This window comes from Lipophrys pholis, assembly GCF_963383615.2.
Source record: "Lipophrys pholis genome assembly, chromosome: 20".
Taxonomy (NCBI): domain Eukaryota; kingdom Metazoa; phylum Chordata; class Actinopteri; order Blenniiformes; family Blenniidae; genus Lipophrys; species Lipophrys pholis.
This window is the reverse complement of record NC_137648.1, coordinates 11,374,194-11,950,909: the sequence shown is the minus strand read 5'-3', so window position 1 is coordinate 11,950,909 and position 576,716 is coordinate 11,374,194. Positions and strand designations below refer to the sequence as shown.

The 576,716-nt window shown below is 42.1% G+C and overlaps 19 protein-coding genes across 33 annotated transcripts; 10 read left to right on the top strand and 9 right to left on the bottom strand.

Moving 5' to 3' along the window:
- Positions 1–11,327: 11,327 nt before the first annotated feature.
- htr5ab (5-hydroxytryptamine (serotonin) receptor 5A-b) lies at positions 11,328–15,670 on the bottom strand. The gene is made up of 2 exons (XM_080489309.1): positions 14,907–15,670; positions 11,328–12,175 (listed from the first exon to the last, which is right to left on the bottom strand). Exons 1-2 carry the CDS (start codon positions 15,600–15,602, stop codon positions 11,843–11,845), a joined length of 1,029 nt encoding a protein of 342 aa, XP_080345435.1. The 5' UTR covers positions 15,603–15,670; the 3' UTR covers positions 11,328–11,842.
- Positions 15,671–33,299: 17,629 nt separating this feature from the next.
- On the bottom strand, positions 33,300–36,176 carry LOC308125496 (uncharacterized protein). The gene is made up of 7 exons (XM_080489310.1): positions 35,970–36,176; positions 35,464–35,608; positions 35,246–35,359; positions 34,993–35,137; positions 34,755–34,903; positions 34,386–34,525; positions 33,300–34,305 (listed from the first exon to the last, which is right to left on the bottom strand). The coding sequence occupies exons 1-7, from the start codon at positions 36,109–36,111 to the stop codon at positions 34,124–34,126; spliced, it is 1,017 nt and encodes a 338-aa protein (XP_080345436.1). The 5' UTR covers positions 36,112–36,176; the 3' UTR covers positions 33,300–34,123.
- Positions 36,177–36,672: 496 nt separating this feature from the next.
- On the bottom strand, positions 36,673–39,486 carry LOC308125497 (uncharacterized protein). Its single transcript, XM_080489311.1, has 7 exons — positions 39,221–39,486; positions 38,980–39,124; positions 38,624–38,737; positions 38,387–38,531; positions 37,251–37,399; positions 36,980–37,113; positions 36,673–36,880 (listed from the first exon to the last, which is right to left on the bottom strand). The coding sequence occupies exons 1-7, from the start codon at positions 39,324–39,326 to the stop codon at positions 36,738–36,740; spliced, it is 936 nt and encodes a 311-aa protein (XP_080345437.1). The 5' UTR covers positions 39,327–39,486; the 3' UTR covers positions 36,673–36,737.
- Positions 39,487–52,468: 12,982 nt separating this feature from the next.
- LOC308125491 (disks large-associated protein 1-like) lies at positions 52,469–113,312 on the top strand. The gene is made up of 6 exons (XM_080489305.1): positions 52,469–52,660; positions 85,801–85,886; positions 100,775–101,897; positions 104,149–104,363; positions 109,864–110,041; positions 112,369–113,312. The coding sequence occupies exons 3-6, from the start codon at positions 100,842–100,844 to the stop codon at positions 112,690–112,692; spliced, it is 1,773 nt and encodes a 590-aa protein (XP_080345431.1). The 5' UTR covers positions 52,469–52,660; positions 85,801–85,886; positions 100,775–100,841; the 3' UTR covers positions 112,693–113,312.
- A 6,091-nt stretch (positions 113,313–119,403) lies between these two features.
- Positions 119,404–144,891, top strand: dlgap1b (discs, large homolog-associated protein 1b). Its single transcript, XM_080489307.1, has 7 exons — positions 119,404–119,587; positions 136,902–137,287; positions 137,364–137,443; positions 140,973–141,388; positions 142,505–142,596; positions 143,260–143,412; positions 143,927–144,891. Exons 1-7 carry the CDS (start codon positions 119,524–119,526, stop codon positions 144,140–144,142), a joined length of 1,407 nt encoding a protein of 468 aa, XP_080345433.1. The 5' UTR covers positions 119,404–119,523; the 3' UTR covers positions 144,143–144,891.
- A 3,597-nt stretch (positions 144,892–148,488) lies between these two features.
- tgif1 (TGFB-induced factor homeobox 1) lies at positions 148,489–153,242 on the bottom strand. Its single transcript, XM_080488973.1, has 3 exons — positions 152,727–153,242; positions 150,884–151,113; positions 148,489–150,081 (listed from the first exon to the last, which is right to left on the bottom strand). The coding sequence occupies exons 1-3, from the start codon at positions 152,740–152,742 to the stop codon at positions 149,407–149,409; spliced, it is 921 nt and encodes a 306-aa protein (XP_080345099.1). The 5' UTR covers positions 152,743–153,242; the 3' UTR covers positions 148,489–149,406.
- Positions 153,243–156,493: 3,251 nt separating this feature from the next.
- Positions 156,494–158,605, top strand: otud1 (OTU deubiquitinase 1). Its single transcript, XM_080490016.1, has one exon. The coding sequence runs from the start codon at positions 156,739–156,741 to the stop codon at positions 158,059–158,061; it is 1,323 nt and encodes a 440-aa protein (XP_080346142.1). The 5' UTR covers positions 156,494–156,738; the 3' UTR covers positions 158,062–158,605.
- Positions 158,606–181,186: 22,581 nt separating this feature from the next.
- Positions 181,187–269,691, top strand: kiaa1217 (KIAA1217 ortholog). 10 transcript variants are annotated; one of them, XM_080489829.1, is made up of 22 exons: positions 181,187–181,584; positions 181,921–182,521; positions 225,368–225,654; positions 242,257–242,452; positions 246,216–246,414; positions 247,497–247,590; positions 251,683–252,575; positions 254,054–254,158; positions 254,665–254,714; positions 256,793–256,932; positions 257,099–257,274; positions 259,764–259,894; positions 260,844–260,991; positions 261,875–262,364; positions 262,513–262,711; positions 262,800–263,080; positions 263,264–263,419; positions 263,768–263,890; positions 265,139–265,219; positions 265,316–266,956; positions 267,486–267,617; positions 268,708–269,691. In XM_080489829.1, the coding sequence occupies exons 2-22, from the start codon at positions 182,191–182,193 to the stop codon at positions 269,248–269,250; spliced, it is 6,396 nt and encodes a 2,131-aa protein (XP_080345955.1). In that variant the 5' UTR covers positions 181,187–181,584; positions 181,921–182,190; the 3' UTR covers positions 269,251–269,691. The 10 variants fall into 10 exon arrangements, with proteins under 10 accessions (XP_080345955.1, XP_080345957.1, XP_080345958.1 ...); XM_080489831.1 differs by having other exon boundaries at positions 181,218–182,521; XM_080489832.1 differs by lacking the exons at positions 181,187–181,584; positions 181,921–182,521 and adding an exon at positions 205,129–205,250.
- Positions 269,692–270,436: 745 nt separating this feature from the next.
- LOC308125434 (uracil nucleotide/cysteinyl leukotriene receptor) lies at positions 270,437–273,173 on the top strand. The gene is made up of 2 exons (XM_080489166.1): positions 270,437–270,544; positions 271,599–273,173. The coding sequence occupies exon 2, from the start codon at positions 271,603–271,605 to the stop codon at positions 272,539–272,541; it is 939 nt and encodes a 312-aa protein (XP_080345292.1). The 5' UTR covers positions 270,437–270,544; positions 271,599–271,602; the 3' UTR covers positions 272,542–273,173.
- Positions 273,174–273,668: 495 nt separating this feature from the next.
- Positions 273,669–284,801, top strand: nphp3 (nephronophthisis 3). 2 transcript variants are annotated; one of them, XM_080489543.1, is made up of 28 exons: positions 273,669–273,722; positions 274,100–274,480; positions 275,345–275,470; positions 275,552–275,702; positions 275,880–276,032; positions 276,136–276,269; positions 276,555–276,715; positions 276,795–276,951; positions 277,806–277,880; positions 277,967–278,137; positions 278,225–278,328; positions 278,433–278,547; positions 278,621–278,764; positions 278,842–278,939; positions 279,200–279,302; positions 279,384–279,466; positions 279,633–279,765; positions 279,917–280,081; positions 280,208–280,302; positions 280,383–280,505; positions 280,584–280,773; positions 280,957–281,198; positions 282,318–282,393; positions 282,484–282,611; positions 282,717–282,957; positions 283,053–283,178; positions 283,425–283,540; positions 283,705–284,801. In XM_080489543.1, exons 2-28 carry the CDS (start codon positions 274,157–274,159, stop codon positions 283,865–283,867), a joined length of 3,897 nt encoding a protein of 1,298 aa, XP_080345669.1. In that variant the 5' UTR covers positions 273,669–273,722; positions 274,100–274,156; the 3' UTR covers positions 283,868–284,801. The 2 variants fall into 2 exon arrangements, with proteins under 2 accessions (XP_080345669.1, XP_080345668.1); XM_080489542.1 differs by having other exon boundaries at positions 273,708–273,722; positions 279,630–279,765.
- Positions 284,767–288,635, bottom strand: uba5 (ubiquitin-like modifier activating enzyme 5). The gene is made up of 13 exons (XM_080489550.1): positions 288,450–288,635; positions 287,716–287,899; positions 287,542–287,587; positions 287,135–287,224; positions 286,915–287,024; positions 286,753–286,839; positions 286,591–286,675; positions 286,399–286,503; positions 286,158–286,285; positions 285,911–286,046; positions 285,734–285,812; positions 285,530–285,636; positions 284,767–285,188 (listed from the first exon to the last, which is right to left on the bottom strand). Exons 2-13 carry the CDS (start codon positions 287,880–287,882, stop codon positions 285,111–285,113), a joined length of 1,218 nt encoding a protein of 405 aa, XP_080345676.1. The 5' UTR covers positions 287,883–287,899; positions 288,450–288,635; the 3' UTR covers positions 284,767–285,110.
- acad11 (acyl-CoA dehydrogenase family, member 11) lies at positions 288,222–303,879 on the top strand. Of its 2 annotated transcripts, none has more exons than XM_080489549.1 (20): positions 288,222–288,420; positions 288,516–288,615; positions 289,087–289,212; positions 289,474–289,635; positions 289,726–289,890; positions 289,969–290,110; positions 290,242–290,363; positions 291,004–291,110; positions 291,353–291,464; positions 291,706–291,783; positions 291,947–292,085; positions 292,284–292,391; positions 293,058–293,156; positions 301,703–301,769; positions 302,605–302,690; positions 302,784–302,855; positions 302,988–303,142; positions 303,233–303,349; positions 303,428–303,537; positions 303,628–303,879. In XM_080489549.1, the coding sequence occupies exons 1-20, from the start codon at positions 288,284–288,286 to the stop codon at positions 303,731–303,733; spliced, it is 2,310 nt and encodes a 769-aa protein (XP_080345675.1). In that variant the 5' UTR covers positions 288,222–288,283; the 3' UTR covers positions 303,734–303,879. The 2 variants fall into 2 exon arrangements, with proteins under 2 accessions (XP_080345675.1, XP_080345674.1); XM_080489548.1 differs by having other exon boundaries at positions 301,703–301,865; positions 303,628–303,878.
- On the bottom strand, positions 295,919–299,742 carry ackr4b (atypical chemokine receptor 4b). Its single transcript, XM_080489551.1, has 3 exons — positions 299,360–299,742; positions 299,015–299,099; positions 295,919–297,283 (listed from the first exon to the last, which is right to left on the bottom strand). Exon 3 carries the CDS (start codon positions 297,275–297,277, stop codon positions 296,162–296,164), a length of 1,116 nt encoding a protein of 371 aa, XP_080345677.1. The 5' UTR covers positions 297,278–297,283; positions 299,015–299,099; positions 299,360–299,742; the 3' UTR covers positions 295,919–296,161.
- Positions 303,853–311,996, bottom strand: u2surp (U2 snRNP-associated SURP domain containing). 3 transcript variants are annotated; one of them, XM_080489545.1, is made up of 26 exons: positions 311,933–311,996; positions 311,073–311,171; positions 310,863–310,974; positions 310,621–310,745; positions 310,464–310,534; positions 310,281–310,369; positions 310,099–310,134; positions 309,908–309,990; positions 309,621–309,786; positions 309,323–309,534; positions 308,881–308,924; positions 307,225–307,329; positions 307,074–307,140; positions 306,794–306,957; positions 306,551–306,713; positions 306,373–306,452; positions 306,199–306,286; positions 305,984–306,121; positions 305,714–305,903; positions 305,514–305,594; positions 305,384–305,435; positions 305,149–305,296; positions 304,953–305,063; positions 304,733–304,860; positions 304,458–304,643; positions 303,853–304,379 (listed from the first exon to the last, which is right to left on the bottom strand). In XM_080489545.1, exons 1-26 carry the CDS (start codon positions 311,975–311,977, stop codon positions 304,241–304,243), a joined length of 2,922 nt encoding a protein of 973 aa, XP_080345671.1. In that variant the 5' UTR covers positions 311,978–311,996; the 3' UTR covers positions 303,853–304,240. The 3 variants fall into 3 exon arrangements, with proteins under 3 accessions (XP_080345671.1, XP_080345673.1, XP_080345672.1); XM_080489546.1 differs by having other exon boundaries at positions 303,857–304,379; positions 305,149–305,293; positions 311,933–311,992; XM_080489547.1 differs by lacking the exon at positions 310,099–310,134 and having other exon boundaries at positions 311,933–311,992.
- Positions 311,997–313,364: 1,368 nt separating this feature from the next.
- pcolce2b (procollagen C-endopeptidase enhancer 2b) lies at positions 313,365–320,968 on the top strand. The gene is made up of 9 exons (XM_080488997.1): positions 313,365–313,567; positions 313,836–313,944; positions 314,361–314,616; positions 315,543–315,667; positions 315,795–315,931; positions 316,042–316,205; positions 317,807–317,890; positions 320,027–320,194; positions 320,499–320,968. Exons 1-9 carry the CDS (start codon positions 313,491–313,493, stop codon positions 320,627–320,629), a joined length of 1,251 nt encoding a protein of 416 aa, XP_080345123.1. The 5' UTR covers positions 313,365–313,490; the 3' UTR covers positions 320,630–320,968.
- Positions 320,969–321,814: 846 nt separating this feature from the next.
- Positions 321,815–335,705, bottom strand: trpc1 (transient receptor potential cation channel, subfamily C, member 1). Its single transcript, XM_080488996.1, has 14 exons — positions 335,512–335,705; positions 335,132–335,415; positions 334,295–334,449; positions 334,076–334,177; positions 333,766–333,968; positions 332,845–332,976; positions 332,209–332,404; positions 331,332–331,668; positions 329,152–329,291; positions 328,306–328,455; positions 324,309–324,493; positions 322,910–323,111; positions 322,436–322,630; positions 321,815–322,341 (listed from the first exon to the last, which is right to left on the bottom strand). The coding sequence occupies exons 2-14, from the start codon at positions 335,295–335,297 to the stop codon at positions 322,114–322,116; spliced, it is 2,391 nt and encodes a 796-aa protein (XP_080345122.1). The 5' UTR covers positions 335,298–335,415; positions 335,512–335,705; the 3' UTR covers positions 321,815–322,113.
- A 2,842-nt stretch (positions 335,706–338,547) lies between these two features.
- Positions 338,548–340,848, top strand: chst2b (carbohydrate (N-acetylglucosamine-6-O) sulfotransferase 2b). Its single transcript, XM_080489432.1, has one exon. The coding sequence runs from the start codon at positions 339,131–339,133 to the stop codon at positions 340,526–340,528; it is 1,398 nt and encodes a 465-aa protein (XP_080345558.1). The 5' UTR covers positions 338,548–339,130; the 3' UTR covers positions 340,529–340,848.
- Positions 340,849–342,268: 1,420 nt separating this feature from the next.
- On the bottom strand, positions 342,269–410,320 carry LOC308125572 (sodium/hydrogen exchanger 9-like). The gene is made up of 16 exons (XM_080489433.1): positions 410,084–410,320; positions 409,373–409,566; positions 405,020–405,097; positions 404,739–404,815; positions 401,236–401,351; positions 391,164–391,269; positions 387,257–387,395; positions 386,169–386,274; positions 382,558–382,646; positions 380,769–380,882; positions 377,922–378,033; positions 376,875–377,028; positions 353,890–353,935; positions 349,974–350,029; positions 344,102–344,207; positions 342,269–343,990 (listed from the first exon to the last, which is right to left on the bottom strand). Exons 1-16 carry the CDS (start codon positions 410,223–410,225, stop codon positions 343,820–343,822), a joined length of 1,806 nt encoding a protein of 601 aa, XP_080345559.1. The 5' UTR covers positions 410,226–410,320; the 3' UTR covers positions 342,269–343,819.
- A 1,114-nt stretch (positions 410,321–411,434) lies between these two features.
- On the top strand, positions 411,435–437,349 carry dipk2ab (divergent protein kinase domain 2Ab). Of its 2 annotated transcripts, none has more exons than XM_080489384.1 (4): positions 411,435–411,688; positions 417,490–418,372; positions 430,929–431,232; positions 435,254–437,349. In XM_080489384.1, exons 2-4 carry the CDS (start codon positions 417,719–417,721, stop codon positions 435,598–435,600), a joined length of 1,305 nt encoding a protein of 434 aa, XP_080345510.1. In that variant the 5' UTR covers positions 411,435–411,688; positions 417,490–417,718; the 3' UTR covers positions 435,601–437,349. The 2 variants fall into 2 exon arrangements, with proteins under 2 accessions (XP_080345510.1, XP_080345511.1); XM_080489385.1 differs by having other exon boundaries at positions 411,454–411,952.
- The last annotated feature ends 139,367 nt before the right edge of the window (positions 437,350–576,716 follow it).

Here is a 576,716-nt window from a genome sequence, read left to right as displayed (position 1 = left end):
AAACAAATTATTTGAACAAATAAATGTGCACAAACACAATCCTTTGAAAAACATTGACAACACTATTCATCATCATAGACCACTGCAGTGAAGAATTCCACTGTAATAAAAACCAAAAAAAGGGAAACAAGATGTTTGGTTTCCCTCTGAAAAGGTCAATGTTTTCTTTGTTTTTATTTGAGCTGCTTTTAGTTATGTTGAATATCTGAATAAGTGGCACTGAAGAACCATATGAGGAGACCGTGAGGACATACAGCCTAATAATCATTTTGACAGCGTGAAATGAATGTGTCATTTGCACCTAGAGGAAATGAACTTAACTTACACATGAATACGATACCTCTGTAGCGCTGAGTAGGAAAAGAAAAGAAATGCACTTGTATGTTGAGTAATTTGTGACGCCATGTGTTCACTTAAGTGATGGGCTATTTGGAGAAAATGGCCAGAAGATGGACGCTGGCGGTGGAAACCACGTTCGATGCTTCAACATGGATTTTTTTCCCCCCTCTGTGGGAAAATGCTTCGTATAATCACACCTACTTTCATTTTGACACTGCTGATTAGTGCTACACCCACATGACACTTGTTTCCATCGTAGGTGCTAACATGCTGGAGCTAATGGAACAGCTCACTTCACTCTTGTTCCTGCTCACTCAGCACATTATGATCGGCTCCAACTGAAGAATCAATAACCCCCCCGACACATACATGAAGAGACGCAGAGAGATCTATAGATAGTGCAACACCAGTACAATGAGAGTCTACTCTGGATTACAGCTCCTAAGGGAGTCATTCACTTGTTCATTTTCAGTTTTTATTATCTCACTTTAATTCCATTTTTAACCAATTAATTAAAATCTTAAACCCATTAGTTGTAACACTGCATCGATTGGACGCTCCCTTTGCACAATGTGAAATATCTTTAAATGTGAGCTGAAATCTCCTCAGTAATGGAAATGTTATCGAGCTCTCCGGAACTGGCAGTGAGAACACGTTGCTGAGTGCTGCAGCCCAAGAGTGCATTTTAAGTGAGAAGTGGGCAGCGTGCAGTGGAGCTGGCGTGGACCAACTGTGACTATAAAAAAAAAAACCTAAGGCGGGATAGACAATGGTGCTAAATACGAGCTGTCTTGCAGTTTGCCAACAATCAAACTGTTTTTGTCTGGATGATGCTTGAGAAATTAGATCAGAGAATAAATGAATATGATTAATATTTCTGATATGCAAAAGCCAGACCAACAACCCGATCCACACTTGAAATCTGAAAGCACGGTTCATAGATGTTTTTTGTCATCTACCTCACTGTGAGTTCACGATTGACTTACAATGCTTCGCACCAGATAGCAACAGTATGCTAATTAAACATTCCGTCATGCTTTTTGAATCTCACATAAACGGCAACAGCACAAGTGGAAACTAACAGGCGATCAACTGTCCAATGAGGGTTATCGCTGCGGCCGTTTCCTCGATGCACAATGTGTTAAATGACATGAAAGTGCTGCCGCGTTGCACAGAGAGATTTTTTTTCCATCTTGTGAACACTTTCAGCTCTGATGTGAATGTAGACACACAAAGGGAATCCAAACAATCACAAGTGCAGCAGGTCACGGCCAAAAGTGGGAAGAGTATTGCAGATTCCATGTGATTTATGGAAGCGCAGAAGGTAAAAATAAATACGATTTCTGGTTAAGATTTTGCAGTTGTAAAACACCATAGCAACAAGCTAGTGATATTCCTGTTGGAAAAGTCACTTTTTATTAAAGAAAAAACTAAATAGTAAAATAAAAAGTTTACAGCATAAGTTCAATGAAGGCTGACTGTTATATTGTTACTATTTCTGTCCATTGAACTTTCTACCCGTGCATCCAAAGCCAATCGTCTCTGTGTACTTTGAAGTTCAGTTCATCGTGTCAGTGTGCCCTCCAGAACAAATTGTTCAACACACGAGGATCCCGCATCTCATCAGCTCTGTCAAATCCACTTTCACATATGAGTCATTTTGTTCTTTTTGTATTTCGCTCATCTATAGGTGTGCCCAATCATCCATCCATCCATCCGTCTGTCCGTCCATCCATCCATCCATCCATCCATCCATCCATCCATCCATCCATCCATCCATCCATCCATCCACTCAGTTTGGTTGTATCTTTCATGCAACATATTTTAATTTTTCTGCTTAAAAGAATTGAATTGAATAAAAACAAAGCATTTGTTAAACTTTCACAGAGACAAGAACATTGTGCTCTATTGTGCTCCATTGTGCTCCTGCAGTTAAAGTGGAACTAAAGCTGAACTACAGGCCAGTGAGCAGTGAGGACTTACGTGTCTCTGGGATCCTCCGGTGAGAACCTGCTTGTTTTGTTCAGCTGGTCCCAGGACACCTCCAGGAGACTCTGGCATCAATCAATGCTGTCCACTTCAACGAACCAAAGTTAAACCTATAGAAGCTCTCGGTACAAAATGCTGATGCTTAGGTTTTTTAAAAAAAAAATTTATATAGTGGCTTGAGACATGGGAGTGGTTTGATTTTATCATGTACACGGTGTAATGTACACCACATCTCTTTAATCACACCTGATTTCACCCATGACTTCATGAAATAATGATTAAAAAAAAAATGTCTACACCTTTGTACCATAAAAGGAGCACCCTGTTTTTGTGGAATATTACTTCTTAGCAGCTGTCAGACAGATTCTCTACTTTCTCGAGCCTGAAAGCAAAATCCATAAAGTCAGCTTGTGTCTGCAGCCCCACAACATCAGTGAGTCCTTCACTGATTTCTGCTCTGGCCAAATTTGCCTTGTAGATTCCCTGCTAAGAAGAAGTGCTTTACAAAGCCACCTCATTTGGTCTAAGTCAACCAAAAAAGCGGTGCCTTTAATCGGGTTTGAACCTATACCCCCACAAGTCACAGCCAGATGCACCTCTTTAGGTTTTTAGGTAGAAATGAAAAAAAAAAAAAAGAACGCCACAAAAGGATACGACGGTAAAGCAAAGGCCGAGACAGTTTGCTGCGTTATCACCTATGATCTTTTGAAGAAAATATCTCTACGTATCCAGTTGAGTGATGCCGGTGGACTTTCCTTGTCTGGATGAATCATTCCATGAAAAAAGAAAATGAGAAATAAAATGGAATAATTTCAGAGCACGGCATTGTGTTTCAAGCGACGCCGTGCACCGGGTGAGCAATGGATCTGAAACTCACGGGAGGTATGACTGTAAGACTAAAGCTGGAAGTGCCAGGACAAATAGCAGTGTGGTGTAAGACTAGAGGGAGGTCTGAATCATCCATTACTAGGTGTGACTATCTATATCTTTTTGGGGGTGGTTTTTACTTGTTTCATTGCCCATCTTGTTTCTGTCGACCCTAAAAAATGTTATTCTATTCCTCAACTGATCTCTATTGAAGAAGGCTGTTTCACATCATGCAGGCTCTTGTTACAGAAGCAGAAGTTTGGTAAATATTTTGTCGCTCTAAGACCTTGTTCGTGAGCACACATACGCTCAAAAAATGCTGGACGTGGAACAAGAGCGCCACTGAAGCTCTTGGTCACATTGTTTTCACCCTTGTTGTGATCATCAAGCAGGGTAATCAACCACATTCTGTTCCTGTGCAATAGATCTCATTCATATTGTAATATTTCTTCAAGGGAATTTTAACCAGAAGCTCTCACGCTGGGCGTGTGAAACGTGAGTGATGATAAAACAGCGCCGACGTGCACAAAGACATCAAAGTTGCTCTCGCAAGCGTCTCCCAGGCTGATTGTGGCGGAGGGCTGGAGGGATTACAATACATGTGCTGCTCCTTACCTGCTGCACCGTACATCAGTGGCCAGAATGAGTTCTCCTGCTCTTCAATTATAGATTCTATTTGGGCTCAAATACCAGGAGAAGTGTCTTCATTCAAGCATAACATTACATTTTCTGAGACTTTTGCTGGATTCTTTTGTTAAACCCGGAGTGTCGAGACGTTCAGCTGAGACACAATCCAGAGCATCCAGCTTCAAATAAGTGCTTTCCAGTGCTGAAGTATGCCCAAGTAGCAAATTGTAATCAGTCAGTGTTTGGTTTTTTGTTTTTTTTAAAATCTGAAATTCTGCTTTTGGCCAAGAAGACAATTTATGTAAAAGTGATAAGCATGGGGTAAACAGGACCGAGGATTGTTTTGGCCTTCAGGCTTCTAAGAGAGACAAAGTTGTCACGTCTTCATATGAATTAGCAGCAGTGTTGAGGTCAGTAATCACAACAAAAAATATAAAACTTTACATTGTCACTCCCTGTTGAAAGCCCTGTCATGCTACCCGTTACAGCAATTTTGGTTTACTCCTCAAAAATCTGACATAGGCTGTGTAGTTATGAGCTGCGTTTGGCCTTATGTATGACCACATAACAGCTAAAAAACTCTTCATCCTTGAATTTTATTTGGAGCTTTTTGTTTTATCAAAATCCACCAGGTCTACAGCAAATCTAGTCAAACCTCAAAAACACCAATTTTCCTGTCTGATGGGTTTTCATAAGATTCATTCACAAGCATGTGGATTATTGAAGAGTGACACGATGGGGAGATCAGTAACTCTGATCAGACACATTTCATGTTGTTATATTACTGAAATTCAGGCACATGTAAATGAAGAATAACTGCACTCAAACTTTTAAATGTAGTTCTGCGATTTTAAGAAATCTTATGTATGTCTGTTCACATTGAATAATTCATTAAAGTCTTTTTAATGAAAGGATCTTACTTGATGAGATATTAAATGTTTTTTTTAATTCAAGTGTCACATGGGTAAGTCTGAAGGTTTGTTTGGAATAAAATGTATGGACTCTATATATAAATAAAGGCTTCTTTAAAGCTAAAGGAAGCCATCGCAGAGTTGTGGGTGGCAGACCTCTGGCTTAACATTACATATAAGTGCAGTGGGTGAGGATGTGTCATGCACTGCTTACAGTGAGAATATATGAGATTCAGTGCTTTGCAGGACTTAATCAAAATAGGTGAAAATGTTGGCCCTCAGGTTGTGTAGTGGCTTACACTCTGACATCAGAGCGTAAATATCTCCAGTTGGATTCTGGGCTCAGTGTTGATAAGTCTTCTCCCTCTTCCCTCAAGTTTCTGTTGTTTTCCCCTCTCCCTTGTGTTTCTTCTCTGTCCCTCTCCTGTTTGTTTCTCCCTCTGCTGTTCCTCCTTCTCTGCCGCCGCTCCCTCCACTGCACAACTGCTGTCTATCACGCTAATGAAGAACTCACCTGCCCGCTGACTATAAAGACTCCAGCTCAGCTCAGCCCAGTGTTTGTTAAATTGGTCTCATCTCTTGCCCTGCTTTGTCCCTCATCCCTGAAGATTGTGCATTTTTAATGGGATCCCAGATTCTTCAGCCTGTCCACTCTATACTCTATTTATTCATACAGTTTTTGTTCGATGAAAGATTTGTGGCTCAAAATCAACCATGGTGGTTGTTTGGCTGTGTTTTCCCTGTGAATGGATGGGTGAAGTGCCCAGGGTTAAACCCCCACCCCCCTCCACACACACACGCAAAAACCAGTAACCCACAACTGCAAGTTTGATTAAGTGTTATAGGTTATGATTTCATGTGAGAAAATCTATGCCACTGGCTACTTGGCACTATATATCTTAGATGAGTGAGAGTCTTCACAGATATGTACTGAGGGTTTTTTCACTGTCTTGATGCCATAGCAACAGAGCATGAGGGCGATGTTGGTTCATCTCTTCTGCACTGATGAAACTGGCGAGGACTCGAGGAATCACCTGTAACCGCTTCCACTTTCCAGCAGCGCGCCGACTATAAACCAACACTAATGTCTTTGTTTCAGTGATGCTGTATTCCTGTTTTTCTTTTCTCTGTGACTGCATCTGTATCTTATCTGTGTGTGTATGGACGCAAGCGTCTGTCTATCCCCCTGATAAGAGCAAAGTGAGACATTTCACATCTTAGAATTCGCTCACTTTGTGCAATCACAATTAAAATTAGTTTGCTTGCAATTTCTGGCAAGCTGAAAATCACACCACCACCTGCTGAATCTCAACAGGCGACAGTCCTCCTGTGACATCATTGAAGCTCATCAGTCTGTGAAAAGTCTTATTTTTACCCTGGGTTTTTTTTCAAAGGTCTCACTGCTTTCTCCATGTCTGCACTGGGTTAACTAAACCCAGTGGGGTTTAAAATTGAAACGCAGACAACCAGGCAACACGAAGACATGCATTCATTTTCACTTCTTTTATTTGATTGCAGCACAAATGTGTTGTCAAGGTGCACAGATAGGATGTTTGGAAAAATATTGTGAAACTGACATACTGTAGCACGTCGCCATTATCACACGAGGACGCATTATTGTCTAGAAAAGGCTTGAGAGCTGATAGAGCTACTCCAGAGCGCTCCCTCTCAAAATGTCACTGGCTTATCGTAATTCATCAGCGGCACAGTGGCTCTGCTGAATCTGTTTGAGATGGTCTCCACATACATTGTGATAACTATTCATGGCCGGGCACAGTGCGCTATTAAAGTGTTAGGGGTCAGAGGGGAACGATAACACTGACTAATAGGTCAATGTTCCAAAAGATCTAAAGGAAAAGACAAAATGACATCATTTGTATTTACAAGTTATAGCAAAAGCCTGATACTGTGTTGTTGAAGAGTATTTCATGAGGTTGCAAATATTTTCTTTTTAAGAAGAACCTGATTATAGTAGTAATAGATGATGGTTAGATTTTATACAGATCTCTTGTGATGGCCATGTTTAAATATTTAAACAGCCAATGGATAGAATGCCATTAAAGTTTAATGATGTTAATGATTCCAATGTTGAAAGGAAAAAATGTTTTAATGACTCTGGTGGCCCAGTGGTAAAAGAAAATGTGTGCATCTGTGCAGTGTCTAGGTTGATTGGTTGACTTGCTGCTGTTCCAGTGAGAGTGTTTACCCTCTTAGTGGGCGCACCAAAGAGACATACAGCCATTCAACTTGAAGCTATACAGACAGGTTAGACAGGGTGTCAGTGCTGAGGTTAGGTACTCAGTTGTAAGGGTCAAGGTTATAAGTTAATAGGTTCGATCATTTTTGATGTCAATGAATGGACACTACAACTAGACAGACTTATGTAACTTCTTTTTCTATCCTGGTAAGGACCAGTGAGGTGTGATGAGGGTTACAGCAGGACTCCTCAGTGTCACAGAAGGTAATTGGAAAAATATACAAAAGACATTTTGCAATCAATTGGACTGATTAAATGATTTAGCCTTACAGTACACACCGAAAAGTCTTGAAAATATAAACTGCAGTGTATGCTGTGTTTTACACATCCCTCCGTATTTCATCTAAGCGATGGTCACAATGTGCTGGAGCCTATTCCAGATGATGATGATGGACGAAGGCAGGGTACACCTTGGACAGCTAACTTCTTCATCACAGTGGAAATACAGAGACGCACACACATAAAATACAAACTTCACAGAACAAAGGCCTGCAAGCTCATCTTGGATTCAAGCTGAGAGCTTTCTTGCTATGAGGCAAGAGTCTTAATCACCACAGCACTGTGTGCCAGGTTTCACCTTGTGACAAATACGACCTGAAGAAATAATCAATTTTCTGACACACGTTTTTAAGCTGCACCATGTTTCGGGTTGGTGTCACGGATAATAGTAGAAACAACTAAGAGTGAAGTAAGTCAACAAGAAATGAATGCACTATCGTTTCACAATTTGATTAGAGAGCTTGTTTATGTAGAGAGTGAATTTCTCCTTGTGGTTCAACACAGCACGCCACCTGAGATTGTGCTCCAAAATATTAAAGAAGCTTTTTAAAAATCCAGTGTGAGCTGCCCATGCCAATTCTGTCTTGAGGCGAAGAAAGACTTATTTTCTTCTGTCTCTTTTAGTAGTTCAGAATTTCCAATCTTTCAGTCTTCCACAATCACCTGTTTTGCCCAGAGAACCTGAATTAAAAGCGAGCAAAGGGCAGAGGAGGGAGAGCAAGTGAGTGCGAGTCAGTCGGTTGGATCACACATTCACACACGCTCACTAGGATCCTTTTCTCCACGGTCCTGCTGTGCAGTTTCTATTTGGATAAGACGGAGCTGTCGCGAAATAACAAGTGGAACAGAGAGTTTGATGCCGTTTCAGACGGGAGGAGACTGAGTCCTCTTTGGTGTAAATATGAGTGAGCGAGACAAGATAGTGCGAGACATCCGGTCATCTGTGGTCTCTCAAGTCTCCACTGCATCCAGTTCACCATTTACCTCAAGCATGGTTTGTTTATTTTGACTGCTTAGCAAACAAGGAATATCTGCCTTTATTGGGTTTAAACAACAATCTTAGAGCAAAGATTTTTGGATATACTGTACAGTGGTCAGCCATAAGAATATCACCACTTGCGTAATATTGTGTAGGTCAGGATTTTACTCACAAAACTGCCCCGACCCATCGAGGTATAGACTCTACTGAATCTCTGATAGTGTGCTGCAGCGTCAGCCCCGGCGATCAATAAGCTTTGGTCCCTTATGACCCGGCCACTGCTTTACCTCTTTTCCTTTCATGGAGTGCTTTTGAATTAAACAGAGATGCTATTATGATCCGGGAGGGTGCAATCCAGAAAGGTTGTATCATCAAAGGGCCAATACAGAGAGAGACATGCGCGCACGCCTACTGCCAATTTGGAGTCATCAATTAACCTCAAACTAATGTTTTCAGACTCTAGATGGAAACTCGTACATGAAGCAAACCTCCACACTCACAGGAAGGTCACGTAAACATACAGAAAGCAGCAATTAGTTCACAATTTTTGTCTGTACTCTGTATTTTTCATGTTTTGATATTTCTCATTTAGAGTCAAGGGACTGTATTCTTCCACAGTGCATGTGTCATAAGGCTGCTGGCTGCATCTACTTATGTAAAATTCAGTAGCTGAGGTGCAGGTCTGCCTTGCCAGTGGCATCTGGTTCTGATCCGAAGTCGGTTCAGCCAAGCCACATTTTCATGCAAGCTGTCCTCCCTGAACACATGGATGGATATGCTCCTTCGACAGCAGAAACTGTCTCCTGGCTCCGACGTGGCCGTGCACAAGTCCGGCGCCAGTGATAGAGCAGACACGCCACTGTCTGGTTTGAGGAAGACCTGTAGTGGTTGCACAATAGTCATCAAAAATCTTGTTTTACCTTGTCATTCTTTATTTTTTCATCTTTTGTTTACGTCTCATTACAGGCAGGCTGTATTATCCATCTGATCCACCAGTTACTGTCTTTACATCATAAGCTCTGTTGTCACAGTATCAAGCAGCACATCTTTGATCATAAAGCAGAAGCTCTTTTGGGAGTATTTTTTTCATCATTCAAAGATTCTGCAGATTAAGACATGCACATATTAAAAAAAACAACAGTGACACAGTAAATTGAGGTGGATTGTTCAAATAAAAATCTTCTTTTTGTTTGTTTTGAAGGCAAGAATACAAGTATGAGTTTCCAGGAAGTCTGTCTAAATGAGGTAAACGTCCACATTTTGCGAACATATTTCAAACGGGTGAAAAACAAATGAAACAAACAACCTTACAAAATGAGCAATTTTTGCAACACTGAATTTCCTGAGCCGGGTCAACACACACAAGACAAAAGAGAAGTGAAAGATGATAAACTGTCAAATTCGAGAGCAGTCAACACCTACGATACCATATCAGAATTAAAGAAGGGATACGATCACTATTTTATGTTTCTTTTGCATGCATTTTCCACAGAATATCTTTTTTTATTATTGGCAACACCGTTACGATCAGTGGGTTTAGTTTCCATGTAGCTATTTTCGTTTATTTGTCTCAATACGTAATTGTTTGGATTTGATAAAGAACAAATCAAGGTGACCGTATGAGGTCGAGCCGGGATGTGCAACCATCTAACAGTCTAAGAGTTGTATTTGATACTACTTTACAGTGCATTACTCATATTTTACAGCCTTTAAGGCGTCAAGTGCAGCTGAGAAAACAAAACCAAAAATCTGAATCGCTTCATGCACCAATTTCGATAGGTTTCAGCTTTTATCATCAGAAAGTCAAAATGTGTCTCCTCTGTATGACCAAATAAATGTATATCTACACTTGATGCCCAAACTAACTCCTAACACAAAGCTGAATTGGTGAACATGGTAAATACAGGAGAATACCAGCATTCCGATATGAGCTAAATTCATTCATAAAGTGGTTTCCGGGCCTCATCTAAAAACAAATGGGGGTCGGAGATATTTTGGAAACAGAACAGGAGATCCAGGAATACATGATTTTGTCCTTTTTATCTTTTTGAAGGAATCCTGAAAAAGGGGGAAGGTGAGAATGCTTATCATTTCATAAAAACACATCTGCTTATATGTAACAGTTACAGCAGTTGCCGGTGATATAAAGAGCTTCATCAGATATTGAAAAAACCTGCTCCAGAGAAAATTATGTAACAAATCTTCAAAAAAGACATTTTCTCCTGATTAAGACACAAACATGAAACTTTTTGGAAAATAATGCAAGAAAGTTACTGACAGGTAGGCAGCACAACTTTGATCAGAGAATCATTTCTACTTGCTTTTTTTTTAAATTGTATCACAGAAAGTTACATATCTTCACACTGATTCTGTGTGATTAACCATCTCAGTTTAAAGTGGCAAATGTGTGCAGGACACAAGGGACTCACAACAAAAAAGATCCAGTATCAGAAAACACAATTAGACCAGCTGAGTCATGATTTTGTTTTTCATGTGCTAATTTTTTTCAGCCCATCTGTAACATTTGAATGTTGATTTGAGTTTCTTCTTCTCTTGTCCTCTGCAGTGTAAAGTAATGAATCAGGCGTGGTGCATCAGCCGGGCACTATATTTTCTCCACACTATGGCGAGTCTGCATTTTCTATCGCTTCATTTAATTCCAACTGATTCCGAGGCTGCAGCATCTATTATTGTGATAATGTCTTGAAGAGCTTTGCACCAGTCAACACATCTTTTGGATAGTAACGGGGAGTGACAAGTGATTGTGGCTGCAGCTTCTCTACACAGCATCTATTCAACACTGAGGAGAGTGATGACTTGCTCTGCTATTTCTCTGCTTTCATAAATGCCATTATAGTGTGAAGACGTATGTGCAACATGTACCCGTGCACAGCATCAAAGGGCAGAATGCACATTTATGTACAAATGTGTTTGAATAAATTGCGTGTGATACCAGGGAGTTTTGCGCACCGGGCAAAAAGGTGGGGGTCTCGAAACACTTTACCGAGAGGGCTTTCAGGTCTCAGTCCATATTTTCTATAATCACATCATCTCTCCTTTTTTTTTTTTTTTTTTTTTATATACTTGAAATACTATCTGCGAGGAGGATTTTAATGTCTTTTTCAGCACAGAATCCACAGTTGGTTCTCGGTCTAATATTTATGAGGTTAATTTTGTTCAGTCCTAACAAGTTTTTCGAGTAAATAAAAATCTTTGCTTTTGTTTTGATTCCGAGCAGCTTCGCAACCTACGATGAAACAGCTTATAAAGGACTTCACAGGCTTTTCTCCTTAATACACCTGAAATGAAGACATTAGGACATCGATTTACCTGCTGTTTCAACTGTGCTTTGTGGAAACAGAATCACAGATGCCCATCCCCAGTCCAGCTGTGAAGTTACCTCAGCATGGCAATAAACAGAACACATCAGAACAAAACTGACACACAATACTTCCTTTTTCAGACACAGTTTGTTGGTATCATCCAGCTGGAGGATGATGGAGTGGGAGTCACAGGTCAGTCCTTTTCTGTCTGGAGGAGTAACACTGTGGAGTGCATGCTGGTGTAGTTGATCTGCCGAGCACGCCGAGTGGCTCAGCGCTGTCGGGAGAAGAGGTTCCTCAGGGCATTGTTGTAGTTCTTGTTGAAGGCAGTGTATATGAGTGGATTGAAGAAAGAGTTGGAGTAACCCAGCCACAGGAAGATGCTCTTCCAGATAGGAGGGATGTCGCAGGAGCACAGTGGGACGATGAGCTCGGTAATGAAAAAGGGAATCCAGCACAGTACAAACACGCCGATCAGGATGCCTACCATCAACGCCGCCTTCTTCTCCTTCTGCTCGCGCCACGTGTCTCCGTCCGTCTGGAAGGTGACAGTGGCGTGCCGCACCGTAAACACCATCTGGGGCTGCTGGGCTTCCTCTTTCACCTGAGAGGCAGCCGGTCAGAGGATAAATCGGTTATTCTGGATTGACTCATTAATCAATTGCGCTAACCTGGTTAGTTCTAGGACCCAAAAAAAGCAATATACTGAAGACTATAGCCCGAGAAGCAATTACTGAAGTGAACATTTTGTGGCTGCTCAACAAAAGATGGATTATAGGCTTCTGAAAAGAAGCGTAAATCAACAGGTGGATCAACACACCAAAGCTTATTCTTTCATTTCACACACACACACGCGCACGCACACACACACACACAAGTATATAGAACTGGAGAAGTGTCTTAATCTGCATTTTCCAGCAGCCCATTTTGTGCCATTTCACAAATGCACACACAGCTGGGAAAAGGAAATGTCAACATCTATCTTGTGACTTTCTCCTCTTATTTGTCCCATAGCACAGCTGAAGGATCATTTTTCCCCTCGTTTTTTGCTTATCCGGTGAAGTCACTCAGGCCACAGCTTTTGTGAGGACAAACCATCCTCCGAAATGTGTCCGAAGCAAAAGACACAGGTTACCACTCCAGACTGCTGTGTTTTAAGCAACGTTCAAACAAGAAGCTGTCCGCTCGGGAGGAGAATTCAGTTCAATCTGGACAGGCCTGCAGGGCCTAAGAGCCTATAAATGAGAAGGCGGATGAAGTGAACCATTTACAGCAGAAGCTAAAAGTTAAAAGCAGATTGCTGTTGGGAAAGAGTTGAAGAAACGCAGAGCGCTGTTACACACCTCAACATTATCTTCCTGGTGGGGCTGCATCTAAAGGGGGCACTTAACTGCAGGTCCCCCTTTACACAGCAGATCAATTACTTTCTGCCGTTTGTTTGAAATACGATCCTGAAGCAAAGTGCCTAAGGTTTCTGATCTGCCAGCTTTGTGAGTAAAGCTCAGCTTGGAGGTGTCTAAAACTGTTTGGTTCAAGAAAAAAAACATAAACAAGATAGTTCACTGCTGTTCCTGACAAAGAGATGATGAACACCACTCTCCTCTGGGAGGTAAAACGCTTCAGCCACAAGCTGATTTACTTTCATTTCAAAGATTTTGTGAAGTGGAAAACACTCAGCCTGCATCTGTCCGAATCATTTCAAGGTAAACCACCTAATATGAATTTCCCGCATTAAATCAGTGCAAACGCGAGGCGGAAGTTGTGTTTCACGGGAAGTTATGAGCTCTTAGTGCCATTCCCTGGTAGAACAGGGTCAGTCATATAATCACCATCAGAGACTTTCTTTCAAGCACAGGTTGACTGAAACATGTCAGAGCAAACTGAAAAGGTTGTACAAGGTTGAAAAACTTGTACGAGAAGGTTGCACTTATCATGGTGGCTCCATCAACCTGCTTCATGATTGCGCAGCAGGACTTTTTTTTTTTTTAAAGATTTATTCCTGTTTTTTAATGTCATGACTTTAGTTAGAATTGGACTAACTGCTTCTTAAACAGCCACAGCTTAAAGTTGCTTCCTGTTCTGTCGAACTACAGACAGACCTCAGCAGTGAATTTGATCAAAAGCAAAATATAAATATGAATCAAACCAGACAAAGAAATGTTCATCATTGGAGTTCGTGTGGCATGGCGATGCAGATAATTGGTGCAGCAAAGTTTGAATAACTCCTGGCTACATTTATTAAAAACATAGATTCAACAGTCTGTGAAAAGTACAAATAGCATCATGAAGTTTGCATTGTTGCAATGACTTTAACTTTTCTTTTGTCAAGCTATTTCTGCAGCTGTGCCACGGACATGTGTATACTACATATCGATGCTCTCTATTTATAGCACCTGCTGTATGTGTGGCCTAATGTCTTATGAATGAGCGCAGGAGTATTATTATTTTGAATGATGATGCCACTGCTCACATCATCGTAGCTCTGTGTAGACAGGTTTTGCGGAGCTCGATGCCGGTTAGATAATGAGGCACGTAAAGTACAACACTGCGCTGTGAATATGTCTGCAGAAAGCAGAAACACTAATAAAATATATTCAGGCTAATTGCTATATCTACAAGAATGATTGCTTGTGTAATGAAACTTGACATAAATGTCTATCAAAGCAATAATGCACCGCTCTAATTTGTGCAGGGATGGGTCCTTCTTGACCACGAGCTCCTAATTTTAGGCCGACTGATGACACACTTGCATAACAAAGGGGTATCCAGAGAACGTGTTGCGATAACACGCAACACCCTGTTGTGAGGTTGTTAGGCTCATTAAATGCGGAGTGATATTTATTTTTTATTTTTTGTAGGGTTTTTACAGGAACAAGCCCTGCTGCAAAAGCTCTAATAGTAGCATAGTTCCATTACTTGTGTGTTTTTAGGGGACTTATAAATGTACATTACAAAAGGAGCAGAGTGAAAAACTCGTCTTATTTAATGTTTCCCAATACTTACATCTGCATGTTTGAATATGTGTACATTGTTTGGATAAACACAAAGGCCATGAAGATACAGTTGCCTATAAAAAGACACTTCAAATGGTATTTATAGCCTGTTATTCGTCTGTCTTCATATATTTACAAGCTGTTGATGGGCGACATAATGGCTAATTTGTTCACATGCTCATACATTGGATAGTTATAGTTCCCTCATCATCAGCCATAACATACAATAACTGCAAATCAAACTACATTTGCATAAACCTGATGCAGGAGTACTCATCATTTGCAAGAATGAAGGGAAATGACGAGAAAATGGACATAAAAAAAAAGAAAGTAAATAATCACCTCAGCCATAGGTGTGATCGTGTTCGTCTTGCGGGAGCCAATCCGGAACTTTGCTGCCTTGTAGATCTTCCAATATACAAATAGAACCACACAGAGAGGGAGGTAAAACGCTCCAAAGGTGGAGAAGATGGTATAGGACGGCTCCTGGCTCACCTGGCACTTCATCCCCTCTGAGTACGTCTCTCCCCAGCCAAAGAGCGGCGACAGGGAGATGATGGAGGAGAGCAACCACGTGAGGGCAATCATCACGTTGGAGATCTTTTTACGAGTCTTGAGCGTGTACTCCAGGTGCCTGGTGATGGACCAGTAGCGGTCCAGTGCGATGGCGGTCACGTTCCAGATGCTGGCCGTGCAGCAGAGCACGTCGAACGAGATCCACACCTGGCACAGCACGCGGCCCAGTTTCCACAACCTGCCGTTCAGCTCGTGCACCAGGCTGAGCGGCATCACCAGAGCGGCCACCATCACATCGGAGATGGCCATGGACGCCACCAGGTTGTGGGGCACTCGGTGGAAAGTCCTCACCCTCAGGATGGTCACCAACACCAGCAGGTTCCACACAAACGTGGCCACGACCAGCATCGCCAGCAAAGTGAGAGTGAGAACGCTGAAGACAGAGAAGGGGCGGTAAATGTTTCCCCCGGAGTCGTAGCCGCTGAAGTTGGCCGTCAGGGTGCTGGTGTTGGGGTACGTCATGGTGTTCCACTCACGGCCCCACAGCCAGGGGCCAAACTGATTCAGAGGCCGTTTCCTCAAACAGCTGATACGCTCTGCGAAATGGAGTAAGAAGACGAGAACTCAAAATTATATGGTGCAGCGGAAACATGCACGCACACGCTCTGGTTTGGTGTGAGATGGATGGATGGATGGATGGATGGATGGATGGATGGATGGCTTGCTGGATGGCTGGCTGGATAGATGGTGTTTTATAGTCTGCAACCATTGTAAAAATATAGTCTGGCTTTGTACTAAATGTGTATTTTGATTTTCAAACCACCATTTTTGTCTTCATGGACATCAAGAGGGGAGTTTAGTCATTTGCTCACAATAGTAAAAAAAAAGAAAAACCTTGAGTTTCTTATCTCAGCTGTCAAGCAACCTGCCTACAACTTTCAAGTGCCATTTCATCTGCTGGTAAAAAGTACTCGGGGACATCTGTAGTTGAGTGAAAAAAACATAATTATTCAGTTTCATCATCCCACTTCTGTCTTTTGATTTGCATCAAAGTCAGGCCTCTGTTACAAATTGAACAGTTTTAAGTGGAAGTCTTTGTTGTAGACTCAATCGGGAATATATAATTTTTGCACCCGGTGGAGAGGTCCCTCTGTTAAGCATTGCAGAGTTATATGTTTTAAGTAGTTGCAGAAAGAGGGGGATCAGTTTTACTATGAATGAGAGCATCTGTTTCTCAAACACGCTCTATATTAACATCGGAACGTTTCCATTTCAAGCTCAGGGAAGAGGAGATTTGACGTGGCAGCTCCACCAATATATTCTCAGGAGAGGTTCGGCAAACTGCAAAGTCTACACTACACAATGTTCAACAGTGCAGAAACAATGAATCTTAAATCACCAACTGCTTGTACCGTCTGACAGCTGAATATTTGTAAAGCCTCGCATTGATCTGGGAAACTTGTAACTACAATACAAAGCTTAAAGAAGGACCCCAGGTCCATTACAAGTTCAAACATACAGGCGATTATTTCAGCCACTATATTAATTCTGAATGAAGATATAAGGGATTCACTTGTTGACCAGTACACGTTGGTATGATAGCAAAGACAAATCTGAATCAAAGTCGTCGCATTGTCCCTGCAGCGTCACTGGAGGCATTTCTGATTTTATGCACCGTGATATGGAAAACACACTCAGCTGAGCCTGATAACAATCTCATGAAATGTTAATTGTAATCATTAATCAAAACTTTATACATGCAACTTTGCTCCTCCTGTTTAGCATTTTCCACAGACCCACTGCTGCGTCTCATAATCCTCCCAGGTATTTCAGAAGTAAAGCTCACAGCTTCTGAGCTTGACCCTGCTTCTACACCTCACCAGAGCATTCAAACTCTTTTACCCACGATTTGAAATATTAAACATAACCATTCATTTTGCATGTCTGTTCTGGTGACATTGAGAGGATATGAATGACTTATTCAGGTTGTTTTTTTTTGCACGTCTTGAGGCAAAGTGTCTGTAATGACTGTATCTAATGCCTATAATGGAATTGATGCTAATTGCATTTGATTAAATTTGCAGGGTATAATTAATGGCATAGTCTTGTAGCAGTTTGACCGCGGACAACATCCCTCCACTGTGAAGAGCTAATCTGATGAATGAATCAAACCATTATTTAGATTTACAGATTCATGTTGACTTTTTTGCTGGAAAAACCACTTGAGTAAAAAAAAAAACAATAAGCAATACATTAAAGAGTCTTGTGCTTTTTTCACCTGCATTATTACACGAGGGGCTACGTCAGATTAATCAGCTGCTGTGAAATCACATTAAGGAGTGTTGACATGTGACAATGTCTTTCAGCATCACTATTTATGGCTCTCATCAAAGGTTTTACAACAGACTCTCCCTCTTCTCCCCGTTCCCACTAACAGTCCTAATAGTCATGAAATTTGACAACCATCGTGAAGGGGGGAGACAATCAAACATGCAGCATTCGGCAAAAGCAAGCCAACAGTTTCCCTGCGGATATCACAGGCCAGGTGTCTGGAAAGGCATGCAGCCGTCAGTCAGACACACGTGACGCAGCAGCACCAGCAAAGACATGCAAATGTATACATGCATATGGGAGAGGGGTGAAGAAGGAGATGCTGAGTGACAGAGCGACTCGGATCCTCAGCATTAACATTCGTTGACGTCAAGGGATAATGAGCGCATGCATTTTAGTTTAGACTTTTGAATATTTTCAGACACGGCGGTGTGGATGTCACTTCAGGTCAGTCAAATGTGAGCAAGCGGGTTTAAATTAGCTGTGAGAAATTAAAAAGAGACACAGTGAGATTACCATCTCGTTACTAATGAGAAGGGCTGAGCTCTTACTTTTCAGAACAAGTCACCGAGGTGAAAATATTAGTTTTTGCACTTTTCATTTTAATTTGGCAACGCACGCATCCATTCGTCTTTGTCTTTACCCCGTTTACCCTTCTGTTGCACCAACAATCTCCCCGTGCCCCTTCCTTCACTACAACACGAGTCTTTCCTTCTCATCCTGCCTGGCAACTCTCTCTCTCCAACATCCTTTGTTCAGTATATCTGCCCTCAGCACATGTGCAATCCGTCTTACCCTCTCTAGCATTATCTCTAAACTGCTCACCTTAGCATTCCAGGTGAAATCGTTCGCAATTAACCCACCCTTATCAGGCATCAATCCTTTGAATCTCAATTATTTCATGCCCATTTCAACCCTATGTTGACGTGTCACTTAAGTTTTCTTTCTTTCTGCTTCTCTTCTTGGATTGCTTCTGAATTCTACTGAGCTCATGATGTGAATTTCGCAAACAAGGTAAAGTCCTTCATGGTCGCTGTGAATAACTGCCTTCTACTTGGCTTTGTGTCTATCAGTGAAAATGTCCAACAAAGCAGCTGCAGTGAAGAAGAAAGTACCAGGACATCTCGGTTACATTCGTTGTGTCCTGTGACATGTCTCCACGTTGATTAAAACTGTGTGAGTGTGAATGACTTTCTCTTTGTGTGGAAAGCTCCTCGTTCTGGAACTGTTGCATGCTCGTTCGTTACACAACTCTCTGGGAGGAGAGTTCCTCTGAGGCTGAGGGAAGCTGCGTCCTCTGACATGGAACATAATCAAAACCATAAGGCGCAGCACAGTGAGACAATACAATAGGGGGCAATTCAGTTGAGTACCCAGCAGCTTCAGGATAGAATGTTTGTTTTGGTGGGGAACGTTTAAAAAACATTTGCAATGCATTGAAACATCTTTTCTTGCACGCTGCGTGCGATTTAGGAAAAACAAAGGAGAATTAAGAAAAGTGTCACCCTAATGCATTCCCTTGGAGATCACTTGTCCCTTGAGGCTACTCGATCTGCACCTGCTTCTGTTTACTGATGATAATCTACCATGACACTTGTTACACATCATCTCGCAAAAACACACTTTTGGAAAACATCCGTCTTTGCGCACGCAAGATAAAAACCAAAACAAAGAAAACTCGCTGGGTAACGATGAAACCAACAACAACAACAACAACAACAACAACAACAACAACAACAACTCACCCCATTACCAGTTTAGCATCAAGATAGTCCTGTGAGGAGATGAGTGCTCGGTCTCAGCCTCTCCATCGAAATGCACTTTGCTGGTTGCGGCCGCTCGCTCGCGCTTGTCTCAAGTGTGGACCGCAGCGCAGCGCAGCGCGCGAGCCGCCTCGCTCTGAGGACACGGGGGCGCTGGAATGAACCACGCGGCGCTCCGGAGGGGGAAACCGGGTCCGAGCAAGTGATGAACGCAGCGTGTTCTGGGGCGTGTGGGACTTGTGTGCACGTTGCTGGGGTTTTGTTTGGCTTTTACGTGAGCTGCAGCTTTATTTTTAGACGCGCGCAGTGCGGAAGGACACCGCGTCTCCGTCTCGTCATGATGTTTCGTGCCGCTTAGAGAACAACAAAACAAACAAACCAGAAAAAAACAACACTCCCTCTGTCTAATTCGTACGCAGTGATCAGAGCTTACTCGAGGAGCTCATGCTGCTTTGAGATGGATCATATTTACATGCTTTCTCTCCTCAGGCTTTCTCTCCTGTTATTAATCCGCATTGTTCATGAAGTAGTTCACGTTTCGTTGTACACGCAGGGGCGCGCCCAGAGAATCCTTAGGTGGGAAGAGTTAAACTTGTGGGGGACCCAAAAGTGATAAAAATGATAATGAATACTGCCAATGATTACTCTCATCAGCATAAATAACAATAACAGTAAAGAAAAACTTTTTTATTGTTCATTTAGGTTAGGACAGTGATTCTCAACCATTGGGCCTTGGGCCCTGAAAAATGTTCAGTTCTGCTCCTGTGGGCTGCTCGGGCCACCGCTTGAGGCGCTGATGTGTCATCCAGTTGTTTCAATAAGCAGCAGCAGAAGAAGCCAGATGTAACCTTTTGACTGAAGGGATGTAGTCACACCACAGTGCATCGTATAATTTATTTTACAAGGTTTTAGCTTGTTAAACTAAGTGACTTTGATTCAGTTATTGAAGACAAATCAAACCAAAACTCCGATCAGTGAAAGTGTTTAATATTTAAATGGGCTCCGGGCCACTTTGTAAAGACAACATTGGGCCCCGAGGTCACAAAGGTTGAAAACCTCTGGATTAAAGATCCTATATTATACGGTTTTTCAACAATTTCACATAGTTGTCTGAGGTCCAACCACATTGTAACCAAAATGTATTGCCCCAAATCCAGCCTTGGGTCATGAAGGGAAAATCGCTCAGTCGCCTGTAGGAGCACGTTCATTAAAAAGGTGGAGCAAGCAAGTGAGGGATGACACTTTCTTCACTTCCGGGGCCCCATACATAGGCTATAGGGACACATATTACTCTTAGTAAACCATTAGAAAGACAATTTTGTATAATATAGGACCTTTCATGTGCTCATAGAATCAGCCGCCCTAAAAACATAATAAAAAATAACTTTGATGACAAGACACGTAGTGACAACCGTTCACTTCTTGATGTGTTTCCCATTCGTAGTACTTGTATTTACATCATCAAGTTGTAATTATTTGAAGTTAATCAGATTCCCACAGCATCTCAGTATTTGATACGAGAAGCAACATTTTTCAATTGAAACTGATTTTGATGGATGAATGAATCAGTAAATAGACTCACAAATATTTGCACAACATGAAAAACTGAAACTTTCTATCCACAAGGAAAAATAGTGCTGTTGTATCTGTTTCATGCATCTCATTCTTCTTCGTAGCCAGGAGTTTGTTGTGCGATGCCTCTGGTGCATTTGGTATGCCAGTATGTCTAAATGCATTCATTCTGTTAACCCAATGTTTATCTTATCATTAATAAAAAATAAATAAATTGAAAATAGAAAATAACATGTAATTAACAATTGTGTAATTTATTATCACTATTATTATAAAAAACAAATCTGTTGGCCTCCACCTAGTTAGATGCTTTTGTCTCATGTCTTCAGTATATATGTAGTCTGCAACCATTGGTATGATGATTATTTCTTCTCAATAATTAAAAGAAGAAACTTTTTTGTTATTTTGAAAATGTATTCAGGTCGAAATCTTAGCTAGATTTTGCAAAAGGACAATTTGCGTTCACTTCACTCTGTCAACATGAATATTAGGTCAGAATTTCTCCTTGCTTACATTATTCTCTTTCACATTTGACTGTTGGGAACAGTTAGTAAGTTATTAAACAAAATCAACTTTCATATAGTGTTAGAATTGTTTCTCTTTTGTTTTGCTTTTCACCAGAGAAAAATAAACATAGATTTCTCACATATCCCACCTTCATTTCTCACTGGCTTAGAGAGACATCAAGATGAGTTTGAGTCATATGTCCTTTGTGTAATACAATGATGGCTGGGTTCTTCATAGAATGATTGATAACATTTAAAACCAATTCAAATCCGGAGGCACATAGGGTGGCCAAGCTTACAGGAGGTTGGGCCCCTCCACCCACCATGCACCATGAAGATTTGGTCCCTGCACCACCTATAAAACCCCTGCTGTATTTTCTTCATCTCCTGGCACTTACCTGCTAGAACAGAACAGCAGACTTGTAGCTTTACTAGGAGAGTGATGGATAGAGGAGGCTGCTGCAAAAAAGATCTGATTTCTGTCAGTCTTCATATTGTCTGGTCGTTACTGTGAAGGTAACTTGACATCCACCCGTCCAATACTATAGGAGGACAACAGTGGAGAGTAGTGTGCTGACTATAAACAGGCTGTTTAGCACCATACACACACTGTGAGTGTCCCTATAGTCACTCATAATGAATGCATGTCATAAGAGTTGTGGATTCAGCACCACGGACAGCACCATGGGCTCTTTCATTAACTTCGTATAAAATCAGCTATTTTCTTTTAGTTCAGCCTTCATGAAGTCACATGTTAAAACATTACCTGCTCCCGGCTTTTCCACAGCAACTGCAGAGGAAATGTAAAACACACACTATTACACTGTCCACCTCAGCAACACAGAGGACTCAATGAGTCTATCTAATTGTTGCTTGCGCTCACACTTACGTCCTCCTAATCCGTGGGATTTGCTTGAAACAGCTGTTCAAAGAGAGCGAGCACGGTCTGGTAACTAACCATGAAATATGCAGCTGCACGCATGTGAAGATACACTTGGCATTTATCACGTCACCCCCACCCCCCACCCCCCTCGCTCAAGGAAAACATTTGAGTAGCTTTCGCACCCTTTTGCCTGACAACTCCTTCACTCTTCCTCTTCCTCCCCCCTTAACTCTTTTACAGGTGATGCTGAGGCACAAAATTAAATCAGCTTAGCAGTTGCTTCTGCAGTCACTGCTGAATTGCCTGCTTTGGAAATTGATGTCTTGGTAATTATAAGGCTACGAAGCGGTTAATGCAAGCAATTTAAAGTGACACCGCAAAGTGCTCCTTATTAAAACAGATGACAAACCTGCGCCTCCAACTGTTCCGTTGTTCAGTTGTTCAGTTTCAGGTCGATGGAAGGTACAATGCAGCAACCTCACGTAAGAACACCGGAAGGCCACGTGTCAGGGAGTGTTAAGCCCCCCGTTTCTTAAAAATGTTAACTCTAATTAAGCAGTTACTTGTGCCTGTGTCACTGGGAAAATCAAACTGTGTCTCAGTTTGAACTGCTCTGACTCACCTTGCTCATACTTCACTTCAAATGTCACACTTCCCCTGCTACACACTTCTTTCTCTCTGTTCCCCCATCTGAGGCAGCGGGTCCCTTTTTCTTATGCAAATCTCATGTTTGACCTTGTGCCGCCCGACTTGTGTCGTCCTCATAAATAGGCAGTCATTAATTATTCCGACTGTGAGCAGAATGTGACACTGTCAGCAACTCTAGCTTTACATTATGGCCATCCAGGAAATGGACCATTGAGAAAACATGATGTGTGACTGGTTCAGGTGCTTTACTGGTAAACCTGTCACATCAATTCTGCAGCGCGTGCAAGAGTGTCTGACTTGCAGTGATTCTGCATTGAGTGATTGGATGATAAACACAGATAAAATGTAGGATTTCATATTGAGGAGTTGCCTTCTGCTTACTACACGATCCTGGAGGACCATGTGACTCCCATATGTAGAAGTATGGATGGCAAGCCTGAACTGGCCAGCTGAAACCCTTCAATGATTTATTGAGTCCTTTTACAAATGTCACTTTTTTGTGTCATGTAGACATATATAACAGAATTGTAGCTCCACATCACCCCAATAACTGTAGCCTTGAGCTCTTTATTGACTTCTTCATATTTTTACACACTTTCCTCTAATTTAAAATGCAGCAGATAGGCACAGAAGTACAATGCATTTGAGTGTACCCCCTGGGTACAATCCAAACAACTGAGGTGACAATAAAGGATGTGGCTGAAAATAAAAGGCTAAAAGTTTTCTGCCTCATTTCCCAAATCCTCCTTTATCATGCATACAAGGTTGAAGCTGTCAGGCTCCACTGTCAGCCGTCCCTGAAAGTTAATGATAACTGTCTGCAGTGGGCCACCCACTCCTAATTACAGCATCAGTGTGTGTCAGTTTGCTGGCAAAGCGCGAGTAGGTTCAGACAGGCAAGGTGTTGGGCTACGATGTGCTGAGGCAAACTGTACCGACCTCAGCACTTGAAGGGACAGAAATGATTCAAATAAATTGAGGAGATGGAGGAGTGGAGGGCCTCTTTTCACTGACTTTTGGCAGAAATACACAGGGTGCACACACAGTCCTGCTCATGCATGAATATTCCAACTCCCACTGTATCCCACATAAAATGTATCTTCAAGATGGGTCTGTGTGACAGTGACAGTTACAGGATGCATCCAGGAACATATGTATTATATACTGTGTGCAGCAGGTAGGAACACATTATTATTATTATTATTATTATTATTATTGTTATTATTATTATTATTATTATTATTATTATTATTATTATTATTATTATTATTATTATTATTATTATTATTATTATTATTATTATTATTATTATTATTATTATTATTATTATTCAGATGCATTTTATCTTAGGAAGTTGTCACCGATATATGCTGTACCGGCTTTTTTTCTTTGCACATCTCACACAAACCGTAGAATTGTTTGTTTCGGAGAAACTCTGCAAAAATGTGATTATAACGTAGAAGGCAGTTTTGATTAAACTAATTATTTTAAAAACTGACACATGATCTATCAGCTCATCCATCCATCTATCCATCCATCCATCCATCTTCTACAGCCACATTATCCAAGTTCGGGTCATGGTGGCTGGAGCTCATCTGAGCTGACATTGGGTGAAGGGCATGGTACAAACACACAGACTCACAACTACAGGCATTATAGGGTTGAGAATAACCGAACACAACATAACAAGCATAAGGTTTGGACTAAACGAGGAAGCCACAGTACCCACCTGGTACATTACATGCGAAGCCTTTGGTTCAGGAGCGAATGTCTGAGGGTTTAAAAACAGTGCTGAAAATGTAACTTTTGGTCTCCTTGCTATTGTTTTCTTATGTTTTGCTTTCCAGTGTGACCATGTGATGCTACATTCCATGCATTTCATATGGATATATGTCACTCTAATTTGCTATTTGGTTGCCTGCATTTGTGCATCTGCATTGTTACCGTCATTGTCATTGTGAGTTCACATATTTCTTTTCACTCGAAGAGAAGCCGTAACAAAACAGCTAAACAGACCGACAGGCTGTTTTTTTTAAAGCACATATCATTTTGTAATTACTTCCTGGTCATTCTCTTCCCCTATCACCACATTTTCAGCTGTTATTGTCTCACTGTGTCTATCATTCCACCTGCGTTATCTTCTCTGAAATGTTTGGCTACTTGTTCGGTGGCGCACACAACATGGCGGATGGCGGTGTCCTCATTGTACAGCAATCATTTTGATAAATTACTCTGACCCTGCGTTGTGGTTCTACAAACTCTCCGAGACTGGAAATATTGCAGCAGCCCTGATGTTACTATAATCCCAAGCTGCCGTAAATGGCTCTCGTTTTCCTCCCCCCAATGTAATTTTCAGAGTGATGTAGTGAGAATAGTGAGGTTGTAATAGTGCAAAGCTTCATGGTCAGTTACTGTCACCATTACTGTGAGTATACAAAACATTTTCTATCCATTACTTAATTATTCATGATTCCTTATACAAGCCAGCGACCTGAATCTGACATGATTTGCTTTTACTTTGTATCTTCTAACAATAAAACACATTTTTCTATAAATATCTTCCTATATGGTTGCCAGTGGCGACTGGATTAACAACATGTATATAGACAAGGAGTTTTCCTCCCTGCATCTTAGGTAGGGCACGATCAGGCAGATGATATATTATACTCGTATTTACACATTTCCAAAGATGACACACTGAGTGCAGTGCAATTCAAAACACAATGAGTCAGTGTGACAATTGTGAATTCGTGGTCATGTCACTCTGTGACTGAAAGCCATTATAGATGTCTGTCAAAACATAAACTCACATCTTTTATCCCAAAATGAATCCAGTTAGTAATTTACACTCTGCAGGGAGAACCTGGCTGCTTCAGAGGAGTTCATCATCCTTGTGACTAATCCCCCCAATTCAACACATTAAATGCCAGTTATTGTAAACTATTCTCAAAGCAACAACGAGATTGTTCTGCATCATAATCTCTTTGTCACTTCTTTTTCTTCTGCCACTTTCAAACTATTTTGACATGAATGGATACTCCTGGATATCTTGAGTAATTACTACTGTTTGAATAATTTGAAAGGAACTTTGCATATGAAACAATGAAGCTAATTCGATCATTGTGAATTAATTATTCTTCAACAGGAATCTATAATTGAAATAGATAATGAACTGTTTAAGTCTTTCTAACTGGAAATTGTCTAATTTCATATCTAATGCCTCAAGTGATCCCCTGGCTCATCTTTTAAGTGAATAGCCTGAGGTATTGCCCTAAAAAAATAGGGAAATTAATAAAGTACGCAAGGTCATATGCCACAAGGTTTAGAGAGGAGCCATCCATTTACTGCTTCCAGGGACCGTCCAAGGTAAAACATGCTGCGGCTTCATATTTCTTTAAAATGGCATTTGCATTTTCAAGTGAAAACCATGAAAAGTGTTTACTTGGAGTTACAACACCTCATCTCATGATGTTTTCCTGCCAGCCGAGAAACTCACTAGACATACCCCGTTCAGGTCAGCATCTTTCTGTGTACTGGCTGACACACATGCATGTTCAGTTCGCTGGGGAACCCATTTACCTTCATCTAATGCATTTTGCACCTTGGCGGCTTCAATGAATCCTCCCCTAACCTTGCCTGGCTAAAAATAAATAGTGCAAAGAGGCAACACACACACACACACACAAACACACACACACTCGCACGCACGCACGCACGCACGCACACACACACACGCTACGTATACCTTTGCAATAACATCACATCCACATATTGGAAAACAACCTGTTTTGATCCCCAAAAAGAAAGAAAGCACGCTCCATCACAGACTTGAGCATCACATGTCTTCTCAGACAGCTCTTATGTAACAGTATGGAGAGCCCTTTAATCTGTAATTTGCTGCAATCAGGCCCCCCGGACCTTTTGGGTAAAATGAGTCAGATACTTGAAATTGATCCCAGAGCCGTACAATGATGCGATACAGTCCTTATTTTCTCTGTCCGAGCCCCTCATTTTGCCCTGTTGCTCAATATGAAGTCACCAGTCACCATCTCATTCAGGAATGTGCCCATCTTCTCACGTGATCCTGTAAGTGACAAGATGTCCGAAGTTTAGTCATATTATATTAATAAAGCATGAGAATTTGATCAATATCACTTGATTAATATTTCAAAACACCACTGGCTTGTCCAAAACAAGTCAGTAACCGGACTGTTTTACCTTGCTGCAGTAGCATTTGCATGTACATTAGAATGCCTATAATACCTGCAGAAATTACAATACTCTTCAATAGCCAACCAGAAACCTTCAGTAAAACTGGCTTTTTTTGGACTGGCTGGGGACATTGACATCTGTCGTCCTCTGTTTGTTATCTGTGTGAATTAACATATAAATTCTAATATTGTTCAGCTGTGTGCAATAACAATAGTAATAATAATGAGTAAATGTTCTATGATATGAAAGTTTTTTCTCTCTTGAGCTAATCTGTTGTCATTTTATGTTCATCATTTGCACAGAAAGAAAATGTGCTCTGATAATTTTCTGTTCTACAGACACAGTTTCTTATGGGAATAGATGCCTTTATTTAGGTCTTGTTATTAATTTGCGGTGCTTCAGGCAAAATTTACTGTCTAGCACCAAGCTAAATTACATACTGCACTTAAGGAATGTGGAGGTGATTGTATTGACATTTTGATACCAATTTCTCGGTGATAATGGCCTCTGAATTGAAACTCGATAACAGAAAGAAAAAGCAGACACCATTTAGAGAAACGGACCTGCTGAAAAGATTGATTGTGCATAACAGCTGGCTTTTCATTTTCCCCCATCTCATTGTTCTGATATATCCTGAATAAAATCGGAGTTTCTCCCACAAGCCCTAACGAATCTTGTGCAAGTGACTGAAAATAAAAAAATGTATTACTATACCAGCAAAAAGACAAAAATTCTCGTCACGATTGATCGTCCTGCTAAATAAGTTCAATCTCTATAATGTTTACCCACATATATGTTTGTCTTATAATATGAAATAGTCAAGCTCGGATTAATACTTGATTCTCTAACAAAATGCGGCTGATGCTTCATTACTTCGACGGAGGAAGATGTTCTATGGTGGCAGGTCGTGATACAAACGTATCGTGACCTCATTTTAACCGGAAACATCACCAGTTGAGGTGAGCTGCCATCATGCAGGCAGCAGACGAAAGGTCCTACAAGGTAAACTAACATTTACATAAGGCTGCCAACACACAACAAATACTGCAGACACAGTCTAACATTGAAGTTTCTCAGTCTGGCGCCTTAATGTAACAAGCGGATAGACAGTTCACCACTGTAGCTGTATCATTAACCTTTCTCTCGCTACGTTAATTATTCAAATGACGTTTTGTGTCATTAATTATTCAAATTACTTTAAATGTAGTTGACTGGTAAAATGAATAAGTGAATAAACGGACCAAATCCATACGTTTTCAATGTCGCTTTTTTCGTCTCAGTGCAGCGCTGCAGCTGATCCCAGCTGACTTTGCGTGACACATGGAGAACATAAAAACTCTGCACAGAAAGACACCAGAGCCCGGACTTGAACTGAAGGGGTTGCTGTGAGGTGAAAGGACTACTGCATACTTATGAAGGAGTTTTCATTGGATTCATCAGTTTACTTGAATTTTAGACTTAATTTTAAGAATTAAAAAAAATAAATTACTATTTTTTTGGGCTGCTTTCATCTCAGAATTAAAAAAAAAAAAAAAGTTGTTGTGTTAATATAACGTAGTGAAAGTGTTTTTTTTTTTTTTTAATTTTAGCACTTTGTTGATGTTGGTCATGGACAGTTCTCATAGTTTGACACATTTTTTCATGTTTCAAGGCTGCATTCTCAAAATGTCTGTTATGTTTTTTTGGATTCTTTTTTTCACCCTCAGTCTCTTCTGTACAGGTAGCTTTGTTCCTTTCAGCTTATTAAAATGCTCCTCACCAAACAATGATGAGCCGTGGTCCTCTTCCACTCTTATTTCCCTGTAATTCCTCCTTGAACATGGGAGACCTGGGTTCAAATCCCACTTCGGGCAAGGCATTTGGCAAAAAGACTGTAGGTAATCTTTTACAGCAGTGTGTTCACATTGAAAGCAGTTCTACATAATATGAATTTATAGTTTTACAGTTAACCAATCTATTAAAAATGTAATAAATGATCGGCAAATAATATTCTTTACAGTTGTAATTGCTTTTAAAGAATCTTTACTAGGAAGGATGTATTGTTGGAATTGGCAATCACTGTAAAAGGGAGTCAAAATGTCTAAGCATTTCAGAAGCAGTACATTTTTATCTACATCTGTGTAAATGCACCCCATGTATACGACGTATCAACTGAAGGAATCTATTAGAGTTGGTCAAAGTCCATGAAGGCACATGATGAAAAATAAGAACCAGGAGCTGAAATTATAGAGAAGGAAAGTCTCTATAAACATTTCACAGCTTGTTTTCATGGCTCCTCATCTGTTCGGCACTTCAGGCTGGATATAAATATCTTGACATGCAAGTAAATTAGTTTTCTTTCTTTATCAAAATCCTTTAAAGAGTGCTTCAGAACCATGTGCTCTAAAATCAGTACACCCCTAATTACGACTATAAATTAAGTCTATATCTTTTGATTAACATCAACATGCTCCTTGTTGGTTTGCCTGTGTTCCTAGAAGACATCTGTCAATGCTCATCTGTACTATCGGAGAAGTACCAACACTAATTAAGCAGATGTAGTTAAATAAAACACACACCCAGTTAAGGGAATAATTATTCCTACTGATTTCACAGTTTAGTGTGTGCTGTCCCCATATCTGGACTGAGTGGGTTTGCCTTAAATATGGAGCAAAAGGAGTCAGGGATTACCAGCTAATTACTGTAACTGTGTCATGGGATTAATTAATTCAGAGCATTTACATATATTCTAATTGTTTTAGCCGGCTAATTGGCATCTCTGTGCCGCAGTTGTAGAATTCAGGACTGCTGAAGTTTGTTTGTTTGCAGGGAAAGAAAATATGTCGGCTGTTTGTGTTGCTGTTGCTCCATTAGACGTTTTGGAAAGCACGCACCACGCACTATGAATGCCAAAAGAAAGTAATACATTCAAAGTAGGCTCATCGCAGTGTGAATCCATTATTTAATGTGGTTACTGTAATGAAAGTAGGACACATGCTTGTGTTGTCTTTTGGTATTGTTGCACTTTACAAGTCTTCTGACATCGATGATTAAAATCTAAATTGCATTTAAAAAAGTGGAAAATAACTTCATATGAGCACAAGTGAAAGCAAAATTTGCTGAATAGTTTTTGACGTAATTACTGAATCTGTTCAATTGAAAACAAATCATAAAAAGTCAGACAAGGTTTTTCTCGATCATGTTTTCATCCGCTGAATAATTCCCTTTCCCCTTTTCGTCAACAAATCAAGCAGATTGGGAGTGAAACATTTTAGATCATGCTCCAAGCAAATGTGCTTTTCCAATCTACGCTCCAAAACAGCTGCTAACTCAGCTAATCTAACCAGAGGAAACTAAACAATCACTTATTCTGGCCACACGTCACTTGATTGCTCTTTAGCGCACCCTGGAATCATACTCGTATTAAGTTGTTTACCTTCTACTATTCACTTGTTATATTATTTAGTTTAGCACTTTTTAACTTTTACTTGCTTTTAGTCATTTGTAAATCGAACACGGATTGAGGTCACACAGAGGAGAAACGTTTTAAAAGCTTTTAGATAATAACCCCGAGGTCACAGTTCCAGTTCGCTGCAGGTAAACCTCCACTACAGTGAATGCTCCCACCAACAGGCTGCTTGTTGATTCCCAGTGCTGAAGACCACTCATTAAAATGTTAAAGATAATTGATGCTCATCTGTGTAGCCGAGCACGGTTTAGTATTCCAGGCTAATTTAGCTGTACCCTGCAGAGGGAAGGGACTGGAGTGGGAGGACAACTTGGCAAAAAAGGTAAGACTTCTTTTCCAAACCAATCTCTTCTCTGCATAATTATATGAATTAAATTAATTGAATATGCACATTTGCATATCTAGGTTATTCGTCTTATGGAGAAAAAAAGTCTTTGGAGAATATAGAAACAATTAAAAGGTTGCCAGACAGTGAAATCCCCCCCCCCCCCCCCCCCCCCCCAAGCCTTCCCCTCGTCTGCCTTTTCCCGCCGGTGTTTCACTCCAGGGAGGATTTGGCCTCCGCACTCCGGAGGAAAGATGTGATAACACCGCGGTGCAATATGTGCGGGAGTCACATCCATGAAGCAATTTAATGGACTTTACCTGACATCTTTAAATTACTTGTAGGTATTTATGAAAAGAAGAGAACAATTTGTTTTGCCAGAGAGGGACTAGCTGAGATTAAGTTCTAAGGGAAATTGGACATTTTTGATCTGATACTGGCCAGTAAATGGCCCCGCAGAATCTCATTTTCTGTGCTTGTCTGTACTTTTGCTTCTACATTGTAAAAAAAATCTAAAAAATAATGGGACCAGAGATGGAACTTTTTTTGTGAATCAACTAAGCTGCTGATTTAGGTTGTCAAAAGACAAAGTGACTATTCGAACAGACTGCTCATTAAGAAGTTAGCTTTTTAGTGATTCAAAGTTTACCCACATAAATTGTATTATTTCACTGCTTCACAGAAACAGATTTGTCACAGCCCTGCTGTTATATTTTCAAATTTTGTCTTCTCTGGTCGTTGAATTTCTCGTCTCCTCTCCTCACCGTGGTTGAATTTGTATGTTTTCAGGGTCGCCCATCTCATCTTTCTAAGATTCTTCTCTGAGCCAGTGTTTGCTTCTGGTGCTGCTATGGCATGATGCAAATTGTTTTTGTTTTTGGCTGTCGTCCAGCTTCACATCTGGCTTCATGTGTTCTGCCCTGTCCCTTCTCTCCTCACATATCCTGTTGCTTTGTCCTCCATGTTTCGCACTTTGATTACTCCCATAATGTTGTTAGTTACTGTTTGCATATAATCATCATCCTCAGTCTTTTTGTTGTATCGAGTATCATTGATAAATTAGATAATTATAATAATCACATCCGAACAGTTTACATGAACTTCAGAAATGAGATAACTTAATTGCCAGCTTCCATGTTTCAGACATTTATCGAATGTCTTTCAGAGCACCTACAGTTAGATTTTCCTTTTGCTTCACATGAAGTTTGTCTCCAGCAGTAGCTGCTGTGCATTATGTGTGTTGTCTTTTGTCTTCTGTTCACATTCTAACTAGGTCAATTCTCTGTTCTATGATTTTGCTTTACACATGCACAGATGTAAATGAATGAAACAAATCAAATAAATAGGAATGCATCCATAAACACATTAAAGTATTCGGAAGAAATCCTATTTTTTTCATCAGATTTTTCATATTTGGATAATTACCGTTACCCGAAGAACTTCCTGAATCTGAAAACAAACCATATTTTTTAGAGCACATGTAAAATGAGCTCATTGTATGTTTCAGTCTTTCAAAGTCCATTCAAAGTCTATTCGTGCTTCTTTAAAGCTTTATGTTTCCCCCAAAAGGGAGAAACATTTCAAGATATTAGAACTCTGGAGATACTAGAAGGCACCATTAAATGATTTCAGAGATGAACTGATTGTCGTTGCACACACGCACATACGCACGCCACATTAGAGTCACTAATTAACCTGACAAGCATGTCTTTGGATAGTGGGAACAAGTAGGAGTACCTACAAAAAAAAAATCCCTGCAGGCACACAGAGAACAATTAAACTCCACACAATGTCTACACGCAGCATCAAATATCAGGGAACAGTAACATTCTTGCTTTCAGGAAACACTCCACCTCGGTATTAGCCTGTTTCGCAAATTATATGACCAATAGTTTGAGGTTATAACATAAAAACATCATATTTCTGTATATTTTTCTTCACGATACCAATGATGTTTGAGTCAAACTACAGCAGAAAACACCCATAACAAGCCAGGACCTTTTTTTTTAAAGACCAAAAGAAACAGCTGCATGTGAGTGAAAGACTCCATCAACATAAATGTTTTGGAACGCAGACTTTCTGCCCGCCGAAATCTTTGCATCGCTAAATTGTGCTGGTGTGATTTGTAATTAGTAATTTTCCCCCCATGTGTGCTCTAACTCAACCTCGTTTGGCAACGGCCCTGAAAGCAAATCAGTTCTGGATTATAAAGCTGGAGATAATAATGTTCAGCAAAATTTCCTCCAGATGAGGCAGTCAAACAAATTGCCAGCGTGAGTTAATGATCGGGGTCACCAACATCCTCCCACTACAGAAGACCCTTTTGCAATCCGATATCTGTGCGTAAACATTGAAATAACACTTCACTAACACCAGCGGAAACAAAAAACAAACTAAATTACAGTTTCTAACTGATTTGTTGCACATCGATCAGTGATTCACATTTGGAATTAGGGTGAGAAGATGTTTTTGCCCCTCTCTCCCAGAGCACAAGTAAGTGTGTGTGGAAATTATGGACACGCAGCCATTTTGCATTTAATTTCTTTATTTGTCCTGACGAACAAAGCCACACCGCAGATGGAGATAAATTTGCTCAGCTGTGTAGTGGTGGTCAGCACGACCATCTATGAACACATTTATTGAATCCCTATTGTCCTTTTAGCCAGAACGCTTTCATCTGGCGCTCAGTTCTTTTCAGCTCAGAATCCTCATCAAAGGTTGTGCTGCTCTTCCCCGGCAGCCACTGGCCATGTTTGATATTCCATTCTTTAAGCTGCATCAAGAAGGAGGGCACTTATAAACTTGAGCGTGTGTGATTATCTCTGCTGTGTTACACAGTGAGAGAGAGAGAGAGCGAGAGAGAGAGAGGGAGAGAGTGAGGGAAGGATGTATGGGTTCTCACTTGCTCTGCAATATATTGCAATTATTTAACTTTATTGTGTTAGATAACACAGCTATTTGTTTAGTTGATTTGATGTCACAGGTCAACTCATGTTGAATTTAAGTGGACTTCATGCATTTCCACAAGACACAAATATGGCCTTAAAACCAGTAAACCTATACACTGGACCTTATTCCCTGTGTTGATATTGCTATTATAAGCTTGGCAGTGTTTTTATTAATGAAACTGCTCACAGAAAGACCCAAAGCTTGAACCACTGTGCCATCTTCAGGCACATCAGCTCCAGCTTGAGCAGCACTTTTTCATGTGAAGTTAGTGTATGCTGCCCTCTTCTGGTCACTGGGATGAAATGCAAAATGAGGTCAGTGGGTGAATGGGAAGACATCAAATCAAGAAAGGTAAAAAGGTTTTTAAAGTAGTTTTAACTTTTAGGTAATGCTTTTTCTCCCCCCATTATTTGTCTCTGTAATGTCCGATCTGACTCTTCATAACTCCTTCCTGCTGGCAAACTGTCTCACATCCTTGTATTTTCAGATTGTGTTTCACGGTGGGAGGCTTTCTTGACTTGTCTTCATACAAGCACACAGTCATCAGAACAATGAAGCTCATGATGGTCATCAGAAGCATCAGGAACCCTGAAGGTGAAGATTTCGGGGTGAATTCACAGGAGAGACAAAGAGTAATGTTCATTTTAATCTTGAAGATGGGATCTTACCACAGTAGACTGTGTTTGAGGTGAAGCCATGGAGAAGGAAGTTTCTGGTGAACATCGCACCCAGGCCCAGGATGAGGATTGGATAAACGGTGAACGTATAGTGCATGTACTTGGTCAGCAGGAAAGTCTGTAGGACGAACCTAAGGAGTGACATACAGTACATTTGACGGTTTGAAGGTTTAGATAGTTTTGCTTGCATCACAAAACACAACAATAAATTGGGCTTTAAAGTGCAGCGATAAGAAGAACATTTTTTAGTTTTAATAAACAAACTGAAGATTGGACAAGTAGATAAAAAAAGGAAATGGAAGAATTAAATCTTTTAAGTGAAACTCCTTCAGAAACAGGAGATACTAAATGAAGTCTTACCAGATGATGACGCAGAGGGAGACAATGTTGAGAATGATTGTGCTGACCAATGGATCCGACACACCAGCCTGGTACTTCAGCACCACCCCGAGATCCACCGCCGCATTCAGGAGAGACCACCAAGCAAACACTGCCAGCCCATTCTGAACCTGCCACAAAATGTAAAGCACAAGTTCATATAACGATAACACAAATGCTACGGCATGAAACTTTACTGGGATTGAATAAAGATCCTGACCAGATAACGTGTAAACGAGATGACGTTTGGGTTGTTGATGGTGAGCCAGGCTTTGTGCTTATAGAGGTTGGAGTAGGACATGCGGAGCATGTAGAAGCTGAGCGCCGGTAGAATCCACCTGACTAAAGCACCTGCAAGTATATAGCTGGAGAAAGAGGATTTATAAACGCTACCGATGAGGTTTAAATCTTCAAATGTATTTAAATGTGTAAATGTTGCCGTGATGAGGAGTGCTACTGTGTAAAAAACCTACTGTCTGTCCCATAGAACCATACTGTACATCCTTGCAAGAGTGGCTATTGTCCACAGGTGGTAAAACACCGGAGAGTGGATTTCTGGATTGCAAGACTCCGAACCGAAGACATTTCTACAGAGCGAAAGAAAATACGACATCAGCAGTTAGTTGAGTCCGACCCTTGCACACTACACTTTAATATAGGACTGATAAATGGATAATGTCACTGACAGTACCTTCTACAAAGGCTGACCACGCCATACACAAGCCAGGCCTTGGACCACAAGTCAATTATGATCCAGTACGATTCGGACCACCAGTCCAGGTTCACCTCCAGGGTGAAAGTGTCTGACACATTCCTCACTGAAGTCTGAAACAGCGCTGGAGGTTCAGACAATAATGATGAGTAGATTCATGTAATCTAATAACTAATAAACGAATGTTGTTGTTTTTTTTAATCTGTTTTTGGTGTTTTGTTTGATTCTCTTATGAAATGTTTTGCCTTCCTGGTTTTATGACTTGATTACATTGGCCTCCAGCCAATAAACAGATGGCAAAAAAACCCACTTTTGACGATGGCTGCAAAAAAAACTGTTCTTTAAGAAGTACAAAAACATAAAAAAAGATTTGAAAATCACTAATGAATTCAAACTATAAGATACAATCCAGGTAAGCCTTGAATTCTGCAGGTTGGTTAGATTTTTTCACCCTCACATCACCACTGTGGGCTCAGGTTACTCACCATTCGGTACACTACTGTCCTTTGCCAAGAAAAAGAAGCACTCTGAGACCGCCTGAGTGACAACCGCTAGTAAGATGCTCCCAGTGTGGAACACCGTGTGCTGGTGGTTATTTTGCGGGGAGAAAGACATCCTGGACCTCATCGTGGTGTCTCAAGCAGAACTCAAAGAACTCTGTGAGACACCACTGTTTATAAATGAAGGACTTTGGATCATCGTCTGAACTGTGCACTTTTATCTTCAAGATTAAAACTAATCCCTGCTGTCACTCTGTGTGTGTGTGTGTGTGTGTGTGTGTGTGTGTGTGTGTGTGTGTGTGTGTGTGTGACACTCCTTGCACACAACTGTACACCTCACACAGTTTTTGCTGAGTTAGTTATTGCTAAATCATCAACAAGTAATCTTGCATTTAGTTATCAAATTACATAATGTGAAGTCTTTCAATAAAGCGTTTACATTTTTTTAAATCCTCATGTACATTTGTACACTTGCTTTTCTGAACTCCTTTCTAAACCTTTTTTTTTTTTAACACACTATACCTGTATTGATACAATTTTTTCATTTTATTTACAGCTGTTTCTCTTCCTCCATGCTCTCATCATGAACACACTGACTATTCATCCATCTTCTGGCTTCATTCAATTAAAGGTCATGGGGGAGCTGGGCTTAATCCTTCCAGAAAATATTGACACAAAAACAATCCTTATGAGTAGTACATTTATTGACCAAAGAACAAATACAAAAAAACAACAACAAAAAACAATATTACTTCATAGAAAGATCTTCCTTTGTGTCAAGGCTATTTCTACTGGAGACAAACTGAGTTCAGTGAAAAGTGGCCTTTTTTGATGCTTCCACGAGACAAGGACTGTTCGAATCACAAGCAGGAGGCAGGAAATAGCCAGAATGACAGCTGAGGAGGAAGAAGAGATGAGATATGTGCATATGAAACAAAGAGCAGCATACAGAGATGTTTAATCAGCCACTGCACTGTGTGCAAGTGTCAAACTACCTGCAAAGATGTAGGTCTGACTCTCAGAGGAGTCGGAGTTGCTCAGGGTGGCTGTCAACCACAGGATCACCACAGGGTAGATGGTCACGATGTAACGCACATGCTCATCAAGGAAGAAGTTCTCTAACAGAAACCTGGGAGCACAGGGAGCCAAAGACAAAAAAAAAAAGAAAAGAAAAAAAGATTTGGGTTTCCGCTGCACATGTGTCATCTCTTGAGAGGAGAAACTCCAGCAGAGAAATGACAGAAGGCAGCAGGGAGCCAGACTCACCAGACTAACAGCTTCATCAGAAGCAGCAGCAGTGACAGCCGCGCACACTCGCATCTCGGCGCCTCTTCCTGATGCTGTAAGTATATCGTCAGGTTCAGCACGGTGCTGAGAGAGGCCCACGTTGCATACACTGCCAATCCATTTTGCACCTGATTCAACACAATGAAATACGACTTCAAAGGTTGACTGATTAGCAATGCAGATGGCCTGGAAACACTGAGTTATTCACAGCATTTAAACCCAAGTCATACATAATAAATATCATCATCCAAGGACCTATAGGTTTGAAATTCATTACCATGAAATAGGTGCAATGCCATATAATTGCTAACAATAGTTCAAGAAATTGTAATCAGAGTTTTCCTGCATGTCTTTTTTATTTCATTTAATTTGATTATCATTTTTTTTTGCAAGGAGCAGTATGCCAGATGCACAGGTTGGAGTCCCACAAACCTCTGCTTCTTATTGTTACAAAACACATAAATTATACGTGTTTTCAAAGGTTAAAAAAGAAGCCCTAAGAAGAACATAAGAAAAAGCTGTATTTTGAACACTCAAGTTAAAAATCAATTTTCACACTTCAGCTTTGAGGCTCGTGAAAACAAATAGATGACTTCATGATGTGGGATTATCTTATTTGTACTATCCTAGATGCAATCTATTTGAAAATCACAAACAATTCATGATGCCAAAAAACGCCTATCACTCTCAGTAACCTATCCCTCTTCGGTTATATTTCTAAATTGTTAATATGTAGCTAAAATAGATAGAAAGGGTTTAGGACATGTTGTTCTGCACATGTTTGTATATGCAATAAGGAAGTGCAAAGAAAAGTTGAATCCACACTGATAAAGGTCAACAATGAAATCTGTACTGGATGTGTTATGATCCTATTTAAACTGTTTAAACAATCTTTGCTCAGAGCCAGAGCACCTTAGATAGTAGTAAACTCTGCATTTTACAGTTTTTACAACTCTTCACACACTCTCCACTCTACTTCCTCTTGTATGTAACACGAAGCGAAAGGACCCCCCCCCCCCCCCCCCCCCCCCCACACACACACACACAGAAAAGTGAGAACACTTATAATTCTAATCATGTTTGCATGCAAAAAGTTTACAGTGATTTAAGTTTACCAATATTCTGAATATCCAGAGGTCTTTGCTGTGGTATTTGTTCAACCAGGCTCCATAAACCTTCAGTCCTTGACATGAGAAAAACAGGATCATGTGAGCGGCGAGCATCATGACTATTGAAGTTATGAGCACGTGCAGCAGCAACCTAGACAGACAGACAAAAAAGCAAACATGTCAGCATCAGGAAATAATAAAGAAATACTGTTGGAAAGGTGTTCCGAGTACTTGTGCGCCTACTCTTTGTCAAACAAAAACAGCCATATGATGTTCAAGCATGCGGTGACGATGATGGAGACGTGAAATCCATACGGCAGCACTGCCGGTGAACTGTACATCCAATCAAAAGCGCTCCTGCGGGAAGTGAGGATAATACTGATGTGATCATGAGGCAAAATATACCACAGCAATCAAAACATGTCACGCACAAGTGAGAGCAATCTGCAACATATAGAGAGAAGGGAGACTAAATTGCCTCCATACAAGGTGGGGTGATTTTGGTGAAGTAAGAAATATATTCATATTTGCAATGTGTCAGCTATCTAACACAGGTTTTGCGTTTAGATTATATATGAAAGTACAGCACCACAACTTACCTTCTCCAGAGCCCAAATAGAAAATATACAAACATGGCAAACACCCAGAAATAGAGGAAATCCCACATGTAGAAAGCCCACTGAGCGGGAGTGATGGGCGTCGTGTACTTGAGTGTCACAGCCTCTGGGCTCTGCCTGAAGATGCCTGTGTTAAGAGAGCTAATTATTCACTCTGTAGCAAAGTGTCTGTGAAACGTGAATGATTTGATCAGAGGTATTTAAAAAAAAATAAAAAATTCACCTGATTTCGCTCCAAATCCTGCAAGAGATTTGATGACGAGTGCGACAAGAAAGGCAAAAAATCCAATCAGCATGAGTACAACGCGTGTCGGGATGCATTTTGCCATGGAGATGATGTCAGGGCGAACAGCCACAAAATGATGTTTAGATTAAAGAAATAGAAGAAAGAAAAAAAAAGGCATAAATAGAATCATTTCTAAGTCAGAAGAGCAACAGCTCAGTCTACACTCACCCACATGTTAAGAGGTTTTCTAATTCGAAGACAACAAGTAGAACGAGATCAAGTCTGACTCATTACAAGTTTTCCTGGTGTGACGTATTTTATATTGTGTCACTGAGTGACCTTTTTATGACAGTACTGTGACAATCTGTTATCTCCACCTGTCATAAACAGCCACCGGTTCAGCACTTGAAATAGGGGTAAAGAGTAAAGACTGACCTAAAAAAAGAAAATCATGACAAGTTGTCCTACAAAAAAGATGATAGCGTCAGTCGTTTCAATGTAAAAGTTGTCAATCCCAAAGATTTAAAAATTCTTCAAGTTGGACGAGGTACTCGCGCCAGCCAAGCCAATGCATTCTACTCATTTATGTCCTGATCTTCAGGAAACCATACAAAATTTGTGATATTTAGTGCATTGGCAGGCCCGGCAACTCACTTGCCAATTTGAAATATATACATATGCTGACATTTTAACACTTAGGACACTTTTTGAATAATTATTTAACACTCCCCTCAAAATCACCCTTTTTTTAAATGAAGTAAGAATATATGTGTAATTGTCCTTTTAAAGCACAGATGTACTATATATTTCCTGTATTTGATACATAGGGCTGAAGGGAGTATGTCTCTTTGGTGTATGTTGATTTACATCACACTGTGTCTGTTGGATTTGTACAGTAACGTCATTGCAAGTTTGGTATGTACAACTTTCCTCCACACAGTGGCACCATTGCATGATACAGCAGCAGTGTGGATTTCGGCAGCCCTGTGTGGCAGGTGGCATCAGGTCACCACAAACCTTAATTCAAATGTAGACTCAGTATCAGTTCAGAGTATGCTTGCATATCTCTCACAGCCTCTACCAGCTCGTTTTTGTTTGTCTTCTCTACTGCACAGCTCCAGTAGAATCGACTGAGAGGAAAGTAAATAGTGAAATACAATCGAAAAGAGTAATGCTCGATGACATACATGCATTCTTACCTGCAGATAGGCTTAAGATACATCTACCACCAATGAGAATGAGATCTCACAGAGACAAATGACAGAATGTATTGTCCTTATTAATGGATTAGAATAAGAACATTTAGTTCTCTATGAATATTATGAAAGCAGTTTCAATGTCACGTGTTGCACAGTAGGTTGCACTGAGGTGCAGTGGTTCGCTCTTGACTCACACAATATCGAGCAGTTGAGGTGGAGTCTAATTAGGATGCCCCCTCGTTGCTCCCCATGAGGACTCTAACGGGGATGTCCAATCCAGAGCTGGCCCTGGGGTCAGCCTGGGACCCGGTGGTGAGAGTATATCTGTAGGTCAGACTGGAAGCAGTTTAAGCAAGATAAGGGGGCTAGAGATGGGCTTTTTCACAGACGCTTTGTGACAAGGGATGGATGGAGAGCAAGCTTGGGGGGGGGGTTCTCCAGTGTGGAGTTTGCATGTTCTCCTTGTTTTCTTCAGGTATTCTGATTTCCACCAAAAACATGTGTTTGAGGTCGATTTGACTCTGAATATCCAATCTGTATTAATGAGGCTGTCTGTTGAAATGTCCAGGATGTAGAACGCCTTTACCAGTGGTCAGCTGGAATCTACCCCAGCCCGCCATGATACTCAATAAAATGAAGTACTATAGAAGATGATGGATCAGTGTTGCAGATGTGTGGCTTGGTTAGTGGTATATAGATAATTGATACAAAGCCAACGTTAGTGTCTGAATCCCATCACTAAAAGAATTTGAATTACCACAGGGCAATAATAGTAACACTCTTACTGTTAAATTCATGTGAAAAACAATTGTGTCCGTGTGTGTTGTTATCCATATGATTCAATTATTCTGCCTGTGAGGACTGAGGCTGTGACACGGCAGCACAGCCGAGGTTAAACGGAGCGTTCGACCTAGGAAACCTCCCCTGCCAGTTTCCTCACCCAGCACCAGATGTTGCCTAGTGGTGCACGCCACTTAGTGCTCGGTAATAATTCATGCAAAGCTCCTCCAGTAGAGCTTGGATTAACGGCTTTATTGTGGACCTTTTCTCACAAATAGACATTTGCGGTCCTGTGCACAGGTATTCTGCTCTAGAGGTGAGTCACGTAACACCTGACACTCGTGGGAGAAATAATGAAACTTTGCCTCTCGGTGCTCGGGAACACTAACAGTTCTTGATGACTATCAAGTCAACAGCTCTTCTCTGTGCATGAGGCTAAATTTACCAAAAGTGCTCTCAGCGGCGACGTCACAACAACAAAAAGTACAGAATAAATGTTTGGCCCGATGTTGAAAATCCCACAATGTGTCTGAATGACTCTTTCAAGTTGACTGAATGAGTTCTGTGACCCTAAGAGTTGGCAGAGGACAAGGTCCAATTTGTTGGCTGTTCATCGTCTAATGAATGAAATCATATCCAATTACACGCCCGCCATCTTTGATCACTTGCATTGTGAGAGATACGTGCATGATGGGTATTATTAAAGATCACTGTCACTTCGGTAATAAACTATGATTCACTTCATGACTCATGTAAATCTCGGTTACAGTGAGTTCTTGTAGGCTTTCTACATCACACAACCAAATATTAACAAACTGTGAACCAGTAAAAAAAAAAAAAAAAGCTATTACCTTGAACTGACGAGGGATCAGAGAAAACTCATATCAGTTTTACTATCAGTGAGAAAGAGAAACATTTATACATATGAAAAGATCACTTAAATGGTTCTACATGCCAACATTGTCGCTCTCTGGCATCATGTCAGTACAGACTGCACTGGGCGAATGAATCGCTTGGTAATAAGGAACCATGACAAACAGGCACTGTGTATTTGGACTGTTTATCTCCTCACAGGCCAGGCTAAGTGACTTTCACGCTCGACATTTCTGGATCCCTCTGGAACCTTGTTGCCTCCGAATATCACATTTACACTGGCATGACCAACCGTCGTGCCTCTGGCAGCTCGATCACAAATGAGGATGGCAAAGGACAACAAAGGTGAGCGGAAGACAATGTACTCAAAATATAATCAAGACTTACTCCGGGTCCCAGAGCTATAATTTAGACATGATTAGAAAAGTATTAAAGTGGCATGTTGGGTTGAATTCTCAGAAGATATTTTAATCTGTAAAGCGGGGATGGCGAAGCCCTCTGCACCACAGAGTTTCAACCACATTGTGCCCCTCAGCCCCCTAATTCTCACTTTGTCTCATGCCAAGAAGCAAGTTTTGGTTGAATGTCAGACTTCCTTATGTTTTTCACACATTATAACGTCAGTATTAGTGGCTGTTGGGTTCACAAGTCTTCTTGTATTACGTAAAACTGCCATTTTATTTTCAATAGCTCGTAATAGTCTAAGATTTTGTGTCAAATCCTTCATTTTTCTTAATTCAAGTAATCTCCATGATAAGTTATTTTTCAATCTGTGTTTTTTTATATAATGACTTATTATGCTTCCCTCGACTTTCTTCTCTTCGAAAAAAGCAAACATGTGTTGGGAAGGCCCCCCCACCCCCCAAGACTTTGTAAAGCATATGAGTTGCACCAGCAAGAGGTTTGTTCAGAAGCTGACAATGATTCACCTCCTCTGACCTGCAGCAGACACAATATTTTCAGGTTTGATGGAAGTTTCACAGGGATCACATCCAATCATACTCCTCCCTGTCCTCGCCACTTCGACTCAGACGAGCCATCGCGGGAGATAAATCTCCACATATGAAACCACTTTGGTCCATAAGAGGCTGTCAGAATAATGTTTTCATTCCTTCAAAGGACCCTGGTAGCCGCTGCTGTCTGCTGCTGTGACACTGTATCATCACTGATCATCGGGTTTGGACATAACACATCGGCTTTGTTGTGTGTTTGTCTCACAGACACCCGGGATGATGAGTGCAGTATAGACTTACATTGCCACTACCTTCCTGGCACCGAGACTCTGGGTGACGCCACTGGAGTGTGAAGGTGGGCGGTGGGCAACCCGGGGACGGATGAGAGGAGCCAGGTGACGGTGGACTGAATCTGATTTTGAAAATGTGGAGCCCCAGAGTCACATTTTGTCAGCTCGACCTGAGCCTGCCGTCAGCACGCCGGCGCTTGCTGTGGAGAAGAAAATATCAGATAAGTCTCAAACACATGTAATAATATGAAATCTAACAAGCCTTTTTCTTTGTTGTTCACAGTTCAGTGGCATGTTCCGCATAAAGACTATTTCTTTCAAGGATGGAGGAACTATCATTTTCTTCTTTTGTGGAATAAATAAAGAATCTGCTGATATTTACAACTGACATATCAGCAGTTACCACAATCCATTCCGAGGTGTGCATTTTCTACCTTCACGTTTCTAATTTTCTCTAATCCTCTTGTTCCCTGCTTACGTCATGATTTTCTCAGGTGTTGTTATTTTACTCATATTTTTTTGTTTCCATTAGATCAGGGTAATGAAAGACAAATAACTACAACCACAGAGCGAGGCAGTTTTATTACACATTGAAACATAATTTGTTCAGTCAGTCACCTTAAGAACTGCTAGAAAAGAATTAAATGCAATTCCCACCACTGAAGATGGTTGTTGCCTCAACGAATTGTTTCAATTGTGATCAGCTTGTTCTTCTCATTAAGTCTCTGTAAAGTCTTTGTGCCTCTGCTTGGGAACATCCTGAACAGGCTGCCAGTGTAACACAGAGCAAACGCAACCTAAAGTGAACCATAAGCCTCACTTACATGTTTTTGGACTGTAAGCGGAAACTAGAGAAAACTCATGAGCGCACAGGCAGAACATGCCAACTGTATGTTGCACCGAAAAACCTGCTCATAATCGAACCAATAACATTCTGTGTGGTCTGATTTATTGTTCTCTGCCCCAGTTTAAAAAATTTGATCGAATATAATTTCATGCAGGTTCACCCACCATTTAATCTGTGTTCTTTTGTCCAGTAATTGTCTGAATTGCTTTGACGTGTTATACCAGGGTTCCATTATCTGCCTTTACTCAGTTTGTGTGGTGTTGTATTTCTTTTTGTCGGCTGGATCTGTTTCTAAATGTTTGCGGCACTGTTTCTCTCTCTCCAGCTCCTTTTTGGGTCTTGTGTTAAAAACTCGCACATTTTTATTCATGGTGCGAGTGCTTCTTGGTTTATTGGATCTATGTCTACCTCTGGTTGTTGTAGCCTGCCGAACTCTGCGTGGCGTAAACAGCTTCCCTTTACCTGCTGTCTCGTGCATTTGTGAAGTCATTACTGCTGTGGTACGATTTGTGGTCACAGGCTAAAAAAATAAAAAAATAAAATCGAGGGAGAATTTTGTACTGAGTTGTGTTTTCAAGCCTTTTGATTAGCACAACAAAGGAAAATGGTGATGGGATAAACAAACACACACACTTGTTAGTCATGTTAGCAGCCTGGGTCTGTTGAACCAAATCAAAATATATCCCACAAGCTTGGCCAAGACAAGTCATTATTTCTCATTTAACACGGAATATGAGATAAATCATTGTCACACTTTGGGTTATGACTGAAAAGTCATCACTCTAAATTGTATATTTTGTTCGGCTATCATCTGCATAGTGTTCATTGGTGCACTAAACAATACAGTCACTTTAACCCTGCATATGGCACTCTGAGATATGGTAAATAAATAGGTTTAATCCCAACTTGTCCCAAGAATATATTTCTATATTAAAGACATATCAGATAAATGCGCTTTGCCCATGTGCACAGAACTATATCAGAATTTATTTTAAAGTCTCATCGCCAGTCAAGCTACGAGAATCTGCCTCTTGTTCTTACTTATTGTCAGTTTTTCAACTCACACACAGCATCATCCGTGTCGTTCAGCTTGGAATGGGGAGCGCCTTCGCTCTCTCATTAAATCACCCAGCGTGGACCACAAATGATGCAAACATTAAACCAAACAAAGAGCTAAATGATGGTAAATTGATTGTTTAATATGCAGAGGACAAAATGGCACCTCACAAAGAAGACAATTACATGATGAGCAATAGGTGCGGAGTAATTTGTGAATAAAGCCGGGGTGCGCTTGGCCCCTCTGTGTAATGATTGATTACACTGTTACATAAGACATATCTAATTACGATACACTTAATACGCCTGTAGTTACTCTTGATGGCAGGTATGGAGTAATGATCCTTTCTAGAAAGCGTCAAAGCTTTGCGGGAGTATGTCTCTTTTCTTTCTCCAGCTTTCTTTCTTTCCATCCTGTGTGATTTACTTTCATACCACCCCTGCCCACCCCCACTCTTTCATCTCTTAATCCAATACTGTCAGAGCTATAAACCCCGAGCAGGAGAATACACAGCGGTTTAGTGGCATTGTTAGAGCATCTCAAAACTGCAAAAATGCTTGATTCCAGCAAAGGTTTCTATGAGTCTTTCTCTCGCAAAGGCTTGTTTTTTCTCTCTCTCGCCTGAAACCACCTTTAAACAACCTTTATAGTCACACTTACACTTTATCTTTATATTTTTTATTCTTTTTCTACGAAGGTTTATGATGACCGTGTTAATTCTAATTCAACTAAATTAGTTACCTCATTTCCCAGCATCCACTGTGACGTCCACCAGAAAGAAAGAAAAGTGGTTATTGCAGTAATTATTTGAGAGAGATGCTTTGTTTTAACAGAAAGACTTTTCGCTATATTACAGATGAGGAGTTTTTCTAATGATGCTTTAGCAGAGAAGTAGACATATTTCCCTCTCATACCGTTGTTTTCTTGGGATTTTAGCGTTAATTTATGCAGTTTTCTGGAAACTGACTGACAAGTTGGGGCAGTTTGACAGGCCTTTTGTAACCAATCTTTCATTACCTTGTTGGAAACTTGAAAACGCGGCAAATATACATCTCATGGCACAACTTGCTTTCAAATCACAATGATTTATCTTCCCAGAATGTATTTTTCTGATTTTCCTTTAGGTTGGAGGAGTAGAGAGAGAGAGAGAGAGAGAGAGAGAGAGAGAGAGAGAGAAAGAGAGGCTCTGATGAATGTGATGAATGCCGGCTCTTTTTCAAGGTTAAAGTCTTTAGTCAGTATGAGAGAAGCCCCTCTGACATCTGTCACTTTCATTGGTCCAGTCAGACAAAAAGAAGAGGGAGGCGGAAGGGGCAAAGAGCGAGGGAGGAGAAGAGAAAGTGTTCAGTGAAGCAAAGATAATGTAGTCACAGTTTGGTTCTCCCAGCACCTTCTACCTGTCAGTGAATAGTCGGCGCAGGAATTGCTCCTGCCTGTCTCAACCAAAAGGACATGGCAGCTACACGGTGACAGAAAGTAACAACACACTGCTGCGGTGACAATATTAAGAGCTTTTCACCGGGAGTGGGGGGATTCTCTCGGAGCAATTTGAGCCTCAGCTGTAATGAGAACCCTCTGGAATGTATAAAACATGCAATGTCAAGGTTGAACAGTGTTATTAGAGAGACCATCCTGAGCCGTCCCCGCAACCGAAGGGTCAGCAATTCAATTTGTGCGCCCGGAGACGATTGCCGATCTATCCATCTGCAATTGTCTCCTCTTGAGGCAGGATGTTTCTGAGGAAGATGTATAACCTCAGGTTGCTCGTGCTAACAAGCATACTTCTGAACAGTGGACATCAAGTGCTAACATTATGACTTAGGCCATTTACATATCTTCCGTACTGCCTGGTGAAATTGGACCACATCCTGCAGGATCTCTGATTGTGGAACTGGAACATCAGGTCTGCAGCATGTTGATTGGCTTGCTGTTCTTCCTGTAATCTGTCGCCGATGATTGCTCATGTGAGATTGGGAGTTTTTTTCTATGTTTTTCTTTGGATGGAAAAGTACTATGAGATGGCTCTGTTATAATTTGAATGAATTGAATTGAAGTGCCTTATATTGGACAAAGGCAGGATAAATGTAAATGTTGTACAAGCAAGGGTTTGTCAAGGGAGGCTCACCATTTGCATATGTAGGCTATGTCCTTTTTAGAGTTTTTGGTAAGACCAACTCATTTTGTTTGTCATTAAGTTTGACGTTAGAAATTTACAATAAGGAAAAAATGATTATTGCCAACATCATACTGCAATGATAGTCTCCTTAAAAAATGGGCAATAATGAGGATGTCGCACTTTACATCTCAGCCAGTGTAATTGTCTGGCTGCTGTCTTAATCCACAAATCCTGTTCTGCTTTGCTCCTCCGCCGTGCTGACAGACGCCCGCTGTAACGCTCTCGCTGGTGCTGTTCAATATTTAATGCTCGCCCATGAAATTCTTTTGTAGAGTTTAGGGAAGTGTGAAAAGCACAAGTCCCATAGTGCAAAACCAGGAGACTCAGGATTCACGGAGGGAAGAAGATATATAAATGTGGGAAATAAAACATCTTATAAAAAATGTATTTACCACCTGATTTGTTCAGTAGAAAAAAGAATAGCTTTTTTTCAAAACACTTGTAGGTGGATAAAGATGAATGATTGTCAGTGTTGTATTCCACCGACTGTAAAACAAACAAAGTGGACATTGTACACATGGACATGCAGAATTGGGATTTAAATAATTACTGGTTCATGTAATTCTTCTCTCAGTATTCATTTATTTATGTGTGCCAATAAACATGGAGCCAGTAAACACACTTGATGCTGCGAATGTGATTCATTTAACTTGCTGCCAGGTGTCATTTGACTTGAGCGGACAGTCACAGCTCAAACACACACTCAAAAAAATGATATATGTCCACATAAAAACACACATTCAACCCACAAATATTCTATGCTGGGGGGGGGGGGGTGCGATGCGATGTGGCACAGTGATATCAGCACTTCTGGGGCTTGTATTTTTCTTTATTTCTTTTTTGAGGCTTTAAGAAGAACTCATTGTGTATTCCATCCCCTGCATCTGAATTATTCAGCTTCAATGCCATTTCTATTCTTGGTACTTTTACTCCTGTTTGAATGGCGGCAGAATACATGTTAGCATACTGTAACTAATACAGGCATCATGTACTGTGACAGTAGAGAGACATGTTTTATAGCACTCTTTATTGTACTTGTAATATGAAGAGTGTGAGGAAGAAGTTATAGATTGATCTTAACCTTAAGAGCAGTATGGCTGCACACCCTGCTACTGCGATGCATGTATGTATGGAGCATGATACACTGCAAGGATGAAATTAGATACTGATGTTTACATGTCACTTATCAGGCAGGAATTAATTCAGCGGGAGACAAGGAGGACCATATTAAATCAAGTCGAACAGCAATAGAGTCTTCAAGGAAACATCAAAGGTTTGCAGATGTCCCTCTGGGCTGCTTCACGGGCATCGATCAGGATTGCTGGGTGGGAATGTGTTTACAGTCTCCAATCCAGTGAACCCGATTTCACCCAGCCACGCCTCATAGCCGAGATCTGCTAATCTCTCAAGTCTGAAATTGTTCTGCGAGCAGCATCAGAAGAAGGCTGAGTGGCAGTCAAGGAAGGCCGAGGAAGATGACATCTGCTGCAAGCTGCTGCCTCAATCAATATTCCACCACATATACAAAAAAAACAAAAAACGTGATGTGTTCATCCTAAATGTTATGCAATTCAGTTTGCATTCTCCATGTAATATTCATCTGTGTGAGCAAAGATGTTATTTGATGTTTTGGTCTCATTTCTAAACATACTCATTACGAGTTGCTCTCATACAGGGCTGTGATTGCTGTGGCAGCATCAGCAGAATTTCTAATGATTTAGAATGATTAATAATTTACACAAATGTGGCTTGTGCTTCATCTACCAGCACCATAAATTTGATTCATCAAATAAAATTGAAATTTATTATTAGCCCAAAGGTTCCCTGTACAGATTCATAACATTAAAAATCACATTTCAAAATGTGTTTGTACTAACACTGAGTCAGAGACATAAAACAAGCAAGAAATGCAGTGAAATGTGTTCTTGGAGTTAAATGTTGTGTGAGTCTGTCAAAGTGTAATTCAGTGGTAACCGTGAGAGTAATCAAACAGTTACTTTGCACTTTCTGTCATTTTTTTCATATGTTTGCAAACCTTCTTTGGTATGAATTAATGATAAATGGCTGGCTGTTGCATGCTGTGGCTGAGAAAGAGGTAATAAACGGACCGGATTTCATCATAGGAATGAACCATGAACACACACACACACACACACACACACACACACACACACACACACACACACACACACACACACACACACACACACACACACACACACACACAGTCGTATACGTTATGTTATACTGTATTTAACGTGTGTGCAAAGAGGATGTGTAATTTTATTTATTTTCTGTGACTGGAAAAAAACCCTGATTTTACTGTGATTGTCTTCATCTGTTGACATGCCTCTGGGTTTCTAAGGTTTTTGTTTAGTTCTCATTCTGTGCATTGCTGCGTTTTCTCTCTCTTGACATATCCTGAAAGACACGAGCCACGTAAAACACTCCGATGTGTGGACTTGCGTCGCTGGCGTACTGTACTTACACGATGCTGTGACGCAAATGAGATCACACATGCCTCCTCGGGGACTCACTGCACCAACACTTCATTCCCCTTAAAGACATCACACACACACACACACACACACACACACACACACACACACACACACACACACACACACACACACACACACACACACACACACACACACACACACACACACACACACACACATAACCAAGCTCCTCGGTATTATTGCAAACGCAGCATACACACTCCTTCTGCGTTTAGGCCTCTGGATACCGGCTTGTGTTGTTCTCAAAGAACATCTCCAGCATATTTACTGCCGTCAGCTTTTGGTGACAGTTTTGTTTGCCTCAAGACGAAAATCAGTCATCACACTGGATCTTCCAGGATCAAATCATTATGCAGATAGATGACGTCAGATGCGATGTTATATGTGATCTTAGATTAGCATGGTTGAATAGGAGCAGAGAATTCTTCAAATATAGCTCACCAGCAGCTCTTAATGCTCCATGAGCAGCACCAACAAACAATCAGATTTGCATACAGAGCAAATGTGGCTACTCATTATTGCTCGATTTATATATATTTTTTGTCTCCCTCTGGATCTCTCAGTTGTGTGTTGAGTCACTGGGGAAATATTGATTCCACCAAGACTTTCAGGGAACGCCTTTATTGACTGACTGCCACCAAGAAAATTGTTGATTGCCGGTTGATGAAAAGGCTCCAGGCTACGATAAATATCCCCAAATAACGTCTCAATGCACTGTTTGTTTTTTTTTTCCTATGCAGTGTCTCATACTAAGCAGGCCTGTGTATCATGCACGACGGATGCACAACTGTCCTGGTAAAATCTCAGATCATTCCAAGTCGGCAGGAACACACACCAGAAGCCGACAGCACGTCCGGTCTATGCTGCTGCTGCTGCTGCTGCTTCTGTTGCCCGGGATATTCCACTGAAGTATGCAAACCTTGTTATTGCATCTAGGCTGCCTGGCAGGCACAGAGCAGTGGCTGGGCTGCTTTGTTGATTCTTGTTCTTTCCCAGCAGAGTAGCCTCCAGTCATTCAACACTATCAGTGCCACAGAGAGGCAGAGAGTGATGGGACAAGTCTGTGTGATGTGTCTCTGTGCGCTCTGTGGCACATTTATTTCTTCTTCAGTGGATGATGTGTCTTTTTTTAAGTGAGTCTTCGTGATTAAGATGATAAAATCTTCACAGAAATAGCTGCAGCAGGTTTTTAGCATGCATGAAGGATCCTGTTTTCATTTCACAAATATCCTTCTTTTCCTTCATTTTTTAATTTGTACAGTCCCTCACAAGAATAGAAATGAGACAAAAATCAACATTGGTCATTTTCCTGAACCATAAAATGTGAATATTACAAAGCAAAATGAAATGTAGAGGAATAACACAGTGCATGACATAAAACTCCAATCGTAAGGTCATGCATGAGCTGAGCAAGAGCTTCAAATCTTTTTTTACGATGGATTCATTCACATGTCATTATACTACAAGTGACCACTTAAGATTTTGCACTTGTAAAACGGAGATATGGTTTTTACTTGAAAAGTTGTTCTAAAAGAAAGAATAAATAAATAGATAAATATTTCCCCCATATATGTATGATTACAATTTACAAAAGAACAGTCATAATAATTATCATTATATTCCTGTCTCCCTTATGTTATTTTTGTTTTAAGTGAATGCTCCCACCTGAAAGTGGCAGTTTCTTGTTATTAATCAAGTGTCTACCTGCTTGAAGGGACCAGAGCCACAGTCAGAGCTTTCACTTTTCAAGATGGCTGCTTGCAGTATGACACATTTGTGTAGACAATGTTTTATTCATGTTTTTTATTTTTTTTAAGGGACTATTTCAATGACTCATGCAACTCTGATATAGTGCCGCCTTTGAATACAAATACTTTTTGTCTGTAAAAGTGGCTTGATAGGACTGCATTGTTCTTGACACTATATGAATAAACCTGAAATAAAGTTATAATACTCTTGTGAATTACCCGTATAGCATTTTTTATATTTGCAAAAGTTAAGTAAATCATATTTAGTGCAAAAGCAGCTTTACTGGCGCTTGCAATGTTGTGATCAATTGGAATACCATGATTACTTTTTTTTTTTTTTTTTTTTTTTTTTAAGGAAGTGGTGTCATTCCAATTTAGGAATTTCCTGTTGAAATGACTTTTATTTTTAGGGCATCCTGAGATCCGAGTTTATTGGAACGCAGCACAGGCAAAAAGAAATACTCATATACAGGCGAGATGTAAATTATTTATTGGCCATAGACATTATGTAATATCAGTGTTTTTGAGAAATACCAACAATTATATGTTTTATCCTTTAAACTCAAATGAGATATTTGTGGGTGAATCAGATGTTTTTTGTTTTTTTTATTGATTTTGCAGCATTTTTCCCAAATGCATTCAAGTACTTTTATTTGTAAATTTATGACTGCAGAATGTTGTTCTTCTTCTCTGGAGTTTGTTACGTGGCTGTGTGTAACGTGGAGGCGGATCCGGATCCAGTAGGATCCGTGCCGCATTTTTCTTTCGCCCGTTCATGTGAAGCGCTGGTTCATACGTCCACTGAAGCCTCCGCATCCCGCAGACGGAGAGATACAGGAAGATACTACAGTCTGTGGGACCCTACTATCCAAGCCACGTCCTACATGATCAATCCGGACTCTTAATAGCCTCGAAATTAAGAAGCAATCTTGGCAGAATTGGCCGGATTTAGTCTCAAGGCGACTGTCGGACCGTCTCCTGTTGTTGACAAGGTAGGGAGCAAATGCGCAAATTGTTTCCCCCACGTTTCATTCATCCTGCAGTGACAATTTGTTTGCACCTGTCATCAGTTCAGAGCGATTATCTCTTCTATCAGAACACGTTTCGACTGACACTTTCCTGGTTGTGCAGCGTGATGCCGTTTCCACATGTGCTGCCAGGTTTGACATGATTTACTGCATCGCATGTTTACATTCTCACAACTTTCTCTGACGCCGAGGACACTTGAAGAAATGACAAGATGCACAATTTAACTAAGTTGCTTGATTGCGTTTTCCACCTTTGGCACGATGACAGGCGTCTTTTTCTGTGAGTGATAATGAGGTGAGAGTAAAATATCCAATCGCTCCATCCGCGCGCCTTGACGGAAACCACAACATCTGCGGTTGCGTTTTCTTTTCTTTTTTTTTATATTTGTATTTATATATATATATATATTTTACGATAACGACATTTTCGCCTTTTCTTTGCACGTTTGGATTCTTATTCATGCTTGAAATAAACAACAGAAATTGGTCAGGCTTGGGCCACTTGTAGGATGCAGCGATGACCAGCAGACCATGTGCAGTCTTTCTCCACATCCAAAGGTTAGATGTGCTCATCTGGCGACGTCTTCCTTTCTGACAAAGACTCTGAAGTGCAGCAGCTCAGCACAAACTTGCTTACAAGCTTGATTTATGGGTTTAACTCGGCTTCCATGGCCACTGATTGTACTTGAAAATGTTGCTCGGAGTCAGCATACAGCTCTGCTTTGAGCTGATTGTGTTTCCAGTCATCAAAACATTGCCTCTAGTAGTAGCCCTGCACAATTCAGTGAGCACAAATGAACAACAATGCATCTGTAAATTACTCCCTAGACTAACTCCAGCTGTGAAATGAATGGATCACTTGTCTGATGTAAATGCACGGCCAGTTTGTCTGCAGGAATAAAGCTGTGTTAATGGCTCTTGGTGTAACTGAAAATTATATGCTATTAGAATACACCCAGTAATTTGTGTGTGCGTGTGTTTGTGTGTGTGTGTGTGTGTGTGTTAGGGATTCAGGAAAACAAAACATTGCGTTTGTTGTTCCAGCGCCAGTGGAGGTAGAGCAACAGTCAGATGAAGGGATCAGGGCCACGAGGTCAACCAAGTATGGAAAAAGTCATCATGAATCCAGAAAAATGAAATAAGCTTTCAAATAACAAGGGACTGTGCATATTAAATGGAAGCTGTAGCTCACACAGATCTTCCAGGAATCAGGTGACCCCGCTATAGAACAAGAGATGCATATGAAGATTGTTTTATTTTTTTTGCTTCTTCTCTCATTCGTGTTACCTTCTTTATCTCATTCCCGCTTAAAAAGGAAAGTCATAGCAAGGCAGACATTTTTAAGAGTACATTCTGTTATCTCAAAAAAAAAAAAAAAAAAAAAAGCAGTGAACAATCCCCCAATCTGTTGATCTTCCCCCGGTACCAGTTCCTTTTCCTTAAAACCATAAACGTGCGCGTTTTCCTTGTTAAACACGAAGCCCCAGCATCTGCTTCCCTTCCTGTTCCCTCGCCCATTAGAGACTCATGTGTCTCTCATATGAATGACTGCGGTGGCTTCATACCACCGTTGAGATGGAGTGTTGGAGTGATCATTAGCTGCCTTTCCTCTTGGCCTGTCGGATAATGACGGACTGTGCACTGAACTCTAAACCCTGAGCCTGTGCATCATTAGCTTCCTTTTTTGTCTTGGTTCTGTTATCAGCGCTCGGAGCTTCCCTCTGCATCTTTCCCATGCGCACCGCCGTGTTTCACAGATGATGACAATCTCAGAATCCACACACTTCAGGATCTCTTGTGACTGCCGCCTTTTTAATTGCACGTCAATTAGTGACGGGCTTTTCCCGCTCCTTGCCTGTGTTGTGCTTTTGTTGAACTAAGTAGCTCCTGTTTAGTTAAAACATGATGAGATCTGCTCTGCTGCAAAATATCTGCAAACGTTGCCACAGTTGCTACTGGCCGACTGCTGCCATTTGAATATTTAAGGATACTTTGGAGGTGAGATAAGAGGGTGAATATTTTCAAATCTCTGTATATGTTTTACACTTCTTACAGAACTAGCAAGTCTTACTTAATTATGCAGATAATATCCAGATGTAAATGTGTCATCGCAGGCAGTCCCACTGGAAATGTTTGTTTTTGTTTGGGATTGCTTAGGGAGCCATGAAATTAAAATGAATTTGTTAAAGGACCATCAGATTGGAGAAGACCAGAAGGGAAGAAAGGAGTGTAAGAGTAGGAGTGGCACAAATATTGCTTTCTAACTCCCCGAGGGTTTACAATACAAATAAGGAAGGATGACGGCAAAGACGATTTTGCATTGCGCAGTGATGACACGGCTGTTACTCATAACTTGTCCCCCCCTCAGGTTTTTATTAGCGCGGGCTCGGAGTCACCGTCGTGTTGTAATGATGGTCTTGGATGACAGCAATGATGAGTCAGCTATTGCTGTATTCTCTGATGCGCTGTAAATCCAGGCCGCATTCTTTTCTTTGCTGAATTTTAATTACGCTGCACTGTTCGACTGGGCCGAGCCCTGTCAGGTTCCACTACGTCGTGTTGCTTCTCCGCGGGCTCACTTACGAGGACAAGGCATCTTCTGTTTCTGAGGCTTCGCTCTTGCAATGAGAAGACTTGTACCCGTTTGGCTTAAGGGGACTCTTGAAGCACTCCTGTGCTGGTCCAGTAATCTCAGCCTGCACACATTCTGGCACTCTTAGCTGCTTAGATTGGTTGTGTGGGGGCTGTCAGCAGGCCAATTTAATTTCTTCAGCTTCCGCTCCTGTGATTTTTTTTTTCCTTTCTTTCTTTCTTTCTTTCTTTCATTTATTTTTTTTTTTTTTAAATATTAGGCTATATGAACTACTTCAGGGACACCAGTGGAGAACCTTCTGTCTTTGAGATACAAACTACAAGGTTCAGACTGAGCAGAATTCTCCAAAGCTTTTACTCACTGATACATAAAGCCTCATTGGGAATGTGCCATTGCCTATAAAAGAGGCCTCAGTGTACCACGACAGATTGCACTTGAGTTAAATGAGAGTCACTGCACATTTAAAATGTACTAATACCCCTCTTTTAAGATTATCTCCCATTTGGGAAATTGTAGGTTAAAAAATCACCTCCTTCGCCGAAACATATCTAATGTTTCCTTTTTGTTTGGAGCCCTTTGATGTCAACAAATGGCGTAACCTGTTCATTCAGCCGACACAGTCATTTACCGGATAAATAAAATTAATACGAGGGTCAAAACCTTGTAGTCTGACACCAGACTGAAGCAGGAGGCAGAGTGCAATTCTGTGTGCGCAGCAGCAGCTTTTAAGTTGCTGATAAAGAGCATTGCTTGCCATTACAGCTTCCCTTCATGCCCGCTCTTGCCTGCGGGTCATACTACAATTTATGCCTCAGGCAGTTGCTCTCTGTATTGAAATTGTGTGTATATAGCGTAAACACACACTGCTTAGTGTTATGTCTTATCACACCATTATCAGTCCACAGTCCTATGACAGGTGTGTTTTTCCCCCCCCACTAACATTCATTTGAAGTGTGATGATGAAATGCTTTGGTGTGATTAATGATCATAACGCATTGGTTTTATATAGTGCTTTTCTTGACACTCAAAGACGCTTTGCATTGCATTATTCATTCACTCCATTCTTGATGGTGGTGAGCGAAGTGTGTCGCCGCAGCTGCCCTGGGGTGGACTGACGGAAGCGAGGCTGCCAATCTGCACCACCGGCCCCTCCAACCACCAACCACTCTCACACTCTGGGGTTCAGTGTCTTTCTCAAGGACACTTCGGCATGTAGGAAGGCAGAGATGGGAATCGAACCTGCAACCTTCCGATTGGGAGAACACCGATCTAGCAACCGAGCCATGCCGCCCCAATTGCTTGCTCGTTTTGATCTCACCAGAAATGAGGACTCCCATATTTGTAAAGACATACTGTAAATCCGTTTTTGCCAGGAGAGGATGTCTGGTGGGAGAGCGAGCGAAAGGGGACGAGAGGCATGTTTGTATGCCTCCCAGCTATTGGAGCACGCTCCTACTGTGAAAGGCCACTGCCATTGTTTGGTAACATAATCCACCAAGGAGGCTTTCGGCCAGACACAGGGAAGCACCGCCCGTACACACTCTCCCTCGCTCTCTATCCCGGTACAGATGCGTATCCCTTTCAGTGCTGGAATCAGCCGCTGAATGCTAAGCAATTTTCAAATGTGTTGCTGAACTTGTGTGTGGGGGTGATAGCACGCACATCCCATTATTGTTGCCGTCCTGAATAAAACTCTCCGCTTGCTTCCTGGCTTGTTTAAACAGTCCTATTGATGGAGCCCGATTGTGATAGTCCTCCCTGCTGGCAAGGCGAGGGCCTGGATCGGGGAAGCGCAGACACACAAATGCCTCTTCTGGGAGAAAGTCATCCCAGAGATAACTCTGTCTGCATGGGTTTAATATAGTGCTGTGGAGTGTATGGTCACCTGCAGACCTGATGCCATTAATAATGTCTCTATACCAAGCAGATTTGTGGTTTAATGGTGGAAGCAGCGGCTCACAATGAACCCTATATAAACTCATGATTCAGTATTGCATTACCTGCAATCCAATAAGTATAGACATTTATGTTTCATGCTGGCAGTGTATTCCAGCTGCATGTGGATGTGGCCTTTACCTGCACTTGAAGGGTGATTGAGCTGGTTTTGCTCGATCAGCTTGTTATATATCTGACTGTTGTGCGAAAATGTAGTGTTTGAATTAGAACGGCAGCAATTGAATTAGTCTCCTGCTCATCAACAGAAAATTAAACACTTATACACCCGTTTAAATAGGAAAAAATCACCTTCTTTCTTTTCCCAGGCTGCTAGTTTTCTTCATTTCCAATTTACTTTGTAGAGTCTTGTGTAATTAGATCAACTGTATCAGAAAATTACATCCCTGTCAAAGGTTGCAGCCGTATATACATTTTAGTAAGATAATAAATATCCTCATGTGCATTAAAAAAATGGCCTCATTCTTGAAAAGGCCGTTTGAAATATTTGGAAGATGAAATCTGACCAACACAAACACAAATTGGAGCCGATAGAATTGGCTGGACCTAAACATTGATCCACAATGCCCACGATTTCATTCTAGGAGGGTCTGACTCGAGTGTTTTCATTTATTCATGATGATGGTCCCTCCACCTTTATTTTAACCTCAGCAGAATATTACATTTCTTCACAAGTCAAATGGCAGTCAAGCTGTACAAATGATTTTCCATTAAAGGTCCACAGTTTGACTTTTTTTTTTTTTTTTTTTTTTTTTCACTCCCGAGTTTCACGCTCTTTGTATGTGAAAAGCCCTTTTTAAGCTGAGTGTAGCCCTTTTTCACCTCACTTGGGAGGGCTTTGTATGCGAGTGGGCAGAAAGAACCTTTTTTTTTTTTTTTTTTTTTTTTTTTTAGGAATATTTAAAAGCAGAAGCATATTATGCACATGCCTGACCTCCAAAGTGACATTATGCTATTGTTTGTACAATTAATCTAGTTTTTTTTTTTTTCTCCATTGTAATTCCAAACATTCTTCATGGATTAAAATCTGAAAATAAAAACCCAACGGCTACATCCATTAGTACTTTTACATCAGTGTGTTTACACGTTGAAGGCAGGAGCTCTCGTTCATTTAACAATGAAGGCTTAAGAAAGCCAAGGTTTCACGTAACTGACAGTGATGAAAGGAGGGTTGACGTTTCTTTTGAGAAGCTTTTGACATGATCTTACTGTTTTGGCTTGAGCCCCCATGCAATAAAGTATTGATTTAACTTTGGAAAGTAATACTGTGTCGTGCTAATGCTTTTAGCATTATGATTCTAATATGACAGCCCTTTTTTTTTTTTTAAACTGCTCAAGGATCTTTTTTTGACCAAATAATTGGCTGATTCTGTACTCGATCGATGCCAGGTGAAAACATTTAGTCACACATATCGAGTATTTCTGAGCAAATTCCTTCTACAGTCTGATCCCTGAGACAGACTAATAGCTCCTGCTATTCTCCCAATATTCTGTCAAGGTGTTTTTTAATGCGTAGCCTCCGTGAATTATTTTACTGGGAAATGTATTTCGATGGCTTAGCTGCCTGAATGGGGGTGATCAGTCGGACCACCAGTGTCATGCCAGCCCATTTAACCTCCACACAGTACAGGTGTCACATCCTGCAAAGGCAAATTAATGCTACATTCATCACTCCCCGACACTGATGAGGGATTTTGCAATCCAGCTCTGATGCAAGCAGCCACTTTGCATACAGAGTAATAATTATATTAGATGAGACTTCCATGTTTTGCAAATAGTAGGCCGCCGTTTCTCATAAAAATGGAACTGAAGGTATCTTCATGTGACATATTTTTGTGACAGGAGTGGGGAATTGGACAGCCTGCATCATTCAATTACTCATTACTATCGGTGCATGATGAAAAAATATCCAGTGTCGTTTTATATTTTGGTGATTTTGTGTATTTTGGTGTTTTTTTTTAATCGAAACTGTCACTTTATATCACTTTATTTATCACAATAAAGCTACCTATTTTTAGAGTAACATACTAATAACTCTTCCAATGAGTAAAGCGGTAACGCATCCCGAAGTTTTAGTGAGATTACTCCACTTTACTTTTGACGTACTTTAACAGTTATAGAGCTGCAGAGTTCCTGTCTATCTAAGCCCTGCTCATGAAGTTAATGGAGTTCTGTTACTGTTTCATAAAGTAGCCTTAATTATGAACAAAGCTGAAATGTCCATCCAAAACTCTGTTTCAGAAACATTAGCTTGTTTTCATAGTATTTGTGATTTTTAAATCCTATATTGTATCATAAATAAACATTACATTACTTTTAAACGGCCTGTCTGCATGTTGATATTTGAAAAAGTATAAAACAAAAAATTCGATTGGCAGGATGATGGTCATTTTAAGTAGATTTGAAAGTGGCATGAATTGAAATTATTCAAACTTTCTATATTGCTGGGTTTATTTCGGAGTAATATCAAATGCATGCATGTTGATTAGATCAATGATCGCTGTTCATTTATGAAGCAGCATTTATTTGAATAACTCCCTTCGTCGTAAGGAAGAGATATTTGTCACAATGATCAATGTCTTACTGCATTTTCCCCCCAAATGACTTCAGCTGAACTATATGAACGAAGAAGCTATCCGACTCACCCAGAGTTGTGGCAGCTCAGTTAAGTGTCACAGCAACACCGGTATGGGCACATTATTCAAGCCCTCATTAGTACACAGACTTATCAAGTAACTCCTTGTTTGCTCTTACTTTCAAAGAAGAGATTGATGATTGTATTCACTAACCAAGTTTCAATAATTTGAGTAAAACTGCTCATAACTGTGCCCACTTTCTTAAAATGATATACTTCCTTTCTAATATACTCATTAAATTTTTTTGATATCAAGTAATCATGGAGAAATATCACAATTGTACTGTACATTCAAAGGACATTATTATGGGAATTTGTTAGAAATAAAAACGTGAGAGAGATTCTGCTTTACTTCATTTACCCCAGTTACCATCAAGGATTTCTCCCTTCCCCTTTGGACTGTGCACATTGCTGTTAGTCACAGTGTCAGTTTTGAGAGAATTGGCTTGGAGGACCAGTGAGGGGGGCTTCTCCTGACCTGCCAACATCTCTCCATGCCGTGGCTCTCTGCAGCACCCTGTAGCAGCTGGCCTGGCCACCTCTCACTAGCTGTGACAGCGAAAGGAGGATGACGATGAATCAGGGGCATGACGAAGATCTCCCCTGCACTGACTACCGTATGAGTGGTCGGGCACTGTCACGCAGCAAGCCAGCGCGCGTGATCACAGTTTTATTTCTCTGTTTTTAAAGCTCAGAGGCAAGTGTGGCTCCACAAAGCTGTCACACGTTATTGTTCCACAGGGCCTGGTTTATGTGTCTTGAAGGTTTTGGTTAATGATGAAGTACTTTACAGTCGGCTAATATTGTTTTATTGAAACGCAGGATTCGCTCAGCTCCCCGCGGTCTGTTAAATGTTGATCTTAAATATTTAAACAACCTTTCGCTTCTCCAATACACAACAGTTGGTATTTGTAGGTCACGTACCAGTCAGTCTTCACGGGAGGTCCAGACTGTCATGTGACTCAACGTTGAAGAAAGCCTCCGTGTGCGCAGCTCTTGTGTATTTAAAGCAAGGAGATTTATTTAAGAGGCCGTTACACAAGATAAGCTGCAGAAGGTACAGCTCTAAATGGAATGGAGGAACCTATTTGTGAATGTCCGTAAGTGCCTGGCTTTAAGTGCCTGGCTGAGAGATGAAGAGACGTGATAAGCAATAGAGGGTCATTTTAACAATGGGCATTTTAAAGGGTAGATATTTTGTGATGACAGGCTTTAATTGATCTCATCACTTTTGAATAGAGTGTAATATGAGTTTTTCATTGAGCTCATCTAAACGCTTACAGCACTAAGGAAGGATGGCTTGTGTGTCCTGAACGGCACATGGGCATTGTAATGCATTAACCACTGATTTTTTTATTTATTTATTTGTTTTGCCCTTTTTCCCCTATTTTTAAGCCTTTCATGCACGGTACACAGGCTTACTCTGATCCCATCCTTGGCTACCCACGGGAGCTGGTCTGAGGCAGCGCTCACAGTGCAGAGAGGCTTGATACAGTTGTTTCGCATCCAAAATGGCATCAGTGTGGGATGAAAGCCCCCTCGTGTTTTTCATTTTAATTGAGAGACGACCCCTCAGGCATACTGCCAATCTTCCCAGCTGAGGGAACCTCTGGGGAACTTTTTCTGCGGTGAAATGATGAACTATCCGTCGTCCCTCTGTGCACATTCACAGCTCATGCGGCTCTTCTTCTTTAAAGTTTGAAAAGCAGAAGTTATGTGATTGACATTTAACTGATTACATAGGAAGCTTAGATTTGTAACACGCTGTTTCTAAATCCGCTGCATTTGTCCCATTATGTGTGTGCAGTGCATGGACTCGGCATACACTAATCTTGATATGGTTGCATTATCCATAGGATTAGTTTAGATTAGTGATGCTAACTTTCACATGACAGCAATTATAATCTGTTTTTGAACTAATAATCGCAGTCGTGTTTATTTCCACACTGAAATGACTGCAAACACATGATCTCACACTTCAATAATTAATATAGTGAGCAGGCGGGGGGTCTGGATGTCATCATAACATGTGGTGGAATCTTATATAGGACCGATGTACTGTGGAATGTCCATGCGAGGGAAGGCAGGGCCCTAAAACTCTGCCAGATTTCATTTCACGCTCTGCAGAGCACAGCCTCTGAGACGGTGACATTTACATGGCCCTCTATACCACCGCCAGTTGCTGCAGGCCCAAGGCACTGGCTAAATCAGGCACAAGGGCCAATGAATGAGGAGGCAATGGGAGCGGGAGAACAAGGAGGAGACAGCTAATGCGTTTTGTGGAAGAGGCACACAAGTGCACAAGGCTTCATGTTTGAAGACTGTCACATCGCTCTTATTGCTAATTTTAAAAATCTTCATTTGGATGCGTATATATATGTATGAATCATGCAGGAGTACTGTATCTTCTTTGTTCCCCTCTGTCGTTGTGAAGATATTACATCATTTCAAAAAATTTTAAAATCAGCACCCTGACCAAGAGCTCTGTAAGTAATGGTGGCTCCTTTTGTGCTGCACATATGATGCAATGCCATGAGCTCACACCAGCACTTAATTTAGAAAAAATTCATTACACAAACAAACGCCATTGTATGTGCAGTTCTAGTGTTTGTGTGTGAGTGGGGGAGAACATTATTCGGTCTGTAAGACCAGCTTTTCTGGGGATTATCTTCTCCAAAGACCAACTGGTCATCTCTCGACCAAAAGGTCATCGGGCTAGTTTGCTGGATGGTAGCAGCCCCCTACTGCCCGACATCGACACGCTAACTCCTGTCCCTCACTAATCTAATTCAGGCTCCACCTCAGTGGCTCACTGTTTTACCCCAGACAGCAAGAGCACTTCATTTCACACTGAGCTCTGTACTGGCTGTCTTACTTTCTTCCTTCCTTTTTTCTATTTTGATGAGGCTCCCCTGGAGATTTTCCCCAGTGGGCTGAAATAATCATGCAGAGCAGCTGCAAACACTGAAATGTTTCTGGCTGCATTCAAAGGAGGCCCTTTGGCAACAGGAGGAGCTTAGTGATTTTAGATTTATTTTGCTGGTCTGAAATTCTATGGAGACATTGTGCATAAGCACTATACAGTATATTTACTGCAGAGGAAACCTGCTCATGCTCCATCTCTCGAAAGTGTTCTGCCGTGGAGCCAATTTGGCACAAATTCCCCGTTCTTGCTGGTCTTCAAGTCCTTGGTTTTGTTTTGATTGTGTTTCCTTTTCTATGATATTTTTTTCCCGGGTGGCCTTCAACTATAGATGCGCGTGCGTCCAAACACATCAGTCAGCGTGTACTGATTGTAGCCTGTTCAACCTCAAAAGCTGTTGTGCACCTCAGCCTCTTATTGACTGCAGATGTATTTATTTATTTTGAATTAGAACATATGTCAGTAAAATATTGATCATAGCCATTACGGCATTATTGTCAGATGTAGAAGGGCACGAGGCAGATGGTCATCATGACGGCAGTCGCTGGGAAGCAGGTGGAGGGTCAGCACTGCAACCACGCAGCTTCGCTGGTCGGTTCGTCACGACGCGGTGAATCAATACGGCTGTCAAGCGGATGAGTCTACCCTGCTAGTCCACCGCGAAGTGGTAAATCTAGCCACGGTGCTTACTAGCTGTCGTAATGAGGTGGGAACAAAGTTATGGAATCATTAGTGAGCATGTGTCCCAGCGGGACGGCGAGGAAAGGCGAGCTTGGGGAGGTTACAACGTGACAGATGGCGACTGTATGTGTGTGTCAGATTGTGAATAAGTGAATGCCCGGTGCTAGTGCTGAGGGTTGTTTTTGTCCAGAAACAAGTCCAAAGAAGAACCAAATGTGACTGTCAACTTGATGGTATTGATGATCGTGCAGCCTTAAAATTACTGTCGTGTTTGCTTTCAATCCCGTGTGATTCACGAGTGTCAGTGTGTGCAGCAAAGTGATTTCAGTGTTTGCACAAGTGGAGATCATTCATTTGTAGCCCTTTTGCCCAACACTCAGTGTTTTTGTCACATTTCAATAAAACCTATTGTTCAGTGTTTTCTACCTTTATCCAGTTAAGGAGGATTTGAAGATGCAGGAGACCCTCTTGAACCACCTGTACTCCTCCCAACCCAGGTCTCACGTTGCACATGCTTCATCTCACACCGTAGTAGGCAATAAAAAGCATATATCTTCTGCTGACTGTACCTGTGTGGTACTCAAGCTTATTTTACAATTATAATTTGTTCCCATTACACTTACAGTATGTACAGTGAAAAAAAAAGCATGTTTTGGTTGAATAATTATTGAATTCTCTTTATTCCAATAGACTAAACAATTGGAGCCCATCACTGTGAAAACCACTGCTCCAGTTCATTTGCATTCAAGGCTCCTAAAATCACCAACATGGAACTTGGTGAAATATCACATTTTGATCATTTGCTGGAATATCTCTCAATTTAATGGGAAACCTAATTTTTGGATTACGGAAACTCAAAGACAAATTGACTGGTATCAGTTTTTTGTTCAGGATTTCCTAGGAGACCGTCACGAGACTGTGTGAAACAAGAAGCGGAGAAAAACAAATGCTACTCCTTGTGTGGCGCTTTTAAGTTCAGCCATAAATCCGCGTGTTTTGTCTTGGCTGCAAAGGAGAGGAAAGGAGGAGGGGCCCAATCTGTGGTGCCAGGCCAAAACACAAGCGATGCCAAGGTGGTGGGATTGGAGGGAGGTGGGAGGGGAAAACCTTCTTCTCAATCTAATAAGCAGCATCGATGTACACTGAAGGACAGAGCTCTATTTATAGCCAATCATCTAAATTGCCCGTCTATTTTCTTTTGGTACTGCTTGTCATCAGGATGCGTGAGAGCTTGTTTTTCTGCATTCACAAGAGACCATTTTCCTTCATTTATTATTTTAACAATATCAATTTGGTTTGAAAACGGCTTGAGCTCCATTAGAGTACTACAGTGGGTACGTGGTGACAATTTAGGGGCACATGCGACTCACACAGACTCAGCCAGTGTTAGTCATTTTCCTACCCACAGGAAGAGACAAAAATGGTCATATCTACTTTTTAACTTTGTCATATTGTTCGAGTGAACAAACAGAATCAACATAAAAGTAAATGTTAAAAGGCACTCCTGAAGATGGACAATAAAAGCAGGCAGAAATGAAAAGAGTGTGATTTTAAAAATGTGGCCTTGGTGCTGTCTTTTCCCTACAAAGTTGACTTTTTAAAAATAGTTGTTTCCTCTTTACCAGCTTAAATCGTCCTGGCAACTGAGTGACAGCAAATATCGCCTCGCTCCAAATTCTCCACCTGCAGAAGGGCCAGGGGGGAGAATGAGTCAGCAGACCCCTCCTCTCCCGTCACCTCCATTTTGGCCTGTCTCATCTCTTGACATCCGCATCCACTCTTTAGTGGCAGAGATATTTAGAGTGTAGATTTATAAGTAATGGATGAAAAGGGTCACATGCGGTGAGATCTTTGCACATGTGCGACGGGGAGAGTTTTCTGCTAATTGAGCACAAAATGGGCCGACAGCTGGAGGTCAGGCATCAGTCTGGCCCCGTGAGCTGGGCGACAGGGCTGCTGTGGAATTAGCCGGCTTCCCGTCCTGTTATTGGTCGCCACTTTTTCAGGTCACCGGTTACGCCCATATTCTCACTGAGCCTTTTCAGGGACATGCCATTTTTAGTATAGATAATCTAGATATACATGATAAAAGTGGTTTTGGATGGATTTCAGGATGGCAGATTTGCAAGGAGATCAAATTATGGTCTTTTTTGGGGGGGGGGGTTGAAATTAAGTGGTGGTTTCTGTGTGTGTTTGTGTGCTGAATGAGGAAGCAAAGAGATGAAAGCAAAAAGGAAAATATGAATGAATAGCTCCGTATGAAAGCTTGCGGAGCTTGGAGGAGTCACTTCAGCACCATGGACAGCGTCTGTTGCTTCAACACAATGCGCTTTTATTTGCATCACTACACCGCACACACCCCCACAAAGTCTCGCACACACACATTCAAAAGTGAGTGTACGAATTGATAATTGTTGGAGTGCTGCAGTGATCTAAAGACCAAGTTTCTGTGACAAGTTCAGCAAACACAAATTCACAGCCTACAAAAGTTACCAAGCTCAATTATTATACTGCGTATTATATTGCTGCTTTTTTCATAGCTGAGATTGACACCACAAATTAAGATGGAATCAAACACTGACAGTCTAACATGAATGTTTTCATTTGTTCTTGATGATTCATAGATATCTAAACTATAAGCTTTAACTGTGTATCCCCGAACATGTACAGTTTTTCTAACCTTGTTTTGCAACGCATTTGTTTCAAAAAGACTCTTGGTTGAGTTTGTGTCATCCTCATAGCATAATGTATAGAAGGTATTATCTGATATGGGGCAGATCAAACCACTCAAGTACCTGACAAGTTCCTTCATCCACCCCATACTTGAATATTCATTTCCATTACGCTTCCTTCCCCCAACTCTGTTCCGACAGCATGGATAAGATGGCTCAAGATCGTATTATAAATTCACAAGTCCTCGGCTCCGCAGATATGCGTGGCTTGTGCTCGTGTTTGCAACATCAAAGCGAAGAACAAGTGGAAAATACAGACAGACATCCACTTACTCACTAATTTAAGATCAGACAGCAAATCAATTAATGACATTGTCCCTTTTTGGGATGAGACGTATCCAATGCATTATGGACGGCAGGCAAGCCTTTGTAGCATAATTGGCAAGTTGTAGAGAAGAGGATGCTGGATTTTTTATTTTTTTTCCCCCACTCCTCTAAATGCTTTCCGCGCTGCCAGGCAGACAGACAGACAGTGAAAGCCTGCGTGTCGAAAGCATGAAATACTGGCATTTGTGAGGACACCCAAATCTCCTTGGCGGTTCTGGCAGAGCGAGAGCGACGAGTGCACAGGCGGCAGAAAATGGCTTAGTCAGGGTCATCACTAGCCAATAGCTTTGGATAGCTGTGACAAGCCGGGGCATTTTCTCAGGCTCCAAAAAACTGAGTGAGAAAAGATCTTCTTGATGCCACTTTGCCAACAAACACTTTTCTCACGGTCTTTATGCGGTTTGGATATTGGTGGATCATCATATTGATATGATGAAATTAGCACGAGTTAAAGAATATGATTTGTCAAATATACACGATTTCAGTTAGGATTCCTTTTTCAGGGCCCCCTGGTACAGATACCCTTTCCTTTATAATGTAGCTATTTTCAGTGTATGCCTTCCATGTGTAGAAGGCCACAAACCACAAAGTGTTTCAATAGATCCCGATCAAAGCTTGTTTTTCTGTAGCATGTGAATGGTCACAGCAGGAGGGAAGCAACTCGGTATGGCTGAAGCCGGACTGAGTCACGAGAGCCTGTCTCTTGCTGCACAGTGGGATTATTCTGTGCATGCCAAAGTGCCCCCACTCTTCCACATCATTCTTTTCACCAAAGATGCATGTAAACATACTGTATGTAGCTGTTGAAGGTCAGTGGCCTGTAGAACAGCAGGTCCACTTTCTACACGCAAGCCGTGTTTCCCGGGCCACTGTGCAGAAACCCGGTCTAAATCTCTTTGTGGATTTTTGTTTTGTAGATTTTTACCCCTAATTTCTTTTGTCGTAGCTTTTTTTCATGAAGCTTTTTGAAAGTGTGAAATGTGCATATAGACACAAATTCCTGCACACAGAGCAATAGATGTTGACGCAATACAGCCATACACGCAGATGCACAAAAACACACACACTCTTGATGATGTCATTTGTATAATCTGATGAAATCTGGGCCAGCTTTGACGAGGAAGGCAGCCGGAGGGATGAGCAGTCACTGTCATTATGATTTGGTGTGTAGGAGGGGAGGTATGGGGGTAAACAGGAGCCTGTGCGCATGCGTGAGCACTTCCATAGTGGTTAGTCACTTCGTAGATGCAATTCGCTTGCTTGGTTCGTTTCTATATGCAGCTTGTTGCAAAGAAAACGTACTGACGCGTGAATCATTATACTTTGTTCCGTTGAAATTTATGCAGCCACTTCAATTAAAATAAAGTGCTTTTCCTTTATGTGTACCATTGTGTGATTAGTCATCTGTGTTTGGCTCAGATGAACAGGAAAAATGTGAGAAAATGTAAGATAAGAAAAAAAGAGGAGATCATTATTATTTCAGCACTTTTGAAGCACTGGTAGTGTGCAGTTGAGTTTGGTAAATGCAGCAATTAACTTCTCACGCTTACAACCAGCTGCAATAAATGGCAGAATTCCCTTAGGCCTCAACTCGGTTGTTCTACAATTTTGACTGTGCTCACCCTTTAAATATTGGCATTACCTCTGGAATCACTCATCTTTCAAAATGTCAGACCATTTAAGGCATCATCAGTACACAGTCTGATGGAGAAATGTTGCATTTGCTTGCCAGGCATACAATAAATTCTTGGAACAAATACTGTTGAAATTATACCAGGCGTTTCAACATCTAATTAAGCTTTCGCTCGCAGCCAAACATTAATTATGATGGTTTTACTCTCACAACAGGTAAGAGTGTTCTGAAGTAGTTGAGTGTTTACACAGCAAATGACGACACAGACATCCGGAAATGATTAACTTTAAGAAAAAGGCACAATTACTATAATTGGGACGTTAACCATATGTAACGTTTTTTTTATTATATTCTGTGAAAAGTCTGCCGACAGCAAGTCAAGTAATAGGATAGCGAATCACGAATGTATGTCTATTGATTTATACACCGGCTCAGTACAAACTAGACCACACTGTAGTGATGTTTCAACATCCCCCGATTGCCCCAAAGCAATTGTCAATAAGAATGATTTACTAACTTCTGTATATGAGGAGGAGAAACGGGGGTAGAGGTTTTCCAGTTCAGGATGGGCCAGCTGACCGGTTTACATTCTGGGTTGAGAATTGGTTCAGATATGTGTTCACCCGCCGTCTCACTGACGTCATCTGAACGCCATTGTAATGCACCCACAACCACGGTCAATGCAAACAGGGTGACTAACAAGAAGCAAGTAGCTCGTGTTGAAATTCACGGTAGAATGGCACTGAACTGACAATACCAGAGAGCTGAGGCGGCTTCTGCTGATCCGTGGAAAAGATTGTGATATGAACCCAGGTTCGCTGTCACAGGGTGCGCCCCATTTAAAAAGTTGGCTTAACAGGTCAGCTTCAATTTGAAAATAGAAATGCTGAAAGCTGAGCGTCTGGATAGACTAGGAAACTGCTGGCTGAGTTCACTCATGTCTGTTATCCTCAAAGTCATTTCTGTTATTGTATCAGGCAAGTTGGCACTGATTAGGCTTTTATATGTAAATGCGGGAGATTTTTTGTCTCTGTGTGTTTGAGCTGTGATGGACTGGCAACCTGACCAGCGCTTTGAGAAGTAAGGCGAAGACGAATGGATCGATGTTTTACAAGTCAGTATCATGGTTGGTTATAGCTTAAGTCATTGATCTACAAAACATAAATATCCCTTTGAATACATAAATTGCTTTCTTTCTTGTTCGACAACATACAAACCTACAAAGGACTCGCCGCCATTATTTCCAAATGCATTCTGGGATCAAAACTATACTGTTGCGTCTGTGCAGTAGGGGTCATTCTCTCCCTCCACGCTGACCTCGACTTGGCCTACCATTATTAAGTGTTGAATGAGTTGACTGGGATTTTTTTATTTATTTTTTTGGTCTTCTTAGAGGTATTTCCAAGGCTTTTGTATTGACTTTCGGATGAGATAAGATTTGGCGCACAATATGTTGCGTTAACACCGCAGAGATTACAGCTGATCATCTCTGCAATCTGTGTTTCATCCTACATTCATCTTTACATGATTTGTGTGATTGTGTATTAAGCCAGTGTTCTTATTAATCCTGCACCCATATGTTCTTGTGGCTGTATGTCTGCTTGATTTTAAAGCTTACAAAGAGGCCCCACACATACGTTGAGTGCCTGATTTAGATCAGCACAACACAATACTACAGTTATATGGAGGTGGTGTGATACTTCCCACGGCACCAGATGCCCCTCAGGTGATGACACACACTTTCGCTACAACCGTTACTGCTGCTGCCAACTATAACCTACACTCGACTCAATTTGACTCTTTCTTCAGATACTCCTCGCATGGCTGGCAATGAGTACAGAGGTTAGTAGAGAGGACTTGGTGAGATTCAGTCAGCACAAATGAAAAGCAGTTTCACCAATCTATGTTGAGAGATTATAAAAACACACTGTGAGCTGAGATTTCTAGCTCACAGTCGTCGAGTGGTAGTTACACTAGTCATGCCAGAACAATACGATCACATACCTGCTGTTGAGTTCCCTACTGGACCACGTACGTTGTGCTGTGGTATCTGACACCAATATGTTAGCATCAGCTCCTTAACGTCCTGTAAACAGTGAGGTGTTGCTTTCAATCAACTGTTTGCAAGTTCACTACTTTTCTCTGTTTGGAGCACTTTTTAAAGATACTGATTGAAGCTCCTACACACTGGTTGTAGATCTGCAGCAGTTTTAGAAATGTTGTGACGTTGTGGCCTTGTCTTCCCTGTTTGGCTCTTTATAGCTACAGTATGTATTTGCAGCTGCCTTTTTTATTTATCTCTAACACATCAACTTGGACGACAAAGTGTTTCACTTGTTAGTGGTCTTAATGATGTGCCTGGCCTGTATATGTTGTGAAAATCTCACTAACTTCTTGTTCATTTAGATAGGTGTCTTTCTTACATCTATGTGCGAAGCAGAAATGACATTCACTTAAATTCAAACGTGGGCGAGTCAACCTCACAAAATAAACCTGACAGACAGCTGCAGACATTAACTCCCCCCTCGATGGACACTATTACAGGTATACCTTCTGTGGAAGCTGTGCGTGCTATATGCCTATGTGCACACACAACGTTGTGTAGTATTCTCTGTAAGCCGTATTTTGTTCAGCATGTGTAATCCCTTTAAATTCCCCACTGATAGCCTGACTACCTTCACTTCAGATTAGCTGAGGTTGCGATCAAGGAGTGCTCCTTTCTCCGGTTTGCACGACGCCACGGAGGAGACACACGGCCTGAGATGATGAAGTCGGCTTCTGCATGAAATCTGCACCAAAACAATGGAATAAGCATATGGAGAGTGACGTCATGTTTATAATCCTTCTTTGGAGCCTCATTATATAGTCATCTGTGTTCACTAACACACACATCAGGGCCTGTTTTGCAGTCATGCAAGAAAAGACTCGGGTTCTTCTTATGGAACGCTTTATATTTTTGATCGGAATACAAATCACATCGGAACATATAAATGTCTCGACTTTGAAACGACAATGATTTGGCTTCTGTAAGACTTGATGCATGCTTGATCTTGACATGCTATGTTTTTATTTTCAAAGTGGCATCTTATATAATTGTGATCTCACGCTGCAATAATTGTGTAACTAGCAGACTGTTGTGAACAATTACACCCTCAATAACAAGTTAATGGGAGATAACATCGAGTGTGTACACACTGATTTAATGACTTTATTTGCTTCTTATGGGATTGCCTGAGAGAGCAAGACAGTGTCAGCCACACGGAGGGGCGAGTGTTTAGCCTGTTGTGTCTCTGAACGTTTATCTTGGCCCAAGTTTGTGTGGAAAGTATATTTTATTTATCTGTTTTGGATTGCTGGATGCAACAGTGGTTCATAGATTGTCAGCGCAGCGATTGTTTCTGTGAATTTCAAAAAGCTTTGGGTAGCCGATGAGGCTTTGCTGAAGGAATTAAACATTGCGTCAGGTGTTTTTTTCTTTCCCGTCAGCTTTTGGTCTTTTGAATTGTTCTCATACGAGGAAACAATATTCCACGTAGGACAATATAGTTGAAGTGAACTGATTTTCAACAAAAGCTTTTGCAATGGGGGACATTTACGGGTCATGTCAAGGCTTCATTGTTTAGAGTAAGTGCACTGAAAAATAATCAATGAAATGAAGCGATTACACAATTGCCCCATTCGCTTCATGTGTCTTCTTGGCACTGAAATGATCTCATAATAATTACTATACTGTACATACACATTAAAGAAATGCTACTGGAGCACTGTGAATTAACATGCTGTGTTGTGTTCTGCGTAGTTAAGAAAATGCAGCTGTTATTGTTATAATCAACGTCAAGATATGTGACTAGTAAAGCTTTTCAGACATAACCTCTAAATCTAAACTATTCCTTCTAATTATTCTCAAATGTTTCTCTTTGAGAAACATGTTGTTAATGTTTTGCACCATCAGCACTGAGGGGAGAAGGAAGAGGAACTGGTGAGCGAGGATGTGTTTTCAAGGAAGTACAGTACAGCTATGGTGCTCAACTGCAACTGTGATGGCGGCTGTCCAGTGGTGCATTGGGGCAGAATAACATTAAGGATCAGGCTGGTTTAGTGAAATATAAGTTATGGAAGCAATGTGCAGCAGGAGCTTGAACACAGTGCCTGAAGCCAAAGGAGCTACTGTACAAGGATGTGTTCAGTACGCTGCAAATTTATGCAAACAATGTTGCATAATTATGACAGTTCATCGTGACCAGGGAACAGCTCTTAATGTTTTATTAATCTATGTACTACAGTCAGTGGTGCGCTGTGCACACCTCACATCTTATTTCAAGCCTTGTGCAAGCATTCATCATGTTCAGATATTTCATTACTCAGGCTGTAAAAGTTGTTTACGTTATGATGAATTCGTGTTTATTACCACACTGTTTTTGCCTGTGCATCCTTTTAACAAATCCTAATGCCTCATATTAAATGCAAATTAAGAAAAGATTTCAAGCCAATAATGCAATTAACTTCAATAATGTCCAAAAAGATAAATGCAAAAGAAACATTTTAACTTTTATTTTATTGAAATTCCAAGCACATCAAGTATTCTACAGTCGTTGTTATGGAAGTCAAACGTCTTATATCAAATCTCTTAGTGCATAATGAATGATTTTAAAAATGGGGACTTGGTGTCAGTGTTTGTATTGCCCAATTAATCACATTGTGTTTGAATAAATCACGTCTCTCTTTAATGTCGAGAAGTAAAGAAATGATTATAGTTAGTAAAATTCTAGTCAAAGACGGGGTGTGTTTAGGGTGGATGTCGGGGTTCGAGCTCCTCCTGGTTGATCTGTATCCTGCTTTCTGCTTAATTTGTTTAATTACAAGGAGGAATAGAATCTTTCTCCCTTTCACATGATTAGGGCTACTTCACCAGCAGACTGAACAAAACACATCAAATAATTGTGTCCAAGTGAAGCAGAGCTGCCAATTCTCGGGCAGCTGGAGCAAAACTGGCACAATTTCCTTCTAAGATCACAAACATGGTTACTTGGTTTCAAGCTAAGTAGCAGATCTGGGTGTTGCAGTGATTTGTTGGCTCCATTAAAAAGCATCATAGGAGGCATGCGAGTTCGGGTTTTGTGTCATTGCACTTAATTTACTTTACAGTCACTTCGAAAATTGTGTGTATTTTAAAACTCCCCCATTCCCTTTTCCGAATAATTTCTCGTAAAACATAGAGTGTTTCTGATTTCTTCCTGGTTAGGTTCTTGTGTCCAGTATAAGGCCAGCGTTTATATTAAGCTGCGGTCATGAGATGAGCGTGCATGTTTCTAGAAGATCATTGGGTTATGTTGCATTTCCTCGTGTGTGATGATTTAGAGACTTGCTTCAAAGGCGGCAGATCCTTGAGAAACAATGAGTGTGTGTCAGCAGGGTTCTCTCTGCTTCATGTGACAGGAAAGCTATCCCGGAGAAATGTGATTACATGCTGGCAAGTACTCGAGCCAAATAAATTGCTGCTATTCTGTGAGAGTTTCAGTACCGTCCCGTCTCATGACAGAACGCAACAATGCAGAGCGCACTCTTGCATGTTGTATTCCCAGGGCATGAAAAGCACTCTTCGTGATCCTCTCTCATTTGTCATGTGCTCTTTCAATTTTATTGAAGATTATAGAAATCTGGACTACATCTCTCCTGTGAATTTCACACAGACCTTGTTTTGTCTTCAGTATTTTCTGTCTTTCTCTCTTTTTTTTTTTTTTTTTCCCAACCTAATCTGTTTGTTCTTTTGTTTGTCCTCTGAGCTGTACGATGCATCTGTCAGTTGTAACTCATGCAAACGACGGCCCCGCTGCTCGTTCAGTTCTGCTTTACTCGCCGAGGATGACATGAGGCAGTTTTTATTTTGTTTGTTTTTTTTTTTTTTTTTTTGTTTTTCACTCCCTCCTTCTGTACCTCTCCGCTCCGTGTGAGGGTTTAACTGTGTGTGTTACGATAGGTTCTGCTTGGCGCCCTGCACTGTAGATAGAGCTTAGCACACTCGCCGCCTCAGTAATGGGATATCTGCTTTCTTCGGATTGGAAGCTTTGTAAGAGACCTGCGTGTCGGCCTTACCTTTTTGTCACTCAGTCACGTTTGTTTCATTCTGCGTATGAATTTCCAGTCATTTATTCAAGACAGTTAAAGTGTAGAGTTGTATCATCTTTAGAGAATATTTGTAGTCAAGTAAATATCAATGAATTATGCTTCTTAGGGGGATGCCACAGTTATTATGCAAGCAAGCAGCTTTATGAATTCGCAGGATTTAGTATTTTGCAAATACCGTTGGGTGTGCAAATGGGGAAACAGTAAAAAGTATTAAATAAACAGCTGCTGGCAATGAGGCACATTTTGCCGCTTGATGGTGTGTTGCTGTTATTCTTGTCAATAACCCAATCTGGCAGCCAGATCGCAGAATGCATTTTCACTCTGCTCTTTGTAGTTTAGCAATTCATTGGCTTGAGATGTAGATCATTTCAAATAGGCCGTAACAATTGATGTCAACAGGAATCCTTCCAACAGCATCTTTGATTGATCAACACGCCGCTGCTCGGCCCTATTAATGACTGCATCATAACAGGAAGCTCTAAACATGAAAACGCAGCCGCGGTAATCGGAAAATCTAATTAATTTGGATGCAAATTGGCTATAAGGATGTTATGTGTAAATTAAGTTTCGTTTGAAGGTTGTCACCAGAAGTTGCAAGAAACCAAATTCTTATCTATTTAATGTTTGAAACCTGCTTAGAGGTTGTCAAATTATCTTTGCACATGTCAAACAAAATGATAATAATGAATTTTCTAGACTCGAGAGCAAACCTGGAAAACTGCCCAATGTTTTTATCTTTTTGGTATCTGCTTTTCTATGTTGGTCAGAGTGAATGTGTCACCCCTCGTCTGGCTCTACGATCATGTTTTGGCTGAGATGGGTTCCACTGCCTTTCCTAAAGTGGGGAGAAAAAAAAAAAAAAGGTTGTGGCTCACCGGTTTGAACAGTTGAATAGTAAGAAATGGGTTTTTGCTCTCTGCGCTGATGCTCATATCATCACAGATGGGAAGCTTTGAATGCGTGGCGATGCCCGTTTGACTGACCTGGATCCGTGGAGCAGTATGTCAAAATGTCTGAAAACACAATAATCTCTTTGCTGATTAAAAATAGCTGCCGGGCAACCGGATGAAGGTTGAGTATTAGTCAACACTGCTTCACTGGTTTCAAACAACCTGTTGGACACCATCTATCACCAAGAATTGAACAAGATAAACAGTAAAATCACACACAACAAAAGTGGGCTGTTAAACGGTGGGATGTCGGATTACTTCAAAAAGAGGTCAGTTTTACTGTTAACCCAAGTACAGCAATTCAAAAACAGTTGCAACGGGTTCACAGGAGAGGTGTAAGAAAAAAAAAAAAAGATAAGTATTGTTATATTACAAAACACAGTGTATTTTTGTATGTGGATGAAATAGCTGATTACAACAACCCTGATGGATAAACAGGGAAAGGGTTTATATTTGTCTACTGAAGTGAATGGGTGCTATAAAACTATGTTAGAAGCTTGTTTAATGTTGGGTCGATGCTGATTTTTGATACTTGACGGTGATTGTGGAAAAGCCAGGGGGAGCTTTACTGTGTTGTTTGTATAAAAATATGTAATTTTTACAATAAAATTTAGAAAAATATAATTTTAGAATGTTACCTTGGTTACAGTATATCAAATGTTATCATGGATTGTTAAATTGTAATTCCGTCACTCTGATATGCACACGTTTTCGATGAAGTTGTAGAGACTCTTTCCAGATTTGATGCATTTAATCTGCCCTCTCTTACTCTTGACAGAAAAAAATGTCCATCTTCTGCTTACAACCAGCTATTCACAAATTTTGTACACAAGCCTGCAGTGTAAAATCTGCTTTGTATTTTGCAGCTCTTCATTTCACAGTGCCAGCGGCTGCATTTAACCACCTCGAATTGTTAAAGAGATTCTCACAACGTTGGAATTGATATTGTGGAAAGTTGTAGTGTCTCACCCGTCATCTTCTGCCCACTGCTTGCTCTCACACTCTCATCCATCCTGTGCTTTGTGCTTGTTTCTGGTTCAGGAGTGTGCTGCTTTTTGAAATTGTGCCATGCGTCTATCTTGACATGCAGTATTGAAAATGTAAAGTGCCACAAGGGGAGGGGAATAGCAGAAGACCAGAGAAACGCGAACAAAGAGGATAATCAGGGTGAAGAAAAAGCATCATCATACCACCACCATCCAACTCATCAACTCCCTTCTCATTTTCTCCCAGATCTCATTATTCATTCCTCCAAAGAGCTGGAGAGCTTGACGCTACAGGGCACACACATTAAAACATTTAAAATATGACCCACAATCAATGGAAGTCCTAAATAGCAGCAGCTGCGTCTGTTAAAAGAGAGAAGAAGAAGAAGAAAAAAAATCTCATAACTGTTTTTCTTTTCTTTTCACTTTTCTGGCTTCTGTCCAGGACTTTCAATCAATTCCTTCACAGTGAGAACTCGGAAAGAAATTGAATTTGGTCCTGGGCGTTGGACCGCAGTTTCTTAATTGGCACAGGATTAGTTCACATTGATTTGGCCTGATTGGAGTCCCTAGCTTGTGTTTCCACTTAATCACTGAGCGCACCCTTCGCTTTAACCACTATTTGCATGCACCCTTCCTCTCGGCTCATGTCAGTCACTCACAGCCCATAGCAACCTCTTGAATTTGCATGAAATCCCTGGCATGGACTTCTGCTGTGCAACTCCTGCTTCCGCTGCCGCAGCACACCTACTATACGGTGTTGATCAGATTTCTTGGTGCTATTATTACAGCAGTGTCTTGAATGGCAAAGAGCTTATGCTCTGCCAGGTCTAGAAAATTGCCCCCTGGTTACAGAAAATGTTCTGATAGATCACTGCTGTTATTCTGACTGAGCAGTGGAGAGCGATGGAGTGAGAGAAGGAGCCATGGAAAGATGGAGAGGGATTGTCTCCAGGGGAGATAAAGTGAGGACAGGAAAAGAACACCGATTATGCATGAGGGAGAACAAAAGAGTGGAAGGGAGTAAAAAAAGATCACAAATAAGGTTGTGGGAGCAATACGCTTGGAATGGGTGCGGCAGAGAGAAGATAAGGAAGGGAGACAGTTATGAATGGAGAGGCAGACATGAGTGGAAATGGATTTGGAGCTGTGACAGTGCTCTGATTTTTAACAGTGCACTTTCTGCTTCCAACCCTTCTCACAGCTCCGACGTTGGAAGTTAATTTATCAGGCCGCATTCTATTTCCTGTGATATATGGAAATGCACAGCATTTTGGTGCCGTACTGTTCAGGCTCGTGTATCCCTTCACTAATATCATCAAGCAGATTATGAGCGAGGGAGTTGATATGACATGCGTTAGTGATGGGCATGTCCCTGGATTCAGGATGTGTCACCGGAATGATTAGATTTGATTGCAGGGTCTGTGACACTCTCCAGATGGGGATTTCTGGTCAGGTAATGTCACACTGTCAGAGCTTACGCGGGCCCCAAAAAAAAAAAGGAAAAAAATCCTAAGTGAACGCACAATCTTTGACAATTTAGATTAAAAAATGTGGGTCGTCTAAGCTAATTCAATCAGAGTTGTCAGCGTGGGGCGAGGAGATCACAAAGCTGACGGGAGCTAATGAGGAACATTTATTTCTTTGCTTGCCTTCAGTCTGACAGTTTTCCACGATTAGCATATATCTTGTTGGAGAGGTGAACTGTATGGCATAGAAGGTTAACGATGAAAACAACAATACATTGCTGAAGGGAGAGCGTAAGCAGACACAAAGCAACAGTCTGACGGTAAGAAGGCTTCTCTCAGTCCTCCGCCTCTGCACCGAGTCAGGTTGTAAGGTGGAAAACACTATAGGCCGACTCTGTAGATATCACATTAGTATTTATTTCTTTTCAGGGCTCAGTAACAGCCACACAGTCAGACATAATGCACCATATGTCCCCTTTACTGTTTCACTACATTCACACCACAGGCGGTCACTATCAGTGCCAAATTTGCAGCTTATGTGTGATTGCTTTGGCTGTTGTCCATATGTATTTTAGGATGTAACCCATATTCTGTTCTAATATAAACCGACAATGATGTCAAAAAGACGAATGCACACAGAGCGACGGTGACAGAAGTTATCGCATCTCATGTTGTACATTCAGTGTGCCTCCTCTCTCGCTCTCCATATATATTCTGATGGTCAGATCTGTTGTTCCTTGTCAAAACATTTTTCTATATGGTCTTGCTTATTTCCAAATATTTCATGCAGTAATTGTCAGAGGTTTTTGGTTCATTAATTTTTGGCTTTAATGCACGACCGAATACATATATATTACATTATTCTGTAACACAATAATGTCACTTGTTTCAGTGATCACATCACTTTGATTGAAAGACCAACAACGATGTGCATCTGAAACGGTCATATCAATAACAAACAACAAAGAAAACCTTGATCATTTCCCCCAAATTTACATCTTTATCAAATTCTCTCAGTGGTTTGGTCCACGGCTATTCCAAAACTAGAATGTGTATGCACACATAAGCCGTTGGGTAAAGTACAGTATGTGTGTTTGAATTTGTTGATAGGTGAATGTGAATAACGGTAAACAGAGCCATTTATTATTTATACCAACTACTTGATTGTTGCAAAGGTTCTTTATTCCTGATGGATGGAAAATTGTATTACTTCCATGGAAGGCTAGTATTTAACAATATTGTGATGATTTTCAACACTGTAACCATATCCATTTCAATCATATTATCGTGCTGGTATTTTATTTCACGATCCCAAATGTGTGGCAGTACTGAGAGTTAATAAAAAAAAAATACTGTTGTTGTAGTGCATAGAAGAAAAAAATCTCTGTTTGTGTTGCGTGCGTTGCTTAATTAATGGATGAAACACGGCAGGCAGGCTCATTATTACACAAACCAGCACAAAACTTTGACAAGACTTCCGAAGGAAGTAGGACATAAACTGCATAAATGACTTTGAATTTGATGAGGAGAATAATGTACTGAAAAGACAGCTGGACCCTGTTTTCCCTATAGTTGTTTTTCCATTTCGTGGTCTTTCCTGGCAGAAGCATGTTTACTGTAATAAAGTGCACAAAAGTAACATCTTGTGTATGCGGCTCTTATTATGAGAGGAATCAGTTCAAGGAATTTTTGGATTTTCTGCCAGCATTCAACAAGCAACAGGAGAGGCCTTGAAACAAGGAAAACACAATGTGAGGGCAAAAATCTGCTTTCAATGCAGAGTGATTGATAACACAAACACTTTTCTCTGAAGAAACAAACATTTACAGTTTGAATTTATTTATTTATTTATTTATTTATTTATTTATTTATTTATTTATTTATTTATTTTACAGAGAAAGGTCCGTCCCGAATCCCTGACCGTCTAGGAAAGTGAAATGATGGAGGACACGGCTGCTTAGGGTGGAAAAACTGAGAAACAGAACAAAACACGGCAGTAGAACCCTACATACACTCCTCTACTAACAGCTATCAACATACATGAAGGAACGCACGGGTGAGAGACAGGACTGACTAAAGTATAGTCACCAGAAGGGTCAGAGGCCTGATGGAAATGGGCCCAAACCAATTTTTTTCTCCCTGTCGTTCTTAAAAAGTTTCCTGTCCACACGGCATCGGTGAAAGAAACATCTGCGTCTATGCGACGCCATGAAAACCACCCAAAATGATGTAGTGCATACACCAGGCCTTAACGTAGCGCTGTAACGCTGTCACAGAAATACACCAAAAATGTAGAAGAAGACAAGGAGTATACAAAAAACTGCAAAATCGACAAATCCGATATATTGCCTTATTAAACTAAATGGCATCATTAGCTTCTGCGGCGCGATCTGGAGCATGTAGTCCACCATTGTTATTGTTGTTAAGTGACATAATCATTTTCAGCAAATGTGTGTCTTTCCATATGTCAACAACGCAATGGTGGCATTTTAAACTTTCTCCACTCTGAAACCAGTTCTCCAAACAACTCCATTTTTGTTCTCCCGAAACGCTGCGCCGTGAGGACGATTGTCCAAAAACGATAGTTGCATGAAACGGCCTTGTCAGGTGGACAAGGCCTATGACGGAAGAGAGATCAGAGGCTTTAGCTTCCCAAAGGGTAGAGAAGAGTGACACATCGGTATCCATCAGTCCTGCAGCTTATCCAGGTGAGACTCGTCCGACACGTTGGAAAAACAAAGATTGAGGAGGAAGGCAGAAGGTGTTTTATTTGTTTCTAGCGGGGATATTAAGACAAAATGTTCAAAATACCAAAAATGGGGTCTTGGAAAGCATTCAACTAAAGCATCTGTTGCACTGAGCTGGATTTCATTGTAGGAACACATTGCCAACACTTTCTGAACTCTCCATCCTGAACCTACTCAAACCTGCGTGTTGTTGATCGGCACGCGCGCCGACGTAACGCACAAAAACACCTGCGTTTTAATAAACGACGACCTGTCATCAGTGTGTGTTCCTCACATTACGGCACTGTGAATTCATTAAGTTTGCCCTTTGGAAGTATAACCATCCAGGTGGGGCGCCGTCAACCGCCCTCCCCACCCCACCCTCCGTCCCCGCCGCCTCTGAATCACACCCTGCATTTCAATTGCAAATGCCGCACGCAGCCCGGTGCCCTTGTAAAAACCCTCAGAAAACACACCTCATTGCATATTCAAATCCACACATCCAGTACATGTCCTCACACACGGCTTCATTTTCCTCTGCGAATGTAGTTTACCTCTGTGTCGCTTGACAGCAGTTGTTAAAAACAAGCCTCTCATGATTAGAGATGTTTCTGCCAGAGGTGGAAACTCCTGGAACTATTTACCCAAATGCTCGAACTGAAGCGAATTACAAGTGAAAGTATGCCATTCGAAGGAGTTCAAGTAAAATGGACTCTAGCAATTTTTTAATCACTGGATGTTGCAGGTTATTGTCAGAATGAGGCATTTCATTCAGTTTGGATCAAGAGGTTATTTCACTATGTGAGTGGAGTCTATTGCAATTTATGATTTTAAAAGTATTGAGGTAGGTTGCATTGTCTAAATGTTAAGATAAATGATAAATGAACACTGCCTTATTACAGTAATTCAAGTGTTTTTATTATTTCTTTCACCCACGGGTTTGTGCACAAAGACTGTCAAAGTAGCAAGAAAAAACAAAAAAGGCATAAGAGAGGAAATACAGCTTCAGATGGGTAACCTGGTTTGCTTAATCACCCACGATCTATTCAAAATGTGGAATTATTTTAATCACACTGAGATTTGGGTGTATTTTGAATCGGATTAGTGTATGTTTTTCTGCGATGATGAGAGATGAGATTCTACTAGTTCACATCTTTCTCAATGTCCATGCGTTCTTCCTTGACGTGGCGCGTCGACGTGGACGAGGGGATTTCAAATGACGCCACAGCGTGTGCTGAGCGGACGGGGTTTGCAGTGATGGGATGAACTCTGATAGAAGAGGATGGGTAAGAGAAGGCCACAGCGCGGCCGTCTGGTTTCAGGAGGAATGTCGGTTCAAAGTGACCCGGGGCGGTCTCACCGAGTCATCACTAGTTTACATGTAAGTGTGTGTGTACGCGGTGGGAGGAGGGGAGGGGTTAGAGGCTCCTGTGGACTAGTGAAGCTAAATCTAAATCCCCTCCTCCTTTCTGTCAATAATTCTCAGCCTTTTCACAGCCCCTCTAATCCTCTTTCTGATGTGACTCACCTCTATTTATCACCGGCGTGCCTGCGTGCCTCAAACAATCAGGCAAAAGTGCACCAACTGTCCATTTATGCTTGTATGTGTATGAGTGTCTGCACATGCATGACTTTTCGATCTGTACTGATTTTGATCTTCAGATGAGGGTGTGTGTGTGTGTGTGTGTGTGTGTGTGTGTGTGTGTGTGTGTGTGTGTGTGTGTGTGTGTGTGTGTGTGTGTGTGTGTGTGTGTGTGTGTGTGTGTGTGTGTGTGTGTGTGTGTGTGTGTGTGTGTGTGTGTGTGTGTGTGTGTGTGTGTGTGTGTGTGTGTGTGTGTGTGTGTGTGTGTGTGTGTGCACTCTGCTCAGATAAGAACTCGCACAACAACTTGAGAGATGAATGATACTATGAGCTCTTCCTTCACAAATTCCATCTTTGTCTCGAATACGCATCGACTTCAGATCTGCCGCCAACTAGTGTGAAGTCATGCTGCTGTAAAAATGTAATAAAGCATGGAGATAATCACAGCTGAAGTCTGAATAATGGCTCTGGATAATAGATGTGTGCAACACTAGTGTAAAGATTATGCATCATGCTGGCCAGGCAGGCAGCCTACTTGTGCTGCTGCTGCTGCTGACTCAGTGCAGGCAGAGCTGGGGCTTTGTGGGTTAATGCAGCGGGGCCGCGGGCTGATCCACGCTCCATCCTCATCTGCCAAAACTTCAAAGGATGCCCCAACAGAGTCTAAATCGCCATCTCCTCCAGTCCCGGCTTCGCAGAATGCTTCCCCTCCCCTTTGGTGCACAGGTCAAACTCAGCCTCATCTTTTATGTATCGCTTACCCTGCTGATTGCGCTCCGAGAGATTCATGAATCCAGAGGGGCCCATTTCCGTATCACAATCCAGCATATGACTTTTCTTTTTCCTGTCATTTATTAGTTCTTGTTTTATTCCTTCAGGGTTTTTTTGTGTTCTTGTTTCCATTCCTCTTTCTCTCCTCTGTCTCGTACGGTTTTCTCTTCGCATTCCTGACTTATTTTGCATAGGATGTCACAATAATTTCCACTTTTGACAGGTCTGTTTTTCCCTTTTTTGCTATTTATTGTGCACAGTTGAATTATTCAGCTTGCAGGTAGTGAACGCAATGAAATGGAGAGCTCTTGTTTAATCGCAGGGCATCTCTAGAGACTTTTTCAAGTCAAATCTTCAATTTATAGAAAATTTTACGGCATTCTTCTTTATACATTTGGTTTGCAAATTATTATTTCTTTGTCTATTCTGTCACATTTCACTGCAAAACAGAAAAATCTGCCACTCTTAAAGCTGGGCTTTCAACCTCCAGTGATACGTTTCATGTATTAATTTATCTCCATAACGTAACTGTTTACTCATTCATGATACATATGTTAATCCTGTTTAGTGTCCCCGCCTCCTCCTCATCTCTCTTTCTGTACCTGTGTTAAGTGATATGTGTGTTACGCACCCCAGCAGAGTGTGAAATTGAATTCTTCCCTGGAGAGCCGACGTGATTGACAGAGACGAGAAGGCATGAGAGATGCAAAGCTTCAGCTTTCACTTAAGTTATCGTCGTGTTTCCTTCTCAATAAAAAGAACACATGGTTGATTTAATGAGTTTTAGTCCTGCTAAATATACTGATACTAAGTTGTATCACATGAGTGATTGTATTAAAAATCAGCATCGTTTTTACATAACCAGATTTCTACATAAACTGCTCCTTTGGATCATTTACATTTATTTGCCTCTTTTGAAACCAACGAACCCCCCCCCCCCCCCCAAAAAAAAAAGACTTTGAGTGGTGGATTTACTTCAAGTGTCCTGCACACAATTCAGTTATGTTCATTTTATTTGTTTATACATGGTATTGTCCTACTCCTATGCCTAAATTACAAAACTGCTATATCCTCCTCTTGGTTGATGTTTGTGTGATGGAGAGCCTGTTAGTTTTATTTCTGGACTCTGAGTGCAGTAAAATAGCAAAACTGTGGGAGGCAGCCATATTGCTTGGGTTTCTTTTTTATTGTCTGCGCACTGTCAACGGAAATGAGCCTCCCAACTTGTTAACTACTGTAGTTCCAGGTTGCATAAACACACACTATGTGGCGAGTGTTTGAGAGTTAGCCGCTGACTGTTGAAACGCTGTGAAATTTTCTCGTGCTGAATGTTGGTTGCATTAAAACGGATCATGTCCGTTTAGAATTCCACCCAGAGACAATGTAGTCAATGCCAGCGGTTTTTAAAAGGGTGTTCTTGTTCTCTTTATTATGCCACCACATAACGAGCGCTTCAAATGGATCCTGATTTTAATAAAATATTTAAAGTCCCACCATGTTCTTCAACATGCGTTTTTTTTTTCCAGCTCGTGTGCATTATCTATTGTAATATCAGTGTTTGAATTACTTTGTGATGATAACGCCCGGGAGACGGTTCAAACCTTTCTCACAGTGTGGCGAGCATTTCCAAGTGCTAAGAGGTAAAATGTTTAAACACAGCATTTATGTTTACACATTTCCTTTTAAAACTTGTGCCTTGGCCTTCAGCACTTTAAACTACAATCGCAGAGCTGCAACAAAGGCAAAATCTGTTTATGCTCTTTGCACATTCACGGCAGGAGTTTTCTGAATATTAAAATCCCCATACAACTTCAACTTGTGTTTTGGGCTGTTTTTTTCTTTTCTTTTTTTCTTTTCACATCAGAATATGTTTAGTTTTTTGGGGTTTTTTTTACCTTTAGTTGGTAGTTTTCTTAAAAATCACATTTCCCTCACTTATTGAATCTTACATTTTTGAGGACATTAAGTAACGTTTTTAACTCATCTCCACTTTTGTTGTTTCTGTGCGCGCGCCTGGATCCTTGTCATATGACGAAAACTTGAAGTCCCCCGGAGCTTTAGTGCCTTCCTCCTGACCTGTGTCCACGCTTGTGTGTGTGCAACCTATCCTAACTAAGTCCCACCTGGCGAGAGTCGGACAGACCACCATCTGTTCTGTGCCCCCACGCTGAACTACCTGCCACCTCCTCTTCATCACCTTCATGGGATATCAGGAAATGGATGCTTGCTAAAAAGCCATTTGCAAACCTAATTTGCAGAAAGTGAGTTTATCCTCAAAAGCATAATAATAAATCTGATGTGAAAGGTTATTAACAAGAATAATTATATAAGATGTGTCTCAGCGCTGGACGCTTCTTACATAAGTATTTCTGCGTGAGAGAAAAGCCATGGACACGATGAAAAGCTGCTGCTGTTTGCTGTAAGATATTGAGAAAAGTGTGTAGTTGCAGCTGCTCTTCGGTTGTTAGGCGTCCTTGCCCTGAGACAAAGATTGGCTTCATTCCCTTTCGAAACACCTCAAGGACTTAACATGCTAGATTTAAATGAGAGCAAATAGGCTTAAAGTGAATTCTGCACATCCCCTCCTTCCTTTCATGCTGCTTCCCGGGAACACAGCTTCCCAAAAGACGGGGTTTAGGATCAAAACCAACATGTTGGTGCTGTGATTTTACAGCTAAACAAAGCAGGGGCTTAGCTGATTATGCACACAGACATTTTAATATTTTCTTAATCCAACCATTTCGGTCAATGAAGACCAAAGTTTTCTTCTTGGGTTTACTTAAAAACAGGAAAAAGCTTGTATCTTCCCCTTTCTGAAGAATGGTGCACCATCCCCCAGCATTTCCCCGGTAATGAAATACAGTTCAGTCTGAAGAGAGTCTAGAAAAAGAACAGGGAGTAACTGCACAGCGTGAGCACACGGCACAAGGGCCAGCACATTACGGGGGCACCATAGGAGAGGTTTAATATGTTGTGATGAATTCTCAACGGCTGAATCTGTCTTTATTCACTTCAAGGTGGAGAAATGCTCACACGCAGACGACGAGGACTATGGAATTAAGCCCCAGGAGAAGAAGATGGCGAAGATGAAACAATAGAGAAGGTAAGCTCCCTCTCTGCCGTCGTACAGCATGTCCCCGCATTGATCGGCTGGTCAGTGACCACTCAGGAAGTGCCCACACTGAGTTACAACGGGAAACCTTGATGTGTATAATAGCAACTTCGAATGCTGACAGTAGTTTCTTCACCTGCTGACTGGCAATTCACTTCTGACCTTTTGAATGCTGCCGTCTGTGCTCCAAATATAACCTCTTAGTGCACATTAGCTGAAACACATCTGTCAAGGTTGACAGGCTGCCGTCAGTAGCAGCAGAAATGAGACGGAAAGATGCACAAATGCAGCAAAAGAAAGTGACAGCAGAGTGAATGGCGGGGAATAGAGGGATGATGGAAAGGTGCGGACACGAGATGAACAAACTGATGGAAAGAAGAAAGTAACTGAGGCTGTTTTTTTCCCTGTTTGTGTGATGATGACTGGTGACAGAGCAGATGGCTGTGATGAGATAAACAGTTTAAAAAAAAAAAAAGTGTACAAAAATGTTTATTAGCGAGTAGAAAGTGCTGAACGTGTTTACTCTGCCAAGCATAAGCCTTTGCACTGGAGCAATGTTGTGTAAACGACGGACAGAAGGGACGGCGAAGGACTTCATCTGACACAAATAAAAACATTAATACTAACCTCATGACCTCACATCATGGTTATCATCATGGTTATCCTTTCACTACTTGTACTTGCTGATGAATGCTGTATAATACATTAATGGTCCATCTCGGTCATGCATTTTACATTTTCGCTCCGGACGAGATGAATATTAAGGTAAACTTCACACAGAGCAGTGACACAATGAATCTGAATTCCTGACCTCGCCTCACGTTTGTGCGTCTCATCTGGCTCATAAGACTTCATGTCTTCCTGTTGTTATCCTGCAGTCACTCATCCGATTCTAAAATGGAGTCTTCCTGTGTAGAGTTTGCATGTTCTCTCTGTGCAGGGGCCGGCACTGTATTTTCCTCCCACAGTCCAAAAACATGCATTTCACTCGAATTTGCCACGGTGTGTGAATAAATGTGCATGCTGTTCAGGGTGCACCCTGCCTTTACAGTCAGCTCAGATCTGCTTCTAATGTTTAAATATTTCCATCTAATAGTGACATATAAATTTGTTCTACATTCAATATCAGTCTACTAAATTACTGTAATTTGTTCAAAGTTAGGTAACACTGCACACTATCTTGGAATCTGCTAATCAATTGGTGATTGAGACATAATTTAATAAAATTGCAACTTTTCCTCATCATTGCATCTTTGTAATGGATTATATAATTTTGGCATTATCTTTAAATAGTGAAGTTATAAAATGGAATATGGCAATTTATGTCTGATGGCAAAAAAAGATTAAAAAAAAAAAAAAAGAAAACTCTATACAACCGTGTAAGTATGAATGGTCTTTCAAAACTGAATGTTTCAAGAAAAAAAGAAAAAAAATACTAATCCCCCCCCTCTGTATTAAAAGCAAAAAAATGGTTTTCATAATAATAGAGCAGCTGTAGCTGAAATGGAAGGAAATCAGCATTGAGTGCTCACTATATTATCATACATGGGATCCCATCTCTGGCTGAGTTCTTGTCCAAGAGCCAACCCTGAAGCCTAAAGTCTGGGGCCAGTGCCAGGGAGCTGGATTTACAGCAAGCACAGATTACCATTTGAAAACGTATCATTGCACTGGCTCGGGTCATCATTGAAGGCTATTTGAAAAGAAGTAATGTTTTTCGCTAACAGTCTTAGCCAATGTGTTGTGTTTCCCAGGGAAGCTTGGAGAGCGAGGGAAGGACACTGCAGCACGGCAGATAAATTGCTTGATAGCTGAGGCTGTATCGCAGTATTCCTGCTGCGCAGTGCCCTCTTCAATTTAACCGTTTTTTTTTTTTTGAAATACGAAAGTCTTGATGTTATCCTGTAGTTACCTCGTATTATCCCCCGGTTTCTAACATGAAGAGACTCTCTCTTGGAGTGTGTTTATGGAGATTATGCAGCAAATGAAAGCATAATTAGAGAGTATCAGATGAGGTAAATCTTGGCCGGTGGGAGGAGGGCTGTGGCGCTGATGCCGACAATCAAAGCCCGACAGAACTGACGCACTGACTTGGGCTCGAAGAAAACCACAGAAGATGATTCACCCAATCAGTGGCTGTAGGTGAGGCATAGTGACAGAAGTGATGACAGAGGTAGACATTCAATACACTACTGACAGAGTTTAGATATGTGAGATGTTCTCCTCCAGCCAAATTAACTCGCAGCGCCTGTCATTGATACTGACACATTAAGAAAGAGCCCAGCCAACGGTACAGTGGAAAGTTATATCATTAATCCCTTCATGTCTTCCACTGCATGCAGCAATGAGGTAACTTGCTGATGGATTTCCATCAAAGACTAATAACTTAAGCATTTTAAGTCTATTAATCTTGCCTGCATTCTTCTCCATTTGTAACACAAACATCTCAATAATGACAAAAACAAACAATGAAGGATGCATTTTGCACAAAAGTTTAGATACATACAGGTTTCCACGTCATGTGAGGGTTCCTACCGCTGCAGCTTTATTTATTTGTTATTTTCCTACTCTTGTTGCTCTTACCATTCTTGTTGTGTTGTTATTTCTGACTGTTTTTTTTTTTTTTCATTAATTCATTTCAGACATGTCAAAACAAAACGTGCGCATGTGCACACTGATCCACCCATATAAATATCCATATATAAACCCTTTGTTGATAACCTTCTCATATAAACAATTTGTATTTTATGAAAAAATTATTTACACCAAATAACTAATCTGTATCCAATTATACCCACACCTAATCATACTTATATACACACGCACACACGAGTCATATGCCTAGTTTAATATGTCTGAAAAGGGGTAGGAAGAAGTAAAACATATTTAATCCTACCCCTTTTGCAATGTTATATAAACAAATTCTGCAATTATCCTCCTGTATTATAACGAGATAGTTTACATATGTAAAGATATGCCGTAATAATGTCATCTAAAATAAATGACCGTTTCTGTGATTCATGTTGTTCAGTCTTTTTTTTGTGCTTTCTTTGCTGTTACTCTTGTACTTGTTGATTTCTCTTGTTGTTTCTGTTGTTATTTATGTGGCTGCTGTTTTTCCGACTTTTGTTGCCGTTACTGTTGTGGTTATTGTTGATGTTGTTTGCGGGAACTGTAATTGTGTTTGTTGCTGACGTTGCTTTTGTCACTGTTGCTCATACCACTGTTGTTACTGCTGTTGTGTTTGTTTCTGTTGATGTTGTTGTTGTTGTTATTTCTGTTACTGCTGTTGCATTCGCTGCAGCTGTGGTAGTTTTTGTACAAAGGATCTTTGTACAGGTGAAGAAGGATCTAACACTGACTGTGTTGTGGAACTTATGCGATTGTTAAATGTAGACAAAGCAGTTGGTATCAACGCAATTCTGTGTTAAATTAAAGTTACGGTACAGCAAACGCTGACTAAACGTTTGGCATCTCTTTTCTTTATGCTGGTGATGAGAAGGAGACATAATGAGGCCTTATTATATTTTATACGTGGCTCTTGCTGCAATGCTCATCTGGAACTGTCTTATCCTCAAGCATCTCCAGTTCATTAATTCATAATAGTACATTTGCAAATGTTGATTAAATTCTTTTTCATACCTTTCAAAGAGTAATTTACGATTATATCTCCTTTCTGCTGAAATGAGACTCCTTGAGCACAGTTCACATCTTGAGCACCGGCTTTGATAGCATCTAATAGAGAATTAAAATCATTTATTATGATGTGTATCACCTCAGCATGCCAGCAAGTTGGAGGTTTTTATCTGTGTGTGTACCTGAGCAATTTATGAAATGCGAAGGTAATTTAACTTGCTCAATGAACGCCACATTTCACAGTTCATTTGGCTGTTCATAAAGCACTCGCCAACAAATCACCTTTAACACTCTCAATGCTTTGTCTCTTATTCAAACACTTCACTGAGCAAGGGCAAATTAAGAATGGAAGACATTCATATAATGTGGAGAGTACAAACAGTAATTTCAGCGTATCAGCTCGATTCTCATCAGATCTCTACCAATATTACGTTTCAAGTGACTGTTCAAATTAATAGCGTTCAGCCGTATACAAAACCTCTAGAAGTGCCTTCTCTCCTGGGTGAATACACTCAAAATTTGCAAGTCACGGGGTAGTTTTTGAAACATTTTCAAACTGTGGCTTGAATTGACTTTTACTTGACCCGTGAAGTCTCCATGGGAAAAAAACCCTTCACTCTCCACGATGCTTGTGCCACTACTCCTAGGTGGATTTCACTGCAATACTACTGACCCTGAAAAATGGCTGATTTGTGTTGCTGCACACTCCTGTTTGCAGGTTGTGGAGGAAGGCTTGTAATATACTGAAATAATGATTTAATTAGCCTTGGATGCAAAAACAAACGTGAGCGTTATATTTTTGCTTTTAGGTTATTGGTTCACGTAATTCTGCCCAGCCAGGAAGACTGAATCATGAACAAAGGAGAATTAATTAGAGGCAGGAATGAACATGCATCTGGCAAATGACTCTGTGCTTCATTTGGTGTTGTGCGCTTTAGGAACTAGGCTTCCTCTTCTTTTGATCTCTCTTTTAACTCTGTTCCTATGCAAGTCCTTGATTGACTTTTGCAAAACTTGGCTGGACAGGAGACGGTGCGGAGGCTCTTTGGATGACATGAGCCTTGCATGTTGTAGTTAGTCAGGAATCTGCACGCCACGCTGCAAAGATTTGATGAGAGGTCAATTCGCAGCGCCCTTGCTTACTACAGGACTACACTCGCCTGGTCTGACACCGGCTCCCTGCACAAAGCAGCATGTTTGGTTGTGGATCAAATCTCCTCAGCATGCAGGGAGAGCTGCAGCAATGCCTCCGAGCCTCTGTGCGAGTGTGTAGGTGTGCATGTGTGTCTGGCATGTTTATTCATGGGGTTGTGTTTGTGTTTGCTTGCCCTGTGTGTGTGTGCGTCGCTTTAGATATACGTCAACCAGCACTCATGTGAGAGGACAGCGGGTTAGATCCCACCTCCCCTTGTTCAGTTGGATCTTACTCCCAGATCTGTCAAACTGTCTGTTGACATGTCCTCCATGAGGCATGCCACCCACGGTAAAGGAGAGACACGATTCAAGCTTTTTCTCATCCCTTCACCCAAGATTGGCCCTTCACCAGGCAGTGACCTCCACCCTCAAAAGTGAAGCAGATAGCCTCGCATTACTCTTAGAGGTGGGATCAAAGTAATCTCATCAAAAGACTTCAGTTGGTTTCCCGTTATGTAAAGTGTTTCCCCAAAAGAAACAGACCAGTTTTTGCAGTTTTGCTGTTATTTTTCCTCACTCTATGTGTAATTATATAGCTGTCAAAAGATATATTATTATTTTTCAATATTTACTTAGCTCATTTGGTCTGGAAGTTTTCTAAATTGTACAGCACAGGACTATCGGTTAGTATTTAGACTATATTAGCTGAAAGCATATTAGCACATTAGCTGTGCGCACTTAAAGTCAACTCTGTTTCCTGACATGTAATTAACTGGATAGTCGGTTGCTTGAATCACCTGACACTAAACGCCCCTGGCTGCGGTTTGATGCTAATGTTGCCTGACAGTAGCGAGTGCCTATACTGTGCATACTGTACAATCAAAGTGCATGGGAGTGTGTGTGTTGTGTGTGTGTGTGTGTGTGTGTCTTCGTATACTGACGCCACACGAATGCTCTGCTACACATACGGGACAATGCTTGGCATTTTGAGCTGGTAGAGAAAGCAATTAGAAAAGGAAAGCACGGGAGACACAACGAGACTATGGCTGAATATAAACGGTTTGTTTTGTAAAGTTAAATTGTCCATGCTCCGTTTGTTTATGCTGCTCACAAGCAACTGAGTGGAAATGGCACATATAATGAAGCAGCCCTCTCATTACACACTACAAGTGTGTGAACTCTGCAGAAATGCCACGAGGAGGAAACACTCACAAGACTCACACTGACATTAGCAGCATTAGCAACTTTTTCACATGTGGGTCATGGCCGTGGCTGACGGATGAAGCTCCAAAGTGTTATGTGCGGCGCACATACAAAGGGAGGCATGCACACGCATACAGCCTGCCTCTCTAGGGTTTGAGTTACTTATCGCCGTCGCAGCGCTACACCGCTTCCACCCGGTGCAGAATTAGCCGCCCCAGATTTCATAGCTCTTAAGAGAGAATATAAACACAAACATTATTTTTTCTGGGCGAGCTCAGATGGAAATGTGCAGAGGCACATCCTTTTCACTCGGTGCAGTGTCAGTTGGTGTTGGCAGGCTCAGAGTAAAATTTTTAAAGCTTTGATGCCCCATTTTGAGAGCAGTTGTGGTATAATACAGATCACCTTTGAGGATGGAGACACTTCATATGAACAGGTGATTAGATGATTTGCTTAGTGAACTTATAGACAATAACAATAATTTGACATGGTTCACGTGTATATAAAAACAGACTAAATGTGGGGGTTTTTTTGTGAGCTTCTTTGAATTGGGTATATTTCAGGAAGATGATTAAAAAAAAAAAATAAAAAATCCCACCTCTTCATGTTTTAAAATGAAAAATGCAGCCTCGATGAAATAAGGGTGACTTTTTACATTTATCAGTGTTCTTCTCAGCTTCCACATTTTAGGGAATTCTGAATAGTCCATTACTATCTCCCTCACCATTTAGCATTTCTACCCTCTAAAAAATAGATAAGGCATGGTCCTGTTCATTTTTCACAATTTTCCTGCATGCCCTGTGGATACATGAAGATATAAAGCATAAGAAATGACGACTTCTGTTGCTGTCCACACGTACGATCCCAAAGCGGTTGGTACATATGAGTTCTCATTAGCTGGGTGAAAACACATTGTTTTCCACCAGAAAATCCATTTGTTTCCATGGTGATGTTGTCCTCCCTTGTCCAATTTTCTTGGCTGCTTTTTATGGATGGCTTTATTGAACTTTATTAAAAAAAAAAAAAAAAAAAGGGAGAGAAGATTGGGAATAATTTCTCACACTCGGTTTGTGGAAGTAAATTATTTGGAAAAAGACTCAAAAGTGACCTTTTTATTTATTTCGTATTATTATCCTCTAAAATGGCTTCTCACAGTCATAATCAGTCATCCCTTGTTCATGTATCGCTCTTGTTGCTTTTTATTCAGTTTGCTTTTGTCTCTAATTTAAAACAGTAACATTTATGTTGTGTTGATCTCTGCACAAACAACAACACACTAATCACTATTTTTTTTCCAGTTTACAATAATGAATCTAAGCAGAGAATAAATAGCCTGCCTCGTGTTGCAGAAAATACTTTTGTAGTCTTGACGGACGGCTTTGCGTCAGGTTTAGCACAGGTTGATATTTTGCTGTGTTTGGCGTTTTCTGCATAATGGATCTGTTGCACCATGACTGAGCAGATAGCGTGTTGAATATTGAAATTCCTTCCATGTTTAGTGAAGTCTGCCATGTCAAACTCTGTGATTGATAAGATTACAAATAGTGACAGAAAAGGTAAATATCGCTTTAGTGTCAAACTCATTAAAAGGCTAATTGCTCTTGGAGCTGGCTGCTTCCTTTCAGAAAGAATTGTCATATCGATGTACCCTTTTAAAATGAGGAGAACAGATAAGAGTTTCCATCTTTGTCTTTGATTCCCACAGTATAAACATGATGGCTTCAACCTTAAGCGATACAATAGCAATCCTAGTGGAGTCGTGGCCTTTTGTTATGGAGTTAAAGCCACATGTCAGAGCCACTCAGTGAAGTCTTTCTCATTGAAATATCAAAGCGCACGTTCATTTTAGTTGAGAAGAAAGTGACTGCATTTCAGAGCAATCTGACAAAATCATATGTGCAGGGTAACAATCAGAACTGCAGTTAATCACATTGTTATTCAATTACGAATACAAAAGTCAAGCATTTTTATTCTAAATGTGCAGCGACATAAACGAAAGGGTAATATAATCTGTTATACCAACAACAATTACAACAGCTTTTAAACAGCGGAGTTGTACACGGAGACTGTTAAACTCACAAATTCAAATTTTGAGGAATAAAACCAAAGTTGTTTGCCACTGCCAAGATGTTGACGTTTTATTTTATTCGTTGTCGCCTCAGAATTCACAACTATGATTATAAGACTGGATTGCTTTGAATTTAATAACATTTCTTTTCCCCCTGGAAACAGGTCCTCAGTTTCAGTTCTTTTTTTGCCGAGGTTCAACACAATCCTTGATTTTTGGTTGTGATCATCTTTCTGTGGACTGTACTTCTCTGCACATCAAAACCATGTATTATTGATGAGGCGGGTCAGTATTTCAGAAACATGAGGAACATGCCAGATTGCACACTCGACTTAGGTGGGCTGGATGAAGCTGGTGAGTTAACCACAGCTTATAAAGCTGCTCAAAGGCTTTACATACTGCAACTTAGGCCCACCACAACTACTCTTATCAGTTGAGAAGTGTTGTGAAAATATCCACGCCAGACCTGCTCACTGTCCCACTGTTCCCCTGGCCCATGACTTGTCTCTGTATGCTTCTGTAGAGTCAATAAGCATTGGGGTGTTGAAGAAGAAGATGAGCAGAATGATGCAGTGGTTGGAACTCCATCCTCAAAGCAGCTGATATCTTTTCAGTCCAAACACATGCATTTGAGGTTGATGTGTTCCTCAGACATGTGTGCGTGTGCAAGATGGTGTCTATCCCAGGGTTCCCTGAAGCTTTCACAAAATCATACATAAATAAACATTGTATTTTATTTTTATTCTATTTTCACGCCAGGGTTATTTTTTAAAAGGACTCTTATCTCTTGTTTGAAAATGGCTTTGAATAAAGGCACAACTAAAATGGGAAAAATAGCTAAAACCCCCAAAAGATTTTAACAAAATACAAAAACACCTTAAATAAACCCCAAAATGACTAGGAATTTTTTAAAGCAAAACAAGAAAATCTTAGAAATGGTTGAAAAAGTGGGCAATGTTGCTTAAAAAGGAGCCAAAATGAGAAAGACTCATTTTCAGTCAAAATTGGTTTTAAACAGCTAAAATTTTCAAAATGATCTCAAAAATGCTGAGAAGGAAAGATGAAATCAATAAAAAATCATTTAGGAAAACAGCTGAAAATGAAATGCTTATAGTTCTGAATTGTAATTGAAACTTCATGAATACAAAGTGAGATACAGTTTGTGTGCGTGCATCATAGCTGCGTATGAAACCTTAGAAGCTGCATTAGCCTCATTTTGAAGGCTCGACTTGTTTTGCGGCTCCAGTTAAATTTGATTGGGTAGAAAGTCCCAGAAACGGCTCTTTTGGTCATAAGGTTTGCAGACCTCTGGTCTATGTGTGTGTGTGTTTGTCCTGTGATCAGGATTGGCGGTGAGAATGCTAAACCTCTACCTCACTGCTCTGCCAGTTCTTACTACTACTCTACTACTTCATAATGAAAAGCCTCTCCATCATGTGAGTTGTCACTCGAAGGATTAGTGATATTTCAGGAAACAAAACAATTCTCAAACACCATCCTGCAATTTGTTAGATGACAGTAAATATTGAGGGGGGAAAAAAAAAGAAAAAAAGGTTGAGTTAAAAATAAATAAGCATCCCAGAAATGACACACACACACACACACACACACACAAAAAAAATGAATTACATGGAAATGCACTTTCCAAATCTTCACTCGATAACTCCACATCAAAATGACCTTTGAATCACATGCTTGGCTGACTGCTGCTGCATTTTTAGTACAAAAGGCTGTGTTGTCAAAGTTCTGCGAACAAGCTGCGGGAGCATCTGTGACGGCTCTGCCCCGAGACAGACAACGCCACGTTTTCCTCCAGACTTAAAGCCCTTTGTTAATTTGTTTACCTTAATCAAACGGACCTCATCACTGGAGGAATTTGTCTCAGGGATGTGTTTGGCAGGCCCTCAGCTATAACTCAACGTGGCCGCTCCATTTGTCTGTGAGAAAGCCTGACAGTCAGCCTAATTAGTTTGGTTTGTGACAAAGGAGCCGTCTTGTGGAAACCAGGAACATCAATCCATCCACGGAGGCATGCCGTTTCATAATGCAGCGAAATACAGTGAGCAGAAACATGCTCACAAGGTGTCAAGTGAAACTGCTTCAGTGTCGAGGTAAAACATACATTTGGTCATAAAAAAATAAACGCTTTCTCTTGGTTTATTTAGCATGTTTCGATAGGATGTGAGACTCTTATTCGTGCACACACCTGACAGTGGAAGCTCTCATGTATTGATCTAGTGATGCGATATGGTGTAATTTTAAACATCTTTGTATAAACCTGTCAGTGTGGGAAAGGGAATATACACTCCCTCCACTCCATGGATTGAAACAGCATGCTCAAAGCATTTTTATTTCTATCAATTTCCCATTTTTATTTGGTTTTTATCATGTCCAATATTGCTTTTGTAGACATTCATATATTTTTATGAAACGCATCAAATAAACCAGGAGCAATCATTTGCCGTTTTTCTTGAAAATGTTTCCTCTCTGCAACTGGTGAGGACAGTAGAGGCAGAGCGTCATCTATCATTTAAGAGTCATTTCCACAGCGAGACATTAAAGTTAGTGGTTCCCAGCCTCTCCTGACATCCCTAAAAGCCACTTCAACATAATCTGGAAACACACTCACACACACACACACACACTCCCAAAAAATTACCATTTTCTTCAACGGCTTTTTGGCCCCTGGCTGTCTTGAAGATGTTTGATGACATCATTTCCGTGGGGGATTTTTATTTTTTTAATGTGCTGTCTACACATTGATAATGAGGATATCCTCTCTGTTATTGCTTGACAACTCGCCGCAGCTCTCCCGTGTTCTCTGTGTTTCACATACATTTATAAGTATGTGAAGACTCACTTAGTTTTGTGGAAGCTGCTGTGAGTTTGTCCCTGAAGACGCTCCACTGCATATTTGAATAGACTAAGTATATTTATTTGTGTCTGCACAGAGGCAGAGAATTTGCTCCTTTGTTTATATTGCTTCGTGTTTTAAAGGGAGCATTTCATTTTCTGTTCGATTAATTCATCCATTCAGTAAAGCGCAATGCCAATTATCTGGTTTATTCCAGTGAGCGCTGCCTAATTGTCTATCTGTGCTTTATTTTAAAGGGTCAGTTCACTCAAATTCCAAAAGTATTTGTCTAAAAAAAAAAAACTGATTTGAGGAATTGCCACCACAGGACATTCATTTCACTCGAACAAAGCTCCTCTCTTAAAATCCATTCAATTGTTTTGATTAAATGGTAAATAGTTCCCATTAAGTAACATTCCGAATGAGCTCTCTGAATGTCATATTTATATGCTTTACATCACATCACATCCACTGCACTTGTGTTAGTATATGTCCCAGAGGCAGATCCAGAAACGCACACATCGTATAATGAGATTGTCAATGAAATTCAGTTGCATTTTTTTAAACACGAAATCATAATTCTGAGTAAAAACTAAACACGCGCGAGTGCCCAGTTATTCTTTGCCTGTATTTGAGAACAGGAGGAAGAACAGGAGAACTGTCACAAAGGTTGAGGCCTGCTGCTGTTCTCCTTCTGTCTCACACATAGAAATATATTGCATTTCTCATGGGCTTCTGTGTAGCGTACCTTCCGCTGTTATATTGAGTCGGTGCGGTCACATCATGCAGTACCTCGAGACTGCAAATATTTGCGCGATCAAAAGCAAAACTTCACTTGACCTGAAGACTGGAGGTAAAACTGCTGTTTTTTCTGTGTCTCACTTCTTGTGTTTGATAGAATCAAAGGATTTCTCTCTCTTTCTCTCTCTCACACACCACATACAATGCAGCCATTTGATTCCCCATGGAGAGGAGATTGGTTATCGGTTACAGTTCAAACCTTTGGATGCAGCATTGGCTCTATGAGAAATGAAGACCTTCTGTAGCCTTGTGGCGTCTGAGGGCCCCGAAGAGTATTTGTAAGCCTTGAGCTTCACCTTGCAACCAGTGTTTGATGTTGATTGAGGACGATAGACTAACACCAATCCATACTGCAGCCTTTTTATTTTGTCAGCAAGAGAAGCTGCAGCCGTCTTCTCACAGTGGGGCATTGATTTCACCACATCCAAGAGAAATGCTAGGCAGTAAGTCAATGTTGCGTTGCGTTTTCATACTACCGTTGTTTATCTGCATAAGTAAGTCCTAAAGCTCAGGGTGGTGGTAAAGAAAATTAGAGTGCGTTTGACTTCTGCGATCCGTTCCAAGTTTGCTCAGTGTGCGATGATAAAGAGGAAATCTATTTCCTATTTATCTCACCTAAGTCCAAACAAACATGAAATTCAAATAGTCTCCATCCTGCTGTGCTGAGGCAGCACAGGTGCTAATGGGCATTAACATTCATGGCCTGTTTTCTCTTATCACCTGCATTTTGTTTGCACACCTTGCTGTTTGGCATAGTTTCACTTTAAATGTAATGAAGTCCCAGTTGAAGAAGCAGGTTGTTTGTTTGTTTTTTCTGTTTAAGTTTTGTTCTTTTAAAGCTTAATTAAAAAAAAAAATTTACACTGTCAATAGTGTTTGCAAAAACAGGATTTTACCAACAAACCCAACTCTGAACCAAACATCTGTAAGAATGCACATTGGGGTGTGAAATAAAATACATGATCTACAGAGCAGTTATAGAACAAGTCAGCAAAAATTCTAAAAGTCAGCCTATGACACAGGTAGGTATAGTCAGTTCATGGGAAAACTGCTACAAATATCATCTGAACTGCAATAAGTGCAGTGCAGAAGTTGATTTTGTAGATGCGGTTTTAGATTTAGTGCAACAAACAGCTAATTACCCAAATGCACGTCAGGACCGCTGAAAGCCCACCGAAGTAATGGTTTAGTTTTGTGATCTTAATATTTTATTGCCACTTCAGAGGGCCCCTGTCCAGTTGCCTTTTCTGGGCTTTGCTTGAGTAGACAGGTAGAGACACAACTGGGCCAGTCTCCTGGAATGGACACGCAACACAAACGGCTGTCTATGAGTTGCTTGTCCTTATGGGCCATACCCGGCTGTCACTCTGCAAACAGCAGATCCCCATCTTCATGCGATGCATTTTACAAACTCACAGCGTCAGAATTCAGCATGGAGATGCAGTCTGTCAGGTACTCTGTGTATTTTTATGTCAGTGTTTGCGTTGCTAGCAGGCAGATAGCCAGCATGACCCAACTTCAGCTTTTCAGCTTTAGTGCAGCGCTGCAGACAGCTGTGCCACAAACACGCTGCTGTGGATCACCGCGAGGGCCTTTTATTTAGGTCACATTCTGTGCTTCAGCGGCCAACAGAAGGAATCTCTGTCAACAGCAATGAATACCTTTACTTGGACACAGCCCACTTTTTAAGTGCTCTGCAAGAAGCGGACACTGCGCGGGTCCTTATGGTATGCAGTGTGCTTTATGCGTGTTCACTCTTGTGAGTGTGTTGCAGATGGAGGAGGGGGGGCAGAGAGACCCTTCACTCTACATTTTCACTCACATAGTAATACCAGTAATATATTAGCTTAATACTCTCTGAGAGTGACTTAATCTGCCTGGTTTAGTGCAGACAAGGTAATTGCTTGAATAATTTCCCCCAGTTTCAATTAATTCAGCCCGTTTACAGTCAAAAATAATAAATAAATCTGACTCGCCCTTTGTCCATGCATACGAACACATCTTGTATGTGGCCATCTAGTTATTTAAACACCTGACTTGATATTTTACTGTGCTGCTGTGTCTTCCTCATTTTCTCTCGTTATGTTAGTTTCCTCGACGCTCCTCCTCACAACCTTTTTGTTTTTTACTTTTTTCCCCCCTTTTTATTCACCACAGTGGCCTTTTCTATTGTATTATAAATCGCAGTAATGAATTGCCTGCTGAGGCTTGGCCACACTGCTGTCGCGGTGCTACACTGGGCTGCGTGGGCTCTTATTATTGTCTCGTTAGCTTCACCTCCAGTCCATTTGAAACGGTGTGGGTTCAGCAACTAGCCAGCCACAGCCCCAGATGGGTAAGGAAGGCAGTTTAAGGGCACTGATGGATGCCATTGTTTTCATGTCACCGTGCAGGGGAAAGGTCGTTTATTGCAAATACTTCAACCAGCCCAGAAGCTGTCAGATGGGTTTTACTGGCCAATTACTTTGCCCCCAGAAGAACTAAAGGTAAAGAGATTGCATGCTAGATCAGGCTGCATTTTGTGCAAGTTATGAATGTGCTCACCTACATTGAAAGCAGGTGCACTTTGAAGCAAAAATAAATGTACTTTTTGAGTACCACCTGATCAGTTTGTCGACAGCACTGCATTGAATTCTGAACAGTTCTGAAGTAGTAGTATAGCTGTCTAATGGATTGAGAGACTGCACAGGATGCACACTGTATGTCCATGTTTTTTTTTTGGTTTTCTTGTTCGTTACACTGAAGGTTCATATTGAACTCCCTTTGAACAAATATAGCTCAATCTTGAGCTTGAAATAGATCTGAACTTCTTCATAGCACTTTGTTACCCTGTCACTTTTTCACTGAAATCAACTAGTGCAAGCGGAGAAATTTAAGAAGCAGCTTGAGGATAGATCTGGGTGTCAGGAACAACAAGCCAAGTGGCAGCTATATTTAGAAAAACTTCCTAGTGAAGTCCTGAAGGACAAAAATAAGACAATAGGTCCAAGTCCTGTCATCATCAGCAAGTTAATCATCTTTGAAAGAGTGCCACAAAGCATCTCCCTCAAATTAAGCCAGATGAAGATGTAAAAATGTGCTTTGAGTGTATGTAAATACCAGATATTTATAATTCTCTTTTGTGTGTCTCTCTCTTCTTGTTTGTTTGTCGCTTCTTCCTCATGGCTGTTTATTTCCTTGTAGAGCTAGTTTTGGGGCCTCTGCAGATTTCCCGTGGCAGCAGTTGGATGTGCACGTTGACTCGGCCACGATGACAATGAAAGGCCTGTCCAGCAGCCGCAGCCACCACCACACAGTGACCTGCGACCCCTCGTACGACTCTATGACTCTGGGACACTCAGATCACCGGTCCTACTTTCTCAACCGAGGGGAAGCTCATTCATCCGACCACCCGTGCTACACACAGCGGAACTCCTTCCAGTCTGAGTGCAATGCTTATCCCGATCTGGCCAGCTGCACCTTCCCTCGCAGACATTACAGCTCCCATCATGAGCTGAAGGAGGAGTGTGGTGCTTTGGTGCCTTACACTGGGCCGACCGGGAGTAGTAAGGGAGGTGGAGGCAACAACAACCGCATCCCTTCGAACTTGCTGGAGCAGTTTGAGAGCCAGGCACCGGTGCGCCGTGAAGGCTACCACACACTGCAGTACAAACGTACCGCAGTAGAGCACCAGCGCAGTGATAGTCCCGGGCGAATCCGTCACCTCGTCCACTCCGTCCAGAAGCTTTTCACCAAGTCCCACTCCCTAGAGGGACCCACGGGTGGAGGAGGTAGTGGGAGGATGAATGGCAGCAAATCCAGTCCAGATGATCCTCCCTCGTCCTCTGGCACCCTAAAGCACAGCAAGCGCAGTAAGAGCAAAGACCGCTCGAAGTCGGAGCCCAAGATGCGCACCGCCATCTCGGGCTACTGGAGCTCCGATGACACGCTGGACAGAGAGGTGTGCCTCTACCATCACCATCACGGCGGTGGCAGTGGAGGGCTCCCCTCTGGAGTCATGACCATGGGGCGCCACCCAGACAAATCTCAGTCGCAGTACTTCATGGAGTCCTACAACACCATCAGCGCCCAGTCCCTCAAGACGTCCCGCAGCAACAATGACGTGAAGTGTTCAACGTGCTCCGGGGGGAGCAGCGGAGCACTGCCTCTGATGAGTGCACTCGATAGCCAGGTTCAGCTGAAGAAGAGCTCGTGGTCTTCTACTCTGACGGTGAGCAGAGCAAGAGAGGTCTACCAGAAGGCCTCGGTCAACCTAGATAAAGCTCTGGTGAAAGCCGAGCAGGGGCGCACTTGCCACTTCCTACAGGTAGGACTGTTAAAACAGCCCCACCTTTCGCATGTCATCCTTCATATATCATCCGATGTCAGCTGCGCCTGAATGGTCCAGTTTTTCTGCATGCGTCAGCGTTTGTTTGGGTGCGTCTGTCTGTGCATGTTAGAGACTGATCGTGGTTGGCGCAGTGGACCGGACCCCAGCCTGTCATTCTCATGTTCACTTCTATCTTTCAATATCATCATAAAACATTTCATAAAATCATCACATGTCATCTGCTCATCTGTGTTTGTGCCCGTGTGCTCAGAATTTGTTTGTACATGAGCTGATGTGTACGCCATCATTTTCGTAGTGTGCAGTATGTCAAAAGCCACAGGATAAAGTACTTCGATTTTACATTCACAGAAAAATGTTAAAGTAAGCTTCCAGTTCTGCAATTTTAGATATTTATTGTTTGCATTATACAAGCACAGAAAAATGACCTGAAACACAAATTTAATCTGTTTCTAGGGCATAAATGTAAAACTGTGGCATGGAGCTACATTTGTACAACTGTCAAGATTGTACTTGTTGTACTTGAAGCGGTCATTGCAGCCTTGGTGTGTGCGAGTGAGTGTCTGTGTCTGGGTACATCTTATTCACTGAGATTATGAAACCATGAGGCGATCAGAGGGAGCCAGAGGTGAGCAGACAAAGAACAGATGAAAAAAAAGAAAATGCTGCGGTCTCACACACACACACACACACACACACACACACTCACACTCACACACACACCACACACACACACACACACACACACACACACACACACACACACACACACACACACACACACACACACACACACACACACACACACACACACACACACACACACACACATCAAACCACTCGATAGCGCTTTGCTTTTATTCTATTTTTGGAAAGATAAAAGTCTTTCAGATTACATGCAATTCTTCACGTTGGCACGGTAAACTGGAAATATAAGCCAGAGGAGAGAAATGCAGAGACAACGCACACAGGCTGGGTGTATGTATGTATGTGTGCACATATGAGCACCTGTGTGTTTGTACTGTAGGGAAAAGAAGACTAGAAGAGAGCAACTAAGGGCAAGAGAAGTGAGCATGAAGTGAGAAAGTAAGAAGCAGAAAGCGAGAGAGGGGAACATAAAAGACAGAGAGAAAGTTGTGTATGGCCGTGCATTTTAACATCCTGGAGAACAGAGCAAGCAGATCAAGGAAGGATGTTGTCACTGCAGTGTGGCAACTATTCTTCCAGTCGAAAAGAGCCCCTGCTTTTTCTCTAGGAAGTGGGAAGGAAGGAAAACGGGCTTTCAAAGTGAATAGCCTGACAAGTTAGTCTGAATATATTTGTCTGAATGTCTAAAAGAAAACAGAAAAAAAAGCTGTTTGTGTAGAATTGTTGAATATAATTAAGTATAATCACATTATTGCTTCACTAATAAGGGCTCACCCTTTCATGCAACATTCAAACTATTCCTTTTTTTTTTCTCAAATTGTCTTTTATGAAGAGGATCAGAACCATCTCAAAAGCCTGACTTTATGCAGGTTTTATAGCTTTTTGCAGCCGCAACAATTTGCTTCTTTTGACATCATAAACCCAGCCTTTTACAATATGTTAACGCTGTCTTTAGCCGCCCATGACATCAAGGTCAGCCTGGTCTCCTAGCTACGCACCAGTCTGTTCAATGATTCTTGTGCACTTTTTTTTTCCCCCCTCCCTCTGTATCTCATTTCTTTCACTTCAGAGCCGGTGCCCTAACAGCCACTCACATTGGCACTGCAGTGGTTCTGTTGAACAAAACCCCCTTTGTTTTGCCCTCTCTCCCCATGTCTGCCGTCTTTGACTCCCTCTCTTTTAGGTTAGGGTGAGGAGATAGCTTTTCCTCCTTTTTTTTTATACCTTCATTAGCGTGGGTGAAAAGTCAGGAGAGCAGACAGAGGCCAGAGTGCTCCCACATTTTGTCAAAACAATTAATGCCCTGTATTTGATATGCAGCATGCATCACAGGACAGGCAAAAGAAGGCCACCGCCATTGACCAGCTTATGGTATGATTAAGTCAGAACCTGTATTGATACCGTTGCTGCTCAGTCTTTAATGCAACATAGAGTGCTGTAGACAGATATTTACCACTGGCCTGTTTGGAAAGTGCTTTATGTGTCCACCTGTCTGAATGTGTGAGCGTGTCTGTGGGAGCTCTCAGGTGTGAAGTGTGTTCATTCCCCTTTTGCCTAATCTCACCCCACTTCATCTCTACAGGTGCCTCAGGATGACTGGAGTGGCTTCTCTCCTCTGGGGAAGGATGATGAGATTCCGTGCCGGCGGATGCGCAGCGGCAGCTACATTAAGGCCATGGCCGAGGAAGACAGCGGCGACTCGGACTGTAGCCCGAAACCCTCGCCCAAGGTCCAAGCACGTCGAGCGAGCTACCTGAAGGCCACGCAGCCGTCTCTCACAGAGATGACCACGCTCAAGTGAGTGTGTGCCCAATTTTTGCGATTCCAACTTTTCAGATTATTGATAATCACGTAAAGAAAAGTCAACACAAATTTCCAAATCACCAAGAAACCATTTTCAAATAACTAAATTATGATATTTTTGGCAATTATACGAAGTAGCGACTTACACATTTGAGAAACAATTTGTTGGTCAGGAGGATGCCTTTTCCCAACATGATTTTTCCCTTTTAACTTTTGAGTCCACATTGGGATAAACAGACTTACAGTATTGATGGGTACGACAATGTAATACATTATGATATCACTTATGATTACATCTCAATTTGGTTGTTATGGCGATTCATTAAAATTATGGAATGAGCTAATAGTAATGACAGACTATCCAAAAAGACTTAACACATATTTCACATCAAAATTAAATGCGTAACTCGTACAAGCAGTGTTCAGCATTCATACCCGATAGACCCCAATAGCTGTTAACAATACTGCTTAAAAAGAAGAAGAACATTGAGCCAAAAATGACTATTTGACTATTAGAGGGAGCATCGGAGGGGAGCGTTTGGAGGGTGCAGTGTGATTCAAGAGCTGTTGGGGAATTTTACAAATTGTTGACTCAATGTCTTTCATCTATTTAATTACTTTGTAGCCTTATCACTTCAGCTTTCCAGTTGCTGTAACTGCGGGGGTTGCCTGCATCTTATGTGTGCGAGCACATGCTTCCTGATGCAACGTTCAAATCTGCTGAAAGCGTGCAATCACACCGCACACACTCAGTGAGACAGAGAGGAGAGATAAAGGGAATGAAAGTCAAACAGAAAAGTCAACAAACAGATTGAGTTGGAAGCAGTCTGTTACTCACACGTTTTCCTGGCATCAGCCTAGTGTGTGTGTGTGTGTGTGGGGGTTCCTGGCTCATGATGGTCACAGCCTAATTACCTGTTCTGTGTTTACAACTCAGAGACACAAACATCTATCTCCATGGCTGGCTTCTAGATTTTCTGCATACACAGACACACAACCACGCATTCATTGAACAGACTAAGCCTTCTTTGGAATTCACGATGTCTGTTCATCTGCTGAAAGGTCTTCAGAAATAAATGTCACATTCTTCAGAAATGTAAGGTGGGCTGAGAGCGCCATCAAATGTTTTCAATTTCTCAACAATTCTTGTTGAAAGTTTGAAGGCTAAAAACAAGGTTTTATCATTTGAAGATCTTCATGAAGCTTCTGCTTGTAAACAAATATTTAGTGGTAACAGAGTCCATGAGGAGAATTTCTAATACAGTCTACACAAGAAGGTCTTGTCCTTCAAAAAGGTCCTTTTTTTATTATTTCTGAAGATATTGAATGAAAACACTGAACATTTTTATGTTTCTACTAAAATAAAATTACAACTTGTGCAAAAACACTTGTAAAATGCTTTCTATTTAATACTAAAATATGCCCATATTGTTGTTTATTTCACTGCCATTGCTATTGCTGTAATACTGTACTGAACGAGCCCTTCTTGAGCTGAAAGCACCATCAAAATGAAGTCCAGTGGGGCAAGAACTGGTTGAAAACGGTCATTCAGATATAGAAATGCTTATTTGGAAAATCTACAACCTTGCATGAGCAGAGTATTTTTATATAAAATCTCTAAATGCAGCTTTTACTTCACAGTGAGTAAATCTCACTGATGAACTGTGCAGTCGTTTTTATTTTCCCAAGCAAAGTGATGAAGGTCATCTGTTAGCCTGTTAACCTTTTTAATACTCGGACAGGTCATGGTTTTTGCTCCACTGGATTTAGATTGTCATAAGAAAACAATAATGGCAAATGTTTGTTTTGACATATCACACACTCATCCGTGTTATTTGAACGTTTGCAATGCTGCACACCTTGTATTGGGTTAGACCCGGTGGAGACTTTTTCTATCTCACTGAAACAGCGAAAGGATTGAGGACGAGAGTTTTGTGTTGCAGCATGGGGCTGTGACTGATTAGCTATGTAATATACAGAGATGAGAAGAACACCAGTGGGGTGCTCAGTCATTGTTACGGGTCACACAAACATATACACACTCTTACGTAAGTGCAAGTGGCGCAGCTTGGGGCCCACTAATGACTTGAATTTGGCTCTGGGAATGCGATCATCATCTGATGGAACCCAGTGGAACAAACCAAGCTGCAGTGCTGCACATTGAAGATAGAGAATAAGGCGGGGGCAGCTGACATCTTGTTCTCACACTGTGCTTTTGGGAGCTGGCACAAGTCTGTTACACTCCGCAATGATTAAATAATCAGCTTTTGGTTTTTTTCCCCATATGTTTCGGAGCCCATTCTGTCCTTGACTTGTTGTGACGCGCTCCTGAGGAGTTGTGGTGTTTGTTCGCTCTCACCCATTGCTAACCTTCCTCTTTATTAAAACACATGGCATTTGGATTATTTCTGGCACACAAACAAGCTCAAGGGAAATATTGCTTCCTTTCTTGTTTCCCTCATTCACTAACCGCGGTTCTGCTTTTTGCCACTAATTCATTTATTCCTGGCTCAGATTTTATCGTATTTGTTCTGTGTGTCACAAGGAGACAAAACGTCTCTCCTTCCCTCCAACCAGAGTCACTGCATAGCGGTTCCATTATTCCAGCAGTGACTTAGATAGTTGGATAGGGAGGAACTACGAGAAGGACAAAAGAGCAGGGGGTACACAAGAATTGGAAAGTTGTAAAAAAAAAGAAAACATGCTGAAGCAAACAAGAAGACTGAAATACAATGATGGACAAGATGAAGCAATGAATGAGACTGATTGTAAACCATAGATCTCTTATTACGTGAGCACTTGCAGGCGGAATTGGCAGTCACCTTTAGGCAGCCTTGATTCCTTCCTGACAAAGAAATATGTGTTCATTAATGTTACTTGTTCCATCGATGGACACCTCTGTTACATTGACCTCCGTATCTTCAGGTGGTACTGATTACAAAAGCTGGGGCTCCCATTCAAGTTGCCACAATAGACGTCATTGGTGCCACAATCAGCCCCACAGGGATATCAAGAAGAGATGTGGATGGAAATAATGATGTAGGTTTGAGTAGACTCTTCCTGGACTTGATTAGTCTGTGCATCAGTCGGAGTCACAGACTTCTGCTGGCTAATATGAATGATTCATACCCATTTTAGAGGTTTGGAGTATTATCACACCCTTTCCTAAAAATGTTTTTATTTTTAGACTTTTTCTTATGAATCAACTGTGAGGAGCGATGTTTATATTCTGACACACTCGCCAGCATCATGTCTTAAGTTTTAAAACTAATTTACTTTTATTAATCTATCCGTCATAACAAACAAACAAAGGGTCAGTGTAGAAAACAATGGGTTGGCAACCTTAAGGCATAATAACCGGCAAGCTTCGTGGTGCTCTAGACTATCACAACATAGAGCAGTTTGTAAACCACCTTGTTACTCTCTTGGCAGTTCAAAAGAACCTCTTCATCTCTGATGACATTAAATGTGAAGTAATACTATCAGAACATCTCAGATTAAATAAGATGAACGGCATAGATGAAACAAACTGAGAGCATGTTATACTGATGGAAGCTTTTATGCCGTAACTTTAAATAGAGTCTTCATTAATATTAAAGAAAATAGAGGGACAGTTTGTCCGAGACATGCCTTAGAATTAATAACTGTCCATTCATTGTACTTATTCCTCTCTGTGGTTTGTCTATCCTTCCACCTGACCTCTCCTTTCCACTTGTCCATCCAAGAATGAGTAATCTTGTTTGCTTTGCTGTGATAACCAAGCTCCGCGCTCAAGAGGAACTGCATAATTAAAGCAGACTTAACAAGCGCAGGCAGGGATGCGGGAGTTGTATGTACAAATGTAGAGTACATGTCTGTTGGGATGTTCTCATACAACTCTGTGAATTATGAAACTGTATCCCGAACGATCTTGTCACATGTTTGGATCATTAAATTTTCAATCCCTGTTTGACACAGTCTCTATTATCAGAAGCGACATTGGCATGTGCAAATGTAGATTTTGTGGTTTGAAAATTAGACAAACATTTGATGAAATAAAAATCAAAGCATACAGTTGACTGCATCTCTGTATGTACTCATGACTGGATACAAAGATGAATTGATGAAATTTGTTTAATTGCATTCTGATGTGGACACATGCATATTCAGATTGCATAGAGGTTCTGTCTAGTCCTGGCCAGTCACAAACTTTCATTCACACCTACAGGCAATTTAGAGTCTCCAGTTAGCCTCCAAGAAACTCGAATGTATTCAGAAAAGCATCCAAGCCCACACTAAGTGAGAAGGCTAACCACTCCAATATTGTGCAGCCTATTGCTGGGCTGTATTACTTCTAGATTTCACTTTTTAAACTCTTTGCCAGAGTCTAAAACTTGCAAAATCAGATTTTGATACTGCGACGGCACACTTCAGTCATTAAAAAGAAGAGCAGAGCTTTACTGTCAGAGGGTTAAATAAGACAGACTCAACCTGTCATTCACTAACAAGGCTGCACTCATCTGCACTTAAGCAGTAACTAATAGCGGGGTAGTTAAGACTACTGCGCATGCAACTTAATCCATGTCACATAACAGAATAATTATATGATGTACATTTTGTGTTTTTTGTTGCATAATGTGACCTTTATAAACAAGCAGTGCTTTTGAAAGGGCATTCCTTGCACAGTAATTATTGTTCTACAGGATTATGTACCTTCAGTATATGTGACGATGAGTAACAGAGTGTGAAATACTTGAATATTGCACCTACGCTGCTCACAGTATAGGTTGTACAACTTGTGTTTTCCAGTGTAGTCGGTTTAGTAGGCCACAATCTTCATGGGCAGAGTGAGTCAGCCTTTTACGTATAATTTCCCGATTATTGAATAGTTTAGCTCGCGTGCCACAGCTACCTATACTAAACACACACACACACACACACACACACACACACACACACACACACACACACACACACACACACACTCAGGTGTGAATCGTGCTGAGCGATCAGAATGGAGTCAGGTGAGTGTTAATGAGACACCTATTCATCCTGTTGGAGAGAGTCTATGTGTGTTTCTGTGCCAGTCTGTAGGTCTTTTATCTGTCCGTGTTGAGTACTAGAAAGTAAATTGGGGGAAGTTCACAGGTGGAGATACACACTCGTGCACACTTCCCTGACTTATGGCTGCCGGCTCTCTCACCATTAAGTGTTTCAGAAAGTGCTTACAAGGTGCTTCAAGGACAGACAACCTAAGCTACTGCGAGTGTTGATTAGATAAGGGTGTCTCCTGAAGCAATTGTGGATTGATCCGTATCTTTGGTTCATACGCACTGCCAAGTACTTTGCAAATACCTTGTCTCACTCACTTTTCTTCACTTCATTGCTCCATCTTACACTAGTTTTTTTTCTGTCTTTATCTTGCTTTGTTTTTTACGGTTTTTCCCAAGCTCCTGGTTTTTTTTCCCCAGCTTTGACATTTTTTTTTTATTTCTTATTCCTTCTTTTACTGTAGGATTTCCACTGAGCACTCGCCAAAGCTGCAGATACGGAGCCACAGCTATCTGCGGGCGGTGAGTGAGGTTTCCATCAATAGAAGTCTGGACAGCTTGGACCCGGCAGGACTGCTGGCCTCGCCTAAATTCCGTTCCCGAAATGAGAGCTACATGAGAGCTATGAGCACCATCAGCCAGGTTAGTGACACCCAGGGGCCTGTACATCTCCGTCTGTTTTTGCACTCCCTGTACCTCCACCATACCGGTGGAGGTACAGGACTGCAGCCGGAGGAAATCCTGTCCACGAGCAACGTCGCGGTGCGTTCATGCAGCTGGGAACATGGAAGGTTACCAGTTGGGTTGATTCCCACATCTGAGTTGGGAGCATTCACATGACAACAAGAAACAGCCGACAGGTCCACCCCCGCATATTCTGCAGAAAATTCACAAACAACATTGTCCTCAGCCATGCTAGCAGACACAGACAAAATGATGCTTGTCAGGTCAGTATTTGTAATGCACTTCACAACATTTAAATGACTTCTGTTTTTAAAACTTGATTTTTCTTTTGACTGTTATGGACAGGATTATGACAGAGAATCAATCCATCTGTCTATCTTTCATCTAACTTTTGTGGGATATTGGTGCCAATCCCAGCAGAGTGTAGGTCACAAGGCAAACACAAATAATTACAGACACACTCAGAAAGTGCATGATAAGAAATACTACCATGGCTTTTTGGTCCCCCCCCCCCCCCATTGTTTTCTTGGGAAGTTCCCAACTTTATTCTTTAACATAATTACTGGGAACTTTTCATTTTCCCACTTTCTCATGATTGCACCATTTAGCCTGAACAAACAATCAGGTCACCATCCGGTGGAGTAGGAGTCGGAAGAAACCCCCCCAACCCCTAATTAGTTGACATGTCTGCGTGCTATTATGTGAAGCTCAGATTGGCTAATTATGCAGAAGTGCCCCTCACCCCCTCTGGCACCTTCCTCCAGTGTAAAATCTTTCTTCTGGCTCTGCATATTTTGTGAACTACAATGATGGACTGAAAGTGTCCTCCTCAGCATTTAATGTACGGTAAAGTAGTTGACAAACTATAATTTAGATGCTGGTCTATGCTCATTAATAACAGCTGGATCTGACATTGTCTCCAGGTTTTTGCTTTGGTGTGATTTCTATGTGAAATATTGTTGTGTGTGTGTGTGTGCGCGCCTATTATTGCCACAGCAATAGCAGATCATTCATGTTATATTTTGAGCACTGCTTCATAGTCTGTATTACTTGGAGTGGCAGAGGAGCTTAGCTTACCTTTCTGCCTGAGGTAACGGGGATTTGTATCCCCCTCTAAAGCCCAGGGGCAACACTTTGCCTCACCATCTGAGTGATAGACCCCTGAGACATCCCTTCAAGCCCCGGCATGGAGCGGGCCCAGAGGACAATGTCACATTCGACCTGGCATCGACAAACAGAATAAACGAGGTGCTGCTCAGGTTCTCCGTCTCACTCACATACAGTATGTGACATGTGTTTGAGTAGCATGCGAACTGACACGAAAAGCAAAGGTTTAACGTCAGAGGACTGAGTTAATGTCCACAAACTGCCCTCTACTGTGTGAGTCACACGTGCCTGAATGTACACGCTCCCAACTGACAAATACCCTAAGTTGTAGTCACGTTTCACTTCTGTTTCCTGTGAAGACGTCTCCGAAACTCTTCAGGGAGCGGGACGCAGCTTTGTATCGTCCACCCTCACGTGACCTCGCCTGATACACACACCCAACTCACAAGTCTGTCTAGGTTTGCTAAGCGTTGTATGTGTTAGACCTTGTTTTCAAACCCAATCTGCGGGAAGTAATGATGTAGGTGTAGTAAGATTTCCTGGAGTCACAGCTCAAATCCCTGTCGTCCTTCCTTCCACACGTCATATTCTCACCTTTAATAACAAAACTTGTACTTCACTCGGTTGTATTGCTCTTTGAAGTCTCACCCTGGAGTAATTCCTCTCCATCTACACCCTTTTGACTGTCTTATTTTGTCTCAAATGTACTTCTTTTTTAGTTATATGTAAATTCTTGTCTTGAAGCCTCACAGAGCAATCTGAGGATAGAAGGATGAAGACCGTTTTTGCTTTAACAGCGGCACTGTACTGCTTTCCTCTCAAAGTACCAAAATTCACTGGTAACAAATAGATAATTGACCGAAAATGTGTAAATTTGACTGGATTTTCTTAATGGATTTCTGTCAAAATATTCAACATTTTAAAAGAATGCTCGCTTCCTTCCCTCCTGCCTTGTGAAGCTTTCAATTAGTGAAGTAGCTTAGGAACATTGAATTCTAAAGCACGAGAAAATATTTTCATGGCTTTTCATTTCTTTATTTCATTTTATTTTGTCTGTGCACATGTCTTTTTTTTTTTTGCCGTTCCTGAGTGTGTGCATCCCCGTGTGTCTTCTTTTTTCCCCCCGGTGTTGCTTGTGCACCCATGCCGCATGTCTCTGCGTTTCCTCGTCTCTGCAGGTGAGCGAGGTGGAGGTGAACGGGCAGATCGAGGCAGTGTGTGAGTCAGTGTTCAGTGAGATGGAGTCGCAGGCTGTGGATGCCCTGGACTTGCCCATGCCCGGCTGCTTCCGCATGCGGAGCCACAGCTACGTGCGTGCCATTGAGAAAGGGTGCTCCCAGGAGGAGGAGGAGGCGGCGGCAGCGGCGGCGGCGGCTGGCCTCATGGTGGGCAACAGGAGGACCAACTCACCCCCACATACGACCACGACTGTCAGAACGATCCAGAGCAGCACAGGTTGGTGGAAACATGCACTAAAAACATGCAAACTCATGTGCTCATGACGGTGCATGAACATGCATAATCCATATCCCATTATAAATTAATATGTGTGCGTTCAAAGTATGATTTATTGATGTTCTGAGACGGGCAGCATGTATATTGTATCAACCTATAAAAATAAGTAAAGTAGCACAGCAGTCACTGCCATAAAACACTGAACAATGATTGGATTTTATTTGATGGACGGCCATCACTTCTAAATCTCCTATGCTGAAAAACAGAACTATTTAATTTCCCTTAATGAATTGAGTTCACTTGATAAGCTCACATTGGGCCGATTTCGCCTCGCACTCAAAGACCAAACCCCTCAGTATCGTTTCTGACCCACTTTTCTCTCCACATACAATAAGGCTAAACTTTTTCCCACATAAGAGCTTATTTAAGTTGTTAGAGCTCAGTGACTGCTGGATCTTATTTTAGCCCTCTTGTGTGCTTCGTGGTCTGGAGGCGCTCGGCTTTCCAGCATCGCTGCATGCAGTATTGATGCTGAGTGGCGCTGGCATCCAGCACTGGGTGCTTCTATGTTTCCTACTGCAAATTCAAGCGTCATTCCCATACACTTTGCATGTTGAGTCACCATGGCCCGCATTTTGGCTTCCGTTTTTGATTAATTGTGCTAATTAAAAAAAAAAAAAAAAAAGCCTTCCCCCAAACCTGGCAGGCAAGGGTTATATTCAGCTAATTAAACACATTAACTGCAAATTGGACAAATGGCAAAAACTAGTTAAAAAAATTCAACGGGCTTACAAGTGACTCTGAGCAAACATTTATTTAATGCTGCTAATCTTTGTAGTCTCTTATTTCCTTTTCCAGAAATTAGACAAAATGTGATGCTGCGTGCCAGCATTTTTATCATTATAAATTGATGAGCGGTGTACATTAACAATACAATTAAAGGCAATAGAGGATTTAGTTGATTGTCCCATTGTGAGCTGGTGGTTATTGATCTAATAAGGAGAAGTGATGAGATGAGGACGGGGATATTCTGCGCTTCCAGAAGAATCTTCCCCAGAGGAAGGGGGACTAAATGAAGACCATCTATCACAGTAGTGTGTTAGGGACTACAATCTGGTTTTTGAACGAGACAGCTGCTACACACAGTAAAGAATAGGGGGAGGTCTCTCTCTCTCGCTCTCTCTCTCGCTCTCTCTCTCTTCCTCTTTCTTTCTTTTTTTTTTCCAGCTGTCTGCCGTCCCACAGATCTTGCCGGAATCTCTTTTGATGTGCAATGCTAAGACAGCATCTTTAAAAATAGATTAGATGATGGTATCCGCATGTGGCACATGATGGACAGATGGTGTGAAGGTTCAAAGAGAAGATGCGAGTGTGCTGTGTGGCCACTGGTGACCCAGCATCATGCTGCTGCTGCTGCTACAAAACGAGGGCAATCCTCTAACTGCCTTGCACAGTTATATGAGATTGTTGATGTTTTGTGGTACTTGACCTTTATTTCCTACCCGCTGTAATGTGTCATGGAATTAGCAGCAACTGCGGCTTGAATAAACCACAAGGCGATGTTGGGTCTAAGTGATATATCACAGGACAATGTGCAGAGCAGTTTACTGTGGTTGGTACTGAACGTAAAGGATTGCTTCAGATTACTGTCATCGGTTTAGTTGTGCAGCATTCATCACCTCCTGAGATCTTCACCACCGACTCGTCAGTCACTGTAATTAATGAGCCTCCGCTCCTATTTCTCCACCTGGGGTAAGGCTGTGATCGCAGAAGAAGGAAAGAAAGAGTGATTGGGAAAAAAAAGAGGAAACTGACTACATTTAGTCTTTCCCAGTCTCAACATGTTTAAGATCTGAGTGGCTGTGATTCCCTTTTTTTTTCCACAGCTTATGTTTTTTTTTAAAATGTACTGACTGCAGGTAGTTTCAGACACTATTAAGCACCCGCAAATCAACACCTCTTGAAACTAAAAGTGTTTCAAAGTTTTACAGTCTGTACTGTAACAGTTGTTACATTTACATGAGAAGATGCTGAATGCAGCAGGTCGTCGTCGTGAAAACGGGCGTTCCTACAGTGGATGAATGTGGTTCAGTACAGGTTAGAACAAATCCATAGAAGTTATGAATTATACAGTGAAGTTTTGAAAAAAATTCTTTTTTTTTTTTTGCTTCCAATTCAATACATAAAAATGCAGTAAGATGTACACATAATGGAGATAGACTGTAAATTATATGCTGCTGCTGATGTACAGATGCACAGTTCCCATAAGGCTGAAAAAAGCTTTTATGTAAAAGCTTGAAAAACATGCATTATATAACATCATATTCAAAAGACACATAGACATTATCTCTCACTCTCTCTCTGTCTGTCTGAGCCCCCACATATGGAGCACATAACACCGCAATGTCCTACAAAGTAAACACTCACAGCTTTCACAGTTAAGTTTATTTCTGTTGTTCCACGGCGCAGGAGTGCACACACATTCATACTTTTCACAGGAAACCAGTAGGGAGCTTGAAGTGAGAAGTGAAGACGTTGTTGTGGTGAATATTGCATGATGTTTCTGAGGAGCGGTTCCAACGCCAGCTCCAGAAAAACAGTCCGCACTTATGGTTGCTGCTCCCACTTGTCCCCATGGCAAACTGCCAGATATCGCACACACACACACACACACACACACACACACACACACACACACACACACACACACACACACACACACACACACACACACACACACACACACACACACACACACACACACACACAAGACCTATCAGCTTCCCCTCATGCCCCTCTCCCATTTTCCCACTGCGTTGCTCCAGCCCATTATTATTGATGATCTTTATAATCCTGTGGAAGGAGACCGATTTAAGGAGGTGTCCTTTGATCTCCTCTCTTTGAACGTCTCGTGGCTGCGGCTGCTATCTCCTGCCTCTCTGCCCACTCGAACGGGCACGTACAGTACGTACGCACGCTCTGCGCCTATCTAGTCACCCACAGCCACATACTGCTCTTGCCACTGACAGACATGTTGGCCCAGACATCAGCTCCTTTGGATCGGTTTAACAAAATCTGGAGCAGATCCTCTTTCTAAAGCTTGCGAAAATCCATAGCAATCGGTTAATGTGAGGATTTCACTGCCTCTAAGCCTTGGCTCCTCCACCCCACGTCGTCTCCTGTTAACATATTCATCACCTCCTCACTCTGCTTTTGTCTTTCCCTCACTTGGACACTCGCACGGGAGTTAGGTTGCTCTGCTCTCTCGCAACAGCAATTAGATCTGTGGGTAAATCAACTCGTCGGTTCACCAGTGTGAGCAATTGACCCTCAATTAGAAACGGCGTGCACACAGATCTTAAGTCTGGGAAATTTGCCACAGGTTCGGTCTGTTTCTCCAACACTTGATTTCTTTGCCTCAATGACCTGCTGTCAATTATCCAGCCTCATTTTCTCAACTTCTTATTCCCGAAGTGCAGAGGCACTGGCTGAGGAGAATGACTTTAGTGCTCGGTCTACGTAATAGCGGACAGGACACACTTTAATTTAATGCCTTTGAATTTTCTTTACCCCCCCCCCCCCCCCCCCTCAAATAAGAGCCATTGAGGTGAATATAACCTTCCTTAAGTGTGCATTTAAGGTTGGTTCATAATGCTGAAAATCTTGTCAAACATATTTTCACTTCATTGAGTTTTGAGGCACTGCTTTGAGCACTTCACTCTAACTGCTTGCACTCCAATGTTTAGGGCAGCATTACATTGTTACACTTTAAATTGTACACTTACTCAGAGATATTGTTTCAGCAGGGATATGATAGTAAAAGGCGGCAGTTAAACATGCAGAAGAATACAAAAAAAAGCATGCAATAAAAAAAAAAAAATCACATTTACCATACAAAAGCAGTAAAACAAACAATCTTCTAAACTCTACCAGTTTATTAACCCCTTGAAGGGTATTTGTTAAAGGCCAGTAAAGTCTGTAAAACCATTAACCAGCTTGCGAAAATCATCCACGTTTCATAATTTTCCTCTGAAGTTTGTTAAATATGACTTAAGCAATTTGTCATATTTTACTGCTACAAGTACAGTGCTTCTGTTTAAACCTCTTTTTCAGAGAAAATTGGATGATTTAATGTTGAGAGGAAGAGATGATAGTTATATGATTAATCATATCTTCTGATTACCGTTAATCCACTAAAGAAAACCTGAAAAAAGGAAGAAGTTGCTAAATATAATTGGCTGCTTGATAAATGTTAAGAACACTATCCCCCAAATAAATATGTTTTATTAGTGAATGCGTGTGTATAAAATGCATGTAGTATATTAAAACTTGCTCTCACATATCACTCTAAGAAAATCCCTGTTTAATCACACAGTCACACAGAAGCATTAAAGATTAGGAAAAATACACATTTGTAGGAAGTGTACAAAATCAGCTTTAACTCCAACCTATTTTAAAAACACGTTTTCCCCTTTTATCACATAAAAGCCTCATAAAGCAGAACAATTCAGAACCTGCATTTAAATATCGGCACACAAAACCAATCCAATAATAGTTTTTCTTTGTTCCTGATGACTTACAGGTTGAAATGTTTGCTCAGATTCAGTATTTTCCATTCAGGAGAACTCTGAATGCTCATTTCTTCCATCAGCGCCGACCTTGTGCGTGCAAAGAGGATGGGTGAGATTTTCTGCACTGGAATAGCAGGATGCTCTTTTGTTTTTCATGTACATTATTGCTGTTGGAAATAAACCCTGTGCAACACTGCCCCCAGGGGCTCAGTGCAACACAGCACTGCACCTCTGCCCTTTACTCCTACAGTATCTGTGTGAGTGGGTGGATGAGAAACGACCAGACGGCATGACCCAAATTAACAACAATCACTGGCTCTTTTCCAGGAGATATGTTCTGAGAGAACTTGTGAGAATAAATAGCGGATTCCCCGGTTTGCTAAATATAATCTGCAGGCATGCAGACTGCTGAAGTCCGACCGGCTCAAGATCAAACCGGCCATCCGACCCGGCTCTCCCCTCACACCTCCATCAGCCCACGCAAAGATCGGAAAGCAGGGCTGAAAATTTGTTTGTCACGTGTCAGTGTGACTCACATTTTCTAAAAGCACAGGGAAAGAATTGCAGCTGTGGGGCTCAGTGCGTGTGGGTCACACGTGCTCTGTGAAGGTTCTCCTCTCAAGGTGGGTTTAAGGAGGAGCGCAGGTGAACAGTCCCTTTGGCAGTATTTGACAGAACGAGCAATGCTGAGGGCTCTGACACCTGACCAGTGTCCCTCCGCTTCATGCTGCTGCAGTCATTTATGGCAGATTTGACCATCTGCTCGCATGTGTTGTCTAATGAGTTCAAAGCCAGGTCAGGGCTGAAGGTAAACAGTCCCAGGACTTTGTGGATGATGTGCAGGCAGGGTATTATTGAATTGCTCCCATGGATTCAATCTGATTTTGGCTACTGCAAGTTTATTTCATAAGATAAGAACTGGTTTAAAAACATGGCTGACATTTATTGCCATGTATATTTAATGAAATGCAATTTGAGTACACTGTAGTCTTGACAGACAATATTCATTCTGGCAGTAACAGGTTGTAACTGCTCTAAACTGCTGCCTCTCCAGTATGAACATGCTACATCAACTAGACCTCCCTCTTCGAAACCACAAGGTGGCAGTAATTGGACTATTTGGGTTTATGAAGCATATTCTCTGTTGAGTTGTCAAGTGCTCTGAGATGATCGTTTTAAATAAATAACCCTGAAATGAAAGGATCTTCCACTCCAGCTGCATACAGAAGTAGACTGATATGACATTTCATATACTTTTGATTGGTGTTTATTGAGTGAGCAGCACTGCCAGCAATTTACTTCTTTTCAGTTATATTCAATTTAATATTTTAGATTGGGCCCTACTTTTGTTATGTAAAAACAGAACAGTCACAATCTAGGTGTCTATCCAACCTTTAGATATCCTGTTTGAAACAAATGAGTGACATTTATTGACCAGAATATCACAGTCCTCATTTATTGACCATGCACACTCGAGTAATTATAACCTTGATTCACCTGATTTGGGTATTTACCGATTATCTTGCTGTGTATTAAACAACAACCGCTGTGGACCATAATGCCTTGGTACTTTTAGTTTTACTGTGAGGAGTTCAAAAATCTGTTTCCTTCAGACACTGTTGAGAGATCGATTCTGCATGGCTGCTTTAATTGATTAACTGAAACACACCAAAACAATATGTATGCAGCTCCAGCGTCATTTGCTCTCTACCTAAGTGAGTGAATCAGTCACCCACACACTGCAGACAGCTCGGATAATAAGATAAGATAAGATGAGATGGGATTAGATAAAACTGGGTTATCCTTTATTTGTCCCACAATGGGGAAATTTGCGTTTTTGGCAACAGTAAGTGAGCAGTATAGATATTAAGAATGATAACAACAGTAACAATAAAGTAAAAACAAAACATGATAACTGCAGTACAGATTGTAATGACAGTCAATACAACTATGTGGACAGTGTTAAAAAAAAATTTATTTGAGAGAAACAAAGTTATTTTTTTGGGGGGGGGGGGGGGGGTCAAAGTTAGTCTTTGTTGTTTTGCGATTTTAATTAAATGGGAAATATTTTGTAAAAGAAATAAACGCCGCATTTGCAGAAGTGAGTTGGGGGAGTTGCATGAGGACAGTGAAGGGGACTGTCCCACCCTGCAGGAGTTATTAGTGTGTTTGGGGTGCGGGTGGGGGGGAGAATCCAGGCGCGTCCACATCCTGACATAAGATCCAACATCGTCAGAGAGAAAGAGGAAAAGAGGCAGAGAGGACTCCTCCTGTCACTCGGCTCTGTGTGGCGGACACACCGCGGCCATGTCGTTACTTCATTGTCTGTACAGCGCGCTGCTCGGCGCGTGCGACTACTGGATCCGCTTCTGTGAGTAAACGCCGCAGTTGGGTTTGTGCGTTGTTTGTGAGCGTGCCATGATCAGGGACGGTGAAGTGCGTTCAAGGCAGGCAGCGGCCGGAAGTCAGGCCACCGCGCCCTTTCAGAATAAAAAACGAGAAGGCGGCGGAGCGCGCTTACACGTGAGCTTGATTAATAAACCTCAGCCAGAGACGATTGAAAGTCGATTAAATTGCCCGTGGATGAAGTTTTGTCTGTGATATTTAAGCAGCGAGTTTGTATCGCCTCAGTGATTTTTTTTTATTGTGAAAGTACAAAACGAAAGTAGTATTTTTATTGTGATTGGCTTCACAAACCCAGCCCATGCTTTCTGCTTATTCATGCTTCACATGAAAACACACCCAGTTTCTGGAAATCACAAGAGAAGGAATACATCATCAGATACTCTCTAGAACCAAGACATACATTTATTTTTGTGATATTTAGAATAGAATAGATATATATTTTTATTAATCCCAGATGGAATTTTTTTACTGTTGCTCCACACATAATATAATGAAAAGTTAAAATATCAAAAGAGACAGAATTAAAAATCAAACTTAATATTAAATATTAATATGCAAAAGCCTCACTTGGGACTAATATAAGCATGGGAAGAAATGAATTGGCAGGAAATCACAATAAACACAATTACAAAGTGGAGTTATAGAGTCTGGTGTGATCAGGAGGGGAGGTTCTTCTGTGGTACTCTGTAGAGCATTTTGGTGGTAGTCTGTTACTGAAGAAGCTCCTGCTGTTGATCCTGACATCATGGAGGAGACATTGTTCAGGATGGACCTCAGTTTGGACCAGATACCACCTGAACAGAGTCCATCTCCACCCCCACCACACCACCGGCCTTTCTGATGAGTTTGTTGAGCCTGTTGGTGTCGGCCATCCTCAGCCTGCTTCCCCAGCATGCAACAGCTTAGAGGATGGCGCTCGTCACCACAGACTCGTTCAACACCTTCAGCATAGTGCGGCAGATCTTGAAGCACTTCAGACATCCTCAGCAACAACTCTAACCTATTTTCAAACCATCTGCATCTGTAGTTTCCCCCCTAAACTTCATACCATGTGGGCAATTCACCATGTCAAGTTAGCGACATGCTATTTCTCTATTAGCTTCTCAGTCATGCGAGACAGGAAATGTTGATTGCTTTCCAGCTCTCATTTTATTTTTGGTCTATCTCTGATGCTTGTGGTGGGAGGGTGGGGGTGACGGGTGTAGCCTGCATCACACAGAGGAGCACCTGGCACCGCATCAAAACACCCTCCTCTGTGGGATCAAGTTATTTGGGTCAGACCATTTGCCCCTGTGGGATCACAGTTCATGCAGGTTCACCTCAGGCTTTTGTACGTGCTGAAGTGAGGCAGAGCAGAAAGACGATGAGCCCCCACGGGGCCTGGAGAGAGGGATCACTGGCGCCACTAACCGGTCCAAGGCATGCCAGGGGAGATGGAGGGCCACTGCCACCCTGCTGTTTGACAGACGGGCGGTCTGTGGCCCTGTGCTTCTATCCAGCCATCTGTGTTTGAGTGAGTCATGCCCATGCTTGCCAGCCATGCCACCTCCCTGCTTACCTACCATCCATCAGCTTTCTATTTTGGGATGAGAATCAGAGACCTTTCCGAGTACAACATGCCCTGAGCGCACACAGACACACACATGCACAGTACACACATGTCTCTGGTGATTCAACGAGGCCATAGTCATGTGGGATTATGTTTCTATCATGTACATGAAAGAGGCCACCCCGTGTGGGTAATAAAGTCTCAGCTGTTTACAAATGTATCCAGAGGGGCCTTAGCCACCTGGACATGTAATCATTAATATTATTAATAAAAACACTGACACTGTTGCACCAAGCTTCTTTAGAGATTTTTATAATTCAGGCATTTCAATTTTGTTTTCACGATGTAATATTATGTTTCCCAGCATAATCCCATCTCTCAATTTGAATCACATATGATTCACATTGTGGATAGTTAGTATTCTTCAGTTTCATTCACAAATTGTTCCAACTCAATTATAGTACGGTAGCTTGAAATTCATCCTTGAAAAAACTTCATCTGGGAAGTAGTTACATAAGTTTGTTATTTGAAGTACCTTCTGTTCAGTGATATGTGTTTGATGTTTTCAGGGATCACTGTTCCCACTTGCAGAATTACTGTGCAAAAGTTACAAAACGACATTAAACTTAAAGAAGTAATTCTTTTTTCTATTCACCTTTATTTACCTTACTGCTCCTCTAATTAACAAATTAACCAAATCTAGGATTATTTTTTAAATTACATGTAATACATAAGATATTAATTTATATTAGTATATTTATATCAGTAAACTGTGCAGTGTTGTTTTTTTTCTTTTCTTTTTTGAAGCCATTTTTTCCTGACACTGGCTGCCCGACAACCACACAGAGCCATAATTTAATGAAGTACCTTGCTAAGTGAATTTACCATTTGGATGTGATTATAGCAGGCCTCTCAGTAATGTGCTGGTTAGCAGTCTTGCCTTATAGCATGAAGGCTGTGAATGTAAGTGTGTGTGGTAATGTGTTTCTTTGTGTTTGTCCATTCAGGGGTGTACCCTGTCTTCACCTTCAGCAGGGATCAGCTCCAGTGCCCTGTGACCTAAGTTAGATAACGTCTTAGAAATGATGCATGGGTGTTATTCTATTTTATCACTGTTATTGAGAAAGACAGCAGCTGTCAAACAGCTGCCTGTACATCTAGCCAGGTATGATTATTGTTTAATGCTGTCACATAACCACCCTCCATGTAGGGCTATGATCATAATCCAGGTTGCACGGGCCTGCCTAAGATTGATGCTTAGTGTTCGGACACAATGAAGCATATCAGCAATTTTACTTTAGCTTTAGATCCATCCATCCATTTGAGCCAATTCAGGGTTGTAAGGTCTTGCAGTTGGTCCCAGCTAACTATAGTTGAAGGCAGAGTACACCCTGAACAGGTCAAACACAAAAAGATGGATCACCACACCCACATTCACACCTAAGACCAAATAGGGTCATCAATAAAACCTCAAATATATAGTTTTTGGACTCTAAGAGGAAGTAGAAGTACCTGCATGCACAAGGGGTTGCACACTTAAGTTTCTGTGCAAACCCATTATTTCTGTCATTAGAAACAAATCTACTTTTGAAATGTTCTTTCACACAAACGTGATACTTTTCTAAACGCTGAAACTTGTTTGAAATTTATGTTGAAGTTTCTGACTCTCAAATGACTTAGGAGCGATTCAGTGTAGTGGAGTGTACTTTTCAAGTACCCAGTTACCTCAGTGTGACAGAGGCACTCGTATCAATCATTCTCCTCTGGGTTTGTCTCAGTTGGGTTCAGTGAGGTTTCATTGGAGCACCCTAATAGCTGCCAAGCACAATCCCAAGTGTCCCTCCTCCTCAGCCTGTCTCCATACTGTACTCTGCTCCGTTATCCAGTCATGTTATCCCCCCACCACTCACTTTCAAAAGCCTCTGCTCCAGAGTTTCTTTTAAGTGGCAATTATCATGTTCAAGCAGAATTTGCAAAACACTTGCCAAGGGAAGGTGAGACGCATTTGCCACAATCATTTAGTGTCCCTGTGGATGAGCATTAAGATGATCAAAGATTAGTTGCAATAATTTCTATTCTCCCATCAGGTTACGTTTTTACCTTGATTTCATGGCACCCAGGTTTGAATTCCAGTTGTCTCCTGCATAAAAAACATTTGTCAAGTTTATACAAGGTACAATGACCTACTGTGTGACCCCTTAAAAAAAAAAAAAGGGAACAGCCAAATAGACTACAACTAGAACTTATATCCATTAGTTGTTTTGAATGTGAATTGAAGACAGTTTTACAAAAAAATAAAAGTAATCGAGTCAACTATATTATTTTCTCAGAAGAATCACAACAATAAAAACACTAATTACACTCAAAGAGCAATTATGACTGCGCTGCATCAAGGCCAATGTCATTATCCTTCTCACATATTTATCCAGTATATTTTAACATTGAAATAACACTTGGTCACTACACTGTATGGTTGTGGTTAGGGATCTCATCTCATCCATTTTCTGTGTTCTGTTTTTCTCCAGTATGAATGTGAGTGAGTGTGATTGTGTGTGTTTTAGACTGGGTACGTCTCAAGGCTGTACTCTGCCTTCGCTCACAGTCAGCTGGGATCAGCAAATCCAAGTTTGACACAGTGAAAAAAGATAGAAAGAGGGGCAACGTTAATGCCGGACTGCTTGTAATCCACACGAAAAGCCGAATAAAGACCGAAGAACAAAGATAAAGAGGTCAGGTGGAAATGCGGTCGTAATTAAACCGACTATGTGCTAAGCTCGGGAGCTCTGCGGCGCTCTGCAGAGGAGTAAGCCCTACAACTCACCAAGTTCTCTGCAAAACAATATTGTTTTCTCTCTCTGAGCGTTAGATGGTTTTTCCTCAGTAAGGTAAATCAGTTTTTATCTGGCATCATCAAAGATGTCATTATGTGAGGAAAAAAAGATTTTTATGTTGCATTTATTATTCCTCTTCCCAAAAAAAGACAATTATGTGCTATGTTAATTCTTTGAATCCGCTTCAATACTCTCTAACACAGATTGAACTGTTATTAAGGCTCCAACATAGTTTCTATTGGTTTGTTATCTATTGTTGTACAGATTTAACTACCGCCTTTGTTTAAAAAAAATAAAATGCACCAAAGAAAAGATGTAATGAATATTGTTAAATGTTTTTGGAGGAATCTGGGAATAAACTAGAGTACCGGGTGAAAAAAGACACACAAGTACTCAAACTCCACAGAGAAACGCCCCTCAGTCCAACCTAAACTCCAATCGGTGATCTTCTTGCTATGTGAAGTCCAAAAATGGAAATCACATTTATTTCTAAAACTGTGACATGAAAATATAGAAAATCATAACATATGTTTATTCACAGTGTATCATATGTTAGTATATTTTGCTCTCCTGTTAACACCAGTCAACAAGATACAGTTTTCCAGAAAATTGTCAGATCAGTTGACTTTATTTATGAATAGAGAGTATCACATGATAAATGCAATTTATGTCCCAGGGCTGTTGAATAGAAAACAAAGCAGAAAGCAACGATAACTACTTTTATAATTGAGATCACTGCACTTGAACACTTTTTTGAAAGTTTTTGGCTTTCCATCAACTAAAGAACATCCAAATTGATTCAACACCTGCTAAAGCTACATCCCTTCACTGCCACCAGGTTTACCTGCAGCTTACACTTAAATGACAAAATGTTTATTCACAATGACATGAGACTGATTCAAATCTAGAACGGTCTGAATGGATTGAGCAGCTGTCATGTTTTTACACTTTATTGAAAGAGTTTGGCAGGAAAGACTTTTGACAAAGATATTTATAAAAGTTGACATTTGATAAGTTCATTTTTTATGTCCAGACTTATCTGGCTAAATACTTGTTGCTAATTTAAAATCTGCTGGTTGTCCTATGGCTGTCTGCCCTCTAGTGGATAAGACTTGCAAAAACTACTTGTGATAGAATCAGACTGCAAGTACATGGTGTGTATCATATATTACATTATTTATTTATTTTTAGAATGGAACTATGATTCAGTATTATTGACAACCCCAATGTGTACCATTATGAAGGATATTTTCTGAACCTAATGCTGGAGCTGGAAATTTGCTGATGTCTCATTTTGGAATGATTTTGCCAAATCATTTACAGTTTAGTTCTCAGTTTTTCAGTGTCTCATTGTCTCCATTAGAGGGAGCTGCATTCCTGTTTTTAAAGTCTGTCCTCATGGAGTGCAGTGGATCCTGCTAACAAGTTGTAGCCCCAGATTAGTGTGTGTGTGTGTGTGTGTGTGTGTGTGTGTGTGTGTGTGTGTGTGTGTGTGTGTGTGTGTGTGTGTGTGTGTGTGTGTGTGTGTGTGTGTGTGTGTGTGTGTGTGTGTGTGTGTGTGTGTGTGTGTGTGTGTGTGTGTGTGTGTGTGTGTGTGTGTGTGTGTGTGTGTGTGTGTGTGTGTGTGTGTGTGTGTGTGTGTTACCCCTGAGTCATGACTGATATTCAGGTTTGCTTGATGTAAACGTGCCTCCCAGACACAGAGATCAAACATCGTTCGGCTGAAGCTGTTGTGCTGGAATGCACCTTCCAGCTCTATCAATCTCTCTTTCAATGTCTGTTCCTCAGTTCTACACACCACACACACACACACACACACACACACACACACACACACACACACACACACACACACACACACACACACACACACACACACACACACACACACACACACACACACACACACACACTGTAGTGTTCTCCACTTCCTGCCCCACCGTTAATTACAGGGCCTGATAAAGCCCTGTCTTAGCAGCGTATGCCTCTGCATGTGAACTACACCTGTGTGTCAGAGGATCAAAGCCACCATCCTCTAAGGTGGAATTATTATTCAAAGAGGGATGTGAATTAAACACTACTCTGGTGTCATCTGTCTCTTTAAATCTCACTGCTGCTCTTTCTCTCTTACACACACCTGCATAATGCTGTCATTCCGCAGGCTTTGATGCTGCGAGTAGGTGTGTTTGACAGGAAGCGAGGGCTGGGTCAAGGCATGTGGTGACATACTCGCACATGCAGAGCACACATGTGGGATAAAAAGGAGAAAGATGCCGTTCTAAGTTGCGGTTGGCAGCTTTGGGTCGGCGGGGCTTTCGAGCATGAGGGTGTGTGTGTGTCTGTGTCTGTGTTTCTATGACGGTGTCAATGTGTCTGCGTGTGGCTTCTCCTTTTTGCAGCTGTGGGATCAAGCCTCAACTGGGTGCTCAATGTGGGTAAACTGTGATTTGGCTATCTCTCTTCCTGGAGGAGATAAATCCTAGCCATGCTGGTGTGTCAGCCACTCAGTAATTACTTCATCCTGTCACGACTGTCTGAGAATGCAAGCCAGTGGGAACATGCACTGTCGCTCTTTCATTGACACAAGGGAAAAAACACTCAGCATCTCTTTTATGCAGCGCGCCGTCAGCTTAAGAGTGTTAGTCAGATAAAACAGATCCAGAGGAATTGAATTTAGTTCAAAAAGTTTTAAATCTGTGGGGGCTTTCCACGTTGTTGCAGCTGCATTTAAAATGGTCATTGATGTGATTCTCCCTGTTACCTTCCCTCTCAATAGGATGGTCTCCTTATTTGACATGCAAGTGGAAATTGAGTTTAAAGTAAGTTGTGGTCTGGAAGAAAAGGAAAGTCTTGACTTGCAATATGAAATCGTTCACTAGATGTCATCATAGCCTCATCTGGTTAAAAGCATGTTTCCACTGAAATTTCTGCAATCTGGTTCAACTTGGAAGTGTTGACTATGACCCAAATAATGTGCAACATGAGGCTCTGATGTAATACGATCGTAAGCAGCTTGTGCAGATGAGGAGCACCTGTAGGCACTTGCTGAATATTTCTGCATGGGATTGCTATAACTTTGTATCAATCATGTGTAATTATTGTGTATTTCCATGACCCGCATCACCGGTAATTTCCTGTCCATACATGTTCAAAAGTAGGATCAGTCAGTCAGTCGGTAGGCTAAATCTGCAGGACTTAAACCTTTGTTTGTGGCTCCTAGGTGTTTATGTTTACTTACGACTTAATTGGTCCCAGCTTGTTAGGGCTTGGAATGCTTTGATTATGGCCATTCAGGGAGGAAGAGTGGCGTTTGGATATCTTTTGACACAGGAAGCGTAAGCAGGACAATGTCATTCATTCCTTTCCTCCAGCTTTCTGCTTGAAAAAAGCCAGGACGGGGAAAATGAGAGAGAGGGGTAAAGGGAGGAGCTGACGGGGCTACAACAAACACAAAGAATGGCTGCGGCAGTGAACCCCTGCTGTCGCCACTCTGCAGAAAGAACACACACTGCGGTTTCCCATTAAGATGCCGGAATCAATGGTTTACTTTCCAGATTACTTTCTCAAATATCGTGAGGCAAGCAGGCCATTTGGTGCATCGGGTCAGGTAGACGGGGGCTATTCTGTCAGGTAGGGGCTATCCCACTCCTCCCACTTCTGCTCTTCCTGTCTGTGTTTTGGCATCAGAGAGAGCAAAGGAAAAGCAAAGCCCTGAAAGGATTTCCTCAATGTTGATTGTGGATGATCCTCGTGGCTCCTCCATGCTAAAGCTGGGCAGGGCAGGGCCTGTAAAGTTTAAAGCCCCAGGGGAATATTAATAAAAAATTTAAAAAAGCATAAAAGGGGGTGGGATATATAGTTAAATCTCTCCCAGAGAATATGGACTTTTTTTTCATAGGAAAGAAGGAACATGTTTCCTTTTCTTTGTTGTCTTGCTATTTGTTATTTATTTTTTTACTCTTCTTGACAGCTAAATTGTGTGCTAGAGAGTTCATGTTGCTTTCCCTGCTCTGAAGGGGAGAGAACACGCTGAAGTAACTCTGAGGAATGGTGCAGCATGGCTGTAAGTGGGTGGTTTGGGCCGTGCAGTGTGGGAGGCCAGGCCCCAGCGCAAATTAAAGACTTCTCTGTGAAAGTCCCAGACTCAGCTACAGTAATGTGTGTGTGTGTCAAAGTGACTGAGCCTGTGTGCAAGCGGCTGATGGGGAAGAGACCCAGCCCTCCCTCTTTTTTTTTTTTTTTTTTTTTTAACCAGTCATTAAAAATAAGCCACAGCTCACCCGTGGTACAAACTGAGAGACAGCAAGAGGGAGAGAAAGAATGCATCTCATCTTTCTCCTCCTTTTCTTAAAGCTTTGCTGCTTCACTAACCAAGTAAAACAGAGGGAGGAGGAGAAGGAGGAGGGGAGAGGCTGTGTTCGAGGGGACTGATTCCACTCAGAGATTTTTAAAGCACATACTCAGCCCCTCCCCCATGTAAAGAGTACCAGGAGGGTTTTTTTTTTTTTTTTCTGTCCAGGAGGAGAGAGAGAGAAAGAGATGAATGGAGAAAGGAATGCATGAGACAAACGAGAGCTCTCGGCAGGAGAGTGGGAATGTGGGAAAGACCATTGTTCCTCCCCTACAAACTTCTGCAGGGAGTGGACGTAAACACAGAGGCAGGGAGGAAAGACGCGTGTGAAAACTCACACCTGAGAGACAGATACAGCTCTGGAACATCCTCAAGGATATTTCCCCATGCTCTTTGCTGTGCTTGTTGCTTCCAACAGACAGACACACACACACACACTCATGCAGCCAGTGCCTATAGCTGCCATCTCGTCTTTCCCTCTGCCTCCTCCACCCCTCTGACAGGATGTATAGGGTCAAAGGGTCAGGCCTGAAAACCACAAAAGACAGTATGCGCCAGCGTAGCCTGGTTCTTGTTCCAAATCCCCCCTTAGCCTTCCTTGTACCTCCTGCCTTTCTGTCTCCCTCTTTTCTCTCTCATTTCCCTCCCGCTCTCTCTTAACTTTCCATCTCCCTCCCTCTCTCTCCATCAGTCCTCCCCCGCCTGTTTCGTTCCTCCTCTCATATAGGAGACACAGAAGGCCTGACGTTTGGTTTTGGGCCCAGATGGCTTTAGTGTGCCTCTGGCAGCGGATTAGGCCGCCAGTGTCTCCTTTCCCCTCCATGTGCAAGCGGTCAGGACAAAGAACGTCAAACAGGGGCAAAAAGGGGAAGGAATGCAAAGAAAAAAAAAAAACCCAGGACTGTGAAACAACACCCGACACTGATGTTTCACGGCATTCCTGGAAGAGTAAACTCGAGCACTTGTAAAATCTGCCGGCTGGCTTTCCTGTTACTTTCTGTGCTTAGTCATTTTATGAATCAAGTTTGACTCTTTTTTTTTCCCTTTTGGAGTACATCTTTCGAGAGCTTGTATCATGCAAACTTAGCTCTTTTTTTTTGTTTTGTTTTTTTGTCAGGAGAAAGGAGAAGTGAACTTTTGGCCACATTCCGTGGCATTTATATGTAAATAGAAGCTGAAGCAAGGAGCAGCGATTCTTCATGTAATGACATGACATCGGCATTGTGTTTCAGCCGTCTGGTGTGTGTGTGTGTGTGTGTGTGTGTGTGTGTGTGTGTGTGTGTGTGTGTGTGTGTGTGTGTGTGTGTGTGTGTGTGTGTGTGTGTGTGTGTGTGTGTGTGTGTGCGTGCGTGCGTGCGTGCGTGCGTGCGTGCGTGCGTGCGTGCGTGCGTGCGCGCGCGCGGCAGCTCCTTGTGTTTTGTTGTCTCTGCATTTGCTATTTTGCCCCAGTGTCCATTATTCCTCTGGTTTGTGGTTATGTTTTCCTGTACTTGGCTGTAATACCACATGCTTTTTAGTGGACAGTCTCATTTCATCAGGCAGCTGTGTTTAGCACTCAGAGACAGTGTGGTGGCAACATTGGCGTGTGGGTATTTTTAGTTTACCAGACACTTGTCTAAGTGGCCTGTGTTATCCATTTAGTAGCACAAAATGGCAGCATCGACCAACACTATCTTCTTTTTTTTGGGGGGGTCTGACAATGCTCTATCACAAAGTTTTGACTTTCTGATTCTCCTTCTCAGCTTCAGGATCTTGTTTTTCGATATGCCAGACTTGTTACTGTAACCCATGCTGTCATTGGCGGCACATCGGATGTGTCATTTCACTCAGTGAGCCAGTCTGCTCTCAAAGTATCAGTCAGCCGGTGAGCAATGCAGTGGGAAATGAGCGCAGTGAAAGCATGCGTGAGATCTGTGAGCGTGTTAGTTTTAGTGTTCGGGCTAAAGCTCAGGTTTATGCCCCACAAAGCAGCTGGAATGTACAGGAACTGAAGGAAACGGCACTGCAAACTAACCCTATCATCTTTTCTCTCTTCCCTTTCTCACTTCACCTTCTATTTTTCTTTCTTTATATCTCTCCCACTTGTCTCTCCTCATGTTGAGTAACTGCACTCTCTCTCTCTCTCTCTCTTTCAGCCCCCTGCAGGCAGGTCTTTTGGACAGAAAACAAAAGGCTGATGTGTCTGTTCATGTGGTGGTGAAGTAGTCAGGTGAAACTCTTGCCAAGGAGGAGTGGAGAACAATGAAAACGGCCTGGAGCTGTCACCGGGCTGGTCTAATGAGAAACCCCCTTGATGTGAGGAAAGTCTTCAGGAGATTAGCCAGATGCTTCAGTGCTGTACGGAGAGCGACATTTAGAGCAAATGCTGAAATGTTATACCTGACAGTGCAGCAAATGTAGAGTCTCGCTGGCTTTTATCATGCTGATGCTGCCTGGTTGTAGTTATTACTCGTTTTGAGATTTAACGTTGATGTCAAACAATCCCTGGCACGTTTCAGGATAGATGAAGCCTCCACTAATTCCGAGCTTCAAAACACCATACCTCTCGCACGGGTTGTCTCGAACACAAACACACCAATGTTATCACCAACAGTGTGGTGGCCTTTTTTAAGAACAAACTCTCAATTTTCATTTTCCCACCCCATTGGTTTTTACCTCACAGTGTCTGTGTCTGCCTGTCACTGATTGACAGGGCGATGAGAGCGTCAAGCCATAAAGGAGGAATGCAGGTAACCAGGCTCGCTGTTTGAACTTGGAACACAGGAAAGTGGGTTAAGTGAAGTGAATCTATTGCCTAACAGGGAGCAGCTGCCTGCCAGATTTAGCAGTGGCTGACAGTTGTAAACACACTCTTATCTAGTGGTGCAGGAGACACAAGCCTGTAAGAGCCCACTGTTGACACTGTGGCGGTACACTGCACACAGCTCTGTTGAGAGTGTCATTGGTCTGAAGACACTGCAGGGATTTTTAACAAATGCTCGGCGCTGATACGCAGTGCTTGTGTTTATCTTGCTAAGAAAAATCCATTTGAATGTAGCATTTAGTGCAGGATGTTTACAACTCTTGTCCCATTTGCACTGAAAACTCCCTCCCCAACGTGCACTCACACATGCTAAATATACCCCTTTAAAAGGCACTCAGCCTGCCACCTTCCCCTTCTGTTCACACATACCCATAGGCGCACACAGTGAGCTATTGTGTCTGAGTTCAGGCATCTGGAGAGCAGAAACCCTCTCTGCTGACCTCTGACCTGTGGTGGCTCAAAGTCGCAGACTGACATGAAGGTCTCGGAGAGTTTTTCAGGTGACTCACAGAGGGTCAACAGAGGTCTTTCAAAAGACCTTCGTATGTTGTTTACAGAATTAGTGGTGTTTCTGAAGTATCAGCTGAGTAAAGAGCCCCTGAAATAAACAGCCATTTCGCTAGTTTTTAATTTAGCGTCTTTACTCATATTATGGACTTATTTCGTAATCTGTGATTATAAATGTCAAAGATATTTTGGCATTTTCTTTTTTTTGTTTTTCTTTCTGTCAAACAGTGGCCAGTGTGTGATGACTCATCCTGCATCCAATAGACATACATAGGCAGCTGAGCATCAATGAATCGGCTCAAACTGGCAGGAGTTTCCATCAAATTTGGACCCCATTTTTAGCAGAAATAGAGAAATATATGAAAACTTCTTCCACAGACATGGCCTTTAAGTGTGAGATGTGATAAGAAGCGAAATTGCAGCTCTGTGTGCATTTCAGCTTTCTAAATGCACTGACTGCTTCAGCACTTCACTTAAATAGGCCGAGCAGGGGCAGTGTTGAGTCGAGCTTTGGATTTGTTTGTGCTGCATTGTGGTTCACAACAACAGTGTAATGTCACCAGGAATTAACCTTTTAGGTTATTGTCATCCTGTGACGCTGTCCCGGAAGGACCGAGACAAGCCTTTTTTGACTCAGATCCAAGACAAACTGGTTTGTAGAGTTCAGCACTCAGCGGCACAAAGGTAACGCTTCAGGGCTAGAAACATCGGATATTCATTTACATCACAGGGGGCACTCGGCGTGTCTCTCCCTGCTAATGCTCTACCGTTTATTTGATTTTGAGGGTGAGCTATCTGTGACACGTCATTCCTGCTGACTTTTCTTGTTGGCTGGTGTTTGGGTGAGTGTCAGTGCAGATGCAGTGTACCATGTCAAGCTAAACAAATGGCCAACAGAAGCCCTCCTCCACTTGCTGCTGGTCGAACGCCAGGCCTGCCAGCAAACTTCATGTTGCTACGTGTCACCATGGTGACACTATCACAAAGGACCCCAGCTGGCTCTGTGTGCGTGTGTTTGTGTGCGTGTGTGTGTGTGTGTGACAAGAGTAAGACAGGGATGGACAAATGGACAGAGACCAGACGGAGCGGGCAGTAAACTCTCTGATTCACCCCCATACCACCTCCTCATCCTCAGTTTTTCTTTCACCTCCTCTTCTCTGTTAACTATTCTTTCCCCTCTGGCAGACCCTCATCCCAAACACAGTGCAGCTGGGCTCAGCTGTCAATGTTCCCCCATACCGACCGCCCCCTATCCTGGCCTTTGTATTTCTTTGGATGGTGGTGGATTTGCCCTTGGCCCCCGCATGGGGGAGCCCGTTCCTGTTAGCCAGCCTCTTCAACTGAACCGTCTGCTCTTTGAAGTGGCCTATCGCACAGATATACAGATTGAAGATTACAAGGCAGCTGCCTGCCTTCAATCTGTCCGGTAACATGAAGACCGTGATTAAATAAAGGAAACAGCACACACCTCTGCAGACACACAAATGGGACACGGCGATCGGGAGAGTCAGAAAAGAGGTGGCTTGCAAGTCTGTTTTTGTTCTGAAGGCTCGAGGAATGAATGGAGACGTTGCTTTGTCTCAGGAGAGGGAAGAGGGCTTTCTTTGATATTATCAAGCCCATGGGTGGGGAGAATGCGCTGCCAAGAAGAACTGCTATTCACACCAACTTGTCGGCAGGGGACTTTTGAAGCATTTGTCAAAAGAAGGATTTGGCATAGAGCCACGAGAGTTTTGTCATTCACAAACTTGTCTCTTTTCTAGATGACAATGCTCGCAGCAGGTTTCTGCGAAGCGAGAGAAATGAGATTTTAGCACCCAATTTCCATTTAGTCAGGTAGTTATTTCACTTTTTTCCACATTAGAGTGTATGAATGTGTTTTTCTGACGGTGAGCAAAGCTGCATTAACTTGATATTATTCGGTGAGAACCTTTTCTCAGCGTGTATCCGTGATAGAGGGAAGGTTTTCACATTCCTTCTTAAGGGTTTGATGGAGTCCTGCGTCACATTCCTGCTTCACTCTGTCCTTGACTGTCTGTGTGTGTGGGAGGTCCAGGGCAGTGTAGCTGTCTAATGCTTTCATGGCTGCGAGAGGATCAAGCTTTGCTCTCATCATTTCTGTGGAAACTTGGCCTCTGCCTTATCAGGATAGTTGTTTTGGTCAAATGTGTTTTGCGTCCTTGGTTTTGGAGCAATACCCTTGATATTAGTATGAGTATCTCTAACTAGAAGTCTCTAGTTCCATCCATTAATTTTGCTGAATGTTTAATGACATGTCTCCTAACACTCAATAACAAGTCACTCGCTCAGGCCGCTTTATAGTTGACACCAGCTCCTGATGGATCGAGAGCATATCTCTGGCAGGAAGTCTGTGGTCTCCCTTGATGTGGAGAGGTTGAAATGCTAGGCTGGGTTGTGTCAATGTTATTTGTGTGTCTCCGCAGGCCTGTGTGCGTGGGCATGTCCCAACTCTTGAGTATGTTTACTTAACCTGTCATGGCATTGGAAACCCCTGTCATTCTCTGGTGTGTCTGTCTCTCACAGTGACAACTAGGTGGGACACTCTGCTGCTTCTCCTGTTTCACACAGTGTTTTATTGAGCGGATGAAAACCCTCTTTAACCCCTCTGTGGACCTGAGATGAGCACACATGCATATACAGTCATCCAACATGCACAAACACACACACACATGCAGAGACACACACACTTGTGACTTTTAGATGACTTCAGGGGATAGACGCTCTGAAAGGGGCTGACATTCTATCCTTTGAACCTCCACGGATGATAGGGGCAGGACCTCACCCTCCCTCTCTCTCTCCCTCCCGTGCTCTCCCGCCCTGTGAGTGCATGTTGTGTTCACTGTGCATTTTTTGTTCTCTTGTGAGTTTGTTCTCTGTGACCTTTCCAAAGATTAGCCCTGGATGTCGCTCATATTCCCCTGACAACTCTGTGAAGTCGAGACAGTGGTATATATTGTGACGGGCTCGGATGATTTTTCCTGCGATGGCTCTTGGCAGTAACTCCTGCACACACAGTGTCTCTCTCAAAAAATACAAATGTCTCTTAGCTGTATAAGGAAATATAGTAAGTCCTGCTTTTTTGGGGGGAGGGGGGGTCATTAAGGCACACAGATTCGTAACGATGATCTCATCTGATGCCGCTCTCATCCCAACTGAATTCTTTCCAGCTTGTCAAAACCCGAATAAAAATCTTGTCTGGGATCATCCAATCACAGTTCATGATGCAGATGGGGAGGGAGGGGTGGACGACAGTGATTACTCTGGCAAAAGGATGAAGTCAGCCCTCTGTTCACTTACAGTGCGTTATGGCCTCTGGAGCTGTCAGAGTGGCATCGTATTTGCTTTGCATCTTGCCATCTCAGTTTTAATTTTAGACATCGTTGCATGGGTTGGGTGTGGTTGGCAAAAGTTGTCGGCCGCACACATAGCTCCGATCTCACCTCGGTAGGATGTTTGTCTTTTGCAGGGATTAAAGAAATCCAGGAAACCCTCTGTCCTAGTTTTGCTGCAGAGCACGGTGAGAACGACCTAGTTTTGATGATAGCACCCGTACAGGAAGGAGATTCCAAACCATAATGAAGTTAAGAGGTGGCTGTTTTTAGCTCTCTGCAGTGAGGCTCTGAGTTTTTTTTGTCTGCTGGCATGTTTCTATAGACAAGCTTCTGACTCAGTATATGTGAGAGGCTCCATTGTCTGTGCAGAACCTGTAGCTGTAACATGAGAAGGAGTCTGTGCTGACAGGGAGGACGAGTGTTACTGAGCAGAGGAATAATCGCTTCTTTTTCGATGCATTTCCTTGAATTTGAAACAAAGCATTTCTTGTGCAATAGGCTTTCCAGAAGACAAACACAATTTCATTGAGCTTCTGTGCTTGATTATGTGTGCAAACAACAGCAAGGCACATAATCAGGCATAGTTATATTTGGCACTGTCAAATTGGTCTGAATGTGTACAGTCAGTGCGTAGAAGGCTTAACCATCTAGATCAGTGGGTCAAGTAGCTGACCTCTAATCCTATTACTAGATGCGGCTCTGATTTGTCAAAGTTAGCACTAATCTACTGTCCATTTTTACTCCAATACAAGGGCCTAAGGAGTCGGAACACTTTCATTCCCTCTCAAGCAGAGAATTTATGTAGTTCCATCTGTTCCCTTTTACAAGTGTTGATCCAGCAAGTCAACTTGCTCCGTAGATGCCCTTCCCGCTGCATCCTGGATTCAAGCTTACTTTTCCCACACTCAAAGTCAAGACTTAATCCAATGCATCACCAGAGGGACATACAGTAGTTCAAATCCAGAATTGTGATGGATTTTTGTAAGCAACAATTTTACCTAGTTTTAGCCGCTGATGGATAGAATTGCAGAAGCTGAGTTATTCTGATTTTAGGATATACAGCAGTTTTACATATCATGCGACAAGTTGAACTTAAGGCAGGAGGCAGAACTAACACAGTGGGGTGTGACAGATATGTTTCCTCGTGTGACTGCAAAGAAGCCGATATCAGCTGTTGTCAACAATTGTCCATTGTAATCTAGAATATTTCCATGATGCAGATTGCACAGGCATTTAGAATGGAAAACATTGTAATCACCACATCTCAGTGAAATGAATACGAGAAAAATAATTAGAAAACAATTTCTACAGTGTTTTGGGGTCAATCAGAGCAGATAGCAGCACAATTAAAACCGGCTCCATATGTATGTCTACAGGGGAAGTATTCAAGGAGCAAAAGTCACCTGCATTTTTGGAAGTGCTCAGAGTCGGAGGAAGGGTCAGCCAGCGACGGAGACAGCCTCTCTGTCCAGAAATACGCTGCAGGTTGTGTTTCAAAAAATATGGCTAAAATGTTTAGATAGTATCCATAAATCAAATGTTTCAACATTCACTTTAATAACAAGTGCTCACGGACCAAAATTCTGAAAACGGCAATGAAAACTTCAGCGTGCAAACTACAATGTGACAAAACATAATGTCCTAAGTCCACTTGCATGAATGCATTGTAAATATTCTTTGAGACGGGGAAGAAGAGGGTTTCTGGATGAACAGGATGATCTAAACTTGCTTTTGGTATGCTGAAGTGGGCATTTTTTTGCAAATCCCACTCCATATATTTTTGAATTTTCAGGGCCAAGGCCAAACAGTGGAAAGATTTTTTGTTTGTTTGTTCATTTAATGCTTCTATTGTGTAATGATCTCTTTTTCTGTCTCCTCTCTTCAGTGTCATCATGCATCACAACGTACAAAAAGACACCTCCCCCAGTCCCACCACGTACCACGCCATCCAAACCATTTATATCCATCACGGCCCAAAGCAGCACAGAGTCTGCTCAGGATGCGTACATGGACGGGGGCTCCGGCGCCCGAACTGGCATCAGCTCCCAGCCAGGCCTGTCCAACTCCACAGAGAGCATCGACAGCATGAAGGCCCTGACGGCGGCCATAGAGGCAGCTAACGCTCAGGTGCACGGCCCGGCCAGTCAGCACGTCACCAACAGCACCATCACCATTACTGCCACCGCCACCACCTCTGCAGTTGCACACGTGTCTGCCGACAGCAAGGCTCAGAGGGAAGCACTACGCAAGTGCCTCTCCATAGGGATCCAGGTTTGTGGACGAACCCAGGCGAAGTTGAGAAGTAAAACTCCGGCAAGCAGTTTGACAGTTTCTTCACTCCTTTCAGGTGGACCCAGAGGAAGAAGGGCCGACAGAGGAGCAGTCTAAATTCCAGTCGATAGGAATTCAGGTGGAGGATGAGCGATGGTGAGTAGCAACAAAGACAGAAAGAGGTCATGGTTGTAAAAAGGAAACTGGATAAGTCTGAGATGAGCGATGAGGGAGAGATAACAGAAGCAGGACTTATGCAGACAGAGAGAAGGTTGTAATGTGCACCACAAGCTTTGCCCCCACCCCACCCTCCTACGCTGACTTCCCCTCAGCAGCTGTCCCCAGTTCAGGGGAGGCTGGCGTCAGAGCCCCCTCAGCCAGGGGCCCCAAGTGACAGCTGGGCCAGAGGATGTGGTGCAGGGAGCTGAGAAGGTGGAGGGGGTGAGTTGACAGCCATCTGTTGCTCCAGTCATTGTGATTCAAGCCACTTTGAGGCTGCATGTTTGTTGTATGTGTGGGAGGGAGGGAAGGGGGGAGAGAAGAGGAGCGTTTTATTGGGTTTGTTTAGTCCGGAGAGGCGCTGCTGTGCTGTCAGCTCTGGTCTCTCATTCTGTAACATGTGCCCAGTTTGAAGGGAAGTGGACTGGTGTGCACACCGTTTCATTAGCTCACATCTCACCAAGTTTATCGAGGCCTCCGTTGGGACACGCAGGCATTTATGACTTCTTTGTCTGCCTTACATTCACCCAGTCAATATTGTGACTTTCTATCTGGTCAATGAAGTTATGAAGTATACCAAATGGTCTTGGTTGTTGCACTGTAGTCAAGGTACGCCTCGGGAAGTCAGAGACACGGCAGTTTAATTCGGAGGTCACACCAGGGTCAGAGTCCAGCAAAACACAAACTTGCATGGTGTCAGAGAATGTGAGAGGATTTATGAGCGAGGAGGTCTCAGCTGATTGACCAAGCTTTGAGGTCCATGATTTGCCAAGCCAAATATTAACTCATCCAAATGCCTTGTGGTTGTCTAAGGCCTGAATGTTACATAGGACTGCAGCCTGAGCATTTCATCTGGTTAATGTTTGCAGTGGCAGGACTGTGTTTTGGTTGGTGCATCTTGGCATCAGTTAGCACCTGTGTGTGTGTGTGTGTGTGTGTGTGTGTGTGTGTGTGTGTGTGTGTGTGTGTGTGTGTGTGTGTGTGTGTGTGTGTGTGTGTGTGTGTGTGTGTGTGTGTGTGTGTGTGTGTGTGTGTGTGTGTGTGTGTGTGTGTGTGTGTGTGTGTGTGTGTGTGTGTGTGTGTGTGTGTGTGAGCGCACACGCACACACCTGGGAGGTCTGGGCATGCTGCCCCCTACGTTAGATTCCCAGACAGCGAGAGTACCGAACTCCTATAGTCTTGCTCCAGTGCTCAGGTTTGTGTGGGTGTGTATGTGTGGGTGTTTTTATTCAGCCATTGTAGGCCTTAACCTCATGTTGATGTTTGAACTAGGATTAACTCAGTGAGTGTAAAGAACTGTACGAGAAATGAACACAAATCATCACAAACTTATCTTTTACAAGTTTGTTGTTGTCTTCCATGATGCTTGTATCCTATCACAAGCATACAGATAAATTGAAAAATAAACACATTTATCCAAATGTGTTGAACTTTGATGGATTTTCTGATATGCTCTGCTTTAATGACCTTAGTGTTGTTTTGGACTTGTTGTTAACCAGATGGCTTTGCAGTCGTTGGAGGAATGGAACATAACACATAGTCTGATAGTGACAAAACCACATGCACAAGCATCTTGAAAAGTCAGCTGCAGCGGCAGCTAAACATGCTGGTGTTTAATGTTTTTGTTCCAACTGGTTTGTCATTCCTGTGATAAAAACTTAACTAATATCCAACATGCACAGATTGAAACAAAGGTATTAGTTGCGTATGTGAAATACATATGTTTGTCAATGGTATATTGGATGAATTCTCATGTAGAATTAAATGTTTGCCATATGGATTGGTGTTTGTGTTGTCTTTTACCCTGATTTGAAAATCAATCGCAATAATGATGATGACTGTCTGTCATGTGTGAGGATGACCAGTAACTTTACAATGTTGTATAAGTCCGTAAATGGCTGTTCAGGTCCTGACTAGCGCAGTGAGTTGGAATTTAGATATTGTCCTCAGCTGAAGGACATTTAATGTCATAGGGTTCTACTTCTCTACATCTACAATTGGAGTTTATCATCAAGCTTGTGACAAGAGCTGTCCATCATATGAATGTAGGGACATGGATTTCTGTGTATTTTACCTTCTCTATACAGCATTTATGTTTACAGTCCCTCTGTTCACTTTTCTCTTTAAATGCCCTAATTATTCCGGTTCTTTTGCATCCTGTTTATTGATTTGACTGTGTTTCTATCTGTCTGTCTGGCCTGTGTTTGGCCTTGCATGCCTCTGCCCCTGCAGGAAGTTGTTAGCAGCCTGATAGAAAGCAGGCTGGGGTCATTAGAAGTGAACACCTGCTCGGAGGAGTTACTCTTTAACTGCTTTTCACACACATACACGTAGACACATGCGCACACACACCAGGCTGCTGGTATGTACACATAAAGCTCATACACACTCTGTTTGATGTGTCCCACGCCACTCCCCTGTTCTTGCTCTCTTTTTCGTGTTCGCCGAAGAGGGGAGATAAATGAGAAAAGAAGGGGAAGCAAAGATGAATGGGTGGCATTCTGGAGGAGTGGGAGTCCAGAGATGTGCTGAGGCAGACGTGACAGAGCTGTGATCATTTGTGTGTGTCGTGCTGCAGGCAGGTCAAACAGAGGTTCACACATGAGAGGAGAGTGAGGGCATGGGCTGCTAAAGTTGTAAGTTGTTGAAATAAATGGGATTTATTGACTGCAGAAGCAGTGGAAATGTAACCGTGCTTTCCTCTAGCAGTAGGATAAGGCATGTTTGGGATACAGACATTTCTACTGCGGCACTTTTATTTGATTCATAGCTTTGAAGCTCTGGTCCATGTCAACGCTTGTATTACTCATAAGCAGCTTCATCACATAATTTTGTACTTGTTAATAAATTATGCGCTCAGAGGTTTGTACTACTTTTAGCTCTAATCTGGCGGTGATTAGATGGCTGGCTTGCCCACTCACTGTGCACTTTTCTTTCTGGTCCCACCTCTTGTTGCCCCTCTGGAATAACATTTATAACTGGGGTGGTGAGCTGCTCCATAGAACGTAGCCAACTGTGTGCTTGTATGTATGTGTTGACTTGAATTGGGATGTATGTGTGTGCGAGCGTGCATCTCCTGCTGCACATTGTGTGGAAGGATTTGGCAAAGACTGCACAAAGACTCTGAGCCAAATACCACACGGCACGCCCAGCTGCGGAGGAGAAGGGTCCCAGGTGTGTGTGTGTGTGAGCCCTTGTGTTGTTGCTGATTGTGTATGAGCGTCAGCCTAAGCTTGTGGTGTGACAGACAACTGCACACTCTGCTGCTTCTGAATGAACCAGGTGACAAAGCATTCACACACAAAAAGACGTTCCTCACTACCGTCAATATCATGATGAGATTGCTGTGATCATAATTTCAATTCTTCACGCTGGAAGCACCTATGAACACTAAAAAGTTATTATGACATCAGAACTTTTTTCAATATTTGATCTTATCATGAGCATGTTTTGCTTCCTCTCCTAGTTACCGCAGGATGACACGCTCCAATAGTGTGACCACCGCGGTGCAGGCTGACCTCGACAACCCCTCGGATGCCCCCGAGCTGCCGCCGCGTCACTGTGCCACCATGCCTCGCCAGCACTCTCGCGATGCCACAACTTCTACTGTTAGCATCCAGGGCTCCGGAAACCACTACCATGCCTGTGCGGGAGACGACTACGGGGAGGTGGGATTCGACCCCTCCATCCTGCCTCCACCTGACCCTTGGATGGACAGCGCACCCGAACCTTTGGTGGAGGACCTGGAGGCCGTCGGTCGACTGGTGTGCCCCCGCGATGGGCGCTGGTTCCTCAAGCTGCTGCAGGCCGAGACGGAGCGTATGGAGGGCTGGTGTCGACAGATGGAGCAGGATGAGATGGAGAACGAGCTGCCTGATGAGAGTGAGTCGGATGATTAGGTTTAAATGTTATGAGATTTCAGTCTCATTTTCATCCTTTTGTCTCGTCCTGTGCTCTCCTAAACTCAAGAGTGTGCTGGTATTCATGGTATTGGACTACAATAGCTGCTTGTTTCTTTCTCGGACCCTCTGGCCTCCACAGACATACCTTGCATACTTATCAATAGGCTGCTGCTGGCCCCGGCCACACATGTGTCCTCTAGACACAGTCTATAATGATCCCGCACACAAACTGAGCTCACTCGGTGCTTTTTCGAGGCGACTATTTGATCTTGATATAATACACACTCACACAGAGCAGCCCTGTCAGCATGCGCAGGTCTAAATGTGTTTTACACACACATACACACTTACATAGACATGCCAGACTGAGCAAACACGCCTCAGGCAGTCTGCACTGTATTTATACCTGTCCTCACTGCGCAGCTCAACTCGTGTCCTACTGAAAATGTCATTGCGTATGCAGCTAGTGTTATGCTGTTATGGTAACAAGAGGACCAGGAAGGCTTTCTCAAGGTTACATTTCATCCCAGGCTACCATGTGCAGACATACAATGATTTTGAAGATTTTGTATGTGCATTGCAGATATGTTACTCCCTTTATCAGGTCCTTACCACATTAACTTCAGGTGGAGTAATACATGCATGTAGTTGTTCTCCTTCAGGATTCATGAAATAATAGAACTTCCTCGTTGAATATTGTTTTGCATTCCATCTATTTTCTGTTGCACTCAAGACTACAAAAAAACATTAAATATCATGATAAGTTTGGAGAACCATACACTTAAGTGAGGAAAAAAAATAAAACATTTGCATGTGCTGGAAAGTGTCATTTTAAAAACAAAACAAAAAAACAGCTCATTTGAATAATTATTTCATGCCCCTTTAATGATTTCTGTTCTTGAAAGGCATATCTAAAAGAGGAGTCTGGCACATCCTCTTTTTTTTTGTTGTTGCATCACTAATGCACCTCCTCTGTTAGTGGTGCAACATGCCTGCAGTATGCGGCTCTGTGAGTAATTGCTCTGTGAATTGTGTGTGTGTGTGCGTGCGTGTGTGCGTGCGTGTGCATGCCATGTGCGTCTGTGTCTTTCTGCAGTCCTGGGGAAGATCCGCAGTGCAGTGGGGAGTGCCCAGCTGCTGATGTCCCAGAAGTTCCAGCAGTTCCGGGAGCTGTGTGAGGAGAATCTGGTATGTGTCACCTCATCCTCTGCATGCTCTGCGAGCCCTCCCCCCACACTGACATCATCCTGCACAAATCATCCTGACAGGCCGGGCGAGCAGTCGCTTACTATGCATCCAGTACAGACATCACATCGCTGCTGTCTTTCACATTTGAAAAAACTAGAACCAACAGTTTGAATGCAGGTTATTGGATTTAGAGTTTGTTTTTCTTCACTAATAATGTGTAGTTCTTTAATTTGTCCAATTTTGTTTTAAGCCTTTGGTTACGTGTATAAATGTTACATAACAACACCATCATTAGCCATTCAGAATCAGGAAAATTTGTCTTTTAAATATGTATATTTGTTCTTTATACAGTGTAAATTTAAATATTTCTTTTCTTTTCGAGCACTGAATGAAGGTAAATCATGCAATTCAAAACAAAGCATTATAAAGAAGTCAAAGGCATATTTTGGATATGAGCCGAGCGAGCCCACATATCACAGCGTAGTGCCAGTACAATGTAAGAAATGTTGGTATCTTTCCAATTCCATTTAACTCAAAGCCAATATTTTGATGTGTGCAGCAGCTGCCATAGCGCGTCAGACACAAACAGCGTCTTTACAAAAAAAAAGAAGTGTGATGAGCCCATAAACTATGCTTTTGTCTGTGTGTGTGTTTGTGTACTAGAATCCAAACGCACACCCGCGGCCCATCTCTCAGGACCTGGCAGGTTTCTGGGACATGCTTCAGCTGTCCATCGAGAACATTAGCCTGAAGTTTGATGAACTCCACCAACTCAAAGCCAACAACTGGAAACCTCTGACTCCCCCGGAAATTCAGGTGCAAACGACAAATATGAAACACACTATTTAGGGATTGAACAATCTAAACTCAGTATTGTATTGGAATGCTTCACTAACCTGCATGTTATCAGCTGTCATTTCTGTGTCCGTTAAGTGTAAACAATTGAACTTAGCATGCAGATATGTGTAGCACATTGTCCTGTTGCCTGCCTGTCGTCACCACTTGTATTCTTGTTTTGTTCTGTCTTGTTGACAGTGAGCTGCTTTTGAGAAGCTTCTCAACCTGCCATGCACCTTTGGGGCCTGTCCACCTCCAATGGTCTTTTTACCTCACGCTATGGCCACCATCATGCTGTCTTATCCCACACAAATGGCTGGCACTGTGAACCATAACCTCATTGAGAATTGCATGCTCTGACATTACGCCAACAACAGCTTTGCTGCTCTCGCTAACACCCGGCTGCAGTCGTGCCGCTCTCCGTTGTGTTTAGGCTGCAGCTTGCCCTGAGGACTCTCGTATATTTTTAAGACTATTTGTTATTCCTGTCCAGGAGAGAAGGATGCCCCCTCCTGTGCCAAAGAAGCCCCTGAAGGGCCACCCTCCCCTGGCAAGGGACCGCTCGCTGGAGAGCTCTGAGCGCCAACGTCTGGAGGCTCGCAAACGCCTGCTAGCTGCCAAACGTGCCGCGTCAGTCCGGCAGAGCTCCGCTACCGAGAGCGCAGACAGTATCGAGATTTATATCCCAGAGGCTCAGACCAGACTATGAAACACACACACACACACACACACACACACACACACACACACACACACACACACACACACACACACACACACACACACACACACACACACACACACACACACACACACACACACACACTTACCTTCAATCATGCCTAATACACCAGGGGTGTATTTAGGGTGCTAACGTAACATAAACACGTGTTTTTCCTGACTACACAGATCACTGTGGGGATAGTCGTCACGGAAGCTATTCGAACAATAAATGTACATGAACAATATTTATTTATTTAATTATCTATAACCCCCTCCACACACCCTTTTTTTCTTTCCCAGCTTTGATGTAGCACTCCCCTCTTTTCCTTGTACCTCCACTTGCCCCATGCTCCCAAAGAAGTATCTCACGAAACCCCATATTATAAGTGACCTGACACTATAATGAAAGCCTGGTGTAGCACACAAGTGATGCTTCACATTTAAGTGATTCAGGAGTGAGGAGCACAGAAACACAAGGACGGCGCATGCGCGGTCTAATGCGTGCACAAACAAACACACGTATAGATATCAGTGATGCATTGGCTCTGGTCTAATATATCAGGTCAGATGATGAAACAAGACCCATGGACTCGTTTTTTTTTTTTTTTAAAGTTGATTTTAATGTCAATTAGAGTAAATCAAGATCAATTAAATCAATATTTGTTTCTAAAACTACTATAACTATACATTTGTATGTTTTGTATACAGAGATTAAAACATGAGAAGGTATTGGTTAAAAAAAAAAAAAAAAAGACCAAAACAAGGCTTATATAGTGTCGGCTTGTGACACAATTCGCCCTCTGTCTGAAAACAGGTCTTTCCAGTGGCAAGAGGCCGACCTCTGAAGGAAAGGTCGAGAGGTTAGCTGGTGCTCCAGGTGAGACGGGGGGCGACTGTTGAAGCCGAGGAAGACATTCGGCCTTTGCAAAGAGTGCAATTACCTGAAAGGATCACTGTTCTAAAATGCCACTAACCTAATCTGCGTGTATGTTTGACAGAAAGTGTGTTAGCGCGTGTGTGAGTGTGTGTTTTGAGTGAGATGTTTGTTCTAAAAGTGCTTCCTATTTTTCAAGGTCTACGCAGTCCTGGTGGTAAATTCAGATTAAGGTAGCAGTATCGGCAAACTGTAAACAACCCACCCATCTGGTTTTAAACTGAGCAAAACATGTTTGTATAAAGGACAGACACATAATGACCCGACACGCATGCGGAAACACAGCAACTGATAGTTTTGTCTTTTTTCAACAGGTTTATTTCTATTTCTAAGCTTTTTTGTTTTCTACATTGCGTTCCTGCAGTGTAACAGACTCAGCTGAAGAAACAGATACCTGGTACAGTACTGGTGTTTGTTCTATATTTTATGATGATATTTTTATTCCAGAAGGTTTTATTGACAGTATTGGGACTACAGGACTGAAAAGGGACTATTTCTCCTCACTGTGTGCACTATCTCTGCCTCCAAACGAAGCAATTGTTTGAAAGTCATACAGAAAAAACCAGATTTCTAATATTTTGTATTCATGTTTAATTTATTGATTAGAAGAACAATGACTGTTTATTGACATTGTGATTATTATTATTATTATTATTATTATGATGCACTGACTTACAAGGCCCTTATACTGTGTTTGTATTTTATTTATGTTGGTTCTTTGGCATGATAGGCACCTTTTTGTCTTTTCCGTTTCAGTGATCAGCCTTAATTTCTAATATGATAGTTGAGCACAACAGCAGTCTCAGGGGAAGAAGTGTGTGTGTGTGTGTGTGTGTGTGTGTGTGTGTGTGTGTGTGTGTGTGTGTGTGTGTGTGTGTGTGTGTGTGTGTGTGTGTGTGTGTGTGTGTGTGTGTGTGTGTGTGTGTGTGTGTGTGTGTGTGTGTGTGTGTGTGTGTGTGTGTGTGTGTGTGTGTGTGTGTGTGGGAAAGAGTGAGAGTGTTTGTGATGGACTTCATGTGACCCGTGGCTTTGTCTGTTCTTGTATATAGTCCTCGCCATCAGGATAGGCCATGATCTGAAACAAATAAAATATGTCCATGCCATCTTCTTAGTGGTGTTCCAGACGAATATTTCAGCCCTTATTTATATTAACGTGACAAGGTATTTCTGTCAGCTGCTTGAATGTGGGGACAATCCTGAGTCGGTTCACGGTCAAATTGTTTTAATTACAGCCTAGCAGGACGTTGGTGTGTAGTTTGATTCTCTTTACTGATCTAAAACAAACAACAACAAAAAAATAATCAAGGTTTTGTGCCATTGGATATTCCTGCTTTTTGGTCCATATTGAACAGCTACCTGAAGTTTTATTGATGGGAAATGTTTGTGAAGGAACTCAATTGGTGACGTAACCATGTGGTATGATTTGTATTTCCTTTAGGTGGTTAATAAAAATTTCTAGGAAAGTTGCATATAACAGTAGTTCAAAATGAATGCCATTTTATGTGGATGGAACTCAATTTAGCATTTTTACTTTGGAGCCTGTATTTGTCAGTCAAATATTTGAATATTTATGTTTCTTACAATAACATATCAATATGACACTCCTGGTATAGCAGGGAGTTAGAGGTCCGGGATGTTGGAAACTCAAAAGACACTCCAGCAATCCTGGCAAGCTTGTGATGTAGTTATATTCAGAGAAAAACATTCAGATAAACATTTGTACATAAATGAATGTTTCCTTATGTAAATGTAAACTTAAAAAAATAAATAAAAGCCCAATCAAATAACATATTAAGCAGATATACATTTTGTAATTGTTATTACACTGTTGATGTTCTGGCACGTGTATGAGCTCTTATCAGCATTAAAAGAAATCATTGCCATAATTTTGTTGTGTTCATTCTTCCCTTCGTCTCCACATATGCTTTCAATTGGAATATAATTAAACAGATTACAAGGTCAGTATGGTGTGTTTTTAGGGCATTTCCCTTCCGCATGGGCGGGTCCCCATAATTAGACAAAACTTCTGGCCTTCGCTCAGCCTTGACGCTCCTTTACATGCAGCTTCTGGTGATTTGTCATCCACACGTCAATCCTGCTGATGGGAGGCATGACCGCCAAGGTGGCTGAAGTTAAGTGAGGGTAGGTGTGTGTGTGTGTGTGTGTGTGTGTGTGTGTGTGTGTGTGTGTGTGTGTGTGTGTGTGTGTGTGTGTGTGTGTGTGTGGAGGTGGCTTGGAGCGTAGAGTGGGGTCTCTGGCCCTGGGTCAAAATGTGTATTTCATCATTGCTCTACAAGTGACTACCGTGTGCCTGGAGGTCTGTTTAAAAACTTATTAGTCATTACATCACCCAGTTCAGGCCCAGCTGTCACACTTGACAGAAACTGTGTGGGAAAACTAGAAATGATTTCTCAACACTTGTTGATGATGAGGATACGAAGACCCCCAGGCAAACTGACTTTTCATTTAATCGCTTTAAGGTAGTACAAGTCCAGTTATGCACCAATAAGGAAGTCATTTACCCAAAGTAAAATGTTGGATTACAATAACAACTTTTCTTACTTTGCAGGGGTCGCCACACGAGTCACTCCACCTCAAACTGGGGACTTTTAAAACTCCCAACCCAGTGAAACACTATCAATATCCAATAATAATGGTAGTCAAATAAATAAAAACCAAATTTTACTGTATGGATTGCATTAATCACATGTATTGTTACACTTAGTTTTCTATATTTTAATATATTTATTAGATCTATTTGATATCTAGTTCCAGAGAACATAATGAATGTGAAGGTGTCTGTTTAATCAGATAGAGACAATAAACCCTGTTGAGGCTAATAGAGCAGATTCAGGATTGCAGCAGAGAACAGCTGTCTGCCTAGCCTTCAACAAGCCGCCGAACTCTGCTATATAAGCTCCTGTACATCGACTCCATTGAGACGCATAAAACCCCGCTGGCATGAAACTGTTGACGTCTGCTGTTTGCCCGTGTTAATTTATGCAGGATTATGCTAATTCGCAGGAGCCGTTGTAAACCTCTCACACACAGGAATGCCTCTGAATGCCTGTGGAAAGACACAAATGCCACACTATTTCTGTCCTCGCGTATTCCCTTTCATTTACTGAACATTCTGGTTCAATACGCTCCCCTTATTCTCAAGAGATAAACCAGTAATCTTCACAAAGTTTCGCGAGGTTTTACAAGAATGCGGCTTGTACGAAGGCACATTAGTGTTAAGTGATGTGAATGAGCCGCACGAGGGAAAACACTTAAAAGAACAACAATTGCTTCTCAAATGTAGAAAAACAAAACTTTATTTGAATCCCATGTGACCCCTATTTGCCACAAACATTGCACAGTATGAAAAGAAATCACATCATTGGGCATCATGTCACATTAACTATACACATGGTCCTATTATACATGAAAATGCTTCTTTTTTTTTTTTCTTCTTTTTTGGTGATTTCAAAAAAATGCTGTCTTTGTATGGTTGCTTAAAAACAGCAAATGCAGAAAATACATCTGTAGTGTTTTAATTTTCCAGTCCACTGGCCGTCGGTTTTCGCTGAGTGATGGGATGAAGGCTCAGACTACGAACCTGCTACATTGGTCATCTGAAATATCCCTTGGTGGTGGTGGTGGTGGTGGGGGGGGGGGGTAAAAAAAAAAAAAAGTAAAAAGAAAAAGCATAGGTTTTTTTTTTTTTCCTTTTAAAATCGCTAAAAGTAAATTACAAAGTCAAAACTATACTCATGAAAACACAAACATTTACTACAGTAGTGAATACGTTTTGTCATAGATGCCAAGAGCAAAGTATGTTTAAGACACTGAGATGACCTTCCTCTGCCTTTAGTGTGCAAACGAACGAGGCAGAACAACCACCAACGGATCTCTGAAATGTTCAACGAGTGTGGATGTGACCGATCCCCCTGATCGGCCCGTGAAGGGAGGACTGATTCTCACTCTTGCTCGGTTCTCTACAAAGATCTACAGTATAATGGAAAGACATAAAGACAGGCAGCATTTCTCGGATAACATTTTTGGTCCCTGTGTGCAAATAAAATACACATGTAGATACATACCTATGTATATGAAATGAATAAACAACTTACAGCCAAGGCACCTCGATACTTTTTCAATAAAAAAACATCCTCATCAATTTGATTGGTATACCAAAAATAGAAATGATCAGGCTTTTCGTGTGTGTGTGTGTGTTTGTTCTCAGTTGCGTGCGGATGAGTCACTGAACCGAGGAGTTCCGTAGTGGAGACAAAAAGTCCGTCTCGGCTCCCTCCCCGCTGTCACTTTCTCCTTTAGGAAACCAGCTGTTTGGCCTGCAGCTCCATCTCCGCGGCCCGTTTCAGCGCCACATCCACCAGCAGCTGGAAGCCGCTGAAGTCCTGCGTGAGGTCTGGAGGGGTGGGGGGAGGGGTGTTGAACAGCCCGCTGCGGGGGCTCAGGTTGCCTTCCATGCTGGTGCTGGTGAGGATGGTGGTGGTGGCGGCGGGGAGCGGCTGGCTGCCTCCCGCCCCTTCCTCCCGGCACCTGAGCAGCGCCTGAGCCTGGACGGCCTGCAGCAGCTCGGCCGCCTTTTCGCAGTTCATCCCCGGCGCCGAGGGGAGCGAGGCTGTCGGGCTGGCTTGCATCGCCGCGGTGACAGTGGTGTGACAGATGACAGAAGGCCGGATGGGCATGAGCCCCGGGGAGGGGGACGTGGAGGGCGGCGAGGCCGTGGCGGGGGAAACCACCTTTCTCAGGACAGTGGGGATGGCGGCCTCGAAGCTGGAGGGGTGCAGGACGCGTTTGTCGTAGCTCTCCTCCATACCTGCCGCAGGGCTGCTGTGTTTCGGGGACTGGGAACTGTCAGAGAAGCTGTCGCCCGCCTTGCTGCCTTTCCTGGAGATGGTGAACTGGTTGGGGTCTTTGCCGTCTTTCCTCAGCATCTCGGGGAGAAGTCGCCGCCGTGCGTTAATGAACCAGTTGCACACCTGGACCAAACGACAACAAAAAAGCCATGCGGTGAGAGAGCTGCTTCACATACCTCACCCACATTCAGCTTTACAATGTGAAAAGGAAAAAACAGAGGATCTGCTGGTATCGCCAGGTGCAGTTTGAGTGTTTTCAATCGAGACTTCAAAATGAAAGACTGAACCTCATCTACTGATATTTCAGGGCAGAGGCTTTTAATCATTTCACTACATTCAAGATTAAAAAGCAAAAAAAAAAAACAGACAGCTACTATTTCTCAAAGTAGAAGCTAAACATTAACTATCCTCAGAGTCTCTCTGACTTCTGAAGCCTGTATTTTAAATAGTTTTCAATAAAAACTAATCTCCTTTGTCACAATAGTAATCACAGTCATCTCACTTCTTTTTTCTTTTCTCCCCCCCCCCCCCCCCGGTCCTCCAGGCTAGTCGTAACTGGCTCGGGGAGGCTTGTAGCTCTAACTATGTAAATGACTCTGCATTGTTCCCAGACAGCTGGGATGGAAAGGGGCTAGAGGGAGGGAAATTCCTGTCCAAGTGCCTCAGCCAAGCCCACAGCACACAGGGAGTGAGTTTACTCACGTTGTCTCATGCACTTTTATGTTGCAAAATCAAGCTGGTTTGGATGACCTTCAATTCCCCGTTTATGTGTCATGTTGCGTTTGCCATCGAGACAGGAAATGATTCAGTCAAGCCGACACTTGTTTCCTCTCGACTTTTACAGTGGTCTGTTTACACTCCGAGGGGGTTTACTGGCAGCAAAGGGCTCCGGTTATCACATTTTCTGCCGTATAAGCGCGCATACCTGCAGTGTGGAGAGCTGAGTCTGCTTGGACAGATGGGCTTTCTCCTGCTCCGAGGGGTAAGCGTTATAACGGTGGTCGTACAGCCAGTCCCTGAGGATCTGCACGGACTCTTTGGGTAGATTCCCTCGCCGTTTCCTCTTCCCACTGCTCCCTCCGCTGGACGACAAATCCAGGGGGGCGTCCACGCTGTCCTCGTCATCAGTCTCGCTCCCCGAAAGCATCATCAAACCTGCACAAAGCGAGGGATAAATAAAGGAGAGCCTGTGAGGAGGAGGAGGAGGAGGAGGAGGACAAAGCGTAACACAGATCCTCCAACGTCAGCCACTCTGCAGCGGCAGCCGCTTACCGAACGCAAGCTGTCTGGGAGGCAGCTGATGTGTCAGAAGCAAGCTGTCAAGTTTGGCCATGTGATTCATATAAGGAGAGAGGGAGGGGGTGAGGAGGGTAGGGGGGGGGGGGGTGCGTCAAAGGCTATAGTCTGATGTTGTGTCAGTTATAAAACCTGCCTCAACAAATGCAAGCCTGGTCTGTAAGACAGAGCAAGGGAACAATCACTTTCGGAGGGTGAGTGGGTGGAGTGTTTTGTGGAAGAGTAGCATTGAGAGGCTTTATTTCAAATCATTTTTAACATTTCAAAGTCAGTTTCCACATTTGAATTCCTCTGTAAGGAGAATCTGAAAGTGTTATAAGTGAGATTTCCAGTAAATACCAGTAGGGCTCTGGTGTGAAACAACGCAAAATAAGTGTCACATAATATCAATGTTTGGCTCAATCTCGAGCTCCACACCGTGTGTGAAGCCCTCTGTGTCACCAAGTAAAGTCAAATAATCGAAATAGTTCGTGCGTAAAGGCTGAGCAATGGGGACAAAACTTGAGAGCAAGAAATAAGAAAGTTCCCAAGTGTTCAGCAGCCAACAGGATGAGGTAATTACGTAGGTTGGAGAGGGGAAGGGGGAGGGGAGACCTGTTGCAAATCAGCGTCTCCAGACTAAACAAAAGAATCCAGGGCTGCCTGCTTTCTTTGTATGCAATTCAAAACTTTCTGCACGCAAACTGCGAGTTTGACACAAACTTAAGCTCCTCACAAATCCCCACGCCTCGCAGGCCGAGCTGGAAACTAGTTTTAAAGCAGCAGAAAGGCCGCTTTTAGTGAGTTTTCCCAACAACTTGTAAGAGGCTTTCTATTGTGTGTGCGTCCGCGCTGCACCACGAGGTCCCCGAGTGGAACAAGGCAACTTCCCACAATGAGGTCAGGATGAGCATTAGCCTACATTTTGGATTTACACCTAAATTTAAAAGGTGTTCGAGGCGCTTCCCTCCATTAAAAGATTAAACGAAACTAAATATCTTTATTTTTTTAGCGATTTGACGTGGTGAAAAAAACAACATTACAAACTCGTGAACTCTCAGTAGTCGAATAACTTTTGACTTGTAGCATTTACTATTTAAAAAAAACACAAAAAACAACTTCGTTACAAATGTGGCAGCCGTCACTTAAATGAGCTTTTATGCGAAATGAGACGCAGAGGGTTTTAAATCTAGTTTTGCATTTCCCGTGGAATGCCAACTTACACAAAAACAACACGCCCGGCGACGCATCCGTGTCATTATATCCAGAAAATGAGTAAAAAGTGGGTAATGGTGTGTAAATGTAGCATTAAGGAGTTTTGACACCGCGCCAGCACATGGCAGAAAAAGCCCCCTGTCATGTCTGGAAAGGAAACAATAGACTGCATGGTTTGCATATGAGGGAAATCGCTCAGTTAACCGTTTTTCCACGGTGCCCGTGTCTACTTAAACTACGTTTTCATTCATTTCCACACCAAAAACGAGCACACTTACCCTTTTTTGTCTTCATCTCTGCTTGGAAAAGAAAGAAGAAACAAAAATGCGCACTTAATTCCTCCTTTTACGCGCTGAAGAAAATTGTCCCCAGTCTTCGTGCTCTGATTTTCGTCTTTTCTCCAGATATCCCCAGCGTGTATCCGAATAAATCCTTATTCATCAAAACTCGTTTCTTTTTTTTTTTTTTTTTCTTCCCCTCTCTCCCCCTCCACGTCCTCTTTTCTCTTCTTCCAGCGTCTCTTTCGTCCTTGTTTGGAGACTTGATGGTGGTTGGTTGTTGGTGGTTTGGAGGGGTGAGGGGGGGGGGGGGGAGGTTTACCTGAGATCTCTGCGTCCCTTCGGCTCCAAGCCCTTTTCTCATTGACTGTGTTTGATCCTGAAACTGGGTGACAGCTATCTTTGACAGCTGCGTGACTCAACGCACGGAGATCCTCCCACCGAGCGGAGCAGAGCCGAGCCGAGCAGGGGAAAAAGCTCTGACATCAGCATGGCTTGTTCCACTGACATGGATACAGTCTCCTTAAGCTTTTGCGCAGCAGATCCCCGTTAGAAACAACTCGAAATAAATACTTACGCGCACGTTCGAGTTGATTACCGGGGACGCGGGGATTTTGGGCGGGCAGTCGGAATGACAACAACAACAACAACAATAACAACAGGCTGCTGGGAGCACTGCGGACCTCGTGGCAACACACCTACACTCAAACTAACCACAAAGACAAGTCCACATCGTTGCCATAAACTGCATACAGGTCCAATTTGTATTTGTTCTTATGTCTGCTACCGAGTTCGGTGACCTCTTTAAAAAAATATATATATTTTAAACCACGCGCTTGCTGTTTGATTCCCTTAATTACTTATTGCATCACATCTGTGGTGCACTTTCAGTATTACACCTCCTGTATGTGTGCGCCCTTTAAGATCGCGATCCCATTGTGCTTTTTTACAATCCACACATTTATAGTGCGTTACATAAGGGTCCCATATTGTGTTTACTTTAATGCCAGCAGATCCCGTGTTTATACAAGCCTACTGTACATTTTCCTGCCCGCCTTGTTGGTCTACTAGTGTATTCAGTTGTTGTGCAGAAAGTAAGTCGTGCTCTCGCTGTGGTGTCTGTCATTTGACATTAAATATTAATAAGATTGTTGCTCCAATTTTGTTATTTTTTTTTCCTTCACAAGACGGGCACCGAATAAAGCCGCAAAACGAAGGTTGAAGCAACAATAGGTTAATCCAACCTTGGCCTCAGCGGGAGGTTAGTGCACCATTCGAGGATAGTAAAGACAACAGGACGGCAAAAGGAAGCGATCAATGCCTTCATTTGTATGCGGCGCACAACCCTGCGACAGCTGCTGTAGCGCCGTCTCTTTTGCATACATTTGTTCGAGACAGGCGTTCAATTTTCTCCCTCGCTGTAAAGCTAAATGTCGCCTCCCCGTGTGCCCACGTGGTATTGCACCCGAAAGCAACGTTACACAAGACACTCTGACTCCCTCTGCTGGTCGTTACTGGCTACTTGCGTGACGAACCGGCTTAAACAGGCGATCGAGTGAGTTTATTCACTTTTTAACAAAAGGTGTTAGATTTGATAGAATTGTACAAACAAATGAACAGTTCCCCTCCTTTCTGAAGTATATACATATATGAAGGCGAAAGCAACAAATTACAAATATTCACATCGAAGAGGCACATGACTTAGGACTGCGAGAGGAAACCGGATAAACAGAGAAACTTCTTGCATGCACTGGGAGAACATGCAAACCTCTGAAAGGTACTCAAGTGAAGGAATTATTCTTGTGAGGCAGGAGTGTGAACAACTAAACCATAGGACCCTTTTATATCTGGCCTGTCTTTCACATTTTATAATACTGTCTCCCTTCATTTTCTCCCCCAAGAAAAGTTAAAAAGCAGAGATAAATTCTCCAATCCATTCATCGGCAAACCATCACAGTACAAATACCTCTATGTGTGGCCATACATAGATGTGACCAACTTTTTGACCTTTCGTAAACACGGGACAACCTGCAAACTCCACAAAGGAAAGTTCCCAACCAGACTCGATTAACCACTACACCATCGTGGAGCCCCAAGTTCTTTCTCCAGGTAATTTTAGTTACTCGGCTACACTTCACACAATGTGAGCTACTTGTCCGCACTTTGAATCAATTCACAGTATCTGGTATGCATCTTTTCAAACCAACATGTTTACTGCGTTAACAGATATCTCTGCTTCATATCTACATTTGTTTATAACACAAATTACAATCGTGCTATATCAATATAGTTATATGTAGAATGTAGGTATAATTTTATTCTAATGCCTGTCGTAAATTAAAAAGTAACTATGCTTTGTGTATTTTCTGCTAAAAGTGCCTTTCTTTGAGAATTTTATTTGCAAATGAGTACAATTTCAGGAATATACTGGACTACACATTTTCTCAAACCCTTTTCACCTCAGAGGAAACACGCTGTATGTTTATGCAGAATTTCAATAAGCCATCATCATGGTCTTTTTCTTTTGACTAACGCATCATTTTGCTTTACAGAATGGCATCAGATCTGCAGCTGCAAGAAATTCCTGTCCTCTGAGCTAAGGTCTACACTCAGCACACACATTCTTTGCAAACCCAAGAAACACGGCTCTGTTTCACACCGTACAAGCTCAAACACTCAGACAAAGAGGCAAAAATAGAGACATGAGCAACCCTGGCATGTTGAGGCCTGTTATTGCCAGTCAGTTAATGGTGTGTCGCCCAAATCAATTATAAAGCTGCAATGGAGTGCAATCCTTTTAGTTTTTATTAGAAAGAAAAATAGCTGACGTCTTTGTGTATCATTATTTTACATTCCTTGTCATAAGTTAATGCATTCATCAAGGTAGTGATTACAAAAAAGTCCAAAAATAACACGGTAACATTTACAGTTTTTCAAATACATTCCAGAATCTTAGTTTTGACCTGTTTTCACTTATCAAAGAGGAAATCTGAGTACAAAGTCAGTCTTCCATATAAGTTCTACCCACTTGTTTGATTATGTATTTATAATATGCTGAATGGAGTCGCACCCTGTTGAGTAAGAGTGAAACACACAGTTTTAACAGGCCCAATCCTCTAACTGTCACGTGTGTTACCGTTTCAGTCTTTATCACTGAACTAACCGGACTGTGACGCATCAAATCCTTCACATTTGTTGACGCGCACAGAAGCGCCGCTTCAGTTCGGACGGAGAGAAACTGCGTCACGGCGCCTGAAGGCAGCAGGAAACACACCGCAGCATGGAGCTGACTTACAGAATAAAAAAAGCATTCCAGCTTTTTTAAAGATAGGATATAGTTTGATGGAAAGCCTTCAGAATTTTCAGAAAGCGCAAGCACTGTTGCAGTTGTTTTCTTATATTAAATAAAACTGACTGAGAAAGCTGCCTGGTGGTCAATGTCAGTATTCTGGTCTCCCTCTACATTCATAGAGAAGTTGGACGGATAACTCAACATCGACTCTCACTCAACATGCAAAACTCTTTCACGTCACTCTTAGAAAATGTGAAATTCTTGAATTTCTTTGAAGTTGTGTTGACCCAAGGTTCACCTAATGTCACACCTTACTGTCATGACTACATTTATTATATTATATGATTGGTATAGGTTATTTTTGGCAAAGTGCTGTAGCTCCCAATCGGTCAGTTCTAGACACGAGGGACTTTTATTGTGGAAGCAGTTGAACAGGATTTGTTGTGGTTGCGTTTTGCGGAGTTTGACTGAGTTGGGCTGACGGCTCCTGTTACAGTTTGAAGTCTAAAATTAGGGAGGCACCACAACTGCAAATGACGCAAGGCGACTAAACTGGACAGTCTCGTCGTCTCTGAGTGTCAATGGCGAGGGGGCTCAGGACCATGGAAACGTTCCCTACAACCTCTCTGTTGTTGATGACATGGGGCGTATTTTTAGCGGCTGTTGTCATCTTTCCGTAACGACGCCGCGGCGGTGGTCAGTATAAAGGACTCTTTCAAAATGCAGCTGTACAACAGTGCGCTGACACACTACCCGAGGTCGTCTCGCAAAGTTACAATAACTTTGTCGGCCTCGTCGGAGCGCGTGAGCGGCGCAGCGCAGAGCACCCCCGAGGCGCACGCAGCGGGATTTACGCACGCAGACACCCCGGCGACCACAGGCGATCCGGCGTCTCCCACAAACATGCCTGCCTTTTCGTGTTACGAGGCTTCATCCATGAGGCCGATCTACTTCACTTCGACCGCTGAGATATTGATCCGCAGACCGGATGGAGTGGAGAGATCTGTGCCTGTCCACATCGTGAGGGAGTCCAAAACCAAGGCAGCCTCGCCTCGCTCGCACAACGACGGAACTATCCTCTCTGATGACTGTGACTCTGGGGAGATCGTGGACCTGATAGGTCATCTGAGGAATGGGGTAGATGAACTGTTTCAAGAATGTCCAGAACTTGATGGAGATCAGCTTTTCGGCAGCGCTGAGCTCAGAACAGCAGATTTGGTTGAGGATGAAGTCGCCTCACTGACTAATTCTGCCATCAGAAGCAATGGGTGGTCTTCATTACATGAAAATGACTTGGTTCACATCGAGGAGGCTGAACTTAAAGACTCCAGAAAGGACGATTTCCGCGATATGAAAAGTGGCCAACTTGCCCAAGCACCCAGTGAGAGGCGGCCTTTTGAGCTCAGTGTTCTGCAAGAGTCTCCTCCTCAGAGGAGTCAGGAAAGAGGGGATCTCAGTGATAAAGTCACCCGGTATCTGGCTGAAATGGAGAAGCAGAATAAATACCTCCAGGAGAGGCAGAAATACAGGTACCACATCATTCCAGATGGCAACTGTCTGTACAGAGCTGTGTGCAAAGCCATATACGGGGACCAGGCCAGACACGGGGAGCTGCGGGAGCTGACGGTGCACCACATCGCCGACCACCTGGACGAGTTCAACCCCATCATCGAAGGCGACGTCGGGGAGTTCCTGATCAATGCAGCGCAGGACGGTGCCTGGGCTGGATATCCAGAGCTCCTTGCCATGAGCCAGATGCTAAATGTCAACGTCCACCTTACAACCGGGGGGAGCTTGGAGAGTCCCACCGTCTCCACCATGGTGCACTATCTGGGGGATGAGGACGCCTCCAAAGCAGCGATCTGGCTGAGTTGGCTGAGTAACGGTCACTATGACGTCCTGCTGGACAGATGCTTCCCAAACCCAGAGTATGAGGACTGGTGCCGGCAATCACAGATGCAGAGGAAGCGGGACGAGGAACTGGCAAAGTCGATGGCAGCCTCATTATCGAAAATGTACCTTGAAAAAAATGGTTGTGTGTGAAAGGAACTGCCGCATACTGAGAATGAATACTCACTTAAGAGGAGATGTTGTTTCTGTTTGGTTTCTACAAGCTTTAAATTATTTTTGTAAGATTTTTACGAGTGAACAAAGTGCAGTGCACATACCTTTGGTTTTTTTGTACATGCCAGCATTTCCAAGTTGATGGCAGTTGCCTTGAAAAGTGTTTGAATGTGTGTGAGCCTGTTCTTCTCAGTAATTTCCGGTAGGACGTGAGTGAATTTTACTATTTCTTTTCAGAACTTATTCAATTGCTTTATTTATTTGTCTTTCCTTGGGAGACTACTTTTCCATGACTACACTTTGGTGGCTTTTGCTGAAAAATATTACAACATTGACAAAGCCTGGTTTGCATTGTTCTTCGCACTACATATCTGTTTAGATACTCTCTTTTGCACAAAAGTCCTGTCAGACTAGTGGAGAGTTTGAATTTAAGGGTTAATTTACAGTTATTCCAGATGATCTTTTTTTTCCCCTCTGAGATTTTTGTCAAAATATTTGAAAATAAAGTTCTAAGGAAACTTGACCTGCAGTGACTTCATACAAAATGTGCATGCTCTTTGCCTCACTACTTGTCCCATTTTAACTAATTTCCTTGAAATGTTTTTGTTTTTAAGTTGTCTTCTGTGTCATCTCAGGAACTTATTGTAATACATTCTAACGGGCAACATTATCTGATGTGCCCTAAATTTGTTCACACGACCGGTGGTCCTAAAGAGAAAAGTAGTGTTTGGAATTTACAACATGCGGTGACCTTGTGGCCTGTCATTCAGGTTATACCGCAGGATTCTGTGTATTAAGTGACAGCGGTCTCAGTACACTGAGCACCAGGAATTCAATCCGTGCTAAAGCTGAAGTGAGCTAAAAGTGAATGAGGGACTGTCTCAGTACATACAAACGCTGCACTGTCTGCTGTTATGTGTGGGTTTATTCCCCTTGATCGTCAGATAAATACGTTTCCAAGGTAATAGGTGTATCCTGGTGATTATGCCTTCATTCCTCCACACAACACAGTTTATTCATACTAGATTCTGCAGGGAGCTTCTGTCTCCCCTTGCTGGCTGTTAGAGCAATTACAAAAACACTAAACCAGACCATATGCTGTCAATGTCAATGCCTGTAAAACTGGGATGATTAACGCCTGTTTTAATTAATCTCATTAATTTAGTAGGGTGACATTTAAAGCTAGAAAATCCAAACAGGTATTTTCTCCCCATGTAGAATTAAACCTCTGATGCTGTCAAATTGGGAGTTTGTGTCAAGTCACCTTGAAACCAGTCAGTTCTTCATCTGGCTTTCAGTGTTTTGGTTGGTGGATGTCCTGCTTATTGTATAATATATGCTCCAACACTATGGAGTATTGAAGTTTCGTCTGTGGTAGGCAGATTAATATACTTAAATTTAGGGAGAGGTTTGCTTTTTTAATTTGAAGCCGATAAATTTATTTATTTCTTTCTGGTTCTGTATGTAAAAAGCTTCAAAAATAAGCTTAAATGATTATACTGTGACTTTATGAACAAACGTTCCACAACTTTATAACTTTACAAACTGCACCTTCATTAAAAAAACAACAACTGCGGATTAAATAAAGAAAATCGAAGTTGATTACTAAAATGATACCATGCCTACTTCTTTTACAAGGTCATGGTGAGATGAAGTGGTGAAGACTGCATCTGCGTTTTAGAACCACAAGTTCAGTCTTGTTTCACAGTATTATCACATGTATATCCAAAGCAGTCAAAGTTATATTTTTCGGTTTATTAAACTTCATGGAACTCACTTTTAGATCAACATGCAGTCATGTTTGAGTAGTTGGGATTGTCTCAGACGTTGCGCACTCCTTCCGTTTGATGGCGCTGTAAGCCCCCACATACTAAAACAAAGTTACTGCGCTCTTAAAGGCTTTGTAATTTCTTTTAACTGACACAACAGTGTGAGACTACTACACTATTGGAGTTAAAATGTCTGTGTAGTACTGAGGGGGAATACAATCCAGTATTTGGTTATAATGTTGTGGAATGATTGAGATAAAGGTGATATTGTCTTTCACAAAGTTGTTGGATTATTTATAAATGTTATTTTTTGATGACAATTCAGCTCTGTTTTTGCTTCATGATTTATTCAGCTTTGAATACACGTTTTACTTCATCCTACAATCAAATATGTTGATGCAACATCTGTACATGCCTACAGCTGTAAACTTTATTATAGGGTCATCATGAGTCTTTCCCCCAGAAAGCTTTAAAGAGGTGACGTAACGCTGCAGTGTCGGACACGAGGAGGGGGGAAAAAAAGTTTATGTCTAGTTATTTCTTTAATGCGGCAGGGAGGATGTGTTTTTAGGGTCCGTCTGTCATCCACAGTGTCTCACACGGATCATAAAGTCCGCGTAAAAAGCGCAGCGGGCAGGTGAGAGTGGACCGAGCGGGGCGCTTCACCGCAGTACTGGCACACAGTCAGAGACCGTCAGAGGAGTCTCAGGGAGCAGCAGAGGGCTGGAGGTCTCTAACAAGACACACGCTCCCCTCCTGTGGTCGCATTCTGCGTGTTTGTGCGCGTGGAAGGATACGCGGTCACCTCGCCCCAGCTCGGCCCCGGGCGCGTCGGAAGTTACCGGATACTTTTGAAACGAGCCCCACAGAGGAGCAGCGGTCCTGCCTGCGGTCGTGTGGCTTTGACCTGAGAAGGAGTGCTTTTCACCGGACATGTCGGGACACCGGGTGCAGTTCGCGGATCTTCCTCCGAGTGATCACAAAGGAAGTCCCAAATTTCACAGTGAGTTAAGAAAATAATGGAGCTGCCTGAAGGAGGCTGCCCTTCATCCCTCCACAAAACTAAGATACTCCTCGGGAACTGAAGCTTTGTGTCTGAAGTTTTAAATTACATTGTTTTACAATGATTTTATCAATCCTTTTCTGACAGACAATCCAAATTGTTTTCCTCAATATAGAGCAATTGGATGTGCCACTTTGTTCATGATGACAATGTCTATAGTGGTTACAGTCTGGGTATACATTAGAATGTTTAACTGTCCACATGTTATATGTATGTTCTCACCCTATCATGTGCGCCTCACCTGTGAGCCACTCTGCATGGGCATTAGTGGTGTGATCAGTCTCTATTTATTCCACTGATCAGTAGTGGCAGTTGCCCTTTATGTGCTGCTGCCAACTTTTCTCTCCTCGGGTCTCCTCACAGTGAGTGTAACACTCCTCGTGCTCTGCCTAAAGTAAGGTGGCACTCATTTTGAGATGCATTAAGATCACATTGCTACATCCCAGTTTATAGGTGCAATATATTAATTGGAAGAGAGCAGGGGCAATATTGTTTTTTTTTTTTAGTTTTTTTTTTTTTTTTGTGCTTTTAATTCTAACATGGGCGCTATGAGGATGCGCTCCTGATTGCATGCAAGGTGTGACCGAGTCAGCCGTGCTTGTCACTGATGCTGCATGCTGCAGTGTGTGCACTACAGCACGAGACACAGAGCAACTGAGCTCATCTCCATGGTGACAGGTTGAGTGACAGAGCACGTAAACAAAGACGCAATGGAAAATTGCCAGTTTGCTGCAAAGCCCTCCAAAAGTGTGCATCTGCAGAACCCTGACTGCATGATAGCACGTGTGTGTGTGTGTGTGTGTGTGCGTGTGTGTGTGTTTGTGTGTGTGTGTGTGTGTGTGTGTGTGTGTGTGTGTGTGTGTGTGTGTGTGTGTGGTGGCAGCTCCAATGGCAATCTAATGTGGCTTCCTGTGACATTAAGTCAGTAGGGGTATGACCAGTAGGATGGGAAGCGCTGAAGTTGTATGCAGGGCAGGCTGAGGCTGAGGACACAGCAGCAGCTAACCACACAATCTGAGTCAGCCCATCCGCATTTTTTCTTTCTCTCCTTGCTGCTGAGAAGCAGGTGACGGTGGGGTCAAGTTTCAGTCGGCCCCTTGCTTTCTGTCTATCTGATGCACTCAATCACAACATGGACACTCGCATGATCCACCTCATAAGCATTCCTGGGTCAAGGCGGTCCTCATCTGATGCACTTTTATTTTCCTGACCTGAACCCCTAGTCTTAACACACATTCACTCATTGTGTTATAAGCATCAAATAATACCAGTCCTGCACAGCAGCACATCATCACTCTGTTCTGATCCTGATTAATGAAGATGAACTTAGTGCAGTAGTATTTGTACAGCAAATACTACTGCAACCAACAAAACTGCCACCAAGTGAACACTTAGTTTTCTGCTACACAGTTTGGAGGCGTAAAGAACAAATGTAGAATATGTTCTAACATTGTTGAACATGTGCAGCAGTTGCTGCTTTGATGGGAACGTCCATCCGTCTTCCAGGTCTTCAGGCCTCGGCGTGCTGGTCCATGCTAACTGTGGGCGGAGGCGGGGATCAGCCTGGACCGCTCACCAGCCAATCACAGGGCAAACACAGAGACACAAACAGTCTCACACATTCACTCCTACAGGCACCTATAGGAGAACAGAGCAACTGTACACAGAAAGGCTCCCAAGCCCAGCGGCGTGAACATTTTTCACTTTCATTAATTTATTTTGGATTATTAGATTTTTTTTTCAGTTGTATGATATATGTGAATCTTGAAGGTGTGTCTAGTAGACTCAAATTAGTTTTGCCAGTTGAATTAACCACCGTTTTAGATGTGTGACAGTAGCTACTATGTGTTAGAGCCACACAAAGAAAAATCAAGGTCATAAAGGTCAAAATGTAAAAAATCCAATAAACCCCAACCCTAACCAATAGACTGGAAAAATACTTCTCTCCCTTTGTTCCTGCTCATTTCCACAATGTTCACCTCTAATATGTTGACCTCTGGTCTTACTATAATGTCCCTGTCATAATCATCATTTCAGATACACATTATTGTCTTCCATATGTTAAGTTTAATGTGGTATTTTGAATTCAATGAGATTAATGTGTTTTACTGATTTAGGGGGTTTATATTTGCCATGTAAGGGACCGACTATAGAGCTGCTCTTGGAGTGGCTGAAACGTGGACAAATTTGTCAGTAAGCTGGTTTGCATCTTGGACAGCTGCAGTCTGACCCATCATGTCCATCGTGTCAGGCTTTCACCAATGAAGTTTCAAGATATGGAGCTGCTACGATCAAGATGTCTGGGATGACGATAATCTCTTGTGTTTCCATTGGTGTAGTAACATTTCTTATACAGAGAGGACGGGAAACTGCTTTGTATGGTTGACTCTTTATCGAGCAGTTTTATTTAGGGTTGTTTGCTCGTTCATAAAACCTCACTGACTCCAGTCTGTCGTGCTTCTTTGTCTCCCGAATGTTTGCATTCCTATTAGTAATGGTGGCACCTTCAGTGCAGCACATGGATAAAAGAGCAGTGATTGTGTGAGATTGTCTGTCTCGCTCTCTGTTAACTTGTCTTCAACTGACGTCAGCAGAGTTCGACTCCAGCCCCGTGTGTCCCGGTAGAAGATGGACGTTTTATCTGAATGTTGTGTTGATTTGTTATCTAATAGTCTGTTTGCGCCGTCGTAAAAGAAGTGGGTCAAAACAATTGAGCCAACACCATCAGCCCATTAACACCGACTCTGGATATACTTCTTTTGATAAAACATCTTTGTTGTAGTTACTTATTATCTGTATTTCTTTCGGTAAAAAGTCCGGGACTAACTGCGAACGTGGCTTCGTATTAGCGCAATGCCGCTGTGTGAATGCCCGAGGAATATGGCAAACGCCGCGTTGGAATGATAATCACAGAAAGTGCTTCTTTACCAGCTCAGGAATGCAGATGGTGTCTGTGCCCGTGTCAAGCTTTACAAACCAGGTGGGGATGCTGTCTCTGTAGCTTCGAATTCTCTGTGAAAACAAATCAAGAAGACGTGAAGGTGAGGATGACACACAGCATTAATTTCCTGAGACAGGTTTTCTATAGATAGTTCAGTCTTTGCTATTAATGTCATCTCTCGACTTGACTTGGGTGAAGTGTGAGATGCCATGTTTGGTATGGCTGATTGCTTTTGATAGTCACTTGAGAAGATCCTTCTGGAAATAGCCAAGAGCCGGAGATGCTAAACAGCTGTTTTCACTATGGATTAAAAGCCTGTCCCTTAAGGGCTCTTAAGTTCCCTCGGAGTGTAAAAGTGAAAGATTTAAGGGAAGGCTGTGGCCTTCTCCGCCCGAGAGTAATACGCAGTTGTTTTTCCAGCTTTTACTCTGGAAGTTTCTCACTCTGATTAAAGGCTGTAGCCTTGAGTTGATATCCACTGTGTTTTTAGATGCCCAAATGTCGGCATACTTTCACATCACAGCTTGTGTGCGAGAAGTCAAGTTGACAGGAGTTTTTAGAAGTCATCAGCACACCAAAGAAATGCATTCATCTTTTAGAGAAGGTTGTGTTTTTTTGTTTGTTTTTTCAAACAGCATTTGATGAGAAAACTATATAGAGCAAGTCTGAAGACGAAGACATTTCTAAACAACTTTTAAACTGTCGGACGTTTTTTCATTATGTTCTTATGTTGTTTTTCATCTCACTTATATTTCATCCACTTTCTGCCAGCCATACTATTTCCTATATTTGCTGCAGTGTTACATCTTTCAAAAAATGAAAGCACCCTACTTAAAAAATTAATCATAGTTCTTCCTGTCTTGCCACATTTTGCACTTTCATCATATTTATGAGAATGGAAGAGCAACACAAAGGTCATTTCTTCACAAAATACTTTGTTTTGATAGATAACATTAAAGCAAATATACAATATTTTAGTGATTTGAATGAGGAGTTCCATTTCTTGTGAAGAGGATGGTATCTCATGGGACTGAACGGGTTTTGCATCATGAAACTTTGCGTGTCTAATGAGCAATCCGTTCTCCCCTGACGTCTGGTCTCTCCAGCAGCAGGACGCCGGTGTGATCGGGAGGAGAACCAGATGTTTTCCTTCTTTTTTGTTCGGGTTATATTTCTGCAAATGATTTCCCCCCCGATAAGTTCTTGAAGAGAAAGCGACGCAGCATCCATCATTTGGCTTCGGCGGCAACAACTTGTCAGTGCAGAATTTCGCCACCTCAGTGTGAGAAGAAAAGGGAGATAATGAAGTTCACCTGTTCCACAGCAACAAGTGACACACGGGCCTCTGAGCAACAGACCATTGCCAGCTCCTTATTGGCTGCCGCGACTGCACTTTTGTCCTCTGCGGGATCACCTGAGGAAAAAAAACAAACATGTCTATCTTCTTTACAGTCATCTTAAACTCTGGCAGGATCGAGGGTCTGATAAGACACAGGTGGGATCGTACATTGTTAAAATGATGACTCCCACAGTTTGCCACAGCTCTCGGCACAGTTGTCATTCATCCGCCCTGAGCAGTGCTCTCGAAATATTTGCACGTCTTTATTGGCGATTTGAGACCGTCTGCCCGCATTTCTGTACTGTTGGGACGCAGGATGTAATATCGCACATCGCACGGCGTGTACTCCCCAACCGCTAATGATGGCAGCCGCCGCGCCTGATGACATCGACGCCGTTTGAAGGAGCAGAGGGAACAAAAAATTGGTTTGGACACAGATGAGTGAGAAGTCAAATAGCCTCCCTTTGATGTAGCGGAGAGGTCATGTTCAAACGAAAATATCAAATGGTATGCGGGGGAGAAAATGAGGTGGCGTTTATGTGTGTGAGGATGTGCACCGATGCCTGACATCGGGTCGGTGTTTCAGAGTGTTTATGTGTGTGTGTGTGTGTGTGTGTGTGTGTGTGTGTGTGTGTGTGTGTGTGTGTGTGTGTGTGTGTGTGTGTGTGTGTGTGTGTGTGTGGGGTGGGGTGGGGGCACCTGATAATTAGGCTCATCTTTGGCTTACCTTCAAACTCCACGCTGACGAGTCTTCTGCTCACTGTGATTGTAAATCGATCAAAAGATCTCGCACACAGAGGTCAGCCTCAGCACACGCACATTAACACAAGAACTTGAGTTTTCACAGACAGGGCATTTAATCCTTTTTTTTTTTGTAATATGTTCGAGAGTTTTAAAAAGGAAAACATTTATACTTTCACATCTGTCCTTTAAATACACTCAACAAAGACCTGCTCGAAGTGCAGACTTTCAGCTTTATACAAAGCGTATTGAGCATTTTACTTGCTGAAGAGCAAACTGTCGGGGAAACACCCCCAAGTACAAGCAGGGACTGAAGACAGCTGCAGCGTCGGCCTGACGGAGCTTCTGTCCACGTCTATGGGTTTGAGACTTCAGGCTGTCATCGATTAAAAAGGATGTTATGCAAAATATTTAAAGTGACAATTTGATTTATGATTATAATAATTTCTCCAATTACTGGCTGGAGGGCACATATAAAACATGTTGTCATTTCTTCACCATTCAACGGATTCAGATGTAAGAACTATAAAATTAAACTTGAAAGACTAAACTTTATTTCAATACGATTTGATTAATTTCAATTCAACCGCGGTGGTGGACATAGCTGAACTGTTGAAAATGGTGTCTTCCTCGACCGTATGAGGATTTAGGGTCAGACTTTTAGAGTCCATGACCCTGCCCGGTACTTTGACCCTGAACGAGTTTGCCTACGACAACAGGCTGGGCTTTACGCAATTGGTCAATTTGGGAACTGACGTCTTATTGCCAGCCAGAAAAGACGTCCCATCAGTTCACGTGTGAGAATATTCTGTTGTTTTCCAGCGGTATCTTGTGGCCTTGAGTGCATCCTGCTGGTTCAGCAGTTTCATCAGGTTTACAAATGAATGGTTTTGTTCAATTGTGCGATAAGACCAAGCTGACAAGACTTCAGTGTCTCAAACAAAGGCATTGTATTCCACTATTTAGGCCCAAATGTCATAGCAGCATAATAGCATAATTATTAGTATAAGATTATGGTCCTTGGCATTATAAGTGTAATATTCTTCAAAGATATAGCCAGCTTCATGCAATGCTTTAAAAACTTCTGTGCAATCTACAAAATCTTTATATTTCATACTCTCCTTTGCCTGTCAAAGTTGAAAAAGCATTTTAGGCTACTTTAATGTACTTTCACAGCTTAGTTACTATCATCCTTAGAAATGAAGGCTGCCTATAAAGACTGGAAACAATTGCCACTCTGTGCTCAAGTGTCTGTCCTGTTGGCAGAGAAGTGACCGGTAATAACACAATTTCCCAGTTATAACGAGAGAAACAACCAAATGGGCTTCTCAAAACAAGCCTGAAACAAGCAACTTCTTTTGAATATTCAATACATTTTTTTTATACTTTTAATTAAAAAGATATACTGTGATTTGAGCGTCGTTAAGCATGGCCCATCGGACCATAATGTCCCTAAAACTTTACACGTTTTATAAAGTCATGGTATAGTGATCATTTTCTCCATTAGTAGGGTCTGGGAACAAGGGGAAGCAGGACTCTGAGCCCTGCACAAATGTACTGTGTCATCACATTACTGAGGATATTACCTGATTTAAAATAAATAAAAAACAAAGCATGAAGCATCATTTGTGCTTGCATAAGGGCTAAAATCACATTGTACCAGCTGACTGGCTGTGTGCATGTGATGATGTTTGTACATAATTCTCATCCTTGTGGAAAACACGTGTGATGTAGAGACACATGATCTGGACTATTTGTTACATCTCAAACATATATTTCAACAAAAGAGAAATAAGAGAAGTATAAGAGAAACCAATGACACCAGTGCAGATGATCTGAACACATTGTTCCCAGTAACATCCTGTCTCTGATAAGCCCCTGCTGATTTTGTGTAATCTACTCCGAGTTATCTAAGAACAAGCCATCTGACGCCGCTCATTGAACATACTAAACATTTTCCTTCAGTGTCCAATTATGACAACCGAGCTCGTGGATTAGAAAAGAATTCAGTCCCAGTCAATAACCGCAAGCCGCACCTGTCAATGTGATGAATGGGAGGTCTAGAGCGAGGATACAAGTGGGTGTTTAGAAGTGGATAGGACACCGCTGGTTGGGTGAGGTCAAAGCGAGAGGCTGTAGGAGGAAAGCATACATTCAGAAGGTTATGAGAAGTTCTGTTATCGCTCTCTTTTTTTAAAAAATCTTCCACAACAGATGAAAACTCCCTGAGAACAAATATCCTTTTCAGATAATCACAACATAGTATTTTCTGATGATAACAGAGAATAATGGTGAGTGACCTTTTGCTTTATCAGCAAACTTCTGTCAAAACACCTTCTCTGCAACTTTCCCCATGTGAGAAAGAGGAAGTGAGCCGATGCACTACTGTGTACAGTAAATTATTTCTCGTTCTTTCCCTGCATGTGTATTTCCAGGTCAAGTTTGTCTAATCCACTTCGCTCCCTGGAAAGTCCATAAAATAGCAGCATGCCAATAAGTGTGTTGCAACCGTCAGCAAATAGTCACTGAGCCTTTGATCCAAACTGTAATCTGAAGACAAAGGATTTGATTTAATCAAGAGCCTTTTTCCTTTTTAAAGTGAGTCATGTTTTACTTTTAATAGTAAATCCAGCCACTATGAGTTATGGTCAAGCTACTTTATTTGACAAAAAGAGGCAGCCACTTGAGAAATGGAGTTCATTTTTTTCTTGCCTAAATTTTACCAACATATTTTATCCACTCTCTATTAACTTCGTGCCCAGCTTATTTTTGCCTCCAGAGCTACTTTAGTAGATAAAAGACATAATTAAGAGGATCAAATATACCAAAGTATGATGTGCCTTATCTCTGTTATGTACTATTTTGTGAAGCTGAATGTTGCAGATGATGCAGACTTGGCTGTCAGGAGTCGTTGTAAAGGCCAACAGTTGTGTAAGAGATTTAATGGCTGCGAGTCTAAAGAGGGGACAGCAATCATCAGACCTTTTGGCGAGGTTAGCGGCGTCCTTTACTTTGTGGTTCCCTCATTCAATCACTCTGTTAGCTGCCCTGAATATTACTTTTTTTTTTTTTTTTGCCTCCAAACCCCCAGATGCCGTACTGTATGAGCTGTCAAAAGAAATCCTCTTGTTTTGATTCATGGTGCTTAAGTTTTCAATATCCTGAGAACAATGAATAAAACAACAGCTTGACGATCGTTTTGATGTTTCAATTTGTTCAGATGGATTCAAACTTGCGCTTTTGTCTGCTGCCCCCTGTTTGAACTGCCACACACTGCACATGGTCTTCGGTAAACATTGGGAAAATATACATTTCCAGCAAATTGAAGGTAATGACTCACAAATGTCGAATGTGTCAGATGCATCTCCGTATATCTCAAGTTTATTAAATTAAGGCTCATGTTTTGTTTTTTTAGAGACTGAACTTATTATTAAGGAGTTGAAGTCCTGGCACTCCCAGATGAAATGAAAGTAGCTGATGTGTGTTTGATGCCCGCTGTGTCAATGATAGAAACCTCCCTGCCGGTAATTGTGTGTTGATGTGATCCGAGTCAGCCCAGCTGTACATTTTGGACCACCAAGAGGGAAAGTATTCAGTATTTATCTTCTCCTTAAAGTTTAACCAAGTGGTGTGCCCAATGTCATTTACTGTATGCGAGTCTGGTGAACTACAAGTTTAGCTCCAATGCTCGTGTTACGTTTGCAGGGATTAAATGTATTCTCTTACATTTATGTTGACATCAAGGATGCGATCTGTGTTTTTTGAGAGAACAAAATGAACAATCCATACATCCATCTTTTATCTGCTCCATCCAGCTTAATGTCCTGAGCTGATTCCAGTCAAGTGTGGGAGAATATGCAGAGCCATTGGAGAGGTCGCCAGCCCATCACAGAGCATAAACATAGAGAAACAGACACACACTCGGATTCACACCAGGGCCAAGTGGACCGTGGGATGAAACCAGAATATATCTGCAGATGTTCTGCCTTGACATTAGCCATATCAGTGGATGGAAATATCTTTCAACCGTGCTGGAAAAGCTGTAAGGATTATGTAGAACCTGAAGACTTGACCTTGATACAACTTCAAAGTGGGAGTGTAACTGTTACTGGCATGTGGGGCTGATTAGTGATCCGCACACCAATGGCAAAATGGGTCGTGTGGTTAAACCGAAATACATTTATCAATCCATCCAACTACATAATCTCAACGCATAAATGTTTGAAACCAGTTTCACATTTTGGAACAGCGTCGAAACTTGTTTGAATTTCAAAGGTTTTTAGTAATGGCTTCATCACAGCTGCTAGTCACCATGATCATCTCACAGCTGCTTGTTATCACCGTCTCCTACTTTTTTTTATTTATTTTTTTTTGCAATCACAGGAGAGTTTTAACAGTGGCCATTGAGTGAGGTGAGGAAGAGTTAGCTCAAACTTTCCACTGACCTCCAGCACCTCAAAGTACCTCCAATGTCTGAGTCGCTGGAGTCCCTGCGCCTGCTTCAGAACTCGACACTTGAATGGCGCCCAGGAGTTTTAATATCATGGGGATTGTGGGTGCTCCTGACTGATAGAGGTTTGGGGTTGGTCTTTGATGTTCTTTGTGCTTGTTAATGAGGATCAGACTCTGGGGTTTTGGCTAAAGTCCTCCTCCTCTCCCACCCCCACAGGAGCGGAGGGGCAGCAGAGATCATGGTTCTACCTCAAGAGAGGGGACTTTTTTTCTTCTCTCTCTCTTCTCATTTAACCCTTTAAACATTAACTTTTTCACTCTTCCTTTAATCACCCTGTCTGGCACCCCGGAGCGTCTCTGCATGTCGAAGGGAGTTCATCATTTCATTACGGAGGCCTCGTCCCAGATGAATCAGGCCTCTGAAGTCCTTTTTTCAGCACTTTGGGGGAGCGGGAGGTGTTGTTAGGGGGGCTGAGTGTGACACAGCACAGGAAACACACCCAACGGGAGGGTGGGGTGGGGGGGTGTCCAGCCCGGTCTAGTCTGGAGACTGAAACATGTGTGTACACAAACCTGCGACAAGGCAGAGGGTCAGGGCAGATGTCAGACGGAGAGGTGGGCCCCTCCTGACCTCTGCCCCGCGCTCTGAAAACGAAGGCCAATCAAAACCATGTGTGAGCGTCAATTTTAGTTATGCTGCTTTTCCTGCTGAAAGGACACATTTGATGAATTAACTCTGGGGAAACAAAGACCCACTGTGGCGTCTATATGCTTTTGCGCATAGGCAGTTTTGGAGAACGTGAGTGACTTTTATTCAGCGGGACTTTGTGCTCAGTTAGCGGTTGTGAAATGGATCTCTTGTAAATGGCATTTAAAAGAAAAATCCTTTTCTTTTACGCAAACTGGGCCTGAGATTGAGGTGATAAGTGCAACATGTTGCTGTATAATAACACAGTCATTTTACAGCGCATTGCGATCCAACTCTCCGTTTCTCACCCCTCGGCTCTCAGTGTCAACAAGTGCCTGGAGCTTTTTTGATACGACGTATTACAATTAGCCTCAAGCCAATGCTTTTTCTAGCTCAGGGACCGGACTGTTAATTCATATTATCGCCAGAGAGGGAAGCCATAAAGACTGTAGGTCGTTATTCCCGCAGGATTCGAGCTGTAGCGTAATGAGGAGAAGCAGACCTCAGGAATCTGTGTCTTATGTCTTGAGACCAGACCCTGAAAGCTTCATATCTTGCAAGTGGTTCCCAATCTCTGTCCTTCATACATTCGATCCTACACTTCACATCTATCATTATTAACCCTGCTAGCAATGATTTAGTTTAACACCACCTATGGTTCAAGCTTCACATTACGCCCCCTTACCGATGCTTCTCTCTGTCCTGTGTCGGCGGAGACGGAGTGTTGGTTCAGCAGATTGCTGCTGCTGACTGAAGTCTTGTGTATTTGTGTTGTTGTGCATCTGTGCCTGTGTGTGCGTGCATCTATCCCCTCGCGTCCATGTGCACCGCCGGAGGGCTTCCTCTTTTGTAATGACAGTTCATGTGTTGCTTCTCCTCCTGTTGTGCTCATACGCGACAGAGAATCACGCAAACTCATCATTGGATGCATTTTGTCAGAGACATCCAAGCTTTAGTAACCTCGAGCGCATGTAAAAACAAACGTTGTGTGTTTTACTCACTTGCTAGCCAGTGTTTGCTAAGTTCATGAAAATCATTAGAATATCCTGCATATTATTATTTATTATTTCAGAGAGGTGCGGTGGGCAGAGATGCTCAGTAAAAAAAAGACAGAAATCTGATGCCAGTGATGATTTGTACTTCTATTTGTATGGTTCACTAGCCTAATCTGCCATGCTTGTTCAGACACAGGTTCTAAAGATTTCGAGATTAAACTAAGCTTTCAAACCAATTACCAATTTCAATAGACCCTGTAAAACTTTCATTCGTGGTAAATTCATACCTGAAGTAAACATGTAATGTGTTACAGGAGCCTGTGTCAGTAGTTTCCCTCAATGTGTTCCACATATGTTAGCCCAGTCTGATTTACAAGACACGAGGCGATTTCAGATGGTGATGTATTTGTGATGTACAGTGAAATGATGTTCTCCAGTTAAAGTATGCAAAATGACGGGGCTGGTAATCGCTCATTTCAAAAGCTGTCAGCTTGATTTAGTGAGTGAAGCTATGAAAACCTCTAATGAAAATCTACTTTCTTGGCAGGCGCATTTACACACAGACATGCACACACAGATTATTCACAATCCCCCCCCCCACCCCCAGAGAGTGCTTGGACAAATGACATTTTCACATGTTAAAGGTCACAAATGAAATAGCCGTTTGGAGCATAAACCGGGGTCGGCTGCAGCTGTATGAGTGCAGCAGGAGTCGTCGCCATAAAACATTACGTACTTCAGGTTGAACATCTTGCAGAGTAATGGTGAAAGAATTTCAGCAATGACCACATAAAGGCTCGTAACGCTCAGTGGGCGGATTCCTGAGAGCAGATTTTACACAGTACGGAGCATTTTCAATGATGAAGTGATAGACTTTCCCTTTGTCAATGAAAATAATCAAAATTCCTTATTTGATTAAGATAAATGTTGATGGAGTATTTTCTTTTTATGTCCTTAGCAATATCAAACTCTATCAATTATTAACGCCATATTTGTTATTAATTTAGGATTGCCTCCCAGCATGCCAAGAAAGTAAAACGGGTATTGAGAAAACTCTCTGAATCACATCGTTTATGATGAGCCTCCACCGTTAAGCTTTCCACTCTTAGTATAAAAGTTTTCATGCCATATGCTCATGCCATATGAGTTGTGCTTTGTTTTTAATCCTCGGATTGCAGATTCCCGGGTGTATAAAGTTTCCATAGTGGATCAAATGACCCCGTCTCATGTTTGCACCATATTAATTCACATCAAGACCCGAATCATCTGCAAGAAGAAATTTTTATTATACTTGAGTACATCCAAGAATTTACAGCATATATTCCAAAAAAATTGAAGAAACCAAATATCCTCTGCTCGTTCATAATATATGATGCACTGAAACTCTCCTTAACCTCCTGAAGCTGTTTACTTCTTGTTAACAAGATCTAACAGGTCTTGATAGCGTGGATGTGTGTGTTTACCTGGTTGTTTGCTTGAGTACGTGCCTCCTTGTGTTTACCTTTCCCCCATTCCCGAATAATGTGGGTGTGCTAAAGATGAGTCAATGGGAGATAAAGTGACAGAGTTTTAAATGTCTCATCTCGGAGATATTTTCTCTTCCCACATTTTTAGATGGAAATAAGCCTCTATTTGAATCCATTAACCTTTTTGTGTCTCTGGATCTGATGTAAATGTTGTGGGGTGGTGTATGTTTTCGGTATGTCTTTTGCAGGTTTTTATTATTTTGAATGCTGCATCAAAAACACGTCAGAGCTCACGCTGCCCTTTCATGCGTCCTCAATACCGCAGCGTTGCAGAAGGCGGGAGATGATCCCAGCTGGGTGGGTGAAGGCAGCGTACAGCCTGCATGGATCACACGCTTGTGCAGCGACACACAATTCTGAATCACAAAATAAACTTAAATGCAGATTATCACTCTCTAAAATGTCCACTGTCCCAGGTAAGACTATCTGTGTGAGATTTGGATGTTTGTAGGTTATGAAATGCCCATAGGTGTGTTGTTCCTTGTGCCATACATGTATGTTACGTTTGCAAGGGCTTGCACAGAATATATTTGCACATTTGTGTGTCTTTTTAGCAGTAATTTGGCGGAGCAGGCCATCAATGAATTTCACAAACATCACTTTTTTTCCTGTGGGTATTCAAAATATTTTTATGAATCATTATGAAACTAATAACTTCTACATTACTTGCTATTTCCTCCACATTCCATTAACAAAAAGTACATTTTGGTCAGCATTAAGACTTTTATTATTTAACATATTTGCTCACTGAGGTTGGTGGGGTAGTGCAGCTACTGCAGCTACTTTTTTTTTAAGTTCACTTTTTTTAATTGTGAATTTTCAAGAACACGAGCAATTCAACTCTGTTATACGGTGCTCCTCTTGCTTTTCTTGATGGCCCCTTAGTTAAACCCCAAACTCTCTCTTATTTATCAATCAAATAGTATTTAAGGTTGAAGAAAATTCACAGTTAGAAAATGTGATCTTTTAATAGGCAGTGAGGAATCAGGTTAAATCATCATGTTCTCAATATTGACCAAAATTGACCTTTTTATTTGTGGACTTTGATCCAAATGGGGTCAGGTAATGGAAGAGAGAGCAAGTAGCCAACCATTGTCAGTTGGACAAAGGGGTAGAGGAAAAACGGATGCACAAAAGGAGGGAAACTAGAGCACCTGGAGAACCAACAAAGAGAATATGTCAAATTTGCACCAAACCCATGATCAAACCAGGGGTTTTGAGAGTGCCTCCACTAAATCATACATCCAGCCTCAAATTTGATTCCAAAAAAACACAATTTTCCAATTACTACAACACTGCTCTCACACCATGTGAACACATTCGTTTGTCAAGGCCCAGAGTTTGCTTGTTAAAGACTCTGTATTCAAAATCACGTGCGGGCCAATACCTTTTCCTTGTAAGATACATTTGATATCAAAATAATCTTGTGTAGAGGTCTGTCAATGTGCTGTGTCTTGGTTGAAAGAGAGCTGCTGCTGTTTCAGGATGCAGTAACAATCCCCCCCCCCCCTCTGTCCCTCTGTCTTTCTTTCTTTCTATCCCACCCTCTTTTTTTCTGTCTGTGTCTGCAGCCAGCTATTGAACTAAAAATCAATAAGCCATAAAGAGAATGGAGAAGCCTTTTATTTACATCAGTCTGAATGGAGAGGTGGTTTGTCTCTGCTCATATCCTCTTCACACACTTCAGACGGAGGCATTGAGTTTGCCTTTCAATAACACACTTGACAGGCCGTCCAGATAAGAAGCTAAACTCTGCTAAAAGGCTGAGGGCTAAAGGAGAGGACGAGCGGCTGTGAGTTTAATGCGTAGCCGCCGCCTCTGGCATAAAGAAGGGAAATTCAAGTTTATATGTCTCAAAAGAGTGTGTGTGCACGGTTTGTTGCATGCTCTTTGAGGATGAGGTGCAGGAGTGACTCATAAGGCCACAGGGGGGCCCCAGAGACGGGACATAAGGAGGTAGAGTTTATGTGAGCACAGGGTGCGTTCTTCCTGAAAGCTGCATAATCAACTCTTTATCTGTGATTGTCTTTGTTTTGTTGAACCTAAACATAAGATTCAGGCAAACACATGAGGGGAACATTTCGCTTTCAGCATCTGGTGTGATAATCCTCTTTTGTTTTCATACTTAGTAAGATTTCTCATTTCATTTGACAGGACGCCACCAAATATAGTCATATGACTTTGTTTAATGAAAAACAAATGGACTTAGAGAAGATCTTCTTCCTTTATCAATGTCACAATGTCGATGGGTGTGTGTTTTTTTTGTCAGTTTCACCTTTCTAACTACAAAATCTTCTGTCTAAGGGACTGAAGCAAGTAATCTATTACAACAGATTTTTTCATAAATAAATGATCACTCTTTAGAAAATTAAAGGAGTGTTTTGTAAGCTCTGCTTTCGTGAGTCTGAAGTGGTGTCGTGGGGCATTCTTCATGGAGTTTGCATGTTCTCTTTCTGCATACAGGGTTTTCTCTACAATGGAACTAAACGAATTGCCACGCTAAACTAGATGTACAACCAGACTACATATTTATATATGTCTTTAGCGTTAGAAGAAGACCTTGCGGTCCTCCATGTTTGAATTTTAAAATGAAATTGGTCACTGTGGTGTAGAGGTGAGCAGCGGGGATACCTGTGGTTCAATGCTGTGCTGAAGTCATGCTTGACTTGTGCAGCTTGAGGTACTGTGGTGGTCAGTACTGTCAACTCACAACAAAGATGATCTACATGTTTGCATGTTCTTTGTGTGTGCCTGTGAGTATATTCTCTATATATTATTATATAGTGTTTCAGGTTCCTCCAGCAGTCCAAATACAAGCTCAGATTATGTGCAAGTGATGGGATTCTCTCTGTGTGGTCGCCTTGTGATGATGGATGCCCAGTGTCTTCTGGGATCGACTCCAGCTTAGTACAGAAAATTGATCCAGCGACCAATCTTAAATTTGTCAAATGGCCTTCCCTTTATGTCTTTACAAGCTGATTGTTGCAAAATGGACAAAAAGGGAAAGTTTAATTCTGATGTATTTAACTTGTTCTGAAGGTTTAATACTATCTTAATGCTGTTGGTAAAATGTGCATGTCTCGGAGCTTTAACCCATATCTCATCACTTTTTTAATCAAAATTGTCAACACATATCTTAGAAAATCATGAAGAGAGCGCTCCTGCAACACTTTCCTCTTTGCCTTTTGGAACATGACTCTCTCCTCCCAGTCAGTGCTCACGACCGATGCATTTAACATTGAATAACAAATTGTGTGTGGGATTCCTTTCAAACAAATGACCAATGTTTCTATTGGTACTTAACAGCAGGAAGCTATTCTTTTACGTGAACTCCAGTAAGATGTTTAAACTGGAAATAGTGAATTATTTGTCATTTTGGTGATTTTAACACTTTTCAAGAGATTGTATTTGATAGAATGGCACATTTAGGTGTTTATTTACGCTTGTATTAAAATCTTACAATCACGATGTGAGATTAAGACTTGGAATTTCCAAGTATTTTGATGAGTGAAGAGTTAAAGTGTCCAACCAGCCTCTGTTAAATTGATGTGTGGATGAGTCAGTAGCAATGTAGACTCACCTCCATCATTTCTGTTTAAGCATCAGCTGCTGATTGATGATGGAGTCAGCTGTCCTGGTAAGTGGGCAGTCATGTCTGCTGGGTAAGTGACAGGCCCCTCTGCCATGATCACTGCTGCATTTAGTGAACCGATGCAGCAGATAATGTGACATGTTTGGTGGCTTTTCCCAGGGAGCGGCTGAGACTGAAGGCTAATTGGTTGCAACTGTCAGCAAGCGTCGTCGTGTAAGCGGCTTCGTCTCAGCCTTTGAGGGCCTTTTCTCCCCGCATAGGAGTTTGGAGTGTGCAGTCGACAGCTGCAACCTCAGAGGAGAGTAAAAGATCTCATATTGGAAAGAGAAGGCTCAGTTTGTAGTTGTTGATGCTGTTGACCAATTTAATATACCGGGTGTGCTCCGAATTGAGGTTCAGACTCAGATGTTCATTTCATGAGTCTGTGAACTACTAAAAACTCTCTGTGATGAAATATTGATTATTTGTTCGGTTGGGAAATTTGTGTTTCACTCTAGCTTCAGTGAAGGTTTCACTCATTTCGCCTCTCAATAACTGTGAAATGACCCCAAAAAAACACTGTTAATTGTGTAGCAAACGTATTTAAGTTCCAAATTGTAAATTGTGTTGTGGAAGACAACGTTTCTGTGGTCATGTGTAATGCATCAAAGAAGAAAACAGGAAAGCAGGAATAGAGAGTCAGAGTCAGCTTTAAAACTTAATTTTTTTTTTGCCTTTGTAGCTCACAGTCTGGGTGATGCTGCTGTATGTGTGCACATGTTTCTTTCGACATATAGAAGTGCCTTGAGTAACTGATTCAGCGGCTGATAGTGAACAACTGTTACAGTCAGTAATGACTCATGATATGGTTGGGAGGGAGCTCCGAGATGGAATGTAGGAAAAGAAACAACCAACCCCCGAGGGCTCGGAAAACATACTCAACCTTAATCCTCAGCAGAGGCACACGGCGCACATCCCCCAAACTGCCTGCCCAAATCCAACAACCTCCAGTCCACCTCCAGACTGCTCGCCCTTCGAGTTTGTTCCACTCAATATCAGTCACTGGTAACCTAAAGATGCAGTAATAAATTTCAAAGTGCATCCGCACACAAAGGATACTGCAAATTTACTGTTTGGGTTCGACCTGGGACCTTCCATTAACACAGTGTTCAGCCATGGCTGACAGAAATCTGGACCTGATGAGTGCACTGCACGCTACTAAAGGGCACAGAGACAAAGTTGGCCATTAACAGGTGGGGAAAAAAAGTGGACTGTCTCACTCCTAAAGAGCTATATATTTTCGTTAAGACTTGGTGGAAGCAAACGGGGTAAATGGAGAGTGAAAGTTACACTTATGTCATTGGGTGGACTCAAACGTGAGCGGAATGTCGCTGTGATTTGGTGCGGAAAGTGACTGCAGGTTTGTTTACTGCTTGTTTCTGTTGGGAAAACAAATAGTGAATGCAGGTTTGAGGCTGATTTCTATTTATTCCGTTTAATTTTGAAGCCTTGTCACTGCTGCTGCAGCAAATAAAAAAAAAACAACAGAAGCTCTGAATATGAAGAAAGTGAAAATGTAGTCGTGACTCCAAAATAACGAGCTGAAAGTTGTTTAGGCACAGTAGTGTTGACTAATCCCAGGTCGTCATGTGACCCACTGTTATTGTAAATATGTTGATAACAGCTTTAATCTATCACACATTTTTCCAGTGTTGCCTAATTTAAGCTTGAGTGACAGCGTGCGGTTTCCTTCCGTTTCAGAAAAACACTGTCTGTATGCTGGGAAATGTCACACAGTGAGCTCATACCCGCAGCTCTCTTAATGGGGAACGAGTTGTTTCTAACCTATGAACTCAGTTTTAATAATAACCATCAGATTGAAAAGTCAGTTAATTAGAGAAATACCACAGAGGCGCTCAGACAACCCTGCTGAGCCCGCCACCCTCCTTAAATATGTCAAACGGGCCCTCCTTCCAACACTTGGAAGCCATGAGCAGCCACGACAGAGTTAGACGACTTTTCTGCACCGTCGTATTTCCATATCCGCCCATCCCACTGCGCCACAACTTAAAGTCCTCGGTGCCAAACCCCAGCCTAAATTTGAAACATTAGCTGGCTCTCTGGCATGAGCACGCACAGCTGTGGGTGGCAGTTTTGTCATTCATTTCTTTAATGTCAAGGCCGGTTTCAACTCATCAAATAATTGAGTTTTTCTTCTTTCTTTCTTTCCTTTTTTTTATACAAGTCTCTTTTTTTTGAAGTTAGAACACTTTTAAAAGGATCATTTTTCACCTCTCGACTGAAATTCAAATTCGTCCGCGGTTGGGGATCGGTGTTTGATAACAAAGTTGTGTTTTCTGATCTATCAAGTTGCACAAAATCACAGACTTAATTGACATGCGCAAATTACATCCATCCCTAAATACTATGTTATTTAAAACCTTTGAACCGAGTTCCCGCCGTTTTTCTACTGTGTAGTCGAGAACTGGCTCCAAGCCTGGGAGCCATCCAGTCCACACAGAGGGCTTTCATTTACTCCCAGCATGCACAAATAGCTTCAACCACCGTCGTATGAGAGAGTCACGAATGAAAACCTATGTGGAGTCTGTGTCTTATCCTGGTCAATCTTTAGTTTAGGTTTGATGCAATCCTCAGTGCAGCGATTTTGTAAACATAGCGGAACTGCTGACGCACAAATATAATCTGACATAATTCAAATTTTTAATCTTATGCTGATGTCTCCATCGTCTTCGCTCGTCCTTTCTTTCTGAAATCCATCAGACATGCAGCGATTCCCATGAGTTCCTCTCCCTCAGATTTTGTCGGCGCACTATTCATTGGGAAAGTATGTAGGTCAATCTGCTTTGCTCTTTATCTGAAGCCATACAGCTATGTCGCAATATGATTAATCTTTCATATCTATATGATCAGCGATGGCTGTTTCCATTTTCAGAGGGTTTACGGTGTAAAAGGCAATCATTGAGGGATGGACGACTCGGTATGTATGGACTGATCAAACCATCTGCACAGATGTGGATGCTGTTTTTTGTTTAGTTTTTTTTCATTTTAACCTCTAAATCTCTATATAAACTTATTTCATAGGGTTTAATCATGCCATGGGGTTTCAAACACAAGGGTTTCTGTATGGGGACTTTTCTGTTTTATGATATCTGAGAGGCACAGAACCAGTTCAGAGGGAGAAACTGTCCCAGTGTGAAACTAAGCCTGCGATGCAGTCCGTGTGGATTGTTGCTCTTTTATAATGTGTTGCCTGGGCACAGCTGATCCTTTTGCTCACTGTAATCCATTTTCTGCTGTTTAGTCCGGAAGCACGCCATGGCGTCCCCGCGTGTTATATCACATGTCCGTTTCACATGAAGCTCAATATTACACAAGTGTCACAGGCTCACTGCTGAAGTTGGGGTGACCTGTCTGTGGAGGATAATGAATGGGACAATTTTGAGGGATTGTCATCCACTTTATGGTTAGGTTGCTGTTGCTTTGACGTCAGAAGCAGATTGATCTGAGGAAATCAATCTTTTTAGTGGTTGTTTTTGCTTATTTTGTGCTTGTCCCATCAACTTGGAATCATCACTATAATTAATTTGATTCATCTGGCAGTTACCCTAAGAAAAACCTTGTGTGGGTCAGAAAACAGTTTTCAAAAGTTTGTCGAAATGCCAGCTGATTTCATGCTTTATGAGGGAAATTGGGTGTTTTTTGGGGATGAAAAGTGGATTCCACACACTGAGGGTAACGGGAAGAAAAGTGTCTGAGAATCTTTTTTTCCACTTTTTCTCTCCCAAACAACTTCAACTTCTACCCTCCTTCCCCCCCTCCTGTCACAGCACATGTCTTCAGTGCTGCAGATCAGAATAGCTTCACTGTGCGTCTCCGGTGCTCATACTCACGCACATGCTTTAACGTTCCCCTCCTCGGCGCTCTTTAAATCTCTGTAAATTCCAACCGCCGAGTGTGTTTTGTCGTGCGTGTGTGTGAGCGCGCTCGTGCCTCTAGTCGCCTCAACATCTCGTCACATGTGAGGAATACAGGCTGTCTGGATTTGAATCCACCGACAGAGGCAAAGATGAAGAAAGAGGGAAAGGGGAAAATAGGACGAGGTGAAGTAGTGATTGTACCAGAGTGTGGCTCTGAGTGGTTGGCTGATGACGTGAAGCGCTGCACACACATCTGGAACAGCTTGTGCAGCTGCACCTGAAGAGAAGGACTCCTCCGCAAAGCCTCTGCCGGCACTTTCTCCTGCAACCCGGTGCTCTTTTTTTTTTTTTCTTCTTGTTGCTGTTTTCCCTTCTAGTATCACATTTTTTTTCTGTTTCTGGTCGCTGCCTGCCGGAGCGCTGGGATGATTACCCGCTGTGCATCAGCAAAGAGGAGCGAGTGAACCGAAGCGAAAGAGGTGAGGGGAGACAAGGCAGAAGAGGGCAGTAACATGGGGAAGAACGATTAGGCATGAGGTAGGGGAGAGAAGTTGACAATGAGTGTTTCTGTATGAGCGTTTCTGAAGAAGGGAAGGAGCACGAGAAATTAGCAAACAAAAAGAGAGATGGGGAAAGAGAGAGTTTGAAAGACAGTGAAAGAGAGGCAGAAGGGGGGGATTAAGAAGCTGGAATGCGCTGACACTGGAGACTTTTGAGTTTCTGTTTGCATTTGGCACTGCACCTCCTGTCACTCCACAGGTTTAGCCACACATACACTGATTTACTAACACACGCACCTACTGTTTGCTTTGGAGGATGATCCCAGGAGGCCACGCCAGGAGAAGAGAACATCATCCAAGGAGCTATTAACCCCCCCCAACCCACCCAGCTTCCCAAAAGTGCCCTCCCTCCACCCCTGTGGAGCCTACCCCAGCCTACCTGCGCTAGTCACAACACGCTGGAGCTGCAGAGTCACCGAGTCACTCACTGAGAGCTGAGTAACCCCGGATTGCTCCATGGGACACGGCTGCTGTCACACTGGCTGAGAAAGACTGAGGAGCTTCGCTGACCGGCTGACCTGTAGGATGTCTAAAGCCTCCAAGCTGGTCCGGCCCCCCTCCGCAGGGGCCGGATCCAAGCTGCCCTCCCCGAGGAAGGAATGCCCTGGCACCGCTGCTGTGGCAGGAAGGGCCCGGGTGGTGAGTGTGGGGGAGAAGTTGATGAGGGCAGGTAGTGAGGGTGTCCAGAACAGACAGAAGTCTGTAACCGTGGCTGTGCCTCAGGACAAAGCACATCCTCCAACTGAGACTCAGGCCTCCAGTCCAGCAGAGAAGAGCCTACATGTGGACATGGTCCCTCCCAAGAGCAGGATCGGCCCCCCTAAAGCATCAAGTCAACAGCAAGGCCCTGTGAACAGTAAGTTAATGAACACGCTGTATATTTGCCTCTAAATGTCAGCTTGTCTCCAAAGCACTTTTGGTCTACAGCTCACATGTGTTTGCCATGTTGAAATGTCATCTACTACACATTTAGAGCTCTGTTATGCATGTAAAATCTTATTAAGTGCACACTCGTGAATAGTTCAAGTTGTTCATCTTTTACTGTGTAGTTTTTAAGGAAGTTGGGCTTACATTGGACTTTTTCTGCTTGTTCTCTCTCTTCACAAGTGATTTATATCTATAATCCATAAAAATACAGGTATATGATTGTCACCCACATACACACTTCACATACAGACACGAACTGTTGTGAAGTTAATACACAGGCTGATAAAAGAGGGAAATAAGGACCATAAAGTGCACTTTGAAATATACACTCACAAGTCTATAGGCTGCTTGAACTACAAAACACGCACACAGCACTAATGAACTTTTTTTAAACAAAATTTGTTTCTCCTTCTTGACATGTAGTGACGATATGCAGAGCCCGTCATTGTTAAAGCACTAAAAGTGTAGTGGCAAAGACAGCACTGTGTCCTTCATTTCTTTTTCAGTGTGTAAAAGTTGAGCTGAGGTTTTCTCCTTTAAAGTCTTGCTTGTGTCCCCATTTCCTGTAACTCCTCAACTCTTTTGTATGACTCTAATAGAGATACACAATATCTATTTCATCATGAAGTGCCCTCTCTGAGGATACCAGCCATTATCCCACATAAAAAAAAAAAAAAAAGGAGCGTAAGGGTTTAGGGAATTGGTCTTATCATTCCCTTTTTGGCTTTCTCACTAGATTCCCAGCTCTGCTGGGTGCCTGCTTTCATGTCCTGTCAGCACACAGTCGCGTCCCACTCTCAAAGGCAACTTGACCAAGACTCTGCAAAGGCTGAGGATGAATGTGTGTGTGCAGTGTGCACATACCTTTAACATGTTCTGATTGACAAACTGAAATTGCTGAATTGTTTCCCATCACTTATTTTGGCTTCTAGTCAAAGACGGCGGTCGGAGAAAGAGAGAGAATGAGGTGGAGGGTGGGTTTCGTGTGGGGGTGATGTAGATATAGGCAACAGGGGTGAATTAAGTGAAAGAGTGACAGAAGGAGGTCAGGAATGTGAGCAGGGCATGCTGGGAAATCAACAGGTTTTGAGTTGTGTCTGTGTGTGAATCCCTCTGTTCAGTAAAGACAGGTTGTGGGTTATAAGGGGGCAGGTTTGTACTGGAAACCAGATGTTCTTGTCTGCGTTGCTTCCAGGCTCCTCTTTACACAAATAAATGGGCTTTGTGCAGAGCTGATTCACTTCAGGGGTGACGGCCAGCTTCCCTTTGCTTCATTTGTTGTTTGAGTTTTAGAGCTGAAACAACATTCATGGAGTTAAATAGCCTTTCCTGCCAAAAAAAACAACAAAAAAAAAAGATAAAAAAATTGACCAAAAACCCTTTGTGTCTTAAGGACACAGTACATGGTAATCTGTACTTTTAATGCCTTTGTTTTCCCATTATTTTTGATGCGTTAACTTTTTGTACTTCTTCCCTCACCCCCTCTTTATTTTTGTTTGTCTCTTCAATTCTTTTCCTCCTGTTGTGTCTGACAGCCTCTGAATCAGTTGTTGAATGATGCCAGCACCGCCCACACAAGCACACACAGACATATACACACACTCATAAGCCCACAAAAGGCCATCAAAAAGAATAAATGAACTGTGGGTTTTTTCTGCATTTTGATGCATCCCCACTGTGCATTTTCAAGTGTGATTTTTTATTTATTTTTTTCTTCCTCCTTTGGAATTTGGGAGAAGTCTGCATGTTTGTGGACAGTAACTTTGAAGTTCCTCACTGAAAAACAGTGCCTCAGCTGACCAGTCATTCTTAAGGTCAGCTATACAGTAGACTTTATTCCCGAACTCTTTGATACACATAATGCTTTATTTTCACATGCCATGCAATGTATCCACTTTGGGAAACTGCTGCAGCCAAAGTATTTAGATTTTAAATAGGCCAACACAATTAAATACCCTTTTGCTGCGGGCTAATGGGCAGCTCATCATATTCCCTTCTCGCTTATGCTTGTATACAAACAAGGCTGGCTAATGCGGGAGGTTTTGGCTGTGCCAGGTCTCCATATCCCCGGCTAATGCCAGTTACAGGGCATGACGGCAGCTAAAGCACAGGCGCACAGGGTCAAATGGAGCTGATGCACACAGTGCGAGCAGACAATAAGTGCGTGTGACAGGTGACATTTCCACTGTGTGAAAGCTTCAGTGCTGACTGCTGCTCGCCAAAGGGCCCAATCTTATTCCTAAAGTGACAGCCTCCACCTAAAGGAAAATATATTTGACATTTTCTGTCTATAGAGGGTATAATACAAGGCTCAAGTACAAAGTCAAGCTCAGTTTTCCTTTGATACTTTCAAACTTCACACCGAGGCTCTCCACAACATTTATGCGTGTATTACTTAAGGCACCTCCAAGTCTGAATGTGCATTTAAAGATTTGTTTCAGCCACTATCAGAGACACATACTGTAATTTACCCCCCCCCCCCCCCCCCCCCCCGCCAAAAAAAAAAGGATGCACACACCCAAACATCACACCAGCATTTGATTGTTAAACCTCCATCCTTCAGAGAAAGCTTTCCAAAAGATTTGGAGCCTGGCTTTAAGGATTTGCAACGACAAGAGCATTAGTGAGGTCTGGCACTCATGCTGGATGATAAGACCTAGCTTTTAAAATTCTTCCCAAGAGTGTTGCATTGGGATAAAGTTAAGATTTGGTGAAGCCCAGTCCACGTATTCTCTGCCACATCCAAAATAATCATTGATTTATAGGACGTTCACTTTTTTGTCAATACTGTGTAGACAAATATCAGTCAGTATGTCTACGCTGGATGTTTAGACTATTGTTTCGCCTCTTCTACGATAGGTTGTGATATAAATAGTTTTACCTTGTTAAAACTGAGCCATTTCCAGGTGAGCTACAACTTCATACCACAACAATAGCCAATAGCGAGCCAAGATGACATGAAGTGTGTCAATGTTTCGCTCAGAAAACAAACTTTACCAGTTGTTTTCCATTGTTACAGTTGGCAGTAAGACTTCTCCGTCTGTTTGAGGTCCCATTTTTCTTTTCACACGCTCCTCGACCCAGAAGTCCAAAACGATGCAATGCAAAGCTCTCACGCTCATCCTGTTCCAGGCCAAACGCATATATCTGTCTACATGAAGAAAAGTGGAACAACTTTTTGTACAGCCTTAAAAACTTTGATTTCAGTCACGCTCACATGTTTGCATGGAATTTTAAAGTAGTTTATTAGGTGTCATGTAAATGTTGTGATTGATAATGATATTGAGCTCGGTGTTTTAATGGTGCTGCGTACTATAAGAACAAGCTTCTAGTCTAAGCTTTTATTTAATTCTTCTATCATATCATTGTAGACTAATTGCATCATCCCCAGTAGTTGTTATTGCTAATTATTTCTTTCTATGACTTTACAGGTTTGTATATCATCAGTGACCCTCGCTATGAATCTTGAAGGGTTATTTAGCGGTAATTGACTGTTGTTGTATATTTAAATCATCCATTTAGGAATGAATACCTTTTGTAGAGTTAAGTCTACATTTATGTTGGCATTAGTGTATGCGGTGATAAAAGTAATTAGACAGAACATAAGGTAGAATGACAAAAGTTACCCATCAATCTCGAGTTAACATTTGGGGACATCTTAGACCAAGTAGAACTTGAGGTAATTAATCAGAGATCACATTTTAATACTCACCAGGTCCACGTTTCACTTGAAAGAGGGAGAATATGGAGTTTGGTTTGTAAACAGCTGCTTCACTTCAACCTTTTTCGTTTTGATGATTGAGGATGGTTTTAAGTATCTTCTCAATCGTACCGATACAAAGGTTAAGGTGGGGAAAGACATTAGCCGATAGTGACTTGACCCGCCTTCTGCCCTCATATCAATCTTTGCTGTCTCCAAACTTTCCAGACACTTCTCTGTCTTTGCGTCTAGACCAACTTGAAAGTTTTTCAGCTCGTGTATAATCATGCGGGTCCTTTGATCCGATGACCTATCAGGCGGGGATTTGTTCTGAGATGTTCTCGAGATAAAGTCACAGCTCATATTCAGGGTGACCTCACCTTCTGCTGATTGAGAAACGGAGGCGATAAATGAAACTGAGAATGATGCGGTTGCGGGGGCAGAGCTGGGAGGAGCGGGTATGTGATGTGGGGTGCCATCATCTTTGGTCTTGCAACTCGCTCAAGGCGCAGGCACAGATATTTGTGTTTTGTTATTTCTTGCCTGGTGTGTCTCCGTGAGACCCGTTAACACATCAGTATGTGCAGTGTTGCTTCAGCCTGTTTGTAAGTGTCAGAGAATATTAGGGCGCTGAAGAGTTTTGGTTCAGGTGTGCATTTCGACCTGTTGACAGCTGTGTTAACAGCATATAGATGTGAATCACCGGGGGAGGGAAGTGTTGCGTGCTTATACATGCTTACTGTTCCGAACAGCTTGCCACTTTAGCTCAAACACTCACTGTTAATCATTGTGAATGGCGAGTATCTGTGTCAAGCTTCTTTTACTGACTCTGCTTTACTTCCCTTTAGAGAGGAGTTGGGAAAACACAGCTTTGTGTAATGGGAATGAGTGTGAGGATTGGGATGTTATTTTCCAGTTCTCTGTGACTGAAGCCAAGATTAGGGATTAAATTAACTACAATCTCTCGCTCTCTTTTTTTTTTTAAACAACTATCAGACAAGCTACACAAGTTTTTAAGAATACAGATAATCGGCTAAAGCAGATCAAATTTGTCAGAAGTCCCTTTGAAGGACTTCACATATAAGTTGTAGAGATGGATCCTTCTGGGAGACTGTGGAGGGTCTAGAAAGGGTTTCTTCTGAAAGTTGATTTGCCTTTGTGTTTTTTTCCCCCTTTTTTGTGACTTAACAATTTCATATACCTGAATGAGGGGCTGATTTTAAACAAGTCGCCTGCTATCACTTTGAATAGAGAAATCACACTTTCATAGCATGGATTTCAGTCGATTTGCTTCATATTGCAGAGGAGGTGTCAGAAGTCTGAATTTGTGAAAGGGAGATATCATTCTATACAAAAATTGAGAGCTCACTATCTATTTATCTTACATATTGCTTTATCCAGCTGGAGGTATTGGAATCAATCCCAGCTGCCTATTGGTGAAGGTAGGATACACCTTGGCTGCATCGCCAGTCCATTTCAGGAGATATACAGAGACACAGTCCCACACACACTTACAAATTAATCTTGGTGCAGATATCACTGAGGATCATATAGTTTTATTTCCACATATAAACCCCTTGAGATATGACATCTCGTTTTCAGTCGGATCTCAACATGGTAGAATAATAGAGTGGACAATAAAGATTCCTATGAAAGTCATCAATATGACGGTGAGAATAGATATGGCACAAAAAACAAACACATGACAACCACTCTGTGGTGGAAAAGAGCTAGAGTAAATTCAGAAAACAGATTGAGGGTATTCTCAGTTACGGTTAGGTCAGATCAGGTCACCGATGAGCAGAACAATTTAATTGATCTCAACAACCATCTTTTACAAGCTCAGAAAAAAAGGCTTGTAAAAGATTGTTTGTTGATATTTATGAAACTGTTCTGCTCACTGGTGACCTGATCTGACTCATGAATGATGAAGAGGAACTTATAATAATGGGTGAATTACTCCATTATGGAGATAAATGCTTTTTTGAGAGCTGTTTTCTTAACATTCAAAGGTTCTCTGAGCAGACTGCCTAATAAGTGATCTTATAACATATTGTTGCAATTAAGCGTCTTTGGACCTAATACTTTTAAAAAAGAGGTAAAGTCACAGATTGTGTCTCCTTGTGTGTATGTAGGAATTAAAGTTCATCGTGTACATCTATTATCAAATCACATCAAGCTTACCTGAACCTTTGAAATACGTAATATGAAACAAATCAAGAAAAGTAACTCAGTGCAGTGTTTCCATGAAATAGTCCTCTTGAAATTATCACAGGTGCTGTTTTTGCACAAAAGTGGAAAATCTAAACTGTGAGCATAAAATAAGACAAAATAAAGGAGATAGCATTTATTATTCTTCCACTTCAGTTCCTCTAACCTGCTGAGATATTTGTTTTTTTTGTCCATTTATTGACTCGAGTTGATAAGGCAAGTCTTAAAAATGTTCAGCATTTCTTCCAAAGGCCACAGAGGAGGAAGTGACAATGGTGTTTTCTCAGCTGTGAAAGACAACTTAGCTTTGTCCTTGGCTGGTCAATAAGTACTCGGTGGCTGAAACAAAGTCCACTCATCAAGTGTAAGAGGTGAGGGAATGGTGGGTTCATGGGACTGGGATCTGAGTTCAGAAAAAGAGTCATCCGTCAAGAAAAAACATAATGACTGGAAAACTGAGCAAGAAGGAAGAGTTTTGGTTACGTGACGACTCATGAGTGGGTACTGTGGATGTCCTGCTCGGTCTGTCTGTGTTTTTCTTTAGGGGTTGCAGCTCGGGGCAACAATGCTTATTTCTAATTCCCGAGGCTGTGCACTTCTCAAAGAGAGACAGCGGAGGGAATTGGGTTTCTCGGCATGTCAGATTGAAGATAAAACAAAGGCCTTAATCTCCCACATGGCTGCCCCGACTCAGAGTCTCGGGTGTTTTTACATGTTGATGTCTAACTGATTATCATGTCTACATCTCTTATATTTACTCACTATGTTGGCCTGTCATTTGGCTTGATTACACAGCAACGTCCTCAAAGCTAATGCTGCTAATGTGCCGTGAAATTTGTTCTGACTAGACATTTCAACACAAGATTGTTTTTGTATTCTTCAGTGTTATATGTGTCTGTGTGTGATGTAGCCCAAAGTCTAAATGTGGTTAATTCACCAGACTGGGGGCGCGTGGGAAGTGAGTGCGGTGGGGGGGGGGTTCTGACGAATTAAATTGAAACTCTTCCTGTGTTTATTTATTTATTTATTTTAATAATGTAGAATACAAATAAGCAACAGGTTTCACCAGAACTGAGTTGAAGGTTAAAATAAAACTAAAGGCATTGCTCAATATTTTGTTTAAATATGGTAATTCAGTCTCTTGCAGAGAGGTAAACGTGAAAAAGGCGTTGAGGGTAGAAGTTTAAGAACGGGCACAAAGGTAGAGAATGAGTTTGCCAGCATGTCTAAAGTGGGCACACAATCTCATTTGTTCAAGGCCGGTGAAAAATATGGTCACATGCAACATTAAAGGTAAACAGATGGATTTTAGGAGCCTCTTTTGAATGTCACATTACTTCCAGAAAAGCCATCAAAGTACTGCAGATCTTGCAGATCATTCAATGTGAAACATACATGAAATGTTTACTGTTTGCATTGAAATGTCGAATTTATGAGGATTTTAGTGCTTCACTAATGCTATATATTCACTTTGGTGACTTTTTAAGGAAAAATCTGTCAAGAAGAACTTTTCAGTTTGATTACTTTTAAACTTCAGCTCACTCTTGTAGTTTGCTCAGGCTTAGCGTCAATATTTTCCTGATGAAGTGGGAAAGTTACCAGTCGGGAAGTTCCTCTTTCCCAGTTTACAGCATCCAGAAGTAAAAGACACAGTGAAGCTCATCATCCAACTGGGGAATTCCTGTAAGTGAAACTCATGACTCTGTATAGCTGGCAGTGACTGGCTTGGTAGAGTGTCCTCCAATCCCAAGGTTGTTAATTCGATCGTGCCCTGACCATGTGCCGAGGTTTCTTTTGGCAACATACTGAACCTCAAATTGCCCCTGATGTTGTGTGATGACCTTGTTCACAATTTTGACTGTGTGAATGATTGTTTGACTATTTTGGCGAACGTGACGGATCCTTTAAAAAAACATGTTGAGACTGCAAAGCAGGATAAAGCATTCTAATCCATTTACCGTTTGGATTTTGCTTTCACGGTAAAGTTTTGCACGTTTGCTGTACAAGCCTTTACTTTCTCCCATGAAACTTTTACGGGATACTCGTGGAAAAAGCCAGAAGAGCCAGGAAAGAATAAACATGATTATATGGCACAGATATTTATAAACCGTCGACCAAAATTACATATATTTTAAAAGTGTTACTAAATTGGCAAAAAAAAAATACAAAAAATCCCTGCAGTTTCTACATTTCATTTTCCACATTTGATACACATCTGAGTCTTGTTGTCCGACAACATATTGTGTTATTTGCAAAATATTGACCTAAATATAACACAATGGTTTTTATGTAATGAGGAGAAATGTGAAGTAGAAATCTTTTGCATTTCATAATTGTCATAATTTCAGAAAATTGCGTACAGGCTATACATATCTGCAATACTACATGAAATAACTAAGTTTTAAAGTCTGAGCGTCTAATGTTAAAGTCGAAATATAGTTGTGTTAATATGTATTAATCATTACTACAGTTTGAGTTACAAATGGCGAGAGTATTTCTCTGAAGCGATGAGATGAAGATTCGTAATTTACACTTGTGAGGATGAACAACGATAGAATGAGAATAAATTATTTGTGGATTAGTGGGTAAATGTTTTTTTTATCGCGACTTTCAACGCCAAAACTTAAGTTATGCTGGGTGACGTCGAAGAATTTTCTGGAACGTCCCACTTATCCAGGAGGACGCTCTCAGCTTGACAGCATTCATATATATTTTTATCACTGCAAGAAGGGACTTTTCCCACCAACAGTTATTTATATCTTTAGCCCAAAATCATCGGGAGGACAAGTATCGTTTATGTTTTGTCTTTCATCTCTTATTATCTCCTCTCCCATGTCTGGACTGTGTCACTTCTCATCTCAGTGCTGTTAGAAATACAAACCAGGGGCTCCTGAAGGATTCCTTCTTCAAACTCAATTACATGTGAGTGTGTGGTTGTGAACTGGAAGACCACATGACCACGAGGAGAAACTGCCCCCTACTGTACGCTCTGTCAGATGATAAGAGCATGTGATGTGGCTTTATTCCGGGGTGAAGTAAGGTCAAACGCAAAGTCCATTTACTTTTATGAGGTCACAATGAGCTTTTTTTTTTTTTGAGATTCCTGGCGTCAGGATCTGTGCTTCACGTTACAGAAGCCAAAGCACGACTTACGTGAGCTGCAGTTATTCTGTCTTTTGGTTTTGAGTCCAAACCAGATTTTTATTTGTCTATTATGTCTTTCCATCTCCTTCCTTGTGCCCTAAGAGTGTTTTTGAGTCAGCACAAAAGATTAGTGAACTTGTAAAGTGTGAGCTGAGGAAACCCTCACACCTGCTGATCTAAACAAGATCATGTTGAAAAAGAAAATCAAGCTCCAAAGCTATGTCCTGAAATCTGATGGAAGCCCTGCTGTTTGTCCAGCTGCTGAGTTGATTTCAGTGGGACTATCTGCATGCTTTGTGTGGTCTGTGTAAAGACAGAAAACACTTCTTATTTTTCAGTTTGAAATACTGCAAATTGATTTCCAAAGGCCACTTGGCAAATCAGCGTCTCAGCGATGCTCACTTGAAATTGAGTTCTCCTGTAGGTTGTGCAATTTAAGGTCATATCTTGAAAAGCATATTTGTGGTTTTTGGTCAGGAAACTGAGTAAGATAAAACAGGAATGTCTCTGTTCGTCGTTAAAGCCTAGACAGTGTGTTTACATTTTGGCTCACCCTAAAGAATATGTGCATATCACTTTAACTCAATGAATTTAACTTTTTTTTTTTCCTCCTTTCTAATTACTCATTCATAAATGGAGGCACTGTGCTCGTCTGAGGCATCACCGTCATTTTGGATTTTCTTTTTGACTTTACTCTCTGGTCTTCCGTGCTGCTTTCTCTGCCACAGCAGCTTTTAGTGCCTCAGAAGTGCCCTCGTCTGCCCCAGTTTCCAGCACCGAGGATGACAGAAGGCTGCGAACATACATTATCTCGTGTGACAGTCACGCAGCTCAGCAAACAACCAGGAGAAAAGAAAACGTTGTTTTTAAACACCCGGCTTGTTTATGGAGCTTCTCCTGTCATTCAATTAGACTACACATGAGGGAAAAGTTGAAATTTGTTGCATTAACAACCTTTTCATGTCACTTTTTAGCCTGTGCAGCTGTATTACTATTGGCATTCTAATTATTTGCAGAAAGTAAAGAGTATTCTGAGATGAAAGATCGGAAGCTTGCAGATCCAATAACAAGCAACATGTTCTCTTGTGTTTCACCCAAGGCTCTCGCTCGTAAAGATTATTGATGATGTACACCATGTGATGCAAGTGCGGAGCAGAATGAGGCGGTATTAAATCTCGCTGATGTATAGGCCTCTTTTTCTCTCTTTATCTCTCTCTCTTTCTGTGTGAGGGAGCAAGACAGATGAAGAAGAGGAATTAAAAAGCTGCGGCAGAAAAAAAAAAAAAGACAGCTGGTTCAAACTTTATGGTACTTTTTTAATAGTTTTTTTAATCTGCCTTGCTTTGCCATGGCTCATCTGTGTATCTTTGTATGTGTTGGCATGCAGTTGCGGTGAAGTGACAGTCCGGCATGTTGCAGCATGTAGTGAGTGAAGATGCATGTGTGATAAGTAATGCAAAGCATACACTTTGTTTACCTACAGTTGTGGTTACCTGTCTGGTTGTTATGGAGCTTTAATCGACCCTTACAGTATCTGTTTCTCTGCGGCGGCTGAGCTTTATGCAAACGAAAATAAAAAATGTGCCCGACATTTTGACTGCAGGGCGCAGGTAATAAATTCTGGCTCAAGTAGCACTGAATGAATTCCTCTTTTGGCACAAAGTTCAGCTGTAGGTTTTCCAACAGAGACATAAATTATACTCCCTGGAATCGACTGTTGCTGTAAAGGAGGAAAACTTCTCCTTCACAGTCTAAATATGAAACTGATAATTCATGCATTCATGTCTGTAAGAGATGTGTTTCAACCCCATCGCAGCAGAAACTCAGAGTCAGTATATTTGCTAAAGCACGCTGTTCCAGATTCTCCCCGGTGACTCGTCTGCGTCTTTACTTCAAACTTCAAGAAATAGGTGCCTGGCGCTGAGGGAGAGTGAGCGAGAAGCCTTTTTGAGTCTCTAAATGTTTATGAGTCGCCTCAGGCTCTCCGTACTGACTGTAATTAAAAGGTTATTCAAAACTTGAATGTCTTCACTTAATTTCCAGTACATGGAGGGTTTAAGAATGGCTCGATTTAATGAACCATTTGCTGACAGTCAGACCTGATCTTTGCTTATGGCAGCCCCAATCAGGGTTTAAAGTCAAAGTAATCTCAGTCATTATAAATTAATTAAAAAGACAGAGTTGTGCTTGTTCATTATGATGCGCCAATTAAATCACAGTCAGTGCTTTTCTTAAAGTCTGTGCAGTTCAAAAGAGAGCCTGAATATGATACCAGGTTCAATCAGTTGATGGCTGTGCGTGTGCAGACTGGCTCTGGATCAGCCAGAAAGTAATTGAGTCAGTTTGAAATGTTCCTCATTTGCCAGTAAAACACAGAGACATTTTACTGTAATTGACATGTGCCCCGCAGGGTCAGACGCAGAGGACATCCTCTCCTCGCTCGGAAGCCATTAACACGGCTGTAACCCCAGACTGTGGAATTATAAATTCCTGGTCGCCTATGCTTTCAGTGTTGGACGATGCGGAGGATACGTTCACCACACAGACACCTGCTTCCATTGTTTTTCTCCTCAAGCGTGTGGTTGAAACGTTATTCTACCTCCCTGTGACCATCCTCGTACCACTGAGCCAATCTTAGATGAACTCTTTTATTTTTCGCTTTTTAAAAAATCCTAACCTTTAATGAACCACGGTGCCTGCTCTTCACCTGGACATGTCTGTGTGATGTGTGGAGCAGCAAAGCCGTAAAACATGTCGCATGTGTGCTGTTCACTACCAGCACACAGAGAGATTTATTCCTGCTGCTCGGCTGCACCTAATGCGGCCAGAAATATAACACACTTCCTGGCCACATATCGAATCTGTCATTTTCAGCTTTTAATAGTGGGCAGTTAATTCACATCACGGCCTGTCATTCTGTTCTAAAGTGTGTGGAGTTTCTGCTCCTCCATGTTGGAGCTCCAATCTCTTCTGGCGTGTACAGTAGCGCCCCCAGCTGCACAGCTTGAAGATTTCAGCTTGAACTGGGTTCATTCTGCACACTTGTCCTCCTATAGGTTTATGTCCCTCGTGCAGATTTGTTTTGATTTGACACTTATTCATTTCATCCCCGCAAACACAACTTGTTCAATTAGGCTGTGACTAGAAGCTTCACTTTTTCTTCGCTGAATGTTTTTCCCCCCGAAAATGTGAAACAGTCAAATGGGTTTGACAGCCGCCCTACGCCTCTGAGCATCTTTCAGTACATTCTTACCGCATTAAACATCACAAACATTGAATCGGGGATCAAATGTACTCCTCCCCCACCCACTCTTAAATCTGGGGATTTTTCTGAAGGGGGAATAATGCTGTTTGGCTGTGTGATGCAGTCACTGCTCAGACATGCATGCTTTCCAGCTGCACGGCTGAAGCTATCCGGAGACTGACGCAGCAGTTTAGCCTGAGAGAAGTGGAGCTTGCTCACGGGGAAGAATGAAGGGATTTCTCCAGAACTGATATTAACTGTGGGAGATTTAGAAAAAAGAAGAATTTAAACAATATGACACACACATGGGAATTTTACGACAAGTGATTTCTCCCCAGATTTCTGTGTCTCGTTTTTATTTCCACCACTTATCTGCCGTTCATCTAAAAAAAAAAAAAAAAGATGAACTTGTTCTCAGTTTATGGAGCAGAGAAAGGCTGGGTGGGAGCAAATTTAATGGACCATTCAACTGAGTGACAGAGTGAATAAAAAGATTTAATCCTTTTATTCCCATACTTTTGAGAGTGCTCTGAGAGTGACTGTGGGAATACATTTCAAATCTGATTATTTATGCTATGTAATCATCAATTGTTCAGTTCCAGTGTTTATAAATTCTTTCCCAGAGCTGCAATTGTCTCCTTGAATTATACTCGACCTAAAAGCCCCACGTCATGATCGTTCCTGACCGTGAGTTTTGTGCGACACCCAGTAGAAGAATGTAGATGGCAGCGATAGCCATCAGAAAGTCTGATCTGACATCCCTGCTTTATAGAATATTTGATTTATTTTGACCAGATAGACTGAAGAGAAAGTCGGTTTGAAGCAGGACAGGCCGGACACACATAACAGACAGAATTCAGATGTAGTTTTAAGAAACAGGGGTGTGTGTTTCAGCTTGCAGACAACTCCCGTATCCCTTCAGTGTAATGCTTTGACTCGCTTTGTTTTACACTCACAATATTATAAAAAAAACATGTCCACAGTCAGATCGGGAGTCTGATGAGGAGAGATGGTGCATGTGAAGTGTCTGGGTGGTGACGGCTCCAGTGTGGAAGCGTGTCTGTCCCTGCAGGCTTATTGTTGGGAACAGATGTTGGGCGGATAGAGTTTGCTGACAGCTCTGACCCGAGCATCTCTGCTCACACTGTTGAACTCAATCAGAAGTTGGAGGGATGAGCCTCCACTTTCAATCATTTATTCTGTAAAATTGGGAAAGGGAATATTCATGTTGACCCAAGGCTATTTTGTTGGTGCTGCTGCCCACCTGAAGCCCCCTGTTGCCCCCTGGGAAGGCCCGCCCCACTATTCAAATATACCCTGCTCAAACAGCCAGAAACAGGGATCAAACATCAAAAAAAAAAGGGGGTTATAAATAGAAAATATCATTATTTCATGATGGCAAATTTGACTTTCTCTTTTCTATCAACAGTATAGTTTTCTTGCTGTAATTGCCATATTAAGGGTAATTTACACAACCTGTTTGATTATAATTCACTGCAAAGTCGCTCACAGTTCCTGGAAATAATAACAGCCGCTACTGAATAGTATAATTTTGTTCTAACACATTATAATTACAAAATTACAGAGTAACTTCATAGCTGGAATGCCTGTATACTGGAAGCATTGTGAATACAATGAAATACATTCATTTTTTCCCCACAGATTTACAGCATTCCTTCACTTATTTGCTTATATTACTGTTACCATCCTCCAAAAATATCCGGATGTTAGGGGGATGCCTTTTCCATCCATCCATCCATCCATCCTGCTTTATCCTGTTGCTATGGGCGAGGACAGGATACGGATGCCGTTTCCTAACGTGATATTTCTCTTTAAGGAAACCATGATGAAAAATAAATTGAGGGTGCAATTCACTAATAAGCTTTAGTGCAACACCATTAGTGTAACTGTTCCACACTGACATACAGACTTAATCACTGTGTACGAGAATACCCATGCTTTTTATTGCTTATGCATCCCAACAGCTGTTGGCAAAGATAGCTTCCATCCATCAATCTTCCTTTCCGTTTAATCCAACTGGATCCGATCCTAATTGGCTATGGAGGAAGGCATTTTAAAACCTGGACAGGTCACCGGTCCATCATAGCGACAAGGACAACCACTCACTCTTAACAACCACACATATGGACAGTTTAGAAACACACATCAGCCCGTAATGTGTGTTTTTGGATTGTGGGAAGAAACCCATGTATGCACAGAGAAAACATGCAGGCTCCACACAGAAAAGCCTCCCAGCTCAACAAGGACTCAGGGCTAGGACTTGTTGCTATGATGCAAGAGTACCCGCCACAATAATATTTAACAAAAAATTGCCACTTGCATTACAGAAATCGTTCCGGCGTCGGGTCTCTATTGTGTTAGCTCTGTTCATCCTCCCTCCCTTCAAAAAGATGTCAAAAGAAACAAGTCAAACTTTTCTTCTTTATTTTTTCACCTTCTTCTTTGTCGCTCTCGTTACGCTCTCAAAGGAAGAATATTAATTGTAATCGGGACCAAATGTTTCTCCGTGCTGCTTATTTCATAACACATTTGTTTGTTGTGCGATCCCTTGTAATCCTTTGACAGGCAGCCTTCTCAGATCAATGGGAAGTCAACAAGGGTATGCTAAGTTGCTGATTGAAACCCACAGTTGACAGTGAGGCAGCTGGCACTTAATGTGATGCACAACCAGCAATCATCAATTATTCATTGTTGAAACATTTTCCAGAGTACCAATAAAATGTGCTTTTATCGATGGGCAAATGGCTTATGTCTGTAGGGCTGCTTTAAATCCAAATTCCTTTCCGATGAGTTTTGCATATTAAATATTTTTAAACACAATTGCAGCACAGCTATAAAAGTTGTGTTTATACCATGGCATATCTGCCCATTGTTTTCCTTTGACATTGCATAAAACATTTGATAAATATTTTATTCTCATTATTGTTGGCCGTTCCAAATGCATTTTATTAAGACTAATAACTCTGGTCTCTCAACTGAAGGCACCAAAGTGCACTCAAGGGCCAGACACAATTAAGCTAAATGCTTTTTATTACTCCATAAACCTGATTAGGGAGCACATTTTCTATGACAACAACAACAACAAAAAAAAATGTATTTACAGTTATTCCTTGCTGGGTTGCACTTGCAATGATTTGAAAGTGTTATATAATAGGGAGACAAATATAGAGATGGACAGATGTAGAGCCAGGTGGGAGAAGAGAAGAAACTGACCTGACAGATCTACTGACTAAACCAGCTGCTGTCCCAGCATTTCTGTCACCCATCTCATTTTATGTCTCTGTCTATGTTTCCTATCGTCATTTTATATATATATATATATATATATATATATATATATATATATATATATATATATATATATATATATATATATATATATATATATATATATATATATATATATTTTTTTTTTTTTTTTTTTTACTTTTACTAGATTTTGACGGGCATTGCGGTGAATAAAATGCTCTTCCATATTTATACAGTGCATTTCCTGAATTTGTGTATTTTAAAGGACACAATGCGGCACAAGAATACACTCACTCTTTGTTAGCTTTGACGAAGCTTAATTTGACCTCAAATAGTTTTTTGAGGGTTTTTTTTTCTTGAGAGTAGAGAGTGTTCAACAGACAGTAGTCAAAATGTTGCAAATGCAGCCAAAACAAAAGACCGCATTGAAAAGCCAGAGTTGCATGCAAGGTCATGTACTGGTTTACATTTTAAAAAAACACGACACTCGTTTACAAAAAGACACATCTGTCTTCTTATGATTAACTAAGAATAAACCATATTAGTGGAGGGTTTTTTTGCCCGGTAAAGTTTACTGACAGAGTTGGCATCACAAACATAAAAGGTCGATAATTCAGACATCATAACAACTGTTTGAGGTCGATTGTCGTGGATCTACAACGGTGGGTTAGTATTTTTTCAAATCTGTCCTCACGCCAGCCCCCAGAGACTCAGTCACAGCAGCCCACAAACTGAGAATCAGCAGAAAGCAGCTGAAAGTTGGCTCTCGTGTTTTGAATCACAGCTCAGTTAATCACTTTGATGCATGAACGCTTCTTTGTTTTGTATTTTTAATGCTTCGCTAAAATTGTTGACATTCAGTCAGCGCCTGGCATTAGACGACTGAGAGGAAATCATTGTTTTCACTGTCATCATCACAAGTTATCTAGCTTCCCTGTGAGCTTTTATTTGAAGCACCCCCCCCCCCCCCCCCCCCCCAATAAGTATCTACTTTGAAAGCTGTTATGTTTAAACTGCTGCCAAAACATGCATGTAAGTTATGGTATGTGTTAAAAGATTGTGTGTTTTTACTTCTCTGAAACGAGCTTGTAATAAGCTCCACATAAAAAGTGAGACATTTTTATTTGCTGGGATTGTTTCTTTCTGGCTTCTGAGCAAGAAATGTTTACGCCATTGTACATTATATTCCCTGCCGCAGTTATAAGGAACATGCATTTGTGGGATGAGGGGCAGAGCTGAGACAATTCCGCTCTACCAGTGCCAAATAGCAACTTCGTAGTGAATAGAACATTTTCTTCAGTGTATTTGTCAACTTTAACATAATTTACAGACATCATATAGATCTTTGGATTATTGGCAGAAAAACATGAAAACTTCAAAAGGATAATGCTGCTGTGGGTTGACAGTACCTAACCACTACAGCATTGTAAACTACACGAACCTGTTGGCAAAGTGCAGTGCAGGGGTGTTAAACATAAAGCCCTCGGGCCAAACCTGGCCCTCCAAAAGGTTAATTCTGGCCTTCAGAATGTTCTTTCATAAGATACAAATTGAAAAAAAAGAAAAGAAGCTGAAATGTGCTTTGATTGCCAATTTGTTCGCTGAATGTAGGGACGTAACGCAACACTGAGCCCCAGAACTGACCAGCAGGTCGCAGCAATGCCCAAAGCCATCAGCAGTCTGGCTAGTAAGATAACATCAGCGCTACAACTACACATGATGAGCTTCTTATAATGCGCTTCAGCTACGTCAACATGCATCGAACCACGGTGGAAAGTGATTGCTTGCAGCCTGGATCTGCCATTTGTCTGTCAGCTGAGATGCGTTCCAGCTCTCGAAATCCCACTCAGGATAGATAGAGTGTGGATTGATAGATGGAATGATAACATGATTCCTCTTTGAGCGTCTAACAAGATCCTATTGCATGAAAGAGTCCCTTCTCCTCTGATCAGACTCATAAAAGACAAGCCAACCGTTCAAAACTTCAAGCAAGTCGCTGCGTGGTGTTCTGTTTTCTCTCTGCAGTGTCTTTGTTGACTCAGTCGGCGCTGTCCTCTCGTATTCCTTTTCATTTATGACTCTGCTGGACTCGGAGACGGATCAGCGCTGACCGTGCTTACCCCCCAAATGATACACTCACAATTCTCTTCGGCATGTGATGTCTGACCTCATCTTGGTGCACGCTGCCACTCTAATTCATTCATGTCTGGATGACTCAAAGACAGCCAGACCAACGGACAGACGGGCAGACAGACAGAAACAGAGTCCAGTGACCTGTCTGACCCTCTGTGCTGTGTTCGCCGGCTGAGTTATGTCTCATTGTTCCTTTCTGTCACCGCTGCAGCGGGACACACGACAGTCAGACTGGCCTCATAGTGCCACATTCGCTTCAGTCTGATCTCACACTTTTCACTTCACATTCTCATTACTCCAGGCTGTTATTAATTTATTTAATCAATCGCCGTTTCACTTCTCCTCCCATAAAATCTGTAATGGCAGCATATTCACTCAGCTCCTACTTCAGCGTGAGTGTGTGAGTTGTTGTGTCTTTTCAGGCTCTGATGTGTCTTTAAATATCGGTTAAACACAAGTTGCAGTGTAATATTTGCGTGTCAGCGCGGTTATCGTCCCAAAACTTGCACTTTTGAAGTATTTCATGCTGACTCAGAAACCATACTAGTTCAGTGGCTCCATTGTTGCCATTGGCTAAACTCTGAAGCCTCCCGCTGGAAGATTATGAAAGTGGCTTTAAAATAGAGAGGCTGCAGCTCACTAGGGCTTTAGATGATTTCAGGCTAAATATATGTAAAAGGCAGATTGGTTCATGGGCTAGAGTGGGATCTGGGTGGATGCCAGCCAATTTGCCAGTTTTTTATTTATTTTTTTGTTCTTGTTGTTTGGGGTTTTTTTTTTTGTGCACTCTCTATCACTTTGGTAGAAAGATGTTCTGCAAACCCAAACCAGAAAAGTTCACCAGATTGAAAATCTAAAATATTTTTAGGACTTTGATAACCAGCATATCAATATCGATGCTCTGCTAAAAAAAAGAAGAAAAAACCTGTTAAAAGCAATTACAGTCAAATGTTGATGGTTAATTCATACATTTTTCAGCTGTAGTAATTTTTGTATGATTGGGCTTTTTTTTTATTACCATGCTTAATGATTATAGATTAGATATTAACATGACCAATTTGATAATTCCATTTATTTGTAGTAGATCTTCATTCATTTTGCAAAAACAAATAGAATATAAAAAACCTAACAGTGAGGATGTTTGATTTATACACTTTCAATGGGTGTACATTAGTAATTGAAGAAATATATGTAATTTAGGGGACAGAAATCATGCTAAATATATATTCTAAGTACAGAAAGAACTAATATTTGATTTCAATAATGCGTAACGTTTGAGAACTGAGTGTTTTCACAGGTAAAACTAATGAAATAAATGCAACAGCAAAACCGTTAAAGCTATAAAATATAACCATGAATGTGATATGTACGAGAATCCTAGGCAAAAAACTGTGGAATGGCATGAATGAAATACCAGCACAGTCATCAATTTTGATGATATAAGCATCAAGGTTAACACTGCAGCTTTGCATGTGGATGAGTTTAGAGTCAAGTGCGTGAGTCTCCTGCTAATTGTATGAGAGTTGACAGCAGCCTTGAGCAGCAGTCACATGACGAGCCGTCGCACTCGATAAGACAGGATGTCTCTGCTTCCCGCACTCCTTTTATTATCACATGAATTGTCTTTACTGGAATTCCCTGTCAAACCTGACATGTTTGCAGCTGAGCCGCTGACTTTATTTTCCTGAAACTGAACTTTGCCACTGAAGAGACACTTCCTGTCATTGCCCCTCTTTGCCCTCGGGCGATTTCACATATGCACAGTCAAGTTCAGCCTCTTCCTTGTTCATTCACTGCAGAATCTGGATGTTGGTGACTGATTGGCACAAACTGAAGCGCCAAACTGAATAGCCTGAGATTTAATCCTCACCTGCTTTTTTTTTTTTTTTCCTTTCTTTCTGCTAAATCCCTAATGTTTTTCTCTCAATTTGTTTTGGTCCCTTTTCAGCTATAGACGGATTTAGCACTCACGGCTTAGTTTATATTATTCGTACAGGAACAACGAGAGGAAGGAGCATTTTGTTCACGTAGCACCATAAGTCCAAACACACATTCATGCGCGCATGCACATGCAAGGAATCTATAAACACAACCATGCAACTACTGTTTGTGTGCACACCATTGCACCTGCAGTCTGTTAGCTGCTCTGAGTCAACATCTCTTTCCCAGCCTTCGTTGTGTGATTAAAGCGGCATAAGAAGTAAATGCTGATGCACAAAGCCTTCACGCTGGCACACCTGAGCCACACAGGGAGTGACAGAAGACGCTCGATCTTTTCATGTCGCCCCGTTTTGTGCTCGCTGCTCCTTTGAAGTTTGGTTGCTTTTGTGCATCTGAGCCCCCCCCCCCCCCCCCCCCCCCCCCCCCCCCCCACACACAAAGAAGCACGGTTGTGACTGGTCCCCATCTCCTCTGTCAATGTGAGTCTTTTTTCGTGCCTGTGTTCGTAGGAGGAGGGGCCGGCGAAGGAGAGCGGCCTCCCCGCTAAAACACATGGTGCCCAGACTAAACAACAAGATGAATGTTTCCTGGATTTGGTTTGGCACATTCTGCCCGTGTGACTCCACTGACTCAGTGAATGGCTTACATTCAGAGAACAAGGAGGGAAGAGTTACCAAGAAAATGAGTACAGTTGACGAGAAAGAAAGGTGAGAGAGAGGTTGAGTTTAAAGTTTTAAAGGTGCTTACAAATTGCCACAAGACTGACCTAAAAGACAATTTGATGCTGGTTATCATTTGACATTTTAAACTTTTGGTTTTGCTTCAATATTAAGTGATTATTTTAACACCTGTTGATTCATATCACTGATTGATGGGAAACGTTTTATCAGATCTGCAGGTGGAAAAAAATCTGCATCATACTTTCCCGAGGTAAATGTACAGACTATTGTGTGCAAAACTGTTCAAAGAAGTTCTATGCATTCAGTTTCATTGCTCAAAAGTGAATAAGTGCAGGCTCTGAAAGGGAGGGAGTGACTTCCTGCTCTGAATCAACTCTCCTGTCACTGTCATCTGGATCACTTGTACCCATGTGGCTACTCGTTCTGTTAACGGACACTCGCCATTCACCACCCCTATGTGGACTGCCTTTGTTGCTTTCTGACATCTGTTAAGCATAAAATGCACTGGTGACGTGTGTGGAACAATCAATCCATATAGGCTGAAATCAGCCTTGATGTTGGGAAGATATTTAACGATGCAAAACAAAAAGACAAGAATTCATTTTAAAATGTTGCTAATTTATGATAAATTTACTCAAATGTAAAATGGGTTGCACGGTGATCTGGCGGCCTCACAGCAGAGTTCGCACGATCTCCCTGCGAGTGTGCGGACTTTCTTTGTGTACCCGGCTTTTCTCCTACAGTTCACAAACATGCATTTGATGTTGCATTTGACCTGTCCAGAGTGTCTTTGCCTTCAGCCACAGCCGGCTGGGATCGGTTCCAGCACCTGTGATTCTAAACTTGATAAAACGGTGTAGAAGACTGGCTGAATAGCTGAAGTTTAGCCATTGTTATAATAAGTTATTGTGATAAGGCTGAAGTTGGAAAATGACATGAAGGTATATTTTGTTGCTCACGAATGAATCATAGTTTAGTCAACACTGTCACTGTTTATTCTGATATGCATTTATTCAAATGTTGTCTTGTCCTTTGGGAGGCTGAGTAAAAATATTTGTTCTTAGGTACTTATCACCTTTATTAGAACAATCGAGAAATGAACAGACCCGACTCGCAATGAATGCTTTTGCTCTCTTCTCCATTTCGCTGTCATTAATCATTACCCCAGATTCTGAACTTTTAGTTTTTAAAAGCTTCGCTCTGAAAGCATGACACACATTTGAAGAATGACTAACCCTGAGTACTTCACTTCGGTCTAAACACTTCCACAGTGCTCAAGGTGTTACTATAATGTGCTGATGGATCTGTTAACAACGCCAACAAAAGCTCAGTGTACTTGTGTCAAACCTGTCTCCACCCACCAGTCACCTTTCACCCCGTTGCCCTTCAACCCCCTACATCACACCTCCACTCTTTTCTGACTTTGTCCCTAAGCCTGGAAGCAGCAGGAATGTATGTGCTCTTTCAGCTTAGTGAAACCGTGAATCAGAGGTTGGGACTTTATGTGGAAGGGGTTGGGGTATCGCGGTAAAAAACAACAAAAAAACAAAACAACTCTTGGCAGCCTACAGGAAAGGCGCCTCCTTATGGAGCGCTGAGGCTTTCTGGGGGCTTCGAAGACCGGAGCCTCATTGCGGTTTGTAACAACAAGCTGTTGGATTTGGAGAGAAAGTTCCAGACACACCCCCAACCCTTTACTCAACACATGTGTCCCCCCCCCCCTCCGTTTCTGTGTCCCCCCCCCCCCCTCCGTTTCCCTTAACCCTGGAAAAGTGTTACTGTCTCAATAAGACATTCAAGCAGAAAGCCCCCACCCTGTGTTTTTATACAGTCTACCAGCCTTGCATCCATCTCAACCCCCCCCCCCCCCCCCCCCCCCCAGCTCTTTCAGTTCGGAATTTTCTTCTCTCTCAATCTTCCTCCCTTGACTGAGTCTCCGGGCAGCAGCAAGAGGTTAAAAAACCTTCGTCACACACTTACTTAGACGTGTACATGTGACAAGCCCCTGCCAAACAATGGCTGTTGGCTGAGCCAGGGGAGGGGGCGGAGGGGCAGGGGTAGTTTCTTGGAAGGCCTGATTGGAGCATAAACAGCAGCCCAGGAAGTGCAGAAGTAAGAGAGTGAGAGGGAGGGCGAGAGAGAGAGAGAGAGAGAAAGAGGTAGAGCTATGGAGGGAGGGGGATTAGGGGAAGTGCCGATCTGCCGGCAGAGAGCAAAAAGTTTTGGGACTTCAGCAGTGTGCGAGTTTGTGTCACTCTGGTTGTGTCAGACGAAAAAGACTTCCACTGTGTTTTCTGTCAGGATTTACTGTATTACAGAGGGCCAGAGAGAAAGGGTGAGTAGCTGTGTCACAGGCAAGGACATGCACTCACTCACACTCGCACAGATGCGAATTTATAGATGCTCAATGAGTACAAAACGCCTTTTCCTGCTCATGTGTTCAATGTTGACGCATCCTTGTATTTCGTGGCTTGTAGTTATTGTTGCGTGCAATGTCATTTGAAATTCCGCAAGGTTTTGCTGTGGCATTCAATCCACCATTCTTTACGTGTGTGCTGTTTTCTGATGGTTTCCCCTGGCTCTGAAAGCTGCTTGTTTTTACATTGCAGTTTTTTTTGTTGTTTTTTTGTGGTGCCTTGAACTACAGCCAGCCATTCAGTTTGTGAAGCAAAAAGGGGAGGAAAGAAAAAAAAAAAGAAAAGCGAGAGGACCATCTAATGTGTATGTGGCTGTGTCTAATTAAGCTGATGGGGAAGAAGAGCACTGAGGGTCAGACCATGAGAGGGTGAACTTGAAAACACCACAGTCACTTTCACAAAGTACAACCCTCTCTGTTACTTTCATTTTCTGGAATCAGAACTTCAACTTTACTCACCGAACAGGACTTTTCTTCATCTTTGCCATCCCATCCCGCCTTTTAAGATCACAGAAATATTACATCAGTGTAATCAATGTGGCTTTGTGGGTGAGATTTGCCGGAGATTTGGCCTTGTATGGTGCTGTTTGGTCTCTGGATCAAACGGATTGCTGCATTTTCCCACCGGGCTGATGCTGCATTCTTCATTTCAGACTGAACATCAATGTCACTATGGCAGACTAAAGAGTCGCAGTTACTCATACTACATACATAGATCCATTAGGCCAGCTCAGACTCTTTAGAAATGTATACTTTGTTTGTACTCTGCGAATAAAGTTGAATTCAATTTTACTGGCTTAACAAGTCTATTTTCCTGTCTGGATCTCTCCACGATGGCTGGAATGGCATTAACGTTTTTCCGCCGCTGAGTAGATTTGCATCTGGAAAGGGCTTGTCTGTCATAGCCCAGACTAATGGAAAAATCAAAGTTAATTTCACAGTAATTCATGTGTGCAATATGGATCACACTTAATGTCATACTTGGTTTTTATAAGTCTGTTTTCCATTGTAAACTGATCAAAATCTGGTTAAATCGGCAAAATCCATGTTATGTTATGGAAAATGTATTTATTGTCTACCAATTTCTCTGTTTTCACTTCAAGAGAAACATTAGTCTCTAAAGTTTCCCACAAGCCCTTCCCTCTTCCACTCGGATGTTCAGTGATGAGTGTGATTTGTTGTGCCTCCTTCAGCAATGAGTACATCAACCTCAGTCTTCCTGCAGAGAGTGAAGGTAAACAGGTCGGAGAGGAGAGCCTCGTCAAAAAGACAAATGATCTTGCGTCCCTGCACCCTTTCCAGAGCCCCCAAACCTCATCCTTCATCACTTGTTTGGGCACTTTGACAGCGTTAAGGCTTTCTCTCACCAATTTCATTTGTGCTTTGCTGACTCTAGCAACTTGTCAGCTTCTCACAAGACCAGAGGAAACCGTTATTAACTGTAAGGCAGCACTTTGGCTGCCAGTTTAACTCAGCCAAGCTATTTGTCTTAAGTGCTCGCATATGAGGCAGAGTCATTTTTACCTGTGTTTTTATTAGCAAAGCTCCACAGTAGCTCCTGGCCATGGGCGGCCTCTATTTGTCCATTATCATTAGAAAACGGCCAGACAAAGGCTTGTCCATTCGATCACCTGTTGCAGCAGTGTCCAGACATAACACGTCAATATCTGAATGGGTGCAGGAGATCAAGCACCAATGTGCACTGGATGTATTTGCTGATGCTAATCTCTGGCTTGAGAGTTTGACGGCTGCTACGGGACACTGAGCTGGCTGGAAACACACCTGGGCCAGTGGCACGAGGCCGAGCAGCTCTGAGGCCAATGGGGGCGGGGGGAGCCGGGAGGGAGGGAGGGAGGGAGGCCTGGCCAGGTGTTTCCTCGGCGAGCTGTCCACGCTGTCATCCCTCACTGGGCCCCGAGCCAACTCATGCCACGTCTCATTGAGCTCCAAGGTTTGATCAAACTTCATTACAGAGCCTTCATTTCAGCTCCTATTCGGTGGCTGAGTTATGGATATGATCAACCACATCCGCATGAGACAGAACCTCAAATTCTTGGTTAAAAAAAAAAGAAGAAGAAAGAGAGATACAGAAAAAAGAAAATATATGTTTTAAATGGAAACACAACACAAAAATCAACCTATGGTTTTGTGGGTTTATAACTTTCAAGAGCAAAGTAGCTGAAGTGGTCTTTAAAATATGTGTATTTACGTTAAATGGCCAATGTCATTCGAGCTAAGCATACATACCTTTTGAAAAAACTTATTAAAATTACAGTAAGATATAAAATCTCTCAGACTATTTGATCCGGACTTGTTGTAGACTGACCACATTCTGAGTATAAAGGGGCTTTTACAAATATTTACATTTTCCATTGTCGGTGAGAGGCTGTTTTGTAGTGGTTCAGACTCTTACTTTACAGTGAGATGATCCCGCATCGAAGTCCAGGAATGGGGATCTTCTGTCCAGAGTTTGCATGTTCTTCCTGTGTGTGAATGGGTTTTCGTCCTGGTACTCTGGTTTCCTTCCACAATCAAAAAACACTCCTATTAGGTTGATTGTGAATGTGTGACTGTCTGTTTGTCTGTGTTTGCCCTCTGACTGAGCTGTCCAGGGTGTAACCTGATGGATGGATGGTAAGAAGTTACAATACCTCTTACCTTATCCTACCACACTTGGTGGCTTTTGTTCATTTGTCTTGGATGCAGGAGAAATCAGTTTCTGTCAGCTGCTAATGGCAACATTTAATTGACGTGTAAGGAGCAATGTAACAAAGCAGCAGCAAATGATTTAATAGCGCAGCGATTTGTGGTTCAACTAATAATGATTCATTAGTGTCAATCTTCAGGGGTTTTTTTTTTCTTCTATGCCAGTGTTCTTTCTATTTAAAATTCATAATCAGCCTAATTTGAACTGAAGGTTTTTTTTAGACCCACTGGAAGAAATCTAAAACTCACCACAAACTCATGGTAAAAAACAAAACAAAAACAAAACTAATCTCTGAGTTCTGTGTTTAAAAGCATAAGTGCTAGGGCGAATATGTTCCATCTCTCATTGTTGTACTTTTGGGTAATGGTAGAAGCTTATGTTAGACGTCAGCGTTTGCTGCAGTCATCGCTGTAGGCTGACAAGGATTACACACAGAGGAAAATCATGCTTCCTGTCGTGATGTTGGGTGGAGCACAGGGAGAATTTGCCAAGACGTGAAATTAGTTTTTTTTTTATGTAGGTCTGCATGCAGGGAGCATGCTGAGTCAAATGAGTGGGTCTGTAGCCGGAGGATCGCTTCAAAACATTAAGTAAATTGTCTCAAATGTGTATTTTGGAAACGATCTACTATATTTAGCATTAAAAATAGGCGAGATATATATTCCGCGCTGACTGTTGACTCCCTCTTGACATTCATCAGCTGCACATACTGAATTGACTCCACCTACTCCATAAAGTCATCTTGTTTCACCATCTCCTCCTTGTCTGGCAGCAGTGAGAAGGAGCGAAACCAGCAGGCAGAGAGGTGGGAGAGACTGAAGCAGACAATGCTGCTGACAGTCACTGTTAGCCTCCCGAGCTCTTTTCTCTCAGTGTAAACACCTCCGCCTTTTGCATCCATCTACTCTGTTAGGCATTTGCTGTGACAACGTTCCTCCCACAGCAGACAAGAACATCCCAGGGCTGTTTCTGCCCAGCGACGGACGCGCTTTGTTCACACATGAACAGAAGCTGTATGGGGGTTTTCCTTCTGCCCATGATCACCTGCAGTGTGAATTAACCTTAAGGCAAAATTACACACAACTACTATCAGAATATGTGACAGAGAGGAATAACTGACAACCTACAGATGCCATTATGTGTCAAATCTGATATATCTACTTTAATTATTCTCACTCTTTAAGCTTATGAAGTATTTGAGGTTTTTCGATCTTAAAGCATTAAAAAAAAAAATAACACCCTCAATGAATCCTAAAGCTGCCTAATCCCAATTAATATGGATGGGACTCTGTCCTGCATCATGTCCAACAACCTGCAGTGTCTTGCCATTGTCCTACAGACGTTGGCTTTTTTTTTTATGTTCTCTTTCGACCGAACTGATTTCTTGCTAATGACTCATTATCATGGCATGATTTCATAATTACCCCTCCACCTGACAAACCCAGCACACTCTCTTTTAGACCCGGCCAAGATGACAAAACTGCAATTCTCCAAAATAGTCTCTGAAATCTGCAGCACACAGGATGTTTTGGTGAAACGGAGGTATTTTTGGGTGGCGAAACTCTGGATTTGAGGAAACCTGTCCTGTATCTCTACATGGTCTGTTTGGAGAAGTCCTTCCTGCTCTGACTGACAAATAGCCGGGACCATGTAAACAGTGGAACAAGGCCCTGCAGAGCAGTTTAATATAGATTATCAAATGAAAAGCCTTCTGAGCCGAGCTGAACGGAATGACAGGTACATAAAGTGAGAGTTGCTATTTTCGCGACGCGAAGCCACAGAGTCAGGTCCCTTTACTCAGAGGACTTTAAGTCGTTGAAGGATTATCCAAACTGTGACACTTCTTAACGAGAAATCCACATTGCAATTGAGGGCAGTTTTGTCACAGCGCTTGGTGGCAGCGACGTTTTGAGGATGGAATAACAGTGTCTGAGTTATTTTAACTAACATGGTCCCAAAACTCAGAGATTAACAGTGTTGACACAAAGAAAACCCTTGTATGCACAGGGGGATCATGCAACTTCTACACCCAAGCACCCTTGTGTCACATTTTTGCAAAAGAGCTAACAGCTACAAAACTATGCCGTCCCAAGGGATAAGTATGTTTTCGAAAAGGTAAAACTTTGTTGAATGCTTTTGCTTCTTGCATAATAGAACCAACTCGCCATCGTAGGAAAGTAATGTATGCAAAGAAAAAGGAATTTTGTCGAAACTATTAAATTGATTGTTGCTCTGTGATAACTTTTTTGAGTTACAAAGCCAAACATTAAAGTCATGTATGACATATTTAGAGCCACAGTCTAACTTTGTAAGCTCCTGTTCATTAAACAAAAATGAAGGGATCGTTTTCCCCAAATATCCCATAAAAGGATGAAACAACTGCCCCTCTTCAGGTTAATACTTTCAAACTTCAGTTCAATACTTTACAACTTCGTCAGCTGTAACTTTGTAGCCCAAAGTCCCATTAATTGCTATTGAAGATGCGAATCTAGGATTTGATGACTGTACAAAAACGTTGAATCTCTTCAAATGCATAATTCCATGGCATATTGTATGTTTCTTTGAATGAGAACATTTCAGTGGCTCCACACGTCGGCTCAGATTCTGCCAGTAGTCCAACTCACACTCCCTTCAGAGTAGTGAAAGGCCTCTTATAAAACTTGACATTTTTCAGTGTTTGATGAACTACTTTACCTTCCGGCGTCACGTCAATGCCCTGAAAGACTTCCTTGGAAGTAATGGCAACAATCAAGGCAAAGTCGTTCCTAAAGGTGAAAATGTTTGAATTACATTTTATTGTTTATTGCTGAAAATTACACACAGAGCTTTGAATTTATTTAGGCTTTCACTCCACTTTTTGATTTAAAGGAGGACATGAGTGACTCTGTATTTTTAAGCTCATCTTTACAGATAACATCTATATTATAGGGCACTCATAGGCTTTACCAGCCTATCATTACATTCCACTGCAAATCTATGGGGGATTCCAGCAAGTACGTGGTTTTCGTGGATTTTCCATTCTAAGACTCTACTCTTTTTCTACGTAAAGTCCAAGGAGACAGAACATTCCAAAAAAGCTTTTCCATTGGTTTAATGATGGAGGGACGAGGGGAAACAGCCTCTTAACACACATGTACTCCAGCTCGTACAGTTCTGTCCCTTGTGGCATTTATCACCTTTTCTTGGCACTTTGTTTTCAAAAGTTTCCTTCCTGCCAGGTTTTCCTTCACGAGAGTTCGTTTCCTAGCCGGCAGCAGCACAACAATGCCCTGCTTCATTTCAGTTCGCCCAGATCTGAGACCACTGGAGCCACCGGGCTGCTCTGCACATGGTAAAGCTATTAGGTAGTGAATGGCAGTGGTTAGCCACGGAGGCATCACAAAATAACCATCTCACTGCATGCATAATGAAGCCAGGGGAAGGAGTGGAGCGCCGCATCGGCTATCTGCATGTGTATGGAAATGTGGCACCTTGCCTGTCCAACCGGTGGACTGCCAATCATGCAAGCCATTTGAAAGCAGGAAAGTCCTTTACAGGCCATGTTCACGTGTTAAGTTGTAATTTCTTTTTATTGTCAGCTTAAGCTTTTCGTGAATTTATCCTGAAGTCTTTACGTATCTACTCAGTCTGACAGATCCCAGCTATGGTGACGGAGAGCTTTTATTATTAGACACATCCCATTTGGTCTCTCTCAGCACAGCTCAGACAGCTTGATTGAGGACTCTCTCTGGAACTGAGGAATGACTTAATTACAGTAACTATCTCAATCTGAATGTAGTGGGAGTGCATGCATAATGCATTTGTTACTTGGTATCAGTGGACTCCAATTCGAGGTAACCAAAAATTGTGTCAGAATTGTGACACTAAGATTTTCTGCATCAAGGATCATTTGCTGTATTGAGAAGAAGAGTATACATAGTGCTGTGAACACATAGTTTATAATCATAATTGAGAGGACTCTAATGTCAGATATATTTACAAATGTTAATTAAACATTTATTGTTAATCTTTTAGGTGCGGCACAATTATCTAGTGTTTATTCAGTGAGTGAGATATGATTTGTTGATGTTTGAGGCTTTGGTGTAATATAGCTCTAAATGCAGAATTACACATGTATCCATATCACCAGGGAAAAATCTCCAGTGCATTCTGTTTGAACTATTAACCATTAGAATTTCCAAGGAAGCAGCTGACAGCTGCATACTTCACACTGAATGACAGTCCTTAGTTTAAGTGTTGCTTCCCGGCTTCAGTGGAGGTTTTTTTGGCGGGCTTAAGTGAAAGGAATGGCATACAAAAAAAAAAACTTTACTTTGAGAAGTATGCTGCATTGCAGTAGGTGGTCTGTGGGTTTGCAGCATGTACAGTATCATTTCCATGGGGGTTATGTGTTACACAGTGTGTCCCAGTAAGCTGGATTCTGTGCTGCTTTGATCAGGGTAGAGTCCCCTCACTAATCCGCTTGAGCTCTGGAGGTTTGCCCAGCACGCATAACACACTCTCTGAAATTGTGATTAAAAAACAGATGCGGAGGACTTGCCAAAAAGATGAAATAGTCTGAGTAAATCAAATGGGAACAAACTGAATTTACACTCGGATGTCCGGCTCACTTTGGAGTGACATAAGTGTTTCCTCACTACATAAGTGGTTGCATATATGTAAGTGACCAGAAATCGACTTTGTTCTTCATCCAGAGCAACTCTGAATTTAATGACGTAATGGCGATCACATCTTTAATCACACCCAGTGGTGGTTAAAAAAAAGGGAGTGTGATCTCTGATCCATATTTTAATTGAAGCTGCAGGACACAGACAGGATTAGGAAATGTAACTACTCCAGTCATTTCTTCTCATCTGTTCAGTCGCCGCTGAAAAGCCCTCGCTGGCGTTGGGGCTCAGCTGTAAATCTCTGTATTTCAGTGATGATAAACAGGTGGGACGAGATCTCATCTGGATACAGCTGATGAGCTGAGAGAGCGAGAGTGAAACAATGGAAAAGGGAAGGAGAAGTGGAAATGAGACGAGAAAGGAGATTTAGGCAGGAAAAGAGAAACGGGGTGCTACTTGAGGGTTTGTTATGGCCCTCCCTACATTACGTCACTGAGATGCTTCACTGATGACATGGATGGGCGGGGGGGAGGGGGCTTCGCCCAGGGGGATGATGTCATTTATAACCAATCAGAGGACTTGACGCTGGCTAGTTCCTTGGGCTGAAATAGTAAGTCCTCTGAAAATGTTTTCTCATCCTCTCAAATCACGGAGCCTTTGTGCCTTGTGCGTTTCCCCTGGGGTTATTTTTAGACTTGTTAAAAATAATTTATATCAAACGCTGTTTCAGTCACGACCACATGAATTTGTAGCCATAGACGTACCTGGAGCACATCCGAATGTATTGACTAAAGCTTGCAGCTCATGGTACAGATCATATGATGCTAAATATCCCTTTCAGGTGTTTCATTTATCTTAAAGGATTCATTCTTGGTCCCTTTCGGGCAATGCATTTAGAGAAATCAACATTTCTCCCTTATGCCACAAGGTGTTCTGCTTTATCGATGGACGAAATGGCTGCTATTGTTTGCTGGTGCAAGAGGAACATCTAATCCAGTCATGGGCAACCTGCAAATCCCATCATTTGCAGCTCACGAGCCATTTTATAACAAGATGAAAGTCATTAAAAAACATTTGAACCTGATATTGCATGAAAACATTTTAAAAAATGTCTTCTTCTTCTTCTGCTCTTCTTGGTGACACAGTGAATCATCTGCCTCCAGTTCACCCTAATTCCTTTCCTCTTCTACTTCCAATTTACCAGCCATAAGTCCTATATATCCTTGTAGTACATTGTTCTGAGCTCTGTGTTGTTATTTGTCTTTCTGGCAACGAGTTTGACATTTCTAAGGCTCTCACAATCTTCCACGTTGCCCATTTGTGATCTAGTTTGTATACAAAAGCTTCTCTGATGACTGCATTTGTATCTGTGAACACTGTGGACAGTAAAAGTTAGAATTACCAAAGTAGATTGCTTGTGAAACCAACACAACTAATATAAAGACCTAAAACAACCATTAAATAAGATCAACACCTTACATGTTTTATGGTGTGATTGCATCGTAATTAACCATTATTAACATTAAAGTAATGAATTCGATGTCTTCACACTAATTAGCAATATCACCTCTGTACCTCCTTATTACAATTGTTTAAGATTTTCAAATAAACTGGTGCTCAGATGAGCCTGCCGTGCTTCAAATGGGAGCTGTAAGGTCATTTTGTCGAATTAGGTTTGAAAGGCAAATTCCTTCCAAAACCGATTAGTGCAGAGTAACACTGGGAGGCAGTACGATTCAGGGTAGCCATTTTATGAGGTAAAATCAGTCACATTGTACCCGCTGAGATACTTCTCTCCCATGCATACGCTCATAGCCGGGGCCCTGTTTGTGCATTATGGCCGGCTTGCGGTAAAACTATTAAACTTTGCAGGCAACCAATCTATCTCAACTGCTGTGGGAAAGCTGCAGCATTTTCTTTGCTGCAACCACATTACATTTCTGTTCCACCTCTTTTTATTCCTCCAATAAATGCTGTTCGTCTTTTTTTGCGTGAGCTAATAAACAAATACCCTTTTTGAATTAGTGAAATAATCTAATCAGAGCCAACACCTTACAGTGAGCAAAATGGATGAAAAATATTAATTTAAGCTTTTATACAACATCCACCATGTTATTTGTCCATCTATCTGCCACACTGCTCTTTTCATGACAGTCTCACACACTGCAAAAGTTGAAGCACATGTTTTTGGACTGAAACCCAGTTTTTAAAAGAACATGCAACCAGAAAGGCTCTGAAGCCCTCCAACCCTGGATATACACGAATCACTATGGGGAAATAATGCATTCAACCCTTAACATTACAGTTTAAGTACACTTATGCGTCAAGACATTCCCTTCTCTCCCCGTAAACTAGTGTGGTCAAGCTGGACCACACTCACAAACCTTCTAGACCCCTTCATAGTGCTTCCAGTTTCAGAGCAGGCCACACATAGACGTGAGGAGTGGAGCACGCAGGCATCAACACACAACACAGGGACGGCACACAGCAGGTTTCACAGATAAAGAAAGGGACAGAAGCCCTAGTGTTCTCATGATCTCAGAGTGGCTGCCACTCCAAGGGGCCTATTTCATATTCCACCACCACCTGCTGCACTTATCAGCTCCAGCAGCACTCACCTCTCCAAGAGGAGGACGTTATGCAGCCACTCAGCTTCATCATCTCCACTGCATACAGATGTCAATGCTTGGCTTTGTCTATTGAGCTGAAACAACAGAGTAAAATCTTCCCTTGAGGAATGTCTCTTTTTTTTTTTTTTTTTTTACTTCCTTTTTCTTTTTTTTTTACATTTTGCGCTTGAGTTGTTGATTAGTCATCACTTTTAAGTTAACCCTGATTATGCCATGACAGTGAACAGAGAAGAATGGAGAGGAGCAGATACACAGTGCAGAGGATAAAGTGAAGAACACATGATTGACTGGCTGGCAGAGCCTAGGTCCTAAGCTGCTTATCACTATGAAGAGAGTCAATTGCGGTGCAATTACTTTTTAATAAACTTGGGAGGGAGCTGGCATATTGAAAGACATATTTATATGGAAGTCATGTCCAGGCTGGATGCATAGTTAACTTGCAGCAATGAGGAGGAAAGTCACTTTAATTCACTCATGACTTTGCTCTGATTTGGCAGGTGCATCTTCATCTGTGTTAATATCTGTCCAACACCAATTAATTACGTAAAGACAAAAGTTAAACTCCGTGTTGTAACGTTGGCCTCGAGTATGTCCTCTATCTGTGTGTTGTTTGCTATGCTAATATCATAAGTGTGTTTCTGCTGTGTTCACTTGTTTTAAATATATTAACCCAGACTTAAACAGATGAAGATATCTTATCAGCAAGCTGTGTGTGTGTGTGTGTGTGTGTGTGTGTGTGTGTGTGTGTGTGTGTGTGTGCGTGCGTGCGTGCGTGCGTGCGTGCGTGCGTGCGTGCGCGCGCGTGCGTGCGTGCGTGCGTGCGTGTGTGTGTGTGAGGTCTTTAAGAGGAGTTCTTACAGCAAGGTTTTGCAGTTTGCAGCACTCTGTCAGCTGATCTGATGTTTATGGAGGAATTATCATCACATAGCCAGAGGGTTCAGCAGAGAGATGCGGCGCCTCCTCGGGCGATAACTGGTAAAGTAGATTTTTGATTAAATCCTATTGGATTAGTTTTCCTAAAAAGACAGAAAACCAATAACTAGTGAAGTTGATGCAGACCGTCTAATTGAATCTTTGTTGAAAGTTCAATTTTGTTGCCACAAGAGACGTTTGATTACTTTGGTAGGATTGTATTGTTTTATAATAAGTGGCGCTTTCAAATAAAACACACATGATTTGTATCGTTCTGATCAGTGAGGCCATACGAGTCACTGACCAGGCAATAGGTATAAATCTAAAATTCGAATTTAGATATCAAATCTGCACTACTTGCCACCTTAGTCACACTTGGTTGGGTGTTGAACACTCACACTGGGCATCTGTTGCAATTAAATTAACTGCAGTGAAGTATTTTTCCAGCCCAGTGCACCCTTATCGTTCGTCCTGGGAGAAACATTCAGACGGGAACTCCACTTCTCTGCACAATGGTCAAACAACAGTGACTCGTATTACAAAGGCCAAGATTTCTTCGGCAGGAGAGGAAAGGTAGCCTCTCTGCCTCCTGCATGGATGTCCTCCTTCCAGTTGCAGCTGTTCTCAGCCTCTCCGCATCCCTCCCCCTCGGGAAGCCACCAGCTTCACCGTTGGCCCAGAGACCGTTGTCACAGGAAACCGGCAGACATCTGAGCCGCTGGCTAGGTTGACTTATACCTACTCTGGCCACGACTTAATGAAGTGTACACACTGCTGGGGTTCACTGGTAAACACATGCACACTCATAATCACACACAGCCGTACAAACACACACACCAGTTCATTAAGCAGCACTTAGTGTCTTAGTTAATAAATGACAGAAAGGAATATTGGAGGGCATATTTCCATGTTCATGGTGGAAAAGATACACAAGCACACACTATTCTTATTTATCTGTCACGTGCTCATAAGCACACACACAGAGACACATGCACTTTATTCTTTCCCCATCATTTAAGAACATGCCTGCAGCATGTTCAGCAGCACCCCCTGGTGTGGATATAATGCAGGGCGTCTCAAAAGAAGCGTCAGTGTGTTTGCTGGAGAGGAGGCAATAATTGCTTTGTTGCCTTGGATTGATCGGGTGCTGATGTCTGTCAGAAAAAGGTTTCAGACGGGCGCTGTCTGTGCTGACGGATGAAGCCGGCCAATAAACAAAGCTGTTTGTTTGAGTTGTCCTCTGGCAGGCAAGGAAGGAAGTAACAAGGCCTGCTCTGCCGGTGGATTATCTCTCACCTCCACTCAACAAGTTTGCTTTGTCAGTCGAACAATGTGAGAGACGGACAGATGAGAAAGAGAACAAAGCAACTCATTTGAAAGCATGTTGCCGGTGATTTTACTCAGGTCTGCGGTATTATTTACTTTTACAAGGAATGTTGAACATCCTTATTTATAGGCTTCACTGAGCCTGAGTTAAACTTTAGTGAAATTGTTATCCATTCAGTAGGGAGTGTATTAACTTTGCACCACAGTTAAAGATCTACAAGTCTCCCCCACTCAGGATGAGCTATTCCACTTGGAGGCAATAAGCAGTAAAATCAATTTGCCTTGCTTCATTGAGTCCAGCTATACAGTTAAAGGCCTCAGCTGAGTGTACTAGGCATCGCTAGTGAGATAAATGTGTATTTAACCTTTATTTTGCAATGTTAAACTGTCAAATTCTCTGCTCCCGCTTCGCTTGTTTTGATATCACATTCAGCCAGCCCACCACTGCTACTATTCCCAGCGCTGACACTCATACGCACACACTCATACGCACACACTCGACCGCATGTCTGTAACTCATATCTTTTGGCTGGGTGCCTGTCAGGTTGGCAGCCCTTTCTGTTTGTATGGCTTCAGCCGAGTGGAAGGCCTGGACATCTAACTACACACACTCTCATATATACTGTATATATCTATGCACACATGCCTGTATAATAATTGATAAGTGGATTGCAATCAGTGCGTGTGCCTCAGAGTTTTGGGTGTCTGCAAGTTTGTGCTGAGACAGATGTTGCAGCGGTCCTTGCTGACTAGGTGGGGACTGGTTGGTCATCACCGGCTGCGTGACGGCAGTTGCCAAGAAAATGCAAAAGGACAAGCTGAAAAGTCATAAGAGTTATGTTGTAAACTTCTGGAGAGGAATCTGACATATCACATCTCTGCTACTCTTTAAATGCAATTATTGGATTTCATTTGGCAGCTTCATAGACAGTATATAATTCATATGGGGTCTTGATTTTTTTTGTTGATGGGGTGGAAAGTTGCATATTGTAATGGTATGGATAGCCACACAGGAGATTTGTGGGAAACCCTGATATTTGTTTTCCGCTATGTACAATATGACAGTGCCTGTGTCCTGAGTGCACCTCACAGCTATGGGTGAATGCTCTCACGGCACACAGAGGCACTGTGGGCTTCACTCCAGAATCAACAGGTCACATAAACACAGCCTCTGGCAAAGCGAGAGGCCAGACAGTGTTACACTCAAAGGAGTAATATAATAAATCTGTAAACATCAAGCAACAGTGAAACTATGAGAATTTTTAGATTATATTCAACCTGAAGTCCATATTGAAATCATTAAGTCAAACGCTGCTCTGAAACAGTGTGAGAAAATCATAACAGCCTGTTGTTCTCTCTGCATATTGTGACATCCTGACCTGAAACTGATATAATCAGCCTCTCAAATCAAAACAAAGCCTCCTTTTTCTGCAGGCCATTAGAGAGAAAACTCATCTTATTCACCTCTGATTGGTGGATATTTGTAAGTGGACCATTTTTAATGATTGTCAGCTGTAGCTTAAGAAAGATGTAAAATTACTTCTTCTTTTTTTTTTAATTAATCTAAAAAAAAAAAAAAAAAAACATTTTCTCTTCTCTGTGTCAGGGTTCATGGTGAGATAGTTCACTGTTTTTGTGTGTGCAGTTGTGAAATTGTTGATATGCCTGACAACTGCATTTCCCCCGATTCAAATAACTGACGAATGCAACAGATACCCAGAGAGGAAACCAAATATTCCCTGTGAGTGCATCAACGTCTGTTTGGTTGAGTTTTAAAAATGTGGCCGAGCTGCATTGTGAGCGCATTTTAGTGTTGCTCACATCCGCTAAAACGCCTTATCTATCACATCAGCAATCAGTGTGATTTCACTGTGGAAACCGGCTTTGTGTTTGCTTTCTTTCTTTTCTTTTTTTTTTTTCCTGCAGACTCTGAGCAGGTCACCTCCACAGATGCTGGTGTTGGTCTTCGACTGCAGCATGGTGGTGTCAGTGTGGAGCACTGGCTGTTTTTGGAAAATGTAATATGATACATGATGGACATGGACTCAGTTCTCTGTTTAGCATAAAAAGACAGACTGAAAACTAAAGTTATTTTAATGCAGAGGGGTGAGAGAATGCCCATTGTTTTTTCAAGCTGTCATTGTAATTTAAGGATCTTACAATCCCTACTGAGCTCAGAAAAAAAATGTTCTGATTGGATTTATTTCAATATATTTGTCCAGATATATGGTACCAATGTCGATAACAATTTACTGTCTGCAACCCTGCTGGAAGCTTTTTTCAAGATGGTGAGGAAAACCATGTCGTTATTATCGTCAGCCTAGGCCAACAGTGCTAAATCATTGTGAGTAATCAAGCAAAGAGTTTAATTATTCCCGTCCATGCCAGGTCTCTTTGGGTGCAGGTCATGCTTGATAACTAGATGTAAAACATGTAGAGCAGAGGTGAGGAAAGGGCAGAGAGTGAGTCAAGGTGCTTCAGAGACGAAAACATCAGTGAATCAAAGCTCCCACTTGACTACACCTGTGAGACTCTGCAGTCTTTGTATGGTTTTCTGCCAGGTCAGGTAATACTAGAGCAGGTGGTGTAGTCATGGCGATGTAATATAAGGAAGTAGGGAAGTCCTCGAAGAGAGTGAGGTGTTAGTTGACAATGATAAGTAATTGAGTAAGAGGAAGTTCTTTTATTCAAAACCACAATTGCCACAAAGCATTACATCAGGGCTCTGCAACCTCTGGAGCTGCATGTGTCTCTTCACCCTTTCTGTTGTGGTTCCCTTTCCTATGTCAATATACAGTTCCATTGATTACGTTCATCCTCGATACCAAATCATCCAATCCAGGGTCACGTGTGGCACTGGAGTCAGTCGGAGCTGGTTCAGGTTAAAGGTAGTGCAGAGTCACCCGATAACCTTAAACGCATGTTTTTGGACAGTGGAAGGAACTCATTGTATATGGGGGGAAACCACACACATTTACTGTTATATTCGTTTTTAGGGTTAAATCTGTTTTTACAGCTCCAGACGAAAACTTTTGGTGGACAGGCCATAGACTCCTGCCCCTGTTGGCATGTCACAAAATAACAAAATGTAGTCAAATAATTTTTTTTTTGCAAACATGAAGGCTAGTTATAATAATAAAAACACAAGTCGACCCAACGGATCCAGAGGTTTGTTACACCAAGATAGAGACATATCTCACCTGCTTGTGCCATTGTAAAAAAGCACCAACATAGTTAAGGTTTCTCCTATTGGGACTAAAAATGTCTGGAAATAATGTTAGATCAATCAACATATAAAGCAATAGTCTCTCACCACAACCTTGGTCAATGATATTAAAGAGGGTTGTATTTATTTCAAACAACAATTTAGGTCTGTAACGGCCTAAATAACGTGTTAAAAATGATATTATCAGAGGATTAGAGGCTTGAGTTATTCTAATCATATTCAAATAAAACCGCTGTGTGCGCATGGCTAAATTCCACTTGAATAGATGAGTTGATGTTTCATCTATGATAACTTGTACAAATTAAAAATACTGTCAGACACTCAGCAGTGGACCAGCGCTGTTATTTGTATCGCTATTCATGGCTTCAGAGTATCGCAATGCGACCTCTGCTTTTATTGCACACAACAGAGCTTTTGTATGTAACTGCATAGTTATGAGACAGTAATAGTAGGGGAGAGTGGGAGTGTGCACTAGGATACATTCCTCCATAAATAAGTGATAGCGAGAATGTAACTGCAAACAGCAGGAAGCCCTGCCGCTCGTAGGACCTGGTGTTCACGGTCAAGTGCGCCACGTTGTCTTTCAACTGATGGGGCCATCATTTACTCAACGCTGGCAGCTGTGAAAGGAAGAATGACATTCTTGGGCCGATGAAGCGAGACACGATTCACTGGCAGATCCCTCGTGGTACACCAGAAGAAGGAGGTCATTTTGGGGGGACCTGGAATGCTGACAGGAAAAAGTACAGCAGGGCAGGTTGTATGCAGACCAAAGGTTGTAATTGTTGGTTGGGAGCAGCTGCTTTAATTATATGTTGGACTGACCTGGTGGTTGGTTGGGATGATGTATGTGTCATTCTCGAGGTTGAAGAATTTTGACACACGCTGCAGCTGCATCTGACTTCTGATTCCTTTACAAAGCTGCACCATTTGAAACTTACTATATTTGACATACTTTCCATCCATCTTTCAGGGATTACCATGTAGTTAATCAAGATTCACACAAAATATAAAAAAAACAAACATTTTATGATAGATAAAATAGCTAAGTGAATAAAATCAACATTGCAGCAGTAAAGTGTTTGTATTGGAGACTTCACTGGCTCTGAAACGGCACAGATTCTCATGAACTTCTTCAATCCATCCATCCATATAATTTTATCAGAATCAAAATATATTGCCAAATATAGTTTACACAGTACAAGGAATTTGTTTTGATGACATTGGTGCAACACAGGAGAACAAACAAGGTAAAAAAAAAGTGCAACAGGATTAACGTGGGAAAACAAGACAAAGCGGTGCACACCAACACACCGCAGCGGCCATCCGCGGCGCCATCTTGGATGGATAGCAAATTATCCAGTTCAAGGTTGCAGGACGCCTGAGCAGGATTAATTTCATTTTTTTTTCATTTATATAGCTCCAACTACAACACAGCCATATCAAGGCACTTTTACTGAGACAAATCCAAACAATTTCACTTGTACAAGCATAGACATTGATGGAAAGGAAAACTCCCTTTTAACGAGAAGAAACCTTTGCAGGTCCAGACTCGGAGGTGGAGACTTTCTGCTGTGCTGGTTGAGTTACAGCAGGAGTATCAAACACAAGGCTCGTGGGCCAAAACCGGCTGCAAGAGGCTCCAAATTCGGCCAAACAACGAAGTTAATTGCAAAAATGTCCATAAAACAAAACAGAGTTACTTTAAACCTTAAATTTTAGAAAAGGACAGGTCACATGCATTAAGGACTTGTCGGTATGTTTCTGACCTACTATTTGTGCTTAACTTGCTATCAGCGCGGCCTCTCTGCAATCCATCGAGCACTCTCTCTGTCTGAGGCTTAGCACCGCAGCATATCAGAGGGCGGAACCAGACAGAGAGTGAATGCAGGCAGACTTAGTCCCATATGCTGGGCATTATATGTCAGCTGTTACTTTGTGTTTGCTCATGCACTGACTCCACCAGTTTCAATTACATGGCCCACAAACTAGGCCATTGATCCCCTCACGTTTTCCTGTTAAGGTACGTCAATTTGTGCCCTCTTCTTGCACATTCAGATTGGGTCACTTACATCAGCAGCTGCGAGGAAATGAACTTGCGCATAGACATTACCCCCCCGCCACCTTAATCGTTTTTTTTAAGCACACATGCACAAAGCCAAAGAGAGTGTTTGCTTACTGTCAAGGCAGACAGGACCGCATTTCTTTTGATAAGCTGTAGAACATGACTACAGTGTCTCCTGCGAGGGTCATAATTGGAAGCAACACCGCCTGCAGGACCGCCGCTTGTCTTATTCTGCCTTGTTGATCAGATAACTCGATGGCGTATTAGCCGGCTGCCGTACACTGGAAGCAGTTTGGATGTGGCACAGAAGTAGGTTATGACACATTTGGATGCATGCAAGCGTCTGGTGGGCCCCTCAGCAGGGAAAGAAAGCTAAACAAGAGAAAGTTTCCAGACATAGTCGTGATAGGAAACAGGCTGCATATGTGTGTGTGTGTGTGTGTGTGTGTGTGTGTGTGTGTATTGTAGTTTGACACCTGCTAGTGTCTTGAGTTTTAAGAGAAGATGATTTCTTTTACTAGCGTCTGTTCCTTGCAATGCCCTGTACACTCTTTCTTTATTTACCCACATCTACATTCAGTCCACGACTGCTCCACAGCGGCTGTAGAGCTCTTAGCCTGAGGGTGAGGGTCTAGTCACTCTACGTCCTGGAATGCAGTTGACTTTCTAAATCCCCACCAGTCTATCCTGGGGCTGTGGGGCAGGGCCTATCTCAAGCCCCCTTTTTTTGCACGTGAGCTACGTCTGGAATCTCTAAGCAAGCAGTTAGCCGATTCCCCCCGTAGCCTCACTTCTTCACCGGCTCCGTGCGTGTTCCTCTCAACAGTGCAATGGAAGATGAAATTGTAGATGAAGACAAAGATCGCTCACTTGGCGAAGGTAATGAGCTTTCTGACATGCCGCCCACAAATGAATTCACATCCTTTGGAGGTTTGAGCGTGTTTTGTCTGCTGAGTGTAATTTGGTTAGCAGTGGGGGAAACTGTGTTTGTGAGTTAAAAATAGGACTGGAAGTACATGAGACGCGCTGCTGCTCCAAACTTGAGCGGGGGGGGGCGGGGGGTTGGCTGATGGAGCTGGTGACGGGGTGCGATCGTGATGCATCATCACACAGGATTCCTCCCAAATTATACCTGCTTTTTGTCTTTGGTGATCAAAGCAGCTCTGCGGCGTCTTTATAGGATTTGCAGGTGAAGACGAAATTAGTTAAACTGCCAAGTGAAATAGAGGAAATAAATGCAGTGGATGATCAAGAGAAAGAAATAGTAGCTTTGTCACCTTTGCAGTTGTTACCTCTCCTTCAGTCCTAAAATGTCTTTGAAATGAAAACATGGAGCTCATTATTCATTTATGGCTGAATACCTTCAGGATTTAAAAGAATGAAAGAAAGCCATATCAAAACAACCAACTTCATTTTGGCTTTTCACTCAAAATCCTGTCAATGTGGAGCCAAACTCTTCAAGAGGCCATTCATTTTCTGCTATTAACCTCTGAAAGGTGCACATTATAGCTCCAGCTCACTGTCTACTAAACAAGGCAGCAGATCAGCTTCCTTTATTGCCTTTTTCCCCCCTTTGTTTTCACACTTCAGCAACCTTTCTCCTCTCCTCTCCTCTCCTCTCCTCTCCTCTCCTCTCCTCTCCTCTCCTCTCCTCTCCTCTCCTCTCCTCTCTTCTCTTCTCTTCTCTTCTCTTCTCTTCTCTTCTCTTCTCTTCTCTTCTCTTCTCTTCTCTTCTCTTCTCTTCTCTTCTCTTCTCTTCTGTGTTCGACCATCATTGGGAGAAATTTGGGATTTGATGCTTTGCTTCAGGACAGTTCGGCATATGGAAATGGCGAGATGGGAGATTAAATCCACACCCTTGCGATTGGAAGACGACCCACTCTACCAAACACGCTTGCAGTATTTTTCAGTGGGAGGGTAGCACAAAACAGACATTTCCTCCATTGATATACTTATTAAAAATGTTTTTCCAATCAAACTTGTTGCAGCGCTCCGTTCCTACTCAATCATTTTTTTTTTTTGGTACAAAGCACTCGATGTATAAACAGATGCTTTTGATATCGTCTACAAATAATTCATTTTGCATCGTTGCAATAAGGAGATATCCTGAGTGTTTTTTGAACAGATAGATGTCCGCGCAGCTGTTCCACTTCAGTCTTCTCACTGCTAATATTGTGTTTGTCACAATAAATTGAGGAGTTATTGCAGAAATAATCAGCTGCATGAATATGTAATGAACTAGAACAACTGTGTATCAGATATTATGTGTGTTTTCGTGTCGGCTCAGGAGAAAATATAACCATCATTTTGGATCAAAACAAGCATTTCTATTTCATTTTGTCATGCATATTGTTACAGGTGGAAAATCAGAGTATTTCAACAAGAGTTCAGTCTAGTGTGTTTGCTTCTGATCAGGTTTTAGGTCTCTGGTGGCTGATTTAAACTGACATGTCCTCTTCATGACCTATGGAAGATCAAACACATATACACTTGTTGATGTCAAAACACATGAGCAGCACATATGCTTTAACCCTTTGCCTCTGTGTTCCCTCTTCTCGCGCAGAGCAATCCAAGAGCAACCTGAAAGTAACCTCCCCAGAGGACGCCGAGCAAATAAGCCGAAGACAGGCGTCCCCAAATGGGACGCCCCCTTCCAGAGGGGAGGCCAAAGGGAGCCGCACTGTCCCCCGAAGGCACACGTTAGGGGGGGCCCGCAGCTCCAGAGAGATCCTGGCTATGCAGCCGTCAGATATGGACAAGAAGAGGGAGGCCTTCCTGGAGCATCTGAAGCACAAATACCCCCATCATGCATCGGCGATCATGGGCCACCAGGAAAGGCTGCGGGAGCAGGTCAGTGGGTTGAAGGAGGGTGAGACTGTGCAAAGGTGCTGCTTTGCTCCGGATTTGTTGTGGGATTCTGAAAATTTCTCACAATCCCGTTCTCCACAGAATCACTTTGTACATGCGTAGGTGGCACATTTGGCACCTTGCTGATAAGAATATTTTCTCTCAGAAGCAGATTGTGACTTATTGTAGAGTCAAAGAAAAACAGATCTTGATACTGATGTTGCCCTGTCTTTCTTTGTGGTGTATGAAGACAGTTTTCTAAATATTTTACCGCTGCCAAGTGGCCAAAACCTTTATAATGCAGGTGTAATGTCACGATTGCGCCTTAAGAAACGAAGAAAAAAACAAAAAACAAGACATTTCAGTTCATCCATCAACAAAATTGAGTATGAATAAATACTGTATGTAAAATGCTTTTCTCAGTCATGGGAGTGGAGGTATTTTTTATTTTCTGTTTTGGTCTTCAGTGCAACAGTGGAGCAATTTCCTTCCTGTTTCTTGCCGCAGGTTAAATGTGAAGAGTATCCTATAAATCTGCTTGTCACATTTCTCTCCCACAGCTGTTGTGAAGCAAAGAGGTCCTCCCCCCCCCCCCCCCCCCCCCCCCCCCCCCCCTTTAATGAAGGAGCAGAGTGTATGAATAACAAACTATTTGAATTGGACGCACATGATTTTTTTGATCACGTCATTTTGGCGAGTTTATACCTTCAGACTGCCCTGTGTATTTGTAGAATTCAGTCATTCATTGTTCTTTTGAGAGCTTTTAGAGGTTATGTGCTCTGCAGTCAGTGGGAAGGGCAACACGGTTAGGGAGCAATAACAAGGTGCAGGTTTGGCTCACCTGGTCATTGCCTGATTGTTTGCTCTGGGTCAGAGGACACTGAAGGGAGGGGCACGCTGGTCTTGTTGCCAAAATAATTGAGGTAATGGTGAGACTGGCACCGAGCCCACGGGGGGAGCTGCAGACAATACAAGACATTTCAGACCTGCCAGAATACAAAATAAATCCGTTGTGTTGCTTCAATCCAGTGCACTGATCATACAAAACTAACACCAGCCAGCATGTAAGTCTGTATTGACTTGCGTTGTCCAGTGCGTTGGGAAATAGGGCAGACTTCGGCAGTGTGGTTGAGGTAGTCAGACAGGTAAGTTTGGATCTGCACTGGGGTGGAGTCAGAGTTGCCATAGTGACTCATGATGTCACCGCTGGAGGGGCTCAGCTTTCCAGTAGGTGCCTGTAGGAGAGAGCAGGCTGCATGAGGGAGGGAGGGAGAGCAGGAGAGTCGCTCTGCCGAGCGGGCTATGGACCTCAACATTGTTTGGAGGCATGGGGCTCTGCGTGCGTGAATCCCACACAGGAGTGAAATTAAACTTTGGATGCGGACTGGAATAAGTTTGTTACATCGGCGCCGCCATCAGAGGCAGTAAAGGTAGGATATACCGGGAAATCCGTCCGAGAAGTCGGTGCATTGCCTCAGTTTGCAGGCTGTTGTGAAAAGTGCGTGCATTGTGCGTGTTTCTTTCTTTCCTTTTTTTTTTTTTGTGTGTGTTGCTGTTGCTGTTTGGTTTTTTTTTGTGCGCGCGCTTGAAAATGCGCCGCGCTGCTGTCAGGTGCGGCAAACTTTCGGCAAAGCCTGCGCAAAACTTTACGCACGACTTTTAGAAGCGCTGCAAAAACGTAATTAAACACAACCGATTGATTGATTACTCACACTTGTCATGTCAACGTGTTGTGGTTTCCAGTCGTAAATTTACGAAGATGCACTTAGTTTCTACCAAATGTATGTGGCACATCTTCTATTGCGCAGTCGATTACATCAGATCGACACGCAATAGCGATAATATCGCAAGTATTAACTGCTTTTGCGGAACTATTTGCTGTTTTTACTGCACCTTTTCTCCCTTTTTTTTGTGGTTATGACACACTTTTTAGATAAAACAGACAGTTTTTCAAACGTCTAAGCCCTTTTTTGAGTTGTTATTTTTTTTCTATTGAGAGCTCTTAAAAAGATCCAAGGTTGAAACCTGCAGAGATCAGATGCTGTGTTTCTTTTTTTTTTTCTGAGCATAACCTGATGACACATGAAGACTTGTCTGTATTTGCAACATTAAAAAAAAAAAAAAGTAACGTGGAGTTAAATGTGAAAACCTTCAGGGAATGATTTTAGAGGACTTGGGGGGAGGGTGTTGCATTAGACTGCCTATATTGTGCCCAGGATTACTGGATTTACCCTGTACTATAGGGTTAGGTATTTGGCAACACTAAAGTGCTTGCAGGCATTTTACATCGCAATGAGAAGCAACAAGTACACAGTTAAAATGTTTCGTTATCTGATTTATTATATTATACACATTGTATAAGGTAGGGATCCATGCATTACTTTCTTTTGTTTTGGGTTTTCTGCACTAAATATTAGGTTTATGTTCTGTGGCTCCTGAGTGAGTGAAATAAGCTGAGACTGCTGTAGTGATCTATGTGTGCTGATTGTCAGTTTGATAGCCATGACACTTTCAAATTGATGTAAGAGCGAAACAGCTCATATGTTAGTCACATGTGTCGGGTTAAATCTGAGGTGATGGTGTCTCTTCAATTCATTATGTCAAGGAAGAAGATACAAGACCTTGACATGAAATGGACTAGTTTGAGCATGAGTTTCATGTAAATTAATAGTATAAATAGGGATGCCAGTCGTAACGCAATCATTTATTGAATAGAGAAGCAGTAAAAAATTTAACAAAACAGTAATTACAAGTGTATGGAAGTCTTTGTCATTGAGGATGTGTCGTTATTTATGTTTGAAGAGTAGCCACATAGTAAATCTCTGCTCACCACAATGTTGCTGTGGCTTTTGAGATGGCTTGTATAGGGGAAAGGACAGTTTTTTGGAAGTTCTGTCTCAGATGTAAAATGCCAGCCCTGCAGGAATGGCAACCTGAGTGGTAAAGCATACTTCATAGGTGAGTCGACGATGTCACCGGAGGTTTGAGTTACAAAGGCAGGGATTTATCAAGGTCAAACGGAGGTTGAGAAGATAATATCGCTTTGGTCTGAAAAGAGGATGACCTAGAATGACAATACACGCACGCACGCACGCACGCACACACACACACACACACACACACACAAATGAATAGGGACAGACCAACTTCGTCTTATATACGGTAGTGCTCAATTTCTTTTTCCTCCTCCCTCTGTGATCCTTAAACCCATAACAAAAGCGAGTGGTTTAATTTCCTCCACTCCTCATCAGGTCTGCAAAGGCCTGGATCCCACCCAGGGGAGATGAGATAACATCCCTTTGGCCCCACCGCCACCCATCCTCTCACCCTTGTTTTTTTTCCGTGCCCAGGGGCCTTGTTGAGCACACACAGAACTGCTTGACCGATCACAAACGCACATATGTTGAATTCCCCTCCTTCTGCCTGTGTGTCTGTGTGTCTGTGTGTGATGAGCTGTGACGAGCCAGGCTCCGAGGTTGTTTTTTTTTCAACAGACTGGAGCAGCCATGTTAGAGGAGCTGTCTGCAGCTCTGGGCACAAGACAGACAGAGCGATCGCCTCCAAGCTGTGATAATTCATAGCCTGATGAGAGCACAGGTTATAACAGTGCTGTGAGTGTCCTCTGGTACTTTTCTTTTTTTCCACAGGTGCTCATATTGCACTTTTCTGGTTTTGTATTAAATTGGGCTATGTTCCACAAAGTTAAAGTCATAAAATCTGTTTGATATCTTAATTTGGGATAAACATGTTAATTATAGTATTCAAATATTACTATTGAGATAAACTAAAGATGTCTCCCTTAGTAGTGGATTAGGTGTTTTTAATTATTGTATTTTAACAGTGTTATATCCAACACATGTTTAAAGTAAATCTCTCCACAGTTTTCATCTGTTTGACATGTTCAACATTAAACAGCTGTATGTGTATTTTTAAGTAGCCACAAAAAGGAACACCTGTCACAGTTCATTAGGAAAATAACACATGCATGTTTGAGTCAGAAATGAAAACACTTTTTTCCCTTCAATCTGTCAGAGCAGTGATAAGTTGCTTTTTGTGGCTTAAGCTATGAATTTTATGCCCCCCCCCCCCCCCCCCCCCCCAATAATGACTCATCTTTGATTTTTAGCAGGAGGGGGAGCAATGGTGGCTTCAAAGTTAGAGCAGAAAGCTTGTGATTGGATGGTTTGAATCTCACTGCTCACTGAATCCACTGAGGGATGCGACAGGAAGGTGTAAATCCTGTGCCAAGTCAAACATCCGGGTCACGATCCATTGTGACGGTCACAGAAAGGAGCAGTGGGAAGACAAACTCAGTTTTCAGAAATATTATGACCATTTACTAGAGGAGAATCTAAACAAAACATTTTGATGAGTCGTATTAGAGAATTCCTGAGTTAAACTCAGGATGGAAGACTTTCATTCATTTTGTATAAATTCTGGGACTTTTAATGGCACTTCAACATTTGTCTGGCCTCCCACATAGTTTTCTCTTTGGGTTTTTTTCCCCCATCTACACTCTTGCTCCCAAGAACCAAGGTCAGCAAGATAACATTGTGCATGCTCCAACTCCCTGCACAAGACTTGACCATGATCAGAAAAGAAAAATACCGCCAGGGTGAGTCTTAAAGAGGGGAGGTTGGTTTCTTTTTTTGACTAAGCTGCACACACACAAGAGTTGTTGTCCTTTCCTGGCATTGTTTCCCAGCAATGACCAAAAATCTGAAAGCTTAACCGGACAGGAAACTACAGGAAAAGCACAGGTGTTGTGTACAAAAAGACTGAGAACCCAATGATTTATTTTTACAATAAGCTTGTATTTGATTTTAAACTTAGTGCCACAGTTCTTCAGTGAAACATCTGTCTTTAATCATCATATTCTGCAAACCAGGAGCGGGAGCTGTTTTAATAGCTTCTGGCACCTCTGCATGAAGTGACACTTTGAGAGCTACCCTCAGTAACATAAACAAGAACTGCGGGGTTAATGGCGGGCATGCGTTGACCTGCGAGTTAACGGGGGTTATGTGGTTTTAGATTTTAGGGGTGCAGCTCCCCAAACAGGAGGACAAGTGGTCTGTGTAGTGGCGCCGAGGCTGTGCCTAATCCCAAGTGTCTTTGGGGGTGGGGGTGTTAAGCCTTTATGACAGAAGGCCCTGATGGACCTGCCACTGACCACTCCTGATAATGAGTCAAGCCAGACAGAATTTTGCACACTGTCTCAAATGCAATGCCTGTGTGTTAATCAGACCAGCTAATCAGGTCTGAGCTCTTTTCAGTACTCTGTTCTTGCAGAGGGACAGAACAGTGTCAGCCTGGCTTAAGTAAACGCCAGCAGTCGGAGTTACCTTCAGCTGTATTGTTTCTCCACTCCTCTGGCTGAACCGGCAGGTCGTCGTTATAGGCATCCTAAAAAGTCAGGATTGTCTTGAGAGATTTGCAGAGAATGCTACAGAAACGGGGACATTTTTAACCTTATGCCCCGACATTCCTTTAGGTGCAATTAGGACCATTTGTCAATACGGCCATTGCAGGCACAGGAGCAACCTTTTGCAGAACTGCTAATCAACTGAACTATGCAACTATGAAGAGGCAAAAAGGTAATTAAAATGTTAACAAAGGAGAATAGCAGAGTGATTTCTAATTTGCATGGTGACATTAATTGAGTATTTCTCATATCTATTTTTTGGCTCAGACTGAAGTTGGTCTCTTGTGGTCCTGGAGGGCCAAGTCCTCCAACGGTTTCACAGTCTTCTTGCTCCAACAATCTTGAATTTTTTGAACGTGTCAACAGCCTGCTAATGAACCACCTTGTACTGTCAGGGGTTTTTCAAGCAGGAACATGCTCAAACCATGCAGAACTGTGGCCCTCCAGGTCTAGGAGTGCCCACCCCTGGCTCTGAAAACTGGAAGCATTTACCTCTACATATGCATGATCACATTTTTTCTTTTTAAACCATGACATTTTGTATGAGATGGTGGCATAAAGGGCACCAAAGAAAAAGGAGTTTCAGTTTGACAGCCCAACCTTGGTGATATTAAAGTGAAAGTGATGTTTAAATTTGTATAATGTCTGACCAGAAATCACAAGCAATGTATGTACATATACAGTGGATTATTTTTTTTTTACAATTGTTGCAATTATTTATGTGTATTGTGTATGCTTCTCTGTGATTGACTGTGGATCTGTCCAGTGTGTACCAGCCTCCGCCCATTTAATGGGATCAGTTTCAGTGCTCCTCGACCCGGAACGTAACAAGTGGATGAAACACGTAGTCTTACATGTGTTTATTGATGCAACTCCATGTTGAATTTTAACATGAGAAAAGTTCTATTAATATATATCGGCCTACCTCTTGGCCTCCTTTTCATTCATCATCAGATTTTATAATCAATGTTTATGTTTAATGTGTATTAAGTTGTAACAGTAAAATGTGAATAAGAGGTTTTCTTAAAATTTAAGGTGAACTGAACCTTATTTAGATTCTATCTGTGAGGTTGGCCATTTTCCTTAGTTTAGTAATACATAAATGGATTAAAGATCAATTATTCTATTAAAGTAAGAATACGCATCAAACTTGAAACACTGTTTCAGCTGGTGTGTTGTGATATCAGAGCCTGTTTGTACCAAGGTTAATGCTCTGAGGGACTCGGTGTACAGGGATCGAAAAGTTGAACTCAAAACCCCCGTTTGCTCTGTCCTCTGCCGTTTGCATAACTATTAAGGGAAACACTTGTGACTTACTTTTGAATAATTAAATGAAACAAGTTTGCATCTTACCCTGCAAACGAAATATGTTTAGGTTGCGAAGTGGTTTGAAAATGAAAGTCTGAAAGTTTTACTGAAGTTTATTAACTCTCCATTGAAGTCAAGTAATGAAAACACTTAATTTTGATATATTTATGTGGAAAATGTTCTCAAACGTTGTAACCTCCACAATAAAGTAGTTCTTTTTTGGGACATTCACTTGCAAGTCTTTGCATGCAGCCCAACATCTGGACTCCACCTTGGGACGGAGGTATGAATCTAACTTCAAAAGGCAGAACGTAGACAGAGGTGCACCAAGATGATTTCACCATCGACAGGCTCGGGTCTAAGCATCTGGTTACATACCTTATTTTCTTTCCTGGACTTTATCTCAACAGTTTGCAGGTGTGCACGAAGAAAGACGGATCAGCGACAAAGCTCAAGTCGCTTCTGTAGAGGTTTGAAATAAATTATCAACCGATTGAATCAAAACACGCGTTTCTTTTCTTGCACCGACAGAAGATGACATGGGCGATAAGAAAGAACTAGAGTAAGCAGAGAGTATAACAAGCACGGGCTGTTTTGGGAATCGGTGGCTTGACAGAAGAGGCACATTTATGACGTTTTCTTTTTGCCGCAACAACTATTCACACAATGTCGCTCTTAGTTTAGTTGGATGACACGCTGCACTTGGTGTCCACACGGTACCTAACAAAACAGTTACAAGCCTTCAGCTCTGTCTCGGGGAAAGCATGGAGGCCATTCAGCACTTGAAGCCACAATGGCCGCTGTTGTTTATTGAAAGTGAGAGTTAGTTTCATGACTTGTTGCGTATGGTAGACTGACTCGTATGGAGTCAAAACTGTGCGCGTGTGTTCATGAGTGTATAGGCAGTGGCTCTTATTGACACAGGCAGACACTGTTACCACCAGTCACTGTGGGGAAATGACAATAGACAGTAACGTGGGACTTGTATATACTCACTGTAGTCTTGCTAAACTGAATGAAAATATCGGATGATTGCTAATTGTCTGACCTTTTTTTTCCACACATACAGATACACTGAGAAAGCTTCCTCTGGGAGGGTGCGTATAATCAATCTTGGGCTTGGTGGAGGAGCTGTGTGGTCCTTAGCGATTTGTTAATTAGGCATGAATAGCAAAGCCATTATTATAGCTTCATGGGACAAAAAGAAAACTTGATGCAGTACACTGACTGAACTGGAACAATGCAAATGTTTATTTTAGGTTTGGCACCAAAGTTACCCTTCTTTTGTTTTTCCTCATATGTGTGAGATTATGTTGAGGATACAGGACTCATTTGCACCAAAGAGGAAAATGCTATCCAGTATTCGTTTTCATGACTGTTGCAGCTCAAAGCAAGCATTGCCCTTACTTATGAGTTTCTGTCATTCACAGTGGTTGTAAAATGCACTCATTAAGAGAGGCTTGGCATATAGTCACAATCAATTAACTAATGTCATAACATCTTCTATTGTTTAAATACATGCATGACAACTACAGATTCTAAAAATAAGAAGCATGACTTATCTTGAGTGTCTGAAGAGGAGCCAAACCTTCCTCCACTCCTCTTGAAAAACGTTGCCAAGTGAGATTGATGATGAACCTGGATCTGATTTATTAGCGTATAGTTTGGGGGAAAAAGAAAAGGGGGAAGTTGAGGAAGAAACAATGATGGATAATTCAAACGACAAAGTTTTGAAATCTTTAGAGCATAAATAAAACGGCCCAGAGGAAGACAAGATGTGGCAGTATCTATTACATAGCATGTATCAGATGTGTAACAATGTAAAACTGCCAAAATATGTGATTGAAAACTATTGTGGAGATGTGAACGATGATCTCAACTTGACAAAAACAGAGTGATGTGGCTATCTGAGATCATATCTCACTGGTGCAGATGCAAATTTTGCAGGATTACCTTCAACTGAAGCCAATATGATAATGTCATTGAAATACTGCAGAAGAGATTTTATTGAATACACTATGACTCCTTTGTAATTGTTGAACTCAGATTTGTAGTTTGGTTCTAGTGAGAGTTGTATCTCACATGTATTATACTCACAGACATAGAGAAACAAGATTACAATCCTCGGTTGCCCCAAGTTTTCAGAGCACGATTGTGTGTTGCTGCTGATAAAGTAATATTTAAAGAACAAGTCTGAACAGATCACGCCTCCTTAGGCCCCGCCAGAAAGTATTTTGCATGTATTTGTTTGGTTGGAAAGAGGGTGTGTGGGTTTGAGGATAGACTTTATGTGTGCGAATCATTGCGTGCAAGCTGAAAACACGATCTGTCAGTCTTAGTATGAGTCTGGACCTGCTAACTTATGTAACCTTAGGCTTGAGTTCGACAATCTGATCTCAGCACAGCTTCTTGTCATGATTTTATTTTATATTTTTAATAATTTCAATTTCTCTTGTAATGATCCCAACATTAACAAAAATATGTACAGACATGTGTGGTCATGCATGTGTATTCACGGGTGTCAGATTGTTTGTGCTTCAGGACGCGAGCCTGACTCGATATCCCTGAGGCCAGAGGAGAGTCTTATCTCCTCAGGGCACAAGTGTCACCTCTCTCGCTTCAGTTACAGCCTCGGGGCAATAAGATTGGAGCTGAGATTGGATTTGTGGATTTGTCTTTAAGCTGCCATTTTAAGATAAAAATTGTGTTAAACTGTGTTGTTTTTTTGTTTTTTTTAAAGCTTAGAATTGAAAATTTTTGCAGCTGCTGCTGGTCACAGATTTTCTACTCTTAGTTCACAGAAACATCATGGAAGTAAAAAATAATTCAGCGAGCATGAGGTTGTTTTTTTTTTTGGTTTGTTTTTGTGGATGTCACTTGCTTTCTCACACAATGGTGCACGGATGTAGAAAAGCACACATCCAAACAATGACTTTCCCCTGCTGTCTGCTCGGCGTGGATTGTGTGTTTGTATTGTGCTTCTCCATCGTCAGGGCTGTGGGGGCGGCGTGTGCTTCGGATGGGGGGGGGGGGGGGGGGGGGGGTGGGGGGGGGGGGGTGGGTGGGGTGGCGGGGGGGTGTGGGGGGGGGGGGGGGGGGGCGCAGGCTTCCGCTGTGAGGTGAAACAGAAAGAGAAGGGAGCAGGACAGGGCAGTTGTACACAGCAAGTGCTTCAAGAGCTGGAACAAGACTGGAGGAAGAGACCCTGCTTCCTTTGGAGCAGAAAGTTTCCACATGCTCATGGAGAGAAACTGTAGAAGGAGATTGCCCCTTGTCAAGTATGGTAAATACTGCCTTTCAGCTTCATCGCATCGAAAACATGTATGCCGCTTTGGTAGGCAAAATTTTACTAAACGATATTATTAGACTTTTAAATCTTACATGATATAACTGGATGACTAGATAGTGTTCTGTATGCCGTAACCTTCTTTTACGTGATGCATCTAATGCTCACACAAAGTGGACATCTGTGACTATGCTCATTCAGGGAAGAGGCCGATGTCTGCCTGTGATAACCGTCGTGTCGGTATGACTGAAGAAAATCAGTGGGACGGCTTTGCTCACCTTTTTAAAATGTCACAAATGGCATAACAGATTGTCGTCTAGCCCCTTTTCTTCATCTTTCAACAGACACTGCATTATCGCTGCTTGATCAATTTATTTTTATTTGTTGCCAATGAAATATTTCACTTCAGAATGACAGTTCTTGTCATTGTTTCGCATAAAGATTTACGGTTCGTCAGTGCAATGTGGTGTAATGGTTAACACGCTTACGTGATAGAACAGCATCGTATCAAAAATACTTTATTAATCCAGAGAGAATTTTTCTTTTACAGCATTGCGCCACACACTAGAATATACACAAAATACAGTAGAATGTTAAATATCAAATACGTAAGAGTAGAACGAATTAAATGAGTAATGTTAATATGTACCATATGTACAAGCCTTAACAGTGACTAATATATGCATGGAAGAATGACTTTGACAGTAAAAACACAACAAAAACAACATTTACAAGGAAGAGTTATAGTCTGATGGCCACATGAAAGAAGGATCTCCTGTGGCGACGAGACTGTTGCTGAAGATGCTCCTGCGGTTGACCTCATGGACGGGGTGAGATTATACTGAGAAGAGTCTGGGTTGGGCATGGGGGGCCTTTCTGTGTGGAGTTCACACGTGTATCCTATGCGCGAGTGATATTCTTGTTTCTTCTGAGAGTCCAAAACCCCCCAAAAGTTTGTGTTCTATTGTTTAGTGTGTGACACTCTGGCTCTGTGCGTTCCCAGTCCAGATTGTATCCTTCCTTCGCCAATACTTAACTGCGATCGGCTCCAGCGCCCCTACTACTGTGCAGTATAGAAGATGGCTGTATGGTGTGATCCTAAATCAATTTTGAAGTAGCAGGTCTTGAACGTCTGCACCATATTTCAAAGTTTTTGCCATGTTTTACTGTGGATATTCTCAAGCCCTCAAAATTAGCACAGCAATCAACAGAGCACACCCCTCTCTAAAAGGTCATGTGGGGATTTTGATGACAGGATTAGAGGAGGAATGCATCAGAGGAGGGAGCGAGAGAGGGATGTGGAAGTATTGAATGAGAATGGATGACTGAGGGATTTTGTTATAATGTCATCTAGGCTATGGAGCACAAAAGGTGATGGTCTGTCCACAGAATGCAGTCGGACTGACCACTGACCAGTCGACGGGCGTAGGCTTGAATCTTTCAAGTTGTGTCGAAGTGCAGTGGCACTGACTTTCAGGTTTATTAATGTGTCCGCTTTGCTGACGTTTGTTTCTGTTTAATCTCCAAGTGAGAATTGAAGCCTACCTCGACTAACACAGGGTAATAAGCAGGTTGCCCACTGTCATTTCTATAAGCGGGAGACTCACAATCACCGATTTAGAGTCACCAAACAACTTAAAAGATGTCTTTGGATGGTGGGACGAAGTGGGGGACACTCTTGTTGTGAAGTTACAGCACTAACTATTGCAGATCATTTGCACAATAGATATTTAATCCAAATGTTGCACATTTTGCCACCTCTAAGAGGGATAATCCATCAGAAAAATACCAGTTAATTAAATGGTTAACGGTGAGCAGAGCCACCATCTTCTGTTTGTGTTTGCCACGCAGATCAGGCCAGCTATACAGTTCGCTCTACTCCTGCTCTTTAACCTACCTAATTAGCATAAGTGAAGAGCCACGCTCAATACAACTTTGTGGTTAAAGCAGTACAATTTACACCTCTGCCCTCATGCTTTCACTCTCCCACATCAAGAACGAGACAATGTGGAATGAACGAACCAAACCTGTTTTTCTGGGTACCTGTGTGTCTTCTCAGAGATGAATGCGAGTCATTGTACTGGGACACTCGTGGTGACTGCTGTTGAAGTGAACACATCCACCCATGAGCTGTCTCTTAGCTTCTCGTGATGCCTTGTAACACTTGCTCTGCCTCGTTTGTCGCAGATTTTCTATTGTGTGCAGAGAAGATTAAAAAAACAAAAAAGTCAACATATATAGAGATATAGTCTCACTTTCCAAGGCGAAGCCCATGCTATATTATGAGAAAGCTGCCATAAAGCCCAGCTATGTCGATTATATGTGCACCAATCAGTGGGCTTTGTGTGGCCTGGCAGCAGGTGTAGTACATGACGATCTGGCAGCTTTTGAGGCTACGTCTACTTAAATCTACATGACTGACACAGCGGGCTCCTGATGGGGGCTGCCATTATTCTTAACAAGTGTAATTTACTTTAATCGCCCCGACTCGACTCCGCGTGTCAGCCTGTCTGTCAGCGGCTAGATATAACATAACCTGTTCTGCTTTGTGAAATCATGTTGCATTGTGCTTTCAATTTGAAAGTGGCTTTGTAACCACCGACACCGGTGACAGTGAAAAGTGTCTTGTGCGTGTACAGAACTGAAACGTTTGCATCGGAAGAGAGTGCAGCGTCTTTCACGTGAAGTTTGAATTTCAAGTGTCTCTTGGTAATGCAGACCTGAGCTTTCTTTTTGATGACAACATACTGTTTGTCGGGTGAGTGTTGCATAAATGTTTTTCAGGATGTCCTGAGTTTGGGTCAGATTTTCTGGAACAATGGCCTGAGTCACTCATGCACACACCCACCCCCTCTCTTTATATCCTTCTCATTTTTATTGATATCTGTTTAGAAAAAAAGTTTCGGCAAGGGTTCAGATTAAAGTGTAAAAATGCAGTTTACATCTTTAAATGAAGTAAGTCTGAATTAGGTATCTTTTTTCTTCTCTTGCTCCAATACACCTAATCATGTCAGCTGTTGTGTCTGTTATAATGTTACTCGACTCACAGGCTGCAGCATTTTGCAGTTAACCTACTAATATCAAAGTACACGTTTTCTTTTTTCTTCGCCACGTTCGAGCTTCATTTTCTCGGCACGTTCGCACCCAATTGGCTCTTTTAATGACTTTATAACTTGTCATATTGGTGTGTATAAGCTAATGTTGGTGTCTCGGTTTCACATTCATCATGGCTGTCAGAGTCAGTGTGGTGTACCGAGCGAGCCACTGCTGAAAAGGCAGAATCACAGGCTGTACAGTTTGACTGAAGAGAGGGAAATCGCTGGTGTGGAATGTCATATCGGTGCGAGCGTGCTGAAGCAGGTTTTCACAGTGCTAATCGGTGGTCAGCCTGCGGCTGTCACATCTGGACCTTCAAGTTAAAAAAAAAAACTAAAGAAAGGGTTAACTGATAACGGAGGTGTCTTTAGTTGCAAGGATCCTTCTTGCACGCTGGCAAAAGAAAGCATGAGAGCGATATAGTCAAGTTCATCTGAGCTAAACTGTTAACCTTTGGAGAGGACGCCTCATTTGTCAGATGCAGACTGGTGTGGAGTGGTTTAGCTTAATTACCCCTTTCCACGGGGAGGTAGAAGGTCTCATTTGCAATTTCCTCCATCTTTATATTTGACTGTCTACGCTTTAGCTTTCTTCCTCTCCTGTGCATTTCCGCTGTGACATTGTGCCTTTGTGCCATTTTCCTGAAGCTCAGCCTTGACCCCAAGTCAATGTTTTAATTGGCCCTCAGAAAACAGGACGGCGACTTTTAAAGTACGAAATATCGCAATCTTCCTTTTAATTTGCTCAGTGATTTCAGGAGCAGTGGGTTTGCCACCACAGTCTTATCCACAAATCTGACCCTTCCTCTTATTTCCAATTCTCTGATGTTACTACTTGTCCTGAAGTTAAAACTACTTTTCGGTTGGTTCATGACAGCAAAGGATCATTACTTCTCCAACACTCCGACAACTTTGGATCCTTATAGAAATCTTCAATTGTTCAGTGCTTGTATTTAAAAGACCTCTGCTTTTTGTCTGTTGTGTTGTTGCATCCAACAGCATGCAGCTTCACTGTATCTTTGTGAAAACATTTGGTTATTTATTGCATTTTAACATATTTTTGAATACAGTTAATATTTCAACACACTTTCATCTCCTTGATTTTCGGTTCAGTTTGCATTTGAGTGAGTTTAAAGATTTGTTGTGTCGATTTCCAACTTCAAGGCTGGTTTTAGTCTCATTAGATGAGAGACTAACACACCGAAATGTTGATCCAGTCACATTTTCTGTATTACAGACGTGAAAAGACAAACACTATGCAAATGAATCCACTTGGCAAACGAGGCGAAAGTTGGTGACCTGTTCTCATAACAAAGTTTATATTCATGTGACGTTTGTAAAAAGGAGAACTGCTGGCGCCATGTGGAGTACTTTGATAATGTCAACTAGTTATTTGTGTGTTTCAGTGGTGTAATGCATCCGAAACTGAACTGAAATTTGAACAGCAAAAAAAGTCAACCTCAGAAATGTGACACCCCGGTAAACTCATACGCGGGTTAAAGTTTGAATGTGTGTGGTTTTCTTCCACCATACTAGAATTTCAGAAAGTACTGAATTACACTGCCAAACTTCTCTTGACAGAGTTACTATCTATAGGTGGAACATGCAAAGTGTAACACAGTAGCACGCAGGAAGACAGAGCAACAGCGTGGGAGGGCTGTTTGGACCCGTCATTGTTGAATAACCTCATAAATCATTCAGTCTTCAGTTTGAATTTCCAACACATGTGGTTTAGGTGACATGTCAACTCCATGCGACCTCACTGTTTTTAAAAGGTCCGGGATTGTATTGACATTATGGGAACGCGGTTTTTAATCGTTATTTTTAATCCCTGAGTGGAGTGCAGTCTCAGCGTATTTTAATGGAATCACAGAAGTTGAGTGATCGCTCAGCAGTTTTCTCAGGGAGGTGCATCAGAGAAACGCTTGCAGGGACTTGGCAAATATCACACGAGGACAAGACCCGAGATGAAAAGCTTAAAGGGCATTGTATTGCAGAAATGGCAGCAATTAATGTGACTGAACTATGTAGTAAGTCGGTGGGATGGACAGGATATTCAAGTACGTGCTTATTTTACCTCGCGTGAACTGATAAAACATGGTAAGTGCTTTTAAAGTCAACACAATCCACCCAGTAGAAGATGCCACATTCTGAAGCTCCTTACAGCCTTTCTTCTTCACTGTGGTCTGCTGTTGACGTTGATCTGTTTCCATGGTTCTGGTGTTTTCTTTGATGGCCATTTCTTTTTCCATCCTGACCTCCCACTGGCGTTTCTTAGCCATTTGTTTTTCATTTTCTCCCTCTCTCTCTCTCTCTCTCTCTCTCTCTCTCTCTCTCTTTTTCTCCCATCAGTCTTTACAGGGCATGCTTTCCTCCCTTCACTCTGAGCTTGACATTCAGAGGTATTTGATGAAAATCCAATTGCCCCACAGAGTTAGTCGTTCTTTTTTATATCTTATCTGCATCATACTGCCGTGTGTGTGTGTGTGTGTGTGTGTGTGTGTGTGTGTGTGTGTGTGTGTGTGTGTGTGTGTGTGTGTGTGTGTGTGTGTGTGTGTGTGTGTGTGTGTGTGTGTGTGTGTGTGTGTGTGTGTCACCATGTTCGCACCCTCACTAACATCTGCTGTGTGACCATGTTGCCAACCCCGCTGATCACTCCATAGATCTGGGCTTGTGTCTCCAGCTGCATTAGCTCCACAGCGCCGTCCTGCGGACCAGGGACAAACGGCATTAAATAAAGAGCCCAGTGTTCACTGGCCCCCTTGGTTTCAGTCCTACCTTGTCCCTAAAGGTCCAGATCACCTTACAGCACCCTGAGAGCACAATGGCTCAGTGGGCTTGGTAGTCATGTCACACATGCTCTCATTGTAGCTCAGGATGCCACGTCATGCAGCTCTGATTACAGACTGGAGAGCTCATCTGAAAGTTTTGATGCACAAGTCCTCAACCTTGATCAGTGGGTAAAAGGAATCTCTTTTATAGGCCCACCTTCTTTTTTTTTTTTTGTTTGATCTCTCTTTTTGTCTCTCAGTTAACATCATGACTAACCACGCTAACATGAGGGTGCGTACAACATTTATAATTAGAGACCACTGTTGAACTGGGCTGAGAAATGTCTCGCGTTTGATAACCGTTGGAGCTCTGATGTGCTTTTGGGGCAGCACAGAGAAGTGTTCCATGTGTGAGCATGTATTAGACATCATGATATAAAGTATTAAAGCTTCCTGGCCCATTTGCATGGCTGCTATTGTTTGGTTTATTTAGTTGTTGTTCTGGAATCGAGCTCAGAATTAACATCAAAGGTTTTTTTCATTCTTGCCTGGTAAAGAATGTGCGAATCCTAACAAACTGACTGACAATGTTGTTTTTTTACTCCATCATACGCACTGTAATCTAAATACAATGTTACACTGTGTACTATAAGATTTGAGATTGTAACCCTCATGCACTGTGCCTACGGTCTCACACTTATTTCCATGCACATCCCACTCCAGAGCAGAAGCCCAAAGCACGGCCCCAGCCCCCATCCCAGCGTCGGCGACCAGATTGACCACCTCTCCCTGGCCTCCCTGGAGTCGTTGGATGCCATGTCTGAGTGTGACGCACCCATGGGCTTCACCCGCGGCAGCCGGGTTCGTGCCAGCCTGCCTGTAGTGCGATCAACCAACCAGACAAAGGACCGCTCACTAGGTACGCTGTGTGATTTCATTGACGTTTTTACTAAAACCAAACTTTCTTCTTATTTAATATCTTGTTTTATGCTGAAATCTATTTAAAACTTTGATTTGTTTCACTGGGATTGATAAATCTGGTCTATAAAGAATTTATTGAGACGGAGAACTGCATGAAACCATATCTGAAATCTTAAGTTGGCTTCATTAATACGCCGCCATGAAAATTAAGAAACATTAATCTTGTTTGATAACACTCCTTTAGCATAATCTTGCTATAACTCTGCGATCTCAGTGGTTTGTCTTTACCATCCCAAGTCTTTATATGTCACTCCATCCATCTTCTCCCCCCTCCTGAGCTCACAGTTTTGTTTTAATTAGCATTCATTTCTGCTGCCGTGAAAGATAGTGCAAGCCATCCACAGTGTGCCATGCTATTGGCAGGATTAGAAATGGGCCGGTTTATCATTGCACTCTGCGCTTCATTTGCATACATATGCAGGACGGTGGAAAGTTGTGTAGAATTGGGTTTCTGCTATAAACTCAGAGTGATGCGAAAAGTTTGAGAACTGTCCAAACGAAGCACATCGGGTTTTTTTTCTCACAAGGACGAACTTTAAGATTTGTTTGCAACTCAGCAGGGCAGCAGTGAATAGTTGAGAGGAAGCATCTGAGTAGTTCGTCTGACTAAAGTTGAAAATGAAAAGAACTAGGTGGTAGTTTAGCATGTTTTTTTTTTTTTTGACTAGGCAAAAAAGAAAAGGAAAAAAATAACTTTTGAAAAGCACATTTTAATTGACCTTTAAAGTGCACCACATGTGTGTTGCACATAAACGTAGAACTAGACAGTATTTACTAATTCCACAGAGCAGGCATATGAGCTTCAACAAATTCATCTAATTGGGTTTGGAATTTTGTTTGTGCAGCTTCACATTGAGTGAATAGTTTGAACTGAGAGTCATGAGAGAAGTACTATTGACTTTTTACTAGTTCCTGGGTTGAAAGATCATACAACCATGTCACACTGTCATGTAAGATGCTTCTAATCAATCAATCAAAGTTTGATATAACTTTGAGATCACACTTTTCATGCAGATTGGTACAATTGAAAATGTCTCACACGAATGTTATTATAGTTGTAACAAGACAGATGAGATATTACCATCTATTCATGGGGAGAATGTGTTATTGGTGCTCACATCGGTGTATTTAGCTTCCCAGTTGGCTCAGAATTGTGGTTCACGTTGATTGTTTAAATGTGGCACTACTTGTGCTTTTCTCTGTATTCTGTTGGATAAAATATGTTAGGCTGAATTCCTTTTGTCGTATTCTCTTACAAAATCAATATATTTACAAGAGTGGAAAATGATTTAGATTTTTTTTTTTTAAAGTGGCAGGTTTTTAAATTCCAGTGGTGTCTATGAATGTAGGGACGCACATACCTCAACACTTTTTTTTTTTCCCCTCTTGGTCAAAAACATGAGGACAAAGCGTGAGGACAGTGGGGGGCTATAGTGTGATGAAGGGGGAGGAGAAAGAAAGGGGCACCACTTCACAGCAGTGTCCCTCCCACAGTCTCTTGACACAAACACACACATGCACCCACACATACACACACACACACACACACACACACACACACACACACACACACATAAACACACACGCTTCACTTAGCCCCAACGGACATTTGGGGCTCCTTAGTATCTTCTGCTCATGCTGCAAGAGTTGTAGCGTGGTCTTTGCCAGAGACCCATCATAAGAGCCAGAGGAAAACAGGAAATCCTTGAGACCCTTTACGTGAGTATCGGATTCATTCTAGAGCGTGGGCATCAGCAGGATTGTATTTCAAAGTATTGCTTTTGCGGCTGAGCAGCCATATCTGCTCGCTTTTTGTTGCCGTTTGATTTAATTTGAACTTGAACAGCTGATATTAACGGGTAAAGGAGGATGTTTCTTTTGACTGTGTTTTGGTTTAATCTTTTCTGCCTCTCCAGAGAGACGTGGAAAGTCAGTCAGTCTGCAGCGCTCACGCTCCCCATTTGGTTAGAAATCCCACTGGCCATTTGCTTCCAATCCCCAGTGAAACCAGGCACTCAGGAATGCGCCGCGGTTCCTTCGCTATAACCGAGCTCCTCGACTCCGTCGCAGCAAACGGTGCAAATGTTAAGAATCCAAATGTTCCGAAGTCGGGCGCGATCAATGGTGCTTTGTCATCAGACCCTAGTTGCTAACATCTGGGTGAAAACTGGTGAGTGTTAACATAACAGCTCTCTGGGGACAGATGAAGTTATTCTGCAAATAGGCACTTTGTTAAGTTATTACTACACAGGAACCCAGACAGACCAGAGAGAGCAATGGATGGACTCAGCATTTTTATTTCCTGGATTTGCCCTCTGTCTGTCTTGCTGTGTCTCGCGGAGCATGTAGGAGCTTGTATAATATTTCACCAACATCTGGTAGCTTTTACTGGCTTGGTCCTTTTATGGGGTTACACCGAGTAAAACCAAACCTTTTTTTTTTTTTTTCCTGTAAGCAAAGTTTTCTCAAAGCAGAAATGCAAAATTGACTGAACGCAGTTAATCAAATGTGACATTCTCGATGAGCTTTAATAGAATATGATGTGATATAATTATAAGAAGACCTAAACCTTGTTTTTGTAACTACTTTGATTATTTCCATGACTTCTATTGTTGCCCACGATTGTCTGAAACAATGAATCACTGGCTGGAAATAGAATATTTGTTTTCTTTTTTCTTTTTTTCTTTTTCCCCACTGGCATTGTTTATACAAGTGCAGTGTCGGCGTGTCCATGAATTTTGTTGGAGAGACATCTGTTTTTCTAAAGCACAGTACAGATGCCACACCCAGGGTTCAGAGGTTCAAGCTTTTGGCTGTTTGATGCACAGCTTGTACTGTTCCACCCTGAGAAAACAGCCCGGTTTTGTCGTCTGGCCCTGTTACAACCAGTGTTGTTAATTTGAAGTAATTTGTCCTGTTTTCGGGAATATGCAGCATGCCGTCTCTTGACATGTGCAGCGTTGGCAGAAGTTAGAGGGGTTGTTTGATGCAATAGCCCATGGCTGGCAGATATTTAACTGAAAACTGCTAAAAAAAAATTTGTAATAAATCAAAGATAGATGGGTTTTGGAGACGTGGTTTGAGTTTTAGGATTTCATGCCATCTCTGTCCTAAATTTATCTAAAAATTCAACTTTATCACTAATACAATAAATAGTTATAGTAAATGGGAATTTTCTAATTCACGTCGTCCTAAATCGAGCAGCGAATCATTATTCCACTACCACACTTTTTTTTTTTTTTTTTTTTTAAGTATTTGGTAGGATAGATGCTAGATTTTGGTATTCCATAAACCTGCATTAGAGTGACTACATATGTCTAAAGTCTTTTGAATTGCATGAATTATGTAGGTTAGTGTAAATCTTATCCAGATAATGTATTGGAGACTCAACAAAGCTGCAGCGAGCGTGCACTATGGGTGACTACTTCTGTGTTTGCATCATTTCCCTGTTTGCTAGGAATATAAAATGATCAAATATGTCTGACAAACTCGGGTTTATGACAAGTTTTCCTTCTTTATCCAGCACATATAACGCTGAAAGCCCTCTTGCTGGTTTGTGAAGTAAAGTTCCCCACTGGTTAGGAGTGGCATTCCGTGTTGTATTTGCATGCACAGATTAAAACCCGCAAACAGGGTTGAACCATCTGAACAGTCAAACAACGCTGCCTATCTGTCATTAATCACCCTGCTTCTCCCTGCAGGTGTGCTGTACCTGCAGTACGGGGACGAGACCAAGCAGATTCGCATGCCGAATGAGATCACCGGCATCGACACAATCAGAGCTCTGTTTGTTAGTGCCTTCCCGCAACAGCTCACCATGAAGATGTTGGAGTCACCCAGCGTCGCTGTCTATGTCAAAGATGACATGAGGAATATGTACTACGAGCTCGCTGATGTCAGGTAAAGCTGTTTGTGTGTGTGTGTGTGTGTGTGCGTGCGTGCGTGCGTGCGTGCGTGCGTGTGTGTGTGCGTGCGTGTGTGTGTGCAAGTGAGACAGATATGAATGCAAATAGAGGAATTGGGAACTTGAGGTTGACAGCTCATATTGTGTTGAGTGAACAGGACATCTGTGGTTGGTAGGATTTCTCATTTTAAAGTCTTTCCCTATTCTCCTGTCCCTGAGCACTTGCAGCCCTATAGCCCTCCCTGAACAGGAAATGTTGCTGACCAGGAAATCTTCCCACTTCCTTTTCCCTGTATGTGAAAGCGAAAAATAATTTGCAAATGAAACCTCACAGCAAAATGCCTTTGATGTGCTACTTTTAAGAGACTTCCACAACTCTTCCGTCTGCCTGCTCACTTCGCTCTGTGAAAGTTTCACTCTGCGAACTTTGGGCAATGCCAGCTTTGTCGTTTTCCACTTTTAAGGTACCTTCATGCTTCAGAGTGCAGTTCTCAAAACTCCGCGTGAAGTATTGTGCACATCCGTTCCAAACACACAAACACACATTGAAGCTCACAGCTTTGTTATTCTGTCTTGTACCTTCCTGGTTTGGTATTCACCTGCATGCATTATCAATAATACAGCAGATACTATGTGCTCAAACCGTCATTTGTTCTTATTTAATTTTTTTAAAAGGCCATTTTTATGGAGAGGTAAGAAACTTTGCCCTGTAGAGTGCCTCTTCATGTGCACTGTGTACTTTGTGACTAATTCTTTATCTGGGCTGTAAAAAATTGTCTCGTGATGTCTTACGGCTGGTTGCTCTGTCCAGGGTGCAGCGGCACTATAGTCGGAGTGAGACCAGCAAAAGAAAGATCGACTCTCCGTTTGAGCACTTGAAACACGTATCACTGCAGTATCAGTGGGGGTTTTGAGATCTCGAGGAAATGTCACAGAACAGAGTGCTGTCGGAGCCTCTCTCGGGTTATGTGCCCCTGGGAAGCCGGTTTAGCAGGCCCAGGCTGCAGCGGGATCGGCCGCTGTCTGACGGTGATATCTGGGCTGCCTTCTTACCAGGGAATTACTCCTTTGCCTACAGGAACATCACAGACCACTCCTGCCTGAAGGTGTACCACAAAGACCCTGCACAGGCATTCAGCCATGGACCGCGACCTGCCAATGGCGATGCAAGAGTGAGTACAGAACTATCACTGACGCGGTGGGGAAAATTGTACTTTTAATCCCAGCAATCCCAGCAACTGTGAGAGGTGATGAGATCTGTTGCAGATCGAGCTGTGAGCCCACAGCTCTCATTCTCTCATCCTATTTACTGTTGAGAGAGAAATGTCCCCCAGATTCTTGTTAATCCAGTTAAAGGAGAGGATATCACATTGTCCTCCTTGGGGCCTCCGTTTGAGCTGAATTCTCAGAACTGCTTTTCCACTAGTACCAGCTCTAATCTCTTTTTCTTCTTGTGATCTTGCCTTCCTGCTGATGTATCAAAAGCAAAAGCCCAAAGAGCCCCATCCTCAAATACTTACCCCCTAAACCCGTTTCTCTAATCTGCCTGACCCCGTATGTGACCTCGCTGCACCTTTTCCTCCTGCTGCAGATTTACAGTGGGCATTGCAGCACGACTGTGATACTGCAAATACTACATTAACATCAGCCACAATCCCATTCCCTCATGCTGGACCGCCTGTATCGCATATGTGTAAAGTGAAATTGATAAAAAGAATTTAAGGAATGACGAGGCAAATGCGATGATGGTTTCAGAGGTCTTGATTGAGATGGCATTATGACTTTGAGGTTCTGTTTTGACACGTTGGTTACTTCTCATCTTTTACCCTGATAAGGACAAAAGAGAGAATATTAAAATATATATGAAAATGGTACAAATGAAAAACTGAATGGAGAATTTAACAGGGGACAAACACAGAGCTGGAAAGTTTCAGTCTGGTATTAAAGGAGGAGATTCTTTTCATTTTAGTCTTTTTTGTCACAGCACTGACTGTAAAATCTACTTTAAAACATGCTGACTATGCAGGTTTGCAATGCAAGTTATACCCAAACTAAAAAAGAGTGAAGCACAATGGCTCAGAGATTACGGCTCTTGTTCAAACATTGTGAAATCTTGGCTTTAGGTAAGAGGCAAAAACTCAGACTCTCTACGCAAATGCGCCTGTCACTGTTTAACCAAGCGGCAGTTGACACAGATACAAAAGTGGGCTGTGGCTGCAGGGTGGGGAGGTGACATTTATACATACACTATCAAAAAAACACTTCACTATGGTCTCATAAAAACATCTCATGGAAAGGTTGTTTCTTTATTTGGTATTGGTTCATTTCAACACTCACACACACACTATAGCAGTAGTTTCCAACCAGGCCTGGGGTTGTTTATAAGGACATACTTTATTCAAATCAAAGCTGCTGTACGTGTATGTTAATGATGATGGGTGTGTATTTTGGCAAGTCACAGAGTGGATAGAGTGTCTTCTTCTTTCAGGCAATCTGAGGACATTATAGTGATTGAAAGTTGTAAAAAAAAAAAAAGCCATTTATGTCACCTGTAAAGCTCAAACGACAAGTTTTGGGTGTTTTCTGTGATTTTCCACTTTTCTTTCTTTTTTTTTTTCTTTTTTTTTATTGATCAGCTCTACAATCTAATAATAAACTTCACTACTCTACAAGGTTCTATTTTTTGTTTGTTTGTCAGTCATGTATATTAAGTGCACAGATGACAAGTAACTTAAAAAGTTGCACAGAGACATATATTTTATCATTTCTGCAAATATTTTGAAATGGTAATGTGTATTTTTGTAGGCGAATGTGCCTAATCAGCAATGTCTCATATTCATAGAGTAGTCAATAGTGGCTGTTAGTTGAGTTGTTATGTACATAGAGGTGGAGGAGATATTTTGTAAACAGAGGTTCTATCTTTTTGCGAGCCTCTGATCCATCCTTCTTTGGATACTCCACCTAATTTTGTTCTTTGTTCAAGAAAGAAAAAACAAATTAGAAATTTTTTTGTGGACAATTATCTTACTTAACAGGCTCATATCATCTTCTCCATCACAAGCAGCAACCTGCACACGTGGCACATTAGCGCGGAGCGGCCAGCTGTTCAGGCAGTCTTTTTGAAAGCTCACACGCCCGTGTGTGAACGCTGCAGCTCATCTTAACTGTTTGCTGTGCTCCGTCTGAAGCTTGTGAATCACTTAACAAATTTCCATCTGTGGCAGAAGAAAAGGTCGAGACAACTCTGCACACTCCAGGCACACACTGTTGCGAGTTTAAGAGATTTTGGAATAATAACTCTGCACACATGCTGCCAACATGGCCACTCATTTTGAATGGTATTGTTGCCCGTGGGTTTATTTTTCAAGCCTTTACTGCTTTTGTTTTTTGGGGAGGTTTTTTTCCCCCTCACAGCAGTGAGTTATGCATGTGGCATCGAGAAAAATCTGTTTGTCAGAGGGATATTTTAGGATACTTCACTTGGTGCTCCAAAGGTGCAACATCTGTTTGGGATTGACAAGTGATGCCTTTTGGCACAAGCTGTTCTTATATGGCTGAGTTGGGAGTGGAAACTCGGGCAGACATTTTATTTATTGCTGCAGAGAAATTTCCTCACAAGGGCAAGCGTTCTTTATAGGTGTATAGGCGCCCTAAATAGTGAAAGTCATTAAGGTTCAATGATGGTTTGCAGTGGCTATGTGCTTTCCACATTTCCTATTGTATGTTGTGAGCGGGCGTGTTGCAGCCATATTTATTGGCTGGGTATACTTTCACTGTCAACAGGTTTCTGTATTTTGTTATCGCAGCCAAGCCTCGGCCCATTTATTACTGTACTTTGAGCACTTGTTGTTTTCCCACTTTATACACGCACACAAGCAGGCGCGCACGCACGCACGCACGCACGCACACGCACACACACTGGTCACACCCTTTTTATTGTTCTATTTGCTGTGGTAAATATGCAGTAGACAGCTCTGTGTCAAAAAGACAAAAAAAACTACCTGAATTCTTTGAAAGAACTTTGCATTATCTTTTTGACTCATCTCGACTTCTTGCTGTAACCCGTGAGTCATACCTTCAAGCAACAATAGGTTGTTTGTTTGACATGAATAAAAAGGTAGACAGGAAGGCAGATTGGATTCAGCCCTGCATGTGACTTTGCAACATTGCGTTATCATACCCAGCACTTCAGATAGCCAGATTGTATCACTGTTTATACACAAGATTACACTGCTAGTATATGTTTATTTGTGTTGAAATGCAGCCCAGTTACTGAGTCTCGGAGTGAAAAATAATTTACAAGTACGCCTTGTCTGTATTGTCTAAGCTTGTATGACCTCTTTTAGTGTTGCTTTAATTGTATACATTATTTATTGCAAATGAATTTAAAGCTTTGTGTGCAAATAGAATGATCAATTTCTTCTGATAGCTTTCTCAAGATGAGAAAAACATAATTAGCAGGTATATCATGAAATAAAACTGTTTACAGTTATTGTGAAAATCAACACCAGGTGATGTGCCTAATAACCAAATTTTAATTAAAGGTGTTCTGTGCATATTACGGATTATGTCTCCTCCTTGCTTGTACTTTTACCACCCAATTCCATCCCTCGGAAAACTAGTCTGGTGGAAAAGGGTTGGATCATTGCACATTGGCATTTTATGATCCTGATGGGTTGGTTGAACAGGGGCTCAGGTTAGCCATTAAACCACACAGCACTCATCTTGTTGTAGTTTCACTACTGTCTGGACCTGAAATTGCATGCAAACTCTCAAGTTAAGAGCTGCTTTGAAGTGGAAAGACATTTTCAAATTAGATCAACATATTTCTGGATTCATCCATAGAAAGAATCTTGTGTTTTGTGTTACTGTTTCACTGAGGCCTGTGGGCGTAATATCCTGGACTTAAAATGAAATGCTGCATTTCCCAGCGTTTGGAGCCTTGCAAGTAACTATTTTCAGCTTCTCGAAAGATTTCTGACAGTGCATTCCCTTTGAAAAGCAACAACTGGTTTAGATAGATGTTTTTTCTTTTCAAGGTTTAATTTCAGTCGAGAAGTACAAGATTTCCACAGTATACAAAGTAGCTAAAGCTCTGAAGTACACAGAAGTATTTTGTCTGATTTATTGGCTTATTTCTTGTCAAGCATGTTTTAAAAAAAAAAAAAAGCTTGTTCATGCACTAATTGTTCTAATAGACAGTTTAAATTCTATGATCCTTGAATCATTTTGATGTTTGCTTTTGTGATTTTTATTTTTTTTAGATGCACAATGAAATGCCACATGCCGTCCGTGATGGCCAGCACCCTCTCAGACATCCTCCCATGGGTCCCCCACCGCACCACCCCATGCAGGGGGTGCTTCCCCCTAGTCCGCACTCCATGCCCCCTTCCCCCTCCAGGATACCATTTGGCCCGCGGCAGGGATCTGTACCTGGGAGCGCCACCATGCCAAGGGAAAGACTGTCAAACGCCAACCCTCCAGCTCGCTCCATCTCGCCCTGTCCCAGCGCCATCTTGGAGCGAAGGGACGTCAAGCCAGATGAGGACATGGGCGGAAAGAGCCACAGTCTGTCGCGGGGAAATGAAGGGTTGTATGCTGATCCTTACCTCCTCCAGGAGGGAAGAATGGGCATGGCTACAGCTCACGGACCACACCCTAACCCCGGGCTTGATGGTCCAGATCATGGCATGGGTGGATTCCATCGTGCGTCCATTCGCTCTACAAGCTCATATAGTGGGCCCAGCCCCACTGACACTATTGATCACCCTTCACTGTACAGACAGAAGTCTCGAAACAGCCAGCTGCCCACTTTGGGCTCCAAAACTCCTCCCCCATCCCCTCACAGGATGGCTGATGTACGGATGATTGACCTCCATAGTGGGGCTCCTCATGGCGTACCACCTCATGGCGTACCGCCTCATGGCGTGCCGCCTCATGGCGTACCGCCTCATGGCGTCCCGCCTCATGGCGTCTCGCCTCATGGTGTCCCGCCTCATAGTGTCCCAATGGAGAGAAGCTCACCTGTGCGCCAGTCATTCAGGAAAGAGGAAGTGGCGGGGACTAAACCCAGAAACAACATGGGATCACCCGTCATTCCAGACCTTCAGAGTCACGTCCAGGGGCCCATCCCAGCTGCTGGCGACCCTCAGACACGGTAAGATCTCAGACGACTCAATGTTATATGAAATAGGCTTGTAATTGTTAAAACTAGGACCTAGCTATTGCATGGGAGCATGAACTAACGCTGCATCCCAGTTTCACCTTAACCATGAGCTGCTGTTTTTCTGTCTCTGGTTCTGACTCTGTTTCATCATCCATGGCTGAAGACAAGAATATAACCTGCCCTCTCTCTGTCGTCAAATTGAATACGTGCACAATATGTACACCAGACAAACGCACATAATCATCCTGCAGTCTGGTTTGTGTGTACAGCCAGTGTGTGTTTATCTGACCGTTGTTTTCACAGTCTCTGTTCAAATTCATGAGCTGTAAGAATGTGTGTAAACCCAGACAGAGCTACAACCAATGAAACAGGATCGCATCTTAAAGCTCTTTTAGCTCACTGTATATTTTCTTGTTACTCTGTGACCATTGTTTCAAAACACTCCCGAGGCAGAATCTTTTCGGTTTGGAAAGCCCAGCACTGGGTACCTGGGATAGGTTTGTCTTCTCTGACTGAGAGCACACAAACAAAAATGTGAGAACAAAATGGTTGCTTGCCACTTAGCTGGGCAGAATGAAAAGGAGGGCTACCGGGGGTTTCAAAAACCAAAGAAAATATTGACCAAGTTGAATAAGTATTTGAAAAGGCCCAATCAGTCAAACACATCAGGAAGGACCACCTGGGCAGCTGGAAACTCCTCCATTTTGAAATACCTTGGGAATACAGAAAAGAGCAAAGAATTTAAGTAAGTACGTATGTAAACTGTTCTCAGTGATTCTGAGGTTCACCATTGTTGGGTTCACATAGTCCTTGTGTCTGTCTTTTGTCAATAGTGGAGCAAAACCCACAGTACGTCCTGTGGCCTCAACATGCTCCCACATCCTCCCTCAAGATAAATGATCACATCCTAAAACAAAAGTTGCTCTCTGTTTCAGCCTCCAGGCTTCCTGAACAGTCTCAGTGTATGATTCCCCGGCCCACCCCTCCGGTGTTTTGGCTTTCTGAAAGCAGTCTAATTTTCAAATAGTTCTTTCACTCTCTCTTTTTGGCAGCCACCACTTGTGGTTTACTCTTGTCTCACTGAAAAAACAAAAACAATATGAGTTGAGCACCTCGGGTGTCATCCTTTGGGCTTGTTTTCTTGTCTGGAGTCACCCATCTTGCTTATTCCATTTGAACTCAAGCTTTGTCTTTTTGTGAAGAGCTGTTGCTGCTGTTGTAAATTCAATGGAGTCAATATTTACTCAGTGGCATAATTACAAAACACTTTTTTAAAAAAAATCGCCTCTTTCTAATTACCAAAGAAAATAACACAAAGATTCATGGTCAGGTATTTCAAAAAAAAAAAAAAAAAAAATTACACTGTTAGGAGCTCCCTCATTTTCATTCTGAGCTGACATTTGCTCACCTGGCAGCTGTGATCCAATAGGCCGCAGTGTTGAAAGCAGAATTTTCTGATGTTTCTGCAGAGAGCGAATGAAGGCTATGGAGCAACAGATTGCCAGCTTGACTGGTCTTGTTCAGCATGCACTTTTAAAGGGCCCAGACACTAGTGGCACCAAGGAGCCTCCAAGGTAAGCATTCATGATATAGGACAGTCAGGGACTGAAATGAAAAGTCTGGCCACTCGGTTAGTGCAGGAGCGATAAAGTGTATCCTCTATAATGGCCATATCAAACCCTCAGGTTTAATACTGTCTGGTGAAGAGGAAATAAGCTTGACTGTGAATCTGATATTGAACTTATTTGCGCTCTAGATAAATGGCCACTATGTATGGTTTATGTGTCTGCCTTTCAACTCTTTGCATTTTGATCTTCTCTGCTGAGTTTGTGTTAATGTTTACTTGAGAGCCTAAAGGTCTGTGGATGCAGTGAATTTGTATGTTTCATTGCTACGATGAAGCTTGTTAACATCATTAACATCATTTGAACTTTTCTGGTTTGTCAGTCTTTTCCATCATACTTTATTTTTAATCTGTTTGTTCCTACTAATACAAACCTGTAACTCCGAAGTGTCCCATTTTTACTTGACTTGTTCTGTTGTCATAATCTTATTCTGATGGGTTTCTCTCTGGCTGTAGTGATAGACCACCGAAGACATCATCTCCAGCTCACAGTGCACACAGCTCAGGTTAGTACCAGTTCATTTTCGAGATCTCAACTTTTTTCTTTTAAAAGAACGAAAGTTATAATGTCATAATGTCTTGAGCAGACAAGCCCACACACATTAGTATCAGTCAACAGGCTGCAATGAGCAGCACTGCAGGGAGGGAAAACAAAGTTGGGCTTCTTTGCTTGTCATCGCTTCATATTTCCTCACAATGCTTTCTCCGGTAGATCCGGTTTAATAGGAGTTAAGAGGCGCGATCCAGCAGAGCCGAACACAAGCACTACTTAAAAGACGACGCTATTACTCCGCAAGCCTGCCAGGGTGATTCAGCGATCCAATCTGTGCTCAGCAGCGGTCTGTGGCCAGATTTAGCTCTACTAAAAAGATATGCATCGTCACCACTGGCAGACCGAAAACACAACACTCCTTTCGCAACTTTAAGTCTAATCTCATGTCTGATGACATGTTTCGCATGTAGCTTTCAGAGGGATTTACTTGTCATGTCGCGTTTGAGCGAATCGTCCAAACATCGGAAAAGTCACAGCGTGTTCTTTCATCTCAGCAGACAACTCCTACATCAAACATGAGAAATCCTGACACTCCATTTTTTCTTACTTAATCCCTCGCAAGCCTTCATTGTCACCACACGGCGACAGTTTCCCCACAGCCCTAACAGATGACAGTGTCCACTATAACCTGCACGTCTGGTCCAGGTAGCTGCAAAGTAGACAGCGTGAATAGATGTCTGGAAGTAAAAAAGAAGAGGTCGTGCCCAAACAATCTCAGATGAGCATGCATAGGCGTCAGTGAAATGGAAAGCACCCTTTAAAGACACCGCTGCAGAAGACAGACTCAAAGGTAGTAGCTTTCTGCTGCACCTCTCGGGGTTAGAGGATAGTATAAAAGAAAAGGATGTGACAGAGACGGAGAGCAACCCACAAACATGTTGACATCAAACAGACTTGATGGGGGAGGGAAGCACTAACTACCAGTTCCACTGTCAAAGATCCTGCAGGAAGATGCAGACGGGAGCGAACAGATAATGTTGGTGACATGCAGTGGTGACTCATGAATGTATGAGGAGTGAGAAAAGGAGAGAAGCTCAGCACAATCAATAAGGTCTCCTAGCTATCTAAACCTATAGCAGCGTAACTGAAACAATGTGAGCAGAGCAAGCTTTAACTATAGGATTTAACAAGTAGGACATATTTTCCTCTTGTAGTATTTGGCCATGCAGGGAAAAAAAATGTTTTAATTTCTTTTCTTTTTTTTTAGATTTGCTTCAAGTGCAATCCAATGAGGGTGATGACATGAATGAAAATGTGGAAAATTAAACACAGAACAGAAACTTGGTATCGGACCGCGAGCAGATACATTGAATTAAAAAATTTGTAGGCAAATCTAAATGTTCCTACTGAGATTAACGATGTATAGAATTTTTGAAAAGTATTCAAGTGAGGCTTGTTTTCAGATCTGGTATGAAATATACTTTGTATTGAGTGTGTGTTGTGTATGGTACTGTAGAAGCGTCCCGAAAAGAACTAAGGGTCATTAATGTCAAAACCCATACTGCAGTTTGAATTGAATTATTGCTGTTTAGGGACTTTCACCCAAACCACAAACATTGCCTCCACTGGTTGCCATGGTTTCAAACTCTTTTCCATCGCTGGCAGTGACTTAAAATGCTGATCGCAGTTGACAGGCATTTCAAAAGTGCAGCTAATATGAGTGCTAATACATCAGTGCTTATTGTGCGTGGAGGAAAATTTTTCCACAGGAGAGTTTTAAGAAATCATTACTAAACATTAGGAAAGAAAAACAGACCAGTGTATTGCTGGAAAACATGTAGACATGTAAAATATAACCAATAATTTGCAGAGTGAAGTCAGACAGGGTGACAGGAGAGGAACTTACTGTACTCCAACTAAAAGGGAAAACCATACGTTTTTCACGAGAACCCAGTGATTGCAGATGTCATTTTGTAATTTATGATGACTGCAAACCTTCGCTTTATATATTTAGCGAACTTCTCTTGTTCTGTGTATTATCTGGGTTGTATTTTCTGTCAACCGTTGTTTTCTTTTTTTCTCTCGACCCAGGCGGTTCTCCGGTCTTGGCTCCCAAGAGTACTGCAGCCCCAACAGAGAAGAGCTCAGTTCCTCTTAAAGTCAACCTCCTGCAGTTCAGGAAGAATGTTTCTGACCTCAGGATGCAACTCCATCAGATGAGACAGCTGCAGGCAAGACCTCTTACTCCTTTAATTAATCGAGTTCATTGTGTGCATTCTAATATCCACCTGTGTGTTGGTTTGTAAGAGAGTGCACATTTCTGTGATACTTTTCAAGCTGTGTATATTTACTTGCCGGTCTTGGTCTTTGATTGTCCACTGTGTACTTCCCCTTCAGCTCCAGAACCAGGAGGCATTACGAGTACAGCTGAAGCGGGCAGAGCAGGAAATCAGTATTAAACTTGCAGAGTCCATGCGTCGTCTGGAGGACCCTGTACAGAAGCAGAGAAATATAGTTGAGGAGGACAGGCACAAGTACCTGGGTCTGGAAGAGTGTGTCCTCATGCAGCTTGGGTAAGACTGCTTAAATGTCCATTCATCCATCCATCATCTCTGCTGCTTTACACAGTTCAGAGGAAATGTTGCTGTGAGGTGAGATCACTACAATACTGGTATCCCTTAAAAGCTAAAAAGTGAAAGAAGTAGTAATTCTACTTTATTTATGCTAAACCAGAAGCCATGGTGGTTTGTATTCACCACTGTACATTTTCCCTGGGTTATACATTTACTCCTCATTATTTTGTTTCAGGCGGATTTTGGTTCATGCCCATGCAGTGCAAGTCAAGGTGCTTCCATTTATAGGAAATCCCCAAAAGGCTTCATTTTTTTATCAGCTCACCTGCACTATTCTATGCTAAACTCTTTGACAAGCCAACACCCCTCCAAATTACAGCCCACAGGTTTATACAGGCAGGCAGTGCCTGCCTTTTAGAGACAGCAGTCTAGAACAATGGACCCGACTGTGGAGTAATTACTCACTACCCTGCTCTTATTTTGATTCACTCTCCTCATCTTGCCAACAGGGAGCAGTAATTGAATCCTTTTTATTTGGATGTTTACAGGCAAGGTCAAAGCGCGTTGTCTTGCTCGACAGTGGTGAACATTTGCTGCAATAAACACAATGATAGCAGTTCGTGGATTCTGGGAAATGAACAGGCAGTAGTCGGTGGGGCTGGATTAAGCTCTCCGTAAGCCTTGGTATCCAGCCATTTGTGAGTCAGCAAAACACGGCTGCTGGCACCTTAAATAAGGCCTTGTAATTAGGGCTGCTTGGCTTTAAATCCAGTGGGAGAATGTGGTGTGAAAACTTTCTTTTCATAGGGAGAAGTAAATCTATCAGGAGGTATAATAGTGCATTCTGTCACATTTTATAATAAGAATTGCTCAGTACGTCCAATTAGGACACCCGGTGCCAACAGGAAAAAAAAAACAACAACACAGGATTACTTGAAGAATCAAGAATACAAATTCATAGAATTTTCTGTCGTCAGTGGACAGCATTGATCATTCTATGCAAAGCTTCCCCAGAGCAAAAAAAAAAGTTATTCATCCTGATAGTGTTCCGCTACTTTACTTGAACGTCAGTTTGTAAATTCAGCAAAGTACGTTTACATGCACAGCTCAACTAAGCTACTCTGTTGTCTTATACATACAGTAACCACGGATATGATTTTCTGTTTAAATTCACAAAAAATGTGTGGTGATATGCACTCCTCCAACGGGTCAGTAATGGTTCCCTTTCCAGTTGACCTCACAGACCAGAAGTTTACAGTTGGCATGCAGGTGGCTTCTTCTGTTTGAGCTCCTGACTGCTGACCTTTGTACACGCCGTTCCACCTCTGGGTGAGGATGTGGCGCGGAGCACGGACATATGTGCAGAACATCCTCGTCTAGTCCCGCTGCTCTGTATGCATGCAGGAATAAAAGAACTTTCAGTACCGTTATCCATGTGTGTTAGTCCGACTTTGAAAGTTTCGATTTCTTTCGATGTAATATGTCTGGATCTACTTTTAAAGTTGATTTTTAGTTTGGTCAACAATTTTTTTGGTGGCATGTATATGTAGTGAGTGGCTATATTTTTAAACATTTGCATTTTGGGGGATGTGCATGCTCAGTTTGAGTTGACAGCAGAAATGTAATATGTGTGAAAGGAAATATAAGATTTTACAGTGATTTTTAAATAAAAAAGCTCTCTTAAATTGTTAAATAAATCAAGCTTGTTCTATTCAAGAGACACAAAATGTAATTAGTTTATATTTTTTGTCATTTGTTTTTATTTTAAAAGGAAGAAAGATCCATTTTTATAGCATTCCTCTGGAATTTCAATAATTTCCACCACCACCGAGTCTTGGCACAGCAGAGCGTTTGACACACTGTGTCCTTACTGCCTTTCTTTTGCCTTCCCATTCGGGGACTTCTCTAAAAGACTCTTTCTCAAGGGTACCTGGCCACAATGAAACACCATTTGAGTTCCCCTCATGCAATCCAACACTGCACACAATGTTATCTTTCGACACATTTCCCCTCGGAACCGCCAGCTTCCTTGGAAGCTCTGAAGAGCTGTGATATGTTTTCTATGTTAGGAAGTGCTGTTTCACAAATAAGCCGCCATTCAGTATGTCAACATTTGTGGTTCTGGGATAAGTTCCACTCCAGACGTCACAATACAGTGTGGATACGAAATCAAACTGCTGAGTAGAAAGTTAATTCTCAATCTCATGGGCATGTTTTGCATGTTACATACAATTGTCTTTTTAATGTGTAAGGTCCCAATCTCTGTTATGGCTTTACTCAAGTTGTCTGTGTGATAAATGATTGTGCTCTGCCCCCTAGTGTTTTTATAGTGTAATTAGATGCCTTATGACATTCCTCTTCTTATTTCTTCCATTCAACTTGCTTTACTTTACAATTGTAACTTTGTGCGTGATTGAATTGCTTGTTTTTTTGAAAGAGATTTTCTTTTTCGGCTCATGATTATTTTGTCCTTTCCATTGTCCCCGCAGTGAGTTGGAGCAGTACGTGGGCACTCTCCAGAACGACTCAGCAGCCACACACAGAGTGGTCACCCTCAAGGATGTGGAAGAGGGAGCGGTAACTCTGAGGAAGGTGGGAGAATCTCTGGCAGGGCTCAAAGGTAAGACGACGACGATGGTTCTTTCCCCTGGGCGCGTCGGGCTTGTTTTCTCTTAAGTGGTGGTCTAGTGGTATATTTGTGACTGGAGGGTCAGAGTTTGGAGCTCACTGCTGACAGGTGACGAATTCGAGGGCCAGAACAAAGCTCCTCATCATCCAATGCTTACTAGATAAATGTAAAATTTGTCTTGTTACACCGGTTCAAGTGGGGCTTAGAGTGGATACATACTCTGCCAGAACAGAGACATTTCTTTGTTTTCTCGAGGCGCAAATAACAGGATCAAACTTTGTTTTGGAAGGGATATTTCATACTTCATTAGAAATTAAAAAGCAAAGTTCCTGTAAGGTGACTGAAATAACGAATGAGTTTTGATGGCTTGCCCACATCGATTATACCCACTTTATATTTCTAACCAAACATTTGTTTGGCACCACACAAGAAGTTCTGCACTGTGACTATTAGAGCTCTATAACCAGAAAAGAAAAAATGTCTTTCCTTCTCAGCCCTGCAGGAGAACAAAGTCCTCTCTTGTAGAGTATGTATCGGCTTTACATCAAACTGAAGTTTACACTGGACCTCAGTTGGTATTGATAAACCACTGACTGTTAAATCATTTCCATGAATCAATTTGTTTTTGCAACAGTATTTCTGGAAAAGTTGTGATAATTGATGAGCTGTGGCTTAAGGAATGTGGATAAACTGAGCCTTCCGCGTCGAGAACTGATATTGTATTGCAAAGTATTAATCATTTGTGTTACCGTTCAATACATTTAAGTCTCACTTTTGGGGTGTCATAATGTCACCATTTTTCAACAGTGTGAATAGTATTCTCACACTTTACCACTATAGTGACTATGTAAGTGTCTATTAAAAAAAAAAAAACGGTTACAGCTAGTTAAAAATAAATTAATTGAAAAAGGATTAAAGGTTATTGTCTCTATTTTCTCAGGAGAATTTCCGGCCCTGCAGACCAGAATGAGGGCTGTGCTCAGGGTGGAAGTGGAGGCCGTCAAGTTTTTGAAGGAGGAGCCTCATAAACTGGACAGCATGCTGAAAAGGGTCAAGAGCCTGACCGACACACTCAGCAGTCTGAGAAGGTATGTTGAAAACAAAGATGCAAAAGAAATCCGTGGAGATAAAGTCGGGATCAGGAGAAGACGGGCTGGAGTGTCTGAAGATGAAAACAAAAAGCGCTTTGCAGGGCTCCTTCACTGGACTCTGTGATGTGAGAGATTGTACCATTTGATTACACTGGCGAGCCTGCCTTCATCCCCTCAAAGAGGTTGTTCTATGTGGACAGACGAGTGCATATCCAGCCACAGCCACTTCCATCACCTTCACTGGAGCGATAACTGAATTAATTTGGTGGACACTGCAGAGACGTATTTCAATTTTGATATGTCATAAGTCTCAAACTCACTGGGATTTTTTCCTCCAGGAAAACTTTTACAAGAAAATACACCCTGATGCGACATCATAAAACATTGCATTATAGATTTAGATGGTCTTTTTACTTTCATCTCAAACAATTGATCCCGTTTTTGTCCGTTTAATTCAAATGTTTGATCAATTTTCCCATCATTTAATACAAGAAGTGAAATCTGCTCATATTTTACATCTTTTACACATAAACTGAACTTGTTCCTAAATTGTTTTGTTTGATTCTTCAGAAGTACAGCAATTATGAAACATTTAAATTTACGAGTAAAAACTTCTGATCTTATGAAATACTTTAAACTGACAATTAACTTTGTTATGATGGTGTAATATTTTTATATGTACCCATTCTCTCAGACTTTAGATTCCAAAAGTCATAGATACAAATATTTATTGTTAAGCATTAAAGTGTTATTTTATTGAAAGGGCTCCAAAAATATAAATTGGAACTTCCCACTCAAAACTTGTTCAAAGGTATGGTTGTGAGTGATTGCCTTTACGCCTATGTGATACGACATGCTGATTGTTTTCTCTCTTTTGAAGGAGTGCAACAGAACCTTCTCAGAAAGGCCTTGACGCTTCCATAAATGTCTCCTTGGAAAGCAGCTCTGCTGCAGCGGCAGGAGAGGCACATGCAGAATCTCCCTCAGCGTCAAGCTCCGCCTCGGCTCCACTGGAGCCTCAGAGCTCCACCATCAGGTCCGAGGTGATGCCTTCCTCCCCAGTGGTCATTCATCATGTCCAGAGCGCCCCGGTCCAGATGCAGCAGTCCCAGCAGTCTGCGGCCTTAACAGCTCAGCCAAGTCCTCCACTCACCCCCAGCCCCACTCAGGTCGCCAGTCCCAACATGAGCAAGAGCCAAGGCCGGGAGTCTCCGAAAGGGGCAGCCTCTAATCCACAGAGTCCAACCCGACTTAAGAAGGCTCAGGGGAACTCGGTGAATAATGGCAATGGCACTGCCGGCCAGGGTCTTGTCATAGAGGAGCTCCAGAACAGTCAGGACAAGAACAAAAACAGAGCTATGTCCATCGAGGTATATATAATCACCCTCTTTTTGTAAGTCTTGAAATACTCTTGTGGTGATCGTAAAAATCTCACCCTACAGTGTAAACTCCTGATTTCTGTTGTGCTTTTGTCATTTTATTTGTGTTGAAATCTTGTTGTCAATCTGCAATGATTAGGCAGCAGAGAAGGAGTGGGAAGAGAGGAGGCAAAACATGGGTCAATATGACGGAAGAGAGTTTGAGAAGTATCTCCAGGAGGCCCAGGCCAATATGATGAAGGGAATTCCAAATCTGGAGGTGCAAGAAAATGCAGCACCACCTCCCGATACTGTTGTACAACAACAGGAAGTGCACAACCCTGGCGAAACACCATCGGGTACTAATCAAACAGACATGTCACTGAAATACACAACACTGACTGTTTTGTTTTATCACTCTTAACATTTAATTGTTCTGCCTGACAGTGGAGCCCCAGTCGCCCTCCGAGAAACAAGCCAGGAAAGTCCCAGAGAAACCCCCGAAGCCTCTGATGGAGAAACCTGCCAAGCCAGCAGTGGACAAACCCCTCAAAACTGCCAACAAGCCAGCAGCCTCTGAGAGTTTAGTCAGACAGGGGTCAGACAAGGCGAGAAAGTCCCCACCTCCGCCACCTCCGCCAAGGAAAACTTACTCCAGCTCAGGCATGACCACAACACGATCTGGCGAGGTGGTGTACACCAGCAGGAAGGAGTCCGTCTCAGCTCAGGTCAGTGTGGAAGGAGCCGGGTATTCTTTTGTTTATGCTAAACTGTACTCAAACTCCTCTGGATGTTCTTGTCCATTTCACAGCTGTTTTTTTTTTTCCTTCTTTTTTTTTCTGTATCAAAGCTGTGCTACCTGTGATTGACTTTGTGAGCCTTTATTAAAGCATGACGATGAATCTTCACAGGAGGGTGAAGAGGAGGCTAAACCTCCCTCTCCTCAACCCAAGCCCACCAAGGTAACGCCAGAGGCCAAGGCCAAGCCCGCTACTCCTCCGCCTGTCACTGCTGCGGTCACCAGAGAAGAAGAGGATGAAGGAGACAAGATCATGGCAGAGCTCCAGGTTAGATGCGCGTACACACACACACACACACACGCAAGCACACAGACACACGCACTCCTTCAAATATGGGTGCAAATGCAAATTGGTGGACGTGAGCTTTGCTGGATTCTCATTGATTTCTGCCGTGTGGGTGTGGGTTGACTTTGTCATTTCCTCCTGTGGTGATTGACTTTTCTCAGAAGAGGCAAAGATATGGGTACTGACGGATGACGAAGGAGTTATCACTTTGGCGCTTTACCACATTTGTTTCATAGGAGCTTGGACAACTGTGTGATACTCCAACTTCTTCCCTCCTCAAAATCTTTGTCACCATGCCCCCCCCTCCCCGCGCTTTTCTCCACTCTTCAGGTTTTCCAGAAGTGCACAGTTAAGGATGTAGGGCTGAAAAATTTGGTAGAGCCCACCTCTCGAATTGAACCACAAATCAGAGAACTAAGATCAGGGGCTCTATTGCCTCTCAAAGAGAGAAAGGTAAAATATGTCGCCGTGAAGCTGCCCAGCTAACTGCCTGCCTCTGACCACTGTTTGAGTCAATCGATGCCTGTGTCCTAACCCTCCTGCAACTTCCGCACTCTTGCTTTGGCTCGAGAGAAACCTGTAGCAGCTCCCTCCACAAAAGCTCCTTTCCTCGCTGCCTCGTTGTTTCCTCCCTCTTTTGATTCTGCTGAGTATCACAGCTTGGATATTTTCCCCGGATTAAGTCTGCATAAAGTTAAGCCTCTAAATAGATGCTGTGTCTTTGATATGTTTAACCCAGACAATGATGTGCTTTGATTTGATTATCACTTGTCCTTCTCTACAAATCAATAAAGGCATCAGCACTGTATCTTACAGGCACTTACACCGTGTTGTGTCTTTCTTTAATGACATTTCCCATTAAAAATCAACAGAATAAGTATTCATTAAATCGAGACATGGACAAACGCCATGGAAAAGAGCTCACTTTTGTGGACACAAAGTATTTTTGCAGACTTGGTTCACTTAAGGTCACTAAAGGCCATTTTGCATGCTCCTCTCCCTTATACTTTTCAAAGGAAATACTTTTCCCTTTTTTTTTTCTCTTTTCCACTCCCCTTGAGTTTTGCTTTCCCTCGCTTTACACCTTTGTAACCAGCACAGCTCTTTAAGATTGTGACAGACATAAACACATTTAACATGATTTCACCATCTGATGTGATTTTACCAGTATAAAGCCAAGTATGAGCTGTCTTGGACTGTAATAAATTAGAGGTTGTACTCTCAAGGTAAGCTTGCAGTTACTGAAACCAATCCAACAAAACTGTGCCTTTGGCAATGCTTCTGAAACCTCCAGTCTAATTTATTTAATTGAAACAAAAGTGATGTTATTTTATCCGTGGTGAAAAAGTAATTTTACATAAAAACATTGCAAACCAGTAAGAAAATATGATCAGTTTTGGCATGCGTTGAAGAGAAAGGCTGAATGGACAGCATTTGGCTTTGAATAACTTAAATCTTCAGCTGATGTAGCAATTATAAATTAAAGTGGATTATAGTCTTAGCTCTTGGAAATCCAATGTATTAATTTGCTCTGCATGCAATATGTAGCTTTCAATATATATGAGATACAATGGAATATATATATATTTATATATATATATATATATATATATATATATATATATATATATATATAGTTAATTAACTGCCGCATGGCACACCAGTTGCACAGTAATATTATTCCCTCACAAACTGTCCTAGCAGAACTCAGAGCCCATTCGAGAGGATAAAGATCCCGACACTGATGAAAATGGGAACACTACTCTACGACAGAGCCAAGGGGTTGGTGTGACTTTTGTGTACTCGCAAATATTCACATGTATTTGTTGAATATGCTGTGCTTTAGAAGATTTATAATAATACATGTCATTTTTGTAGGTCATTTACTACGTGACTGGCAAGATTCCCCAACCCTCCTCATCCGAAACTGAGGAGACCCCCGAGCACAGAGAGCCCCCACAGCCTCAAACACAGGTGTCAAATGTCAATGTTAATGACAATTCTCCAAGCCAGGAACAACATCAGCAGCAGCAGCAAAAGCAGCTACCTCCATCTCCGCCACCCAAATCACCAATTACACCGCCGCCTATCTCACCTAAACCAGTGGGACTCAATGGATTCAAATTTCCAAAGAAGCAAGTTAAACGCTCTGAATCCTTGAAGACCAGTGCAGAAATGCAAAAAGGAAAACTCCTCAACAAAGTGAACACTGAAAAGAAAAATACACTCCCACCACAGCAGGTCACTTCTAAAAATAATACACCTGAAACAGTGGGGACTGTGACAGCCACTGCTCCCAAAGAAGCACCGAAACCTTTTGTCGCCTCACTGAAAAAGACTTCTAAACAAAACATTGAGCCACGAAGAGCGATTTCAGAAGACAGTGATGATGGGGCTAGTCTTAGTCCTGATTTACTTGATGAAGCACCTCCACCACCAGACAATATTGTGTTTATGATCACCAACACCAAGGTTCAGCCCTTGTCTTGTGGCGAGTACCAAGAACTGGTCAATGCCAAGAAAGGAAGTGTCCAGACTGTTACTGTCGGCAATGCGGCAACCCGAGGAAACACTGCAACAGATCCTGCTGGGCCACAGGATAATGGCTTTAACAAGAAACCCGTCATCATCATCTTTGATGAGCCAATGGATATCCGTTCAGCTTACAAGCGACTGTCCACCATTTTTGAGTGTGAGGAGGAAATGGACAGGATGCTTGCCGAAGAGCGCATCGAGGAGGAGAGTGAGGAGTCTGATACAGAGCAGAGGGGTGGGCTCCAGCTAAAAGCTGAAGGGAACGAGGCCGTTGATGGCAAAAAGCGTAGTGGCTCACTCAGAACTTCAGACCATTCATTATCCTTGTCGTCTTCCTCCATCTCTGACAATGGAGGTTCAGGGGAGTCAAATAGCGACGCCAAGCAGGATGGAAAGAAGAAGTTCAAATTTAAGTTCCCTAAAAAACAACTAGCAGCACTGACCCAGGCAATCCGCACTGGCACCAAGTCTGGAAAGAAGACTCTCCAGGTTGTTGTGTATGAAGACGAGGAAGAATCTGATGGTACGGTCAAGCAGCACAAAGAAGCAAAAAGGTTTGAGATTGCACGTTCAAAATCCTTGGCAGAGGCTCCCAAAGGTGCTGGCAGCTTCGCAATGAAAAGGCAGAATTCCGACACTGTCTGCAGAACGGATGAGATCCGTAAAAATACCTACAAGACACTGGACAGCCTGGAGCAGACCATTAAGCAGCTGGAGACGACTATTACTGAGATGGGACCGCGCTCCCCTGATGACTCAATCAGCACTGAGGAAACTAGAGCAGGAAATGGGAAAGGCTCAGAAGGAGTGGGGCTGAAGAGGTCCTCCTCTCTCCCTACCTCCAGGGGGCCAGGCCTCAAGGGACCCGGCAAAAATGCTTTACAGAAGAAGATTAAACCTCAGCTCCTTCCTCGTCCTGTAGTCATCCCTACCACCAGCGCCACCACCAACACTGTCCCCAGTGTCCCAAGCACCGTACAACAGGTCTCTCTCTAGCTTTTGTTGCTCCAGGGAGCTTTGGGTCCTTCTCTTTCAGTTTTCACTCCAACATTAACCCCTGAAATCACCAAATCATTAATCCACTCTACGGGTGCTTGGATATGTTGGAAATGTCCCCAATGACTTTCTACCTTGATTGAATCATGGTGACATGATTGGGGGTGGCATTTTTTGGGGTTCCTGGGTACTGTCTTTCAGAACACTGCTAAACCAACAAGGTTTTCAGCAAGTGGCACACTCATCATCAAAGACCATGCCTTGATGATTCAACTCTGATTACTTCCTTATACTTGATTGCATGTACTGTGTATACTGACTTCAACGTGTATGGTCCCATTGGATGCATGATCTGATCTGTCACTGGTGTTTATAACTGTGGGGTTGAATGACCAGGTGGTTTTTTTTGGGTTTTTTTTAACCTGTCAGTGCCTTGACTTTTCATACTTCCGATGTGGTGTGTGTTTTTTCTATCTTTTTTATTTCTTGTTTTGTTTTCGTTTGGATCCCCTTGCAGAACACCAGTGTCGCTTCCCCCACTAGTCGGATGCCCATTCCTTTATCTGCGAAGTCCAGGCAGTCACCGGGTACAACCGACAAAGCAGGAAAACAACAAAAGCTGCAGGACGCTCAGAGGCAGTTTCGACAGGTAGTTTTACTGTAGGGTCTTACCAGGGACTAGAGGAACAATGAAATAGATACTCAAACGCATGAGGCATTGAAAGGGGGGGGGAAAAAAGACTATCAAAGCTGTGAGATTTCAAGTGTTTAAAAAAAAAAAAAGAAGAAAGTCACCATGGTTGGCGACTGTGGATCTGTTAACGTTTCTCTCGAGTCTGCTCTGAAACCAAGGCATGTTTGACTCCTGACTGTTACCCCCATAACATCACTGTACTGTATGCTTCTGCATGTCCACACTGCTCATGGTTTTCACTGTGTTGGCGGCTAAATGAAAAAAAAAAAAAAAAAAAAAAAGGCCAAGAAAAGTGGAACTTTATCCTGTCATCATCTGAGTTGTCATCACATCTCAAGTTCCCATCACAGATGAGTTCCTAAACAGTGTTGCCAAATCCCGAGACGCTTGTGGCTCTGTTCAAAACACAAACTAAACTGACCCCTCGGCTATGCACCTCCCCCTCTCACCGACGCACCTCTGCTCAAACCCGACATCACTGCACAGCTTATCTAACCCCACGATGACGCTTCCTTCTCTCCCGTCGAGTCCTCGACTTAACCTGCTCATCTCGCGCCATCGGTTTCAGTGGAACACTGGCCCACGTTTTCCCCTTGTGCCGTCACTTTTCAAACTCCTAACCACGTCTCCTAATTCTCTCCGGCCCCCCGAATGCATCTGCCTACTGAATTTCTTCCCCAAAACCCCTCACCAAGGCCTAACAATCCCTTTAACGCACAGACACTCTGTAGAGATGTCCACCCTGTCCTGCCGTCACACTGCCTAACCTTCACAGCGTTCTGTTTCTTGGTAACACGTTTCTCAGTTCATTATGTTTCACCTTATTTGTCATATAGTTTTTTCGAAAAAAAAAAAAAAAAAAGAGCATCTATGTATATGTTTGTGTCTTTTTAGTTCTGTCTTAGTAATATTAATATTTGTTCAGTCATAGTTTCTGTCTGTGAATAACTTAGTTTTATTTTTAACATCGCCTTGCCTTTTGTATGTATTATTTTACCTGTTTTCTTTTTTGACAACCAGTATCTGTTTTGGCATCTGTTTGCAGGCTAACGGAAGTGCTAAAAGAGTGGGAGGGGATCATAAAACTACTTCCCCAGCTTTACCCACCTCTAAAATCCCTGCTTTTTATCCTAGCTCTACTAAAGGCAGCTCCCAGTCTGCACAAAACTCAGATGCTACTAATCCCATTAACCCTTCTTCTTCTTCCTCCTCCTCCTCCTCTGTCACAAAGTCCTCCACCCTGTCCTCTCATGCCCCTCGTTCCGGTTCCGCACCCTCCTCCCACATCCCCTCCCTGTCTAACGGATCCCTCAAACTCCCCACACCCTCACAGCACACAGGTAAAGCTCTTTCGTTCTCCTCGCAGACTCAGAATGGTCGAGTGCACTCCTCCTCCTCCTCCTCTTCATTCTCCTCCTCCTCCTCATCCTCCTCCTCCCCCTCCCCTCTGTCGCCCACACCTTTGGGCCAAGGTGGAAAGAGCATCCGCACCATACACACCCCCAGCTTCACCAGCTACAGGTCCCACAACGGCAGCAGCGGCAAATCCTGCATCCCAACAGCCACAGCCGCTAAGGACAGTACCTAGCTCCGTTTATTGCCCTCTGGTTATACAGCTTAGCAGGTAGACCCGCTCATCTTTTATATTTTATAGTTTTGGTTTTGTTGTTTGTTATTGTAAAAAAAAAAAAAGAAAAAGAAAAATTAAGCGATGCACTCCCTCAATTCATTTTTTTCTCCCAACACTGGCATTCATGCAACTTTTTTTTTTTTTGTCTTTTACATTTTGGATCATCTTTGGATTTGGATTCTTCATCGAAGGTGTAGCAGATGTTTTAACAAAATATTTTATAAAGTAACAAAAAAAACTATCAAATGTAGTTGAAGTGGAAGGCTTTTAATGGTGTTGAAAATATATATTTTCTTGCCGTAGCTCTGAATAGGGACTATAGAATTGATGTACAATCACAAAATACCATGTAAAAAAAAAAAAACGTGTTTTATTTTTGAGATAAGAGATTAAATAACCGTAGTATATTTAATCCTGTATATTTCTTATGTTGCCAGACATTCAACACAGCCCTTGTAAATGCCTTTTATGATTGTATACAAAATGTATACATACATTTTAAAGTCAAACTCATTAGTAACTTTAATTCCCTTAGAGTATTTTCTCATTTCCCACCCATATGAACTGCCAATTTCCTTTACAGATTAGATGGTATTATGAGTAATACGAGTTTTCATTTTATTGTGCCTATTTGCCAAAGTTGTTGTATAATGATTCACTTCAGGCCTAACCCAATCATGAGCGTTAGGGGAATTTACATGCACTCTGGTGTGATGCTGAGTGGTTAACCTCAGTGTTTGCACCGCTGGTCTTGGTTTGTTAAGTTAACATGTACTGTTGTCTAAATGTAATCTGTACTAAAAACTAAGTGTAACGTGTACATAAATGCTTCTACTAAGAAAATAAGTAGTTTTGTTAACATACCAAAGTTTATTTGTATGCATGCCTTTCAAACATTGTAGGAGAGTGATGTATAAGAAGACTTGTTTGCACAGATAGATTTTGTAAATATTTGGGTTTCTCTGTTTTTTTTGTAAAGCTTTAAATCATACTATTAAGGAGCAATGTGGTAAAGACAAAACTGTGTTGAGGTAGCAAAAATAAAGACTTGCATGCTTGTAGTGCATTGAGTGTCAATGTATTTATTTTTCATTTCTGGTTTCCTCTTTGATCTCACTTCCTATGTGTGTGCGTTGGTGTGTGCGTGCATTCACAAAGACAAAAGTGGACGGGATTCCACAGTCTCTTACTGTAGCACTGGTGTTTTCTGGTGGGGGAAAATATTCAGCATTCTGCACCAATATACTCACAGGTAAGAAAATATGGATAATTTTGTAAAGATTATTGTCTTAGGAGCCATCAATTATTTATTGGGCAAGTGATAATAGTTGGTAGCTTTTGCGTTTTTTAAGTTTCTACCAAATTTATACTTGCAAATGTTTTTTTGTTGCTTTTACAAATGACAAATGCTTTATAAAGTCATTGATACTCAGTAGTTTGTAGCTTAAAATGTATGTTTTTTTTACTTAACTTACCAGAAGAAATGTATCCAATGTAGGGATTTTCTTTGCTCGGAATACTGAGGTCAATGCTTTTCCACAGATCTTTTACATAAGAATGTTTGTTCACACATTCAAGGATATTTAAACTTTAATCACAATCTGAAACCATTTGAAATGTTCTCCTATTTTGATGAGTGCCCTTTAAACAGTTAGCTAAATGCCAACATTTTCAGTATATCAGTAGAGCTCAAAGTCTTGAAGTAAAGTCACTTGCAAATGATTTTGCACTCTATCATGGTGAAAAATAGTACGAAAATAAACTACAACTCTCAGGAATTACACGCCATATAAGATAGCATTTATGAAACAATTATAGAAACTGTGGACTGATACAAAATCCCTTTATTTGTTTTTTTTAATGTTTTCAGTCATTCATTTATTAATATTTACCATTTGAACCTTTTTTTCTTTTAATCTATAGTTATTCTTGAGCAGACGTCAGGAAACCACTTTTAACTCCGCTGCCTTGGTTCCAGTGTAACCTGGCAAGGTCATTTCCTCTTTCTATTGGCTTCATTTTCACATGATCTGTTGTTACGAGTCAGCCGACTGTCACACACACACACACACACACACACACACACACACACACACACACACACACACACACACACACACACACACACACACACACACACACACACACACACACACACACACACACACACACCCACACAGTACGATGTCACTTCTGTTATTTTTAAACATTGATTTGATGAGTCACTGAAGGATCATGCGGCTGTTACCCATCCAAGGCCTGTTAAGCATCTTATCAGATGATTTGTGTAATTTGTGCTGCAACAGGTTGATGCTCCCCACAATGGCTATGAATCTCTCTGAGGAGGAGAGAGACACCTTCTCTGGCACTTCTTTGGAACTATGGAATGTAATACTTCCCACATATTACATCCTGATATTCATCATCGCCGTGCCTGGGAACGCCTTGGCGCTGTGGGCCTTCTTTCGCCAGAAGAACACGTCACCCACTAAAGTCTTCCTGAGCAGCCTGTCTATAGCCGACATCTCTTACATCCTCATTTTGCCCATGCGTATAGTTTACCACCTGTTGGATAGACACTGGCCCTTTGGAGACGTCCTCTGTCGAGCGTCAGGCTTCCTGTTTTACCTGAACATGTACTGCAGCCTCTATGTAATGAGTTTCATCAGCCTGGATAGATTTCTAGCTGTGGTCTTGCCACTAAAGTCACAGTCAGTCAGAAAACCGAAGTATGCAAAGGTGGCTGTTGGCGTACTTTGGGTAACCGTCATTGTGTCAATGAGTCCTACACTTTCCTCGAGAAAGAATCGAACCACCTCGCCTGGCATCTGCAATGACCTGTACTTAGAAAAGGCGTCTCCCACTGCCATGATTTCTACTATTGTCGCATTTGCACTTCCTTTGGCCATGATTATCGTTTTCTATACACTGATTATGTTGAAATTAAGGACACTAGACCAACATGAACGGCGACCAGTGAAAGACAAAGCCGTCAAAATGATCATACTCATTGTGATAAACTTTCTGTTGGCTTTTGTGCCCTACCATGTGTGCCGAGTAATCTACATCAAAATGTACGGTGATACTACAACGGGACCACCAGAGCCGCTGGCGAGAGCAAATCAGATCACATCGGCACTGACATGTGTCAGTGGTGTGCTGGACCCGGTGATGTATTTCTTCTTGAACCACGCATACAGGAAACAACTTCTCCAGCTGTTCTGTAGAACACAGGAAACAAATGTGTAGATAATAAAGATTCTCAAGCAAATCTGTCACTTTTCTTAATAGTTTCAGGATATGTAAGAAACATTCAAGTTTAAGTTTTTATGGTAAAAAGTGATCTAATTATAAAAATATGTATTTCTTCTATTAATCAGTTAATCATTTCAGCTATTGCATTTTAAAGAGAATGATCACACATATGTCACATACAAACACATTTCTAACTGTTGCTGAATTTAGGTTTTAGGTTGTTTTTTTTAGTGACTTGTGAAACATTTAAATCCGTTCCTAGAATAGCACATGTCACCAAAAACTGATAAGGAACTTGTCACCTCTTGCGGGCTGATTTAATCAGCGGTTCTTCAGAATATAGTTCAACAAAATTAACCTTTCTGTACAATGAAACCTGGCACGTTGCAATACATGGTACATTTTTTTCATCTTACACTGCCAGGTGAGCTCGGGCTGCAGAACATTTTCTCTAATCTGAAACACTAAAACGGCTTTTAAGAATGATACTCAAATTCCATGAGTCAAGACTCAACTGCACCTCTGTTTAGAAAGTTGAAACTATTGCCATTTTTATCTAATAATACTCTACAAACATGCATATCTATGTATAAATTCATGAACAATAAACAAGATCTTCCAGACACATTTCACTTCTTTTGTCCTCTTATCATCAGACATTCACTTGTACCCAAGGAGGAACCCAGAAGACTGTTATTTAACACTTTGTTGTACCTCCATACATTACAATTTTCCCCGACTTAGGAACTGTAAAAAATCATTTAAATGTATTACTCCCCTTTTTAAGACTAAATAATTAAATTATTTTAAGGCTAAATAGTTTCCCACTGATTCTGAGTAGATATGTTGTCCTTTGTTAGTTTTCTCTGCTTGATCTTTTGTTGTTATTATTATTATTATTATTATTATTATTATTACTATTAATTTATTTATTTTTTCCGTTATGGTAATGTTTATTGATCGGTAAATTCATATATGATCTTCTTGGGCCTCTTTCCTCTTCTGCAGTATCAGCGGGTTTTGTTTTTTTTCTTGTAATTCTGTCTGACATTGCTATTTTGTGAAAATATTAATGAAGAAGAAGAAGAACTTTTGACAGTTTGACCCGTGCGAGCTTCCGTAGGATGGACTTGTTGTTACCAAGGCAGCCAGGAAGAAGCTGTGAAGAGAACACCGTGAGTCTCTCCTTTTCTCCGGTTTTCACTCTTGGAATGTGTCGGCTTTCCGAGATAACACGCGTTTTGAGTCCATTATTCTCCCACTACAGTTTTACCATCAGTAATTACCGTGAGTGTTGTTCGTAACGACCACGAGACCTTACTGTACGTCGCGAACCGAGCACAGCTGTATTTTTCTTTTTTCGCCAGATGCTAGTTTTACAGTACCAGCGGTCAAAGTCTCCGTTTTTCTTGTTTTTGTCTCCACAGTTCAGCGTATTTTAATGTCAGTGAGTCGACTTCTAGGACGTTGCATTAACCAGCTGTTTCGCTTTATGATCCACTCTGGAGAAAAACAAGACGAGTCCAAACTTTATTTGCTCTTCATCACGCAGCAGCAGCAGCGATGATCCTCCCAGAAGGTTGAGTTGTTGAGCGGGTCGCCACCGACCATGGGCACCGCCTCCTCCCTGGTGAGCCCCGGGGAGGTGATCGAGGACGGATACGGAGGCGAGGGTGGGGAAGCCTGTGAGATACCGGTGGAAGTGAAGCCCAAAGCCCGACTCCTGCGCAGCTCGTTCCGCAGGGGACCCCGGGTGATCGGGGCCAGCTTCAAGTCCACGGGCTCCGTGGATCTGGAGTACGCGGCGGAGTATGAACGACTCCGCAAAGAGTATGAAATCTTCCGGGTCAGCAAGAATAACGAGATCACGTCCATGCAGAAGAAGGAGGCCAAACTGGATGAGGAGAACAAGAGGCTGAGAGCGGAGCTACAGGTGAGATCAAGATGCACACATGTGGCTCATACTGTCAGGAGATACACAACATCTCGATTACAAGTACTGGGACTAAATACAGATATTAAAAGCTGTGAAGAATACAGATCATCTCGTTCACACAGTTAAAACAAATCAAAGAGCTGAAGGAAATTGCCAAGATGTCCTAAAGTCTCTTAAATTATATTTTTGTTATGGTTGTGTTCTATGTAGATCAGGAGTCTAACCCTTCACTAAATTATACCTAAACATTTTATCTTTTACTTTTTAACACACCAGAGTCATTTGCAAGATTAGTTTTATCTCTTGGATTGAAAAATAAAAAGGGGGGGGGAAGAGAAGTTTAAAAATCAAAATAAAACAAAAACAAATCCCAAGCAAAACTGCTGTTACTTTAAGCCTTGTACATAGTAATGATTAAAATTACTTTATTATTATCCTTATCTTATCTTATTTGATATCCTTATTTCTTTCTATTTATTCTGTGGAGAGAAATGCTTGAAGGGATTTTCCTCTGGCATTAATAATGTATTTCTATTCTATTCTATTCTAAAATGTGTGAAATTTGTCTGGGAAATGCAGGAAAAGTGGGACAAATCTGATAAAAAGGTACAAAAACAGCTAAAGATGTAATTTAAATTTAATACATTTGATAAATTAATTTAATAAATGTATAAACATAAATGCAGTTTTCTTTACGTGTCTTAAAACTACTGTATGGATGAATGGAAAAGACGTGAGAAAATGTTTGCTCAAGTAAAGTACAGATGACATTCGACTCAAGCAGATGACGGTTGTGTTTGCATGTGGTTACTTGCACCTGTGGTTGGTTGCAGCAGTCTTGATGATGTCATCAATGTCCAGGCTCTGCAGAAAACCTACCAGAAAATCCTGAGAGAAAAGGAGAACGCTCTGGAAGCCAAGTACCAAGCCATGGAGAGAGCTGCCACCTTTGAACATGACAGGGACAAAGTGAAACGACAATTTAAGGTGAATCGCACCTTAACCGCTGTTTTATGTCTCTGCAACGCTCACAATTGCACATCAACCTAATGACTAATCAATAAACAGATTTTCCGGGAGACAAAAGAAAAAGAGATACAGGATCTTCTGCGCGCTAAAAGGGACCTGGAGGCAAAACTCCAACAGCTGCAGGCTCAAGGCATCCAGGTCTACGATCCAAATGACTCAGACTCAGATGACAACCAAACCACTGTCACGGGTAAGAATCAGAAATCCACAATTTGACCTTCCGTAGGCTTTGTTTTTTTTTTTTTATCATCCAACAATCTGATCAGTGCATGTTGCCTATTGTCTGTTGACACACCACAAATATCATCATTTCTTTCACACACTGGAAGATATTGTATGCATGTATTTAATGCCGGTGTATCTTCAGCTGCAGGCACACAGTGTGATTACTGGACAGGTGGTGTGCTGGGAAGTGAGCCCTCTATGGGTAGCATGATGCAGTTGCAACAGACCTTCAGAGGACCTGAGTTTGCGCACAGTTTGATAGATGTGGAGGGGCCCTTTGCAAATGTGAGCAGAGGTAAGAAAATGACAGAAAAGGTCTGAGAAGATAAAATGTTTGTATATGAGTGGTTTATGAATTTGGCGTAACATTTTTGGCATTGTGTGTCTGCCTTTGTCAGATGACTGGGATGCTGCAGTGGCCAGTTTGCTGCAGGTCTCCCCTCATGTCCCCCAGGCTTTGTGGAGTAATACAGTTCGCTGCTACCTGATCTTCACCCAGGAGACCAAAGCAGAGTTGGATATCTTTGTTAAGGTTTGCATATGAGAAAGGTTTTTTTTATTTTAATCATTGTCTGAATGACTGTTGTCACTGAAATATAATAGTTTATAGTTGTTGTTGTTGGTTTTTTTTATGAAACTGCTCAAGAAAATAATTTTTTTAATGCTAACCTTTGATTGTTTATTCCAACATCCAACAGAAGTAATACATTTTGATGTGAGTGGAAGAAGAGCTCTTTATGTTGAAGACAAAAACATTTTTTTAATCCTGTTTGGCAAAATAAAAAAACTAAACATGTGCCTTTTGTGTTATTTACAGAAACATTCTTCTTTGCTACGACGAATGTGTGAAGGTCTCGGCCATTTCTACCTGAATGTCTGCTTCCCAGAGGAGAACGCCGCCTCGTACGCTGTGGAGCGCAAGCAGGAGATCGAAAGAAGCTCTGTGTGTGTGCTTCTCCTCAAGTCCTCCGTAACCAGGTAGCGTCGTAACATGTAGTCCTTTCATGCGCTGGAAATATTCTTTTCACTGACGCTAATGCTGGCTTCATTTGTGCAGCTCTGTGGTGGAGGATTGTGAGGAGGCTTTTGTGAAGAATCCAGACGGCCATCCGCTGGTGCTCTACCTCAGGACGGACGAAGATCACAATTTGACTGGATCAATCAGGCAACTGCTGGAACGGATCAACGCTGCAGACAAGGCCGCCAAAATCAAGGTGTGTTTCTCTTTATTAACTGATCAAAATCATTTTAGTATATATTTTAAAATGTTGCTTGGAAATAAAACTTTGCCTCTATAACCTTTTTTGTTTTCAAAAAAACTGTGAATGTGCACTCTTTTATAATAAAAAAAAACTAAACAAAAAGCTATATTTTTGAACAGGAAGACGTTGAAGTTAAACACATGTTCCTCCCTATGTTATGGATTCTTTTTTAACGACAGGTAAATGCAGGAAAAGTTTATTTTATCTTGCTGGAATGTTTGGGCTGCGTCTGCAGCCTTCTTCAGAGCGTCATCTGACGTGTGATGACGTGTCGGTCTTTGTCAGATGACCGGCCTGACAGATCTGTCAGATTCTGTCAGGACGGCCACACACCCCGCCGTCCGGTGGTCTCTGGGGGATGGAATCCCAGGTTTGTTGGAGGATGAAGGACCCCTCGTCCGGGTTTCTGGTCTCCTGCTTCCTGATCGCAATGGCCTCCTTTATCCACCGTTTGAGCTTGGATATAACCATATCATGAACTGGAATAAGGGAAGGGTCATTACATCGGAACTAAAAAAAAAAAAGCACATGTACAAAAACTTTTCTTGCCTTCAACTTTCATTAAAAAAGAATCCAAAACGCATGTAGTTAGAACGACAAAATGAACACAGTTCAACTAGATATTCCTACTGCCTTTGCCACTTTTCTTCTGTTAACTGGCAAATTTCCTCATATCTTAGAAATGATTCCTCTATTATCTTAGATTATTTTCACAAAATCTTTTTTTTTTATTATTACCAGATTTTGCAGTGATCTTAATAATATAATGAACTGTAAGCCATGCTGACATTTTCCACCTTGCTCAGGTTGTTGATCACAGCGGCTCTGCGGAGGAGGGGGCAGACTTGATTTATGCTCAACTCGAGAAAGTCATCAAACAGGTATGAACTGTTCCTGCTAAAGGCTTAAGTGTTCCAGTTGTGTCTTGCGCCAAACGGTGTTGCGTTTAAATTTTTTCACCGTGCAGGAGCTGCTGGGCCTTGAGGGAGCAGACGTCGACTCTAAGGATTCAGGGATAGACGAGGGGCTTGAGGAAGACTCTGGAGATGTACTGTGGGACCTCCACGATGAACAGGAGCAGATTGAGTCCTACCAGCAGGCCTGCAGCAGTACGCCCTCGCAGCTCGGCTTCCAGAAGGTAGAACACACAACACTGTCCCTGAACGTGTTTATTCAGTTCTTTCACTCTCTGTTTAAATTCATCGGTGGCGTCTGATTTCTTTAGTATATAGATCGTTTGAATGACATGATAGCTGCTCCCCCTCCGACACCACCTCTGCTGGTATCCGGTGGTCCTGGATCAGGAAAGTCTCTGCTGCTGTCCAAATGGTAACAGCTCATTTCTTTAGCCCGTAAAGTGTTGTGTCATTGTGGGGGGCACATTTTTTTTTTTTTTGGTATATTTTGTCCAATTTGCTTGTTTAAAATTATAGGATTGAACTCCAGCAGAAGCAAACACCCAACACCTTGTTCCTGTATCATTTTGTTGGTCGGCCACTTTCCACCAGCTCAGAGCCCGTTCTCATTATCAAACGCCTCACAGTCAAAGTAAGTAGTTCATCTCAAGTCAGTCATCTTAGATCCCTTACTCTGAAACTGTGGAAATGTGTCGTCTTTCCAGCTATTACAGCATTTCTGGTCCATTTCTGGCTTGTCCATGGAGCCTAGTAAGATCTTGGAGGAGTTTCCCCGATGGCTTGAAAGACTATCAGCACGGCATCAGGGAAACATCATCATCATCATTGACTCAATTGACCAAATCCAGGTACTTTAAAATAAGCTGCACGATACTCGTCCTTTTGAAGAATACACATTCTAAAAGTGTGTCTCCTTTGAGATCAGCACGCTGAAAGACACATGAAATGGCTGATTGATCCTCTGCCTGTCAACGTCCGAGTGGTGGTGTCTGTCAACGTGGAGACGTGTCCTCAAGCCTGGAGGTGAGACACTTGATTTTGAATGGTCACTTTGGATGACATGCTATGGGAGGATCGTGGCAAACTGCAGCAGTGAAAGTAATTAAAAGTAGCGACAGATAATTCTTTGTGTGTTATGATGGTCTCTTTTTAAAAAAAAAAAAAAAAAGTCTTCATTAAAAGATTTGTTTCCTTTCTTTATTTGGTAAGTGTGCAGTGGTATTAATCTCTAATCATGCTCCATTAGAATTGTAAATTGTGATTCAGTGCCCATATCTCTTTAGGTTGTGGCCGACTCTCCACTTGGACCCGCTGAGTCCCAGAGAGGTCAGGAGTGTCGTCAATGCCGAGTGCCACAGCAGTGACCTAAAACTCACCAAAGACCAGGTCAGTTTTCGCACCATTCCCACCTTTTCGGACATGATTTTGCCGTAAAATGTCGACTGAGTGCTTGTGTCTCTGTCCCAGGAAAAGAAGCTAGAAAGGCACTGTCGCTCTGCATCAACTTGCAACGCGCTGTATGTCACACTTCTGGCAAAGATTGTCACCAGGTTAGTCACCTCGTCTTTCCAACTCTACAATTATTCAGCATTGAAGAAAAAACAAATCTTACCAGTTAGCAGGGCAGTTCTTAATCTGAGTTCCACCATTCACTTCATGGGGAAGGCTAATACTGTTTGATGGAGTGCACATTGATGTTTTCTTGCTTACAAGCAGTAGCTGTTGGCCACTGGAGAAGAGCCTGGAGCAGTGTCTGCAGTGTCAGGACACCATGTCTCTGTATCGCCTGGCGCTCAAGATGACCCTGAAATCCCTCAGCACAGACCGAGAGCGGCACGTTATGAGAGAGGTGACGTAGTCGTGCTTTGTTGTCATTGCTGGGAACAGTGTGTGTGTGGACTTGTTTCACCTAGTCCTAAAAACAGAACTCATGTGTCAGTCTACAGATATCATTGGGCTTCTTGCTCTTACTGATAAGAATTGTTTTTCTCCCTTTTTAGATGCTGTGCCTCGTGTGTGCCAGCCATAACGGAGTGAGCGAATCAGAAGTACTCGATCTTTTCCCAGAAGTAGAGCTGCCTGTCCTGTCCTCTCTACTCTACCGCCTGAACAGACTCTGCATTGTTACCCTCCGTTGTGGACTCATCCGGTTTCAACACCTGCAGGTAAAAAGGCTCCCAAGCCTTTTTTAAATACAATTTTTATTTTTTTTTTCAAAGGAACCCTGATATTTATGATAACAGTCATAACAAATCAATGTCATTCTAACTGTGATCATGTCTGTGCGACAGGCTTGGGAAGCAGTGAGGCTGGAGTTCCTGGTTGGAGGCAGCAACTCCGCTGCTTACAGAGAAAAACTAATTCATTACTTCAGCCAACAGCTCAGGTGCTGCAGAGTTCTCGTCCGTGTGCACAACCATCATCTCCACGTCGGTGCAACTTACGTCCTTGTCTATTTCTTCGTAGCCAGGACCTTGTAACGTGGCGTGTTGCGGATGAGCTTCCTTGGCTGCTCCAACAGCAGGAAGACAAGACCAAACTGCAGCTCAGCCTCTTGAACCTGTTTGTTTCCCAGAACCTCTACAAGAGGTACAGCTCGGGCACGGCGCAGAAGGGCATCTGCCAGGAACTACACTGACGTGTTGTTGTTTATTTTTCTTTCTCCAGGGGTCATTTCTCTGAACTTCTGGCCTATTGGCAGTATGTGGGCAAAGACAAAAGTTCCATGGCCTCGGAGTATTTTGACTCTCTGAAACAATATGAGAAGAGCTGCGAGAGTGAAGACAGCATGACCAAACTTGCAAATCTCTATGAAACCTTGGGACGTTTCCTGAAAGACCTGGGCCTCCAGAGTCAGGTGGGCTGCATGTCTTTGACATGAGAAACAAAGTCAGCTCTCGTTTAACACATTTTGTGCTTTCTTTAAAATGACAGTTTTTCACTTACATAGTTTAAATATACTTTAAAAAAAACAAAAAACTTTTTTTTTTTAGCTGGGAAAGAGGCTGATTGATTCTCCCACTCTGTCTTGTCGTTCTAGGCCGTGGCGCCACTACAAAGGTCTCTTGAGATCAGGGAGACGGCCCTGGACCCCGATCATCCCAGCGTAGCCCGCTCTCTGCACCAGCTGGCTGGGGTTTATGTCCAGTGGAAGAAGTACGGCAACGCCGAGCAGCTGTACAAGCAAGCCCTGGAGATAAGTGAGAATGCCTACGGTGCTGAACACGCCAGTGTAGCGCGGGAACTGGAGTCACTCGCCATGCTGTACCAGAAACAAAACAAGTAAGCAGCCATCACTTTGTCAGGCTCCGATAAAACCTAATGACAATATTTCAAATACTGTTGGTGCAGAAAAGTAATTGAAGAATGACTGGGAGGACAGGGAGACGAGCCATTTAGAGTTATCAGCAACTTCGTTTATTGACCCACTTAGATCAATAAAATAAAAGAGGGTCTATAACAATCAACATTACGAAGTAAAAAAAAAAAAAAATAGGATTTGAGTTAACAAGAAGTGAAGACACAAAGGAAAACAAATTGAGATCATTTCCTCAACCTCCATTCTACCATCAATGAAAATATCCTTCATTGGGCAAGTGAACATATTTGGTCGTTTGTGTATCTCTTTATTTTTTATTGCAAACAAACCATAAGAAACTGAAGGAAATAATATAATACAGGGGAAAAAATTATTGCTGAGGTTGGTATCATTTTGATAGGATTTTTTTAATAGTATAAACACTCAAGCTCCTTTGCTTCAGTAAAACATTTCTTCTTTCCAGTTTGCATCTGATTGATCTGTTTGTCTATTTTCAGGTGTTTACCCAATAAAACTGTTTTGTAGTAGTTAGAGTAACTTTTATTTAAATAACACGTTGTATCACAGGACAGTTGTACATAATATTGTACAGGCAGATCTATAACAGGTAACTATCGAAGACTACCGATTATTTTTTTCTGTAGAAACTTTAAGATGTGTGATTTTTTTTTGGTCCATTTTATGAGACTTTAGCTGTATAATGTTTATTTCCACTGACTCTGAGGTCTTAATCTATAGAAATATCCCGAGATGTTGTTCAAAAAGTGCTTGTTATTTTGATTTATTGTTTAAGTCAAGGTTGTTAATGCAGCTTTACAAGGTGTTTGCAGCGTAAGCCTGGGCCTTAATGTGTCAGCACCTGCTTTTAGCCAGAGAACTTCAGATTAACTAAAACACTTTGTGCCGACGAACAGCTGCTAGTGTTTTACAAGGTTTTGCAGAACTTATTCCTCCGCCGATGGCTTCACTCTGAGCTCAAAGGTCAGACTTCACCGGACAGTGTCAATGCAATTACAGCCCACGTCAACGCTCATTTACACTCTGGTCAGATCATGACTCACCCATGGTGCTTTCAACATCAGGTACGAGCATGCAGAGAAACTCAGGAAGAGGTCAGTACGTATCCGGCAGAAGACTGCTCGCCAGAAAGGTCATATGGTGAGCATGTTTCTGAGATACCTGCACACTTAGTCATGCCCACATAATCAGACATATTTGCACATACCATAAGTCTGCTTTGACTTTCAGTATGGCTTCACTCTGTTGAGGCGCCGGGCTCTACAGCTGGAAGAGCTCACGCTGGGAAAAGACTCCGCCGACTGTGCGAGGACACTTAATGAACTTGGCGTCTTGTACTACCTCCAAAACAACCTGGAGTAAGGCAGACCACTTTCACATAGATGATGCAATGTGTAATTCCTTTGTAAAGGTTATTTTACGTCTTGAAGGTTGTCCATGCTTACTAGCTTTGCCCTCACCAGTGCAGCCAAGGTGTTCCTGACCCGCTCTCTGGAGATGCGTCAACGTGTCCTCGGCCCAGAACATCCTGACTGCGCCCAGTCCCTCAACAACCTGGCCGCTCTGCACACCGAGAGGAGGGAGTACGAGACAGCCGAGGACATGTACGAGAGGGCGCTAGACATCCGCAAGAGAGCCTTGTCACCAGACCATCCGTCACTGGCTTACACGCTCAAACACCTGGCCATGCTCTACAAACGCAGAGTGAGACGTGTTCACACTCGAGTGTTCCCTTTAATGGTCGATTCATCCGATGCTGATCTGATGCCTAAAAATCTCATGTGATGTGTGTTGTTTAGGGGAAGCTGGAGAAAGCTGTTCCACTTTATGAGCTCTCTCTGGAAATCAGGGAAAAAAGCTTCGGGCCCAAACACCCCAGTGTGGCCACAGCATTGGTCAACCTGGCAGTCATTTACTGCCAGCTGGTGAGACGGGTCATCTTTCCTCTTCCGTCTGTCTGCAGCACTCACTTCATGGTGGCATATTTCTTTGATGAAATTAGTGAAGTGCTAAAATCTCTCAACCACTTAATGATAGTGCATACCAAATCACTTTTGGCACAGATTTCTGTTTGTTCCTTTTTCAAAAAAAATGTTATTGGTTGTGTCTTTAGCAACACATAACCAAATAGAAATGAACCTTGACGTTTCTTGTTCTTCTGTCTTTGGCAGAAGAAGCACTGTGAGGCTTTGCCCCTTTATAAACGAGCGCTGAAAATCTACGAGGATAGTCTGGGCCGATCGCATCCACGTGTCGGAGAGACCCTGAAGAACCTCGCTGTGTTGAGGTACCAAGCAGTGAAAATAATTCTGTGACATGCAGCCACTCAAACAGGCCGACACGCACAATCATTCACACAGACGGGCAATTTTAGGGTCACCATTTAACACACGTGTTTTTGGACTGTGGGAGAAAACCAGAGTTCTGTTTCTATTCCTTTTCTCAATCTAGCTACGAAGAGGGGGACTTTGAGAAGGCAGCAGAGTTGTACAAGCGCGCAATGGAGATTAAAGAGGCAGAGCCGTCGTTGGTGTGCGGCATCGCCCCGTCCCGTCACTCGTCCAGCGGAGACACGTTCAGCCTGAGGGGACCCGCACCCCTGCCACCCAGGTGATTCCTCACTCAGTTGTTGCCAATGATGATGATCATATAAGGCTGTTTAGACAGTCTGTGGTGTCATGGAAAAGGAAACGGCCCTGGGTCTTCACACTGTGATCGTCTTTCTGGGTGGAGAGGAGTCGTACTGTATCCCGTATTCACGAGTGGAGACATGAAGTCCACTGTATTAGTCTGTGAAAAGGCACATTTACCACAAGTATTCATTTGTGCGCAACCATGTGTTGGAAAGTCTGTTAGTTTAGGTCAGAGTTGAGTCTCATGTTTACACAACTGCAAAAATCACATTTTCAATCAGTGCAATTTGTAGAATGACTTTAAGAGTAAAACACACAAAAACCCACTCAAAAGGGAATTAAGTTCCTCCCGAAGAGGTTATAGGTTAACAGGAGCATCGGACCTCGGGCACTTTTTGTTTTTGAGTCTACAATCTAGGACTTTAATGTTTTTCAATGAGGAATTTGAAGGTACTGCTGAAGGTTGTTTACAAACGGCAATCTTACAGTATGGAACGTGTACTCTAAAAGGAAAATGCAAAGCTGAAAGCTGAACTCTTTCTGGGAGAATATCATCTCTGGTACTGCGGGCACGCTCTCTAGGCAGAACAAAATGTTTTTATTCACTTTTTTAAATGTATTTTGAAGGATTTGTCAAAAAAAAAAAAAAAGATGGCTAAAAATGAATGTCAACAATTTAGAACACAACGTTCGTGAAGCCGAGTGGAGTCTTTGGGCGGGTCGTTGTAACTAGCCTCCAGTGTATTATTGCCAAATACTGTATACAACATGCAATGTATCTGAATGTTTTCATATATTCATGTATTTATGTCATGTAATTAAAATCTGTAAAAGCTGTACAGGATCAAATCTAAAATCACGTCAAACAACTCAAAAAGTTTGTGTTCAGCTAATAAATACTTTATTGAGACATTGTTCTGTATCGTTGCAGATTTTTGAGTCGAGTTAATGAGCATCGGGCATACATCTGAAACCTTAAGACACAATCAGGGTGTAGTGACAACTGAAACCGTTTTCCAATTAGCCAGCATGTTTTTGTTTTCGTGAGTAAGAAATACCATTAGCAGCACTTGTCATGCATTTCCTTTCTGAAGCCGCGAGAATAAGACATTCACTGGTTGCTAATTTTATATGAACAGGCTTTTCAGAACAATGTTAGAAAAGAAGGTGTTGGTACAGTCGTGACAGAAGATGCGTCACATCGCAGTCGCAGATTCAGATTGTCTACATCTTCCCCATCTGGGCCATGAGTTCTTCAAGACTCTGCTCAGTGTCCTCCACCATACCCTCACTCGCTTGATTCTGGTTCAAACACAAGAAAACAAAGTACAATTACAAACCTGATTTAAAAAAAAAAAAAAAACCTCCAAGTCAGTATCATGTTTTTTAGGTTCTCTACAAGCACACGTGCAGTGTTTCACATAGGAGCTGAATCTTTTCCACAGCACCTTTACAACAGGCTCAATTTGTACTCTGCACCATATGGAATAAAGTACAACTAATCCTTGCGTGTGGTGAAGTTGCTTTTCTATATGAAAAACACGTGCATGCTGCAGAGAGAGAGAGAGAGAGAGTAGCTTTTCAAGTGTCACTCTTCAAAGCTAAAGCGCCCATAAACTATGGAAACGGTTACAGAAACTGACCTCAGCTGGAATGGTATAAGCCACAGTGATGCCTTCTGGGAGATCAGGCATTCTTTTGGACGCAGCCTCTTGGTCTGTGTCGCTCACCTCTGACACAAGTTCAATCCCTGTCCAGCACAGATGCATGAGTGAGTGCATGAAACACAATTAAAAAAAAAAAAAAAAAGGAAGCAAATCAGGTTACATATTATCGTTTTTTCTGACCCCAGTCGTTGTCTTCATGGACGACCTCCTCCTCCTCCTCCTCTACAACTTCCACTTTCGGCCGCTCTGCTTCTTTCTTCTGCACAGAAAGAGTCACACAGACACACGCTCTTATCTTTGGTGCAGTTTCATATGTCAATACATCGAGTCAAAGAGCATGCGCGCACACACACACACCTTGAACTCCTCCTGCTGTCTCCTGCAGTAGCGGTCGCTGCACTGGGAGTTGGCTTTCATTGACATGGAAGGAAAGAAGTCCTGCAAGGCGTTGTAACCGAGGTAATAACTGACAGTGCCAAACTTAAGCAGATACCTGAAAGGCAGAAAATATCATTGACGATAGTAAATCTCACATTTATTTCAACAGAAAGACTTTACATCTTTAGGTTTCAGTGTGTCCATATATTATGGGAAATATATGTACTTGAGAACGTTTTGCACCAGCAGTCCTGCCACCACACCCATTGTTGTTGGTAAGCTGGCAGCACACACGCCCTCCCGTTTCAGGGTCTTCTCATCAATGTTTGCTGCAACCACCAGCGGAGGTGCACACTAATAAGACATATTTCAGTATATTTAATTCACAACAATAAAGGGTTTCTGAAATTCTCAGTGCAAAGATACATAAAAGGTGGCGGTGAGTGTGTGTGTGTGTGTGTACGTACAGCGAAGCAGGCCGTCTCTCCAGGAATGATGAGCTGAATGTGGCCTGACACGGCATTCTCACTGACTCCAGACTCCATCCAGATCTGACCGAGTTCATTACAGGCCTGAAACAAACAACGAGTTCAACACAATCTGCACGACTCGTCATCACAACCACGTTGATTATTTCTTTCTGGCCCCGTTATTCTTACTGCGTTAATGGCCATTCTGGCCTGAAAGTTGTCCACACAGCTCAGCACCAAATCCACTGGCTTCCCTTCTTCAAGGCCCCCATGCCTGAGAAATTACACAAAACTATTTATTGCCAGAGGTCAGCACAGGAAAGCTGGAGGATCAAGCGTCAGGATACAGACCTGACTCGATCCATGAAATGTGTAAAATTCTCCATCGTGGTGATGTTGTAGTTGTGGGTCTCAAAGGACACATCTGGGTTGATGTTTCTGTTTGGAAAAAGTGGATCCCGTTAGCGAAAGAAATAGGCTTCGAAGACGAAAAGTAACTTAAGACCAGCGCACCTGAGCGTGTGTTCGGCTGCTTTCACTTTACTGAGGCCTGCCTGGTGAGGCTGGAAGAACAATCTGTTCATATTGGCCAGCTCCACTTTATCATAGTCGAAGAGGAGCAACTGCAAAACACATAATGTGACCGTGCGGTGGAGAGAGGCCAGGTAAACATATTATAGTGACACTAATGGAAATCAAATAGATGTGGAAAAAATAGGAACGTTTCTATTACCTTACCGATGCCACATCGAGTGAGCATTTCAGCTGTCACACTGCCGACTCCACCCACACCAACCACAGCCACTGTGAAACTCCGGATTTTCTGTCAATACATTAAAAGACAAGTTATTCTTCATGTCACTTCATGAATGCCCACTGATAATATGGAAGTGAAAATCTAAATCTTATTTTATCTTTGCATACAGCACAGTACTTACAGGCAGTACTTTCAGATACTTAATAATTGATAAATAAAACATATTACATGGCACATGAAGGTTGTTCCTCAAAACAGTAACATTAAAAGACATGTGCCATGCCTTCCAGGACAGATGTTACACCTGCTTTTTCACTTGTAAACATAGTAAACATAGTTCTACAGAGTAGCAGTGATGCACAATGAACAGACTAGAATCATACCTCATAATCCTCCACGATGCCCATCCTCTTTAAAGCCATCAGGCGGCTGGAGGATAAAAACACATGGTTTAGTCTGTGGTCTGTCAAATGACTCATCAGGCGGCTCCCCTCAATTCTCCGAGCTGTCCAGACAAAATCAGCGAAAAGCCCAGAATGAAATAGAGTAAATGTTACCTGTACGGGTTGGAATCCACCACTTCGGAGCTCATTTTGTCAATTTTGGGTCTGTTCGGTGGCTCCTGGCTGTGCGCATCCTCCGCGGCGCCCTGCTTCTGCTTACATTTGATCAGCTCGTTCTCCAACTCTCTCACCCGCAACTTCAGCTCCTCCACCGTCGTCATGACTCAAGCGGATAACACTATGACCAAAGTGGGCAAAATAAAAAGATGTAAACGAAGGGAGACGCGGAAAAACGCTCCAAACGGAATCGGAGGAGAAAGTACACGTCTTCTCTCTAGCTCCAATCAGCTGGCAGGACGTGTTCCTGGAAATGTCGTCCGGAATGAAAACCGGAAACAAAAGCCACGCAAGAGTTCCTGTATTGCCAGTGATTTAACTCAGCTTTCATATATAAAATACTTTTTTAATGCAACATTTGTCTCTTAAAACGCGACTGATTTTCAGAAAGTATTATGGTGGCTACAGTGGCATATTAACTTTTCAGGAAGTTATTTCACGTTGTGTGTCCCCGCGTAAACGGTCCGGCTGACATAAACAATTGCAAAGTGTAAATGATTAATGGATGAATGTTGGAATCATGGAGGATCTGACGACTCCCGTTCGACAGCAGCATGAATTCAATGTCCTCAGTCTTCAGAGGTATCTGTCTGCCAAGTCGCTGGCGTCCAATAATGACAGGTTAACTGTCAGACAGTACAGGTAAGGAATAAACAACTTTTTTTTCTCACTTTTTCTTCGAAGCAGAATTCCAAAATTTTCATAAAATGTTAACGACGGTCAATTTATATGTGCAGTTCTGGTCAGTCGAACCCAACATTTCTCATCCAGACACCTTCCAAAAGCTACGTTCTCAGGAAGAAGCCTCCAGGTGAGCTGCTGCCAGGAGCTCACAAGGTGAGAGTTCAACATTTATCGACCACAAATCTTTGTTTCCTGACTTCATTTTATCACCTAATTAAATAGGTGTGGTTGTTATGAAGATAACGTTTGCATGGTGCTTGTGCTTTACGTTTGCCATAATAATATCAACACCGTGCCTCTTTGATTCAACTATGAAATATAATGGTTTTTTTTAAATATCTGTGCATATGCAACGTTTCAAGTATTTATCTATTCTAACTCTGTGCCCATTTAAAACAGTCTCTTCTGAAAAATAAGTGACATGGGGTTGCACCAGTTCTCACAAATTACACAAACTACATATGTATTTCTCTTAATGATATTTGTATAGTTGTATCAGTGTATATTTTTTCCTTTTGAATTATTCTACTTTTGGTCTTTACAACTCAACATAGATAATGTATAACCATACTATAATTCTGTATATACCACAGTGTAGCACAGTTTCTGGACTCTTGCTTACAGGTTGACAGGGAGTACCGAGTGCAGAGGGCCCTTTTCACTGCTGGTTTCCCCGTGCCTCGGCCCATCTTACATTGCACTGATGTTGAAGTGATCGGAACAGAGTTTTACCTGATGGATCATGTGAAGGTGTGTTGTAATATCACAGGCCTCAGTATTGAATATTGCTGGTGCTGTTTTGCGTGACGTTGTGTGTACACAGCTAATGGGGATGTGTGACTGTGTTTCTCTCTGTGTTGGACTGGCCACCTGTCCAGGGTGTTTCCTTTTTTCACCTAAAGTCAGCAAAGATTGACTCCAGTGCAACAATGAGTTGGATAAAACAATATTGTGAATGAATAGATGATGGCATAGTAGATCAAAGAATGTGCTTCCATCTCTGTTGAGTAGGGGCGCATATTCAGAGATCTTCGACTGCCCGGAGTCAGTCCAGCTGAGAGGACTGCTTTATATGTGGCTGCAGTGGAAACGTTGGCAAAGCTCCACACACTGGACCTGGCATCACTGGACCTTGAAGGATATGGGAGAGGACCAGGCTATTGCAGGAGACAGGTAAGATATGTTTTAAGGTTTCATAACTTTAAACCATTTACATGATTGGATATTCAAGTTCTATAAAGAAATTTCATTTCACTTTTTAAGGTGGTCACCTGGACAAAGCAGTACACTGCAGCCGCCCACAGAGACATTCCCGCCATGAATGAACTCTCTGATTGGCTGATGAAGAATTTGCCAGCGAGTGACAATGAAGTCACGTTGGTGCATGGAGATTTCCGAATAGACAACTTGATATTTCATCCAACCGAGGTTTGATTTCTGTGATGGTTGTGCCTGTCACTCTCCTGTATTTGTCAGTAATGATATAATAAACTCTGATGTCCTCAGGCTCGTGTGATAGCGTTGCTGGACTGGGAGCTGTCTACCACTGGGCAGCCTTTGGCAGATTTGGCCTACTTCCTCATGCCTCAATACTGGCCCATAAGTCTGGACATTGTCAGCACAATGGGCAGTTCAAAAGGAATTGAAGGTAAATGTCAATGTAATTACCAATGTGGAGTATAATCACTACATACATAATATAGATGAATGATGGAACATATTTATTTGTATAAAGTTATTACCTTTATCATGAATCCATACTTGTGCCTTAATGAACAGGTATTCCAACCGTGGAGGATTTACTGTCCATTTACTGCAGATGCCGTGGGATCCCATCTGAAGTGCCGCCGTTACATTTCTACTTGGCTCTGTCATTTTTTAAGATGGCTGGAATTGCCCAGGTTGGTGCCAAGTTGAACTGACTTATAGTTGAATATATGGAGACGTAAATCTGAATTTAATGAGGATATAGAATAGTTGTAATTGTGGTTGTATAAAAATATCTTCAGATAAATTACAGCTTCTCTGTTGATTTTTCTTTAAAAGTTCAGCTTTTTCTCAGGTTTATTTGGGTATTATTATTTGTGATTTGTCTTTTTTTCCTTTTCATTTGTCTCACAATGACTGTACACTGAACATGTTGTTTTGATTTTAGTTTAGAAAAAAAAAAACCCACATAGATTTTGCACTGTTCCTGTAAAACAACCTCATTCTGTACAAACTCTTGACAGTGACAACTAGTGATTATGTGTTTGGGGATGCAGCAGAAAACATTAATGAAAGACTGGCGAAATGTTCCCCCTCTGTGGTTTTAACTGAGAATATATTAGAAGTTGTCAGTGACGAACTGCAGAAATGTTTTTCATCAAACTTGTTTTTACTTTTACACTTGAATATATTGAAATCCAGTATTTTTCCCTATATATCTATGCTTCACTTTGAGTGAAAAGTTTCTGTACTTTAGCAAATCTTTTATATATATATATATATATATATATATACTGCTACATGTGTTTTAATCTGCATTTATTTGTTTAACAGGGGATCTACGCTCGCTACCTGCTGGGTAACGCCAGTGCTACCAATGCAGCTCTGTTCAGCCATTGTGTGGAGCCTTTGGCCCAAGTTGCTTTGCAGCTCACTCAGCGGTTAGTTGCTGTAATGGAATATACAGCATTGCACTGATATCTGAAATAATTCGATGAAGTTAACTTTGAGGCAACTCAAACATGCCAGTGTAAACAGAATCCTCTGACAAATGATAGTCATCACAGATGAGAAAGCTAATTGAATCCACCTGCTGACTAAACTTGAGCCAGCGTCAGCCGGAACTTGGCATCCAGCCGTTGCTTCCGATATCCCCCATTGAATTTCATGTGTTTCATCTCAGGCCTCGCACTGATACAACAAAAGATGCTCTGTTCCTCCAGACAGCGAAAGGTCAGGCTGTTCTCCAGCAGGTCAAAGACTTCATGAGACAATACGTGTTTCCTGCTCAGCAGGTCAGTGCCAAGAGCTACCGAGAACAGAAGAGTGTTGTATTGATTGTTCAGAGTTTGAAAGTGAACGGATTTGGTAGACAGGAGTCTGTTGAGCTCAGGAATTATACAGTATTGCATGCAGAATCATTGGCTCTATGACACTGGTGATGCATTTTTCCACTGATGGAGTGCGTGTGTAGTTGTTAGGGTACAGTCTGTCTTACCAAGCCAGTAGATAATACATTTCATTTTGCCATTTCAGGAAGTTGCAGATTATTACTTAAAACATGCACAGTCCCCACAGAGATGGCAAAGCCCACAAATCATAGAGGAGCTGAAGGTATGGGTGGATAGACTTCTGTCTGTACTTCTCTTTGATACTAAACGTTTTCTTGAGATATGCTAAATTGTGAAAATCAAGAGACCATCACTGCAGTGATAACTGAAAGATGTGCTTCCCACCTGTACTGACCGTGTCTAATAAGCTGCATGTCTGAGTCCAGGTGAAAGCCAGGGAGGCGGGCCTGTGGAACCTGTTCCTGCCTTCAGTCAGTGGACTCAGTCAGTTGGATTACGCCTATATTGCAGAAGAAACCGGGCGCTGCCTGTTCGCCCCCGAAATCTTTAACTGCCAAGCACCTGGTAAATTATACCACATGTCGTCAGACTTGTAAAAAAATATGAATGATCATATTCCAATGTTAGAGCTTATTACTACCCGAAAATAACTGAAACACGTCTCCTGATCGCTCCTGAAAAGAGTTAGTTAGCGTGGTGTTTTCCAAAGCAGCTCACGCTCACTGAAATTTTAAATTTTTTTTGTCTGTTATTTCCTGACAGACACAGGGAATATGGAGGTGCTCCACATGTTTGGGAGTGAGGAACAGAAGAAAGAATGGCTGGAACCTCTACTCCGTGGAGAGATCCGGTCTTGCTTCTGTATGACAGGTATTGGCATGACCATGGGACAGGGCTGAGAAAAAAAACCTGTCATAATCTGTAGGATCAGAGGAGATTAGGATATCCAAAGCAAAGACTGAGGAATGTGATTCAAAGGGTGAGATTATTTAAAGATGCAATCTATAACATGACCTTTCAGCTATTTTCACAATTTCTTGTATTTTTCTGTTAAGCATTGCCGGGATGGCGACAAACCCCCATAAGAAAAAGTACAAAAAAAAACATTCAGAGAGGCAGTTGCATGCCGACTGAAAACACAAGTTCCCGATGAGTAATCTTTTCCCTGTTTTGCTCCTTTTTGCTTTCCACACTCCCTGGAAACAACGACATGCTGTTGCCAGAGGTGATTAGAGTGGGTGTGAACGTCCCTGCGGATTTATTTTTTTTTCTTGGTAAACACATATGGTGATCAGTTATGGTAGAGGGTGTTTTTATTGTCAGCTGTTTGGACTGTATAATTGATGACCAACAGTAATCTCCATCGCAACCTGGTAATAAAATAATGTGAGCGCCCTCTGTCTGCATCAGATATTCCACCAGTGGCTCAAACGAAAACCAGGCAGTGGACAGTTACTTTCAAACTGACATCTGATCGTTTTCAGTATTTTTTTTTATTTTTTGTGTAAAACAATGTGTATGTTACTTTTGATTCAGAGCCTGATGTAGCCTCCAGCGACGCAACCAACATGGAGTGCAGTCTTCGCAGGAACAACAACGGCTTCGTCATTAATGGCAAAAAATGGTGGAGCTCGGGTGAGTGCGTCACCGTTTCTGGTTCTATCTTTCCATTATAAATACTTTATCTCACTCGGGGGTCGAGCTGACCGTGGGTGACGGCAGGGAATGGTCTCCAGTCCATCACAGGACAAACACCTAAGAGACTGACAGTCGCAGCGAGACAGTAATAAACCCTGGAGGCGTGTTTTTTTTTAACTATAGTGCCCGAGAGAGGGGAAAGATCACAAACGGGGAGAACAGGCAAACTCCAACCAGCAAAGCCTCCAGATTCAAACTAGGGACTTTTTTTTTTTTTACAAGTTGAGAGTGCTAACTAATGCAAATGTGTATATGTTGGGGAACAAATATGCCTCCCAAAACCACAAACTGGTCAAAGAAAGAAACAAGTGGAACTTTTGCTTTTAAGCATTTTGTCAGGAGAGCCCCATAAACCGGAGAATGTCTTTAAAAGGATGCAATGTTTTTTTTCCTGAGATGGACTCAAAAGCTCTTCTCTGAAGGGGATGACTTTATATGTAATCAAGATGTTATTTCAACAGGGCATGCACGAGATGTACACTTGGATAAACCTCCAACATATGTACAACAAAAGTGCAGTGACTCAACCAGCATTATGCAATACAAACACTTGAAAGTAATAAAAAAAAAAAAAAAGATCATTTTGAAAGTTTGGCTTGTGAGCCCTTTCTAAACTAATTCCAATACATTATAATCACTCTTTTGTTTTTACAGATATTGAAGCCCTAACTACTGAGCAAATTAAAACTGACAAAGAAAGCTGAATGCCCTTAAACTAAATATGTATGTAACTGTAAATATTGAAAGCCCCTAACAGCACGACACATATTATTGTATCTGTTAATTCTTGGAACATTGAGAGAAGCCAGTGACTCATGCATGAATCTATTTTTTTTTTCTTGTTTATAGTTTGCTTGAGTCTGTTTTTAAGCGTCTCCATGACTCAAGTTGGTTCTTATTAATCTCCGAAGACAAACTACACATTGTCATGTAGTTCAAGGAAGCAGCAAGTCACGACACTGTTGTCATAAAAATTGAAAAACAAGTGTCACAGTTGAGGAATAAATCGGCAAATCATCAAAAGTATGCCTATACAGTGCCGGGTGATGAAGACCTAAAAAAAAACCAACATGTTATTACAATTCATATTATATTCATATTAGTGTTTTTTGATGTCTCTTTGGCAATTCTTCAATTGCTTTGAACCGAAGGTTTCCAGATGTTTCCTCCAACACATTCTCCTGATGCTCTGAGGGATTCAGCCTCACAAGGAAAACAGTGGCTTATTTTTCTGCATCTGCAAGGAATCCTTCATTGCAGACGAAAGCCTGACTTTGCTAACATTTCCCAGACCCTCTCTTCATTAACGGTCTTTATTCATGGCCGAGCTTCTGTCGTTTGACTCGTTTCTGTGCATTTCTCTTCCCGGCGGAAGTGGGTTTTTTTTCATCAGAAGCGAGAAATCTTCCACGGCTGCCAGAACTTCCTCTGCCAGAATGAATATCAGCTGTCCCTGTTCGGAAAGCCCGCGGAGGCGTTGAGGGCCGACGTCACACGTTTAATGACTGGAGGTTGCTTTACTATAAAGAGCGGAAAAGGGAAAGATTCGGTCCCCCTAGCGGGGCGACGAGATGTTCAGACACATTCAGTCCATCTTCTCTTAAAACAAAAGAAAGAGTCCTGCTGTCATTCATTTTAAAGATAATGGTTGTTTCATTGAAAGCTAATATGTTGCACATTGCGCTGTGATGCCGTTTACCAGTTCCTTTTTATAAGATGGGAATTTGTGAGGGGATTTCCTCGCTTGCTGTCCAACATGCTTGGCAGCCCTCAAACACTGTGCTTTAAATTTTTTTTTTTATTCTTTGTGGAGAGAAACAGACACTGAACACCTCAAAACTATGGTTTTTCTGCTGCATTTCATCGTAATTACACAGCAACTCTCATGCTAGAATACAGAGGCTTTCTTTCTTTTAGCCGTATGGATGAATGCCCCCTCCTTCTTAGATTCATTGGAAACGCTGGAACACTACTAAATGGATCCACTTGCACAAGTTTCCATTTTTTGCCTTCTTTTCACTGTAAAGTTGCGACGAACAAAACCAGCACAACGGGCCCAACAGTTCCCCACTGTAAACACCGTACCCCACTTGCTTCTAAATAATGTAACATTGAATTGACTTTAGCTGTGAAGGATTTATATTCAAGTACTAAAAACATCCCCTCCACCCCGCTGACATCACTTCGCTCGATTCGGGGTTTCCTTGTTGACTCATTGTTTATGATTACATGCAACTTAATCCTCTAGTTTCCCTGTTAGTCACTCCTCTTCGTAGAGACTGTTGAGATTGTAGTCTAAACGTTTGGCTATTCTGTAGACGACAGGTCAAACAAATCCTCTGAGTAATTTGAAAAGATCTAAGCCATCTGGAGAAGAACTAGTTTCCCTTTCATATTTTTTTATTCTTTTTTAATGAGTTGATTAAAAGTGTCAGTCAAGCAGTAAGTTTCTCGCAGGAACACGCAGCTTTGCCGTTAAGTAAATTGATAGCATGGAAGGGTGTCTCCTGCTGTCCGCCGTCACGTCTTTGTCTGCCAAATGGTTTTATTCTAAGTAATGGGTCACCCACTGTGCAATCAAGCCGTCCCTCATCACACGGCGGAGCCACGGGGTGGAATGAAATGAGATGCAGATGATCTCATGGAGGAGCGTGCAGACTGTGTGGGTGAAGGGAATTCAACAAATGGAGGCGCGCTTTGAGTCTCGGCTGCATTTAATAGCAACAGATGGACGTCATCAAACAGCTGTTTGCTTTTATTTAACTAAAATACATAATTTATACAAAATAATTTGCTTAGTTTTTTACATATAATCTCATTGTACATATATATATGTGCACTTTTGAAATTGTGGTTGCTGATATCGACCATGTAGGATATTGAGGATATGTAAATACATGGTACGATGTTCTGTAGGTGCTTAGAAGAGAATGTTTGAGTGTTTAAATAGTGAAGGTGCTGGTGTCTTGGTCTTCAGAACCAGACTGGGACTGAGTCTGAGTGCGTGCGTGCAGTGCGATCTCCACCGCCGGCTCCTCGTTGCCGTGCCTCGGGTGTCTCCCAAGTCTCTGACCGAGGTGCTTGGCAGCCTTCAGGACGTGGCCGCGGAAAGAGGAGCCGATGAAGGCGTAGAGGAGCGGGTTAATGCAGGCGTGGGTGAGCGCCAGGCTCTCCGTCACTTGGAGAGCACGATCCAGGCCTTTGCTGACCTCGCAGTCCGTGACCAGCATGTAAATGATGTCCAGCGCTCGGCACAGCTTCACCACGTTGTAGGGCAGCTGAGTGAGCAGGAAGACGGCCACCACGGCGAGGAGGACGCGGAGGGCGCGCCACTTCCGCTCCCTCCGCACCCCGGCGGCCTTACTGAGCGCCCGCCCCACCAGGCAGTAGCACACGACCATCACCAAGAAAGGCAGCGCGAATCTGAGGATGACCTCCAGCAGCTCCAGGGAGGCCTTCGCCGGCAGCGCCATGCTGTGCGGGTAGACGGCCGTACAGCTGGTCCTGTGATGGGAGGTCTTCACCGTGGAAAAGATGAGTTCTGGAAGACCAAAAATGCTGGCTAAAGCCCACAACAGGACACACACCACAATCCACTGTCTCCTGGCCCGGGGTCCCACCCCAGTTCTGCCCGTCGGGTTGTGGGCCACGGCGCGGTAGCGATCCACGCTGATGCACGCCAGCAGCAGCATGCCGCAGCTGAAGTTGGTGCTGTAGAGGAAGGAGGTCACCTTGCAAGCTTCTGGACCCAGCCTCCACCCGTGGACGGCGTCCGCCGCCCAGAAGGGCAGGGTGAAGAGAAGCAGCAGGTCCGAAATGGCCAGGTTGAGGATGCACACGTCTGTCAGGGTTCGTAGCCTCAGCCGTGACGTGTAGACCACCACCACCAGGGCGTTCCCGGCGAGGCCCACCACCAGAGCCAGGGCGTAGATAATAGGGAGGAAGACGCCACCGAAAGAGCGCACCGCTTCTTTGTCGCAGACGCTGTGTTCGTAGTTGTAATCGTAGGTTTCATTCAAGCTGGAGTCCTGGTCTTCATGGTAATAAAAGTCGTCCATTTTAGTCTAGAGAAAAGGAAGAAAATACATTTTAGAGGAACTCGCTCATGTTGTGACGAGTACAATCCAGGGTTGTAAAGCAGTTATTTGTGTCTTTTTTACGGAGTAAGAAAAGGGAGTATCTTTAACCCTTTGAACTCTTTTTCATCAGAAAACAAAACGGCTGTGTCAAAGGAAACTCAACCCGAATGGTTTCCCTGATGCTTTAGATCTGTGTGAGATCTGTGTGGGCCTGCAGCAGCCCAGTGAGCACAACAGAGGGGCAGAAAAACTTCAAGCATCTAATTACCTTTTGAATTCAGCTTGTTTCTATTCTATCCCATGCTTAACTGCCTGCAGACTTCCGGAAATTACATCTTTTGGCTTACTCATCCTTTAATCACCGGGAAAAGACTGCATATTAAAGTGGTCATATTTGGGGCAAGATGATCGCACCTATGTGTTTAAAGTACAGGGTGTTCACACTAAACACTACTGGGTCCAGCTTTTCTTTCACACATTAATCTGAATTGCATCCAGGAGGAAGTTGAATGACAGGAAATGTGTGGAAAAACAGAGCTGAGGATGACATGCAGGCACAAAGTCTCCCAGCAGATTAAAACCCAGGATGTTGCTTTTACTGTAAATGCCGCGTGCCCATTCAGGAAATCATTCCACTAACGTGAGCCTTTTATCCAGGCTCATTGTGTTTGAAGGAAAATATCTAGTCGTGTGTGTAAGACAGGTTTTGACTTTTTGCCTTTTGTACCGTTCTCTTTTTATGTTTTAATTATGTGGCTAACATTTTATGGCTTTAACTTTATAGTATAATAATCTAATTTCGAAGGTGTGTGTGTGTGTGGCACGGAGAGGGAGAGGACGGCTTAACTTTTTCCCAGCCAGGCAGGTTTCAAAACGGAGCGTTGCTCTGTTTTTCTTTGCGCTCCTCTTCATAATAAAGAGACCTTGATTTCTAGATCCTTGTTTCCAGGGGTGATTTCACCCACAGTGTTATTTCCCTAAATATCCCAACTTGTTATTTCCACAACGCTCAACGACTGAAGTGAAATTTTAGGGAATCCCACAAACATGTTACACAATGCATGATATAATTCCAGACGGCGTTTTTCAACTTCTTATGCCAGGAATATTTTGCATCCAAGGATTCTTTTGGTTTGTTATATAATGAGTAATTATCTCCTGAATGTGGGGGGGGGGCAGCAGTCACTGAAGCAGATGTTCATTGGAACATTGAGGAAAAATGTCAAGTATTCGCTGCTTTCAACAGCTGTATTTCACACACGTGAAGCTCAACAGGTCTATGCATGGTCTTGTGTTTTGATACGACCGAGGCTGCGTTGGTTTGTTTCAGCTAACGTCAAAAAGGAAATGTTTAATAAGCTGAAGCTCAAAGTTAAAAAAATATCGTGATCTGAAAGCTTTACTAGGAAAGCAGGTTAATGATGCCCTGCTTTGCTTGTTATCGTGACTTTATGTTGCTGTCATAAATGATCTCAGGAAGAACTTTGTTCAGTGAACTGATCTAATAAACAAGGTGCAACGTGTCCCGACATTTCGCATATTCATATAAAACATGCTTATGTACTTATGTCGAGAATATAAAGTTGCGCTGAAAAATGATTTAACTGTATTTTATTTATTTTTTTACGCAGCTGAGAAAGTACAGTATAATTTTTAGAAAGATAAAAAAAGATTAAAGTTCTGCAGTGAGAAAGGAAGAAAGTCCAAGTTTCTTACCTTGTGGTTGTTGTTTTTTTTTGTGTTGACTGGCAGAAATGATTGAATCCTCTCTTAATCACGCAGCAGAGTTGGTGTGTTTTTTCTGAGAAGAAACAGAGTGAAGTGTTCAGCCCTCCCCGCTCCACTCCACTCCACTGCTGAGCGCGTTCCTTCCCCACGTAGCGCTCAACGCACGTGCGTGCGTGCGTGGCTGTGTGTGTGTGTGTGTGTGTGTCTGAGCGTCAGTTTGAGCGGGTCATGTTTCAGGGTAAACTGCTAAGATGAATTAAAATTCTTAGTCCTCCCCCTTGTATTTTAGTGAGCTGTGTTGTGCAAAGCGCTGTACAAAGAGAGGTTGTTTACCAGTCCGAGAGAAACTTGTGCCAGGAGTGTCCCACGATTGCACTTTGCCTATATTATCTGTGTCTATGGAAAATAACCAGAACATTTAATAGTGCTGATCTTTGTCCCTTTTCCAAAGCTTCTTGAGATCCGTGTGTAAAAGAGCCATCACTGGCATTGATATGGAGCCGGCAGAGCAAAATGATTTGAAATGGTCAAAATATACTTTTGCACTACGATTTCTCAGTTTCCCTCTGAATACTGAGCTTCCTTTTGTGTTGTCCTTGTTTAGTATCCATCTTCCGCACATTCTTTCTCCTCCACCCTCTTCTGGGACAAAGGCGGCATCTCTTTTCAGCGTGGCACACAAGCAGCATGTTTGCATGGCACGCTCTCAGGAAGCCTCATCACTGGGCTGGGAAGCTTTATTATTCATTCCACCCCGAGACAGGACGTGTAGGGACACGACGACAGGGCTCGCCTCATATGACGGATCATCACACTTCTGTGAGAGTTCACAGGGAAGCCCGACGTGTCCCCGAGTCCAAGAGGCTTTGCGGGACGTGGTGCATGGGTGGAGTCGGTTGTAAATTTCAAAAGGCTGGCGCGTGATTCGTTATTGTTTGTTTTGTTATTCACTGACACCGGTTGATTTATAAGGTCAGACATCTGTCGGAGAGGGTTTGTGTAAGCATTGGCATGCACTCGTGCTGTGATTCTCCTGTTGTGAAGATTCGTTGCCCCCCCCCCCGATGCCCCGTCGGCTGCAGTCTGGTGTCCATATGTCCTGGCTTCAGGGGACAGAAACCCAAACAGGAAGGCAGAGCCATTGGTCAGCCACTTTGTTCCCGAGGCCACATTAGTTTGTCTGAAAGTCGAGACCCGACCGAGGAAATTCCCCAAGCCTTCAGAATTTAGTCATTACCACAAGCCAGGGATCTTTTTTACCACACAATTCATATTATTTCAACAGGTTCTAGAGTGTGTTCTTTAAAGTCTGTGTGAATGTCGCTCGTGTTACTTAATCCTTCTGTTAATATCTGTCCTGTAACTTAATAGCAAAATGTGAAATTACACAACTAAGTACTTTATCTCAGATGACGAAGGGCTTTCTGTTGCTCAGTTATGTTCTCTTTTCGGGTTGTCCAATTATTTCTTTATTATATATTTATTCATTCATTCATTCATCCATTTACTTATTAAGAAATTCTGATGAGTGTCTGTTTTCATTGGTTTACAACACTATTACTTAGGTATTTACATTTAAATAGTACAACAATTTATCTCTTTTTTTAAATTCATTTATTCATTCACCATTGAGTTCACTGACTACACTGTAAAAATCTGATAATTGTAACAATCAGATCTGATGTATTTACTTCCTCTTTCAAAATGAGATACTTGAAAACCTCGTTCACCTGCTTCAGTCCTTTATGGGATTTATTTTGGCGTACGCGCATATTAAAGTGAGACTCAGACCTTTGTTGTCATGGCAGCGCCTCCAGTGTCAGCCTCAGCTGAGTGGACGCTTTTCATTTTAGCTTCACATGAAATTGGTTTCCTCTGATCATTGGGTGGTTTCATGACACAGTCGCTGCTGAAGAGAACTGAAACTGGAGTCGTAATGTCTGATTGCCGAGTTACTGTGTAATGGAGTTGCTTTTATAGCCGCGATCACAGTTTGAAAAATCCAGGAGTTGACCTTTGGGATACTACTCTACTTCCAATGGAAGCGCCACTTTAAAAACACCCTGACAGAGGGAAAGAGCACGGAAACTCGGGACTTTAAGACGTGATGTTATATTCAATTCAATCAGGTTTATTTTATGACATGGTTATAATGATTTCCCACAGATTTACGCAGATTTACAAAAGTGCTTGTTAAATATGTAATATCATCCAAATAATAAAAAAGTTAGGATAAATATATACATTCATTCTTGGAAAAAAATATCTTGTACAGACATACTTGAGCAAAATAAAGGTTCTATAATATTTATTATATATATATAATATAGAATTATATTATATATTGTGTTTTGGCAGGCATTTATAAATAAATGATTCTAATATTTGGAGTAAACATATCAACTTTTTCAACTGTCCATAGCTACATGAGTGAGCCTGTATTATGTGAAGGTCTGTATGTTGACCCTGTATTTTATTTGAGAACCATTAATCTGAAGGCAAATACCACAGGAAATGTAAATCCCCGTTTCTGCTCCCAGCTCGTGAATCTGTCACCGGCTTCATCCAGGCTTGTCGACCAATCTCGGGTCAGGGACGAAGTCAGACTGGGGGGGGGGGGGGATAACGTCAGAAAAACATGACTAAGTACAAACCGCAGGTCTTTTTTCCCCACAGGTGCTGGGAATCCCAAGTGCAAAGTGGCCATTGTGATGTGTCGGAGCAGCTCTCCAGATGGCAGCAGGTCAGCGGAACAGTCCTGTGGTCAAGACTTTCTACTGGGGGAAACAAACATGATGGCTTTTTTTTCTCTGTTTGCACAAGATCTCCAGCTTCAGAAGTCAAGTTTCTTTTATCCTCAAGGTTTATTTCCCCAGGATTTTGGTTCTCACTGTGTCAATGAAGCACCCTGCTGCTTTATTTTATAGCAGTGGTTTGAAATTGTGTTTGTGTGTGTGAGCATGGGGTGGGTGCGGTGGGTTAGGGTTGCAAATTCTTTGCTGCTCATCCCACAAATGCATATTAAACAGGCTTTCCGGTCGTATAACATTTATTGCCAAGTTACAACAAAGAATTATCTAACAAGTACAAATGGTTTTAATTTTTTATGGGTAGTTTTAATTAATTGATGAAGATAAAACAAAATTAGAAAGTAAGATTTAGTTAAAGTCATGAGTAAATCTGTTGTGACAGTTGCAGACTATATTCTTATTGAGTACTGATCCCAACAGCCATTTACACTAATATCTTACTGTGCTATAAAACTGTAACAAGTCTTGTATTCAACCAAAACCAGAGGATTTTTATTGTTAAAATAGGTCGTGATATGTAAAGTGCATTTCCTTCCACGTAGCTTCCTTTTACCATTTTTGGTAAATGCTCCGCATATTAATGAGAAGTTCCGTGGAAATAGCCACACCCGAAAGACACTCTCTTTGTTTTGCCAGCCGTGTTTACAAAGCTCACTAGCAACTGTGAAACGTGCGACATTCCGCATATCAATAAAGTAAGTGTTCACATGGTTACTGTGGTTAAAGTGTCTGTAAACCTGTTTGTTTGTTTGTTTGTTTGTTTTTCAGACATAGCCAGCACAGCATGGTCCTCGTACCTTTGGACACGGCGGGCGTGAAGCTCATCAGGGCCCTCACTGTGTTTGGACAGGACGGTGGGTTTCTACACAACACAAAGCTTCCCCTTTTTGCATGCAGTTGTCAGCTAAGTTTTTCCATCGTCTGACTTCCACTGTTCCTGTTCTCAGATGCCATACACGGCGGCCACTTTGAAGTGCACTTTGAAAACGTGCCCGTCCCTGCGTCCAACATTATTTTGGGTAAATTCGCCTGCACTCATTACGCACGCGGTCTATCAAATGATGTTGTCCTCTTGACATTTATGAATGAGGTCACAAGAGATGTATTGTCAATATCCTCTGAAATGAAGTCATGCATCCTTGTGTTTCCAGGGGAAGGCAGGGGGTTTGAGATCGCTCAGGGCCGTCTGGGCCCGGGCAGGCTACACCACTGCATGAGAGCGGTGGGCACTGCAGAGCTGGCTCTGGAGCTGCTGTGCCAGCGCGCCGCCTCCAGGAGCACGTTTGGGAAACATCTGTACCAACATGTGAGCAGCTGTCTCCTGTCACTTCACTGCAGCGCTCTCTTTTGACCCCTAGTGGACAGAATCTGCTCTCCCCCTCTCTGTTTGCTGTAGGAAGTGGTTGCTCACTGGATCGCAGAGTGCCGCCTCATGATCGATCAGACCCGCCTGCTGACCCTGCATGCCGCTCGAGCGCTGGATGCGCTGGGCAGTCGGGCTGCTCGCAAGCAGGTACTGGACAGTTTCACGCTGATGTGACTAGGATACAACTTTCTGCTCAATCGCGCCCCCCCCCACTCTCTTTCTCAGATTGCAATGATCAAGGTGGCAGCAGCCAGAATGGCCTGCAAGGTGCTGGACGTCGCCATTCAGGTGTACGGAGCTGCAGGAGTGTCTGGAGATTTCCCACTAGCACAGATGTGAGTTGACCTTTTTTTCTCGGTTTTCCCTCCACAAAATAAAAGTCGTATTTATGAATCAGATCTTCACGCCAATTTGTCTCTATCCAGGTACATGAATACGAGGACTCTGCGGATCGCCGACGGGCCGGATGAGGTTCACCTCTCCTCCATCGCGCGGCTTGAACTGAGGGATCAAATGAAGGCGAAGCTGTGATGGAAAGATTTGGCCACAGCGGCATTATTAAAGCAGGCGCTGACAAATGTCACTGAATCTTCTACAGAAACTAGAGATCATCTTTCTGAATGTAATATATGTAAGAAAAATATACGTTTGATTAAAAATCCACATGTTTATTAGGAATAATTTTTTATTGTGAACTACAAAAACAGAAAAAGACAGAATGAATAAGACTATTTGTCTTCACACTCTCAGGTGTGGTTCTACCACGTGGATGATTTCCATTGGAGGTGATGGGAGATCAGCGCACACACAAGCACATTTTTTATTTTGTTGTTTGTTTTTTTACAATATAAAACAGCAGTGGCCCCGTCTATTCCACACACCAGATGGCAACCCATGCAACGCCATCCGCTCTTCAGTGTCCAGACCCCAACGTTTGGGCAGAGATCTTCAGCCGCCAGACAGTCGTCTTTTACACAGCAAGGCGCGGAGGAGGGGGACCAGATGATGGAGGGGGGAGGGGGTTCGGTGGGAAAGACGTCAGTGTTTGCTCTTCTTTGACTTTTTGTGAGACCGGTGTGGGGACCTGGATTTGGAGCGGGACTTCTTGGTAGATTTTTTGGGCGTCCTGGAGCGTGACCTCCTGGATCGTTTGGGTGTGTGAGGTGATGAAGGAGATCTGGTGGGATAAAGGTGAGAATTTAAACACCCACACTTGCGTTTGGAGGATGCACGGACACACAGTGTGTGGTCGAACCTCTTCGAAGACTTCTTGTTGCTGGATCGAGGAGAGTCTTTGTGGGAGGCGCGGGACGACGTGTCTTTCGAGTACGATCTGTCGGAGCGTTCCGATCTTTCGGAGCGCTCCGAACGAGGCGAGGACGACCGGCCTCGTCTGCTGCTGCTCCGTGTCGGACTGGGCGACCCGCTGTGGCGCCGCTTCCTATCAAGCGGAGAGGACAAATATCTGTCAGATAGGAAACCAAACAAATGAAGAAAACTCAACTGATGCACCAGAGCAAAACCTCTCACCTCTCCTTCCTGGTCGGCGTGTCTTCCTTCTCCTTTTCCTTCTTCAACTCTTTCAAGCGGGCCTCTGCTTTCTCTTTTTCTTTCTTCTCTCTCTCCTTTTCCCGTTCAAGTTTCTCCTTTTCTTTTTCCTGAAAACAAAAAGGCAGCAGATTCGTTCTCTTACCATCAACTCCCGCATTTGGTTTCCTCCTTGATAAAATCCTCCAGGACGTTTTGATACCTTCTGTAGTAGTTTGTCTCTGTAGTGCTCCACCTGCTCCTGGATACTCTGACTGGGCTTCTTGGGTCTTTTGCCAGACTCCAGCTCATCCTGGAACTTCATGACTTTGACCTGTGTGGAAGCACACAAACCACACTCAGAATATATTCTCGTTTTTTCAGTACGGCGTGTGGCTCCAGTGTGTGACTGTAAAAACCTCGATCTCCCTGAGCTTTGTGCGTTTCTCCTCATTCAGCTCTGCCGTCTTCGTCTTCATGTCCGAGTCGTCTCTCATGGGGTTGGAGTAGCTCTGATTGTCATCCGAGCGAGGACTCCGGTCGTCATCGTCGCTGTCGTCGTCCCTGCTGAGGAGCGGAAACAGTTTATGATGGAGGGCCGCTAAGGGGGTTCGCTGACCGATTTATTAAAGAGACAAAAGACATTTATCTCACTTTTTAGCCTCTTCTGGCTGCTCAAATATCTCCCATTTGGAGGTGGTCACAGCTGAGGAGGAAACACACGGAATCAGTCTGATAAACATCACAGAGAGAAGATCATGACATTAACACAAACACTTCTCACCTTGAGACTCCAACTCTGCCTCGTCCACTGCCTCCCACTTGGAAGGTGCCACCTTAAACGCTGCCTCTTTGGACTGATCCACTGCACGGGGGGAGAAAAGGAGAGGTTGAGTGATGGTGCAGATAAAATACAAGCGTAGACTGAAGTATAGAGGGAAAAAAAGAGCTAAGGATGGATTTTTGTTCTGTTGCACCACTCACAAGGTATCCCATCGATGTCTTCCTCCATGGGCTTGATAGGAACCCCATCCAGGTCATCCAGAGGGGCTCCATCAATCGGAGCTCCATCAATGACGCCTCCATCGATCGGCACGCCGTCTACGTCCTCCAGTAGAGTGGTATCTACAAACTCGCCGATGGGAGCCCCGTCAATGTCCTCCACTGGCTCAGGCTTAGAGACACAACGGACACTCGGCTCAGTCTTCAGCATGTTAGCGAGTTAATAAGAGGGATGGGTTTCACTTCTCTTACCTCCACAACAACGCTTACAACCTCTTTTTCCAAAGAAAGGTTAACGAGTCCCAAGAAAATGTTCTGCAGCTTTATCAGGAAGGGGTCTGGGTAGACGGCCCAGTCCTCCCAGGCCCGGAAGCAGGACATCACTCGTTGCTACAAAACAAAAAAACAGTCAGTCACTTCAGCTGTCGCCGTTAAAGGAATCTGACTTTCGTGGAAGAGGAAGCTACCTTGAAGTTCTCAGACTGAAGGTGGCCTTGGATCGTTTTGTATGTTGAGTTGAGATCTGAGAAAATCTGGCAGAGTTTCGTCTCAAAACTGTTGAAAAAGGGAAATTTTATTTTTTTAAGCCGTTGAAGTAATCACCTACTTTCAATTTGCAGTAACAAAGAAAGGAAACATACTATTTTCTGTAGTAGGAGGCATTCGATACTTTGGCAGATGAATTGTACAGCACATCAGAAACCAGATATAAGCGTGCAATCTGAAACATAAAAGAGTGAAATGTCAGTTTGTACGCGGCGCATTAAATCAAAAAGTGCTGGTGCTTTCTGCGGCACATGATCAGCGTTAGTCCCTTACCTTCTTGGGTAGCGGAGTCTTTAGGATGGAGAGCGACTCGGTTATACACTCTACGATCTCCTCAGCAGCTTCAGCGTGGCTGAGGCAAAACAACATGGCCTCCGCAATGTCTCCCCTCCTGGGAGTCAAACCGCGCAGCATCTCCTCCAGCTTGTCCCGCTCGCTGCAGAGAGGAGGGGCCGCTCATCAGAGGGGCAACTTTTAAAAAGTGGCAACATACTGAAAACCTGTGCATTATCTTACTCTTCTTTCAAGCAGCCTTTCTTACTGCCTTCCTCCTCTTCCTCGTCTTCATCGCCATCATCGTAAGGCCCATGCAGATATGGATTGAGGGGAGGCGGGCGCCACAAGGAGCCATTTTTAAACATCCTAAAGTCCTCTGTTCGCCATTTGGCCGGCGCTTCACCCTGGAAACGACATTGAGGATTAACATTCAAATAATCTGATGCAAGTGAACAAGATTTTTCTTCTGTGTTTAATTGATCCTTTTACTTCATCACACAGAATTGAAAGTGCAACTCACCTGCAGGATGGAGTAGAGCTTCCATCGGTAGTAAACGTGCGCTGGGCTCTGGTTCTCAAACAAAAACCTGGAAGAAAAGACCCATGAGACCTGCACACGAGCGCCACTTAAAACGTTATTTATTGCACCTGTGATGCGCCCCACCACTGACCTGTACATTGGGTTGTTTATTTCTCTGTTCATGATCATGGCTTCAAACATTGGGCCTTCACGCACCACAAACTCGATCATTCGGTGGATGAGAGAGAGCAAATTCCTACAAGAAAAACACAGTTAAAGCAAACGGATTCAGACTGGACGGACTCTTGAGCACTAATAATCTTAACCTTCTTGATGGATTAACTTATTCTTGGTGGTTTGACACTCGAGACAGTCGCTTCGTGGAATCAAAACCAACAAAAGGTTTCACGATGTGACGGTGCGAGGCTTAATTATGGCTTCAATGCATAGATTCAGCATGCCTGGCAGCGATGTTATTTTATCTATGAATTAAATGAACAATGACAAGAGCAAGTCTTGATTGTCAACCACCAGAGTGTCATGCCACCAGGAATAAATTAAGCTTGTCTGCTTATGCCTCTGGGCCTATGTATAACATAGATGATCCAAGACAGAAAAGAAAAACTTAAAAGTATAACAACTAAATAACATCTGGTGACAGAACATTCACACTGATTGGAGAACTAATAAATGAATCATTTTGTATCTTGAAATTATACTAAAAGGCATAAAGATTGATTGGCTCATCACTGAGGTTAAAGTGCCTTGAAGTTACAGCGCACTGTTCAAACCCTTTCTGGAAATTCTTCCTACATTCAAATGACAAACTGGGAAGTGAGTCAATCTAAGTTGGGAAAGTGGGAGCAAGACATTGAGAAGACACTGTATGAATGCTAAAAGTTCTCAGTACAATGCCTTTCAATTCCCCACTCATTTCCTGACTTAGTGCGGAGCGAAAGAGAAACAGGACTGTTGACCTGAAACAGGCCGTCTCCCTGGTGACTTAATATTGTGCTAGTGGGATCACCTATTTGATTTTGTGACAGAATTTGGGGGGAGATAAATGGTGCAGGATGCATACAATTAGCCTGAAGTGGTCAACAAGATAAAGGATGTCTTTCATTTGACAACACATATCACATTTACTTGTATTGGAGCCGATCGTACCAATGACGGGGTAAAACTCAGTATACTTTCCCAATCCATCCCATGATGCTTTTCAGGTCCCTCGCTGCTGCAGACAGTTCAACTTGTGCTGCTCACCAAGGCCAATGTCAAAGGTCATATATGGGCTAATGCTGGCAGGTTTGGATTTGTTGGCAGGGGCCAGATTTACTGAGCTCCCGAAAGAGTGACAGAGGCCAAGGGGGGAGACGGTCCGAGTGAGCAATGGTCAGAAAGCACTTCTCCACAACTACAGAGCTAAAGTCAGGAGACCCATGTATGTAGCAGAGTACCACACCACTAAAGTTGAGCGACACAATTACATGTTCATGTATGGAGAGGAGTCGTAATGATCTGTGGCTCTAAACAGCATTTCCAGTGAGCTCTACAATGATGCTTTGCTATATATTTTAAAGGAAACATGAATGATGGCAGAATGTGAAAGAACGAGGTAGAGGACATACTTGTCAGTGTTACTCTATGTACTAGTATGATGACGTTGTACATTTGCTTTTACCATTGCTCAGCCACACTGAACAGCCCCCTGTAGCATGCGGTGATCAACCGATCAGGCTTTTAGCTTCATTATGGGATGTTTTTGATCTAAGTTTGTACACCAATTTAAAAAAAGAAAAACATGTACCTTTCTGTTGGGATAACCACTTTGACTATGGCTTGCGACAGAGTCTGTATATGAAGTCACATCAGATAATAAACATAGAATGTGAGTATTGTTAAAAAGGCAACAGGAGAAAAATATAAAAAATGCATTGAAAATTGCAAAAGACAAGAACTTTCTTTTACTGCTGTCAGATTTACTGAAGTCCAAACAGCCCTGATAGCTAACCACGCTAACCTTCACCTCACTGAGCATTTTCCACACACAAACATTTCATTATTCCCACTTTCATAAACATTGCAGCTAGTTTAACTCAAAGAACAAGACAAAAAAACAACAACAACTATCAGTTAAAGGAGCTAGAAGTAAAACCTGCACTGGCTGCTCTTCATAAAGGCTAACATCTTACCACCACAACTAACAACCAAATCCCAAGAGTAAATCCGTGGCTGACATGTTGAATTACCTTCTCGAACTCCTCCTTGTTTTTGGGCGGAGGAAGCAGGGGAGCATTGGGGTTCTTCAGCCTCTCCCGCGGCTGTGCGTTAAAGGGAAGACCAGAAGGAGGTGGAGGGAGGGTATGCTCCATCATGGAAGGAGGGATATAGATGGGGTGTGGTGGAATGGGAACACCTTTGCCCCATCCTAATTTCATCTCAAAGTTCATTATCATCTTTCCTGGAATCAGAATGGACAATATTGCCACAAATGCACTGAGAGTTTACAGTTTATCATCAAGTAAAGTGATGTCATGTTTATTGTACCGTTCAGATTTTTCAGCGCACGCTCAGCATCCCTCCTGTTCATGAAAGCCACAAAGCCACAGTTCCTCTCCCGAGCCCTCTCTTCATCTGTCCTCGGCCACATGATTTTCACGCTGGCCAGTGGGCCATAACGGCCAAACTCTTGACACAACATCTCCTCATTCATCTGGCGCAAAACAAGGATGCAAATGGGGGGAGATTAGTTTCTCCATTCCGTTAATACAAAACACACACTTAAAATGAAAGTTATATATCTATAAAAAAAAAAGTCTCTTATTATGAATCACCTGTGGATTGATATTTCCAAGATACAGATTTGTTGTGGATGGGTCTCCAACATCATGGGAACCTGGAGCACAGTCATCGAGAACTGCGGACACAGAGAAGAAAAGAGAATTTCCTGTTGCTATCCGACGAGACCACACATTTTCTTGACAAGATGAAGATATTCACGGCCACTGTATTAAGTTAAAATTACCACTGGACGGACGGTTTCTTCTTGAAGAACCATCCGCTAAAAGAAGCAGAAATCAGTATAAATTTTGTTTCAGGGAACAAGAGGACAAAGGGGCGGGGATGGAGCGATGCGTGCAGGACGGGACCATCTCGGGCTGAGTTAGTTCACGTAGAAAAAATATCGGGCAACTTAACAGCACTCACACGAACGTCTTCCATCCGAGCCAGAGAGAGGTTCGAAACGACTAACACGCCCCTTCATCTTGTGCCGTTCATCCCTTTCTTCTTGGATTCTTGAATAAGAACAAAACACAGTCGAAAATAGTACCATTTTCAAACTTCATTAAAAACAAAATCGTGTTTTGTGAAAATTTTGTTTAAACGCACTGTTTAAGTTCTTCTTTGAAGAGCTCCAGGTTGCTCTTCTTCTTTTCTTTTTCACTAGTTTTCTTCACAGTCTGTATGGTAGATGAGAAGGTATGATCAGCACAGTATAATCACTTTTACAAGAATGCGGCTGATTGTTGGTCGTGATTATACTTACATGTCTTTTGTCTATCGCTAAAAATTGAGGTGGGGTATCCAGAGGTAAGAAGCTTTTGGTTTGGCCCTCAAAACGTGACTTGGGCTTATACAACTTTCCCTTCTTTTCATCTGCAGCTGCTTCCTCTGAAAGAAAAGTTTTTGTAATGGATTTGACACCACTGACAGTATAACTTTTTTTTGGGGAGGGGGGTCAGAAAAGGGACTGCAATGTTCTTCCAATACATGGTCTAAATGACATACCTTTTGTTGCATTTGCAATACCACCACGAACAAACGCCTTGACTTTGCCCTCTCCTCCCTCGAAGGCTGCAAGAAATTCTTCGTAGATCTCTGCCGCTGCCCGCTCATCTTCCTGAACATAAAGCAAATGGAAAAAGTAAATAAAAACACATTAGAGGTTCAACAGAATTTTTTTTTAAATTTGTGTTAGATGAGGAAGTAACTTCTTACTTTTTTCTTGATTTCATCTTGTTCTTTTTTGCTCAGGGTCCTTTTGGCTACTGCCATTTTGCCAATGCTGAAAGACTTCAGTTTGCTCTCAAGCAGCGCCTGTCGATGTAAACAAAGCAGACTTCATGATGGTGCACTCCAGTTGATCACAAGCTGTACGAACACACCAAGCTCATGACCAACACTGCCGTGGCGAAACACAACTATTATTACTACCATTCTGGTGATTGGGTGAAGCAGTTATCACGGTGAAAGTCAAGTTATGCACGCTCATTTCCATAACACCACGAAGCACGCACATGATTAAAAAAACAAAACAAGACGGGTACACCCAATGGGAGCCCATCCTTGTTTTTGCCTGTCAAATTTGTGATTGTATTTATTGCATCTCTTTAACTGAGCTCTAGCTGGACGACAGAAAGTAGGAGAAACTACGCAGAGTAACCGGAGGCCTAACAAGCAGGGTTTTCCCGACCGTTCATGAAGCTGAACCCGAGTTACCGTTAGGCCCGAGTATTCACACGCATGTATCGCTTTAAAATCAAAAGCTACAATGATTCTTTCGGGTGAATAAGTCATGCTGATGTATGTGTGACACACACTACCCTCCTTTCTGATCTAATTGCGGCGTAAGTCCTGTTTTGGATGGCTAATGCGTTAGCTTAGCACGGCTCCATTAGCCCGTGTGGCCGGAGAACGACGATTAGCTTTAGCACTTCGCTAACAACCCTCGTAACTATGCTCTCTGTCGGCCTTCAGATACTTCCATACTCCAAGTGGCCCAAACAAGCATTTATCTACATTATCGCCCTGTAAACCGATATTACCTAGCTGATACAAACACAAATAGTAGGTTTCACCTTAGCGCTAGCTTTCTGGGAATCGCCATCCGCTCGCTCCGCCATCTTTACTGCTAAAGTAAAATCGATCGTCGATCACACGATAGAGGCAAATATGAAAGCACAGGCTGCTCAGTCAATCCCCGAATCGCGGATTGCTCCGCATTAGTTCTTGTGCCTGCCTTAGTGATAAAGCGCAAATATTACTATCCTCGGAGCCTGTTTAATCCTATTATTGTTATTTGTATTATTAATTTTCTGCCATTTATTTCCACTAGTAACGAGTCCCTCATCATCAAGAGCATGGACATAAAAAGCACATCAAGCTTATGAATTTCCCATACAAAGTTGATGGGAAAGTCACAACATGGGGGAAATCAAAGGAGAGGGAGGCACACAAAGTTTTCTCTGGAATTTTCAAGTTGTTTCCTAAATGTCGTGTTATAGAATATTTTTACAACTTCTAAAAAAATATGATTGTTTTAACGTACAGAAGAACGTGTTGTATTACTAGTCGGGATCTTAAAGAGGTCATATTATGCAAAATGTACTTTCTAATTATTTTCCAACAGTGATATGCATCCCTATGCCTGGGAATGATGCCCCAGAAGTGAAGAATGTCTGTCATCTCTCTCTCTGGCATGTTTCAAGTTTAAAAACCCAACCCATATACTGTCATCAAGGGTTGAGCCAATCACAATCAAGGTAGGCCCTCTTTCTGACCCTCCCACAATTCGGCAGCTTTGCTCTGGCACATGGCACCACGAGAAGAAGTACTTCCTCCTCTTCCCAAGATGGGCATGTGTGGGCGGAGACAGTCCAGGTCACACAGACACAGCAGATTCTGAATCCAGCTCATTTGATACAATATTCAAACGATAAAAATCAAGGCAAAGCTGTATTTGGGGCAAGAAACTTTAAATACAATGTTTTTGGACCGACGAGGCCCATGTTAAAGTGTTAAAAAGCTGTATAATATGACCCCTTCAAGTAAAAGAAAAATCGAGTTAGGATGAAATGTTTTATAATGTCCAGCAGGGGACGCTCTGATTCCACCACTATAGCTGTAAGAGACTATAGTCTCTTACCTGTTATTATTGTGACAAACACTCTCTCAATATCACATTTCAATTGTAATTCTTGTTCTTCAGAGTAAAATTGTTAGTATTCCAGTTCGATGAATAGAATACTGAGTTTGTTTTGAGGTAAGCTGTTTATCAATCTGATAAATGAGTGCGCAATGGGCGATATTAATTGGAATGCCTATACGTGCTTGTAGTGCTCCCTGAGTCAAGTTTAATCATGTCATTTCCTTCAAGGTTTTCCAGGCCAGGTGCTGCAGTTAATTCCAGACCCCCACACCCTCCCTGCGCGTCTCTAATCCTTTTTTGGGAAGAAAAAAAAAAAAAGAAAAAAAAACTTCACCCTGCGCTCCGTCCCTCCTACCACACAGGACAAACGTTATATTCATCTGCTCTCAGTCGCAGAAACTCCCTGCAGGAACTCCCGGCTACTTTCCCCTCTACAATTCCATTCATCCCACGGAGCGACAGCAGGCGCAGCTCCTTTTTGCGCGACCATGTGGAGAATACGCAGTATCTTTTGCGCGTGGACATTATTGTTTTGGACAGAGGTCTATGCGCAGTCTCAGCGGAGGTACACTTCTAATTTTTTTTTAATCTCTGATTATATGTGGGAGATTTCTGAAAAGACAAGGTGTAAAGGAAAGGATCCCGTGTTGGCAGCTGACTGGATTTCTGAAAGGATCATTCTGCGGTGTGGCGCATTTACGAGGAATTTAATTAATGATACATCAAGTGCAGATTGTCATTTTCTTTTCTTTTTTTTTTTTTTTTTTTTTAATTGTTTCACCAAATCATCTTCATCATAATTTGATATTCATAAAAAAAATATTTTTCTCCAGACCCGTTTTCACATGTGGAGGGAACATCACAGGAGAGTCTGGAGTAATCGGAAGCCAAGGGTACCCAGGAGTTTACCCTCCAAATACCAAATGTGTGTGGAGAATCACAGTAAGTCCTTCCGACATATTCACGTGTTTCACTCTTCTATCCTGGCTGATTGTTACACATTGAAGGGATCAAAATAGCTGCGCAACATGGCACCTTTTGCCTTATCTCAAAAGTTCCAGTTCTCTTCTAAAAATACTTAATCATAGCTCGAGTCAGCCTAAGGCTTTAAGTGCATGACTGGTTCTGTTTCAATACTGTACTATGAAGCAGTGAGGCTGATGGTACAGCTGGAACAACTGTATTCATACCATGGCCCATCTTAACAAAATCTCTTATAGAAAGCTCTTACATTTATAGTGAATTCTCATAAGTAGAGCATGAGATGTGAAGCCCCCCCCCTAAAAAAAAAAAAAAATCAGTAATAAAATCAAGAATGTGAATTTGCCCTTGATTGTCCTCTGTGATCTCCTGCCCAGGTGCCTGAAGGCAGGGTGGTGGTGCTGTCATTCCGCTTCATTGACCTGGAGAGCGACAACCTGTGCCGCTACGACTATGTGGATGTTTACAGCGGTCATGTCAATGGGCAGAGGCTTGGACGTTTTTGTGGGACGTTCAAGCCGGGCGCCCTCGTCTCCACGGGCAACAAGATGCTACTACAAATGGTGTCTGATGCCAACACTGCTGGGAGTGGCTTCCTGGCTGTTTTTTCTGCTGCCCACCCACATGAGAGAGGTAGGCAAAGAGTCAAAGAACAAGCTGTGAGGATGGTTTTTGCATGGTTTGTTGCTATCTCACCCAAAATGCCAATATAGGAAATGTTCCAGAGGAGCTGCTGCATCGTAACAATCAATACAAGTAGACAAAAGGAGAGAGAGAGAGAGGCAAAGCCTGACCTTTTAGTGGTTTCACTTGTTCAAGACAACGTTGTGGGTTTAAAGTTCACGTCAACAAAAAGAGAGCTACATGTCGATCCTCTTCACAGTACGATGAGGAATTTCTCACTGACTTTTTTTCTTGAGAACATTTCAGTTGAATGTGCGGGTCAGAAGTATGGCATAGAGCTAAATGAGCCTTTAACCCTCTGTACAGAATAGCAAAGTCCCATCTACTGTTTTAGTGGAATTTTAATCGCTGGTTCTCAGTTTTCAAGGAGCCGAGAGCTATAACGGACAGTGTCTATTAAGCACCCTGTCCTTACGCACTTGATGGACTTGGGAGAACTGCTGTCACATGGTTTCCACACATTGTTAAAACTTAACAGCTTAACTGTAGTTCGTCCTTCACAAAAGGAAATGTCATTGGAAGAAAATACATTGTCATGATATTCAGTTTTTTGACAGTCGAAACAACCCATGTTCTCAACTAATGGTTGATGCTGTTCAAAGGATTTTATTTGCCTCAGTCTTTCTTTGCACGCATGAATAATGGCTCACATTTGTGTGATTTGCTCCTGAAGACAAAAAAGACAGTTGAGGCACCTCTTATATTGATTAACTGTTATATAATCACCACAAATGACTGACTAACAGTTAAACCTTTTCAAAGATAGTCATGAAGGTGTGGAGAATTTTCCATTTAAACATCAACAATGACATTTTGCATTTATTTTTCCCGTCATTATCTTGACTTTGATCTAAAAGAAACCGGTTTCCCCACAGGTGAACAGTACTGTGGAGGCAGATTGGACAAACCCGCTGGCACTTTCAAAACTCCCAACTGGCCTGAGAAGGACTACCCAGCTGGTGTCACCTGCGCCTGGCATATAGTGGCTCCGAAGAACCAGGTCAGACATTTCATCTTGAAATCAGCTTTTATTTCCATGTCTGGAAAGTGTTTCCTGAAGGAATACGAGTTTAAAACATTTGTGCTCATCGAGGGTCTCACAGGTTTCAATTCTTGTCCCCCTGTAGATTATTGAAGTTAAGTTTGAGAAGTTTGATGTGGAGCGAGACAACTACTGCCGATATGACCACGTCTCCATTTTCAACGGGGCAGAAATAAACGACGCAAAGAGGATTGGGAAGTACTGTGGAGACAGCCCCCCAGCGTAGGTGATTTCTGTCATGTTAAAGTCTCTGTTCTCCCTGAAATATCCGTCCGCCCCTTCTGACTTTATCTGACTTTATCCTCACTCGGCTTTCATCCGTCTCCCCGTAGGCCCGTGTTCTCAGAGGGGAATCAGCTCCTAATCCAGTTCCTGTCTGATCTCAGCCTGACTGCAGATGGCTTCATTGGACACTATAAGTTCAGGCCAAAGAAATTCCCCACCACTACTTTACCACCCACCACCACCACACAGCCAGTCACCACCAGGCCCATACGTAGGTACCATCTTGGATTCAATATAAACATGGAAATACCGATACATCTCTCTGGCCTCGTGAGACATTTAGCTTTTATTCTACTGGCTCATCTTTCTGGCATGTCGGCTTTAAGCATGATGCATCTGCCTCGAACAGCACACATATTTGTTTTCTTTTCTAGTGCAAGTGGCAGTATATCAGCTTTTAAACATCCGTCCGATGTAGCGCGTAAGTCATATTTAAGCACAATTGTTGCAACTCGCGCATTATAATAGACAGTGTGTAAGTCATTTCAGTGAGAAATACATCCCACAGACGTCTGTGTAGAAATGCCATATAAAATTGTTGACATAAACTTAAAAAAAACAACTCACAATTTGATTATACCAAATGGTAGCACCACCCTTTGTGCACTTTGAGTCAGTTCAGTTCCCAGATTGTCAACAGTTGTTTTTAATTCTTTTTTTTTTAGTCAGCCGTTACCAAGAGTTCCAGCCTCTGGTTTTTTTTTTTTGTTTTTTTACTAGTCAATCTGCCATTTGTCTTTTTGAACTGAGGACAAACTAGATGCTGGATTTACATTACTGGACAGACAGAGGCTAGCTGGTGAGCTGACTAACTCTGGTATCTACACATATATCACAACATGTTGAGATCAATTGGATGAAATAATGACTGTTGTTTCTCTGAATTTCAAGATATGACATACTGTTCATTTGTGTATGTGTATACTGTATAACTTTCCCTTTGTGCCTCTAATGATTTAAAGTTACTGTTCATAGGGTTATGTAACTGTTATTCAAAAGTACACGTGAAAAAGACAAAGAAAAACAGTTGTTCTTCACAGTTGAGCATCCAGTGGAGTGTGTAACAACAATGAGTCAGTCGAATTTACAGCTCTGCTGGCTGGATGCTGTACCAATAAAAAAAAAAATGTGATGGTCGGCACATGTTTCAGATGCAACATGTGTTAAAATTGGACAGTCTCCTCACGTCTCCCTCCTGTAAACAAAAAACCAACAAAAGTAAATGTACAGTGTGGGTGGGCATGTGTCCGCTTCTACAATCACAGCTCATTTTCATTCTCAACTTCAAATTCCCACACGTTGTTGTTTTTTTCCCACTGTCCGGCCAGGTTATTCTGGCGCCTCCCTGCAGTGATGTCATACTGTGACATTGCTCTCTGGTTGGTTATCTCTCCCAATTTCCCCCCTCACCAGTTATAGAAATATTTAGATAACTACCTTGTATTTTTCTTTAGGCCTCGGCTCCTTCCTTTATGGACTCTTTACTATACCTAACTCGAACAGCAGATGTTCACTTGGAACAGTAGCTCTTGCTATTTTGCCCAGTGAGCATTGTCTCCAGCGCTGGAAGTCATTGATTGTTGTGGATGCTCTCACAGCCCCGAGAATATCCACCAGTTCAACCACAATGAAGCCGACGTAACTATCACTCACATGTTTGCAGCAAATTACAGAGACTGAGTTTTCGTGTGTGTGTGTGTGTGTGTGTGTGTGTGTGTGTGTGTGTGTGTGTGTGTGTGTGTGTGTGTGTGTGTGTGTGTGTGTGTGTGTGTGTGTGTGTGTGTGTGTGTGTGTGTGTGTGTGCCTCCACAGCTCTGAAGTACTCCGTCGCCCTGTGCCAGCAGAAATGTAAAAGACGCGGAACACTTGAAAGCAATTATTGCTCCAGCAATTTTGGTAAGAACATCAATGTTTACTTGACGTTTCTAAACCTCTAAAGCTGCTAAAGCGTCGTCTCTCATCGATCCCAGCTTCAGCGGGTGCTCACTGAAGACATTCACTGTATGTCTGCTGATCATAAACACCCGGAAGTAGACATCTTGCAGGCCCACACTATCGGCAGCTTCAGTTCTCCCGACTTGCACTTTACGGTCGGTCTTGTCACTGTCTGTGCTCCTCTCATTTTCCCTGGTGCATCTGAAAGGCCTCCTTGATAGCCTGTCAGGAAATGAAGGACTGTATACAGTAGGGCGCAGTTCACTCAAGGGTAAACACACACAAGTGCAGACACACTCAGCAATTCACTGTCAGTAAACTGCTGTAAAATGAATGTGTTGATTCAAGCTCGGCCTCCGTTTGCTGCTGTCTCACTCTCACTCTGATGTTTTGCTCTCTAAGATGTTGGCCACATGTGTTGGATTGGCATTTCAAAGAGTTCACTTGGATTAGCATCGGGGACTCAGGCAAACCAAGCGGCGCGCTGCCGCGCGTGCAAAGAGGCTGCCGCGTGTGATGTGGTGTCGAGAATCACATGCCGCATTGCTCGTTAACAAAAAGTTGAAAACGGTCATAACTGCTGGTGTCATTCAGTCTAATTGGGTAATATTTTTAGGATTGTGGAACAGTAGCTACAGAGGTCATGACCCGACTGGAACAAAGAGCCTTTAGGCTTTTTCAGTCCCAGTCAGGAAATGAAACAATCAGTGAGCTCTGTGAAATCCAGACATATTGTTACAATCAGTGTGAGCAGTGGGATTATTGTCACTCACCTGTTACTGCTAAACGTGATGTTTTTTTTTATGAACCTGGTCAGACACAACAGGATGTGACCAAAAGCCACATGTGGGACGTTTGTCGTATTGTTTCACCACTCAGAAAACAGGAAGAGGAGGAAGGGCTTGTTTGGAGTTCAACTCAAAACTATCATTTCTCATGAAGTGTCAGAACATACGTTCCTCTTTTACTTTTTTTTTTTTTCCCAGATGCCAGGAATTCATGACACAGCGATGATTTTATCTGTAGGAACATGGAGCTCCCGTGTATCTGTGTGAACTCTGCTCCTCTGACTCACATGATGTATTTAAAACCACAAAAACAAATGTCCTTCACTACCATCACCTTCACCTAAATCGTTTCCTTAAAGAAAACTAAAAGAGTTTCTGCTGCAGAGCAACTGTAAAATTCCTGGATGTAAAAGCATTTCACTAATCTACAAAGGTCTTCTTTTCCAAAGTGTTGGTTTACTTCAATTGTCACTGTGCTCATAACATCTGGCTTTTGTTTAAACCCCAGCCCAGGAGCAAGACTTGCCAAAACAGTTGACAACTAAATAAATGTTTCTCCCTCTCCCAGTGATCTAAAACCAACTGACTGGACTAAAAACATTTCAATTTCAAAATCTAAGTAAAGCAGAGCTGCTATAACTTTTAACATGTCTAATGTGCTGGTTGTGCTATTAACTAATGAATAATAAAAAATTAAAAAAAAGGGACATACTTCATAATGTTGAGATCCATAAATGACAGCATCTGCTAGTTAAAGAAATTTACCGTCAATGTAGAACCATTTACAATGGTGTTTTTTTTATTTATTCTATTGTCTTATCTTAATGTGTCTACATTACTTTTACATTATACAAACTTCAGAAAGTGGTCCGCACTCTCGCCACATAGCAAGAAGAGATCATGGTTTGAGTTTGTGTTGGGCCTGGGAGCCTTTCCCTGCGGCGTTTGCATGTTCTCTCTGTATGTGCAGCTTTTCGCCGGTTACTTTGGTTTCTTCCCACAGTCTAAAAACATACATTTGGGGCTAACTCGTGACTGTAAATTCCCCGTAGATGTGAATGTAAGTGGGTATAGAAAATAGTTGGATGGAGACTTCGAAAAATTTGCCTTTCAAAAGACAATGTTTTAATTAGGATTGCAATTCGAAGAAATTACCTTTGCTGGGAAAAAAAAAACCCTCCCCTTCCCAGTTTATTTGGCTTCCTTTATTAAAATAGCACCATGCATGCAGTGCTTTTTCTGCTAGATTATAGTACGTGAATATGTTTTTCATCTGCTTTTTGTGTGTGTGTGTGTGTGTGCGTGACAGTGATAACCGGGACCGTCATTACAGCGGTGATGAGAGGAGGAAGCATGTATGCCACCGTGTCTATCATCAACGTTTATAAAGAAGGCAACCTGGTGATCCAGCAGGCGGGAAAGACAATGAGTACCAAGATCATCATCCTGTGCAAGAAGTGCCCGTTCATCAGAAGAGGTGAGTGTACAGTCGGCTGGTGAAATCAATGTCGCTCACAGTTTAAATAATGATAAATGCCATACAGTTTATGGTTGAATGACCTATGGCTCTGAGTTTGCCTCCTCTCCTGTGTCAACATTCAGCCCAAAGTGACGGGTGAGCGGCAAAACTCACTGTCAATAAAACACTGAATATGTTTATACGTATGCATATAAACATATGCCATACACACCTGCCGTGTGCAGATTCTCATATTCGACCTTCCTGAATGTCTCTGCCGTTCCGCCACTGCATTCAGGTTTTTTCTGTGTGACCCCTCCAGGCTTGAACTACATTTTCATGGGCCAGGTGGACGACGAAGGCCGAGGGAAAATCGCCCCGCAACACTTTGTCATGGCGTTCAAGGCGAAGAACCAGAAAGGACTGAACGTGCTGAAAAACAAGCAGTGCTGAGTCCCAGTAGCCCTGGAGGTTATCCGTCGGACCGGAGGTTCGGCCGTGGATGGAAACAATTAAGCAAAACAACAATTTCCTCCTCGGCAGCACAAACACAAGTCATTAAAAAGAAAACCTGAAAGTGGATGCAGAGCTGCAAGCCAGAAACACAGACTCTGAATCAAAATCATTCCAATGAGGTGGACTCCAATTTATTAATCTGGCTGCAGATTGCATGTTTGTTTGGGTTTGTTTTTTTTCAAAACATGTTGAAAAAGTCAGTTTGCTTATTTTGCAACCAGCTACCACAAAGGAGGACATTTCAGAAAATAAACTTTTAGTATGCACAAATCCCATAGAGGCACTTTTACTCTCATAATTTAGAGTACAATCTGAATAGAGGGTTGTTAAAAGTAAAAATCCATCCATCTGGCAGAAAATTCTTACATTCAAGAAGACCGATGGATATCTGTTGGGGATATGTTGCAGCTGATAGTTGTAATGATGGCGTAACAACCTGCCATTAATTTCCTGTGTTCAGTTTAATGGGCAGGTTTGGAAATTTCAATTGTGGTGATCGAAGTGCAATATGTAATATATATATATATACATATATATATATATATATATATATGAGAAACTTTTCAAGTGTTTTTCTTCTGGTGGTATGTAAGGACTTTCTTGTCTGAAGCTTTTTTCACGAGTTTGGTGAATGGATTTTAAGTACCACCTTCCATATATGTAATTTACTGACTGTCATTGTTTTTAAAAGAAAAGGTATGAAATGGAAACTATTTTCAAATATATATATATATATATATATATATATATATATATATATATATATAAAAAGTCTTTGAATATTATTTATATTTGATGGTTTTCATCCTTCCAAGTAAAACTCCCTGCACATTTTCTTGTTTCTTTTTGGTCTCTTTGAGCTGAAAGCTGAAAAATGCCAAAAATAATTGGAAGTGTTTTGTTTAGAGCCGCCAAGGCAGCTCCGCTTTGTTGAGCATGAGGGTGGATCAGGTGCGTGTAATGTGACTCTCACATGTCCTGGACGACTGGGCAGTTGGCTGAACAGTTGACCATTTTCTGGCTTTCAGGGTTACTTAAACCTAAATATCAAATCTGAAAAGCAGCAGGGAATCTATTCATTGAAATGCTCCAGTTTTCTATCACATTAAATCCTGAGCAAGCCAAATTTCCCATAAATTTTTATTTATTATTCTGTTGAAAACAATGGCTTTCTTTATTTACAAAAAAAAAGGGGGGGGGGGGGGGTGACTAGCTGGACAATACTGTAGATAAGGGCCTGAGTCTGGAGGCTTTGGTGGAGAATAAATACTTTTCTATTAAAATTCCAGGTTAAAAGTCGCCTCTGTGACTCAAAAGAGCCGAGTTTTTGCACATGCTCGGGTCACATAGCATCCCAGGTAAACAAGAAGCAAAGATTTTTAAAAAGACAACGGAGGGAAAGAACAGCCTGTCCTGTGTTTTTAGCTCCTCGGGTAGAACATGGCATATTTGGACGTCCGGAAGCCCAGCAGGTCCCGCATCTCGTTACGAAACTTGGACAGGTCCTGGCGCAGGTCGTTCAGATTTTCCACTGTGGCCTGATCTGTGCTCTGCATCTTCTGTCGCGTGGAGGTCAGGTAGCGGTGAACCAGGCAGCACATGATCTTTTGGTAGTTCTCATCATGTTTCTGCTTCAGGTTCTTCCACTCCTGGAGAGAGAGGATAGTGAGAAGATTCAGACTGAGGTGATGAGATATAGTGTGAAGTTTAACACTCACTAGTTGGGAACTATGTTACTCTCACCTTAAGGCTATTCTGTCTTTTCACCTTGCCCTTTGAGGTATGTGAACAGATCCACTTTCTCATGCTCGTCACCAGGTAGCACACAGTCTTTGGGGAGGGGAGGATATTGAAGGGTGGGGGCAGAGTACACTTGTCATCAAAGTAGCTCAGCCACAGTTTGGCCCGGGCAAACTTCCACTCCTTGTCCTCGTGATTCTGCAGAGGTTCAATAAATGAGCAGTGACAAGTCAGGGATGTGGAAATACAAGCGTCCATGTGATGTTCAAAAATGAGAAATGCACAAGAAAATGCACAAGATTGGCGTGACTCAGCACAATCACAATCAACGAATGCTTCAAAAGAAAGAAACTATTTGACTTCTGCAACGGTTCAGTGACGAAGATGAAGTGAGCAACTTGGAGTTGCAAAATGAACCTTAAAGGAACTCTGACAGCAGTGAGGAACTTGTGTGCATGACGGTTGTTTTGAACTCACGGCGATTTGTCGGAAGCTTTTGTGCAGCATGGCCACCAGCAGCTTGGTCAGCACAATAACCACCACGATGTTGTAGGTGCCGATGATCAAGGCACCGACAAAGGAGCGCAGCTCCTCGGTGTAGCTGATCCGTGTGACAAAGAGTGCCACGTGTGCCAGAGAGAAGATGTACCAGAAAAGTGCATAGCAGGTCCCCATAAATCTGCAGGAAAAGAAAAAAAGTATTTTCCATGTGCAGCTCAGCTGGAATCTGGGAGACATATTTGTTAGAAATATTTCACAATATAACCCCCCAAAAAATCATTCCATTGTGTAACAAGACACCAAAACTATCTGCAGCAGACAAAGAGACAGCAAGACTTTCTCTACTCGCCTTTCTACTTTCTTCAGACAGTGAAAGTGAGACAATCTGCATCATACATGAAGCCACCAGGGAGCTTATCTTCTGTACCTGCCTCATCTTGGCTTAGTCATAGGCAGCTGGAGTTTATTGTCTGATATACCATGAACACGCAGGGATAACACAGAGAAAACATTCAAGTCACACACAGCAAGGCAGGTCTAAACCAGAAACCCTCTGACTTGGACGCTACAGTCCTAAACACTGCACCTTCGCACCCGGAGAGGACATGACAAATTGTCACATTAGTATATTTAAATGATATTTGGGGGGGGGGGGGGGGGGTTGTGCTTTTTTTACTTGAGTACCATGTGATCGACTTTGCTCTTATTATCTCGTTTCACTCTACTGCTGCTTGGAACTTATTCATGCAACATGTGAAATTCTGGGATATTCGGTATGTCTTCAGAAACCCAGAAGTTTGGTTTCAGCTTTTTATTCCATCATGGATCTTCCAATCACTTGCCCTTCAACATTCTATATTTTCTATTGTTTGACAATATGTCTGTATACGCCAGAGATTAATCCCTCTTTGACTGTATAGTTATTGCCCTTGAATTAAATGACACCGTTCACCACACACACACACACACAGCGGGTCAAATGATTTATGAGCCGGGCTCCTTCGCACAGGGAATGGAAATGTCTGAGACTTTATTTACTGTAATTGTTCTTGGATTGGCCAGCACACCGAAAACCCCAGAAGCTTTTGTTTATTATGTAACTTATCTCATCTTGTCAGTTTTTTCTCTCTCATACAAACAAGCCTGCACTGCTTGTGGCGTGTCCCAGCTCCTATGTTTGCTTATTTACATCTTCCAAAAATTGTATTCTCAACGCATCAAATTTTATAGATCGTAGAGATCATACATCAGGAAATCTGTCAAGCCAGCTGTGTGGATGAAAGCCTATAAATATAGATAAATCCTCCAACGTGGGTGATGAAGTAATGTGAACGTTCATCACTGTCGGGGGTGAAAGACGGAGGTCTGCCCGTACGTGTGGAATGCGTCATTGCTCTGCTGCTGGCAGAAGATTCCCTCGCAGTCCTTGGGTCGATTCTTGTCCGGGTCTTTCCGGTCTTTTCCATAGAGTTGGGTGAGTCCGATGGTGAAGGAGAATAACACGAGCAGGAAGAGGCCCAGGAACTTTCCAAACTCCTGCAGCATCTGACCCATGGAGATCTACAGAGATTAAAATGCACCAGTCAAGTCTTGTTTATAGCCATGCACAAACTAAACACAACCAAAGGAGCATACCTTAAAAATGATGGTGTGACTTTCTTTAGCCGGTTTTACCAAACTTGTTAGGAGGCGATTTTTGTTAATGGGGTATTTTTGTCTATTTCCGTTTTCCGAATCAGGAAAACCCATATTGAAGTAACCCACTCAATTTTTCTTTTTTCTTTTGGCTTATTTGTTCTAATGACTGTGATTTATTTTGTGTTAGCTTCTATTTGTTGTCTTCCAGTTCACTTTTATACCACTCCTTTTTCTAGCAGCGTTTAAACATACGCAAAAACAGCTGTAATTCTCTTTGAATCTGGCATCTTGGCTCTCTTTCGCCACTCTTTCCGACCACTTGAAGCTTGTTTGCGTTTCACCGGTGTTCGTGTTTAGCAGCGACTCCTCAGAGAGGCAGAAAAAGCAACAAATCCTGGCAGCTAGTTTGCTCGGCTCCCCACCTGAGGCAGTACGGGCAAACACGGAACGAAGCCAGAAAGGAGTCTGGAAAGACAGAGGGAGTCTTCTCGGGCAATTGGAAAACCTACTATTCCTGGATGTGAGTCGACTATCTGTTGAGCAGGACCAAACAAGGTCAGGACAAACTTGCCCTCACTAAACACAAACATACAGTGCCCAGTGTGTGGGAGAAACCACTCGGGTTGAGCCTCAAGGTGAACGGCGACAGGCGTGTTTGCGCTGGGACGCAGACACCTTGTTTGTGGAGAGGGGTTAGTCTATTAGGGTGATTCATTCTCTTGTCATGTATAAATTCCCCCAGTGTACTCCTCTGCCGCTTTGTACACATGTGATTTAGGAGCTGAGGCTGGCCGGGCCTGACAGGTCGCTTAACTTAGTTACTGTATAAACAGAGGTGGAATGTCACAGGTCAGTATCTCCGAACCTTCACTGGAAAAGGTTTGTGCTTACGTCAAACTTGTCCACCTTTACAGGTGACCACTTTCTTCTAAACGCCCCAACAAGGACGTGTTACATCCTCACCAGCATGAGCGTATTGAAAGAAATCAAACACATTTTCCCAAAGTAAGCCAAAGAAATCCAATGTTTCTTTGCGTTTATATTAAAGTTTTAGCATGCACTCTTGCCTCATAGTAAAAATATCCACAGTTCGAGTCCAGCTTGGGGGTGTACATGCACTTCCTGTGTATGTGTCTGTTCTCCAGGTTCCCCAGCTTCCTCCCACTGTCCAAAAACAAGCATCTGAGTGTATTTTATGTCTCTAAATTGCATCACACAGGTATGAAGAATGTGTGTGTGTGCGGCGGCGGCCTGTTTCTGGCAGAACCATGTGATGGACTGGTGACCAAGCTGTACACAGCATTCGCCCATAGTCAGCCAGGATTTGTTCAAGGACCCCCACGTTACTAAGCTGGGTAAAGATGTGTCAAAACAGATCAATAGAAGTCACAGAAATCAATAACAAATGAACTAAAAATGCTTTTAGATTTCACAAAAACAGACGTTTTCCATGTATAAATGCTTGAATGTCTTTAGTTTATATATTGTGAGGCTCGAAATCACCAATGAATTTTCATAGATAGTAAATGAGAACTTAGAACTGGCTTCTGATTTTGGTGTATTTTTAGCACACACGCGTCACTCAGTTAATCACGAGTTCTTGCAGATTCCATCAGCGAGGTTAAGTCTGGGCTAACAGGCCCACACTCACACACACTCTTTCCAAACTCAGCAGGGGGCACTACCCAGCAGAAGAGTGAGCGGGCCTCCTCAGGAAGGGTTAGAGAAACTTTCATTACCGCAGCCCACATCGTACTGACTCACGGTCTGCGTGTGCGTATAAGTGGGAGCTTGTCTGAGTTGCAGCTGGATTGCACACGGGGATGCTCAGATATCACGAGAGTGTGGAAATGTGTGGGTGCGTGTGCACTAGTGGCGAGGTGTGTCTTCCATGTGAGTGCGAGCACGGTGGCGAGCACACACAGCCACATCTATTTCCACCGCTAATCATTTTTCCATCCTGACAAGCCAGACAGTGATGTCACTGAGTGAGTGAAGGGAAACAGGGAAAAAAAAAAAAAAAAAAGAGGAGAGGGAAGCAGAATGGTGCTCATTACTAATCTACAGAGAGTTTTATAAGCCAGCCACAAACAACACCCCAGCTTAATTAGAGGAAAGCATCTCCACCAACAGACTGATCTCACTTCATACCTGAAAACAGCTTTAAGTCAGAAAAGTCACACTAAAGGAAAAATTCAACTAAAGCCAGCCAACACAAAAACAGACACTGTCTGTGTGATTCCCCAGCCAGCTGGCTCCCGATACACAATATTATGATGCAATAAAAGGGGACACCTATGGCCCTGAGAGTTTGGAAACACCAGAGCAGAAAATATGCAAACCAGATTTTTGGCATCTTCAGAGCTCCTCAAAACAGAAAATGTCCATTTATGCCAGATGAAATATTTGATTTTTGGATGTTTATTTTTTTTTCTTTCAATTACATAAGAAGCTCAAATTCTTTCAGTTTAACTGTACGACGAAGCATTTTTAGAACTTTATTAAACAAAGCAAAGCAAAAGTCAGCTAATTCTGGATGTCAGTGCCAGTTAAAACCATTCATATGTCAATCTGATGGAACTTTGTGTGGATTTAAAGAAGCATAATGACAATTTTTAAGTTGAGTTTACATCTACTAAGATGTTTCCTGTTAAAAAAGTTTTTGCTGAAAGTTCAAGAACACTTTCACAAAATCCTGCAATCAACGGCAAAAAAAAAGAACTTAATAAACTCAGATGACTTCAGAAGACACCGATTATTTAAAATGAAAGCTTTACCTTGATTCCGTGACATTTTTTTGTTTTTTTTAGGATAAACTGTTATTTCTGTAAACTGGACTGTAAACAGAAATCTATAACAACGAGACAGTATCTAACTTCAAACAAACGTGTGTATTGTATTTATTGTGTAAAGAAGACACTGTGCTGTGTTTAGTGGCAATGTCTGCAAAATTTGAATGTGTCCTTAAAGCCTTGAAGTAATATCCTGGAACGACACCTTTGGGTTTGGATTTTTAACTTTACACATATTTGAGTACCCAGTAAAAGGGATAAGGTGCCATAAAAAAAATGTGCTTTTGGGTGCGTAGAGTCAGCTCCCCTGTTTAAAATAATCCCAAAATATTTTGAAGAATCGATTTTCTGGAAACTGGAGGCAGTCGTTCATGCAGATGACGACCGCAGTATGATAATGCATATTGAGGCTGAGCTGCAAATGCTTTCTAATGCTGCGTTCGGTTTATTATGGGCATATCATTACTGCAGAGCACATTCATCTGCCACCTCAATCCACTGTGTGGATCCTTAATGCTTATGATGATGGTTATGTTACTGCAAAGCACAGCTGGTGTGATGTTTATTGCAAGCTTGTCCTTGAGTGCGTCTACTGAGAAAAGAAGAGAGTGGGTGGTATATATGTGTGTGTGTGTGTGTGTGTGTGTGTGTGTGTGTGTGTGTGTGTGTGTGTGTGTGTGTGTGTGTGTGTGTGTGTGTGTGTGTGTGTGTGTGTGTGTGTGTGTGTGTGTGTGTGTGTGTGTGTGTGTGTGTGTGGGCAGAGGAATTGCTTTTGCAAAAAACAAACCAAAAAAGGGAGCAGTTTTATAATCCTTACATAAGTGCTCGGTACATTTATTTGTATGCATATATAGCTTCAACCCCCAGGGATCACAGATCTTTTTGTTGCAAGTCTGCCTTCACAAGGAGTCAATTCTGTAGCTCTGAAAATATCCTTCTTACCTGCAGTGGCCCCAAAATGGAGCTGGTGGTGTACATGAAGAAGAGCCGCAGGTAACTGAGAACATTAGCGAAGGCAAACAGGCCCTCGGCCACCAGGATGGGGTGGAAAGCATCCCAGTTCTTCCTCTCTGTGTCCTGTGCATTTTTGAACTGCAGGGGGAAAAAAAAATTCCAGTAGCTAAAGAAACATGCAATTATTATAAATATATGGCGATCGCTTCTAAACTTCACTAATGGAGCTCTAAGGGATAATGTTATGCCAGTGTGGGAGGTTCATGAAGCGAGAATATCCATGATTATGGTCTGGGTTGGGCTTGGGGGTCTTACTATGTGAAATTTGTATATGCTTCCTGTGCATGCATCAGTTTTCTCAAGGTAATCCACTTTCTTCCTACAAGCCAAAAAGGTGCATGACATTAATCTGTGACTCTAAATGGTCCTAAGTTGTGAATAGGACTTTTTGTGTGATCGTCTGCCTCTGTTTGCCCTGTGATGGAGGTTAACCCACTGTCAACATTTTATTTCGCCTTCCACTTTTTTCTCCATTATAATTTCTTCATAAATGAGGAAACAGTAGAAAAAGAAGGCAGCCCCCTGACCACCAGATTTTAACTCCTGCTGCTGCTGCATCCCGCTGCAGCTCTCTAGCGCCCCCCAGAGGAAGCCCACGTCACCACTTTGGCCTATTAGATTGTGCTAAGATTAAGTAAATATCTAAAACAGTTGTCCAACAGAGTGGGGTTAATATATAAAACCACAAAACCAAGGAAAAGTTCAGAATGAATTACATGAAAAAAGAAGACAATACTTGCAATGATATATGTTTAAAACCTAAAGTACACATACCTTGCTGTGAGCAACTATCTTAAGGGCGAAGGTGGCGAGGTACAGGGAATTCATCACAAAACTCAGCTGGTTCCTGGACTCATCCAGAAAGTCTTCCAGACCCTGGTACCACAGACGCTTCACGTCTGACCACACCATTCCTGCAGGAGCGCAGGAATTCAACATCACCATACACACGCATATACATACACTCATGCACATGTTGGAATTACTTCAAGATTCAGCCATAACTCATGTTACGGGGGGCGCCGAGAGGAAACCGGAATGCATAAGACATACAGATCAGGGATTAATGTACTGACAAGGTAACATCTGTGCGATTAGAGGAAAGTGTGAAGAAGTTATTAAATATGAGCGTCTATGAAATCTCCTGGATTGTTCCATATACGCCAACAAAAAGGATTTTAAGACTAAAAGCTTGACCTTGGCCTGAACAGTGGTGTGGTTGTGGCTGTCACCTGATAGATTGTGAAAAGGTTCAAGGTTCTTTCAGTGTGGAGTTTGCATTTCCCCTTTTGTGTGTGGACAATCTGGTTTCCTCCCACAGTCCAAAGACGAGCATTTGAGGTCAATTGGTCTCTCTAAATTATCTGTAGTCTTTGTTTCAACCCTGTATTGGGCTAGTGACCTGTACCCTGCCGTTGCCCACAGTCAAATCCTAAGATGAAAAAAGTGGTATAGTCGATGTGATGGGAGCGTGATCCAAATGCAAACGTAAGAGGCACTAAAGTCTGAACCCGACTGATCAGTTGTGTAGTTTCAGCCGGGAAGAAATATCCGTTTGACAGGCTTCATATCAGAATCTCTTTTTTTCATAAATGAATCATTTATTTCTTTGGATAATTTGCATTAAATTTATTCATGAATGTTTCCAGATCTAATACATAAAAGAGAACGCAGACACATACTCACAAATATACGGCATGAGACATATCAGGACACATGATAACACGTGCAGCCATGCAGCCCGGCACAAACACACACTCACTGCATCTGATTTCCCCATTAATGTGAGGCATCTGGCCCAGGGGAATAGCCGAATGGAGGGAGCAGGCGAAAGATGAGAGGAGGAGGAGGGGGGGGGGGATGAGGAGGGAGAAAAGCACAACAATGGGAAGCAAAAAGCAACGAGAAGCCTCAATTTGACTTGCACGTTTTTCGAAATGGAGCACAGACATCACTGGAACAGATTGAAAGAGGGCAATCGTAACACTCTTATTCTCTCTATTTAACTCCTCTTGGTTGGCACATTGGTGCTGCAGAGCCCTTTAAGCACAAAATCTGCATCACTGCATCACATTATGCTGAGCAGCTGTTTTGAAACGAGGAAACCATATTGGGGAAAAAAATGCTAACAAATTTTTGATGTTGCCATTTTGTAAAATGTAAAGTGTTGTTCCACGTCTATGGAAAAAATAAAATAAAATCCCAGACTCAGCTGCCGACGTCACTCCTGTAATATACTTAATATATTGAAAATTACAAGACAATCAATTTTCATGGCACTGAATAATAGGAGTCAATTGCTTTATAACCTGTCAGGTGCAGTGACTGGGATGATTTATTAGTGCAGGAATAAATAAGATTAAATCCTGGCCCGGAGGGCTGCGTTCATAATAATGTATCTGTGGTGAAAAGGAGTGGGATGCTGCTGCTAAAAAGGCAAGGCGGTAGAAGCGATGGAGCGTCCATGCTAATGGTTTCTTGGCAAAACAGAGAGGTGGACGGGCACTTTTCCACACAGACTATCTCTCGCTGTCACTATCCATGCGGGTGAGTTTTTCTCTTTCCTGGATGTGTGCTGGGCTCAGTGGTACCGGCACTTAGACGGGCCACAGGGGAGAAAGAAGAAGCTGCAGTTGCTTTCTATAGAGCTCAATTAGGGGCAGAACTGACAGATTTAATCCAGTCACGTCTGGATTTCTGTCATTTAGTATAGAAGCAGCAGTTTGTCATGAAATGCCCGATACCATTATGGAAACAAGATATTGGATTTTTGCCAGACCAGAAGGGAAATCTCACATTTTCACTTCATCACACGGGTTTCAGCGTTACCTACTGGTCTGCAAGGTGAACTTTTAATTTGTTCTCTTATTCTGAAATAAATGCATGACAGCAGAATGCAAACATGGTGGGTGATTTACTAAAAAAAAAAAAAAAAAAAAAAAAAAAAACCTTACCTATGATCCAGAGGATGAGTAAATATTCAATCATCTCAAGTGGGGGGCCCATTGTGTTTTTCTTGCCCTCGTTGTAGACCAGAGAGTACAGGTTGAGAAGAAGCAGGAAGCTGAAGTAGGAGGCGCTGTGGATGATGAACTTAACAAAAGGCGTGTGGATAATCTGGCCAACTCGAGAGCGCGGCACCAGAAGGTAACAGATGGAGAGCAGCGGCCAAAGCATGGCCACAATCAACACGGTGGCCATCTTCAGACAAGTGTGCTTGCGACGGTAGCTGGCGGTCTCCCCGAACCACACGGTGTTGAGGAACTGCTGACAGTTGGACTGAGCCACAAACTGTTGAGGTGAAATCAGGACAGAAGAATATTTTAAAAAAAAGAAATAAAACAAAAAAAAATCCTCCACAGGATTGATCACAAACTATCCGCAGTGAAATAAAATCCAGCCATAAACGTTGGTCACAAAGTAAATCGACTGTAGAAAAACATTATCAATGTCATTCCTCCAGCTTGAAAGCAGCACGCCACAAGCTGCATGGTGATATATGAGTTAAAGTTCTTACACGGAGCCATCCACGCTGTAAATTATCCCCTAGCTTCAAACTCTGAGTCGCTTTTTTTTTTGACGGCCACTGCCCGGAGGAAACGCTTCATGCTGCCAAACTAATCTTGAAAGACGAGCACGTGGTGTGACTGCTGCAGCTGCTGTATTTGACATGAAGTACACTAAATAAGAGATCGTAAATAATCCCGTCTTATTAGATTGTCTCCATAAATCTATGTACGCTTATTAAGTTAATCAGGCAGGATTTCCTCCGCACGTTTACATTGTGAGTTGGCTTGTTATTGCTGCTGCGGTTGCATTTGGCAGTCTGACCTCTTTTTGGTTGTACTTGATGGCGAGTTTGAGGCGGCTGAGGTTCATGCGTTCCTCCATCAAGCCCCGCTTGTCGACGTGGTCCTCGCTGGATGTGTGGTTGAGAATCACTTCGAGTTCCCGAGAGTTCCGAGCCTGAGCCAGCAGGTCCTTGGCGAACATCTTGCACTGCTTCGCCAGCTCCTCATAGTCGTTCCTGGGAGAGAGAGAGAGAGAAAATGAGATACAATCAGAAGAGACGGGTGACAGACGAAGAGTGTGATCTATTTCAAACTGGGTGTAGGTGCATATCTTTATGAAGATATCATCATTTTCCTGACAGTTCTTCTTCTCAGGATACAGTTTACATTATTGTGTCCTGGGGGTAATTTACAAAACTTTAGGGAAAGTATGTTTGATGGAGGAAGTAGAAGAAATATGTTTCCAAACAGGAAAAGACACATGCATGTCCTGTTTTTATTTTTATACTTCAAGACAAAAAAACATCTCGAGACAGTGTATGTTGGATTGAAATTAGAGTAGAAGTAGAGTTTTGCTTGCAGGATATGATGAAGTAGTTTTGAAATATGAGACATTAAAAACAAAACAAAAAAAAAAGGGATCTGGGACCTGTGAACATGCAGCAGTTGCTTGTACCTGAACTCCACCTCCACAAGACTGAGCTCTCTCAGGTCTGCACTCAGTTCAAAAGCCCTGAGAATGGGATCCTCCTCCGTCAGCATGATGAGAGAGGGGCTGGCGAGGCAGCGGTAGATGTCAAGTCGAAACCTGGCGTTCAACAGAGAGCGACGAAATGTGAGAAATGGAAGCGAGTCAAACAAGGAAGAGGGCAGAACGGGCGAGAAATGGAGAAACGTTCAGTCGGCTCGCTGTTTCATCTGTACCTGCGCTGACCTCGATGTTGTTTGCCTGCCAACTACAGGCTGATTGGTTTAGTGTACTGTGTGGGCGGCTACACTAGCCTGCAGAGAGAATAGAAAAAGGCCCAGCGGAGAGAATCAGCAACGTCTCATCTGCAAGTCCAACATGGCATCATGAGGAATCGCTGCAGTTTTTTGCTGTTTTCACTTGTATAATAGTTTGTATTTATTTTAGTTTCAGTTTCAAAAAAACCTGGATATAAAAAAAAAAAAAAATACCTCTACTAGATCTCAAACTAGAAAATAAAGCTCTGCAGTAACAGAAAAAGACCAAGAGAATCCTGCAAGCTGTCATTTCACTGTCAAAGAATGACCAAAAGCATTCCTGAAAAGGCTGCGCACTCCATCCTAAATCACTTCTTTGAAGACGGTGAGGATGACATTTTTAAAGCAATGCTGATCAACACGGGGGCCAGCGACGTGTCACAAGCGCCGCTCACCTGACAGACTAAATGATTCACGGTTGTTTTTGAGCTGCCTACATACCAGAGCGAAGAGGAAAATAAGAGCGCTATGATCTAGTGTTGACGGTGTCGGAGTTACAGCGATAGCTTTCAGGAGCAATTTCTTGGTTTAAAGTAGATTTTGGTTGTATTATTTCTTTATTCTGGATTTGCGTTAAATGAGGCGGGCTCACCTGGAGTGTCGTAAACTGTCCTTTTTGTTTTTAGCATTGCAGAGCGTGCACTCGCAGCCCACGGCGTGCGGCCGTGGAAGAGAGATATCCTGCTTCAGCAGCATGGTCAGGATCTCGTAGTTGTTCCTGTGTGCTGCCAGTATGACTGGAGCCACGTCCATTGTGGTGGAATACTCCGGGTTCTGGATCCTCTGCATCAGTTTCTGCATTATATAGGGAAAAAAAAAAAGATAAAGATGAATTTAAAAAAAAAGAAAGAAAAAAGCTTGTGCAGAGTTTCTGAGAAACCACATTTATAGAGAAGACTCACAGCAATGGAGGGCTTGGAGGATCGCCTCGGCCTGTGGTTGAGGAGGATGTCCACAGCTCCAACCACTTCCGAGTCTATGGCCACCAACAAGGCGTCCGTTGCCTACAGCAAAAAAAAAGAAAAAAAAAAGAATCATCAGACAGCCATCATATGCCATCACAAAACCCACAGCAACAATAAAAGATGATCGCTCGTGCACAACAGGCCTGTGGCCGTCACCTGGCAGCCGTGCTCCAGCAGGAGCTGCAGGATGTCGAGATTTTCATTCTCGATGGCGATGGTCACTGCATCTCTGCCCAGCACGTCCACACAGTTGATGTTGAGCTCGCCATGTCGATTCTCCTCGAGGAGCTTCTTCACCATGTAGTAATCACCTGAAGGCAACATTGGGAACAAGACGATGCATAATGACATCCAGTTCAGCAAATTTTGGAGAAAAGCGAGATCTGAAATAGAGCGAAGTTCAGTCTGCGTCAGTGCCAAACAGACACACAGTTAACTCGTAGTTATGAGGCGAGCGACCGTCACAGAATCCTCTTCATCTTGTATAACAATAACAACTCCCTCAAAGGACAACTTCTGTTGCTCAACCGCACTTTAAGATGCTTTATATGGTCACAGTGGTTGTTACTGGCTCATCCAACCTCTGCCTGTACAATTCATCAATGAAAGACATCTCCTCCCATCGGACGAGTTTGACAATGTCCAATGTCTTTTCTTTGCTTTGTTTCTCTTCAGTTTTCAACTTTGGGAGCAGTGAAAAGTCAGCAGACCAGACAGGAAGAAAAAAAAAACTTTCAAAGAAGCAAATGTTCAACTAAATATATCTCAACCCTGAGGGGGGATTTCTTGCAGTAGTGAACTTGAAGGCAGCAAAGAGAAGTATTCAACTGAGGAAAAAGTGGTATGACTGTACAGTCTGAGGATCTGTATCTCTGCAGCAGTGTCAGATCAATAAAGCACATCAACAACAGGAGCCTTTCAAAATGACTAAGCAACGTAATGTAAACAGAACAGAGATTTCTGTTCCTGTGAGGATTGAAAACAGACGCAAACCTTTCTCGCACGCCAGCAGGAAGAGCTTCTCATCCAGTGTGGTTTCCTCCTTCACTTCCCTGACGTCTTTCAAGGCCAGAAATTTGTCCGGAGAGGAGGCGTCGGTGCCCTGGTACAGAGCTGCCATTACGACGGAGAGCGAGTACGGCCACACACTGATGTGCATCCCACTAGAACCCGGCGACCATTACACAAGAAAGCTCGTCATGTGCGCTGACATGCGAGGGATCCGCTCTTTCCGTCCGTCGCAGCGCAGCGGCGGTTATTTCAGCGTCGTCATGGGACTGAAAAGAAAACCCCAACAAAAAAAACAATGTTGTCATTACCACCGCATCTCTGCAGCGCGCTTTTTGCGCACTTTTCTGTGCCGCGACACTGACCGTTTGCGTGATCTTCCTGGGTTTAATGGGTGGAAATGGAGCCCGTAGTCCAGCAGAGCGACGCGGTCCGTTCCCCCGCCGTGTTTACACGCACCATCTCTGGCCCGCACATCGCAGGCTCGCGGGACTCGTTTCTGGTCCTGATGCTGCTGACGGCGCGCGCACTGCGCATGTCTCCTCCTCCACCTGCTTCTGCGACTCCGCAGGCGCGAGGCCGAGCTGCTTCGCGATTACGTAACCGTGCAGTTTTGCACCGTGGGATGTGCCGGGTGACAGCTCAGTGTCTGCCCGCACATCTCTCCCGCAGCAGAGACACAGCTGCCTTCCTACAGCCTCTGGTCTGTGCAGAATTATTGCGTCGTATCATCAGACAGGCGGCTTCTTGCAGTAATGGGGGCATGTTCATGTAACTGATGTGTCTGGGCATGCAAGGATAAGGTTGGCTGCAACTGGATATTGAAGAGAGAATCAGAGATGTATCTAGAGGGTGTGTATGTATTCTGTAGCATCCTATGAGGGAACACATACAGCATGTCTTTGTGAAACTGCCAGCGATGCAAAAACACACCGATACACATTATATTTATAACATTTTATTTTTGAGCATATTACATCCAGCAATTATCTGGAGATCATTTATCTCATGTTATATAAAAAGTATTTATACAAATGCACAGAGACTCAAACTACATTCTTTTTTACTCCATACATGTAAAGAAGCCAAATACATTTATTGTAAATTAAGTCAATATTGTAAGATATAACCAGTGTTGTGGTGCAACTGTGAGGCAACATGCTTGGAGTGACTGGCGTTTGAAAATGAAAGTCAAGACACTGTCATGCTTGCTCAGTTTGCGCGATGAAGAAATTAAAATCGTCTGGACTTGTAATTATTTAATAAGCAGTCATCAATTTATCAGACATATAGGTTACAATAAAATGTGAATAAATGTCTCAAAACGAAGAAAGAACATTGGCACGTGATATGAATAATTTGCATTCATATTCTGCATTATGTCATTCGACTCAATATTGACCTTCTGGTCTCATGCAATAGATTTCCACACTTAGCTCAGTGACTTTTGCATATCAAAAAGCCCACTCAAGAGTTTTGGTGAATCCAATGACAAATAACAACTGAAGTCATATTTAGCTCCCAGTGATTACGTTTTATAGAGGAGCTCATAAACTTTATTATCAATTTAAAACATGTTTCTCCCTATTCAATCCATGTTCAAGTAATTATGCTTGGCTCATGTAACTGCACTTCATTTTGTGACAATAGAACAGCGTTGAATGGCTCAAATAAACACACAGTGCTGGCGGAGCACACATAAGGTGCGGTTTTATGCGTATAGAATAAACATTTTGTGATGTAACTAAAAGAATATCTACTAAGGGGCAAAGTGGGGGGTGATTAAAACATTTTATCATCAAATTAGCAAATATAAATCATTAATAAACTCAAAAGTTAGTTTTTTAAACTGATTGGTAATATAGATATACTGTATTTGTAATTTTTTCCTCTAGAAAATGATGGCTGAATGATGTCAAGCATTAAGAGAGACCGTGTAGAAAGCGCTGACACTGCAGCCTTTAAACAACCTCACTGACCTGCACAAAATGAGGTCTGTGAATAAGGGCCAGATTCATCCTGTCCTGCAGACTCACTCCACCAACAATGGGAGCGTTTGAAATATTTATCAAGCCCTGCTCCAGCAGGGGGCAGTCTGCACAAAGGTTTTACTCTGTAAACATCCGCATTAGACGTGTACTACAAAATGAGCCTCTGTGGCTCAACAATCACACACGCGGAAGAGCATATGGAGACAAACTATTCCCCCTATAGCTTTTGATCCGGACGCACTTTGAATGTACAAGTTACACAGCTGGGATGGGTTTAATCTAATGTCAAAGCAACAAAGACTACAACAATATTTATAGATAAGAATGCTATAATGCAAAGCACATAAAATAAAGAACCATAAGGTCACAATGAGATCACTAGACAATACCATCAGAAATCACTAAGTCCCAATAGAGATATTACAAACATGTGGATTTCTCCAGCGGGGTCAAAGGACACGATCCCTTTCACTCAGTCCTTGTTTCACTCGTATGATGCTGTAATCCTAACAGGGCAAGCCTCTTAGGGAAGATGATTTTCAATCTGCAGAGCATGAGGTCTCTTCTGTTAAAACACATGGCCGGACAGCTTCACAGGACCAGCCGGTCCTTGGGAACAGCTGTCGACCATCACATTCAGCTGATGGCACTTGAGAAAATTGTCTGTCATTGTTTATAGTTGATTGTTTCCAATATTTCCTGTTGAAAAAAAAAAGAAAAATCTTGTATTTCGTCACAGTCCAAATTTATTATACATTAATTCAGATTTGCTCCCAAAGTATTCAAAAACGAATACATTTTTAGGGGGGTATCATAAGAGTAGTACAGTTGTAATTAATAAGATAATTTCTTCCTTAAGCGCATGGAGCTTTGTTTTCCCTCTTATAGATCTGAGCCCTCTTGAGGCTGCAGTGGGGGAAAAACAAATATAGCACTTCATTTAAAGTATTGATTCTTCTCTTCTCGGCGCAAAATATGAAGAAAACACACAGAATAGGATCACAAAGGCGGGATTTTTTTTTTTTTTAAAAGAGAGGAGTTTCAGTAAAGCACAGTTTTAATTAAAAAAATGCAGAAATGTTGGAATGTGGTTTTCAAAAGCAAAAAAAACAACAACTAAATCCTTCAATAGTTCGTGCTGTGCGTCCTGAACGGAAGGGAGTAGCGTGCATACATGGATGAAGATAATGAGGCAGCCCTCTTTGAAACATAACAACAGCATCATTTTCCACTGTCTACCATTGCTGCGATGTGTGGGAGCCGCTATCGAGGCTGCGGAGAAACGGACGGGCTGTGCGTCCTATGACGCGGCGCGCCGACGCGCGGCGCCGCACGACGCACCAATCGGCAGCCTCGGAAGGAGGGTCTACACCGTCTTGTATTCTGATTGAATCGGTCCAGTTTGTATTAGTTAGACGAGCGGAGGAGCAGGACGGGAATGAATGTCTTCACGCTGTATCTGCAGGGAGGAGGGAGAAGAAAAAAGAAGCAGCCCGCTGCACCCATTGTGCCAAACGCGGAATGATTCGAGGTCCGAGCGCGCCGCCCGCATAAACCGTGACCGCTTTGTTGTCTGACGATGCCTGGATTTCTGCCGGGCTGCATTTCCAAGGATGCCTCAGATGATAACTGCGCAGGGATGTCTCCGCTGAACATGGACAAACAGGGCGTCTGTTACAATGATGAAGGCTCCTCGCTTTTTGTTTTGATCGCGGGCCACCCACTGAATCACTGCGACGCTCGTCATGGACAACTTTAACGCGCCTCTCATCCGCCGATCATATGAAGAACATTGCGCAGTGCAGTGAAAAAAGCAAGCCTATATCGCGTTGTGGCTTCAGAACTGGCCGTGCAGAGCCTCTATTACCTAACCGACTGGTTTTCAACTGGGTATAAATTCCCAGTGCTGCCTATACACACTCCAGAGCGCGTTGGTGCATTGTCAATGTAAAGAGCTGCGTCCAGTGGTGAGAGCCACTATCCGAAGGTACAGATGAGAGGCAAACAATATCATCAACCACTTAAGTTGACAGCGCCTTGGGAGAAGGATGCTGGCTTTGGGAGGAAGCTTAAAACCTACAGGAATCATACCAAGATAATAGCACAGCCTGGGATCGTGATGAAAGTGCTCCGCAGGAAGAGGATTGTGTTATTTATGGCCTATTTCTTGCTGCTTGTGCTTACTATGCTCAACTTGGCTAATTATAAATGGACTAAAGAGCCACAGCAGTGTAATCATCAGATGAGGAGCACCACTTATCAGAGCAGATCTGACATTCGCTTCCTGTACAGGCCCTCTCTGGCCAAAAAGAGACAGCTCATCTATGTCCTGACCACCTGGAGGTCAGGCTCTTCGTTTTTTGGGGAGCTGTTTAACCAAAATCCTGAAGTGTTCTTCTTGTACGAGCCGATGTGGCACATCTGGCAGAAACTGTACCCCGGTGATGCAGTGTCTTTACAAGGTGCAGCCAGGGACATGCTCAGCTCCTTGTACCGCTGTGATCTGTCTGTTTTCCAACTTTACAACAGCCCCGGGGGCAAGAATTTTACCTCCTTAGGACTATTTGGGGCCACACTCAATAAAGTGGTGTGCTCCTACCCCCTCTGCTCAGCCTACAGGAAGGAGGTGGTGGGGATGGTGGATGATAAGGTGTGTAAAAAGTGCCCCCCTCAAAGCCTTAGACTGTTGGAGGAGGAGTGCCTCAAATATAACACCATAGTCATTAAGGGGGTACGCATTCTGGACGTGAATGTGTTGGCCCCTCTCATGGAGGATCCCTCGCTGGATTTGAAGGTGATACACTTGGTCAGAGACCCACGGGCAGTGGCCAACTCGAGAATCAAATCCAGGCACGGCCTGATAAGAGAGAACTTACAGGTGGTCCGCAGCAGGGACCCTAAACTTCGCCGGATACCGTTTGTGGATCCCGGTCACAAAGCCAACAAAAAGGACGGCTCAGATTACCACTCCATCGGAGCCATGGAGGTGATCTGTGACCGCACCTCCAGGACTTTGAGGACTGCCTTAAACCCGCCCAGCTGGCTGAAGGGGAAGTACATGGCCGTGCGTTACGAGGACCTGGTGGAGAACCCGGTGAAGACCTTGAGGAACATCTACCGCTTTGCCAACCTCACCAGCAACCACGACATCGAGTCGTTTGCGTTGAACATGACCAGCGGCTCCAGCTCCTCCTCGAAGCCATTTATAGTCTCCTCCAGGAACGCCACACAGGCCGCCAGTGCATGGAGAACAGTGCTGAGCATTCAGCAGATCAAACAAGTGGAAGACTACTGCCACCATGCCATGTCTGTTCTCGGGTACGAGCGGGTCAGAACAGCCGTCGAGGCCAAGGACTTGAGCAAATCACTACTGACACACTCCAAACTGTGAAAGCATCCTCACCACCAAAGACATTCTAATTTAATGTTCATTTTGCATCGAGTGCCGTTTCCTCCTATTGTGGAATTAAAGCTTTACTTTCAATCAGTGTTCGAGGAGCTCCACTGGCCACATTTGGAATGTATCATGTTTCTTCTCAGTTGAGCCGCGGTCGTGTTTGAAGGGACCACTTCTTTTATACTGGAGCACTGGACGTGTTTGACAATGCAAGGCCTACGAACGATGACTTGAATAATGAAGTTGCAATTATGGGAAGAAAAAAAAAAAAAAAAAAAAAAGGAACTGTATAATTCATGTATCTTGTTATGACACTTCAAAGTGGATGGTTTGGGGTTATTTTTGAATGTTCAATATCTTACAAAAAATATTTTTTCAGTTTCCACATTGTCTGTAAAAATGAAAACAGGAGATGGACGGAAAAAAGAAAAACGGCAGATTAAAAAACAGGCCATCGCTAATGTTTTGTCACATCTGGTTGAAGTCAGAGACAATCAGTAAATTGGTTGGTTGATGTGCCGTAGGTAGAGGCGTCATCACAACAGCAGTAGTGCTTTTTCTAGGTTTTCAAAAAAAAAAGAAAAAAAAAAGGGGGTGGGGGGGGGTGTTTTGATTTTTTTTGTCACCGAGTCCTCGTAGGGATGTTGTCATGCACTGTGGACTATGTCATAACTCTGGAGGTGGAAAAGTGTCTCTCGGCGTCAGTGTGAGCAGTCTGTTCAACCATTTCAAATGTTTACAATTGCTTGCTCTTATAAAAAAAAAACAAAAAAAAACACATGATCTGGGACTCTTGCATTGAGTAAAGTTCACAGTTGAGAAGAGAGTTGTTGTAATTTTGTGCTCTGCATTTTGAAAACGATCGAAACTATTTAACGTCGGCTCTCACAAAGTATGGTGCATGTCATGAGGCAAGATCCACCTGGTTACTAAGGCAACACTGAGCCACTAAACGTAAAAAAAAAAAAAAAGAAGAAGTAAGTTAATGACAGATGATGGTGTGTTTTCATTGTTTGGTAAAAAATTACTTCCAGGATTTTGTCAGAACTTCTTCCTTTTGCTTCAAAACGTTCTTAAACTTAGTGCGCCTCGTCAACATTAGACAGCCGTTGTGCTGGAAATATGTGCCACACTTGCTGCTATTCCCTGTGAAGTTTTCCCAATACACAAAGTTGGGTCTGGTTATGCTCAGACAGAAGTCACCATAATGGGCTGCGTGTATCTTTCAGGTTGTTTCTATGCACACGATCCCAACGACACCAACTGATCTGTAAGTCTGGAATCATGTGCCGTTTACTTCCTGTCAGGCTTGTTTCTCTCTGCCTCTCGTCTTGTAATCTGATGCAGCTCCGCGGTAACAACTACTAGATTTTAATTATTCTCCAGGGTACTTTGAAGTATGTGTCCACAAAATGCTACACTTATTAATCGGAGATAATGTATTTAGTAATTAATACAAAACTTTATTTTTGTCTGTATCACATTAAAAACAGTACCCAAAATAAGCCTCCAAAATGGGAAATACACAAATATTGAACGACATGAACACAAAGCTGAGAAAGACAGAACTCGGGGGAACACTTTTGAAAAAAAATAAAAACAACTGAAAAGTCATCAAAGTCTTATGAATCCAGATATAGGCCTGTATGATTTTGCGGTGATCCTTAAACGTCATCTCACTGTAATCCAGCGGTATTGGTTTTGTGATTCTCAGAGCGTCCGAGACTGTATTGGGAAAGCTCTACAAGCAGTGAGTCTGTCAACAATGAGAAGGTGAACAATTTCTTGCTCCTCTGTTGCGATAGATGCTGAAACCTACGGGCATACATCTTAAAAGCAGCCTTTGTGGCTTATCATAGTAACTGTCACATGTAGAAATAGACACTATTTGGAAATATAAAAGGTCAAATGTTGCCGATTTGATCTGTCGAGCATCACAGAGGCACACGGTGTACTGAGTCAAAGCTATTTTCTTGCACACGCGATAATTCGGAATATCAACAAGTTGCCGAGCTAGTGAGTGTGCACCATCAATCCGATCTCTAGATACCTGCTTTATTCCACTTTGCATCATCTGGAATACAAACAAGTCCTTTTGTGCTTTAACTATCGTGCCAAAGGTAGGACAGAACCTCAAATATCTCCATCTGGTGAGTCATGATTAAAACCTGTTCCTGAGAACAAGACTATATGAAAGCTTCAGTGAAAACAAAGGGGAACAAATTTGTACAGCAAATGAGAATAGAAACCACCACCGAGCGTTTCATATACGCAGCCATGCATTTACAGCAATAAATGGAAAGCTCACTTCACTCAAGGACAATATCTTTATTAATACAAGACAAACCGCCAGTGTATGCACAAAGGCTAACCTTCACAGACGTGTTTACACCCTGCTTCACTCCAGGGAAAAAGGGCCCCGGGATTTTTAATGATGCACTCAGAGAACACAATGTGCAAAGTGCAATGTGTTATTCAAGCAGTCAGACAAAGTCTCACATGCCAATAGTATATTTTCCAAACGCAGTAAATATATATTTGAACTTTTAAGAAAACATTAGAGTGTGGCAAAACATGCTAAGCGAGAGATGTGCAGGGAGATGAGGGGTAACATAAGGACCGTTTGATACAGGATGAATAGCAAAGCAGCGTTGGCATAAAAATACCATTTCGGCTGATATACTGTGTCATTCATTCAGCATATATGTTGATGAGTAATTGCCCATGAAGCTTGGATCCCCGGCATTATGTAACCAAGCACAGGAAGCTGCTCTGCACATATTTAATGTGTGACTTAATATCCTGCTTTTTTTTTTTTTTTTTTATACCAGAACTGTTGTGTTGTCATTTTGGCTGGTGACGACTGCACACAAGTTAACTTTAAATCGGTCGTGGTAAACATTCCTTAATGTAACAACACTAACCTTAAATTCCTTGAGAAATGAAACCACTAGAAAGAGCAATGGCCTCTGTAATTGTTTTTGTGTGTGTGTGTGTGTGTGTGTGTGTGTGTGTGTGTGTGTGTGTGTGTGTGTGTGTGTGTGTGTGTGTGTGTGTGTGTGTGTGTGTGTGTGTGTGTGTGTGTGTGCGCGCGTGCGTGTGTGTGTGTCCTTGCATGCATGTCGGCACATGGCGGGAGGGGAGTGTGCGACCTTTGGAGAGCCGCTCTCACTCCCGGTCGGCTGCTCTCGGATGCCCTGACCAGTGACCCCCGTCGCTGCGGGAGGCGGGGCATCAGGACAGCATGGTCTGATAAGACGGGGGTCAAAGGTGACTCTTGGGGCTTCAGGCCTCCCTGACGTTTGCTGGAACCGTGCCAAGACCCAAGTCGCCCTCCAGCAGGTCCTCATGGTGGTCTGATCCCGAGTCGCCTCCCGTGGCTGCAATCTGCTCTTCTGTTTTCTCCAAATCGGAATTGTTTTTGTCTGGTTGAGCCTCACACAGCTGCTCCCGGTCCTGGACGGCACAGGCATAAAAAAAAAAAAATTAAATAAATAAACAAGAGTTCAGCGTCCTGCTGCTCTCTGGAGATGTTTGCAGTAAGTAGTAACACAAGGAGATTCTTACCTTCTGTGTCTTGGGGCTACTGAAGACTTGAGTAAATACCCCACAGCACTGTGGCAGCGAGACAGACAGCGGGGGGGCGCCGCGTGTCAGCACTGGCTTTAGATACCTGTGACCTTGTTAAGGGACGGTGTCAAAAGGTGCGTGAATGTCGACGGCAGTAAAACTATTTGTTGTTGGCCAGATCTGGCCTCGAGTCATGAAGGCATAACTGGGGTGTTGATAGAACTAGTGCAGGCCTAACACTTGTTTCATTTAACAAAAAGGAATAAAACAGATTTAACCTTACTGTCATTGTAGAGTTGGGGTATATATGTTTTTCCAAGCAATGTACTGCATAATAACAAAAAAAAAATACAAAAATGCAATTAATAATCAGTAAAATATATAAACTAAAAGTACAAAAAATCAAATAAAAGATCAGCCTTTGCCATTCAGATTTTTTCCCCATTAATTTAACCATATTAATGATTTTTCATTTAATTAGTTTTCTATTAAAAAAAAAGTGGTGTGTGACTCACTTCAATGAGTCATGCAGCTATAAAATTAGCAACTTTACCATACGTTGGTAAAGTAAACGATGCATTATGTATTTCATCAAACATGCTGTTAATAGGCTCAGTCTTGGCCATGCTGCCCCTGCTACGACGCAACATAATACACGTCAATCAGCACGTCCAGAGTCCGTTTCCAGCAAGACTTCCTGCTTTTGTTTTTAAAAAGATGGAAACAAAGGAGAAAAAAAATAGAAGCAGAGGAATGACATCGTTTTTTTTTTTTCCGACTTCACTGACACCCCTACATCAAGCCCATATTATCGCCTGTGAAAATAATAAACATCTGTGCGGCTATATTAAGCATGCAAGCCCCCTGATGAGGTCGGCGTCAGTTGACTGTCATTAAGAGCCAGTGACTTTCCATTTTCAAGATAATGTACTGAACAGAGCTGGATATGAGACATTCACGCTTTCGGTGCTTGTGTGATTTTAATTCCAGATTCTTAAAGCTGTTAACATACTTAATGAACGAGTGCTGGCTCCTGTCTGCTGAGGACTTGTCTTAAGTACTAAGACCTCGCATGCAGAGGAGAAAGAATATGCAGGAGGGAGCAGAGTAGCAGGCGGTTAGATGAAGATTAAAAATAATTCACAGAAAAAAAAAACCCAAAAAAACCCTCTTCAAATGGGTTGTTATCTTGTTTCAGGCAACTCAGTCAGTCTAACACTTGAATGGAACCAGAGGCAAGGTCGGACGTGGTTTATAAATGTGCTCAAGTGTTGATATAAAGCAGCGCAGCCTCACATATTTCTGATCGGTGTGGGGAGCAGGAGCAGGAGCAGGAATGGCCTCGCGTCACGGCTGTGGTTTTGCGGTGGTGTAATGGGCTCATGTCGACAAACACGTCTCATAGTAGGTGGCAACTTGCTAATTAGCAATGACTTATTATCCACATCCAAAAAGCTCTTTTCAGGGCAGATTTTAGCACACGGTGGGCTGATGAGAGCCCTTATAAAACACTTGAATCTGCACTACAAAAAAATGTGAAAATGTTGGCAAACCTTTAGCTTTTAGCAGCAAAAATTATTCAAAAATAATTCCTGCCTTGTTGCAGGAGTTAGTACCTTGCTTTTCCCGTGCCCTTAAAAAAAAAAAAAATAACCTGACCTGGAACAACAAGACACTTCAGCATTGTCATCATTTCCAAACAAAAGCAACATTTGTCCTTCAGTCTATATCGAACATAATGTGAGATTTGGAGGTGACACACAATTCTCTGGCATAAGCACAAAACAACAAGGATGAGAGGGAAATTATCTAATCTGTAATTTGGCACCGACGCTTACGATCTGGTTGTGTTATTAGAAATATGCTCCCGAACAGGATTTATTTATAGTTTCTCAAATGAGCGACAGCAAAGAATAAACGGGTGGGAGATAATGACTTACTATAGGACTATTGGACGTACAGGAGCGACTTGTCTTCGTTTTCGAAGTGGCGTCGACTCAATATCCAAAGTAATCATGAGTGTGAAAGCGGCTTTTTAGTCCACAACGGTGTCAGGTTATGTGTTTGTGGGGAAACATGCTGAGTGGTTGTTTGCAGGCAGAAGCCCAGCTGCAGTTTCAGCCAGTGTTACTGCGAGCATCATTATCAGTACGTCCCTCACAGCCCACACGTCACCTTTTCTGACCTTTCATCCGTTGTTCAGTACATGAGCTCTGCTATTTGACTCCAGTGCTGATCTGCTGATATAGATATATGTATATAGGACATATACACTAGACAGGGGAGGTCAACAGGGTTGCTTTAGCCTCTGTCTCTTTACTGTGTCATATATTAAAAAGCCAAACTTACATAATCAACTATGACGTTTGGCAAAGGAATAACATGACATTTCTCAAATACAATATAGACTGCCAGCAGCACATGCTAATCTCCTCCATCTGTTAATGATTTTTCTTTATGTTTTGCTATTCTGATGCATTACATAACATTACAAATAGATGTAACGAGTCCCAAGTCACATAACTATTCTCTGTGGGACAGCTCTCCGAAGCACGGGTGGCCTCCTAGAAGCCAGATTCAAAACAAAAACACAGGGGGGCACGCTTAACGCCAGCGAGCGCAAACCACTTCAGCAGGAGCGATCAGACAGGGCTTTGATGTTTGTCAAAAAGCGAGGAAAATGCTTGTCCTAATGAGCGCTAACCAAGGGCTGTCTGGTTAAGGAAGCAGCGGCGTGTCTTTAGGATGAGACACCTTTAAGCCTGGGCAGAAGTTCAATTAGTTGGCTGGCCGGAGGAATCGGGCTGTGGTCTCACTTCGAAGCGTCTCCGTGATGGTTTCTCCGTGAATCTGCAGTGGTCGCAACTGTGCCGTTCACGGCTTCTGTCATCCCCTCGCAGTCGCTCGATGTCAAATTTACATAAATACAGAGATTCATGGAAACATGACACACACACACGCACGCACACGCACGCACACACACTCACCTTGACATTGATGTTGATCAAACTGCAGCCTTTGTCCTCAAACAATATTTTACCATCAACTGATAAGTAGATTTGATTTATATAGCATGTTAATCTACACATTAACCCAATCGGTAGGGCTTTAGATATTTCCACAGAGCATGGGTGTGTTCGGTATGGTTTCTATGGTTACACAGATTTCAGAGTTATGTTGCCAATCAAAGAACCTGTCATAAGTTGAATGTTTGCAGTTTACATGTTAGTACATGCATGTATTAACACCCTGACAGTCTCTCTAGACACCATGCAGGAAGAAATATGACGAGAAAATTGCTTGTGTCACAATTACTGATTTATCCATCTTAGATCTGCTGACTTTACAAGTTTTAAAATCAAACTGTCTCTGTTTTCTGTTTAGTTGTAGAGCAAGCTAAGATCAAATACTGACAAAAACTCATTCGTCAGACCTGAAGATTTAAATATGACTGTTATATCAGTATTTCTATACAATAATTGTGATCAAACAGCAGCTAGGGAGAGGTTACACTTCAGTCAGTATTCTCAGTAGCTCTAGGAAAAGCAAATCTTGTCAGGTAAAGGTAAAGTACCACAAACCAAATATTGAATGTCAAAAATCAGATCAGATCAGATCTTAATTTTGTGGATTGAAAACCTCATTTAATAGTTTTGACTGAAACAGTTGGCCCTGATCTGCCTAATATTTCAAACTTGGGAACAGGGAGTATTGGTGGAAATATAAATCAGCAATATCTAAAGATCCCATTGAAGATTTGTCCTTAGCTGCTATTCACTTTTATTGCACGTAAAATTAACACAATCCTCCATTAAATTAATCCAGGAATTATTATTATATTGTTACACAGAAGACATTGTGTCCGTAGAGCACAATAATGCTGTTTTTGCAACGCAGTGGCACAGGTCATGAGGCCACTCAGCAGTGAAATTAAATCAGCTTCACGTTAATGTGGCCTTTGTGAGCTTCCAGAGGAACAAGACAGAACCGGTTTCACCTTAAACTCGTGAACTACAGTCCCTGCTTACAGGAATTTGCTTCACCCTGAAGTAAGCAGCAGCAGTAGTTTAACATTCCTGGAAATATGGGCAACACTACACAGTATTTCACCAACGAATGGATTCAAGGATCAATAACACTCTGTACGCACTAAGGCGGTGAGACTGCTGGTAGTAAGCACGGAGCTCATTAGCTTAGTGTGATTATCAGGAAAGGAGAAAGATGTTTGGTTCAGTCCAAATGTGAAGAAATGATTATCAAATGCATTGAGGACACCGATTTTGATGCTGCTGCTGAATTCCGATTGTGGAAAGATTAAACAAAAGAAGGCCAATTTGAAAGAAACAAAAACAAAACAGATTTGCAAATGAGGATGGAAGCTATTAACACTAAAAGCCCTGCTATTATGTCTTCTTATAGCTCCACTACTACTACAACTACTATTACCTCCCCCGCCCCCCCCACCCCCACCCCTCAACCACGCACAAGGACAAAATTTAAAATCAAGGCAGCAAACAGTGTGACGGGAGCTATTGCACATCTGCCACGAGGAAACACTGACAGAGCCGGAGTGAGGCATTTGAAGGACAAAGAATTAAAAAATGAAAACAAAAGATGAAATAATTGACCACCCGGGTAAAATACTAAGGCCTTTAAATAAAAATGAAAACAAAGATAAAATAATTAAACACTTGGGTAAAATATTCAAATGAGACATAATATTAAAAAAAATTACAATAGTGATAATAACATATTGGTTAAAGAAAGGACTCTGTGTAAATATACTACTACTAATACTGCTGTTACACTATTACTATTACAACTGCTAAAACTACTATAATTAGTGCTCTTACAATACATCTTAAGAAAAATATTTGCATTAGTTATTAAACACATAAGAGCTCCAGAAGAAAAAAATAAGAGTTCCAGATAAAACTAGAACACAAATGAAAGACAGGCGAGGAAGAAAAAGTTCTAAGAAACTAATAAAACACTATAAAAACTTAGGTGAAGATAAAAAATAAGTAACTACATAAGTGGAGATAATAAAGTAAAGGAAGGACAATAAGAGGACAATGTTAGAGACATTAAAAAACACACACACACACACACACACACACACACACACACACACACACACACACACACACACACACACACACACACACACACACACACACACACACACACACACACACACACACACACACACACACACACACACACACAGGAAACCATAAAAACTGGTGTCAAGAGATGATTTAAAGGACAGCTCATAAATGCAAACGTAGCCGTGATGATGAATGGCTGACTCACCGTATAAGTTTCACCTTGGCCCCGAATGCTGATGTCCTGCGTCGAGTTCAAATTAAAAACACTTGTTTCAAATGAAAAGCATTTCATTCAGAGGCTAGTCATCCCCTTGGGTGGAACTGTGAATACATGCATAAATGTGAACGTATCCAAAGAGACATTTTAAATACACACACGCACACACACACACACACACACACACACACACACACACACACACACACACACACACACACACACACACACACACACACACACACACACACACACACACACACACACACACACACACACACACACACACACACACACACACAGGTTGTTATATAGTCTATGAGTGCGTGCAGGCCGCTCATCTGGAGCCACCAATATACATCTTATTTGTTCTGCCATCTTGCAACATCAAAGTTTTTTGTTTTTTTTCACAGCTCCTGAAGTGCAGCACTTTCCCCTCTTGTGCTCACTGTATAAAACTACTTCACAGACCAGTGCATTAACTATTGTGAGTGCACGCAGATGTGAGAGTGCTTCGGCGAAGAAAGCAGTGAAAGGATACTTGTAGTCCAGATGGTGCCACAGGCCTTGTGTTGTGTCTGGCCTCCCTGTATCAACCTGTAGACCATGAGAGAACCAGTGTTACCCGTTGACACATAAAGACCCTCTGAGTTGGCCGTGAGTGCTGCCTGATGGAAATGCTGAAAACCTGCACCCCTGCATGGTCAGCGGGGCCATATCCAATGACCTCTGCTTGTACAAGTGGGACCTCAGACCTTGTGCTGATATTGGAAAATCCTGTTCCCAAATACCGAATCATCCCCAGAGATCCATCCCCGCCTCAGTAAGAACATGCCCCCAGCTGTCTCTGTCTGGACCCGCACCCTGGGCCAAGTTACATTGGAGTCATTTCCATAAGAAAGAGTCCTGCAGCTCAGCTTGGTCCCTCCACTGGGATCTTCCTCCAGCTTTACCTTCCACACTGTCTATGATTCTTCTGACTGAAGGATATGCTCAAACCCTGATCCAGCTAGTCTGGCGCTCACGGGGAAACACCTACGAACATGGAGACAAAGCAGGTCGACTTCTGACTCACTAACTGAAGGCTAAAAGAGCCTCGAGTCACATTGCTCAAATACGAGATCAGTCAGGTTCTATAACCTCCGACCCAAACAAAATAAATAATGTTTTCAAATTATTTTACTCAAACCTTTATACTTCCGAATTTGCCGAGGGTGAGGACAATCTGTCACAATTCTTTAATGGCTTGGATGTGCCAAAAATCTCCCCAACAGATAAGCAAAGGCTCTGGTATGTAGTCCTCTACCCATAACTCCCTCCCAATTCTCATCTAACCCTGTTGTCAATGCAACTTTGAAAATCTGAGCCCAGATCCGACGCTACTGCCGGTGGCTTTCTTTGCCCCAGTTGGCTCCTATCTGTAATAACCATTTATTTTTACCCGCCAGAATCGACCGCAGATTTAAATTCTTGGAAAAAAATGGACTCCACACTCTACGCAATCTATTTGTTAATAACCTGTTTGAGAGCTTAGACCACCTATGCAAAACTGGTACGCTCACAAAGTCTGACTTTTTCCGATATTTCCAGCTTCGCAACTTTGTAAAAACTCACTCTCCTCAATTTCCTCAAATCCCCCACCCTAGTAGTGTTGACCTACTACTGGAGGCACGTAGCTTGCTAAAGGGACATATCTCCTATTTTTACAATCTCCTGTTGACAAAGGATGAACCCGCTCTTGACAAAATCAGGACAGGTTGGCAGGAGGAACTGCAGAACGTCTTTTCGGACGAGTTCTGGAATGAAGCCTTGAAAGGGGTCAATTCTTCTTCCAGTTGTGCTAGACTTAGCCTCATACAATTTAAGGTGCTCCATAGGCTGCATTACAGTAAAGAAAAACTCTCCAGATTTTATCCAGACAAAGTCAAAGACAGACGTGACAGATGTGCGCAGGCCCCTATGTAACTTGACACACATGTTCTGGTCATGCCCAAAACTGACTCACTTCTGGGAGAAATTCTTCGAGGCTATCTCAGAGGTCCTACAGACTAACATAGCCCCCCTGCCCTCATGTGGCAATATTTGGTAGACCTCCAGATAGAATTTCCATAACAAAAAAACAAAGGACAGTCATAGCTTTCACCTCATTGATCGCGCGTAGAAAGATCCTCCTTCTATGGAAGGCCCCTTTGCCTCCCTCGTTTAAATATTGGCTGAAGGATATCATGTCTTTCCTCAAACTGGAAAATTTTTTATTTACATTGAGAGGGTCTTCCAACAAATTCTACCTAACTTGGAGACCACTTATTGACTATGTGGACGGTCTTCCCGCCACAATGTTCTCTGGGGGGACTGCATAGTGTTGCTCCTCCTCCGCTTGTCTGCCACACGGTCACACTGGGATCCCTTCTGCTTTCAATTTGAATGTAGATGTGAGCACAGGGTTTTCGAGCTTCCAATAAGTATGTAGTTCACTTTATTCTTACTTATTTTTAATGTTCTTCCTTTTTTTGTTCTTGTTTTTTGTTTTTTTGTTCTTGACTGAGAGAACTGAGGTCGGTTTGGGTGATGGGGTTGAGAGAAAATGATACTTTCAGAATATACATCTCTTTGGTGCACACTATTGTACTATGTTCTATTGTTCGCTGTTTTGCACATTTGTATTGCACAATTTTGTATTTCAATAATAATAAAAAAGTTGAAACGTAACAATTCGGGAGCCGAATCTCAGAGGAAAACAAACTCTTTTACGCATTCATTTTATTTCAATGGTCTGGAAACAACGCAGTGAGTCTTCAAAGTCTAAAATTGTGCTAAAAAAAGGAAATACCCAAATTAACATTGCATGTATTTCTTTTTCCCGATTTGAGTACAGTCCGACCCAACCATTAGTAAAAATTACAATGAATAAATTGGCCGTGGGTTTGTTGCTCTTTAGTCCATAAACAAATGAGGAAGTTATTGTCTTCACAATTATTGTGCCACCGAGAACTTATAATCATGAACACAGCCACGAATGGCAGCGTGAAGCTTGTCTGACCGTCAGGGCATCAACATTAGTTTACCTTTATAACAACTCCCTGCTGCTGTTTGTTGCTTATCTCTGCCGTTATCTTGCTCCCTGTTGTTGTCATTCATGTAAGATTTTACTTTTTTTTTTTTCAATAAAATCTGATTGCAGAAACCCTGATCCACTGCTAGCAAGCAGGTCAATTAAGATGAAAGAGAGGAGCTGCTGGAGTGGGTGATGATAGGGTGGAACGGTTGTGTGTGGGTAGATCTGCCTGCACAAAAAACCAAAATACAACCTGGATGCTCAGAAAGCCTCCGTTCTGACTGGGATATGGTGCAGACCATCATTTAGGAGGAAGCAATACTTCTATTTCCTTCCCCAGTGCTTTGATGCCATGTGATGTTTCAGTAAACAACCGGCGAGAGATTAAAGGGTCGAGGCCCATTATGTGTCAGAGGGAGAGGATGTCAGGATACACTTTAAATCCTTCCAAAGTACAGTATGTGTAAAAATGATAGATGTTGATAAATCCCGGTCATGTGCAGCTGCCACCCAGTGAAAACATAAAAAAAAAAATGCATCACAGGGCACACAGGGCACACAGAGAGCGAGAGAGAGAGTCACACATACACTCACATACAGGTAATTTAGAGGCACCAAACACACAACATTTTCGCCATAAGGCCAGAGTGCCAAAAACCATATAAGCAGGCGGCCAACATTTTTCAATCAACTTCTTATTGTTTCACATCAAAGTTTAATGTCCTCTGGCAGACACGTTTCAATGTGAAAACGTATTTCACCAAAAAGAAAATCCTAGTCTCACAGATTTTACTGATGCTATTTCATCATGTGAGCAGTTTCACCCTGCATAGCAGTGGTAACAGCTGCCGTGCAAGGTGCTCACATGAAATTGAAAGCAACTTTGGGATCAAAGCTCTGACGCTGGAATCGGATGAAACCTACTAAACCAGCTGTGCCATAAGAACTTTGAGCTACACAATGCAATCATTGTCTGTAATGCATCAATATGCTGTGGTAATGGGATTGATGTGCAGTACCCGCAGTTTAAAAAAAAACACCCCAAAAAACCATGGCTCACATCCTTGGCAACAAGAAACGGCAGCTTTTATTTTTAACATAAATAATGTTTTATGGTGCTCTTTTTTTCACAGATGACTTTGCAATATGTGTGATAAGTCCAGTTATTTATGATTTCAGTAGACAGCCCTACGCACTTTTTGTTTTTTTCCGCACTGTTGAACAGAGATTGTGTTTTGTCTGCAGACGTCTGGCTCGAAGACGACGGGAAAATTCTATAAAAAGATTTTAATGAACTACCACAGCAAACAATTCTGAATAAAATTATAGCATGTAGGTAAGAAAAGGCAAAGGCCCACAGCATCAAATCGTCTTTTTAATAGTGAGAGTACAGTGCTTTTACCTCAAAAGACAGGTCCTGTGGACTTTCATCTTCATCCACCCCCACTCTGCAGCAAAAGAAAATAGGTACAGTCAAACTCTGACTTGATATAATGAAACTATAAAGAGAGATAGACAAATCCCGAGGGTTTTACCCTCCAATACATGTGAGGCTTTATCTGTTTGAACAGCCAGTCTAGTACTGCGTGTAACTTTGCAAAGAAGGTGAAAGTCGGAGTACAACACAGCTCGGTTTGAACATGACCTTTCAAACGGCTTCATCAAAATCAGCCTCGTCTTCCACGTCACACAAAGAAAATGTCATCTGGGTAAACCTTTGATAAATGACAAGCGGCGCCGCAATCATGCTTGATTTCCGACGTGGCTGCTGTTATTATCCCATCAAGGTGTGGACCCCACTTTATTACAACGGGGCTGGAAGAGAGGCCTCGCAGCTGCTCACTGTGAATTAAAATAAAGGCTGTACGAGTGAGCTTAGTGAGCCACTTCATCAGGAGGGAAGAGTGCGTGTGTGTGTGTGTGTGTGTGTGTGTCTGAATCAGCACTGCATTGTGTCAGTGCGATAACTCACAATTTGCTGCATTGTCTTCAGTCCCCAGAGGTAGTAAGTACCAAGGTATTTTTTGCCATATTTGAGTAGATTTCACTTTTACTCCCAGCATTTCAACTCGAATTTCAGTACTTTATTGTATTTACATTCTTAAAACTCTTTGTTTTAACGTCAACGAGGACGATTCAGAATTCATAGCAGTTGTGCACAGTGAAAGTGCAGAAGAAGAGGAACTGGATAACTTGCTCAAAAGTCAATAGTCATGAGTTGATAAATATTGAAGTACAATATCAATATTTGGAATGCATGTGTATGTAAAAACATGGATATCGGTTCACTTTAGTAAAGAAGTTGAACTCGTGCTTTCACTTTTGCCAAAGTCTTTAATCGGCACTGAAGTGAAGAATGTGAGTACCATTCCCATTTCTGTCAGTCACATGTGAACAATTCCAGCTATTTCATCCAAACTCATTTACAGTTTTCCAATACCGTCAGCACATCGGGCTGTAAAACAACTCAGGAGCGTAAAAGGAGGTTGAGAGCGAGATGGCTGACGAGGCTCGTTCCAACAGGTCAGCAGGTACCTCTAATAGCCGAGCATTACTGCTGAGGACATTTTGAGATAGTCCACTGTCATCACAGTGTACTCGATATGTGTGTGTGTGTGTGTGTGTTTGTGTGTGTGTGTGTGTGTGTGTTTATGTGTGCCTTTTGAATGTGCAGAAACCAAAATCTTTTACTGCGAGCTCTCTGCAAAAAAACACAACAGAGAGATTTCATCAGAGCATTAGTGTGCAGCGACTACTTAAGGTTGGACAGATTGAGAATTTTCCGCCTTCCCTCCACAGTCGGTGTTTGTCTCGACTGTGCCTCAGTTGCTCTCCCTCTCAGATAATTTCTCCTCCTGATATTACTCCTTAAATCCTCACTTTAGTCCTTGGTTTTGTACACAGACCAGTGAAAGCAATTGCACTGTGCCGCACGAATCCGACGGCGTGAAACCCTCAGAAAAGAAAACAGTCCGGACATGACTGCACTTGTCAATTCAGTGTCGGATCTTATTGCTGGTTGTGACTCAACCCAACAAACATGTCGCAGTGCAATTTCGGTTATTTTACACCTTCCATCCCTGTCCTTTATTTACTCAATCCAGCTCAATCTTATAAGCATAAATCTTTATTTATATTCTTTCAGTCAGTTCCGTAAGCTACTAGTATTCTCCCCTCTCTTTTTGCAGCCAACTCCAATCACCAACACTATTTGTTAATTTGCACCCCCCCCCTTTTTTTTTTATCTCCCCAATATCCATTTTATTCCCTCGGATCACTCTTCATCACCTCCCACCTCTTCTTAATTCTGTTTGTTCTCTCTTACCACCTTCTTCCAGCTTCACTCTTTATTTCCTGCCCACTACATGGATCTATTCCTGTAAGCAGACCCGCGGAAGCGGCACCGAGCTTGGAATTGTGCAGAAATTTCACAGGAACGGTGGCGAAGTGTAGCGCGGGATGCGTCTCGGCTACATTATGCAACGGTTCTGGTCGTGGTGCAAAGTACTGTGGGAGAGCCTCTCGGACTGGGCAGGCTGTGACAGGCACTAACGGCCTGCGCTGCGAGTGACGCATCGCCTTCAGCTGGTGGGATGCATTCCACGGCGACAAGCTGTGTCACCAGGCGAAGCCGATAGAAAGAGGAAAGAGCAGGAGGAGGTGTGACGAGACGAAAAGGAACGCGACGCCGAGAGGGTAAAAATGGGGTGAAGAAATGAAGCCTAAAAGAAAGACAGGTTCCAGTTTCCCCGAGTGTGATGGAAGATAATCTAAAGTGATACGACAGCGATAAAAACGAGTCGGCGCTGTGTTTGTGAATGTGCGCCAGAGCAGGAAGGAGAGACAGACAACGTGTATTTGAAAGACGAACTCAGAGACGGGACAAGGCAGACACAAAAGAGAATAGAACAGAGTGGCGGGCTCTATCAGTGAGCAACAAAGAGATAACAAGGCAGGCGAGGGAGTGTTTGTGAGTAGGACGACAGTCTGCTTCATGTCTTGGGGAAAATATTTTGCTGTCAGCTGGTGTCCTTGTGCCGCGTTTCCCTTTAAATTGAGGCGACCCCCGTGGGCCGTTAACCTTATCTCCAATGCGCTGGCCTTCAATAAAGACAAATCACGTCAAAACCAATCCAGCACCTGTGGGTTCAGACGAAAAGAAATCTGTGAATAAGTGAAAGTGGGAGGCCACAAACACACAGTGGGAGAGGAAAGAAAGTGCAATGGAAGAGAAAAGTCGGTCAGTTTGTGCATAAACGGATATGGATGACAGGAACTTAGAGGCAGGTGAGTCATACCGACGTAATGAGCCTTTAGTTTGCAGGAGCATGTGACGCTCTCATGGCCCAGTTTGCCTTGACACAGTACATGAGGTGGAGTTTCCTTATTTGGAAAGAAATCACATCCCATGCAATCAAATTACGTTAAGTAGAAATACAGAAGAGAGTAACTGATACCAAGACTTGTTTAAAAAAAACTACCGTGAATGGTAGGAGTTTCTAATTTTGCTCATATTTTGCAGTATATTGAAAGGAAACGTTTGTAATTTTTGGTTAGCAGAGGTCACTCAGCTATCATATCACAGGTCAGGCCCAACTGTGATCTCACTGGATTCAATGTTGCTCTAGAACGTAAATACATTAGACATTGCTGCTCTACATCTACGTCATGCGAGTTCGGGACGCGGGGAGCTGCAGCCGATTCCGGCTGAAATGAAAACGGACAACTGGCAGGTCGACGGGTCCTTGCAGGGATGACGCAGAGAAATAGAAAATCAATCTCAAGTCACCACTTGACTCAACATGCTTGCACTTGCATTGTGGAGGGAAGACAGAATACCCAGTGAAAATCAACACGTGCACAGTAAGAACATGCAAACAGATTCAGTTCCATCTCCGTCAGAATAACTCCTGCGTGAACAAAGCACTTTAGATTGTGTTTTCACTGAGAATTCATCATTCTATGGGGCATTTCTTAAAGTTGTGCTTTTTTTTTTGTGCTATTTTTTTTTTCCCTTCAACACCAGAAGAAAAGAAGCAAGGTTTACACACCAAAATCGCGGCAGCGCCCACCCACGCACACCTATGAACACTTCCTTAAAAAAAAGTTCATATTTCCACAATGCTTTGTAGAAAGGAGGAAGCGCAAAAGAGCTTGGCCTTGAGCAACAACACAGTGTGTGTGTGTGTGTGTGTGTGTGTGTGTGTGTGTGTGTGTGTGTGTGTGTGTGTGTGTGTGTGTGTGTGTGTGTGTGTGTGTGTGTGTGTGTGTGTGTGTGTGCAAACACACGCGTGGCTATGTCTGTGCAGCTTTGTTATCAAACCAGTTGACAGTCGTGGGCTGATAAAGCTGAGCTTGCTGTGCAGCAGACGAAAGGAAGCTGAAGTCTCAGGAGAGGACATAGTGACATCCAATAAACTACTTTGCACATATGGTTAATTTATAATCGAGCTTGATGCCTTGGAGAATGTTTTACAGGTAGAACATAACTTCTTGCATTTTCTCATCCACAGACAGAAATTTTCCAAAAGGATGTAATCAGCGGCACGAGTTAATAAACACGGATTAGATTCTTTCTGAGGTGAAAGAGTGGAGTCGCTGTGCTCCACAAGGGACGGTAAATTAAGTTACAGCAGGCTTCTCCTCTGCAATGCTCATTTGATGTGCCGTTTCCTTCTCTTGCTGCTCAGAGTGAGAAACAGGCTGAGAAAAATCAAAATAGGTGGAGCACGGAGAAATAAAAAAACAAAGAGAGTCAGACTCTCCCAGGGACTGCGCCTTCTCTGTAACTTTGAGTTCGGACGAGACGAAAGCAGTAAGTCGTCGTTCCAGTTTCCCGTTTGCAAATCCCATTCCGTTGTCCTTCTCACCAGGGACACACTGAAACGGCTGCAAACACTCTGCGAAAAGAGACCAGAGCCAGCCCCAGTGACACCATGCAAAACACATTCAGAACACCGTGCACAGGTTTCGGCACCGTCACTGAAAATCTCCCGTCTCTGAAGACAGTCTTTCACGTCTCTGTCTTATCCTGTTGAAAATGAAATCTGGACTGATCAGTCAGTTCTGATTGAATTGTGCAATGGACAATAAACACCTTCCAAAGAGGTAATACAACAATATGACGAAGAGAAATTGCACAATGAGTGTACAGCTCTAATTACCATGTCCCATAGCGTGCAATGCAAGCTAAACACTGATAGCAAGTTAATCGTGTGCATTTACATCAAATAAAGACTCTATAACGCAAACAAGACATCATCAAGTAGTTAAAGCACAACCAAATCAATCTGAGAAAAAGTATGTGATCATTTTTAGGAGTTTCTTTACCCACTCATCCAGGTTAAGTTAGCTTGAGTTAATCCCAGTTGACTGTACACACTGGACCGACGTCACACACAGGGACAGTCACTCCCAACATGGTTGCATTGTTAAAAGAAAAAGAAACTGCAGCACAAAATCAGATTTGTGCAGCAAGAGAATGAACTGTTGAGACAGAAATTTAACTGAAAGATGTCTAATAAAAAAATCTTAGAAATATAAGATCCATTTTTTTTTTAGTATTCCAATCATTTGTGTTAGTAATGAAAAACCCTAACTCCAATTCCAACTGAGATTTCTACGAGTCTTTATTCACCAACATTTCAACTCTGACAGCATAGCAAAACATCCATATCAGCCGAAGTGGTCAATCTGTTTGTCGCTGCCGCAGTTCTACCTCCGCAGATAAACAGATCAGAAGTTGTGGTGTGCAATATGAAACCACTCGCGCTTCGCTCAAAACACCATCTGCATGATGGAGTGCAGATGCCGTGAGAAAGTGGAAACAACTTCTCCCACACAGGTTGCATTCTCACGACCTCAGCTGTGCAGCGCGACTGATGTGCACAACTGACCAGATTCTTCACAGTATTATCATTACGCTACATAGGACAGCAGATTATGTGACTCACTTGGGCAAAACTTTCTAAAAACACAGTGATTTCAAATATATAAACATCACAATAGTTACACAAATAACACCAGTAAAAGAATTGTAGTCGTTACGGGTGGTATATTATTCTTATGTGTATCTGTTTTTATTTGCAGTTTGCAAAATATGTGCTCAAGAAAGAATTCTTGAATGCTAAATGTGTTGTAGCTCCTTTACATACGATTGTGTCTATGTTAATGTTAACATGCATGTGCACGTGCAAATACTTACAAATTTGAAAGGCAGTACGGAAATAAAAAAATAACTTAAAACCATTGCAAAAGTATTTATACCCCTTGAATTATTCCACATTTTGTCACATTAAACCAACATAAAGAGCCACATAATTAAGAAGCGGAAGGAAAATGATGCATGATTCTGATCCCCCTAAGTAAAACATAGATTTGTTTTTTTTAATTCAGTTCACATAAGTGTGTATCTCTGCAATAGACATTGTCATGCATTCGATGTGCAGAATGCGACATTGCTCAGTGTTATTGCTCTGCAGGGGATAAGCAGAGTGGATAATACGATGCGAGATCAGCGTCAATTTCACAATATCTCTTGCAAAGAAAAAAAAAAGCATTTCATAAATGTCCATGTCTCGGTCTTTAAAATGTAGGTCAAGTGACAAAAGCCTAGAATAAGAATCACACTCTCTCTGCAGCTTTAACCTGAATTTGACATCACTTGAATCAGTGTAAAAATACAAGTGGCAGAAAAGGGAGCATATGTGTTTTAGCAGTGACACTCGCGGGCTTTGCAAAGTATTTATGCATGCGCACGGTTTAATTGCCTCACAGAAAGTCTTTTGATGGATAGCTCATCCAACATGTTTTTATCAGTTTCGGCCGTACAGCACACTGATGAACAATCAACCATTCAGCAGATGTCCAAAAATCGTGATGTCATTGCTCTTGTTTGAATAAATGTGGCCAGAAATAACTCAAACTATAAAATTCTAATTTGGATATTGCATCTCTCCATGGCTTCAAACAAACAAACCTTGTTGACACCATCAGCGTGTTGACATTTTAACTGTTCTGCAGTCTGCTTTGGATTCTAGCAATTGAGCTATTATGGTTTCCATCTAACAACCTTATACCCCTAGTTGGAACCACTGGTTTAATTTGGTCATTAACTTGTCCGAAAAGGGTGAATGAATGTCAAAAAAGACCACAATGAGCCAATGAAAAGATAAATTCCGCTCACATTCAGACGCTCTGCACCATCAGTCCAAATGTGGTATAATCTGATAATATGTGCACTTGTGGAATAGCTTGACAATGTGAAAATAGATACTAAATAGAGATGCTTTCCTGGAGAGAGATACGATTAGAGGATCAATAGCACTCCAATGTTTGCACACTAAATATAATAGAACCACAGTCAGCAGTCAGCCTATATTTGTTTAGTGAGTGTAAAAAAGAGGGAAACAGCTACCACTGCAGTGACTGAGGGTAACAAAATCTACTTAGCAGAAGCCCTGAAAGTCACAAATTAACACATAATATCCAACTTATTTACACTGCGCAATAACTGAAGTGTAAAAAGATCTGTTTTCTTTCGTAGTAGTACACACACACCTGATATGCAATTTATGTGCAATTAAATTCCAGCAAGGTACTTTATAAAAGTGTATTCCGCCGAGGTGGCGATGTCCGGGCCCGATGGCCTCGGGCCCCGGGGTGTCGCTACAGGTCCCCCCACAACAGTTCCGGCCACACCCAGTGGACAAACCACACACACAAAAAAAGAAAGTGTATTCCATAAGAAGAAAACTATCGTCATCATCACATAATCCCTTTTTAAAAAAAAAAAAAATCAAGATTCAGTAGTTCGATACAGTATGTACAAATACAAACACTTACACATAAAAAAGAAATCTGATCTGAATATCAGTCTCACTTGAACTCGCCCCTTCATTTTCTCACAAGTGTCGACGGCCTTATATAAAGACATCTCCTCACCACGGAGGCTGACAGCCATCAGTGTTTCAAACAGAGTGAAAAGCAGGACGGGAGCCTTTAAGCGTTTCAGCCAGCTGAATCGTGGCGGGTAGCCAAGGACAGTTGGGAACAGAAGAGGCTGTGGGAGCCAAAGATATTATTATCACACAAATTTCATTTTCCTCCTCGCCGTTCACTGTTCACCTGGACGTCTCGGCGTGACACAGGGAAACAGTTTAGTCAGTCTGGTGGATTTCGGAGGATAATATTTTACATCCAGATAGATAACACATTAAGTGAGCATTACATTTCCTTGAACGCACTTTCTCGGTGTTTCCAGAGGGACAATCAGTGTTGTTAGTTGTCAGCTGTAAAGCTTATTATAAGAGAAGTCCATGCAGTTTTTACATCCTCAGATGTTGACACTTGATCATAAGCAAGAAGACTTAATGGCCGTGTTAAGGTGTAAACTGTACTCAAGGATGTGCTTCTCACGCTCTAATGGGGCCAGTCAGGCTATTGCTGACTTGCTCAAAAAACCTCAACATGTTTACTGGCCGCTAATGACTGAGAACGCGTTGGACTGATAATGCCATCATTTCCTGTTGCTGAAGGGAGAAACTGCAAAATCCTAATGAAAGGCCGTGGTCAGTAAAAACGGACCAATCAAACACAAATGAGTTAATCTTTCAATAAGCGGACGACTAATCGACTGGCATTTTCCTGCGAGTCTTGTTTAGCTGCCAGATCATTCATAACTGTGAGCCAGAACAAATCCTTTAGCACGGCCTTATTTCCCCTTTCCGTCCTTCTTTTCTTACTCTTGCCAAGACGAGCTCAAGGATATGAGATCAAATGTCTCCTTTCTGATAACGCGGGTGAATTTCTTTCATGGCGGGCTCTGGGGGACGTCTTGAAGCCTCTGTTTGGCTGTCACACATTGGACGGTGCTTTCCCCATGTTGTGGAGGATCAAGGGTTATGTCTGCTCGCACCAGGTAAATATATCGGGAGAAGCTCAGAGAAAGAAGGCAGTGGCGTGGAGAGACGAAGAAGTTTTACAAACAGTTTTTAGGGTTATATTTGGCACTGTAGCGGCCTGCTGTGGGGATGGCTGAACAAAATTCCTCACTCCATGAATATTTTCTATGACAAATTGACCATTGATTCTTTGAAAAAACACGTCATCTGAAGCCTAACGGAGATTATTGAACCTTGGCTGGATTGTTTAAACCGGAGGGCAGTGTAGTGTGGCGGTTAGCACATAAACACGGTTTGATTGTGGGCTTTGGAAAGATTCTGTGCAAATATTGCATGTTCCCCCTTTGCGTGGATGGGTTGTCTCCCGTTACCACAGTTCCCTCCCACAGCGCCCACACACAATGGGTGTGGTTGCTGGTCTCTGTATTTTCCCTGTGATGGACTGGTGACTTGTCCTAGCAGCCAGCTGTGCTGAACATCAGTCAAATATGTCTCAGAAATGTCAGGCATCATCATAGCACTGTGTCACACCTCCTTCCTCAATCCACGCTGAGCTGATACACCATTGCTCATAGAGATGCACAGATGCCCGCGTTTCTCCTGCATGTGTGGACCGTGATAGTTGGCTTTGGGGTTTGACAAGTATATTATCAGCCGACTGTCTTCCAAATTCTCGCTCGCCTGCTGCCTCAGCGTCTCCTCCCTTTTTCTTGTACCTTCTTCACAATGCCGCCGCTGCAGCCGTGGGGGAGATTGTTCTCTATATGTAGGTGCTGATGAAATTTTGAGGGCAAGTGGTGAATTATTTAAGAGGGAGGATTATGAAAGCAGGTTCTTGGCGTGCTGCTTGAGGGTATGAATCGATATGAGCCCTCCGAAACCCCCCCCCCCCCCCCCCCCCCCCTTCTTTTTCTCTCCCCTCAAACCAGAGACTCTCTGAACAGAGGTCCAGACACGGCCACGGGAAAGGGCAGGCTGGACAGCCAGACGCACTGTGCCTGTCTGAGTGAGAGGCTCGATGAAATACAGCGCATGAGAGAACCAGCAGGAAAATGGAGGGATTGTTTATCTGTACGTGTGTGAGACGTACAAAAAGGGTCTAATTCAGACTGACCACATCCAGCGGAACAGATGGGCCACTCTTGGCCTGCCAAGTCTATTCTTCTTTTCCTCTGCCGAGCGGCGGGGGTCGAACAGTCAGTGGGACTGGAAAACAGACAAGCGGCTCCTGTGCACAGATGCAGAGCACATCAATGTAAAATCTCCGTGCTCTGTACCAGTTAGTTTCTTCGATGAAGATTTGATTGCATGGGCATGATTTGTGCAGTGCAAATGCTCGGGGGCTTTCAAACCCGAATAAATGACCGAGTTCTTTCACTCCGTCTCTCATTTCACTTGATTGTCTCTTAGTAAGTTATACTGCAATCTGCATCCGTTTCACTCCCTGTCTTCACTCCCTCTCACACACATGCCTACACCTCCATCCTCCCTGTACGTGTGCTCATTCCGCTAAACCATTAAATTTGTCTCTCTTTCTCATCTGTGCATTGGGAGTCCATGTTTGGCCACTGCTGTTGTTCTCTCTCTCTGTCGCTCTCTGTTTTGCCAATGATTTCCCGACTCAAGAACAAGCAATTGGGACCAAACGGAGGATGGATTTCACAGCATCGACCAAACAGCAAATGGACAGGTTTCAGCCTTGTGGCAGACTTAACATTCAGAGCAGAGTGTGACACCCTTCGAGAGGCAGACAGAGATCATAAAAAGGCTCAAAGGGATGACACAGTGTTACGTTAGCAGATATCACAGTTTGCAAGTGCCTTTAAAATACTCAGAGAAGAAAAACAAAGAGTGCTGAATTAAATGTCAACCTTGTAGACATTGGCTCCCCCCCACCCCCCCACACACAAATCGACAAAACGTCAAAACACACATCACAATTACGAGCTAAACTGCCTGATATGAATTGCATTTATCGGTTCAATTTGTTTTTTAATCCATATTTAGCAGAACCAGAGGCATGACTGGAGAGAAAGTGCCAGACAGTCTGTGCAACACTTTGATTCTGAAGTGAAATGATCCAGCAACTGTCAGATGGGTGGCTATGAAGTATTCGACTCACATTAATGACTCTCAGAGATTGACTCCTACTGACTTTTCCTCCAGTGCCACCTGGAGGCTGATGCTTTTGGATCAGAGTGACAGATCATGACAACTGTTAGAGGGATGACTTTAAATTTCCCTCGGGATAAATTGAACAACTTCTTTGCTTCTCATCAAGAGACAATATCAGGCCAGAATTCACATTCATCAAACTCTCTGGACAACAACCAAATGTCACATTGGGATGGGGTGTAAAATGTCAATGGAACGCATGCAATCATCATAAAGTTGTATTTTATTCCCAGTATTATTAAAACAAGAAATTCTCCTCCAGCAGTTTCTTTCATTTGTGTCGCTGACTTTTTCCAGTCTTTTGCTGCCATCAAATTCAAAGTGTGTCTTTTTCTTTCTTTCAGCAAATTGTCAAATCTCTTACTTTTAACATTTGATATGTTGTTTACCCTGGCCTACGTCAAAACTACAACAGCATTTAAAGATCATCCATCTATTATAAATTACAGAATGAGCCAACTTGGGGTTGCCGGTGCTGGAAAAAACAGAAGAAAACAAAGAGATGAGACAATCACTCACTCATGTTCACACCCATTAATGTCAGGATCATGTTTTTGGACTGTGAGAGGAAACCGGACTACTAGGAGAAAACCCACGTCTGCAAAACATGCGTTAGACAACATTTCGCTAAATATGACCATCCCCATTACTCTGCAAAAGTACAGCAATTCACCGAAGTTTTGAGAACTTCTGATGTCAAACAAATGTTTTTGTATGAGGTCGTGCTCCACTTTGGCAGATATGACAAAAATTCCGGCCATAATCATCTCTAGCGTTTCGTGACCCTCTTATGCTGAATTCCACATTCCACATACTGAGTAAAATATTTTCATAATTGGTCTGAAGATGAAAATTGAAAAATGAACATGTTTTTTTTCTTCCCTCCCTTCCTGCAGATTTTTTTTTTTTTTTATCTCCATCCCTCTCTCCAATGTTCTTTGTGCTAATTCTTCAAGAGGCAGACGGTTCAAATTATAGAGGGCTAAAAATAATGGCTCTATAAATAAGAGGTGCCCACTGAGAGTGATTGAGAGGTGAGGTCGCTAGGCAGCTGGGGAAGCTGGGGAAGCTGAATTCATTAGCACTCTCTGCCTTCCAAAAGAGTGGCCCCCACAACTCTCCCACACAAACCAACTGCACAGCCTCCTTGTAAACAACACAGTGAATGATGCAGCATCAGGGATCCAGACTGATTTGAACGCTGTCTCTTATTTCTGCGGCTCTCTGCAGCGTTGCAAAAAAAGTTTCACCCCATCAGTATCATCCATCAACCCTCATTATCACTTTTCCCGTTCCTTCAGAGCAGGCCATGCAGTCCAACATTCTTGAAGCATTGTTCACCCAGTGGAAACATGTGTGTGAGCATGTGCATTTGCATTTGTGCATGCGTGAGGGAGCGTGCGGCAAAGGCACCCCTTGTCTGTTTTATTATTCATACTCATGTGTGGATCCTCTTTCAGCCCACAGACACCTGCCAGAGATACACACAGCACATACTGATGTTCGGGCTGTATTTTCCTACTCGCCTCTCTCCATCTGTGCTGCGTAACTGAGAACTCTTTAAACAATAAACTAATCAATGGACTGCTTTGCCTGTCCGATTTGCATATTATAAACGTGCAAAACTTTTGTGCGTCTGTTGTTAAAGTGCCTATCTGCAGTCGCACGCTCATGGATCGAGACGCACACGGAGACACAAGTGGCCACTTTTATTGCTCCGATGGTCTTTCTAATGGCCCTCCTCCTCCTTCTCCATATTGACGTCATATCCATTAGGCCGTGCCTCTGGGCCTTTTTAGTGGAGGCTGGAGCACAGGACTCATATGTACAAGTCCTTCGCTCAGAGTCAATCTCCACCTGATAAACTTGCCGTATTGGCTGACCTGACAGATGCGGTTACAACAGCAATCTGTTCGGTCTCTCCGCACGCCGCCATGACTATCTATCCACGCGGCGAGAGGGAACTCATTGAACTGTGTGTCAGCCGAGAAAACGGTGTGTTAACAGTAGCACATACGCTCTCTCCATGAGCTCAGGCCCTCACCTGTTTATTTGCGGCACACACAGACTGACAAACACGCACGCACGCACACACACACACACACGCGCGCGCACACACACACTCAACTATCAACACTCGTTAATAGTCGAGCTAAGAGAAGCCTGGCCGTATCTGGTGCCACAAAGCGTAACCCCGACAGGCTAATGTGAAGAGATAATGTTTCACGTCTGATCAGCGTCGGAATCATAATTCTGTGGCTTCTCTAAGCTGCCATCTCTCTTATTATGCGCCCAACAGCAACATCCTCAATTAGGCTCCCGTGCACCCAGGGAGCTAGCCTTTTTGCAGACCCCGAATATAGCACTGAAGTCTCATCAACACCCGACAATGTTACACGCTGCACTGACTGACTCTTTTCCCCTTCATGAATTTAGAATGAGTGTGAAGTACACGGGCAACTTCAGCCGTAGCAAAACAGAGGAAGCTCAAGTGGTGACAATGCTGTTCTGCACAGAGATGGCGAATGACAGCTCGGGGTCAAGTTGATTGGGAGCTGAGAGGACCCCCCCCCCCCCCCCCCCACCCCCACCCCCCCCACCCCCCCACCCCCACAGCAGAGAAAAGAGCCATCTGAAATGTTGAATTGAAGCTTGGTTCTTGGACACTCAGGAGACATAATCAATGGTTGGTGCGGCTGGCTGAACTTGCAGGGCTCCACTGTGACTTAGTGCTGCACATCTAAACCCCGTCGCCAACTGGAGCCCGGCTCAACGTAATGAGAAATGAGACCGCAAGAGAGAAAAAATCAAGCGAGTAAGAGCAGGAGAAGTGGAGAAGTGAGAAGAGGGAGAAAGAAAGGGATGACGAACTGCAGGTTGTTTTGATAAATAAGAGTGACAGAGTGTTCTGGGAGCAGCGTTACAGCTCCGATCCATCACCGCATCATCTGGGTACATTAATACTGAATGTGTTCTGTAGACATAAAACAGTTCAGTGTATGAACCAGACAGATGCATTTTGTTTGATAAATTGGACCAATATACAGAAAGTTACCTGATCCATTAAACCGGTCGCAGACAAGAGAAAATACTGTTCTCATTTTTAGGGGGCTGTTGGATAAAAAACAACAACAATAATCTGTGAATCACATTAAAAAATATGTTACTTTTTAATTCTTTAGAGGCCACTCCTTGGGATACTTTAAAAATGTTTTAATTTAGTAGCTATATGAGATCAGAATAGAAAATAAACAGAAATATATACCATTCAAATTTGATTTAAATGTGACCAAAACAAACATATTTTCTGTATTGAAAATATAAAAAAGATAGTAGTCAGGAGACCTGATGGTGGTTAGTTCCTGAATCCTGCAGTGTGAAAGGGTGCTTAGAAGCCTATGTCTCATGAGCGATTGCGAGCTATACGACCTTGTCTCATGCTTAGGGAATGAGACCCGTGTGATATCTTCATGAAGTGTTCTGGGGCTCAAAGGCAATGAGCCTCTAATCTTAACTGAGAGTTCTGAGCGAATACAATAACATCCAAAGGTCGGAAAAATAGAATACGTATGCATTTATCAATATATTTCCATTACACACAACATGTCCAGCATTAATGTAACAAACTTATGATCATTAGTTTTAGTTACAGAAATAACTTCAGAAATGTGTCTTTTTCCTGATAAAGTTTAAAAGTAGGAACATTCAAAGTCATCCCTTGGTGTAAATTTGTTCCATAATTTGCACTCCTGTATTTTCCCATTTTCCTTTGCTATCAGCGTGACTTGGACAAGATAAAAAAGTTTAGCGGTGACAGAAAAGTCAGGATTTCAGCTTCTCCCTCCCCGTCTCTTCCTCTCTCTCGTTGTTATTGTCTCCTTTTGTTATCAGACAGGGCAAAACCCTTTGCAGGAGTCATTCATCTTAGCGGCTCTTTCACACGGCTTCCATCTGATTAGCTTGACGTCGCTTTATTACGTCGGGGGAAGTTCTTGTCTGAGTGCACGGGTATATTTAGGTGACTTTCCTCTTTCCTTCAGTTTTGTAAGTATGTGTGTAAGATTTTTACACATCATTTTCAGTCCTCGGAAAATGAAATGACCTAATCAATCCAAATTCGGTTATTTATGCAGATGTGTTTTTAGACCCTGCAAAATCAGATAAACAAAACAGTTCCTCCGGAAAATATTGTAACTCATCACAAGCACTTCTCTGTTTAATGACACTTGTAATAAGTAAAATCATTTGCCAGTTAAACAGACCTAGAACCAAAAAAGGGTCCGAAAATAGGTTGAATAAGTCTTTTTTAAAACTGCTATTGAAGCTTTAGTTATGAAAACAAGCAGATGGATGTCAAAGGCACAGATAAAGTGGATGGGGAGGTGGGGGTGGGCTGATAAGAGGTCAGTGGGGCATGAAGGAGAGTAAGTGACATGAGAGACATGCTTTTCCACCCGTCCATCTGTCCACTCAAAACAAACAGGCCAGTCATTAGCCAGACTCCAGCTGTTCCGTCTTAGCTTCCAAGTTTCAAATACTGCTCATTTACATGACGCGCTCGACGCACACGCTGGCAGACGCACCGACAATCGCGGTGAAGCGCCGAGAGCGAGGCCTCCCATCTCGACAACGCGAGCTGCCCTCAGTAATCCTCCCGAAACATTTTGAAATGACATCATCTCGCAAAGCCGGGAATGGGAAATGGGCATGTACGTGAGCTGTTTACTCCTCTCATATTCCTTGTCAGCCAGTCTCGCTCCAAGTACAATGCAAATTACTCCACGGACTCAGAGTTGGCATGGCTGTCACTTTAAATGTTACTGTCAGCAAGCTAACATGCTCCCAGTAACAACAAACATACTGATGTTCAGCAGATAATGTTCACCGTGTTTCCCATCTTGGATTAATGTCGCCAACGTCTCAGCTTTCGGATAAAGAGCGCCACGGAATTGAATCTTGAAACTGTGGGTGGAAGTAATGAATTACAAACACTCACATTACTAGAATTGAGAAATATTTTTGGGTCAGGCCTTTAACCCCCACCTACTCACACATGCTGGCCACATAATCCATTTCTGCAACCCTGAAAGTAGGACTTTGGCTCCGAGTAAAATTCGCAAGTGATACACCCTCGATTTGAATTATTTCTGAAGTTCCTGAATATCTTGATATCCAACAAGTTTATGCCTTGTGTCTACATTTCATCATCACAGTGTATTATATATACTTTATTGTGTTTAATAATTGCTAAAGAAATTAAAATTTTACAGCAAAGAGGAATCGAAAGCCTGACAATACAATTGAATTTGGTTCTAAAGGGGGCAGGCGGATATTTATGTCACAATCCGTGAAGTGGTATGGTTTTCCAGGATTTTGATTGGCTATCATGGCTTCATGCTTCTCGTTAGACTACCCCCTACAGATTTGACTGCTTATAGCAGCTCTGAACCAGGCGTATGTGTGGGTCCATGTAAATGAAGATGTTTTGTTTTTTTAAAGGTAGAGGGGGAAATATCCATTCCAGACGATCACACACTAAGGCACAGGTGAAACACATCAGGGCAGGAAGCAGCAATCAGACATGAGGAGAGGAAGTCAAGGAGACTGAAAGGAGAGACAGAATCAGAATCTCCAAAAAAACACAAGAACTATGACACCATGATGTCTACAACTACCAGTAGTAAATAAGTACTAACAACAACATAAATAGGAGTATTAGTGACAGTCTGACAAAATAATGACATTCAGAATGTAAGGGCTTGGAGGAGATCTAACTGGCTAATGTTCAAATCCTAAGGGCCCCAGACCACTCGCTGTTACTGGGCCTCAGATCTCCCCAGGGGGAGCACTGCCACCTCCCGCCCTCATCAGAGCCCACAGACTGAACCGGCTAGTCATTTTGGACAAAGAGTTTCATAAACCACAGCAAAAATACAAACAATAACACCCAAGATAGATTTCAACAGTCAAAATAGTCGGTGTGTTGAAGACATTGTCTGTCATGTGACGGCTTAGCGTAGATTTTTACCTTTGCATTTTATAAATCAAGGACAAGCTCATTAGAGTTTCAGATTCCACAACAATGTTTTCAAATGAGTAGCCGAGCATCGCAAACAGTTGTGTTAGTGCAGAATAATACACATTATTGAATATGATACAACAGAAAAGCCAGAGAAGCAGTTGCCCCTATTTCCGCCTGTATTATTGCCACGTCAGAAATAAACAAAGGACTATTGTCCATGATGGCAACTTTTTACCTTCCTAAGTTTGTTGAGTGTGTATGAGTGTGACACTTCAACACTTCAACATAAACACAGGGATTTTGTGCATCAGGCAAGAAGACATGTCAAGAGGTAACAATGATAACAATGATCCGTGCGGTATATACCAATACCGACTGTTTGAAGTCGAGTCAGTTTTAACCAATAAACACTTTAAAACTATACTAGTAATTATTTTATAACCTGTGTCGTATCATTGAGCTGATTAACACTGGCAAATACACACAAGTCTAAAAACAAACAAAAAAAACTTTTGGATTATATTTTCTGACTCTCAAGTTGAATCGGTACTGTACTCCAACTTTAGAGAGTATAAGTACTTCTGGCAGTTCTGCATATAGTACAGGTAGAAAAGCTTAAGCTGACTGGCAGTTCGCTCGTTGCACTCACACCTTTCTTGACGATAAAATCCTAGTCCTGCATAACACTAACATTAATCCTGCTTTGAGACTTTGCTGCTTTGCTTTCATCTTTGGACAATATTTTCGTGAATTTTCATTAACCGCTTGGTTCGTTGTGTTTGTACTTCAATCAAAGTATCTCCCTTAATATTTGCTTTTCAAAATTACAATGCATTTTAGGCTTTTTTTTTTTTTTTTTTTTTGAAGGGTATAATCTATTCCAAAATTTGTTTTGCCCCCTGCTGAGTAAATCTAACACGAGCCGACAAGTGTGGGGATTTCTACACTGGGAGGGAAAATGTCTCTGGAACTTGGGCTCGGTCTGAACAGAAAAGCACTGCGGAGGAGAAAATGAGAGCCAGAGAGAAAATAATGGCCATTATGCAGTTTCACGGTTGGTAGTGTTCCAATATATCAATAATTACTATTGATTGTGCAATACGAGCGAAACAGTATTTTCATTATTGTATGCAGTTAAGTGTAAATAATCACTTTATTTGGTGGCAGCGTGATGAAACTCTCGAGTGCGAGCAATGATATACCTTGAAATTGAGACTGAAATGGGAGGAAAAGAGAGGAGCCGCTCAGAGGGAGAGGAGATGCAGGCTGTCTCGGCTTTAAAAACACATTCTGCCGAGTGAAGTGTGATGTCTGAACAGTGAGCTGACAGAAAAACTGAAGGCTTTCTCCTTTTTCATTACGTAGTTCTTGTCTGGTTCCAGCTTTTAACCATCTATCTAAACACGCAGTACATGAATTTCATATTGGAATCTGACAAGCGGTTCACCCCTCTGCCGTGCGCGTGTGTGTGTGTGTGTGTGTGTGTGTGTGTGTGTGTGTGTGTGTGTGTGTGTGTGTGTGTGTGTGTGTGTGTGTGTGTGTGTGTGTGTGTGTGTCTTGAGATGGCAGGATAGCAAAACAAACAACAATATCCTGAATATATTTCCAAGAAGTTTTTTTTTTTTCTTTGTTATAACAGCCTGGCATTCTCTTTCCCTGGAGTACTTGTGTCAACTCTGCAATTAGATGCTGCCCTCTCTCATGATCCGTTTCAGATTAGCTTACAACGCAAAGATGAACTACAGATTAAAATCATTTCACAATAAAGGACGAAGATCAGTTGTTTGTATCTATTTGCAGAACGTGAAACTCTATCTTTTGAAATCCGTATACGCCTGCTGAATGAGAACAACAACATTGGTTTTCAGCGTCTGCATTGGAATTCACACCCTAAATAGATAATGTGGACAGACGGTGAGAGAAACCGATCACCAATTCATGTTTGAATGTGTAAACGTAATTCAGCCTAATGCAGTGGCCCGAACAGACAAATGCAATAACAGCCAAATTACCTGTGATATTAGCTTACCTGAGCCGTTTACTTTACTCGACTTTTTAATAGCTTCATAGCCTGCAGCGTTCACTTTTCAAAAGTGTTTCTCAGACGAAATCCAGAAAATGTCCCCAGTGGATGTGGCTTCACATTTACTTGAGTTTGATTGTCAATATTTCCCATAAGAACGTGGTATAGAGGTCAGTAAATGTTTGCACGTTCTCCCTCTACCTTGGGTCTCGTCTGGTACTCTGGCTTCCTGTCAGAATCCTAGTCAACAGTGTGTAGGTGTTTGGAGCTTGGGCTGGACAGGTAACCTGTCCAGGGATTAGCTTTGTGTTGACTGTGTATTGGCAATTCGAGAGATAAATTACAGTCTTTTTTGGTCCCCTCGGCGATGCCGCCAGAGGTTGTGGAAAATTCTCAGTTAACACCTAATTGACACATGTGAGCATGGCGTCACAGTTCAGAAGCTTCTGAGAAACACGTCTATTTTGGGTGAAAAGTGCGTCAAGCTTTGCAGAGGAGATCAAGACCAGAGCGGAAGTTCAGAAAACCTGGTCAGTTTCAAAGCAAAACACCTTGTGTTGAGGATAGATCATATTTTACTTCTTTTTTTTTTTTTTTTTTAACAGGGTGTCATACCTGGTACCAAACAGCATAGGAGCCAGACACACAGAAGAACTACATTAGGGGAAAATGACCGAAAACAAGTCAACAACCAAAGCCAGCGGGTCTTGGCAATCCCCACTGGACAATCCGATTACAGGCAAAAATCACCCAACTCGACTCCAGGATGTTCCTTGCTCTGTTGGCTGGGATTAGCTCCCCTAAATGACTTGGATCAAGTGAGAAGAGAAGATGTTTTAGACCAATATAAATCAAAATGTTCCTAATGTCTCATTCTTGTGATTATTTCAAGATTCAGTTGAATTGTGACCACACAGTAGTGTGATTAGCACTTTCACCTGATTAAATGAATATCCCTGGGTTGAGTTCTGCTTTGGGGTCTCTCTGTGTAGACCCTAAGTTGAGTCAAGTGATAGTAGATAGAGACCAAAATTATTTCTACTTCGAAGTATATGAAAAAAAGTATTTTCATGAACATCCTCTGCATAGTAGCCAGCTGGTCAGTCAAATATCTCAGAGAAAACCAGTAATGTCACACCTTCCTTGTTCCAAAGCAAGAATCTAGAGATGCATGGACACGTGTTTGCCCGCCTTCACTCAAGTCACTTGAGCCCAAGCCTCTCAGTTGGATAGAGGGTTATAGGAGATTTACTTTCAATGTGGCCTCAGCATTTCTACTCCCAGTGTATATACGGGGGGGGGGGGGGGGGGAGTAATTTCACACATAGTGCAGCTTTAAAACTCTCCACCACAAAACCATTTCCCCATATAAGTGAATTGAAGGTTAAATTTGCTCCAGGTGAAGAGATGTCATGTATTATTCACCAAAATGAAGTCTGTCGAAATTGCTGCCCGTCCTTTGCCTTCTTTCAGAGCGATGTGCGAGGGAAGAGGATGGAAGTAGAGGTGGGAGTTGGGGAAACCAAATGGCGAAAACAGAGCTATTTTCTAAAACATGGCGGCCCCCAAAGGCTCGATGTACCGAATGAGTACTCAGAAAGACAGGCAGAGGCCACACAGTTTTTGAAATAGGAAGGCCCGCTATCAAAGATTTTCACACGTACACATTTATGTATACATAAAAAAGCAGGCAGAATGACGTGGAGTTATAGTAGAAACTCAATACTGTACCAATAAGGCATAGGTAGACTTTAGAATTTATTTTATAAAGATTTGTACCTTATGCCTTCAAAACAATAAAGCAGCACGCCAAATATTTATTCATAATTCTTTTTAATAATACCCATCAGAATATGCTTTTTAAACACTTTTTCAACTGCATAATTAGGCACTATGTACTAATCTAAAAAGCCTGGAAACACATTTTGACAATTAGCTACTTCTATAAGCAATGTGCTTTTATATGGACACACTAAATTTCCTTTAATGTGAGAACACTGTTGACTGTTCCATTTCATAAATTAATGTGTTTGCTTTATCTTTTTTCTTAAAAAAAACAACCAAAAAACAATTAATTTAAGTTTTTATCAGGTCTTCAGTTTAAATTAGTTTCCCAGTTTATTAATCTTTCTTGTTTATTTAGGTTTTGTGAGGCTGTTTATTAATTTTTGTTTGACTGCTTTCCTATTATCAGTCTTTGTACACCTTTAACCTTTTTACCCCCCCATCCCTGCTAAGTGGATGTTGTATGTGTAATTCTCATAAACACAACTTCCAGACTGTTTATGACATCTCGCAAATGCAAAACCTACCAAAAAACAAGAAACAAACCCCATAGAGCTTTGTGCCTATGAAATGGTCATAAGAACAGTCATCATATTGACCATTTCATGGGAACAAAGCTGTGTTTTGTATCCAGTACTCACAGTACTTTCTCAGTACGACCATCCAGTCACAGACAAAATTCCCCAGCATTTGTAACATGAGCTTCCCTTTACTGTCACAAATGCACAGATATAGAAAGTTGGTTATCCTGCGAATAAAAAAAAGAGGCAAACATAGTCACTCCTTGCACTGTTTGGACAATTCTACAGCCATATAATCTAAATAAATTGCGATTAGTCGTAAAAGAGTTTATGCCTCTTCTCCATGCTTCTTATTATCCTTGTTATAAATCTTTTTGAGGCACTCTGCATTGCTCTAACCTGCATGTATGGCGCTTAACCACAAATGAAAGGATAACCACAGTTACTGGAGTGTCTGTGGTGTTGAACTGTCAGTCTGATGTAAACAGACAAACAAAGAAACAATGGCATGGGAGGCAGATTTTCTTCCTTTTCTTTGCAACTAAGGCTTTTTCTTTTAATTGCCTCCCATGTCAATCAAATCATGCGGAAGTTTCAATCTTTTCAGAAAGACCTATGAAGTTATTGCTCGGCCAGAGGCAGAAGAACAGAGCACTGAGAAGCATCAGAAACATACAGTAAAGATCGACACTCTACTGGTTGGAACAGTTCAGATTAATGCATGGAATTATCCCGACGAAACAGATTTCACCAGATAGGGTTTGCTGTAATTTCTTCTACTTCGCTTTTCCAATGAGGATAAGGACAAAATAAGATCTGCGAACAGTGTGAGAGGGGATTGTACACAAGCATTTGTTCTTTGTCTGAGTCATTAACAATGGCATTGCAAAAACATGAACCTCAAATCTTATGTGGTTTAAAAGCTAAGAGTAAAAATCTGTAAAAGCTAAGAGTGAACAAAAGAAAATGCTGCCTTGTAGTTTGAATTATCAATGCCAATCTGCAATTCATTACCAACAGGGAGACTCCAGGTTTTACATTACATCACTAAGTAGAGCAATGTTGCATTGGGAGAGGCTGTTTCAGTGTTTCAGTGACGCCACTTTTGGATGTATATGTTCCACAGTCATAGCTGACCGAAAGTATGATGATGTCAGATCTGAACTGTAACATGACACTATTTACAGCTTGGTTTTTTTCCACTTCTCTGGAAACTCGCCTTTCCTTACGCCGTTTAAACGCATGGATTTGAGTTTATTTGTAGACTCTAAAGTTGCTTGTGGTAATAGTTACTATCGTTGTTCATTGTTACATGCAAGCACACACGCACGCACGCACGCACACACCTCCCAGTGGCGGTGGGAGTCAATTATGGTACTGCGATCTGGGCCATAGATTACCCTTTAAAAATATAAGTATCTAATTACTGCCTTGCATCCTTCACGCCTCTTCTGGACCCCTTAATCTTCCTTGCCCACTGGCTTCCAATGCCAGATAGTGAACAGAGTTTAAAGAAAGAATTAGCAGTCTTGATGTGTTCTCATTATACAGCAACAGGATTGTACATGCGTTTATGTGTACAGCCTGACAAGCTGCATTTTAATGTTATCTCCACTGTAACATGTACCCAGGGACCCGTGGACCTGCTTTACCCTTTTCACCAGCTGTGCAAGTCACTAATGGAAGGCAGAGCTGATCCACACACACACACACAGAGTCAGCAAACGGCTGAAGAGGAAAACACAAACATGGAGAGAAAATGTTTACAAAAAGCTGGTGGACGGAGCTAAACACATGTTGGAGACTAATTATGCTCTGGCTGTTCTTTCACAGATGACAGACAAAAAATAAAAAAAAAACCTTCAATGGAGGAGACAGAGCTGGACAGATGGAGAGACAGGTGAATGGTTTGACTTGCTTCACACCGGCTGGGTGACACGACAAGGGGTTAGCACTAACCTGATGTCCAGACGGCGCAGCGCGGGGCCAGCAGTCATACCCAGCACCCAGACGGTGAAGCCAACAACCAATAGAGTAGTGGTGAAGATGGTGCGCCTTGCTTCGGTGGATGTGTCTCTTCCAGCCAGGCTAAAAGCCACAGCACCCCTCAAACCTGGGGACAGAAGACACATTTGTGAGCAAACAGCTGGGTCAGTGCCATCCATCAAATCCCCAGACACCCATCGACCGAGCAATTACAACTGTGTCTGCTGGGAACAGATGGAACCCTGAGACTTTACTATCACTGGACACTTGGTGACCAGAAAATATCTAGCAAATGAACTTCCAGATTGCTGTACAGTACTGACACAGTGCTTCAAGCCAAAACAATTCCCAGAGCAAATCCTTTACTGTCACGAGAAACAGACGGGGGAGGAGGCAGTGGGGGAGTTCTGGAAAATAGCAAGACAAGGGCTTTTTGCAAAAGAAACCTTCTTACATAAGAGGCAAAGTGGGTCAGTCAAGCAGAGAAACACGCTGCTGCGGCAGTGCCCAACATCGCTTCAAAGCGCAGCATCCCCTTCTCCTCCATCACCCAACCATTTAAGGTGTCAACCATTAGTTTCTGACACTGGAGTGGAAGATGTACTCGCCCGCCATAAATATGTACAACAAAAATAGAAAATACTGTGTGTGACTTCTTCTTCAGTAATCTGACTTTTGCGACAAAGACAATTTTGAAGCCTCGGGTAGGTGCTGGTGTTCGAGTCCACCTAATTGGCCTAATGCACACACCCTCAAAGAGGAATATCTGAGAGTTCCCAGACTAAATCTGTATAAAGGTTCTTTTTTCCTCTTCTTGATGCTGACCTGCAGCTTCAGAAAGTGACCTAAAATCCATATGCTTGCCGGTTGGTATCCCACTGCCATTATATGACGCGAATACTGCCAATGCAACATTTTTCTCATTGTGGATGACGGAGAGAAGGTAAAATGTCGCTGCAAATGTCAATTAATTATATTAAAAATGGTCAAATTTAGAAGAAAAAAAAGAGAAAACATTACCTGCAATTATCATAAAGTGCTGGGATGCATGAGGTATCTTCCGTGTACGACCCAGGTTTAACAAGAAGGATAAGGGGTAGATGTTGCAAGCTCTTGAAATAAAGATGGAGATCTGTGTGCACGGAGTGCAGATTAAGGAAAAGGCTTACGGGTACAGCTGAGATACACTCATAGGCTGAAGTGCAATTATGAGTCAGCACATTAAAATGGAAATTTGTGTTTTCCTGTTTTGAATCATTGCAAATATATTAATATAAAAAAAAAAAAAAGGCTTGACGCATAAGGCCAAAATCTTTCAGAAACACACCAGACTATTTTTCCAGTTTCTTTCAGAAAGCACATTTCAAACATAGTTTGCAGACGAAGCTGATTAAAAATTCCACACCAAGGCGCACAAATGCTTTGTGAGGTCAGGGTGTGAAGCACTCCCCACGAGGATTATCATACATTTGCAAATATGCACGTGCACGTGCACTCACATGAAGAACGATCTCAGAATATTTTCTATGTAGGATGCAAATACAGCGGCGTGGCACCATGCCGAGGCATGAAGCCAATCAGCCTACGCCAGCTGTCTCTGCCCTCCACACACACTTTGATGTTTCACATAGGATGGGATTGAATGCTAAGTGTCCTGGGCAGCAGTTCGGGAGAGGATATCTGTGCAATTATCAGAGACATAGCTGACATCCTGGATACACTTAACATGTTTTGTCATACTCTTAAAGGAGGTTACTGCCACTTCATATGAACCTGAACACAGCCTGAGATCGCCAGGCTGAAGGGGTCAGGTGTGTTTTTGCTGCACCAAAAACCTCTCTGTATGGAGGCGACCCTCCTGTAGGAGATTGCGATTTGAGTTTGGTCAAATATGATAGTGGCAACAATAAAGAGACCAATATCTTAGGCATGGGGACCTTAATCCTGACAGGGCTATTACTAAAACAGCAGTCCCTCACATTCCGCAGTCAATATTAGATCTCATGCACCCTATGGATTTTCAAAAGCAATATCCTGCTCCCAAAAGCAGTCATTTCTCTTTATCAAAGGCCTCCGAGCTATTTGAATGGAGGTAATTAAGCACTTTCATCGCTGCCTCATTTCCAATAAGGCCTATCTCCATTGTCACTGGCAAAGGCTGCAAGCTACTGCGATTAAAATCTACTGTGTAACCAAAGAGCGATTAGCTGAGTTGAATCACAAGGGTTATTTCATTTTTATAGACACTTTTAGTGATCTATAAGAAGACTCTGACCTCCATTTACTCCTATTTGTACATGTGGGTCAGCTTCCAGTAGGTGTAGTTAACCAGATTTTTTCTTTTTTTTTTCTTTCACACTAAGCTTTATTACGGAAGCACAATTCAGGCCAAAGTAACACAGACTCGGTGCTCATGTCAAACATTTTTCCACCAGCAGCACTTGCACATTGTACATAAGAGCTTTGGAGAAAGAATCTGCTCTGTCGACTCTTTCTCTGGCCCCCTTGACCCGATGGTGGAAGATGGATTGTAATAATAATTGCTGGCCATCTGGGTAGTGGACTGTGAAAGAACAGCTCCTTGGAGTGCGTCCACTAGAGTCTCTCCGCCGGCATACACTATGACCATGCCCGCTCTGTGGAAAGTACGATTGCACAAAGGATCGCCGAAAGTCTATTACTACTCACTTGTTATCTTCCTGAAGCAAAAGCTGACAGGCATGACAACAGCTGTGATTATGACACATCGAGTATGTAGTATAACATTAACATGTAATATGATGAAGTTAATGGCTTTTTTTTTTATTGGCCTGACAGTGTAGCTGCAGTGAGGGCGGGAACAAATGCATGTTGTGTGACAGATTGCTGCCTGTATGATTTTTCAGTCTGAGTTATAAATATTTAATTGTCTTAAATACTGACATTTAGCAACAAAAACCTGCATTTTGTTTCTGCTGCTGGGCTACACTGGAGCGAGACAGATAGATTTAAATATGGCATTGCACTGTCTTCTGCTGTTTAAATCAAAAGTATAAATGATTCATTCTTTTGTTTGAGAAAAATGCGACTATTTGAAAACAATTATTTGCAAATTGTTAAATTTGAGAAGCCAAGCCAATAGTCATTAGATGCTTGTACTTATTCATCTTCATCTTCTCTTTCAATATCTGATCAGTCAACGTAAATGAAATACATATAAATCAATTGTGTAGAATAAAGGTGGAAATATGCAGCAATTTGTCAGTTTTGAACACGTCTTCGGGCTGATTAGTCCTTTCACGAGGCGAGAATGTGGGAACAAACAACACGACCCACCTTCATTGGAGTTTCATGAACTAATACGATTTTATATACAACAGGGATATGGCTCCTAATCCACTCCAAATTAAAATACTGCGGGCTTATTTCAAACTGCAAACATGTTTCATTCCACTGAGCTTTGCTGGAGAATGAAAAATGAGCAGCAGCAACAATAATTAAAGATCCATTTAAATTTCTGTTTCATGGGTGTTCCTCAGAGTAGCTCGGCAGCTTGTGAATGTTCAGAGATGGTGAGCATGGGAGCGCAGCTCAATGGAATTTTGCAAAGCTCTCCAGACCAAACCAATTAAAGTGCCAATGCTCCTTCTTCAAGGGCTGAGCAAATCACTGAGCTGCAGAAAAACAACGTATAAAACATGAAAACCATTGTGATCTAATACCCAGCGAGTGACCGAGCAGATTGGGAACATAGTCACAGGTAAAGGAGACTGAACGAAACTGAAAAGAGACGCCATTTCCGAGGTCTGAGAGGGATCCGGTGGCTGCACAGCAGGGGGTGGGGTGGGGGGGGGTGGAGATGATCCATGGAGCAGCAGAAAAGGATACAAATGCCCCAGAAATGAAGAGCGCTTTGAAGACATGGTGAGGAAACGTCAACAATACATATCCCATGTAGCCGAAGATGAAAATCTCCCCCAGGAAGTTGAAGACTTCAAAGAGCTGCAAATGATAAAAGGGATTGAGAGGATCATGAGGGAGAAGGTCATCGGAGACGGGGTGTGGCGCAGACTGTATGTGTGTCTTCTTGTATTGTTGTGGGAGCATAAATCTGTTTACACAGTCACATTGAGCATCCACCCATGCAAATCCCCATACAATAAATCCTCAGGTTTAAGGATAAGAGCGGGCATTTAAGGTCATGTTAAGGTGGGAATAGGGCTCACAATTAGTTAAGTTGGTTGTTATGAAACTGAGAAAAACACATGAAATGACCTTGAACACAAACAAGTGTCTATTAAAAAAAAAAGGGGGGGGGGGGGCGCGGGGGCACAAGTGCCACCTTGAGATCACGGATGAAATGGGTAAATAGGCTTAGATTTGTACAAACACAATAATTCCTCTGATGAGGTTATTGCCTTTGAGGAGGCAAATGCAAATATCTACAGCTGGAGTGCATACTGTGGATGTATTAAACAACGGGCTTTCTGTCTGTTCTGCCATGTAAGACCATTTCACCACAAACATGTAGATTATAAACACTACAAAAGTGTCCGGACATAAACTTAATTACAGTGATGGTTCCAGGTAGATAAATGATCCGTCCTGTTATATTTCAGGCCAATCTGAAGAGATACGGTGGATGGAAATAGCCTTTGAGTATCTTTAATGAGGCACTTCTGCATGAGAATTATTAATATTAATAAATATTAATTAGGGTCCATGTGTTGTAACGGGAGTAAATTAGAGCAGATAAAAAAACTAAAGCAATTAGGAAAAAGTTTTCCTAATTGCTTTAGTTTTTCCTAGTCAAACTAGCATTGCTTTCTTCTTCGGTATAAAGCAATCTAATTGAATATGTCTACATTTTCCCTCGAGTGTATTATATCATGAGGACAAGAGATGCAACAGAGAAATATATTTGTCCCACGAGCTGTTCAACTAGTGTCTGCATACTCTAAATCTCATTTTTCTTTGAGCTGCAGCAGCATGTATAAATCATGGACATATCGAAAGCGGTACATTCTGCAAAGTAAAAATACCATGCGACACACATACAATGACCACACAGTAGGCCGCCACTTTATGGGCAAAGGTTTTAACAGTGCTGCCTTTTAAAAGTTTTTTTTTCTGTGATAAACTGTCAGCTGCACTATGGCACAGATAATGAATAATAAATGTATAGATGAGTATGGGTGTTCTTGTGATTTATTTGCTCTTCTGTGAAGCTCACCGGCACAGTATGACAGTCGACTGGCCTCCATCTGCGCTCGGCCTTTAAAGCAGGGAGCTGGAGACAGCACTCCCACACAGACAGCCAGCCATTAATGGCAATTAATGATTACTCACATGCAGGAGACAGCGACTGGTGTTGAATGGAAGAATGAATAGACCAATAAACCAAGTGGTGCTTACAATTATAGCATAATATCCTATTAATCAGAACTACTCAAATTCATCTCTTATGTCTTTGGGCCATAAAGTATGAATACTCGACGAAATGAAAGAAAAATAAGGGGAAGTTTAACATTTTTCCATGCGCAGGCATTATTTGGTCCTCCAAAACAGCTGCAAGATCTGAAATCCTGCCTGCTGCCGTGTTTCTCGGTAAACTATCGTTGGCCAAAGTCTGCGGATCTTCAGCATGTTTTGCACCATCACTTGTTTTAGAAATTACCTGCATGATCCGGGTCCTGCCCTCAGAGGATAGATTGAAAACTGTGTACCTCGCCTGACTCAAGCCACAAAATAGCACTGCCACGATACCTGAAAGAGAAGAGAACAACAAAAAACTTGCAAAACCATTGAAAAGTCAAGAACAATTTAAAATTAAACAGTCTTTGTAAAATCTCATTGTGAAGGCAAACATCAATGTTTTGTTGACAAAACTCTTGGACGAGTATTCTGTACACAGCAGGGAGTCATTAACATGCTGTATCTAAGTCATACAAACTAGGCAAAATTCCTTAGGTGTATATTATGGTTGAAACTAAAAATGGAGTGTTGTTTTTTGAAGGTTACGCCTTCAAAAAAGGGATTTTGAAGGGATTTCTTTTTGAATGAAAAGCGCCTTTGTTAGTCTACAAGGTTCAGGCCACCATTTTGTTTCCCAGTCTGATATATAGAGATGTAAAAAAAAACAACAAATAAATAAAAAAAATAAAGAATTAGAGTCATGCATATGAGCTGAGGGGTAAAATAACACATTATTTACTTAACTCGCACAAGGCCTTTGGGGAGGCGTCATGTACACAACCTTAGTTATTGTTACATCGTCAGCTTGGATACACCAGATTAGTCTTTAGTAATGACAGAGGCCATTATTTAATTTGGATGATCGCTCTAAGCCAGATTGTCTACATTTGGGGCATTCAATTATACACTTTAGTGACTTAAAAATAAGTAAAAAGCAGTTATTGAAGAATGTAAGGATTGAAATGCATAGATATTCAAATGTGGAGAGTAACAGTAAAAAAGCAAAAATATAAGACAAGTGTAGGCCTGAAGAAAGTAAATACTTTATTTGCCATGTTAGCATTATGAGCACCATATGAAAGGCTATCAAATCCAAAAGTGATGCCCTGTATGCAGCTACTACTCTAATGTATGACAGCGTAGAGCACATGTGTCGAACTCCAGGCCTCGAGGGCCGCAGCCCTGCACGTTTTGCATGTCTCCCAGCTTCAACACAGCTGATTGCAATGAGCAGCTCATTATCTGGCTTTGTGCTGAATGTGGTGATGAACCATCAGGACATTCAGGGGAGAGACATTGAAAACGTGCAGGGCTGCGGCCCACGAGGATCTGAGTTTGACACCCCTGGCGTAGAGTATGTAACACCGGATCTGACCAGCCCAACCCTCAATCCACCCGGCGTCCTGTTTCCAATAAACTACAGCTGAATAAACAACAGCTCAGTCATAACATGGCGACCAGCCCAACTCAAACATCTTCACATTTTTTGGTTAAAACCTTTACTTCCATTCATTGTTTCTCCCCGAGCGACCTTCAAGATCTGGAAATGATAAATACCACAATGTGACATAATCCAAAACAGAATGCGCCAGATGTGGGGGAGAAGAAATTAGCGATAGGAAAACAAATGACCAGCAAAGTACGGAGCGAGAAGAAAATACAGGGGAAAACAAGGGCCGCTCCACAGAGAGAAGAAACAGGGTGGAGCGGTTGATTCGGACTGCTGCAGAGGAGGCGACCTGGACCAGAGAGCTGGAATTTGAAGCGTACAGCTTGAAAGGTGGGTCGCTGTCTCACAGGACAGGATTGCTCGGTTGCAGGAATTTAATTTCACATTTCTTTCCCTCTCCTTCAAGACGGAATCATAAAAGACGGGAGGGAAAAAAATGCGAAATTACTATGATGGGTAGCAACACAGATGATAGAGTTGGGGTGCAATACAAAGGAGAAACTGCCTCGCGGGGAAGATAGAGCACATGGCTCAGGCTGCTAAATGAAGCCAGTCCATTACTCTTTCTTCACCATCTGATTTCACCCCAGGATGCTGACCTGTACGTGCACTATGCTAGTTCCAGTAATCTCTGTTCACGATGTCCTTTCCAGCACTGTTGAGCAAAATCTAATGGAGCATGCCAGGAAAGGCAGATCTCATTTTTGGACCCATTTAGTCTCGAGCAACAACATCCTTCTTGGTTTACATAAGACTGACAGAGACAACACATCCGTCACCATCGACACAAAGTCTCTACCACACAGAGGAGTTGGCATTAGATGCAGCTCATAATTAGTACTTGTGAGGGGCCTAAAGATTAATGATAGCTGGGCTCCCTGCTCGGCTGAGGGTCATTAGGCACACCCTCACTAAACTCCAACAATTAGCTAAACAGAGGCAGACTTAATTACCAAAGGACACCAGCGAGGACTCCCATCATCCATTGAGTTATTCTGTATGAGGTGCTGCTGTAATGTACATTTGACTAATAAAATCCTCTGGGCTTAGTTTTGTATCATCTATTCCCTGTACCAATAATATTAAAAGGTCACAAAGCTGTCGCTTAACATCGGCATTAATGTAAAGTTTACAAATCTGGACATTGTGAAATGACCGAAATAAAGATAATATGAGCAGTAATGAACCTCCGGTATAAATATCCCATACTCTGCATGACAATAACTGCTCCAGGTTTTGATGCAAAGTGACTCCCGACTCTGGGCAGTACTCAGAATGGTGTACTTTATAGACCGGGCAACTTGTAAAGTAGAAAGGTCAAACTATTTCATTAAAACCATCATCTCTTCCTTCACAGGCCACAGGGAGTTCTGCCAACTAAAAGGGGAGTGCGCCACAACATCAGCAGAATGAGAGGAATCCCTGTGACACAGCCATGGCTGGAGGAACAGCAAAACTAATGCACGCGTGTGTGTGTACAACAGCCGTACTCCAAAAGTCCATTACAGCCACTCAAAGAAGAAAAAGAATGGGACAACGGCAATGAGACAAACAGAAGCTATGTTGTATACAAATTCCTGAGGAAGTGTGAATCTGTGACAAAAAATCTTATATAACACAAATGGAAGCTCCCCGTGGTGATGATAACAACATCCAAGGCTTGAATGGCAAAGAGAGGTCATGTTTTGATCTATTTTTATGTGAAACCCGAGCATCATTCCCCGTGTTCGCTCTCCAGGAAACTTGTACAAGCAGCGAGTGGAAGAATGCTGCTTTACTGTGATAGTAGGTTGTTATCCGTTCTGCCGTCTCGGAAGTACAACTATGAACATGTCCAGACAAAGGCAGGAGGGCAACATTTTAAAATGATTTGTGGGGGGGGGGGGGGGGGGGGGGGGGGGGGTTGCTCAGAATGGGAGGGGTACCTGCAGCTGCACCTGTACGTTGTCGGCTTGCTATAATGCCCATGACGTCCACAGAGTAAGGCATTTACGTGCATACAATAGACAGTATTTTGGATTAACTGGAAGACAAGTGAATCTGTTGTTGCGCAGGGAACTGTGCACTCAGTCATGCCTGGGCCGCATAGAATGTGGAGCATGTGCCAACATCATTTCTAACTTTGTGTGAGCGGTCACAGGGATGCCTTGGAGCTGTGAAGCTTGCCAGTCAAACAGCTGCTCGTGTCATTGATATTGTCGAGCAGTACGCAAGTCAGTGCGTGCCGTTGTGAAGAGACGCCCGAGGGGGAAATGAGGGCAGCGGTTCACTAACGGGATTTGTATTCACTCTGACCTCCTCAACCACCCAGGGCGCCGATACGGCCACAGATACACAAATAGCACAAGTCATAAAGCACTCACCTGAAAGTCCGCTGGCTTCAGCAGACAGGAAGCTGCTCCAGGACAGCAGGACCAAGATGGCTGTTTCCAGCAGAGGGTTCTCACACAGCCGAGTGAATTTAGTGAGGTGGAATGAAAGTTAAAGATATTCAAGAGGATATAGGATGCAGGATTTCACACTTTGCATCAGGCCAAGGTACCGCCGCGATAAAAATATGTGACTCTTGTGCATGCATATTTGAGTGGAGCAGTGGAAACAGAGAAACACTGCAATACAGTACCTGCAGACCAAAAAAGCAACGTCTCCATTAATTCAGTATCTACCACACGGAGGAACCTATATCAGTGTCTTAATGAGATTTCTGCTGTAGGTTTTTCATCCAATTCCAACTCAATCACAATGCAACTTCCCTGACAACAGCTTTTGAAATGTTCTGTACACACTCGCAGTTTTGGAAAGGTGGCAGTCGCTAGTGAGTTTAAGTACTACAAAGATTACAACTTAAGGTCCATTATTTGTTCAGTTTTCTGTTCTGGTTTCTCAAGTTCCTTAAATATCTTCCTGTCTTAAAACAATAAAACATCTTCCAAAGTATGTGTGTAATTTACTGAGATCTCCTCTGTAAGCAATTAAAAGATGAATAGGCAGCCACATGTCAAACGGAATTTCTTAAAAGAAAGTGCTGTTCGAAGAGGCAGCACAAATAAGCAGCCTGCTGCTACGGTTAATATCAGCAAAATCTAATAAATGCTCACATTGTAGTTTGCCTGCACCCAGAGATTAGTCAATGTAAATAAGAACTGCCCCAATCCCTCAGTGACACATCCACATTTTTCATCTGCGAGTCTAATTACCCGAAGATCAGAGAGAAATGCTGGACAACGGAGGAAATCAGAATTTAATCTTAGGTTTGGTTGACAACTTTCATGTAACGAGCAGAAGCCCGTTAAGACTTGCTCTTGTTTTATTTATTGAATAAAAGTGCTATACTAGGGCTTTGTTAGACAGGCAGCTACAAAGACGAGGAAGTGTCTACACTGCGGCAGATGTCGAGGCGATAATTGAGTGTGGGGTGCATGAGCAGAGACTGGAGGAGGTGAAAGGATATGAGGGCTGTAATTATGGTGAATATGAAACCTAAGAGAACGGACCCAACAAGCACTCCAAGAAAAAGGCCAACGGAGCGGAAAAAAGCAATGTGGTCAAATAGGTGTCCGGCACCCATCTGGTGGTAGATGATGATGGCACTGCAGGGGGAAAAAAAAAAAAAAAAAAAAGCAAACACAAAGAGGCAAACAGTTAGTCAATGAAAGAGAAAGAAAAGAACTGTGGTCATAAGAACAGCTGAAGTTAGAAATGGTTTCATACGCGTTTACATCCCCGAGCTGTTTAATTTCAACATTGAGGCGGGATGGCTCAGGTCAGCTGCTCAGTTGTTACTGGAGGCAGCTGTTCTAACCCTCGTATTCAAAAAAAGAAAAAAAAAATTGTTTTCCCTTCGGGTTTCTGGTGTCCTTGTGTTTCATGATGTTCTTGTTTTGTTATGGTTCTAGTTTTAGTGTCTGGTTATAATCCATGTTTGTTTTCACGTCTTATGCCTGTATTCACGTGTACCCTCATGTGCCTCACCGCTCTGCCCTCCTCTGTGCTCCCTCGCCAACCCAGATTACCCTCATGGATGCCAGCTGTGCCTCATTGTCTCCCCACTCCCAGGTTGTACATAAGTCCTATTCCCAGGCTCGTCAGGTTTCTTTTAAGTTCATCCAGCGCAGTTTTCCTGCCGATGCCTTGTGTATTATCGCAGCCTGTTGGCGTTTGGATCACCTTTTGTTTTGACTGGCTGCACCGTCACTCCTTTTTCTAACATTAAGGCCAAATTACAGAGGTGATGAACACTTTCCGTTGCTTCTCCTAAAGATGGCCACATGATTCTTAGCAGTCTTTATTATTACCTGCTACACTGTGCCTTGTGGATTTTATGAAATTTAGTATAACGGTATGTATGATTGCACAATATTACTCTCCACTGAATTGGATGTGATTATCACAACCTTTATACATGGCAACAATAACATCTTGCATGTGATATATATATATATATATATATACACACACACACACACACACACACACACAAGAGGTGCCTTCAGGAAACTAACAGAGAATAAAGCCGGTATTCTAGTAGCATTCATGTGTAAGGGAAAGTGCATGGCAGGGACTTTCTCAGAGAATGATGTGGCCGTGGTCAAACACTGTACCCCCTCGGGAATTTGCAAACTCGTGTTTCGGTGCGGGGTTGGTTGCTTTCTGATGTGGTTTGATATGTCGATTTTCTCTTGCTTTCCTATTGTTTGTTAGCATCTGTGGCTCGTAGCAGAACTGTTTAGCCTAGTGAGGCATTGGTTGTGACATTTTCACGCTGTCAGAAAATTATCTGAGGCACATCAATCCGTCAGTGACCCGTCCCACAGATTTTGAGCCGTGATCAAAGCGCTGGTCACGGCTGCTTGTGTTTCGCCCGAGACGGCTAAAATTGCAAAGTATATAGCCGCCTTTCGTTATGGAGCGACTTACCGTCACACATTAGACAGGCTCCCTCATTGTCTATTTGTAAAACTGCTCTTAAAATCCATTATGTGATTATTTAGAGTCCAACCTAATGTGACACTTTTCCCCTTGAATTTATTTTGTTTTTATGCTTTCATGGTTGTTTCTAATAATAATAATAATCATAAATAATAATAATTTGTTTCAGCGCTGGTTATTTTTTTTTTATATCAAATGCTTTCGGAAAAAAAGTTGAGTTTAGTTAAAGTAAATGCCAATGCTGAAGATTTGGAAACTGTAAAGCAGCAAACACCATTTATAGCTCGAAAACAAGTGCAGTCATCAGAAATGCAGCCCACCAGGTTCTCGGTGTGAACCAGTCTGAAGCAGTGGGCATAAAATCATGAGGTTATTATGCTGAGCGAAGCCTTCAAGTGCAATTTACTTGAGTCATTCCAAAGCACACGCTGCCGTCTTTAGAACTAAAATCCTTCCCTGAAAACAATGCATTCCAAATGATTTGCCACAGAGACGTCCCCCAGTAGTTAGTGGGAAACGGGGGAAATACTATTGTTGTTCACCAAGATGGTAGCATAATGGTATTCACGCTGCTATAAATATTTACTTTGTAGGGGGAAGGGAGACTTCCACGTGGAAGTCATTGAGTGCAAAAGAGGCCTCCCAGGGAGGACAGAGGGAGGGAGAGATCATGTGCATGTGAGTTTCTGTGGGTGTGGTGGTTGTGGCGGTGGGGGGTCTCTGATGAAGCGGCCGCTTGCCTCTGTGGTAATGATAACTTTTAAGCCACCACAAATCCTCCCATGTACTCCCTTCAGTCACGGAGTGTTTTCTTGAAAGGCCACCACACGACCTGACTCAGCGAAAAAACAAAATGTGAAAGTGGTGCCTGTTGTTGTTGTTTCCAACATTTAATGAGTCGCAGCATAATGACTCAGAGTGAGGACCCACAAGACTGACACATGCATAAAACTTAATAAGCTTTGTTTTTGTGAATACGGTCTTTCATGAAAAAGAAAATGTGTTGTTTTTTTTTGGAAGAGGAATGTCAGAAATAGGTTAAAAACTGACAAATAAACCCATATTTCATCTCCACTTTATGTGCTGTCAGTTTGGAATATATTTAGCACACACCACGACATGCCTCAATCTAGATAGCAGAGGAGGAAGAATTAGTCAATCTGTCACTAATGAGCTCAGCAAGCTGTAAATGGAAATCTATTGCCCCATCAGTGAAAGTGGAGACGCCACTGGTATTAGGACACAACTTGGCTGTGAATCACAGTGACCTTCAGAAGACTGCATCTTCAAATCTTTGGAGCCGCTCTATGAGTCAAAATCCCAAGACGTTTAACGCAGGACCTGTTTGCATGGTGGCCGGGTCACGGCTGCTTGAGCAGGAAGTTTTGTGCCTGGGAGAGGGCACATCAGCGTAAGGCTGAGCTGCTCTGGGAGCTTGTTAAAATTCCAGTGCCAGGACCCCGCGTGGCTCACTAATAAGGGCCGGCTTTGTGTGTGAGGCCAGGGCCACCGGCAGGCCAGCGACGCAGTCAAGTGACAGGAGATGGCATGAAGGCCGGTCACGCCACTCCAGGAACAAACATGGCACTATCTGACTGTTTGTCTGCGGAGACATGCAGGGCTTCCTCCTCTGCACTTCCATGTACACAGTGATGGCATCAAGACAAAAATGTATGCGTTTCCTCCTGCCAGAGCCTTTAGGTCCAACTGGAGAAAGAGATATCGCTATGTGCAGGTACCATACAAGTGATGTTCCGGCCCGGGTGAATACAATAGGCAGACACGGGCATGTATCCTAATCTTGTCATCTTTCACTCCACATCCCTGGTTATGAATGTGGATATGTGTGAATTCTCCGCGCTCGCTGTCTCCAACTTGCCATCTGTTCGCAAGTCTTCGTGACTGGCTTTGCTCCGTAGCCATGTGTAAATAAAGCAGACAATGGCTGCAATGTGTGTGTGAGCAGGATAAACAGGCATATTTGAGTGCAATGCTGGAGAGAGGAGAGCGCGGCGGCAAAAAAGAGCGAGGTACTTGAAACGCATGGACAAGGCATGACGGCATCACAGTTCCTCCACCGAGCTTTCGGGGGGTTTTTATGCTGTATTTTGTCTGAATTTGACAGCAGCTATGGTCGCCGAGTTTGTTAGCTGGAAGTGTGTCTCTGCTCTGGCAGCAAGTCTCTCCACTGAGCACCTTAATGAGATGCTGACAGTGCTAGGGGCAACTCGCTTATGCAGTCCACTGCATAGTATCCGAGGCGCTCGTGCTGTTTTTGCCAATCACACCCTTTCCTTAAAGCTGGCAGCATTCATCCGGCCTTCCTTCCTCGACACATTCGCCCCCATCGTGCTGGAAAAAAATCTGAACACCCACACAATTAAATCTTGAGATGTATTGTTATGTGAGTGCTGAAGCGTATTACTCACTGTGTCAGGACAACGGCTACGGCATCATTCAAGACACTCTCCCCAAACAGCAGGCTGTACAGATCGAGGTCCATGTGCAGCTCTGACAACAGGCCAAGGAGTGACACTTAAAAAAAACCGAAAAACAAACAATGGACTCAATGCCAATGACGACTGCAAGAAGAAGCATAACAATTTCAAAACAAACAAGTCTTCAGCTGATTACACGGCAGAAGGGGATGAGAATGTCACCTCTGCTGTTACAGATGGCAGAAACCAGAGGAATTAAAGTTGCAGTGTAATAATGAAAGATGACAGACAATGTCAGCACACCAACAGCAGTGGAATGAGGACTTTGACACTTGGGACAACCAGAGTAACTAAACCAAGCTAAGACTTGTTCTGCTTAAGCAAATCAGAACGCGCGATGCATCGGAGAAGACATTTCTAAGAAAAACAAAAGAAGACAGCAGTGGAGAAAGTATGTCGGCTGCAGCATGATGCATTGATCACGTTAACAATTGAAAATGATAGAGAGTATACATCAATCATATGAGAATTATGATTGTAATGAAAGCAAAATGAATGTGTTTCACAACATATACTGCAACCTCAGAATCCCTGACGGTCTAACAAAGTATTCTGGAGTATGAGAAAGCATGAAAGGAATGAACATGAGCTTTTATTTTTTTGGTATCTAAATGCATATCAAAGGGGGGATGTGCACATTTCCAGTAAGACACTCAATCACTACATGGAAACTAACAACAACAAATACCATCCCATTTTCAGGGTCTGATTGCAATAATGACAGAAGAAAAGAAGAAAGAAAGAACATCTTTGTCCAAATGTGTGATCGTGCGTTGTGCAAAGTACACGGCCTGCATTTAGAAGTCACAGTGCATACAGTTGAAACATGCAGGTCTATAATTTGCTGTGAGACAGTACTGAGAGTAGATATGACAAATTATCCAAGTAAAGTAAATGAGTGAATTGTTTAATGTGATTGGAATAAATTTCAACGCTGAAAGATACCGACTGGAATGATTATTCCTATTATTAGAGCTGCAGGTGCTTCTGTTTTAGATGATGTTCATATTCGGGGGGAACATGACTGTACTGTACATGGCAGAGCGCTCATTAGCCGGGGGCACTGCTGTAGTTTTCAGAGTCGGAGCGAGGGAGAGAAAATGCTACCGGGAAAAGAGGAAGATTATGGCAGAGATTCTACAGCTGATTGAAAACATCCAAAGGAGCCAATTACAGCCCGATATGACAAACTGCAGGTAAACATCTTCATGCTTCGAATAACACCGACTCAATCCTCAAAGACTGCTGCCCACACAGTTCCGGCCCTGACACAGGTGTGTCTCATGCATATTGATGCTTCTGCAATGAAGTCTGAGAGGTAATTTCTCTCGAGCTTTCTATATATGACCGATGCTAATTTTCCTAGTAATCCATCTCCAATCCCAGCCCAATATAGACAAACTTCTGCATGGGCCTGCAGCTAATTATAAGTAACACGATCACTGTAATGAAAACTGCAGGAAAAAAACAAACATTGAACTAATCGAATAAGCACTCTCCCTGAGAAGAAACTTGCTCTGCTTCTCAGAACTTTCACACAGAAAATTGCATGCATATAGTAAATCAGGCATAAAACAGGAGATTTAGTTTCTGCATAACTGCAAATCTTTTTGAGGCAGATAGTGAATTTAATTAAGCGGTGTAGTGAATGGACGGATGAAAGGTGCAGACTTATGCTGGATACTTTAAGAGCCAATGAAAACAATTGTGTTTGAGGCCTTTTGCAAATCGATCTTTCACCAGAAATCTGCTGGTACCAGGTATCACACTTTTAAAAATGCCCTTTCCATGGAGATGTTGCAGTTTGGCACATGCACCCCCGGGGGACACAAAGTAAGCTCATGCTAAAGCTACAGCAGTTCTGTTTTCATGGAACCGGGTTTGACTTGAGACACACCGAGGGTGACGACGACCATGGAAGACATTCAATCCATCAAGAGCAATGGGAGATTGAACCTGACACTTGTAACTGAAAGATGATCTGCTCCACCAACTGATGATCTACAAGATCACCTGCACTTCAATAAAAACAAATGCAGGATTAATTCACAACACGATTTAGTTACAATCCAGAAGTCGTGTTCCTATGACAATGCTTTACTTTACAATCCTGTATTGTGTTTGACACCACCTTGGTCTTCTTTTTCCGCATCTGTTGCAGTTGTTCCTTTAGTACTTCATGATTTTTTTTGTGTTCCTTATTTCTGATGTTACTGTCTGCTGGGATTGCTCCATCCATCCCCACTGTCCTCAGCAGGAACCCAACAACTTGGACTCAGTGCTGGATGTTTGCCTTTGTGATGACTTCTGCTTTGGTTTGTGCTCTGGGAGTTTGCTGAGCTGTGCATTAGTGTCATGTGACGCCTCGCTCTCGCCAATATGTCCATCCCTTATAGCTGAGCTTTGGGTGTGTCTGTCCTTGTGCTGTTGCTCGCAGCTAGAAGTTCACCCCTGAGGGTGAAAACAGCCAATTCATTCCCCTGGCCTCTGGTGTATCTGCATGTTGTACTTTTCACTCTATGCAGACGTTGCAAAGGAAGAGACACTGAAAGTGCCTGACTGGTGTGCTCAAATCTTAAATCCAGATTAGGGGAGAAATGCCAGCAACAAAGATTTTTCACATGGGCCCTGTTGGAATTTAATAACCATTTTTTTTATATCAGATTAGACAAATCCCTTATTAAAAGATCTTCAGAAAATGTTGCTTGCATTTTTTGAGACCTTAAAATAAATCCAAATGGACTTTTATTAGGTGTTACCATTGTTTTTTTTTTTATTGCTTCTTGTAGAGTAGTTGTTCTTGAATCCTTCATATTGCAAATCAAATTCCGCTTTTCTACTTGTCAGCAGCAATTTGACATCTGAAATCAATACCAGGTATATACATGATGCCAATATTAGATTACAGAGAATATTACTGTTGTACAAAACAAGCTAAAGTCTCTAAATAAATGATTTGGCATTATGTTTTAATGGTGGTGAAAATCCAGTGTAAACAAAGTATCACTTATTGACGAAGTCGAACTTCTCAAAACGCTGCATCTGCCGAGAGAAAAATGAGCTTCCCAAATGCATATAGCAAGCAGAAGACGTTGAGAATACAAATGAGCGCGCACACGCTCGTGCTCAGACACACGCACGCGCACGAGGCACCGCAGGACAGTTAAGTGTTGACACTGATTGACAGGGAGAATACTGACATTGACGCGATGGTGACATGTGCTGTCAGCTCCACTTCCTGACACCTCAAGTATCCAGCGAGATACGAGCTATAGAACTGCTTGGACTATGTTCACTGACACTGTACATTAGATTAGATTAGATTCCAAGCTATCACGCATGGATTGAAAACACATTTCCAGACTGATATGATGCAATAAACATATTCACGTAGTTTCATTTTGTTTTGTTTTCCGCTTTCCTTTGACTCTCCTCACAAAAGCTCCAGTATCTCACGAGACCTCCTGCATTTTTCCAACCTAATGCAGTAAATCTTTAACTAGAATAAAACTTGTTTTAAATAGAGGGAATTCTTTCATTTTCCTTGGCTGCCTAGTGTTATATAGTGTATGTATGTATTACAAATAAATAGATTTTTCCCTCAGGGTCAATAAAGTATTGTCTTGATCTATTCATTCATAGATGCAGCGACAAAAGACAAAAGCAATTTGCAACCCACAAACCACTAGGTCAATACTGGGTGGCCTGTAACCTAACTTCTAAAAAAATTATAAATAAATACTAATTGGTTTCATATGTAATGGTGATAGTCATTTTATGCACATTTGAATCAGGTATCACTAAAAATTACTTTAAAATGACTAATAAATCACTGTTTTGTTCTGTTTAAAGATCAATAACATATACATGTTGATCAAAATTACACAAAACGTTAGTTACTTTAAATGAATTAGCGTCGATAATCCTCATAAATCCTTATTGTAGAGGTACATCAGAGCCCCATTCAAAGACGCCCTTCCCTGATCGACAGTATCAATACAACCCCTTTGGGACCTTAAAGCAAGCTTGCTGTTGCAAAACATTGCTGCTTCGTTGCCTAAAAATAGACATCGTGAGGTGATGTTTTTGTTGTATGTTGAATGGAAGGGAAATAAAGCAATCGGGGAAAGATTTCATTTTTTTTTCATAACTGTTTCCCGCTTACAATGACTCATGTAATCACTTCCAAACATAATAAATACAAACCTTCCTCAGTCCACCCTTGTTATTCTTGTCTGCAGATGAGAGTATTTTCTGACACTGCAGTATCCTGTGGGACAATGTTGTTTTAAATGATGTGCATTCGTGGGAATATTGAGGAATATTGCGTAAACAGGAAGTTTTTTGTAAATAATAGAGATTTGTTGAATTTAAAGATTTAAAGTAACCATTGCTATTGCAAGACAGGATAGATACTACTTGTTGCAACTGAAATACAAGATATCCAGCTGGCTCTGTGTGTTACAATGTAATTTACATTCTGAAAGAAGAAACATAGAATTATATCATAAGACTAAGCGACTAAGATATGGAGAGAAACAGATCAAATACAAATGAATGAATACAGCCAGGTAGGAAAACAGAAAGTCGAAGCGGTGCCCTTCTGAAGGCCAGACAATATCATATTCAAAACAATAAGAGCTCCTGGTGGATTAACAAACCACCGGTTAAGACTAAGATGCATAGAACATTCCTCTAAATTAGTTTCAGGGAAATTAGTGATTTGAATAATGAGTGAGTTCTGATAGTCAACCACAGGGCCAAACAAGACTATCAGGATGGTGAGGGTACAACCAGACTGACAATCCAAGCAGCGGCAAGAGAGCAGCCTCCGGACATGTTTTGACAGATCTGGCTCTTTGGTCTTTGACAGGTTTAAACCTCTTCCTGTTTGGGGGGAAAATCCCGTATAAGGAGAGGGTGCGGTAGACCCTGGAGTCAGGATTGTTCCATCTCCCCGCTCTCATAATGCCTGGCTGATGACAGCATGTTGTGCACCACTCACATTGCAAAACTGGAAAAATTATTAAAAAAAAAAAAAAAAAAAAGCACCCACCCTCTCCCCACACACAAACACACACGTAAGTAAGTTTGGTTGCGTTGTCATGGCAACCCCATCCTACAGCTGTCAAGTGTTCATCAGTTTCCACAGCAACGACGTAAGGTAGAGAGAGAGTAGACAATTATTTCAGACATAATACAGTTGAAAGGGTCAAAGGGAAGTCGTAGTTCAAATTACAGCAGTGAGGTTTAATGGAGTCAGAGCTCGTGACCATCTTAGTAAGGGAACATTGGATTTGTTTTGCTGATTCAACCAAATTAGGCAGCGATAATACTGAAAGTGATGCATTTGGATGATGGCCGACGGGGAATTAAATTAATCTCCTCAACCCCATTAAAAGAAAGTATGTGTAAAACTGTGGCTACTTCTTTTGAGGCATTTCGAATAAAAACGTTTCTTCATTGTTTGAAGTAAAGTTGAAATAAACCACTGTATGTGAATAATTTTTGTTTGTCAAGACAGATTTTTTTCACAAGCTCCATTAAATTAGCATACTTTTTAGTCTGCACGCTGATGTTGTTTTCAATATAAGCCCAGTGAAAGCTATTAATGTCAGACTTAAACAGTAAGTGAACAGACATTAATAAAACATGCAGTATGGTATACTAATACAATTCAGTCACAACTGAATTTAACACAGATGAAGCCAAGTAAAAATATGCAGCAAACACTGCAGAGACATAGAAAAACAAACATTTTTATTGGTTTAAGAAGGCAACACAGTAGTGTTGTGGTTACTGCTCACACTCGGAGCGAGAAGGACCCCACTTTGAGTCTGGTGGTTTTCTTTCTACGGGGAGTCTGAATGTTATTCCCATGATTGCATGGTTCTGCTCTGGGTACTCCAGTTTCCTCTTGCTGTCCAAAAAGTCACATTTGAATTTCAGTGGTGACTTTAAATTTCCATCTGTGTGAATGTGAACTGTGCCAGTCTGTATTGTCCCTGCGGACTGTTGATCCATCCATGTATGGCACCCCACCACCTGATGTTGGCTAAAGCAGTATATAGGATGAATGGGTGATTTTAAGAGCAATTAAATGTATGTGCTAAATCGGGGATGGGCAAACGGTGAGGAAATATGTCATCCTTTCTGCCAGAGAGCCAAATTGTAGCAGAGAACATCTGCCACAAGGACATGTGAGAATTTCTGCTTCTATAATAATTGTGAATTAAATTAGTAAATCAAAATACATGACTTTTGTTTACAGTATTAAAGGAGTAAATAGAAATTATAAGCTCACTAATCGAGATTGTTTCAAAGGGTCTTATGATTTGCACATATTGACAATAGGGGCTGCATGTGGCCCCTGAGCCCACCACTTGCCTGGGGCTGTTTTAAATGAATGCTAATGGTTGAATAACTTCAGTTAGGACTATGAAAACCATTGGATTACACTGTTTGTGCACAATGGCATTTCAATCCTTTGTGGTTGACGCAACAAAAACAAAACGTACCATAGAGGAAATACAGAAGCGTGGTACCGCATGTCACTACAGCAGTTACCATCATATTACATGTTAAAGTCTGTTTTAATTACCATCTAAATGTTCAGCTATTGCTTCAAATTTTCAAACATCTAAGAGCTTTCAATGATATTCCAATAATACAATAGTGGCTACATACTATTGAGCACCAATGCCCTGCAATAATTATGCACTATTTCTAAAAAAAAAGTTCCCCAAAGTCCTCCACAATAATTGGGCATTTATTTTGAAAATGTGCACTATTAGTATGTGTACAATGCTTTGCTTGGATCGGTCCTTTGTGTAAACTAACAATTAGGTGAACTGATTGGAGGGAAAAGATGCTTTAGCAGAGCAACGGGACAAAAAGCTCACCGCCAGCACCTCAGTGTTTAGCATTAAAAAAATAAATCATGTAATATATGGTTGTGGAAATGCTGAAGTTACCAAAAATGGTCACTTGCAGATGTAACTGCAGATGTATCAGTTAAATATTATTATTACAAATCTAAAATTGATAATAATTCCAACAGTATGAACTATGCTTGTGCAGTGTGTGAGAACTGCTGTCCAAAAAAAAGAAAAAAAAAAGAGAGTGCAAATTCAAAGATGAAAAGAAAATGTGCCAAAACTGAGTCTTTTCCTTGAGAAGTTAAGTGAGGGTTTCAATGACCTTTTGGAACTATTCCCGAGGCTAGAGGATGCAGCACAGCAGGAGCTCCAGTCTGTGACCTGGACCATGTGTCTTTTACTCACTACAAGCTAGTTTCAGGGCTCCAGTGCTGCAGGGGATTATACACAACTATTTTAAAAATCAATACATGCTCACTGAAGGGGGCACATGAGTACATGCATGGGAAATTAGCTTTTTAAAGAAATGTAAGAACGTAATATCAGACTATCAGACTGCCTTCTGTTTTTTTTTTGCCTCTTTCTTAAAGCCAACAGGAGTTACCATATGGATGCTGAAAACATCTTTTATTTGTTAGGGGTGTTGTGAGAATATTTATGCACTTTGTTATTAATCTTTCCAACCTCTGCAGAAGTTGCTTCTATTGTCTGCCAAAACTGCGATGATATAATCGACTCCAGACAAACTGTGAATGTAAACACATTGCAAGATGAAAGGCCCTATAATTAAAACATACACTGTATACCCTATATGCTTTTTTTTTTGTGTTGCTGTGTCAGAGTGATTGAAGAACTTTACAGGTCCGTGTAATGACTGATTTGCTCATTAGAGCTTATGAAGGTGAGCTTTTTGTTTAAGACTGCTAATAGATCATACACACCATGGATACTATGTTTTGGTATTGTTACTCTCAGTTGGACGTCTTTCATGTTGCTCTCAGGAGCACGGTTTTCGCTCAGGATTATTGAAGCGTCCCTCTAATAAACAGAAGTTTAATGAGATAGCAACAGAGCTGCTATTTACCGCCAACAACAGCTTTGTGTCTTGGTCATGCTCATACTGAGGCTTACAGGCAGAGACAGCGCCGCTGCAGATCACCAACTGTTATCGCATACGATAAGAATAAACAAAAGCGAGCAGACACACACTTCAATAATAGTAAATTGGTTATAATTTCAAAATAAAAAAACGCTTGCTAATGCCTTATTGCCAAAAATGAACCGAGGCTATGGCGTTCTTTAAAAACACTTCTACAAATCCAATCAGGTGTTCTAACATCAACGATGCATCTTTTTACTGTTGACATGACAATGTACACAGAGTACACTGGAAAAGTTTTAAATATATGTGTTGTTGCACAAACAAGAAAAGAAACTTTTTTTTTTTTTTTTTTGCTGAAGGTACGCCATGCAAAGCTTTTGTTGTTGTGGTTGAACGATCCACAAAAACTAAATCACAGCCGTTCTTTGCATTGAAAGCAGTTGCAAAGCAGCACCATTCCTTCCACTGTGCACTTACCAAGACGTTTTAGAGTGACCTGGCAGGTGGGTCGTTCCAAACAAATTGCTGCAGCTACTTGTGGATTTACACCGTCTTTGTTACTTCTCTCTCTCCCCTTCTCCAGTCTGATTCCACTGTGTTGACATCACGGCTTTGCATAAAACCCACTGTCTATATATCTATTATACCTTAGGGTCATTACCAGGCAAAAGAATAAATCTCGGACTCTGATGAGGGTCTAAACATGCACTACTTTTTATGCTGCGTCATATAGTACGTGGCAGTGTCTAAATGATCGGCCTTTCTTTTGCTGCTCTAAAAAACTCCATTAAGTGATAAGAGACGCATAGAGAACTTGGCCGATCAAATGTCTAACTCATTTGCAATAGTCCACTGCTAAAAACAGTGGCCGATAAACTGGGATTCAGGTTGTTCCTCAAAGCCGATAATGACCATAAAAGCATTCTCTAAGACCTCCATTTCACGTCAGTCGCAACCTGATTTCGTGGCACTCACGCAATGAGTCAGCAACAGTAAGGAAGCTGCGACGCAAAGGGTTACCAGCGTCGATAAAAAGCTTTATTCGACAGCGCTAAATTGTGCTCGGACTCACTGTGGCTTTGTGACAGTGTAAGTAGGCAGTTTTTTTTTCCTCGACCAGTTGCCGGCCTTGAGAGGGGAAATGCGCGAGGAAACGAAACGACTGGGTAAATTTTGATGGGCCCTTCTCCCAAAAAGCAGAAAGCCAGAGCTATATTTGGAGAGCATGAGATTGAAACAGCCTCGGGGTCCCGGCGTTTGGGCCATCAATGTGTTGCAGTGTGATTCTAATCAAAGTGACGAGTACGCCGGGGTCGGCAGCGATGAGCACAGCGTGGCGTGGCAAAATAACGTCAGTCAGTGTGACAGCTGCACCATAATCTACAGCCACTCTTTGACACTCACCCACATCAACCACTTATTTGTATAAATAATTCATTACCAAATAGGGGCATTAACATTGACACTGTCTCAGCTGCCTTACGACGTCTCACTTTACTGCTCTTGAAGATTACATTGTGTGGGTGGCACTCCAAAAAAAAAGAAAAGGTGCACAGAATTTAAAGCAGCACCATCTACTGAGAGGACATTGTTACTTTGTTCCAGCATCAAATCATTTCTGCTCCCGATACCTTTGCCTGCCAATCCTGAGCCTCACGCCGAACAACAAGGTGTGAAAGAACAGCGTGAGCCAGGACTGACCTTTAAAAACATCTGATATATTAACTACCCACTGAATCTAAACACCGTGATATGAAATCAAGACTCCAAGGCTGCAGAAATGTTCTGCTTTAGGAGTCTCAATGCATTATTTTCAGGGCGTGTGCTTGTGATGTGCCTGTTCCATATTCACAGTGAGAAAGTGTTAAATACTTTTGGGGGAAAAGTGGCGAGTTCTTTTTTTAAAAATGGAGTGTAGATCTGCGACAGGAGTAACAGCGGTGTATAAAACCGACGTCTAAAATAAGTCTGCAAGGAGAAGTGATAAAAGTCACTGTAGGACATTCTTTATAAGGTCAACTACCTGGGTCAGTGGCCGATATAATGGCACCAAATAGGAGGCAGTCGGTGAGCACGAATTCTCCATCTGCTGCTTGGCCCAACAGCACCATCAGTCTGGTGCAGCCGTACATGGAGGCCCTGGAATTGAGGACAAACAGACAGAAGGAAACATGGTGAGGTCATCAGGGCGCGCCAGCCAGAGCGAGCCTATCAGTCATCCCGCTAACCACAGCAGGGCTTCCCCCAGAGTCGTCTGGGTAATGGGGCCAGACGCGAGCAGCAGGTGAGTTGACCCGTTTCCAGGCTGTGGCCGCTTAACATAAGTGGACACACAAATCTGTGACTCCTCGGCAGGATTTAGACTTAAGCACATGTACGTGAATGACTCTGCGGATCTCTTGTTATAGATACACTTGCGAGATGGCTTATCCCAACACCTATCAATCCTTGTGCCTTGCAACCTTTTATGACACCATTCCAAGCACCGAGTAATAATAGAAAGGTATGCCACCGTGTGTGCGTCTTTGTGTTTGTTCAACAACTACGCCACTAAAAAGAAAACACATGGAGACTTTGTGAAGGGCACCGTGACGGAAATAAAGCAGAAGTGCTATTTTTATCAGCTCGGGAGTCAGAGTACAAAAATAAATCTGGAAAATGACTGTCCCAGAAAAGCCCCATTGCACTAGAGCTCTCATAGAAACAGTACTATAAACTATCAGCACAAAAATGGCAAATTGTCCATTCAGAGTACAACACGGCATCCCAGTTTCTTTCGTGGTAAGTGATGTTGAGTACTAATCCCAGCCTGTCCTCCGGGGAACCACTCTGTCCATTGGCATAACTCACATGATGACAGCACATGAACCGGCCCCCACAGCCAGGATTTAAACGCACGGCCCACAGGTCAAGTAACAAAGCTGCCTTATTTGTGTCTTAAAGGGGAAACTTGAAGTGAAGATGTACATTGCATGCAAGCATGTGAGAGAGAGTCACAGACACAGAAAGGGGGAATTGAACAGGCAGACACAAACAGAAGAAAAAAAAAATGACAGCATAAAGATGTTTCCTTTCCCTCGCTCATGTGACTCTTAATTTTTCTGAGCTGACTAACTATCCACAGGATGGGTCAGGTCTGGGGACTGGACAGTCCACATGACCCAACATATCAAAACATGCATTTGATTATCAGAGAAAGCGGCGAGGTTTGATAAGTGATGCGCCAGTGAAAAGACTATTAGATGGAGAAAAAAAAAAAAAAAGATGAAATGACAGTTTATTTGGTTTGATAAGCCCATTAATCCCAGCTAATATCTAAAGTAGATGACATTGGGGAAAGAAAATTGAAATTAAGTGACTAGAGAGGGGGGGGGGGTCATTTATGAATGAACAACACAAATGATTTTTAATGATTAAGCCCAGAGGCATCTTTTTAAGGCTCTCAACATCAAAGAGATATTGATATTGACGGTCCATTTGGCATCCCCTTGGCTCTCTGAAAGGCTTTATGAAACATTTTCATAAAATCAAGGGCTTCTCAGTTTTTCACAAATTACCTTAAGTTAATGTAAAAAAACAACAACAACAACAAAAAAAACAACAGCAACAAGAAAGCTGGAGTTGTGAGGTTTTCAGGCTGCATTGGGGAGGCAAACTATCAGCAATAGCTGACTTGCAAAGGATCGTTACAAAGTCTGAGAGTGCCATCTAGCGGGCCAGGCCAGAACAACAACACGACGCGTCTTTACTGGAGCTCTTTTACAAATCCACAGTCCACACTCAAGCTGCATCAGACATGCAGACAAAGTAGAAAATGCATTTTTTTAGCTCTGTGATGAGGTCGTGAACTCTCCTGGGTGAATTCAGCATTTTACCCTGTTGGGTGAGCTGGAATGTAGACTGTGTCCTTAACATGGATGGATGGATGGATGGATGGATGGATGGATGGATGGATGGATGGATGGATGGATACATTTCATTTGAGAAAATTGCATGGTGGTATTTTTGTGCGTGATGGCATACAGCGCTAGATTAAAGTGACCCCACAGAGCACTAATGCTTTGCACACTGCATTTCCCGCTTTGAAAAAAAACAACAACAACGTATAAACGGCTACAAAAATTTAAGTCAGTGTGGCGCAGGGCTGTTACCTCTGCATGTATTTATTCATTTAAAAAAAAAAATAAAAAATCCACACACAAATACAGTATTTTCTTTTGCAATAACACCATAAGTTTTTTTTTCACTTAACAATTCAGTACAGAATAGGAACACAACTTATGGATTCACAAGCGACTCAGTATCGTGGTAAATGTCATCTAACTTACTGGAAGTACCATATGACTGAAAAGGATAGCAATTATCGTCCATTATGTTAATGTGTATTATCACAGTCATTAACATAGGATAGTGGAAGAGCATTGCGACTACTACTAATGATAACAGCGCCTTCTAACATAAAATGCAGCTTAATGAGCTGCTATCTACCAGCACATCGCTTTTATAGATTAACGCGCCGGGACACATAAAATATTTTCTACTTTGTAGTTACACTGTGCATGTCAATATTAACAAGAATGATGGCAATACAACCGAGACTCTATTTTACACTGTGTATTTTTCTTCCGTATGAAAAACAACAATTATGCTATAGCTTCAGCTGCACAGCGCTCGGCAATCTCGTCTCAGTGCAGGAAGGTTATGGGTTTAAGTTTAGGCCAGGTCTCTCTCCATAGACTTTGCACAGTCCGACAGTGTGTGTCCGTGGGTTTCCGAGTGCTCTGGTTTCACCTCAGTCCAAAAACATGCACCTGAGGTTAAGTCGTGACCCTAAATTGCCCGCGGTGTGTGCATGGTGTTTGCCTCGCGATGATCTGGTGACCTGCACGGAGTTAGCAGGGTTTGGCACCAGCGCCCCATGACCCCGAACAAATTCAAGATGTATGAAAAGATGAATGGATGATAGAAAATTATCATATCATGTGGACGTTAGCGCTCTTGCTTCATAGTGAGAAGGTTGTAGGGCCAAAGTGCAGGCGTTGGTTGAATCCCTAATGAAGTTGTTTTTTTTTTTTAAATAGAATAATGTTGTTGTAAAGGACTACTGGGATCCTTGTATATTTAAAGACGCATTTGTTCACAGTTTCATTTGAGTCAAATGTGTTTCGCTTTTATGTTATTTATAGCATTTTGAAGGTGTTTCATCAATATCATTAGTATTATCAGATTTCTCATTTGCTAATTAGAAACTTTAATGGCAGGAGCCTGGTATTTTCATAAAACCCACAAGTAAACCACATTTCATCTGATATGACTGTTTTAATGTGTCTGCTAACTTACTTTCTGTAAAAAAAAAAGTGCTTTAAACTAAACACATTGGTTTTATTTCTACATATTCCTGTTTTATCATGACTGTATCTGAAGGCAAGACAAGAACTGAATGTTAGTTCATCTTTGATTCTATTACTTTTCTGCATTTTATCTCTTCTGCGTCTAATTGTGCGAGCAAAAAGAAAGAATACTTACCCTATGATTGCGCAGCTGATTATTGTACCCAAGAAAGCATAGGTCAGAACGGAGCCCAGATTCTCAAAGAATCGTTTCTGGAATTACAAGGAAATTCAATTAGAAGCAAACACAAAAAAAAAAGGTCAAAAGATTCATGACATGCGAGTTAAAATGTCATACAGGGCATACTGTGTTTAGAAATGACGGCGAGCACATATAAAAGCAGGAGTCTTTTGATATGATCTTTTTTTTTTTTTTTTTTTTCACCTCTGGGAGCCACGTCAGGACAGCAGTCTCACCTGATTAAGGGTGTAAGCGCCATAGAAGATGATGGGTGGCAGGAACAGATTGAAGAGGACCTCCGGATCAAAGGTCTCCTGTAAAAGACCGAACCGTTGTGTGGGTGACTGACAGGGCTCCGCAGGGAGCGAGAGGACTCGCGTTTTACTGAATGTGACTGACTGACGGACAGATTGCAGACGCATTGTTCGCTTCAGCGCCCCTGTTTTGGCAGACGAGCACAGGTCGGTGGATTTTTTTTCTCTCTTCCCAACTCTGAATCCCCAGTGGCCCAACGAACTGTAGATATCACGGTGATCTTATCTTTCCTCTTGGCTTACGTAAAATAGGGATAATCGTCAATGTGGCCTGTGACTCATGTTTTCTTTTCTTTTAATATTCTTGTCAACAACACACTTTGGCCTTCTATCGCAGTGCCTCACATCATCTCGCATGCTCGTGTTGCCTGATGTTATAATTACTGCATTAGCATGCTGTTTAGGTGTCCTGACTCAGACATTGGCTGATTACAGCAGAGCACGATGAAAAATAAGGAGTCTCGCTGGTTCTGTCAGTCTTCACCCTGGTTAGCTCTCAGAATTCATGGAAACAACAAACTGCCAGTGTTACACCCACATTTAACAGCTGAATAGCTAAAAAAAAAAATATATATATATATTTTTTTTTAAATAAAAAGCTGCTACTAAGAAGAAAAGAAAAAAAAGAAAGAAAAACTTACCTTACCTTGAAAACAAACACAAACCAGAGTGCAAGCCTTTTTTTTTTTCTTTTTTTTTTGCTCATACCATGCTCTCTCTCCCTCTGTCTGTTTTTCATCTAACCCAATGTGATGCAATGTAAGCCGCTCAGAAAGGTAGCCTTTCATGTCCTTCATCCTTGAATCCTTTTTATGTCTATTGTGGGTACATTCTCGGGATCAAACAGCAGTGATATTCAATACAGATCCAAAATATTGCCTTTTCTTTTCTTTTTATTTAATCTCGACATCCCACAAGGTCTCCTTATATGGCTCAAGACCGAATTCTAGTTCAATTCAATTTCAGTCCAGAGTATGAGATGTGGAGATGACGTGTGCAATATTGCTATGGTCACAGACCTTGGCGTAAATTTGCCTTTATATAAATACACTTTAAAAGAGACAGAAGGTTAAAATGGCAGGAATAGCATGAATATTTGGAGGAATGAAAATAAGCCCGCCTCTTTAAATGTCCTATTTCGAAGACATATTGCATTTTGGCGAACATTTACCCAAGAGCGAGAGGAAGATTGGATGTCTTTCGTAAATTATCATTTCTAATGCCGGTGAAGTCCCACATTCGATCTGGAGAGCCACCATGCTTTCTCAGTGATTCACACTCGAATTGGTCGCCAGAGCTACAAATTGCTGCCATCGTTCTGCTGCTATCACCACGTTCAATGTAAATTTACTTTTTTGTTGGCTGCAATTACCCACACAGCACAATATATATGTATTTTTTTTTTCTCTCTCTGTCAGCTGCTTTTGACAAATACAAAAAAGCATAACAGAGACTAATACTGAGACTGTTACCAATAAATTATGCATATGCCTGGTGGTTTTATTCCAAGGGGCCACCTGCACCACAGAGTCGAGGATGGAGGTGTGTTGTATACACTAATTGCCTCTTCAGCTGAGCAGCACTAAATTTAATCAGACCACAAACTTTAATGCCTTACTCCCCGGTGGCACATAATGGACTCAGTAATGCAATGAAATCCTTATCTCTCCCTGCTAGGTCCCCATATGTATCAGGCTTAATGGCGTGAAGGCTGCACCGAACGGTCTGACCGATGTAATGGCCTTTGTAGTAGCCTCTGCTGGTTTGCTAATGAGACCCCAGCATTGAAAGCGGGGCAAAGAGTCCAAGCCATTAGTGAAGAGTTACACTTGGCCTGGATGATTTGCAAGGTTCATGGTTCACAACTCCTCTTTTTTTTTTTTTCTTTTTTCTCACCCTTGGTGGATGTATTGCTCCGAGATCAGAAAAATACATTTTCAAAAAAAAAAAAAAAAACCTCATTCCACATTCTCTCATGCTGGGTGGAAATCGCGCGGCTGAAGCTCCGGCTCCTCGTTTGGCTTCTCTGATATGACAAATCTCCCCGATCGAAGGACTAAAATATAAAAGCAAGCAGCGAAACAGTGCTAATACTAATGACGACTGAAGGGCCGATCCAAGGCTTAGGCCGATGTATTGCGCCGCGATATGAGCGACACTGATTCCCTATTAACAAATAATTGCTGTGATAACCCGGCAGCACTGTGGCTTAAGGTCCAGCTTTAGCATCGTTTCAGTTGCACCTCAGTGACAAAGTTAATGTGAACTGGTAAAGAATATTAGTATGATAATACAATAAGAGATGAAATCAAAGTCTCGTCGGCTCTTCCCTTTTACAGGGGATGACACAGCGAGTCTTTGTGACTTTCCACTGTACACTTGGATGGGATTTTCTTGCTGCAACTGGAATTCAAACCTCGGTCCACCCGTACAAAGTCAAGAGGTTTTCCACTGATTGAAAATGCTGCAGCGAGAGTTCTGACAGGAACTAGCAGGAGAGATCACATCACTTCTTGTGTCTTCTTGTTAAATCTAGAATAAAATTTTAAAATCATTAACAACCAGGCTCCAGCATATGTTAAAAAGCCGTTAGTCCCATATTACCCCCAGGAGAACACTTCGTTCTCAGAGTTCTGGCTTACCAGAGGTTGCTAGGTTTTCTAAAAGTCGAATGGGAGGCAGAGTTGTCAGCTACCGGGCTCCTCTCATGTGGAAACGGCTCCCCGTTTCAGTTTAAGGAGTCTGACTCACTCTCTACTTTTAATGCTCAAAGCGTTTGTATTTTAAAACAGGCCATTTTCTAGTGAAGCTGCTATAGGTTTAGACTGCTGGGAGACCTACACTGAGCTTCTTTCCCTTTTCACTCGCCATGTGCCACTATTACATGTGTCTCTCACCTGTAGTCTGTGCTCTCTCTCTCTCTCTCTCTCCCTGTCTCTCCCTCTCTCTGCTTCTCTGTCTCCCTCCCTCCCCCCTTGCAGGATCTTAGACAGTGGAAATGGGAGTTCATGGTCTGAACCTCCTGCCCCCATCCATCTGCAGTGAGTGGATTTGTCTGCAGCGATTGGATCTCTCTCTGCTGAACTGAATGGAGAATCCCTACCCCCTACCTGAAACATGGTTTAAATGTGTCAGTCTGCCCTATCTTTTTCTCTCCTATCCTCCATCCCCAACCGGAACAGCAGAAAATTCTGCAAAGGTTTCTTCCTGTTAAGAGGGTTTGGAGTTTTTTTTTCTTTCCAAAGTCGCTATGCTCGTACATGTGGAATTGTTGGTTTTTTTCTCTGTCAAATTCCCTTCAAATGCTATACAAACAAAATTGAATTGAATCGAATTGAATAGATTACCACTGATGCAATGTATACACAGCAAATTATGCACTGGTGAATTGTTTATCCTCTCGTGCTCCCTTCCACTTCATAACAGATGCTCAATATGCATAGCCATTACTGTGTTCTGTATCATGGATTGAGGTGTCCATCTCTGTTCAGGTGGAAAAAGCTGCAGTGCCTGTTTAGATACCTAAATATCTCTCATCTCTCCCTGCAGTGCAGCATAATCCAGCATCGACACCACAAACAGCAGTATCTTATTATTGCAATGCTGCATCTAAATACAGCCAGAAATGTTTGGCTTAAGAGAACACTTTCAGGAAAACAAATAATCAAGAAGACCAATTGAATTCACTCAGCTTATGCCTGTTGTTGTCAGTAATGCATGTTCATCTGCTCCATTTGAGTAGAACTATATCACTATTGGGTCTTTCAAATTTAATTTCCCCTTGTCCATATAGTACACCTGAAAATGCAATCTCCCCTATCTGGTCTGTAATAAAACACTAATATGGCTTAAATTGCTCTCTTGCCCTCTTTGTCTCCGCAGCACCATTCTCTGGCTTTTCTAATAACAAACAGACCGTGTAAATGCTTTAGAGGAAAACCAATAAGAAAGGACTTGTGTATGTTCCTGTAGATGTAAATATTCACCTCACAGAGGAGAGACAACATAAAGGTGATCAAAGGAAAAACACATTATTCTGGATGGGGAAAAAAAAAAAAAGAAAACCCACTTCAGACGAAGAGAAAAACCATCCGTGTGTTTCACTCACATTTCAGATGTTGCTGCCGCAGTTTGGCTCATGCAGGCTTTTTAAAGCAAATGCTTTATTAGTGCAGATTATTTCAGTTGTGTCACAACCCACAGTGCTCAACCGCACAAAAGGTTCGCTCGCTCTCTGTACTTGCAGTGAAGGTCGAATTAAATTGCCATAGTTACCGTATGAGGAGTTGAGATCATTGGGCTGCTTTGATTGATTTTTCCAACATGTCTATAACAGTGCCCATGTGATGTGGTGTTGACTATCAAGATGTGAGGAGTGCCGTTTAGAGCCGGGCACATGCACACGCTCGAGATGTTCTCCATTTCCTCTCCTCGGCGTAAGCCTCTCACAACAAATCCTAGAAGCATGCCTGCAAAGAGTCATCACAAACGTTAGAGTGACTCATTTCTGTGATTGCTTTCATTTAAGAGAAACAAATACTTGGAATCCTATTGACAAACAGCATTATCCAGTAAACAATAAATACAGATTATTGCATCCTATAACAAAGGGCCAAAGATGCCACATATCTATATTGCATGCTCTGATGAAACACAGTTGAAATGGCAAACTTTTTAATATTGCATGCATCTAGCACACTGCGTTGTTTGTGTGCCTTCATTTAGATATAATAGATGTGTTGCAATGAGTTGATCTATTTTAAATCAGACATTTGTGAGAGTACAAAGTCAACAAGGTCACCCCGATTTTTTTCATTATTATATTCTTTAACAATCAGAGCTTATGTGGTGAATTTCATGAGAAAATGTGGAAGTAAAACGTATTATGTCCAAATTCTGTAACGTTATATTGATTCTGAGATATCAGGAAGTGTCGCTGACTTCCGTTCTTCATATTGTGCAGATAAACAGATCGAGGCTACTCACCATATAACATTGCACCTCCTGTTTCATTCATGAGTCTAAACCTGAACTGCTTCAACTTCCACACACTTAGGATGGTTATGAGAGCCAAGGCAAGTGCAGCGAGCGGCAACAGTGCTGCTCGATCTGGGCTGAGAGCCGACATCTTCAAATGACGGGCTGAACTTTTAGGAAACAAACTCTTATTAGTTTGAGACTAAACTCAACCACAGCCACATCCGCAGCCGCAACGAGCGGCGCGCCTCCGGCCGCTGGTGCGTTCAATGACGCTGGGATAAAGGCCTTTCTCTTTTTCACAGGTGAGACATTTTTGTTTCTGATCAATCTGCTGTTGCAAAAAATATGTAACATTTTTCTATAACAAGACCCAGACTATGAAAAGTAGACTTAAAAAACCCTAAAAAGATCTAGACTCTGTAGAAGGCTTCCAATCGTTAAACTGCAACGGGACTCTTTAAAAACAAAGTTACATTCTTTACCAGACTTGGACTATTTGAGATACATATGAACCATCCCAATTAAACAAGTGATGTGTTCGTTAAAGCAGGGACAGAAACTCTATTTTAACAAAGAAAAAAAAAAGTGGAACATTTAAATTGTTAATTTTAGAGCACAAGTAAAATAAATATTTAGGGATATAAATGAGGAGAAGTGCATTTTTATTGATGATTACAAGTATGATTTTTGTGGGGAAACCATACATATAACGTTTGTATTGATTTTCTAAACGCTCACAACATGCCGTCCTGTTGTTCCCCAGCAGGGAGCGCTCAATGCAAACTAATGCACGCAGAGCTCCTGTGAGCCTAACGGGCTCCGGCATATTCAATGTAATCCGTTACTATTCCTTCAGTTTTAAATGAATCAGTCATAACCTTCAATTAGCATATTATTGATCAATTAATTCTTAAATAAAATTAATTCATGAATTAAATTATTTGTTTGGAATACCTACATTTTAGTTGCCTTGAATAAATACAGTTGTTTATGTTTGCTACGAACTCAACTCTAACAATTGCACCGTGGTAGCCCTGTCACAGTCTCTCATGAAGTAAGCAGAGTTTCTATTTCAATATGTGTACATTATTTTGTTTATATATATTTATATTACTTTTTTTATTAACAAGTCTAATCGTATTTTTCACCATTTAGTTTTTTTTTTTCAATCCAATCATATTCAGATGGGCTTAAATAATATTTCAGGTCGTGCTACGTTTAAATAAAAGGGGCTTTTTTTGTATGCCAACGGAGAAAAAATAAGAGTTTTTGGACCAACTTGGGGGTCTGGGGGCGGGGCTTGGGGTGAAGAAGGAGGGGCGGCGCTCCAGACGAGACAATATTAGAATAATCGCTTAGCAACCGTGACCGTAAACGGAGCTCGGCTGTCGTAAAGAGCCAAGCGGCTGGTGTTGAAAACAGTGGAAACAGAACCCATTGTGGTGTTGGAGAGGAGTGAGCCGCCGCGAGAGTGAAGCGCAAACAGCCAGTTTTGGTCACCCACAAAGCGGGGGACTCATTGGTCCGCGGACGGATATGGACGTTAAGTGCACGACGCGGAGGTTGTAGCCCTTTGTGAGGAGCACCGCGTCGGCCAGTCGGAAAGATCCGGTATGTGAAGAGTTAAGACTCGACATCCCAACTGTTTATTCCAGCAGCTAGCTGGCTAGCTGGCTAGATACCTGAGAGCTAGAAATGGGAAGCCCGAGCGGTTGTGCCGGATAAAGAGATCTCCGTCGAGCCTCGAGCAAAGCGGCCGTCGGCTTCGGCTGCCGTCTGCGGGGCTTTAAAGTATCCGCAACTTTGAAAGAACGATATGAACTGAGCGCTAAACGTTCCGCTACTACGGACCCGGAGAGGGAAAAAGTCACACAGGTTTGTTTCAGTTTCTCCCTCTGTGCGCGCGGCGCCGCCGTTCAACTTTACTCATTCCCACGTTAATTCGCAAAGAACAGACTGGTTGAGTTTGATGGAGATGAAAACTCAAAGCGAGTGCTGGAGGACTTTGAGCGTCACTGTTGCGTCTCGTGAAACGATTAATGGTGAGATAAGGTACTTGGAGGCGCTGTGTTTGGCAACAAACTCTCTTATCAGATTCCCACATCCGCTGCGCGGTGACAGAAAGCTTATTATTACCGCTATTAATGCCGAAAGCCGCTGCCAGTTTATTGTGTCACAACCGAGCTATATTTGGCATCCCCCGAAAAAAAATCAATGTTTAGTATGCTGCCCTTTAATTATGAGCTCTTGTCTTTTTTTGCATCAAACCTCATAGGAAAGAAGATTGCACGTTTATCCTGTAACACTATGTAAATAACTCTTAATCTTACAGGCAAATTGTTTTCAAAACATTGGACATCATTATCATTGTGGTATCATAGGACACCATAGTAAATGCATTCTTGAAGATGAGTATCTCAACAGGTTCTCGTGCTTCAGTATGTGTTGGATTGATGTCCTCCCTTTTTGCTTTCCTCCGTGTGTTTGCGACAACAGGTTGAGCAGTTTCCCCTTCAGGTGTGAAGACTCAGCCACAGACAATACAGGCATTATTTAGAATAACAGGCACGTTGATATGACCGTGGGATTGCTGTACTCTGTGCAAACGTCTGCCTTTCATTATTTTTCCCAAGGAGAAAAATAGATTAACATAACAGATTCAGTGTATTTTGGTCCAGGCAAAGCTCACAATGAGTCCCAAGAAATTGCTCTTTACAATCTAATAAATAGTGTTCTTATTTTTTATTTTTTTTTACTTGGAAGTAAGTTTATCCATTACAGAAGACTAATTGTGGAATCTTTCAGCAAGGTTGGTCGACAAGGGAATGATGAAAGTAGCCCAATATGGTTAAGACTTTCTACTAGTGGTTGATTTGAATGTTTGAGTGCTCAGCAGGGGAATGTCGTGTAATTGTAGCCTAAAAGCTCTCCCAGGAGTAGTATATTTTCGTTTCTGACCTCCTACGCATGCCAGATCCTTCTCAGATAAACCAGCTCCTTAAACATGCGGAGGTACATTCGTAATGCGCTGAAATGAAATATAAAAAGGTCTGTCAGAGCATCAATTTGATTTCCTCCCTCTCCAGACGGATTTCCCAGTTTGTTTAAACTGTTCTTGTTTTGACAGATTGTTCTAAACAGTGCGAGTGGAGCTTTACTTTGATGACCCGTTTGTCTTGCGGTAGCATTAACATGAGATTTAAAATGAAGGACAACTTTTAAAACTTTTATGAAAACCTGCTGCTGCTTCTGCTAAACATGAAAAACGTATTAGCCGTCGAGGTCTTCGCCGTGTGTCCTTCCTGAATCACTGCGTCATTTCGGCACCGAGGCGGATACTATTGATACTCTAATTAAAACCCCTAGCGTTTGGTTTGGGCCAGAGATGAATGGACTAATGTTCATTGTGGGGATGCTGCTAATTGGCGCTTTATATTCTGAGGACTCAATTTTCCATTAGGCGTGCAAATGTTGCCGTCATTTGTATCCATCCATCACCAACTATGTGTTTGCTGTACTGAAGCAATCCGGCTGTGGCTGAATGTTTTTGTGATCAAACATTATTGACTCTCCCAGTCGATAACCTTGGCAACAGTAGTTCCTCTCTCGAGCTAGAACCGCGCGTTGCAACGCAAGCAGGGTAGGAGTTTGAATTGGGGCAAGGCAGCCAGAGGAGGCTTCTTTTTTCCTTTCCTTTCTTTTCTTTTCCAAGCTTTGGAGTAGAGCGTCGTGGTAATGCCATCAGTCTGGCAGGTAGACACACTGACGTGTTTGCGTGGGTCCATTCATAGATTGAGCTGTTCTGTATTCAAGTGATCTATTTTCAGTCATTTCAATCATGAGTGCAATATCTCAAACTTTTTTTTTTCTCTCTTTTTCCTCGCCCAGCTGGCTATTAGTTCCGCACTGGTTCTATCTCTGTCCTCTCCCTATTTTGCTCACTCCTTTCCTTTCAATCCTTTTCACCACTTCCACTTTGCACTCTCTTCTGCATTTGATCTGGAATTAATCAAGCATGTTCTTGTGCGGCTTTGCTTCATTATATCATAATGAAGTTTAGCCTCAGGTGCAGTGAAAGAAAAGAGTTAGCCCGAGAGGAGCTCTGCCCTCGCACACCATTATCAGCAACCAGTTTTACACAATGAGCTTAGGATAAGATTATTCATGAAGGAAATGTCCCTTTCAACCCTTTCTTTCTTATCGGTATTTTTTTTTTTTTAATATCGAAATCTAAGTTTAATAAAGTTAAAATATTAGGATATTACGATGTCATCTTCAACTATCTCAACTTTTCTCATTCTGTTTTAAGCCTATTGCTTCATCTTGTGCCTTTTCTGTCCCACTAATGAGCCATTTTGCGACTCCTAACATCTGCCAAACTTGGAACATTTTGAATGCGCGACTCATCTCCCATGCATGAAGAGTCAGGCATCCTTTGATTTGCCCTCTTTTCTTCTCCTCACTTTCGAAGCACCACACCGCTGTACTTTTTCGACGTCGGAAAACTTTCCTACCAGACTTCTGGCAGTGGCCATATATGATGAGAGGTAATTTAGTGCTTATTCTAACCGGGTCCTGCCTCTTGGTGGTGCGTGTTCCCTGCCTCGCGCCGAGGTACTGTGGGGGAGGGACGGAGGAGGGGTCTAATTTGAAACACAAGTTTTCTGTGGGCATGGCGAGGGTTGTCCAAAAGAAAACACTGCTTTAAATTTCACTGCCCTTTTTATCCCGGTGGGTAACATCTGCGCTAGAATACAAAGCATCTGGTTTTAATTTAGAGCTTAAAGTGAACTTTACCCTCATCAAGAATCTGGGCTGTCAGCTCTGCCACAGAGCCCCGCTCAGTTTGCCTTTCGCTGTGCACGTCCTCCTGAATAACTCCCATCTAGGTGATGGCATTCGTCAAGTAGATAGCGAGGGAGCTTAATAAACGCAATTGCAGGTGTAGAATTCACTGGGAGTCGTCTTGTGGGGGTGAATAGCACGGAAAAAAATACCCCCCCCCGTCTTAAATGACCATGTCGTCCTTCCCAATAAATTCAAATGTTTTCCTCTCATTCACACCATCACTGTGTGTTTAGCAGCATTGAACGGCTATAAAAACTCTAATCTAGTCGCAGTTCAATTGGTATACTCTCCTGCTTTATGCTGAACTAAAGGGACAGGATCAGCGATAAGCCATAGGTGGAACATTTCTGCATTTCATTGACAGTATTTTAAGCATTTTAAGACTTCTCTTGTCTTTCATTAACTGAAAGCAATGACTATGTCAATATCCAGTTTAACCCGGGATCATTCACACACAGTCCAGGTAAAACTCTAAGTGATTGTGTTTTAATGCTTTCTCTGGGAAGGAGCAGGGAGCTTCGTCTCATCCTCTAAGCAGCGAGCTTATGCGTCGCATTGTTCTCGGGTGTCCAGTTCTCGATCCGGGTTTGTTCTAACTTGCCCTGACTTTCTACTGCGCTCCCTCAGGGATGAAGAGGTGAATGTCTTCTTGGTGTGTGAGAGGTGGTGCTTCACCCTCTTTGAGCCTTAGTTAAATGTCATATCGGCTCCCAGTCACATCTGTGCTGCGACTGTCTATGTCAGATGCTAAATGGCACTTGATTCGAGATCGTAGAACAACAAGATATTCAGTTTTCCCCCTCAAGCGATCGGCTTTCTCTCGCTCCCTGTAGTACCAGACACCCTCTATCTGACTTCATTTTGGGGGTGGTGGGGGTGGATTTCACACACTAACTTGCTATATTTCCCATTTCCGAATCCAGACTCTTTATCTAAAATAAAACTAGTTTGTTGTAGAATTTCAATTCTATACAAAATAGGACATTATAATGTTGACCTTAACCTGTGACTAAATTAGGCATGGAACATCATTGTCATTTTCAAAAATGGCTTGAAAACATTTTCCTTTCTTTCTTTTGTTTTTTGTTTTTTTTAAATATTGTTGACTGTTACTGGATGAAAGATGTGAATTGACTTTAAATCCCTTGTTTTTGCCCGATCTTCGTTATAGCACTGAAAGAAAATTTAAATTTTTGTTGCTTTGTTGAAACAAAAAAATGGTAAAAACACATTTTTCTTTGCCTTCAAAAAATATGGAGCTCGGCCATCTGTAGTCCCCCTATTTGAATATGGTCTATTTTTACAGTAGGCAGGATGTTGGCCTCATCTGCTCAAGGTGTTCGCAGACAGAGGTGTGAGGGAAGAAGTCGAGTATTCAGCCCTTATCTGGCGCTCCGCAGGCGCGCGTCTCTCCCGACCGCCGCTCACTTGGCTGCCTTGTAGCCCTTGTGTCTTTCCAGATCTCAGCCACTTCGATCTGAAAGCAAAATTCAAGGAACCCATCGACACGCGCGCTAATCACACTAGTGTGCCTGCTCGTTAGCCATGCCGTCTCAAGTCAGCTGTCCTAATGGGCATGTCCTAATGAGTTCTAATTGAGGATGGCTGATTTGCATAGCCTGAGTCATTGTCTTGTCTTAAAGCGACTTATATGGCTCATTTCAAAAAGCTGATTGGGGGAATCGAATGTAGCTTCATCATGGGATGAACTATGGTTGGGGGGGGGGGGGGCTTTATTCTCTGATCCCAGATTTCTGTCTCTTTCTTCCACGGATACTTCTTTCTATTCCCTTCTCCACTGACATCAATATGCGTAGCGGAGGTATTCACAGATCCTTTTTCCCCCCTGATCACAAACGTTATTTTAGTGACACCAGCCATTTTCAAAGAAACAACTTCAAAGCGTGATTAAAAGGAAGCAGGGCAGCTCTGATCAAAGGTTAAATTTTGCGCAGCGTGACTCTCTTCACAATGCAAAGTGAGATTTCGCCATTTGAAGCCAGAGAAATAAAATCTAGAATTCTGAACCGGGTGTAACTGAGACAAGCCGGTTTGCTGCATGTCAGCAGGAGGAAGTGATGGATATTAGTGTTGCTGGAGAGGAACATCCTCTGAGTGAAGCACATTTTATTAAACTTGGAGAGTGTGTTGTACATTTCCTCCTAATTTAATCACCAACACTTAAATCACAACTTTTCCCTGTTTTTATTTATTTTTTTCTTTCATTGGGGAATATACAAGGTCTGATTTCCCAAATAGAAAGGCCCAGGCAGGTTTATTGCATTGGCTGTGGGCCATCTCATTTCTGCTCAAAAAGTAATGAAATCTCTGAAATGACCCAAGCAATTCAAATTTGTGAGACAACTTCGTATGCCAGAGAAAGAGCTTTTTGTTTAATATGAGGTATTGCATGTTAGGGCTCTGGGTGCAAACATGAATTGGATAAGACCACCACCCGACTCCCAATTGTTATGTAAATTATAAGGTCAATTTTGATGTTATGAAAAGTTGCCTTCTTTGCTGATGTAGTGTGTTCCCTTCTCTTTTTCTCTGCTCGATTTCAGGACTGCTGGCTCCTGTGTGCCCACAAACGGCAGGACTAAAGAACATGACACACTGGCCACTGCCAGAGTCTGGCACAGGGCAACTGTGCCAACCTCGCCCCAGCCTGCTCCTTTAGAAGCTCACCCTTTGCTTCACAATGGAGAGGCATTGAGGTTGGCTCCCTGACGATCTTCTCAATACCTCTCCACCTCCCAGTCCCTCAATACCCTCCCTGCCCCTGCCCTCATCATGCTGCGCTTCCTGCCTCTCAAACTCGGCCGCCTGTACCGCTGTCTGAAGCTGCTCTTGGTGGTCGGATTGTTTGTCATTTTGTTGATGAACACCCACAACCTGTTTGCCTCCTTCCAGAAGAATGAGCTCACCGACAGACGATTTATCAACCTCAACAAGTGTCCCGCCTGCTTTGGCACCAGCTGGTGCCGCAAGTTCATGAATGGCCAGGTTTCGTTTGAGACCTGGGGCCGACTGCGATTTCTAGACGTGTTTAATGTGAAGAATGTTTATTTTGCCCAGTATGGCGAGCCCAGGGAGGGAACTCGCCGCGTGGTGCTGAAGAGGCTCGGCTCTAACCAGGAGCTGGCCGAGATAGATCAGAAAATCTGCAAGAGGGCCACGGGAAGGCCGCGCTGTGACCTTATTCAGGCAATGTACAAGACTGAATTTGCCCGGATCAACGGCGACGTTCGTCTGCTCACCCCGGAGGTGGTGGAGGGTTGGTCGGACCTGGTTCACTGCCCCTCTCAAAGGCTGCTGGATCGTGTAGTGCGCAGGTATGCTGAGACCAAGGACTCGGGGAGCTTCCTGCTAAAGAACCTGAAGGACACGGAGAGAATGCAGCTGCTCATGACCTTGGCTTTCAACCCTGAGCCCCTTGTATTACAGGTACTGTCATGTTTCTGTTTCTATGGATTTAAGCAGTGTGTGTGTGTGTGTTCAAATTGAGATGTCTTGAAATTTTACATCTGACTGAAGCAGTGTCTCAACCAATATGTGAGGTCAGCATTTTCCATAGTAGTTGACAAGTCATGGCTACTTGATCACCTTGGAAAGATCAGAGCATCAGTTTAAAGCAAGCCAAGGTGTTGACTCACAGAGCCCCACGGTAAATTACAGGGCAGGAATCCTTAAATTTGAGACAGGCCAGTACACCCTCCCCAAGTTGAGGCTACATCCGGACTGCTTGGACACTATCTGGAGCATGAGTATTCCTCCGCTTAGAATAGCGAAGAAATTTAAGAGCTGTGGCCTCACAAAAAGAGATTTTGGCTTGCGGCAATACTGCATATTTAACACTATATGTAGGGCAGTTTTGAATTATTCAAGGATGCTTCTGTAAATGGTCCAAGTTGTTTTTAATTTTAATATACGTCAGTGTCCACTACATTCCCGTCAATTGCGGGTGACTGGAGTAGAGGAATCTCTGGAGGGTTACTCAGTTTTATCAGAGCCAATTGTGCTTGATTTTTGGGGGGTACATTTCTAAAATGTTGTGTTGACCTATATTTCTGTCTGCAGTAAAGCATCACAACACAAAGAAATTCCATTTTGGTAAAGGTTTGCTGGAGGGGAAAAAAAATATTGCTTAATATTGAAAAACCATGGAACATGTGGCATTTTGTGTTGGTTTTTCATGGAATTTAAAAAAATAAAAAGGAAAATCTTCTAGTGAAATGTTTTTTTTTTTGTAAAACAAACATAGGTCAATGGGCAAACACAGAGACCGATAACCACACACTCATATTCACACCCGTGGACAATTTAGAGTCCTCTATTAGCCAGCCAAATTTCTTTATTTCTTTATGTGGCCTGCTTAAGGCACAATATCAGCTGGTAAGTAAATAAGGCTTGCGTCAAATTACAAGCAGTCGTTGCTGCCGTATGGTGGACTCGGGGTTCTTCGAAGAATGTGTTCTTGAAAGAAGTCGAAATAGAAAAGACTTTCACAAAGGGGTCCTTATAAAGCGACAGCAGACTATTTTAGACAAAGAGCAAATGGAGGCTCTGCTTAAAGGGCCTCCATAATATTGAAAAAGGACTCTTAAATTGTGCCTCATAAATGACTACTGTAATGGCTTTCCAGAACAAAGTCCTGTATGTGCATGTTTTTTTCTGTGACGGCAGTGTAAAGGTAAACTTGTGACCTATCTCTCTTCAGTTCACTATATATATATGTGGGTGTATCATAAAAACACAGTCAACATCCTTTTTCCCTGCTGATTTACAGACAGCCAATCAATTTCAATTTCAATCTGGCATTGACCGTGTCCCGTGAGGGGGACAGAACAACAATGGTCTTGGTCCATGGACATTCAATAACAAGTGCTGCCCTCCACCACCCCCTACACATAGGGCCGGACACCTCCAGGCATTTCAGAGGACAAAAGGCGAGATCAGCCTTTTAGTCTGGTCAATCTATAAAATCTGATTAGCCGTGTGTGGTCGCCAGCACACCCCACCCCCTTTTCCTTTCTCCTCTTTTCTCTCTCTCTCCTCTTTTTTTTTTTTTTTTTAAATCATCACTGCCATCCTACCGTACTTTTCTGTCCTGCTTGTGTACGCTCCACAGATAATTCCATCAGTGTATTTAATGGCATTATGCTTCAATTCAGGGGCTCGGTGCACTAGCCCCTCTCTCTGTCTACATCCCTTATCTTGCACTCTGCTCCAGACATCGCACACCAACACATCGTGCACACACATTGTCCACGGCCCTTTTCATTTCCCACTCAGCATAGGCTTCACATGTTTACAGCGACTCATGAATTGTTGATCTCGTCCTGAACTTGTGACCTGTGGGCATAGGAAAGTACTGTGGGATTTCTGCGAATGCATCAGGCCACAGGTAACACATGGTGCACACGGGGTGTGCAAATAGATAATATTCAAAGAAATGTGCCCAAAATCTCAGCGATCTCTGGATCTCGAGTGCCGTGACTGTTCGTGAGCATCGCTGAACTTGAAAGATGAGTAAAATTTGAGAGACCGAGAGATCCTATACACAAGGTTGGGCAGCAGTAGACCATAAAGAATTAATGGTGTCTATAGAGATTGAACAGGAGACGGGCTGCACTACAACACCTTGGAATCCTTTTTTTTTTTCGTTTTTCGTTTTTCTTGCCAGAGGTTAGTGCTTTTGTATGGTGACTAGTTCTAACTCAAGATAAGTGAAATAAAATATGGGGCTGCATTTTATGACCTGTTACTTAATATAACCTGATCCATTGCTTTTGATTACTCTTGCCTTTTTGGAAAGGCAAAGAAGTGCTTAATTTTGCTGGATTGGATTTGGTCCTTATCCTTATTTTGCAAATTAAGTTAGCTATATTTAGTATAAATGATTTGCTGTTGTCATTCTTTGACCGTGTTTATGTTTTAGTTTGTTTTCTTTCCCCCTGCCTCTCTTTTCTGGCGTTATGCAGTTGAATAATAGCGTTTCTGCTGTCTGCTGAGCGAGCTGCCCGCTCTCTTAGAAGGGCTTCTGTTTCCAGTCTTTTGAAGCCACAGGCAGTAAATCGGCCCTGATTCACTATGAGAAACCAGACCTTCTTTGTCAGTGGGAAACAATCTGCTGTGTTGTTTCGGGTCTGGCCAACAATGCGTTTTCTGTGTGCTCTGCAGCACACAAGCGTGTACACATGCTCATGCCACCCCCACTTCTTTGTCACGTGGGAGACAATTTGGCTTTGGGGAGTAAATATTTTTGGAAGACAAAATGATGATAGCTAAATGGGAGAAGAAAGAATAAGCTCATGCAAAGAAGGGGCATTTTATCCAGCTTCATCTATTTCTCCTCAACAGCGAGCAAACTTACACTAACAACTTTCGCTGCCTCTGTGACAAATCTTGTGTTGAAGGGCTTTCTCTTTGCCAACCCAGAGAGATTACATGATGCTGTTTAATTTCACCTCTTATTCAACAATAACTTGGTTTGCATGACAAGTGACTCATTTATTCTTCACATCTTTGTGGCTGGAATCCTATTTGCCATTCTTGGCTTCTCTCCTCCAGCTAGATGACTCACTGATTCATCAGGTGATGCTTGTGTTTGATGCACTACATCTGGCTCTGCCTTAAATTAGTTTGATTCAGCCTGATCACCACACACACACACACACACACACACACACACACACACACACTTCCAAATCATTAAGCTTGGTGAGTTGGCCAGGAGCATGTGACTGAACTCGCACCCCTTTCGGTCCTCCACCCTGTCGTGCTCAGTGAAGCCAAGAATAGGATGTGACAGCCCTGTGGGGTTAAATCAGTCAGCGGTACTCTCATCTCCTCTAAACTCAAATCTGTGCACTCGCAGACACCCGACTCTTTCATTCTGTTAGCGTCTCTCTCTCTCTCTCTCCCCACCTTTCACAGATCCACCTCCTCATTCAACATGCCGTCCTCACCTGACAGCAAGACATACTCATCAGAGGGCAGGAGTCTCTCACGTAACACTGTTTCCCCCCCTCCAAACACAGACTTCTGACACTGATACTAAATCGGAGAAGAGATGGAAGGGGAGCGATCAGATTGTTGACCTTATCTCCCATTCTTTGCCAGTTTATTTGACAGTAGGATTTCAATGCGAATATGGAAATAAACATTTGCTAGTGCTTGGAGCAAATTTGCCAGCAGACTTTTATTTTTGTTTAGCTTTGTGTTTTTTAATGGTGTAGCTGCCTCTTGGTGTGTTGTTGAATCATAATTGTTTTTTATATGGTTAGTCTTTACGAAGCTTTTCCATCATATGTTTTCCAATTCAAGTGAAGCTAAGATGTTTAAGTGTGAGCTATTCAGTCATGAGTTATTTCAAATGCAATAATAATAAAAGCAGCAGATAAAATGACTCATAGCTGCCTACACTAGCTATGAATCATTAATCTAATAACGGTAAATTAAAAATAAAATAACGGTGATTATTGCATTATAACATTCCATTTAAAATTCATGCATTATCCAACCTGGGGTTATGGGGTGACGGGCAAAGGCAGGCTGCAGCCTGGACAAGTCACACAGAAACACACACACATTCACATTTATGGACAATTTGGAGTCCTCAAATAACTTTAAATACATGTTTTTGGACTGCGGGAGAAAATCAAAACCCACGCACCCACAGAGGGAACATGCTCGCTTCACATAAAAAGCCCCCCAGTTGGACCGGATGTGAAGATTTAGCACCAACCACAACACCACATTGAGACCTGTGCTTTCATTCAGAGGCAGAAAGGATTATTACCAAGTAATCTTCTTTTCTTTTTCTTTTTTCCTTTCACATCACCATATCTGCGACATAAGTAATTATTTTTACAGTTTGAAGCATAAAATTGAAAAAGTGGGACTGTCAGGAGTACATGAAGACGATTTGAGATTGCAGTATAAGCTACATAATAAAAGGAAAAAAGATGGCTTACTGTTAAAGTCATACTTTTGGAAGCTAAAGTAATTAAAAAGGTCATGGAATTCAATTTTCTCCCACACGTCCATGTTGTGATAATGGAAGTAGAGAACCCGCTTTCTTTTTGCTACACAGTTTAAAAAAATAAATAAATAAATAAAAAAAAATCTGCAATCTTATGGTCTGTTTTTCTGGGTCATGCCTCTTCACAAAGATGATCAAAACCGGTTTTGTTTTTAGTTATTTATTTAATCGGGCATGTGGCTTGCTGTCCCCACTTAAGTAAGAGCCTTCTGTCTCAAAGGCCAGCTCAGTGGCTGAGGTCCACCAGTAAATACTATTTAAGTTGCTAGTCTGTGATTAGTACCTTTTGTTTTTGGGTCTGGGGGGATTGTGACGCTCTTAGCACATAAGAGAGGAGGTTGTGTACGCCGCTTAACCCTGCTTCAAGTGCTCCCAAACCCCCTTTCATTATTCTTATAGGCCTTTGTGTACAGACTGAATCCTGTTAGGATAAGACAGGGAGTTATCTGGGCCCGGCTCCCCTCTTTTGGCCGCCCTCGCTGGATGGAGGCCCCGGTGGAAAGGAGGGAGGAGAGTAGCGGAGGGTTTGTGCGAGTGTGTGTGTTGTACAAGCCAGAGCCTTGTGGTGTTTTTTTCCCTGTTTGAATGAGGCAGAATGCTTGTGTTACCATAATCCTTTCTCTCTTTCTCCCTCTGTCCACACACACACACACACACACGCCTGACAGCTGTGTTTGGTTAGGTAAATGCCTATGGCGATACCCCCCCCTCTACCATCCCACCCACAAGCTCCTTTTTTAGATTTGTCCCCCTCCCCCTCTAGCTTCCTACTGTTACAGCACCCCCACACTAAGTTATGCTTACCTCGTGAAGACAAACTTCTACACCGCAAGAGGGTCATTCACAATTCTCCACGGGCCCCTTAAGATGGGCAATATGGATCAGTAACGAGCAGCTCTTTACTTGGTCCTTTGGAGAGCCTGAGGCCTAATGTTGCAACAAAAGCTTCTTTTTTTTTTTCCCCTTTCTTTTTTAGCATACTCGCTCACGTGTAGTAATAAAACTGCCCAGTGCATTAAAGTATCAGACTCCTGGTGTCTTTTCCAGGAATAATGAGAGGCGAGCAGCGTGCATGTTGAAGCACGTTTACATGTTTTGCATCGGCATGTATTATTAGTGTCGGGTGTCCAGTCACAAGCGGACAGTTCTCAGGTTTGACATATTTTCTAGCTTGTGAGATACGTAATAGCTCCTTGCAGAAGGAAACTTTCTCTGTGCATACTCTGCTCTGCAAAGAGGTGACGGTGTGAGGTCAGTGACGGCGCTCACTATCCCGCCGGCTGCCCCTTAGATAATTGGCGCCCGTCTGAAACGTACAACCCTTGATCTAGGCCTCAAACCCACAGCCTTCAGGTCTGAGGCCAAGTTTCACTTGGGTTCCTTCTCAGCTGTGTGGGCGGCAATACCACCTAGACTGAGTCAACACCGCTGCTTATGACTTAACACATTCCTCGTCTTCCAGTGGAGGGATTTATGAGGTGGCTCTGTGTGCCCTGGCTCAGGTTCAGGTCGGCAAGGGGTTTCGACTATCGGCTAGCGACAGGAGTGTGTACCAGCAACCCCGAGCTGCACTGTCCTGTGCTCTCATTCCTCATCCTGCTCTCATTCTCTCCCTAAAGAGCAGAGGTCTGCACAACCCAGCTAACCTATTTCTATCAATGCTCGAAGGAGCTTACTGAATCATGTGCATGCTCTTTCTGTCTGTGCTGCACCAGCCAACTGGATGTAGACTAATCAGTCCCTCAGCCTGACCTCTTGGTTTTGAATTTTCATCTGAGCTGTGGGATGACAGTATTGTAATACTGTTGCATTATTTCAGTATTTTCTATATAGATTATTCTATATTTCTGTGGTTTTACATCCATCATCAGCTTTCATGTGCTTGACTCGGATCTCTATCAATAATAGTCCTAACATACTCTCTGAATGGTCCCTAAATGCACAACACTTGAAAAGACAGCACATACGGCTGCTGCTCTGCTGAAGGCATTACTTGCACTACAAGTCACAATGTCGGTTGAAGATTTTTCACATGTGTCCCAGATACTGTAAAAGAAGTGGTCATAATGAAGGAATGCCCCGATTTCATCCAAGGAGATGAAAGAGATTGTTAGATGCTTTGTGTAACAACTGGCATTGCATTATTACTGAGTTATCATGCATACAGTTTGGATTGCTGCTAATGTCCTGGCATGGCAAATATAATCGTGACTGATACAATAAAGTATTTTTTATGAGAAATGATACGCTATGGTACACCCAGAATATGAGCTGTGTGTTTTTTGACCCCCTACTTTCAACTCCACACCCAGCAGTCCTTTCAAAATACCTGCATTTTCTCAGATCAAAACAGCTGCCAGTACTGCACACTGTGCTTTTGTAGTCTTTGAACTGTAAGCCTGGATAAAGAGAGTCACGGCCCAGTATAAATTCAGATACGAACACTTTACGCACACTTTCTCTCAACATTTTTCTTTACTGACAGTAACACATAACACACTCCTCAGCTCAGTGCTCTGACGAGGCAGTTCCTGGCTCCCATCTCTGGAACAGACAGCATCATTGACTTGTATTGCAGGTTTTGGGGGTGGAACAAAGACATGAGGTGTGGGGGGGGGGGGGGGGGGGGATCAGGGTTAGCAGAAGAGGCAGCAGCAGCAGCGGGAGAGAAGCGAGATGGAGAAGAAAGAAGTAACGCCATGTGTGCCAGGATGAGGAGTTAACACGGGCTCCCCTGTGAGGCCTGAGCTCTCGCTGCAGACTAACAGACTGGATTTTAAACTTAAATGGCCAGCAAAATGCCAGACGGGGCTCACCACATATCCTCCAGACACACAAGGTCAACAAGAGAGCTGCACAGAAAAGCACTGCATGTTTAGTTCTTTTAGTTTTTTTCCCCCCGAAGTCCAGTGTAGCAGCCCTAGCAAGTTTTCGGCCTCGCAGAGCAGATGTGACTGCATCATAATGCGAAGGCCCTTTGATAAACAGACTGAATAATGCTAATTTTTCTACATCAGGAAAGATGGAAGTTTTCCTTTTTGCTGTCATCTGTTGTGTCTGACTGAACAGATCTATCCACCTCGCTTCCTCATCTTCAGCGTCTGATTTCTGGAGCCTTGATGAGTCCTGTCCCAGCTTGTTTGCTGAGGTTTTGTTGAGGATAGAAAATGTTGAGAATTTACACCACACCCTGCTCAGGGTGCACAAGCTGCTCACAGAGGAAACACTCCTGTGGCAATGTATGCCTTTTTTAAATTTATTTTTTGCTCAGAATAGTTGTGGTCTCAGCCTGACGGCAACTGGTCCAATGTATTTATGCGTGGCTGTGTTTGCACGTATGTGTGTTTGATGGACCAGTGTTCTTTGCAAGCCAGCCAAGGCAATATCTTGGGAGCCAGTCATGTTTACTCTGCCCCTGAATAGAGGGTTGTTATCAGCCCTGGTCACGTTGCATGTTCTCATTCACATGCACTTGGATACAGTTTCAGATGGACACATACGAGCGCAAACAAGGAGTCTCTTTCGAACTCTCTCTGTCTCTCTCTCTCTCTCTCGCTCTCTGTCTCTCTCTCACCCACGCCCACGCCCTCCCCCGAGTGGCCCGGGAGAAGGGCATGCCTTTGTCAGCAGATGTCAGGACGCAGGTGTGTGTTCCTGCGCCTTTCGCTCCATTCATTTTATCCTCTCCTCCAGAGGCTGCACATTTGTCTGTGGCCCTGTTTCATTTCAGCCCACTCCAATCTCGCCCCCAGAGGACACCAGCATGTCTGTTGTATTACAGGGAGGGAGCAGGAAGCACAAACACACCCACCTCTCCTCAGTGCTACTGTAGTGCACCGGCGCAACCTCTAAGATTAGATTAGTCAGTCTCAGTCCGAGGAGTCACACTGAGGTCGTGCTTAATGAGAGATTCAGTTTTCCAGCTCGTGTCAATTGTCAGCTGAGCCAGGCTCATTATTTCTGTAACTCTGGAGAAAAATTCAATCCAATGGTTTGTACAGAAATCAAAACACATTTATCACTTGGGATGAAATAGTTTGAAACTATAATTAAAACCGTACTTGATTGTTGTGCTTAATAAAAAAAAGAAAAAAGAAAAGTGAAGCAAAGCGCAGTATGGGTTTGTTTTCATTACGGATAATAGAACGTCGAAGATTCTTCCACCTGGATGAAATTTGAAATGTGTTTTTGTTCTGCCACGACTGCTGAGGTTAATTTGAACAGACTCAAATTGATTCTGGAATAGACTCTTGTTATTAGTGCATGTTCTCATCATAAATAACACAAAGGATGGGTAAAATTAACTTGGAATGCAGTTAAATCAACAAATGGCTGCTCCCTTTTTGAGGTGGGACATGAACTTGTCAGCTAAACCAGTTAGTGCTTCATTCATACACAAGGCCGGTTAACTGTCATCCAGCTGCTTGTGTCTGTTCAGGGCCGCAGAGCTGCCAGACAGTAGTCCTCTCCCTGCAGCAGTGCTAGAGTCACCTGGAGTTTATTAACAGTGCGGTGGGACGTTTTCAAGATGTCCTGCAGATCATTTATTGACAACATTTCTTGAAATTCCATTACATAGTGTTTGTTTGTTTTTTTGAAGCACTCAAATGAATTTTAACCGAAGTGTGTCCACACAAAACATGACATTGGGATCCTTTTTGACAAATTGCATGTGTGTGGTTTTTTTTTGTTTGTTTTTTTAATATATCCATCATTACAGGAACAGAACTTTTTTTTTTTTTTTTTTTTGTCTCATTGTTAATTTTTCAGAAACTTAACAAAATTCACTTCCTGCACAACACACTCACACTGGGTCCCAGGTCTCCTCAGAGATTGTGCAAAGGATGTAATATTAGGCTGGGCTGTCCAATTTATCCCTGTCCCCCTCCCCCTCCTCAACGCCTCATTGCGGACGTTAATGACTTCTGCAGAGTAACCGTTTAAAGAGCAGTAAGGGAGAATGATTGGTAGGACACTCGGAGTATTTATCAACCTCTGCAATAGGCAAGTTGGAATCCAAAGCTCTGGTGCCCACTTTCATGTGCCTGCCTGTACTCTTCAGTAGTTTTCACCTTTAGACGTATTAGGTATGAAACTCTAAATCTAGGAAGCTCATAAAAATGGCACCAAGGTATGAGTTGTTAAGACTCCGGTAATTGACGCAGCGCAATGAGCCTGTGAGCGCAGTGAATGAGCGACGTCTGTGTTAAGAAGTGCGGACGAGGGCCAGACAGACATGAAGGCGTTCTCATAACAGCCGTTGACAGTGTCTGAAAGTAGCCTCGGGGCATTCATCCTTCTCCTCCCTCCCATCAGCCATCCCCCCCATCTGCTGTCGCTCTACTTTTGCTCCTATTCAGGGCTGCAACCTGACAACAAAGAGAGAGATGTGTTTAGCAGGCAGGTCTTTGCTGGTTTATTCCCCCTGTCTACTGGAGCGGAGAAGTGAAAGACACTCTGTTTGTCTCTTCTGTTTGCCGTCTCCATCGTATTCTCTCTTCCCCTTGCTCGCTTTTCCCATGCCCCTGCCATCTCTTCACTACACCTACCCCATACACCCTGCAGGGGTGAGAGTAAAGCAAAAATCTGGAGCTTTTCCGAAGCAGGTTTAGCCGTGATATCAAACGAGCCAAGTTTTGTCAACAAGACCAAGAACAGCTTTGGATCTGCAGCAACATAAAGCCATCGGTTTGAATTCATGTCAAATTGAGGCAGACCCAAAAGGGATGAACCACCAGCTTCAACTTAATCGTCCTATCCCACCTTCCGATATTACAAAGCCATTTTGGAGGTTTAGCCTGTCATTAATCCAAATATCTGGCCACAGGCTAGAACTATCCCTCGGAACACAACACTCTGGGTTGTGGTTGCTTTGTTTCTGCACATCTGCTGCCTTCTTTTCATTTGAGACTTGTCTGGTTCCTTGAATTTATCTTCCTGTCAAGTTGGCCACATCAGAAAATGTTTTGGAGAAATTTGGGTGAGTCATTATCGAGTCGACCGATGAAGGACCCCGAAGACAGACAGACGGGCTGCAGGAAGTGAGCAGTGCTTCGTGGACAGACTTAAGTCTGCCCCGCAATTGATTGGGTCACCTAAGGGAAATGGGCAACCAGCACGGCATGCATCTTATCATTGCCCCCCCCCCCCCCCCCCCCCCCGAGCTGGCACATCTTTGGTAGAACCGATGGGAACAAGAGATACACCTGAGGTATAGATTTATTCTGCTAAAACAGGCTGTGATGGACTCAAAGTTTCCATGTTGTGTTGTGAGTTGCCACTTACGAACAGATCTTAATTCTTCCTGTCCGTCCATCAGATCATTTAAAGTTGTTTCACTGTCGGACTCCCTTTAGAGCCCCTTTTCCCCAGAACCCAGTTAGTGTGCTCAAACTAAAACGCCTCAGCAATATAGTGCACAATGCACAAGTGAACCTGCAAATTGCTGCAGAGTCACCAGTTCACTGAGCAATGGCTTCTTTGTTACATGCACCTACCGGATGCCACAGCCTGTGTATGGCAGGGGCCCAGCTGTTGTCTTTGAGACACAGCAGCTGTGCGGCCCCATGGGGAGGGGGTTAAAATGTATGTCTTTAAATAATTTGTATTTCATTAAAGTTTGAAGGGTGTTAGGCCAGCCATGCATATTTAACCTCACTCTTCTCCACAGAAATTGAAAGCCAGTAAAGTATTGCGTTACCGCCAGTGTAAAAAGAGACGCAACAGTCATAGAGGTTCACACCTTACCTGCAGTGTCATGGTGTGTTCCTTGCCATATCTCCGATGCGATCAGGTTTCAGTGAGGGGAGGGGTACCGAGGCTGCCGTGAAACCCGAGCGCTCCTGACTCTCCGCCTGCGTCTGCCGCCGCGGCTCCCTGCCAAATACGGGAGCCTCTGAGAAATTTGTTACTTGTGGGCTATCGTTGAGCTAGCATATGGCCAGGTGTTTCTTGGAAAACGAGGCAGAGGGTTTATTGTAAAGGATGAGGGCTTATCGCTTTGCTGCAAAAAAATCATGTGTCTGCAAAAAAAGGGGGTGGGGGCATTCTATTATTTTTCATTAATTTATCCATTGTGACAGTCTGTAATAATGAAATGGGATTGCTAAAAATAAATGGATGTAGAAGAAAGGAACACAAGCGCTCATGGAGAGAGATGCAGGCAGTGCCGAGGCCCACAGGATCTCAGCAGGCTGGAACGTTGCCAGATGCAGCCGCTTTAAATCTAACTCATTAGGTGACATATAAGTCTGTGTGTGCTTGCCTATGAGCAGCATTTGCAGCTTATGGTTGAAGAGTGCACATGTTTGACCTGACATAGATTGGGCTATTGTGCCATGGCTGTGACGCCACTCCATTGTCATTTGGTTGCAACCTACATGGTGATTCCTTGTCAGAGCTGCATTAACCCCGTTAGCGGAACGTCATGCAGCACTTTAAATCACCCCACTGCAGCTTCACAACACATAAGGCTTTCCTGCTAACTACTCCCACCACAAATCACCTCCGATCATTTCTCTGGAACCACCGAGTACAGCGGCATACATCAGCTAATAGCTGTGGGGCTTTAACACCAACTGGCTCTTTGCTTTTATTAAACTTAATCCGTTATACCCCAGTGCTGGCTGTGTTTCACGTGATCCTTTGGCAGATTTTCAACTGTTGTGCTCACAATTATGTGTTTGAAAATAACCTAAGGCACCACACCATGCGTTTGTAATTTATTTAGTTTTGGTTTTTTTTGGCTTTCTGCATTGACAAACAAGTATTTTGTGCAACTTAAACAAATATTTTCTGACAATGTGAGGCTTCTCTCAATTTGTTTGTTAGCCTTTGTTTAAAAAAGCCGATGGGTCATTTCTAGTTTTCTCTATCTCTCCTCTACATTACACTGCCAGGCTTCTTTTATCTTTTAAAATCAGCTGGGTTTTTTTTTCCATCTGTTTCTCCTCCCAGAGTTTCCCATCAGATGAAGGGTGGCCATTCGCCAAGTACCTGGGAGCCTGTGGTCGCATGGTAGCTGTCAACTATGTGGGCGAGGAGCTCTGGAGCTTCTACAACGCGCCGTGGGAGAAAAGGGTGGACTTGGCGCGCCAGCTGATGGACATCGCGGAGCAGCTCACCAACAATGACTTTGAGTTTGCGCTCTACCTGCTGGACGTCAGTTTCGATAACTTCGCGGTCGGTCCGCGCGATGGGAAGGTCATCGTTGTGGATGCCGAGAACGTCCTCGTGGCGGACAAAAGGCTCATCAAGCAGAGTGAGTGTCGGGGTGGGGGGTTGTTGATTCTCCGTGTGTGTTTCCAAGATTGTGATTAATGCAGCCTATTCGCTTAGTTGCCATGACAGTACCTCCTTGTTTATGAACATGTCACATGTTTAAACATTACAGAACAACATCTACATTAACACTTAAAGCCACTTCTGGCGATAAACCTGACACTGGGGCTTCTTCGAAAGTGTGACAAGTAAACATTAACTATGAATTTTAATGAATGTCTTCAGTGGCCTTTCCTTTTTTTTCTTCTTTTGTGCGTATAATTCCAACACTGACTGCAGTTTGGATTTTTAACAAACACTTTGTGAGAACTACATCTGCCAACTGTAGCTTATGAGGCAGTGATGAAGGTTTGAGGAAAGGCCCCGAGGGACAGACTGCTGTGGGCAAATTTGCACATGCTCTAAGCCTCCTCTCTTCTAAGAATATACTCTTCCAGCAACCCTTCTGCCTCTAACATGTACGTCCCCATCAAAGCGAAAGATCGTCAGGATAACGAGCCATCTCCACTGCCCTAGTTTTTTTTTTTCTCTCTCAGAATAAACCTCATAACAAGGATGGAAAGTGCGATACATCACACATTGGATGAAGCAGTCACCCACCCTTCAGGACCTCCCCCTCTTCTTGGGGCATAGAGAGCGACGACCACCGAGTCAGGCTCCAAGATTTGTCCCCTCCTGCAGAAAATCCTATTATAGTGATGAACTGTGTGTCGCAAGGTGTTGAGGTTACACTATTGTGTCCTGTGACAGATATGAGCTATTGTGTGAAAGTGTGTGTTTGTGTGTGAGTGTGCAGTTTTTTGTTTTTTTTTCCAGTTGAAGGGGGAGTATTGTGATGAATTTATCCCACGATAAGGCCTCGCTCTCCCAAATTACAAGATCTGACACCAGAGAACCGCAATTGTCCAACATACCTCATGTTTATTCACCCCCACCCCCCCACCCACACACGTGTGTGCGCCATGCTCAGAAAGGACTGTATATATTTACCTTATTGCCACAAGCTACAATTTTCCACCCTGTCAGAGTCGCCCTTTGCAAGTCCTTAAACCCAATCCAGGTTGAGACTTCCTTAGTCTGGCCGACACATTTACAGCTTGACAACTCAAGCTGCTTACCCTGGCCATTCAGAGTTTAAGCCTCAAGTTTATTTGCTTCTCGCGTGTTTGTGTGCCTGGATCTATTTTGTGTGTGTCGGTGCCAAGTGCCTGGGCACAGCAGGTAGAGGATGGATGACGGCGGTAATGAGAATTACGAGGTCACGGCCATGTGTCGGGACAGCGGCAGGAAATAGACGCGGCGACTTCCAAAGACTCCAGAAACAAGAGAATTCAATCCCTACAATTAGAGCCCGAGATTGAAAGCGCGCTAAAAGAGTGTGATGCGGATCTCATCAGTCGAAGCTGAGGAAAATTGATTTGCAAATCAAACGCGCAGAAAGCCATGTGCTGTTCCACCCTCTCGTTAGTGGCATCCATATTGATGGGTTTGGTTTTGGCAAGATAAAGCGCGTGCCGTGTTCGAGCCGCGCGCTCTGTTTGCACAGTCCAGTGATGCGAAAGCAGCCATTCCCCATCGTTGAGTTTATAGCATTTGAGGATGGTTTCACCCCCGGTGGTTTTTTTGGAAACACATGCTTTATAATGTAACAGACACTTCACTCATTCTCATTCTTGTCTCTCCATGATTGCTCATCGGCTTCCGCAGACACGCACAATAGCACTTGAAACACACACACACACACACACACAGTGGGTCTCTAACGTTCAATAATGCACTCTAAAGCAGGCACACATTGATAAAACCGCCTTGTACTCTTGAATGCTACTAGTAAGGCCACGCTAACAAGCATTTCAGGCCCAATGTCCCTTCTCGGCGTAGCCTTGTGAAGGTGGAGGAGTGAGGAGAATGTATACAAGCTGGACCTGAGCTCCTTAACATGGAAGGTACCGGATGTGCATCAGATGAGCGAGACTGGCCGGTTCTGCCCTCCTGCTCGCTCTCCACTCATTTGAATTGGAAATAATTTGGTTTGCTTTGGAAATGTAGCTTTGTTACACTCTGTCCTTCAGAAAGGGGTGAACTGAAGGCGCAGGTAAATAGGCCTTATCCTTCTGTTTCGTCTTTAGCCGAGCCTCGCACACTTTGTTTTTGCTACATTGATCTTCGTCCTTGAGTACGAACTACATTTTGTGTGTGTGTGTGAGATATGTGTAGTGTGTGTGTAGGATTGAAAAAGAACAGGACACTCTCCTGATGCCATCTGTCAATCAGTGCTGAGGTGTGATGCATGGCCAGCTCTGCAACATTAATTGCTTTCACCTCACCTTGCCATTTTTTTTTTTTTGTCACGCACACATCTATATATGTGTGTGTTTGCGGGCAAATCCATCATCATCACCCGAGCTGATTGAGGTTGATGTGCCCCTCCTCTTCAGCCGGCCACAGGGGCCCCCTTGCTAACTGGGCAGCGCTGGCTGTTTGATTGAGTTGTTCTGATGAGGCAGAGGAGAAGTGCATTACTACTCTGATTCACTGATTATGTGTTTGCATCCTCTGGGTCCGCCCCCACCACCACAGCCACTCACCCACCTCTCAACAATGTTATTGATCTGCTTTTTAATGCACAAACCTCTCTCATCATTCCAGGTTATTTTCTTGGCTCACTCTTTTCCAAGTGCAAACCTCCAAAGAGGAGGGGGAGAGAAAAAAAACCCAATGTGAAATGAGCTTAAGAAAGAATTTTATTTGCCCAATAAATCAGGGAAGTGGTTTATTTCTGTCGAATAGAACTGTAGATGAGTTGTTTGGCTGTGTGCTTTGAAATCGCATTTCCTGGCAGTGCCTGCGGGATGTCAAAAGGGGAACCTTTCTTCCTGTCAGGGACGGGTGAGGGCAATGTCTTTAGCAATAATTTGCACGAACTGAAAAAAAGCAGTGAAAGAGTTTAGTTGTACGACAAATAAATAAACTTGATGACAGATTTTGCATCTACAAAAACTTTTGTCTTATGGTTAAATGGGAAGACTTCAAAATAAACTTTTTCAGCAACGTAATTAAGAGAGTGGTGCACGGTAGCATTTACATCAGTTTTGAAATGGAGGCTTGATTTATGGCGATCCATACTCTGAAGAGGGGTCCACTCCTTCCAATTTCTCCCAAGGTCAGATCATCCTTTCAGGTCCTTTACTGCATCTGTCACGTCACAACGTTGCACTCGAAAAAAAACAATTGTCTTTTCCTGCTCAGACTCTGAACGAGGAGAAAGTTTCTTTGGTGTGGTGGTTCAAAAGAAATGCAACGAGCTTAATTAGTCAAAATCTACCGATATTCGCAAATCAATCTGATCTGTGAATGGGACACTCGCATCTCTCAGTTAAAAGGAATTCTGTTTGACCTGTAAAGGTACCATAACTGTATGACCGCTTTTTGAGTCAGACACGAGTGTCCATTCATGCTTTAGGAGTCAGGTGTGTTTGCAGCTTGACACATTGCTTGCATGCTATAAAAAAGTTTCTTTATGTGGAGGAAACACAACAGATAGCGTCTCAGAGGAACAGTCTTTTTTTGTCAAAATGCAACTGTAACCACTGCCACATACCATCTCCTGTCGGTTCGGATGTGTCACGCTAGGCTGTTCTTCTGAGACACTTACTAGTTTGTTGTGTTACACAATTCTCTCCTCCTGCAAATGTATAAACCAGAGGTTGGTACTTTTTGTCCTGATGGAGTACAGTCAGTTGCAGCCTAATGTGTCAACATGTGGCTTGATGAAGGGTCACGCATTACAACCGCATTTAGAAATAATATCCCATGCAGGAATGAAGCCCTGCATTTATAATGACTGTCATCTGATGTAAAGACAACCTATTCTGTGTTCATATGACCTTTTGACATCTCTCTGAAAAACTCTTGACTCCAGCAGATGTAGCCAGCTTGCATGTGTTTTCTATTTTTCTATGGCCCTTTGCTGATTGGAACGTGTCGCTGTTTCTCCACAGATAAGCCCGAAAGCTTCGACGTGTGGTACGAGAGCCGTTTTGAGGAATGCGACAGGGAGGCCTGCCTGTCTTTTTCAAAGGACTCCCTTTGTTCCAGGGTCACAGTGGACCACAACTATTACGCCGTGTGCCAGAACCTGCTGTCGCGGTACGCCACATGGCGGGGCACCACTGGAGGTCTCCTCCACGACCCGCCCGCGCACATAGCCAAAGATGGACAACTTGAGGCTCTGTTGGACGAATGCACCAAACCCAAAAAGCGCTACGGCCGCTTTCAGGCGGCCAAGGAACTGCGTGAATACCTCACCCAGCTAGCTGCTGCTTCCTCCTCCGCCGCAGCTAGGTAATAAATGGAGTCGGCGTTGGCCCGACGCACTGAAAGACTGGATTCTGTCCTCTTTATCTCCGGACTCTTGAGATCCTGGTTCTTGTACATGATGTCATCCGTTCCTCTTTGTACACTGGAGCAGGAAGGTTTTAGGTATTGCATCGGGTCGTACGAATCCAACTTCAAAGCAGATTAGTTAAAGCCCCAGCTCTTACCTGACTTTGCTCCGGTGTGCAGGAGGAGTGTGGCACCACTAAATTCTGCTTAGAACCAGGATAGAGAGGGATAGAGGTAACTTCTCCCCTCCCAGGGTGGGCCGTCACCTCTTGGGGGGAGGGGGGTGACAGGAAAGGGCTCTGGTTGATGCATCCTCCGGTGGATCCAGGCTAATGCAAACCAGAGTGTTCAAGTAACGTCACACAGCCTGACCACATGTATCCTGCTGTTCACTCTCCGACCATGGAAACTTGTTTCGTTGCGTCACATTTTCAGTTCTATTTTGCAGCCACAGTCGCTTCTTTTTTTTCTTTTTTAAAATATTTGTTCTTTTTTCAGGGTTGAATTTGAATCAGTTGGCGCATTTACTTTTATTGCTTGCTGTGCCATGCCCCCCCCCCCCCCCCCCCCCACCCCCACCCCCCCACATCCCTCCGTAGCAGTGCTGCGGGGAAGGTGGAGATAGCATGAATTTCCTGCTGTCAGACAGCAGGGAGGCTCAAGGTATAGTAGGTAGAGAGGAGCGGCATGGGGCTTCGGGGGTTTGCTTTTGATTTTCAGAGGGGAAAAAAAAAATCAGACCCTTGACAGCTATACAAATATAATTTCCTCCTACTTCAATCAATCACTTCATTTCCAGGTTTCAGGATTGTGGCAATCATCATTTTTGAGTGTTTTTTTTTTTTTTTTTTCCCGTTCAATAGGAACCGGAGAGAGTGAGACAGCTGCACATAGGAAAAAGAAGGCGATAATTGGACATGGGTAGTCCCTTGATGCAGATGTGCCTATACCAAAGAGGCTATATGTGATATTAGGAACTCTGAGCAGTACAGAGACGGTAGCTTTCCCTCCAGTCTTTTCCTCCACTGGAGTATTTCATTTGTACACACGCTTACATGAGCTGACAGACCGGCATACCTTTTGTGTTTCTTTCCCCCCTAAGAAATCCATCCAGACGTTTGTGAGGCTGTGTTCACACTCGTCTGGACCAAAGTGAAGGAAACAAAATTGAATAGGAAAGATTTAGCTCTTGTTCTGTTTTATTTTCTGTTCCCACTGATATTTTGGACCAAAACATGTAAACAGACGTCATACTGGATTATTCTGCGTAGTATATTACTCTTCAATGGTAGTATTCTCACGATTGCTCGTAAGATGTTTACAGGAGTCAAGACAGACGCGGGAATTCCTCGGTGGCTCTCGCCCGCGGAGGATCTGCCGTGAGGAAACCGCGGTTCAGACGGCTGTCATGTGTTTGGTCCATTTAGATGTCTTAGGTCCACGCCGCGCTTGCATTAAGTCAAGGAGTTGGCTTGTAAGCTGACCCACTTTCTGTTGCACACCAGGCTTCAAATGAATTCGCCGCACTGACGGAGCAATCACGCAAGAGTTTGTTTTAACATGACGAGTGTGAATAAAGCCTGCAAGGAGAACTTATTGTTACGTCACCTTTCTTTGCTTTATCAGCCTCTCATGGACTTCATCAATGGTAGTAGGGGTAAATGTAGACACGTTTTTTTTTTTCTGTCCATAAGGTGTAAAACAAGGATTTAAAAAAAAAAGAAGAAAAAAAAAAAGTGTTAAATGATTATTAAGAGTCCTTGAAAACACGATAAAGGTGTCCTCTGGTGTCGGATTCTCATTAAATTGTCTGTAATTGATAAATGAACGCCATTGTCAGATTTCTCCCTGTAGCACTGAGCGCATCAAGTCAATGGTATAAAAGGGAATGAAGATATCCTAAATTAGTTTCTTGCTCCTGACCTGTACTTTCAGATTCCACCACTCGCACATTTCCCTTGAATATTTTAAAGTTCTGCACCACAGCGGTGGAGGTTGGGGTTTTTTTTTTTTTCGGACCAACAAATTCAAGCGTAATCACAAATATACGCAGGATCATCCCATAAGGGAGGAGTACAGATGGTACTAAAATAACCTGGGATTACCACACCTCCTCTATCCGGATTCAGATATTTTGAATCAGATGCTGAATACCTAGCGGAGTGTTGCGTAGCACAGTTGATGAGCAGGCTGATAACCAAGTAAAATATATCGGCAAATTCAGTTTTGTTTTGTTTTTTCTCACCCCTCTGTAAGACTCAAGCATCCGATGCGACCCTCTGCCAGCGAAGAAAAGCAATAAAGATGGAGTTTGGTTGGTAGATTTCAAAGGTGTAAACCTCAGACTCTTCTGTTGTGTCGGATACGTTTGTTCCCCCCGGTGTGGAGGGCGGTCAGCTCGGACGGATCTGTTCATGTGTAACTAACTGTTCACCTTTGTACTGTATTTTCTTTTGAGTATTATATCAGCATTGTCTGATTTTTCCTGTGCCTTTCATTCAAAAGTTGTAATTACAACTTTTAGTGGGTTTAAATATTAAAATAAATGAAGATATATATATGTATATATATGAAGATATATATATGTATATATAGATATACACTGATGCAATGTGTGGACTCTTCTTGATTCGTGTCTTAATGTGTCATTATTTTTAATGCAAATCACAAAGTTTGGCGTCTCTTCATATCGCCTTTAAGATTTGATGCCCTGTGGCACAGCTGGATGTCTGTTTGCCAGTTCCCACTTCTTCTTTTTTTTAAATCTCATTTCTCCGTCTTGGTTTTGATCTTTCATATCTTCATCTTTCCTCTAATTTGAAACCGAGCACAACTTCTTTTTTTTTTTTTTTCCATGCTCTCCACTCAACTAAGATGTCAGTTCTTTTTTTTTTTTTTATTATTTCAGCATTTTTTTTGTCATAAGTTTCCTGTGGTCATGTGAGGATGCTTTTATTTTTTTTTTCGTGCGGTCAATACAAGGACATTAGGATAACATTTAGAAACAGCCTGTTATTGTGGGTGGCTTCACTTCACATAAGTCACGGCACGTTTACACGACACATAAGCGAATCACATCGGGTTTTTTTCGCGTTTTCGTTTGACTTTGGAGGCCGCCATTGTTATTGTCCATCCACGAGTTCATGTACAGAACTATTTACTACAGCTGTGGTGCGAATGCACAGTTTTTGCCATCTGCAGGGTCAGCATTTTCAAAAGGTTTCATTTTCCTGTTTGTGCGGTAGGAATGCTTTCGAAAAGTTCCACCGTGGTAACCATTTTTACAAAGCTGCATTTTCCGTGGCTCTGAGCTCTGCTGACATGTAAGCGAACACGCAAAACACTATGGAAAGTTTCCCTGTCCCTTCCTCATGCAAACAACTTAGGGATGAGTCTTTTCCAAGAATGATCTTTTTCTTTTTTTTTTTTTAAATAAAGATTACACTTAAAACATAAAGCTTTCATCCAAAACCACACGCGTGACAGCAGTTACAGACTGTTTATAAAGAACTACCAGATGCTTTTTTTTTTTTTTTTTTGCCTGCGGATCTCAACAGCTGTTAGCTAGTATCTCTTATATTGGATAAAAGATTCTAAAATTCTCCATTCAACCACAAATTACTATTTATGATAAAAACATGCACAAGGATTGGGTGGGTGGTGATTTGAGCGCTGTCCTACACGTCGAGAAGCCCTGACTTAGACAGACACTCCTGTTTGCTCCGACGCGAGCAGAAACCCTCGTCGCCTCTCCCGAGTTTATTCTATTTAACCCACCTCCTTCCCACTTATTGTGTGCGGTATTTTCGCTTCGTGTGGAGCGTGGTCGTTGCTAATTCAATAGCTCTTCTCTGTCTCGCTGTCTGTCTCGAGCCAACTCATGCTTGTAGCATAAAAGCCTGTGGTGGAATAAAGTAGCGCTCAAGCCAGAACCAAAATTAGAAGCTGCATGACTGACACTCCTCGCCACTCTTCCTTTTTTTAATCCCCCCCCCCCCCCATTTCTCCATGGCCATTTCTCCCCCTCTTCTCCTTCCCTCTGTAATTGTGCTTCTCTTTGACACACCCGCTGGTTTGCGCAGAGGGTTGATGTCACACTCATTGTGGTGAAGTGCTGTTTAGCCCTCTGTGCTGTAGCTACACTTAGGCCGGCTGATGAATGGCTCCAGGGTTGGCTGGCTATAAGAAAACACCACAGAAAATGAATGGGGCACCAGGCGCTCTGCTGCCGCCCTCGAAGTTTAAATAAACATGAGGCCATTTCGAAGGCACAGCCACTGGAGATTTTATACCATTGGACACAGAGAAGAGGAGGATGGAAAGAAAAAAAATTCAAATAATGAAACAAACAATATGGTCGTGGAAGGAGAGCGTCTGGAAGCTTTAAGCGGCCGCGGAAACTTCCGCTCTGCCTTATCCGGTTTGCAGCGAGTTTCCCTTCCTTAGACTGCAGTTTAAAAAGCCAAAATTAGATGAATTTGCTGGAATTCATCAGTCGAATTGGTCGCGGCATTACAAGCAGGTGGGATGTGTGAATGTGCTGCCTGTCATGTGACCACCTTCACCGTATCAGCAAGCGCTTTCGCAAATCCGAAGCGTGTTGAAATCCACCCCCCAAATTCCCGCTTATCAGCACGAGGACGGGAGGGGAAAGAGGTGGGAAGTATTGTATAATGTTCAGCAGCCATATTATCTAAATCTCTACATGACTTCAGCTCGCCTGTCATATTCCAAAACCTGGCAAACTGCTGATATCTTATTCAGGTCATAAAGTGAAAGAGAGGAGGGAAGAGCGAGAGAAACGCCACATGTTCGATAACAGCAACAAAAGGGGATGAAAAATGAGCTATGGCAAAAAAAAAAAAGAGGAAAGTTTCTTTGCTGTTGCTCGGCTAACATGATGTAAAGTCTATTTCATGCTCTGGCAAGCCTCAGGGAGAGGCAGCCATATTTAGAAGCAAAATGACCCATATTTATTTATCATTTTTGTAAAGATGGGCGCGGGTACTTGGTCATCGCGGCGGATTGCTTGTGAATAAGCCGTGCGGAGACGTGTCTGGGAGCCCCCGTCTGCATGCACGTGAGCCTCTTGTTTTGGGGGCTTTTCCGGGTTTGGCTCGGGCTCAGGAGAGCGCTCAGAAGAGTCTTTGTGAACGCCTCCTGGAAAATCATCACTAATGCAGCGCAGGAGTTGCTAGAAGCAATGTTCCTGTCAAGCTGCTTACATCCCTTCAACATGGTTATGTCACTCTCACATCTATTATGCCTCATTTAGATAGCGCTCTGGTTCCAGGGCTTCTTTAGAAAAAGCTGTCGCACACTTCAGCCCAACACAAAAATCTGCAGCTGAAGTTATTCGCTGTTTGAAAATACGGCTCCAGCGCGTCTGACAGGGACCAAAAGGATGCATCATGGGAGTCAGGCTGTTTGAATTTCCACCGATTTAATCTGGTTTTGGTTTGATCTCCGTTTCTTGCACAATTTGACATCACAAGCACTTAAGGCAGAATTTGTGGAGAAAGCAGAAAATGAAAACAATCTTGTCACTTAAGGCCAAGCCAAAAACAAACACACCGATTTTAACGCAAAACAATTAACCCGATTGTCCTGAAAAGTTGTGTTAGAAAAGCTAATACACTTAAAAAGCTCCTGCACATTAAACGTACCTGGAAAAAAAAGAATGAAAAAAACGTGGCTTTTCGTGACATCTGTCACAAAAATCAAAAAGTGTGTTTTAATGGGCTTTTGGAGCATCAGACCTTGCCTGTCGGCTTAATTGGTGCAGTGAACATGCAAATGGAAGCTAAATAATTTAAGTGTTAATGTGTTTGCAAACCCTGCTTCCTTGTTTATACAGCACAGACTGTCTGGGCCAGTTTGACAAAGCTGTGGGAGAGGAAGCCAAAAAAGGTTAAAAACAAAATAATGCATGTGGACTTTTCTCTTGGAATCAGAAGAAAAATACAACGACTGTCTGTATATGTCAAACCTGCACTATAGACTTAGACAAGCTTTTTTTTTTTTTTTTTACCTCAGATGTCTTGTAGAACTGTATTTGTGACATGAATGGTAATGCAGACCACACAGTGGTGTAGTGATAAATGCTCTTGCCTCACAGCCAGAATACTGCCGGTTCGAGTCTGGTTGGGGGGGGGGGGGGTTTCTGTGTGGCGTGTTTCCCCTGTTCTGCTGTTTCCTCTCACGGTCCAGTTGGGGTTAATTGTTGACTTGCCTGGAGGTGTGGATGTGAGTGTGTGGTTGTCTGACCTTCTATCCTTGCCCCATGATGACCTTTCCGGGGTGCCTCCTGCTGGGATTCGCTCCAGTGACCCTGAAATAGATAAATCTGTGTGGAAGATAAATGTATGTGTAAAAAAAAAAGCAACCTATTGACTTTTTAGCTGAGCTTTCTGAGGAATGTGGGCTGATGTGAGTGAGATCTTTTTTTATGAATTATGTTCAGTTCATAAAGGACTAGAGCTCCTAAACATTCACAAACAAAGTGCAGCTGAGTCTTTCTGGTTATTTGGGTATGCGAGCCCACCTCAGATGAACTGTGGTGTTGGGCTGTCATCAAAATTGATGATGTGAATAAAGTTTATACGCTTACAAGTTGTGCTACATCGGCCGCGTTTTTCTTTTTTTTTTTTTTTTTACTTTTTGACCTTTTAAGTTAAAGAAAAATGACTTTACCATCTCACCCCATGACATTTGCTAAGTGGATTACATTTGCTTGAATGTTAATTAACTACTTGTCAGCAGCTGAAGAGGTCTTGCAATCAGTGGTCTGATAGGCATTTTTCTAAAGAACACGAGGCAACCTACAGGGCTCCAAAGTGGACAAATCACGACTGCAAATCAGGGGGAGGAAAGAAGAAAAAAAAAAAAAAAGAAAGCAGACTTACTCAACCTGTTAAAAGGAACTGTCTGGAAAGTCATTACAACACAGGCAGACTGTGACAAGCTGGTTTCACAAAGAAGAACCACGGTCACAAGTTGAAACGAACCAACAGAGATTACAAATTTTTTTTTTTAAATAGAATAAAGAAATGCTGATTTGCATGTAGTCAGGTGTGAATAGAAGTCTTGATTCAAAGTGTGATCATGCTGCTTCAAAATGAAAAACTCTTAAGTTTTCACTTTTATGCAGCATTTTGTCATCGCCGGTGAAAGAAATGAAATCTTGCAGGAGTTTAATAATCCCTGCAAACACCACCCCCTCCTCATCTTTTATTTGTTCTTCCCTGTGTGTTTCTGACTGTGGGAAGGTTTAAACCTCTTCTCATTCCACCTCCCACCTGCACACTTCCCATCGCCTGTTTGTGGGCTTCCTGATGCCCCCCCCCCCCCCCCCCCCCCCCCCCCCCCCACCACCACCACCACCACCACCACCACCACCACCACCACCACCCCACACACACACAGGCCAGATGAAGCCGTGCTGTGACTCCCCTTCCTGTCCCAGCCGGATGGGGGAAGAGGTCAGTGGCGCTATCAGGGCGGCTTATCCAGCAATGCACACAATCCCATTACCCACCCGTGCAACAGTTTAGATGCACATTATCATCGGCCTTACAGGGGCTTGCTTGGACAGATGAGGAACTCCTCATCACAATCCCCCGCCCCCGCCCCCACCCCCACAGGCACATTAGCTGACACCCAGGGCTATGATTATAAACATCATTTATTCAGCACACTCACTTATCCAGGCTTGTATTCATCCTCGCTAAAGACAAAATATTATCCAGCGTGCACACAGATCAGCAGGAGCACCGGCAGCCGAGATAGCAGAGAATGCCAATCGCACGATCCACGCCCAATGAATCAAATTCTGATGTGCACATCTGTTCAAAATCATCACTTTATTTCGATGCATTTTTCAGACGCGTCTGCAGTGAAGCTGAGATAAGATTTCTTTTTTTTTCTTTCTTTTTTTTTTGCAAATCTTATCACTTGCCATATGGTACGCTGTGACTCAGACATGATGTAATAAGCATTTAGCAAGTTGAAGATGATACTAGGTGACATTTGCACTGATTGCGATAACTGTTCACGCTTCCACTTCAGGAGCAGGCTACGGGCTGCTGGCAAGAAGGGATGTCACCATAACCACAAGCACAGCAGCACAGCACATAAGACAAAAAAAAAAGAAGAAAAAAAATCATCCATCTCTATAGAGCGTGGTCGGAAAACCCTCTACATCAGTAGGCCCGCTGCTTGCCCTTTGCTTGTCATACAAGAGCTGATGCACCAAAATGAAATGCCAACGTCCTCCTGCCCTTCAGAGCGTGGAAAGGACAGCACATCTGATGTGAGCCTGCACCCAGATTGAGGTCTGTAACACTACCTCTGGGACATATTTACTCCTTTGTGACCTCACACGGCATCTCCACTATGTCTGTGAAAAGCAGTGCTAAAATCCTCGGCGCTTTTCACATTAGCCCTCGAGGCAGCTGCACTGCTGCAGCACCGGCTCACTCCAGAGGCATCCATCACTTAGTGACACTCGGGTGGACAAAATGGAACATTTTCTCTGATGACTGTCCACCTCATTGAGTGACATTCGACTCGAGCTGATAATGCGGTGGAAACTTTCACCGTGGATTATTCCCTGAATTTTCCAGGTGGGCTCGGGAAGGGAATTACCACGTGCTCGTGTGAAGCATGGGCACAAACTCACCAAGCGACTGCTCTGCTGCACTTTATCAGTCAAGTTTATCTGCAAAATACCCCACAGATGATACACAACATGCATCCCTTCTGGTCTTTGAACCAGTGTGCATTTATGTCCTGGACAAGAATGACACACTGACATTGGGTTGATAACTTATTTAAAGGTTTCCATCCTTCTAGTTTTGATTTGAAGCACTGTCACAGTAAATATTTCAGAAATAATGCTCCAATAAACACAAAACCTTCCCATCCATCAGTACGGTCGATGGCGAGCTCACAGGCTATTTTACTGTGTTGTGGCTTCTGATTAACGCTACAGATGTTTTCAACTCAAACAATCCAATGTAGCAAAACTAAAAGTAAGAAAAAAAAACCAACAACAAGAACTAAAACATCCTAATACATCATTAACTGCACACGCAACATTCTCCTGCACATCTGCAATTAAAATACAATACACTGCTGTTTACAACATCAAGCAGCAGCCCTCACACTCTAAATGGTAACAAATGCTTGGGTGGACACGACAGCCTGTTCGTCTGTGTGTCTGGCCTGCCTCCAGAAAGAAAGTACAAGATTTTGAAGAAAAAAAAACAACAAAAGGAAAAAACACAACAAATTTCCATTCAGGAGCCGTCTTGTCCATCTGCTGGGGTCAGACCTGCAGCTATTATACGCAGCCTGCTCTTCCCTCCAACCTCTCATCTGCCCATGAGCCAGTCCAACACCACACGGATCGCGGAGTGCACCGCAGATGCGAAACTAGCATGTAGCGCACGTTCATGCCACGCCACTTTCCAACATGCTGACAGAGGCTTCAGACAACTCTGTTAGCACTCCACAAAGGGATTCACCAGACGTCAAAGCAGCCAACAAGGAACGACAGACAATTATTTCCACAGTTTCCCTAGTCAGCTGCTGCTACGCAGAGATTGTGGCTTGCATGTGCAAGCAGATCACTCCAGAGAAACTGCATAATAAGCAATTCAAAGCTGTCATTCGAATACTGAGACATGATGCACGCGGGCCTTCAGCAGGCTGGACAGCAATTTGTTGAGTAGTTATGGCATTTGACTGCCAAGTTTCGCCTTTTGCACAATGTTTGTGTGCAAGTGTGTGTGAGTACATCCACATGTTGATACAAAACATGACCCCCATCATCCTCCAACAGTTTACACATTCAGTTTATGGCTCCCTTTGGGCTTAGGAAAAACTCCAGTTGAAGAATTCTTTCCTTCCAAAAAACACTTTGACTCGATAACAGATGTTTTGTGGTGCAGCTCCATCCTTGTTTGTAATCACGGCAATAATTTGTCTGTTGTTAATTGCTTATCTCAGGCTCGACATGAGTTCCATGTGCTCCAATTGATTCCTTTTTCCATTTTTTTTTTGCAAGCTGGGATGAAACGCTGTGATTCAGTCAGAAAAGAAAATGAAATGTTCGAATCGAAGAAAAAAGTGCCAAAGTTCCGATTTGAATCAGAGACTTTGCAGTAAAAGGAGAAAACTAAATCCTAGACAGTGTGGGCTTCATTTACACATCTGTTGAAAAATAGAATAATCTTTCTACTTATAATAAGTAACATTTCTGATTTAAAACTTTGGAAATCAGAATGGAACGTCATTATTCAAAGTGATGGAAGTTATGGATTTTTGAAGCTTATTTTAGCATTTATGATTGGAAAAACATTCTAAAGTTGAAATCCGACATGGACGTGTTTAAATAGATGTTGTATTGATGACATTTCCGGAAATCAACAATCAAGTCTTGGATTCCTTTCTGTTTTGTTGGAGGGTGCTCAAAGCATAAGTGATATGTCAAAATAAAAAGAAAAAAAATCTAAAAACTAAACAGCCAAAATAGTCGATGTCAAAGGTTCCCAAAATTGGTCCCACAAAAGGTTGGAGACCTTTTCTTCGATCTCTGATTTGTCATATTACCACAGTGACTTCAAACAAAAGGGGAAACCATCAGAACGGAAACAATAGGCCGTTTCACGGGTGCTCTTTCGATTCCGGAAATTCTGATATTATCGAGGTTTTCTTTGATTTCCAAATCCAAATCTAATTACAACAGACTTGAAAAGCCACCTTTGTGACATCTGGCACTTACCTGAGGGGGATACGGACCCCAGGCTGGGACCCACTGGTTTACATTATAGTATTAGATAATTTTTGTGGGGATTGCCAACTATATTAAAAGGAGAAATCCTAAATGACAGCATTCTCAGTACTCGGTGTTTCCTGATACATACATGCAAGTTGATCATTTGCTTCTGCTTCTTTAGCCTGTGATTTTCATTTGTGACGTTTGTGCTTGTATTTGTTGTATAGTTTGAGTATCTGGCATCAATTGACAGAGCATCTGAAACAGGCAAGTGGGTTGATGCTACATAAATTCTTGTATATTAATGAATTGATAGGTGTTGAAGCAGTGCTTGGAGCATGTAAAAAAGGTTTCTATATTCTTGTCGGCCGATTAATGCATTGCCTTAATGCTGGTTGTGGCAAGAGATGCTTGCAGAGTTTTTACAACTCCCTGCCCTTCACAAAGTCTCAAAAGTCAGAGTTGCTTGCTTTGTTAAGGTCAGAAATAAAAGAAATGAATCCCAGAAAATGAAAGTGAAGAATATTATAAGAGGTTACTCTGACACTGGTACTCTTTACCGAATTTCCATTAATCTTTGAACTATGTCTCGCAGGAAAAAGGGAGCGTGGCTACAGTCTTTACCTGCTGTAATGGTGTCATAAGAAACTGTTTCACTGCTGAGAGGTGAAGGGGCATGTGAGAAAGGTTCTATATATGGCATAGTTAAGATGACTTTAATTAATAGTGGAAATGTTTCAGTTCCGAAGTTCACGAAAGGCCATTAAGTCGAGGATCTATTTTTACTCAGAGATAACAGAAGAAAATGGTATTTTCCAGGGTTTTAGATTATTTAGATTTATTTTGCCCCTATGAGGTTTAAATCTGGTTCATACTGTTAATTATCATTTATTTTTGCAGTTAATTTCATCGACTGAAAAAAAAAAAACATGTTGTATTTGTGTTTTTATCGAGCACATGCAGGCCTAGAGTTCAGTATCATACTGGCTTAATATGTAGTTTATACCTAATCCACACGTCTATATAGTATACAGTCATGTATAATAGATGCAAAGGGCTTTATTTATTCAGATAGATGCCGGGTTAGTTGTTGTAGGGGTTACAAATGGCCCAAGGGGCTTCAACTAATTTAATATTGGTGTGTGTGTGTGTGTGTGTGTGTGTGTGTGTGTGTGTGTGTGTGTGTGTGTGTGTGTGTGTGTGTGTGCGTGTGCGTGTGCGTGTGCGTGTGCGTGTGCGTGTGCGTGTGCACGTGCGTGCAGATGCAACTTAATATGGGCAATAACTGATCTATAGTTCAGAGTAACATTGACTCAAATTGTAATACTTCCTTCTCATGTCCATATAGATATTGGATATCTCCATGTATTATAGATGCACAAAGCTTGACTTATTTAAACAGATGCAGGGTTAGTTTTTTTGCGGGGTGGGGGCAGGGGGTGTTTGACTCTGGGGGTTTCGACCAGTTTAATTCCTGTACCTTTATCGTTGTGCTTGGGAGAGTGTGACTGTGTAAGTCAGAGCCGAGAATAAATACTGTCTATTCCCTTTGTAGTACCATTAAAGACAACATTAAAAATACATTACACCTGAGAGCAACATGATTTGAATCTCTCATAGAGAAATCCATGTGGTTACTATGAAAACAAAACGGGAAGCTTCTTTAAAAATGTTTCAACGCCCAAATCATTAATTCATGAGCGGCACTAAAAAGGTCAGTGTGGCCCTTTGTATTAGCTGTTCCACCGAAGTAAACTGAACACATTTACACAGATCATCATTCATGTTGATGTAAACTGCTATATGTAAATAGGGGTTTGAGAAGGAACACACATTTCTTTGTGTCGAACTGATAATGGACGGTTTCAGGTTATAAACAGAAAAGTGCAGACTAACAGCGACTTCGTCCGCAGCGACACTCACTGTGATAATTGCTTGTCTGCTAATCTGATGTACTGTAGGTGATAAGATAGGATGAGATCAGAACACAAAACTTCGCATTACCAGAGCGCCTTTCTCCCGTTTTGAACCTGTGGCGAATGGAGATGCTATACACATCCAAAACCAATTGATGAGGGGGAATGAAGGGTATCATCAGGAAGATGCCGGCATGAGATGAAATCTTATGCTGAAATAAAGCAGCACAAAGGATTAGATGTGGCTAGGTACTCTGAGATTGCGGGAACAAAAGGATTAGCCGGAGAGAGGGATGTGGGTCATACTCGGCGGAGAGTGAAACCAGTCAGTCAGCCTGCCCCGAGGCCTTTCCGCATAATCCACCGTGGATAGCGAGGAGCGGTGCAGGCAGCGCGCTGGGGGGAGCAAAAAGAAAGGGGGGGGGGGGGGGGGGGGGGGTCTGATTTGAGCTTTGTCAGGGGCAATGAAAACGTGTGTGTTTAAAGTCATTAAGGGCTTGTTTCCTCACCAAAAATGACACTTTTTTGTGTCATTTTTGGTGAGGAAACAAGCGCTGCTGCTTTCTCATGACTTCATGGATTTGAAGAGGATCGTTTTCCTTGGCTGTGCCTTTTGACCTTTGACCCAGAGGATAAGTCACTAAGAGGACAGTCTGTCAGACTGGCATCGGAGGAGGATTACGCCATTAAGCCCCTTGTTAACCCTGTGGCACAAAACAAGACCTAAATATCAAGAGAGATGCTGAGTGGGTGCATGTACAGGATTCACCACTGCTCTCTAAGAAACAGATAATGAGCATATTGTGAAATAATTTAGGCACGATGCTCATTATCAAATTGTTTATTTCTGATCTGTCTTCAAAATATATGCTCATTTTCAAAAAATAGAAAGGAGACATACTGAGGGAAAGAAGCACATAACAGGTGAGTACAGTACAAGGATTTGGCTTAGGCTGCTATTAGAGGGTAAGAGGGTGTAGATGATATCATGGTCCAGTAATTACACTGACATGGCCTCTCCAGTGGTCTCGAAAGGCATGGATTTTGCTCAAACAGAGGAAGTAAGATGGGCCTGTAGATCTGATAGGGTGTCATAGCAGGAAGCAGCCTCAGAAACAACCCTCTCTTTATCTGATGGGATCAGTGGGAGCGCAGGAAACTCGCTGACCTACATCTCCCCCAGACAGACATCTGTTACTTTCCACTCCACACCCTGGGCCAGGCTGAAGAGCACCCGTTTACTTTGATAAACCATTTTCACGGCAGCTTGCTCGCAGCCACTGTAGCTGTGAATGTTCAGGTGCCGCATTATACTCCAGAGAAAAGTGCACAAAGTAACATTTCCAGACGGGGTCCGATCCAAACGTCGCCATCTGCATAGCAGGGATAATTACGGAGATCCGTGGTGGCATGTGGTGTGGGCAGGAGCACGGGACAGAAGGAGGAGAGGCGATTATTATTATTCCATCATCTGAATAGGTTTGTGTGTTCAGTGTTGTGTTCTAAAACCCTGGAGGTCAGAGGATAAGGAAGAGGATTACAAACCAGGAGCCAAGTAGATTAAACAGCGGCGGACTCGACTGTACTTCGTCTTAAAACTCGCTCCTTCATCCCGGCTCCGATCGGCACGCACACACTGATTACAAAACCGCTGCACTGATTACCACGGGGTCACACTCCGAAGAAGTCATACGGCATAAAAAGGCACATCTGTGTACGTGCAGCTGCGTGAGTGTGACCGCGCTCCCCCTGTAGCAATCAGCCTCGGTAATCAAAGGGAAATGGTCCCTCAAAGAGAACAATCAACCAATGCATTTCTGCGACGTAGCTGTGGCCTGATTGTGCCCCCACGATCATCCAATCACTGGATATAAATAGACACTGGTCACTGAAGGAGTGTGTTTCTAAAAATACACACCAACATCAGAAAAAGATGAAGCAGATATATTTGATATAAAAAAAAATCAATAACATTGGGTATTACGTAGTGACTAAAATATGCAGTTTGATTAAAAAAAATACCTTCCTTCAAAGGACTTCCTGTATTTTAGAAGTTAAATCCTGCATGCCGGGAGGGGATAGGGAATCATTATTATAATTTTGGAAACTTCTGTGTGAATACATTTCCATGTTGGGTCATGGTTGCTTGTCTCCTCTTCCTCCCCACTTGAAAAAAAAAACAACAAAAAAACCCCCATAAAACTCTATTAATGACTAACTAACACGCTCCATTTTGCTTGTGCACTTTAAAAGCAGCCTAAATGCCAGCGATCACACGGTGACTTATGTGCCAGTGTGGGTGCTGGACAGCGGGGGTGTAGGGGGAGGAAGTTGACGCATCTGAAAGAGGGAGGTAGATGTGGACTCCCAGAGGAGGCGGAGGATCACAACCAGGATGACATTTCCTGCTTTGCATCAGGGACAAAAGGGAATGTTAGCTGTCCAGCTGACAGTAAAGGCCATCTTTCAACTCTGCAATTTAACTGGCTGTGATGAAATAACATATAGGGCAGAGGCGTGATAGAAAGGGTATACAAACAAAGTGGGGCAGTGTGCCCAAAGGCTGTTATCAAGGTTAATAATGGGAACAAAGGCTGAAAAACACCATCTAAATAATCCCCATGTATGCTCCAGTTCATCTAAGGCCAGTTTCCCCTTTGGGTCATCCGTCAAGTGTTGGTGTAGCTAAAATGGATATCAGTGAATGACAAACCTTACCACCAGCTTTGGTTGATTTAAGTAGCATCAATTATGTGAAGAAAAAAAATTTAATGAAGAAAGGCTGCTATTTACCTAAGGAAAATCAGTGGAAAGCAAAGAAGCTATGAATTTCTAATGCTGTTTTGTTAGGAATTTGTTCTGGACCCACTTGTGAGGAACTGAAAGGGTTAAGACATTTGGAGGGGGTATTGTGTGTATGGGAAGCAAGTCGGAGCCATGGTAAACACTTCAACACACTCAAGCAACTCCTTATCTAAGCATGGCAAGTGTGAGGGTTCATCTTATTAGACTTTCAGAAATAGACTGGAGTGAATCTCTCCCCTCATACGGCGAGATTGGCAGTGCAGTCAGGGAAGTGATTTCAGCACTGCATAGAATTGAATTGCTAGGGGGAGGTTGGTTAAGCAAGGGGTTTAATTTGCTCTGGAGTATGTATTCTCATACTGATATGCCAAAATGTAATTGGAGTCGGTGCAAGAGCCGGTCGTTTTCATTTGAGATTTAAGGGTGTTCATTTGAGATTTTCTCCATGTGAATTGTATCATCTAAACAGTATGTTTTACCCTGCCTGTACCAGATCAGTGAGCAGAGTGGAAAACGTCGCCTTATCTGATAGGGAACGCAAATGAACCGTGTCTGTGGAGATAGAATCTTATCTGCTGCTACGACAGTAAATGTGTAACATGCAGCCACCACAGGCAACTCCGTGAATTTATCCACCCCACCAAACCCCCCACAAAAAAACAAAAAGGAAGAAACACTCGTCCGAGGGCTTGTGATTGGCTGGGGGTCACAACATATGGAGATGAATGTCAGTAAACATCGGTGCACACGTCGAGTCGGCGCCACTTCCCACTCACCTCACCCAGTGTGATTCCCGTGTAATGATCTGGGGAGCCTGGGCGTCCGTCTGCTTGGCTTCGTGGCGCTGTAGGGTGCTGGGCCGAGTGAGAGGAGGAGAACAGGAGGACGGGACGCGAGGAGAAGCTTTCCGTTTTCATCCTGGCAACACTCTCCATCCTGTGCAGAGACGTGAGAAATTAACAAACACAACCCCCCGCAGAGACAAAAAAAAGGTTGAAGGGAAAATCTTAATAAATGATGGCGGTTCAGTGAACCTGCTCGGGAGCCCTGCGTCTACGGCGAAGATAAGAAAACAGGAAGAATCATCTCACTGCTGCTTATGTGTGTGTGTGTGTGTGGTTTCATTCTCAACATCATTTCAAATGAAAGCTAAGCTGATGCTGATTGTAGTTTGAACCAATTACACGAACACTACAAATCCCATTATTCAAGATGAAAAACAAAGAGGAAATTCCTTAGGCTCGCTGATACAGGAACAAATATGCCCTCTGTGGCTCTCAGTCCCTTTATGAATATTTTAAATCCATTTTAACAGTGAAACCAAAGACATTAAGGATAAAAAGACATCAAGTTGATCTTTTTTTTTTTTTTTTTGTGCGGTCTGGACCCATAAGACCAATCAGTGCTGTTTAAAAGTCTTTCTGGAACTTGCTCTTGTGAAATCAGTCAAACAGAAGCATGAGGTTTAAGTAGGCCACTCCTGCTGAGTTGTTGCCTTAGTTTTCCGCGCTTTACACTCATATAGGCTACTGGTGAGGCTGCTGGTTTAGCAGGGGGAGAGATTGAGGATCGGATGTGCTTCTACTCGGCACGGCTGAACACTAAAAAGTGTAATTACTGATAACTGTGCGTGGCAGTGTTGGAAATCCCCCAAAAAGGATGGAAACGTCTATCCCTGGCAATGCGAGCCAGGTGTGCAGCGACAGAAATTGGTGGAGTGACAAACTATGAACTCCTGGATATCATGGAGACAGATGAGGTGAGGGTTTGGGATAAGGAGCTTATTGGGGAAAACGTGGCCATTATCTCAGAAGGAAAAGAAAAATAAGCGAAAGGAAAGGGGGATAAAGACAAGTACACTGAAGGGGAGAAACGGAGGGGGCGGGGTTTAAAAAAGAAAACCCCCGAAGGGCTCTATAATCCAAAAATGAAAGAGTTGTGACTCCGAGACGTTCAATCTGACAAGATGCATTAAAGCAATGGAAGAAAGGGAAGAGGCAAAGCCAGATAAGACGTCTGCTTCCAGGAAAAAAAGAAAAAAGAAGAAGAAGTGAGATGGGATGATGAGCTGGAGATGTGACAAAAGGGGGGGACTCTGCTGGAAACCAGCCATCAACAGATCCATGAAACAATGGCACCATCCTGGGCAAAGCACACAATCACTGGGATTAGGCTGTGTGATACACTTCCATTCAGTCCATCTCCCTGCAAACCTTTAAAGAACATGGAGTGTTACTCCATTACAGCCAAAACACTTTATAATTGTTACTGAGTTTTTGGAATAAAACAAAACAACACAACACACATTACATTGCCAGATAAAACAATTTAAAACAATTTTGATTAAAGTTGTTTTTCATTTCTAAGAAATGTCTTGGAAGGACATGGTGAAAGAAAAAACGAGCTTCGGGCTGATGCGAGTGGGAGTACAGATCAGGACAGGTTAAAACTATTAATCACTTTTAAAATGCAAATTGTACAGCAAAGTTTCTTGTAAGTGAAATGGAAACTAATTAGAATGAACTGTAATCAGTAGCGAAAGTCTCAGACTACATGTGCAGACCAGACATCTCAAATTCAAGCATTTCAAATAAGAAAGGTCATGCTTTCTGCTTGCCTGCGAATCCCAACAGACGTAGTTATTTCTTATGATGTGAAGGAAAAGACTGGAATTCAACAAAAGATTTATACTTTATAATGAGGCCTTGTGTCCCGATGAGACTGCCTGTATAAATAAATGTTAATAATACTACTGGTGGAGTGGCTTATCCTTTCACTCTTTTCAAACCCTGGTCCATGATAGATCGCCTGATAACGTCTATCATTTCTTTGTAGGTCTACATAGGGACAGAGGTTCATGAAACTTCATTAAACCAAGTAATTAATCCAGTTGTCTGATTTATGTATTAAAAAAAAAAAATAATAATTCATTTGGTATAAAACCAAAATCTTGACACAGTACTTGAAAATATGTGGATGCGTTTGAGTCCTTCAAAAGGTATGCGCCGCCGCAAAAGAAATCACAACTTCCTTTGGTTTTTATGTTAATTCCTAACAAAAAGCCTACCAGAGGATGACGATAAGCCGAAACCCACGCAGAAGTTCGCAGGAAAGGAAACCAAACATGTCGGGGTTTTGGGGTCAGGTTGGAAAACGCGGTATCATTCTGTCAAAGCGATTTATTTACTCTGCCCACATGGTTAGAGCTGTTGATGTTTTAAGTGGGAGCAGGAGGATTTTCAGTCTGACAGAAGAGCCTCACTGCCCAAAGAGCAGTGTCTGTTTATTCCAGATAAATTTTGCCCACCCTCTGGCATCACTTTATATTAATTTGAAGTGTTGGGTTTTTATATATGGGGGAGGCGAACAGTTGAAACAGAATGTTCAAATTAAAACACCAAATATTTGATGTAATTTTTTATTTTTTTTTCCAATTTATTATGCAATTATTTGATATGAAGAGTTTCTTTTGAAATCACGCTTTTTTTCTCCCCACTTTGATTTGATGGAGCCGTCGAACAGCGGGGTCTTTTAATGAACCTCTCACATTACAATTTCGGTTACACATTGCATTTAGTCTGAAGTCTTTACAGGTGAGCCGAGGGTCAGTCAACTTGAAACAACATATAGATTGAGTTTGGAGAGCTGTCTGCTACATCGACAAAAGTAACAGTATAGAGAAATGAGAGCTGGAAAATTCACTGCTTTAAATTGTGGGAAAAAAAGCAACAAACTGTTTTGGGTGACTGCACTTACTGAACACACACACACACACACACACACACACACACACACACACACACACACACACACACACACACACACACACACACACACACACACACACACACACACACACACACACACACACACACACACACACACACACACACACACACACACACACATCATTAGAGTAATCTTTTCCCCAGCACAATGTTGTTGATGCAGATCTGACTGTCGGTGACACGCGCGGAATGTTTTGCATTCATTCCTGAGCGAATTGGTGTCAAAAAGCCTCGGAGGCTTCTTAATCCTTCTCCATCAAAATAGGACACGTTTCCCATAAATTACAATAGTGTACTCGCATAATTACCGTGGCTGCCCCGTTACATAAACAACTGGATGATGCTTGAACGAATATGCATAAAGTTGGATTTCATGGAGGTCTATGAAGGGGTGCCGTGAGAGTCGCCCCCACATGTGTTCATCACACAGGACTTAGATGGAATGAGAATACTTAAGCTGTAATAATTTGTTCTTATTCATAATGGCGGACAACTACTTGAAACTGGCAGAGAGCCTGCAGAGAATTATCTTCTTTTTTCTTTTTCTTTTTTATGTTTCTCAAATCCCGTGTGGAGTCTTTCCAGCTCATTTAACCCATTGTATTGATTTCATGCCAGCAAATATTTGCTGTCTGAAGTTGAAACGGCTGCATGATATTTACGCCTGGACATTATAAGCAGAACAAAGAAACGGTCACGCAACGTGGACGTCGCTGACTGTGGCTGACTTCCTGTTTGGAGGTCTGCAGCCAGGTCCCTCTGGTTTCCCATGTTGGCATGGCCATTAGACGCTGGATACATGCGGAGGCTTGAGGCAAATATGAACCTTTACATTTGACCTTTGATAGCATTTGATTGACCACCTCGCCTTCCCATTTCACAGGGCGGCCTGAAACAACTCATCAAATTACTATCAAAAAGTTTTAAAATACAATGAAGTACACAAATCATATTATTTAACCGTGAACATGATGCAATTGCCTGGAAATTTTCAACGGTGCTCAGGCCTCCTGGGAAATCCTTCAGCTGAGATACCTTCAGTAGAAGACAGATGAATGAGAACCTACTGACACACATGGATCTGCACTTTCTGGAGCCTGGGGATGAAGATACTTTTCCTCGTGAGGCACAAACACACATGGTTAAAACAATACATTTAACTAAATCTTTATTTATCCATGACCAAGGACATTAAAATCAAACTTTGACACTCCAGTGAAGAAGAGCATTAATTCCTATCTTTGAGAAATTAGGAATTAATGTAAAACCGCCACAACCCCCACCCCAACCCCCAGCAGCACTGACCCACACAGAGGGACACATTTTTTTTTTTTGTGATGTACTAAATTTCAAGCACTTTATTTATATCCATCAAGCTAATTAGTCTGCTCAGAGTCCAAATACTGAGAGGTTCTTACAATGTTTGGACAATTATAAATACATAAAGCGCCATCTGCTTGACACTGCCAGGCGACCAGTGGCAGCCGAGATGGAAAAAAAGTTTTGCCAACTACCTACTTAGATCTGAGTTATCATTTGAATTTCGAGGCACTCTACAACACCCCCCCCCCCCCAAGATAGTTTCCGCATTAAGGAATTTAGCTGCCAATAGCTGCAAAATGCAATGTTAACCAATGTAAAAAAAAAAGAGAATGCATTTGTAGTGCACACTAGAGCTCCCTTTGTGCTTAATAATCATTTCTCTTGTAAATAATAAATGAACTTTGAAGAAGCAGGAGGTTTAAGTATTATGTATTGAGAGACTAAACAGGGAAAGAACAGTAGCATCTTGGTAAATGCCTGAATACTGCGGTGGTTGGATGGAGAGGAGATAATATAGTGCACTGCGTCTTATTTAGCACTTACTTTAGATTGCATGCGGTGCATTCTCAGCTGTGGTGCATATTTAAAGTTTTGGGTAAGAATCTCACATTACATCGTGTAACATAACGACCCTATAGTTCTTGTGTGTTTACATTGAAGTGCAACATGAGTTTTGAATCACCCCCTCTCCGTACAATTACTTTAAAGTATTTAGCATACAAATATTACTTCAAGCAGTGCAGTTTGTTTGTCTGATTATATCTACTCCATCTTTGAAAATACAAAATGCAGTAACTACAGACCGCAATCATCACACCTTTAAAATTCACAATGTCTCCGGAAAAACACAAAACGGGAGAGTGGGAGCAAGGATGGTAGCGGAGGAGAACTAAAACATTTTTCTCGTGTGTCGCAGCTGCAACAGAGTTGTTTCTACCTGAGGCCGAAAGCTCAAAAATGTCTCAATATCTGTTCTTCTGAGGCACCAAACACGCGTTTTACAAGTACAGTTGGGTGAAAAGGACAGCTATGATTGACACGTGTGACGAGAAACATAGTTGTACATGTAGCAGCCAAAAAGAGGGTATCTGATACAGACCAACGACAGAGACACAAAGAGACGAGTCACAGCAACTAAAATGTCTATATAAATGGATGGAACCCATGAATGGGCTTCATTAGTACACTATGCTGTAATAGGTTGTGTCTATCTTTATTTTGTTGATCTAATTTTATTGTACTTTATTGCTACAGGCCATGTTTCAGCCTGTACAGCAAATGTAATGCATTCAAGTTATGTTTTTTGTGGAATTAAGTTGTACTAATACGAAATTATCAGATCGGAAAACTGTGGTTCTGGTTATCAGAATAAACGGGATGGATTGGTAACTTTATACGCTTGAGCATTATTACCTCTCTTCTTCAACTGCTCTGATCATTTCACTGCAGCTCTGCATCATTTCTTCGACTTCCGAGAAGTAAGTACATAGATTTTTGTTCCAATTTACGGAGCAAAAGCAAAGGAAAAAAAAAATAAAAATAAAATCTCAACTGAAGACTGCCACTCAATAAGACTGATTTATTGCAGAGTGTAGCATCATTTCTCGCACAGATGCACAAACACATCAGAGTTCAGTCTCTTCAATCTGCTTTTAGAGGCTATTTGAAACGTCCAGATTCTTGTCTGAGAAATGATAAATTCCTAGCTTATTGGCTTAAAAATTAGAAGTGTAGTCTTTCCCAGTCGGTGAATTTGAATGGGAGCAGAAACATTCATTTATTTATTTATTGTGAATACAACATGCCTCCAAATGCATGCACCCTAACTGCTTGTACTTGTGACAGAGCCTGAAGTCAACAGGGGGCAGTACTGAGCACAATGCGGCCTTCACAAGCCAGGAATTCTCCTCAACACGTTTGAAGGTATTTTCCCGCGTCTGATAATCCTTGGCAGATATCGCTCCTCGTGTGGAGAATCACTGAATCATCTGCTTTATTGCAAATTATTCCCATGGCAGAAAGAGGACCGACCTGAGCAGGTAACGCCCCACCAGGTGAAAGTTATTGTGACTGAAGCGGCCATCATGACAGGTGAGTGCTTTTTCACTGGAGTCAAGATATCTTCTCTGGCACAGTTTATATGTTTAGTGTTGGTGATGTTGATTGATCGCAGATGCAGGGCCTCTTGACTTTACTTTAGTGCTTGCTGTATCCACCTCACCTGTTGTTGCGATGTACATAGTGTGGCATCTGAGCTGCTTTATGTCTTGCAGTAGCAGTCAGCAGGCCTCACTGCCCCCACCTCTGGTGGAATTTCACCCCGCCTGGCTTGATGTGTGCATTTGATGTTAAAGCTTCTTTGAACGTGGGCGAATGGACATTTCCACAACAAATGAGCATGATGGCTATTAGGTGCAAATCAGTGTTTCAGCACGTGCCTCATTACTTCCAATTGACTGTTTGCATTTTGTCTTTGTTATGTCATGCTGTTTGTGTTGTATTGGCTCCTTTGCTTATCCTTTGGGCCTGCCGGCTGCAGAGTTGTGCGCCGCAGAGCTGGGTTGTTGTCATTAGATCCACGCTATTGTGTTCCCCTCTCACACTGTGGGGTTTTGTTTTGTCCATTAACTGACTGAGAAATGATGAATGAGATGTTTAAGGTAGTCTTTTATGTGTGTGAAATACCTGGTGTGAAGTGTGTCCTTTTTTTTTTTTTTTTTCTAATATGAGATTTCTGTCAGCCCACCCTGGGCTTGTAAATGCTTGGGTTACATTTTTTTTTTCCCCCCAGCTTCAACTTCCAGACTATAAGAGCAATTCCCTGCTGACATGGACACAAGCAATATAATGCAGCCAACAATGACTCTCCAAAAGGGACAAATATTAAAACGTATATCTTGACACATGTTCGTCAGAAGCTAGTGAGTCCACGTGCAGGAGGACCACAACAACGTACGTTTCTGCTCATAAAAAAAAAAAAAAAAGCTGGTTGTGTCAGGCCGGTTTATTTTTGTTTTTGTGTACTTCATTCTGTTTGTCTTTTTGAAGCCAATTATCATAAGAATACCAGGGACTAACATTAGTTGCAGATTGGGTTATACTTTACTTATGTGGTCCACTACAATATTGGAACTTGAGCTTTGTCTGTCGTCCAATACACGCTGCGTTGACGTCGCCTCACTTCAGTCTCAGCCTTGTCTCACCGTCACTGTTTGCAGTTGTGTAAGGTAAAATGCTGATAGGCAGAGAGAGACGTTTGTCTCTGTCAGTAGGGGAAATGTACTTTTTTTTTTTTTTTCAGGCATTTTAGTTGATGAGTGCAAACTGTCCTTGTGTGCTATAAATGACATTGCGAACCGGAGCCTTCCAAAAGGATGAATGCCACCTGATATTTTGATTTAACAATGATGACGGCGCCAGGCTTGGCCTAACAAAGAGAAACTGGGAGCGCCGACTGTTTCCAAATGGATTATTAGTTTGTCTTAATGACAATGTGCCAGAAGCAGAAATTTGTCATCACACTGAGTGGGTTCTTCTGCCACACGGGCACTGAGAGGATGCCAAAGTGCACATAAGGCAAGTCTTCAGCTCCGGCCATATGGTCAGCGAGAGCCCCAGTCTCTATCCACATGTCCACTCATGATGCTCCTAACACTTGACTCCGCACCACTCCAAATTTAAGTACTTCCGTGGACATATGATGGCCTTTCTGAAATAGAGTTGGACTGAAGAGCTGTGCCACATTGTCTCCTCTTTTCAACAACTCCCACAGTTTCACAAACTTTGTTCCACGCTGCTGTGTGATCTGTCCTCGCGCTCGAACAGCAGATGTATCACTATTGTTGTGTGTGTGTGTGGGGGGGGGGGGACTGAAGCCTGCCAGCAATGTTTATTATTTCAATTTGGTTTGGTTTTTCCTGTGCTGAAATCGTACCGTGTGCCTGATGCATGAAACATGCAAGTCGGAACGGGACGTTTTATGAGTAGACGTCAATCAAAAAGACACCTGGTAGTTCATTAGTCAACAGTTTTTTTTTGGTTTTTTTTCCACACTGCCTACATTTGCATAGACAACTTCAGCTCTCATTTCAGCGCATCCCCCTCGCCGCTTCGCTTGCAAATGTTCAACGCTCACCTCCCCACAAGCCTTCGCACCAGAACATGCGTCCTTGTCCAAATGAATTGGGGTTGTAACATTGCATGTAAATGTAGTTGCCGGTGGACTTCCACCACCCGGTTTCCTTGAACTGAAGCTTATAAACCCGAATAGAACCAATGGGGAGAGGGGGGTCATTGCAATGCATGGTGCGAGGGCAATCACTGTTCAAACGCACAGAAATGCATTTTCAATTTAACGCCACAAATATTTTCAAAACCGTTTTAGAGAAATGGTTAGAATGTGGTGGGAATATTTCAAATGTAAAATATGTCTTTGTTTATCTACTTAGAGGTAAAAATGTGTCTTAAAAAAAAAAAAAAGAAGATTGATTTGAACAAAATGTTGACAAAACGACAACCCTGATGTTATTTCCGAACTCCTCTTTACTTGTTGAGGCTCACAACACCACTGCTCTCTATCACATGCTGGTTTAACGAGTCTCTGTATTATCTAGTTTATTGTGATCGTCAAGATAAACGTAAATGTTTTGTTCAACTCTATGTCTTAATTCCCTCGCGCTGACCATAAATATCTAACAAACACAGCTTCACGGTGTATTTTTTTTTATCTTTATTTTTTCAAACTGTGTATGCAGACATAAGAAAATCACCGCGCTCAGAGCTCTTTGTTGAAAGCCAGGAAGTCCACACAGCAGGGAGATGCACCTCCAGTCTCGATCAGCTGAGCACGCCACTGTGTTTCTGTTCCGCATTTGACTCGGTCATCACTTGAACTTTAGTTTCCCGTGGCACACGAATAACAAAACGGTGTTTTACTAACAGTCAGTGAAAATCGGAATCTTTTCACAGTTGAAAGGTTGTCGTAAAGCGTTGCGTGCGTGTGACTTAACACCGCAAGTTGTGGCAGCCACTAGTTTATGTAATGTGACAGAATAATTCTGTTCCTGAAAATATGGTGATTTCTACTTGTACTCTGCAGTTTTGTTTTTTTTCCCCTTTGGCAATGGTGCGGTCTGAGCTGGCATCAAGGATGCAGCGTTCGCCGTATATGATTAACGGGCATCTTTGATCATTGTGAGGGCTGCGGGAAAAAAAAAAAAACTTCTCCGTTGCCAAATGGCCAAAATGTGAGCGAACACATCCACAACAAGAATTTGAGTTTATAGCAGGAAATAAAATGAAAGTCTGACTCTCAACATGGATGGAGTTTATATATATATATATATATATGTATATGTATGTGTATATAGAGTATAAACCTGGATACCTGGTCCATATTATATAAACTTTCATCCAATAATTTATTCATCTTTCGTAATTGGCTAGCAGGCCACAAAGTGCGGGGGACAGGGACTGCTTTACGTACTATACAGGAGATTTAAATACACCCGTGCATGGTGTATTTGGTTAAAATCCTTTCAAAAACATTGAAACTGTGCTCTGTTACGTTCAATTCACTCACATACAATAGAGGAATAACAGTGAGACTATTACATGATCTTCACAATGATGGTGCAGACATCCTGGAAAAAAAACAACAAACTACTTTTTTGATTTGTATACTTAATAAAACCAGATTTTTTTTTTTGCTTTAGTAAAGTGATGCCGCAGCCCCGTTTCTTTGACTCTTTCAAGGAAGCTTTGAGGATTATGCTATTAAAATGAAATATTGAAGCCCAAGATGAGTTTAGATAAGATGTGCAAGTTCAAATACATTTTCTGTGATAATATGACCTTTGCCTTCTTTTCTCCTTATTAATTGCATAATCCCATATAGAACTGGGCTGATTAATCAGAGTACTGTTCGGCATCATTCGTAGGAAATGTCTCCTCTTGACAAAACTGACCTTTGTTTAACTCCAGAAGATGGTGGGAATGTTGTCAAAATCGATTTGTCTCAGGGATGTTTTCATACAAAGTGTGAAAAGCTTTGAGTGTAAGGAGATTTTAGTTTAAAAAAAAATAAAACGAGTGGCGTGTCGGTGCCTGTGATGTGCCGATTGTTTCTTCACAGACGAAAATCAGTGAGGGGATTTAAACTTCAACAGTCTAATGTAGACTTACACATTTGTTTTGCCTGCATATATGAAGTCCGTATTCCTCAAGATGTTTTCTTATATCTGCTCTCACTCGCTGACGGTAACTTTTGAAATTTCACACAGGCGCACCCAGCGAACACTGCTTGCGAAAATTGGGGTTAAAGTGAGACCGATCTGAGAATTTCGCACCCTTTCCTCTGCAGTTTGCTGCACGGGCGCGCTCGCGGGCCACGACTGACAGATGCTCCGTTGACGAGACAGCTGCCAGCTCTCCATCCCGCAACTGGGTCAAGTCCTCCTGACGTCCATGACAAGCAGCCGCCACGAGGGGCCGTGCTACCGTCCCCCTCGGGCTCTGTGGCTTACCTGTGCGTCACCTGTCCTCCCCAGGGGACCTTCCGGGCCCTCACGGGTTCCCCCGCAGGTTCAGATTCGGCGCCAGCACGCTTGTGGACAGGAGACGAGGCCTTTCCCTTATAATTAGGCTCTGTGGCATCCAGAGGTATACTGACCCAGGTCTGTCGTTTAGGGATGAAGATGACTGCTCCCTCCTCGTCCCTGCTGCATTATTAAGCATGACAGGACTCGTTGCAGTGTCTCTACCATTCTCTTTGTACTCCCCCCCCCACCCCCCACACCCCCACCCCACCCTCCACCTTCCCCCTTCCTCGACATCCCACCACCACATGTGTCCTCTGTGAAATGGAAATGCCGCCCCATTAAAAACCGTCAACCTGAAGCAGATCACTGCTGCACTTATGCTAATGTAGACACAGGAAAATATCACACAAGGGCGTGGAGGGAAAAAAAAGAAGAGAGTTAGAGATGGAAGTAAATCGGATGAAAAAATTACTAGTTTCACTTGAGGGATGAAAGTATAGCAGCTCTAATTGGAAATGAACACCATTGTAGAATGAAGTTAGGAAATATTCACAACCGTGCCGGAGTTGGGGAGGGTTTAAAGGGAGAGTTGAGGATGCACCGGAGAGGAGGAGACGGGGAGAAAAGCGAGAAACGGGAACAACAGTAAACTTGGATGGGAGATAATTAGGCTCAGTGTTTGGCCCCTGCATCGAACAGCAGACGAGTCAGCATATATCAACGTTTGCAGTTTGGCTGCGATACACAATGCGGGCTGGATTTACAGCCATTTTGCTTTTTGCTTTAGTATTTTCATTAATTTGAAGTGTTTCTGTGAATAATTGTCCCCTGCTTAAGCACAAACACAAAGTTATAAAATGTAACCGTACCTGCTGGGAAATATGCCTTACAATCGCCTCACAATTAAAATGTAACAAGACCTTCAACGCACAAGTGATGCATAAAATTACGGCCGAAAATAAGGGTCCTCTTACTAATCTGTTTGGTTGTGTCTTGGCGGCCTGGGATCAGCCCCTCTGTCACCATGGAGAGTGACAGTAATGATAAACCGTAATCAAATGTGCTCCCGGGAGGGTCTGCCTCATTCCTCACTGCACATAATGGGGAGAGGGGAGGAAAATTAAGTGTCCCTTTGATCCATGCAGCTGAATACTGAGCATGTAGCAAATTAAAAAGAGATGCCTCCTGCACCTGTCTGGAGAATTGCTGCCAAACAATAAGATTTTTTTTTCCTCCCCCCCCCCCCCCCCCTTTAAATACTCCGACATGCTTGATTGTCAGTCGGTCTCAGGGTTTTAATTTTCCTCTCAATGCGGCGGGCGTGTCTCACGTCAGTCAGGAAGAGCACTGCATTGTCAGAAAGGTCAAGAAAGTGAAACTCTTCAAGGGAGAGGATGAAACATGCCCACGTTGACTCCAAAGTACAGGACCGGGAGGAGGAAAGATTTTGTGACCGAGTTGTGTTTTTTCGTTTGCTTTGACTTCCTGACTCTTTACCTGACTGTTGGCAGCAGCGAGGGATGTTCGGCGCTGATGCACTCGCATATGCAAACAGCGGCGGTGGAATTTACATAATGCGCTTTAGCCTCGCGACTGAGGAATAGGCAACACGAGCGCTAATTTTTACTCACAGCACTTGATGAGAACAAACATCTGCGCGCCTTCCCTCCGAACGCAGGACATATTGATCAACTGTGTTTCTCACTGTCGGGGTTACCATGACGACCACATGCTTTTAACTGGATTAAGCGATTGTGTATTTGATGTGCGTATCCGGTCATGCTGTGTCTTATGTTGGCCTGATGTGTTGCTAAATGGTGAACGTACTCGGACATCGATTCCTTTTCTCTTATGTGCGCTTGATGGCGAAGAGAATGATGAGCGCAATGATGACGTGTTGATGACAGTGGTAAAGATAATGATTACTGTAACAGATGTCTGTTCCTCCATGCATAATGCTGTATGATATAATTAGATGCATGCTGTAGCTGGAGCTCAAAATTAATTTCATATCTGATTGTTATGATGAGCGTTTGCTCATTATTCTTATGGGTTCCAGGAGTTCAAGGCTCGTCACAGTTTCCATCAGACTTCGTAAAGCTTCTGCTAGGTAATGTCGACTTTAATAATTCAAGAGAAACTGTATAATGTATTTAATTTTTTCCTACTGAGTGGTCCAAGAAACACATTTTTATTCTGTCGGAAATGCAAACATTATTTGACAAACCATTTCAACTTTCATATAAATTCAGTGCATATTGTTGTCATAATCACATTAGACGGGATTATTTATTGTTCAATATATTTAAGTCCTTTATTTACCACACGCCCTTCACTGTATTTGAAATACAATAAGCCGTCATATATTCATGTGGATTTACTTTCAACTTTCCTAATGAAATATCTGCAGGACTGGGTGTGAAAAATGCATCATGCACAGTTTAGAAAAACGAACTGCCGTCTAATTTCTCTTTTCAAGTATTGCTTAATGTGTGTGTGTTAAAATTCAGATGGCAAATGACACGCAGACACAGTTTAAAAGACAAAATGTACAATAATCTAAAACATTTCAATCTCCTCTCCATATTTGGCCTGAAACCCTTTGGCTTTGGGAAATATATCAAGAAATTCATGGCCTTAATTTTCGCTGCATATCTGTACAGATGAAATCTCTGTCTCTTAGAGATGGCGAACAAGAGACTTTTAAGGACGTAAAGTGATCTGAAGCAAATTGCATTATGAGTTGAATATGAATTCAAGTGCATTTGATTGCATGAATAAAACTGCTCAGTTTAGACTAAATATTTCATAAACATGAAAACCGTGTGCTTAAGGTGATATGAATGGAAGTGAAGGACGTAGCGTAACGAAAAGGGGAACAAGAAATAAAAAACAAACCCCGACAGGGCTTCGCCAAAGGCAAGGAAGTTGAAAAGATCTGGCGAATAAAGCAGGTTGTTCTGCAAAGGTGACATTTGTGTCATCATGAATAATAAAGTTGGCGTAATACTATCTGCACTGGCGTTCTGCTGACTTTGAAAGCCCTCCAGTTCAGATACTTCTTAACTAGGCTTTTGAGTGATAGCATGGTTAAGTATCATGGCCCAGCGTTGTCAGGCGGTCAAACCCTTCAGGGGGAACAAATTACTCAGAGAAATGTAGGGGGGGTGATGCCCGGCCATATTACACATTACACGGGTGAAAACAAATGTAACACTGCACATGAGAGTCATTGAGGCAGAGTTTTAATTATTGTCAGTGTCAGACTTGAGCGTAGCCACTCACGGAGGCAAAAATAGAAGGGGAATTAGCCCCTTTTCACGATCCCTGACAGCTAATTACATATAAAATGGCTAACACCACAAAACAAAAGCAGCCAGACAATTACACTTGGCGGCAGCTCGAGCCGAGCTGCCTCTAACACGGATGCTTAAACTTCGATTTTGAAAAGGACTTTACTCTTGGATGTTGCGAGAGCTCTGAATTCACGATGCATCATCTGCATATTTTCTTCTTTTTTCAGTTTTTTTTTCCCTTCTTTTTCTGAGATCAATATAAACCTGTTCAGTCTGGCAGCAAATGGGCTGTACACTCAGTTTAGATTTGGCCTTGCTTTGTGATGCAGCCTTGAGCAAGTATCAAAGCGTGTGCTTTTGAAAAGTCAAACGCAATGAGTGTTGAATATGAGTCCGGCCACGATGACTGTCTCTTTGGCTCCTCTCCAAAATGAGCATTGACTCCTTCATCGCTTTGATACATTTCTAACTCCGTCCAACGAACGATGAAGAGGTAGCGTGACTCCAGGGCATCGTGAATGGATGGCCCCGTCTTGTGCGTCTCATTTTAGTAATTTCAATTAATCATATTCAATATGGTCCAATCAATCTAATTGGTGGTCAATTACTTCTCCCCTCTGCTCTTGTCTCAGAACTTGGCACGTTAATAGCTGAATGTGAGTCGGTTTTAAAAGGAATAACGGGCTCTCTGGTTGTAAAACGGGGGCGGCTTTGTGTCCATTTCCAGCCTGGCAGAGACGGGCTGTTCTCTGTCCTCTCAGTCAAAAGTCACCCCATCAGCCAGAGATGAAAAGAGAGGGGCCAGCGACTGCGAGTTATCTTGGCCTACTTTAGTTTCGGTGACACTGAGACTCTTGGGCATTTTCCTAGACACGTTTGAATATGTTTTCTGCATGCTTGTTGATGCATTTCCCAGCGTACAGATGAGTATCTGATCTCCTCAACGATTGTTGTGGGCCGACTGAGCAATATAATCCGGCAGGTGCGATATCCCCGAGTGTGTTGTGCGCGAGTGTGTTTCAGGCGAGGAAGCAGCTGTATTTACGTACGCTTTGTGATCTACGACCAGGAGTCTCCCGCCACTGTTCATCCGGGCTCTTGTGTTGCTTGATGCTGGCATAAACAAGCAGGAGCTGATCCGTGACTTTCTCACATGACAGCCAAACAAAAGGATACACAACGCGTACGCCGGCCTCGACGACAGCCAGTCGCACCCCCTCTCAGCGTGCCGCCGGAATCCAAATTTCTCGGGAAGCTGCAAGTCAGTCTGCGGCTCCACGGCTGCTCTAATTAGCAACTATGCAAACATGTTCGGGGGAACCTGAATCCCCGTTTATATGGAAGATAAAATCATAGGTTCTTGGTTTCGGACAGCCAGTTGGAGTCAAACAGCTTTTGTGCTTTGAGCCTTTGTTCCATGCAGCGGTTTCCCTAGTTAAATGTTAGTGGTTGGAGTATTGGCTTAGGTTAGACTTTTTAACACCAAAAGAGCAAAAAAACCAACAACTTTCAACTGACCCGTGCAACATTTCTTAAAAGCAATGAGGTCTTGCCTGCTGTGATGACCCATTTTGTAGTTGTTAATAGGAATGTGCTGCTGCCTCAAGCTGGTTTTCATATGCCGCCAATCCAAAGAACCTGTGACAGTGTTTTTAATAAACAGGATGAATTCACTGCATAAAGCCTCAATCTCTTTCTACTGCTTGATATCCTTGGCACGCTCTCCTTTTCTTGGTCTATAACCGGCGGTGAAGTGACATATTTAACATCAATGCTGCACAAAACTGAAATGATTGACATCAATTCCTCATTTCTAATCTAAGCTTTCTATGTTAGAGCGTGAAACAGGATCCAGACATAATCATAAAGTTTGTGGAAGTGACTTTATCCTGAGACTGCTTTCCTTTTTTTTTTTTCTCTCGCTCTCTCTTTTGGAAGTGCTCTGTGCTCTGGGTAAAATTGTAATGTAGTTAATGCACAGAGTGAATGTTTCTAACTGATGCAAAGCAGCAAAAATTATAATGCTTGAAAGCATTGGCAGTGATTGAGGCACAGTAAAGCGCTGCTAAATGTGTTCAGCTGATAGACGTTTAGGGGCCCATTAATTTGAGAAGAAGTAGTTGTGGAGGTGGGAAAACGAATTAGACTAAAAGCCCTTTAAAAGTGCAGCTCGAGGTGACGTCCAGGAAAAGCAGACTGTTTTTTCTTTCCGCGTCTCCTGGGAGAACTCCCATCATCTGCAACGCAAAAGCACGCGCCGCTGTTTTTCCATGTGGTTTAGAGATCAAGTTGCTTCCCTGCATTTGGGCGAAACACAACTAATGATGAGGACTCATTTCAAATATCAGTCGTTGGTGATACATTCCGTGGCTGTGTTAGACTCGCTCACCCCCACTCAGCTGTTTGGATTGCAGCAGAGAGAGCCACTTCTCTGCTGAAAGATGTCGCAAGGTAAAGTCTTTAACTGCAGTCCGTGGGGTTGAGCAGTACAATAAAATTCATTAACAGTCGGCATCAACTGTGTCAGTCAGTTCATATAAATCCACGTGCACCGTGCAAGACACTTTATCGGCCAATTATTTACTGAGGTTAATTATAGTCCATCAATCAGTTTGTCCATACATTTTCAGTACCTGCGTTATCCAGCCAAGGTCACAGGGAGATGGAGAGACGGTGAAAAGCTGATTACCCCCTGGACGGGTAGCCAACCCACGTACATTTAGAGCTATGGACAATGTGGAGTCGCCAATTATGATTATTAGAGAAGTGCACTGCACGCATGCAGATATTGAGCCCAGAATCAAACTGGGGTCTTCTTACTGTAAGTTCCAACCACTGCACACTGTGACTGTCGACTCGGCACCTTTTGATCATCATGTGGAAACAAAAGTTACATCCGCTCTATCAGAGAGCTATTTAAATATTTAACAATTAAATTAATTACTAAATTAAGGTAAAGCGCTAACACAATAATAGTAAATTAACCATACTGAATCAAAAAGCATACACTCATGTCGTGTTGCAATCCAGCGGGTTGTTTTTGACCTTTTCTCTTTGCATCACCATTTTTCTCTTGGACCACAATGAAGACAGATGGGAGCCACATGTGTCCCGCAGACCGCTGCATTGCTCGCGTCCGTTCCAGACAGGCCGTCAAACCAGCAAAATAAAATCAATAAATGTTCCTCGATCATGTTCTTTTTATCGCTTTACCACCCCGATTAACCCCGAGCGGTTAAGGCAAATGACCGTCGCCTCAAAGCATTGCTGGAGAATTTTCCCTGTAAAAAACAGTGGGTTGTCTCGTGTCTCGCATTAAAACCTTGAAATTAACACCTTTAACACTGTTTATTGACAGGGTTGTAATTTGTACTATATAAATAAGCAGTCATCAATCTAAATACCGTTCCACTCACCCTAACCAAAGTTGTTACTGCACCTACAACTGACAGCTTTTTTTAATGAGTTCATCACCATAAATGTAATTATTATTTATTTTTTTTAACATAAGTGAATTCCAAAGATAACACCGGAGTTGAAAGGACAAAATTATGACAAACAATGCAATAAATCATGAAATGCCCTGTGGAGCTACTTATAGTGATAGTTACCAGGGATTTATGAATTGCTTCGTATGTGTAAAGTAAACTGGAGGACAGATGAAGGACTAATAGGATTTTCTCTTAACGCACTTTGATAACCCTATCTGCTGTTTTTCTGCAAGACCAAATTTGAGCGACGTATCAAAGAAGCTCGACACGAAACTCCGGAAAACTGCAGCCGTTATATATCCTGTAGGTCAGTGAGGTTATGGCAGCATCTTTCAGCTGCATCCTGGACTCAGTCCTCAGGTGTCGCAGATGTACAGACTGTCTAATGGTTGTGTTCCACAAAGAGATAGTCATTCCACTGCGTTTATAGGGAAAGATTATGATCCCACAGAGATGCTGCTCTGTAGGTGAGCAGCAGTTGTGTGTGTAGCCAGGTATAACTGATGAGGTTTGATATAAACGCTGCTCTCCCGCTGAGTTCACAGGGCACTGCTCCAGTTTCAGTGTTGCAGGATCGGAATTGCACCACAACAGGCAAACATACTTCCTTCTCCTATAAATCTGTGGGTGTAAGCTTAATGGGGTAGCATAGGCAGCAGACCTTAAATAGCTCTAACTAATTCCATTCCTGCACTTGGCCTACAATTCTGCTGAGACATTTATAACAGGGTGCACCTGCCAATACCCCAACAAACAAATGTATGGTGGGCATTTTGGTCACCATTTAGGAGGCATTAAAGCCCCAAGCCATGATTGGTTTCCAGTGTCATTTATGAGATGGTTCTCCCACTGGTGAGCAGACACTGGGGTGGAACCGGTAAATACAACAATTCCTTATTTCCGTCTTGATGAATAAATCTCGCAATATGCGAGTGTCTCTCATTAATTACCTTGAGGCTCATAGCAGCCTGCCATAGAGTAATGGGTGCCTCCTTATTCTTGTGATGAATATCTTTACACTTCTCACAGTTGCGGCAACTATGTTACGCTGCGTTCGTGAATAAGCGCGAACATTTGCACACGCAGACGTGCACACACTCGGCGTGCAGGATCCACTGTGTAGTCACACCATGTTCACGCTGCAGCTTTTTAAGGACACGCCACAGTTTGAGGAAGATAATGCTAACTCTGCATTATCCCTGCAGTTGGGTGTTACTGGATTTTGGCCCCTTTAATAGCAACCAGATAATAAATTCAAGGTGGAAAATGTTAGAGTCATGTCAGCAAGAAATTATATTGTCAGTTGTGCAATACCAATAAAAAAAAAAAAAAAAAAAAATCTGATTGGTTCCAGGTTTAACCTGCAGCAGAATACAATAATCCCACCCGTAGAGCAAATGTCATGAAAGACTATTTTAAGGTATAATGAGACATTAGGAGAATTTGACCTATTGGTCCAGGATTACATGAAGAGATAGAAGAATTTGCAGCAGCCTACAATTACCAAATCTTAAAAAAGTCCTTTTTTTGTCGATACATTGCTGCTGCTTTGGGTGGTCCAAGCGATGGCTGGACTAAATGCTAATATTTTTCTTTTGATCAATCCCATTTCACTGTGTTATGTGATAAAACGGAATGATTCACGCCTCTTATCACTCCCTCGAGTCATCAAGTGTTTTTTTTTTTTCCATAACCGATGGCTTTATTTCTTTAACTGTATTTTCACCAGTCCACTATTTTCATAAACATTCATACAACAGGAAGTGCAAGAAAAATTTACAAGGTACCATAATATACTTTTCTATACACGCCTAACTGACTGCATACAAGCTTGTCAGCAGGAGAGTATAGATAGAAGCTGAGGGAAAATGTGTCTCTTCCACTGCAAACTGCAGTGTGTTTATTATTCTGGCACAGTGTAACTTAAGTGTCCCAAGTGCCAAACCAAAAATGAGTTCTCATGTGGCATGTTTCACAAATTAAACAGTGCTTCCAAAATAATCCCCCCCCCCCCCCCCCCCCCCCCCCCCCTCTAAAAAAAGACAATAAACGATGGCATAAATGCCATTTATGGTTGTGAAACTTTTGGTTGAAAGTTTTTTTTTTTTTACTTTACAACCAATTAAGAAGTCTGACATCAACCAAAATTTGTGACTTGGTTTCAGTTTTACTTTCTGCACTTGGGAGTCTGGCAACTTGACTTCACATAGATTTTAAAATACATTTATTTGATGCGATTTGTCCGGTCTGCTGGTGAAGCAGCTTTGATCACTCTGAGAAGGGGGATGGATTTTTATCCCCCTGAGATAAACATAATTCAGCAGAAGTGGGGATGCATTGACCAGACTGACAGTAGATCTTTCTGCAAATCGCAACCTGCTTACTGCTCCACTGGTCTGAATAAACGCAATGTCGGCTGGATGTCTTCAAATCTGTGCTTCCGTATTGGAAGTGTTGCCAGTCCCTCCCACAGCAGGTCTGACAAAGCACAGAGGAAAAAAACCCAAAACAAAACAAAAAAACTGTGTGAGCTTTCATCATGTCACAATATGAGGACACGAATTGTTCCCGCGCGGATGCTGAAAGGAGGGAATGGGTTCGGGGGTTAAACCAAGGTTCAAGGGGCAGAATGAAGGCTTTTAAAAAATATTTCAAAACAGCATCTTTGAAATTGAGGCACTCCTATATAAAGTTCTCTTCCGAGGATTTATATGATACCATCATTTAAATACTGATAATAAATTAAATGCATGTTGATTTGGAGATACTCATGTGGGAAAAGTGAGCCCATGTCTAAGTCTAAGTCAGATCTAGATACAATTATTTGATTGATAGAGCTAACAATTTTTTTTTTTTTTTTTTTTTAACCCAGTAGCTCATCGGAATGACAAACAATTTCAAAATGATTCACTTGTTTTTAATGGATTCCTGTCATCAGCCTCATTCTATTAAAGTAAATCAAAGTGATGTTTTACCACCGGCTGAGAATGCAGACAGGTTTACAATAGGCTTCTAAATGTTTGTTTACTGATATTTTGTCAATTGGGTGATTACTACAGCTCACAGCAAACCCAGAAGCCCATAAGCTTTTGGAGAGAGAAAACAAAAGGCAATAAGCTAATTGGACAAAGTTTACTTCCGAGCGCTCCAGTCTAGTTCGTATTCATAAGCCAGGTCAACAACACCCATATGAAGCAAACCTTTCCCTATTTTTAAATTTTTTTTTCAGGGCTTTGCTTCCATTCAGATCATCCTTTCATAAATACATTTCGTACATTTTCTTGGCAAACGAAGACCTGTTACCCTCGCGAGGGCGTAATAAGTACACAAGGCTTGGTATACAGCTCATGTATATGTGTGTGTTTTGGCTGCAGCTGCAGCAGATCCATATGCCCTGGCTTTGCTCTCTGTATCCCATGATACCTTCCCATCAGGTGCCCCTCATACATCATGTTTGGCAGTTCTAATCATAAAATGCAAAGTCATTTTGTTACGTATTCTGCCGATGTCACTCTTGTTTCAGATTGAAAAAATTCCAGATGTTCGTGTTTTTTTTATGTTTTTTATTTCTTCATAGGATGTAAGACGTAGTGCCTATTGATTGACGGCCTGTGTTGAATTGTGGATTATGATGAGAGTCCGTCACCACAAATGTTTCAACTTTGCCGTCAGCAAATATGCAATTGATAGTTGGATTTGTCATACCATATTGTAATGTGAAGACATTTTGATTTCATTTCAGCTTCTCGCTTTCTTTTTGCCTTGGCGAGTTATTATATTCCGAAAGACTATTTATTTCCCTCCACAGCTAATGAAAATGCACCTAATTTGCATTTTATTTTTCTGACATTTCAGAAATGCATTTTCAGAATCTCTTGACAGTTGGGTGGAAACAGTAATAGAGTCACCAACCGAGGGCAGCGTGGAACGTTCTGGCAGTTCAAAGGAGCAATTAAACCTGTAGCAAGGTGCAAAAGAGAAATAAGCCTAAAAAATGAGCAAGACGGCACATTTCAAGATAAGTTGTTAAGCATGTAGGCAGCCTGAGACAGATGAATACATCTGAAAGCTGTGAGGAAGATGGAAAAATGGAACATCAAAGCCCTGTAGGACTTCACCATATGTCACTAATAAAGACTCAATATTTGTGCAAGCTCAATGTGTTGTGAACTTGGAGGCACACTCGGAGTGTCCTGCGGAAATGAAGTTCCATGACAACTCAGAGGAGTCAATTAATTGTAAGGCCTTAGTTCAGGCAGAATGATGAGGTGGGGTTGAGTCCGCTGGGCCACTAATTAAAAAGAAGCAAAGCTCATCTCTGTCTGCGCAACACAATGGTATTCTAGATGGATGCTTGTGCCTTCTAGCACATGTGCACGCATGCATAAATAAGGGCTGTCTGTACAAATGCCCGTGTAAAATTTAAACTCTCGTCAGATTGCACCACGGAAAAGGGAAGGAGGCTTTTTCAGTACTTCCCAACGCTGGAGAATCGTCTTCCTGGGCCTGAATGCTGCGTGTGTGATGCTCACAGCAGAACCGAGTTGGAGGAAATCTACTGTACATGATTATCCCAATCAAAGAGGTGATGGAAAGCCAAGTCGATGTTGGCTAATCAACTCCATTAATGCCCAACATTAATTCAATGGCAGTGTAAAACACAGTTACATGACATTGAGAAAGCAATTATCAGCAAGACAATAATTTGGTTAATAAAGATCCCATTAACAATCATTATGCGACTTTGCTGATTCTTTTATCTCAAGGCGAGCAGGAGGGAGAGGAGACAGATGCCCTAACTGCTGACAAAGACCTTATTTCATTCCTTTTGTTTGAGGGGAAAGACCGTATTAGAGATAGCCGTGGTTTTTCATCCCCTTTTATAATGTATCAGTTGTGTTCATTTTCTTTCTGGGTAATAAGGCTTACAGAAGGACACTGGAAGAATGGCTCACCTCTTCCTCTTCACCTCAATCTACCTTGTCCTCCACGAGTCCTGCCTCAGAGCGCCGGTGCTTTGATTTGCATTTATGCAGCTAAATAATGAAAGTGCGGGGTGTAGTACATCAGCGAAGCACCCAAATTGCATTTAGGCAGGTGGGCCGAAATGCAGCCAGGCATCATAATATGCTTGGTTACACAAACTCTAAGCACAGTCCTGTCAGTCATGTAATAAATTCGAAGAGCGCTTCAGGCTACCATGTGGCGTTTGTGGCCACAAGAAGCAAAGTGAAGCAAAGATAGGACGAGCAGGTACATGTTGTGCTACTAATACACACAAGAAAGAAGCAAGCAGGCATGCTCGTCATGGCCGTACCTTTCATGGGATAACTCTCCATAATGTAAAACTTATGTTACCATCTGGATTTAGTTTTTGTATAGTGTATCATCTCTCAATTTTAGTTTTAAGCACTTCTTTTTCCCCCTACCTTGAAGAGTTTTGAGGGTGACATCTGGTGTGGTGAAAAAACTACAAATTTCCGAAAATGGACTACAAAAAGCACATTTCTACCACTTTCCCCTGTGCCTCTAACCGCTGATATAATCTCAAATATCACAAGGTTTGAATTGAAATGAAAGGAAAAGAGGCTACCGGGCTACGAGGAACTAAAGTGAAATGGCTGCTAGGTGAATAAATAACCAATGCAAATTGAGAATAGGCTGCACAAAAAGTTACTTTACTGTGTTCGTTTTACAACATCTGCATAACATCCGTCGTTGGGGTCTGGGTTTTTTGATTATTTAAAGTTGTTCACGGCATATTATTGCATTGGCAACTTAACGTGATCGGCTCCCTTTTCAGTCATTGTGAGTTTCCCTGAATGCTCGGATGAGCGGGTCCCTTTAAATGTTGTCGCTGCAAGGAATTGTGGGGCAGCATGATCTCATCTCCTTTGTTTAAAGGATGCGTGAGCGTTTCCTATACTAAAAGAGGTTATAAAGGAAGCAACAAGCCTCCTTTCCTTAGCTCATTGAGAATTCGAACGTTCCTTATCATGGCCGCCACCTAAACACTTTCCGGGGTTTAAGGAAAAGTAGATAGGAAAGGAGATAGGAGGGACTATCCGGATGCACCCAAAGACACTCACACGGACCTTCTGGCAATTTGGAGTCACCAGGGAATCAGGAACTTCCAGTTTTCTCCACCAAGTGGACAAGTTAGAAGTGACCTGTGGGCTCTTGAAGCAATTGAGGGTAGTGATAATGGATTGCATGTCAGAGAGTTTCAATGTTTTCAATGCGTTTTGATTCTTTGGTGGGATTCATTCAAAGTTTGATAGCTTACTTATAGTTCATAAAAGTTTGTGCGTCTAAACTACCATCGCATTTGTTTTTCTGGAGGGTGGACTGGTTTTCTAATCTATTGTTTGGAACCACTGTGAAGTAGATTTGTAGGTGGACCACTAATGTATGATCATTATGAAATGTAGATGTGGTTATTTTCTCTGGTATGAATGTGAGTACCTTGGAGATCATTTTGATTTGGGTATTTATTAGTGTGAGGATGGAAACTGGAAAGAAGGGTTGGGTCTTTGTCTGGTTTCAGTAGTAATTTGATTAAAGCCAAATTCCTATGTGGTCTTATGTGCCCATTGGTTTAGATCTGTCACTTCTCAGAGGGACAGGGATGCCAGGATTGACCAGAAATGTTTTATAAATTCATCAGAAAAGCCATCTGATACTTTCTGATGTGCCTTGTAATTTATTAATATTCAGCAGGATGACTGTGATGTTTCTATGTTCTGTTGCTAATTGGGGAAGTTTTAAGTTTTCGAGAAAAGCCTTGATACCTTCCAGTTTCACGGCGCCTATTGTTGAATAAGAATTATTGCAAAAAAGTCAGAAAATGTTATTAATTTCCTGTGGCGACTGTGTGTATTTGCCTGACTGATCTTGATTTGCTGTTGTGGCTGATTTCTTCTTGTTGCGTTGGAGATGATTTGCTCGAAAATTACCCAACTTATTTCATTCGAAGTTGTTGTATCTTTGCTACTTTAGTATGAATTCTTTTATGGATGAGATTGTCTCATTGTAATTGTTTGGCTCTGTTGCATGTCTTTCTGTTGTTCTTTTTTCTACTTGTTGATCTTGTGGGTGGAGCACGACATGATTGACCACATCACAGCTTAATCCGTTTTTACTTTGTTGTTGTAAAAACTCAACCCACTCCGTCCTTATCAACATACATGTCAAGGCACACTGGTGTATGGCCACTAATGTATAATGATTGTGGGGTTATTCCATTGATAACGTTTTGTATGTTTAAATTCTATGTGACAAAAAAAAATGAATTCTTGGAATAACTGATGGACTGAAAGAAAGAAAATGTGTATTCTGTTTTTGTTTTATAAGACCAACCATCATTATTGTGGGCATACGGATTCTCAATAGTATAAAGTTTAATAAGCATGGCTGCCAGAATAATGATGTATCCGCCTTCTGGATCTTTAATCATACAGTTTTTGAGTGAAGAGGTTTGTTGTGGACTAGACTCTTTTTGTCTGTTATCGCTGGAACAAAATTTGGATTTGCAAGAGTTTTACATTATGAATTAAGCAGTTGTGTATCACTAGGATGGATATTTTTTGCTGTGTCTTGTATATTGTATACTGTAACAAGTAGGAAGCCAGAGCCAATAACACAGCTTCCTACCTGGGGTGTTTGTAGCTTCCTCCACCCAGTTTTAATTATATCCATATTATGCTGTCACAAAGTTCAGAATTTTACCTTAGTTGAACCTCTTTGTTTTTGTGTTTATTGTAAGCTGCTTCCTCTTATGTTGCCGTTGCTAAAGTGTTCTTTGCATTTTTTATTTTGCAGGGCATTCGAATAATGTATTTCTAGCATATTTTCAAGATGCTTCTCATAAATGGAGTCATTTGGCTCTAAACACCTATAATACTCCTTTGTCTTACACTCTCCTGGGGCCTTTATTGCAGCTCAGTGAGCCACTCACATTCTGATGAATGACGCTTAAATAATAGACATTTTGGCCGACTGATCTTCGTTGTAATTTGGCATAGTTACAATAAAATGTCTGCAGTAAAGGAAAAAAACTAAACAAAACTGTAAAGGCAAAAACAGCATCTTAATTGTTACCCTAGTTCATTTCTACACGAATCACTGGTTCAATAGTCAACCAAATTACATGATCCTGTGTTTCCTGCATTGTGGAGATACTTGGGCTGAGCTTCATATACCCAGTGAAATGGAAAGTAAATTTCACACGATTGGGAAAAAAAAAAATAAAAGACTTGGCGTTTTTCATTTAGCGTGAAAGGAAATGCAGTCACATGTGGGATATTGATGAGAAGCATTTAATAGAAACATAACTGAGTGAGTTCACTGGAAGTCTCTATGGGGTAACATCATAAATGCACGGAAGATCTACGTCTTCAACATTAAGAGATGAAGAGAGAGAGACTGCTGAAGAACTCCATTAGATTGGAGCAGCTAATGATGCACTCAAAAAGTACACTACTGGAGTCTAAATATAGTTGTTTCTTCCCTTTGCGTACAGTATATAAGGCAGACAGACGCTTTTATTTTGCTACCGTGTCCTTTTCTCTCTTCTCAGCTGAAGTCAAGAAATATTCTACTAAAACCTCTCGGCATGATCATGAATGTGTCGTTATCCAAAGAAATGATATTTGAGCATATTTGAGTTTTGAATAAAGTTTTTCGAAGTACAGTGGTAGCATAGAATTTGATCTGTGTCTGAATACCTTGGATGGATCACTCAGTTTGAGTCAATTATCCACCGTCTGTCTTACCATTGTCGCAATGGAGCTTCAGTTCAACGGCGCCTTTCAGGGAAACTGTATCAGGATCTTTGCAACCGAGTCACTCAAGAGAAAGCAGCGGTAAAATGCACCACACAGTTAAATAACAGAAGTCCCATCTAAATTGTTTTAACGGAAGAAAATATAATACCATGAAGACACAATAGAAATCCAGTGAATGCATGAGGTTTTAGAATACCTTCGATTGGTTCTTATGTTTAGTTTGGTGTTTTTACTCCTTGCTATAGAGAAAATAAAAACAGTGCTTCTAATTTCTGCTCTAAAAATAACTGAGAGCAGCGCCATACAGAAACGTACACCCACACGTGCGCACACTGACAATAATCTAATTTCCCGTGTCTTCAAGGACGAAAGGAATCGGATTGGCTGTACAATGGGCCTCTGGCTCAGGCTCCTGGAGACTGAAATACCGAGAAAGAAGGAGGGAGCACAGGAGTAGTAATAGAATGAGGTGGGCTATTATTCCCACAGTTCCCAGGAAGGACACTTCATCTGAGTATCGGTTGTGGTTTTCTCCTGGGGGCTTTAACTGGTTGGCTAACAACAATAACAACACATCACACTGGAAGAGAAACCATTCTGATGACGCACCACTCCACTTTGCCAAGTGACAAAAACACATGTATATATATTTATTTTATTTGTCCTATTTATTACAAGGAACTGTTGCATCCTCTGTGGTGGTATGTCGGAGAGGAAGAAAAAGTCGGCATATAGATTTAAATTGTTCTGCATTGATGTGAATTAGGACAATCAAGGGATGGCAAAGTTCAATAATCACGTGCCAAGTTTGACCACCAAATGGGCTCTTGGAAATTAATATCAGCCGCATTCGCCGTTTTTCTGCAATTTTATTGATGTCAACAGGAAAAAACGGTTAGGACTCTACCAAATGAATTAATCAAAATTGGGATCTAAAGTAAGTTGTGGATAATTAGTTAATCTATTCTGGCATCCTCATTAAGCATCCGCAATTACCCTCGGCGTCGATGATCTCCATTGAGGTCTACTTTCCTCTGATCCCTGCTGAGGACAGTTTGCAGTGATGTGGCTCCCTGCCACTTTCGAGCTGCTGACCGGGGTTAACTGAAACATCTTAATGGTGTCCAAACCCCAGGGGAACCCAATCCTGGCTCCAAACTGATGCTATGGCAGCACTGTTGCTTCTCAGCAAGAAAGACCCCTGATCAATACGCTGATGACATCTTGCTGTGTTTGCGTATGTTTTTCTGCTCCAGTGGCTTTTCACAGCACAAAGGCTTGCAACTTAGCAGGAGTAGACACTTTTTACAGTGTGGGATCCCGTCACTGTACCTTTGTGGGACTGAGAAGATGTTTCTCAATGTGCCTTTATGTTATGAGTTCGGCACTAAAAACCTACAACGTGACGCATAGACATGGAGAAATCACCTAATCAGCAACTAATACAGCTTTATTGTTCCTTCCACAGGTCGCTCCATGTTGCTTTACTGTCGCTGTGTTGTGCCTGAAATTGGCAAAATTTCAGAGTCTGGGAAGGGATCTGCGTGAAGCAATCGATTTAAAATTGCCACTGAGCGAGGAAGTGCAATTGATGTCAAGGCTGCTCAGAAATGAGTTTTCTTGGCTTTCCGATTGAAATGACGTGGGGCCATTGTGACTGGAGGCAAAGTGGAGCCAGGCAAGGACCCATTATTGAGTGCTCCCCAAGCCAAACCCAAGCGTTTCTGATTCAGGCACCGTGCCTTTCCACTGCTCCACTCGTCTCACACACTGTATAGACCGTGTACACGATAGTGTGTAATAAGACCTTACATTATGTTTGATGGTTAACAAGTACAATATCTACAAAGTATGTCTCAAGACCGCACAGCGATATTTCTGTATCAAGCGACACTTCAACATTTATTTTCCAACATTCTGTGTCAGTTTCACCAACTCAGGCTCTCATTTCAAATTCAAATCTCCCCATAGTGTTTCATACACCTCCATTACTACTGCCATTGAGCTCCAACATTATGATAACAGACAGGTGAAGTTAATAACAATGATTTCATCTTTGTCATTGCAGCTCTTAGTGGGTGGGATATATTTGGCTGCAAAGTAAACATTTTGGCATAAACATAGGCCGGCGCCCTGATTAGAGCGAGCTTCACGACGACGACCAAACTTTGATTGCTCGAGTTGGCCGGAGGATTTTCAAAACGGCAGCTCTGCTGAGGTTGATTTCATTATTTAAAAAAAATAGAAGTGTACACTATGTGCAGGTTTTTGGTAGAACATAGATCAGGGCATCTGCTTTCCAGAGAGGTCCTCCCTGGACGCCTTCATTTAAAATGTACACCCTTTGCATGATCCATGGGGAGCTCAAGGAGGCTCCCAGGCGCACCTGTCAATATTTACTGTTCTAACAAAATACATCATTCATTGCCATCTGCTCTCCGGGAGCACACGAAGGGGCACTGCTGCTGCAAAATTAATAGCACTTCTAATGCTCCTCTCCTAATGGGCCTAATCAATTAATCAGCCCTTTGCAATCTGGAGGAATCATTAAACAGTGCGTATATGCCCTAATGCTGTCAAAACATATGAGATTGCTCCACTGCTTTTACCGAATAAATTTGAGTGAGTGGATTTTTTTTGAGGCGGTATTTGTAGTCCTATTGCGTTATTAACTATGTAAACATGCCTAAGACGCCTCGGCTCCTCAAGGAGTGTTTAGCAGCAAAACATTTCTACTGCTGTCATTGTTGTGTACCTTTGCTGCTGCTTGAGATCACATGCAATGCAAGCAAGGTGTGTACTCAGAAATATTGTTTAGGCAGCCCGGGGGCCCGGGCCCGGAAGCTGGATGTGATCTTGCATTTTGATGTGTCTCTCAGTGCCACTCAGCAGCAACCGAAATGCACGGGCGTCCAACCAGCTTGTATTTCTTTGACCATGCTCTCCTGTCTGTTTCAGCTCCTCCGGTTGTTCCATTTCTCATGCAAACACACCAAAGCCGGAGAACCTGGAGATATAAAATGCTGTTTGACAAACATTCTTCTCAGGAGGCATCTCATTTTGATTTCACGACCTCGGGTACCTGGAGCAGCGGAGGTCTATTTCAAAGCTGCGCACCACCTTAGAATTTTGTGCACACTTTTTTTTTTTGGGAACCCCCCCCCCCCCCGCCCCCCCAAAAAAAAAAAAGCATGTGGGGCAAACAGTGGGCAGATTAGTGTGTATTTCTGAGCATGTGCATGCGTGCATGTGCCCCGTTAGTGGTGACGGAGGGTGGGCGTTGTATATGCGAATACAAAACTGTCATTTTATCTGTGCACTCTCAAGACATCAACAGTATGATCACGCATCAATGTGGCTGCTGTGTCTGACTGCATAATCACCGGAGCAAATCTCAGTCCCATTCAGCCCCAAGTTATCAGAGAGGATATTGTTTTAACCCTTTGTGCAGTGCCTCTGAGCGGGCATAGAGTCTTTGCATCAGGATGGCTGATACATCTGTACCAGAGCTTTGAATGCAGGCCGATAACCTTCAGCATGTTTTGAATTGGAAGGGTAAAAACCCCACACATGCACACACACACACACACACACACACACACACACACACACACACACACACACACACACACACACACACACACACACACACACACACACACACACACACACACACACACACACACACACACACAGCCAGTGTGTACCCCCCACACATTTATGTATTCCCACTGTATTACAGACTCATGTCACACACAGCCGACTCGTGCTCCTGCAACCCTCAACGTCAGTCTCACATGTGTTTAACTCTGTTTCTCTCTCTCTCTCTCTCTCTTCCTGTCTATTATGCCTGAATTCCCACTGTATTTCTTTACCTCTGGCGTAAATACGCCCATCCCATACAGACACACACAGCTGGATCGCTCACATCTCGCCCACAGCCTAATTCACATGCGCAACGGTTCAAATATTCCTATATCCTTTGTAGCTTTTTCTTTCAGAAGCAACACACACACACACACACACACACACACACACACACACACACACACACACACACACACCAGATGATCTAAACCAGGAATAGCGTTCAGCATCTGGCGGACAGGGTTTTGTCTCCAGCTACATCTCCCGGGTCGCTCTTTTCTGGACCCCGTCGCGTTCTGATGGATCACCCACGGACCGGGATGGATGGCGTTTCATCCAGCCCCACCTCATGCGCCCTGCGCACCGTTTCATTCTATCTATGTTACTAATCTATCTTTCTCAGTGGCCATTTGTTACTTCACCGGGGACCGCCGTGCATTTTTAGGGTCCACATATGCCCCATGAGTAGTTCCCGGACCCTCTGCTCGCAGTCAAAGTCAGGCCACCCCACCCCAACATTTGCCCAGGGGACGTGCTCCCCTCCTGTTCCGATTTGTCTCATCTTTTGTTGTTGTCTCTCATAAATCTTCCCATAACTGAGTGGCTTTTTTTTTTTTGTTCTCTCAACTTTTTTTTTTTTTTTTTTAACACATTTTGTAAAGGAATTAAAAGGTGACTAAAAGGGTGACAATTGATTAAAAGGTGAAAATAGCCCTGTCTGTTACGTTGATGAAAAGTACACAGAGCAAAAGTGCTTATTCCTTCTTTCCAGGCCGTGTTAACCATAAGATAACACCTCATTTAGAAAGTCCAGTAGTGTCGCAACGTGAGAAAAATGATTCTGCTGAGCGATGTGTCACTTGGCAGCATACGTGCAGCCTGTGACATATTGTACTTTCTTCCTTGTATAATATAGTGAGACATTGCAGCCAAAATGTATATTTCTTTTTGAAAAACAATTTTGTAACTAAACAGCATTCAGTGGACTACATTTAAAAAAAAAAGAAAAAAGCTAAAATCCAAAACAACAAGACTTCCAACAAAAACAAATAAATTCCCCTTGGTACTTTGCCTTTCCTGTTGAGCTTTTCCAGGCTCTCTTCTGATGCTGAGTGTGTGTTAGTAAGCAGAAAGGCAGGATACCATGGCCAGAGGGGAACCTGTCCATCAGTCAAAAGCCTCTGCGCTGAGCCAAGGGACCTCCTGCATCACACCAAGCAATGCAGCCCAAACACGTGTTTAGCCCTGCAGCTAAGCAGAGAGGAAACTAAATAGAAAATCAAGGAAACGGTAAACAAAGTTGAGCCGATCTGTGTCAAACAAAAACCCTTAGCCTGGGGAGCGACAGCACAGTCCTGTCTTGCTCCTCGGCCTTGAGTATAAACACATGAAATGGATTGTCTGCCTCACCCCATCCGCATGCGCCCAGGTTGTTTCCTTTCAGTAGCTTATTACTTAGGGGCGCCTGGATGTGATTTTAAGCGTGGGCCTCTTTAGCCGCTGGACCCTGTGAGATATGTGAAGTTAAACTCCCCTGGAGGTGCCGGTGAAAAAACATGCAGTTTGTGTTTACACAAAACTTTCCAAGCTTTTCTCATTTTATGGTTCATGTCGGTCAGCGAGCCCTGTTTTATCCACTTTTGCTATGGTAGCTGGCCTCCGGGCAGCGTCTCGGCCCTTATTGGAAGCAGCGGTGGAAGCACCAGTATAGATTGTCAGAGTCACTAAGGTGGATTGCTCGCAGTGGTTCGACAATCTAAATCACTCCTCCATCGCTTCGGAGAGAACAGAGGGTGTGTGCATTTCTTCCTGCTCTGAGTTTATCAAAGGAAAGAGCACCAAGTGTTCCACAGCCCCTCTCAGAGCTCTCTGGCAGAGCCGTACAAATCAGCGATGCACATGGCATTAATCAACGGCCTGGGAGGTCAGCGAAGCATATCTGTCCCCTCACGCATCCTGCTGGTGCTGTCCTTGAAATCCAGGCTGCAGCAATCAATCACAGATAATTCCCACATGAAGCTTGTATGAGAAGCCACTTTTCATTGCAATGAGAGAAAACAAATAAATGGGGGGGGGGTTACAACTGAGCCCGAGATGGGTTTATTTTGAGCTCTGTCAACCTCTGCTTCAGCACCAACACCCATGGAGAGGGCACCTAAGGTTGACCTTATTTTGGAGATACATTAGAACCTCGTTGTAAGGTTATCTTTTGAGGCAGGACAGTGGAGGAGTGGTTTGCACTTACGCTTCACAGTGAGAATATGGTTGGTTTGGTTCTGGTTGTGCATCTTTATGTGGAGTTTGCATGTTCTCACTATGGGAGTGCGAGTTCTCCAAGATACTCTGGTGAACTCCAACTGTCCCAAAACATTGCCTGTGAGTGGCCTCCCAGTTTAGCCTTTTTATCCTTGTACATAACACAGTTTGTGTTCTGTGTGGAGTATTTTCAATAAATTATTTGTTTATTAAAAAGCTGTTGCTGTGTCATAACATTGCCAACCAAGTCAGAGGTGTGTTCCGAACCATTTTAGGCCTTAATCTACATAGGATGTGGAATCCTTTAGAATTATCTAGCTCACAGTATAGCTCCCAGCAGTCTGGTTATGCGTGCTCCCACGCAGTAATATGGTAGTTGTTTTGTTTTTGTGTTGGACACAAAAGGCGCTACTTTAAAGTCTCTGTCCACTCGCAAACTGCTGTCTGACCGTCTGTAGCTCCAATAAGTGGCCAGTCACATGCATCCCTTTTCCAGAGTGTACTCTGCCTCAGGAACGGTCACTCCAGCTCCTTGTGACCTCGTGAAGCTTAGTATAGCGGTAAGGCAGATAGTTGCATGGATGCGCACTAGTTTACATCTATAACCACTTAACGTTTTGCTTCGTCAGCAAAATAATTCTTCTTCCAGCACCAAGTAACTTAATGAGTTGAGTCGTAGGCGTGAGTCATTAATTAAATTCACTTTGTGTTACCTGCTGATCTGATAAAAACGATGGGGGGGTTGGGGGGGGGGGGCTTAACTGGAACTTTTCTTAAATATTCTGTCTGCTTTTATCCTTTTCTTCTTCCTCACCACCTGGCAGGATTCTTGCCTTTGATTCTTGATCTCGTGGCCAGATATTACTTCCAGTCTTATCTCTGAATTGCACAGCATTAAAGGACAGGACCCTGAGGTATGCAGGGCCAAGCTCATGCTAAAAATAAATGGGGAAGCACAGAACAGTTAGCCTTTGATTACCTTAGCACAGAATGATTTTATTCAAGAGCAGATTGTGAGTTTGTTAGATGGTTTTGAATCTTTTGTATGGCGAATTATATCACATCTCATCTTGCATTATTAAATTACATCTTATCTATGCCTTTGCTAAAGGATATTGATTCATGTAATACAGCTTTGGAAGTCGCTCTTTAAACAATTAAGTGTATTTGCAGGTTTTATCTCGCCGTTCGATCACCTTTCTATGCTACCCAACGTCAAGTTGAATTCCCCTCTGTCTTTATGACCTTTGTTGTGCCAACTTGCACACTGTATGACTTCAAACAGGGAAAATCGGAATCGATTCACACTTCTTGTTCTTCAGAGATACGACTGTGTAGATGTCTCCACACTTGTTTTCGGTTGTCAGGGATTTGTTTTGTATAAGGGAAAGAAAGGGGTCGGGGGGGGGGGGGGGGGGGGGGGGGGGCTGCGCAGTAAACACTGCAGTGGTTTCCATTTCCCACTAGAAACGCAGCGGGCTAACAGCCACAGCCTGAGCCAGAGTTCCAGTCTCATATCGCAGCACAATGTCACACTTGTTAACAGCATCAAACCCCGGCTGCAGGTATGACTGACAGGTGCAAGCTTCCTGTCTCTGGGCCCAGGATATGACATGGGGGAAGAAAGCTTCAAAAAAAGAAAAAAGCAGAGTTGAGTGATTTCACTCTGTCTCCTTGGGGGGCCGGTATAGTGGGATTCAATATCGACAACATAACTAGATGGGGCTTGGGACTCTGCAATACTGATGTGCTGGATATATCGCTCCGCTTTCACAGTGTGATGTAGGCGGAGGAAATGGAGAATATGGTGCTGTGCTGCCTTCAGTCATTAATCAGTGTGGTGACCCCCATCCCCCAGCTCCTACCACTTCCTCAACTCCTTCTTAACACCGGCCAGGCATCTAATACAGATCCAACACATCATGCACCCTTGGGCTCTGACTGATAGGCAGAAATCCTCTGCTTTCACTTAAAGCCGTTGATACAGACAAGAAGAAGGAGAGGAGGGGAGAGAAAAATGTCTCCGGCTGTGATCGTCCATCTGTGAGCCCAGAGTGTAGCCCTGATGAGGCTGCTGCTGATGTGCTGCTGCCAGGGGTTTGAAAGGTTAACTTTAATGCGTTCATATCAATGTAAGTTTGATGAAGACCAAATGTATGGAGCAAGTGAACTCGGGTTAGGTCACCGCAGTGGTGCTGCCAGTGCAGGGCGACGGAGAGAGTCTGGAACTCAACAAAATTAAGACTCCACATGGCATGTGTACAAAAATAGCTCCTTCACTCACATCATCCTTATTTCCCAGTTCCTTCCCTAGCAGCTGCTTTGATGGATCATTTTGTCTCCTTAATAGCAGCTCCAAATCCCTGGATGCTCTCCATTTATGTTCGGTGGGAGACTATAACAATTTAGCTGAATCCATCTAAAAGATTAGTGCGGGAGCAGAAGAAAAAGAAAAGACAAAAGTCTAAGCTTTACCCAAGAGGGAATCAACTTGTACTTTATTTAGACTTCCCCTCAGCCTTTTAATTTTTTTATATTTTTTTTGCCAATGCTTTGTCAATATTAACCATAGCTGCTACTTTCCTCTTGATTTTTGAAGGAGCTTGATATAAATGATGCAGTCCTCCAAGCTTGCAGAGTCCTTTCAATCATGCATGAGTGGTGGATAAGTGATGGAAGCTGCTGTGGCCTGCCACTCTCTCTTCCTCTCCCTCTGGTTTCCATTTTAACTGGGGGAAAAAGGATGAGAGAGATTTTCGATCACACCCACCGCTCCTTCGCAAATACCAAGAGTGGGAAAGGAGGCAAGTGATGTTTTCAACAGTAGTCTCTGCCAACCAGTCGACATATTTACAATCTCAGGAACGTACTTAATCCAGGGCTAATCATGTGTGGTAACTTCAGTCTGTCAATCAGCCTCACTTGGCTAAATCATTCCCTGGTCCAGGTTTGCTCTTCCCGTCGAGGGAAGGATTCCGGCCATTTTGATCAAACTTTCCTGCCAATCCAACATTCACAAAAACCTCATTATGCATTTATACAACATGTGTGGGACATGACTACATGCGGGAATTGAAATTCCACTTGATGCCATGTTGCCTTTTCTAGTAATCGACATGTGAACTTTGTTTGTAGTCAGTGCTACAGGGCTGTATTGTAAATGAGATAGTCCTTTTTTTTTTTTACTCAACAGTCTAAGAAATGTAAAGGGGCTCCTCTGATGTGAGTTTAGAGTGAATAATAAATACTAATATACTGTTAATAAATTTATAGATGTTCTCTAGTGTCAAATTTTTTAAAGAAATCTTGATAACCTGAAACACTCCATTGAAAGCATATTCAGCTTTATTTCACTGGCTGCAGGCCAAAGCACAATTTTCTCTCCTTACTGTATATTGTTCAAACTCTTATCAATCCATGTTTTTCACAAAGACATTTTGGGACCAGATTGATGATTTCTTTCTCTTTGTCATAAATGAACTGGTGCAGATTCTCTCTGGAAGGCAAGGAGGACGACCACCCTACACAAATTGTACTGTCTCCGGCAAACTACTCTTCTCTTACTTTTATTTTTCTCTATGATTCTTGCCACCTGTATAAAGTGCAGAAACTGAATATTACTTTTAAACTCCAGAAAAAAGTAGGGAGATTTTGAGTTTGGTCCATCATTTCTTTGTAACAGTAATTCTTTGGCAAAACAATGTTAATCTGATTATATTCTGTTTGAAAAAAACACAGATTTCCTCAGTTTTTGTTTATTTATAGACTAGTATAACATTTAATATAATATGCCATTCTCCATAGCCAATTTGAAGTATTCGTCGATAACTAAAGTTTTTTTGGTGACTGTATTTTTTCCCGTTTACCAACATTGCATTAATATGACTAATTATAGTCTGAAAAATACGTATACGAACTGGCTCTCACGTCAGCTTTCTTGTTTCACACTGGAAGTCAGAAAAAGCGAGATATCATGTGAAAAGATAAAAAAAAAAAGTTGCTTGTCAAGCTTGTGATCTTTCTGTAAATTCGTTCTTAGGGATGTTGACTTAGGCGAAGGTGTGGATGACTTTATGTTAACGCTCTTGTACAAAGGTGATAATTGCTTTTCTCTTTACATTATTTGTTGGCTTTGCTGCACCATCTAATGCAAAAAATAGCTCAAAACAACTTTGAGCTTTGGTGTAACATTTCCTCTGTTAACCTTACAGAGGCTCTTACGTCTGCACTCAGTCTATATCGGGAGGGAAAGTTAATCGTCATAAATAACTGGCTAGTAGTATTTTGAAGTGATAAAAATTGAACTTCTCAACAATTTCTGGGCTCAGTGTTCCATGTTGTGCTAAGATTTGTCTTGTAGTTGTGTAAATGTGTCTGCGGAATGCAGAATTACCTTAAAATAAAAATAAAATATTCAAATAACACCTAGTGCAGGCGCGCAAAAGGCTGATTTTTCTTTTCCTTCTTACTTCACAACATCAGTGAAAACAGCTTTGGGTGTTGAAGAGTGTCGCAGCTCGGCTGTGAGGGTGGGTGGGGACACAGGACATTGCCGGGGCCTCTCAGAAGAAGCATGTTGTGTGGGACACCATGCCATCACATTATATTATAGACAAGAAAGGAAATGACAGGCCAACATCAGCAGGGAAATCTCTTCTGCAAGGGAACATCTTGTACAATGCCCGCAACATTGATGGCATCGGTCCCCAATGGACAGAAATTGCAAAGAGAACGAGGAGGCAGAACTCATCTTCCTGTGTCCGGGGAATAGATTCACAGTATACTGTAAACACTGCGACAGATAACACAGGTCATGCACAGTTCTATCTGCTTGCCTTGTGAATGATCCGCAATCTCAGCGGGTGTGTTCAGAGAGTAAAGCAAACTATTGAGCAGAATATCCGTGCAGCTCAGTAATAATCACAATTAGGCCATTAGACGATTTTGTATACTTTGTGTGCCTTTGAGACGGCAATGTTGTAAATGAGTTTATACGCTTGCATTGCTTTGTTTGGTAAATCATTGTACCCTGTGGTTGGACAAAGCAGCGGTTTATGGAGGCAGTTTGACTGAATTTGCAGGCAGGGTTCCTTGTTAAATATCCTTGTCAAATTACTTCCTCTGGGGAAACCCACAGCTATGTCGGGTATAAATTATGCTCTTCATATTGTCTTTTTAACCTCACTCTTTATGTGTGGCAAATAAAAACAAGCAAATATTGCACTCTACGTGCGGAATTATGTATTATATGTTGCTCAGGTTTCTCTTCAGCGAGTTGTTCAGTTGTACTTGTGATCAAAGAAAAGAAATCCCCACCTCAGTCAGATAGTAAGATCTGTTCTGTTTTAGTCCTGAGAAGGTCTGAGGTGTTTTTATTCAAGAATTCTGCTGTTCTGATACATTAATGATGAAATGCTTTTTGTTTATTCTGCTCAACACATAAAATGACATGTCAAAAACATCAGTGTTGAACTCCTAGAAAAAAAAAAGAAAATACAATGAGTACTCTCTCAAGCTGCCTCTCATTTAAAAAATACATTTCTATCAAAAAGAAGCGAAGCCTTTGGATTATCCAAACCATCCATCACCTTATTCCGTGCAGCAGGGCTGTTGAGATGTTTTCAGATGTAATTTTAATGCTTTGGGCATTGTTGCACTGAGGCAGAGGCCATCCCACATGGTTAGATGGAAAACAACTACATATTTTAAATTTTGTCAAAGCAATCCATTGTAAAAGCATCAAGCAGAGGATCCAAATAAATAGCACCATGTACACAAAGTCCTTTCCTTGAGTGCTTCCGAGAATTCAAAGCCGAAACAAAAGCCCGGCCAATTTAGATGTTCACTCCGTGCGACGACACAAACAAAGCAGGAAGCGAGGCTCGCCGGGACAAATTCCTGGTTTGAAGTCCCAGGTCCGTCCTTACAATAAGTGACTGCCTTCTGTACTCCCACAACCTCCTCCAAATTAGGCCATCACCGTGGTAACCCGGGGAAACTGCCAAAAGTTAGGGTGGGGGGTTGTGGGGGTGGGGGGGTGGGGGTGGTTGTGCTACATGGCGGTGCTGAGTGATTGAGGTCAATGGAAGAGGTCAACGTGCCATTTTCAGAGCAAAGTTCCCGTTACCTCTGGCAAACAATTCCTCGTCCCTTGGCTACCAATCAAAGTAGTTTGTGAGCCCTTTCGCTTCCCTCAAAAGTATTTGAGGCTCATTCACTGCTGAGCTGTTAGAATTTAATTAGAGCTCGTGGGCTTGTGATATTGACACGTCTGCCATGTTTCCCCCTTGGAAAACGTCTTCCTGTGCTTTACAGGTCCATTTGAAATCTTTTGAGAATAGGACTCTCTGAGCACCCTTTTAAAAAATCCCACAATACAGTATATGGACGAAGCATGTTTTCAGCTGGTTTGTACTTTTTAAGTGGTCCCCTGGGACAGTGGCGATACATCTGTGGCTATGGTTATTGAAAATCTGGCGAGTGGCATTTCAAATTGACACACAGCCTTGACTCTGTTGCAGCCTTCAGCACCTGGTAACGCACTTGAACACGAGGCTCCCTTCCCTGTCTGACAGTGAAATGAGGAGCAGGTTGTACTGCGAGACAGGAGCAAGAAAACTTTAATATTTCATAGCAATAGGTCAACAGGATGTTAATGTTGTTTTTGTTTTGCGCTGTTGTCCCCCGGTAAGGTGAGCAGCTGATGGATTAAATCTGCCACATGCTGTCACTTATGTCACGATGTACACCAGTAAATTCAGAATATTAAATTCAAATGAGACCTCAGTGATAGTGGGCAGCTTGAGAAAACCCTCAGGAACTGAAACTGAGGAAATGCAGACAGCAGGGCATGGTGGCTTGTGTTCCACATAATTTAATCCACTATCAAATAACTGATATGAAGCCTTGAGATAAGTGGTGTGGTGAGACCTTTGTGTTCATGTTGGTGGTACTATATCAATTCAGTAACATAATATACTATACAGAGAGTAATGACATTGCAGTTGCTACAATAAGAGACAATTTCCACACGTGACTTAGCTTTCTTCTTCCCATGGCATTTTTTGCTGTTTTCACCAGCTTGCTATGAGCTTTTAGGTTTAAATTGTTTTTGATGAAATGCAACATGTCCTGGAACAAATTACTGTCCAATAATCTTATGAATCCAGGTACTAATGTCAGGAACCACTAAAAATAGATCAGCAAATGGCTCATCACATTCCGTATGTCTGTTTCATTATTGCTGTTCGTAATAGATTTCACGGACATACCAACAGGATGGATTCAGAAGGTGAGTCCATTTCGGCCTCATTCAACAACTCATCTAAAGTTCTGTGGCCTTGCTGATGAATATAAGGAGAGCTACCCAGTTTGAAGAGATCAATGAAGAGAAATTGGCAGCTCACGATTCCCAGCTCTCTGAAGTCAGTTTCTCACTGACTGGGCGACCCCATGAACTAAACACCCCCTTGTGGTGTGTGGGGTAGGTGTGAACTCAGCATGGTGTCAGGTCGGCATTTGACCAGCAGCTGTATGAAAACTGGTTTGATTATGTTGTCATATCATGATGATGTGGTTGAAATTTCAGGAAAGAATGGCACTGGACTGACAAGAAGAAGAGACAAGTGAGCATCTAATGAGGAGGAAGAGGTTGTTTTAATTTTTTATTTTTTTTTTTGCATGACCACGATTTGACCTTTAGCTGACTTTCTGTTCTGTTGTCTCATTGATCGTTTCCCAATGTGATGACAACTTGGGTATCATGTGACATGTTGACGTGTCAGAGCGAAGTTTGATGGGTCAGTTTGTGTGAAAATAGCACAGCTTATCAGACCATTTATTAACTTTAGTTCCCATCAGTCTTTGAAAGTTCTCCATGTGTGACCTTGAGGCCAGTTTGTCTTGTAACTCTATTGTATCTGTCACCCATAAAGAGGTGTGGATTGGAAAAGGATGAAAAATAGACACGCTAATCCAGGCTGAATTTAGGTGGACCTTCCTGCCATTGTCTCTGACCTACTCCCGAAATAAAAACTGTTTATTGGTTTAAGTCCAGATCATTTCCCATTGCAGTTTTTTTCACCAATCATTTCCCAAGATGAGAGAAATATTTGAAAAGCATTGTTTCTTCACAGACTTTCTTCATGAGGAATATATTTTTCAAGGAGTGACCCCACCTCTGTTAAATCTTTACCTTGACCCTTTAAGGACTGAGCTGTGCAAATGTAACAATGTGCTTTCAAAGGTGAATAGAATTCAGATGCCTCTTCAAGACTCTTGTTGAATGATAAGCATCAAAATGTGTGGAAATGCATCTTGGAGAAAATAAAAGGACATCCAGCTTGAAAAGTAAACATACAGTTGTAATGCAACTCATCCTGACGATAAATGTCATCTGAGGTCCTAATGGATTAAGTTTACAATAATATCAAATCCCACATTTCTGATATAAGATTGACATTCTACTTTATCATAACCGATTTGTTTCTTATATTATCTGTGCGTGTGGAGGTTGTGTGCTTGTGTGGTGATGTTTAGGCCCAATCACTTGACCGTATTTCTGTCACACATGAAGCACTTTGTGAATGAATTTAATTGCGACCTTTAATTATACGAATGTGATTGGACTGCAAGGGTGGAGCGCCATGGTGACGGGAAGCGAGTAAAGGGAGATGAATAGAAAACAAACCCCTCATAGAAGGAAACAAGCTTTCAGTGTCCAACCGAACCTTTTAATTTTCCGCTTCATTAAGAGCTCCAGTGCAGGTGCTGCAAGCCCAAGGCCAGAGGCCGCTCGAGGCACAGGCAGACCCTTTAATAGCCTGTTTACAACCAGGGCTGGGGAGCGTAGGGAGCAAATGGAAGGAGGGAGCTTGTTAACAATTTAATGGCTGCGGTGAATGATTTAAGGATTTGCATACTCACAAAGGTCATATTTGTTAGGCTCTTCATTGGGTAAGACTTAAACCCACATTCACCGAGGTTTATGATCCACACCAATCGTTTTCAGGGATGGGTGATTATAATGAAGCATAATTGGAAACTGCTTGGCTCCTTTGTGGCCACTTGATAGGTCAAAAATTTGTGTATCGTGCAACAAGCCAAGACAAGTGTGATACCAGTGTTAAACATTAGTGGCTCAACTAATCAATTTGTACCTCTACTACATTGAAAACACAAACACTCTACAGATGTTTATGAATAACTTCAATTTCACACTCTGATCTCTGTCGCTTTTTGTTGGACAGATTTATTAATATTTGCAAATTTATGGAATCAAGAACAAGACTTGCAGTGGCAGCAGTGTTTCTGGCATTTTGCAGACATTTCCTACATGAAGTGGGGATATGAATAATGCAGTTATAATGCTATCCATTTTTTTCGCCTTCCCAACTCCTCAAACCTGAACTGATAGCGGAAAAATGTCAGTTGACTCAAAATAATGAATTAGGATCTTGTCCATTTTCATCTGATGGAAAAACCTGACCTTTAATTTAGATTGTGTATGTACAGAGACCCGGTTCTATTTTTTTTTTTTTTTCTTTCTTAGGCAAATACAGGGAACGTGGCAGACATCAGATGTACCTGATTTCTTGAAACCAGCTTCCTTATCTCTTCAAGTGTTTTTTTTTTTATTCTGCAAAGAAGTAAGAGAGATGGTGACATTATGATTTAATAGTAGACTGTGTTTTAGCACCTTAGTGACTTTTGACAGCTCTTTCTTTCTTTCTTTCGCTGCCTTCTTTTTTCTCACTTTCAGCTCGAGTCTGTCAGACCATGTAATACATGCAAGGTTACACGTTGTCTGGACAAGGACTAAGGGCATACAAAGCCAATGGACCTTGACTGAAACAAGTGTGAAGTTGCAGCAGAATTGGAAAACCAGAGCTGCCGAGTGTGGCCAAGGCTACCGGTGTTGTGATGTGAATTTATGCCCAGAGAATGTGTGGGCTCAACCTGCAGACTATAAACAAAGGTGGAAGGCCTGCCGACTGCTAATACGTCCTGACATTAGATTACATACATGACCAGGGGCGCAATTTGACCTGTCCAGATGTGTGAAGGTTCAACGTGCAGCCATTCCCTTCTCCCTCATTCCTTTCTTGTTATTCATACTAAGGTATTAATAGTGAATTTCAAAAGCCAGCTCAGACCTGGAAGGAGGGCAGGTCACCTGCAAATGTGTGCTCCCAGGACTTTTTTTCACTGTGATGTGCTTGCTTGTTTGGTTGCTTCCGACTGGCTGCATGCCTCCACCAGCGCAGTTCGGCATTGAAAGTCCTTCCAAGTCACTGGTCATGACAGGCTTTCCTTTGGCTCTTTCTACTGCCCGGGGGTGGCCCTAATACCCTCCCATACCACCATGAGGAACTGGATCACGTGGCGAGGGCTGTAGATTATAGTAAATTCCCGAAAGGGATGGATGGCAGGAAGCATGACAAGACCAGGAAATGTATCATTTCAGAGCACAGAGCAAAAGGATGAGAATACTGGACAGCAACACAGAATGTCCATGACATGGCTCCCTACAATGATGGAAATGTAAAGACGGTGGTGTGTCACGAACTAGAGAAATACTGAAGCAGTAACCTTGGCCGGGACCCTTCACACTATCATGCACCAGTGGTCTGTCGCTCCGTCCATCTGTCCCCTGGTCTTTCTGACTCCTGCTGGCTCGCTGTGAGGCGGTGGAGTCCCCGGGGAAAGAAATCCTGACCTCTCCCAGCTGGCTCGCCTTTCCATGGCCTACTGTCAACATCCCCATGCACAGCAGCATTGCCATCTGGAGTATTCTCCCTCCCACTCTCTGTATTATATTCTTCTGTGTGCTCACACAGATACGGTCTCTGTCTTTATTGTGGAAACACACAGAAACATACACGAGGGTGCACATAATGCAGTAACCACAGTGGACGGGGTTTCCACTGATGCACACCAAACGACTGGGAGGCAGGCTCATTTGTTTATATCAAGATGAAAGCCACACATGTGATAATGCAAAGTTGATGCACTGGACATAGTATGAATGAATATTTATTCTGTTTGGTCTCCTTTTCATCTACTCAAATAAGGGGTATAATTTCTGTAGCTGGCTCGGAGGACGGCGCCCCCCCCCCCCGTCTGACACACCAGTATTAAGTAGATTTGGTCATGAATTTATGCTATATGGCATTGAAATGCAGTCCAAGGTGAGTTACATTCTTTTTTCTGATTTGTTATCAGTTTAATGCTCAGTGTTGCCATATTATACCTACATTGCGTTACTTGACATTTCTCAGAAACAGATCAGTAACCGAAAACCGACCGTGTGGAAAATTCACCAATTGGCCAGATTAAATGTGTTGATAAAATGTTCCATTGTGGTGCAAAAGATACAAGAACTTTTGCTTTATTTATAGATACATTGTTATTCTGTTGTTATCAACTCCATGTGTATGCTGTACGCATCTGTTATATTATTTATTCCAATTTCACTGTTGTCCTGATATATATATTCCTTTGCATAATAGTTTCCTTGAAGGTCTGCCTTATGTTAATGAGATATGGAAACATTTACGACAAAAGGAATAATATATTTATCATGGGACTGGCTTCGACTCTTTGTGACCTTGAAATGAGTAAAGGTGTATAGAAGATGGGTGGGTCAATGGTACAAGATAGAAATGCGTGCATGTGTGTGTGATAATTGACTCTTGGAGGAGGATTCGTTTTTTTCATGCATATTACAGAATTGTATACACATAAAACATTGGAGTATTGGGAATGAATCAAAGTTAATTACTTCAGTTTCTCTCTGAATAATTTAATATCTGGAGGAATCTGAAGATGAGCATATCTTTACGTGCATGCAAACTGGATGAATGCTCAAGGTTTGGCCTCATTTCCAAACGTGTTGCCTGATTTGATGAGAGTTTCTGTCGTCATACTGCAGGAATATAAACCTTAGTTTCCGTTACTCTTTTATGTGTTACTTGCATCGCCTACAGTGTCGATGAAGGGAGCCGCTGAAGAGGCGATGGCACAGCAAGTCAGTTAAACTTGCACCTTAAGTGGACCACTTAAGATCAGATTGCTGCCCATCAGTACTTTTTCAGTAGCGCACCAATGAACTTGTGACTGTTGCATCCCCTGTACAGAGCTGTCACACAACACTTCGATCAATTATAAACTCATGTGGAAGCTATCTTAAACTACCTTTTTTTTAACCTCTCAGCCACGTCAGTGAAATATATTGACTTAGTGACAGATAATCCAATAATTATCAATCCCTCAGCGTTCAACCAGGAACAATCGCTTCACTGCGGCGACGGCTCATGACTGGTATGCTAGCCGTTGTTGTGCTGGAATTTCATCAGGATTCAATAGCCTGTATCTTCGGCGTGTGAGCGATGGTGGGACGCCACAGGAGGGACAAGTGGAGGAAAGAATAATTACTGGGCCTATTTCCTCCCCAAGTCATTCACGCACCAGCAAGCCCAACAAAAAAGGAGTCTCCTTCTGCATTGTTATTATGAAATGAAAAATGGGCACCAGATCAGTACAGTGACAGGCCGTTTGGTGTATTTACCTGTCATTTGTCTCTTTTTGGACAGGAGTGGACACTGTGCAGTTTGAGCTGTGCGTGCCTGCTGATGATATCGGTGTCGGAGCTCCTGCTTTGTGTTATAGATGGATGTGCTGCACTGTACGTGTTGGGTGTAATCTAGCCTCATGCTGGTTGTTGGACACACAGAGGAGCACAGTGTGTTTCAGATGTAATACGTTTGAAAGCTGGCCTAATTAAAAAACGAACAGGCACTTGGCAAGCATTGATTGTTTGTGTACCTGCACACCAAGGATAAGGACACGACCATTCAGCTGCAAGGATCCTGGGTATTAATTAGTGGCTTGAAGCAAAGGCTACAGTTGAACATTGAGGAAATAAATTGACATGTATTGTCACTTCTTCCCTCCACTTATGTTACTAGATCTGGTGGACCCGTGCACCTCTGCTGATATGGGCTGTAAATAATAGATGAATGTTTAGAGGATGGTACACCGAACATATGCATCAACACACATCAGATAAACCTGAGCTATTTTATTACCTCTAAAAAAGATCAAGTTAAGCCATTTCCAATTTTCATGTTTACTGGGTCAATTTGCACCAGCTGTCAGGCGCAGGAGGACTAATGGAGGTGTCATGCTGGGTTTATTCATGAGATTACAATTATATGATTCTATCAGCCTTCAGTATAGTTCAGTTATTGGGCTTAAAGGTTTTCAACTTCCATTGAGTTTAATTGTAATTACATGCTCAACATAATTCCTTCACAAAATAACACATGGTGACATTAATTGGTATTCAGAAACTGAGTTGATGGTAATGTCTCACATTTGCCTGAACAAAAAAAAATGGAAAGAACTTTGCCACTAAACTTTATGCAAAACAAACAGTATTTGATGACAGTTGGCATCATTTTCTCGAGAGCAGAGATGCTCATACTTTAAAAAAAAAAAAAAATTGTCCCAGGCCATTAAGATGCATTTTGATTGGCGTTTACTTCAACTCCGCTGCTTTAATATATTTGGAATGTTTCAAAACTAGACAAGAACAAATCATAATGTGTGTTTAGCGACTGTTTAAGTACATAGTACATGAACACACACGACACTGTTGGAAACTGTCCTCGTTACCATGGAGACAGTGGATCAGTAGATCAGAAACTAGTTGAGAAACTAGCCACCATATCGCTTTACACTAAACGTAACAAACTCCGATTCACAGCTGGTTTTGCAATAATTGCGTGCCAGACAAAATCATGAGTACATTTGTCACCAAAACTTTTAATGGTTTTGACTGTGTTGTGATATTTGTGCTGAAGAAGTACAAGACATCATGGTTGCCCCTGCTCTCGTGTCAGGGAACATTTTATCGGCGTTTTCATTCTTTACAGTTGTTTCTATCTGTTGTAATACTCGCGTATGTAAAACTTTAAGCAGCTCACCTTCATCAGTCTGTGTTAAACCTTGAAACATATTTTAAAGCTGCCTACACATTTAGCACACACTGGGAGACCTTTGTTAAACATTCTCTAAATGTAAAAGTACATATTTAATGTGTCTGCCTTTGAGTAAAATAAGAAAAAGCTAACCAGCGAACGCTTTGTCAGAAAGACAGTGATGTGTAAAATTCCCCCACAATCTAGGTCAGTCAAATAGCTGTGGTGACTTTTTAAATAATGGACTGTCTGTCAGCGATTATAACAGCGTGTGTGACATTTTATCTGAAAGAAAGAAAAAAATCTCATCTGTTTTGGCTGGCACCTTGTGGATGATCCGGCATATCCAGTAAAAAGCAGATTTCATAAAGGCCAACTACATAAACTACAACATGTAAAAAGGTCTGTCATTGATCAAACTTACATTGGTAAAGCAGCAAACACTGATTCCCTCTTTGTGTTGCTCAAGTAAAAGCCTTTGCTTCAAAATAAAAGTTTGAAATGAAAGTATAATCACTAGTTCATGTACAGAGCAGCCAAGTTTTGACGTGTTCGTTTTCTGGCACTTCCAGAAGAGGAATCAAATCCAATTTATGACTTGAAATTGATCCAACTCAGATCATTCAGAATTGGTGACACCGGGCTGTCAGCACACTGATAAACATACACAAGAGAGGTGACATTTTTTTCTAACAAGCATTAGAAGTATGTAGCAGTGCATCAATTCTGGAAAACTGGGGAAAACTGCACATGTGCGTCACGGCTAGTCAGTAGTTGTTCTGCACATGCGCAAGTAGATGTTAGTAGTTACTAGTAGTTAGAACTTGGTAGTCCTCGTTCCAGTTGAGAGTCACCCGGAATAGCAAGTCAACTTGGTTGCCTGTCCGAACGAATATCAGTGTACTCGTCATTGTTTTTGTTGATTTATTAAAAATTTTTTAAATTATTTTTTCTTTGTCTTTTCTTTCTAGTTGTGACACCTCAAACTCAGTTTTAGTTTGTAGTCGCCATTGTTAACGTTTATAGTGTTCTCTGCCTGGCACGCTATCTACATCTTTTTCAGCATTTCTGCTACATTTCTGAAATAGAACAGCAAAAATGGTACGTCAAACGATAAATGGAGCCCAAGATAGCAGGTTGTGAAACTCATTCTGTCTTCTCGTACTGTGTCTCGAACATGAAGAGGAAGTAAAGCTGGTTGGTTCTTACATATAAGCATCCAATTATTACGGCCTTTATGCTCAGTATCTTCATTGTCAACTCATAATGTTATCTAGTCTGTTACATTTACATTTTATTCAGTCCAAAAGATATGCATTTGAATGGAATCCACGTTAGCTTTAAATTCCACTCGTTGCCATTTCCTCATGATTTCTTGTAAAAACATACATTCATTTTAACATGCAGGAAAGAGGAAAATACACTCACGTTCCCCTGACTCTCCACAACTCCTGGCTCTTATTGTAAACAGATATGAACTGAACAGCGAGTAAAAAGCCAAAGTTCAACTGAACTGTGGGTGAACTGTTGCACTCCCATAAGCCAGTGGATAATGAAGCAAAAATTCTACCCCCCCCCCCCCCTCCAAAAAAAAAACCCAAAACAAAACAAAAAAACAGTTTGTTTCTGTTTTAGTCTCTCGTTTATTTTCCAGTGTGTCTGCAAGGGTAAGCGGCAATCATCTTGTTTTTCTGACTGGATGGTTAGAGGCAGGGATTACGAGGCTTTGGTCTGTTTTATATTGCTGATCAGTTCTGAGGGAACCGCCAGTGTCCAGAATGACAGCGTGGTAAATGTTCTCTCTCGAAACACAATGTGGTGAGAGCTCTGCGTCTACATTCAGAATGACACACACCATTTTAGGCATCGGTGTGAATATTGAAAGAGATTCGTGTGGCACAAGGTTAGTGTGTTTGACCGCGCATGTAGCAGAAGCAGCCCCTGCCGGTGAACCAACACGATGCTGACTGCGTTGCCGCCAGTCATGGCGGCACACCGAAACGTCCATTGAACTCCCGCTGAACCTTGCGGTTGGGGCTATCAGCTTGAGACCGTCTCCCTCCCTTTACCTCCCATACTCGGTACACACATCACATACGCGCCCTCCTACATGCAAACTCCTAAAACCCGATCATTAGGAAATAAATACATGATGCCGATGGCAGCGAAGCAGGTGGGAGTGGCAGCGGAGTTAGCCTTTAGACCGGCTCAGACTGACTCATCCTTCTGCCCACAGACTGAATGCATTTACTCAAAAACCACCACTGACTTCATAGATTCCAGGTATTGATTTTCTTATTTTAAAACTTAATGAAGTATTTGAAAAAAGGGAATTATTCTCCTCATCGAGCGTATAGCCTTCCCTTTGTGGCTGACATTAATAACAGAGTTTCCTATGCATAATTGAAAGCTATATGGTTTCATTAATGAACAGGGTTCACAAAATGCCGCCGTCATGATTAACAGCAACTGCCCAGTCATCTGAGCTTTAATACAAATACATCGACTGTAAAATCAGGCTTTTCTATTTCCTGTTTTCCCTTTTGTACAATCACCATTTCTTTATACAAATGCAAATAAACTAATTTTATCCCTGATATACAAATTAGTTTTTATTTAGAAATTCAATTGCAATGCTGTCTACTAAAGTCCTTAAAATGCAACACGGGCTGAATAACACACAATCTCGACTCAAGGTCTGCTTCAGAGCTGGTCCGGGAGATGAAATCTGTGATAAATTGTTAATTTCTAGTTGTCATGTAGAGAAGTCACTACCATGTCAGCCTTGTAAGTCAAAAACGTGTATCTCAGAGTTAATACTTGGCTGAGGCTGAAAACTTTTAATTAAACACCGTCTCCTCACAGTGGGATGTTCCCCGGTTGGGCTTTAATGGGGGGGGGGGGGGGGGGGGGCACTTTGTTTGCATGTTCTCCCTGTGTTTGTGTGGGTTTTCCCCGTGTTTTATTCCACAGTTAAAAGGCCTGAGAGACTATTTGGTTTCTCCGAATTCCTTATAAATATACGTGTGTCAGTGTTTTAAAATCTAGTGCCCTGCGACCCTGAGGTGGATAAAGTGGTTTATTAAGATGGAGATGAAGATTTATTAAGACGAATCCTTGGTTGTCGGCCAGCGTTGTTAAATTACTAAACAGTAATGATCTGCCAATGAAGATGTGGTGTGTTGAGATCAGGAGCTTCAGTCTTGCTCCCTAACCTTCAATCGCTCGATACAATAGGTTGGATTGTGTATATTCATGAGGATATCCTGAATTAAATACTTGAAATTCAGAGGCATCGCCAATGTTGGAGGCTTTATTTTTGTTGTTTGAAATTAACACCCTGTTTCGAGAAATGACTTTACTTGCCTAAATTTGATAAGGAGCAAACTCGGTGTTAACCTGACTCTGCAAACAGCCGGCATGAATGACACGGTTTGTGGTGTGCTAAACTTCGATTCGCTTCTTTACATTAAAAGCCTTGTGATTTTTGGGAGGAGACTGGAGAATGGCTGTGTCTTTTCCTTTTGTCGGACATCTCATGTGTGGGTCCCTGAGCATTTCGCCTGGGTCTGTATTTTCACAGCTAACCCCCCCCCGCCCCCTGCGAATATTTTCCCGAGGTCTCAGCTAGTCCTAATTATTGCATTCTGAACTGTGCTGCACAGACAGCCACAGGTTCACTTCTGGTGTTTATGCAGGGCCTTCTAAATGATTTTGTTCTACTTGGCTGCACACTTTAATGAAAGTGTAAATGCTTTTGGAATGGTGGAATCAGCTGAGTTGGGCCGGATTAGCACTTCCTTTTTCTGCAGCCTTGATGTTTAATTACCACAAGTTTGTTGTTTTCCTATTCATCTGTTACTTTTTCTTTTTCAAGTTTTCGACAGCTCACATTTAGCTCGAGGTCTGAGTAATTGGTGTGTTTGGGAGGGGTTGGGGTATGAGGGGAAAACAAGGAGGGAGAGCCCGTCTGGCTTCCGTCTGACTGACAGGAGATGTGTAAAGGTAGTTTGGGGGCAACCGATCATTTCATGACTGCAGCGCTTTTTCGCGCAGCCAGTGAAACGCCTCAGCAAAACAAAACTGAATTGGTATTTGTATTTAGAGTTTTTCGCGCAGCCAGTGAAACGCCTCAGCAAAACAAAACTGAATTGGTATTTGTATTTAGAGTTTTCCTCGCACTTTTCTCTCCTTCTCTCAATATGCCTCCTCAGTTCACTCATGCGAACACACACGCTCACACTTTCTTTCTCTCTCTCTCTCGCTCACGCTCCCTCCTTTTATTGCCTTCCTTCTCTTCCGTGACATCAGGTTCTGGATTATCATTACACCCAGCCAGTGGAGTATGTTTAGGTCATTGGTTGGCTTTGACCTGCATTTAGCATTTAAATCAGGCCAGGCTTGGCTGTGATCTCATTACCAGGGCATCTGACTGTATTTGATGTAAAGCCTGGGCCTTAATAAAGATCCCACAAGGGTTGAGGGAGGGCTAAAGATGAGGCTTGTCCTGCAGCCCAGGTAATTTACTGCAGCAGAACAAGATGGAGAGACTGTGTTATTATAGACTTGATCGCTTGGCAGGCCGGCTCGTAATTGATCTGTGCTCTGCAGAAGTGCTCGCTGGTGATGGAGGGTGTGGTTGTGGAGGAAGAATTCGATGAAGAATGTAATACATACTGTACAACAGTGAGACGGATCCATAGTTTGAAAACTGAGAGGGCAGGCAGAAGAGGGTTAGACAAGTCAATATTGATTGGAAATATACCCTGTGACACACATTTAGCTGATTGTACAAGGGCGAAGGTTTTTTTTTTTTCCGGGGTTTTTCGGGTTTGGCACCTTCTCATAACTGCTCCTGCACAACTTCACCGATACAAATACTCAATTCAGACGAGGCAAAACCTGAGCATGGTGCTGTACCGCAGCACACAATAATAAGTAACAACACAGCTTGTGTCCATCCATCCATCAGAAGATGGATGAATCCAGCTAATCCCGGCTGACTATAGATCAGGGCAGCATTCACCCTGGGCATGTCGCCAGTCCATCACGGGACACACACACACACACACACACACACACACACACACACACACACACACACACACACACACACACACACACACACACACACAGAATATCCATTCATGCCCAGGGTGAACATGCACACTCCACACAGAAAAGTCCTCACTGTGAGACAAGAGTGATAACCACTTCATCACTTACAGATTTTTTTTCAATTTATATGTCTAAATCACAAAGATGATTCCAACATGAGAACAAAAAGAAAAATCAATGGAATAAGTAATAAACCAGTCTAATGTGAAAACTGGGTCTTATTTGCAACCATTGAAATTCATTGCATGAGGCATCTTCATCTATCAACACACAATAGTACGTATAATGTTTTCATTGCACTGCAGAAAAGAGCAAATATTGAGTTAATTTTAAAGAAACACAGTTCAGAAATACACGCGACAGACACTCAACTGACACATTTTTCTTAATTTTATTGTGGTTAATAAAGAGGGCCGATCACCCTGTCGATCCTCTTATTGGTAATTTAGTGTGTGTAATATTTAATGTAGCTCATTTTGGATGTTTTGTCTTTCATCAGTTTGTATTGACATCTGTCACTGATGCTTGCACTAAATATTGTCACTGTCACCGGAATATCACTTTTGCCACTGCTGAGCGCCACTGTGCACTGGATCAATCTTGACACTTTTCAGTTAAATTGAGGATCGTGGTATTCACACAACTAATTTGTAGAGCATATAAAAGAGGGTATCCAGGAGACTGGGAAAAAATTTGACTAATCTTAATTTCAGGGCATTTTGAATCCCATAATAACACTTTACAGGACAATAGAAAATAAAGTATCATGATCAACTGCTGCTCAGTTCCAATGAAGTCAGACACAAGAATAGAAAATTCTCATTGGGACATCCAAATTTAATTCTTTGCATTCCTGAAAAAATTTTTACTTTGCAGCCTGTCCACCATTATCCAGAGTCAGAAAAATTGTTCCAGATGAAAATATTGCATTCAGCCTGCTTGGTTCAGAATAGTATGTGTTCTGTAGGTTTGTCTGACTTTGCTGAGGATCCAGTCTATTCTTATTATCACATATTCAAACATACAAAGGGGAAGTTCATTGGAGGTACATACCTTTTTGCAGACCATACTGTACAGAGTGGTCAAAATTACAATGTTCATGTACTCGAACCCAGCCTGGCTTACAGAAATAAAAGCTGTACTTTCAGAAGTGGAGTCAGGCCATTCACCAGATTTTAACGTGGTTCCTTTCAGGTAACCGCTTCAGTTTTTCCGATGGTTTTTGTATTGTGTCCTACCTCTCCTTTGACTTCTGTCTTGCCTTTCTCGTCCTCCTGTGCTTCTTGTGGACCGATCACTTTCCCTCCTGGACTGTATCCACCTACTTCTTGTTCACTCCTCTTTGCTGCATCTATTTAAGCTCTGTGAATTTGCCAGCTTGTCTGGGTTTTTCTATTTATTAATTTTTTTTTTTTTGCCAATTGTGATCTTTTTTTTTAACCATCATTTAGGCTCAGGTCTTTTTTTCTTTTGAAACATAGTTACTCTTGTTGTGCAGTGTTTTTTTTCCCCACCACCTGCTCGCCTCTGATTTTTGGCCTTTGTCCAGAGAACTGTTATTTAGACTTTTAAACTCGGCTGTGTCAAAAACTCCGGTTGAGTTCCTGTTTGGTGTACAAGTACACTGTGCATGCAGTTTCCCTTCTCACACCAAATTCAGTTATATATTTATTTCTCCAATACAGTGGTTTTCACCCGTTGTTTTTGATACCCCCTGGTCTAGTATGTGCTGTACATACTGATCTTAAAAGAAGAAATGGAAGTCACTTTGTAAAAGCATTATGTAGACTAGAATGACAAAAAAAAAAAAAAAAAGGTGTCAGAGGGGCTTTATTTAAACACTGCTATAATAATGCTGCTAATCAAAAATGTTCCTCACAGTAATCAGGTTTTTTGGGGGGTAGGGAATTTATCTTTGCTTTAAATTCCAAAGGTCATTGACAAATTAAGCTCGACACAATTGCTGACAGGAAGCCAGTCCCTCATTTTCACCTCATATGGTGGTGACTTTATGCTTTAATTGAAGAAAAGTGACTACAAAACAGGAAGCTGATAGTTTTAATTAAATTCCATTGTGTTATTTCAATAAAGCAGACTCAACTGTAATGTGCAGACTTCCCATGAGCCAGATTGCATTATTTTTGAAACCTATTAATGCATGTATCCAGGCTGTTACTGGTGAACTAAAGGTCAGATCAACTTTCAGAAAAGGTTTTATTTGTTTATTTGCGGCGTGTTCTGCCGTGTGGATGCTGATCACACATGAGAGCAAAGTAATTTCAATAAAAACGGAGATGCAGAGAAACACGAGATGATACACAACAGAACAGGACCACAAATATTACCATGTCTCTTTTGGTTGAACCATTCTTTTTGATATAACACCATTGCCCATTTTTGTCCCTCTCATGGGTCATAAAGAAAAATGAACCAACTCCATCCGCCAGCACACCAGGGTAATACCTTTTAGTTAACAAAAACATAGAAGAATACAAATCCTGAAGGGTTCTCTATAAAATTGCATATCTTGACCACAGCTTCTCTCATGCTCACTGTAATGCCTTTTTGCTTTGTGCCTTTGAATTCTTATCTTTAGACGAGACAAAAGGAAGCAAATTAGTCCTCCCTCAACGTTTACCAATTGTTTATCGTCTTTGCTGAATGACACAGACATCTCTAAAGCCTGCAGCTGGTATCGGAGCGGTGGCGCAGCCTGAGTACAGACGGTCCTTTTTCTCAGCATCTGCTGCAAAACACAGAATCGATCGCTGTGCTCAAGGGAGTCAAACCTGCAACAAATAGAAAAATCTTCTTGAACCTCCTCTGAGCTACTCTAAATAATTCTGCTGTCTTCATCATCGCTGCTTACAGCAGAATCCTTTGGGGTGGGGGGTGGGGTCCCAGAATCAATCGGACTCTGTCGAGGTGTGCTTATTATCAGTCACTAGAGGGTCTAGATTTATTTCTGGTGCAGCAAAACAATGATGCACATTGAGATATAAAGGGAAATTGGCTGTAATGAAAAATCAAAGTAATTTGAAATGGAGGTGTGCTGCTTTTTGTAGCAACATTGTAACATACTTCCTGTGTGAATCATAGTATTTGGAAAGAACAAGCAGTAGCAGCAGCCACAGGAGTTTGGAGTGCGCTGTGGTGTGGCACTGATGTCACTTTGTGTTTGTCAGCACTGGCCTGAAATGTTGGTTTTTTTTTGTGTTTTTTTTAAAATAAATAGAGATGTCTTTTCACATCAAGTATAACTTTGGCCCTAAATCCACATTCATTCCCTCCAAACACACACACGCACACACAACCTACTCGCCTTTTCGTCCATCTTCTTGGTCCACTGGTCCTGCTCATGTCTGGCGAGGGTACAAGAGACTTGACATCTAGGTCAATACGAGTGACTCAGACCTATCGCAGGAACACAGGGACTTGGGTTGTAGGAGGTGAAAAATATTCCCCTAACATGCAGGCACAAACACGGACACACAGTTTCCATCGCAGTTCTTCCTGTGCTTTTTTCTGCGCCCGCTCCACAAATGTTTGGCATGAATGTTCTGTGACTGGGGACGCAGTGGAGCAAGGACACATGCGGTAATGTCGTCTGCTCTGAATGTATTAGCATCATATTGCACTGTGCTGCTGCAGAGAAAAACAAACATCTCCAACTTATTTCATCTTTGTTTTTATTACAAAGACAGCATCTTTTTACAGATTGAATTCAAAACCCCATGGCCCTCTATTATTGTCTGCGTTGGCTTAAATTGCCAATGAATCTCACAAGTTGCCCTCAGAAAAATATTTTGTCTTCTTGTTGGAGAAATTCATTAGTGGTGTGTTTTCTGTTCGTCTCCTCTCCCTCTTAGATGGATTATTCTATGACACTCTCCATTAAAGGCCCATTAGCTACCATTATGCCAGGGTATTTTCATTGCCAACAATAACACTCAAGCCGAATGCAATTGGAAAAGAGCACGAGATACAAGCATGGTTTGACAGTTACAGGATTGTTCATCATTAGCTGACATTGTCTGCCAGACTGTGAATATGCCGCTCAGCAAAGGGCCGTGGTGCATCCTTCCCAGTTGAATGGCTTTGCATGACAGAGGCCATTCCTCTTACATTCCTACAGGGTTCTCTATCAGCAACCTGAATAGGGGGAGGGGGGGAACAAAGGACTCGCTAATGACAAAAGACGCGATTCATTTAGTTTAAGTGCAAAACATCCATCCTAAATATCCTCTACAGCGCCGAGGCTTTGATTAAGAGATTCAGTGAAATCACTTTAAAAGGAGGGTGTCAAGAGGAGAAATATAGACCATTTCGTCTGCGCCTACAATCCTTCTCTCCCTCATTCTGCCGCTGTATGATAGATTAGCAGAAGGTGGATGAATGGTCATTACTTCAAGCAAAAAGGAAAGAATGGAAAATAGTTTCTTTCTGAAGTTACCAAAGTTACTAATTATCCAGTAAAGCCCCCTATTAATTGCTGAGACCGCAGTTCATGTTGTATGTGAATAATTAAAGGTGCAAACTGCCATCATACCCCATGCAAATTACTATTATTTTTGCGATGTGTGTCGCTTTTGAGAGGTACTTGTTTTTCTCTCTCATCTACTTTCATGTTTTCCATTTAAGCCTCTCAAACACAAAAATGAGGATTTATGTGTATCTGTCGGTTGCATTACAGTCATGGTGCCATGAATGCAGGACCTGTTTGTTTTCATATTTCTGACACAGTGTGTTTTTCTCCAGAAGGCAACATTATGATTGAGGACAGTGAGGACACTAGCAATAGAGACTTCAGAATGGAATTAACTTCTGAGATAAATCTAGGTTCGTTCCCACACCTTTTTAATGACAAAATTGTTCTTGCTGTTTTATATGGCGATAAAATTCCAATATGAGCTGACCTACATCTTAAAATATGTTTAAATAATGACAGGAATGAAAGACAACATAATGTATATTACGATAATGCATATACAGTACTGATATTCCTAAATCAGAAATAAAATATGTTGATGTATAATATACATGGATTTAGCAAAAACACATAAATTGTACCCATGATGTGGGAGCTGGAGCAGATCTACTAACACTGGGTGAAGGACAGGGTATATCCTGGACATGTCTCCAATCCATTACAGGGAAAACACACAGAGACACACAATCATTCATCCACATACCAACTTGCACACTCAAAGCCATCAATTACTTCAACAAGCTTGTCTTTGGCAAGAAGCAGGAATACTCAGAAAGTGACGCAGGCATATAAAGAACATGCGGCTCTTACACAAAGATGCGGTAGAGCAGATCATCTCCCAATCCAAAGGTTTGATGCTCCTTTTCCTCTTAACAATGTGTTGAAGTGACTTGGGGCAAGGCATTGAAATCCTAATCGCACCCAATGGTGTGCGAGTGGCTGGAATAGCAGCCTTCACCATTGGTCTGTGAATGTGACTTATTGTTTATGAGACATTGTGAATGCTGAAGTGGCGAGAGCGCTGAGCACTACAGCAGCACAATGCCACGCTGGTCATTCCAGTAAAATTACTGAAATTACACGACATTATAACCTTTTCCATCCATCTGTGTTCTCGACTCGCGACATTCGTGTTGGAGTTGCGTGGGCCGGATCCGTCTCCGTAACAACGGGGGAAGTGCAGGGTGCAGCCTGCACAGGTTGCCAGTTCATTACCCGGTTAGCACACAAATACGACAATCATTCATGCACACTCGCACTCGCACCTTTAGAGTCATCAATCACCTTAACAAGCAGGTATTTGAATGGTTGGGAGAAGCTGTAGGGGGAAAAAAAAAAAAACCTCGCACAATCACAAAGAACAAGCAAACTGAACAAAAAGCCCCTACTTTAACCAAATTATTCTCTCATTGAGGCAAGAGTCCCAATCACTATTCCATCATGCCTCCGTTTTCATCACAATAAAATCAGAAATATGAAAGTACCTAAATTAATTACAGAAACCGTCAGTATATGGGAATTGCGATGTCATCATTTCTGCTGAGACCAGTCAAAAATGGCTTTTTTTCTTTCTTTTTTTTAATAATCTTAATTATGAGGTCTTTGAATGGACTGGCAGCCTGTCCAGGCTGCATCCTGCCAGCTCGGACAGGCTCCAGCTACCTGGATAAAGCCAGTACAGGAGATGGTTGGATAAACTCTCAGTACAATGGGATCCAGTCCAGCTCATTTTGTTTTAAAGTTGAAAGAGATGATTATTCCAGTCTTTGTTCATCACTCAGAAACAAATTTTTATGTACAGGTGTTCATTTAAATCACCTTAGAATTTTTAAGATTTTTAGATTGGTTTTTAAGGCTTTAAATGGGTTAAGCACCTTCTTATTTATCCAACCTTGTACACATTCATACTCCTGCAGATGGTCCTCGATGTTCTAAGATCCAGACTAAAAAATTGTGAAGCACTTTGGTCAACCTGGTTGTTGTTAAATGTGCTATACAAATAAAGTTGGATTGGATTGTGTCCTAATGTTGACAACCTCAGAGCAGCCAAACATCCAGATACTTCGACTGAGAATCAGTGATCGAACTGCCTATAGCCTCGACTAATAGTCATGTCATTGACATCTATGTCAAACCATTGAAAGGCCAGAGACTTTCTACAGTCTGGTGACGGCAGCTAAAATACCTAATTATTTCATCAACTTGTGCTCCAGTTATCACAGAGAGAGACTTTCGTTACACAACAAATGAGAGGACTAAAATCAACTTGGTGGGCTTTAATTCAACACGAGTCTTCGTGCTGCGTAGGTTTAGAAGATCTGTTCAGTGTGCAAGCTGTTGTTCAAAATGATTACTGTAAGCCACTTTGCAATTTGCGTGTGTTTTTTTTTTTTATAGTAAACAAACAGCTTAACTGTGATATTTACATTCCACCTCCCAAAACAGCACATTGTAATGTCCTCAACATTCATTTGCATTTTATTTTTTGTTGAATTTTACCGTAAAGTACATCTAATTTTTAACAGTCTTCATTGTTTTGCCACGGGTGACTTTGCAGTACGTCTCTGTATTTGTGCTTTCTGATACAGTTGTGCCGCTTCAAAAGAATGATGAAAAATATTGTTTCTTGCCGGTTTAAAGGTGTGAGAGCCTCTTTATGGAAAACTGCGATATCCACAGGTATCAAGTTAAATCATTGCACGTGACATGTCTCTGCACGTGCCGCACAATGCCTGGCATCCAAGTGCTTGCATTTGCAAGTTTGATCTGGAGGGGGTCGAGTGCCATCAAGTCGCTTTCTGCTGTATGTAATCGCTCCACATATGTATCAGTGTTTAATATGCATTTAACATATTTTCTGTGAGAACAAATGGGGAATAACAATGTGCAAGCAATTACATGGTGGGTGGCTCCCTCACAGCATCTGTCATTTCAGTCGCTGTTTTGAATATCCTCATGTCTGTTTCGTTTCTCACCCTGAGCTGAGACTGAGAATTTTAATTTGCTTTGTGTCCTGGCTGGGGCTGCGCGCGATCATCAACAATAAGCCGATGAAATTAAAATTTGGAGACCGTCTGAGGGACATTCAGGGAATGTACATAGAAATCTGAGGCACAAGTCCCCTATGATCGAGCATTAATAACTTTCTGAATGAATTTCCTAGTGTAAATGGCAGCAAGTCAGCCAGGGAAATGGGCTCAGTGTAGATATTGACATTGTGATCAAAAGAAAATGACAGAGCAAAGATGACACGGAGAGCAGCTGGAAGAGTGGACGGACGGGGTATACCGGGGATTTCAAGTGAATTCATTGGGCTGCTTACGTCCACTGTGGACACAACTTCTGTCATGTGTCACTCTGCCGCGTGAACTCACCGATATTCCAAGATGATTGCAACCAGGTTGTGCAGCGAGGAGCTTCACAGGGGAAGAGGAACTCTGAGCAGGATTTCCATTCACTTTCATGCAGGTTCATACTTGTCCTGGGATGATGTACATGTTCCCTTCGCCATTAAAAGCATTTCTTTGACAAATGGGTTCATCGTGCATCTCTGATGCACGCGCTCGACTTCAACTAATTGTGTGTCTTCATCGAGTGAAAAATACCAAACAGACATTTATGAGTGAGGAGTGTGTTTGCGGTGCTGCAGACTGCGCATGTGGGCCGGGGACTGGGGATGACAAATGATACAGTGTTGTGAATTTATTGACGTGCGATACTGACTTCAGTACTTCAGCAGCCGTCACTACATGGATAAACTTCAGTGCGGTACTCACGATTGTAAACAGGCTTTGATTTGCGGGGCATTGCCGCGGACGGTGAAATGACTGTAACCAATTTCTCTCAGACTTTGATATTGACGTCTCGCACACACCGCTGCCCCTTTGAAAGGAATTGATTACCACTGACTAAGCTATACGTGCACATTGTTTAGCACTGCGAGTCTCTATTGTGGTCAGTGTTGTGAGAGGCTGCTTTATGGTCTGGTTACAGTGATTGACGCTATACTAATCTTGCTGGCATGTCTTACGTCATACAGCGAATTTACAAACATCTTGGAGGCAGAATTATTCCGCAGTGGCAGCAAATTAGTGCTTGTGGAAATTTATGAAGGGAAAATTCTTTTTTTTTTTTTTTTTTAAGTAAAGCCTTCCTATTGGGGTTGCATCCCCATGAAAAATGAATGTTTGAAGTTTAAAATACATCAATCTTTCACAGGGTGGGACTGGGTTGAGCCCTCCGATTCAAGATGAATATTAATTAGTGAACAACTTGATTCTGATCTGTTCCCCTGCATTCTCCAACTCTGTATATTGTGAAGTATTAGCATTTCATTAATCTGTGCATCTGACTGAGTTTGCTGATATTGATATAAATAACAATTATGTCCTATTGTTGGATGCGCACACTGAATTTCAGCAGCATTATGCAAATGTAATGAATAATTACTATAATTGATCATTGCAAACTTTTTAATTAGTTCTCAAAACTTGACATGTGACTATGCAAAACCGTGATATTCAACATCTATACTGGAGAGCCCACTGGCATCTCTATTAGCGACCACGCAGCAGGCCCAGCGGAGGCCTGGCACTCGGTGCCGCTTCCTCCAGAGCCGAGAGAGAGAGATGCCAAGCCGACTTAATTACACCACAGCTGGCCGCCGACGCCCTCAACCACTCTCAACTTCGTCTCCCTCACGTGAGTTGAATCTTTGGCTTCTTTTTGCCCAAGCCAACGATGCACGAGCGGCCCCAAAATTGCATCGCCACGTGGAATAATTGGCAGCAACGCTGAAAGTAACACGTTGTGTTTTCATCTCACTGACAAATAATTACACCTACGCTTATGGTTGGATCCAAAATAGGAAGGACCGCAGTCAGATGATGATTCGTGCACCAAAGTGCACTCGGACTTCACTCTCAGGTTCAACGATCGAAGCGTTTGGTTGCCGAGATTTTTGAGTGTAAAGTGTTTTTTTTTTAAATAATGTGGTTTATCATACAAAAGTCAACACAAAAAGCAGGACATGAAGAGGCATAGTTACAAAGGAACTCATTTTATACTTAAAAACTTTATTTTATTGTAAGGATTTACCATTAATTCACAATAAAATGGTTGAGAGGGTGGAATGGTATTGTACCCCAGTTTAATTCTGACTGTTTTTCTGTGGAGTTTGAATGTTCTCCATGTGTAAACGTTTCACCGGAGGCTTTCAGCTTGAAGGCGTACTCAGTAACTGTCTGTGATGACCATAAGTGTGATATTGTAAGTGTCTATGAGTGAGAAACTAATGATCAATTTGTGCCTTTTCCTCAATGTCAGCCGGAATAAACTTCAGCTACCTTTGCCTCGAGATAAAATCTATAACATAGCAGGGTTTTCTTTCTGTTGTTATATAAGATGTACATCTGCTCTGCTGTCCCTTTCTCTCCCCGCCACCTTCTTCAAATATAGTGCATTGGTTCCTTCTCACAAAAAGGAGAATGGATTATATTTTAGTTTCTAAAGGTCAGAATTACTTTTAACTTTCTCAGTATCTCAGAAACACTTCCCAGGATAATTCTGCACACAGTCTCAAGAAGCACTTAATTCTTTTGAGGTAGAGTTTTGTGCTGAACAGTGAAATTGGACAATATTGGAAGCACAGGAAGATTATCAGACAAGTCCAAAAATACCCAGCAGATGGATGACGTCATTTGGAAGTACAACACAAATTGAGTGCCGTTTCCATTGGACAGTTTTTAATCTCCTCTGAAAATAAGATTGTGCCAGCCTGGATAATTTCGGTCTCCATTTGTTTTATCATGCATTAAACTTTCTTCAAACAATGAGAATCTATTGAATGCTGCTACTAAAGGGTGTTAAAATGGCGTTATTGTCCTTAGGAATGATGGCAAAAACGACAGAAAGAGATGTAAGTTGTGTCTATAATTGGGATTCGAGCAGCTCCAGATATTGCCTTTTGTTTATGTTTAATTATGTAGAAACAGACTTCGATGGAAAGCAAGCAGTCACAGGGGAAATGCTTTGTGTGTGTGTGTGTGTGTGCGTGTCGATGCGCAACAATGTGTTGTGATCGGTGCGTTGTGTGACTGAGCGAGTTAGCTTGCCTACGAATGCAGTTAACATGCCCAACTGAGCCCTCGATGCACTTACGGACATGATCAGCGACGTCATGGACCATTTACTTCATACACAGAAAATGAAATCTACATTTAAATCCGACAAGTTAAAAGGTGGCGGTAATCCGACTCGCTGTGTCTACGTAATTGAACAACAGACAGTAGCACATCTGCTTGCAGAGATATCACATGATTCCTGTATTTACATTCGTTATCCCTCGCCTTGCAATACAGAATTAATAGAGGAAATTAGGATCCTGCCTAAGGCAGTAAACAAAGAATTAGATATCAGAGCAGTACAGGGCCTCTGTAAAACGTTGTCAAACCTCTTCTGAGAACACGAGTGACACAAATTCAATTTGATTCATCTTGACACTCATTGGAGACTTTATGATGCCAAGGCACTATCAGCTTGAATATCATAATTTAGCATTAGCATTAATAAAATGATTTATTCGCAGTGTTATGACAGGAAATCTCTTCTGAATGCCTCAGAGTGAAAGATGTTCTTCCCCCTGTTGAAACAGTGACCCTCGTTCAGACGGCTCCTCTTGTTATTTTTCTCGGTTTAAAAGCCATAACATTAAGGTCATTCAGTACAAAAATGTCCTCAACCTATGGCCGGACTGTTGATGAGTGATTAGCTTCCTCGCTGGCCTCCGGGTGTATTCCACCTGAGCTCCCGAGTCTTTACCCATTATCATCTGAGAGAAAGATGGCTAAAGCTGCTAGAGGGTCCACAGTTTATTATAGAACTGAACAAGGAGAGCAACTCGACCCATGTTGGGGTGTCATATTTAACAATCACAAAAAAAAAAAAAATTGTCATAAGTCATTTCGGACCCCGACAATCTAAGGCTTTTTCTGTTTTCGGTTTGATTCTCAGCCCATGTTAAAGTCAAATTTTACTGATAGGTGAGATTAGGATTTATTGATACGACATTCGCTTCCCCTGCAGGTTTTAGGCTGCAACATGTGTGAAATGTCAATGAACTGCACACACAAAAAGTAATGGAATGTGCATTTTGGAATAAACATGAACAGTGAATATTATACTATTTGAAATTCTATTTTTGTCTTGTTTTAAACAAGAACATGCATTTGCGGGATGAGCAGGAGAGCTGAGTATGTGGGACACATGCAGAAAGAATTTAGCTAAATCTCTTGTCTGTTGTTTATTCTGTGCTCACCAGAAAGTTGCTGCTTCTTTTGCGAGATTTTGATCTATTTTATGTGTGAAGCGTCAAGCCTTTGTGTTTTCCTCTGCCATGAAACAATCAACAGAAGCAGCGCACATACAGCTTGTCTACTCCCTGATGCTTTTGGCAAATCAAACATATTTTACTTTTCAGTTCTGCCAGTCAGCTGAAAATTTTGTGAAACAAAGGCCTCGTTTTCCAGTACTTTATTTCAATCCTGCCTGTAAGACGGATCTTTGGGAGATGGCTGTATTCTGCCCCAATGTTCCCCGGCTTTCATCTACCAGAATTAGACTCTGGCGCTCATTTCATCCACAGGCTCCAGTATTTCCTCTATCTATATTCCCAACTGACTGAAGTCTTTTTTTTTTTTTTTTTTTTGGTCCTGGCTAGGAATGAGAGAGCTCTTATAAAGGTGGCCACGGGGCTTTCTGATTGATTAGAATGCTACAGAAGGGGGAAAAAAAAAAAAAGAAAAGCTGAGCGGCTGTGTTAAGAGTGTGAAACACTATAGGTGACAAAGGCCACGCAGGTTGCAGCTGAAAAGGCACGCCTCGGAAAAAAAAAAAAAACCAGTTTCTGAGACAAGCACAGAGTGTGCTGATTTTGTGGTGAGGAAATCATTTCACAGTAATGCACGTGGGATCTTGCGCAGGTGTCTGTGCAGGTGCTTTTTGAATGCACTGGACCGGGTTCTTTTTTTTTCGCATCGAGCCGCGTCACACGCTGACAGCCAACTCTATGCTCGCAACGGAAACAGCCAAATATAAACATTGCTGACCTATTATTTTTGTCAGTGCAAGGGAGAACAGAAATTAATGGATTCGGGGGCCATGTAAGATTCTCTAAGTTTCACTTGCAGCAAAGGACAAATAACTGCAGCACCAAGCAAAACATCACAAAAGGGAAATAAATCTCGCTCTGGCTTTCAAAGCTTACACCTTCCAAACAACAGCAGCTCCATCAGCGCACAAAGGCGTCAAAGTTCATGATGTTTTTATACTTGTGTAAATTTAAAAAAAAAAAAAAAAAGTTCCGATTGAGTGAGTTTCTTCAGAGGATGCTGCGCTGTCTGGAGAAAGCAAAAACAAAATGCCAAATGGAATGAAACGAAGCCGGTTACAGCACGATGTGACATGTGAAATATATACATTTATAGGTGAACAAGACATTTCAGGTCGATCCTACAAGCCCAAAGACTACCTTTAAAGTGTTTTGAGCAGGCCAGGCGTTCATTTATGGATTGTGATAATGATAAATCGGGAGCATGTGGAAAATGGTTTGGCGTGCATGTATTTCCTCCAGGTACTCAGTTTTCCCACGATCCAAAAATATGTGATTTTAAATGATGATTGTGTGATTTCCTGTATTGATTAGTTACCTGTCCAGGGTGCATGAGCATTTAAAGGAGAAGGTTTTCAGAGGTTTAATTCACAATAACAGCAGGCTCTGGGAATGTTATGTTGATCTCGATGATGTTTTATGTGTCGTCTTCTGTTTGAGTTGGGGGGGCCTTACTGTGTGGAATTTGCAACAACAAAAAATGCAACAACAAAGAAAAAAACAAACAAACAATCGAACAAAACAAAGCAAACAAGAGGAGGAGAGTTTTCGAAAAGTTCCACGTTGCACCTCGGAAGCCATTTTCAGTGGCTCCGAGCACCATTGTCATGTAAACAGATACCCAAAATAAATCAAAAGTTTTTCGTTTTCAATTGAACCATGTACTGTATAAACATCTAGACAATTGTTGTCAAAACGTGCCCAAAAAGGTAAAAAAGTGGAAACTGTTTTAATAATAAAACAAGATTAAATGTATAAAGTTGCTTAAACCACTAGAATCAGTAAAAAACAAACAAAATATCAAAAATTTTAAGGGACAAAATAGCAAAAAAAAACTAAGTAAAATGGATAAAATAGCCGTAAATTGCTCAACTAGTAGTGAAACATGTTGCTAAAAATGATAATACACGTTATCCAGGATGATCTCAATCATCGTGAATCCTGGCTGCAGTGGCCACGTGTTTTCCACAGGCCTAAGCCAAACAGACTATCGAACCGTGAATAAGAGCCACACATCCTCAAAACCTAAGCCAACAACTTGCGTGCCGCCACCTGCTGAAACCTGTTTGTTCACTTGGAAGCCGGACCACTTTAGGACAGCAGTTTGGTTGTTTTGCTCAGCTGATCTCTCAGTCTGACTTCAGGTTAAACTGCAGGGTAACTTACAAGCTGTGCGGTCCTCCAACTGAGGTGGCATTAAAACATACTGTACCTCCAAACCTTCACCTCAGCCTGTTCATCGGGTCCCACCGCCAGCCACCCATTCATCTGAACCAGAGGTGTGCAACTTTGATCCATGTGCAGGCCACAAAATCTTTATCCCCCATAACAGCGGTCTAAATTGTGACCGAGCCATTCCACTGCAGGTCTATAGAAGAAATATGGCTACTTGAAAGGATCCATTCAGGAAGCAGACCAATTCTTGTGGCCGTTTCTTTTGGCAGCAGCCATCATGTAGAACTGACTCACGACTGAGATTCCGACAATAATTGAGGACATTTTCATTATGGAGAAACTCACCTACAAATTGAAGATGCGAGACTCCATCTTCTTAAGAAACTGGGACAAATGGCTCATTGACATGGTGAAAAATGGGTCCAAGTAGAAGACACTCACCTGCTCCTTAACATGAAAAAGACTTTATTACTCTGCAGTATCTTTGTTAAATGCTAGGTTTCTTGTTCTGTTCTTTTACATTTATGTGAACATAAAATAGAATGCGGAAAAAAATGCCTACATTTCTTTTTCTTTTCTTTTTTTGTTTGAATTGGAATTTAATGCTGTAATTAACAAGTTTATTACAACTGAATGGAGTTGAAATGTGGTTAAAGGACTTCCCTTGTTTCTTAATCAGTGAAAAGAATATTTTATTCATATTTGAAAATTGGCTGTCAAAACAGACTGAATGTGTCTCTTGGGCCGCCTGTTACCTGTGTCTGCTCCATTTGCCATGTTATCCTGATGGGGGCTACAGGGCTTGGATCCTCTCGCCAGCACAGAGCTGGTACCGACAACATGTAGCAACACTCACACCGACGGGCAATTCAGAGTCACCAACTATTTTGATTATACGCAGCAGCAACAGTCGTTGTAACACTGCGCAGACTATCACCTGATTTTTACCGGGGTTCAAAAGTCGACATGCTCGTCGGGGATGTAGTTCCTGCCTGCTTTACAGCACTGTCATATTGAGCTGGCTAATGTGCGTGTTCAGCTTAAAGCATGGCTGGATTTCAACACAGCCTTAGAGCTGTGCTCTTGGCTGCAAAATGTTGGTCTTTTTCCTGTGATTTGATTCCTGCACGTTGAGAAATTGCCATTTCCACTCTGCCGTTTTGCTGTAAATAACACTAGAAATATTCGACAATTTTGTTGCAGTATCATTCCCGTGTAAACAACTGGCGGTCCCTCAGGCAGTAATCTGTCACTGGAGGTATTTACTCAGAGCAGGCGTTGATGCCGGGCCAAAAGGAAAATCCTTGACCACATAAACTCTTGACAGCAATCGTGGCTGTGCTTACTGATGGTTTTGAGAATCATCTTTTAGAGCTTCACTTAAGGGTGTAGCAGCTGCTCAAACACTTACTGTTGGTGGTTGGACAAATGACATCATGTCAAATAATGAAGAAGAGCCACTGTACAAGAGAATCTATAGCTAATTAGAGCAGATGGCTTTTAAGCCCGACAGTTTGACGAGGGCATCAAGAAAGCATGCTCGCCGTGTGTCGATACTGTTTATGTTACTCCCTCCTGCACTCTCACACGATGCTCAGCAATATTGGACGGGTTTCATTACCTATAAAACACTGAGTGGACAATGAGCGAATGCCACAGGGTGGTTAGGACTGGGAGATTCACCTTCTCTGAGGTCTCAGTGATTCAAGTACACAGATATTACATAGATTCCTTTCTTTTTCACCAGAGGGAAACCATGTCTCCAGCCCCATTTGATTTAGTCTTCATCCTCATCTTAGCTGACATGACGGCTTCATGATATGCAAAGAAACATCCACTGTTAGTCATGCTAATTAAGGTAAATTATATATTGGCATCACTTCGGATGATGGACGTGAGTGCTTTGAAAGAACCGGGACCTTCATTATTTTAAGGAATTGGCTAATTGAATTTCGCTCTTATAAACCTTATCAATATATATATGTAATGAGGTGCTAATGTTCCGCCTGTAAAATTGCGCTGATCAATGTTGACATTTTCTCCGCTCGGCTTTGATTATCTTGTGGAGCTCTGCTTCATTATGAACATACCCAAGCATGGAGTGGAGCTCATCTCTGCCATTAATGTGTTTTTGATTGGGTGGCTGGAGTACGTTTCAAGCGCTGTCATTTGTTTTTGATAGGACTCAGAATTGTTTCAGCGCCCTGTTGCCTGGAGTAAAATTCAGAGGCTGTATAAACCCTTAAGTCTGTTCAATAAAAAATTCATACTTTCTCACCAGGTCTCATGCACTCGCTTCTGTACCAGTGTTGGCTCTCATTAAACCCTAATTTTCCTCTGCCACGGTGCAGTACTCAAACAGAAAGAAGGGATGAATATTTATCTTTAATTAATCATTAATGTTGGTTTTCATTTTGGTTAAATTGGACTTAGCAGAACACATGGAGTGCTGTTCCAAAAGGATCCCCCCCCCCCCACCCAAAATAAAGTCAGCGAGAGGAGATCATATTAGATTTGTTAAAAAAAAAAAAAAATCACTATTTGTTTAAAGTATCATCTCAAGGCTGTTTTGGGGGAATTCGACTGTACTTTATATTTTTGCGAGGCAAAATAATTAGTGTTGAAAGTAGTTTAATTGAAGTAGTGATGCTCAGAAACGAAGCCACACGTTGCCGTTGCCTGTGTGTTGCTCCCTGATAAAGTCGATGTATTACGGGCTGCAATGTTCTTATTTACAGTTAAATGGCTGGAACGGTGGCGTAGTAGTTATGACCAGGTTATGATCTGGAATTGATTTCAAGCTGAATGTGCTCTTCTTGATTGATTTTGGCGGCAAAATTAAAATGTACAGTTTTCACACTGAACGTGAAAGTGCGTAGTAATGCCAGTATAATATATGTTTCGTTGAACATTCATGAAAAAAGGCCTACTGAGAATCTTTCTAAGAATAAAATCATTATCAAGTTTACAAGGTCTGTGGCTGGAGCAAACCACCTCCTCTTTCACACTAACACACCTTTTGAATAAAGCAGAGTCCGTGAAAAGAAAGGGAAAATGCTTGAGTAGTGAACTGACCTTGAGCTAACGACGCTTTTATGGGTTTGGAGAGGGAAAGAAAATGATGCACATAGTTGACAAGACTCCTGCTTTGTAACCACGTCCTGTCTGTTTTGCCGGGTTGTTTCTGTATTTTTCTGTCTTTTTCAAGAATGCAAGAAGTGAAGGTGAAGCTTCGAAGGCCGCTGCGTTGAACCTGCGCCCCAGCACACAAATCTCAGCTCCATCTGTTTCATTTTTCCCAGCTCCAAACTGAAGTGGGTTTCTTCTCTCTATCCATTGGCGCGAGATTCGTAACTATCGATTCTGGCTGCTCGGCAGCTCCCGTAATTAAAAAATTCTATGTGGAAGATGGTAAACACTGCTCAAAGCCAACTGTGGCAGGGCTCTTCATCCTTAATGAGATTTCAGTGGAATAGCTAAGCAACCATCCCAAAGAATCGATAGTTTCTCTCTCTTTCTCTCTCAAATGCTTTTGATAATCTTCTCTAAGGCTCTGATCAATTCAAGCTGACGTAACTCATTAATAATACTTGTCCTGGCCAACTTGGACTATATTTATGTCTTAGTGAAGATCACAAACGGCAACTTAATAACCACGTGTTGCTTCATCTTGGTGCCAGTTAAGGTAAGCGTTGATCTGAAGGCTGTGTAAAGAATCAGTCTGTGGAAAGTACAGTCGAATGCAGCACCCTGGAGGTGCCACAGTGTAGGTGTCATCTCATTAAAGCTTCCGTCTTTATTAACATCTCATCTCATGCTATTATGTGCTGTCTGAGGGAGGAGCAAAATCAATAAACCATTTACTTCATTTTGTATTTGGTAGCTGCTAATCTGTACACGGCTCCCTCTGGTGTGACCTGGAAACCCAGCTGTACCATTGCATTAAAGGCGATACTGTGAATTCAGCAACACAATGCACTTCTCCATAGGCACGCTTTATCTATTTCAGGCTCGCGGATTTATGCCAGCAGTGTGGTATAGCGTGAGCAAGCAGAGAGTGAAGGAAGAGAAAGTATGCCAAAGTACGCTATCCACTGCTTACTCTCTCCCGCTATAATGAGCTGATCACACGTCAGCGTTTACCGTGCGACTGACATTAGCTCTGCAGGGTGCTCCTCATCATGATAAACAGCTCAGTGAAAAGTGGGGAAGCTGGGACAAAAATACATTTGTCATCTCTGGACCATTAGCAGTCCCAAACTCACTCTAGAATAAAGATGCAGGAATTGGTTTCCATTATTTCGCATTCCTTTCTGCGCGTGGCATATTTCCCTTAACCTAACTATGTGGTGAACATTTAATGTCTCTACTGCCTTAAAATTAATGAGCATAGTTTTTTAACAATGAAAACCAAACTCACTAATTCTCATGTGTGTGAGATATGGTTTCCTGAAGGTTACGTAACACACATTGATTAACAGGACTTCAGTTCATTCCTTCTGCAGACCTCAAATCCTGTTTCTGAAGACTGTGACATTGCACATTCCCGGGTGCTCCATTTAAGCCTAAGCATTTATAATATATCACATGGAATTTGCATTGCATTTCTGTGAGAGGGCAACTGTGCAATAAATTGAAAAGGGGTTGCGGAAGAACAACAGGAGGAAATCCCAGCAGACCTTAAAGCTCACAGGCAAAGTGTGGAAAGAGTACAGCAGCACACAGCTGGAGATAATATTGTCAGTAATTACTCCCATCCCTACTGGGCAGCAGACCTCACTGTTGTCTGTTTCTCTGTCATATCTGGGCCAGCCGCTCATCTCATTCCAGACCGCGCCGGGTCTGTCAGGCCTCGGCGAGGAGGGGGAGGCATTAGTGGACTCTGGAGAGGAGCAAGATGAGGTGATAAGAACATCACAGGGAATCCGCCTCATTTAATGCTTCACACAGCTGAAAGTTGTCATTCTCATTTGTTGAAACAAGAAGTGTGCACTTCCTTGTTTATATAGACCGAGTCATTTTGTTAGAGTATGGGCCTCTGTGAATTTTATCCTGCTTACCGTTATGTGCCATTTTCCACGCATTCTACCACACACACGTTGGCATTTGAGATTGAATTTGATATGATCCTGATGTTATTATCGATTGTTCTTGTCATTTCGGTTCTTCATTGATTCCTTTTTCTTTGATATTTGATGCGGATCTGTTTTATATGAAGGGAGAGAGAAACCATAAGCCCTTAACAGTTTCATCCTTGGTTTCGCTGGCAGTTGGTTTCACAACTATCTGCAGCCCCAGTATTATTTATATTAGAGATTTTTGGTGCAGTATTCATTTTCATGGTGTCAGAGAAAAAAAAAGAAAAATCTACCTGTCTAGTGCTAATATCATCATTACATAGCAGTGTTTCTCACATATTGAAAACTTGCCAGGGTTGTATGGTGTATTGTGACTGATGTGCATTCACAGACTCGTGCAGTTAAGAAATGTAGATTATTATTTTTTACATGGCCTTTCTACAGTTTCTACAGTTAAACTCACCTTACTATGCAGGATGAAAATAGCGACCTGACCAGGGTGTAACTTCCCTTCATCTAATCAGCTGGGATTGGCTCCAGCAGCCCACCACAGGTAGGATATGGCAACATTGATCTGCACCCATATATGTTTGTCTTTAAATGTCAGACATGCTTCACCAACCACTGTTACGCCATACTGAGCACAGAGAGGGACTTTTAACTTCTCCTTACCCTCAGTCCCGATGTGATGAAGCGTCTATGAAAGTTGTGGAGAAAAGTGCCAGCAGATGTAGACCAGCACTAAGGTTTCCCTGACTGCATCTCCCACAATATTGTTGAAATTCTGTCATCTGAACACCCACTGTGGTGGCACTTGTGACTCTGTTGAGCTTTAGAAGAGGTTCTTCCTTCACAGCATCCGGACGGTGTCAGTTGGGGTGCTGCTGTTTTTCTCCTGGTGGCAGTCGATTCTGTTGTAAACAGCCTCCGGACTCACAGAAGAAATGCCTTGCTTCCACGATCACCAAAGCGTTCAACAAAAATGACAAGCAAAGAGATTAAGTAGATATTTCAAGGTATAATTGGAGCATCCACTTCTCCTGTAAAATAGCATTTCCATCAACACAGTGAGTCACAAATCCTCTGGTTTTGACTGTCTCTGCCACTGGTTTTCAGTTCAAAGTCAATCAATGAAAATTACAATGCGCGAGACAGAACATTTTGTTGTACCAGACTATTTTACTTCTTGCTTCCCATCCTCCCATCATGTGAAAATAGCATTTGCATGGATATCACTCCATCTTAATGCAAAAGAGGCAGCACTACTAAAAGCGGCTGGTAACAGATGTTTGGTGCAATTGCTTTTAATGATTTACTTTAACATGAATTAAAACCCAGACTTTGGTTGGGCAAAAAAAAAAACCTCCTTATTGTAGTATTATTTCTAAGTATTTCTAATTGCATAGAGTGTGATGTTAATCCGAAATGGATTTTCTGAAAGCACAGCACTGTTTTGTAATAAAATATGAATGTGAGCCTTTTAATTTAAAACTACAAAGATTACAAAGAAACCTTTTATTGTTGTCATGCAAGATGCTCGCAACTTTGAAATATTGAGTAAAATGAAAGCGCTGTGAGTGGAAGTGGACCATACTGTCAGCACTTAGAGAATAAGAAGAGAGGCAGATGAATAACCATGAAATGTAACAAAAACAAAAAAAACCTCTATGGTATAAAACAAGACTGTTTCATCAATTACTCAAGATGTTGATATCTTAACTGTCCTTGCATTTTTGATTGTACTGTATATGTCTTCAGCAACATATTCAGCATTTGGTAACTTGCAAGCCTCTTATGTCTCAGCGAAAATAATTAAATAACATATCAATCAAATTTGGCCGGCATACATTATCCACAGCTAGAAACACACATTACTATTAACACTGGTAGTGAGTATCAGTCGGTGCATACTAGAGAGCGCATTTCTATTCGATGCAGGCTGCCATAATACATTTTCAGCCTGATTTGCACATAGTTGACTTACATGCCCAGTGATGCCTTTGCTTTTTTAAAGTTGCATGTGAAATAACCACCAAGGTCACAAACTCACATGTTCGAGTGGTTGTGTCAGTGCAAGTTAGTGTGATGTGAAAGCGGATAATTGGGGACTGATGCATTAAGTGACTTGGATTTGGCTGATGAACGAGTCTTGCCCTTTGTTAGAGTTGTACTTTTGCTCGGGTAGTACAGCGCTCTGCGGCTGCCTTATTACTTTGCCCGTCTGATTGCGTCAAACTCTAATTGCGTTTCCACCTAACTGGCACCTGATAACATCCTCCTGCTTTACCTCGTCGTTATGGTTGATGCCCCAATACTTGTAATTTCATATCTGCGGCTAATGAAAGCTTTCCTACCTCGCATGTACGGCTTTTTTTTTGCCATGCTATTCTCCGATTTTCAGAAGCTCCTTCATGCTGTGCCTCAAATGAGGAAATCCCACTTTGGATTAGATCAATATTTGACCTGTGAGGGTTAGTAATAAGGAACTACAATTGTTAATCTGTCAGGTAAAACAGAGGTTTTAGTTTTTGACAGCTGATCTCAAAATCTGAGAGTAATGAGTACCTAAGAGGCAATTATTTTTCTCCAAATGTGTGTTTATCCAACCGTGATGGTATTTCATAATCAATCAAAAAGTGAAGAGCGGAACTGTTGCCTCTTAAAAAAGAAAACATCTATTCAGAGTGGTGGACAAACTAATCGCTGCCACAAACTTTGCTGGAAAGTGTCAAGTTGATTTCTCCAGAGAGGGAGCGGTGCACTTAGGGCTGAAGAGTGGGAGGAAAACGATGAAGAAAAATGGTCTCCCGGTATCTCGTCATGAGGTTATGTTCCATACGTCCGTGGCCTTTTCACTGTGACGCTGGAACAACTAGAGAGCAGTACATCAGATAATTACCACAGGCTTTAGGAGAAGTGTTATCTGACAGGTGGGCGATCCTTTGTGCAGCATATGTGCCATACATGTATTAGCACCCTATATCCATGCGATATTGTAAAACATGAAGCTGCAGGGGAGTCCTTGCAGCTTTGTTCTACTTGAGGAATAGATTGTTGAGCATAAGGAACGGGGGGGGGGGGGGGCTCAGAGTTATTGGCTCCATCGGTTTGAGTGCATCGGTTGAATCAATGCATTGACGTCGGGGTAGTTCTCGCACCATCAGTTAGCCAGCCCTTCTCATCATGCTGTTTATTCATCCATGGTAAACAATAACAACCTTCATGCTGGCCCGAGCGTCTTCCTATAATTACTCAAGCGTACAGGACCAAGATATAGGCATCTGGAGAGGGTCAGCGTGCTCTGGTTCTCACGCAGGAGTAGATACCGTACACGGAGCCTCACAGAGCTGTGAATGAGCTGATAATAGGCTCATATGCATAATACTGACAAGGGGTTAGTTTGTACTCTTCCTGCTCACTGACAGCATGTTGTGATCCATTAAGTGAAAGCCAAGATTCAGATGGAATTAGTCAGTGTCTCCTGCCCAAAAGGCATAAAGCAGACTAAATATATTTCACACTGCTTTTCACACTTTATTAATATACTTTTTCACTGGACCTCATAAGATTTTCTTTATTTTTATTCTACAAACCCATTTGAGCAAATAGTTTTTTTAAGCGGGTTTAAATCAACCTCTCAAGTGAGAAGTATAATTTTTTTTTTTTTAATTCAACTAAACAAAAGCTGGATAGTGAACGTTGAGCAGGTTTGAGCTTGTCTGTCTTGTACCGATGACATTTGGCTTGTGGTTAATTACAGCAGGTTAAGTAGAAGAGACTATCAGAGTGACTCAAAAGTGTCACGCATGAAATACCAGATCATGACATTGGAAAGGTGATATTAATATAGGCAGTGAAATCCGTTTAATGGGTTGAGTAGTTTTCTCCAAGGAGGAACACGTGACATAAAGTCAAGCAGATGACATATGAAGACCAATTACAGGACCTGTGCTCCCTGATACCCGGTGTGTTACTGCTCACAGTAGCTCCCTAATTCAGGAGCGAGGATCTCCTGCTATTAATATTGCACTTCCTTCTGAACAGCAAAGGACATCACTGCCTCAAATTGACAGAGGCACCCAAAGGCCAGTAATCAAAAGCCCCTATACTGTAATGAGGCAGAAATATTTAAGAGTACATCCTTGCCTTTGATCCACGGTGCCACCTTTGGGTATGATAATAAGTTGGATGCTAATGTGTGAAGTGCTAACAATACAGTCGACTGCTCAGGATAAAGGCTGAATGCTGAATATCAATTCAGGATGTGGTCACATGGAGTTATTGGGGAGCATCCAATCAGATCTGTTGGACACCGTAAAGCAAATGCTGCTCAAGCATCACAGAATTACTGTACTCCTTTTAATGCATTTATTGAATTGCTGTGTACCATTGAGGGGGGGGGGCATAATCAAGCCAACAAGGAAGCCTGTGTTAGTAATGAAATTAGTTTTTCTTTTTCAATTGGATAAACACTCAAACTTGTTGCCAGCGCGGGGGTAAAACTTGACATTCATGAGAAGTATTGCTAATGAAGCAAACAGAAATTTCTGGCTACATGCAAATATCAATGATGCTCTTGTCATCCTCCATCATCTTCCCGCCGCAGCCGAGCACAACAAAACAACAATGTGTCATTTGCCATCGTACTGTAAAGCTGCGTGGAGCCAAATGGTTTGAAAACGGAGCTGCTTGTTAAGTTTATGAGGTGCACATTTCTGTGCTCAGACTTTAATATAATGCATAACGCGACAGAGCATGATGCTCTTGTACCCATTTACAAAGTGTTGAAATGCAGTTGGCTGCCAGCATACAAGGTTAAATGGGCCAATGCTGGTTTTCAGTCAAGAGCCTAATCCAATGGACGAGGTGGCCAGACAGCTTGACAGCAATGCACGAATATCAGCTGGAACGTGATTAAACATCATCATCCCTTATTCTCGAACGCCAGCTCGGTTTTGACCGACCCGTGCTTCTTTTTATTTAGGTGCACACAGCAGGTCCTTTGATCCTTCAGTCAGCGCTGTGTACAGCCTTCAGTGTGAAGAAAAAAACGTCTCTACAAGTAAAACCTAAAGGAGGCGAAGCGAGCCAAACAGTGCTTAGCACTGCAAGAACACTGACTGTAAAACCCTACCAGCAGCGAGATAATTAGATAATTATAAGTGGTTAGAGAGCTCATCTGCTTTGAGACAGACAATCCATGACCCCCACCCTTTTCAGCGTGCTGTTTAATTCAACAATATTCTGGGCTTACTCTTGGTTTGCTGCTGGATCATTATGCAAACAGACTGTTTGATCTATCCTGTTTAATTTTACAACTTGACAAATCCAGCTTTATCATCAGCATTATACCTATTGCATATTTTGCATGATCAAATATCGGTCGGTACCCACAGTCCAATTTCAATCATTGTTTTAATTGTGTTTGATTAAATAGAAAGGAAATTCACAAGAAATGCCATTCAAAATCAACCTGAGTTAACATCAACAGTCCGACCGACTGAAGCTCCCTTTGCAAGACAGACTAGTTTTGGGTCAGTGGAAGCAAAGCAAAGGGTCGCATTCCTGAGATGTTTTTTTTCATCTTCTATGAGGAATACGTTGAAAACGTTCCATGAATGTCGAATTAAGCACAATTGAAGATGGTTAAATGTTTTGCAGAACATATAGAAAGAAAACGGCTGCTGAAGGAACTATATTACTGAATTGCATTGATTATGTAACTCTTTGTACGTTATTCTGAATTGAAAGCAGTTTCTGAATTGTATATAAGGTAAAGACATCATTTAGATTTCTGGAAAGTACTTCTGAAATATGGAAATTATATCTACTCACAATGGGTCGTGGAGTTCACTTATGGAGCGCTTTTTCACTGGTTCAGATATCTAAAAGCACTTGTCATTGGCATTTAGCCACAAATGGATGAACAACAATGAAGACAGCAGCCGTGCAAGTTGCGGACACACCATTGAGAATAATGTGTGAAAGACCCTAAGGACATATTGACACGTGGACTGGGCAGGGTGGGCCATTGAACCGTCAGTCCTTGAGTTGGTAGATGACTCACACCGGCATGTAAAATAATCATAGCACCAAGAGCTGTTTTTCTATCGATCGCATTTACCTGCTTTGTCCAAATACGGGGACTGGAGCGGGTCCCAGCTGAAATAGGGAAACAGCACAGGTTGCCGCTCCATCCGCAGTGCAAACACAGCGAGACTCGTTCTCACATTTACAAACATTTCAAAGTCACCAGCAAGCTCATTCTCGGATTATGGAGGGAAGCGGATGTGCGTGGAGAAAAGCTATGTATGCACAGGAAGTACATGCAAACTCCACACCGTAAGCCACGGAATCAAATTCCGTACTAGGATTACTCCGCTGTGCTGCCTCTTTTGTGAGTTTGTTCATTTTTTTCAATCACAATTGTGATAGGAAATATTGTTCCATCTCTTATTAGTCTTTATGCATGTTTGCTATGGTTGTAAAACAGATGTTAGCATCAGTGTCGATCTGAACACGACTTCATTCACTAGGCTGCTGTGAAAACTGGCTGCCAACACTTATCCAGGTGCTCAGCTGCTTTCCTGCTCCAGATGTTGCCTTTGGGCTATGAGCTGCCTGTGTCTCTTTATGGCAATACTTCAACTGGAAAGCCAGAGATTCCCACTAAACCAGACTGTTGAGCTCTCTTCTTGAACTCGATGACAGCACTAACCCACCAAATTAAATTTCCTGGAGTGACATCACCAGCGGCTTAATACTAAATACTACAATCGCTTGTCTTTCTGGGATCTCCACTGGCCTTCCTGAGGGATCTCAAATCCAGACTGAGAACTGAACCAAAGCAGCTGTCATTCTTTAAACCCTCTGTTCTCTAACTTTTGACAATTGCAGTCACCCCAGGATGGATTGATGTGCTCAACTGCCATTGTTGGACTTCCAGTGTGTTGTCTATTCCTAATACATACAGTATATTCCATCCATATTAGCTAAAATATTGTCTCTCCTGTTCTTTGTCCTCCTTTAAGAAGATGGGCAGAAAAGTGATTCGGTCATTTTATGCAAATGTGAAAGCATGTACTTGCACTAATGCACAGAAGACGTTATACTCAGCTACGCGGATCCAGAATTTCATTTCCGCCATGGTTCAAACAATAGTGATGTAGCATTGCGTCATTGTGCAGTGCTGCGCCATATTAAGATGTTGAGCGTGAGAGCCTGTTGATGAAAACCTTCGTTTCCGTCACTTGACTGCAAATGTTGAGCTTGCCGATCCTGAGAGCACATGGCCTGAACAAATCCTGTAATGTGAGGATTTTTCTTGAGAGCAGATATTGTATTCAGGGCACATGTTAATAATCACTCGGTTTACCACCAATAATCATTTCAAGCAATCCATTCAAATCCTTCCATCAGGATTTTACTGTGATTTTGGGGAAAAGGCAAAATCCCCTTTGGCAAGCATGACGAACAACAAATCATACCTCAAAAAGCAGCGAAATAGTTTAACAACAATTTTTATATCTCAAACTGGATTAGTGTCATTGTGCAATTAAGTGCCCACTCACATTCTGACCCTCTAATTAGGTTGTCGACTGGCTCCAGCCTCTGTTCAGAATAATTGTTATTCTCAGCCTGCTCCAGATTTCAGCCAACAAAGAGCTATTATAAGACTTACTTTGATGTTGTTATGTGACTGTTGTTTGGAGGCTTTTGTAGGTTAATGGAAGGATAATCAGGAGTATTTGATCTCGGTAGAGTAGCTGGTATTATCTTGTGACAGACATGTCTTGCTTCTGTAGCAAAACCACTGTGTTTTGCATTTTGAATTAATAGCTGTTTAAATGTGGGAGAAATTTATATTCTGAGGTCAGCACTCATATTGATTGTATTCATTCTGCCTGCAGGCTTGCTCTCTTGTGCCTAAATGCAACATAAATGTGCAAAAATAAGAGAAAATATTTGTATTATGTGTTTCATTGACATCACTTTCCATGAGTCACAGTATTTAGGATCCCGCTTTAAAAATGAACAGGATGAATAAGCACGGGAATGTGTGGTCCAATACAAATTGCATGTGCCATTATACAGGAGATCAAAACACAGTTTGGCGTAACATGTTTGTTTTCTGTGATATGAATTATTTTTTTCACTAGATCTGTTCAGATAAGCTCAAAGACCGACCAATAAAGGCTGACTGATCAAATGTTTTCTGTTGCCTCACCTCGCCTAGTGTTTTAAAAGTTGAATGTTAACACACCAAAGACCAGAATCAACCAGCTGACTGCAAACAGACTCATCTGCTCTGTGTCTGCGTACGAAGAAAATAGTAGTCTTTGGGCTATATATGTTTTTTTTTTATCTAGGAAACACAGTCGGAGAGGTAGGAATTGTAGAGGAGCAAAACAATTAATGTTCTTGCAACAAATTTGTTCTTTTCGTCAGTCCTCCATAAATACTCTGCTAACTTAGCACAATGTTTTAGCTTAGATCGGACTATTTTGTGTGTGTTTGCTTATATTATAATTTAAACCTTCACACTCCAGTGTGAGCACTATGATTCTGAAGTGAGTTGCATGTGCACAGGACATATTTTACACATGTCAAGGTGTATTTCTTGTTTTTTTAAAGATGTAGCACAGTCACGGGTGACATCGTTATCATGAAATGATAGGGCAATTAAAAACAAAGAGAACTCACGTTTGATCTGATCACCCGAAACACATCCTAATGCCAGGTATGAACAGGCCCTACGCCAACAAAATGCTTCTACAATACTCCAAAACTGCTGTGTTATTCTAGTTCAAGCTAAATGTCTTCCTAAAGAGAGAGAGAGAAAAAAAACATACATCAAAATTGGAACTAAAAATGATTTGACAAAATAAGAGAACCACACGTCAACAGGAAGTTGTGAGGAGACTGGAGATAAGCAACGAAACAGTTGAGGAGTTTGATGAAGAAAACAAAGAAGGCTAATTATGGTCTGGAATCACAACGGTCAGAACTGAGGGAAACATTCACAGATGTCTATGAAATGACTGGTGCTGGAAGAAGCTCGTCAACGGTGTAATCATATAAGTACATAACAAAGTATTTGTGTCTCACAAGTCTGGGGTACCGACTGCACGTTTTGTTTCCTCTTGTATGCATTTTTTGATAGAAGTCACTATCAGTCATCTAAGTGGCCTGCAATGTTTAAGTTTTAATGGTTAAGTTGCTGTCTAATTATGTGTAAATTAACATAATTGAACATGGTTTCCCATCAGGATGAGAATACTTTGATAATCCCTGGTAAGAATTATTTGTGATGCCGAGGCTCAATTTTGAAAGGGATTAATTAAAAATCATAAATAACATAAAAAGATCTTCTGTCTTTCAAGTCCTCTCCATGTGGCTTACAAAGTACATCCCAGGCTGTCATGTCAAAACCAAGCAAAGCATGTGGATGCTGCACAAGGAGTGTGTACCTTTTCCAGCTTCTGAAATTCTCATGTAAACACAGACTGAAGTGTATGAGGATGACGTGGATGTTGGCCCACTGAGACTGTGTCTGAGCTCAGGGACAGGAACTGCATTCAACCTGACTTTCTCCCTCATGTTTCATTTGATAGATAATAGTTGCATATTTTAATACAATTTAAATTTTCTGTCACTCAATGCCATATACAAAATAGATTTTTACAAATTTGTCGATTTCTGTTCAGATTCCTGACGTTCAGTCTGTAAACCATCAAAAAGATTTGACACGAGGCATCAGTTTAGAGAAAGGAATTTAGTGTTTTCTGTGGTCGCACAGCTTTTCATATAATTGCCCTTTACTGGCTTTTGAAATGAGAAATTCTGTGGGCTCTGGCTAAAACACATTTTTGTTCTGATAACAACATTGTGCTGAACACACCATCTATAAGATAAACATGAAAATATCCCAGTGAGGATGTTCATAACATCTTCTCATGTGACTGCTTTAATAACTTCATGCAGAGATAATTTCGAGAGACTGGAGTGTTTTCTCTCGATGCTTGTGAGGGTCAGTTCTCTATAGAGAGGAAGTATTCATGCAGAAAACTTTATTCTTTTGGCTAAATGTTCCATTTTTCAGTTTTAATTCACTTAGTCCCCTTTACTCTCTTTGACACAGTGGTTATCCAAACTCCTCTTTGTAAAAAATCCCATCGGGTCATTTGTATTCACGTAGCATTCAAGGCTTCATTCTGTTTCTATTCATCTAATAGACTGAAATACAGCGTGTGGCTCGAGGTTATGATGCTTCATAATTAGGAGCCGGGGCTGGAAACACACACAATATTCTCCTATAGAAGATTGTATGTTTGCCTCCTGAGTACATTCTATTCAATGTCTCCAATTTTAATAAGCCCTCATAATACTATTTGTTGCTTTTTAAAAAAAATATGATTTCAGCAGTAATTAGCATGAGCATTCCTATTTCCCTGTAATTCTACTTTATTAAAGTGTTAAACCTGGGGTGTGTTAACGTCTTATTTTTTATATGAAATGGTTTAAGTTACACTGGGTGAATATTTGAATAATCTTCAAGGTCTACATCTATAAAAGCATTAGTAGGTTTTGCTCCTGCAGTTAAGAAAACAAATGGTCATGTTCCCTGCTGCACATTGTCTTATTGCCTCGTTTATTGAATTCTTGAACAAGTTTCTCCTTGCTCTTGTGTCTTTGGTCTGCATTTTCTACGGGTTACCACGCACTTTCAATTAGCCTTGCCCACAGTGGTCTCCTACCGGTGATTAAGAGAACAGATTAGGTGAGAGGAAGATGAATGATGACATGCTGAAAGAGACAAAATGAAGAGCAAGTAAAACTGCATGATGAAATACACCACACAATAAATGACAGAATCACTGCAGAGTTGTTTGTCTTCTGGTCTCCCATTAATTTCCCCAAATCAAATACTCCCAACAAACACAAAAAAGCCAATACAGCACTATATAGTGTTTACAAAACAAAAGATCCATTATTGAGGTCTTATTGCATTCAACAAAGTCAGTGTAAAAATGTGACTCTTATAATTTCTTGTAATTCACATCAGCCCCGTCGTGAGTTGCTACCGCAAATATTTGTGGTTTAGTATTTTGTCTGTATAAAATGAGACGCTTAACTGTTACCAACCACTAATCAGGACAACTGCGCTGTCACACTGTAGTCCCTCTTACTGCAACAGTGCTCAAATGGAGGACAGAGTGGTGGGAAACAAAGAGAAGTCGTCTCACAAAACCAGGACAAGTTTGACAGAATGTTCATCGAGAAAATGAACAAACGGGAGCATGTAGGAGAGAAGACTGTTGCTGCTGGTGGTGCCTGCAATGCCACGCTCAATATAGACTGACATTGTTGAAGCTCTGAGCCTATCTGGTCAAGAAAATAAAAAATAAATTACGGCTCATGAAGACAGTGACCTTGTAAGATATGTTTTCACATTACAAGACATTTACCCTACATACACTGTGTCATGTTATAAAATGGTGACCTTCAATGTACTGCACGGTGCAAAGTACCTCAAACCTGAGCCGCATTTAAAATCTAATACTGCTGGGAAACGTTTCAATTGGAGGCTTCAAAGTAGAAAGTTGGTTACATTTTGACTTTTTTTCCTCAGCTTTCGTTTTGTGGACTTGTTGAATACCTTTTGAAAGACTTTCATTTAGTCGACAGGGAAACTGATCATCAAGAAATCCTGATAAGCCACGAACAAGAGGTCTGGATGTGCAGGTGTGTGCCAATGGAGCCATTAACATGATGAAGCCACAGAGGAGACACACACACACACACACACACACACACACACACACACACACACACACACACACACACACACACACACACACCACAGACACAAGACTATAGGTTTTTTTGTTTTGTTGAAGTTCAGCAGTTGAATACCGATCCAAGGTAATTAAAAATACTGTAGCCTTTCATCGTCATCAATCACTGTTTGAACCTTGACAAAAGTGCTGTCTATGTCTGTCCTACAGTCATTTATTCTTGCTTTATATCTTCATGAATGCATTTAATACCACGCGAGATATTACACATACCATTTCAGCCTGACAAATCTAAGCAAGAAAAGAAATGTCTGTACCCGTACGAAGCAAAAGGGGTGTTTTTGTCCAACTCTGAAGAGGGAATTGTCAAAAGTTGCAGCGTGCTGTTTGAAGCACTTTTGTTAGAGCCCTTTTACAAGTTTGTTGAGCCATTCCTGCCAGAAGCGAGTCTGGGAGTGAGAAGACTTCCATACATCATTGTGCTGAAGCATTACTGTGGGTAATGAAGTGTGAACTAGGAGCAGCACTTCGTTTTGTCATAAAGAGTGGGAGGGAGCTCACTGTAGCACAAGGAGATTGTGGACAGTCTTCAGGCGATCACAGCCAAGTGCCTCAAATTACAGTTGTCGGTTAAATAAAAAAAAATGAACTCGAGCCATCGCTTCACATTTCATTTGAAAGTCAAAGGTGGCACGGTCCGTTTCTATGGGAGATCGTTCCTAGATGAGCTCAGAGTTGTTAAAGATGGTTTAAGTTTGTCCCTCTTTACAGTTACCCATTGTATTGTGTAGTTTATCTTTTTAAACACTACAGTTCTGCGGTTGTGGACGGAAAAAAAAAGCTAGATATCCGAGGGATTCAGGCAGGCTGAGAAAAAGGGATTTCAGTTGGCCTAAAAAAAGTTTTGGCAAACCATCAGACGATTCGGGAGGGGGAAGCAGGGCTTGGCCCAGACTGTGTTCAGCAGGGAAGGAAAACTGCTAATTCTGACTGAGGATATTGTCGGGTGGTGAAAAAGAACCCCTGAGCCCACCAGTGTTTCTATGGCTGAGGCAAATTTAAAGACTCACCCATATCCCTGGAAGAGGTCTCAGAGGTAATTAAAAAGCTCCTTGTGAATAAAATATGCCTTAAGATGCAGCGATATCTGCATATTGTTGGGCTGTTTTGGTTGTCATGCCCTATCAGTGTCATTTTTAGGCCTCCTAATTTGAAAATGGGACCCAGATGGTATGCTCCTATACATGAAGAAGCGCTCTTTAACCCTTTCGGGAATCATATACCTGGTTGGTGGAGATATGGACATGGATATCAGTGCAGAGTCTGCCCTTACAGAACAGTAGACAAGCTCTTTAAACTAACTATAGGAATGAATGCACCCATTCATCCAACTGTGTTTTGGGGACCTCAATAAGGCGTAAAACTGTACCACTGGGAGTCCTGAGGTTGGAACTGGCATTGTTGCAACACATCACACTGTTCTTTGTCTTCCTCCAAAGCATAAAAATGCAGTTTTTACTTCATTGATGCTAATGATGAAGAAATGATTGTATTAGGATTGTTGTTTGACACCAATTCTGTTCTTGTGCTCCGTGGAAAGGATTGTTTGGGGATATAAGAATCATCTCGATGCTCTTTGCCGATGATGACGTTCTGTTGGCTGCATCAAAAATGGTCGACAGCTATTCACTTTGAGCAGACACAATAATCCATCAGGGATAGACTGAGGATGACAGAAGGATGAGTGAAGTTATCTAGAGGTGGATTTAATATTTCATTCCTCACTCAGTTTTTTCATCATCTGTTTCACATATTGGAACTCTATTTGGACCAACAGAGAATGAGTCAAAATCTTAAGCACACTGCGCAAAGGGAATGTCTTTTAGTTTCAAATAAGGTTTAATTAGAAACAGAAAGACATTGGGTTGTTCATCAGTTAGACACGTGCTCTTAAAGTCATGATGATGGATGACAGTTTGTGTCTGCTGCTGAATTTTTTTTTCACAGCACTTTGCTTAAACTTTCAAGTTAATCCATAATTTACCAAATGGCTTGCGCACGCATGTGTGCAATGTGATTTGACCACAGACTGTTAAATCATACGCTTTAACTGATAGCATCTATCTCACACCCCATAAGCAAGCCCATGATGTGTTTGTATGAACAGGATCACAACACACAAGAGAAATCACGTACTGTCTCTCTGGGGTGCGCCTCTCAAATTTGTCGAGGAGAAAAGAAAAAGCCAGGGAGCGAGACATCTGGACTACCCTGCTTAACCTGCTGACACTGGGATGTGACTCCGGATAAGCGGCAGAAAACAAAGGGATGGATGGATTTGTCTGTGAGCTCTAAACCATGCTGTGAGCAAATCTGGATTGGCCCCAACAAAGTCCCGTCCAGAGGTTGGATGTAATGCCACGAAGACTGTCAGAGCAGACAGAGATGAAGTAGGTGGGGGGAGAGAAGAATGGAGGACAAAGAAAGACAAATAACATAAGAAGCTCTCTATGGAGACAAAACGGTTTAGCCTCCTTTTAGTGTACTTCCCATCTGGAAAGATTACATATCTGGCTTAATAACATGTATGTTTTGAAGGATGGAGAATAAAAATAATCAGTAATCCTTAGTTCTAGTCAGATTTTCCATTTAACTACTTGATATATTTGAAAAAAAAAAAAAAAATTTTTTTTTCTTGCTCTGTAGTAACAGGGATCCTTGTGCTTTATTTAAATGGAACAGGCTTGTTTGATATAGAGAGTAGTATGTATTTGAAGTGTACAGGAAAAGCTTAGATAAAAGAGCGGAGAAAATGTGTATGAATGGAATGAATGCATATGCAGCGACATGTTTAGCTTCCCCCAGTAGTAAATCAAACTGACATATTGATAGAAAATGTCCCATCTCTTTTGCTATTCACAGGAATTTTTTGATGTCACCGTTGTCCTCCTCACTTTTTTTTTTTTATGTACTTCACAGTGGTACCCGTCTTTCTGTGTGAATTCAGCTCAAGCCCCTAGAAAAATATAACCTGCAGGCTGAAGCAAGCCTTCTGATGGAAACATTCAGTGGCTTACATTTGTTTCTAGGCAGGAACACACATTTTACAGCATGATTTATTGTCTGCACAGACGACATTGCCCCGGGATATCTTAGATAAGTGCACTGCATTAACAAAACAGGGCCTATGTTTTAAGCAGTGATGTAGTTGTCGGGTCGGATTCAGGGACCACTGTGAAGGGGGTGGTTTATATTTAGCAACATGTATTATGACAGACGGCTTCAACAGACCATTTTGTGATGAACAACAAGCATTTCCTGAGGTTATGGAGGTACTACCTGATATTATTACTTATTTCCTGAAGAATTACAGTTTAGAAGTCCTGCAAATCACTGTATTCACCTCTTTTCAGCATGACAGAATTTCTTCAGAAATTATAAATAAAATGTGTAAATGGTCGAGTTACAGATGTCCGGCTCCGAATGCGGAAGAGTTGACCATAACAGTGGGACTTAATATTTCCTTGATATGTATCCATATGTGCTATTGTTTCTAAATAGTGAGAAATAGTAACTCAATGGCTTTTAGTCAGCTTGTGTTAGATCAAACATGTATATTCACCAACGTTTTAATGTCTTGGTTTGAATTTCCATCATTGGCCCTGACTTGCTTGCACTCCTGGTAGCTTTTTGACTTGTCAGTTGTCAGTACTACTAATATATTCTCTCAAAAGCAAAGACAAACTCTATGAAGATAATGCCAAGCTCCTCCGAAATGGGCTGCATTCACACAGCTTGTTGTCACCTCAGCGATCTCAAAGTACTTTACAATTTCAATCACTAAGCTTTCATGCAAGCTGCTTGTCTCAAGAACACTTTGCCATGCAGAGGCGGGCATCGCACCGCCAAGCCTGCGATCAAAGGGATGACCCACTCTACCACCTGAGCCATGGCCGCCCCTACGCTGACACCCTCACTTCTTTTGTCCCTCCAGTTCAAAGAAGCCTTGTAATAATGTTGGTGATAAGATGTGCTGTGTGCCGTTTGCTCATATAAAATGATGTGAATTCTAAATGCTGGTGCTGAATATTGATTACTCTGCTGTAACCTTGTTTTATCTTCCTGTACGGTTCATCCAGTTTCCAGATGTACCTTAAACACATCGTTATGGACAATCACTTTTTTCCAACCCCATAAATCCTTAACCACCAAAGAAGGAGTCTTTTCGTCGGCATCATTGATCCGGAGGGTCCAGAATATATTGGTTTCTTTAGCTGTGATAATTGCAATTTGCTGTTGAGTTGAAAGAAACAAAACACAAAGTCTGAGGGGAATGCATTAATATATTGTTTGTTGGTTTAACTGGGGCAGGTCATTTGTTTTTATCAGCCAGCTTAGCTAAATGTGTTTGTATTCGGCATTAGGGCATATTAATATTTGAAAGGACTGGTTTTACCAGGTCTAATCAACACTACACACATGCAAATAAAGTCTACAGTATTTAAAACATGATGAACAGACAGTCAGCAGGTTTGCTAACAGGTTAGAGAAAAACTGGTCCCCATTAGATCTGAGATTGCAAGGCACCATGATACAACTCATTCTTGCCATCATTTTCCTTTTGTCTTTAAAGTTTGTTGTAGTTCAGATCTTCTTTAGTGTTTGGCCAGCTAAGCTCAAATGCACAAGCCAGGGTTCACGGTAAGCGCTGACACAGCAGACAGCAAGCATGCATTTGGAGTGGTGCACAATAGGAAATCGATCTGATATCGAGAAAACAAATAACTCATGTCAGAATTGTAAAGAATGGACTGGGTGTTTCTGTGATGGAGCCAAAAGCTTGCATGTTATCAGAGTAAATATTGTGGGTAGTAAAGCTACTTGTGTAACAAAGATCTAAATTCAATATTCTCTGTTTTGCATCCTTAAGGTAAATTACTGCAAAAACAGATACTGGTGGAGTTCGAAGTGTACGTTGAAAAAGCCACAGCTCAGGACTCCTTGGCTCCATTCCTATGAAGGCCAAGCTCATTGCATCACCACTTTTCAATCACTCACAACAAAACAACGGGGGAAAAAAAACTGTTTCTCTTGGGGTTTTTTTTGGTTGCGACTGTAATTATAATCAAGGCCGATCGTGGTGCGACACCTCTGTGTCCTTGTGCACGTTGTTCGGCTTCCAGTTCAGACAAGACAATCATTGCACAAAAACACCAGCTTTTTTTTCTTGGTAGATTGAGGGATTTAAAGTGAATACCTTAGAGCTATTTCGCACACAACTCGAGCCCCCCCAAACAGATGTATTCATTGTCTTCAAGTCATCCACTTAGATTGTGCTATTTGTTATTCTGTGGATGTGATTTCTCCCTGTGTTTTAAATTCACCGTCTCTCTGTATCTATTTCTGGCTGTATTTCATGTTATTGAATTAAGGTGTGTTTTAAGCGCCAACAACTTAATCTGGGGAATTACACACTGTGAGCTGTCAGAGAGGCTTTGGTAAAACAAATACTAAGAAATATTAAAGGCAACATTTATAGATTTTTCTTCGTTGAATCTACTGTATATTTTCTTGTATTTATTTATCTTTCTGTATATATATATTTTTTATCACCGGAGTAGAACCTATTCATGTTTAAATAGCCATTTATATTGGCCTTTTTGATTCAAAGAAGACACATGACTGAACAAGGGAACCAGGCAAAACAAAGTGACATTTAGATGTTTTTAATGATGTGTTTTACATTTAAAAGTGAAGATAGCTGTTGTTGGTTTTAGTTTAGTGATTCCAACTGGGACTAAATGTGTGACTCCTGACAGGAGTATGAGAAAGTAATGATATCTTCTTCTACAGTGTGTTGTTTATGTCTCCAAGGGGCTAATTACAATAGTGGAAGTGTGAGGCTGTCAATTGAAGCCAAGATCTTCCCACTATACTCGAGTCTTGACACTCCTATAAAGGAACAAGTCCAGACTCAAATATTGTCTAACCAAGATCAAATGTATCATAGTTTTTATTCACTGAAAGTATTGAATATACACATCAAAACTGTCATCTCTCCCCTGGATATTCATCTGTCTCATTCCATCAAAGTAGATTTATTCTGTATCTTTATTCTGTGAACTGCACCACAGAATGATATACTTTCTTAGCCGTCAAAGAAGGGATAATGAAGTCCTTGTCCTGATATGAATATGTATACAGGTAGATATCCATGTGTGAACAAATTTAGCATTCTGGGTTAGGCAGCACAAGGCCAGATGCTGTCAGAGCAGACAGTGCATCATAATCTTGTTCCATCTGGCATATGGTGGATCCAATCTCTAAAAATGTTTCACTTGAGGGATGTACTCTCTTAGGGCTTGGCATACCCCCCGCTGTCAACGTGTGAGCTATTGCGGTGACTGACTCTGAACGTTCCATTTTAGCTGAATGTCTCGAAATGTCACCCCTGACATCTGCACAAAGAGAGCCATCTCCACCAATCAGCAGGCTCAGGTTGAGGAGATAAATGACATTCCTTGCAAGAGAAAGTGCAATCTAATATCTACAGCATTCGTAAGTTGCACAGACCCGATAGCCCTGCACAGAGCTCTATTGCTTCTGCCCCTTAGGGAAAGAAGACCATTTTTCTTTCCGGCCACAGAGTAGGAGGCGCGGAGGAACAAGCAGGAGCCAGATTGGCAATATTTATCTTGGTCTGAAGAGGGACAGAACACAAACACTCGGGGTAATTTTAACCTCTGGAAAATCTGCGTGGGTGGGTCATATGAGCTGTGTCAATACCAACGGTAAATAAAGGCATTCTGTTGCCATTTCTTTGGATGAGCGTTCAGATTAAACACAGATCAAATTCTGCTGAAATGAAGACGTGGGAAAACAACTCACTGTTATCTGTGATCCATTAGCTGAGTCAAGTTAAACTATAGATGGCTACAATGCATCAAAGGCTGTCAGTGGGATTTGTTTTCTCTTCTTGCCCCACTAAGCAAAAAAAAAAAAAAACTACATCCATGCAGACATATACCATTTTGGATGGTGTTGTAACAAATGCCTGCTGGGAAATGTTTTGTTCACCAGTCCCACCAGACTTGTAATCAATAGAAAACTCAGAGCCTATTAGCCTCCCTGAACTATTTAACACCAACTGGCCCCTATTACTCAGGCCAGTCGATGATGTTTGTCACTTTAATGCGATTAGCACCGTTTTCTATTAAGCCTATCGCAGATCTCTACTGGACTCTAGGGGTCAGCGTTGGGGAGCTACCTTGCACTTAACCAACCTCTGAATGGCTACTCCCAGGTTGCTTCTTCAGGACAAAAGCCTATTTTGACATTAATTGTCTCTAAAATCATCTAATTTTCCTCCCATTATTGGCCATTTTGTGCCACAATTTAATTCCCCACTCTTTAGCAATTCCTATTCATTGTTTTTATGTTGCATTTTGGGGCAATACATTTCAGAAACACACCACAGAAAATTGTCTCGTTGTGCATTTTAGAGAATGGGTTTCAGCTGCTCCCTTCCAGGATCATCACAGCAGATCGTGTGAAGGGTCTTGCTTAGGGACCACGGAGTCAAGTCACACTTCTGCTTACGAGCCTGCTTCCAAAGTATTTCAAATTCGATTTTTAAATCATGAAAGGCACTGCGAGCCACTCATGAGTTTTTAATTTCTTTTTACTTTTCTACCCGAGGGAAACACAAAGCATTATGCTGAGTTTGTGGAAAACAGAGCGCCGTGTTCCAGGAATATAATGTCAATCACCATTACAAGGCAAAACACACAATGACGTACAAGAACTTCACTGATGCTGTGCAGGAACAGTCTCTTATGAAATCCACTCAAAATGCTGTGTGTTTTGGAGTCCTGCCAATACTGCGCACCACTGGCTTCAACATATGGCTCAACAGCACTTTTAGTTTTTCATTTACCCTGTTATAAAATTCTATAAAATTGTCCATCCTTGGTTACGCTATAGGGTTTGTGACACCAATGCTGAGGCCCCATTTACACATTTCAAGTGACGACTCTTCGTTTTTTGCATTTTCATTTCAGAAAAGTTTACAGTGGCATTTTGAAAACAATCCCTGTGTACACAGAAACTGCAGATACTCTGAAAACAGTGTAGTTAGAATGTTCTGCCACTATTGGGTGCACACATGCGCAGAGAACAACATGCTCTTAACATTAACAATGGGAGTACACGGAAATTCATATGGACAGATGACCAAGCTGGATTGTGACTCTTAACTTTAAACTACCAAATCTTTTGGACTGGGAGTCATAACACCCTGAAGGACTATTTACTTTGGACGTGGTGTGCATGCGTAGTAGCAGCTTTTCAGAAAAGTTGCGTTTTACTCAGTCTACATGTTGAGAGGTTTCAGAGATTTTTCAAAAAGTTCTGCCTTGGGAGCTGTTTTCAAAAAGCAGAGCAACACGTTGCCAGATTGAATGAGCCTTTGAGCCTGAGCGCAGGGCGTAGAAACCCTAATGTTATAGATACGAATCCTCTCATGGCAAAGGTTTAGCATAAATCCCATGTAAAAAGACAACCAACTGGGAAGCCATTGGACTCATAACTGCTGATTTGTCTGTAATTTCAGCAGTTGTAGCCAACCATGTACTTTTTAACTATAAACATGATTGACAACTCTTTGTACGCAATGAAAACTCTTATCACATGTATACTGTACAGATTACCAGATGCTACACATTTGAGGCCGACTTTTGCCATTTTGTTTTGCTTTTACAAATTATTTTACACACTGACAACTCTCACTTTGGAGACACAGATTCAGATGCAGACAGACTCCATAGACATTGACAAATAGTTCTGCTACAATAATGCCTACAAATTAAAACTACTTAAATAACCAACGCTTCTCTTTCTAAATGTGTGTGGTAATCTTAAATTGTGCTGAAATTAAACTATAATCCAACACAGTTACTTTCTTAAGAATGATTCATCCTATTATTTGGCTACAGTTGATATTTTATGTAAACATACTTTAACGTTTGAATTGATTTTGGAAAACAAGCCGAGATAGCTTAAACCTCTAATCCTGTTTAACAAACCTACTGGTTGATTTTCGGTATAGCAAACACCTTTTTTCTGTTCGAAGCAGAATTAAAGTAAGTGTTGTTTGCTGGACAGCTGAATCAATTACACGAAACCATTTAAAAAGCTAAAGGGAGTCGAGGCGATCATTGTGCGCCGCTTCCCTGAATGAATAGTCATGGAGTCATGTGTCATGTGTGATAGCTTGATTACTTTAGCTTTAAATAATGAGCTTTGCAGTCGAATGTCACAGTGTAGGGGCGCAGCAGTAGAAATGCTTGCTTATCTGCGACAGGAATAGTTGCTCAGAATAGCTCGGGATCCTGAGTGACACGGGTGAAATCAGTGAAGGCAGAGAGATTGGCTCACACCTGCAGGGATTACAGCAGGCCCACGACTGTACATTTCTATGCCTGGGATTTCATACATCCAAAATAGCTGCACAAATGTCAGTTCTATTTGGAGTGATTTAGCTGGTGTGTTTTTTGTTTCTTTTTTCGTCTGTTGCTCATATCAGACGCGTCCCCGTAATTGTTCCTTCTGCATTGTTATGCTTTACCCTTACCTGTAATTTGCCGGCGCGATTGAGTGTGAACAAGATGGTATTGATGACTTCCTCAACTTGGGCAGGCAGCGGCAAAGGTGGGTGAGTTCAGACGCCACCTTTGCTATTCTGTCTGTTGTAGACCGGAGACAGAAGGTCAATGGACTGAGTGCAGATGAAGCAGACGATTCAATCGGCTGACAAGTGAACCGGCGGAGCTGATCCTCTCTCCCGCTCCCTTGTTTTCCCTTTTGTCATAATTGTAGTTGTGTTTGATCACATGGGAGGACCGCTGGGGTGTGTATTGTTACTGAGAAGTGTTTGTCCATGCTGGCGGTGCAGGTTGTAAGACAGGTTCTGATTACAGAGAGATGAAAAGAATGATATCAGTTGATACCCTCTGTTGTGTGCGTCGTGCTCGCGGCTCTGCTGGCATCATCACTCGCTCCCTTTGTGGATTTGTGATGAGACGTTAAATGCGGGTGAAGCACCGTCAGTAAGCAATGACTTATACATGGGCCGTAATTCAGCGCAGGCAGTTCTATGTGCTAACTAATTGCCACTTCTGTAAGGCTTGAACCATTTACAGGCTGACATGGGCTGAATTAATATTTGACATTTCAAGTACTTTTAAATTTCAGCGATGTAATTAACAGAAATGGGCCATTTTATTTCAGCTAAACGGCTTCAGACATTTTTATATTTTATTAGGAATTCTTAAGAAGTGCTCATCCTATACACATTTTTCTAGTCTAGCCCTTATGTTTTCTAGTCTTTTTTTCTTCTTCTTCCATTCCTCCACTTTAAATCTGGCACTGGATTTGAGCTATCCACTTTTTCTTGTTACCACATTATGGATAATACAAATTTTCTTTTCACCTTCTAGCCGTCGGAGCCAAAACACTATTAAATACCTTCTCTCTTCTCATTCTTCTCTTCTTGCTCAGTTGAGCCTGTAGGCCAAGATGTAAGCTTGTCACATTACTCTGGGAAACACATTAATATTCTGCACACAAAGTGTTCTCTGTACTGTATGCTAATGAATACGGACCATACTTCCTTTACATAGTTGTTTTTTTACCACGGAGAAACAGGCAACAGTTGCATGAAATGACATGTTTCTTTTAGGGTATTATATATTCTCACTCTTAAAGCACAAGAGGAGACCCGCAATGTCAATGTCATGGCAAATACAGGAGGACAAATAGCTGTTCTTTTGGGGAAATGGCTGCAGGGCAGAGGCCAGTGGGTGCTCATGTCGGGGGGGGGGGGGGGGGGGGGGGGGGGGTAATCCTGGACAGATCAGGTGCACGGCCATCCCTCCATGCAACAACTTTTTGCTCTCACCTGTCATGTGTTTCTCCAGTGCGAGATGAGAAATGTTTGCTATCCCTTCGACCGACCCGGATGAAAAAGGACACATTCACTTCACCACCGGTGTCGTAAGCACAGGGCAGTTTGACATATCTGTGTTCGTTTTGGAACAAGGAGAGGAAATAAGAAAAATGATTTGACACTGGCCCATTGTTGCAGCTTTTCACTCATTCTAATTGGCTGTGTAGTTTTGCACCTGTAATGGTTTGAAATGAGCTTCCTCCTGAGAGTTTGGGAACATACTGTCAAACGAAGAGGAAAGCGTGTTTGTAAGGAAAAATAAATAAAAACAAACAATATGTCAGTATTAAGACACCCAACTGGACGAAAACAAACTTGGTTTTGGTTAACATATTATTATCTTCAGTAAATAATAATTGAGTTTTCTCCAATTTTACAAAATTTTTGTTCATATCGTTAAAGATGACATTTCTATCAAACTTGAATGAAGTTAAAATGGATTGACACTGAATGTATCTTTTACCATCACATACATAGATTAATAACTTCATACATCTCTGTGAATCTTTGTGGTATGCGCGTGTGTTTGCGTTCATGCTATTTCTTACGGTCAAATCTGTTTCGCTCCAGCGATACGATGTATAGTCCTCATGGTCTCACAAAAGAAGTCCCCGTAGGAAATGTTTATTCTTCAAAATTATGTAAGGACATGCTTTAACGTTGCGGTTAGGCAAATAGTAGCTATGGTTGATAAGAGAGTCATTTTTGCACACTATTTCAATAGGACAGTTTAATGTCCCTGAAAGATAATGAATACCTGAAAAGTATGTGTGTGTGCCACGTGTTGTCTCTTCAGCTGTCTACAGAGGCTTGTTCCTTTTTATAGCTGCATGTGTTTAACACCAATTTACACTTGAACAGACCAACAGCTCTAGAGAAAAGGAAGGAAAGTGCTAAAGCAATGTACATGTGCAGCCAAAACTTTGGATTCTGGAAGTTGAGTCTCTATAATTTTCAATTACACTGTTTTGCTGATGTCTCTTATCACAGAGTGGCTGACATTATGTCTTCAGTGTCTTTAAGTTCGATTTTTAGAGTGTGTGTCGACCCTGTAGGATTGGATGGTCCCACACTCGGGCAGCCAGGATGTAAGAAGCTCCACACTGAAGCAATTAATGAGATTTTGGCTCTGAATCGATCTGTATGCTGGAAAAGGAAGAATGGAGTTAAGCATCAAGTCCCTAGCTATCAAAAACAAGCCTCCATCTGCAGATACTGAAGTGCAGATTAGATTTTTGAGCCCTGATGTCCTGGTTCACTTCCTATGTTCTCAAGTATAAAGAGAAATACATCAAATACATTTGTTCTTAATGTGGATATTCAGAGAGCAAAGTAAGAAATAGAGTCGCCTAAGCGTGTTGTACCTTCTTGAAAAATCATAGACATAGTTTGGGCTTATCATCAAATAAGCCATCTCCCATTTCTTTTTTGGAGCACAATTTGCTTGCACCTTGAGGGTGATTTTCCAAACTAAGTTTTTCTACAAACTGCTAAAAAAAAAGAAAAAAAGAAGAAGAAGTTTGTACATGAACATTTAAAGTTTAAAAGTTCTTTTCGCAGAATTCAATAAAAACTGAAACTACCCAATCATTAAGATTTACTGCACATATAGCTGACATCCAGCATGCGTTTGTTGTATTTGTACTGTGGTTTCCTCCCACAGTCCAAAAACGGACCACGGACAAACTGCAACCCTGGACAACTCGTCCACGTGGTTCCAGACATCTCGTATACCACGACATTTTTTCAGCATTTTCGATTTGAAGGATTGGATATCTAAGTGTATATGACACATTTGGAATCATTATTAAGTATATTTGACACGTAAACATAAAATATATATTTCGTTATTGTCCACAACAAAGTTTCTAATCATTATTGATTTGAAGGATTTCAAAGTTTATTTGACACTTTTGGAAGGATTATTAAGTATATTTGACACAAAAACATGCTCGTGTATTAAGGTCGACAATATCGTGTATTTTTAGCATCTTTGATATGGCAAATAGGGGATTTGTTGTAACATAATTAGCTTGATTTATGAGTCCAATGGCCTTTTTATGAAGTAAAAGAAATAGAATCAATGTTTGTTTTATAATTATTATATGACTCCCTCATTCATCCATATCTTAGTTACTGTCTGGAAATATGGGGAAATAAGTTGAATGATTTTTGATCTAATACTGATCTAATTTTGACTTCAGGATATTCATATGTGGCGTCCGAACTGAACTTTTCATTAAAAGTAATTCCTAAAAATGTATTTACATGCACTTGTTCAATTTGTTTACCATAAAGAGAATGGTAAACAAAGAGAAACAAAGCCATATGATACTACACTAAATATATATGGACATATACTAGATATATGAAAAATATATAAAATAGCAATTATAAATAACAATATGTAAAATTACATTGTACAGAATTTATTTTCTCAAAAAAAATCTGGAATCTCATCCATGGACGAGTGAAGGAAGGTGCTGTCTGTGTACGAGTTGCCCTCGATTGCAGTTTTGTGGATGAGTTGTCCTACAATCTCCAAAAACATGGGTATGATTTCTATTGGTGACTAGGCGTGAATGTGAGTGGGTGTATGGTCGGCTGTCTCTGTTTTTGCCCCGTGATGGACTGACGACCTGTCCAGGGTGTATCCTGCCCTTGCCCATAGTAAGCTGTGACACTACACAGGATAAAGTAGTACAGAAGATGGGTGGATGGATGGACAGACTGTATATGTAATCTCAAGTGAAGAAAAGTGTATAATCACATTTACTGTCAGGCCGCCCTTCCTCTTTATTTCATATAAACATCCTGCTGTGTTCTGTACTTGCAGCTCCATTCAGAGCAAAGACCCTCAAAATAAATAAGAAAATTAAAAGAAAGTGTGGCCATCAAGCCTGGAGGGTTAAATGAAATAGGTGCATAACACAATGAACAAACTTGTTGTGTATGGAATGAATTTGTGTTAGAAGGACCTCAAATAGGAGGAAGTGAATTCCGTTGATTGAAATGAAGCACAGTGGCTCAGGGGAGCTGAAGTTACCTGTTTTAAAAGAAGTGTATGCTGAAGTATTGGTTTTGTTCCTGTTTTGTATGGTGGTTTCAAAAGAGCATTGAGAATTTCCGAATTCTCGAGTTTCCTCGGGACTGAATACATTGACAACTCTGGACTATGCAAAATGAAGGTAATGCCATATAATGTACTCCCCGAGCAGTATAAAACTAGAACCCTCACAATACAAAGCAAACCTTCTTGTTATCAAAGAGAACATTGGCAGGTTTTGCAACTATAACATACTTGGAAAGCATGTCATTTCTCCTCCGTTTGCTGAAGGCTGTAGCTCAGGTCTTTATATCTCTGTTTCTCTTTCGCCACAAACGGCTCTGCTGTCAGCAAGGTTCTCTGCTGACAATAAGCTCTGCCATTGGTGAGAGTGCTGAACAGACAGAGGAGCGTAGGCAATGCATTTTTGATGGCCACAATGGCTACCGGTCCCTGACTCTGGGAGTAGTGTGACTGTTCTGTGAGGAACCCTATGAGTTTCCTGCCCCAGCTGCTGAATAAGTGTTAAGTGTCCCATTAAAATGGATGTCCAAATCAGCAGGGAGAAGCAGATTCTCCTGTATGCTCCCAATCTATCCTTTCAGTCACACTTATCTATACTATCTCAGGTGGAAGTTCTCCGGAGGTGCCACAGTTTGAGATCTTTGTGTCCTGCCCTTGAGGCTTCACACCTCCCCCCCCCCCCCCCCCCCCCCCCAGACGTGTAATCAAAAAGTTTGCTCTATCTCTTCTGTACAACTCATCTCTCTTCTCCTTTTCCTTCTTTTATACACCATGGGCTGTGTGTCATACAGCATGTGTATGATGACTCACTGGAGCTATATTTGCAATAGTGGCTTCAGAAATTGGCTGCTATGAACAGACGCTCACTCCTTGTGATTTCAGTCATACAAAGGCAATTTCTTTTATCCAGAATCCTGCTCCCTGTCGTTATTATTTTTAAAGGACTTTTTTTTATTTTTTTTTACATTATCAACTCATGAAAACACTAACCTTCTGTTTTCTGTTCATGGAAGTTTCCGTTTTTTTCCCAGTGAAGTGGGCCATCTTTGCACTCGCACATTTAATCGCAGCTGAAGCGGAGCCAGATAGCACAAGTGGTGTAATAATGATAATAATACAGTTTTATTTTGCCGCCTCCTACAGTTGTTTCCATATGCAGCCACACCAGTCATGAAGCATGCACCTTATGGTTTTAATAGCTGCCCACTCCAGTCCTTGGGGGCGGGTCCTTGTCATTCAGGCATTGAGCGAGCATTATTGAGGAAGGTAATTGGCAGGGAGCCTCATCTCTGGAGGTTTCCTAGGGCCTCAGCAATCTGTCAGAGGACCGTGAGACTCTGCCATTAATCAGTGTAGGGATAAGAGAAAGGAGGGATGTGCCAGTATCGGCTTGGACCCTTACCTTTCCTTCCCCCTGACACAAAAATCCTTACCTAATCAAACTGCCCACTCTAATCTACACTTAGCATCTTTGTAGAGGTGGCGGGACACAAAAGGAGGATAACACTGCCTCAATGAGAAAGGGTATGAATACAAGATTGCAGCGTTTATTTGGACTGTTGCCACTGTTGAGGCAAATGTACATTAAGAGTCTAGAAAATAGTGGGATGAACTAATATTGATTTTAAAATATTGCTTCTTATTGACCAGAACTCAATACTTTTTTTTTTATAATCTTAATCATATTGTTCATCATATCATTCTCAGCTAATAAGGAAAGCAAGTGGGTTAGCTGGCCTCGTTGGAGCTGCATTTCCGTGCCGTGTTATATGAAAAATTAAGCCTGGAATACAAGCCTTAAGCAAACAACATAATTGGGCTTCTTTTAAGGGAAGTCGACAATAGCTTCAAGCTGGAAGTTCCCACGTCACATATACACAAAACAAAACAACATTTTCAGTGCATGCATGCACATAGTAAGCAGCATGTAACAGCCGGTTCTTTAAACGGGATAACGCACCAAAAAAAATGAAAGAAATAGAAGATGCAAGAGAAGAGAAAACCAAAGCTGAGGAACGCCTGAAGAAAACAGTTTACACATGAGGAGAGGCTTTACTTTTCTATTTTCTCCTCATAATTTGCCATAATACTTGTTCAGCTGACATTGTGAGTACGCTCATTACATCATTTAATAAAACATTAATTTTCTTTTGTAGAACAGTGCAATACTTGGACCATAGTTGTAGTCCATTAACTAGTTTCATTCCCTGCGAATATTAAAAGTGGAACAACACTTCACTCACAAACTTCAGAAAGTACAAGACCTAAAAGAAAAGAAATCCATGCCCTCAACACCGAATCGCATATGTCATGCTGATTTTCACTTGCTCGGCCCCAGATAGATACTGCATGAACATTGTTTTGCAAGTCAATAAGACTGTAATTGTGTGCGGTAAGTAGGTATCATCCTAGTGGAGGTCAGAGTGGTGAAATCACTCTGTGCCTATTTGACTTTATGTTTTGCTCAGGGGAGACGAGCGCTGCAGAATGCAAAGTGGCCTCTATTACTTTCTCTTTTCTTTCCCCCCATCAAACTGACAGAAGGAAGGTTGCAGCAGATGCCTGACCACCCCCTCCCAGTAAGGTTATTTCTAATTTGTTTGCCCCCCTGTTCTGCTGCAGGGCACTTCAAGAAGAAATTCATAAAGAGTCATGCTCCATCTTCTATTGTTTTCAAATTACTGGTTTGTTCCTGAAATAGCAATGCAGTTGGATGTTTGAGCTTTAATTAGACTGGTGAGGCTGCATGGTCTTTATCAGACCCGGATGACTATGAAGTACAAAGATAACCCTGTAGGCTTTGAGATGATCGTATAGAATGACCCACAAGTTCAACATGACAAGTTGATATTTCTAATTAAGCTTACTTTTTTTGGCGTGTGTGCATTTGTCATCGATGGATGAGTAGATATTGTGAGGAAGATGAAAAGATAGATGTGGTAGGTGGATAGATTGGTGGGCAAATGCTTGCTTTGGATGCATAGATACAGTAGCTCGATATTTTTGTGTGTGTGTGCAAATGTAGTTCAACTGTGCTCTGTTCTTTTTTTTTTTGTCTAATCCTAACATTTAGTTTTCACACATTTGTACTTGAGTAATTATTTAAACGGGTATATCTGTATATTCCATCCTCTATATTCTCAAAACGGGCTCATTGTTTGTTGAAACAAAAGAATTGTTTTGAGTCTTTGCTTATTCCTCAAACGCCAAGACAAACCAGTCACCATGAAACAACTGTTATATTGCACTTTTACACATCATTCAAGAATTTCCTTCTGAAAATAATAATGTATTACTATTCTATTCTATTCTGTTCAGAATTATTACACTTTAACTTTTGAAAATTGTTCCAATCAATACTTTTCACACTTCAATCTTCCTTTTTATGTGTAGAATGTGAATATTTTTGCCACCTCTGCTATCTCAGCATTCAGGAACTGTCTTTGACTTTTCTGGAGTGACCCTTTTGAGCAGCCCATGAGAGATGATAAGCAGGTTCACATTTTGGCCCGCATCTATTGATGAATACCGATGTGATTTTTCTGACAATGATGATGGATATTCTGACAGGTCCCATTCCTGCTGCCATTAATGATGAAGTGAGGGAGAGAGAGAGGGGGGAAAAAAAAACCTCGAGAGGGAGAGAGTGATCTTTTTTCCTTGGTTTTGGACTGAGTGGGCCTCGTCTATTCATATTCACCCTTGTGAATTAATGGGAGATGTGGTCCAAGGTGACACGCAGGTTCGAGGCAAGGAGTGAATGAAAGCAGTGCAAAACAATAGCAGAGGTCCGAGTGAATCATTTGAATATGAGCCGTGATGCCGCCTTCCCTTTAAGATTATAAAAGCTGTCATTACTAACACACTCCAATGAAAACAAGTTTTAAAAATATGATGCTCTGTCACTCCTCACTTTGTGGACTACAGTATGAGTCAGAAGTAAAAAGCCTGATAAAACACAGCATGCTGTGCTGAAAATGTCTACTTTTAGTATTTGACTCAGTCCCATTAAATCCTTCTGCGGTAAGCTCAAACCTTATCAGTCTAAAACCATTGCTTTTATTGCCATAAACACAATTCCTTTCACAGCTCAGTCTGTTGATGTCTTGTTTATAAAGGAAACATTACATTTGACCTTGAGACTTGTGTGTATCTAATTGCAGTTCCTGCATAGCAATCAGAAAAAGAAATCTAACCGCAGTGAGAAAACAGCATCCATCAGCGGTCGGACAATAAACGGTTCCGAATACTGGGCAGACAGTGAAAATGTCATGCTCTGATGCAGGCAGAGACTCTGGGAATATTGTAGAAAATACTAGGAAAGAAGGGAGGCACAATACCTATTTAGAAGCATGGACAAAGTGCACTTTGCAGCTTTTGGATACATAAACAACATTGAATTAGCCCAACCATTGCTCAGTGTGCACATATTTATCGTTCTCCAAATTATTTCTTCTAATAACATCTCTTTTTTCTCTGAGCATCTGATGATAATCCACCCTTTAACATAAATGATTGGTGATCAAAAAGATAATATTCAGCATATCACTGAACTGCTGTTTTTACTTTTTCAATGTCTTAAAAGCACAAAATCCTGGAAATCATCTCCTATTTTTTTTTTTGGGAAAATGAGGCAGTCTGTTGCAGCTGTGATTTCCTCTCCTCGGCTAGCATCCTTACTCCCACGTTCTTGTATTGTGAATTTCTAAATGCTCCATGTGTTCTGTTGTTGTCTTGACGAAGATCAGAGGTGAAATCTCACTGGCCCTGACCGCCACTGATGTGCTGCATCAATAAAAGCATCTGTAATAAAACATGGAACGAGTCAAATGTGAGGCTCATGCTTCACTCTGGAAACCCTGAACGGGATCAGCCTAAAAACAATCAGCAAAACTAATGTTGCATTAAGTAAAAATTGTAAGTGAACATTAAAAATACAAAAAGGAAATACATTTTACCCATAAAGTTAATATTTACGCCATCAAGTCACTTCATATGCACAACTCATGATCAGATAGATAGATAGATAGATTTACTTTATTGATCCCGGAGGGAAATTATAATGTCATAGCAGCCAGGTAAAGAGCACATATACAAATATAATACGATAAAAGCACATTAAACTACAGGTAGAAATAAATAGATTAAAAAATTTTGTCCATCATTACATTTCTTTCAGAGTTTGTACATACCACTCACACTAGAGTCTAGGGGTCTTAATCCCATTTCTAATAGTCAGATAATTGCTGCTATCTGATCAAAAAGATTACAATGTACAATTCAAAAAATCTGTTAATAATCTGATTTCTAGTGTGCATGTGAACAAATATATCAACTATTAACTACCTATCGAGTGCTCTTTTTAAAAAAGAAAATAATTTCCGTTGACCTGACAGTGTCTGCGGGATTGACTCACGATGAGCGGCGGTGCCAGTGTTCGTCATTATGAAGAAACATTTCATCGAGTGCAACAGTGTGCAGTGACGCAGTGATGTGTTTTTAATTAATGTAGACTGCAATGTCCATGGCACAGAGCCGCTTCCATGCCGGAGGCCTTTTTCAAGTGTCATATGCAATTTTTAACATTTAAAATGGAGCTAAATATGGCTTTATTAATTAATTATTTTTTTAAAGTATATGCTTATGTTTCCTGGAGCGATGTCCCTAATCACGCTCACCAAAGTATATAAACAGAACATTTTAAAAGAGGAGTTGCAGTGAGTCATCAGTGGAGGAGTCACTTTCCTATTATATTTTGATATTCTTCGCTTAAGCAAAAGCAAAGTATTAATTATTCTGAACAGGGTGTCAATAGCTCTAATGCATCCAGGGCTCGGCACTAACACACTCTCACATTGTTTGAGTTTGGAAATGTTTAGTGTGACTTATTTATGCCAAGCGGTAGAGAGGTGTTGACTTGGCCCGCACTCTGGCTGTGTGATCGTATCACTCACTGTGTCACTCCAGAAAGAATTTTTCATCTAACTGAGTGGTAAGAAGATGTGCAAATTAAGCATACTAACAGCTTAATCCCAAGAGGAACACCCCCTTCTACGCTCTCCTATTCTCACATCCTGGGAAAAAAAACAAACAAAAAAGCTCATTTGTGAGAAGAAACTTGAAGGAAATGTTTTCAACTTAGCGAGGTGAAAATACAGACATATGGTGCTGTAGCAAAATTACTAGAAAGTGCTAAAAGGAGAGTGAAGGGTGCTTTCAAAAATAGTTACAAGGACAGTTTCATTCACTTAACTCTTTAAGAATGCAGTAAACAGGAAAACTACATTGTCCCCAAGCATATGGCGTGATCACACTTAAATGCATATAAAACCCCAGTTTTTAAACTATATTTACAGAGATTTAAGGGAGGAGCTGCCACTGATTTTGTGTGGATTTAGCCTGCCGTTTGTCTCTTTATGTAATCCCACAGTCATTCCAGGATGTTAAGCTCAATCAAATTCAACACATCATTCATCATTCAACATCACATTTTCTTGTGCGGGTGATGTCTGTGACACATTGGATTAGAGAGTCAGTGATTCGTGAGGCCATTTAGTAAAACCTCTGGTTTATCTTAACTCTTTCATGCGCAGCATTTCTGGCACTACTCGTATGAGTGCTGAAACACAGAAGTTGATTTTGTTCAGTTTCAAGGTACTCATTGTCACTTGACATAAAACATTTTCTATCCAATACTTTCTTATTTAAACTATACTGAACCACATTATGAGTTCAAGTTGTATTTTATATTTAGGTCGTATTCTAAGACCAGAGGTGGTTGGTCGATACTTCGTACTCCATACTGGATCACTATAAAATGTTATATTGATTACAATGATAAACTTTTGACGTATTTTCTGTCAAATGTGTCCAGGCCTATGGATCAGCAGTTGATGAAGAAAGATTGAGTTTTACAGTTTTACTACTTCAAGAGAAAGGAAAAGGAGGCATATTTTATTGATCTCGTTCAGGAAATGACTTCTCTAATTTGAACCCATCCTGTACACGGTTAACCTTAACTACACACACTAGGAGCAGTGGGCTGCCATGGCATGGTGCCCAAGGAGCTGGGGGTCAGGGGTCTTGCTCAAGGACTCCCAGCGGTGACCTGTCTGTAGTGGGATTTGAACCTGCGGACCTCTGATCCAAAGCTGGTGAAGAAACTTCAATCACTATGAGCACATGAATGATGGTCTCCCCCAATGATCAAGATAATTTATATCAAGGTGATGCTGTATGAGTGAATGTTTCTTTCACAAAAATCCCTTATGTGGCGTTGGTAAGGGTTTATTGCAGCTTATAAACGTTCAGCTTGGCTGTTATTGAAATGTGAATGTGTAAATGTGAATTTCTTGACTGTATGAAATCAGAATAAAAACATTCGATTCAGGTTAAATGCAACTATAAATTAAATGTAATAACGATGTAAGCACTACCTAATGAATGTTACACGTAATGATGAATAATAATATTGGTTAAAATAGAAAAATTTGTCATGGTAACTGTAATATAGCACTCAGCATTAGTCAGTATCAGTTCTGCCTGTGATGATTCTAAGTCCCAAGTTGCTACCAAATGTAAAAGAGACCCCTGAAGTATTTCAAATAGGGTTTATTTTAAACCCTGTTTAAGTAGGCTGTGCCATGATGTGGTTATATGCTTTCTCATCTCACTGTAAGAAGATCCTGGTTTTCTGGTTTGAGCTAAGTTACAAAGTGCACGTGAATAGCAAATCCAAGATCTATTTGTGGAGATAAAGATGAAGAAAAATGGTTGATGAAGGTATAATGTGCCTTTATGTTGAGGAAAATCCCCCGCCTGAGTGTGGAAAATGATTTAAACTCTACCTGGCAGAACGTGTGCAATCGCAGCTTCCTGTTTTTCACAGACTGTGTGATTCAGGTCAGCAGAAACCTATTTAATTTTGTTTGTTTGACCTTTATTTTACCATCAACCGTCATAACCATGGCCTCTTACTCTGTATATTTGACACAGGTAGAGCACCCGAGAAGGAGTCTGGTGAGCTGCAGCAACATTGTTAAAAGTAAATATGTAAATGGCTCCTTGAAGAACGTCTTTGACAACGTAAGACTTCAGATGTGTTTGAAAAGGGAGATCACACTAGTCTCTTGATAAAATGACACTCAGATGTGGAGTCACCAATAGAGGAAAACAAAAGTGGACCCGCATTTTCCCTTTTTTCTTCTCAGATTGTTGACAGTTTTGTCAGTGAATTGCTTTTACTACACACATCACTCCCAGGAAAATGGTTTCAAATGATTTAGTGTTTGGTTTCCTCTTCTGGCATTCCTGGAAACACAACCATATCAAATACTGTGTTTATTAGTTCCTCCTGTCCCAAGTCTCCTGTTTGGGAGACGTCATAAAAACAGAGAAAATGCCCCTCTCTTAACCAGCTCAAAAGACAAAAAGCAACATAAAACTACTATAAAACACCCAGTGTGGGCTTTAGCACTCCAGTAAGTATAGCAATAAACAATGTGAAGTTATTGAGAGAGACTCATCTAATCGCTTTTGGAGTGTGGACATCTGTGGGGTCGAAATGGATTGCGGATTTAGATGGAAGCAGTGCCATGTTTTCATCTATATTTTGAAGAAAATGTCAGTATTGGGAACACACTGAGCCAACAGATGGACAACAGTGAAGTCGATTATGCTGCAGGAGGAGTTTAAGAAGTTTCTCTTTGACATTTAGTCCTATTTCTTTTTTTTTTTTTTACTGTCATGAAACATCGTGCCTCATCTCTTTGGCCTGTGTGATGGTGGCTTTTAACATGCTGCATGGTTTTGAAGTAAATTATCCACTGCTATTTCTCTCCAGGACCGATTATTAATGTGTTTGAGTACGTATTGTACCACTGCGGCTTTCCGAATGCTGCAACAAAGGTTTGCCCACTGACTTCTTATTTTTATTTTTGATGAAGTAAGAAAGCACATTAGATCTGTCTGTGCAATAAAAAGGATATTGTGGGCTTCTCAAGTCCTCATTCATGATTTTAATTCATTCCTGATGCTTTGTAAATGTAAATATAAGAACTAAGATGTGAAAGTTTCAGTGAGGAAAAAGCTGTTTGAACTGTACAACAGCTCGTCCGGTTACAGTCGCTTTCAGAGCTGAACAGATTCAGAGGGATGCATGATAACACTGACAGAGGCTTCTCTTTAAGTTGCTTTGCTCTGAAAATAGTAATAAATAATTAAAAAAGAGTCCACTGGCGATTCATGTCCCTCTCGCTCTTTTTTTTTTTTCTTTTTTTTTTTTTTTGAATGACTGGGAATAGATCCAGGGAAGATATCAATATTTTGCAGATTTTTCAAAACATGAAAGATTAGCTGTGTCCAAAATTCTGATCCCCAGTGAATTATTCAGTCTCTGTGCTTTTTGAAATGTTAAAAAAAAACAAAAAACATCAGGGGTTTATTTGTTCCCATAATTAGCGAGAAAAACAAAATTTTAGAGGCATCTCACATTTTCAGAAACAGCTGTCAAGTCATTAATACCCCTACACAACAGTTATCATTCGTCTTTAGAACAGCATGCGATATGTCAGCATTCATATCAAAGACAAACAATATGCAGCTAAACACTGTCGGTAATATTTATGTTTTCATTCATCTTCTGCTCAACTGATTGCGTTTCCGTAGTTTGGCAGTAAGTCACTGTACAACAAATGTTATTAAAAAGCAAAAACACAAACCCAAATGTAGATCAATCACCGTCTCTGACAACAAAAAAATCTTCACATTATATTTAGTTTTCCTTCACTGACCAAATGTTTTGTTGTGTGTTTATTAGAGCTGGAAACTTGTGCCCCGTTTCTCCAGCGCAGCTATCCATCCAGAGACGATCACACACAGGCAGTCAGGCGGTTTTGAATCACCAGTTAGCCTGAAACACATGTTCTTGGCCCGTGGGAGGAAAGTGGAGAACATGAAAAATAAAACCCAAAACATGCCCGCGCAGTGATAACAAGCAAACTCCACACAGTAATGCTAATCCAGACTCAAACGGGAGACTTTCTCACTATGAGGTGTCATACGAATCACTGCATCATTGTGAATCTCAGTGTAGTTAAGAAAAAAGAAATGCACCAAAGTCAAATAGGAAAATCTAGAATACACATCAAAATCCACTGCTGTTTATTGATCCGCATCACTAACAGCCCCTTTGCCTTTCATTGTAAACCAGGACCTTGCTGCTGGTTATAACACTGTGCCGACTTCGATTTGTCTGACTGGCAACACAGTGGTTACAGGTTTTCCTTGGTATTGTAAATATTTATTTTGGCAAACATGTAGTCATCATATGGTCACGGAGATAAAGACGCGGAAAAACCAGATGTATTACAGATAAGAGGATTAGAGGCGACTCTCCTTCTCGCTCCACATTTGAGGTTTCAAAGCTGTCACAATGCTGCAAGAGCAGCAGCCGGATCTTGATTGCTAATCTTGGCCCACCAAAGTCAAAGAGATGGTTTTCAAAGCCTTGCTAGGTCTCTCTGCCATCATCATTACTGAAGCTACAGATGGTCTCAGTTTTGCATGGCCACTGCGAGGCAGGGGGTACTGAGAGAGCCTGCGAGAGGAAATAGATGGTTTTGGTGAGAGCAGTTTGATGTGGAGAAAGAGACGAAATGTTGGAAATTGAATGTTTCATGCCCCAAGAACATTTTTATTTTATTTTTTTCCCTTTTTTCGACAATCTCATGTTTCCCTCATCTTGCATCAAGGCATGTTTTCATTCCATCCAGCACTGCAATCCTCTCTCCAATGTTCTTACAGAAGATTTTGGGGGGATTTACTTATCAAATACAAGCTCGGTAACATTGTATTGCAATCATTTCTAAGGTTTGTGGTGTTCGACATCCAGTTGTTGACATTACCTTCAGCAAAACGTTGGCCAGCTAATAGAAACGTGTCATAAAGCCCCCGGGTGCATTCCCCCAGGTTTGGCGGGTAAGGAGCTAAAAATGTAAGCGCTTCAAGCTGGAGCACAAGCACTCCACCATCAGCATCACACTCAGCAGAAGCAGCGAGGTCACCATGGTGAGAATGATTGAGAGCCCATTAGCCAACTGTTTGTGTTGGCCACACAACAGGTCACTGAGATGTCTGAGGAAGTAGAAAAACACCTTCTTTTTGCTGGAGTTTCTCTTCCACAGAGGGATCAGCAGAATTTTTTTAAAGGAAAATTTCACTTTTGAAAGATGATGTAATTACTCTTGGATAGAAAACGTAACAGTTTTTCTTTTTGGTTTGTTTGTTTTTTCTCGAGTCAGTTATCAATCGTTAGAAAATCAGCCAGCAGGGTTTAGTGGAGAACAAAGCATACAGGAAATGGCATCTTCAGCGATCTTTCTGGATTCAGAATAACCTTTGAAAAACTGTAAACAACTGTCATCTGATCTGTGAAGCACCTCGGGCTAAAACAAAAGGTTGAATGATTTTAAATGTCACCAAGACACGATCACCACGTCTTCAGCCCTCGATTGCAACAAACTGTCAGATTCTGTATGCTAAGGCTGTCTACTTATTGTAAACCTGAGACATTGTCACTAAACTGTAACTCGGCAGGGCGCACCACTAATTCAAAGTTAAATCATACTCGCGAAAGAAGGCTGGATTTGGCATATTTGGCTAAACACAACAATGTGAGAAGAAGAGGAATAAATAGATGAATGGTTTTCCAGAATGTCTGTATTGTGTGAGCTGAATATCTATCTGCACGGAATCAGTGGCAGCAGGAAGCTGAAGGCATGATGATGACAGTCTCTTTTTGTTACCAGTAACAAAACCAAATGCAGAAGGTCAAATGTGCTTTTAAACGGTGACATTATGCATTTGTCTATTCTGACAACTCAAAGGCCAAATGTCACGCTTGTGTTACTTGCAGACTCAAATAGTCGGCGTGGACATCCCGAGGTGAAGGAGAGGGGATGGAGGGATCACGTTGCTTCAGCCGGTGGTCCCCGGTGGCCCGGGCCTACAGGTGAAGGCCAGGCCGTTAATGGATGGAGGACCTTAAAGTCGTTGAACTTGGGGAACATGATGCAGTGGGAAAAAAAAAGGTAAGTCAGAGTCATTTAGACTTACACATGCTTCGCAGCCTTTGTCACTGATGGTTGTAGCTTAACTCAGTCAGATGATTTTTTTTTTGCTGAACTGCCGCACTGGTTAGTAGGTTTTCCTACAATTTCCCAATTTTTTCAGATGTTGCAGCACCTTAACATTTCTGGAACAAACGTTCCAAGGAAATTAAACTTAGTCTCATATTTTGATCATACTGTAGTTTTTTCACTGGGTCCCAGAAGAATCATTTTCTAGTGATCTGTGGAAAATTGAATTGTCATGAAACAAAGGGTTAATCGCTATTAACTGAAGTGTTCTCGGTGTAAACTTTCTGATACACTTTCATAAATGAAAACTCAAGTTTTCTTTGTCATTGCTACTGTGAAAAGGAACCATCTGTGAGATATGGGAAAAAAATGTTTTTGAAGGAAAAATATCTTTGATATAAGGTTAAACTCTAGCCAAGGTCAGTGGAAGGTTAAACCGGTCTGAATAGTCGGGTCAGGTGAGCACGTGCTGCTGCGGCACTCGGCTGCACCCACGCCTCTGAATGGTACTTTCCAGACTGCAGAATAACATCAAGTACTAAAAATTAATTTGTTCCAGCTCTGAGACACACAACGCACAGTGAGAGAGCGAGCGAGTGGCCTGTATGGAAAATACAGGTAGACTACTTCAGGAGCGTGAAAACCGAAGGTTGCTGCTGTATTTATTGAGGAGCTTTGCTTCTATTTGGGAAAAATATAGATATATATACGGTATACACACATGAACTTACCCGCTTGCGCTGTTCACTTTGATGACTGTCAATCAGATATGTCCCACAAAAGCAAAAGCTGTTAGAAATATCAGCCAAAACATGTTTCCACATCCTGCAAATGAAGACCCTCAAGGTTTTTGATGCTTCCGTGTCGTACTTGGATCAATATTGACTGACTGGTAGATGTTCGTATGTTATGTGCTGCTCCAAAAAAGAATGTCTGATGTAGAGTTACCAGTGGGAGATTTGGCATCCACTAACACATAAGTCACATTGCTTTAATCAAAAGGGTCTGCATCAACTTATTGATCATTTTGAGTTTTCAACCAGTATTCACCGAGTTGGTTTATTACAAATGGCAGACATGTAGTTATTGATCCTGCTATGAGTGTTAAGAATGTATCTTTTCCGACTTAAATACGTGATTGATATGTTGTGTATATGTCTATATTTGTTGTTAACTGGTGCACAAGGAACATCGCTATGACGGGAACTGAAAGGAACTTAATCAATCCACTGAGAAAAGTGTGAAAATAAGCCCTGAATAAAGTCTTTTCTATTCTTTATTATTTTAACATTTTATTATTTGTGAGTGAGTCATTGTGGGCATCTATGTAATACTTTGTGTTTCTTTTGTGTCCTCCTAATGTAAATGCACTGGTCCTGGTGTAGGTAATGATTTTTTTCGGGACACGTTATGGCCCCTGGCCTTCACCACCAACAATAACAAAGCTTATCAGCACTTGCAGAACTTAAGTAAGTTGGGTCTCCATAAACATCTTGCACAGAGGAGACAAAGGAAAAAAAGGAAATAGGCTCATCTTAAAATAAGGAGGCCCCAGGTTATCGCAAGTAGGTTTCATATCTCAGCGGATGCATGGTGTGCCCCCCCCCCCCCCCCCCCCACACACACACACACACACATTTTAACTTGCGATGTGCAGACTGAGGGGCAATGGGTCATTTTACTCAAAGACTCCCTCGCTGCAGGGATCAGTAGAGTGAAAGGGATTATATTTCTGTTGCCTCAGGGATGATTTTCATGCTTCTTCGAGCTATACAAGCCGGGTATTATATTATGGACATGAGATCACCAAAGCATGCCTGATTTTAAACAGACGCAGCCTTCAAATTCATCCGGTCCCCCTGCAGAGAACCCACTATTTATTAAGTCACTTCTTGTTGTTGTCGTCGGGCTGTTTTTGTCAACCGGGCTCCCTCGAGGGAAGTGCTGTCAGTTGTTCTTCTGGTTAACGTGTCTTTCCTCGAAACTAAGCATCTTTCTATTGGCGCACTCAATTGTCCGTCTGTCTGTTTGGTTCATTTGTCCATCCACACGTTCATCACGTCACATTTTTAAACCTCTATTGTCACTGTGGTTTTATCAAACCCATCTTACAGTAGCTGCTCATATTTCTCCCCGCTACTGGGTTAACTCAGCAGGGAATACCGCTAACATGCTCGGTGTACTGTAATATTGCTTTGGTCTCTCAGGATCCTCTCAGCATTACAAATATAAAGCAAATTTCATATTTGCAAGCATCTGAAGCCATGACTCTCAATACACAAGGCAGTGAACAGGCAGGAAATGTTTTGCATGGGGATATCTAGAGGGAGTATTTGCATACCAAATATCATTTGCATCTATTTATTTAATGGAGCGCCTGTGATGTGATTAGTTACCCTCAGCCTCATGTTGTGTGGACAAATAGTAGTTCAGAGCCAACTCGGTCGCAGGTGCCTCCAGCATGTGAGACAACAGCAGTGACAAACCGATGGTAATTTCTGCCAGTACAACCTTTCAACCACCCACATCACACTCCAATCCTTTCTTGCGTGTGCTTTGCTTGTGCCGTTGTGATTAATGTGTCTTACTCTCCACATGCTGCCCTTAAGAGAAGAGCAGCTTACTGCTTCCCTCGCCCTGCCACAGGTACCCCCCCCCCCCCCCCCCCCCCCCCCCCCCCCCCCCCCCCCACACACACACACACACACACACACAGACACACACACACGCACACACACACACACCAAAATGACACAGTCAAATAGGATTAGATTTTGGATTTTGGGCGGAGGTTGTTTTTGTGCGTGTGTGTGAGGGCACAGAAAAAAAAACAAAAAAACATCCATGAAGTAGTTTGTTTTTAAGCCAATTTATGTCAGACGAGAAGAAAGGTGCAACAGCTCGGGTGGGTTGATGCCTTGGCAGTCATGTTGCTGTGAAAAACAAGACTGGAGGGGGTGAGATAGGGATTTGAGGGGGTGATTCATTGCAAGCTGCCACAATGGTATATGTGCCCAAAGCTGAAGTATCGGCCTAAGTTCTGCCTTAATAAAGCCTGTTGGCATTAGGCCTTATTACACAGCAGTCAAATGCCAAAAGACATTTCATGTTCTAGAGTGAGACGACAACGTTCTCCGTCTCCGTAAGACTTTTATCTTATGATGAACAAATACTGAACAGACATGTCTTTCTTACATTATCATTTTGATATCATGCCAAAGCATATCATATTATTTTGAGTGTTTCTTAAGGAAGTCATGGAACACTCAAATTACTAAAGTTTAAAAATGTATGCAAGGTATTATACAATGTAGTATAATGACTATAAAACACACAAATTCCTAAATAGTTTATCCTCTCATGGTTTTCTCGTAAATTGTGTCCTCAGGTTGAAAATCGAAGCAGATTTTCAGACGAAGTCTGTTCTTTTCCATCGTCTCAATTTTTACTTATGCGGCTGCGATCAATGAAAAGTGAACTCTGAGCTTTCTGAACATGAAAGTCTCCTTGAACAGACCTGACACCCCCATGGTGCTGCTGCTAACTGACTGTGGTCGAAGCCGGATTCCATCCTGGACCGGTCACCAGCTCATCACAAGAAACTTCAAGCCAAGAAACTTGTTTGAGCCATGTTTTCTTTTTAAAAACCGATTCTGCCACATTTTAACACATTTAAAAGATTAATTATTTATGTAGATACTGTATGTGTGTTTTCAATGAAGATAGTGAAATTATAATGTTAAGTATCTACAGTTAGTTTTTTTCCCATCTTTTGTGTTTGTGCCACACTGTGTCCTTGAAGAGATATTTGAGTTAAAAAATTAAATCCATTGCAAGATCTTGCAGCGTTTTTTTTCTCCTGAAATGCCCCCTCTGGGTCTCCGTGGAATGAAAAAAAAAAAAAAAGTTTAATTTATTTAGCTTCAGCAGAACAAACAAAAGCTTGAACTGCTCACTCGTTCCAAAACAGAAGTCGCACCAAAGCAACTATAATGGTGGCGTCACATCTCTTCGAACCCTGCCTCAGAAAACAAACTGTTTCTCTACTTTGAATAATGAAATAAATCCAAATTATTGTTTTGTGTTTTTTAAGAGAGGAGGAAGAAAATGAAAGCAACAACACTTCAGTCTGACTGTCACATCTTTTTTTTTTTTTTTTTTTCCCAGAGCAATGAGGCAGTGTTTGCATATTAAAACTTTTCAATGGGCAATTTTTGCAAACACACATCTACTGTATAAATAACACTGATAGGAAATAACTGCTTGCAAGTACTTTTTTTCTTTTTTGGCATTATTTGTCATGCCAGCACATGCAAAGAATGTCTCCGGCACGTTGATTACGCGTTAAATCACTTTGTCATTAGACATCTGCATTTCAGTCATCAACATGGCATTTACATGCTTTGGCCTAATGAAACGTTAACAAAAAATCCCGCCATCTATTGTGAAGCTTTATCAGAACATTCTTCCCTATGCAAGCCATCCTCCGTTCCTTTTTTTGCTAGGCAACAACCTTGGAGCAATCATATCCCGGTGGGAGAGTCGCAGACTGCGCCTCTTTTCGCCTCATCACCCGCCGTATCCCCCAAGACAAATGTAACAACTTTCAGACGACGTAAGGCCTATGAACACAGATGTTAAGCAATCTGGGTTTCAACGGAATGCGTCCCCGGTTTCGGCCGCAAATGAAAGGAAAGCACAAAGAAATTCTTTCGATGCCAGTGAAATCCTCTGACGTACCGGGGGCGAATCCTTCCCGCATGACTGGAACAACAATGACGGCCCAGTTGCCCGCGTGTTTATTCACGCAATCAATGGGAATTCTGACAAACATTTTCAGTAGTTTAGGCCCCGTTTACACGACAATGAAAAGGAGTTTTCGGGGCGGTCCATTTGCGGATCCACTGCATTGACGACTTTTTTATACCGGCTCCCAAGGCGGATGTTTTCATTCACGGGCACTCTCTTCCAATGGCCTAATGCAATCGCTGACATAGTTTGCCAACATTGGGGGCTTTTTCACCGGAAAGAACCAGGTGCTGGTTCGGAGCCAGGGCCGGCCTTAGCACCAGTTCTTTGTCTTTCCATTGCCAAAGCTGTGGCCAAACAGGGGCTAAACTGGTGCTACGCTGGCCCCACTTCATTGTTGGGCCAAAGAGGAGCCATACTGGGACACCCGCTACCTACAAGGCGGAAGTGAGGTTGAACCGGCTTTCTGAAAACTACAGCGAACACGGAGCCCCAGGGTGGTTATAGAGAAAAAAATAAAAATAACGCGTGGGGACGATATAATAAGTCGCTCCTTGAAGTTAATGATACAAGGAAACGGGATTATTTCATCCACGTTCCCGGAGCTGCGGCTCTTGTACACAACCTTTACTTTGTAAATCATGATGTAACAGTTGTCTGGACTTTTTTCACGCACACTATTCAGTGAAATCTGATACAAATTCAATGGAATTTATCACTGCATAACCGCACCAAATGTGTTATCAGGGGTGTGGACTTCTAATAATCCGTATTTTATCTGAAAACCTGCATAAGAAGGCCCTTTTCTAAATCACCATCACCTTTTTTTCCATTTCTAGTTACTCCAGGGGATTGTTTAGTTACTGTATGATGAATGTAGAAGATTGGAACTGGTGGCAAATAAAAGAGCAATCCCAGAGAAATGTCTGACTTCATTGCACTGGATGAGATTGAACCTGTCTTTTTAACCACCTTTCTGTCCATCAGCCACTGAACGGCAATTGAGTTGATTCAGCAGCACGCTGAACTGTGCTGTCAGTCAGCAGTCTAAAGGCTAATTCAGAATGACACAGTTTGTCCATCTGTTCAGCCTCACTATCTGTTTATTTTAGAAAGCGCCACAGGGGGATAGTTAGCCATCTTCCAAACCCATTTAGCTTAAAAATATGTGGCATGTTAGTATCACTGCAAGGTTTTTTTTTTTTTTTTTACATTTTTTTCCTTTTCATTTCTTGACCTGAAAAAGATGGTAATAAATGGAACTGATATCTGGACCTCTCAAAACTTGTCTTCCTTTAATCTGTGATCCTTGATATATATTTTATTTTTGAAATTCCAGGTTCAGAATACATACCACAATTAAAATTGACAGAATCAAATCCGGGGCAATATATGTGTGATCTTGCAAAATGTGCTGTGGAGCATTTGGTGTATGAGATCCTTTTTTTCCCCCCAAATAAGAATCAGAAAAACACCATTGCAGCTCCAACACATCCATCAGACAGCTGATGGATTCAGCAAGTCTTGTCACTTTGTGCACTTTTTTTTAGCGACGACAAGAAGGGATATACGCGAATAGTTTGGCTACAGCGCCGTCAGACAGCAGGGTCCCTCTGCTGATGTCGTCTGGGAAAACCAGCCTATGTGCCATAAAATAGTATGTATGCTATAATCGCTCCACTAGTGCAATGCACAAGCACATTCAACTCAAGCATTTGGATATTAACCTGCACAGAACAACAGATGATGCTGCAAGCGTTGCTAAACTAATTTGACATTGTTTACATGGAGACACAGTGACAGCTCAAATACAGACAAAGACTTTTTTGGATATAACTTTGGTGATGGCGTCTAGTCTTTTGCTATAACTTTTTCTTGTCTATATATATATATGGTATATTTAAACAACTTGTTGGATTTGCATCACTCAAAGTTTAGCAGGTTTGGTGGGAAAAGCTGGGATTTAGTCGGTAAAGGCAGACTCAAAATGTGCTCAGAGCAGCCAGACTTTGCTGAAAACCTCCCACCTGCCACATCCTGGCACCGTCAGACGTCTCAACAGCTGCTCCACAACTCATTCTGAGTGTCAGCGGCGGTCCGGCCTTCTCCTCTGAGCGCCGGGTGACGCTAATGTGATGGTGAATCAGTGCCGATGAAATGCCGAGCACAATTTAATCTGAGATTTTATTCGGCTTTTATCCTTTACAGTCAAAAGGTGCTGATGGCTCGGTTATTGCTCAGTAGTAAGTAAGCACCAATAACAATTTGTACAGTTAAGTATTTCACAACTGACGTGTTACAGTCTTCCTCTTCACCATATGCTTTGCTATAAACGCTCTCAAATTGTTTGTTTTTCTAAATCATTTTTACATGAGAAGTAGTGTGAGCCTTTTTCAGGCCTTGTATTATCCAAACATAACGGTTCTAAATGAGAGCCTGGAGTGATGGTTGCATATATATTTCTTCATTTCTGTCTGTGATTTGAGAACAGGTGAAACTGATGATGGGTGAAATTTGCTGAGTCGCTTGCGTTCTTAATGGGTTAAACTCAAGAAAAACTTTTTATGACTGATAAAAACAGAGCACGCTATCTGTTTGACATTTGGAAAAAGTAATCCCGACAATGTGCCTGTTGTTACCTCAGCAAGATGTCCTGTTCTTGTTGTTGGCAGCCTCGTGTAAGCCCAGACTGACCTTCTGGGCTGAAATGAATTACAGTTACATTTGCTCAGCCGACAGTGGGACGTTTATAAAATCCTGCCTGCCATTTCCTCCCGTAAGGCCATATTGGAGACGACAAACACGACGTTATTGTCTGAGCACATCGCAGATGAAGCCTGTATGACTGTGGCCTCCGTAAAGCTGCCGACTCAGGTCGTCGCCTCCAAGGGAACGCTGTATATTTTCTATTGAAGATCTGAGTCATAAATGAGCAGGGCTCCGACCATACCCTTCCCTCTTGTTTGTCGTCTCATCACAGACACGGTCACTGTAGACAGCCACTGAGCTGCTGCACCCCACCCAACACAGCCCTGAATTCTGACTCTCCTTTCCTCCTTTCCGTCTCAGAAGAGAGAAGTGTGATGCCATATTTCAGCGATGACAGACCGTTGAGGGGCAGCTGGCAGCAGTTGCTCTCACCTGTGATCTGTGCAGACGGGTCATGAATCAAGTGAGTCAGCCAAACTGGCACATATAGTGGAGGTCAAACTTTATCCTCACGGGGAAAAATCAGATTTACACCAACAATGATGAGGATTGACACGTCTCTGAAGGTTCGCTGACATTAAAGGGGTGTAGGCCAACATCCCACATAGTGTGGATTGATGGTGACCCGGCTGAGCTTGAGAAAACACAGACGAGCGAGGGTGAAATATTTCAAAGGGAGCGAGAAGCAGGAAAATATTGTAAGCTTTGTAAATCATCACAAAAGAGCCTCAAGTCAGTTTGAAACTAACCATGTGTTTAAAATACAGTTTTCAAAGATTTATGGGGAAATTACTTTCTCTAAATTGTTTTGTAAAGACTCAGGGACCGATGATGAAAACTTTCTTTTGTGGGGGGGGGGGGGGGGGGGGGGGGGGGGGGGGGCAAGTGTATATCAAAATTTGAAATCGGAAATCAATAATGACCAATAACTTAAACATAGTATGGTAACTTTGGCCATTTCCATTGTAATAAGCCCATCATGTAATAACTTTGTAATAATGATTGTTGCAGTAATAAGTTATTCCATCATCAAAGTATTATTGAAATTAATGTAATAACTGCAGCAATATTGCAATATTATATATTATTCGCAACAGTTACAACAAGTACACACTTGACTGTTCCGAGACTTGTTTGTTTTTCACTTAATGCAAAACAAGCTCTATAAAAAGTTTCTACTCATAACAGGGATATCTGTTTCTTCAGTCAAATACAAACAATCTGTAAACACAGTGATGCAGTATTTTCTCTGCCTCAAGTTGATATTACAGCAAACAGCGTGGTATTTACACATCAGAGCAAACCTGAAACAATATTCATTGAGTTGTTTGCATCCGACTACCTGGTAAATGTTATTCCGACATTCATTCTCCTCTCAGCACAAGCAGCTCCCCAGAAAATCAACTGACCCATTAGCAGCTAAATTTGTAATTTACCACATAGTCACTAAGTTTTTGTTTGCCTTTTGGTTTTGGACAAATGTTGTACTTGTTTGTTGTGTCTCTTCTGATAATAACAGCTGCTTTCTGCATCCGCTGGAAAAACACAAGAGATAAATACATGGATGGATAAATAGTCAGAGGAGTAGATGAGAGCAGTAATACTGAACTTAAACAAAAATCATTTTCAGAACAATAGTTGGAGACAATCTTCTTCATCCATCGTTGGAGCTGATCCCACCAGGTGGATGTCTCATTCACAGCACATGAATGTGTATGTTTTCTTCATTTATTTATTTATTCATTTGTCTTGATTAAGCTGGCTTCACTGCTGAACTCAAATGCACTGATTGTGATTCATAACGTTGTCAGAGTGAACTACCAATGGAGGAAAACTTTAACGTCAGCTTGACTTCATGAACAACTCCTTTCATACTGCATTGTAATACTTTTGTATTGTGGGATGCACTGTAACTTGAGTTTCTTCCATAATCCAATGATATGTTTGTTATCTTAGTTGGGGACTACAAATCAACCATAGGAATGAATATGTGTTTTTCTCTATGCCTTAAGTGTACACAATTAATTTTGTCTACTCGCATCACGAACAGATTTATCTATTTACATAGATTCTAAAATTAGTGTGACTTTAAAACGGTTCCTTTTTAATATGTTAATGGGATAAGAAAGACCGTTCCTATGAGATTAATTGATTCTATTCTATTCTATTTTATTCTATTCTATATTTACAAAGCTTTAAAAAGTGAAAACATTCAAGAAAAGAAAATCTGATAAAACCTAAGGTTCTAATTTTTTATTCTCAGAAGAATTTCGGTCAGTTCCCTTTAAAGTGTGTTACTAAGCAGTTTCTCAGTGGTGGTGATCAATGTTCTCCCAGTTGTCACACGGGCTTTCGCTCACTACTCCAGTTACCTGAAAAGGTCCGTCTTTCACTCCATGTGATTGGTTTGCAACCTGCTCAAGGTACATTCTCATTTTGTCCACTCAGATTGGCTAAATATTGTTTTTGGTTTAATGGGAAATAAAATAGAATAAATATTGTGGACTGTGAATGCACAGTTAAGGATTGATTTATCACTGCCCCACCTTATTTTTTTTAAATAATTTTTTTTGAAACCCTTGACCATTCTGTGTGCTGACATTGGTACACAGAAGCACAATAACATGACTGTTACATTTCTTGCAGCCAAGTAGTAATGATAGGAAATAAGAAAGACAGTTGGGGAGGCTCCTGCACAGAGGAACAACACTGCTGAGGATGTGGTTGTCCACAATAATGAAAGTTTCATCCAGTCTGAGATTGTAAGTGCACAAATCTGATGTGTTGCAAGGCCAACACACAACTCAGGAAGCAGGGAGAGAAGTGTGACTTTCTTTGACAGTCTGCATTTCTTCAATGGCAACTCCTTGGTAAAATGTAAACGTATCTCCAGAAGACCTTTACTAAATCATCTTGTCCTTGCACCCACCTCCAGGAGATTTACCATAAATGGTTACACCATGTATAAAGAGTAACCTCTCTTGTATTTTATGCATCAGACGTTTGATTTGTCAAATGCAATCGCTTTCTAAGCACCCATCAGCAAAAACTTGTTCTGTAGTTGCCTCTATAATGTTAAAATAACAGAGAAGTATGCTCGACTTCCGTACCTTATCATCGTTTTCATTTTTTGGCAATTACCTATTTTTGGATCGTCGGTAGCTTCTTGATCACTTCATCTGAATGCAGACAGTAATCTTAAAGACTGATCTTGCCTCGTGGGAGTAAGATGATCAACAGTCTTGCTCCTTCAAAGCTGTAATTGCCTTTAATAACAGTATATTTACTGTATTAGTGAGGCTCATCTGGAAATTATCTCTCTAATTGCTCTATTAGTATGTGTAGCAGCAGCCCCCAAACAAGCAAGTTCTATCATTACGTGAAGTTATCTGGGAAATAAAAGACTGTGCATTGCATGGGAATTTGCCTTTAATTATTTCATTATTCGACGTTATGCAAATGCATCATTTGTGATGTGATGTGATTACATATCAATGTTGTCTTCACGCTACACCCAAACATCACTCATGGTTTAGGTCTAATGCCATCTGTGGGTTTCCGCCTCCTCGGCACACCGATGGGGAGGATTGTCCCGTGGCTCCTGTGCAGTGAAGTCAAACACCTGCAGACGCTCCACGCTCACACTCACCGCCACCGATGGTGAAAGAAAATCCAGAGAAACAGCCATGTTTTCCCTCCGTACAGAGAGATAATTAGGGGAAGAATTTGATTCATTAGCCTATGGAAAGAAGTATACCTTCCTCCCCGAGCGGACGGCCCTTCCACTTCAAAGCCAGCGCATATTCTTTGATCCACAACCAGGAGTAGGAGACGGGTAGAACGGTACAGAATACCACTGTGATTACTGTGCACTTCATGGCTTTGCCCCTGCCTCCGGACACTGCCTCCATGGAAGATGGATGGCATTCCTCAGCCACGTTAGAAAGATAATGTGATTTGATTCCGAGAGGATTTGGCCCCTAAACTTGCTTGGCCACAGCTGTCGAGATTAACTCCGCGGTGTGTCCAGTGATGTCCACCTTCAGGTTGTGCTACTTGTAGGATCTTTCTATTCTTCACTTCTTTCATCCCTCCTCCACATGTGGTCTATTTTACAGCCCACTGACTGCAACACCGGTGCAGACACACACACACACACACGCACACGCACACACACACACACACACACACACACACACACACACACACACACACACACACACACACACACACACACACACACACACACACACACACACACACACACACACACACACACACACACACACACACAGCTGGGAGACAAATGCTGTGCACGCCAGCATTTTTTCCACTCTCCCCTCTTCTTCTGTATCTCTCTTAGAAGTGAAGGACAATGTGATATTCCAACACATTCTGTGGCTTTGCTTCGCTCTCTGGGCACCAGTCACCCTCTGTTGTGTTGCCTTGATGCCACAGATGCAGTTTTAGATTATTTTTTTTTTCATCTATTTATTCCTAATTTGTTGTGTCCTATCTTTGCTCTTAAAAGCTTTTCTACAATTCCCTTACAGATAGATGCACCACTTTGGGATGGAGAGAATCCCAATTAATTTAGAGGTCGTTTGTTTAGTCCTCCTCATCAGATCAATTTTAGGCAGGAGGGAAACAGGGAAAATCGTTACACAGCTTAAAAGAAACCTAAGTGAATTACAGTAATTATTTAATGCTTGGTCTTGATCAAGCTAAGTGTCTGTATAGCCTCTTATTTATTTTCTTAATAGCTGCTTCATCTCCCAAGGTCCCTCTATGGACTGTGATAAAAGAAACATTCATGAACAGAGGGTGTATCACTGTGAAACTGTGAAGCGGCTAAAATAAGATTTTTTTTCCCCCCCCTTCTATGAAACCAACTTTGCTTGTGCAAGAGGCCACGAATAGAACCCTCAGGTTCACAAATATTACAAGACAGTCGTTTTTGTGCCCTGAGATGTTTGCTTGTAATCAAAGAGAGTGGGCAATTTATTTTGTTTGTGCGAAATCTACGGTTTCGTGCGGAGAAAGTGTTTGTTTTGGTGTCTGCAGAATGGAACAGTAAGACTCCAGTTCTGGTTTATTTAGTGACGCCCACAGTTACTGATGGTAGCACCTCGTGTGGTTCAACAGCAACAGCAGAAACATCATCTTCTGCTTACACAGCAGCCAAACAAAAGCATGGTATTTTCATAAAAAAAAAAGTAAATAACAATGGTAGAGGCTTCTTGTGTTTGCTGTAATGTTGTGCGATGATACAGGTAAATGAATTATTTGTCTTTTTTCACAAACAAAACCTAAGATCTCTTGAAGGGTGAAAATGAAATGATGCATTTTTAACCAAACACAATTAGCTTTAAACTGAGGAAACAATTAGATATAGATTTCTTTGTCTGAGCTTTAATAGTCAATCCAATAGTCATTCATTTGTGTCACATCAAAGTTCAGGTTGGTGACTGTGGGTCTCAGATGCAGTCCTAAATGACCCAGGTCAATCGGGGGGCACTCACAGGAAACACTGATAACACTTCAGGTTTTTTATCGTTAAAATTAAAAAAAAATGTAGGGCCACTCAGGATTTATGGACAAATGGTGGTTGTAACTGAGTAGACATCCTTCGGGTGCAGAAATTTGTCTGTTGTCAGCTCAACAACGAAAGGAGATGTTGTACCTTCTGAGAATAGAGCCCAGAGGAAGCAAATAAAGTGAGAAAAGCAGGGATTCTCAGATGGACCCATGTTGAACTCCACATGGGAGCGGATGAGGACTCAACCTATAAAGAAAATTCCAAATAATTGCTTCTTCAATAATCGTTTTGAATTCAATTAATGTCATTATCATATAATTTAAGTAAATCTAACAAGCAGCCATGTCCATGTTTTCAGGTTTTTCTTCTTGTGTTTACCTGAATATGAAAGATGCCATCATGTGCTGCACTGTTTGGATCTGCAACTCAGTCCATGCAGATACTGTTTAAAGATGTTCAATAACATTTGGTTTAGTTATGGAGTCAAAAGTTGAGTTATTTCATTCTCCACCATAACAGACTACGATGAGGGAACAAGAAAGTCATAATTCCGAATGAAGAGTCAAAGAGTAAAAATAATGATTTTACCAATTAAACAAAATAACTGCCTCAAATAAGTAACAATTATTTTGGTAGTAATAGCGCAAAACTATAATAAAATTAGTAAGATCTCTCTCTCTCTCTCTCTCTCTCTCTCTCTCTCTCTCGCTCTCTCTCACCGAGAGCAGCTCTGTTACTGTTTTACTGAACTCCTCATTAACAGGTTCCGTCCACAGCGTTTCCCACAGAAATATGAGCAACTGTGGGACAAAGCTGCATGTTCACTGCAAAATCTGGAAAATTCGGAAGTTTGGATTTATGACAGTGTAGTTGGCAATGTATTTGTATATGCTGCCTGTGAATTATTATAGTTGATCCTACCAGGAGTTTAGCACTTAAAATGAACTCGAAAAGGGCAAGAAAGAAAACAATAACTTTTAATTAAACAGTGCCCTATAAAATGCTTCTAGGAAGCTTGACTCGCTGAATTGGGGCACTTTGTTTTCCTCTGCTTTAAAAAGAATAATTCTGGTGCCCTTTCGGAGCTAAATGCCTCTGGACTGGGCTTGTTGATGAATATCCTCAGGCAGGCGCACAGATGCTCTCTTAAAAACTTTTTACCAAGGTCTGATTTGACCTGAAAATACAGATATCTACATGCAGCTAAATTTCAATAAAAAGTGGATTTTGAGAATACTCTCTGGTCACAAATCTAAGAGCAATCAGTTGCATACAAGTAGGCTACTTGACCCCCCCCCCCCCCCCCCCCAAAAAAAAATCATTTAAAAACACCTACAGGCATAATACAAACTGTAGACTTCAAATTTACTATATTTGAAAGACAAAACCTGAAAACGGAGCAAAAGACTGGAAAAAGGTTTTTGGGATTGTTGTTTTTGTAAGTTCTAAACAAATACTTTATTAGCCTTTATATTTTCAGAACAATACAATGAAAAGTAGTTTAACATATACTTCATGTTTTTTCTTCTGGTTACAACTTGGTTTTTCCCCAGATCGTGTCATTTCAGAACTCATTTAATCATCACAGAGTCTGTGCTTAAATCATCACATCTTAATTTGACGGAGGACAATATGCGGCAGCTTTGTTGTTTCCACTTCATAAACAAGCAGGTTTTTTTTTTTTTGGGGGGGGGGGGGCGTCGGAGACTTGAGACATTACTGTGACATAATTGCAGCGGAGCTAAATTAGTCTGGTTAACACTGATTATGGACATGCGTCATGCATTGGTGCCATTTGTTTGTTGGTGATAAGAGTGACTGTGTTTAGTGGAGAATAAAACAGCTGCAGATGCTGCAGATTTAATGTTAATCACCTGTAACGGTGCCGCGGGCAGATCTACCGATCAGATGGACGAGGGGAGTCGAGCTGCGGGTGGATTCGTGTTCAGAGTGAGAAAAGTGTGATTCAGGTGTATCTACAGCTGCGGCATCGGTGTATCTCGGAACACGTGAAGTTCTCTTCACTTCAGTTTGAAACTATAATTTCAGTCATCAGTATGCAATAGTTTAGTTAACGCATGGGAAACCCTGTAGTATCTACATAACAGCAGTAAATCTCTATAAGGCCTGCCTGCTGAAAATAAAATCCCCATTTTTCATCTTCCTCCAATCACCAGGTGTAACTTCATCTGATCTTTGAATGAATCAGTAAACTAATTACACTAACTCAGCTTATAAACTACCTATTACAGATGCACAATTCCAAATCTACTAGTATAGTACATATGCCAACGCCCACAGACCTAGTCACAGCTAGAAAATCCTAAAACCTTTTTTTTTTTTTTTTTTGCGTGCGGCATAGAATCATAGTCGTCTAAAAATAAAGTCAAGGTTAATATGATTTAAGCTGCTCTACTTAACCACATGTAGTTTTGTTTTGGCCTTGAGTGAAATTACATCCTGCCAGCTGGAGTTTTTACTTGGAGCGCGGGGGATTTTCGTGTCTGTGGTGCTCACCTCATGGCTGGGGGATTGTTCAGCCAACACCTCTCACATTGGGTGCGCTGAGCTACTTTAGCTACTAACACTCTTCAAAGAGTAACCAAGTGTACACACAGAAGGAGGCAAAGGGAAGGTCAGCGAATGATTTTTATCAGCGATAACCTCAGGAAAAACCTCTTTAAGGGCACGGTCTGGCCAGCAACAACTGTTTTATACTCGTTACTCTGTGGTTTTAAATTTAAAGAAAACAAAGCAATGCACCAAATGGTCCAATACAAACAAATGGAGATAAATCTAGCACCGCATTTGGCACTCCAGTTGGGAAGGAATGAAACCCACCTGCTAATTCATATGGTTGTGCAATCTGACATGGCTGCAACTCTGAGAGTAATTTCTTGACTGCCTGGTTTGCACGTTTCATTGCTTCTAGTTGTGAATGTGTATTGGATAGTGGGGAGAGCTGTTTAATTGTAAAACAGGGCACAGGGGTTGT

What these genes read in the sequence shown, in the direction of transcription:
- htr5ab (XM_080489309.1), bottom strand. Translation starts at nt 15,602, where the DNA reads ATGACGTACCCCAACACCAGCACCCTGACGGCCAACTTCAGCGGCTAC. An exon ending in CGATCACACCTATGGCTGAG is followed by an intron (nt 12,176 to 14,906) that starts GTGATTATTTAC and finishes GCTGCCTCTCAG; the next exon opens with GTGAAAGAGGAAGCCCAGCA.
- LOC308125496 (XM_080489310.1), bottom strand. Translation starts at nt 36,111, where the DNA reads ATGAGGTCCAGGATGTCTTTCTCCCCGCAAAATAACCACCAGCACACG. An exon ending in ATGGTTCTATGGGACAGACA is followed by an intron (nt 35,138 to 35,245) that starts GTAGGTTTTTTA and finishes CTCTTTCTCCAG; the next exon opens with CTATATACTTGCAGGTGCTT. An exon ending in CTCAAACACAGTCTACTGTG is followed by an intron (nt 34,306 to 34,385) that starts GTAAGATCCCAT and finishes CTTCACCTTCAG; the next exon opens with GGTTCCTGATGCTTCTGATG.
- LOC308125497 (XM_080489311.1), bottom strand. Translation starts at nt 39,326, where the DNA reads ATGGCAAAATGCATCCCGACACGCGTTGTACTCATGCTGATTGGATTT. An exon ending in CTGTTTTTGTTTGACAAAGA is followed by an intron (nt 38,532 to 38,623) that starts GTAGGCGCACAA and finishes CTGTCTGTCTAG; the next exon opens with GTTGCTGCTGCACGTGCTCA. An exon ending in TCTGGATATTCAGAATATTG is followed by an intron (nt 37,400 to 38,386) that starts GTAAACTTAAAT and finishes GTGTTGAATCAG; the next exon opens with GTGCAAAATGGATTGGCAGT.
- LOC308125491 (XM_080489305.1), top strand. Translation starts at nt 100,842, where the DNA reads ATGACAATGAAAGGCCTGTCCAGCAGCCGCAGCCACCACCACACAGTG. An exon ending in GCACTTGCCACTTCCTACAG is followed by an intron (nt 101,898 to 104,148) that starts GTAGGACTGTTA and finishes TCATCTCTACAG; the next exon opens with GTGCCTCAGGATGACTGGAG. An exon ending in CTATGAGCACCATCAGCCAG is followed by an intron (nt 110,042 to 112,368) that starts GTTAGTGACACC and finishes TCGTCTCTGCAG; the next exon opens with GTGAGCGAGGTGGAGGTGAA.
- dlgap1b (XM_080489307.1), top strand. Translation starts at nt 119,524, where the DNA reads ATGTCGTTACTTCATTGTCTGTACAGCGCGCTGCTCGGCGCGTGCGAC. An exon ending in CGACTACTGGATCCGCTTCT is followed by an intron (nt 119,588 to 136,901) that starts GTGAGTAAACGC and finishes TCCTCTCTTCAG; the next exon opens with TGTCATCATGCATCACAACG. An exon ending in GAACGAGCTGCCTGATGAGA is followed by an intron (nt 141,389 to 142,504) that starts GTGAGTCGGATG and finishes GTCTTTCTGCAG; the next exon opens with TCCTGGGGAAGATCCGCAGT.
- tgif1 (XM_080488973.1), bottom strand. An exon ending in CTCAGCTCTCCACACTGCAG is followed by an intron (nt 150,082 to 150,883) that starts GTATGCGCGCTT and finishes CGTTTGGTCCAG; the next exon opens with GTGTGCAACTGGTTCATTAA.
- otud1 (XM_080490016.1), top strand. Translation starts at nt 156,739, where the DNA reads ATGCAGCTGTACAACAGTGCGCTGACACACTACCCGAGGTCGTCTCGC.
- kiaa1217 (XM_080489829.1), top strand. Translation starts at nt 182,191, where the DNA reads ATGTCTAAAGCCTCCAAGCTGGTCCGGCCCCCCTCCGCAGGGGCCGGA. An exon ending in TACGAGCTCGCTGATGTCAG is followed by an intron (nt 246,415 to 247,496) that starts GTAAAGCTGTTT and finishes CTTTGCCTACAG; the next exon opens with GAACATCACAGACCACTCCT. An exon ending in ATCAGATGAGACAGCTGCAG is followed by an intron (nt 256,933 to 257,098) that starts GCAAGACCTCTT and finishes CTTCCCCTTCAG; the next exon opens with CTCCAGAACCAGGAGGCATT.
- LOC308125434 (XM_080489166.1), top strand. Translation starts at nt 271,603, where the DNA reads ATGCTCCCCACAATGGCTATGAATCTCTCTGAGGAGGAGAGAGACACC.
- nphp3 (XM_080489542.1), top strand. Translation starts at nt 274,157, where the DNA reads ATGGGCACCGCCTCCTCCCTGGTGAGCCCCGGGGAGGTGATCGAGGAC. An exon ending in GGCTGAGAGCGGAGCTACAG is followed by an intron (nt 274,481 to 275,344) that starts GTGAGATCAAGA and finishes ATCAATGTCCAG; the next exon opens with GCTCTGCAGAAAACCTACCA. An exon ending in CTCGCCAGAAAGGTCATATG is followed by an intron (nt 282,394 to 282,483) that starts GTGAGCATGTTT and finishes TTTGACTTTCAG; the next exon opens with TATGGCTTCACTCTGTTGAG.
- uba5 (XM_080489550.1), bottom strand. Translation starts at nt 287,882, where the DNA reads ATGACGACGGTGGAGGAGCTGAAGTTGCGGGTGAGAGAGTTGGAGAAC. An exon ending in CTGGTGCAAAACGTTCTCAA is followed by an intron (nt 286,047 to 286,157) that starts GTACATATATTT and finishes TCTGCCTTTCAG; the next exon opens with GTATCTGCTTAAGTTTGGCA. An exon ending in CCATGAAGACAACGACTGGG is followed by an intron (nt 285,637 to 285,733) that starts GTCAGAAAAAAC and finishes TGTGCTGGACAG; the next exon opens with GGATTGAACTTGTGTCAGAG.
- acad11 (XM_080489548.1), top strand. Translation starts at nt 288,284, where the DNA reads ATGAATGTTGGAATCATGGAGGATCTGACGACTCCCGTTCGACAGCAG. An exon ending in ACGTGTTTCCTGCTCAGCAG is followed by an intron (nt 291,465 to 291,705) that starts GTCAGTGCCAAG and finishes TTGCCATTTCAG; the next exon opens with GAAGTTGCAGATTATTACTT. An exon ending in AAATCATAGAGGAGCTGAAG is followed by an intron (nt 291,784 to 291,946) that starts GTATGGGTGGAT and finishes GTCTGAGTCCAG; the next exon opens with GTGAAAGCCAGGGAGGCGGG.
- ackr4b (XM_080489551.1), bottom strand. Translation starts at nt 297,277, where the DNA reads ATGGACGACTTTTATTACCATGAAGACCAGGACTCCAGCTTGAATGAA.
- u2surp (XM_080489545.1), bottom strand. Translation starts at nt 311,977, where the DNA reads ATGGCGGAGCGAGCGGATGGCGATTCCCAGAAAGCTAGCGCTAAG. An exon ending in TTGGAAATATCAATCCACAG is followed by an intron (nt 309,787 to 309,907) that starts GTGATTCATAAT and finishes GTTTTGCGCCAG; the next exon opens with ATGAATGAGGAGATGTTGTG. An exon ending in AAAGGCTGCTTGAAAGAAGA is followed by an intron (nt 306,714 to 306,793) that starts GTAAGATAATGC and finishes TCCTCTCTGCAG; the next exon opens with CGAGCGGGACAAGCTGGAGG.
- pcolce2b (XM_080488997.1), top strand. Translation starts at nt 313,491, where the DNA reads ATGTGGAGAATACGCAGTATCTTTTGCGCGTGGACATTATTGTTTTGG. An exon ending in AGTCACCACCAGGCCCATAC is followed by an intron (nt 316,206 to 317,806) that starts GTAGGTACCATC and finishes GTGCCTCCACAG; the next exon opens with CTCTGAAGTACTCCGTCGCC. An exon ending in GTGCCCGTTCATCAGAAGAG is followed by an intron (nt 320,195 to 320,498) that starts GTGAGTGTACAG and finishes TGACCCCTCCAG; the next exon opens with GCTTGAACTACATTTTCATG.
- trpc1 (XM_080488996.1), bottom strand. Translation starts at nt 335,297, where the DNA reads ATGCACATCAGTGTGTGGCCGTACTCGCTCTCCGTCGTAATGGCAGCT. An exon ending in CTTGTGGAGGTGGAGTTCAG is followed by an intron (nt 332,405 to 332,844) that starts GTACAAGCAACT and finishes TCTCTCTCCCAG; the next exon opens with GAACGACTATGAGGAGCTGG. An exon ending in AGATAGTTGCTCACAGCAAG is followed by an intron (nt 328,456 to 329,151) that starts GTATGTGTACTT and finishes TTCCCCCTGCAG; the next exon opens with TTCAAAAATGCACAGGACAC.
- chst2b (XM_080489432.1), top strand. Translation starts at nt 339,131, where the DNA reads ATGAGAGGCAAACAATATCATCAACCACTTAAGTTGACAGCGCCTTGG.
- LOC308125572 (XM_080489433.1), bottom strand. Translation starts at nt 410,225, where the DNA reads ATGTCGGCTCTCAGCCCAGATCGAGCAGCACTGTTGCCGCTCGCTGCA. An exon ending in TGATCTCAACTCCTCATACG is followed by an intron (nt 405,098 to 409,372) that starts GTAACTATGGCA and finishes GGTCTTTTACAG; the next exon opens with GAGACCTTTGATCCGGAGGT. An exon ending in GTAGCCCCAAGACACAGAAG is followed by an intron (nt 343,991 to 344,101) that starts GTAAGAATCTCC and finishes TGTGCCGTCCAG; the next exon opens with GACCGGGAGCAGCTGTGTGA.
- dipk2ab (XM_080489384.1), top strand. Translation starts at nt 417,719, where the DNA reads ATGCTGCGCTTCCTGCCTCTCAAACTCGGCCGCCTGTACCGCTGTCTG. An exon ending in CTGAGCCCCTTGTATTACAG is followed by an intron (nt 418,373 to 430,928) that starts GTACTGTCATGT and finishes TTCTCCTCCCAG; the next exon opens with AGTTTCCCATCAGATGAAGG. An exon ending in CAAAAGGCTCATCAAGCAGA is followed by an intron (nt 431,233 to 435,253) that starts GTGAGTGTCGGG and finishes GTTTCTCCACAG; the next exon opens with ATAAGCCCGAAAGCTTCGAC.